General features: G+C 46.5%; 14 protein-coding genes and 3 long non-coding RNA genes across 29 annotated transcripts; 8 read left to right on the top strand and 9 right to left on the bottom strand.

Moving 5' to 3' along the window:
- Positions 1-1,261: 1,261 nt before the first annotated feature.
- On the bottom strand, positions 1,262-27,219 carry SAPCD1 (suppressor APC domain containing 1; the record flags this gene model as incomplete). The annotated part of the gene is made up of 6 exons (XM_083725031.1): positions 1,262-3,271; positions 4,382-4,492; positions 6,701-6,802; positions 7,515-7,652; positions 13,252-13,388; positions 26,769-27,219. The coding sequence occupies 6 exons, from the start codon at positions 27,217-27,219 to the stop codon at positions 3,149-3,151; spliced, it is 1,062 nt and encodes a 353-aa protein (XP_083581157.1). The 3' UTR covers positions 1,262-3,148.
- A 3,044-nt stretch (positions 27,220-30,263) lies between these two features.
- Positions 30,264-189,198, top strand: MPIG6B (megakaryocyte and platelet inhibitory receptor G6b). Its single transcript, XM_083724964.1, has 9 exons — positions 30,264-30,500; positions 178,258-178,630; positions 179,451-179,765; positions 183,155-183,493; positions 185,720-185,834; positions 187,208-187,254; positions 187,391-187,476; positions 188,497-188,829; positions 189,160-189,198. The coding sequence occupies exons 2-8, from the start codon at positions 178,513-178,515 to the stop codon at positions 188,629-188,631; spliced, it is 1,155 nt and encodes a 384-aa protein (XP_083581090.1). The 5' UTR covers positions 30,264-30,500; positions 178,258-178,512; the 3' UTR covers positions 188,632-188,829; positions 189,160-189,198.
- LOC310838293 lies at positions 37,640-50,972 on the bottom strand. 2 transcript variants are annotated; one of them, XR_014560897.1, is made up of 3 exons: positions 50,855-50,972; positions 39,476-39,623; positions 37,640-37,833 (listed from the first exon to the last, which is right to left on the bottom strand). It is a non-coding gene; the product is annotated as an uncharacterized lncRNA (long non-coding RNA). The 2 variants fall into 2 exon arrangements; XR_014560898.1 differs by lacking the exon at positions 50,855-50,972 and adding an exon at positions 43,499-43,556.
- Positions 50,836-91,149, top strand: CLIC1 (chloride intracellular channel 1). 2 transcript variants are annotated; one of them, XM_083725261.1, is made up of 6 exons: positions 50,836-51,106; positions 85,545-85,654; positions 85,821-85,946; positions 87,013-87,119; positions 88,597-88,778; positions 90,767-91,149. In XM_083725261.1, exons 1-6 carry the CDS (start codon positions 51,068-51,070, stop codon positions 90,926-90,928), a joined length of 726 nt encoding a protein of 241 aa, XP_083581387.1. In that variant the 5' UTR covers positions 50,836-51,067; the 3' UTR covers positions 90,929-91,149. The 2 variants fall into 2 exon arrangements, with proteins under 2 accessions (XP_083581387.1, XP_083581388.1); XM_083725262.1 differs by lacking the exon at positions 50,836-51,106 and adding an exon at positions 54,373-54,408.
- Positions 92,512-101,975, bottom strand: LOC310838071 (uncharacterized protein). Its single transcript, XM_083725465.1, has 3 exons — positions 101,770-101,975; positions 96,332-96,454; positions 92,512-93,338 (listed from the first exon to the last, which is right to left on the bottom strand). Exons 1-3 carry the CDS (start codon positions 101,819-101,821, stop codon positions 93,127-93,129), a joined length of 387 nt encoding a protein of 128 aa, XP_083581591.1. The 5' UTR covers positions 101,822-101,975; the 3' UTR covers positions 92,512-93,126.
- Positions 121,911-159,145, top strand: DDAH2 (DDAH family member 2, ADMA-independent). Of its 3 annotated transcripts, none has more exons than XM_083725007.1 (7): positions 121,911-122,318; positions 146,732-147,040; positions 150,505-150,604; positions 151,939-152,012; positions 154,112-154,231; positions 155,710-155,853; positions 157,675-159,145. In XM_083725007.1, exons 2-7 carry the CDS (start codon positions 146,735-146,737, stop codon positions 157,789-157,791), a joined length of 861 nt encoding a protein of 286 aa, XP_083581133.1. In that variant the 5' UTR covers positions 121,911-122,318; positions 146,732-146,734; the 3' UTR covers positions 157,792-159,145. The 3 variants fall into 3 exon arrangements, with proteins under 3 accessions (XP_083581133.1, XP_083581132.1, XP_083581134.1); XM_083725006.1 differs by lacking the exon at positions 121,911-122,318 and adding an exon at positions 126,566-126,710; XM_083725008.1 differs by lacking the exon at positions 121,911-122,318 and adding an exon at positions 146,192-146,307.
- Positions 162,447-175,404, bottom strand: LOC310837909 (TNF receptor-associated factor 1-like). 3 transcript variants are annotated; one of them, XM_083725139.1, is made up of 6 exons: positions 175,334-175,404; positions 169,602-169,668; positions 168,622-168,909; positions 166,825-167,002; positions 164,620-164,768; positions 162,447-163,146 (listed from the first exon to the last, which is right to left on the bottom strand). In XM_083725139.1, exons 1-6 carry the CDS (start codon positions 175,336-175,338, stop codon positions 162,928-162,930), a joined length of 906 nt encoding a protein of 301 aa, XP_083581265.1. In that variant the 5' UTR covers positions 175,339-175,404; the 3' UTR covers positions 162,447-162,927. The 3 variants fall into 3 exon arrangements, with proteins under 3 accessions (XP_083581265.1, XP_083581264.1, XP_083581266.1); XM_083725138.1 differs by lacking the exon at positions 175,334-175,404 and adding an exon at positions 170,924-171,254; XM_083725140.1 differs by lacking the exon at positions 175,334-175,404 and adding an exon at positions 170,473-171,253.
- An 899-nt stretch (positions 189,199-190,097) lies between the features above and the next one.
- LOC310837845 (uncharacterized protein) lies at positions 190,098-202,418 on the bottom strand. Of its 2 annotated transcripts, XM_083725021.1 has the most exons (7): positions 202,176-202,415; positions 200,528-200,839; positions 195,067-195,360; positions 193,504-193,708; positions 192,306-192,334; positions 191,787-191,854; positions 190,098-191,407 (listed from the first exon to the last, which is right to left on the bottom strand). In XM_083725021.1, the coding sequence occupies exons 1-7, from the start codon at positions 202,231-202,233 to the stop codon at positions 191,306-191,308; spliced, it is 1,068 nt and encodes a 355-aa protein (XP_083581147.1). In that variant the 5' UTR covers positions 202,234-202,415; the 3' UTR covers positions 190,098-191,305. The 2 variants fall into 2 exon arrangements, with proteins under 2 accessions (XP_083581147.1, XP_083581148.1); XM_083725022.1 differs by lacking the exon at positions 192,306-192,334 and having other exon boundaries at positions 202,176-202,418.
- A 3,724-nt stretch (positions 202,419-206,142) lies between these two features.
- ABHD16A (abhydrolase domain containing 16A, phospholipase) lies at positions 206,143-251,725 on the bottom strand. The gene is made up of 20 exons (XM_083724394.1): positions 251,439-251,725; positions 241,344-241,400; positions 239,841-239,907; positions 231,332-231,418; positions 230,355-230,440; positions 229,037-229,110; positions 228,245-228,349; positions 226,907-227,021; positions 226,662-226,763; positions 225,511-225,574; positions 224,548-224,597; positions 222,649-222,772; positions 221,509-221,613; positions 218,918-218,981; positions 216,332-216,388; positions 216,055-216,117; positions 215,140-215,216; positions 213,289-213,387; positions 212,497-212,543; positions 206,143-206,496 (listed from the first exon to the last, which is right to left on the bottom strand). The coding sequence occupies exons 1-20, from the start codon at positions 251,568-251,570 to the stop codon at positions 206,413-206,415; spliced, it is 1,659 nt and encodes a 552-aa protein (XP_083580520.1). The 5' UTR covers positions 251,571-251,725; the 3' UTR covers positions 206,143-206,412.
- Positions 251,726-253,153: 1,428 nt separating this feature from the next.
- LY6G6F (lymphocyte antigen 6 family member G6F) lies at positions 253,154-270,663 on the top strand. Its single transcript, XM_083725141.1, has 6 exons — positions 253,154-253,585; positions 256,345-256,605; positions 259,016-259,339; positions 263,928-264,066; positions 266,737-266,774; positions 270,357-270,663. The coding sequence occupies exons 1-6, from the start codon at positions 253,477-253,479 to the stop codon at positions 270,407-270,409; spliced, it is 924 nt and encodes a 307-aa protein (XP_083581267.1). The 5' UTR covers positions 253,154-253,476; the 3' UTR covers positions 270,410-270,663.
- Positions 270,664-276,059: 5,396 nt separating this feature from the next.
- LOC310838107 lies at positions 276,060-280,658 on the top strand. Its single transcript, XR_014560673.1, has 2 exons — positions 276,060-280,480; positions 280,520-280,658. It is a non-coding gene; the product is annotated as an uncharacterized lncRNA (long non-coding RNA).
- On the bottom strand, positions 278,880-301,374 carry LOC310838075 (sperm acrosome membrane-associated protein 4-like). The gene is made up of 3 exons (XM_083725469.1): positions 301,098-301,374; positions 285,690-285,803; positions 278,880-282,142 (listed from the first exon to the last, which is right to left on the bottom strand). The coding sequence occupies exons 1-3, from the start codon at positions 301,150-301,152 to the stop codon at positions 281,931-281,933; spliced, it is 381 nt and encodes a 126-aa protein (XP_083581595.1). The 5' UTR covers positions 301,153-301,374; the 3' UTR covers positions 278,880-281,930.
- A 13,905-nt stretch (positions 301,375-315,279) lies between these two features.
- On the bottom strand, positions 315,280-359,923 carry LOC310838051 (uncharacterized protein). 4 transcript variants are annotated; one of them, XR_014560656.1, is made up of 6 exons: positions 359,808-359,923; positions 354,919-355,006; positions 324,929-325,011; positions 319,004-319,135; positions 315,813-317,637; positions 315,280-315,544 (listed from the first exon to the last, which is right to left on the bottom strand). XR_014560656.1 is itself a non-coding variant. In XM_083725433.1 (2 exons), the coding sequence occupies exons 1-2, from the start codon at positions 319,239-319,241 to the stop codon at positions 317,423-317,425; spliced, it is 453 nt and encodes a 150-aa protein (XP_083581559.1). In that variant the 5' UTR covers positions 319,242-319,935; the 3' UTR covers positions 315,280-317,422. The 4 variants fall into 4 exon arrangements, 1 of the variants encoding a protein (XP_083581559.1); XR_014560657.1 differs by lacking the exon at positions 359,808-359,923 and adding an exon at positions 355,572-355,589 and having other exon boundaries at positions 354,919-355,007; XR_014560658.1 differs by lacking the exons at positions 324,929-325,011; positions 354,919-355,006; positions 359,808-359,923 and having other exon boundaries at positions 319,004-319,935.
- LOC310837908 (uncharacterized protein) lies at positions 354,315-364,815 on the top strand. Of its 3 annotated transcripts, none has more exons than XM_083725136.1 (3): positions 354,315-354,616; positions 359,802-359,867; positions 363,818-364,815. In XM_083725136.1, the coding sequence occupies exon 3, from the start codon at positions 363,832-363,834 to the stop codon at positions 364,762-364,764; it is 933 nt and encodes a 310-aa protein (XP_083581262.1). In that variant the 5' UTR covers positions 354,315-354,616; positions 359,802-359,867; positions 363,818-363,831; the 3' UTR covers positions 364,765-364,815. The 3 variants fall into 3 exon arrangements, with proteins under 3 accessions (XP_083581262.1, XP_083581261.1, XP_083581263.1); XM_083725137.1 differs by lacking the exons at positions 354,315-354,616; positions 359,802-359,867 and adding exons at positions 362,231-362,352; positions 362,456-362,915; XM_083725135.1 differs by lacking the exon at positions 359,802-359,867 and having other exon boundaries at positions 354,318-354,616.
- Positions 364,816-369,588: 4,773 nt separating this feature from the next.
- LOC310838103 lies at positions 369,589-372,180 on the top strand. Its single transcript, XR_014560668.1, has 3 exons — positions 369,589-369,752; positions 370,784-370,897; positions 372,006-372,180. It is a non-coding gene; the product is annotated as an uncharacterized lncRNA (long non-coding RNA).
- A 1,231-nt stretch (positions 372,181-373,411) lies between these two features.
- LOC310838076 (lymphocyte antigen 6 complex locus protein G6c-like) lies at positions 373,412-381,708 on the bottom strand. Its single transcript, XM_083725470.1, has 3 exons — positions 381,465-381,708; positions 375,716-375,832; positions 373,412-373,995 (listed from the first exon to the last, which is right to left on the bottom strand). The coding sequence occupies exons 1-3, from the start codon at positions 381,514-381,516 to the stop codon at positions 373,790-373,792; spliced, it is 375 nt and encodes a 124-aa protein (XP_083581596.1). The 5' UTR covers positions 381,517-381,708; the 3' UTR covers positions 373,412-373,789.
- A 16,783-nt stretch (positions 381,709-398,491) lies between these two features.
- Positions 398,492-413,763, top strand: LOC310838086 (lymphocyte antigen 6 complex locus protein G6c-like). The gene is made up of 3 exons (XM_083725481.1): positions 398,492-398,623; positions 410,541-410,657; positions 412,025-413,763. The coding sequence occupies exons 1-3, from the start codon at positions 398,572-398,574 to the stop codon at positions 412,156-412,158; spliced, it is 303 nt and encodes a 100-aa protein (XP_083581607.1). The 5' UTR covers positions 398,492-398,571; the 3' UTR covers positions 412,159-413,763.
- Positions 413,764-416,781: the final 3,018 nt, after the last annotated feature.

Genomic DNA, 416,781 nt, shown 5'->3' on the forward strand with positions numbered 1-416,781 from the left:
TTAGGGAAGCTTTTAATGTTTAATAGGTTATTGTATTTTAGTGTTCTGTTGGAAGCCGCCCAGAGTGGCTGGGGAAACCCAGCCAGATGGGCGGGGTATAAATAATAAATTATTATTATTATTCCTGCACTGCCAGAGGTTGGACCAGACGATCCTTGTAGTCCGTTCCAGTTTTATGATTCTAGAGAACTGACCGGTTCTTAGCACCCTACAAATAAGTAGATTATGCATATACCTATGGGAAGGGTCCCTGGCAAATATCTATAGGCAAATCCTATGTAGGGGGTTGCTTCATATTTCCCTCCCTGCAATACAGGAATGTAGAAGACTGCCTACAGCACGTCAGGCTTATCGTCTAGCACAATCATGTTTGCCTTGAACTGGTGGTGGATATTTAGGGAGTCAGGCATTGGTCTTTTTCACAGGAACAAAGAAAGCTGCCACAAACAGAGTTTGACCATTGGTCAATACTGTCTACACTGATTGGCAGCAGGTCTCCAAGGTTCCTGCAACATTCCCAGCCGTACCTGGAGATGCCAGGGATTGAACTGGCGACCATCTGGATGCAAAGAAGATGCTCCATCAACTGCGCTCCCATGCCCTAGCTGCTCCCATTACCTGCTAGCCTAACATCTTTTTAATGGAAGGTGTTAGGATGCCATGGCTTTGCTATGCTCTTCCGCTTTTCCGTCTTTCAAACGGGAACCAGAAGTAAAAGCTGTGTGCCACTCTGTTTCCTCCCCGGCTTCATGGCTATAGATGTCCTGTCAACAAAGGCCATCAGAAAATAAGCTGAATAAGAAAGCGACTTCTTCAAAAACGAAATGGGAAGAGTTAACAGAATGGTGTTGAATTAGAGGAGGAGGAATAATAATGTTGGTGTGTTGGCTTAATCTTTGGACCACGGAAAGAGCTCCCTAAGCAGCCGCAGATGACCTCTTCGTTTCGGTTCTCCCCACAATAGCAATGGCCTACCTCACCGAAGAAGGGAAATATAACCAGACTAAGAGTGCTATACAGTGGTACCTTGGTTCTCAAACGCCTTAGTACTCAAACAACTTGGAACCCAAACACTGCAAACCCGGAAGTAAGTATTTCAGTTTGCAAACTTTTTCGGAAGCTGAACATGCTCCGTTTTGAGTGTTACGCTTCCAATTTGAGTGCCACACTTCCGTTTTGAGTGTTATGCTGAGGTCTGTCTGTTTTTGCTATTTATTTTGCGTTTTTGTTTTTGTGGCTCTTTTTGTTTTGTTTTTGTGACTGTGTGGAACTCAGTTCAGCTACTGATTGTGTCACTGCAGTGCATTGCTTATTGCTTTCATTTTATGGATCAATGGTCTCGTTAGATAGTAAAATTCATGTTAAGTTGCTGTTTTAGGGGTTGTTTTTAAAAGTCTGGAATGGATTAATTCATTTTGCATTACTTTCTATGGGAAAGCACGCCTTGGTTTTGGAACACTTTGGTTTTGGAACGGACTTCCATAACAGATTAAGTTTGAGAACCAAGGTACCACTGTACACAATTATCAAAAGGCAAGGTCTATGTAATTTGGCAGCCAAGGAGAGAGTTACGATTCCGTCTTTTGAAGGAAGATTTGGGTGGGAACATAAGAGGGACAATGTTCAGCAGCTCTAGGATATGGCACATAGCAAAAGTGCCCCAAAGGAAAGGGGCATCTCATTCATTTTGGTGAGCAGGGTTTCCCGGGCAGAGCTAGCCTTACCTCAGATAGGAGGCTGTAGCTGAAGGGGCACGAAGAGGACAGGGGCTGCTCTGTGCCTCCCAATTCTAGCCTGCCGCCTTCGGGTGCAACAAAGGGTCCTCTCTGGTCACCAGTGCTGAAAGAAGATTCAGCTGCCAGTGTAGTCAACCCAGAATAGGGAAGGCGCCATCTTGTCCTTCACCTCAGACAGAAAAACACATATTGGAACCAGACCCGAACGCAGCCTTGTTTACTGCATCGCTGCCGAGTGTGAAATGTTGCGTCTTAACACAAAGTCCTAAACTCATGCTAAGAAAACAAGGTTCTAGGCTTCAAGCTAGAGCGAAACGTCTTGAGTTTAGCTGATGGAGCAAAAACCAGGGCTGGATTGGTTCTAGGCTGTGGGGGGCCTTTGAGCAAGAAGAAGAAGAAGAGGAGGAGTTTGGATTTGATATCCCGCTTTATCACTACCCGAAGGAGTCTCAAAGCAGCTAACATTCTCCTTTCCCTTCCTCCCCCACAACAAACACTCTGTGAGGTGAGAGGGGCTAAGAGACTTCAGAGAAGTGTGACTGGCCCAAGGTCACCCAGCAGCTGCAGGTGGAGGAGCGGAGACGCGAACCCGGTTCCCCAGATTATGAGACTACCGCTCTTAACCACTACTCCACACTAGCTCCCACCCTCCATGGGTGGGGGTAGGTGGGTGGCCTCCCTCACCTAGTCCACCTCCTCAGTGTAACAAGTCAAGGGGCCTTGTGGCACCCGGGAGCGGGGCCCTGCCCAATGCCTGACCCTGCCAACTTCTGAATGGCAGCCCTGGGCCAGGAAACGTTCTTTCCAGTCTCGCCCTCAATGTTCCACATCTATGGCTCCTTCCCTCAGACAGGCCAATTGCCTCCCCACCTCCTCCTTTCTATGAACGTCAATAGCCCTTTGTTTCCAGCTTTTCATAGTAACAGCAATCCTCTGTCTCGAAATATCTCCCAAGCAAATGATGCAAACCGAGGGGATATGCACATATTACGGCTACCATCCCACATCCGCTAGCTCTCCACTGAACAGCAACGTAAAGAGGTTGACGTATGCAAGAGTCGGACAATTGGTCCATCTAACTCAGTCCTGGCCTACACTGCCTGCTAGTGGATCTCCAGGGTTTCAGACAGGCGGGGAGGGGGCGACATTCACCTGGGACCGTCTGCATGCCAAGCAGATGCTCTATACGGGCCCCTCAGGATTGGGCCGGATGACTAGAGGTCTAGCGTTCCTCTAGCGCCTCTTGCAGGAGCAGGCCGAAATGGCATAAAGGAGAAAACGTTTGCGACGCCCCCTTCACAAGAAAGGTCTGTCTGAAAGGTGGCCAGTCGAAGGAAGTGATGTCACGGGCACAGGGGGGACAAAGGGACATCGCCGTGCCGCTGACCGTCGACAGAGTGTGGCCTTGGCTGTCAGATAAAGGTGGACTCCTTGTGGCTGGGTAGTCTGTAGCCGCGGGTCTCTTTCAGCTGCTTGCAAAGAGCTGCTTTCTCTTGTTCCAGCTGGGCAATGCGGTCGCTCTTCTCAGACACTTCCTGTTTATGATACGATATCTTTATTGTCATTGTCCCATACAGAACAATGAAACTGAAAAATCTACATAAGACATTTAAAAACCCCTAAAAACTCTGAAACCCCATTTTAAAATACAGTGGTACCTCGGGTTAAGTACTTAATTCGTTCTAGAAGTCTGTTCTTAACCTGAAACTGTTCTTAACCTGAAGCACCACTTTAGCTAATGGGGCCTCCTGCTGCTGCCGCGCTGCTGGAGCACGATTTCTGTTCTCATCCCGAAGCAAAGTTCTTAACCCGAGGTACTATTTCTGGGTTAGCGGAGTCTGTAACCTGAAGCGTATGTAACCTGAAGCGTATGTAACCCGAGGTACCACTGTACAATATACCGTATTTTTCGCCCTATAGGACACACTTTTTCCCCTCCAAAAATGAAGGGGAAATGTGTGTGCGTCCTATGGAGCGAATGCAGGCTTTCGCTGAAGCCTGGAGAGTGTGAGGGGTCGGTGCGCACCGACCCCTCTCGCTCTCCAGGCTTCAGGAAGCTATCCGCTAGCCGTGGGAGACCCAGCTCTCCCACGGCTAGCGGAGCACTGCATCAATCCCGAAGCTTGGGGCGTGCGGAGCTCAGGCGCCATCTAACCGCCTTAGGGATTCCGCTCTGGATTTGTTTAGGATGTACTCCTTAGCCAGGCATAGGCAAACACGGCCCTCCAGATGGTTTGGGACTACAGCTCCCATCACCCTAGCTCACAGGACCAGGGATAATGGGAGTTGTAGTCCCAAAACATCTGGAGGGCTGAGTTTGCCTTAGGCCTGTCCTTAGGCCTTTCTTGTCCCAAAGGAGCGGGCACAGATTGTTCCTTGGAGTTTACTCCCGAAGTCTTTCCCACAAATGTGTATAACTGTAAGGCAGAGGAGGTTCAAGACCAGAGTTTTCCTTCTCCTACACAGGCTCCCTTCCCAAGTGGATGAGCCCCATCTACCCCTCACTTCCCTCTACAACATGTGCAGAAACGGCCTTCTTGACCATTCGGCCCCCTGTGGGTGTCGTCCCACTCAGTTCCACCACTCTGTCTTTGTGCATCTTGGCTTTTTGTTTAAATGGGCCAGCCTGTGGGTTTCCACCTTACCTTGATCAGCAGGTGGTTCTGTTCCTTGAGGACTGTGACAGCTTGCTGCTGAAACTCCTTCTTTCCCGGTGGATAAAGGGGCCCCCCTAAACCAGGAGGTGGGACTTCAGGCTAGAGGAGTGGGGAAACCCGCATAACTATCTGAGCACAACTTCCTTACACAACATACCACCCAATTTTTTTATCCAGCACTCCTGTGTTGCAAAGGGGCCTCTTAATAATAATAATAATAATAATAATAATAATAACAATTTATACCCCGCCCATCTGGCTGGGGTTCCCCCAGCCACTCTGGGCAGCTTCCAACAGAATATTAAAATACAATATCCTATTAAACATTAAAAGCTTCCCTAAACAGGGCTGCCTTCTAAAAGTCTGGTAGTTGTTTTTCTCTTTAACATCTGGTGGGAGGGCGTTCCACAGGGTGGGTGCCACTACCGAGAAGGCCCTCTGCCTAGTTCCCTGTAGCTTTGCTTCTCACAGTGAGGGAACCGCCAGAAGGCCCTTGGTGCTGAACCTCAGTGTCCAGGTAGAACGAAGTGGGGGGAGATGCTCCTTCAGGTACACTGGACTGAGATGCTCTCAATATCCAAGAGGCAGACAAGATAGGCTTGGCAAGAGGCAGGAGTTAGTGCCTGCTCACGTATGGCAAGAATGAGGTAAGAGCAGAGGGACACAGGAACAGCAGCCCGAAAAGTGGTATATAAACACCATAAATTAATAAATGGTGCATACATACAAGATTTCTTACTTGCATAGAGCTGAAACAGCGCAATTGCTTCCTCTCAAAGTTAGATGCAAGTGCCAACAACCAGCTGATTGTCGGGGCTTGTACAGTGCTGTGCACAGAAGCCCTGAGGACCAGTTGACTGTCAGAACTAAAACAGGTCACCTGATGTCATTTTCATGATGGCAAATGACCCCACCCTCGTCCCTGTGAGGTGGAATAGGTAAGGATTCAGCCCGACGGCCAGATCCAATTCTCCACCCATTTGGGGACACCATTTGAGTTCAGTTCCCCCAAGCAAGGAAGCCTGACCCTCTCCCTTGGAGGAGACCCTGGTGTCAACTCTGGCAGAGCCTGCTCCTATGAGACACTGACTCAAACAGAAAGGACCAGGTGGGCAGCCTGGGAGTCATTCTGGACTCACAGCTGTCCATGGAGGCGCAGGTCAATTCTGTGTCCAGGGCAGCTGTCTACCAGCTCCATCTAGTATGCAGGCTGAGACCCTACCTGCCCGCAGACTGTCTCGCCAGAGTGGTGCATGCTCTAGTTATCTCCCGCTTGGACTACTGCAATGCGCTCTATGTGGGGCTACCTTTGAAGGTGACCCGGAAACTGCAATTAATCCAGAATGTGGCAGCTAGACTGGTGACTGGGAGTGGCCGCCGGGACCACATAACACCAGTCCTGAGAGATCTGCATTGGCTCCCAGTACGTTTCCGAGCACAATTCAAAGTGTTGGTGCTGACCTTTAAAGCCTGAAATGGCCTTGGCCCAGTATACCTGAAGGAGCATCTCCACCCCCATCATTCAGCCTGGACACTGAGGTCCAGAGGCAAGGGCCTTCTGGCAGTTCCCTCCCTGCGAGGTTACAGGGAACCAGGCAGAGGGACTTTTTGGTAGTGGTGCCTGCCCTGTGGAACGCTCTCCCACCAGATGTCAAGGAGATAAACAACAACCTGACTTTCAGAAGACATTTGAAGACAGCCCTGTTTAGGGAAGTTTTTAATGTTGGATGTTTTATTGTGTTTTTAATATTCTGTTGGGAGCCACCCAGAGTGGCTGGGGAGGCCCAGCCAGATGGGCGGGGTAGAAATGAAATGAAACTAAATGAAATGAGAGTGCTTGTTCTCTGATCACAGGCAGACGCTGTGCAGATGTGTTTAGAGGCATGTGCCCTGACCAAGCAAGGTAAAAAAAGGAGTCAAAGGGGTCTCCAGATGTGCCATCCATCCAAAACAGTCTTATTCCAACATGGACCACGTCCTTATTTTTCTATTTTAGCGCACATTTTGTTGTCCAAGGGAGGCAACCCCTCCTCCCAGTGCTTAACATTTGGATACCGCCTGCTGAGAAGCTACCATATGCAAAGCCCATGGAAATGAGAGGGAGCTGTATTCAGCCAGTTCCTGCTCACTTCCGTAGAGCTTCTTCAGGTGAACTTGACCTGACAGGTGAGATCTGTCTGTTTCGCCTTCCACCCCCTTGTACTGGAAACGTGAGCGATCCTCCCTCGGCAGTCGCTTTTTCAGCGTCCCCCCAGGACAGAACTGCCCCAACCCCAGGCCCTCCCCTCCCCCTCCGTCCCCACTGACCTTTCCGGGAGAGGCCAGCAGGTTTTTCAAGCACAGGTTCACTTCCTGGATCCTGGCCAGCAGCAGGCAGCTCTGGTTAGAGTAAGGGTCTGGGAAATAGCTCTGCGGTTGTGCAAGAACAACAGTGAGCAGGGAAAAGCAAAACTAAACTCAGTACAGAAATTGTATCCTGAAGATTGCAATTCAAAGTGTTGTTGTTTTTCAAAAAAAAGGTAAATAGAAAAAAGTATGAGGATGTTTGCAATTAATATACGAAAATGCGTATGTGTAATTGGAATAACCACCTTGGCTTGGCTTAGTGTGGCAGCATCAGGAAGGGTCTTGGCTAAGCCAAGATTTGGCTCAGCGTGTTGTGTGAACCAGGTCAAAGATTTCACACTGAAAGCGACCTTTGGATCTTATTAGTCTCCTAATCCCTGCTACCTTTTATTCCAAGCTGGGGAGCTCCCTAAATGTGTGACAATTGTCAAATTAAACATACGTGCTTTGAAAAGGAGACATGTAAAATCCACAGAACCTCATGTGTATCTCAGCCTACTGAATGCCGCGCCACAAATACTCCATCATCACACAAGGCCAGCCCTTACTTTGAGCAGAGAGAGGCAGATGCCTCAGGCACCTGATTTTGGGTCTCGTGAAAGGGCTGCCAATTGTTAGCTATTTTATTTTTATTGCAGCTTTACTGCCCTGGGAAGCGAGATGCGCTTGTGGGACTTTCTGCCCCAGGTGCCAAAATAGCCAGACCACCCTTAGCACCCTTAGATACCACCTAGGGGTGGTATCTGCTCTCCTTCGGGTCCTGCCTGGTACTTACTGCCTCCGTTCCCATGTGCTTCTGACGCCTCTGGGCCTCCAGGAGGTGGCGCTGAAACCAGTCACGCACACGCTCAACCATCTCCAGCCCTTGCAGCAAGGCGTCCCGTTCCCGTTCCAGCTCCTGCATTCGCTTCAGCTGCAAGACAGGGGGTAAAGTCAAGATTCCAGCTTGTGAGTTGCGGGGTGGGTGGGTTTCTTTGATTCAGCAGCACAGAATGACTTTGCAATGCTCAGGAGATCTCCATCTAAGGGACAAGGGGCCTTGCAAAGAGGGATGTCAACATTTCTGCACAAAGTAGCAAAGAGGTGTAGCTCAAAGGGTGTAGAACCCATGCTTTGGGCGCAGAAGGCCTCAAGTTCAGTCCTAGGCACCAAAGATCATCATCATAATCATTTATTAGATTTATATATCACCCTTTGGACGCGGGTGGCGCTGTGGTTTAAACCACAGAGCCTAGGACTTGCTGATCAGAAGGTCGGCGGTTCGAATCCCTGCGACGGGGTGAGCTCCCGTTGCTCGGTCCCTGCTCCTGCCAACCTGGCAGTTCGAAAGCACAAAGTGCAAGTCCATAAATAGGTACCGCTCCGGCGGGAAGGTAAACGGCGTTTCCGTGCGCTGCTCTGGTCCGCCAGAAGCGGCTTAGTCATGCTGGCCACATGACCCGGAAGCTGTATGCCGGCTCCCTCGGCCAATAAAGTGAGATGAGCGCCTCAACCCCAGAGTTGCTCACGACTGGACCTAATGGTCAGGGGTCCCTTTACCTTTTTAAAATGCTAATCAGACCTGATTGAAGAGGAACGTTTTTGCAGGGTGCATAAATATTTTATAGTGAAGGAGGCAGATGAATCTCCCTGTGGAGAGCGTTCCACAAGCGAGGAGCCACCACAGAAATGGCCCCGTTCTTGTGTGGCCACCACCCTTCTGAGCTCCCCGGAAAGGGCACCTGCCAAAGCAGCGGCAGGAGGGCAGGAGCCCATTGCCAACCGGTGCCCCCAGGGCACCCAGAAAAGCAGCACATACCACCTGTGCTAGGAAATCTGAACTGGTTGCTGATTTGCTACCAGGCCAATTCCAAGGTGTTCCTATTAGTCTGTAAAGCCCTTGACAACTTGGGAGCAGTTTACCTACCGGATCGCCTTACTCCGTATATGCCCGCTCGATCACTTTGATATGCAGAAGTGGCATTTTGACATAAACATTGTATGTAACGTGAAACCACACTTCAAAGCCAGTTCTCCACGCAGCTCAGAAAGTGAGACAGCTCAGTTGGTTAGAGCGTGGTGCCGATAACGCCAGGGTTGCAGGTTCGATCACCGTAAGGGACAGCTGCGTATTCCTTCATTGCAGGGGGTTGGACTAGATGATCCTCAGGGCTCCTTCTATGAGATGCCCCAAACCTCCAAACCGCAATGAAAACAGCACCCCGTATCAAAACATCGGTTTGCGACAAGAATACAGCCCCTGCGGCAAAATTGGCTGCTAAACTGCACGTCCAACGCAATACCAAAAGAATGAACACGAGAATAACCCGAGATGCATGTCAATGGAGCTTCTAGTGGGAGGAATCCCAAAGGCAAGGTGCCACCGTGGAGAAGACCCTGCTACCCACAGAACACCTTCCAGGCTCTCTCGAGGGATGAGGAACAAGGCATTTCCTCATTTCTAGGGTTCTACTAATTCCTTTTTAGAACTTCAAAACGTTGGATGTCTGGGAGGAGGTAAGGTCTAAGGGAGGCCAGAACAAAGGGGTGTGGATATTGTGTGTGCCATCGGGGTCCCAGCTACCTGAGCCGCAGAGAGACTCACCCAGAAGAAGAAGCGCAGGGCCTCCAGGCTGCTGAGGGCCGTGCCCAGTGGGACGATGAGGATGGTGTAGCCTCTCTGGACTGCCATCATGGCGCAGTGGGGGCCGGGAGGCAGCAACGCCCAGAGCAGGAGGGAAGGGGGCCACCCTGGCATCCCAGCGGGGCAGCGAGGTCCCCTCACAGTGACGCCCCTGCTTGAGGAGGGGGGAAGTCACGCTCTGACGACGGGTGCTTTCCCAGGTGGCCCCTTCTTCTCTCCCCACAAGTCACATCCCACCTGCTTCCAGGCCAGTGTCGTCACAGAGAGCTCTGCCGCCGGCAGCCAAATACTAAAACAGCACACCAGGCCCCCCCCCCCCCAATTCCTTCAGGAACGTTTCTCTGAGCCTTTCCTCATTCCTCCTCAAACATTGGACTCTCTTTTCAGCCGGTCCTCTTTCCTCTAAGGCACTTTTTGCTCCCCTGCATAGCTGTCAGCCTTCCCTTTTTTTGCGGGAAATTCCCTTATTCCAGCGCCGTTTCCTGCTGCTTCCCGCAGCTGTCCCGGATTGTTAGATATCCCATAGACTGTCTGCGGGAAAGGTGAGGCTGCCGATCCCTTGTTTTCAAATCTGGAAGTTGACAGCTATGCTCCCCTGTCACACCCTCTTCCCAAAATCCTGTCACGACCTTCCTTCACAGCGGCTTCCCTCTCCCATCCCTCAGCTCTCGCCCCTTTCAGATGCTCTCTTCTGTCTCACACACCCCTCCATCAACCTTCACCTCATTCACACCCTTCCTTCCTTCCTTCCTTCCTTCCTAGCGTTTCCACCCTTCCTCGCCCTTTTCTGCTGCCCGCCCGGTCTTCCACATTCGCGTTCTCTTCTTCAAATGGATTTGCGCTGCCTACTCTCCTCCGCTGCTAACCTCTCGCCGTCTCTCCCCTTGGCCTTCTCTGCTTTCCCCTCTTCCCCTCAGACCCCTCCTCTGTCCTGGGGGCAAAGCAACAGTGTCCGGAATCTAACCCCCCACCCCATCTGCCATCCCATTTGGCTGAAATCAGCACTTTCCCCCCAGTGCATCGTGGGATATGCTTTAAAGCCTCAGTTGCCCCGGACAATGGTGCCCATAATCCCTGTCTTTCCAGCTGGCTGAGTGTGCTTGGGGTGCAAAGAGAGGTGAGCAGAACACACTGCTCTGCCAATTTACGATTGCAACATGAAGAAAAGGCCTTGTTCAAAACTGTATCCTCAACTTTTTGGGGTGTCAGCTGGCCCTAGCTGAAGGTGTCTTACACTGACTTTTTAATTTTGGGTGCTTCCAAGGCTATAGCGATTTCTGAAGATGGGTTTCAATCACAGGCCAGAAAATTCGGTTTGCACAATTACAGTGTCATAGAATTGTAGAGTTAGAAGGGACCCCAAGGGTCATCTAGTCCAGGACTCTCAACTACAGCAACAAGCCCACTTCCCCCAACCCAACCCCAAAATTAAGACTTTTCGCAATAAGGGAAGTAATAAGGGCCCTCGTATTTACGGGACCGCCTCTCCTGGTATGCCCCGCAGAGGACCTTAAGGTGAATAACCATAGTTTAGAGGTCCTGGGCCCTAAGGAAGTCAGACTACCCTCTGCCAGGGCCAGGGCCTTTTCAGGGATGGCTCCGACCTGGTGGAATGCTCTGTCCCATGAGACCAGGGCCCTGCAGGATTTAACCTCCTTCCGCCGGGCCTGTAAGACAGAGCTATTCCGCCTGGCCTTTAATTTGAATTCAGCCTGATCTTTTATTTCTCTTCCTTCCCCCTCCCCTTTTCTGAAGATCACCCGCTCTGAGACCCCACAGCTAATTCTCCCCTGGCCTCCTCGCTGGCCCAAGTAGGACCAATTCAGCCAGCTAGCCCTGGAGATTATTTAATTGATTTTTGATTTTTATTGTTATTCATGTTTTTATACTGTATTTTATGCTGCTTTTATAATTAAGTGTTTTAAATTTATTGTTAGCTGCCCTGAGCCTGGTTTTTGAACCGGGAAGGGCGGGGTAAAAATAAAATATTATTATTATTATTATTATTATTATTATTAATGCAAACTGGAAAGCGTGGGGTAACGCTTGAGGCAACGTGGTCTAACCTGCCCACAAACAAACTACTATTAACACTCTGTAAACAGCTGATGTCGTCTGTCCTCCCTACAAACTCTGTGCGAGGACAAATACTTGATAAAAACTGGGTGCCTGGAAGCCACTTCAGAGCCAAAGCGGGCATGCATTGAAATATGTAGCAGGCAGCTGCAGACGGCGATTTTCAAAGTTCATTACAGAGGGAGGGCAGCCCTTTCCTGCATAAGGCAGACAGAGAAGGCAAACACATCAGACTGAATGCTTTTTAAACAGGTCATCCGGAAGCAACTTTCAGTAATCATACCTTTCAGGTCCAACCAGCACCCTGGAAACAACTAACAACACAAGCTGTGTGGAAGCTAGACAAAATGTGCATTAATACAAACAAACACACACTTAAAATAAAATATGAACTCCACTCCTTTCTAATCTGGCCTTGTCTGTCTTATCTCCTTTCAGCATGAACCTGGACCTCCGTGGAGTGAGGGGAGCGGCAATGGAAGGGGGGGGGGGAGAGAGAGAGAAGCAATTTTGAATAGGGACAAAATGGCTGGCAGGGGGGGATTTGGCCTACTTTTGGGGTTGACACAATTACTTTGTTGATACAAAACAAATAGCAGAAACTGTTGCTGGATTTCTCTTTCCTGCTGCAAATTTAGTTAGTTTCATTGCATCTTGGATTGTTCCTGTCCTTAGTTCATATAAGTACCATGGGTTTTAAGTCGGTGCATGCCAGAAATCGTAGGATTTTGCAATTTCTATTTGCTTTCGTCGGGTCTGAGACCGTACAATGACATTTGTATTGATTAAGCCACCCCTGCTCTTTGCACGCCCTTAACTCTCAGCTCGGTTTCATCCACATGATCTCCTACGGAGAATGCAGGCAATAATAATAATAATAATAATAATAATAATAATAATAATAATAATAATTTATTTATACCCCGCCCATCTGGCTGGGTTTCCCCAACCACTCTGGGCGGCTTCCAACAAAACACTAAAATACAATAACCTATTAAACATTAAAAGCAGGGTTGCCTTCAGATGTCTTCTAAAAGTTTGGTAGTTGTTTTTATCTTTGACATCTGGTGGGAGGGCGTTCCACAGGGCGGGTGCCACTACTGAGAAGGCCTTCTGCCTGCTTCCCTGTAACTTGGCTTCTCGCTGTGAGGGAACCACCAGAAGGCCCTCGGAGCTGGACCTCAGTGTCCGGGCAGAACAATGGAGGTGGAGACACTCCTTCAGGTATACTGGACTGAGGCCGTTTAGGGCTTTAAAGGTCAGCACCAACACTTTGAATTGTGCTCGGAGTGCTTCACCCCTATCTGGCTGCCCCGCAGAACTACAATTTTTGAGGTCACGCAAGTCAGGACCACATGGAAGAGGTTTGCGATGTAAACACAACCTTGGACCGAGCGACCTCAAAGGACAATTACAGCCTGGAGGCAAGTTTTTTTAAAATTAATTAAGGATGCTGATTTGTATTTCTTGAGGCTTGAATAATCCTCCTGTCGCTGGGAAAAAAAGAAGAGGGAAAAAGACATTGTTTTCCGTTTGCACACAAAGGTGTGGCGTGTGGAAATGACGCTTAGGATGTTTGCAGACCGTTGGTTGGGTTTTTAATCACATTTAAGTTGCACAGCTAATAGTGGATTGGAATGTCCCAAGGCCGGACTTTTTCCAATAAAGAAAGGGGTGGGAAGATGCGCTTGGAACTTGTGAGTTAACACTCGTTCTGATGTCATATTAACTCCCCGCAAACACATCAGAAAGGAGGCTCAGTGACCAGGTTGTCTGGAAGGGCCGCCAGGAGCCATTCCCTGGGCTTTCTCACCATATCATATTCCAAGGCATTGGAAATGGTGTGTCTTCGCGGTTCCTTCGGAAGTCGGATACTCCGGCGCCTCCCAGCTTGACAGAGGGAACTGTTGATGCTACGCGACCGCGTGACTCCTTTCCCATCGGATTCTCCTGGAGAAAGAGATTCATTATGCCATAAACATATTTTCAAAAGAAGGAGTTGGGGAAGGAACTTACAGGTTTATTTGTTGTCGTTTGATCTGATAAACTTTTGAGCATCCTGACGTTTGCAGGGGACCTCATACTGCTCCCTCATGCAGGTTTTTCGTGCCACAATATAATCCTCGTTGGAATACCAACCCATATTGGTGACAGTCACACCATACATTTAATAATAATAATAATAATAATAATAATAATAATAATATATTTATATCCTACCCTCCCCACCCGAAGCCAGGCTCAGAGCGGCTAAAAACAGTAAAAGTAACACAGTTCACATAAAATCACAATCAATTAATTGAAATATATTCTAAAATAAATTCATTCTAAAGTCAATTCAGAATCAAATTAATGGCAACCATTGGGCTAGTGTTCTATGAGTATTACCGAAGGAGAGAGGGGGTCAGACTGTGCTTGGCCAAAGGCCATGCAGAACAGCTCTGTCTTGCAGGCCCTGCGGAAAGATGTCAAGTCCCGCACGGCCCTAGTCTCTTGTGACAGAGCGTTCCACCAGATTGGGGCCATGGCCAAAAAAGCCCTGGCTCTGGTTGAGGCCAGCCTAACCTCCCTGTGGGCCAGGATCTCAGGATCTCCAAGATGTTTTTATTTGAAGACCTTAAGGTTCTCCGTGGGACGTATACCAGGAGAGGTGGCCCTGAGCTTAAACCACCATGGCTTCCCACAAAAAACTCTGGGAGCTGTAGTTCATTAAAGGTGCTGACAGTTGTTAGGAGACCTCGCTGTTCCTCTCCCAGAACTACAGTTCCCAGAGTGCTTTAACAATCAATCCCTCCTCCCAGGGAATTCTGGGAATTGCAGCACTGACAGTTCCTCCCCCCGCCCTTCGCTCTCGACACGAGAACTCGTGAACATCCAATGAAACTGAACGTTGGAAGGTTCAGGGCAGATAAAAGGAAGTGACGGAGGTCATCGTTCAGCTATGGATCTCACTGCCACAAGAGGAAGTGACGGCCAACAATTTGGATAGCTTTGAAAGAAGATTAGGCAAAGTCATAGTGGCTGAGGTTATTAGGGGCTGCTAGCCATGACGGCTATGTCCCCCCCCCCCCACTGCCAGAAATGGTATGCCTTTGAATACCAGTCGCTGAGCAATCACAGGTGGGGAGATCGCTGCTGCGCTCAGGTACCGCTTGCGGGCTCCCCGCCCCCCCGGCATCTGGGTGACCCCTGTGAGGGAGCTGGGAAAGAGTAACAGGAGCTCACCCCCTTGCGGGGATTCGAACTACTGACCTTCTGATCAGCAAGCCCAAGAGGTTCAACCACTCTCAGGATTTTAGTGAAAAGAAGAGAGGTCTGCTAACAACTCTCAGCACCCTGAACAAACTACAGCTCCCAGGATTCGGGGGGGGGGGGGAGCCATGACTATTCTTGTTCCTCCAAGGCCAGTGGTCTGTCAAGTCCAGAATTCATCCCGCTTGGCACAGTGACCAAGCAGAAGCTTCTGGTGCATGGAGCAGAGTAGCCACAAGAGCCTTTTCCTCTAGACGAATTTGTGTAAGTCCCCTTTAAAGCCAACAAAGTGAGTTCCATAGCTTAACTCTATGCTTAACTCTGCACTATGTGAAGTAGTTCTTCTGGTCATCCTGAACATCCCACCATTCGGTTCCATTGGGTGACCCTGAGGGAGGTCTAGTATTATGGGAGAAGGTGAGAATGTTCTCTTCTCTACCATGCATAATTTCACACTTCTACCATGTTCTCCAAGCCACAGAACAGCGATTCAAGGGCCATAGCTCTGAGGCAAAGCTTCTGCCTTGCACGAAGAAGGTCCCAGGTTCAGTTCCCAGCATCTTCAGGTAGGGCTTGGAATAATAATAATGATAACGATAATTTACTATTTATACTGCAGCCACTCTGGGTGGCTCCCGATTAAATATTAAAAACACAATACATCATTAAACATTAAAAACTTCCCTAAACAGGGCTGCCTTCAGATGTCTTCTAAAAGTAGGATAGTTGCTTATTTCCTTGACATCTGACAGGAGGGCGTTCCACAGGGCAGGTGCCACTACCGAGAAAGCCCTCTGCCTGGTTCCCTGTAACTTTGCTTCTCGCAGTGAGCGAACCACCAGAAGGCCCTCAGAACTGGACCTCAGTGTCTGGGCTGAAGGATGGGGGTGGAGACGCTCCTTCAGGTATACTGGACCGAAGCCGTTTAGGAATGCCCTCTGCCTGGTACCTTGGAGAGCTGGTGCCACTGAAGTGTTGACGATACTGAGCTCCATGGACCAATGGTCTGACTCAGTTAGAAGACAGCTTCCTGTGTCCCTAATGGCTCCTTTTTCCATCCTGGCACAACAACATGTTCCTGCCACAACTTTCCTCTGACACATTGATGAAAGAAGCCAGTCCTGCTTTGCACCTGGTTACCCTCGACGCAGCAGGAACAGCAAGCGTTGGAGAAGAGGATATAGGGACACAGGCAGAATGCAGGGGACAGGCCCCTTGGGTCCTACGTTTGCTTTTTTCTTTTTCTTTCGACAAGCGCTTTGTTCCTCATTAATTCTGTCCCTGGAAAGTCAGCCGGGGCAATCAATCCCGCTGGACCTCCGCCAGCCTGGGCTCAGTTAATCAATGAGCCCCTGTAATTAGTGGCTCTAATTAAAGCAACTGGGATGTGGCAAAGAGAGAGAAGTCCATTTCAGAAGCGGAGTGAACCACATCAAAAGGCAAATAGGGACCTCTCCCCCCTTTTTAAATAGTTACGACCCTGTGCCTTTAATAGCATCCTGACATTAAGGCTGTCAGGTACGTGGAGGTTTACCTGTGGCTCCTTTCCGGGAAAAGGCTCATGTGCTAAAATGTGTATGAAGGAAGCCACTGGAAGAACAGGGAGTACGGGACAGGGAACAGGACGGCAACTGTATTGCCAAGGCCTTAAGGACCACAGAACTGCCCTGAATCCATGTGGAGACATTTTCGCCATCCCAGTTCTTCCCCCGTTCTCACTATTGTTTTCTAGGCAACAACTTAAGCTGTTGGTTTTTCCATGTAAGGGTGCTTCCAGACAACCTGCCTACTGAGTATTTATTTAACAAAACAATTTATAAATTGCTTCACTGTAAGAAGGTAAGATGAACTGCATCAGGGCAGTGGCCCACCTAAGTCCTACATCCTTTTCTCACAGGGGAAAAAACATGAAAGGGGATGTATGTGGCGCTGAGCCACCGAGCCCCTCGGGCTTGCTGATCAGAAGATCGGCAGTTCGAATCCCTGCGATGGGGTGAGCTCCCGTTGCTCTGTCCCAGCTCTTGCCAACCTAGCAGTTTGAAAGCACACCAGCGCAAGTAGATAAATAGGTACCGCTGCGGCGGGAAGGTAAATGGCATTTCTGTGTGCTCTGGTTTCTGTCATGGTGTCCCGTTGTGCCAGAAGCGGTTTAGTCATGCTAGCCATATGACCCGGAAAGCTGTCTGTGGACAAACGCCGGCTCCCTCGGCCTGAAACTGAGATGAGCACCACAATCCCATAGTTGCCTTTGACTGGACTTAACCGTCCAGGGGTCCTTTACCTTTCCCTTTCTCTATCAGCGCAAGGATTTTTCCTTCCCCATCTGCTCCCTCTGCACCCCCTGCCCCCCAAAATTTTTCCCCAGCCCTACAGAGCAGATTTGGGGGTGCATGGGGGAAGGAGTTGGGGGAATCCCCTAGCGCTAATACTAATTCTTACACTGGCCCCAAAATGTATTCCAAAAGCCCCCACATCTCTGCAGGTTCTCAACCAGAGTTGGGTAGGGAAACTGCCTGAGGAGGAGCAAACGGTCTGAGCCGTTAAGTGGCAGTGAGGAAGCAAAGAAGGAGGAACGGGAAGAAGGAGAAGCTGACCGGGCAAAGCTCTGCTCAGAGCTCAGCTGATGCACAAGATCCACAGTTCCCGGGATGTATGGTGCCAGTCGGCTGCTACAGATTGAGTGGCTGCCTCCCAGACAATAAGGCAGTCCCCGGCCAACTCAGCAGATGGAGGGATGCCCATGGCCCAGCGCCAGGCACTGAGAGCTGCCAAACTCTCCCCTACGCCGCTGCGGACAGCAGCTGGGATATCAACTCTCAATCGGCATGGGATCCAGGAGCCTTTCGTTCCCAACCTATAGAATCCTGTTACTTATCCTGGTGCTAACTTCCCACTCCCACCGACTTGGATCTGAAGACCTCCGTTGCCTTTTCTTCTTCCCCGCTCTGATTTCATTCAACCTGGCATGCATTTGAGAATCTCCCGCCAGGATCAAGTTAAGGCAAGGAGAAGGCCTGCCCTCCCCGCCCCCCTCCAAACTCATGCCAAGATAAACTGACGTATGCCAAAGCAAAAGTGAGTTGCTCTTTAATGCAGAAAAACAACTACTGTATGTCTGTGTGCCAGCCCGGCTCTCTTGTTTGCTAAGTTGTACAACGGCCCAGAACAGGCATAGGCAAACCCTCCAGGTCTTTTGGAACTACAATTCCCATCATCCCTAGCTAACAGGAGCAGTGGTCAGGGATGATGGGAATTGCAGTCTCAGGCAAACTCCGGCCCTCCAGATGTTTTGAGACTACAATTCCCATCATCCCTGACCACTGGTCCTGTTAGCTAGGGATGATGGGAATTGTAGTTCCAAAAGACCTGGAGGGTTGGAGTTTGCCTTGCTCTCCCGCCCTCCTCAAGTGTTTTTGGCATGGCTGGAATGTGTCCTTGAACTCTGACAATGCGTCTCGTCCGCCTGGATAGAGAAGGGAGATGTCTGTGCTCAGAAACTAGCCTGCCGTACAAAGGTAAAATTCGCATCCATTGCTCCACCCACTTTCCCCTCTGGCCCCACTCACCATTGGCAGGTGAACCCCAAACATTGCCCCACTCCCCTACAGAATAGGACCAGATGATGCTTCTCCTAATCCGGAGTTTCACCTGCTCACTTTCTTCGTGTCAGCAAGCCTTTCACAAAGAGGGGGATCATCCCCAACCCGGGGGGGGGGGGGTCTGATGACGCCTCTCAGGGAAACTTCCCTGCCCTCCACAAGAAACCCCCCACTAATTTCATGGTTACAGTCCTTTGCCCTTTGACAAGGTGGACCTTTCCCTGGATCCAGCAGGGCTCTTCTTCGCGTACTTAGTACGGAGGGATGAACGTCAGGGTGGATAAAAATCAATGATTTTTTTTTTATTTAAAAAAACCAGGTTTTTTTTAAATTGGATATTTTTAATTTAAATTGGATTTTTAAAATAAAATGCTTTTGGAGGAATTTTTTTTCTAAAGATAGTTTTCTATTTAGTTACATTACAGTCCAAAGGCTATTCATCAGGAAATAAGGATTTCCGTTTACGTGTACTAAAACTCAGTCTAAGTTGTTGGTTTTTTTTAAAAAAATTAACCTCATCAGTTAACAAACATGGATACATATGCTATAATGTTATTGTTTTAGTTAAATAAATTGTTTGAATTGTTATGAAGGAAATGATTGTTTTTCTCCTTCCAATAAAGTACAGCAGAAAAGTTGTCCAAATAGAAACAGTTAACTTATTAAGGTAAAGGTAAAGGTACCCCTGCCCGTACGGGCCAGTCTTGCCAGACTCTGGGGTTGTGCGCCCATCTCACTCAAGAGGCCAGGGGCCAGTGCTGTCCGAAGACACTTCCGGGTCACGTGGCCAGCGTGACATCGCTGCTCTGGCGAGCCAGAGCCGCACACGGAAACGCCGTTTACCTTCCCGCTAGAAAGCGGTCCCTATTTATCTACTTGCACCCGGAGGTGCTTTCGAACTGCTAGGTTGGCAGGCGCTGGGACCTTTCAATCGGCAAGCCCTAGGCGCTGAGGCTTTTACCCACAGCGCCACCCTAACTTATTAAACCTTGCAACAATTTCACAATTATCTGTCTATGCATTTCCAATAGTATAACCAAATCAATAATTTTTGATATAACTGTAGAAACAATTCTGAACTACCAAAAATGAAACCTTCATCTGGTTGTAAATATTGATTATACCAGCTAGAATGAGTCTTTCTGTAAAAAAATAAATAAATCAAGTCTTACTTTCTAGTGATTTAAATCAAGTCCACCCTGATGAAGGTGTTGTCAGAATCCAGTGGACATGGGAGGAGAAAAGTTTGCTGCATCAGCTGCCAGGGAGGGAGGAGGGAGGAGGGAGGAGGTGGGGTTTCAGGCGTGTGAGAAATGAGGGACCAATGCAGGATTTATGTATAAGCTAAACAAGCTATAGCTTCGGGCCCCACCCTCGTGGGTGCCCCCCAAAAAATTAAAGAAAAAAACAACGATGTACATTTCCAAAATATAAGATAAAAAACAAATAAAATAAAACCTACATACAACTACAGTGTTTTGTGTTGTGTAGGCTCCTATGATGTAAGTCTGCTAGCCTGCTCCCTAAAATATCACTGGTTTGCTCATTTCTATATACAGTGGTACCTCAGGTTAAGAACCTAATTTGTTCTGGAGGTCTGTTCTTAACCTGAAACTGTTCTTAACCTGAGGTACCACTTTAGCTAATGGGGCCTCCCGCTGCCACCACGCGATTTCCGTTCTCATCCTGAGGTAAAGTTCTTAACCTGAGGTACTATTTCTGGGTTAGTGGAGTCTGTAACCTGAAGCGTCTGTAACCTGAGGTACCACTGTATAGGGTGCCTACATTCTGCATGGCAACATGTGCAAATGGCTTTAGATGCCTGCTAGGTCCATAAATTACCATATAGCATATATTCAACACGAAAAACAGTGACAATTTGTTGTTGGCAAAGGACAGCTGGACATATAAAGGGCCCCATTACCTTCAGTAGCTTAGGGCCTCATCAAACCTCAATCCAGCCCTGACCACAACTCTGGAGCTGTGAGTGCAGAGAGAGTGCAGAGAGAGAACGAACCACAGGCAAATCGACCCAAATACACCCAGCTTGCTTTGCAAAGAGAACGTCAGCAACGTCTAGGCAACATGATGACCATGTACATATGCAATAAACAATCTTTTATAGAATTCCTTCAAACCATAACAAGTCCAAAATGAAATCTCAAAGTCTCTGAAAATCTTTAAATGAAGCGAGCCACCAGACTTTGTACGATGACAGAAAAGCTGTGAAGCTTTGTGTATTCAGCAAATATGATGTCCAACATTGAACAGTGATTCCAGATACAGTGGTACCTCGGGTTAAGTACTTAATTCGTTCCAGAGGTCTGTTCTTAACCTGAAACTGTTCTTAACCTGAAGCACCACTTTAGCTAATGGGGCCTCCTGCTGCCGCTGCGCGGCTGGAGCACGGTTTCTGTTCTCATCCTGAAGCAAAGTTCTTAAGCTGAAGCACTATTTCTGGGTTAGTGGAGTCTGTAACCTGAAGCGTATGTAACCCGAGGTACCACTCTATAGACTACTGTTTCATAGAATTCTTCGTCAGCGTGGTGGGAGAATATAGAATTGCTTCATAAACCCATCTTATTTCAAATGAATGTATAATGCTGTGGAACAGTGCTCCTGTGATAATGTAGTCACTGCTCTTTGCAAAGAAGCTGCAGGCGAGACAGAAACACACCAGCTGAGGAAATGCCCCTGCAAAAATGCGCACTCCTCCGCTGTCTCTCGAGACAGACAGAGGCCAGCAATAATACCTGACGCGGAGACCACTAGTCCATCTAACTCATATTTCCCACATGGACTGGCAGCAGCTCTGCCAGGTTTCAAGCGGGGGCAGGGGGAGGGCTACCTGTTTGAAATCCTGGCATGCCTAACAGAGAAACTGAAGAATGGCGGGCAACTGCACATGTTGCCGGGGGGGGGGGGCAGGCCAGAGGAGAAACGTGGGGGTGGGCAGGCAGGTTATTTATGCAGTCTAATCCCACTCCCACTCCTCAACTCCAGCCTCTGGGGCTGTCCAATGCGTGGCCCATTAACAAAAGCGCCTTACTGGGGAGCTGGGGGTGGGAGGGGGTGGATGAGAGCAGCCAGCTAAGAGGATTGGGCGTCTCTATGGCTGGGGAGACAGGATCAGGAGCGCTAAACCCCTGGCCGTATGGTGCTGCGGCTGAGTTGCCGCAAGCTTGCCAGGGGCGCAGAGGCAGAAGGGAGAGAAAGAGCGTGTTTGCAGAGGGGGAAGAACAGAGGTGCCCCCCCCACACCTTCCCCCTCTCCCTTGCTGTGTTTACAGTGGTAGAATCATAGAATCATAGAGTTGGAAGAGACCACAAGGGCCATCGAGTCCAACCCCCTGCCAAGCAGGAAACACCATCAGAGCACTCCTGACATATGGTTGTCAAGCCTCTGCTTAAAGACCTCCAAAGAAGGAGACTCTACCACACTCCTAGGCAGCAAATTCCACTGTCGAACAGCTCTTACTGTCAGGAAGTTCCTCCTAATGTTTAGTTGGAATCTTCTTTCTTGTAGTTTGGATCCATTGCTCCGTGTCCGCTTCTCTGGAGCAGCAGAAAACAACCTTTCTCCCTCCTCTATGTGACATCCTTTTATATATTTGAACATGGCTATCACATCACCCCTTAACCTCCTCTTCTCCAGGCTAAACATGCCCAGCTCCCTTAGCCGTTCTTCATAAGGCATCGTTTCCAGGCCTTTGACCATTTTGGTTGCCCTCCTCTGGACACGTTCCAGTTTGTCAGTGTCCTTCTTGAACTGTGGTGCCCAGAACTGGACACAGTACTCCAGGTGGGGTCTGACCAGAGCAGAATACAGTGGCACTATTACCTCCCTTGATCTAGATGCTATACTCCTATTGATGCAGCCCAGAATTGCATTGGTACCTTGGGTTAAGAACTTAATTCGTTCTGGATGTCTGTTCCTAACCTGAAACTGTTCTTAGCCTGAAGCACCACTTTAGCTAATGGGGCCTGCCGCTGCCGCCGCATGATTTCTGTTCTCTCTCTTTTTTTCTTAACAATTTTTATTGATTTTAACATATAAATTATAAAATGTACCACAAAACGTACCACTTATACAATCTTTTTAGACTTCCATCAGCACCTCTGATGATCCACCGTTTTAACCACTTCTTATGCATTTCTTAACTTTATATTGCCTTTGCATCTCTTAACAAATCATCCTCCCCCTTCTCCATTTTTGCAATACTTCCAATAATACTCCTCACAAAACGTCTTGCAAACCTACAAACGTCGTCTGATCTTCACAAATACTTTTCAAATAGTCCGTAAATTTACTCCAGTCTTCTGTGAATTTCTGGTCCCGCCGGTTTCGAATCCTTCCTGTTAGTTTATCTAGTTCTGCATAGTCCATTAACTTCATCCTCCATTCTTCAATCGTCGGTAATTCTTCTTGCTTCCATTTTTGGGCCAGTAATATTCTTGCTACTGTTATTGCATATAAAAAGGGCTTACATTCCTTTCTATTTATATCACTCCCCACAATGCCCAGTAAATGATTTCTGTTCTCATCCTGAAGCAAAGTTCTTAACCCGAGGTACTATTTCTGGGTTAGCGGAGTCTGTAACCTGAAGCGTCTGTAACCCGAGGTACCACCGTATTTCTCATTTCCCCCTTTCCCTCTTGATCGCACCACTCCAAAGACACACACAAACATACCCTTCTGTTGCCATGCTGCAAAAACAGCAGCTGCCCCAAATCTCCACAACCTGCAGTATGCCCGGCACCCCTCTAGAAATCAAATCTGCCTGGCTGACCACTGTCCAAAGCAGCGTGCCACGCAAGCAAAGAAGAGAGAGATGGGCCTGCTCCTAAAAAGAACCGTTGCAAGTCTAGAGTGAATCTGGGGGGGGGGGACCCAGATGTTGCGGAACGATGGCTCTTCATCACTCCTTAACCATCACGGCTGGGGTGGATGGGAGATGTAGTATGGCAAGGGCTGGAGGGCCGCAGGGTCTGCACCCCTAAATTGAGAGGCAGAACTTGCATCTTATGTAGTGATAGGCGGGAGGAGGTTGGGTTGCTACCTGGACTTCACAACAAACACTTTATGCTTGTAAAAAAAAAGCTAACGACAGGTCCAGGTGCATAGTTTTGGACCAGCGTTCTCATGCTTGCTCTCTCTATTGGGGGGAGCTTTGGACGTGGAGTATTTGAAGAGGACAATGTCCCCAGCCACCCAAAATGGTACCGTCTCAAGAGAGCTCTACTATTTGCTCCTTTCTGACTCTCGTGTGCCTCAAATAAGCAAAATAAAGACACTTCTTTCCCCTTGGCTTTTGACACCTGAGGTGTATGGGGTGTTTGATGTGGGGGTTTTTGGGACCCCTCTTATTAAATAAATAAATAAATTTGGATACCGCCCTATGCCCCGCAGGTCTTTTTATGGTAGCGAGTTGTTTTAAACTGTTTTTAATATTGTGTTTTGATGCTGTACGCTGCCTTGGGACCTTAGGGTGAAAGGCACGTATAGAAGAGAAGAAGAAGAGTTTGGATTTGATATCCGGCTTTATCACTACCCTAAGGAGTCTCAAGAAGGGACATGGGTGGCGCTGTGGGTTAAACCACAGAGCCTAGGATTTGCTGATCAGAAGGTCGGCGGTTCGAATCCCTGCGACGGGATGAGCTCCCGTTGCTAAGTCCCTGCTCCTGTCAACCTAGCAGTTCGAAAGCACGTCAAAGTGCAAGTAGATAAATAGGTACCACTCCGGCGAGAAGGTAAACAGTGTTTCCGTGCGCTGCTCTGGTTCGTCAGAAGCGGCTTAGTCATGCTGGCCACATGACCCGGAAGCTGTACACCGGCTCCCTCAGCCAATAAAGCGAGATGAGCGCCGCAACTCCAGAGTCGGTCACGACGGGACCTAATGGTCAGGGGTCCCTTTACCTTTACCTTTAAGGAGTCCAAAGCGGCTAACAATCTCCTTTTCCCTCCCTCCCCTACAACAAACACTCTGTGGGGCTGAGAGACTTCAGAGAAGTGTAACTAGTCCAAGGCCACCCAGCAGCTGCATGTGGAGGAGCGGGGAAGCGAACCCGGTTCACCAGATTACGAGTCCACCGCTCTTAACCACTACACCACACTGGCTCTAGAAGAAGAAGAAGAAGAAGAAGAAGAAGAAGAAGAAGAAGAAGGACAACAACAACAACAACAACAACAACTAGTACAGGAGCAGAGGAGAGGGTGCCAGTCTGACTTGGATCCTCCCCTCCCAACGCAATTGATCAGAATGTATGGGAAACAAAATGCTTTCTCACGGCAGTACATATAATTCTTCTCCCACTCTTATCCTTACAACAACCCTGCAAGGTAGATCAGGCGGGGAGGTAGGGACTTGCCCAGCGGCGCACAGGGAATGTCATGGGATTTCATTGTGCTAACCACCGCACTGCTCTGTCTCTCTCAACCCGAGTCACACTAGCTAGGGCTTTTAAAGCTCCTGTGCCATTTAATGGACACTCCCATACGTCTGATGAAGTGGACCGTAGTCCGCAGAAACTCATGCCACAATAAATTTGTTAGCATTTAAAAGGGCAAACGCAAGGCTCTTTGTTGTTCTTGCTGCAAAAGGCTAACACAGATACTCCTTAGGGAAACATTAGAAAGCGGTATGGCCATTGAAAAGCATTACCTCTTGACTTCTGTACATCAAGCTGATCCGGACAGCTGGCAATGTGAAAACAAACTCAACAAAGAGGGAAGATCTCCTGCCTTGCTGGTGTGTGTGTGTGTGTGTGTGTGTGTGTGTGTGTGTTACAAAACCTGTGTTCACACTCCTGTTCACTGCGTACTCACTGTATTTCCAATGCTGGGCTTTCAATCCCCCAACACAGCACATTATCCAAAATTTGTCCTGTGCTGACTGCAGTCCTAATTCGTCCCTAGCCCAAGATGGGAACCACGTCTGCACAAGGAAAATACATTATGCCGACATGAGCAGCCGAGAAGAGCTGTGAAATGCACCCAAAAACCCTCTAGCAACTTCACTGTGCTCCAAGGGAGTAATGTGAACAGACCCCTGCATCAAACTCTGGATTCCCTTATCAACTTTCCTCATTGCCTGACCTCCCTCCCATCCTGTCCTGTCCCAATAACCAGCTTTCCAGCTTGTCGCTTAAGCCCTGTAGACCCAGCAATTCGGAAGGGGCCAAATGGAACTCAACTCTCTTCTGCAACAGCCAGATGAGGACCACCCATCCCACTTTGGTTATAGGGGCATAGTCAGACCACTGAGTTCATCGCTGTGCACACTCTCCACACAGAACAAATGCCAGCAGCATTTGGGGAACTTTCCCCAGCAACCCTACCTGGAGAGGCTGGGGTGAAATCTGCAAAACCATGTGCTCTGCCCTTCCCCAATTCTCATCATCATCATCAGACCTTTTATTGGCATCACATACAAACATCCAAAACAAATCAATACAGAATTACCACTTCCCCAGTGGCACAAAACATTTGCTGAAAGAAAGGAGGCAGAGCAGTCTATCGTCACATCTCTAGGTCTCCAGGGAGATCAGTGTATTTCGATGACAAAAACCAAGTAGAGATATTTAGCCACTAACTTGGTGAGCTCCTGATCATTCCCCAGTAACAGAAAATGTATGACCTCTGGTTTCCATTTGGGGATGCGGAGTTGATCTAGAAATTGCTGACGGAGATCAGCATATAGTTTACAATTAAGAACCATACGTGTAAGGGTTTCCACCAGGTGGTCTTCACATGGGCAAGTTCTTCCCCAATTCTGCAGGACACGCCCCCAAGAACAGAAGCAGGAGCATAGCAGAAAGGTGCAGACTAGCAAGTCCAAGTCCAATTTAATGAATTGCCCCCTGGTAATCAATTCATTAAACTGAGCCCCAGTGATACATCAGAAGGCCTGGTTCCCTTCCATCACCTCCTCAAAGCTACTGGCACACACATTCCCAGAGGACCCAGGAGTCCTAAGGCAGCGGTAGACAATGTGGTTGTTCGCTGAATGTTTTGGACTACAACTCCCATCGTTCTCTCCCATTGGTCGTGTTCCCTGGGACTGATGGGAGTTGTAGTCCAAAACATCTGACGGGCACCATGTTGGCTTACTACTCCTGTCCTGAGGTTTCTCTCTCCTGCCACAATCTCTTTCGCAAGAATACATTGGTACCTCAGGTTAAGAAATTTATTCGTTCTGGAGGTCCGTTCTTAACTTGAAACTGTTCTTAACCTGAGGTACCACTTTAGCTAATGGGGCCTCCCACTGCTGCCACACAATTTCTGTTCTCATCCTGAAGCAAAGTTCTTAACCCGAGGTACTATTTCTGGGTTAGCAGAGTCTGTAACCCGAAGTGTCTGTAACCTGAGGTACCACTGTAAATGCACCCCAGTTCCCACTATTCAGGAATCCTGGTTTTGCGCTCCAGCACCACAGCAACACCCCTGACCCCAAGCCCAGGCCTCCTCCTCTCTCACTTACGTATCCAACTCAAGTTCTTCATCGACTGCGAAGTTGAGCTCTGCCCATCGCTGGCCTGCCCGCTGACTCCAGCGCCCAACTTTCCAGCTTTCTCGACCTCCTTCTCCTCTTCTTCTTCGGCCCGGAGGAGGGCGATTCTCAGCCCGGCCACCAGGCGGGGAAAACTCAAATACCCTCCGCAAGGCTCCGCCACTTGCTGCAAGGCCTGGAGCACACCGCCAGGGAGCGGGCACCTCTCGCTGTCCCCCGAGGGGCTCACCCCGCAGCCCCCACGGCCCCAGCGGCTCTCGATTTCCGAGACGTGGACGGTCCCGCTCCGCTGGTCATCCAGGATCTCGAAGAGCGTCCGGAGGCTGCGGAGGAAGGGGCGTGGGAGGCGGGTGCCTCGGGCCGGAGGAGGGGGGTCCTCTGGGGTGGGAGGGAGGGGTGGGGCCGCCAGCCCAGAACTCATTGGGAGTGGGGCTCAGGGGTCCTCAGAAGGCCAGGGAATTCGCAGCAGGGGGAGCCAGGAAGACCCCCGAGAGCTTCTCTGGAAAGAGGGAGCAACTGGGATTCAAGAGAGAGTGCAGGAGAAAGCCTTAATTCCAGTGAAATGAAACAGTGGGGCTGGCGGCCAGGAGGGGAGAGTAAATCTGGAAGGGGAGGGAGGGCAGGCAGCGGAGTCCTCAGGACATCTGGGCTTTCTGGGAGGGGACTAGGCTAGTGGGCTAGAGAGCAGCAGGAGGTCTGGGTGAGGAAACCAGGGCTCCTGCGGCTACGGCTGCTGCTGCCGCCGTCTGCGTGGCCAGGATTGCTCTGGGGCTTTGCTGAGGTCTCTAGTTTGTCAGAGTCGGAATATCTGATTGAGTCAGATTGGCCAAGCCGGTCCACGGAGCAGCAGGGGTGGGGGGGTGCGGAGGGGGTCAGCTGGGATTGGAATCATGTGACCCATCCCAGATAATCGCCCTGGACGCCAGATGATTAGCCGCTCTGTCTAACGAGGTGGCATCTCCTCTGGGGCAGAGAGAGAGAGAGAGAGAGAGAGAGAGAGAGAGAGAGAAGAGGTTTGGCCTCCTGGTGGGTAGCTGAACTCTGAAGCTGGAGTCAGTGGGGTCATCTCTCCTTCCTTCCTTCCTTCCTTCCTTCCTTCCTTCCTTCCTTCCTTCCTTTCTTATTTCTTCCTTCCTTCCCCTCTTTTTTATGGGTACCATTAATGTAAGATAGTAGGTCCTTCCAAGTACACATATTGCTATGATTTAAATAATTGAGTTCTGAACAGACAACCAATTTCAAATAAGTTTAAGCCATGCATTCTAGCATAACCTTTTGTTTAAGATCATTTGGGTTTCTCTCTGAGGAGAGTTTATTTATTTAACATGTAAGGCACTGGCAAATATGAGATACTCTAGGAAATGATATAATCTCCCCTGCCATGAAATAAACTGGGGCATTTCATTCCCAGGCTGTCTGTGTTCTAGTTTACCTCTGCTTGAGGAGCTCAGAGATAACAACAACAACAACATATTATTTATACCCCGCCCATCTGGCTGGGTTTTCCCAGCCACTCTGGGCGGCTTCCAACAAAACACTAAAATACAATAACCTATTAAACATTAAAAGCTTCCCTAAACAGGGCTGCCTTTAGATGTCTTCTAAAAGTTTGGTAGTTATTTTTCTCTTTGACATCTGGTGGGAGGGCGTTCCACAGGGGCGCCACTACCGAAAGTAGTCATGGGCCCATGACTTTTGTTCCCAATCAGGCAAGCTGTGGTTTATAACAGGCATGGGCAAACACGGCCCTCCGGATGTTTTGGGACTACAACTCCCATCATCCCTAGCAGAGCCAGTGGTCAGGAATGATGGGAATTGTAATCCCAAAACATATGGAGGGCCGAGTTTACCTATGCCTGGTTTATAAGATGGGGTTTGTTACGTCTGAATGAGGCTGTAGCCTCCTTGCTCCTTATGGCTTTGAGCTAAGGGCATATTCACACCATTTATTTGAAGCACATCCAATGCACATTTAAAGCACACAGCTTCCCCCACAGAATCTGGGAACTGTAGTTTCCCCTCGACAGAGGTGGTATTCACATCACATTTGACAAACTAACAGTTCCTGTGATTCTTTGGGGAAGTAAAGTGCTTTTAAACAAGTGTTTTAAATCTGCGTTATGGATCTGCCCGCAGTAAACACTCCCCCATCACCTGAAAACCTGCCTCTGCTCCCTCCAGGGGAATGAGACAAGAAGAAAACATCTGCCACTCTAAGCAGAAGCTAAGCATCCTTCGGTAGAAAGGGATTTGCCAGGCGAATAACAGCATGCGAGGGTGGGGGTGGGGTAAGGAAAAGGAATGGGGGATGAGAACCAGAATATAGGGGAAGTGATGAGGAGAGAAAGAGACCCTGAATCATTATCATTTTGATATTAATTGGAATACAAATGTAGAACTGACATACATCCAGATTTTCCCGGATATTACCAGGATTTCAAAGGCGAAATTGATGTCCGAGGGGAATTTCGAAAAGGCAGCACTTTGGATCTTAGGGAAGTACAATGGTACCTCGGGTTAAGAACTTACTTTGTTCTGGAGGTCCGTTCTTAACCTGAAACTGTTCTTAACCTGAGGTACCACTTTAGCTAATGGGGCCTCCCGTTGCTGCCACCGCACAATTTCTGTTCTCATCCTGAAGCAAAGTTCTTAACCTGAGGTACTATTTCTGGGTTAGCAGACTCTGTAACCTGAAGCGTCTGTATCCTGAAGCGTGTATCCTGAAGTGTCTGTAACGTGAAGCGTCTGTAACCTAAGGCACCCCTGTAAAAAGAAAAATCGCCGTTAAAAAAACCAAAACAACCCTCAACAACTTTTGGCAACGTTAACCACCTTTGCTTTATCAGAGATATTAGCTGCTACTGCATTTCCAGGCCAAATCAGTTTGCTGGTTTTGGCTTACAAAACCCAGCATGGCCTGGGATCCCCATACCTGCAAAACTGTAGCCCTATATTCGCATGTCATATGCGGAAGGTGTAAAGACAAATGCGAGGTCCTCAGTGAACTTCATGGCCAAGTGGGGATTTGAACCCTGGTTTTCCCGCTCCTGGTCTGTCACACTGCCCCCCTAGACTGCATCAATACTTTCTAGCCTTTCTGAAGTGCTGCACAACCTTCCTTCTGGTCTGGCTGATGGGATTTCACAGAGGGATGTCCCTGGTCACCTCCAGTCAGTCTGTCGGCATTCTGCAAGAGCACATACCGGAAGTTTAGGTTTGCACAATTAAAGTGGATTAAAGCACGCTGTAGCCCTAGTGCAACAAATCTGCTCAGGGCTTTTGTGGTTAGGTCAGAGTGTGACTAGGAAATGGATGAGGAATGCAAGACTTATCATTTCCCACCAGGCTTCTGATAGACTAAGATGGTGCGAAGATATTGTTTGTTATTAATGTGCTGCCAGGGCTTCCTGTGGCTGTTTTGTGGGGTGGTTTCTCTTTGTTTCATTTTTGGCTCTCATCTACAGTGGTACCTCGGGTTAAGTATTTAATTCGTTCCAGAGGTCTGTTCTTAACCTGAAACTGTTCTTAACCTGAAACACCACTTTAGCTAATGGGGCCTCCTGCTGCTGCCGAACTGCTGCCACATGATTTCTGTTCTCATCCTGAAGCAAAGTTCTTAACCTGAAGCACTATTTCTGGGTTAGCAGAGTCTGTAACCTGAAGCATCTGTAACCTGAAGCATATGTAACCCGAGGTACCTCGGTTTTTGAAGAGCTTAGTTCCTGAACAACTTGGAACTCAAACACTGCAAACCTGGAAGTCAGTGTACTGGTTTGCGAACTTTGGTTTGGAAGCCGAATGTGCTCCTGAGCTTCCGATTTTACTGGTGCGCTGCTAATTTGCACGCCCCCCCCCATTGTAATCAAAGCCTTATTCCTTCTGTTTTCACTGTTGCGCTGCTAATTTGCTTCCCCCCTGCCCCAATGCAATCAAAGCCTTCCATTTCTGATTGCAGCGTTCTGAGGTGATATTTGGAGCTTATATTTGGTGCTTTTGTTTTTGCTACACTTTTGCGTTTTTGTTTGTGTGGCTTTTTCATTTTTGTGACTGTGGCTCGTTCTTCGTTTTATGATTGATTGATTGATTGATTGATTGTGTGACTGCGGAAATGGATAAAACAATGACTATCATCAGTGCAGGTAAGAAAAAATAATAATTTTAATTTTTATCATCTACAATACTGTCTTATTTATTTTATAGTACAGTACATTGATTATTGCTTTCATTTTATCGATCCATGGTCTCATTAGACAGTAAAATTCATGTTAAATTGCTGTTTGGAAGGGATTAATCCATTTTGCATTACTTCCTATGAGGAAGCGTGCCTTGCTTTTGGAACGCTTTGGTTTAGGAGCGGACTTCCAGAACGGATTAACTTTGAGAACCATTAAATACAGTGGTACCACTGTATTTGTGTTTTTAATGGTATTGTAAAGCAGAGACATCACCTTGCCAACAAAGGTACGTATAGTTAAAGCTATGGTTTTCCCAGTAGTGATGTATGGAAGTGAGAGCTGGACCATAAAAAAGGCTGATCCCCGAAGAATGGATGCTTTTCAATTCTGGTGCTGGAGGAGACTCTTGAGAGTCCCATGGACTGCAAGAAGATCAAACCTCTCCATTCTGAAGGAAATCAGAATGTGCTCACTGGAAGGACAGATCCTGAAGCTGAGGCTCCAATATTTTGGCCACCTCATGAGAAGAGAAGACTCCCTGGAAAAGAACCTGATGTTGGGAAAGATGGAGGGCACAAGGAGAAGGGGACGATGGAGGACAAGATGGTTGGACAGTGTTCTCGAAGCTACCAGCATGAGTTTGACCAAACTGCGGGAGGCAGTGGAAGACAGAAGTGCCTGGTGTCCTCTGGTCCATGGGGTCACGAAGAGTCGGACACGACTAAACGCCTAAACAACAACAGCCACTTGGAGACTTTTGGATAACATGTGTTTAACAAATATAATAAATTCTTATTATTAATTATCAATAATAATTAGTTGTTGTTGCTGTTGTTAGAAAAGTGTGAGGTGAACAAAGGATAAACAGGAAGATGTATTAACACCACTCAAGCAAATGGAGAGGAAATAAGGATGGCTGTTCGTTCTTGCAATTTCCCCACAAACAAATCAGAAGACATAGTCTAACGTCAGAGTGAATTGTCAGTAAACAGGTGATCTGAAGAAGCCCTGAGATTGGCTTGTATATATTGTAGTTGCTCCGTTTGTGTGCTTTTCTTGCTTTTTTATTTTATTCTTGTAGTTTTAACCTCCCCCCTCTCTCTGCTGTTCTAAGAGGCTTTGAGCATGTGTTGGAAAAGCAACATATAACTGTTTTAAGAAAATAAGAGCTGATGGTGGTGATCCTTGTGACTTACCCTTCAGCCAAAGTTAAGGAGGCTTCAGATCTGACGCTGACACAGGGGGTGCAGGTAGCAAAAAGTGTCTCTTACTTCCCTTCCTGTCTGCATCTTGTCCAAAATCGAGCTTTGCAAGTTTCCTCTCATGGTACTTTAGGCCTGGATAGCACCCACCCTGTCCTTAAATTTCAAGAGAAGCGGATGCTTTGTGCCATATGCGAAATGTTCCACCTTGTGGCCATTGGCTGAAACGTCCCCGTATTAATTAGTAAAAGGAAAGGGAGTTGGGGGGTGGAAAAGAAGGAAAGTTAAACTTGAGGGATTAACAAAAGCTAACATGGCAGGTTTTCCTAGCTCATCTCTTAATGGGATGGCTTTATTGTCTTATGTTCAGAAAGGGTGTTTATGTTTTAATGGCTGTGCAATTAAAAATAAATAAATTGTAAAGCGATTAGAAGCCTTGTCCGGCACTAAGCGATATCTGAACAAGTAATTAAAAACAATTGGCATTCAAAAAGCGTGCTGCTTCCAGAAGTAAAGACGGAAAATAGCCTTCAGGGTTAACAGACACTGATAACCCCCGTGAATCGGTGTAATCCTCTTTCAAAGCCATCCATGTTACTGGCCATCACCACGGCTTGTGGGAGCAGATTCCATAGTTTAACTATTTATTTATTTTAACAAGATTTAAATACCTCGGGTTACAGATGCTTCAGGTTGCGTTTTTTTCAGGTTACAGACCACCGAAACCCGGAAGTACCGGAACAGGTTACTTCCGAGTTTCGGCAGTCGCGCATGCACAGAAGCGCTAAATCACGCTTTGCGCATATGCGCTGAATTGCAACCCGTGCGTGCGCAGATGCGGATTGCGAACGTGCATCCCACATGGATCACGTTCGCAACCCGAGCGTCCACTGTACTGCTTAATTGTAATTTTACCCGAAAGTTCCATCCACTTCTGTGAAGAAGAAATAAAACATTACAGCCATTTTTAGATTTCCCCTCATAGCCAATGGGGAAAGGGGGTGGAGCTTTGGAATTCATAGATCAGATTCAGACCCAACTAACTCCTCAAAGCAGAATAACTACATAGAGCAGTGATGGCCAAACTTGGCCCTCCAGCTGTTTTGGGACTACAATTCCCATCATCCCTGGCCACTGGCCCTGTTAGCTAGGGATGATGGGAATTGTAGTCCCAAAACAGCTGGAGGGCCAAGTTTGGCCACCACTGGCATAGAGTGTATCCAAAACAGACTGTGCTGCTTCCAAACCCTATAGATACAGATAGAAGATCACTGCACACTTCTAGGATTAAGTACGGTATTGTATTCTCTGGCATACAAATATTCTTCAAGATCACATTCAGAGATTAAGCAGGTGGCCAAAGGAAAAGGACTTTTTCTAAGGATGCTAAATTGCCAGCTATGGAAGTCCCTTCGCTGGGATAACAACTTTGTTGCATTATTAGAGACCTTTGTTGCATTATTAATACTGTTTGGTTTTCCCTGACTCTTTGAATGGATAGCTGCTCGCTTTCTCTCTGCAGTCTTGTTTTAAGATTAGATATATCTATATTCATTACACACACACAATAATAATAATAAAACTAATAATAATAATTTGGTCAGGGGTCCCTTTACCTTTACATCTATATTCATTACAACAACAACAACAACAACAACAATAATTTATTTATACCCCGCCCATCTGGCTGGGCTTCCCCACTCACTCTGGGCGGCTTCCAACAAAATATTAAAATACAGTAATGCATCAAACATTAAAAGCTTCCCTAAACAGGGCTGCCTTCAGATATCTTCTAAAAGTCTGGTAGTTGTTTTTCTCTTTGACATCTGGTGGGAGGGCGTTCCACAGGGCGGGTGCCACTACCGAGAAGGCCCTCTGCCTGGTTCCCTGTAACTTGGCTTCTCGCAGTGAGGGAACCGCCAGAAGGCCCTCGGAGGAGGACCTCAGTGTCTGGGCAGAACGATGGGGGTGGAGATGCTCCTTCAGGTATACCACACACACACACACACACACACACACACACAGGGTGGCTGCCTCTGCTCATTCCACTTGCCAACCCCGTCAACCCCTTTGTCTTTCCCTCACACCTGACCAGCCCCTTCCCTTTATAGCTCATCCACCTCCTTGCCTCCCCCCCCCCCAGCCCACCACATCCCCCCACAACTTCCTCAAGCCCCTCCTCCTACTACTGATGCATTTAACAAAGGTAGACGCTTCACTCAGCGGTTTGCTAAACCACTTCACTGTGTGAAGGGCCTCCTTTCCTCTATTAAACAACTCACTTGGGCCTGCCTGCGACTTCCCATGCTGCAGTTGGCATGGCCACCTATTGGCGGCAAAGCAAACTGCAGAGCGTGACGATAGCTTACATTTCTATGTATATAGGAAGATACAGTGTGAATAGTACTGCTACTACCACTACTGATTGAATTGTTACAAGGTTAAAAGTATAAAAGAGTGGTATAAATACTTTGGATAAATAAACATAATGATGCAATTTCTCAGAAGGGAAGAAGTTTACTCTTTTAAAAAAAAAAATCATAAGAATAAATGCATAACAACCTGCAACTTCCTATAACAAATATTCGGAGACTTCCATAGGATCCTCACCGGCCTTGCTATATGTTTCTGAGTTGTGCCCCCTCCCCATTCCAAACAGGCCTCACCTTATCTCTGTTCTACCACCCATGTTCTCCCCCTCCCCGATTCTCCACTCCCCTATGTCTTCTTAATTACAGTCATACCTCGGGTTGCGAACGTGATCCGTGTGGGAGGCACATTCGCCAAATCACAGCATTCGCAGCCTGAAGCGCTGTGTCTACGCATGCGCGTGACGCGATTCGGTGCTTCTGTGCATGTGCGTGACGTCATTTTGTGTTTCTGCGCATGTGCCGAAACCCAGAAGTAACCTGTTCCGGTACAACCCGAAAATTCGCAACCTGCAGTGTTCGTAACCCGAGGCATGACTGTAGTTTTTTGGGGGACAGGGGCCGAGATGGCAACAGCTGCAGAATAGAACATGGAGCCCTGGGAATCCCTTTGCTAACCTGCCCCAGAGTGGCAATGAGGCTGTGGGGGGAAGGGAAGGGATGTGGTGGTCAAGAGAACAGATGCTACCTGCAATTCTCTCGTATTTCTACTGCAGCCTTTGCTTCCTGGTGATGGTCCCTTATGGACACAGAGAACAGTGATCTTGGAGGTCAGGCTTGAATAGAATCATTTGAGGAGAGGTGTGATAGGTTTATGTGATGCCAGCTCTTCCCAAAGGCCTTAGAATATGAGCTGTGCAAAGGGGACGAATATCTGTTTAATGGGATATCTGTTTTTAGGTTTTTAAAAAAGAGGCTCTTTGAAAAGCAGTTGGAGACTCAGAAGTAGCAAGGAAGTCTGTGCTTTGATCTGCAGAACTGGCCCTTTATGCACTTGTAAGAAATCGATCCTTTCGTGTGGCAGCACCAACACCCCGGAACTCCCTGCCCATTGACTGTACTGTGTTCGGCTCCTGATAAAAATGTTTTCCTGCCAGCAGGCCTACCAGGCATGTAACTTTAGTTTGCAATTTTTCACTTTTTCTGGTCATTATTATGAATTACTCGCCCTTCATCCTAAGGCCCCAGATTGGGTTACAACATTAAAATATAGTGGTACCTCGGGTTAAGTACTTAATTCGTTCCGGAGCGCCGTTCTTAACCTGAAACTGTTCTTAACCTACAGCACCACTTTAGCTAATGGGGCCTCCCACTGCTGCTGTGCTGCCGGAGCACGATTTCTGTTCTCATCCTGAAGCAAAGTTCTTAACCTGAAGCACTATTTCTGGGTTAGCGGAGTCTATAACCTGAAGCGTATGTATCCTGAGGTACCACTGTACAAGGGCAGGTTGGGGTGAAAAGGAAGGCGTACAAGCAGTGCAATAGCAAACGAGGATGAATGCATATTGTTGCATAACCTCAGTGCAAAGAAATGGGAATGAATGCTTCACAAAAGCCAGACATAGTCTAACCCAGGCATAGGCAAACTTGGCCCTCCAGATGTTTTGAGACTACAATTCCCATCATCCCTGACCACTTGTCCTGTTAGCTAGGGATGATGGGAGCTGTAGTCCCAAAACATCCGGAGGGTCGGGTTTACCAGTGCCTGGTCTAACCTCAGCATTAGCTTTGTGTAGACAAACAAGGATGAATACAAAATAAACAGGATGTGTGGAGGAGTCCCTTCATTTCACTCTTGTATTCTCCTCTCCTCCAGCCATGGGATGGAGGTCTATGTTAGGGTTGGAGGAGAAATATGATTCAGTTGACATATATTTATTTATTTGTACGAATTATATATACTGCTTATATTTAAACAAAACTCTAAGCGGTTTACAAAGGAGAAAGTTCTCAATTCACACTTTCTGAAATGTTATGTAAAACACAACCATTCTTTGAATTTTGCAATACCGTTTGCCAGCCAAGTAAAGCGTACGAAAAATTCAAATGCAAGGGTAAAGGGTGCATTAAAATGTATACAGTGGACGCTCGGGTTGCGAATGTGATCCGTGCAGGATGCACGTTCGCAACCCTCAGCGGCGTGTCTGCACACACGCGGGCTGCGACTCAGTGCTTCTGCACATGCGCAAAGCACGATTTAGCGCTTCTGCACATGCCCAACTGCCGAAACCCAGAAGTAACCCATTCTGATACTTTCAAGTTTCGGGGGTCCATAACCCAAAAAAACGCAACCTGAAGCGTCTGTAACCGAGGTATGACTGTATATTAATGAAATAACATTAAATGAAATAACATTAAAACACAACATTTATGGGGATATGGCTTTGCAAAAGTGTGTGTTAGTATTGTGCAGTGGTTAGAGTGTTGGTCTGGGCCAGACCTAGCCAACCTCACAGGGTGGTTGTGAGAATACAACGGGGAGGAGAGGAACTATGTGTGCCAACTTAAGCTCGGAGGAAAGGTGGTATACAGTGGTACCTCAGGTTACAGAAGCTTCAGGTTACAGACTCCGCTAACCCAGAAATAGTACCTCGGGTTAAGAACTTTGCTTCAGGATGAGAAGAGAAATTGTGCTCCAGTGGCGTGACAGCAGCAGGAGGCCCCATTAGCTAAAGTGGTGCTTCAGGTTAAGAACAGTTTCAGGTTAAGTACGGACCTCCAGAACAAATTAAGTACTTAACCCGAGGTACCACTGTACAGTGCTTTTTTTTGTACCAAAAAATGTTTAGGGGTACTCTCCTTTTTCCAACTCATATTGAAATACTGCCCCTCAATGAGGCCTAACGTAGATTCACAAAATGTCTAGGGGTATGCGTACCCCTGCGTCCCACCCAGAAAAAAACCCACATTGGTGGTATATAAATGTAAACAACAGCAACAACATTGCACAAAATTGCACACAAACGTGTGTATGCAGTATTAGGAGAAAATCGCTGATGAATTTCCCCTTGAGAACTTGCTTTACAAAAAATACAAAAATACAAAGTGAGCTGTGAATGTGGAGAATTGAACTTGTGACAGGAAAAAAGGAGACACTAAGAGAAGCAGGAATTGACAGGTTTAACCATCCTTAGTCTTCGGTAGGGCCATAGGAACGTTTCTCATCAGAGGGTGGGGTTGGTGGGGAGACACAGGAAGCAGCTTCAAGGAGAGGGGAGGCCGGCTATGCCTGAGAAAGGAAAGGGTGTCATCCTGTTAACTCAATATAACAGAGAGAGAGAGGGGAGGGAAAAGAAAGGGAGAAGGACAAGCCGAAGGGATGGACTGGGGGATTCCCGATGGTGCTTTCAGCCCTGATCTAATCCTCTCCTACCAGTGGCGTAGGGTGGGTTGTCAGCACCCGGGGCAAGGCAAGTAATTTGCGCCCCCTAACCCGTGGATTTGCGCCCCCTAACCCTACCCCCCAGATGTTGCGCCCGGTGCAGCCGGCACCCCCTGCACCCCCCAACCTACGCCACTGTCTCCTACCTCTCCAACTTTCCTTCTTCTAAGCCAGAACCAGAGGATTTTGCCAAACCTTCCCTAAAACTAGAGGGTGGAGGAAGAAGAAATCTGCAACCAGTAGCTCTTTGGAAAATCTGGCCTGGACCAGCTTCTTCCAAATTGTGCCTCCTGCACAATAGCGCCTCCTAGTGCCATACTGCTGCCAGTAGTGAAGCCCCTGCCTCCCCTCCCCAGGAACGCCACACTGCTCTCAAGGGGGGGTGAGGAGGAGAGAGGAATATATATATATGTTATTTCTTCCCTTCCACCCCATGTTTTTCTTTCCCCCCCAATAACAGAACCTAGAAGTGAATGATGAGCTGTTTTAAAAAGGATGTGGCTTGTGGCCAGCCAGTCTCCCATTCATTGGAGTGCACAGAGGTTTATTGTGCTGTTTCAAGTCCACACCCACCTGCATCCCTCTCTTGGCAGTTTCCTGTCTGTAAGTCAGGGGAGTTAAGAGTCACGGCTGAGGAGCTGAACTCAATGAGATTCTGAGCCTCCTTCCCTCCCAGGATTCGTCAGTCTTAGCTACACAAGATTATGTTGTTGTTGTTTAGTCGTGTCCAACTCTTCGTGACCCCATGGACCAGAGCACGCCAGGCACTCCTGTCTTCCACTGCCTCCCGCAGTTTGGTCAAACTCATGCTGGTAGCTTCGAAGACACTATCCAACCATCTCGTCCTTTGTCTTCCCCTTCTCCTTGTGCCTTCCATCTTTCCCAACATCAGGGTCTTTTCCAGGGAATCTTCTCTTCTCATGAGGTGGCCAAAGTATTGGAGCCTCAGCTTCAGGATCTGTCCTTCCAGTGAGCACTCAGGGCTGATTTCCTTCAGAATGGATAGATTTGATCTTCTTGCAGTCCATGGGACTCTCAAGAGTCTCCTCCAGCACCATAATTTAAAAGCATAAATTATTCGGCGATCAGCCTTCTTTATGGTCCGGCTCTCACTTCCATACATCAGTACTGGGAAAACCATAGCTTTAACTATACGGGCCTTTGTTGGCAGGTGATGTCTCTGCTTTTTAAGATGCTATCTAGGTTTGTCACTGCTTTTCTCCCAAGAAGCAGGCATCTTTTAATTTCGTGACTGCTGTCACCATCTGCAACACAAGACTATACGTCCATTCTATATGTCAATGTGCTATTGTTGTGTTATACCCATTTGTTGAATTTAACTTTCTACCTTTTTCTGTTAAAAAACGCACACACAAACACACTATTATTTGGATTTGGATTCATGGATTGTTTTATTGATTGCTGTGCCATCCCTTGATGACAAGTCTAAATGCGTAGGAAATAAATCCATTAAAAATATAAAACTTACCCGCTTGAGAACCCAGGAGTCCTGGAAGGTGAGAGAGCAGGTCAAGCAACTGTTAGGTCTGAACATCGACCGATGATCTGACTAGCATAAGGGTTCAAGTCTATGTGGAAGTCATATTCCTTTTATCCAGGCAAACTTTGATGTAACTCTGCAAAAAAGAAAGGAAAATGCACTTTGCACATGTTCGGAGGCACCCTCAGCACATCACTACACAAGCCCCAGGGTTGGGGCATGTCTCAGCAGAAATTATGTGCCAAAGATGAAGCTATACAACAACAGAAATAAATATGAGGAGGAAACAGCTTGTTCTTAACTGGGAAAGGCAATTATTTACAATTTGGTCTTGCACACAGAACAAGAGGGATAACCTTTCTTGCACTTAGTTTTGTTGTCCGTTTAAAATGTCAGTTTTTGAGTTCTTACCATGAAGAAAAGTTTTATGTCACTGTGCTTGCTTTTTATGCAACAGAAGGTGGTTCAATCTACATATTTTGAGAACAGAAGGCAAAATTGATAGTTAACAATGTGGTTACAGAAGAGTTTAAAATTGAAAAAGGTACACGACAAGGCTGCCCGATTTCCCCTCTGTTATTTATCTCGGTTCTGGAGGTGCTCTTGAATAGGATTAGAGGGGACCGGTTGGTGCAAGGGATTCAGGTCGGAGCGAAACAATATAAACTTAAAGCTTTTGCAGATGACCTAGTCTTGACTTTGCAGGAGCCAGAATCTAGTACAAAAAGAGTATTACAACTGATTCAAGACTTTGGTCGGGTGGCGGGATTCAAACTAAATAAACAGAAAACTAAGGTGTTGGGGAAAAACTTGACAGATACAGAGTCAGAACGGTTTCAGAGAGAAACAGAACTAACTGTGGTCAAAAAAGTAAAGTACCTAGGGGTAAACATAACAGCAAAAAATCTGAGTCTATTTAAGGATAACTATGAAAAATGTTGGTCTGAAATTTAGAGAGACTTGGACAGTTGGACAAAATTGAAGCTTTCTTTGTTAGGCCGAATTGCTGCTATTAAGATGAATGTATTGCCAAAGATGTTGTTTTTGTTTCAAACATTGCAAATTGTGGACAAGACGGAGTGTTTCCGGAAGTGGCAGAGAGATATCTCTAAATTTGTCTGGCAGGGCAAAAAGCCCAGAATTAAGTTTAAGATTTTAACTGACGCGAAAGAAAGAGGGGGCTTTGCCCTGCCAGACTTAAAACTGTACTATGAAGCCGCAGCTTTCTGCTGGCTAAAAGACTGGCTACTTTTTGAAGACACTGATGTGTTGGACTTGGAAGGTTTTAACAATGCTTTTGGTTGGCATGCATACTTATGGTATGACAAAGTTAAGATCAATAAGGCCTTTAAGAACCATATTGTCAGGAAAGCAGTATTCAATGTCTGGACAAAATACAAAGACTTATTGGAAAACAAAACTCCGAGGTGGCTCTCCCCTCTGGAAGCTAAGTCCCGAAAAAGACCCAATATGGAGGCCAAATGGCCAAAATATTGGGAAATATTAGAAAAAGACGGTGACAATTGGAAATTGCAGAGTTTGGAGAAAATGGAGGGTAAAGTGCGAGACTGGTTACATTACGCCCAGATTAAAGAAGTTTTTAAAAATGACAAAAAACTAGGGTTCCAGGTGGAGAAATCGAAGTTGGAGACAGAATTGTTAGAACCAAAGACTAAGGTACTATCAAGAATGTATAACTTGCTGTTAAAATGGAACACACAAGACGAAATGGTTAAATCTGCTATGATAAAGTGGGCACAGGATATTGGGCATAACATTATGTTTGAGGACTGGGAAAGGTTGTGGACCACTGGGCTGAACTTCACTGCATGTAATGCTTTGAAGGAAAATGTAATGAAAATGATATACAGATGGTACATGACCCCAGTTAAACTTGCCAAAATATACCATTCGTCTGATAATAAATGCTGGAAATGTAAAGGAAATGAAGGAACATTCTTTCACCTCTGGTGGACTTGCCCTAAAGTGAAGGCCTTCTGGGAAATGATATATAATGAGTTGAAAAAGGTATTTAAGTATACCTTCACTAAGAAACCAGAGGCCTTCCTCCTGGGTATTGTCGGCCAGAAGGTGTTAAAGAAGGACCGAACATTTTTTATGTACGCAACAACGGCAGCAAGGATACTCATTGCCAAGAATTGGAAAACTCAAGACCTACCCACACTGGAAGAGTGGCAGATGCAGCTGATAGACTATATGCAACTGGCGGAGATGACTGGCAGAATCCGAGACCTGGGAGAAGAAAGGATTGAAGAAGATTGGAAGAAATTTAAGATTTATTTACAAAAATATTGTAATTTGGTTGAATGTTAAGAAGGATGCTTGATCATAAATAATTGGCCACCACTAAATTAGACTGGAATTTGATGATAAGTGAGATCAAGAAAAAGACAAACCCTTTGGGAGAACTATTAGACTATATTTAAATGAGTGGATATAAGATTGTAAACAAGATGATAATTTGCTTGAAAAAACTTTTCAACAATGTAAGTGGGAGCAGGAGACGCGAGGAAGTCTAAACAAGTTATGAAATTTTGTTATGATATAAGCAATGTTGTTTATTACTTATGTTTTTCTTTCACAAAAAATCTTAATAAATATTTATATATATATATAAAAATCTACATATTTTGGACATTTTGAAGGGGGTGTCGCTCGGTGGTCCTAGCTTCAGTCCCTGGCAACTCCAGGTAGGACAGGGAAAAACTTTCTGCCTGATCTCCTGGGAAGCTGCTGCCAGTTTGTGCTGACAATACTGAACTAGCTGCACCAATGGTTTGACTCACTGCAAAACTGCTTCCTATGCTCTTGTTTGTCTGTGTGGTGGTGGTATGTGAACTGTAAAAGCTTGTTTATACAACTGCTGTATTCCATAGCAAGACAGCTGCCACTCAGAGGTTTGTTGCATGTTCCTTTATCCATAGGGGAACTGTTATCTCCCCACCTTCTAACTACCAAGTGGGTTTTCTTACATACCACACGGCACTAAGTCGGTATCTATACTACTACAGTGGTACCTCGGATTAAGAACAGTCCTGTTTTCGAATGATTCGGTTTATGAACTCCACAAAACCAGAAACAGTGTCCCGGTTTGAAAACTTTACCTCGGTCTAAGAACAGAATCCAAATGGTGGAAGGGCACCAGCAGCAGGAGGCCTCATTAGGGAAAGCGTGTCTCGGTTTAAGAATGGTTTTGGTTTAATAACGGACTTCTGGAACGGATTAAGTTCATAAACTGAGGTACCACTGTAATGTTATAACAGTCGCTTTGTTGTTGTTTAGTTGTGTCCGACTCTTTGTGCCCCCATGGGCCAGAGCATGCCAGGCACTCCTGTCTTCCACTGCCTCCCGCAGTTTGGTCAAACTCATGCTGGTAGCTCCGAGAACACTGTCCACCCATCTCGTCCTCTGTCGTCCCCTTCTCCTTGTGCCCTCCATCTTTCCCAGCATCAGGGTTTCTAGGGAGTCTTCTCTTCTCATGAGATGGCCAAAGTATTGGAGCCTCAGCTTCAGGATCTGTCCTTCCAGTGACACTCAGGGCTGATTTCCTTCAGAATGGAGAGGTTTGATCTCCTTGCAGTCCATGGGACTCTCAAGAGTCTCCTCCAGCACCAGTATTCAAAAGCATCCATTCTTCGGCGATCAGCCTTCTTTATGGTCCAGCTCTCACTTCCATTCATCACTACTGGGAAAACCTTAGCTTTAACTACACGAACCTTTGTCAGCAAGGTGATGTCTCTGCTTTTTAAGATGCTGTCTAGGTTTGTCACTGCTTAATTATGGGAATTGTAGTTTGCTGCAGAGGCTAAGAATTCTCTGTTGGGGACCCGCAGCGAACCGCAATAGAACAATGATTCCCAGGGCTCGCCAGACTGAGGAGATGGCATTTACGCCTGTCTAAGAAAGCAGCAGTGATATGCCCTGAGACTACCAAAATGAGAGGCCGGCCTCCCTAAAGATGCAGAGTTATTTCTGCAAATTGATTCTCACCCTTCCTCCAGGGAGCCTCCTAGCCTCGCAACAATCCTGTGAGACAGGCCAAGCTGGGAAATGGCAGCTAGCTCAGGACCTACATGTGAGCAGAAGCAAGGGCTTAAGTTAATACATGTATGTATTTACCATGTTTACATCTCGCCCTTCCTCTTAAAGGCGGCTCCCAGCACATTCACATTAAAGTACCTTTGCCTCCTTAACCTTTGCCCCCTTGCATTGCGATGAGTTTGTAAAACGGACACAGCTACACCCCCTCCATTTTATAGCTATAGATGTTTAGTGTTGGGAAAAAAATCACAGCAAACGCCTATATTTACAAAACAGGAAGGGGCGACATGGCTGGACGTGGGAGGAATCCAAGTCTCCCTGATCTGGGTGCAAAACTCGACTCCACCCTCGGTACGCCTATTCAGAAATAAGCCCCACTTTCATTTCCCCCAGGCCAGGAAAGCCTGCAAGGAAGCAGCTTCTACAGGGAACCAATACAGGAGCTGGCTTTGCCACCTCTTCCTGGCTCTCATTAAAGATTTGCTCCTGGAAATATCTGGCGTGAGTGCAATTTCCATATACTTCTCCTCCCAACTCCTGAGGAGCCTCCCAGGCAGCAAGTGGGGAGCATTGGCAGGGACTGGAGATGACTGATGGCTTGCCGTCTCCTTTGTTCCTGTGGGTCTGGAGGAGTTGGGGGGGGGGTGAGAAAGAAAGCTAGCCAGGAAACCGCCAGCCCTAGGGGCAGGTATGTCTGGATCTGATAGCTCCTCAGCATCATTAGCTCTGCGTGGAGATCTGTTGGAGGGCCCAGCTCGCCTTGCTCATCAGGATCTGAGGTTTGGACAAGGCTGAACCCTGACGCGCATTGTATCCAATGGGACTTACAGCCAGGCAAATGTGCTCGGGATTGCAGCTGTAGCCCAGTGCGCTTTGCTGGTTCTCAGTGTGTAGTATTATTATTATTTATTAAATTTGTTAGTCACTTTATCTTGCCCAAAGAAACCCAAAGCAACTTACAGTGGTACCTCGGTTCTCAAACTTAATCCGTTCTGGAAGTCCGTTCCAAAACCAAAGCGTTCCAAAACCAAGGCGTGCTTTCCCATGGAAAGGAATGCAAAAATGGATTAATCCGTTCCAGACCTTTAAAAACAACCCCTAAAACAGTGATTTAACGTGAATTTTACTGTCTAACGAGACCATTGATCCATAAAATGAAAGCAACAATCAATGTACCGTACTATAAAATATATAAGACTGTATTGGAGATGATAAAAATTAAAATTATTATTTTTTCTTACCAGCACTGATGATAGTCATTGTTTGGATGGGGGGCTTTTCTCCATTTCTGCAGTCACACAACCAATCAATCAGTAGCTGAACCGGGTTCCACACAGTCACAAAAACAAATTAACCGAAAAAGCCTCAAAAACAAAAACGCAAAATAAATAGCGAAAACAAAAGCGCCAAACTTAATTCGTTCCGGAAGTCTATTTCACTTCCAAAACACCAAGGCGCAGCTTCTGATTGGTGCAGGTGCCCTGGAAACAATAGCCGACAGCTGCATCAGACGTTCGGCTTCCAAAAACCGTTCGAAAACCGGAACACTTACTTTTGGGTTTTCGGTATTTGAGAACCAAGGAGTTTGAGAACCAAAGTACCACTGTACAACCAACCCCGCCATGGATACCTCAAACCAAGGGTGGGGGGATATAAATACATAAAAAGCATTCCACCCACTTTGAAAGGCCAAAGATAAAGGCCAAAGGTCTGGTTACAGAGGAAGGTTTTCGCCTGGCACCTAAAGATATATACAGTGGTACCTCAGGTTACATACGCTTCAGGTTACAGACTCCGCTAACCCAGGTCTCCTAACAGGTAACCCAGGCCTCCTAACACGTAAACGGTGTTTCCGTGTGCTGCTCTGGTTCGCCAGAAGCGTCTTAGTCATGCTGGCCACATGACCCGGAAGCTGTACGCCGGCTCCCTCGGCCAATAATGTGAGATGAGCGCCGCAACCCCAGAGTCGGCCACAACTGGACCTAATGGTCAGGGGTCCCTTTACCTTTACCTAGCAACTCTCAGCGCTCACAACAAACTGCAGTTCCTGAGATTCTTTGAGGGAAGACATGTCTGTCTGAAGCGGCGTGCTAGCTAGGTCTTGCTAGCTAGGGATGATGGGAGTTGTAGTCCAAAACCAGTGGAGACTCAAGTTTGGGAAACACTGGGCTAGACGTTCCGTACGAAGGATGGGAAGAACCTTTGGCTCTCCAGATCCGCTTGGACTCCAACTCCCATCAGCCCTGGCCAGCGCGGCCCACAGTCAGGGGTTGATGGTAGTTGTAGTCCAGTCACATCTGGAGAGCCAAAGGTTCTTCGTGCCCCAGTTCTGCACTCAAGGCACACATCCTTGCTTTTTCGCAGGCGCTTCCCTTCTGACATAGACATATAAACGTCACAATGACAGGCATTTTAGTAACAATGTGGGATGGCAATCATAACTGTATTTTTTAAAGGGAAATTCCCTTATTCCAAATAGGATTCCTCACAAGAAAAGGGAAAAGTTGACAGCTGTGCAGTAACTGTAGTAGTAATTATTTTTGCAATAACGAGGGATTAGTAAGAACAAGGAGATGAAACAGAATGGAGGATTCAAGAAAACTGGAGCAAGAGGATTTTTGTGTTCTTTTCTCCGAAGGGAAAATAGCTCAAAAGGCCTAGCCAGCCCACTTGTGGGAGCGGGAATACTAGCTGGATATTGTGAGACATTTACAAGCAGGGCAAGATTGCTGTTTAACCCCCAACAAGAGGTGTTCTGTTTCTAAATGTACAGCCTCCACTTAGGTGTCCTCGACAAATTTGTCTTGTCTTGTCTTTATTTTTTTAAGGCAGCATGTTGTGGCAACGAATCCCACAAGCTTGTTAGGTGCTGCATGGAGAAGTAACCCTTTCTCTGCCGGGTCCCAAATCCACTAAGAAGTCAAATTCCAGGCCTGCCTGTAAATTTCCGTGCTTGGGAAGATAAATTCTTAACCATTCTCTCCACACCAGTTCTATAAACCTCCAGCACCCTTCTTTTAGTTATGTAAATGAAGCCTATCAATTAGGCCATAAATTAGCCCCCCCCCCCACTTTTAAAGGTGTACAGTGGTACCTCTGGATGCGAACAGGATCCGTTCCGGAGCCCCGTTCGCAACCTGAAGCAAACGCAACCCGCGTCCGCGCTTCTGCGGGTTGCGATTCGCCGCTTCCACGCATGCGTGTGATGTTATTTTGAGCATCTGCGTTAGCGGCGAAACCCGGCAGTAACGTGTTCCGTTACTTCTGGATCGCCGTGGAGTACAACCCAAAAATATTCATCCCGAGGCATATTTAACCCGAGGTATGACTGTACATTTAGGCGAGCTTTTTTAAAAAAATGCTCCTGAAAACCTAGCTCACGAATGCAACAAACGTGGGCCTTTGCAAGGTGTGAAATGTGCAAATATGCTTTGCCAGAGAGAGCTATACAGTGATACCTCAGGTTAAGAATTTAATTTATTCTGGAGGTCCATTCTTAACTTGAAACTGTTCTTAACCTGAGGTACCACTTTAGCTAATGGGGCCTCCTGCCGTCGTCGTGTGATTTCCATTCTCATCCTGAGGTAAAGTTCTTAACCTGAGGTAAAGTTCTTAACCTGAGGTACTATTTCTGGGTTAGCGGAGTCTGTAACTTGAAGCGTCTGTAACCTGAAGCATCTGTAACCCGAGGTACCATTGTATTGGCTACAGCTCTCAGCTGAGCGTTACTTGTGACAAACCCAGGTTTCTAGAAACTAAGAGGAAAATAGGAAGTGGCTTCATAGTGAAGTGAAGGGTTGGTGCATCCAGCCCAATATGGTCAACAATGAGTGGAAGTGTAGGCTCCCAAGGGTTTGAGACTCTCCTAGTCCTAGATGGAGATGGTGGGGGATGGGGACTGAACCTGGGACCTTCTGCTTGTGGAGCAGACACTGCCCCCCCCCCAATCTAGGGCCCTTCCTGTTTGAGCCATACAATGCGTGAAACGGCCTAGTCGCTTTGATTTCTGCCAAAACTATCTCCCTGCCCCCAGTAGTGATATATGGAAGTGAGAGCTGGACCATAAAGAAGGCTGATTGCTGAAGAATTGATGCTTTTGAATTCTGGTGCTGGAGGAGACTCTTGAGAGTCCCATGGACTGCAAGAAGATCAAACCTCTCCATTCTGAAGGAAATCAGCCCTGAGTGCTCACTGGAAGGACAGATCCTGAAGCTGAGGCTCCAATACTTTGGCCACCTCATGAGAAGAGAAGACTCCCTGGAAAAGACCCTGATGCTGGAAAAGATGGAGGGAACAAGAAGAAGGGGACGACAGAGGACGAGATGGCTGGACGGTGTTCTCGAAGCTACAAACATGAGTTTGACCAAACTGCGGGAGGCAGTGGAAGACAGGAATGCCTGGCGTGCGCTGGTCCATGGGGTTACAAAGAGTCGGACACGACTAAACGACTAAACAACAACAACATCTCCCTGCCCCCTGAGAAAAGTGCTTTACATTGGCCAGAATAAGCTTGGGAGACTCTACCCTCAGCTCAACAGGACTGGCAGGCTTTTGTAACATAGCCAGAGCCTGAGAAACCTGTTGGACCAGCCGCAACAGGGCAAACAGTGGCACTTACGTTGCCGTGCCCCATGGAAAGAGGCGGGCCACTTTTATGCTTTAAAGCAGGGTTGGCATGTCGGGTGGGGGGCAGAGGCCTGTGGCCCTCAGGATGCTGCTGGCACTCCCATGCCCACCTGCCCCAGCCAGAGCGGTCAGCGTGGAAGGACCATGGGAGCTGCAGTGCGCAGCGAACATCTGGAGAGCCACAGGTCCCTCCACATCACTGCATTTTTTTTGGAGGGAGGGAACAAGCTATCAATTGAGTGTCCTCTGTAGCTACAAGGGGTTGGGGGGCTAGCCGGGTTTTTTGCCCTGGGTGAAGCCTCCTGAGGGGCGCCACTGAGGCTCCCAGCTGGGTGGGTGGTGAGTGCCAAGCTTTTATTATAATTATTATTAATTTTTCATTTATACCTTTCAGGTTTATACATTTACAATACAATAATCTTTATTGTCATTGTCCCATACAGAACAATGAAATTGAAAAAATCTACACCAGACATTCAAAAACCAACAAGCCTGCTATCCCAGCTATCCCAACCTGGTTAACCCCCATAAAAAACTCTGATACCCCATAATTAAATACAATATTTTCCCATTATACTTATACTCCCACTATACTTTCACTGATTTTACAATCATTTTGATATTTCAAAGCTTGACTTTCTCCCCCCTTTCTGCGGTTCCTTAAATTAATTTTTAATATCTCCCGCATATCCAATTTAACTTATTTGCTCATTCATGCACCTTCTTTAAATATATACTCTTATGAAACTGCGGGTTATTACAAGAATCCTGCCAGTGTTCTTATCTGTTTACAACTTTTCTGTCAATATTCAATAAACCATTTCCATCATGTTATTAAAAGTTTGTCATCTTGATTTCTTATTCTTCCGCTAAGTTTTGCCATTTCTGCATATTCCATAAGTTTTTGTATCCATTTTCTTTCCATTTTGGGGCAAGTCACATTCTTGCTGCTGTAGTCGCATACATGAATAAGTTTCTATACAGTTTCCGAGCACAATTCAAAGCGTTGGTGTTGACCTTTAAAGCCCTAAACGGCCTCGGCCCAGTATACCTGAAGGAGCATCTCCATCCCCATCGTTCAGCCCGGACACTGAGATCCAGCGCCAAGGGCCTTCTGGTGGTTCCCTCATTGCGAGAAGTGAGGTAACAGGGAACCAGGCAGAGGGCCTTCTCGGTAGTGGTGCCCGCCCTGTGGAACGCCTTCCCAGCAGATGTCAAAGAGAAAAACAACTACCAGACATTTAGAAGACATCAGGGAAGTTTTTAATGAGTGACTTTTTAATGTATTTTTAATCTTTGTTGGAAGCCGCCCAGAGTGGCTGGGGAAAACCAGGTAGATGGGTGGGGTACAAATAATAAATTATTATTATTATTTAAGTCAGGCATGGCCTAACTTGGCCCTCCAGATGTTTTGGGACTACAATTCCCATTATTCCTGACCACTGGTCCTGTTAGCTAGGGATGATGGGAGTTACAGTCCCAAAACATCTGGAGGGCCGAGTTTGGCCATGCCTGGTTTAAGCAGCCCCTATAATTCCCAAAGGGACGTGAGTGGTGCTGTGGCTTAAACAACAGAGCCTAGGACTTGCTGATCAGAAGGTCAGTGGTTCGAATCCCCGCAATGTGGTGAGCTCCCGTTGCTCGGTCCCTACTCCTGCCAACCTAGCAGTTTGAAAGCACGCCAGTGCAAGTAGATAAATAGGTACCGCTCCAGCGAGAAGGTAAACGGCATTTCCATGTGCTGCTCTGGTTCGCCAGAAGCGGCTTAGTCATGCTGGCCACATGACCCGGAAGCTCCCTTGGCCAATAAAGCGAGATGAACGCCGCAACCCCAGAGTCGGTCACGACTGGACCTAATGGTCAGGGGTCCCTTTACCTTTATAATTGCCAAAAGAAAGGCTGCTGGGTTTTGTGTTTGTTTTTAAAAAACATTATTTTAAACATCCTTTTCATTTCATTATACAGTGGTACCTCGGGTTACATATGCTTCAGGTTACATACGCTTCAAGTTACAGACTCCGCTAACCCTGAAATAGTGCTTCAGGTTAAGAACTTTGCTTCAGGATGAGAGCAGAGATCGTGCTCCCGTGGTGTGGCAGCAGCGGGAGGCCCCATAAGCTAAAGTGGTGCTTCAGGTTAAGAACAGTTTCAGGTTAAGAACGGATCTCCGGAACGAATTAAGTAGTTAACCCGAGGTACCACGGTACACCATTTCCGAGTAAGCTTTCACCTTACTACTAGACGACCACAACTCTGCTTGCCAAACTTTGACCCAGGTGAAACGAAGCCGCGTTTCCCCTCTGCTTTTAGGGCTTAAGGAAGAGGCTGAGAAAGTGGAAAAGGGGCAACGGGAGCGAAATCGGAGGAGAGGGCGAAGCGGAGGAGGTGGGCGCAAGAAAGAGTCCCACCCCGCGGCTGCTAGACGGCCCCCCAGCCAGTGTCGTAGCGTGGGTTGTCAGCACCCGGGGCAAGGCAAGTAATTTGCGCCCCCTAACCCGTGGATTTGCGCCCCCTAACCCTAACCCCCAGATGTTGCGCCCGGTGCGGCCGGCCCCCCCTGCACCCCCCACGCTACGGAGCTGGTCCTCTCCCCCCCCTCTCTCCCCCTCCCTCCCTCCCTCCCTCCTTCTCTCCCTCCGCCCGCGCTCTGCTCCCATCCGCCCATCCTCGGTGACTCACGGCTCGCCCGGGCTCAGTTCCTGGGCGTGGCCCGGAGCGGCGGAGGGAAGTTGCTTGAAGTTGCGAGAGGCTTTTCTTTTCTTTCTCTTTTTGAGCCGATCGGCGCGGCCCGTCGCCCTCTCCCTTCAATCCGCCGAAACTTCTCCTTTGCTCCCCCAAAGCAGCTTCCCTCCCTCCCGCCCCCCAACCCCGGCGCGCCCAGCCTCCCTCGACATGGCCGAGGAGCAGCCCCAAGTCGAGCTCTTCGTCAAGGTAAGAGCAACGCTGCGCCCTGCGCGCCCTTTCTTGCGCCTCCTTTCCTTGCAGGGAATCGGAGAGCGTGGAAGCTGGAAAATCATATATATATATGAGCTCCCTCTCCGGGGGAAAGACGCACCCGATCCTCCTTGGCCGCCACCCTCTCCTCGCTTCCTCCCTGGCTTGGATAAGAAGCCCCCGCCGCGCCCTTCTTGGGCAGACTTCTGTTTTCCTTGCTTGCTTTTCTTAAAAATACTTCCCCTGACGGTTATCTGTCTGGTTGTCTCGGTGCCTCGTAGCGTGAGAATGGCCGAGAGTTAAAAAAACCAAACACAAAACTTTCGTTTAAGGCGCTTGGATTGAGGTTGGGGGCGGGCGGGGAGGGGGGGAAGCCGCCTTTCTGTTGCAGCCGGAGAGAAACAAAGAAACATGTGGCAACTCTGAAAATAAAGAAGGGGAAAGGGCTGCCCAAAACTGTGGTTGGCATGTTTTTAATGTTAAACTCTGGGCCTGGTAGTTTTAAGCGCAGGATGGTGGGCATTGCCACATTCGGGTGGGCGAGGGAGGTGCCCGTTTTGCTGAGTTTCTGCCCCCAAGTCCTAGATAGTGCTGCTGGTCAGAAATTGCTTTCCTGCAGTTTTTTTTTAAATTTAAAAAACCTCTTTATTTGCTGTCAATCTTATTTTGGAAATTGCTTTCCTGCAGTTGTGTGTGTGGTTTAAAAAAAAACTTTTTTTGCTATCAATCTTATTTTGGAAGTGGCAGTGGCAAGTTAGAAAAGAGGTGGGAGAGGGTTTTATTTATATTAAATTTGCATCCCGTCACCCCCTCCTACTTTTCTACCAAGAACCACAAAGTGATGTGAAAATGGTTCCAGCCCCACATCTTTCCCTCCTCTTGCCACAGCCTTGTGCAGTAGGTTTGGCTTAGAGGCAGTAGTAATTGCCATGAGGTCACTCAATGCACTCGTGTGGCTGAGTCAAACTGTAGTCTTCCAGGTCCTGGTCTGACACTCTTAGCCACGCTGCATGACGAGGGCATTTGGCATTTCTGGCACAGATCCATTGCCCGGGAGCTGCGTGGAAAGCGTGTTCCGAAAGGCGAGGCCAACCCATCCCCTTTTTGATGAAGTTGGGGCAGTCCCATGTCTTCTGTGCTTCTGGTCCATAGATGGCCAACTCGCTTGTGCAGGAAGGGGTGTGGTATCTCTAGACAGGAGCAGGAGGACTCGTGGGCCAGGATGTGGTGTGGAGGTTCAGGTCTGCATACTTCTTCAGCACTCTGAAAGTAAAGGAAGGCAGCAAGCTGCTTCATACCAGGTCTGTCTGGTTTGGCATTGTCTGCACGGACTGGCAGCAGTTCTGCAAGGCTCCAGGCAAAAATATCTTCCAGTCCTATCTGGAGATGCTGGGGACCTTCTGCATTCTTGACCCACTGAGCTATGGCTCTTCCCTAAGGAATCAGTATGATCTTGTTCATTGGGCTTGGGAAGCCGCCTAGGACTGAGTCAGGCTCCTAGTCCCATCTTCACCCTGCTGCCAAGATCTCAGGTCTTCCCCATCACCTCTTAACCCGAGGCTACGTTTAGCTGAAGCTTTTGGGGACTGGACATTGGCATGCACTGCATCTAAGCCAAGTTACAGGGAACCAGGCAGAGGGCCTTCTCGGTAGTGGCACCCGCCCTGTGGAACGCCCTCCCACCAGATGTCAAAAAGAAAAACAACTACCAAACTTTTAGAAGACATCTGAAGGCAACCCTGTTTAGGGAAGCTTTTAATGTTTAATAGGTTATTGTATTTTAATATTCTGTTGGAAGCCGCACAGAGTAGCTGGGGAAACCCAGCCAGATGGGCGGGGTATAAATAATACAATATTATTATTATTATTAGGCCCCTTCCCATGAGGCAAGGCGTGGTGGTGTCTCTGTCCTGCCTTCTTAAATCGGTACCCTCCTTCTGCCTCCATTGCTTCCTTCTATTCAGGCCTTTGGGGACCCTTTGGTAAGCTGAATGGTTTGTTGCTTCCCAGCTGACTCAGTGTCCAGACTTGCACTGTGAGTGAGGTAGGGCCTGTTGCAACCCTGCGTGGTGCGAGTGTGCTGTGAGGCAACCTCAATCCTCTTTTGATTTGTGGCTCCGCAGCCTGCTAGGCCATGAGTGCTTTTGAGTTGCATATGTATATTTGTTTGTTTCAATCAGGAATGCGGGGCCTTCACCTTGGGAGCCAATTGTGGCCTTCTAAGCCTGGCCTCAATGTGCCCTTGGACACTGGTCATGCTTCCGTGGATGGGGGAAAGAGAGGGCTGGCTGTGCGAGCAGCTTGTGTGGAAACTAGCCTACCTCACAAAGGCAAATTTGACATTCATTGCATCGCATATTCCTGCATTGCAGGGGAGTAGGGCTACGTTGTGGGTTGGCAAACTAAGGCCCAGGGGCCGGATCAGGCCCAATTGCCTTTGGATCTGGCTTGCGGACGGTCAGGGAATTGCCACGTGGATCACCAGCACACACGTTCTTTCCCTCTCCCTCCCTCAGTGGTGGCGGTGCCTCCGCCTCCTCCCTCCCTCCTCCTGGCTTCTCCCTGCCCTGCCTAGAGGAGGAAGGGGGCTGGGCTTTGTTGGTGCCAGCAGCAGCAGCAGCAGCGCTTGAGCGGCCGCCATTTTAAGGAGCCCCTCTCTGGAGCCCTTCCGTGCGCCTCTCATAGTCTACCCCGCCGCCTCAGTCCCTGCTGCTCGCAAGACACAGGTAAGCAGCCACTGGGGCTCGTGGGACTCTTGCATCATCCCCCCCCCCCAAATGTGGTCCGGTCGCCCACAAGGTCTGAGGCACAGTGGACTGGCCCCCTGCTGAAAAGGTTTGCTGACCCCTGGGCTAGATTATTTTCAGATTCTCTACAATTCTATGAATCTATGGACCTTCTTTTGCTCTGGCCACGACCACCGCTGGTGTGTTGCCCCCAGAAGGGAATGTGGCCTTCAGCCTGGAAAAAGTTCCCCCACCCCTGCCTTAATTCTAAAAGAGAGAAGTGTAGGTGCCTGTGAAATACGTTCTTCTCGCCCCCACTTTTCTCCTCCCGTTGCCAAGTGTGAAGCCACAAGGCTCCTGCCACTCCTAGTAAGACTCACTGTGCCATTTCCATGCTCACTTTTCAGTGTTTTCCATCAGCTGCTGCTTCTCTTCGCATCCCCCCTCCTCCCCAGTGACACCCCTCATCTTACAAGGGCACCAGGTGGGTGTTGCCCCTCAACCCCCCACTGAGCATATCACCCTCCAGGCGTTTCTTCCGCAACGTCATCGATGCCTTGCCTCTCCTGTCCAGTGAGTCGCTATATTTTTGTTAAACAATTAAATGGGCCTGTGGTCCAGGTATGCATGATGAAAGCACAAATCGTCTTGTGCAATTGCGGCAAATGCCACAAAGAAGTATCTGTTTTGTGGCAGTTCTGTTTCCAGTGGAGTGCGCCATTTTTGAAATCTGAATGAGCCACTGTTCTCATGTTTCATCTCCCTTATTCTAGTGGCGTAGCGTGGGTTGTCAGCACCCGGGGCAAGGCAAGTAATTTGCGCCCCCTAACCCGTGGATTTGCACCCCCTAGCCCCCAGATGTTGCGCCCGGTGCGGCCGGCCCCCCCCTGCACCCCCCACGCTACGCACCTGCCTTATTCACTGCGCCTCAGTTGACGATCTCTTTGCCTCTGTGCTCTGTAACATGGAACACATATGAAGATGCCTTATGTATTGAGTCGGAATACAAGTCTATCTAGCCTGGTGCTTGTTTTTATTTTATATACTATATCGCTGCATATTTAGCCCTCCTTTCTTCCCAAATGCTTGGGGCATCATACCTAGTCCTGCCCTTCCCCATGTTATCCTGACAACAACCTTGCAAGTTCGGTTAGGCTGAGAGGCAGTGATTAGATCAGGGTCACCTGGTGGGCTTCATGGTGGAGCAAGGATTTGAACCCTGCTCTCCCAGGCCCTAGACTGGCACTCTAACCCAGGCATAGCCAAACTTGGTCCTCCAGCTGTTTTGGGACTACAATTCCCATCATCCCTGACCGCTGGTCCTGTTAGCTAGGGATGATGGGAGTTGTAGTCCCAAAACAGCTGGAGGGCCAAGTTTGGCCATGCCTGTTCTAACCACTATGCCGGACAGCAAGTAATGGTTCTCCAAGGTCTAGGGGGTGGGTGGTCTACCTAAAACTGGAGGCAGGAGTTTCTGCATGCAAAGCAGGTGTTGTCTGGTTGTGTTGCTTCCCTGCATTTGGCAACATGCAGTCCTTCCTGTGCTCCTGTCCTGGCAACCCACCCACCCTCTTGCCTGCCTTCATGTTAAGACCCTCCACCCATTCCTAGCTCTTGTCTGGCGGCTCTTTTCTCAAGCAGGCAGAGTTAAGACAAAGCACCACCTTTGCAGCTTTTAATTTCCGAAGCTCATTAAAGTTTTTTACTTTCCGGAGCTCATTAAGCTTTCAAGCTCTGTCGCTTTTTGAGTTGTTCTGCAAGCCGGCAGGTTTCTTCTGATCTGTGGGTTCCCAATAGGATGTAACCTCTGCTAAAGGTCCCAAGGGCAGGTAGCAGTGGCTTTTAAATCCCAGCTGGACCCGGGATGAGGGTCATATTCCCAGGCCATTCAGGTATTAAAACAACTGGCCTGCGTGCCTGAAATTGGGAGGCTGAGGTTCTGTGGCCTTTTCCTCCTTACCTTTCAGAATGGTGCAGGGATGGACACGATACTGACAAAAAGGATGAGGGGTGTTAACTGCTTTGTAAGCATCCCAGAATAATCTGGCTGACAATTGTTGGGAACAGGGTGTTTGGCTGCATGGACTTTGCGTCAGGGCCACGCAGGAAATTTGCATGTTCTTTTTCTTTTCTTTTCACTTTAACACACCAAGAAAGACAATTATCCGTATACGTCAACACAAAACAAAAAGAAAAATAATATACCAAAGAGTACAGTGGTACCTCAGGTTAAGTACTTAATTCGTTCCGGAGGTCCGTACTTAACCTGAAACTGTTCTTAACCTGAAGCACCACTTTAGCTAATGGGGCCTCCTGCTGCTGCCGCGCCACCGGAGCACGGTTTCTGTTCTCATCCTGAAGCAAAGTTCTTAACCTGAAGCACGGTTTCTGGGTTAGCGGGGTCTGTAACCTGAAGCGTATGTAACCTGAGGTATCACTGTAATCACAAAAAGTTGAAATAAAAATGGTCTTTTTCTATAGACCCGACTTCCCGTCCAGGAGAAGGAATAAGGATCTTTGCATGTTCTTATGCCTTACTGCCTTTTTCAGCTTCTCCTGGTTTTGTTTCCAGGTTTCCCTCATAAGAAGGCCTAGTCCAGCCTCTTGTTTCCATAGCGACCAGCCAAATGCTCATAGGTAAAACATAGCCACTATGTGTAGCATCCAGTGGTAGACTTATCCGCCATGATTTTTGTCTAAAATTCTTTTTAAAACCATCCAGTTGGTACCCGTCACTCCCTCTTTTGGGACCCGATTCCTTAGTTTAATGATGTGCTGTGTGAATAACTGCTTTCTTTTGTCTGTCCTGAACTTTTGTCTGTCCTTGGGTTCAGCTTCCTTGGGTGGCCACAGCTTCTGGCATTATGAGAGAGGGAGAAATCCTTACCCACTTTTTCTACACTGCTCAACATCTTACACATCTCTGCCACGCACACTTAACCTAGAAGACTAATCCCCGGGCCTAACAAAATAGCTTGGTTTGTCTCCTGGGTGGCTACAAAAAATTGCAGGAGTATATGACTCCTCAGTAGCCAGAAATGAGATACTGCAGTGTACGGTGTACGGTAGTTTTCTGTGTATAAGGCTAGGTTTGTTTCTTTAAAAATCCTGCTTAAAAATGAGGGTTGTCTTATACATGGGTAGTGGTTAGTTTGGTTACTGCTAGCAGCTATTGTGTGTGTTATTGGTTGCTGTGTCAATGGGCGGTGTTGACTGGCTGATGCTGTGGCAATTTGGCGGGTGATTGCCAACGATGGGACAGACGAGAGCTGGATTTTGCGATGCATGCAGGTGAGTAATTTTCAGCAGTCCCCCCCTAAAAAAACTCTACAACTCTGGGCAATCCCCCGCAAAAAAAGCTGAACAATTCTGTGCCATCTCCCCCCATTTTCTTAAATTTGAGTCCCCCCAAATAGGGGCATCTTATACATGGAGGCATCTTATGCACGGAAAAGAAGAAGAAGAGTTTGGATTTGATATCCCGCTTTATCACTACCTGAAGGAGACTCAAAGTGGCTAACATTCTCCTTTTCCCTTCCTCCCCCACAACAAACACTCTGTGAGGTGAGTGAGGCTGAGAGACTTCAGAGAAGTGTGACTGGCCCAAGGTCACCCAGCAGCTGCATGTGGAGGAGCGGAGACGTGAACCACGTTCACCAGATTACGAGTCTACCGCTCTTAACCACTACATCACACTGGTACTTCTCAAGCATCTAGTTCCTAGTGGAGGGAAGAGACCCAGAATGATACAACAGAGCCGTTTCTTTTAATGACTTCAATATTTCTCAAGTCAAGGCAGAAAGCAGCGTTCAAAATGGACTGGGCACATTTTGCACCTGGCTGTTGGCCACTGCCAACCAGTTGAAGATGTCTGGGCACCAAGATAGTGCCTGATGTCTCCACCATCTAGAGGTGGGATCCATGGATCTTGACTGTTTTCACACACTAGCAACTCATCCTGTGGAATTCTATCCGTTACATTTTATCCGCACAATCGGAACAAATTTCAGGAACCAAAAAGTCCCATTGAAAAATAAAACCTTTGAGCCGCCCGCCTCCAAAATGCCAACTAGGCATTCTGTTTTGGTGACGGTAACCCTGGTTTAAGGAGCCATTGCCTAGCATATATATCTTGAGTTTCTAACACTGGCAGAAAACCTATATAGGTGCTCGTTTGTTTTTCAAAAACCTGGGCAGGCCGGTAGCAGATAATAAACAAAACAGGAACGTTTGTCATTTTAATACGAAAGGGGAAGTTGCTCTCCCCCCCACCCCCGCTTAGCATGAGATGCTGAGCAGGCAAATGGTGCTGTGTTGTAATAAGGCACTGTCATATTCTGAGGAATATGCAAACACACAGTGTATAAATTTCCTGGAAGATGAGAAAGAAAAAGAAGGGGAGATCAGTAACCAGAGAACCACAAATTTGGGAGGCCAGTTAAACCTTGCCCTCTTCAAGTAGACCATGGTAAAAAGGTCCAGGCTGACACACTGGGAGTTAGAGATGTTTTGACTGCCTGAGTAGCTGTAGGGAGAAGCCAGCCTTCCCAGCTCTGAGCTGAGGAGGGACTGTGGCTTGGTGGTTCAGCAATCTGCTTTGCATGCAGAAGGTCCTGGGTTCAATCCCCAGGTTAGTACTTGGGAAAGATTCCTGTCTGAAACCCTGGTTGCCTGCAGCGAGTCACTGCAGCTAAGGCTGATGGGAATTGTAGTCCAAAGCATTTGGTGGGTACCAAGTTGGACGCGGGTGGTGCTGTGGTGTAAACCACTGAGCCTTGGGCTTGCCAGTCGGAAGGTTGCGGTTCGAATCCCTGCGACGGGATGAGCTCCCGTTGCTCGGTCCCAGCTCCTGCCAACCTAGCAATTCGAAAACACGTCACAGTGCAAGTAGATAAATAGGTACCACTCCGGCGGGAAGGTAAATGGCGTTTCCGTGCGCTGCTCTGGTTCACCAGAAGTGGCTTAGTCATGCTGGCCACATGACCCAGAAGCTGTACGCTGGCTCCCTCGGCCAATAAAGCGAGATGAGCGCCGCAACCCCAGAGTCGGACACGACTGGACCTAATAGTCAGGGGTCCCTTTACCTTTACCCCAAAGATGCGCAGCACAGAAATTGCAGTTGTGTCCCCCCCCCCCATATATATATATATGGATATAAACTCATTCTCAGCATTGGACTTGGGCTTTGTGATGGCATGGAATGTTCACAAGCATTTTACTTGTTCGAGGGCAAGGTGCCCACAGTAGAGCACTGACAAGCCTTGCCATTTCTCTGAGAGGAATTAAAAGGTCATTTCTCCTATAACAAACATCACATGGTTTAGGGACAGAAGGGACCGTGTACTTTTGTCAAGAAGGGAGTAGACAGGCAAAAAAAAAAAAAAAAAAAAAGAGGAGGATATGTTCAAATGTTTGATCTAAAGTAGGCCAGTGTAGAATTTATTTTAACCTTGCCCAAACCTGAAGGCTTAGAGCTAGTAAACACCATTTCTCCTTCCTTATAATAGCCTACGAAGGTAGGTCAGGCTTATTGTTTGAATTCTGTAGGTGGAGAAACTGGTGCTGAAAGGTAATTGACTTGCCTGGGGATATCAGAGAATTGCAGAGCTGCAGAGCTGCAAGGGACCCCGAGGGTCATCTAGTCCAACCCCTGCAACGCAGCAGTCAATGCTCAACTCAAGCATCCATGACAGATGATGATCCAACCTCTGCTTTAATACCCCCAATGAAGAAGCGTCCACAACCTCCCGAGGGAGTCTGTTCCACAGTCCAACAGCTCTTGCCCTCAGAAAGTTCTTCCCGATGTACAGTGGTACCTCAGGTTAAGTACTTAATTCGTTCCAGAGGCCCGTTCTTAACCTGAAACTGTTCTTAACTTGAAGACCACTTTAGCTAAGGGGGCCTCCTGCTGCCGCCGCGCAGCCGGAGCACAATTTCTGTTCTCATCCTGAAGCAAAGTTCTTAACCCGAGGTACTATTTCTTGGTTAGCGGAGTCTGTAACCTGAAGCGTATGTAACCCGAGGTACCACTGTATATATCAGTGGTGACTGTGGCTGAATTGAGGACACGTGTTTTCAAAACATGGGTCTCCTTTTAAAACGTGGCAAGGAAGAAAGGAATGAGCTGCCTCACTCTCCTTGAAGGGCACTGCTTGAAATGTGTGTCTCCCTTGCACAATGCATAATTAAATCAATGGTGTTATATATTGCAAGGTGTGATGGCCTCTGGCTTAGAAGCAGTCTTTAGGTTAGGTCTACCAGCAACCATGGGTCATCCTAGCAAAATTGGAACTTCTTTATGCAGAGGCATAAATACCAGGTGCTGGGGACGGCCAGATACCCCCTGTTGCTTCTTATTTGCAGAGTCTGTATCTCCCCAGAGGCATCTCTGGTTGGTCGCTGTTGGAACATAATATTGGACCAGATGGAATCTGGTCTGTCAAAGCCAGGAAACCAGTGTCCCCACTGTTGAAGGACGTGTGGCTCCAGTATTGGCCTCTGTAGTCACTTACGAACTCATTGTTAAAACCGTGTTTATGGAAGACAGTCTTACTTGGCTACGAGCGATCGCCAAAGAAAGAAGTGGGTTGGCCCCTTATCTCCCCGTGTCAATCGTCACAACTATGTCAGGTCACCTGTTTATGCCTGTGCTGCCAATCAGCTGATCGGTGCGGCTTGCAAAGTGCCAGAAGCGAAGCTTAAGCCTGAGCGTCAGCTGATAGGTGAGGCTTTGCAAGCCCAGACAATCAGCAACCTGCCCCCAGCCCAACCATCTGCAGGTTTCCCTGCCTCTCACACGACAGCGTAAAGGACATCCGCTCTAGGACAGGTGGGCTTGGGCTTAATGTCCTTGTGGGCCACATGGGGAGGGGGCCTGGAGGGCCTAAAGTGGCCCAGAAGCTGGAGATGTCTCACTCTTAATCAGGGCAACAGTTATATTTTGTGCAGATTGGCTAATTTTACATGGGCGCAGGCAATCTTTTTTCTGTTGAGAGCTGCATTCCCACGGTGGCGTTTGGGATGGGTGGGTGGGATGCCCTGGAGATTGCATAGTAGCAGCAGGCAGGATCAGAGCCAAAAGTGTGTGGGGCCACCCCTCTTCTTTTCCCCCTTGGCCATGTGTTTGCTGGATTCACATGTGCTACCCTGGCAGCATGGGGATTGCTGCACGGAGAAGCAACTCCCATGACATTGCCGGTGCATCATGTTTTGCAAAGGAAAACACCCCTGTTTTTCCTTACACTGAAAATTCCTTCTCATCCCATACGCCCCCATAAAGCAGGGGGGTTGGAACAGATGAGCCATCGGGGTCCTCCCAGCTCTCAAATTATGTTTTTAAAAGTCACAGTTGCAGAAGCAGGTGCTATTGCGATGGGGCTCCCCCCCCAACCCTCCGGAATTGGCTTGTGGGGATCAGGAGAACCCCAAAACAGCAGAAGGGGGTCATTTCACCTGGCAAGCTGAAATGTGTGCACTGACAGAATGACTGCCATAGCGCTATGCTGAATTCCTTCCTGCGATTCTATTATATATTGCTGAAGGCTCTTTTCTGCTGTGTTATGTTGCTCTGTGATAGTCCGTCCTGCACTGATTTACAATACAATAATCTTGTCATTGTCCCATACAGAACAACGAAATTGAAAATCTACATCAGACATTCAGAGAGCAACAAGCCTGCTATCCCAGCCTGGTTAGCCCCCTAAAAACTCTGATACCCCATAATTAAATACAATATACTCCCATAGAGACTACCTTACACTGCATTTAAAACCAAGAAGTAAACCAAAACCCCACAACTCACTCTCTCTCTCTCTCTCTCTCTCTCTCTGTGTGTGTGTGTGTGTGTGTAAAAACAAACAAAAACAAAGCCCTTGCTTAACAGAATCCTTACTATCACATAATGGATCTGACTGCACTGAGCTTAGGCTGCAGTTAGGGGGTTGGCGAATCAGTCTTTATTTCAGGCCTGTGTTGGTTTTGTGTGTGTGGTCAGGCATAAGCATTTCCCGTCCTGTTTTGCTTTAATCTAAGAAGCTTCTTTTGTAAAAAATAAAAATAAACGCAAATACAGAGACGCGCAGTTTTTTTCACAGATTGTGCATTTCTAAATATGCATTTTACGTGTTTTTCTCACAGATTGTGCATTTCTAAATATGCATTTTACGTGCTGTTTGGGCATGCTTTTGAGCCGAGAGGTGCAGAATCTAAAAGCGCCCAGTGTCCTGATCTGCAAGCTGGGTCCCTGAGGTGGAGATCTGGCCAGCTCCTCTCAGAATTCGCTGATAAATTCCTCAAGCATTCCTAGCTGCAACTGAGATCCCTTTTAGCAACTTCTGCTATCTAGATAAGTAGCTATGGGGGCGTAGAGAAAGGGGGAAGCTGTGAACTGGGGGGGGGGGCGGATTTGCACATGTGCATATGTGTGCTAACACTTCTCTTTTTTAAGAAAAATAAAAATATGTTCTTCAGATTTCCCCGAATAGAAAATTAGGGGCAAAATGTGATTCACCAGGAACAGGTAGCAGAATATTGGAGCTGTCTCTGGTCAGTTAAGAGAGCTGGGAGCATAAATTTATGACCTGCTCTTCTCTGGCTGAGGCCTGGGTGGGTTGCAGGAATTTAAAATTCAGAATTAAACAACACCTGGAACAGAGCACAGTCACGGGAATAAGGGGGCGGGGGCTGGAAACACACACCTCAGGTGTGTTTGGCCAGGTGTGTTTGACCAGCTCAGTGACGGTGCGCAATTTTGTATGCAGTTTCAATAATTCAGTCCTTGAGAGATGGATAGCTGCCTTTATTCCAGTTCAGAGCATTGGTGCTTGAAGCCCAATGTTCTTGACATTGGCTGGCAGAGGCAGGGGTCTCTCCCAGCCCTATCTTGTGATGCCAGGCATTGAACCTGGGTCCTTATTCAGGCAAGGCAGATGTTCTCCTACTGAGCTACAACCCTGCGGTCCTTAGTATCATCATAGCAGATGAAAGGAAAGACCTTGGGGAGTAACAGCGAGTCATAGACTCACTGTTCCTTTTTGGACCAGAATTTTGAGTGTTCTGGTCCTTCTTGGACCAGAATTTGAGTGTTCTGTGGGTGCCAGCCACAAAATGACTGCTTTGTGTGTGTGTGTGGGGGGGGGGGGGAGATGGCATAACTCAAAATTAGAGAGATGGCGAAGCTTTCCCCAGAATTGCATTTTCATACAGGAAAAGGCTTAACCGGTTGAATTTCTGCCTGCTGTACAGTTGCTAAGGGCACAAAAACTCCATTCCCCCCCCATGCCAACCCAAAACCAAACATAGGCTGCCATCCCCTACCCGCTTGCTTGGGAGTAAAGCCCTATTAAACACAAAGGGACTTCTGAGTAGACATGCCCGTTATTGCTGCAAATGTTCTGTGTGGAACTAATGTATCGGATAAAGGAACTTTAATAGAGAAATTGCTTTGAAGGGTACTTGCAGACTGTGCTTTGTAGCTTTCTGGGGAGGACTGGATAGTTAATTTCTTTCTTCCCCCCCCCTTTTTTAAAAGCAACTCCACAGTCCAGGAGCCTTGCCAGGGGGCCACCAGCAAAGGCTATTGGGGTTTTTATGGTGCTTGTGGGCACTTCATTGGTGACCCCATTTTAGACAGTAGCAGACGAAATGGACAAAATAGTCTGACCTTGATTATGGGGGGGAGAGTTGTATAGACAGAACTTTTCTCCAGACGCCTCAGTCTAGATGCACATGTTTGTGTGTTTAAAGTCTCTGTTTTTCATCCAAACACCCTGATCCTGTCAGCAAACAGATGCTGTTTGAATACCCTGACAAAGTCCCCTCTGTGAGGGTCTTAATTCATCAGGAATGTTTTGTTCGGAGCAAGGTTTACTCTCCAACCAGAATTGTCTGTTGGGGGCCATTTTTTATTCCGAGGCGGCCTAGTGATCGATAGCTTGGAAGCACCTCAGGTGAGCTCTTTGTTTTCCCAGTCATGCCGCGGAGGGGGGAAAAATAGCCCTATTGTGGTGATTGAATGGGACAACAGGGGAGCGGTGGCTGGCAAAAATCTGCTTTATTTGCCTGCGTTAGCAGCACAGAAGATAAATCAGCAAGTTGAATAGGGAGTCCGTGGGACACCGCTCACAAATACATAATTCACATTAGTCGCTTCCCGGAATGCCTGCTCATTTGTGCACAATATCTGCAAACTGTACGGTATAATTTTAAATGCCCCGTTTATGGCGAAGGGCAGGTTGTGAAGCTTGCCAAGGGTAATAATTAATTCTGAAGTCTGTTGGCTGGTTCCGCAAACTGAATGGATTCAATAAATCACCTGCAACTAAACCACTCCTCAATTAGGTATTACCTCTGGTGTGTCGTGTTACGAATAAATGTGACTTTGCCTCCCATTCCACTTCCAGTCATAACTTTCCCATTTTTTTTTTATAGTAAACCTTTTGGTTCTGACACCAGATATATTTGCACCAGCTTTTTAAAAGAATCTTAAAAAAGAATAAAACAGAAGATGAGCCCTACTGCATCAGGCTATCTCACTGTGGTCAGCCATGGCCCATGCCTATGGGAAACCTTGTAAGCACAAGGGCATTCTGCCCATCCGTATTTCTCAGGAACTGGAATTCAAAGGCTTGCTATCAAGGGATAATGTAACCATTGTGGCCAGTAGCCCTTGCTAGTTTTATCCTCCATGTTTTCATTTTTATGGTACCTTTATGGTAAAGGTAAAGGGACCCCTGACCATTAGGTCCAGTCGTGACCGACTCTGGGGTTGTGGCGCTCATCTCGCTTTATTGGCCAAGGGAGCCGGCGTACAGCATGACTAAGCCGCTTCTGGTGAACCAGAGCACCGCACGGAAACGCCGTTTACCTTCCCACCAGAGATACCTATTTATCTACTTGCACTTTGAGGTGCTTTGGAACTGCTAGGTTGGCAGGAGCAGGGACTGAGCAACGAGAGCTCACCCCGTCTCAGGGATTCATACCGCCAACCTTCTGATCAGCAAGTCCTAGGCTCTGTGGTTTAACCCACAGCGCCACCCGTGTCCCTTACCTTTATGGTACCTTCATTTTGATGGTACCTTCCCAAGCTTTCTTATAACAGGAACTTTCATGAATGGATATCCTCTGGAATGGATATCCTCTGGATGCATATCCATGAATGGAGGCCAGATACCTCTCCCTGCCCCCTGGATTGCTTCTTCCAAAATTTGGCGGCCAATACCTGTTGGAACATCCTCCCTTTAAAATCTATTAATTGTTTGGCAGTGTAATTTTCTCTTGCCTCAGTAGGTTTTAATTTTGTGCCACTGTCTTCTCACTGGTATAATAATAATAATAATAATAATATTTATACCCCGCCCATCTGTGGTATAGTTGTTTCCCGAAACAGGGCTGCCTTCAGATGTATTCCAAAAGTGAGATAGTTTTTTATTTCCTTGACATCTGATGGGAGGGCGTTCCGCAGGGCGCCACCACTGAGAAGGCCCTCTGCCTGGTTCCCTGTAACCTCACAGTGAGGGAACTGCCAGAAGGCCCTTGGCGCTGGACCTCAGTGTGAACGATGGGGGTGGAAACGCTCCTTCAGGTATACTGGGCCGAGGCCGTTTAGGGCTTCAAAGGTCAGCACCAACACTAGGAATTGTGCTACGAACCGTACTGGGAAGATGTTGGTTTACGGTCCGAGTTATTAAGCTTCATTGGTTGAACATTGGTTCCATAAGATTTATATACTGCTTGATTGTAAACAACAACAACCTCCATAGTGGTTTACAAAAACAAGGTGTGTGTGTGAAAATATCAGTAAAACCATTTAAAACCAACTATTTAAAATGTATTTTAAAAAATTGAAGTCAACCAGATTAAGACACATGCCAGCATTTTACATACCTGAATAGGCTTGCTAAACAAAAATGTTTTTATCAGGCGCCGGAAAGAGAACATTGAAGACGCCTGTCTGATGTCTATAGGCAGGGAGTTCCAATGTATGGCTGCAAATGAACATGTTTGCATTAGGGGATGTCCTGAAGTAGAGGACCTTATGCATTATATCTTGCGCTGCCCCTTATATAATGAAGCACTTATAATGACAAAGTCCCCTGGCCAGAACCCCTCTGACATGATTTTATATCTCCTTGCAGACACAGATAAGTTTGTGACCTGGCATGTAGCACTCTTTGCAACTGCTGCTAGGAAAATTAGAGCAAATTATATAGCCAAGATAGGCACCAACTGTAAAGGAGATGAATTTATTTGGCCCTATCTACATCAAGCTAGGGGACGCAGGTGGCGCTGTGGGTTAAACCACAGAGCCTAGGACTTGCCAATCAGGAGGTCGGCGGTTCAAATCCCCGCGACGGGGTGAGCTCCCATTGCTCGGTTCCAGCTCCTGCCAACCTAGCAGTTCGAAAGAAAGCATGTCAAAGTGCAAGTAGATCAATAGGTACCACTCTGGCGGGAAGGTAAACAGTGTTTCCGTGCGCTGCTCTGGTTCACCAGAAGCGGCTTAGTCATGCTGGCCACATGACCCGGAAGCTGTACGCCGGCTCCCTCGGCCAGTAAAGCGAGATGAGAGCCGCAACCCCAGAGTCGTCCATGACTGGACCTAATGGTCAGGGGTCCCTTTACCTTTACATCAAGCTATATTCTATCTTTATCACCAAACTCCGAATATAATTGCACATTGTATTAATCAACATTATTTTTTAATAGATTAGTGGCCATGTGATGATTTTAGCCTATAAATTTTATTGTTTAGTGTCTTAACCTGTATATTAAGGTACTTTTTAAAGCTCTGTTTAGTGTAGGTAATGTCTTGATAATATAAAAGTTTTAAGTTTTTTGTATTAATCCAGCGTATTTTCTTTTAATTGTTGAACGATTCTGTGTACATTGTGGCAGCCTTTGGCTATGTGCAATGAAACTGACTGAATGACTGACTGACAATGTATGGGTGTGACCACACTGAAAGATCAAGTTCTTACGAATGTGGAATGAGTATCGTGTGGCACTGGCAACAGTGCTTCTTCCACAAATCCAAGGTTGGCAGGCGTATTTAGAAAGGCATTCAGCACATTGTTATAAACAGGTCAAATAAGTTGTGCAGGCCTAGGGTGGAGCTGTACTGTGGGACTTCGAGTCTCTCCCTCTCTGCCACATCTTCCCCTGTCGTCTTGGATTCCTGCTTCAAGGACACCTCCTGGCTGCCTGTCGTCTTTGTCAGGCGCCAAGGTAATCACCGGAGGAAGGGCTGTTTTCTCTTCCAAGTAAATGTTTATTATTTTCTTTACATACCGTATTTTTCGCTCTATAAGACGCACCAGACCACAAGACGCACCTAGTTTTTGGAGGAGGAAAACAAGAAGAAAAAAAATATTCTGAATCTCAGAAGCCAGAACAGGAAGAGGGATCGCTGTGAAGTGAAAGCAGCAATCCCCCTTTCTGTTCTGGCTTCTGGGATAGCTGTGCAGCCTGCATTCACTCCATAAGACGCACACACACTTCCCCTTACTTTTTAGGAGGGACAAAGTGAGTTTTATAGAGCAAAAAATACGGTATTCTTTTTCCAACAATCAGGAATAATTTTATTGAATATTTAAAGGTGAACTGTAAAAGTGTAAAGACACTAGCAGGACTGGAATAATACCTTCAATGTAAAGCAGTAGGGATATAAGAATAATGTGCGCGATAAGAATGGATTTAATATACCAATTGCAAGGAGGGAGGGAAGTCAAGACTCGGCAGAGTCAAAGGGAATATATGGTAATAATAAGGAAGGGCTGTTTTCTCAGCTTCTTTCCCTATTGCTGAATTCAGTGGAGAGAGTAGCAAGCACAGGCAAGGAGGGTTTGGGGAGAAGAAAAGCAGCAGATTCGAGGTTTTTGGCAGCCTCTAGCAGGTAGCTCGGTGCTTTGCAGGGCAGAAGGTCTCAGGTCTGCAGCAACCCTGGAGAGCAACTTCCAGTCCGTGTAGGCCAGGGGTCTGCAACCTTTAAGACAAAAAGAGCCACTTGGACCCGTTTCCGAAGAAAAAAAACCTGGGAGCCGCAACGGGAGGGAAGGTGACGTCGGGACGGTGCGTGACTAACGCACGCACCGCCCCCATGCGACGTCACAGCCAGTACAGCGCCCGCCACAGTGGGGAGTGTCGGGGAGCACAATGCGCCTCCTCCCCTCGCTAGTATCCGCCCCAGAGCCGCGGCAAAGGTATAAAAGAGCCACATGCGGCTCCGGAGCCGTGGGTTGCAGACCCCTGGTGTAGGCAAAACTGAGCTGGATGATCCAAGTGATCTGACTCACTGGAGGTTATCTTCTTCCAGGTGATAAGCTGAGTGCATTCTGCAGGGCTCTGTTCAAAGGCGGAAAACTGGAAATGCACGCAGGATTCCCTACCTATAAAATGGACCTTTGCCTGTTTTTCTCCTTAAAGGAGGAAGTCTTTCCCAGCATGGAAAACGATTGCAGTGGTACTTCGGGTTAAGAACTTAATTCGTTCTGGAGGTCCATTCTTAACCTGAAACTGTTCTTAACCTGAGGTACCACTTTAGCTAATGGGGCTTCCCGCGGCAGCTGCGCCGCCACGCAATTTCTGTTCTCATCCTGAAGTAAAGTTCTTAACCTGAGGTACTATTTCTGAGTTAGCGGAGTCTGTAACCTGAAGCTTCCAACAAAAGATTAAAAATACATTAAAACATCAGTCATTAAAAACCTCCCTAAACAGGGCTGCCTTCAGATGTCTTCTAAAAGTCAGATACGGTAGTACCTCGGGTTACAGACGCTTCAGGTTACAGACGCCGCTAACCCAGAAATAGTACCTCGGGTTAAGAACTTTGCTTCAGGATGAGAACAGAAATCGTGCTCCTGCGGTGCGGTGGCAGCGGGAGGCACCATTAGCTAAAGTGGTACCTCAGGTTGAGAACAGTTTCAGGTTAAGAACGGACCTCTGGAACGAATTAAGTTCTTAACCCGAGGTACCACTGTAGAAGATTCCTGCTGGATCAGACCTTGCAAATATGGGCTTGAAGCCAGTCTGAAGCAGATTTCTTTGCATCCATTTCAGACTTCAGAGAAGTCTGAAAGAGCCATTTTGCAATAAACGGCTAAAATTACTTAACTTAATCCATTAATCACACAGAAGCCAAGAAGTTAGGGGGATGAACTGTCAACAGTCCTGGTTTCAGATGACAGTCAGCACTGCAGCTCACCAGTGTTTGACATCTTCTCTTTTAACTGCAATCTGACCTTTTCATTTTTTGTTTTTGTACTTCTGCAGACACGTGACCATGCCACAGATGCATGTGATCACGGGTTGTGCCCAACTAAGCTCCTGCTCTTGAGTAGGTCCATTGATTGAAACTAATGAGTCTAAGTTAGCCATGTCCGTTAACTTCAGGGTCTACTCTTAAGTAGGACAAGTGTTGGTCATTGGCTCCAGCAGCTTAATTTGGGGGGGGGGGGAGGGAATCATAGAACTGTGGAGTTGGAAGGGAACCTAGGGTCATCTAGTCCAACCCCCTGCAATGCAGGAATCTCAGCTAAAGCATCCATCACAGGTGGCCATCCAACCTCTGAAGGAGCGTCTCCACCTCCATCTGAGGTCCTCCTCCAAGGGCCGTCTGGCGGTTCCCCCACCGTGAGAAGTGAAGTTACAGGGAACTAGGCAGAGGGCCTTCTCGGTAGTGGCACCTGCCCTGTGGAACATCCTCCCACCAGATGTCAATGAAATAAACAACTATCTGACTTTCAGAAGACATCTGAATGGATGTCTTTAATGTTTGATGCTTTATTGTGTTTTTAATATTCTGCTGGGAGCTGTCCAGAGTGGCTGGGGAAACCCAGCCAGACAGGTGGGGTATAAATAATAAATTATTATTATTACTATTAAATAGAGGTCTAACAATACTGGCCTAGAAAATGTTTATTGAGTATATTGGGAGGGGGGGTTGTGTACAGTTGAAAACGCTGGCAGCATTAAGATAAATTCAACAGCATAAATTGTTGGAGATAAGCAGTGTCCAGTGCACAGCGGAATGATGAAAAGTACGTGCCAACATGCTCTATATTACTTTATTTACATTTCAAAGCTGGTAATTTACAGAAAAACATATTCCCTCTGCCGGAGCAGAGAAAGGCATCCTCTCTCCTCTAAAGCACGGAGAGAATCACACTGAACTGCAAAGAACAGTGAAAAACAGGAAACCAGTGTACGTCACATCCAGTCTCCTTTCCCGTGAGAAAACCCAATAGCATTTGACTGTGGAATGTAAACATTGTCTTGTGACAAGCACTTCGCTGCTCAGTGAAGGAAGCAGAAACCAACATCCTCCCCCTTTCTGTGAACATCACTGGGCAGCGTGTTCGTACAATATTAGTACAAACCCAACTTCTGCACATAGGTACAGTGTTGATCCCTTGATACAATCTTGGACAATACATCAGCAGGAATTTCATTACCTGGCATATAGGACACCGTTACGAGTCCCTTTTGAATACGTTCCCTAGCATGTTGCAACTTCAATTGCAAGTGCTTCGTGCTTTGCTTACAACCTTCAGAATTCAGCAAAGCCAAACATGCTTTGTTGTCCTGGTAAACCTGGATTGGACATTTGACAGGAATTTTTATGTCTTTGCACAATTGTAACAACCATTCACAATCCTTAAGTGAATAAGACAGTGCATTCAGTTCAGCTTCACAAGTACTTAAGCTAACTGTTGTTTGCTTCTTGCATGACCAATCAAATAGACCCTGATTGTACTTATAGCAAACTCCAGACGTACTTTTCCTGTCTGTAGTGTCACTTCCAAAACTTGCATCTGCAAATATCTCAAGACCACCAGACTTCTGATTGTTAAATCTCAGTCTGTAATGCATAGTGCCTTTCAAATACCGCGCTATGCGTTTCAGAGCTTTCCAATCCTTAACAGTAGGATTGTTGACTTGTCTGCTTAGCAAATTACAGCTAACAGCAATGTCAGGTCTTGAACATCTGGCAATGAAGTTTAGCTTGCCTAGCACACTTCTGTACAGTGTAGTGTCAGAAAATGCTTCTTCAGTGTCATCTACCTGATAACCTGTTATCATCGGTGTGTCTACAGGGTTAGCATCCATCAGGTTTAGTTTGCTTAACACATCAGCAATTTTACGTGACTGGTGTACTAGAATGTTACCATCTTGATCTCTCTCTATTTCCAGAGATAGGTAGTTGTTTATCTCACCAAGATCTTTCATGTCAAAGTGCTCTTTCAATTGAGCTAGGGCATTATTGTACATTGTGACATCCTTCCAAAAGAATAAAAGATCATCAACATAAAACAATCAATACAGTTTCTTTTGCCCCTCCTCTTTGACAAATACACATGGATCAGCTTTCCCTTGCTTAAAACCTAGAGAAAACAATACTTCAGTGAGTTTTGTGTGCCAACACCGTGCACTTTGTTTGAGACCATAAAGGGACTTCTTCAGAGCACAAACAAATCCCTGTTTTACCTGTACGCCATCAGGTGGAAGCATATAAAGTGATTCATCTAGAGATCCGTACAGAAAAGCTGTATTCACATCATGGTGACTAATGTGTAGATTCTCCTCTGCAGCTAGCTTGAGCATAAGCCTAATGCTCTCATACCTCACGGTGGGTGAGTAGGTCTCGTGATAGTCTTCACCTGGTACCTGTGCAAAACCTCTGGCTACCAATCTGGCTTTGTGTCTGACTATCTTGCCATTTTGATCAGTCTTCGCTTTGAAGACCCATTTGCTTCCAAGCAGTTTCATTCCTGGAACTACTGGAACAAGGTCCCATGTTTTGTTCCTTTCCAAGGAATCAAGCTCAGCCTTCATGGCATTTAACCATGGCTCAGCTTCCTTTGAATCCAAATCCTGGATTTCTTGGAAACTTGAAGGTTCAAACACCTTCTTGGAGCTTTTAACAGCTGTTACTGCTATCTTAGCAAACTCATCAGCAAATCTCTTTGGAGGTCTGCCTTTTGTCGCTCTCTGTGACCTACGAATTAGCCTTAAGTCTTCAATACTCTCCTCTTCCTTCTTAGGAGAAAAGTGACCTATTGTGAACAATGGTTCCTCTAATTCTTGATCAGAGCTTTCAGAGGGTCGCATAGAGGCTTTCGCACTCTTGAAATCCTCTGAATCACCCGATTCAGTTTCAGACTCAGAATCAGAACCTTCATCAGTGGGTGTGGGTTGTTGCGGTTGCTTTTGACTATCCTCAGTTTCATCACTGTCATCAGGATAACATTGGAAAATTCCCACATTCTCCCCCCACTTGGCATTGTACTCAACACTTCTTGTGAGCTTAATTTCCTTAGAGTCAGTCATCATTATTCTGTAAGACCCTTTCTGATAACCTAGAAAGATACCATGCAATCCACGCTTGTCTAACTTGGAGTTTTGTGGTGAGTGAACCCACATGTCAGAACCAAAAATTTTCATGTGTTTGATGTATGGCTTCTTGCCAAACATCTTCTCATAGGGGGTACAACCAATCGCTGAAGATAACCTGCGATTATAACTGTAAGTGAAACATGAGAGAGCTTCGGCCCAATAACTCTCTGGAAGATTGGCATCATGCAGCAAGGTTTTTAACCCTTGAAGCAATGTCTGATTTGCTCGTTCCGCAAGACCATCCTGCCATGGCGAGCGAGGACTAGACAAATCGTGTTGAATTCCTTTCTCAGTCAGAAAAGCTTCAAACTGCTGAGAAGTGAATTCTCCCCCGCGATCACTGAAAAGAGTCTTTACCTTCTTACCATGCACATTTCCCAACCAAGCACAGAATTCCTTGAACCTTGGAAAAGCCTCTGATTTCTGCTTGAGATTGTACACATAAATATACCTGGAAAATGCATCAATGAGAACCATGAAGTACCTGTTTCCACCCAAAGAGGGCGCTAGTGGTCCAACCAAATCAGCATGAACAACCTGGTATGGTTCTGTAACTTGCCTACTAGACACCTTACCTTTCGCAGCCATTTTCACTTTGTTTGCTGCGCATGCCTTGCACTTCATGTGGTACCTGCAGGGTTTAATAGTCATACCTTCAACCAAGGCAGGCATTTTAGATACTGCCTCAAAATGCAAATGACCAAATTTTCTATGAAAATCGTGAATACATTCTGCATGCAAACTTTTGTTAGAACCTGCAATGCAACAAGTGTCATCCTGCACAACATCATCAAAATACAAAACATACAAACGATCAACATATTCAGCATGCAATACATAATCATTTTTCTTTGTGATGATGCACCTTTTGTTCTTAAAGGAAACGTCAATTTTCCGCTCATTCAGCTGTCCAACGCTGAGCAGATTATGCTTGGCATCTGGCACATAATGCACATCCTGTATCGATAAGTCCAAACTGTGAAGAACAACAGTTCCGTAGCCTTTACTGGGGATTGTGTGGTCATCCGCCTGGTGAATCGCACCTTCCTGCGGTGTAAAAGACACGAACAGTCGCTTATCGTTGCACATGTGATGCGTTGCAGCCGAATCAACAACGAAGAAAGATCTAGACGTCTTCTGGACCTCTGCAACTTTTGGAGTGAAGCGTGAGACCATTGCCTTGTGCTGCGTTGTCCTGGACACCGGACCTTTGCCTTTGCCTCGGCCTTTTCCACGCGATGAGCTTTCGCTGCGCTGCTCTGTCTTGGCCCTGGGATATCTGCATTCCCTCTTCATATGGCCTAGACGTCCACACGAGTAGCATTTCACTGCCTTCAAAGCTTTGGCGCCATCTGGTGGTTCCACTGCACTCTGGGATGACGTCTGTGAAGACTCCCCCTTGCCCATGCAGCTATCACCCTGGCGGTCTGCTTCATTCTGAATCATGGCAGTATCACAGGCTACTGTGAGTTGAGCATTTGGCTGATTGGCATCAAATTCCCCACTTGCCTCATCCAGCCTTCTGCAGCTAGCCATCATGACTCTGGCATTAGCCTTCTGCGTCATCTCTGCTGCTTTAAATCAAGCTGCTTTATACATGCTGCGTCTGTGTACAGCTGCTTCAATCCAAAACAGCCTCTGCCTGTGAACCTGTGCCTTTCTGCTTAACTGCTTTGCTTATCTGCAGCTGCTTCAAACCGCATTCCAAAGGCAAGTTCAAAAGTGAAAGTTCTCTCTGCTGTCTTAAATTCATGCTGCGACACTGCTGCAGCTGCTTTACTTTCGATTTCCCCCAGCATAGGAAAAATTTATCCTTCTAGCCTTTTGCCTGTGCCACGGCAAAACCGGCTATAAAAGTTCAAAGTCCAGCCATAAAGCCATTAATTAGAAGCTGGCAGGCTGCCCGGAGCTGTAGCACATACCTCATCAAATCATCTTGACGCGCAGAGATATCGTCCGATCCGGCCCTCTGCATTCCGATCCTTTGCCGGCACTCCAATTCTTTGCTCCTTTGTTCCTTTGCCAGGAGCCCGACTTCTGGAGTCCATTCTCAAAACACTGCGTTTTTCTGGGCCCGGAACCAAATGTTGGAGATAAGCAGTGTCCAGTGCACAGCGGAATGATGAAAAGTACGTGCCAACATGCTCTATATTACTTTATTTACATTTCAAAGCTGGTAATTTACAGAAAAACATATTCCCTCTGCCGGAGCAGAGAAAGGCATCCTCTCTCCTCTAAAGCACGGAGAGAATCACACTGAACTGCAAAGAACAGTGAAAAACAGGAAACCAGTGTACGTCACATCCAGTCTCCTTTCCCGTGAGAAAACCCAATAGCATTTGACTGTGGAATGTAAACATTGTCTTGTGACAAGCACTTCGCTGCTCAGTGAAGGAAGCAGAAACCAACATAAATAAGTTTTGATGGCTGTAATAATGGAATACTGAATGGTTTAGTTTATGTAAAGTATGCAGGGATTTTATGTTATGCAAAATGAACTGTGGAAAGAGAAGAAGGAAATTCACTGATACTTTAAGGTTGTTTAAATGAATACTCTAAAAAGTAAAATTGAAAATGTAATAAAAAATATACGGGGGGGGGGGGGGAGAGAAAGGACTCAAGCCAAGAACCTCTCAGATGAAATAAAGCAAGCTTACTTTTGATTGCTCACAGGTCCCCACCCTTGTCTTCAGCGCAGGGGATAATAATATTGACCTGCGTTACTAGGTGCTATTACAGCAAGGTAATGTACCTAGAGTGCTATTTAAAGGGCGGGTATTATTACGCTTCACAGGGCACAGTCAGAAACCATGGAATTCCCTCGCAGGGGCAGCAGTGAAACCCTGGAGGAGGGAGGTGACAAAATAGTGCCACTCCCGTCCTGGTTGTAAGATGACAGCCAGGTGTGGACAGGCTGAGGTTGGTGGGCCAGTGCCCCGTTTGCCCTGGTTAACCCCTGCCACTGGTGAGATTCCCTCTCCTACAGAACTATTAAAGGCACAGGAGCACCTTCTCCTTCTCCTTTTCTTTTCGCATTTGGCTACTTTGCTTGCAGTGTTGTAAAATAAAAAATATGCCCTTTTCCCTTATGGGGTATCCAAGAGCGCATATAGAGTCCTTACATAGGTTCCCTATTGGTAGGAGAGAATAACAGAGGCCAACCAGAGAATGTTGAGAAGCAAAGCAGCTAGTAAGCTTGATCTTTATTGATCTGTTGCAACAGGGTACTCCCCTCACTCGCAGGAGAGGAGGAGGACCCACAAAAATGCTGTGCAAGGGTTTATAAAGACTTTTGAAATTCCCATCCTCTAGATCAAGACCACCCCCAGAAACATTATGCATACATAACAGAAGGGGTGTAACCTAAGGCCACCCCTCAGATACACCCCACCTACATCACAAAAATTTTAATATTGTTTTTCTCCTGTTGTTGTTTATCTCCTGTCTAGCAGGTTACTTGATTGGATTGCCTGAGGAGCCTGGCCATTCTTTTGTAGTGGTAAAATACTTATTTCCTGGGCCAGGTCACAGGCTCACACCTTATTCAAACAGACATATCCTTGAGACAGGATTTGTGAGGAAAGAGACAATGGGGAGGCTTTTCCAGTTTAACCTTGCAGAGAAAGGATTTGGTCAGTTTAGGAATCAAAATGGTTCCAGGTTGGTCTTCCTGTGTTGATCTATGTATATGCAGTTATGAACATTACCATATATCTAAGACCATAAAATTCCTATCACAGCAGCAAATTTACCTGCACGCCGCTTTTCCGGGTCTCTTGCGCAGCTGTGAGCTCCTCGCAGGATTTCTGGTTGCGTGGAAAGTTATGGAGGGGACCTTGAGTAGGACTAGCCGCCTGAGAAACAGTTTTTATCCAAATGCGATTTTGGTTTTAAATGCAGTGTAAGGTAGTCTCTGTAATAATAATAATAATAATAATAATAATAATAATAATAATAATAATAATAATAAAATTATTTATACCCCGCCCATCTGGCTGGGTTTCCCCAGCCACTCTGGGCGGCTTCCAATAAAACACTAAAATACAATAACCTATTCAACATTAAAAGCTTCCCTAAACATAATATACTCTGTGGGAGTGTATTATATTTAATTATGGGGTATCAGAGTTTTTAGGGGGTTAACCAAGCTGGAATAGCAGGCTTGTTGGTTTTTGAATGTCTGAGGTAGATTTTTTTCAATTTCGTTGTTCTGTATGGGAGAATGACAATAAAGATGATCGTACCGTGAAGTTGGCAGCTATGGGCGGAAGCCTTGATCGCCCGGATGATCGACATTCTGCGGATCCTCCTCCGTGTACACCAGGTAGGGCTAAACTTGGCCCTTCAGATTTTTTTTGGGACTACAACTCCCATCATCCCTAGCTAACAGGACCAGTGGTTGGGGATGATGGGAGTTGTAGTCCCAAAGCTTCTGGAGGCCCGAGTTTGCCTGTGCCTGGTGTACACCATCAGAAAGGGTTTGCGGAGTGAGACCCTGAGAGGGCTGCAGCGCCCCTGAGACTTGCATTGGCGGGCAAGTCCTGTCCTCTCCGCAGCATTGCTTTCGCTCATTTCAGCTTGCCACATCCTTCTCAGGTGTGCACACAGCTTCTGGAATGTTGCACTATTTGCATTAATTAACCCTAGCGCAGAATCTGGATCTCCCTGAATCATCAGGTGCATTCTGCATATTTGTGGCACCTAACAGAAACTGCGCCTGCCTCCATCCCTCCCTCCCTCCCTCCCTCTGTTCCCTGGAATACATTTCCTCACAGTGTAGCTTGTTGTCGGCTTTTTATTCCCTTGTTTTTATTGTCCGAGTTGCAATTGATCTGAGCACCGTCTGCTGGGTGTGTGTGCGCATGTGTGGGCAGGCAGGAACGCTCTCACAAACTACGTGTGTGCTGCAGTCAGTTGTCACTGATTTGCTTCTGCATCTTTCCTGGATTAGGCCAAAGGCTGTGGCAGAGGTAGAGCGTTATCAAGCTCAGCAAATTATTCCAGCGTGAGTGTACTCTGAACTAATCTGGAGCCAGAAAAGAGGACTTAGAATATGGAGTCCTGGGTTCTTTGAGTTGGCGGTGAGGAGGGAAGAAGGAGAGTCTACTGTTACGTTAGCCAGATGCAAAAGGGGAAATGGATCCTGTCCCTTTAGTAGCTGCATGTCAGGCTGTACTTGTTGAAATCCCCTCTCCTATTAAAGATGCATGATGATGATGATGATGATAATTAATTTGTACCCCACCCATCTGGCTGGGTTTCACCAACAAAATATTAAAAACACAACAAAACAAACATTAAAAACTTCCCTAAACTGGGCTGCCTTCAGATGTCTTCTAAAAGTCAGATAGATGTTTATTTCCTTGACATCTGATGGGAGGGCGTTCCACAGGGCGGGCGCCACCACCGAGAAGGCCCTCTGCCTTCTCCCCACCTTCATTTTACAGTTGACCATCCTATCTACCAATAAAAAATTATAAGATTTTAGCTATGTTAGTCCATATTGGGGGAATTCAAAAAGACAGTATATTTATTCATTTGTTGGTCTGTTTAATTGAATTCCATTTATGAATCTCTTCCAATTTACAATTTTGCAAATAAAAACGCCACCTACCAAAATAACTGCAATTAATAAATTTTGCTTGATCCGGCCGCAAATGTCAGAAAGTTGTGAGCGAGCTTCTCAGATGTTTGACTGAGAATCATTCCCAGCCAGTCCACCCTTAAAAAAACAAGGCTTTAGATCAGTTTTGCCCCCAAATAGCAACTAAACATTCTGTTTTGGTGGCTACAACCTTGGTTTAAGGAGCCATTTGAGGCCTAGCTTATATACCTAAGTTTGTAACACTGGTCAGAAGGGGAGATGGCAAATTTGAAAGTCATTCCAGTTTTTCATTTTTACCCCCTTTCCCTTTTTCAGGCAGAAGATGTTGTACGTGTGCTTTAAGCTCGGCTGCTCTCGTCATGGTGCGAAATGCAAATACATAAATATTGGGTTAGAGACGGGAAGAGTGCCAGCAGGCTTGGCTTTAAGAGGAGAGCAGAGGGGTGGCGCTTGGGAACAAAGTCTCCTTACAATGTCTTTTCTGTGTCTGTGTGCTCTGGTGGAAAAGAGAGAGACGGAAATAGACATCCCCGATTTTTGCTTTCCCCTCTTCCTATATTTAGCACCTGCAAAATGTCATTTCTCCAGAAATGCTGGTGTCGTCGCTGGCTGGAATAGGCCCTTGAACTCTATTCATGCCTCTTCCTTGCCTGAATGGAGGAAGGAATTGGTTGAAACCAGCCTTCTGTGAGGACGGAAAAATTCATAGCTGTTGCTCCACTTTTGCCCTTGGCCCTGCCCACCGCTGTTGTGGCCCCCCCGGAAGTTGCCCGGTGGCCCTTGGGCCTGAAGAGGGTTCCATCCTGAAGGAGATGCCTTTTCAGATTACAGACCTGGCAGTCTCATTGGTGGGTGTTTTGACGGTCTGGGCTGCCTTTGCAGGTTCAAAGGAGCTTGAGGGATCAAGTGGATTTGAAGGTTGGAAGGAATTCATGAAAGGGAATAAACCGTAGTGATGAAGACGTCTCCTCAGCTGCCATTTTTAGGGGGTTAGAATAGAGAGACTGGCCGGGTATCCCACTTGGAGGGTGGTACTCCCGTCCTTAGCATGGTTGCCAACCCCGCCTCAGCTACACTAAGCGTTGGCCAGGGGCGTAGCATTCAGCAGGTTCAGTTAAGGGTTGGGATTCCTGGTTTCTTCTAAAAGAAGTGGTAAAAAAAGGGTAAAGGACCCCTGACAGTTAAGTCCAGTCACAGGCGATTCTGGGGTTGCAGCGCTCATCTCACTTTATTGGCTGATGGAGCTGACGTTTATCCGCAGACAGTTTTTCCGGGTCGTGTGGCCAGCATGACCAAGCTGCTTCTGGCAAAACCAGAGCAGCGCACGGAAATGCTGTTTACCTTCCCATCGGAGCCGTACCTATTTATCTACTTCCACTGGTGTGCTTTTGAACTGCTAGGTTGGCAGGAGCAGGAACCGAACAATGGGAGCTCACCCCATTGAGGGGATTCGAACCGCTGACCTTCCGACCCCCAAGCCCAAGGCTCAGTGGTTTACACTACAGCGCCACCTGCGTCCCAAGTAGAGTAGGACCTAATTCAGGGTGGGCAACATTCTCCACCTCCCAGGCAGCCTTTTGAGGGCCATGGTTTTTTGGGACACGGGTGGTGTTGTGGGTTAAACCACAGAGCCTAGGACTTGCCGATCAGAAGGTTGGTGGTTCGTATCCCCGCAACGTGGTGAGCTCCCGTTGCTCGGTCCCTGCTCCTGCCAGCCTAGCAGTTCGAAAACACATCAAAGTGCAAGTAGATCAATAGGTACCGCTCCGGCGGGAAGGTAAACGACCTTTCTGTGTGTTGCTCTGGTTCGCCAGAAGCGGTTTAGTCGTGCTGGCCACATAACCCAGAAGCTGTACGCTGGCTTCCTCGGCCAATAAAGCGAGATGAGCGCCGCAACCCCAGAGTCGGCCACGACTGGACTTAATGGTCAGGGGTCCCTTTACCTTTTAGCAGAGCAAAAGTGTGGAGGGCGACAAATGGAGAATTGTCCTTCATAGAGCAGGCTAGTTTCTACATGCGTTCAGACATCCTTCCCTCTGTGCCCTCCATTCAGACAAGCAGGATTTCTTATCAGAGTTCAAGGGTGCATTTCAGCAGGACCAGTGAAGGCGAGGTTCTCCTCTCCTGGCATAATTATTTAGAGTGGGGTTGAATGTCTGTGGCCCGGACTCCTGGGTTCCTTGGGAATGGATGAAGAGCGGAATGTATTAGGTGGAGATAGGGGGGCCTTGGGTGGCTGAGTAACTTCTGACAGCCCATAGTGGAATTTCCTGGCTGCTGTTCAAAGGCTGAAATGAACATCTCCTTAGTATTTTTTTTTTATAAAAACCCTTCTAAGTCTCAGAATGATGTCAGCCTGGGAACTCCCTCTTGTCTCCTCCAGATCAGACTAGGCTGGCCGCCCCAAGCCACCAGGAAATCATGTGACTTCATCTCCACCCTCCATCCTTCTATACATGTTTTCTCCAGAAGCTAGTCGACTTATCACTTTTATGGCTCATTCTTGCTTCATCTTTTTCCAGGGAAGGGCCTCTCTCTCTCTTTTTTTCCCCATGTAAGGGTTTGCGGTTTTGTTTCTGTGCCTGATTTAGCAACCGGAGAGTCATGGTTTTTTGTTTTAAAAAACTTAAACCTGCTAGTCCCTGGAAGAAAGGAAAGGGCAGGGTTGCCATGAGAACAATTAATCACCATGGCAGAAAGTGGTTAGGAAAAGGCACTGGGGATTATTTAGGGTGGGAAACGTTGGTGGGTCTACTGGCTACATATATTTACAGTGGTACCTCGGGTTAAGTACTTAATTCATTCCAGAGGTCCGTTCTTAACCTGAAACGGTTCTTAACCTGAGGTACCACTTTAGCTAATGGGGCCTCCTGCTGCTGCCGTGTGATTTCCGTTCTCATCCTGAAGCAAAGTTCTTAACCTGAAGCACTATTTCTGGGTTAGCGGAGTCTGTAACCTGAAGCGTATGTAACCTGAAGCATCTGTAACCCAAGGTACCACTGTATAGAACTTTGCACAGTCATGGCTTCCCTGCAAAGAATTCTGGGAGCTGTAGTTTACTCCGCCACGGAGCGATGCTTCCCAGCAGTCTCAATAAACTACAGTTCCCAAGATTCTTGGATGGTGGTGTAAGCCACGTATGGGACATATGGTATGTAAAATTTTCTGGGAAAAGTGCTTGCGGCCTTTAAAAATTATTAATTTTCTGTTCGGAAATTTAGGAGGTTAAAAAAAGGAGAAAGGTTTTTCTTCTTCTCTGGATTGCCAGATTCTTCTTGCCATCGGAACTTCTCGTGCAACTGGGATGCCCATCGAAATTGCGGTCTGTTGAGTCACGGGAAATTGGCAGTGAGGCTGGATATAAAAGGAAACAAGGCTCTCTCACACCTTTAATTACAGGGATGGGGAAAACTGATATTGCTGGACTATAACTCTCATCATCCCTCGCTGTTGCCACCGACAGTTCTAGCTGGGCCTGATAGCAGGAGTCCTGACAGCACCTAAAGGGCCACAAGTTCCCTGCTGCTGATTTAATAGTTTTTTGGGTGTGTGTTTTTTAGATCTCATTTAAAAATATTTATTGGGTTTATTTTTTTTTAAAAAATGTTTTTAGATACTTTTTTGGGTTTTGAATACGTTTTTGTTTTCTTTAAAATCGTTTTGTTTTATCACGGATGTGTTTCCCACCTTGGGCTCCTTTGCGAAGAAGGACAGGATATAAATCTAATTATTTAAGTTCAAGCAAACTTATTAGTACTTGCTCAGAAGCCCCGTGTAGCTTGCATGACAGGTTGTACTGGAGTTCCCTCTTCTGTACAAATATGAAAGGTGCAGGAGCTGCCTTATTTTATATTTTATATTATTTGCTACCCTGAGTATATCTTGCACAGTGACAGTCGAAAAATTGAGATGGTTACGTCAGCACAATGTATTCCGCAACCTGAGTCAGGTTTTCGAAGAATTTTAGTTGTGGCGTTTTCGTTTTGTTTTTGTTTGCACGGGAATAGCAAATTGCCAAAAAAAATTACAAACAGCCAATTGACATTGCGGAGCAGCTCTTAGGTCCGGCGGCCATTTTGATTGATGGCTGGCTCCGCCTGCCTTTCTGTTTGGGCATTTTTATAGCAACTTCTTGTCCCTTGCTGCCTGCCAGGCTGGCGGCGGCTGAGGGGTAACCATTCCTGAGTAGCCGAAGTAGGAACTGGCTGCACCATGTTTAGCTGGCAACAACTCAACTTTCTGGAGGATGTTTGGGGAAGCCCATCTGTTTCCATGGCAACGTTTGGTGGCCTTAATCCTCCATGGAAGATGATTCATCTTATCTCCTCCCTGACTGTATGGGTTACTAGAGCAAGAGATCTTCTTCCCTTTGGCAACTGTTGATAAGAGATTCCTGTTGTCTATGCAGCCCACTGTCCCCAGAAGTGCTGGCTTGCCACAAGTTTGGCCATTCTGTCTGCAGTCGCACATTGCATCTATTCTCTCCCCCCCCCCCCGAATATTTTTTTATTGTTTTCTTTACATAATCTTTCTTTCCATACATTTCATACATAGGTAAAGGTAAAGGGACCCCTGACCATTAGGTCCAGTCATGGCCAACTCTGAGGTTGCGGCGCTCATCTCGCTTTACTGGATGAGGGAGCCGGCATACAGCTTCCGGGTCATGTGGCCAGCATGACTAAGCCGCTTCTGGCGAACCAGAGCAGCACACGGAAACGCCGTTTACCTTCCCACCGGAACGGTACCTATTTATCTACTTGCACTTTGACGTGCTTTCGAACTGCTAGGTTGGCAGGAGCAGGGACCGAGCAACAGGAGCTCACCCCGTTGCGGGGATTCAAATCACCGACCTTCTGATCGGCAAGTCCTAGGCTCTGTGGTTTAACCCACAGCACCACCTGCGTCCCTTATTTCATACATACATCAACATATAAACCATATAAACATATAAACTTCCCTCCTTCCCTTCAGTTGGTATCCCTTGTCACATTCTTTCGCGTATTTTATCCTCTCATCTTTATTTTACGTTGTAGGAGTTACTTCAGTCCTGCTAGTGTTTTTAAGTTTTTACAACTGTCTTTTAAATACTCAGTAAATTTACTCCAATTATCCTGGAATCCCTGTTCGTCCTCATCCCTGAATCCTTCCCGCCAATTTGGCTAGTTCCGCGTCGTCTGTCGTTTTCGACTGCCACTCCACAATGGTAGGAACTTCTTGTGATTTCCAGTTTAGGGCCAACGAAGTCCTTGCCGCAGCTGTGGCATATACATGAATAATCTTTGGTCCTTTATCTTAATTTCCTTTCCCATCAGACCAAGCAAAAAAGCCTCTGGTCTTTTGGGAACAAAGACCTGTATAGTTAAAGCTATGGTTTTCCCAGTAGTGAGAGCTGGACCATAAAGAAGGCTGATCGCCGAAGAATTGATGCTTTTGAATTATGGTGCTGGAGGAGTCTCTTGAGAGTCGAATGGACTACAAGAAGATCAAACCTCTCCATTCTGAAGGAAATCAGCCCTGAGTGCTCACTGGAAGGACAGATCCTGAAGCTGAGGCTCCAATCCTTTGGCCACCTCATGAGAAGAGAAGACTCCCTGGAAAAGACCCTGATGTTGGGAAAGATGGAGGGCACAAGGAGAAGGAGATGACAGAGGACGAGATGGTTGGATAGTGTTCTCGAAGCTACAAACATGAGTCTGACCAAACTGCGGGAGGCAGTGGGAGACAGGAGCGCCTGGCGTGCTCTGGTCCATGGGGTCACGAAGAGGCGGACATGACTAAACAACATTTCAATATTTTTTAAAGCTCATTATAGGAGAGCACATTGCATCCAAAGTACATCATTAAACGCAGGTATAGTAAAAGATAATAAAAGCAGCGCCATTAAGGTCGCCTCCTTAAGCACGGCGCCCCCTTCAGTGCAGTTTGGCCTATTGGATCCTCCTGTCTCTATCCTCATTTTGGACTAGGAGAGATCCTCCTGCAGGCCTGCGCTCGGAGCCCTCCCAGGAACTTGTATAGAACCCGGTTGTTAAACCTGCTTAGTTAGCGACTCCTGTGTGGCACGCTAAACAGAGATCAAGGTTCAGCAGGAGCTCCCAGCCTGCAGGGGAGACCGAAACCTGCAGAAAACACGCCAACTGATCACTAGCGCTGTGATTTACAGCCCCTTCGGAACAGGGTGACTCTGCTTTTTTTCTTTTTTCTAAAAAAAAAAAAAAAAGTTTTGGATGGCTGTGACCTTTGTAAGTGCAAAGATCCAATACTATATTTCACTGTGGTGGAAGGTATTATGGCCTTTCGTATGCCACTGTCTCCCTCTAGTGGTTGCAAGTCAGACTCTCGCCCTCCCTCTCATTTTTAGTTTTCAGTTTTACAATTTAAAGTACTCATTTCTGCATCCTTAAGATATCAGTGACTTCCCTTCTCTTTCTATGGCTCATTTTACATATCATAAATCCCTGCATATTTTACAAAAACTATACCATTCAGCATTCCATTATTACATCCATCAGAACTTATTTACACTGTTCAATTTATCTTAATGCTGCCAGCATTTTCAGCTGTACACCGTTATTTCCCATACATTCAATAAACGTTTTTCCAATCTTCTCTAAACGTATGTCCTTCTTGTTCTCTTATTCTATATGTTAAGCCTGCAAGCTGCGCATATTCTGTTGGCTTAAGTTGCCATTCTTCTTTGGTTGGAACCTCGCTCGTTTTCCATTTTCTGGGCTAGCAAAACACGGGCCGCAGTAGTGGCATACATAAATAACATTTTTTGATACCTGGAAATTTCAAGTTGCAAGTCAGTCTCAGCCCTTTCCTACATGCTTTTGTGGCTTCCTGAAGGCCAAGTCGCTGGTAAAAGTGCTGTGATTCTGACTCTTGTAGAAGACCCCACTCATACTAACCATCCCAGGGCGCTCAGCCACTGCCACAATGTCCTTTCTCCTATCAGATCAAAATTGTCCTATCAGATAACAGCAAAGGTTGCTAGGTTCATAGCAGGGGCAATCAGAATAAGGGCCACTAACTGACGGCTGATTCAGGACTTTAAATTGTGCTCAAGCTTTTAAATTGTGCTCTTAAATCAAACTTCATTTTCTGCATATACTGTAATGTTTTATTGTTGCTATGGCCATTGGCTAATGCGAATAAAGTTTTATCTGTCTATCAAACACTGCCCTCTCTCTGGCTTGCAGCGGGAATTACTTTAGCTATGTTTCCAGAATTACTTAAGCTACGTTTTGGGTACCATCCCAAGGCTGCGGAGTTAACTAGCAGAGTGGCTGGGGAAAGCGAGGAAGATGGGTGGGGTATAAATGATGATGATTGTTATGTACTGAAGTTCTCACCCTTGGCCAGCAGGGGGATACTGTAGATAGTTTACACTCAGGTCCACATATGCAAATAAGGGATTGAAAGTGACGTTCAGTGATTGGATAGTTACAGAAAATGGTTACTGTTGCGTTGTAGTGGAGCTCTATATAAGCAGGCTGGCTGAACCCTTCAGTTCAGTTCTGTTCTGGCCTGTGAATAAACAAGAGCTGTTTGAAGAATCGCTGTGTCGTCTGATAGGTTCACCCACAACTTAACGATGATGATGATGTACATAAGATGAGCTGGATTAGGCTAAAGATGGGTCTAGTCATTGAATTACAGAATGGCAGAGTTAGATTGAGGCTTAGATCTCAATGTTTTGGTTTCATTTCCTCAGGCTGGCAGCGATGGAGCCAAAATTGGGAACTGCCCCTTCTCCCAGCGACTCTTCATGGTCCTTTGGCTCAAGGGCGTGACCTTCAACGTCACCACGGTGGACACCAAGAGGTGGGTAGAAATTGCCGCAGGGGCACCCTAGGGCACCCCCCCTTTTGTTATGGTCTTGCATGTGTATCTCCCCGTCCGGCCAGCATCGCTTATCTTCGCTACAGGGTCCTTCTCGCAGTTACAAGCACTCTAATATGTTCTTCTTCTTCTCTTCTCTTCCTTGTAGGAGGACCGAGACGGTGCAGAAACTGTGCCCCGGAGGTCAGCTCCCGTTCCTGATGTACGGGACCGAGGTTCATACAGACACTAACAAGATTGAAGAGTTCCTTGAGGAGGTCCTTTGCCCTCCCAAGTAAGAATTATATGAGGCAATTGAGCTGATCATGGGGATACCAAGGATTATTATTGTATACCTGAAGGAGCATCTCCACCCCCATCGTTCACTGAGGCCCAGCTCTGAGGGCCTTCTGGCAGTTTCCTCACTGCGAGATGTGAGGTTACAGGGCTTTCTCGGTGGTGGTACCCGCCCTGTGGAATGCCCTACCACCAGATGTCAAGGAAATAAACAACCACAGTGGTATCTCGGGTTAAGAACTTAATTCGTTCTGCAGGTCCGTTCTTAACCTGAAACCGTTCTTAACTTGAGGTACCACTTTAGCTAATGGGGCCTCCTGCTGCCACTGCTGCACGCTTTCTGTTCTCATCCTGAAGCAAAGTTCTTAACCCGAGGTACTATTTCTGGGTTAGCGGAGTCTGTAACCTGGAGCGTCTGTACAGTGGTACCTCGGGTTACAGATGCTTCAGGTTACAGACTCTGCTAACCCAGAAATAGTACCACGGGTTAAGAACTTTGCTTCAGGATGAGAACAGAAATCGTGCTCCGGTGGTACGGTGGCAGCAGGAGGCCCCATTAGCTAAAGTGGTGCTTCAGGTTAAGAACAGTTTCAGGTTCAGAATGGACCTCCAGAACGAATTAAGTACTTAACCCGAGGTACCACTGTATCTGACTTTTAGAAGACATCTGAAGGCAGCCCTTTTAAGGGACGCTTTTAATGACTGATGTTTTAATGTATTTTTAATCTTTTGTTGGAAGCCGCCCAGAATGGCTGTGGAAACCCAGCCAGATGGGCAGGGTAGAAATAACAAATTATTATTATTATTATTATTATTATTATTATTATTATTATTATTATTATTTTGAGCATTTTTTAGGAGATCACCCCCTCAAGGGGGCAGGCTTCTGCTGAGGGGCAGGGGGCAGAACCTCCGTTTATTGAGTACTTTCAATGCTTTGCGATAATTTCTGTGGATCTAGGGGAACTGGTTAGGGAAAGGGGGTTTCTGGCTCTCTCTAGGAGGATTTGCCACTAAGCTAGTCCGCTTCACGGTTGATGATAAATCTCCCTTTTCTCCCACAGGTACCCCAAGCTGGCTGCCCGTAACCCCGAGTCCAACACAGCTGGCCTTGACGTCTTTGCGAAGTTCTCTGCCTATATCAAGAACTCGAACCCGGGGCAGAACTCCAGTGAGTATCTTGGCCCCCAAATCCTCACTGGGCGGCCTCTTCCCAAGTGTTTTGATTCTCAGATTGGTCTTTTTCAATTCTTTTGGCCCCTTCTTTCCCAGGCCTCTCAGTGAACTGACTACGAAAGCCTTTCATTGTCACTGGCTTCTTTCCTCCATGGGCTTCAGTTGCTGCTTGCTTGCATCTTCGATTAAATTGGGTGGGATTCATCTAGGTAATTACGTATGAATCCTGGGAGCTATAGCTTTTTAAGGGTGCTGAGGAACCCCCCCCCCCCATTTTCCATAATTTTTATTAAAGTTTCCAGTTTTTACATTTCCACATTAACATCTTTCATTATACCAAGGTGGATAAAAATCAATGATTTTTTAAAAAATAATAATAATAAACAAAAACCCCATATTTTTTTTAAAAAATGGATTTTTTTTATTAAATAGGATTTTTAAAATAAAATGCTTTTGGAGGAAAAATCTTTCTAAAGATAGTTTTCTATTTAAGCTACATTATAGTTCAAAGGCTATTCATCGGGAAATAAGGATTTGTTTTAAGTTTTTCATGTGTGCTAAAACTCAGTCTTAAGTTGTTGTTTTTTAATTGTTTAACCACATCAGTTAACAAACATGGATACATATGCTATAATGTTATTGTTTCAGTTAAATAAATTGTTATTAAGGAAATGATTATTTTTTCTCCTTCCAATAACGTACAGCAGAAAAGTTGTCCAAATATATAACTTACTAAACCTCACAATGATTTCATAATGACCTGTCTATGCATTTCTAATAGTATAACCAAATCAGTAATTTTTTATATAACTGTAAAAACTACTCTGAAAATTTATTATTCCAAAAATGAAACCTTCATTTGGTTGTAAATATTAAGATTATACCAGCAAGTATGTCTTCCTGTAAAAAAAGATTTAAATCTAGTCTTACTGTCTTAAATTGTGATTTAAATCGATTTGATTGAAATCAAATCCACCCTGCATTATGCACATACATTCAATGACTTCCCTCCTTCCCCTTCCAAGGTTCTTGGAAGAAGAAAAGGGTGCTGAGACCTTTTTTCTCCTCCAGTGCTATGATTCCCAAAGTACCTCGAAAAGAGGGATCAATCGTTAAACCAATCTGGGAATTGTAGACCTGTGAGGGGAATAGGGTGGCTCTAGGAACCCTTAAGAAACTACATCTCCCATAATTCCTTGGGGGGATCATGACCATTTAAAGTGGTAGGACACTGCCTGAAATGCAGATGGTGCCTTAATTCCTTAATCTCATTGGCTCTGTCATTCTTTTTTTCTTGGATGCCATTGGCTCCCTCTGTGTCTCCCTCTTGCCTCAAATCCCAATGGCTCCCTTTCCAGCTTAGATGCTACTTGAACCCTTCCTGATGTTTTCCCTCGTCACTCCTTGGCTTTTCAATGGTTCCATTCATTCCTCCCCCCTCTCCCCCTGCCCGTCCCCCCCGTATTTCTTAGATCTCGAGAAAGGTTTGCTTAAAGCGTTGAAGGTCCTGGATGTTTATTTGACAACGCCGCTGCCGGAGGAGGTGGACGAGAATAGTGCGGAGGACGAGGGTCAGTCCCGCCGCAAATTCCTTGATGGGGATGAGCTCACGTTGGCCGACTGCAATCTTCTGCCCAAGCTTCACATCGTCAAGGTGAAAACCTCTTCTTTTGCTCCTCCTCCAGCCCCACTCCAGCCCCAACTCCCGTAAGGCCAGGAGGATTGGATGGAATCTGGGAGTTAAGAGGGCTTTCCCCAGCACAGCAAGTTAAATTGGGACTTCAGATTCCCCAAGACTCGGGTTATAAAATGAACCTGGCCAGATCTTTTCATGGCTGGGTTTTAATTTAAATCATTCTTCTAAGGGCAAAATGGCAAAAAGATAGGCATCTCTGTGGAAAGATTCTCCCGTTAAGTATCTGGGTAGATGGCTACTTCAAGATCTAAATACCGTATTTTTCGCTCTTAAGATGCACCTAGTTTTTAGAGAAGGAAAACAAGGGGAAAAAATATTTTGAATCAAATGTTGTTGAAGAGGCTTTGCGTTGCTTTTGCTGAAGCCGGAACAGCAAGAGGGATCGCTGTGCGATAGCTGCGTATTCGCTCCATAAGACGCACCCCTTACTTTTTAGGAAGGGAAAAGTGTGTCTTATAGAGTGAAAAATATGGTAACTTATCACAATATAAGCGTGGAAATCTGTTGGCTGAGGTTTGAGCTTAATTGAATCACTGGTCTTTCATGAAATCGAGCTACAGGGGGAAAATAAAAATTATCTACAGCCACAATGGCCAAAGATAACTACACATTCAAAGCAGTTTGTTATGGTTGCCGAGTGTTGCAGGGAGACCCTTATTACCTTAACAGAGCTACACTTCCCAGAGGCATTGATGGCTAAAAACTGCCCTGGGAACTGTAGCTCTGTGAGGGGAACAGGGATTGTTTCATGATTCGGTCCAGTACAATGGTACCTCAGGTTAAGTACTTAATTCGTTCCGGAGGTCTGTACTTAACCTGAAACTGTTCTTAACCTGAAGCACCACTTTAGCTAATGGGGCCTCCTGCTGCCGCCGCGCCGCCGGAGCATGATTTCTGTTCTCATCCTGAAGCAAAGTTCTTAACCTGAAGCACTATTTCTGGGTTTGCGGAGTCTGTAATCTGAAGTGTATGTAACCTGAGGTACCACTGTATATCTGAAGGAGCATCTCCACCCCCATCGTTCTGCCTGGACACTGAGGTCCAGTGCCGAGGGCCTTCTGGCGGTTCCCTCACTGTGAGGAGCCAAGTTACAGGGAACCAGGCAGAGGGCCTTCTTGGTAGTGGCACCCGCCCTGTGGAACGCCCTCCCACCAGATGTCAAAGAGAACAACAACTACCAGACTTTTAGAAGACATCTGAAGGCAGCCCTGTTTAGGGAAGCTTTTAATATTTGATGCATTACTGTATTTTAATATTTTGTTGGAAGCCGCCCAGAGTGGCTGGGGAAGCCCAGCCAGATGGGCGGGGTATAAATAGTAAATAATTATTATATATTATTATGACTCTCGGCACCCTTAACAAACAGCAGTTCCCAGGATTCCTTGGGGGAAGACATGACTTTTTACAGTGGTATGATACAGGTTTAAATGTGGAGTGCAGCCAATCTCATTGGCTGTGTCCCTTCTATTTTAATGAACACGGCAACAAGAATGCTTGGACAGGGGTACATTGGTACCTCGGGTTAAGTACTTAATTCGTTCCAGAGGTCCGTTCTTAACCTGAAACTGTTCTTAACCCGAGGTACCACTTTAGCTAATGGGGCCTCCCACTGCTGCTGCGCCGCTGGAGCACGATTTCTGTTCTCATCCTGAAGCAAAGTACTTAACCCGAGGTACTATTTCTGGGTTAACGGAGTCTGTAACCTGAAGCGTCTGTAACCCGAGGTCGCACTGTATTGTGTGTTGTGTGAGATGTTATCTGTCCTGTTTTGAATCACACAAGCAGGCGGGCTTCCGCAAGCAGGCAGAATGCTTTGATTTTACTAAATTCTAAGTTCTGCACCTATTACCAAATTCCTTCTTGTGTGGAATCTCGGAACTCATGTGCGCCTGATTCATTCATACGCCATGTTGCCTAAATAATGTTTGATCTCTCCATCTCAACAGGTGGTGTGCAAGAAGTACCGAAACTTTACCATCCCCGAGGCATTCCAAGGCATCCACCGCTATCTCAAGAATGCTTACGCCCGTGAGGAGTTTGCCAGCACCTGCCCAGACGACGAAGAGATTGAGCTAGCTTATGAGCTGGTTGCCAAAGCTTTGAAATAACAAACTTCCGAGAGTTGGAAAAAGGGACGTAGGGTTTCCGTGGTAGGGATATTGGGGTCTGGGGTTGGGCCCATGGAAGGGTATTTTTATGTATGTACTTACGTTGGGGGGGGGGAAGGGGGGAGGAAGGAGGGAGAATGACTTATTTTCTGGGGGGGACGGGGACGTGATTTGAATTTCAGTAAGAACAAGAATAAAATAAAAGTACACATTTGTAAAAATATTAAACCCGAGTGCTTTCCCTGCCTCCTCACTCCTGAAAATAGTGGGGAAGCAATGAATGGCTGCTGAAATATTTGGCTGCTTCTGTATTACTGAGGAATCTTAATTGGGTAGTTATTCAAAATGGAGAGATTTGAGGGTGATACCATAGGATTCTTATTAAGTATTTGAGGAGCGGCGGTGAAATGTTCTGATTGGCTAATTAAGGAGACCGACTGGGTTAGAATGCTGGGGTCCTTCCATGAGTTTTGAGGGACACCTCCGATTGGACCTGGTTCTGGTGGCTGAAAGAACTCTGGTTGGCTGCTTCTGGTCAGGTGACTAGAAACATCAGCGGTATCTCAGATTTTATCAGTGTAACACCGGCCACTAACTGCCACATGATTATTAGTGTTAGATGCCCAACTGGGCTGCACTACACATTTAAACCAGGATTGTACCAGTTTAAACAGTCATGGCTTCTCTCAAAGAAACCTGGGAGCTCTTGCTTTTTAGGGTTGGTGAGAGTTATTAGGAGACACCCCCCACAGGGGACATGGGGAGAATGGTCCCTGGGTGGGTGCGTGCGATGATGAAACAGGGACTCCTTGAGTTTGCCTTTAGGAGTCACTTTTGTCAATCTCTTGCGCCAATCCTTCCTTGGCTGTTCGTAGCCACATGCTGTGTGGCACTGGGAATAATGTCCCCTAGCTAAAGGTAAAGGGACCCCTGACCATTAGGTCCACTCGTGACCGACTGGGGTTGCGGCGCTCATCTCGCTTTACTGGCCAAGGGAGCCGGCGTACAGCTTCCGGGTCATGTGGCCAGCATGACTAAGCCGCTTCTGGCAAACCAGAGCAGCGCACGGAAACGCCGTTTTCCTTCCCGCCGGAGTGGTACCTATTTATCTACTTGCACTGGTGTGCTTTTGAACTGCTAGGTTGGCAGGAGCCGGGACCGAGCAACGGGAGCTCACCCCGTCATGGGGATTCAAACCGCCGACCTTCTGATTGGCAAGTCCTAGGCTCTGTGGTTTAACCCACAGCGCCAGCCGCGTCCCTGCCCTCTAGCTAGATGATGCCTAAAATAACATTAAAACACTAAACCCCACTTTTTAGTCAGGGCATTCTATAACTAAATAATCCTTAACAAAGTGCCCTCAAAAACTTTCAATGGTTTTTTTTGTTTTTTAAAGGTTTAGCTCGCTTTCTGAAGGATTCCTTCCCCTTGCTAATTGGTTGGGGTAGGAAACCAGGTCACTGTCTCCCAAATCTTGTTGGAAATTCCACAGTTCAAGGTGGTTGTTGCTGTTACGTACCCGTGCATCCAAAGTACCACCTTTCCCCAGCCTTCTGCCCTCCAGATGTAGCTAGACGTACTCATTTCATTTCATTTCATTTATTTTCATTCATTTTATTTATTCCATAAAGCTTATATACCACTTGATTGTAAGGGGACGACGACATCAACGCGGTTTAGATTTGGATGCTTTAGTTGAGATTCCTCCCTCGTAGGGGGTTGGACTCTACAATTCTATCATTCAACTCCCATGGGAATTATAATCCAAATCATGTGGTAAGGAAGGCTTCAACAAACAGGGCTCTGCCCCAAGCAGCTTACACTCTGAATTTTGAAAGCATAGAAAAGGCAAAGAAAGAGGAGAGAGGAGAGACTTGTGTCCCTCTGTTTCTACCATCCTACCCAATCCTGCCCCCCCCTTCTTTCTAATGCAAAGTCAACTGTAGCATCAGATAGCTGGATACAGTCGTGTGCGTTATGGGGAGCAGGGTGTTAAAATAAATTTCCGTGCACAAATTGCAGTTAAGAAGATAACCCAAAGAAAGAGATGAAAAAAGCGATGTGAAACCAGGAAAGTTGTTATTTAGACTTCTTCCAGAGCATTTTGGTTATCGGGGGCCGAGAGAAAGCAGCGGTATGAGGTGACTGGTCCCGAGTCGTCTCACACCCTGGGGCATGGCTGCTTTGGGGGTTGGCTCTCATTGGAGGTTGACCAGGATAATTGACAGAGGGATCAGGGCGGCTTGCCCCCAGAAAAGGCTCGGGCCCCTGGCAGCTGAGTTGCACAGGTCAGTGTCGCAGCAGGAAGAATAAAAGGTGAAATTGGTTCCCAGCATGGACCGGGTGCCGTGGGCCCCACACATCGAAGAATCCCCACAGGTCTTCTCATAGATAACCAGTTCCAGGGCACCTGAGGAAAAGAGATCAGGGATGAGGGTGAATAGAAGATCAGGGGCAATCCCACATGCACCCATTTCTTCCTTTTCATAGATTTGAAAAGTGAACGTCTGAAATCAGCTGTTTCCCAACTGTGGCCTGTGAGCTTCGTTCAGTCGCTCTAGGGGGAGTCATAGAATTATAGAGTTGGAAGAGACCACAAGGGCCATCGAGTCCAACCCCCTGCCAAGCAGGAAACACCATCAGAGCACTCCTGACATATGGTTGTCCAGCCTCTGCTTAAAGACCTCCAAAGAAGGAGACTCCACCACACTCCTTGGCAGCAAATTCCACTGTCAAACAGCTCTTACTGTCAGGAAGTTCTTCCTAATGTTTAGGTGGAATCTTCTTTCTTGTAGTTTGGATCCATTGCTCCGTGTCCGCTTCTCTGGAGCAGCAGAAAACAACCTTTCTCCCTCCTCTATGTGACATCCTTTTATATATTTGAACATGGCTATCATATCACCCCTTAACCTCCTCTTCTCCAGGCTAAACATGCCCAGCTCCCTTAGCCGTTCCTCATAAGGCATTGTTTCCAGGCCTTTGACCATTTTGGTTGCCCTCCTCTGGGCACGTTCCAGTTTGTCAGTGTCCTTCTTGAACTGTGGTGCCCAGAACTGGACACAGTACTCCAGGTGGGGTCTGACCAGAGCAGAATACAGTGGCACTATTACCTCCCTTGATCTAGATGCTATACTCCTATTGATGCAGCCCAGAATTGCATTGGCTTTTTTAGCTGCCGCTAAAAAATTACGATTGAAAACCCTCCAGTACATTACAATTGCAGGAAAATTACCATATTTTTTGCTCTATAGGACGCACTTTTCCCCTCCAAAAATTAAGGGGAAGTGTGTGTGCGTCCTATGGAGCGAATGCAGGCTCCTTGGCTTCAGCGATAGCAACACTCCGGGGGCTACACGTTGCTTTCGCTGAAGCCTGGAGAGCAAGAGGGGTCGGTGCGCACTGCCCCTCTCACTCTCCAGGCTTCAGGGATAGCTGCCTGAAGCCTTCGGAGCGCAGCGGGACCTCGTGCTGCGCTCCAAAGGCTTCGGGTTCCTTTTGCTGAAGCTGGGAGAGCAAGACTCTCCTGGCTTCAGCAGAGAGGGAGAGCTGTGCAGCGCCCCTTCAGCGAAGCGGGAGGAGAAATGGAAGGGGCTCCATTTCTCCTGACACTTCACTGAAGGGGCGCTGCGCAGAGAGGGGGAGAATTTTTTCCCCTTGTTCTTCCCCTCTAAAACAAGGTCGGGTGCGTCCTATAGATCGAAGAATACGGTACTCTGTGTTCCACCAGGAATCTCCATAATTTTCAAGCAGTCCATGGTCTGGGCCATGTTGCGTGAGGAAAGGAAGATGCCATCTCAGGAAGCTGAGTTATAACGAGTCAGACCCTTGGGTCCATCTTGCTCAATATTGTCTACACTGGCTGGCAGCGACTCTCCAGGGATTCACACAGGGACATTCCCAACCCTAACTTGGAGTTGCCAGGGATTTGAACCTGGAACATTTTGTATGATAACTTTGGGTGCTGCTTTCCCTCGTCTGGAGCAACAGGAGTATACCAACTGCAAACAGGAATTGTTATTAACAGTAAAAAAGGTAAAGGTAAAGGACCCCTGGACGGTTAAGTCCAGTCAAAGGCAACTATGGGGTTGGGGCACTCATCTCGCTTTCAGACCAAGGGAGCCAATGTTTGTCCACAGACAGCTTTCCGGGTCATGTGGCCTGCAGGACTGAACCACTTCTAGCGCAACGGGACACCGTGACAGAAGCCAGAGCGCACAGAAACACTGTTTACCTATGAACAGTATTGCATTTATAACCTACCTTTCCTGCAGAGAGTTGTGTGGAGAGTTCTCCGCCTTTCCCATTTCACCCTCTCAACAACCCTGTGAGGTAGCAGAGGCTGAGAGAGAGCGACTGGCCCTCGTTTCCCCAACAAGCTTCATTGGCTGAATGGGCATTTGAACCCTCAACTCCCAGGCCCTGGACCAGCAATGTTGCCGCTACACTGATGGGAGATACACCCAAACAGGAAAAGTTGGGTCATGTTTGATAGACTTGGTTCTATGTTTTCTGACATTGGAAAACCCTCCTTTGCTCGTTACTATGCTTTGACTAAAAGAAAGGGCTGGATCTGCTTCCAGCGTAAACAACAGAGAAGCTGGCTTTGGAACCTAAGAGGAGTGGGATCTGTAATAAAATGTGGCAGCGTAGCCTCACCCTGAAACCTGAGCTCAGGGTGCCAGCCGGTCACACTCTCCACTGCAATATTTTAAGCGAATAGGGGAGAGGATGGAGGACAGCATTCATTCTGCTCTTTTCCTCTTCCCAGCTGACACTCAGAAGTCCATTAGAGTTGTACCTTGGAAGTCGAACGGAATCCATTCCGGAAGTCCGTCCGACTTCCAAAACGTTCGAAAACCAAAGCACGGCTTCTGATTGGCTGCAGGAAGCTCCTGCAACCAATTGGAAGCCGCAGAAGCCCCGTCGGACGTTCGGGTTCCAAAGAACATTTGCAAACTGGAACACTCACTTCCGGGTTTGCGTCATTCAGGAGCCAAAACGTCTGAGTACCAAGGCAGTCGGGATCCAAGGCACCATTATACTCCTGAGCATAATGGACAAGCCCAGTGGACAAACCACTTCCTTCAAAGGTGGTACATAAATCTAAGAAATAATAAAACAAAATAAAATCCAGGTTCCCCCAGTGTGTGGGTGCTTTCCCCTTTGTTTCTTACTGGGCCTGTTTTTGTCTCCCATTTCTATCAGCACTAAATATTTTGAGTTTGCTTCTAGAGGGAGTGGTAGCTTCAGAAGTTCAGGGCTGCTCCCTGTCCATCTCTGAAAACATTCCCTCCTCTCTTCCTCCCACTTCCTCCCACGTTTCTTTCTCTGGCCTCGACAAAAGCAGGATCAAAACGTCAAAACTACTGGTAAAAGCGATTGCTAGAAATCTGGCAGCAGAACCTCTGTGCCCTCTGATGACGGATGTGAGGCATCTCTGAGACGGGCCGCATGGTGTGGGGAACTTCAGGCAGTCCAGCGGGGAGATGGTAGGGAATAGGCAGGTGTAGCATCGCAAGGCAGATCCTGAAGGCAAAGAACAAAGGTGGCCTTAAGGCACAAAGTACTGAAAATCAGAGCTCTAAATTGGCACAGTGGGGCGGACCAGGGATGGGCAACATCTTGCCTCCTGCAAATGTTGGACTACAACTCTTGTCACTCCTGCCCATCGCCCAAGCTGCCTGGGGCTGATGGGAATTGGAGTCCAACAGTATCCGGAGGCCAAATATTCCAGGTGTAGAAAAAATGGTAGCCAATAATACTAAAAAACTTATTTCATTTATGAACTGCCTCTTATGAAGTACAGTGGTAACTTGTGTTGCAGGTGCTTCAGGTTACAAGACGCTTCAGGTTACAGACTCCGCTAACCCCGAAATAGTACCTCAGGTTAAGAACTTTACCTCAGGAAGAGAACAGAAATTGTGCGGCAGCAGCAGGAGGCCCCATTAGCTAAAGTGGTGCTTCAGGTTAAGAACAGTTTCAGGTTAAGAACGGACGTCTGGAACGAATTAAGTTCTTAAAGGTACCACTGTATCACAAAGCAATTTCACAATTCAATGAAACAGGGATAGCTCAGTCGGTTGAACATGAGACTCTTAATGTCAGGGTCATGAGTTTGACTCCCATCCGTCTCAGCCAGGCAAAAGTTAGCGTAAGGTTATATGCTACTACTGCGGCCCGTGTTTTGTGAGCCCAAAAATGGAAAATGAGTGAGGTCCCAACTAAAGAATGGCAACTTAAAGTGACGGAATATGCGCAAGAAGAACATACATTTAGAGGAGACTGGAAAATGTTTATTGAATATACAGGGGGAAATTGTGTACACCCGAAAATGTTGGCAGCATTAAGATAAAACCAACAGTGTAAATAAGTTTTGATGGATCCAATGATGGAATACTGAATGGTTTAGCTTTTGTAAAATATGCAGGGATTTATGATATGCGAAATGGAAAGAGAAGAAGGGAAATTGATATTTTAAGGATGTTTAAGTGAGTATTCTAAATTGTAAAACAGAAAATTTAATAAAGATATTTATAAGAACCCACTTTTTCAGCGGTGCCAACTTGAATAAAATATTGGGTTTGGATATTGACCCACGTGGCACAGTTTATGACGATTCAATTAAATGCATGCAACACGAGCATAGTTTGACTATTCATGACATCAGTACTGTACTCGGGTTACCACAACACAGCTGCTGTTAGTCCTCCTTACTTCCACAAGGGGGAAACATATTCCTCCAAATCCCATTAATCTCAGGATATGATTATTTCCCCGTGGGCAAGCAGGCCTCTAGCTCTGCCAGATGCTTCTCGCTGTAAAGGAACTCCCTTATTATGCTGAACAGCTGTTGCTTTATTCCAGAACATCTTACTTCGATAACTCAATGAAAAGAGCCTTATTGCAGAAGGATCACAGCTTAGCAGCTTTCAACTTTGGGGTGTCCTGGGTGGGGACTCCAAGCTCTTCCCTCCTTCTCCCAAAGTCCTTCCCCCTCTTAGTCCTGCATGTGACTTTTCCTTTTCCATGCAGAGGATTGGCAGATTATAGGTCAGCGCCTTGAATAGTTGCATGTAAGAGAGAGAAGTTAAGACTGTGCTGCTTTTCCCATCGGAATGATGTTGCGGCACTGGGAGAAAGTGCATCAGCTGAAATTCTATACCCCGAACTCACATTTTATAGGCAAACAAGAGGGACATGTATAGGTAAAGGTAAAGGGACCCCTGACCATTTGGTCCAGTCGTGACCGACTCTGGGGTTGCGGCGCTCATCTCGCTTTATTGGCTGAGGGAGCCGGCATACAGCTTCCGGGTCATGTGGCCAGCATGACTAAGCGAACCAGAGCAGCGCACGGAAACACCGTTTACCTTCCCACTGGAGTGGTACCTATTTATCTACTTGCACTTTGATGTGCTTCCGAACAGCTAGGTTGGCAGGAGCAGGGACTGAACAACGGGAGCTCACCACATCGCGGGGATTCAAACTGCCGACCTACTGATCGGCAAGTCCTAGGCTCTGTGGTGTAACCCACACCCACATCCCTTATACGTGTATAGGAGACACGCTTAAATTCTCAGGCCAACAATCCTGGGCCAAGGCCCCCTTGGCCCTAGCGTGTATTGCTGAGGGTGATGCCCAATTATCTTGTGGCATCTTTAGAACGCATTTATTGTGGCGTGCATTGGGGTCCACTTCATCAGCTGTGTGGAATGTTATTCCTAATTTGACAGGTATCTTTTGCATACACATGAGTGCAGAGAGAGAGAGAGAGAGAGAGAGAGAGAGAGAGAGAGAGAGAGAACGGGTAGCAGTGAGGCTGGAAGGAAATGGAAACGCAGGAAAGCAGACTGTGAGAATTGCATTTAAAATGCAAACACAATTGCAGCGATCATCATTCACAAAGCAGTGGCGATGGAAACAGACATCCTGCATTGGATAAACGCCCATTATTTTCATTCAGAACTTCTTGATGAATTGCAATTCATCTGTTTCACGCTGTAGTCTCCCTTTGAGGATAGAACTTGGGACCTACCATACTCTCCAACAATTCCTCGATGAAAATAGAGACATCCTATTCCATTACAGTGGTACCTCGGGTTAAGTACTTAATTCGTTCCGGAGGTCTGTTCTTAACCTGAAACTGGTCTTAACCTGAAGCATCACTTTAGCTAATGGGGCCTCCCGCTGCTGCGCGATTTCTGTTCTCATCCGGAAACAAAGTTCTTAACCCGAGGTACTATTTCTGGGTTAGCGGAGTCTATAACCTGAAGCGTATGTAACGAGCATCTCAGAAGCCAAACATTTCAGTTTTCGAATGCCGAAAATCCGGAAGTAATTGCTTCCATTTTTGAACGCTTTTCAGAAGTCGAATGCCTTCCGTTGTGTCCCCCCCCCCCCAATTTTCCCTGTTGACTTCGCCAACTGCCCTTTGCGCCTTGGTTGTCGAATGTTCAGTCGAACGGTCTTCCGGAACTGATTATGTTCGACAACTGAGCTATTATTATTATTATTATTAACGCCCTGTCCATCTGACTGGGTTGCCCCAGTCACTCTGGGTGGCTTCCAACATATATCAAAACAACAAAACATTAAACAATAAACAAAGCTTCCCTATGTCATCTGAAGGTTGTGTCGTTACTTATTTCCTTGGCTCAGCGGGTCACATATCTCCATATCCTCCAACATTTCTCTGATGAAAATCAGGCCGTCCTAAGGAAAAGCAGGACATTCCGGGATAAAATCAGAAACCAGGCGGCTTCTGTAAATCCAGGGCTGTCCCTAGAAAATCGGGACACTTGGAGGGTCTGGCCTTCTGCATGAAAGGCAGATTTTCTGTCTCTGAGCTATGGTTCTGCCCCTTTCCTCCTGTTATGGCCTCCCTTGTGCCAACTTGATTGTAAGCTCCTTGGGGCAAGAATCTGCCCTCTTTCTTAAAGTGTAAAGCCCCTGTATGTTGACGGCATTGTGTACAAAGAGTTGTTATTTTTGCACTGTTTTTGCCTTATGGCTGAGGAGGTCCACAGTTTCAATCAACCCTCTGTGATGCCAAATGTTGATTAGGCATTCTTCATCCCTACATATATCTCTCTGCTAGGCTTCCTGCTTTTCTACTCTGTTCCAGCTCTGCTCTTTTAAACTTATCCCATCCCTTTATCTTCATGCCTGGGAAAACTTTACTGACTACAGTGGTACCTCAGGTTAAATACCTCACGTTCCGGAGGTCTGTACTTAACCTGAAACTGTTCTTAACCTGAGGTACCACTTTAGCTAATGGGGCCTCCTGCTGCCGCCGCACGATTTCTATTCTCATCCTGAAGCAAAGTTCTTAACCTGAGGTGCTATTTCTGGGTTAGCGGAGTCTGTAACCTGAAGCGTATGTAACCTGAAGTGTATGTAACCCGAGGTACCACTGTACTTTTCTGCCTGTCAGGCTCCTGTTAACGCCACAGGAGCTGAACCAGTATAAAATAAAATAAAACCTTTTTTTTGAGTGAACAGTTTATCAAGACTTTCCATATTATTATTTTTTAAAACCAGGCAAAGAATCAATAAAAACTTGTGCATGTACACTTATACACTGGTTACAGCAAACCTAAGAGCGAAACCAGTAGACAACAGAAATTATATACAACCCACAACACATGAACATTCAGTGAAGCAATCAGGGAACCATCACAAAAGTTATCAGCTAGCCAAGCGTAAAGAGAATAATTCTTTTTCAACTCAGTCAGCCTGAAACATCAATCAATCCGTATGTTGTCAGGAATGCATTCCCGAGTATTTTCTTTATACAGTGGTATCTCGGGATAAGTACTTAATTCGTTCCGGAGGTCCGTACTTAACCTGAAACTGTTCTTAACCTGAAGCACCACTTTAGCTAATGGGGCCTCCTGCTGCCGCTGTGCTGCCGGAGCACGATTTCTGTTCTCATCCTGAAGCAAAGTTCTTAACCTGAAGCACCTTTCTGGGTTAGCGGAGTCTGTAACCTGAAGTGTATGTAAGCCGAGGTACCACTGTATTTGCATTCAGCTATCCTAAAATCCCAGGGTGTACCTGCTCCTCTGCTCCAAATTAGTTGCTCACAGTACAATCCCACACTTGTTTGCTGGGAATCAGGGAAGGGCAAACCTCTCCTTTTCAGTTTATCCCCCATTTCTCATCCTTCCAGGCTTTAAGTTCCCCAGGTCTCGATGTTGCTTTGTGATTTCCATGAAAATCCATCAGCATCTCAGAACAAAATTATCCTAATGTACGCAAACGTATGTGATTTTTTTGCCCAACGAACACATTTTTGCAAGTCCCTTTCCCTAACGTGACACATCTTTGCATGCTATTTTCACAAATATATCCATTTAAAAGCAAATCCCTCCACCCCCACCCCCGGATAATGTGCATTTTTGAACATATTACAGTGGTACCTCTGGTTAAGTACTTAATTCGTTCCAGAGGTCCGTACTTAACCTGAAACTGTTCTTAACCTGAAGCACCACTTTAACTAATGGGGCCTCCTGCTGCTGCCATGCCGCCAGAGCACAATTCCTGTTCTCATCCTGAAGCAAAGTTCTTAACCTGGAGCACTATTTCTGGGTTAGCGGAGTCTGTAACCTGAAGCGTATGTAACCCAAGGTACCACTGTACTGTGCTGGAAAAGTGCATTGCAAAATTCAGAAAGGCCCAAATTTTGAAGGGTGGCTTTGATTTGGTTTACAAATTGTTTTGGGAAGTGTGGATTAAGGTGGAGCCACCTTTAAATGTGAACAGAGTCGAATTCCTCCCCTACTGCTACTCAGAAGTAAGAATCTATAGGATTGGGTGAGGCCCGCCAGTTAACTTCCACTTACCTGATGGAAGGAGAAGGAGGGTTGCACAGCTGACCAAAAACACGGCCTTCATCTTTGGCCTTATCCTGTCCCTCTTGGCTCTTGCACTGCCTGACTGGGCTAGGCAGAGGGTCCCTTTTAAAGTTTTCCACCCCACTAATGAGCAGCCTTCTTCATGTGATTAACGTTAATTTAACATCCGGGCTTAGAAGAGACTGGGAAGGCAGAAATTGAGGAGGACAGTGCTTTTCAAACGGTGGCAAGAACCTCAGGCGTCCTTGTAAACTCCCATTTCCTCAGAGTTTCCTTTGTAATGGCGAACACTCAGCTTGAAAAACAGCCTGCTCCCTTTTTAAATTAGCTTGTTTCTGGTAAAATTTTAAAAGTGAAATCCTATGCAAGTTCACCAGCAAATAAGTAGGAAGAAGTAAATAACTCAGAAGTAACAAGTAAGTGTTCAGCCATCCTCTTGAAGCCATCCAGGGTGTTTCTATCAAGAAGGCCCTTGAATGATAGAATCATAGAATCTTTGACTCCCACAGGAAGGGAACCAAGGGTCATCTAGTCCAACCCCCTGAAATGCAGGAATTCTGAGAATCCGAAAGCATCCATGACAGGTGGCCAACCAACCTCTGCTTTAAAACCTCAAAGAAGGAGAGTCCACAGCCTCCCGAGGGAGACCGTTCCACTGTCAAACAGCTCTCACTGTCAGAAAGTTTTTTGGTATGGAATCTCCTTTTCTGCAACTTGAAGCCATTGGTTCGGTGTTAGAATTCCTGTTCCATGATTGCAGTCATGGGATTTTTGCCTATCACATGATGGTATATGTTTTGACTCCACAGAGTGGGATGTGACGGAGACAGGATGTTTGTGTTGCTGTGTTCCGTGAAGTGGGACTATTGCCCTTTGCTCTTTTTCTCTTTGCTGTCTGATGCTAGAAAGAGGGGGAGCCATGTTGCAGTGCTCCGTGTGTGTTTACAGTGGTACCTCGCAAGACGAAATTAATTCGTTCTGTGAGTTTTTTCGTCTTGCGAGTTTTTTCGTCTTGCGAAGCAAGCCCATAGGGAAATTCGTCTTGCGAAGCAACTCAAAAAACAAAAAACTCTTTCGTCTTGCGGGTTTTTCGTCTTATGAGGCATTCGTCTTGCGAGGTACCACTGTATATGTAAATAAAGTAGATTGGCCAAAATGCTGAGTTCTGTTACGCAAGTTGCACAAACTCTGCAGATCCCTAAGTGTGCTGGTGTCGGTTGGCATCAGTCGCTGTGATGTTCGGGCAGAAGAAAGCTTTTGAAACTCCCGAACAATCGACCAGGAGGGAGAACATGCCAGTCGGGCATATGTCTCTGCCAGTGTCCTACTTGAGTGTAGGCTGAACTCCTGACATTCGGGTCTTACCCTCCAGAGCAGAGAAAATAAGCTTGCTCCATCTTCCATGTGACATTCCTTTCAGATGATTTGAAGATGGCTATCATATCTCCTCTCAGTCTCCTCTTTTCCAGGCAAAACATACCCAGCTCTTCAGCCATTCCTCATAAGGCTTGTTTAGCATCAGTACGTATCACATTGAGGCGAAGGACTCAGAACCCCCTCCTCCTCCTCCTCCTCTTCTTCTTCTTTTTCCCAGTATGTTTCCAGGGCACAATTCAGAGTGTTGGTGCTGACCTTTAAAGCCCTAAACAGTCTGTATACCACCCCCATTGTTTAGCCCAGACACTTGGGTCCAGCTCCGAGGGCCTTCTGGTGGTTCCCTCACTGCGAGAAGCGAGGTTGCAGGGAACCAGGCAGAGGGCCTTCTCAGTAGTGGCACCCGCCCTGTGGAACGCCCTCCCATCAGATGTCAAGGAAATAACCATCTGACTTTTGGAAGACATCTGAAGGCAGTCTTGTTTAGGGAAGCTTTTAATATTTGATGAATTATTGTATTTTAATATTTTGCTGGAAGCAAAGCAGCCCAGAGTGGCTGGGGAAACCCAACCAGATGGGCAGGATATAAACAAATAAATAATTGTTGTTGTTCTTGTTCTTGTTTTATTATTATTATACCACCCAAAAGATCAAAAGATCAAAAGATCTCAGGGCGGTTCAGAAGATATACAAGATAGAAGCATAAATAAATACTTAAAACAGAAACAACAAAACAATAACTCCTTCTAACAACAAACACATTTAAAAAGCTGTAGAATATAATCAGCCAGAGGCCTGGTTGAAGAGGTATGTTTTTGCCTGGTGCCTAAAGATACAGTGGTACCTCTGGTTACGAACTTAATTCATTCCGGAGGTCCGTTCTTAAGCTGAAACGGTTCTTACCCTGAGGCGTGCTTTCGCTAATCGGGCTTCCCGCTGCATGCGCACCTCCGACGTGTGATTTACGTTCGCATCCTGGGGCAAAGTTCGCAATCAGGAGCAGCTACTTCCGGGTTAGCGGAGTTTGTAACCCAAAGCGTTCGTAACCAGGGGTACCACTGTATGTCACAAAGGTGCCAAGCAAGCCTCCCTGGGGAGAGTATTCCACAAATGCGGAGCCACCACAGAAAATGCCCGCTCTGTTTTCGCCACCCTCCGGACCTTATGTGGAGAAGGCACACAAAGAAAGGACTGCAATTATGATCACAGGATGGTTTGCATAGGGAGATGTGGTCTTGGAGGTATTGTGGTCCAAAGCTGTACTGATCACCTCAAAGGCTGGGCTAGGTAAATAGGTAAAGGTAAAGGGACCCCTGACCATTAAGTCCAATCGTGACCGACTCTGGGGTTGCGGCGCTCATCCCGCTTTATTGGCCGAGGGAGCCGGTGTCCAGCTTCCGGGTCATGTAGCCAGCATGACTAAGCCACTTCTGGCGAACCAGAGCAGTGCACGGAAATGCTGTTTACCTTCCCGCCGGAGCAGTATCTATTTATCTACTTGCACTTTGACATGCTTTCGAACTGCTAGGTTGGCAGGAGCTGGGACCGAGCAACAGGAGCTCACCCCGTCATGGGGATTCAAACCGCCAACCTTCTGATCGGCAAGTCCTAGGCTCTGTGGTTTAACCCCACAGCGCCACCCGCGCCCAGTCTTTTAAATACTCTGGTCTAAAACAGTATACACTGGGATTTACGTAGTGTAACCACTGCACAAGTAAATTATGATGGATGCTGAATAAACAGGCTGCCGGGAGGTGCCCACGTCTCAGAAGACCCTGGAGCATTTTGAAGGCGGTTCCTTGGCAGGCAAATTGATGTGAAAAAGAAGCGCTCCCTGAGTCGTTGAAGGCTGAAACTAACTAGATGTGGGTGTGGCTCTGTCTGGTTCTGATGAGGCCCAGATAAGCTGTCTGCCATCAGAGGAAACCGCAAAGTGTGTAAGTTTCAGAAATCGAACTCAGGGCCGAAAGACGATGGTTAAGAATAGCCCCTTTAATCCCGTTACCCCTTGAAGCTGGATAGAGAAGGCGCTACGGCAGGTTGGAAATGAGGGCCTTCAGCTGCACGGCGCTGGTGTGCCAGATTGAATGACTGCTTGCGCTCCTGATCCAAAGCTCCAGGGATTTGAGATTAACAGGCCTAATTGACTTGGCTCCGGGCCTCCGGGGCGAGGCAGGCAAGACGTCAGCGAAAGCGAGCGTCAACAACAGCAGCCTCTGGCTCAGCCAAATCATGCTGGGGCCGCAGGCACCCCGTAATGGGAGAATTGTGGCCCCCGGAACAAACGCAGAAGAGCGAGGCAGTTAATTCTCCGTCCCCCTTCCACCCCTGCCCCTAGCTAAACCCAGGGCATTTGACCAAGCACCCGAAATTTCTGGATTCAGAACGGATTAAGCTAAAAGGCAAAGGGTCTCCAAATCCTCAGCAACTTTTTTAAGCAAGGGTACGGAATTTTTATCAGTCTGATATCCCCTTCCGGAACCTTCCACGGGCCACATGCGATTAGTGGGCAGGGCCAGAGTTAGCAAGTGGGCGGAGCAACAGGTGTGGGCTGCATTTCCACCGCTCACCTTCAGAGATTTCTTTCTACGCACGACGCATGCCTTGCTTCTTTCCCTCTAGGCGAGTGAGAAGTGTTGGTCCCCATCTGCACTATACATTGAAAACAGCATCGCACCACTTCAAACAGACACAGCTTCCCCCACAGCATCCTGGGAAGGGTAGTTTGTTAAGGGGGGGTGAGAGTTGTTAGGGTACTTCCCCCCCCCCACACTGTTCACCTCTGAGACCTAACAATTCCCAGAGTTCCCTGGGAAAAGGGATTGACTGCTAAACCCCTCGGGGAAACGTCCGCTTAAATAAAGCTAAATCAATAAAACGGTTGTGCCACAGTTTGGGTGCCTTTCCCCACCTCTTGCTTTGCAGCAAAAAGTCAGATTTCCTTCGGGGAGGAGGGGAGTGGGTCTGTTGCACGAAAGCAACAAATCCACTTTAATTACGTGTCCTGAATTTGCCAATAGGGGATTGAATCTCGCCTGCGAAAGAAGGACCCGGGGAGCTGCTCCTCTATACTGCTGAGGTCCTTTTTCTACTGGAAAAGCTGGGACACAGCACCTTTTTGCAGTCCTTCTCCAAAGGAACCGCTACTTTGGGTTGCTTTTAAAAATCTCATTACAACCCCAGCAATGTTACCAATGCAGATCACGTACCCCCCCCCCCCTCAGGATTTATGCCTTTGGCAGGCCTAGCGACTCGAAAGAGGCCCATTTCACTGTTTATAACAACAGGCACTCAGTGTATGGAATCAGCCAGCCAGCTGAGAAGACACGTGGCCCTGCAGAAACGTCACATGGTGGTCTAACATGAGGTTGGGGGGCTGCGGAAGTGCTATTCACTCCCCGGCCCCCACCGAAGCCCTCCTGAAATGGCGTCTTTGATAACAGATAACGCCTGGGCAAACCTTTTGCTACAGGCTTTCTTCGCAGACTCCGCGCTGTCACCTAGTTCAGCTACACATTTCAAGACAGCCCACCAAAGAATGAAGTGGGGCACGATCGGAGGAGATACGCCTTCAGATACCTCTGTACCTCAGGTTACAGACGCTTCAGGTTACAGACTCCGCTAACCCAGAAATAGTACCTCGGGTTAAGAACTTTGCTTCAGGATGAGAACAGAAATTGTGCGGCGGCAGCGGGAGGCCCCATTAGCTAAAGTGGTACCTCAGGTTAAGAACAGTTTCAGGTTAAGAACGGACCTCTGGAACGAATTCAGTTCTTAACCCGAGGTACCACTGTATCTAAAAAACTGCCTGCTTCTACGCAGATCTAGATGCACCCTCGAGCATCTATGGAAGCCCTCCTCAAATGGCCTTTGCCCTCTGGCATGAGGCAGAACAATGGAAGCGGCAAAGGTTTTGGACTTTTTTCAATCCACAGCTCCCCTGAGTGACGGCATCCTTTCTGCGGCACCTCTGTATACTTTTCAAGTTTGTACATTTTATTAGTTTTACAGTCAATTTAACATTTTAAAGTTGGACTTCCTTCCCCCTCTTTCTGCAGTTCCTTGAATTTTTTTTTAATATCTTCTGCATATCCAAATTCATTTTATTTGCTCATTTAGTTTTCTACTTTAAATATATACCCTTATGAAACTGCAGATCATTACAATAATCCTGCCAATGTTTTTATGTGCTTGCAATTTATCTGTAAATATTCAATAAGCCATTTCCATTCTTCTATAAAAAGTTTCTTATCTTGTTTTTTCCTGCTCTGGAGGTAGGATTCGAACCCATGGCTTCAAGTTACAGGAAAGGAGATTCCAACTAAACCTCAGAAAGAACTTTCTGGCAGTAAGAGCTGTGGACTCTCCTTCCTTGGAGGTTTTTAAGCAGAGGTTGGGTGGCCACCTGTCAGGCATGATCTAGTTGAGATTCCTGCATTGCCGGGGGTTGGACTAGATGATCCTCAGGGTCCCTTTCAACTCTACAATTATGTGAGTTCATGATTCTATGGCTCAAAGCCTCTTCAACCTATAGGGGTTGCTGGACTGCCAGCATCCACCTGCCCCAGTGAAAAGCGGTCCAGGACCGGACCAGAATCTGGAGGTTCCACTAGGAGTCAGTCCGACAGGGCCAAGGCAGGACATGAGGCAGGATACCAAGCAAGGAGAGGTACAGGATCTCTGGCATACAGCAATGTTGCTCCCACAACCTGGGACAGGGTCCGACAGCCTTTTATCTTTGTCGGGGTAATGGCCGATCCTGATCCCCCGGCGACTCACCTCCCTGTTTTGCCCGAAGGCGAGCACTCCTCCTGCGAGTACTCAGGTCTCTCCTTCTCTCAGACCTGAGTCTCTGCAGCTTGGGAGATATCAGTGGGTTACTAGACCCAGGGGCCGCCTCAGCCTCCCCTGACCCAACCGGTAGTGGAGCAGCTATAAGTGATGGCCCAGCTGAAGGCAACAAGGTAATCCTTGTATCTGGAGCCAGGGCAAGCTCAGGCCCCTGACTCGGCCCAGCTGGTGCTTGTTGCAGACTGGGACTCTTCAGGATCAGGCCCCAGACTTGGTTCAGATGATGTCTGAGACAAAGGATCCAGACTGAGACTCCTCTGCTTCCGAGTCCGAGTCCCAGGCCTTCACACCCAGCCAGCACAGCTGATGGCTCAGGGGTCATCATCCAACAACATCTAGAGGGCCACAGGTTCCCTGCTGCAAATGTTTTAATCCTGCTGCTATCGGTATGTTGCTGCTGTGTTGCTTTCTTTAAATAATAATAATAATAATAATAATAATAATAATTTATATCCCGCCCTCCCCAGCCAAAGCTGGGCTCAGAGGGGCTAACAACAGTAAAAACAGCACAGCTTACATAAAATCACAGTCAATTAATTGGAATACATTCTAAAATCAATTCAGAATCAAATTAATGGCAACCATTGGGCTAGTGTTCTATGAGTATTACCGAAGGAGAGAGGGGGTCAGACTGTGCCTTGGCCAAAGGCCATGCAGAACAGCTCTGTCTTGCAGGCCCTGTGGAAAGATGTCAAGTCCCGCAGGGCCCTAGTCTCTTGTGACAGAGCGTTCCACCAGATCGGGGCCACGGCCGAAAAAGCCCTGGCTCTGGTTGAGGCCAGCCTAACCTCCCTGTGGCCTGGGATCTCCATATGTTTTAATTTGAAGACCGTAAGGTCCTCCGTGGGACATACCAGGAGAGGCGGTCCCATAGGTATGAGGGTCCTAGGCCGTGAAGGGCTTTAAAGGTTAAAACCAGCACCTTAAACCTGATCCTGTACTCCACCGGGAGCCAGTGCAGCTGGTATAGCACCGGGGGAATGTGATCCCACAGCAAGGATCCCATAAGGAGTCTCGCCGTGCCATTCTGCACCCGCTGGAGTTTCTGGGTCAGTCTCAAGGGCAGCGCCATGTAGAGTGAGCTACAATAATAAAGAAGAAAAGAAACCCAACACATTTTGAATTATTCCAGCTGTATTCACAGCCACGAGAAGCTCAAAAAGCACTAATATGGAGGGGGGGGGGGGAAGAGATATTAAACCCCAAGCAGATAAACAGAGGCGCTGCTAAAATGGACACCCCGGGCCAAAGGTTCTGAATAATTCAAGCGAGAGCATCGAGCCGAATGCTTCTCAAGGGAGAGCAAAGGTTCTGCAGGGCTCCCTGATTATCTGACCTGAGGGTGAGTGGCTGTCTGACCCCTGCTATGGAAAACAGCAAGAGCCAGTTCAGTAGGAGAAGATGATGACATCCCACCCCCCAGACTGTATGACTTAAGGCTGTGGCCATCAGCATATTTGAATCAGCTGTGCTCTCAGGGCAGGACTCTGGGGCAGAAGTCCCAGGTCCCACGCAGCAGAAATGGCTTACTATACCTGTGTGTGTTTGTGTGTCAATTAAGGTTTCCTTTTTTTCAAACCAGCTCTTCCCATTTAAGAACCAATTTGCACTTTTTTAAAAAGTCCTCATAAAAACCTACCAGCGTTTTAGTGTGAATTTCTCCGAATACACACGGTTTTGCATGCAATTTGGCAAAGTGTACTTTCCCAAATCTAATCCTTTTTTTAAAAAAATGTATGTGGTCACGGCCACAAAATAGAAGATCGCAAAATCCCCAAGGATGTGCTGGCTTCAGGTACCAGGCCCCTCTGAAGCTAAGGTCTGATACCAAGGTTTGTGGTCTATCAGGTTTGTGTCTTGAGCATGCTGTGAGTGTGGCTTTCTCCCGATTGAAGTGCAGAGTGTTTGAAGATGAGGAGGTTCGCAGGGGGGAAAATGCTTGTTTACAAAGCTACTGTACTACCAACCTTACTGTGTGCTTGTGAAACACGGACCACTTATAAATGCCATCTCCAAGATTCCATCAACGATGTCTCTGAAAATTTTTACACATCACTTGGGAAGACAGCCGAACTAATATCAGTGTAGTAGAAGAAGCAAAGATCACCATTGTCAAAGCAAGGATTCTTCAACATCAGCTTCGCTGGACTGGTCATGTTGTGTGGATGCCTGATGATCGTCTTCCAAAGCAACTACTCTATTTTGAACTTAAAAATGGAAAGTGTAATTCTGGTGGTCAACAAAAGAGGTTTAAAGACTATCTCAAGGCAAATCTTTAAAAATGTAGTATAAACACTGACAACTGGGAAGCGCTCCAGTTGGAGAACAGCCTTTACCAAAGGTGTCATGGGCTTTGAAGACACTCGAACTCAGGACGCAAGGGAGAAACGTGCTAAGAGGAAGGGACGCTTGGCAAATCCACACCGTGATCAACTCCTGTTCAGAAACCAATGTCCCCACTGTGGAAGGACGTGTGGATCCAGAATTGGCCTCCACAGTCACTTACGATCTCATTGTTAAAGCCATGTTTTTGGAGGACAATGTTACTCAGCTACGAGTGATTGCCAAAGAAGAAGAAGAAGACAACTGCTAGGAGCGATGCCTCAATGCCTTCCAGATGTGCTGCGTCAGGAACAGAGTTTTAAACAAAGATGTCCTCTCCCAAGCCGACATTCCCAGCATGTTCGCACTCCTGTCTCAGCAACCAACGTCTACACTGGCTTGGTCATGCCCACAGAATGGAAGATGGCAGGATCCCCAAGGATGTGTTGTACGAGGAGCTGGCTTCAAGCACCACGCCCATCGGCAGACCAACTCTGTGTTACAAAGACGTCTGCAAACAGTGCATGAAGGCTGGCAACATCAGCCCCGCCCTCTGGGAATCCCTTGCAGACGACTGCAGTGCCTGGAGACAGCCAGTCAGGTTGTGCATCCACAGCAGCGGCCAGAGGAGGAAGGACTGCTGGGAGGAGCACAGAGAGAACAAACGCCTTGGTACATCTGCAGCAGCACAACCGGACGCCTTCATCTACCCCAGCTGCCACAAAACATGTCTCTCCCACATCAGTCCTCACAGCCACAGCAGGCGACGCAACTGTCCAAGAGCTTGACTTCACTCACAAAGGCACACCCCTCCATAGTCTCCTGAGACTGATGGAAGTCAACATTCAGTCCAAAATAACGATGGCCAGGGACGATTGTGTCTGTAGCCCAGCAAAATCCTGTCCCCTGTCCCTGATTTAGCATTTGAGCTCTTGTTGAGGAAAGCGATTTGGAAGCATCCTTTTTCCAGAGCAACTCCTGTTGGGACACTTGGTATCCTGCAGCTTTTACCTCATAAACACTAGTCCCAGAGATGGAAAGAAGACAAAGTCCCTAACAGAGAGGAATGGCAAGCTAAGTTTGCCAAAATGGCAAAGCTGATTGGAAAACTCAAGAACCAAGAGGACAACAACTTTACGAAAGAAGGGGGGAGGGAATTAATAAGTTATCTAGGAGACCACTGTAAGCAGATGGAAACATTAGCAGGATTTTAATTCCACTTGTAAGGTAACAAATACTGTGGACAATATGGATTGATGTGGAAGAATATGCAGTTGTAAATATTTTGAATGTTTACAATAGGACCCCATAGAGGGGATAGGGGGAAGTCACGAGATTCAGAGTAATCTTTACATATGGATATGTAATTGGACTGTTATAATTTCATATTTGTAAAATCAAATAATATTTTTTTAAAAAAAGTAATCAATACACCGCAACTTGTGTGTCGTTCTGCAGTATGATTTAAGCAAATGCTTTTGTCATAACTTTTCGTGGTTTTCTCTCCTAACTGATTTTAAAATCCCATTGCTTGTGTTTGATGTTACGAGAAACCTGCCCCTGAGGTCTACATACGTAGGGAGGGCTGTAAATTACGAAAATCAACAAATAAACGCACACTTCAGTTCTGCTGATGTTATAAACTGTTCCTTGCAGCACCCAAGGGGATACAGCACAGTGCTGTCCTGCTTACTGAGTCAGGCATCACGCGTACTGGTACCATAAACAAGTTTATGACTGTAGCACAGCTCCCTAGCAGGGCATTAAATGCAGGCCTGCGGCAGGGTTTCTTCTCACAGGAAAGAGAGGAAGGGGAGGAGCTTGGAAGCAGTACTTAAGGCTCTTAGCAAAGTCACTGAAATAATGCAAAGTCCAGAGACTTAATATTATGGATGTATGCTTTGTTATTAGTTTATTAATTGTTGTTGCTGTTTAGTCGTTTAGTCGTGTCCGCCTCTTCGTGACCCCATGGACCAGAGCACTCCAGGCACTCCTGTCTTCCACTACCTCCCGCAGTTTGGTCAAACTCATGCTGGTAGCTTCGAGAACACTGTCTAACCATCTCGTCCTCTGCCGTCCCCTTCTCCTTGTGCCCTCCATCTTTCCCAACATCAGGTTCTTTTCCAGGGAGTCTTCTCTTCTCATGAGGTGGCCAAAGTATTGGAGCCTCAGCTTCAGGATCTGTCCTTCCAGTGAGCACTCAGGGCTGAGTTTCTTAAGAATGGATAGGTTTGATCTTCTTGCAGTCCATGGCACTCTCAAAAGTCTCCTCCAGCACCATAATTTAAAAGCATTACTTAATACAAGTTTGTCATGACTTTCAGCTAGAACAATAAATTTATGAACTGGAACAAAGGGAAAACTCCCTCAGGACTACACAGCCAATCAGGGCACATGCTGCCTCAGGTAAGATCATGCTACTTTGCCTGGTTGCTACATAACACGTCCACCCTGCCTGGCTAGCTCACTTTAATGACAATAGATTTAACCCTTAAGTTTCACACAGAATTATCTCTGCTGTTATACATCCACCAAAAGCAGGGGCAGGGAACTTTTTCTTTTTCTAATAGGAGTTATTGGCACAGAGGGGTGGGAAATCAATTGGGCCCACACACCTAGAAAAGGACCTCTTCTGCTACTGGAGAGCTTTTGAAGACACAGCTTGATCTGTACTTTTAAAGCTGTCCTTCCTCCTCGGGGAGGCTGGACAGCTTTCTGCCTGGGAGGGGGAACATATCAGGCAACAATCAACAAAATCCACACCTTCCAGTTGGCTGATAACAGGTGTGATTGGTTCCTTCACAGTCCTCCTTGTGTGTGGGGTGCGTGGAATCCAGCAGATTTGGCCCTCCAGGCTATAAGATCTCCACCCTGACTTATTCCATGATGGCACACAGTTAATTGACAGCGCCTGTCTACAAGGTTCAGCACCAACTTGCTCCTGTTAAATTGAGTTGGTTGTTACTCTTAACTTCCAGTAACTGAGAGTGGCCACCACAGAGAATAAAGGATAGAGCAACATCACACTCTGCAATCATACTAGAATTACAGTCACAATATGGACCAACGTTGCATTTTAACTGAAAGTCCAAGCTGTGTGCGACTCTGATCTTTTTCTGTCTCGGTACTTAAGTCCTCAAAAGTGAATAAAAAAAAGGGGGCCTGTTTCAGAAAATCCACCCTATCTGATCTCCTTTGTCTAGCTTGGGTTTCTGCAGGGGTCCGTCCCCCCCATCAGCAACAAAGTTTTTTAAAGGAAAAGAGGTGGGGATAAGCTAGGTGAGGATGAGTAGGGGAATACAGCTGGGGAGCATGAATCTCAGCCTTTGCCCTGACACCACCCTCTGTGCTTTGCAATGAGGACTAGGAACTAAAGACCCTCCCAAATCCACATGTTGTGCCATGCACAAGGTTCTGTATGGATTTTTATTAGCAGCAGGCGAAAAAGAACAGCGACACATATTGTTGTCTTCCTGTGCTCTCTCTTTCTCTCTCAACTGATCTTTCTTTTGCCGTGGATCACATGGTGTCTTTCTCCTCTTAGCTCGAAAAACACAGAGCCTCCTGTTGTTTTTTTGTCCCCTTCTCTGTGTCTCTGTGTCAGGGCTGGCCCTGCTGTTAGGCACAGTGAAGCAACTGCCTCAGGCAGCAGATGATGATGGGCGGTAGCAACAGCAGCTTCCGGCTGTTCTTCCAAAGGGCCCCTTTGCCATTTCTACCTGTTGCCAAAGCGTCTTTCCTGAACCCCACAATCTTGCCAGCTGCCTCAAGTATGGTGCAGGGCACTATCCTGTCACCAGCGTTGAAGCAAGACCCCAACCAAACCATGTATCTATCATTTCCTTTAAACAGCCACAAGGAGAAATTTCCCTATATAGAACACATTTTTGGGGTACACTATTTTCAGTAATATGTGCACCTTTACCCTAGCGCTTGTGTTTTTGTTCATGTTACTTGACTGAAGAACTGCACTGAAAAATTCAGAGGAGCGTTGATATTTTTATTTTTAAATGGTGGTGTTTCAGTTCACATACAGTCATACCTCGGGTTAAATATGCTTCAGGTTGACCGTTTTCGGGTTGCGCTCCGTGGCGATCCGGAAGTAACGGAACGGGTTACTTCTGGGTTTCGCCGCTTGCGCATGCGCAGACGCTCAAAGTGACGTCACGCACATGCGCAGAAGTGGCGAATCGTGACCCGCACGCGCAGATGCGGGTTGCATTCTACTCGGGATGCAAACAGGGCTCTGGAACGGATCCCGTTCGCCTCCAGAGGTACCACTGTATTGTTTCAGAAAGTGTGAATTGGGTAGGTTTGCCTTTAAATGCAAACTGCAGTGGATTTCCCCCCTCAACTCTGTGTTGGTGTTGTTTGACTACAAAACCCATCATCCCTCCCCATTAGGCAAGGAGCGATGAAAGCTGAAGTCCGGCAACCTCTCTTCTCAAACTCTCTGTTACCTCAGGAAACATGCGTTTGCCTGTAAACGACAACACAAAGGGGCAAGGATTTGAAGGACTGAGCTGGTGAACACATGTGGACTTATTAAGACCACCAATGCAAAGTACCTCTCAAGAGGAGAGAGGAAAAGAAGACTTTAGCACATGCTGAGATTTAGGAGAGCAATGTTATTCACACATGCAAGACCCACAACAGAGCAACAATTACAGAGCATCTCTCTCTCTCTCTCTCTCCCTCTCTCTCTCTCACACACACACACACACGCGCGAACACGCTGGAGCAATTTGGAAACATATGCCTCAAATCAGTGAACACAAAACAGAATTCAATTATTTCAACAGGCTTAAGTGTGTCTACCTCTTGCCTTGGATCATGGCCAAGCTGCAAATGGAAACAGCTTTCCCTCAGGCAGATTTATGGCGTAAGAGCCTGAGGCACAAACTGTACCCAAAGGGAGTGCTCGGATCCTGTTTTTTCTCTATAAAAAGAAGTAAGACGGACAAATCCCAGAATTCTGCACCGAGGGTGTGGGTGGGTGGGTGTGGAAAAGACGTTTTAAAAAGGTGTAAACTGAGGCAATTTTGCACACCTTTGCACAATGTGTGTTGCTTTTGTTGCTAATTAGAAATTAGGAACAAGGTGAAGAGGATACAAAGCTGCATTCGCGCCATTACAGTGAGCAGAATCCAACCTCCCCACACGTAAGGCAGGGCCAGTCTGGAGAGAATGGGATGACCACACCATACAACTTTTTAGGACTCAAAACTGTGTCGTGTGTCTTCTGGGATGTGCTCCTGGGTGAGTCATGTGACCTGCGCCTCGCTCTCACCCCCTGAAAAGCACTATTGGAGGGGGCGAATTCTTGCAAGGCCCCCAAAATGTGTGTTTTGGGGTGCCACACAAGATTGCGGTTCCACCCCAAAAGTGCTTTTTTCAGGGTGATAGTGAAGCATGAGAGCGTGTGAGATCATGGCACCCAAAATGGCTGCCACAATCTTGTGCAGAAATCACTTCGTATCATAGACTTGCAGGAGGACTTGCAGGCTAGCTAGTTCACACTGTTACAGGAAAAATCCGAGGGCTCCCTTGGACAAAACAAAGACACCAACCAGGATAACTTGGAGCAAAACAGCAGCCAAGCAGGGGGCTTGGTCTTTATTGAACTGTTGCAACAGGGTATTCCCCTCACTTGCAGGAGAGAGGAAAGACCCAGAAGAATAGTGTGCAAGGTCTTATAAAAACTTTTGAAATTCCCCTCCTCTAGGTCTAGCCCACCCCCAGAAACATCATGCATACATTACAGAAAGGAGGGGTTGAGGGAGGCATACATTACAGAAAGGAGGGGCTGAGGGAGGAGTTGGTGGTAACCTGAGTGTCTTGTCACCTGGCTGGTTCCCCCTTTCCCCCTCCCCATGAGTACTTTCCAGGTGACAGAGGGGAGTTGGCAGTTTCCTGCCCCCTGAGGGAAGATCTGATCATTGTCCTTTGTTTCAGTCCATACTGAATCCACTCCCATATGCAAGTTCTTTTGTGATCTTGATTGTCTTCTGTCTGGGATCATCAGGGTTGGTATGGGGAGAGCTCCTGTGGATGTGCTGAGACAGTGAAGGGATTATGGCTGACCAGGACTAAGCCACCCCCCTTTGTTAGTTCTTGTCATATGGAGTAAAAATAAAAATGGAACAGTGCAAATCCGATGTATGGTTGATTTTCTATGAATTTATAACAGAAATGTGGCGTATGTAGTGTGTGAGTGTGTAGTTTATACAAACAGAATGATTGGGGTGGGGGGGTTCCTGCTACAACACCAATGCTTGAAGCTGGAAACCCAGATCCAGAGCTCCCATAAAAGATGGCTGCCCACCGTCTCTTTCATTGTTGAACTCTCACCATCAAGAAGTTTGTTTGGTGTTCCACCTAAATCTACCCTCACGCAGCTTAAACTCATTAGATCTCATCCCACCCTGTGGGGCAGTGCGAACGAGGCTGTGTATATTCAAAGCACACTACTTCCCCCCCAAAAAATCCTGGGTATAAACAAATAAATGATAAACTACAGTTCCCATGATTCCTTGGGTGAAAACAATCATGTACTTTAATTGGATAATGTCTACACCAGGGGTCAGCAAACCTTTTCAGCAGGGGGCCGGTCCACTGTCCCTCAGAACTTGTGGGGGGCCGGACTAGATTTTGAGGGGGAAAAAAGGGAACAAATTCCTATGACCCACAAATAACCCAGAGACGCATTTTAAATAAAAGGGCACATTCTACTCATGTACAAACACCAGGCAGGTCCCACAAAAAACCCAGAGATACTGTTATGTACTGAGTTGAATAGGATCCAAAAAGCAGCAGTCTGATTGGTCCTAGAACAATAGGATTCAGAATGCAGCAGTCTGATTGGTCCTTGAGCAATGCAGCAGTATGATTTGTCCACAGGAGTTACCCAATCCAGCTCCAGGTGGAAGTGAATCCGCAACCTGATTGGCCTATAGGAGAATCCCAGAATTAGCCAATCACGTGCGACCCATTGTGTAAATAATGTATATATAGCAGATAATTTGGGGAAACTTTCATTCCTCACTACTATGAGCTGAATAAAGAGCATGAAATCCACACTCGACTCCGAGTATATTTCAGATGCATTTTAAATAAAAGGACACATTCTACTCATGGAAAAACACGCTGATTCCCAGAACAACCGCAGGCCAGATTTAGAAGGCGATTGGGCCAGATCTGGCCCCTGGGCCTTAGTTTGCCTACCCATGGTCTACACGGCCTTTGGCCTCTTCACTGTGTCAGCCCTGCTGGCAATTTTTATGAACGCAATCTATACAGCTTTGGCCTTTCTGCACAGGAATGCCCCATGTGCCTCAAGGTTGTCTGTTTTTTCATTGTTTAACCACCAACAGTAAACATTGTCTGTCTTGTGGGCCTGGCCATTTCTATGCAAGCTGCAGTTCTCTGAGTTAACGGCTGCAAGTCTACGTGCCTGTCCCCGCTGACACAAGGAAAACTTTGGAATTGCAATGCAAACACTCCAGCAAGACAGACAGACATCCCCAGGGCTTTAAAAATTTATTTTTACAGCCGGAGTTCAGCTCGGGAACCTCTCAGGTGGGCGCTGTTGCCATTGCAAGAGAACAAGAGAGCTCTGGCTCCTCTTTTTTCTAGAAAAATTGCTACTCAAGCATAGTTGTGCAGTTTCTATACAAAAACTCAGAACTGAGCTGTACAAAGGCCACAGATGCATCCCAGCACAGCCCTCGGAGCACAAGCGATAAAATAGGAAGGCCAAGATCCATCAAAGAGGCAGGGATGCATGCTGGGTGTGTGACAGAAAGTGGTCAGAGGAAGAGTGGGATAAGACCGGGAGGAGGAGGTGTCAGAAGCTGAAAAGGTAACAGGGTTTAGTGAGCAGGAAGAGGCTGTGACAGAGAGCAGTCTAGAACAAGAGGCAGAAGAGGAGGCTGGAGGAGGCTGGAAAGGCCAAGAGACAGAGATGAGTCCGGCTCAGATGTTTTCTCCTCCTGTGATGGGCAGCTTCCATTTCCCCTGGTCTCTCAGAACCCAAAGAGGCATGAAGAGGGTGGAGCAAAGACAGACAAGACGAAAGCATCTCAGAATGCTTGGGAAGGAACCAAGGGAGGAGAAGACTTAAGGGTCGGTGGGAAGGTGGGGACATTCAGTCCTTGCAACTGCCTCACTAGGGCAAGATCTACTGGGAAGAGTTGCTGTGCTCACTGGCCTGAACTGTTCTGTTTCTTTGAATAAAGAGTTACCTTCGCTGACGCCTTGTCAATTATTACTGACCTGACTGGCACCCATTTTGCTGGAGCACTTTCCACAGCTAAAAAGGCAAGCGTCTTTTAAAGCTCAGTGGAGCTTGCCTCTTTGGCAATGGGAACTGAGGTAGCAGAAACAACAAGCAAAAAGGCACCTCGTGTGTGTTTGTATGTGTGTGTAGTTATGGTATTTCTGACCCACGCTTGCCCATGCTTTAGATTCCATCTCCAGACCTGTGGGCAAGCAATTAACAAGCCAACATCACAAACACAGCTCTTGTTCAGATCCTTGCAAATTCCCCCCAGTAAGACAAAACACGGGAGCTCAGGGAATCAAACTGGGCACAATATTCCAGCATGCATAAGCGCACTGAGACAACCAGCTACACAAAGTAAAGGAAGAAGGGAAAGCACAACCAGCTGGTAGTTACACAATGCAGAGGCACAAGCCCATCTTGCAGAAGAGAGCCGAGCCTGAAGACGACACATTACACCCACAAAAAAGGGGGCTGGTGGCAAATCAGAAAACACACAGATGGCTTGAACAGACACTCTGATAACATAAACAGTAAAACACAAGCTGACTGATAAGTACGTTCCCTCCTTCCTGCCTGTCTCCGGGAGCTAAGCCCACACATGTTCTGATCCACAGAATGTGAGGAGCCCCACAAGTGCAGAAGTGTCACCTTGTCACCTTGGTTTCCACAGAGATGAGCTTGGCAGAGGACCTGGGTATCATGCTCACGTTTTTGGGACGCCATGTTGTTCTCTGGATAAGAGCAATAGAGAGACGGAGCAATGAGGTGCCGTAGCAGAGACAGGGCCACATGACTGATGTGAAGCACCTTAAGACACCACAGAGGTCACCTGCAGATTGTCGGGATAACTTTAGGTTTGTGCAATCAAAGTGGGCAGAAAGGCTTTTGCACTCAGCCTTTTCTTTTTCCTTAAAAAAATGGACTTTTGCAGTTAGGAAAGTAGCAGGGAAATGCACTGAAAAGCAACGCAGTGTATCTCCAACTTGGGTCCCTAGCTGCTGTTGGACTCCAACTCCCATCATCCCTAGATTAGAAGGACCAGTGGTCAGGGATGATGGGAGTTGTAGTCCAACAACTGCTAGGGACCTAAGTTGGAGAAACAGGAAGACGGGTAAACGCCATTCAAGCCAACCAGGATGGATGGATGCTCAGAAATACAAGTCATCTGGCATCACTAACGGCTGCAATTTCTTCTACTAGGAAACACACTGATGATGCCCATCATGTTTATTTAAAATGTTAAGGTAAAGGTAAAGGGACCCCTGACCATTAGGTCCAGTTGTGGCTGACTCTGGGGTTGCGGCGCTCATCTCACTTTATTGGCCGATGGAGCCCGCATACAGCTTCCGGGTCATGTGGCCAGCATGACTAAGCAGCAAGACATGAGCAGCGCACGGAAACGCCGCTTACCTTCCCGCCGGAGTGGTACCTATTTATCTACTTGCAATTTGACGTGCTTTCGAATTGCTAGGTGGGCAGGAGCAGGGACTGAGCAACGGGAGCTCACCATGTTGCGGGGATTCGGACCGCCGGCAATCTGATCGGCAAGTCCTAGGCTCTGTGGTTCAACCCCACAGCGTCACCCACATCCCTCATTTATCCACCAGCGTCCCTCATTTATCCATGCGGAAAATGGCAGTGCCGATATTCTCCATGAACTGTGGTAAATATTGTCCTCCGTAGTCAGTTCACCACATTCCACTTCCCACCCTCACAGACATTTCGATATTCGCCTCTGGCCCACATTTAGGCCAGGCGACAAGGGCACGGCATTCCCACTGGGATAACATTTCACCCAGCATGTTCATTGCAAAAGAATCTCAAGACTTCAGTTCTCACAATGTGGTTTTATTCTAGACTTCTAAGTCTGCCTATAAAGCCTTGTGGAGGCCTTTCCAAAGGGAGAAAGATAGGCCGATATTGGCCCATGCTGGTGTCCCATTCTCAAACTGGAAATTTGTTTACTGTGAGAACGGAGAAACATGTCCGTTCCTGTGGAGGTGAGTGATGAAGACCCTTACTAGCAAAACATTGTCTGTGTGCCTATAGTGTGTGCGATGAAGTTAAGTGTGTTTAAGCACCCCTGAGAATCATATCAACATACCTCTGTTTCTCCTTCTGGCTATACAACCTTGCTTGTGCTGCAGTTTTCAAGCTGCAGACCAAGCCCATTCAGCTCATTACGTGGTAGTGTAGCTATGTGACATGGTTGCCCATGGGAGGTGAGATACTTGGGCCTCGGTCCTGGAGCCACAAAGGCCGGAGGACCCGATGGAGGAGAGGGTGAAAGAGCTCTTTAACTCCAAAGTACTTAATTCGTTCCGGAGGTCCATTCTTAACCTGAAACTGTTCTTAACCTGAAGCACCACTTTAGCTAATGGGGCCTCCTGCTCCTGCCACGCCGCCAGAGCACAATTTCTGTTCTCATCCTGAAGCAAAGTTCTTAACCTGAAGCACTATTTCTGGGTTAGCGGAGTCTGTAACCTGAAGCGTATGTAACCCAAGGTACCACTGTACTAATGGATTACCTGACATCTAAAAGGTAATAATAACAAAGGTGCCAGGTGAGTTTGGTGTGGGATACTTTGAGAGCTGAGATGCTAACGCTTAAAGGAGGTCCTTTAGAAACCTTTTGCTCCAGTCTGTTTAGGACTTCATGTTACAACTGGAAGCATCAGAAAGCATCAACTTTCCAGAAACAACCCCCCCCCCCCAAAATTCCAACATCCTAAAAACACTAACCTCCCAAGGTAAGAGAGCAGCTCTCTCCCTTTAACAACCCTAAACACATCATAATATCCTTATCCCAAGGGACCAATTTTCCCCTCCAAGTCAGGGACACACAGCTCAGCACTGCCATTTGTTTCCAATGCCAAGCCCAGAATACCTGCCACGATAAAGACACACAGAAGCATGTGCAGAGTGCATTTTCCCCAACCTACCGACAAATCTTAGCTAGTTGTTGGGGTGACAGGGTCGAACAGGAGTGTAAATCCCTGCCTGCGCAGCTCAGAGCGGTATATAAATTCTGTAAGATGAAATAGTTCTGTGCAACTGGAAGGCTCGCTGCGTCCCACGAAAAGGACGCATAGCATCCCATTTCTAAGCAGAAAGCCAGGCGGTAAAAACTTAATTAAGCACGGAAAGAGGGTGTGGCTCCAAGGGAAGGGGTAATATACACATTAAACCACAAGGAGTCTAGTGTGACAAAAGAATTCTCCACGCCCTACTCGCCCCCCCCCCCCAATCTCAGCTCCACTCCATCTAACAATTATCAATATTGTCCACTTTTTGGATCGAGTCCACCGGGAGCAAAGAGCTGGAGCAGGAAGGTAGGGAAGAACTGGCGGGGGTGGGAGTCGGCGCTTGCTTTTAACCCCTCGGGAGGGGAGGGGCGTCCCGGAGCCCCGCCCCAGCCTCGAGACAATGAGATCCCAGCCCCGCGCTGCGCTAGCAATGGCGAAGTCGGCGCCGCGCCCCCCGCCCAGCCGCGGCCGCTTTCGGGGGTGACGGAGCCCAGCCGGGACCCCTCTCCTCCGCCCCCCCTGCTCCCCGCTCCCGCCGAGAAAACCCCGGGCTGTGATCGCCTTCCTGCCTGCCCGCCCCGCTTCCCGAGGCGAGAGAGCGGCGGCGCCCTCCCGCTTCCCCCCACCCCATACATTCTCCGGCGAGAAGGCGCCTGGTGGATGGAAGCGCCCTGCGAGAGGTGAGAGGGGCACGGGAGGGCCGGGGTGGTTTCTTTTTGGGTGGATGGGGGGCGCTGGCTGAGCTAGGACGCCTGGGTTCCTTAGGCGAAGGGGATCTAGCAGGCTGGATGTCAAAAGAGGTGTCTCTGGGATGGAGGACTTCTAGGTCCCACCCCTTCCACGGGGTCTGGTAGGATAGGTCATAGCAGGGGTGGTGGTGGTGTCTATTCCCAATTTTGTTTGGCTTGGGAGGGGGCTCTAGGACCTAGGTGGGAGGGACTCGGGACGCCTGGGTCCTTTGGACAGTTTGGGGGCTCTGGGGGTGCGCAGCTAGCAGGAGGTTAGAGCAAGGGGACTTGGGAGGAGGAGTGGGGTCAGTCGGACCCACGGTCGGCGGTGGGGAGGGGAGGGGAGGGCTGACTTGCTGTTCTTGGGTTTCCATCTCCTGGGAGATGGGTGTGCAAGTCAGCCCACAGAACAAGAGGAAGCCGAGGCTCCTCTGGGTGGGAGAGGCTCGTGGGGGTGTGGCTTTTTTGGGTGGGTGGGTGGAGATCGAGAGCCAAGAGTCCTGGTTTCTACTGGTCCGGGACTGGGACTGCAGGTGGCGGCACACGGAGGATTGGAACCAGTTCCTGGAGGAGGAGGCGTCGTCTAAGCGCACTGGGAAGGGGGAAGCAGGAACAGGGACCCTTTGGGAAATCACAGGTATGGTTCGTACCTGGTTGGAGAAGAGTGCCAGACAGGGCACAGCACAACCAAATCCACCTGTTTAATTAGAGAGGCATGGGGCGAATTCCAGAGGGGCTTCAGCTGCCTTGGTGAAACCCAGGAGTCCTGGCTTTTGCCCGCCAGGTCCTCCCAGCCTCCTCCAGATGTTTTCCTTTGGCCTTCTGCCAGCTTCTTCCCCAGACTTTGTGACACTTAAAAAAACAACAACAACTGAGAGTTTCTTGTTGACCAGGATTCCTGGGTTCCTTTTTCGGCAGGAGTGCCAAGAAAACTTTTTTAAAGTTGTGGGGCGTTGCAGAGTTGCTGAAATTGCTGTGTTCTGGGGTTGTGGGGAGAAGGAAAGAAGCGTGGAGTCCTGGGCGGATGGTGTTGCACATAGTGCTTGATTTCCCCCAAAAACCATTCACGCAGTTGGTTGGGTTAGGCTGTGGCGATGCAGTGATGCACTGCCAACGCACCCTAGATTTTCTGCTGAGAGTGGGCTTTGCCAGCCAGCCTGGTGCTCTCTGACCCCTGGAGGTCATCAGCTGGGTGGAGACTGGGATAGAAGGTTCTGAGCTAGCTTGGTGGGGAGAGGCTGCAGCTCAGTGGAAGGAAAATGTGCTCCCGCATCCAGGTCCAATTCCTGGAAGACTCCCGTCTAACATCCTGCCAGCCAGAACGGGTAGCACATAAGAATATAGGAAGCTGCCCTAGATTTCATCCGACTGTTGGTCCATCTAGCTCCACACCCTCTTACACTGACTGGCAGCAGCCCTCCCAGGTTCCAGCAGAGCTCTCTCCCATCTCCTACCTGGAGATGTCTGGGATTGAACCTGGGACCTTCTGCTTGCAAGGCAGATTCTCTGCCGCCGAACCACAGCCCTGCCCTGGCTCTTCCTAGCACTGAGCTGGCTGTCAATGGTATACGACGCTTCCGATGCTCCTTCCTGAATCTTTCCCTCTGGGATCCTGCTGGTTCCAGGGTGAGCTTTCTCACCTTAATGGTGTTCTCTATCATAGCGGCTGCTGAAGCGGGGAGTAAAGAGGCTGAATGCTTGTGTTTCATGGGCTCTTCTTTTCTCCTTGTTATTTATTGAAATATTTGGCACGGTAGGAATGTATTGATCTCAGTGGGTAAAAAGTTTGTAGCTTGGCAAATTGATTTTCCAAATAATATATGGATACTGGGCTTTTTTGTATTCTGCTTATTAGTGAAGGTGGCTATTCTGTACCTACTTACCTGGGGCGTGGTTGTACACAGGGGGCGGGCATGCAAGGGAGCAGTGCCTGTCCTGTCGGTGAAGTGTGACCCCGGGTCTCAGCTTCCTTAAATAAATGTTTCCAGCATTTTTAGAACCTGTGATAGGAGACAAAATGCATAGACGCTCTTCTGTTTTTTTGTGTGTGAAAAGAATTGCCTGCTCTTCCTCCTTCTGTGTTTTATTTTGCCCCCCCCCCCCCCCCGGAAAAATTTGGCATCTCCCACCCTGGGAAAAAGTCCTGTGGTGCCCATGACTGTGGGTTAGTTCCACTTGCATCAGTGGGGCTTACTGTTTAGAAGGCATGTATGGGACATGGGTGGCGCTGTGGGTTAAACCACAGAGCCTAGGACTTGCCAATCAGAAGGTCGGCGGTTCAAATCCCCATGACGGGGTGAGCTCCCGTTGCTCGGTCCCAGCTCCTGCCAACCTAGCAGTTCGAAAGCACGTCAAAGTGCAAGTAGATAAATAGGTACCACTCCAGCGGGAAGGTAAACGGCGTTTCCATGTGCTGCTCTGCTTCGCCAGAAGCGGCTTAGTCATGCTGGCCACATGACCCGGAAGCTGTACGCTGGCTCCCTCGGCCAATAAAGCGAGATGAGCGCCGCAACCCCAGAGTCAGCCACGACTGGACCTAATGGTCAGGGGTCCCTTTACCTTTTTTATAGGGTTGCCCTGTTAATTATGTCAATATTGTTAGAAATTCATGTATATAAGCTAGGCGCCAAATGGCTCCTGAAAGCAAGGTTTCAGTTGCCAAAACTTGAATGTCTCGCTGCCATTTTTCGGCAAGATGGCTCTGAAGTCTTATTTTTCAAATGATGGGCTGACTGTGATTGATTAAGCATCCAGCTAGTTCAGATGACAACCTTGAAGCTAGGTTAAGAACTTTGAGAACTTAAAGAAGAAAAGTCGCTTGATCCAGGGACAATCCACATATTTATTGACCTGTTCTGACCTCTTTTTCTCCTGCTCAGGCTGCACAGAAAAAGCAATTTGGTTCCGGAAATTCATTTCGATTGTGCAGATAAGTTGTAACTGATAGAATTCTACAGGGTGTAGGATTAGTGTGTGAAAACAGTGCAGGTTCAAGGATCCCCAGATGGTGGGGACATCAGGTGGTTGAAAGCCAAGTGAAATATGTTTGGGAAGAGAAATTGCTTCACATGTCAGTGTGGTGGTTAGAGCAAGCATGGGGAATCCTGTGGCTGATGTTGCCTCATGTGGCCAGGAACCTGTCTCAATGGCTTTGGACCAGCCACTCACTTGCTCTCTCAGCCCTAGCCTGCCCTACAGGGCTGTTGTGATGCTGAAGTGAGAGGTGAGGGGAAAAACTATTATACCGTATCTTTCGCTCCATAAGACGCACTTTTCTCCTCCTAAAAAGTAAGGGGAAATGTCTGTGCGTCTTATGGAGCAAATGCGTGGTCCCTGGAGCCGAATTGCCCAGGGGCAAAAAGCAGATTGTGTTCTTTTTTTAAAAAAAAAGAGGGAAGGGGGTGTTGAAACAAAGCCGCTGAGCAGCTGATCAGCAAGCGATCGGGAGGAAGATAAGGGACTCTAGTGATAAAGGAGGCTGCCTGGGAGGGGGGAGGTAAAAGCACATGGATCCTCAGGATTTTTGCATTGGGTCACCCCAAATTCACCATCAGATCACATAGCATGTCCATGGCTACAGCCTGCACCAAAAAACACACACATCCACTGTTTCGTGGGGCCGCAATGGCACAAAAACTTGGTTACAAAGCACGGATCCACATGGATCTTCGGGATTTTTGCGTTGGGTCACCCCAAATTCACCATCAGATCACATAGCATGTCTGTGGCCACAGCATGAACCACAAAAATCATACATCCACTGTTTCATTCAGAATATTTTTTTTCTTGTTTTCCTCCTCTAAAAATTAGGCACGTCTTATGGTCAGGTGAGTCTTATGGAGCGAAAAATACGGTACGTTGCCTTGAGCTCCTTGGAGGAAAAGCAAGATACAAATGCCGTAAGCATATATATAACTTACTTTGGGCTCAGTTTTGTCTTTGATACCAATTTACAGTGTTGGGTCTAGACTCGGGTGAAGCCCTGACAGGTGTGTTGGGCAGAAAACATTCCTAGTTAGAGGTGCCTCTCTGTGTTCATTTGTGGATATACAATTAAAGGCTGCCAACTTTGCTCTTGAAGTTTCCTCCCTAGGCTTCCCAAGATTTTTAAACAGATTTTTGGCAATGGGTGGGACGGTTCTCGAGGCCAGCTGTGGAGTTGACTGTACTCAAGAGTTCAAGAAGCAGAGGAGGAGTGCAGTAAGTCCCGAGTTTATTACTTGTGTTCCCACATCATCAATTCCTTTCCCTTCCTCCTGGCCAGAACTAAACCAAACCAATAAAAAGAATCCGTTCGATCGGGATCAGCCTTTTCTTTGGAGAGAGGAAGGAATTGGGATGCAGGTATGTCACGGCCAACTCCAGTTCTTGTCTCAGACAGCAGAGAAACAAAATAATGAATTTGCAGGTCAGGAGGCAAAATGGGGAGGGAAGGAACCGCTGCCGAAATGTGTTCTTTAAGGAAGTGGCAAATACATATTTCTTTTCTTGACAAGGCTTATATTCAGCCCAGAGGCCCTTTCCTGGTTTTTCTCGCTCTGTGTTGCATTTTTGCTGTTCGTTCTCTGATTGCTTTTGTGTTTTATGATTCCTGTTGGGGAAAGGGCGTGTTGATATGTGCGTCCAGGGAGACTGGCTTTGAGCTGCTTGGCTGTTGGTTAGCAAAACTGCTTCTTGATAAACTTGGGTGTGTGTGTGTGTCACACACTGAGACAGAGAATGTAGAGTCTACCTCAGGGACAAGTAATTCCAGCTGGCTCGTGCCGGGAATCTCTGTGGGCTTGAAGGTTTTGATAGGGGATGTGCGCGGGAAGCGGAAGTGAGCTCTTTCACGGCTCCCACTTAAGACAATCTCTCTTTTTCTCGCCGGGTTTTTTTGCCCACCCCAATTTGCCCTCTGTCCAAGCATTCTGCAGTTCTGTTCACCCTGGCAAGTCTGCCGCTGACTTCTGGCAAGCGTGACGGGAGGAGGGCCTTCCTCCCGACTTGGAAGGTGGGCCAGGATCCTTCTGGCCATTGTGTAGCGCTCTCTGTCACCCCTCAGCTTCACATTTGGGAGGAAAGAGCGGGTGTTGTCTGGTAGCTGTGTGGAAAGGCAGAGCAGGGATGTGGAGCCTGTGGCCTTGCAGATGGCATTGGCCTGCAACTTCCATCCAGAAAAGCTATTCACCACATGGCTCCTGGACCCTGGGATACGGGTTCAAAAAGAGAATGGCTAGTCACCTTTTTTCTCATTACAGCAACACTTTCTATTCATTTTTTTGGAAATGCATGAACTATGACACTATTATCATCAGTGACACGTTGTTAATATCACATTTTTAATAGCAATTCTTAATTGGACGCCGCAAATGTAATTGGGGTTCAGCCTCTGCCGTTGTGGCCAAAATCAGTAACAATAATTTTTGTTACAGATAGGTAGCCGTGTTGGTCTGCCATAGTCAAAACAAAACAAAAAAATCCTTCCAGTAGCACCTTAAAGACCAACTAAGTCAGTTCTTGGTATGAGCTTTCGTGTGCATGCACACTTCAGCTCATACCAATAATTTTTGTGTGTAATATATGTTATATAACGTACCACCGTACCTTGGAAGCCAAACAGAATCCATCCGGAAGTCTGTTTGACTTCAAAAACATTTGACTTCCAAGGCGCGGCTTCCAATTGGCTGCAGGAGCTTCCTGCAGCCAATCGGAAGCCGCAGAAGCCCCACCAGACATTCGGCTTTCAAAAGAACGTTTGAAAACTGGAACACTCACTCACGGTTTTTGATCGTTCAGGAGCCAGAACGTTCGACTCTCAAGGTGTTTGGGAGCCAAAGTATGACTGTATTGTGCTAGATTTGAACTTGAATCTTGAATCTCGGTTACCATACGTGGCGCCTAGACTTCTCAAATTGCTTGCATTCAGACGATTCCCCGTCGCAAAATGCACCTGGCTCCCTGCTGATTTTGAATGCTGCTCCCATCACCCTCAACCGTTGACCAACTTAAGGGGGGGGTGCACCATGTCCTCATCCCTGCTGTAGGACCTTGGCCACGCAGAACCCAACTAGGGGGAATGGCTTTGTAGCTCAGCGCTGGACCGTCTACATGAGGAAGCTCCCAGGTTCAGGCCCCAGCGTCTACAGGAGAGAGTGATGCCCATAACTCTGGGGCTCTGCTGCCAGTCAGTCAGGACAATACTGAGTTTGGTAAGCCAGTTGAGTAATTGTAAGATCTTAAAAAGCAGAGACATCACCTTGCCAACAAAGGTCCGTATAGTTAAAACTATAGTTTTCCCAGTAGTGATGTATAGAAGTGAGAGCTGGACCATAAAGAAGGCTGATCGCCAAAAAATTGATGCTTTTGAATTATGGTGCTGGAGGAGACTCTTGAGAGTCCCATGGACTGCAAGAAGATCAAGCCTATCCATTCTGAAGGAAATCAGCCCTGAGTGCTCACTGGAAGGACAGATCCTGAAGCTGAGGCTCCAATACTTTGGCCACCTCATGAGAAGAGAAGACTCTCTGGAAAGATGTTGGGAAAGATGGAGGGCACAAGGAGAAGGGGACGACAGAGGATAAGATGGTTGGACAGTGCTCTCAAAGCTACGAACATGAGTTTAACCAAACTGTGGGAGGCAGTGGAAGACAGGAGTGCCTGGCGTGCTCTGGTCCAGGGGGTCACGAAGAGTTGGACACGACTAAATGACTAAACAACAACAAGACCATTTCCTATGTCTGTTCCTCTAGGCAATGCCAACCTTTTTTTGAACAAAATCTCCATGCGGAATCTCCATGCTGCATTTGGTGCAGGTTCTTGAAGGGGCAACAGAGCCCAGCTGACTAGCTGCCCCACATTTCCTTTTCTTGAGGAAAGCAGGGGGTGGGATGGGTTGCCCAGGGAGGGGGGGGAGAGGCTGGGGAAAAGTGACTGCAGTATAGTGGTACCTCGAAAATCGAACGGAATGCGTTCCGGAGGTCGCATGTTCGGAAACCAAGATGCGGCTTCTGATTGGCTGCAGGAAGCTTCTGCAGCGAATTGGAAGCCACATCAGACGTTCATGTTCCAAAGAACGTTTGCAAACCGGAGCACTCACTTCCAGGTTTGTGGTGTTCGGAAGCCAAAATGCCTGAGTACCAAGGCATTCGCAAACCAAGGTACGGCTGTATTTCATTTGGTCAGCAAGGCGAGACTGAGATTGAAGACCCCCTGTTCTTTCCATCTCATCTTACCGCATCAGGGAAAAGAGAGGGAGGGGGGCTGAACATCTGTCCTGCTGCCAACCCTTTGGAGTAGCACATCACTTTGGGCATTTGGCTCTTAGGACTCCCAGTTGCGCCAGCAACCAAATTTGGACTCCAGTCCAGGCCCTGCCCGCAGGTAATGTGGGGAATAACTTCCATTCAACATGTTGTTGTTGTTGTTTAGTCGTGTCTGTCTCTTCGTGACCCCATGGACCAGAGCACGCCAGGCACTCCTGTCTTCCACTGCCTCCCGCAGTTTGGTCAAACTCATGCTGGTAGCTTCGAGAACACTGTCCAACCATCTCGTCCTCTTTTGTCTCCTTCTCCTTGTGCCCTCCTTCTTTCCCAACATCAGGGTCTTTTCCAGGGAGTCTTCTCTTCTCATGAGGTGGCCAAAGTATTGGAGCCTCAGCTTCAGGATCTGTCCTTCCAGTGAGCACTCAGGGCTGATTTCCTTCAGAATGGATCGGTTTGATCTTCTTGCAGTCCATGGGACTCTCAAGAGTCTCCTCCAGCACCATAATTCAAAAGCATCAATTCTTTGGCGATCAGCCTTCTTTATGGTCCAGCTCACACTTCCATACATCATTACTGGGAAAACCATAGTTTTAACTATACGGACCTTTGTTGGCAAGGTGATGGCTCTGCTTTTTAAGATGCTGTCTAGGTTTGTCATTCAACATGTGTCTGAGTAAACATAGGTTTGGTGGTTCTTTCAGTTTGGCTTTTCTTGCATCCAAACAGAATGCTAATTTATATCGCAACAGATTTATTGCTGTTGCTAGAACAGTAATTTTTATCCTGCTTTTCTTCCAGGGAGCTCAATGTGAGGAGCATAGCTTCTGCCACCTCTGGTTTTAGCACCAAACCTCTTGGGTGTGTTAATGGCTCAATGACATCCGGGGAGCTTCCAAAATGAGCAGCGATTTGACCCTGGAATATCCCTGGGCCTAGTCTGGCATTCGCATCACTGTGACACACAGCCTCTCAAGCATATTGTATTATTTTTCAGGAATTGTAACATGAGACCTGCTTAATTTTTGATCGACATGCCGCTGCCCTGCTGCTTTTTGTGTGTAGAGTTAACAAACACCAAGAAGGGCACGGCTGCTGTGTGGCAGGAGGGAATCTTGACAGATTCAGCTTGCCCACATCTATACATTTACAGCTCTGCCTTAAGAATCGTGGCTACTCCCAAAGAATCCTGGGAGCTGTAGTTTATGAAGGATGCTCCGGGTTGCTTAGAGAACCCTATTCCTCACCCGGAGCTGCAATTCCCAGAGTTCCCTGGGAAGAGGGATTGGACTGTTAAACCACTCTGCGAATTGTGGCTCTGTGAGGGGAACAGAGGTCTTCTTGCAACTCTCAGCTCCCTTGACAAAGTAAAGGTAAAGGTAAAGGGACCCCTGACCATTAGGTCCACTTGTGACCGACTGGGGTTGTGGTGCTCATCTCGCTTTATCGGCCAAGGGAGCCGGCGTACAGCTTCCAGGTCATGTGGCCAGCATGAGTACCAGAGCAGCACACGGAAACACCGTTTACCTTCCCGCCGGAGCGGTACCTATTTATCTACTTGCAATTTGACGTGCTTTCAAACTGCTAGGTTGGCAGGAGCAGGGACCGAGCAACGGGAGCTCACCCCGTCGCGGGGATTCGAACCACCAACCTTCTGATCTGCAAGTCCTAGGCTCTGTGGTTTAACCCACAGCGCCACCCGCATCCCTTCTTGACAGAGTACAGCTCCCATAATTCTTTGGAGGAAGCCATGACAGTTTAAAGTGGTATCGTAGTGTTTTAAATATGCGGTGGCCCTGCTCAATTTATTTCTATGCCATACAAACTCTGTTTAAATATCTCCAATGAAGGAGAGTCTGCTCTTGCCATCAGAACATTCTTCCCAGCGTTTAGCTGTCATTTGACTCTTGTCTGTTTGGATCCTACCCTTTGGGACAACAGAAAACTACTGGAAAGGCGTAGATGAGTGCAGAGCAACTGCTTTGCATCCAGAAGGCGTCAGTGCTTGGCTTCCAACATCTCCTGATAGGGCAGGGAAAAGACTCCCTGTCTGAAACTCTGGAGAGCCGCTCCTTTCATAACAGAAGACCCAGGTGGACGGAGCCAGGATTGGCAGCTTCCTGCAAACATCACAGATGTCATCAAAAGCAGTACGGAAGAATCATCAAAGGGACTGGACTTGCTTCTCAACAATGAAGAAGAAGAAGAAGAGTTTGGATTTGATATCCCGCCTTTCACTCCCCTTCAGGAGTCTCAAAGCGGCTAACATTCTCCTTTCCCTTCCTCCCCCACAACAAACACTCTGTGAGGTGAGTGGGGCTGAGAGACTTTAAAGAAGTGTGACTAGCCCAAGGTCACCCAGCAGCTGCCTGTGGAGGAGCGGGGAAGCGAACCCGGTTCACCAGATTACGAGTCCACCGCTCTTAACCACTACACCACACTGGATCTCACTGCGCAGGCACAGCATGGAAACCTCCTTGAGGGATAACCGAAAGCTTAATGCCTGAATCTCTGCTGGAAGAGTGTCCCACCAACCCCAAAGGCCTGCTTTCTGGTTGCTTGCCCACAGGAAAGAGATTCTCCCTTTGGCAAGGGAGAAAACTATTTCCTGTGTCTGCTGCACAAATATTCCCCTAGAGCAGTTGCCCCAAGGAGCCTGGAGAGTTCGTTTTGCTATAGCTTGTAAGGTTTGGGTGTGTGGCGGCGGAGGAGAAGGCGGAGGCCCTCGAGACCACCTTCTGGGTATCTCTGCTGCTTGCAAATCCCATTGTTTTCCTTTGCCTCTGCCTCTCTCTTCTCTCCCCCCCCCCCTTTATCCCTCCGACATGAATTTAAACAGAAACATGTGTTGCATTTTTTTCGCCTTAGCGCATCCTGGCTGCTCCCCTTGGCTTGCAAGGCCTTTCCCTGTGGGGTCCTGGTTTCCTTTGGCTAAATGCCCCCAGCTGCAAGACTGGCCTCCATTAGTGACCCTCGCTGACCTCGGCTGGTGACTTCGCTGTCCCAGCCTGTGAGGAGGAAAGGGTCTCTCCCTCTGTGTGTGTATATGTGGGGATTTCTGGGTGAGGCAGGGGGTTCCTCACCCTCCCCTTTTCCTGCTGAGAACCGCTTCTTGGCCAGAACAACCCTAGCAACAAAGGAAGCGCTGTTTGTTGCTGCATTTTGACCGGAATGAGCCGCACGAGATAAGGGTTGTGTTAACATCGGCTCGCTCAGAGTCTGCTTCCTCCAATCTCTTAAGATTAACAGCAAACGGGCCTCTGGTCCATAACCGCCATCTGTGCGATGGGGTTCACGGGAAGGTGGGGCCGAAATTAAGAAGGATGGAAAACCTGGGAGGACCAAACAGGGTGGGGGAATGCCAAAGCAATAACACAGTATAGCAGGGGTTAGGAGCATAGAATTGTAGGGCTGGAAGGGACTATCTCCCACTTGGACTACTACAATGCACTCTACGTGGGGCTACCTTTGAAGGTGACCCGGAAACTACAACTAATCCAGAACGCGGAAGCCAGACTGGTGACTGGGAGCGGCCGCCGAGACCATATAACACCGGTCTTGAAAGACCTACATTGGCTCCCAGTACGTTTCAGAGCACAAAGGGTTGGTGCTGACCTTTAAAGCCCTAAACGGCCTTGGTCCAGTATATCTGAAGGAGCGTCTCCACCCCCATCATTCTACCCGGACACTGAGGTCCAATTCTGAGGGCCTTCTGGCGGTTCCCTCACTGCGAGAAGCCAAGTTAGAGGGAACCAGGCAGAAGGCCTTCTCGGTAGTGGCACCCGCCCTGTGGAACGCCCTCCCAGCAGATGTCAAAGAGAACAACTACCTGACTTTTAGAAGATATCTGAAGGCAGCCCTGTTCAGGGAAGCTTTTAATCTTTGATGTATTATAGTATTATAATATTTTATTGGAAGCTGCCCAGAGTGGCTAGGGAAGCCCAACCAGATGGGCGGGGTATAAATAATAAATTATTATTATTATTATTATTATTATTATTATTATTATTATTATTATTATTTATTATTACTACTACTACTACTGCTGCTGCTGCTGCTGCTGCTGCTATGAGCGTTATCTGGTCCAACCCCCTGCAATGTACGAATCTTTTGCCCAATGTAGAACTTGAACTCAAGACCCTGAGATCAAGAGTCTCGTGCTCTGCGGACTGAGCTATGTTTTTCCAGCCAGAGGGATGCATTCCTTTTTGGATGACCTCCCAGGGGCCACATGCCTGTAGTGGGAGGGGCCAGAAGCCAAGGGGGGTTGAACAACCCATGCTCGTTTTCATTCTCGCATTTCCCCTTCTATCCTTCAAGAAACTAATCGTTCCACTCCTAGGCCCGGGGGATGCCAGTGCTTATTGGGGTATGCCTCTCCAGTTCCTCCAGGGGGGTCTTGGTGACACAATGGGGTGCATGCTTGTGGGGTACTTTATCAAGTGTTCCCTCAAACATAGAGCTGGCCCTGATCAAAGGGAAGAAGCTTTTTCTTAAGGAAAAAAGAAACTGAGACAGATGAGGCTTTTCGTGGCAGATTCGTGCACCAAATTCTGTTCTTGCGCAACCTGACTACAGATTCCTGTCATAGTTAGCTCTACCTCTCTTTTAAATCAGAACCAGTGAAGGCGGTGAAGGTCCTGTATGAGTGTCTGGAGGTGGTTGGAGGATGGATGGTGGCTAACAGATTGAGGTTGAATCCTGACAAGACAGAAGTACTGTTTTGGGGGGACAGGGGCGGGCAGGTGTGGAGGATTCCCTGGTCCTGAATGGGGTAATTGTGCCCCTGAAGGACCAGGTGCGCAGCCTGGGTGTCATTTTGGACTCACAGCTATCCATGGAGGTGCAGGTCAATTCTGTGTCCAGGGCGGCTGTCTACCAGCTCCACCTGGTAAGCAGGCTGAGACCCTACCTGCCCGCGGACTGTCAGAGTGGTGCATGCTCTGGTTATCTCCTGCTTGGACTACTGCAATGCGCTCTATGTGGGGCTACCTTTGAAGGTGAGCCAGAAACTGCAGTTAATCCAGAATGCGGCAGGTAGACTGGTGACTGAGAGCGGCCGCTGAGAGCATATAACACCGGTCTTGAAAGACCTACATTGGCTCCCAGTATGTTTCCGAGCACAATTCAAAGTGTTGGTGCTGACCTTTTAAGACCTAAACGGCCTCGGTCCAGTATACTTGAAGGAGCGTTTCCACCCCCATCGTTCACACTGAGGTCTCCACCCCCATCGTTCAGACCGGACACTGAGGTCCAGCTCCAAGGGCCTTCTGGCGGTTCCCTCATTGCGAGAAGTGAGGTTACAGGGAACCAGGCAGAGGGTCTTCTTGGTAGTGGCGCCCACCCTGTGGAATGCCCTCCCATCAGATGTGAAGGAAACAAGCAGCTATCTTATCTTTAAAAGACATCTGAAGGCAGCCCTGTTTAGGGAAGTTTTTAATGTTTGATACTGTATTGTTTTTAACGCTCGATTGGGAGCCGCTCAGAGTGGCTGGGGAAACTCAGCCAGATGGGTGGGGTATAAATAATAATATTATGTTGTTGTTGTTGTTGTTGTTGTTAAAGCAGATCATTCTGTTACCTAAACTGCAGGGATGTGATAATGCCTCTTGTCAGGGTGGGAGAAGAGAAATGTTTTTGCATGTTGCCTAAAAGATGTACAGTGGTACCTCAGGTTACAGACTCCGCTAACCCAGAAATAGTGCTTCAGGTTAAGAACTTTGCTTCAGGATGAGAACAGAAATTGTGCTCTGGCGGCGTGGCGGCAGCAGGAGGCTCCATTAGCTAAAGTGGTGCTTCAGGTTAAGAATAGTTTCAGGTTAAGTAAGGACCTCCAGAACGAATTAAGTACTTAACCCAAGGTACCACTATAATAAAGGTGCCAGACGAGCCTCCCTGGGGAGTGCGTTCCACAAATGGGGAGCCACTGGTGGGAAAAAGGCCCATTCTTTTGTTGCCAACCCTCCAGGCCTCTTGAGGAGGAGCCACATGAAGGAGGGCCTCAGAGGAAGATCTCAGGGTCCAGGTCAATTCATAGGGAGAGAGGTGCTCCTTGAGGTATTGCAGTCTTGAGCCATTTTAGGCTTTATAGGTCAAAACCAGCACTTTGAATTGGGAAACTAATTGGCAGCCAGTGCAATCAGGCCAGGATTGGCATTATATGCTCGAATAAATTTGCCCTGGTGAGCAACCTGGCTGCCGAATTCTGCACCAGCTGAAGTTTCCAAACCATCTTCAGAGGTAGCCCTATGTATTCTTGAAGGTTCCTCACTTCTGGACTCTGAGATGGAATGGATCCTGAGCTTTCCTCTCTTTAATTTTGAGGGGAAGTAGACAATGCGGATCTGAATCACATCCTCTGGATCTGTGAATTGATGCAGTAAGCGCCTTTTCTCGGTTCATATCCTGCCTGGACTGGGCTCTTCATTAACTTCCTGGACCGTTTTGGCGTTCAACAATGGGGAGAAAAGATTCTGGAGGTGAACAGATTCAGCTACTGAGCCGCTGACACTGAGAAGCAATTAACTTGATCCACTGATCAATGTGCAGAGGCCAGGAAGGAATTAAGCAGCCAGAGAAGTCTATTCAGTTGATGAACTGGATCCTTCTGGAGTTTTCTGGGAAAATCAGTTGGGCGGGGATCCTGATTTTCGGGAGAAAATTAATTTCGAGATTTGGGGAAGCAGGTCACCAACTTGATAACTTTGTTCCCCTTTTTAACTCGGTGGTTTGAAGCCTTTGCCTCACTTATGTGTAGGGATGGTTGAACAAAACGGACACAGGATTAAGCCATCGGCCAAGGGAAACCGAATGCAAATGAAATATTCCTCAACTGAATGGAGAACCATTTTTAATATTCAGTTGGAAGCCGCCCAGAGTGGCTGGGGAAACCCAGACAGATGGGCGGACTATAATTAAAAAATACTTATTATTAATATTAATATTATGATTATTATTATTATTTGCAGCTGAATGGTATGAACAGAACTTTGCCATTTCATGAGAGAGAATATGGGTAGCACCCGGTTCTACTCAGAGTTAGACCGACTGAAATCAATAACTTCAGTTGTGCTCATGAACTTAAATTAGTGCACTCTGAGTAGGATTAACATTGGATACAACATTTTTATTTTTAAGGGCAAATTGGGGTTCCTTGTTGTTCCTCCTCCTCCCTCACTCTTCTGTTGCAGGCAGGGAGAAACCCTTCCCCCCTGAATTTCAACAAGGGAAACCTGGTTTTTCCATGTTAGCAATTGGTGGGGCTAGAGGCAATTTTGTGGGGAGGACAGTGTCTCTTCTTACCTTCTTACAACAGTGGTACCTCGGGTTACAGACGCTTCAGGTTACAGACTCCGCTAACCCAGAAATAGTACCTTGGGTTAAGAACTTTGCTTCTGTTACATGCAGAAAATAGCATTATTGGAGAAACCAAAGACTGGAACTGAGGGAAGTCAGGGGGTGGGGGATGGGTTTTGTGGGGGGAGGAAAAATGGGGGGGGGAATAAGGATATGTTTTTGGAAAATGTTTTGTTATAACTTTAAATAAAAAAAATAACTTTGCTTCAGGATGAGAACAGAAATTGCACAGCAGTGGCACAGCGGCAGTGGGAGGCCCCAAAGTGGTGCTTCAGGTTAAGAACAGTTTCAGGTTAAGAACAGACCTCCAGAACGAATTAAGTTCTTAACCTGAGGTACCACTGTATAAGCTACATTCCAACCACACAGGTAGGATGTTTTGACACCCACCCACCCACACCCATTCAGGCAAGCAAAGGTTACTCTCGTTATTGAAGGCCACATTGCAGCCAGGCAGAAGGATTGGAGAAGAAAGTGTAGGCAGGGCTGGTGAGGGGCATGATGCCTTGGGGAAAGTGCTGGGGGCCAAATGGAAAGCCTGAAGGGCCACTTGGCTCCTGGTCCTGAGGTTTGCCACCCCCTACTTTGTTGCCTTCTGCCTTGCCTGTTTTAGATTGTAAGCTCCTTGGGGACAGGGATCTGTCTACTGGTAATAATACAGTCATACCTTGGGTTACGATGCCTGCGAGTTGGGCGTTTTCGGGTTGCAGACCGCGCTGAACCTGGAAGTACTGGAACAGGTTACGTCTGGGTTTTGGCGCTCACACATGCGCAGACGCGCAAAATGACGTCACGCACATGCGCAGAAGCACTGAATCGCGTCATGCACGTGCGAAAATACAGTGCTTCAGGCTATGAAAGCTGCGAGTTGCGAACATGCCTCCCGCACGGATCATGTTCGCAACCAGAGGTATGACTGTAGTAGTTGGTTGTTGTTATTTTTTTTAAAAATGCTACTATTATTACTTCTACAAGCAGGACCTGTAACAAAATGTTGCAGTTTAGAGTGGCCCCTCTCAGAATACTCTGCTTACTTTCTCGTTTCCTCCTGATTTTCTCTCCCCCAGCCGCCAAACCATCAATTGATATTCTGTAGCTTATGTTCCCCACAACTCCTTCCCCCCCTTTTTTGCAGGGGGGTTACATTTGCAAACCATGGGTTTTATTTATTGGTTCTTTCAAAGCATTTGTATCCTGCTCTTCATATTGCACGTGGTTTGCATATGAATAAAAGCAGAACAGAATAGTACCTCTTGCTGATACCTCTTGTGCATGGATGGCTATGAGACTCACCGCTGAACATCAGAAAGGGAGGTTATTATTTATGACATCCCCATTCGAAAGCCTCCTTAAATTTCCTTCTGCCTTAGAAAGGTAGGACAGAAGTGCTCTAATAAATACTGTAATTACATGAAAATCTGTGCATGCCTACTCAGAGGCAGGTTCCGCTGAGTGTATGTAGGATTGTAGCATCTCCTCCACTTACGTAAATACAGTGGTACCTCGGGTTACAGATGCTTCAGGTTACAGACTCCGCTAAACCAGAAATAGTACCTAAGGTTAAGAACTTTACCTCAGGATGAGAACAGAAATTGTGCGGCGGCAGCGGGAGGTCCCATTAGCTAAAGTGGTACCTCAGGTTAAGAACATTTTCAGGTTAAGAACGGATCTCCGGAACAAATTAAGTTCTTAACCTGAGGGACCACTGTATATAGTTGGGTTGCCAATGATTACCAGACTCTCTAGATCAGCGGTTCTCAACCCGTGGGTCCCCAGATGTTATTGGACTACAACTCCCATCACCCCTGAGCTCTGGCCTTGCTAGCTAGGGGTGATGGGAGTTGTAGTCCAACAACATCTGGGGACCCACAGGTTGAGAACTGCTGCTCTAGATGATGGGACTTCTGCGATGGGAGGAAACCGACCAGCTACGTTTTGGGGAGAGGGTGGAGGGAGGGCAGGCCATCTGTGAATAAAAATGAGGGAGAATTTAAGGCGAGCCCTTCTGGTCCAGCAGCCTGTTCTCTTAGCAGCCAACCGGGTGCCCCCCTTGGAAGCCTGCAAGCCAGTTTCTCTTCCCTGCTTGCCAATCTCCGCAACGGGCATTCACATTCATGCTGCTCTTTGGCAGTGGAGGTTGTTGGCCCCCGTCTGTCTCGAGAAGCAATGGAGTGTGCCTCTGGGGCAGCGGGCAGCAACCTTTTTCAGCAGGGGGCCGGTCCGCCGTCCCTCAAACCTTTGGGGGGGGGGCAGACTATATTTTGGAAAAAAAGAGGGAACAAATTCCTATGCCCCACAAATAACCCAGAGATACATTTAAAATAGGTGATGGACTATATGGAACTGGCGGAAATGACTGGCAGAATCCGAGACCAGGGAGAAGAGTCGGTGGAGGAAGATTGGAAGAAATTTAAAGACTATTTACAGAAACATTGCAAAATTAATGAATGTTAGAACGATGTTGGAATGAATTTATGTGATTTTAGCAGAAATGTTACAAAGATTTAGGAAAGAACAGACTGCTAATTGGTGAAAGGAGGGAAAGTAAAGTCATATTAATATTAAGATAAATTACAGGACAGAAATTTGAAAAGAGGGAAAGGATTTGCTGAAATGGGTAATTGACCTAGAATACAAAAAAGGGAGGTGTGAGGAGGTCAGGGAAATAAGCTAATGAAAGATAAGTAATAGGAAGATTTGTTGTATTTTTCTTTGTTTTTTCTTTTTGCTTAATGGATTTTAATTCTCTGCTCTTTCTTTTTTCTTTTTCTTTTTTCCTTTTTGTATTTTATCTTATTTTTGTTTAAAATGATGTTTTTTTATTTTCTCTTTTCGTATCCCTAAAAATTTCAATAAATATCTTATATATATATAAAAAAGATGCATTTAAAATAAAAGGACACATTCTACTCATGTAAAAACAGGCTGATTCCCAGACCGTCCGCGGGCCAGATTCAGAAGGCGATTGGGCCAGATCCGGCCCACGGGGCTTAGGTTGCCTACCCCTGCTCTGGGGGGTGAAGTCAAACCACCCTGTTTAGCGGCACTGAAAGTGACCTTTCCCGGGGCGTGAGAAATGGAGGTGAAACATAGTCATTGTGGCTAGTAGTAGCCATTGGTAGCTTTGTCTGCCTGTTGATGGTGCTTCTGTTTTTAGAGAATTGATTTGTTTCCGTGTTGTTCATTTGTTCTGGGTTCTTTAAAAATATGGTTGTTTGTTTGTTTGTTTTTTAAAATACTGGTAATTTTATTAATTTTCAATTACAAAAATCCAATACAGTGGTACCTCGGGTTACAGACGCTTCAGGTTAAAAACGCTTCAGGTTACAGACTCCGCTAACCCAGAAATAGTACCTCGGGTTAAGAACTTTGCTTCAGGATGAGAACAGAAATCAAGCTCCAGTGGCGCGGCAGCAGCAGGAGGCCCCATTAGCTAAAGTGGTACCTCAGGTTAAGAACAGTTTCAGGTTAAGAACGGACCTCCAGAATGAATTAAGTTCTCAACCCGTATGCGCCATATTATATTCACACCAAATAGCAATACCAATTCAAATACAAATTAATTACATCAAATAGCAATTCAATTGCAAATCAATTACATATGTTTCAACGGTTTTCTTGCACGCTTCCACGATCTATATAAAAAGAGAGAGAGAGAGTGCATATGCAAACACACAGACCCTCATTTTTATAAGTTGGTTTTATAAATAGGTGGGGAGATGGATTATCGCAGCTCACATCCGCCACTACACCTGACCAGGCGGTTGCCTAGGATCCTTCCGTCCAGAATGGGCCAATTAGAGTCCTGCCATATGAGTCCTGCTTTTCCCTCTGGAGGCTGGTTGTTTGTGTTTGTCACCTGCACTATATCCCTATTTTCCCTTATTAATAATGGCAGAAGGCCAGGCTGGAATAGCACCTGCCAGGGAGGGAGGCTTTTTATCGAAATATTTTTATTTTTATTAAAAAAAGGTAGGCGGTGTGCAGAAGGGGAGTAGATAAATTCCAAATAGAGTGGTACCTCGGGTTACAGACCCTTCAGGTTACAGATGCTTCAGGTTATAGGCTCCGCTAACCCAGAAATAGTACCTCGGGTTAAGAACTTTACCTCAGGATGGGAACAGTAATAACGTGGCGGCAGCGGGAGGCCCCATTAGCTAAAGTGGTACCTCAGGTTAAGAACAGTTTCAGGTTAAGAACGGACCTCCAGAACGAATTAAGTTCTTAACCTGAGGTACCACTGTAAAAAAAAAGCACCACCACTGCCATAAACACAGAGAAGGGAGGTGTCTGCACCCAGCCGCTGCCTGTGACGCTTGTCTTACTACCAGAGAAGATGTACGGAACCATAGAACTGTATAGCTGGAAGGGACCTCTAGGGTCATCTAGTCCAACCCCCTGCAATGGGGTTTAGCTGGCTTATCTCAATGGGGTTTAGCTGGCTTATCTCAGCTAAAGCACCCATGACAGATGGCCACCCAAGCTCTGCTTGAAAACCTCCAGTGAAGAGTCCACAACCTCCCGAGGGAGACCTTCCCGCTGTCAAACAGCTCTTAGTTTTTCCTGATGTTTTAATCAGAATCTCATATCTTGTAGCTTGAATCCATTGGTTCGAGTCTTCCCTTCCAGGGCAGGAGAAAACAAGCTTGCTCCATCTTCCTTTTTTATGATTGTGGAAGTGAGTTTTGTTTTTTTTCATTCCAAAACCAAAAAAAGAATTACAAACATCAAATTCAAAATCCATCAAATTCGTTTTGTAACATAAGCCAATTACATAGTTGACTAAATTAAAATATACCTAATTGCTATAGACTTCCTTTTGCTGTATATAAATGCAACACAACTAGAAATATTATATTAGAATTTTTTTATAAATTCCCCTATACCCCCCCACTCACCTTCACCCATGTGTGATCTCAATTTTTTTTTTACTTCTTCTTCTTCCATCTTGTTGTGTTGTTGTAATTTAATAATTATTCAATTGACTCTTTTATTATTTCCTTGCTTACCCCTGCACGTTTTACACGTTGTTGTTGTTGTTTACTCGTTTAGTCGTGTCCAACTCTTCGTGACCCCATGGACCAGAGCTCGCTTTACACATCTATTAATATTCCAGTTCCGGAACCATATTTTTTCATGTATTCCTTCAATCCATCCCACTCTTTAATTATTCTCTGATTTTGTTGTTGTTGTTGTTTAGTCGTTTAGTTGTGTCCGACTCTTCGTGACCCCATGGACCAGAGCACGCCAGGCACTCCTGTCTTCCACTGCCTCCCGCAGTTTGGTCAGACTCATGTTTGTAGCTTCGAGAACACTGTCCAACCATCTCATCCTCTGTCGTCCCCTTCTCCTTGTGCCCTCCATCTTTCCCAGCATCAGGGTCTTTTCCAGGGAGTCTTCTCTTCTCATGAGGTGGCCAAAGTATTGGAGCCTCAGATTCACATTCTCTGATTTAAATGGCCTCTAATGATTGCCGTCAGTTTTGCCATTTCCACAAACTCACAGAGCTTGCTTTGTTCCATGGGACAGCCCTTGAGATAGGATAGCCATTGCCAGCTATCTCCTCAGTCTCCTCTTTCCCAGGCAAAACATTCCCAGCTCCTTCAACCGCTCCTCTAAAGGCTTGGTTTCCAGATGCTTGTATCATCTTGGTTGCCCTCCTCTGCACATTCTTGTTGATGGATCACAGGTTTCCACTAGATGCCAAAGCCCATAGTCCGTCTTCCCCTAATATAGAAGACTAGAGAAGATGTGGAACTGAAAGCTGTGCGTGGGGTGTTCTTGCCACAGTGCTTTGTATGCCGTTAGGGAATTGAACAATTGAGGATTTCTGATGCGTTGGGCCACTTTGGAAAGAAAACGAGGAAACTCTGAAATCCAGGGTAGGTGGTAAAGGTAAAGGGACCCCTGGCCATTAGGTCCAGTCGTGGCCGACTCTGGGGTTGCGGCGCTCATCTCGCGGGGATTCAAACCGCCAACCTTCTGATCGGCAAGTCCTAGGCTCTGTGGTTTAACCCACAGCGCCACCTGTGTCTCTAGGGTAGGTGGTAGCAAACTCAATTGATGGGATTTGGAGGCATGCATAACACACAGAGGAATGGATGGGTCAGTCTGTTTCGGGTTTGTATCAATCCATGTATAGGTCCACCCCATTTCTGCAACAGTTTGCAAATGTCAGCATGGGAAATCTTCAGGGGTAGAAGTGTATTTAAATATTTTCGCTCTAAACAGATTTGATCCTAAAACACACATTTGGGTAACCTGCCGGTATGTGCTGCAGAAGTCGGAGACGTTCAAAATCCAAAGGTTAGCAACATTCCAATCTGAACTGTGGATCAGGTCAGTTTGTACTGGAATTTGCAAAGATCAGGCCCCTCATGCTCTGAACTTTACAAACCAAACTGGAGCGACTCATGTTAACATTCCGTGCCTGGCCTCAGACTCTGTGCTAACGCCGCCTGGGTCTTTGCAATTTGCGAAATGGATGGAACTGTTGCCGATTTGGGTCGTTTGCATAAATTGCAGCAAAGAGCTCTGCTGGCCACTGAAGTGGTGCCCCCTTGACCTATGGATATTCCTGCTCCGCCCCAGAGATGTCATCTGGCAGCATCTGTGTACTTGGAAGCATATTTCCGCAAGCCTTGTGCATGTCAAAATGTACGCCTTGGTTTTGTGTGTGTGCTCTAAAGAATGCTGAAGAGTTCCAGATGTTGGGCTGTTCAGTGCTCAGCTCGTGACTGATTTGTGCAATGAGCAACAAGAACAGCCCAGCGGCCAGTCCCAAACGCAGGGCATTGATTTGCTGATTGGCTTCCTTTTGGAAGCAATTACCTAATCAGCTTGGTGATGAGTGGAATCTTTTATTGTCCTCTGGCGCTATTGATTGGCCTTGGGAAGACTGTTTGAAAACTCCCAGGAAGTTGGGAGCTGGTGGAACCTTAGAACCTTTGGTCTGGGGACCTACTTAACACACACACACACACACACACACACACACACTCCAATAGAAGGGCGCAGGGGGATGCAATCCTTAATTAGATTCCTAGCTTCATTTTCTGCACAGGCAGGAATAGGGCAATGGGTACATTTTCCCCCTGCCTTTGGGGAAGCCTGGGGTAATAGGTACCCCCCTCATCCCCTTTCTGTGGGTTGGCAGCTGCTTCTTTAGTGGTAGTCAAAGTGTGTGCGCACACACACATGCAAATGTCTCTGTTATATTCATAGCCCACCATTATCCCTTGGGTTCAGTGTGTCCCACAGCAATGCCATTAAACTCACATTTATCAATGCTGCCTAAAGGATCACAATGTAAGGGGGGAGGGTTTGAAGGACAGTGCTTTGGCCTGCAGAAGGTTATAGGTTGATCCCAAGCACCTCAAACAGTGGGCCATTGCTATAGAATTGACTATTGTTGCTGCTTAGTTGTTTAGCCGTGTTCGACTCTTCGTGACCCCATGGACCAGAGCACGCCAGCACTCCTGTGTTCCACTGCCTCCCGCAGTTTGGTCAAACACTTGCCAGTAGCTTCAAGAACACTGTCCAACTATCTCGTCCTCTGTTGTCCCCTTCTCCTTATGACCTCCATCTTTCCCAACATCTTTCCAGGGAGTCTTCTCTTCTCATGAGGTGGCCAAAGTATTGGAGCCTCAGCTTCAGGATCTGTCCTTGCAGTGAGCACTCAGGGCTGATTTCCTTCAGAATGGAGAGGTTTGATCTTCTTGCAGTCCATGGGACTCTCAAGAGTCTCCTCCAGCACCAGTATTCAAAAGCATCCATTCTTTGGCGATCAGCCTTCTTTATGGTCCAGCTCTCACTTCCATACATCACTACTGGGAAAACCATGGCTTTAACTATAACTATTGGCATTCTGCTGTCTTTTGAAGAGACACTTGTTTACACTTGCACTCCCTCGATCTCCTGATCTGAACCTCCTGTTTTAATTGCTGTGTTCTTTTTAACGGGACTGTCTTGTTGCGTATTTTAATTAGGAATGCATTTTAATTATGAATGTTCCTACTTCCATGCTTGTGTATCTGCTGTTTGCACTTCACATACGGCTTAGAAGCTTATTTTGGCATTAAGTGTCATATCAATGTTGTTGTTGTTATGAATATAAGACTGCTGCTTAGGATTTGTGTTTTTCGATTCCAGCACTTTTCTTCAATTAACCAGAACGTTTCCTTTGATAACAGGGTGTGTACATGGCTGGGTGTCTCTCATCACCACAGCCTAGTTGTTGTTGTGTATGGCTGGATGTTTTTATTATGTTTTTACATTGTGCTGCCTTTGCTGTTTCCGCTCGTCCTGGGACCCTTATAGTGAAGGGCAAGAGATCGAATGAATGAATAGCTCAGAGGTGAATTATTTGGAAGAAAGTCTCGCCAAAGACTAACTTACTTAGTAGCCCTGGGCAATGTTGTGATACATTGCCCAGGACTGGTTTGAGGAGTAGAGCACAACGGCACCTTCACCCAGTGGCATATTGCAAGTGAAACTGGGTTCCTCCACTGCCAGCACCCAGCATGCAGAGGGAGGAACAAGCTGCGTTGGCCCCGGCCCAGCAAGGCTTCAGCGTGAAACCACCACTGCAGTTTGCTCCTCCCTCTGCTTTTCAACATTGCAATGTGTCAGTAACAGTAAACAGGCAGTCCTGTTTAGGGAAGCTTTTAATGTTTAATAGACTATTGTATTTTAATATTCTGTTGGAAGCCACCCAGAGTGGCTGGTGAAACCCAGACAGATGGGCGGGGTATAAATAATGAATTATTATTACAGTGGTACTTTGGGTTAAGTACTTAATTCGTTCCAGGGGTCCGTACTTAACCTGAAACTGTTCTTAACCTGAAGCATCACTTTAGCTAATGGGGCCTCCCGCTGCTGCTGCGCTGCTGGAGCATAATTTGTGTTCTCATCCTGAAGCAAAGTTCTTAACCTGAAGCACTATTTCTGGGTTAGCGGAGTCTGTAACCTGAAGCGTATGTAACCCGAGGTACCACTGTATTATTATTATTATTATTATTATTATTATTATTATTATTATATCACGATGTTTGGCTGGCGATACATAGTGACCTTGAAAAGCTGATATCGCCCAGCCCTACTCCCAACCTTTGTCCCACCACCACCACCATAGCACATGCTGGCCCCTGTTTGGCGTCCATCTTGCGCCTTCAGAAATGGTATCCTAACATTTCCTGAGAAATACTGTTAACTGGACCCAACTGCTCATTCTAGGGCGACAGGTGCACTTGAGTCATGCAGAGCTGGGTATATACGCTGCTCCTCCCCTAAGAAAGCTCAGGGCATGGAAAGATCTCCCTTTATTGCTACAACACCCCTATGAGGTAGGTAGGCCCGAGACGGCATGATAGGTTTGGTGAGCTTCGTGACCGAGCAGGTATTTGAACCCAGAACTTCCTGGCTTTCTGTCATGCTGACTCTCAGTGCAGTGGTTCCTGTGTTGGACTAGGACTTGGGAAACCAAGGTTTGATTCCCCACTGGGCCAGAAAGCTCACTGAGTGACCCTGGGCCAGTCGCTGCCTCTCAGTTTAACCTACTTCACAGGGTTGTTGTGGAGATTCAGTGAGGAATGATATGAATGCAACAAGAAAAATCCAAGCTCTGTTTCCTCTGGGCTTGAAGTGGTTCTCCCTCGTTCTCAAGAGCTGACTGGGGCAATTCATTGTATTGCCCCTCAGACTTGAGCGAGAGGAGCGGCTTGCCAGCCAACCAGCTCAACAGTTCATCCCTCTGTTCCTCCCTTCCAGACCATGGCCAGCGTCTCCTCCTTTGGCAAGTATACCCATGCCATTGTCCGCTGCATCCCTTCCTCCTTCGGCACGGCAGAGACGGCGGCAGACGTGTCCGATGGCGGGGCAGAGCCTGTGGACCTGGCCAAGGCCCACCGACAGTACGGCGTCTACACGGGCATCTTGCGCCAGAAGCTAGGGCTGCAGGTCATTGAGCTGGCTGCGGACGAGGGCCTCCCCTGCTCCACGCTGGTGGGGGACCTGGCCGTGATACAGGGAGACACTGCGCTGCTCACGCGGCCATGGGTGCCGTCGCGGCGGGACGAGGTAAGCTGTTCAATTTGTTTGTGTTGAATCACCTTGCAAATAAACCTGCTGGAGTTGCCAGTCATCTTGCGAGCTACGCTTTTTATTTACCGGGAGCTATTCCCGGGATGTGGGTGGTGCTGTGGGTAAAACCTCAGCGCCTAGGACTTGCCGATCGCATGGTCGGCGGTTCGAATCCCCGCGGCGGGGTGCGCTCCCGTCGCTCGGTCCCAGCGCCTGCCAACCTAGCAGTTCGAAAGCACCTCCGGGTGCAAGTAGATAAATAGGGACCGCTTACCAGCGGGAAGGTAAACGGTGTTCCGTGTGCTGCCCTGGCTCGCCAGATGCAGCTTGTCACGCTGGCCACGTGACCCAGAAGTGTCTGCAGACAGAGCTGGCTCCCGGCTTATAGAGTGAAATGAGCGCACAACCCTAGAGTCTGGCAAGACTGGCCCGTACGGGCAGGGGTACCTTTACCTTTTTTTATTCCCCCCTCCACTCCCCCCGAAACGTCCTTGCCTGGTTGGCTGGAGGCAGTTTTGAAGCACCCTAGGAAATGGCTATTTACTAATTTGGCAGTGAGCGTTTACAGTGGACGCTCGGGTTGCAGATGTGATCTGTGTGGGATGCTACGGTTGGTTTTTATTTCTTTTTTAATTTTAATGGGCCATTATTGAGGTGTGACAAGGTCACGGGGATAAGTCGGGAGCGTTCTCAAAGTTAGTCATAACATTCTTCCGTGAGGCGGCAAACGGCTGCCTTAAATACATTTGCCAGCCTCATCCGTGGGTGAGTCTTGCTCTTGAGTAAACATGCACAGCATTGCCCTGTTAAGGTTCTAGTCCCGTCCTCGTGGATTTGCTGCCTTCGAAAGGGTGGGGGCGGGGGAAGAGCAGCCGGCTGCCAGCTAGCTGTTAGTTAAACCCTGTCAATCACAGGCCCCATCTGTTCCTCTGTAGGAACCTCTGGGACTAATCCCACCCGTGTCCCCGGAGCGCTGAGGCAAGCCGCCTGGCCGGTTGCCTCAGCAGTTGGCATCGTGCCTCCTTCCCACCCGCCCGGCCACCCGCCATTCTCATGACCCACCTCCCTGCTCCAGTGCAGTGTGCCGAATATAGAATTGTGTGTCCACACACACTCCACCCAAGCCCTGGAGAAAATTTGGCACCTCTTAAAGGGTCCACATTTTCTTGCCTCTCTCTGTTAATTACTGCCAGACAGAAGTTTATTCATGCTGTCTCTCTTGTGTTTTTCTTCTTATGCTTTTAGTTAAAATAAATATAAGTGTTTTGGGGCACCTTCACCCTGTCTAACTATTGCTTCCGTGCCATATTCTGTTCCGTGCCATATGCTGCCATCTTTATTTAGTTTCTGTTTTTTTTTAAACAACAACAACCACCTCCTAGCAACTCATTTGTGGTGTCTCTGAGCATGCATGGAATGCCTTCCCCACCCCCACCCCTCAGCGGAACGGAGTTGGCCTTTTGAAACCCTTTGAAAAGGGCTTGAGAGCCTTTCTGCAGCTTAAATAAAAGGAACGTGAAAAGTACCGAGTTTCCCTTGGAGCAAGCTTAAAAAAGGCTCTTGTGCAAGTTGGAAATTATTGAAGCAAAGGCACCACAATAGAGCCAGTTGGCTGACCACTCTGTACACACATTATCATGTTGACACAGTGCTGGCTTGGCCCAAGACATTTTGCTGCCTGAGGCAATTTAGTAAATGGCTTCTCTTCCCCCTCCCCCCTCATGCCCTGTCCATCAAATCGAGGTGCAAAGTAGTCAGGGAGTTATTTTGTCAGGGAGTCCTGTAAGCACCTCTGGGAGTCAAAATGCAATAATTAAAAATGATATCTACCCTTTCATGACACCCCAAACCAGCTGCCAGAGTTAATAATAATAATTTATTAGTTATATCCCACCCATCTGGCTGGGTTTCCACAGCCACTCTGTGCGGCTTCTAACAGAATATTAAAATACAATAGTCTATTAAACATTAAAAGCTTCCCTAAACAGGGCTGCCTTCAGATGTCTTCTAAAAGTATGGTAGTTGTTTTTCTCTTTGACATCTGGCGGGAGGGTGTTCCACAGGGCGGGTGCCACTACTGAGAAGGCCCTCTGCCTGGTTCCCTGCAACCTCACTTCTCTTAGCAAGGGAACCGACAGAAGGCCTTCGGCGCTGGACCTCAGTGTCTGGGCAGAACGATGGGGGTGGAGACGCTCCTTCAGGTATACTGGACCGAGGACATTTAGGGCTTCAAAGGTCAGCACCAACACTTAGCCACCTCCCTCTGCCTAATGGTAGGGACGGCACCTAACATGTGCCTTTTACTTTTTGTACGTAAAGAAGGAGGTTCATGTTGGTGGATGTAATGCTGGGGAGCCCAGTTGATGTTTTATGTGTGCTCCAGTTCACTGGGTCTTCCAGTTCAGGGGTTGCACAAAGCTTTAGAGGCCAGCTCCTGGGGTACTTGAGGAGATAGATTTTGGTGGGCTTTTCCTATGTTTAGCATTTGTTTGAGTTTGTTCTAAGTGTAGTGTTTTGGTCACCTCCTTTGGACAAAGGGTACATTTTACAGCGGTGGGATCCTGTAAGTGTCCGTGGAATGAAGTGTCTGTGGAATGAAAATGAAACAAAAGGTCATGCAGATATTCTGCTCTGGCCCTCTGAGTCCCCCCACCCCCTTATATAACCAGGGCTTGAATTAAACTCTGCTATAAACCCATGCGCCAGATCACAGTTTGGGCTTTCTGGCAATTCTTGACTTGAGAATCTCTGCCTGTCTGGAATTCTATGCAGAATTGTGTGCTTATATAGCGAGGAGAACTCTCATCCTCAGGAAATATTTCCAGCCCATCTCTCATTCTGGGCTGCTCCCAACAGAATTAAAAGCACAATAAAACATCAAATATTAAAAACTTCCCTAAATATGGCTGCCTTCAGATGTCTCCTAAAAGTCAGATACGGTGGTACCTCGGTTGCAGACGCTTCAGGTCACAGACGCTTCAGGTTACAGACTCCGCTAATCCAGAAATAGTACTTCGGGTTAAGAACTTTGCTTCAGGATGAGAACAGAAATCGTGCTCCTGCGGTGCGGTGTCAGCGGGAGGCCCCATTAGCTAAAGTGGTACCTCAGGTTAAGAACAGTTTCAGGTTAAGAACAGACCTCCAGAACGAATTAAGTTCTTAACCCAAGGTACCACTGTGGTTGTTTCTTTCTTTGACATCTGATGGGAGGGTGTTCCACAGGGCAGGTGCCACCACTGAGAAGGCCCTCTGCCTGGGTCCCTGTAACTTGGCTTCTTGCAGTGAAGGAACCGCCAGAAGGCCCTTCGAGGAGGACCTCAGTGGCCGGGCTGAATGGGTGGAGATGCTCCTTCAGGTATACTGTGTCGAGGGTGGGTTGAGAGTTGCATGAAGAGGTGTTAATGAAAGGGGATGCGCTAGAAAATGTCTGATCTCTTCCTCTATCCCTGCTGCTTTCCCAGATCAGCAGCGTCAAGAAGGTCCTGGAGGAGCTCAAACTGCGCGTGGTGGAGGTTACAGATGAAGGAGCCACCTTGGATGGGAGCGATGTCCTCTTCACAGGTAAATGACTCCTCTGTCACTGAGGATGGTGGCCCTTATCTCAGGAGCGGGGAGGTCCAGAAGATGGAGGGAACTTTGCATTTGGGTTAACCTAATAAAATGGGAATTTGTAAGTACACCACGGGGTTTTCGTTTCTTTGCTCTGCGGTAAGGGTGACTAAGCCTTTGAAACCACTTTTCATAGTGGAAGTGCCATGTAAATGATGATGGTAGCACTGGGGGTGATGGAGAATTTGATGAGATTCTGTTGAGGGTTCCCCCCACCCCTGATCTGGTTAGTTTCTCTTCTAATAAAACACACACACACACACACACACACACACACACACACACACACACCACTCAAAGCTGCCTGGAAGTCATAGACACCGGCCTGAAAACCCTTTGCCCTCCAATCCCAGATGTCTGCAGTTGGGCATTCATGGAGGGAGGGAGCTGCACTTAATGCATGCTCAGAGGCACTCTCGCCAGTATGGATCTGCGTGTTCCAGGACTGCCTCTTGCTATTTGTAAATGCATTTTAGGGCAGAAACCTGGTGCAAATGAAGCCCTCTCTCCTCTCCACACACATTCCTTTGGTTTTTTTTTAAGATGATCTTTATTGAATTTTTAGTTACATACTATACATACACATACATTATGTTTCACATTTGTTCTTGTTCTCCCAAGCTGACTTCCCTCCTTCCTCCTTCCGGCTTTTTTATGTCGTCTTTAAATTTTTGCATTGTCTTTGTCCATTTTATACATAACTGTTCTTCAATTTTTTTCCAATAAAATGTCTGTAAACAAATAAAACTTTGTATATATATACAATTCTTGTTGTCTGTCTATATTCATTTACAAATATTGTTCAACAATAGTCCTAATGTACATTTTTAATTCATTTTGATACTATAAATTTCTTGTGTTTTCCCATTATGAGGTTTATTTTAGTTCTACCAGTTTCCCTATTTCACATTGTCTTCTCTATATATAACACAATTCCCCCCCCCCATTCTTTTTGATACGTTTCGTCACCCTGATGTCAATTTCTTTGCTGTTAGTTGAGCTTTTTCTGCATACTCCATAACCTTGTACTGCCACTCTCCTATTGTAGGCAATATTTGCTGTTTCCACACCTGAGCCAGCAATAACCTCGCCCTGTTGTTGCCCTCTCCACATACATTCCATGATTGTAGCTTTAAGGCTGCAGTCGTAGTCAGATCTGAGATGGGAAGAGATAAACCAGCGTTGCTATGCAGGTCTGGGGAGAGCTAAACCTCAGGAATCTGGCTTGCCCTTTGACTTATTGCCGGTTCTAGTATTCTCCATCTTCTTAATGCCTTTTTTTACAGGTAGAGAGTTCTTCGTGGGCATTTCCAAGTGGACTAATCACAGAGGAGCAGAGATGGTTGCAGATGCTTTCAGGGTGAGCTGGAATCTTGGAACTAAACCTTCCCTACCTCCCTGCCCAAAACCTGCGCAGTTGTGGTTCCTAGCTATTCAGTTGTTGCTATTCTGCTTCCCACCCCTGTTCTAAGGTGTACGGCAGCCTTGCAGTTAAGCAGTAGCCTGGTACCTGTAGGTGACAAGGATATTGCCTGCAGGCGAGTGCCTGCAGTTCTGGGCAACTGCTTGAGAAGATTGCTGCAGGAGGGCTGAAACTTTCTGCCCCTCCTTTGCCAGCCCCTAGCAGACTAGTAAACATTTTTCCGGCCTTATTCACAAGGCTGGCACATGTTTAGTTCATCTGTTGGACGCCCCCCGGCGCTCCGCATGAATAGATGGGAGTGCCCCGGAAACATAACCAGTACAGTGGTACCTTGGGTTACAGACGCTTACACATTTTCGGGTTGTGCACCTCTCCGAACCCGGAAGTACCAGAACGCGTTACTTCCAGGTTTTGGCGCTCATGCATGCGCAGAAGTGCTAAATCGCGCTTTTGCGCATGCGCATAATAATAATAATAGTAATAATATTTTATTTATATCCTGCCCTCCCCAGCTGAAGCCAGGCTCAGAGCGCCTAACAACAGTAAAAATAACACCGTTTACATAAAGTCACAATCACTGAACTGTGACGCACGTGTGCTGCGGGTTGTGAACATGCCTGCCGCACGGATCCCGTTCACAACCCGAGCGTCCACTGTAGTCTCCTGTGGTGGCACATTAAAGGGAAGATTGATAATCTGTCTTTCAAGGCCGCTGCTGAGCCAACTTCTACTCAGAACCCCCACGTTGAAAACAATTCAAGGAATGAACAGAGACTTCTTTCCTCCCAACTGCTTAACCTTTCCACTGCCTCCTCAGCTATTTTTCCTTGCTCCCTGTCCCAATGTGACCCGCATATCATAGCCACGCCCAGGGAATGTGTCACACCCTTGGATCTCTGATGAAGAGTTCCTAACCATATCCTTGTCCTCAACTTGGGACTCTTCCTTAACCCACTGAAGAAGGAACTATTGGCTGGTGGCGGAAGGGTGGGCGGGGCTGCATTTCTTTCTAATTTTCCTTTGCCTGTGCATTTGTATAAAACATGCTTCCCCTTGTTGTGAAAGGGAGACTACCAAAATATATTTTTTCAGCAGCTCACAGCCATATAATTAGTCTCACCATGTGTGATGCTCAGGTATAAAAAGAAAGCCCCAAATGAGTTGTTGTTGTTGTTATATTTGTTGTTTGTTGATATATTTTATTGTTATATTTGTACAGACTGGGTTGCCCCAGCCCCTCTGGCTGGCTTCCATCAGATATATGGTGGAACACCCTCCCACCAGATGTCAAAGAGAAGAACAACTACCAGACTTTTAGAAGACATCTGAAGGCAGCCCTGCTTAGGGAAGCTTCTAATGTTTAATAGAATATTGTATTTTAATATTCTGTTGGAAGCCACCCAGAGTGGCTGGGGAAACCCAGCCAGATGGGCGGGGTATAAATAATAACAACTTCTTCTTCTTCTTCTTCTTCTTCTTCTTCTTCTTCTTCTTCTTCTTCTTCTTCTTTTTCTTTTTCTTCTTCTTCTTCTTCTTCTTCTTCTTCTTCTTCTTCCTAACATAATAAAGCATCAAACATTACTAACTTCCCCATACAGGACTGCCTTCAGTTGTCTCCTTAAAGTTGTGTAGTAGTTCTATATAGTTGTATCTCCTTGACATCTGATGAGAGGGCATTCCACAGGGCGGGTGCCACCACCGAGAAGGCCCTCTGCCTGGTTCCCTGTATCTTGGCTTCTCGCAGGGAGGGAACCGCCAGAAGGTCCTCTGCGCTGGACTTCCGTGTCCGGGCAGAATGATGGGAGTGGAGACGCTCCTTCAGGTCTACAAGACTGAGGTCATTTAGGGCTTTACTTGTACAGGAAAGATACCTCATCGGCAGTTCCCTGTTAGAAACTTGTATGGAGCCTCCCATTGGTTTCTCACCCCTGCCCTTTTCAGTCCTGTATGGGGAAAGAATGGGTGAATGGGTGGAGCTCTTGGTTGCAACTGTGTGGCATGGACTTCTGGAAGTCTTACGGAATGTCTCTGTGCAGGATTTTGCAGTGTCGACTGTTCCTGTCTCGGGTACGTTGCACCTCCGCAGCTTCTGCAGCATGGCTGGCTCTGAAACGGTTGTCATTGGCAGCAGCGACGTGGCCAAGAAAGCCATGAAGGTAACTTCCACAACCTCCCAGGGGGCCTCTCCCGCGAAAGAGCTGCAAGGCAGGAGTGGAGAGCGCTGTTACGCTCAGTTCCTGCTTCCCTTTGGGACATCGGATTGGCCACTGTAAAAATAGGATGCTGGATTAGGTGGGCTACTTGGGTCCACCTCCTCTCCACTCCAAGAGCCAGTGTGGTGCAGTGGTTAAGAGCGGTGGACTCGTAATCTGGTGAACCGGGTTCGATTCCCCACTCCTCCACATGCAGCTGCTGGGTGACCTTGGGCCAGTCACACTTCTCTGAAGTCTCTCAGCCTCACTCACCTCACAGAGTGTTTGTTGTGGGGGAGAAAGGGAAAGGAGAATGTGAGCCGCTTTGAGACTCCTTAGAGTAGTGATAAAGCGGGATATCAGATCCAAACTCTTCTTCTTCTTCTTCCTCTTCTTCTTCAAGAAAGCCTTTATCCCTTATGAATCCCTTATGAGACTTGCTCCTTCACACCCCCCAAATACCAGAAGCCAGACCCCACAGAAGGTTGAAGCAGGGCCTTCTACGTAGCTGCCCCTGTTCTGTGGAGATGTGACTGGTGCCTGCTATCTGTGCTCTTCCTGAAACCACATTATTTGGGTGACCAGCTCTTCTGGTTAGCAGAAGAGGTCTCTGCTTCCCCCTCCCCCCCGATGATCTTTATTAGTGTGTTTTTTTAAATTACATACTATACATTCACATATTACATTACATTTTACATTTGTACTTGCTCCTGAAAGCTGACTTCCCTCTTTCCTTCTTCTGGCTTTTTATATAGTCTCTGAAAATTTTCGCATTGTCTTTGTCTATTTTACATATTGTTATTCTTCTTCCATCTTTATCCACAAAGTTTGTATACAAATAAATCTTTCTATATATATACAAATCTTGTTGTTCATATTCATTTACAAATACTGTTGATTATCTTAGTTATATTTTACATTTTAGTTCACATGTCATTAATGTCTAAGATAGTTTCTTTTTATTTTCCCATTATGAGGTTTATTTCCATTCTACTGGTTTCATCCTGTCTATATACGACATAAATTTATCCCATTCTTTTTGAAACATTTCATTGCCCTGTTGTTGAACTTTCCCTGTTACTTTGGCCATTTCTGCATATTCCATAACCTTATACTGCCACTCTTCTACTTTCGGCAATTGTTGCTGTTTCCACACCTGAGCCAGTGGTAACCTCGCCGCTGTTGTTGATATAAAAACAATTTCTGGTCCTTCTTATCAATATCCTCTCCCACCATTCCCAAAAAGAATGCCTCTGGTTTTTTCAGAAACGTCTCTGCTTTCAGAAGAGGTCTCTGCTCTGGGTGTTTGTGGTGTTTTTAGAACTTACCTTTCTTGGTTTTGATGTTGGTCAGTTGCTTTGGGGCTCATGTGAAGACCTACTCCCCAATCTCTATGTTAATGAACTTCTCCCTTCTCTTCCCACTGCCCTCTTTCCTTGAAGACCATGGAACAATTGACCGATCACCACTATGAAACACTGACGGTGCCGGATGACCCGGCTGCAAATTGCATCTATGCACGGCTTGGTCAGAAGAGCAGTGTGCTTCTGCATCGCAGTGTTGAGGAATATCCTAACAGCGTACAAGTAAGGGGAAAGAGTGCTTTACCTGGGTGGGGGGGGGGGAAAGGGTTGAGTTTATATCCCTGGACCAGGTGTGGAGGCTGCAAGGAGGAGGAGGAGGAAGAAGAAGAGGAGGAGGATTGCATATAGGAATAATAATAATAATAATAATAATAATAATAATAATAATAATAATAATAATGATGTGCCACTTAGGGACGCGGTTGGCACTGTGGGTTAAACCACAGAGCCTTGGACTAGTCAATCAGAAGGTCGGTGGTTTGAATCCCTGCGACGGAGTGAGCTTCCGTTGCTCGGTCCCTGCTCCTGCCAACCTAGCAGTTCGAAAGCACCTCAAAGCGCAAGTAGATAAATAGGTACCACTTTGGCGGGAAGGTAAACGGCGTTTCCGTGTGCTGCTCTGGTTCACCAGAAGCGGCTTAGTCATGCTGGCCACATGAACCAGAAGCTGTACATCGGCTCCCTCAGCCAATAAAGCGAGATGAGCGCCGCAACCCCAGAGTCGGCCACGACTGGACCTAATGGTCAGAGGTCCCTTTACCTTTAATGTGCCACTTACTTGCCAAAATGGCATCTAAGTAGCTTGCAAGGTGAAAATCCATACCTAATTAAAATACTCAACAAAGCAATTCCATCTCAAAGTATTAAAAGCGTAAACCCTAGCCAGTTAAAAAATGCATAACAATTAAAGCAATACAGTTGTACCCCGGAAGTCGAACAGAATCCGGTCCGGGAGTCCGTTCAACTTCCAAAACATTTGGAAACCAACGCGTGGCTTCTGATTGGTTTCCAGTTGCGCAGACACGCCAGAAACAATAGTAGAAGCCGCGCCGGACGTTCGGCTTCCAAAAAAACCCAATCACCATTCAAAAATCAGAACTCACTTCTGGTTTTCGATCGTTTGGGAGCTGGAACGTTCAACTCCCAAGGCATTCGGGAGCCGAGGTACAACTGTACGTACCGTATTTTTTGCTTCATAAGACGCACCTGACCCTAAGACACACCTAGCTTTTATAGGAGGAAAACAAGAAAAGAAATATTCTGAACAAAACTGTTGATGTATGATTTTTGTGGTTCATGCTGTGGCCACAGACATGATATATGATTTGACGGTGAGTTGGGGGTAGCCCAATGCAAAAATCCTGAGGATCCATGTGGATCCATGCTTTGTAACCACGTTTTTGTGCCATTGCGGCCCAACGAAACAGTGGATGCAATTTTTTTTGGTGCAGGCTATAGTCATGGACATGCTATGTGATCTGATGGTGAATTTGGGGTGACCCAATGCAAAAATCCTGAGGATCCATGTGCTTTTACCTCCCCCCTCCCAAGCAGCCTCCTTTATCACTAGCGTCCCTTATCTCCCTCCCGACCGCTTGCCGATCAGCTGCTCAGCGGCTTCATTTTAGCACTCCCTTTCCTCTTTATTAAAAAAGAAAAAAGCACAATCTGCTTTTCGCCCCTGGGCAATTTGGCTCCAGGGACCACACATTCGCTCCATAAGACGCACAGACTTCCCCCCTTACTTTTTAGGAGGAAAAAAGTGCTTATGGAGCGGAAAATACAGTATTTATGGCAATTCATTTTGGGGCAGAATTTGAGACGCCATAATGGCCAGTTCAGAGGCTGCCACAAAAGAATGGTGCCTCATGTGTTGGCCCTCGAGCATAGCCTTTTGCAAGCTTTCCAGCTATTTTGTGTTCTCTGTCTCCCCGCTCAAAACAGCCTGCCTTTTCACGAACTTCAGGTGTGGCTTGGCCACTGCAGGGACGGAGATTGCTTTGGGAAGAGGCCTAACCGGTTTCTCTCTGCCTCCTCTCACAGCCCTTCCAGAAGCTTCCGGACTACACCCTCATCCCTGCGGCTTGCACTGAGGTGGCCAAACTTGGTGGGACTCTCAGTTCCTGCTCTCTTCTCATCAACAAGAAGCTGGAGATCTAGTGCCTATCAAACCCCACAATACAACGCAGGTTCTTGCATTCCCTCGAGAGGAACCCCTTCTCTTGGTCCCCACTTTCTCTCCCCTTAGCTTCCTTGTGAGGCAAGGACACCTCCAAACACGCTCATTTGACTGGCCTTAAATCTCGCAGTTTCTCTCTTTTATTTACATTGGATCTTCGCTTCCACGGAGCCACACGAGTCTCTTTTTATCTCCTGTCTTCTACATTGTACGATTTACGAATACATTTTTTTTTTACCCCAGAGTAGATAGGTGCTCAACTTTGCTCCAAGTGCTAAAGAAAAAGCCATCGGCGGGAAACTTGAAGTTCTAGCTCTTCAATCAACGATCACTTTTTTTTTTAGTGAGGTTCCCTCAAGTTTTTTAGCCCATTATGGACTGTTAAAAAGAGCAGCACTGCTCTCCCTTCATCGCTGAGGGGGACGTGTTATGAAACCGGGTGCTGAGAAACATTGGTGGGCAGCCATCTTGGAAGGCATTTAAGGGATGTGTCCAAGATGGTGGCCATTTCTCTTTCATAGCCGCCATGTTGGAAGAACTATTGAGCAGGAGACATGGGCGGGTGGGACATAAGTAGCTTTCAACATGTTTGAGGTGATCCAAGTGCTACAGAACCAGGCAACTCCATTACAATGGATGGTTGTGGGACTAGGGGGTCTCCTGTTCAGTTTTGAATCTCAACACCTGATGATTCGTGTCAGATGTAGGAAGGTGTCCCTAGAGCCACTCCACTTGCCCTGCCATGAGACTCAATAACTAGAATGAGAATGTAATGTTGGACTACATCTCCCATCATGCTTGACCATTGGCAATGCTGGCAGGGGCTGATGGGAGTTGGAGTCCAACAAGTTCCTCAGGTTCAACCATCCCTGATCTGGAATGACCTCTGAAGACTTTCCTTCTGTGAGTGCTTGGCCTGCCACATCGATCTCTTATGGTGCTGCAGTTTGGGGACTGGGAGTTCAGAATCAGACCCCCCACGCTCCCCAAACTCAAAACAATGGCTTCCCCCACTGCCACCCTCAACAGATAACCTCTCTGCATATCCGCAAGGCCGGCGCAGCCACAGAGGAGCAGCTAGATTAAGACAACGGGTTGGTGAGGGTCTCTGCCTCCTTCCGAGCGGCGCTGTTGTATGTGTTTTGTGTAACGTAGTTAGGGGGCAGGAGTGGGGTGGGGGTCATAGGAATGTTCTTGAAATCTGTAGAGGGAGCGCCCTCTGTTGGGGGGAGTTAGGCGTATTGAGGGATGTAGGACTTTAGATTCACTCACTGCCTCTTTAACCCCTTGTGGAATCAATTTAAACAATTAATAATAATAAAAAGATTGAACCAAGTCACCATCTTGATGAGTCTTTTTTGCTATTGCTGTGGGGCGGGTGGGGAAGCTAGGTTCCTGAGCGTAAGGCATGTGGACTAAGCCCCTTCAACACGGGGAGGTCCTGCCTTAATGCAATTAATGCAGTGTCTTTAACGGCTCAGAACGCAATACCTCAAGGACCGCCTCTTTCCATAGGAACTTACTGGGTCCCTGAGATCACCCTCTGAGGCCTTCTTTCATGTGCCTCCTCCTTGAGAGGTGAGGAGGGTGGCAACACGAGAACGGGGCCTTCTCTGCAGTGGCTCCCCGTCTGTGGAATGCTCTCCCCAGGGACGTTCGCCTGGCGCCTTCATTGTACACCTTTAGGCACCAGGCAAAAACGTTCTTTTTAAACCAGGCCTTTGGCTGACCTGACCAACATCCTATACCCTTTTAAAATGTGGCTCTGTTTGGGAGGGTATTATTGGGTTATTGTTTTTATTTTTATTTTAGATATTGTGATCTTCTTTTGTGAACCGCCCTGAGAACTCCGGGTATAGGGCAGTGTATAAATTCATCAATAATAATAATAGTAATAATATCCTTTTTTGGGGGGGAGGATGATAATCACTGCTGAGATAAGATGGCGCCCGGCACACTTCCCCTGTGCCGATGGACGCCTGTGCCGATAGAAAAACTTGAGCTCTCTTAGCAGAGTCCTTAGCAGAGTTCTGCAGCGGTAGAAAGTGTTGCCCTGTGTGTGGATAATAAATCAGACTGAATGCAGGCTTCTTGCTAATCTCCAACAGCCTTTAATGAGAAGAAAAATATCATAAATCAGCCCGGCGAGAGAGCGGACATCCTTTCGTCTCTCAGCCAAAAATGAAAGGAAACTCACACACAAAGAAAGATTCCCATATGTGAACATAACCACGCCTCAGAATGTGAGACGTCACACAGAACTGTTTAACCCTGTAAGTTCTGATTCTCCTCACAAATCACATCCTATTCCAGGTGTCACCTTGTAACAATGTTGAATTTTGGACCCTATAACAGTAACCCTTTGCACTGTGTAGTTATTATAGGTCCATCCACGTGGGTGGCTGGGTGGCTGGGTGGGTGTGTACGCACCAATGTGGTTGGCAACCTATTTCCACTAACAGCCATTTGGTTGCCCTTGCTCTGTGGAATAGCATTCCTGTTGAGATACGACAGGTGCCCAACTTCTGGACAGTTCTGTTGTGACAGACCTTCCCAGACAGATAACCGGGTCTTTACCACAAGCGTCTACAAGGGAACCAGGCAGAGGGCCTTCTCAGTAGTGGCACCCGCCCTGTGGAACGCTCTCCCATCAGATGTCAAAGAGAACAACAACTACCAGACTTTTAGAGGACATCTGACGGCAGCCCTGTTTAGGGAAGCTTTTAATGTTTAACAGACCACTGTATTTTAATACTTTGTTGGAAGCTGCCCAGGGTGGCTGGGGAGACTCAGCCAGATAAGCGGGGTATAAATAATACATTATTATTATTATTATTATTATTATTATTATTATTATTATTTTGCATGGTTTTAGTTGTGTGTGTATATTGCTATTTTTATAGGAAAAAGAGGTGCTGGGATTCACCATGAACAACTCCCTTGTTCTCTTATGTGTTCTCCAATGGCGTCCACCTGAGAGGTGCTGGCTGGGGAAAAAAGCCCTGCTGTTTCTGCATTGTACATTTTCAATGTACATCAACTTGAGATGGCTGTTGGAAGGGAAAAGATCAACAACAGTAATGAAAAAACAGTAATTTCAGTTCTGCTTTTTAAAGATTCCTGCCGGAAATGGTGTATTTCTGTGGTAGCGATCTTGAGCGATGCCTGGGCAATTGAAAGGAGTTGGGGCCTGTTTTTTTGTTTTTTTAAAAAATTCATTTTTATTAAATTTTCCACTTTAACAATCCAATCAAATCACATTAAATATTCCAAATACATATCAAATACAGTGGTACCTCAGGTTACATACACTTCAGGTTACAGACGCTTCAGGTTACAGACTCCGCTAACTCAGAAATATTACCTCGGGTTAAGAACTTTGCTTCAGAATGAAACAGAAATTGCGCAGCAGTGACAGCGGGAGGCCCCATTAGCTAAAGTGGTGCTTCAGGTTAAGAACAGTTTCAGGTTAAGAATGGACCTCCGGAACGAATTAAGTACCACTGTAATCCGAATATTCTGCCAAATTATAAATGTTGAATAGGACTTCCCATGCTTCAAGTTTGGACGGTTCTGATCATCTCATACTTCTACTGCTTTTCATAGTCACTTCCGATGGTTCCTCTAATTCTTTCTGTTGTTAACCTTCCTTCTTTCACAGCCTCTGAGTTGGTCCCACAAGTGAGTTAAAACAAGCAATGATGTGTTTCTGTGTGGATTTTACGTCTATGATTCCCCTCTATAAGTTCGCAGCATCTCCTCACACGCTGGTGTTTCTGCCGAATCAATCCAAAGGTCTTTTCGCGGCTGGCAGCCGCCATCTTCACTCAGTTCCGATGAAATCAAGTCTAAGCGTTGGGGCCTGTTCTTAGCGCAGTCGTGACTGCAGCACATCATTTACAGTCGTTGCGATCATTATTATGATCATTATCCCATTGCCTGTCACACAAATGTGTTCCAGAGCAATTACGAATTTAGGAAGATACAAATAATGGCGAAACGCATCAAAGCCAGTGGGAAAACGAAAACAAAAAAAACCCCTACAAATGCTCACCCATCCATACTTATAAAAAGCACAAATCCTACCCACCATAGTACAAGGGAAGTAGACCTCATATCTCAATACTTTAATGGCCAAAGGTTCTGGGTGCCTACAAACAAGACTGATGGTGCTACGCTGTGCTTCTGGGGAGACCATAGTGTATTGTGGTCTTTTCAGGTAACTTGACAACCTCCCTGATCTTGCAGTCCTAAGAAGGCAAGGGAGAAGAAAACAACAACCTTGAAGGCCTATCAGACCACTGGCAGGGCACAACACCAGCTTGGTGGGTCGCTGGTTTCAGGTACAGCAGGCGGAAAACCAACAGGTGCAGTCTTGGCATGGTGCCACAGGGAGGGGGAAAGCTTTACCTGTTGAGATACTAGAATTAAGGCAGAAACACTTTTTTTTTAAGTTCACACCTTTCATCCGTGCCGTAACAGCCTGGATTTTACACGAAAGCACTACACAGCTCTTGGAATAAATTACTAAGTTTATAGAACCTGCCATGTTTTGTGGCACTGTACTATACGAAATCAGCCCTGAGTGCTCACTGGAAGGACAGATCCTGAAGCTGAGACTCCAATACTTTGGCCACCTCCTGAGAAGAGAAGACTCCCTGGAAAAGACCCTGATGCTGGGAAAGATGGAGGGCACAAGGAGAAGGGGACGACAGAGGATGAGATGGTTGGACAGTGTTCTCGAAGCTACCTGCATGAGTTTGACCAAACTGCGGGAGGCAGTGGAAGACAGGAGTGCCTGGCGTGCTCTGGTCCATGGGGTCACGAAGAGTTGGACATGACTAAACAACAACAACAATGTTCTGGGTGCTGAATTTACTTTCTTCTTCTTCGGATAGCACGGAGCGCTCGCTGCCCTGTCTTGCTAGCGTTTTGGGGGGACAAGGGAAGCTTCCAAAGGTTTCCTTTTTTTCCTTTTCCAGTCGCACCCCATTTGAGAAGAGACTGTGGAGAATGCAGCAAAGGTTCCCTTTGGGCAGAGTTCCCTTTGGAAACTTGCCACCTCGGCCTCTCGGAGCAGCAGCCATATGGTAGGAAGGGTGAAAGTTGCTCGAAGTCTAAGCCTTTGTGTCTATCACAGCTTGAATGGCTAATGTGTCGTTATGGATATAGGTAGCCCCCGGGGCGTGGAGCAAGTTCAAGGGGCAAAACTCAGGCAGGCCGCTGGCCACGTTGGCTTCGCTTGTGGGGCGCTGGAAGGAAGACGAGGTCTCCAAGGGGCGGAAGGAGGTGGAGATGTGGCGCTTGTTGACTTGATCTAGGAGAGTGAAGGTGACCTGGGGGAAAAAAAAGAGGGCAAAAGAAGGCATGTCTCTCAATTGCAAATCTCAAATCAATTGTAACCATCACAGCTTCTGAGTGGCCTTTCATACGTTGTTGGCAGTGTTAGATATATATGAGCTTATTGCCAAATGGAACTTTAAACCACAACGGCATATCTAGGCACCATCTTCCATGGAGTTTTTTTTATTATTATTTTCATTTTTATACCGCTTTATATTTTAAAGGGGGGGGGGGGAATCTCAAAGCGGTTTGCAAAAACTCAAAACATCAAGTGGAACAATCCATAATAAAACCAATTGCAGCTTCAAGGGAAATATTTCAGATCCTGCTCTAAAAACGCAGCAACATTAGAAAAGAAACAATTATTTGATGTGCTATAAACATGCAACACCAGATGGCGGCAGAGAGCAGGAGATTTTTAATACACTTTTTTCCATAGGGTTTTTGTTTTGTTTTGTTTTGTTGTTTTGTTCTGTTCTGTTTTGCTATAGCAATCTAATTCCCAGCTTATTTATAGTGCCCCCCCACGCCTGTGTGTAGATCCACCTTTGGTGACATTTTGCTTTCCCCATATTTATTTACCGACTTCATTGATATAGCTGCCCCGTAGCAGAAGAACTCTGGGAAGCCAGTGAGGTGTAGTGGTTAGAGTGTTGGACTAGGACTTAGCAGATCAGGGCTCAAGTCCCCACTTGGTTGGGAAGCTCACTTAACCTGCCTTGCAGGATTGTTGTAGAGATTAACTGAGATGAACCATTGGAGAGAGTTGGAGAGAGAAAGTGGGAAATGAACCCAGTAAATAAGCCCTTCTGCTTACCTACTTAAGAAAGCTGGAGGCCAGCCCAAATGGAAATGTCGGTCGCCATCCTGGCTTCCCGAGATCTCCACGTGGTCATAGCACCAGTCGCAAAACACACCTGGCTAATTTCTAACACTGGTTGTTGGACTCCAACTCCCCTCAGCTCCAGCTAGTCAGGGATGATGGGAACTGGAGTCTAGCAATGCTTGGAAGGTTACAGGCTCCACAACGCTGCCTTATGGCTCTTATTCGACTCTATACCCCCAGCGGGACAGTGTCCCAGAGGGACGCGGGTGGCGCTGTGGGTTAAACCACAGAGCCTAGGACTTGCCGATCAGAAGGTCAGCGGTTCGAATTGACGCGACGGGGTGAGCTCCCGTTACTCGGTCCCTGCTCCTGCCAACCTAGCAGTTCGAAAGCACCTCAAAGTGCAAGTAGATAAATAGGTACCGCTCCAGCGGGAAGGTAAACGGCATTTCCGTGTGTAGCTCTGGTTCGCCAGAAGCGGCTTAGTCATGCTGGCCACATGACCCGGAAGCTGTATGCTGGCTCCCTCGGCCAATAAAGCGAGATGAGCGCCGCAACCCCAAAGTTGGCCATGACTGGACCTAATGGTCAGGGGTCCCTTTACTTTACCTATATACCCCCAGCACAAAAGCCCCCGTACCTTGTGCCGGAAAGGCCACTTGAGATGGAAGTCATGTTCTCCTCTCATCAGAACGAGGAAAAGCGAGAGGTGGGTGCCTGCTCCTGCCCCATCTCCATTCAGGAACAGCTTGAGACAGAGCTTGTAACCGTAGCGGCTGGTGTAAAACACTTGGGGGCAAAAGGGAAGGAAACAGGTGGGGTCAGAAAGGTGGGTCTGTCATTGAAAGTCTACTCAATATTGATCCAGATCACATTCCAATGTGTATACAGTGGTACCTCGGGTTACATACGCTTCAGGTTACAGACTCTGCTAACCCAGAAATAGTGCTTCAGGTTAAGAACTTTGCTTCAGGATAAGAACAGAAATTGTGCTCCAGTGGCGTGGCGGCAGCAGGAGGCCCCATTAGCTAAAGTGGTGCTTCAGGTTAAGCACAGTTTCAGGTTAAGAACAGATCTCCAGAACCAATTAAGTACTTAACCCGAGGTACCACTATAGTTGGCAGAGTAAAAACTGAAACACGTTGCAGGATTCCCCCAAAATACAGTGGGACCTCTGGATGCGAACGGGATCCGTTCTGGAGCCCCGTTCATATCCTGAAGCGAACACAACCCGCATCTGTGGGTCTGTGTGGGTCGCGATTCACCGCTTCTGCGCATGCGTGTGACATCATCTTGAGTGTCTGCGCATGCATGAGCAGCGACACCCGGAAGTAACGCGTTCCGTTACTTCCGGGTTGCTGCGGGACGCAACCCGTAAATGCTCAACCTGAAGCAACTTCAACCCAAGGTAGGACTGTAGACCAGAGGCAATTAAATTTCATCCAGCAGAGCTTTACTGAAGGCAAATGAGCATAATGGTCACAAATCCGAAACATTCAGGATTGGCACTGCCCATAATAATAATAAGAAGAATAAGAAGAAGAGTTTGGATTTGATATCCCGCTTTATCACTACCCTAAGGAGTCTCAAAGCGGCTAATATTCTCCTTTCTCTTCCTCCCCCACAAGAAACACTCTGTGAGGTGAGTGGGGCTGAGAGACGTCAGAAAAGTGTGACTGGCCCAGCAGCTGCATGTGGAGGAGCAGGGAAGCGAACCCGGTTCTCCAGATTACGAGTCTACCGCTCTTAACCACTACACCATGCTGGCTCCCAGTTGAAATCCAGTTGCAGCAGACTTAACTTAAACTTGCAATCTAAACCTTAACACTAAGCATGCTGCATGCTATGTATGGAACACCATACCAGAAGGAAGAGAGAGAGAGAGAGAGAGAAAGAAAGAGAAAGTGAAAGTGAAAGCCAGGCTCCTTCTGGCCTATTTTTATAGTCAGCATGACCTTGACAGAAGGGGTAGCAGAACCTGTTTAGGCCAGCTGTACTCAGCTTCTCTGAAAGAATAACTCGAAACATCAAGAGCCTTCTGCTTGTTTCTTTCACACAGAGAAGCTTCCAGAACCCTCTTGAATTAAGTAGAATAGGAAAGATCTCTACACATCAGATCAATGCTTTCTGCACTAAGAATTGCAGACTGACAGGGTTATGGTACCCGAGTGGATAAAGTTGGTTTGTCCCAAGCTGGGCTTAGAGATGGAGAGGCACCATTGGTACTGACTCACGTCCCTTCCAAGTTGTATTTTAGAATGTTGTATTATTTTACTGTTGTTAGCCGCTCTGAGCCCGGCTTCGGCTGGGGATGGCAGGATATAAATAAATTATTATTATTATTATTATTATTATTATTATTATTATTATTATTAACATCAAGGCCATGTTCACACCACAGTCATGGCTTCCCCCATAGGATTCTGGGAGCTGTCGTTTGTTAAGGGTCCTGGGTGTTGTTGGGGAACCCCTATTCTCCTCCCAGAGATACAGTTCCCAGAGTGGTTTAAGAAGAAGAGGAGTTTGGATTTGATATCCCGCTTTATCACTACCTGAAGGAGTGTCAAAGCGGCTCACATTCTCCTTTCCCTTCCTCCCCCACAACAAACACTCTGTGAGGTGAGTGGGGCTGAGAGACTTCAGAGAAGTGGGACTGGCCCAAGGTCACCCAGCAGCTGCATGTGGAGGAGCAGGGAAGCGAACCCAGTTCACCAGATTACGAGACTATCACTCTTAACCTCTACACCACAGTTTAAGAGCTGGCCCCTCTTCACAGGGAACGTTCTTACAAAACCAGAACCCCCCTTTGTGTTTCTTTCCTCTTTGCGCTTTCAGGTCAACTCACTGGGGGAATACAGGGCAGGCCTGTTTCCTGTTTGCACCTCCTGCAGTCTGAGTCCCATCTCGGGGACTTTCCAAAAGAAACACCCATCGTACGTGGTTTGCTCCAAGACTTGGAGGCGGGATGCTAAGTTGCTGATCATCACATCCTTCAGGGTCAAGAGGGAGTCTTGTTGTTGAACCTGGAAGGAAATGAATGGAGAGCTGTCAAGAAGCTGCCGTCCATTTGAGTGTGAGGTGAACAGAACATAAAGCAAAAATGCTCATAGGGACATGAGAGGAGCTGCCTCAGACCATCTTAGTATTGTCCCAAACTTGGGTCTCCAGCTGTTTTTGGACTGCAGTTCCCATCATCCCTAGCTAGCAGGACCAGTGGTCAGGGATGATGGGAGTTGTAGTCCAAAAGCAGCTGCATGGCAGCAGTTCTCCAGCCCTAACTAGATTTGGTGGGCAAAATTTGTGCTCTGTCACTGAGCCCAAGGCTCTTCCTCAAAGTCTTTTGCATCGAATTATTCATACCTTCAGTAACAGAGGAATGGGGGAAACTGCCTAATGCAGTTATATCATTGTTTCATCTGGACCAGTGTTTTGCAAAATAATAATAATAATAATAATAATAATAATAATAATAATAATGGCCCTGCGCTGCTCTATAAATTTCTGGAAACCGGACATTTAAATAGCAGGATAGGAGTGTTTGCAAAAGGACTTCAAAGCACAGCGTCACCTGGTACCACTAAGGTGCCAGGTGATTGACAGGTGGGCAGCCCCACCCACCTGTCAAATTGACCCTCCAGGCCTGGGAAGATAAGGCTCCTCAGCCTGCTGATGTAGCGGAGCTGCTTTGAGTGTTCCAGTAGTGCCCTTATAAATGCTAAGGAATAAAACCCTACACAAATCTGGAATGGAGTCCCTAAGGCGGTTGAATATGCACCTTGTACGTCTCCTGGCAACTCCTGCAGCCAAGCTGGGGCCAAAACTCTTGCTTTTCTTTCCTTTGGAACACATCAGCGAGGCTGAGAGCGGGGATTTGTCACCTGGCCAGTCCAGGACCTCTGTATGCACTGCCCAGGTTTGCGTTCCGAAAAGGTCACTTTGCTAACGCAGCTGTTTGCCTTCACCCCCGGAGACGCACTCCATTGTCTCCTAAGACAGATGGATCCCAACAAATGCTAAATAACAATGGATGTACCGTGCTATATTAGAAGCAAAAAACCTTGTTTTGATGAATTGGAAGAGCCTCAAAAAGATTCCATTGAGCACACGGATTGGTAACATGGACAGATTAGCTACATAGAACGAATTGCATGTTGATGCAAATTAAGACTGGATAAATATGAAGAAATCCGGAAGGGATATTTAAGCGATAAGGCGGATAGTGGTGGGAAGTGGGGTGGGGGTGGGGGAGAGAGGTGGGAAAATATTGTTAAAAAGGTGTAGTCATATGTATATCAATGTATTCAAATCTGAAATGTCAAATTGTGTTATTAGTATTATGGTGGTTTTTGTTGTATGTGTCTTTTGCGGTTGTTGTTTGTATTGAAAAAATGATTAAATAAATTTAAAACAAAACAAAAAAAATGCTAAATAGCATTGCAGAAGGTCTGTTGTGGGGGCAGGTGCATCCTTCCAGATATGGCCAGATATCCAGTTTGCACCAGCATAGCCAGTGGTCAGGGAACAGGGGAGTCATAGCCCAAGAAAATCTGCAGCCCCATAGGCTCCCCTTTCCTACTCCAGTGTTTCCTGAGAGTGAATCCTAGTCTTTCCAAGCTGTGGTCTGCATGAGGCTGTCTCCTACCTTCTCCTCCAGGTAAAGGATCCTGGCCATGGCTTCTCCGAGGGCATTTGCAGGGGCCTCCTCTCTCCTGCCCAGCTCCCGACTCAAAACCGAGACGATGTTCTCTAAGGTCTTCTGCCGTGTTTCCAGCTCTCCCAGTTTCTGCTTGCACGGAAGGTCGGACTTTAGCCTCTCCCACAACTTGTCCAGACCCGATAACTGCTGCAAAGCCTCGAGCAGGTGAGAGTGCTGGGACGCCATGGTTCCACCTAATTGTTCATCGGGAGCCTGCTGATATCGAAGGCTAACCTGCAGGAGAGCATCGCCCATTGTCATTTTGTTGTTTTTTTAAAGTATTTTTATTAAGCAATTTCAGCATAACAAAATATCAATCCACATAATCAGTCACATCATTCCCCCCCCCCACCAAGGACTTCTCTCAGCCCCCCTCTCTGATTTCTTTGCACATATTGTTCTCTGCATATTATAAAATTGTACATATCCTTGCCTTATCTGTCCTGTGTTCAACTTAAATTTGTGGGTGTTTATTCAAAACCTGCCAAGGAGTTCAAATCATTTTGTTGTCTTTTTAAGTAATTTGTAAAAAGTTCCCATTCTTCCTTGAAGTCACTGTTGTCCTTTTCACACAGTTTATATGTCAATTTGACCAATTCTGCATAACTCATCAATTTTTTTTGCCACTGTTCTTTCGTTGGGATTTCCTCATTCTTCCATCCTTGTGTTAACAAGACTCTTGCCGCTGTTGTAAATAAGTTCTTTATTTTTCTTGGGCTGGTCACACTTCTCTGAAGTCTCTCAGCCTCACTCACCTCAGAGTGTTTGTTGTGGGGGAGGAAGGGAAAGGAGAATGTTAGCCACTTTGAGACTCCTTAGGGTAGTGATAAAGTGGGATATCAAATCAAAACTCCTCCTCTTCTTCTTCTACCTACCTACCTACCTACCTACCTACCTACCTACCTACCTATCTCCTTAAGACCCACCATGTCAAAATGGGTGAGGAGCTCAATTCCTTTCTCCTTCAGGCATTCAGGTGAGGACATTTCACAGCTAAAAGGCAAGAAAGTAAAAAAAAGATAGGTCAAGACCACTCCTGCCAACTCAGGCCTACATAGTCCAATATCCTGCTTCCAGTGGCGTAGCGTGGGTTGTCAGCACCCGGGGCAAGGCAAGTAATTTGCGCCCCCTAATGCGTGGATTTGCGCCCCCTAACCCTAACCCCCAGATGTTGCGCCTGGTGTGGCCGGCCCCCCTGCACCCCCCACGCTACGCCACTGCCTGCTTCTCACAGTGGCCAACCTGATACTTTGAGCAAGACAGGAAGAAAATGCCCGTCTCTTATAATCTGACAGTATGGTGCCTCCGAGGCTCCACTTAGCTCTCGTGTCCATTGGCCAGGCCTGGCCTGCATCAGCAACTGGTGCAGTGGCGGCAGGGACAGCCCAAGACATTTTGTCACCTGAGGTGAACCAAAAAATGGCGTCCCACCTCTCTGCCAGGGAAGAAGGGGACAACCTCCCCTTCCCTCAATGGAGTTAGGCTCCAGTCTTTTTCCTGGTTTGAAACTTGCCAGACCTGTAGTATGTTCCCATCAATATCATGGGTCACCACCTCTCTACTACCCGTGTTGCCAGTTGGTATCCTTCCAGGGCTCTTGGAAGTTACTTCCATTGTTATGTTTGTTCCAGAACTGGTTCGAGGTTTCCTTCTCAGATATAGACTGGGGCTTTGCCTTGATTGTTCCTACTTTGCCGTTCTCTTTACTGACCCTTGAGCTGGATATGTTTAAACCCTAGAAGTCTTCCAAGCTAAACCCCTAGCACAGCTACAATACGGGGCTCAGATTTGGACTACCTTAGCACTTTGGAAGCTATTCAATCAAAGTTTCTAAGGCAGATTTTTTTCTGTACCACCATGCGTCCCAAACGCATCATTGTGACTGGAGGCAAGTCTCCCTTCAGTAGAAGTACGGACTTGGCAAAGAACTCTTAACTTCTGGCGCCACCTAAACGCAAATCCCCCCGGTTTACTTTCCCTAGTATTTCAAGACTCCCATAAAAGTGCCTGGCTTAAAACCGTCTATCAAAAACTCTTGTGGCCTATCCCCACAACACCTACTCACTATGGGCCCTACTAAAGCAAACAGTCTAACCCGTCAATGTCTAAAAGATACTGAGCATCAGAACAACCTGTCCACTATAAAGAAATTCTGCCCTTGGTATGTTCATTTTCCACCTCTCCGTTCTGATTCTCTGGCCCCATATCTACACAAACTTATTGTCCCAAAATACAGATGTGCTTTTACACTTGCAGGACTGGATGTTTTGCCATCTGCGTTACTTGAGGGTCGTTTCCAAAAGATCCCGCCTGAGAAACGTCTTTGCCCCTGTGGAGATGGTAGCACCGAAACAGCGGCACACATCCTCCTGTCTTGTACTCTCTACAAAGACCTGAAGGACAAGATCATCACCCCACTCATACTAACCATCCCAGGGCGCTCAACCACTGCCACAATGTCCTTTTCTTCTATCAGATCAAAATGAGCAGATAACAGCAAAGGTTGCTAGGTTCGTAGCTGGGGCAATCAGAATAAGGGCCACTAACTGACGGCTGATTCAGGACTTTACATTCTGCTCTTATATCAAATTTCCTTTTCTGCGCACACTCTAATGTTTTACTGTTGCTATGGCCATTGGCTAATGCGAATAAAGATCTATCAATAGATCTGCCGGCCGTGTTGCCAGATTCCTTGCCGTTCAGCCGCTGCCAGAGGTTTTTAACTGCCACAAGCGCAGTATAGGGTAGATCCTCTGCAAATGATTACAGCCATTTTGCATCCCCTCCCTGGCTCCCACTATTGTGCCTGGGAGCCCCGCTTTGGGTTCCCCCTTGTTTTTAGTTACTCAGGCTGCAGTTCAAGCATTCTGGGTTTCCCCCAACATTCCTGCCAGTCATGCGAGGAGATCACAGTTTCTCCCCCCAGATGCAGCCAACGTTTATTCCACTCAGCTTTGTCACCAGATGACATCAGGTGTCGGGGATTTTTTTCCCTGTGGTCAGCGGGGAGAGAGCCCCAGGGGAACCCCACTTCTGAGATGTGCAGGGGAGGGGAAGCCGTGGGTGGCTGGATGGATGGAGGCAGTGGCAAAACGTAATTCCCCAGCTTTCAGGAAGAAGGAAAAACCTCATGTAAGCTGAGAATGGCACAGACATTTTCCAGAGTGGGAAGGGGGAGAGTCGCTCGGACCACGTTTACGACCATAAATTTAAAGCGCTGTGATGCCACTTCTATTAATTATTATTATTATTATTATTATTATTATTATTATTATTATTATTATTATTATTTCTTATACCATCCTATACCCGTAGGTCAAAGTTACAATATACGAAGCACAAAATACACAAACAAAATAACAAAAGCACAAAATGCATAATCAAAATAATAAAAGCACAAAATACAAGGTGAGTCTTTTAAAAGAAGTCCCGTGGAACATGTGTACTGTGTATCCATGGGGCGTCTTTTAATAATCGGAATAATCCAAGCACAATCAAAATAATCCAAACAATTAACCTACAGTGGTACCTCGGGTTAAGAACTTAATTTGTTCTGGAGGTTCGTAATTCGTTCTGGAGGTCTGTTCTTAACCTGAAACTGTTCTTAACCTGAGGTACTACTTTAGCTAATGAGGCCTCCCGCTGCCGCCGCATGATTTCTGTTCTCATCCTGAGGTAAAGTTCTTAACCTGAGGTACTATTTCTTAGTTAGCGGAGTCTGTAACCTGAAGCGTCTGTTACAGGTTACCCAGAAATAGTACCTCGGGTTAAGAACTTTACCTCAGGATGAGAACAGAAACCCACAGCAGCAGCGGGTGGCCCCATTAGCTAAAGTGGTACCTCAGGTTAAGAACAGTTTCAGGTTAAGAATGGACCTCCAGAACGAATTAAGTTCTTAACCCGACGTACCACTGTACCTGTAAATTCTGGCTTAGATGTGGATATTTTAGGAGGAAAGGAGAGTGAAGGGCATAACTGCAGGTGCTCCAAGGCTTTTTTTCTTTTGCACATTTATGTCCTGCCTTTATCCATCATAAGATTCGAGGCTGTATGCATGAGTTTCCCAGGCAGTCTCCCCATCCAGGCTCTGACCGGACACAAACCCCTTTAAGCTTCAGGGAGGCAGCTGTCACCAGCGCTGCTGGTGTAGTGGTATCATGCAAGATTCCCATTCTTGCGACCCGGGTTCGATTCCCGGGCGGCGCACAAAGCATTTTTCATTGTTTTTTTTTTTGGGGGGGGGGGTTGGGGACAACGACTAAGCAAGGTAGCTGTCATTGTGGGTCCTCAAACCATTCTCCCTCTTTATCCCACAGCTGAGCCATGCCACTGAAGGCAGACTCTTGGGCCTTTGAGGGGCAGTAGGTGACTGGTAGGCAGCCCTGTTTAGGGAAGCTTTTAATATTTAATGCTGTACTGTTTTTAACATTTGATTGGGAGCCGCCCAGAGTGGCTGGGGAAACTCAGCCAGATGGGTGGGGTATAAATAAATTATTATTAGTAGTAGTAGTATTAGTAGTAGTAGTAGTAGTAGTAGTAGTAGTAGATCATCTCCTTTGCATGCAGGTTCTATTCCTGAAATCTGCCACAGGCAGCTCAGTTGGCTGGAACATGGCACTCATAATGCCAAGGTTGAAGGTTTGATCCTCATAGGGGAAAGTCGTACATTTATCATATTTTTTACCTTGTTTTTAATACTCTGTTCGGAGCCGCTCAGAGTGGCTGGGGAAACCCAGCCAGATGGGCGGAGTATAAATAATTTATTATTATTATTATTATTATTATTATTCCTGCCTTGCAGGGGGTAGGACTAGATGATCCTCAGGGTTGATTCCAACTCTACAATTCTGCGATTCTATGTCCCAGTAGGGCTGGGAGAGACTGCTGCTCAAAACCCCAGAGAACCACTAATACAGTGGTACCTTGGGTTAAGAACTTAATTCGTTCTGGAGGTCCGTTCTTAACCTGAAACTGTTCTTAACCTGAGGTACCACTTTAGCTAATGGGGCCACCCGCTGCCGCCACGCGATTTCTGTTCTCATCCTGAAGCAAAGTTCTTAACCCGAGGTACTATTTCTAGGTTAGCGGAGTCTGTAACCTGAAGCGTCTGTAACCTGAAGGTACCGCTGTACAGCAGAAAATGCTGAGTTGATGGACCAGTTGCCCAGGCTTCCCTAAGACACAGGCAGCTCAAAACTCCTGCCTTCCCCACCCCGCTTTCCATCACAAACATAAGAACACTGGATCAGGCCAAAGACCCCTTTGCTCCAGCATCCTTCTTCTCACAGTGGCCAACCAGATAAAATAAGAGAATCATAGAATTGCTGGGTTTGAAGGGACCCCAGGGGTCATCTAGTAACCAGGATATTATAGCAAACTTTTTCAGCAGGGGGCCGGTCCACCGTCCCTCAGACCTTGTGGGGGGCCGGACTATATTTTGGAAAAAATATATGAATGAATTCCTATGCCTCGCAAATAACCCAGAGGTGCATTTTAAATAAAAGGACACATTCTACTCATGGAAAAACACGCTGATTCCCGGACCGTCCATGGGCCGGATTTAGAAGGCGATTGGGCCGGATCCGGGCCCCGGGCCTTAGTTTGCCTACCCATGATCTAGTCCAACCCCCTGCAGTGCAGAAATCTTTTTCCTAACACGGGGCTCAAACCCAAAACCCAGAGATTAAGAGCCTCTTGTTCTACCGGCTGAGCTATCTGGGAAAACCTGCAAGCAGGATTCAAGCAGAAGAGCCTTCTCTCTCGCCATGGTTTCCAGCAGAAGCCTGACTGCCACCGAGCATGAAGACAGAGCATTGGCCATTGTGGCTATTAGCCACGGATAGACGTATCCTCCATGAATTCACCCAGTCTTCTTTTAAAGCCGTCCAAATTGGCAGCCATTGCTGCTTCTTGTGGCAGTGAGTTCCATAGTTCCGACTATGTGACCCATGGAAAAAGCACTTTCTTTTATCTGCCCCGAATCTTCGAACCTTCAGCCTCATTGGATGTTCACGAGGCCTAGCGTCGGGAGAGAGGGAGGGGAAAAAAACTCTCTATGCTTACACAATGCTAGAAACCTCTACAGCGGTTCTCAACCTGGGGGTCCCCAGATGTTGTTGGACTACAACTCCCATCATCCCTGAGCTCTGGCCTTGCTAGCTAGGGGTGATGGGAGTTGTAGTTCTTTTTTAAAGAAAAATTTAAATTTCTAATTCACAGATAATTCCTTTTCCCATCACCACCCACCACCCCTCACCCCACTTTTGCGTTAGACTTCCAATCTACTCCACTGCAATTTCTTTCCACTTCTATTACTTTCTTTCACACACCTTTAACCTAATTTCATGCTTCTTTTCCTGTTACACATTGTTATCCGTCTTATTTAGTATTTCAGTATTTAAAACGGAACTTGTTTATTCTAATAGGAGTTCTGAGTTCCGGAAGGTGTTTAAAGGATACTTGCAAAACCATATTGAAAAATCGGGAGTTGTAGTTCAAGAACATCTGGGGACCCACAGGTTGAGAAAGGCTGCTAGCATGTCACCTGCAGTTTGCCTTTTCTCTTGACTGAAAAGTCACCCCTGCTGAAATCCATCCACCCTCCAGCCCTGAAAAAGATGTTGTATGTCGCCTTCCCCTCCTGCCACCAACCATGTACCTCATTGTCTTCCTGGGTCTTGCAGATGCCCGTCTTTCTTTCTGAAGCTTTCTGGCTTCCCATCTGAAAGCAGGACGAAGTTTTTCCTCTCCCTTGGATGTACCCAAGCAGAGTGGGCAGGGAAAGCTGATTGGTTGGCCGCGGAGGCTGTCACAGCCGCTGGGTGGGGGAATCCCAGAGCCGGGGAGGAAATCCAAGGTAAGTCATCATGCAAAATCAAAATCAGAACTGAAAACAAAGAGGGCTTTCGATTTAACTTGCTCAGCCAGCTTCAGAAGGGTGGTAAGTAACTCGTTGGGGGAAAGCCACATGCGTTGCATGCCGAATTGCAGAATCACAGAGTTGGAAGGGACCTCGCAAGGTCATCCATTCCAACCCCCTGCAACCAACGCATAATAATAATAATAATAATAATAATAATAATAATAATAATATATTTCCCCAGCCACTCTGGGTGGCTTTCAACAGAATATTAAAATACAATAGTCTATTAAACATTAAAAGCTTCCCTAAACAGGGCTGCCTCCAGATGTCTTCTAAAAGTCAGGTAGTTGTTTTTCTCTTTGACATCTGGTGGGAAGGTGTTCCACAGGGCGGGTGCCACTACCGAGAAGGCCCTCTTCCTGGTTCCCTGTAACCTAACTTCTCGCAGTGAGGGAACCGCCAGAAGGCCCTCAGCACTGGACCTCAGTGTCCGGGCAGAATGATGGGGGTGGAGACGCTCCTTCAGATATACTGGACCGAGGCCATTTAGGGCTTTAAAGGTCAGCACCAACACTTTGAACTGTGCTCGGAAACATACTGGGAGCCAGTGTAGGTCTTTCAAGACCAGTTTATGTGGTCTTGGTGGTCTTGGTGGCCGCTTCCGGTCACCAGTCTAGCTTCCGCATTCTGGATTAGTAGTTTCCAGGTCACCTTCAAAGCTAGTCCCATGTAGAGCGCATTGCAGTAGTCCAAGCGAGAGATAACCAGAGCATGCATCACTCTGGTGAAACAGTCCGCGGGCAGGTAGGGTCTCAGCCGGCGTACCAGATGGAGCTGGTAAACAGCTGCCCTGGACACAGAACTGACCTGTGCCTCCATGGACAACTGTGAGTCCAGAATGACTCCCAGGCTGCGCACCTGGTCCTTCAGGGGCACAGTTACCCCATTCAGGACCGGGGAGTCCTCCACACCAGCCCACCTCCTGTCCCCCCCAAAACTGCTCCTTTTCCCAAGAGCACGTATAGAGTCCTTATGTAGGTTCTCTATTGGTCGGAGAAAATAACAGAGGCTAACCAGAGAATATTGAGAAGCAAAGCAGCTAGTAAGCCTGATCTTTATTAAAGCTGTTGCAACAGGGTCTCAACCCCCACGCAGGAGGGAGGGGGAACCCAGAACATTGGTGTGCAAGCTCTTATACAGACTTTTGAAATTGCCCACCCTGTAGCCCAAGACCACCCCCTGAAACAGCATACATACATCACAGAAGGAGGTGGTCAATAGCAGAGGAGGCTGTCTACAGCAGAAATTCTGTCTGCCAGATACATTATAATGGTCACTGATTGCACTTTCTGGGCAGTCTGGCCATTCTTTCGTGATGGTAAATACTCAGTTCCTATATTGATAGTGTGCTCAGCTTAACAAATACTTGCCAGACTGTATTAGAAAAGGGAGGTGTAAGCCCTCAGTTGGCAACCTTAAGTTTACTCACCCCCTCACCTGCCTGGGCCAGCTGTGAACCGGGTAAAATATAAATATCTCCAGGATCAAGAAGGAGGAAGGTGGGGAAAGTCCCTCAGGTCAGCAAAGCAGAAGCAGCAAGTGAGAAAAGGAAGCTTCGGTGGTAAATTTCAGGTGATCTCTCGTCCCCCATCTGTTGCCACGTTTGCTGTCATCATTGTATGACCTACTTGTCGACCAGAGGGACTCCCCGCCACAGGACAACTGCAAATTTCCAGGCCCTGCTGAAACACACATGCCTACGTTCTGTGTTGAGCTGGGGGACGGAGAGGAAACTCTCAACCACATGGAAAGAAAATCTTAAAGGGAGTCAAGAAACCCCCCATTGTGGTCAGCGATGAGTTACTTGTGGGCGGAAGGTGAACTTCTAGAGGAGATGCTGTAACCAGACAGCCTGAGCCCCTGATTCCTAAGCATCTAATAACAGCAAAACGAAGGGAGATTTTCCTCCCTCGAAAGCAGTGCTTCTTAACATGTTTTGGGTCATGGACTCCTTTGAGAATCTGGTGAAAGCTATGGACACACACACACACTGCATATAGATACTGTGATAAGAATTTTAAAGTCTTCTTGTTGTTGTTGTTTAGTCATTTACTCGTGTCCGACTCTTCGTGACCCCATGGACCAGAGCACGCCAGGCACTCCTGTCTTCCACTGCCTCCCGCAGTTTGGTCAGACTCATGTTTGTAGCTTCGAGAACACTGTCCCACCATCTCATCCTCTGTCGCCCCCTTCTCCTTGTGCCCTCCATCTTTCCCAACATCAGGGTCTTTTCCAGGGAGTCTTCTCTTCTCATGAAGTGGCCAAAGTACTGGAGCCTCAGCTTCAGTATCTGTCCTTCTATTGAGCACTCAGGGCTGATTTCCTTAAGAATGGAGATGTTTGATCTTGCAGTCCATGGGACTCTCAAGAGTCTCCTCCAGCACCATAATTCAATGTTGTGTGTGATGTTCTATTGTGCTTTTAATTCTGTTGGGAGCTGCCCAGAGTGGCTGGCTGGGGTATAAATTATTATTATTATTATTATTATTATTATTATTATTATTATTACAGTTATCTTAAAACATTTTTAAACAAACACACCCAGCCACTATCACGGAAAACTTAAGAGGACATACAACTCAGGAAGCTGGATAGGAATTTTGATCACCCCTCTCCTAAAAGAACAAAACAGACACAAGAAGTCCTGGACTCAGGTCTAGATACAATTTTATCCAGAGCCACCTAGTGGCCAAACAGTATAATTACACTATCCACTCACAGTCTGTTTTGGCAGCCTAGAGTCATGTTTCCTCATAGAGAACCCTCCTCCCTTCCTCTTCCTCTTCCTCATCCTCTCTGCTGTCGAGTTTTGCGGCCTCCCTCTTGCACGTTCTTGCCACAGTTCCTCTTGAGAAGCAGAAGCTGCCGTGCTGCAGAAAGGCACGGTTGGAGAGCCCCCCTCTCCGCTTTCCCCCATGAAGCCCTTTCCTTTCTTAATTCTGGCCGCGACCGCCCTGGCTGTTTTGATGACAGATGCTCGCAGACGTAAGCTGCAAACCCTTCCCAGGAAGAGGCAAGGAAACCTCAAGGCAGGTATGACTTTTTATTATTATTAACTGACAGATTCTTCTGGTTTCTGGTAAAAGTTCCACAACAAAAACAATAAGGCACACAGCTTCTCCCAAAGTATCATGGGAACTGTAGTGCACCCCCTCAAGAAACTATATTTCTCAGAACACTTCCTGTTCCCATGAGTCTTTTTTTAGGGGGGGGCTCATGAGCTTTAAATGTATGGTGTGTACACATTTAAGGCTGCTGGGAATTGTAGTTTGGTAAAGGCTATACTACAGTTCCCAGGATTCTTTCGGTGTGTGGGGGGGATTTGTTTTGAATGTAGTTTAGAGGTTTGGTGTTTATGCAGTCTATGACACCATTCCAATATGATTCATGTTCCCACTCTGTGGGAGTATATTGTATTTAATTATGGGGTATCAGAGTTTTTAGGGGGTTAACCAGGCTGGGATAGCAGGCTTTTTGGTTTTTGAATGTCTGATGTAGATCTTCTCAATTTTGTTGTTCTGTATGGGACAATGACAATAAAGATTTTCGTATCGTATCGAATGACTCCAATGTCGCAATTTCAGGTAAAAAAAATCTGCGGGATTCTGTTTTCAGTTCCATACCCAAGACAGACCCCTGAAACTAGGGATCCCCCTCTCACCGGAATGCAGTCAATAGAGCATGAAACTCTTTGATCTCAGGGTTGTGGGTTCGAGTTCCTCACTAGACTAGACTAGATGGCTCTCTTCCATCTCTACAATTCTATGATTCTCACAAAATATTTCAATGTGATCATTGCCACCTCGTGTTGCTTAGCAGTTTTCCCACTCTCATACAAATTAACTCATGGCAGTGCTTTCAGTGGAGGCTGGAGAAGAGGTCGAAATTCCCTGCCAACTTCAGGGGCCCAAACTGACTTGGTACTGGATTCCGCGGTACCCCATCTGTGCTGGCTTCAGCCATGGAGGCAAGAAGGAAATATTCTCTACAAGTTCGGTTGGAGAAGACCAGGTGCTGCTGGAGCGGTTTCAATCGCGAGCAGAAAAGCAGGGAGAAAAGGGAGAGAGGAACTTGGTCCTCGTCCTCAAAAGCATGAACGACTCGGGCACTTTCTACTGTTCCAACGGCAACAGAAATTCATCAAAGATCTCCGTCTCTGTGGAGCCTGGTAAAAATACTGGGAGGTAGTATAGCAGTGTGGGTGTTGGATTTACATATTGCGTGGCAAGTCCCCCTCCCCCCTTGAGAAATAAAGACACAGGACACAGTATATAAGGTTAATGGGCGGAAAATGGCCACAACTTTATTGATTGCAGGAATTGAGCGGTATTGGCTTAGGCATTGGTCCTATCAGCTAACTGGCTTCAGCCCAATTGCATGAAGACTGGTGAGGGTTTACCACCAGTAGGGGGAGTCCTGCTGATGTACATCAACTAGGATCTCCCCTGGGGTCACCGCTCGGGGGTGTGCCTTAGGCCCACACCTCCATAGGCTTTGGACAGGGCAACGCCCCCCGGAATCCTTTACCAGACTACCCTTTGCTTTGGGGGAAGGTGATGGAACTTCCTCCTGCCCCTCATTTGCATAACAATACCCCTACCAATGCCTAACCGCCAATACCGAGAAGTTGTGACGATTTGCTACGAAGTAGGCGAAAAACCAAATGGCAGGTGCCAATTCGCCAGGTGGAAAAAATTCCTACCAGGCCCCTTGACCATAGCAAGGTCAGAGGAGAAACTAAAGGGCGGGCAGGGAATGGCAGATGAAGGTGATAGACTATATGGGACTGGCAGAAATGACTGGCAGAATCCGAGACCAGGGAAGGGAGACGGCAGAAGAAGAATGGAAGAAATTTAAGGACTATCTTGGGAAATATTGCAAAATTAATGAATGTTAGAATGATGTTGGCTTAGAAATTAAGGGGTTTTCAGCTGTAATGATTAAGTAAAAAGAAAAGAAAGGTTGAAAATTAAATGAAAATCAAGGGAGAGGATTTGTTGAATTAATAATTAGAAAGTGGAATACAAAAAGGGGTGGTATGAGGAGGTCGGGGAAGTAAGCTATAAGAAAATAAGGGAATGAATTTTTACTTGTTTTTAAATAGTTTTTAGTTTTGCATTTTGTTTTTATATCTGTTATTTTTTGTCAAAACAAAAAAAATTCCTTCCAGTAGCACCTTAAAGACCAACTAAGTCAGTTCTTGGTATGAGCTTTCGTGTGCATGCACACTTCTTCAGATACACTATCTGAAGAAGTGTGCATGCACACGAAAGCTCATACCAAGAACTGACTTAGTTGGTCTTTAAGGTGCTACTGGAAGGAATTTTTTTTGTTTTGACTATGGCAGACCAACACGGCTACCTATCTGTAACTGTTATTTTTTGTGTTTGTGTTTTGTTTTTATTATTGGTTTTTTTTGTATAACTTTTGAAATTTCAATAAATATATTTTTTAAAAAACAAAAACTAAAGGGCGGGCAGGGTGGGAAACCTGATCGGCTGGAGAGGCGAAGAGAGGGCGGACCTCGGGTGCACTGGGCATAAATAGCCCTCAGACCTTGTGGGGCGCCGGACTATATTTTGAAGGGGGGGAAATGAACGAATTCCTATGCCCCACAAATAACCCAGAGATGCATTTTAAATAAAAGCACACATTCTACTCATGTAGAAACACCAGGCAGGCCCCACAAATAACCCAGAGATGCATTTTAAATAAAAAGACACATTCTACTCATGTAAAAACACTCTGATTCCCGGACTGTCCGCTGCCTGGATTTAGAAGGCAATTGAGCCGGATCCAGCCCCTGGGCCTTAGTTTGCCTACCAATGAACTATCTGCAGAAACAACTGAAAGGAATGGACTCAGGAGCAGGATTTGAATAAACATTCACAACTTTACTTAACAAATGCCTGAAGAATAACATTGTAATAACATTTTGACAGATAAGGAATAGCAGATTGTATCATTTAATGTAACAAACCAGAGGAGAAGCTGAAGGAAGTCAATGAGAAGAGGGGTGGGAATGTAGAATGTATGTTTGGAAATTATTTTGATATTTGTTGTTAGAAAAGAAAACTAATAAAAATTATATACAAAAAAGGAAAAAGGACAGCTGGACACATAAAGGGCTCCATTACCTTCAGTAGCTTAGGGCCTCATCAAACCTAAATCCGTCCCTGGGTGGAGCTTAGATGCACATAGGCCAAATCCACTTTAAACGCAGTGTTATACCGGTTTAACAGTTAATAATAATAATAATAATAATAATAATAATAATAATAATAATAATTTATTATATATACCCTGCCTATCTGGCTGGGTTTCCCCAGCAACTCTGGCTGGCTCCCAACAGAATATTAAAAAAACGGTAAAAGATCAAACATTAAAAACTTCCCTAAACAGGGCTGCCTCCAAGTGTCTTCTAAAAGTCAGATAGTTGTTTATTTCCTTGACATCTGATGGGAGAGTGTTCCACAGGGCGGGCGCCACCACCAAGAAGGCTTCTCTCAAAGAATCCGGGGAACTGTTACTTGTCAAAGGTGCTGAGGTTTGTTAGGAGACCCCTCCCAGAGCGACAATGACCAGCACCCTGAACCAAAGACAATCCCCAGGATTCCTTTGGGGAAGCCGTAAGTAACCGTTAAAAGTGGAGTAAGCTTTAAATTTGTGGTGTGGATCAAACATGACCTCAGATGATTTCAGACCCTCCAAGTCTCCCTATTTTTCAGGGACAGTCCTGGATTTACAGAAGCCGTCCTGGTTTCTGATTTGATCCCAAAATGTCCCGTTTTTCCTCAGGACATCCCCATTTTCATCACAGAAATGTTGGAGGGTATGGAGTTATGTGACCCGCTGAGCCAAGGAAATAAGTAACTACACAACCTTTGGAAGACATCCGAAGGCAGCCCTGCATGGGGAAGTTTTTATAAAAAAATGTTTAATGTTTAATGTTTTTATATATGTTGGAAGCTGCCCAGAGTTGGCTGGGGCAAAATGAATTATCTGATGTCCAAGGAGGAGAGCAATTTGTAAACCCATCAGAACACTGTGCTGGACAGAGAGATTTGAACCTCTCTGCCCACCCCAGTGTCATGTTAATTTGTTTTCTTTTTCCCAACACTGCCACAATGGGAGCATGGAAGGAAATGCAATCAGGACCTCGAACTGTAGAGTACCGTATTTTTTACTCTATAAGACTCACTTTTTCCCTCCTAAAAAGTAAGAGGAAATGTGTTTGTGTCTTATGTAGCGAATGCAGGCTGCGCAACTATCCTAGAAGCCAGAACAGCAAGAGGGATCGCTGCTTTCACTGTGCAGTGATCCCTCTTGCTGTTCTGGCTTCTGAGATTCAGAATTTTTTTTCCTCTTGTTTTCCTCCTCCAAAAACTAGGTGTGTCTTGTGGTCTGGCGTCTTATAGAGCGAAAAATACGGTAATTGGGATGAAATAACCGTAGTCTCTATTAGAGGTATAGCATAGGAGGAAATCAGGTCACGGGAAGAACTAAAGTTAGCTCCCCAGGCCTTATTGTTTTTATCCATTCGTTCATTTATGTCAGATAAAGAAAATAGAATTCGTGCCAGACCTTCTACCACACCCCCTCGACACCATGGTTCGGTAACCCTCTCCTGTAAACCCTGTAAGGACCGGAGAGGGGATAAATCTGATGGCAACACGAAGATCACATGGACCCAAAATGGCATGCCGGTTTCCAACAATAGTACAGATATCCTGGAATTAAGGAACGTCATAACAATAAAACACTTTTCTAGCCGCTATTATGGTCTCTGGAGCTGTTCTCATCCTGCCTGTCAGAATGGCTACTGTTTGGAAGGCAATTTAGAAAATCCAAGAATGGAGGATGACACACCGTCTGAGCCAAACCCTCATCTGGAAGGTGAGTGTTGAGTTTGGCAAAGGCTTGTAGACATTTCAGCTACGATAAACGGGCCCAGTTCTTCCATATGTGTTCATTCCAAGGTTTCTTCTAACTCCATCACTTAGTCATTCCTTGATGGCTGCAAGCTGAATGTGTGGACCGACTCTCAACTGAGAAGCTTGACCTTTCAGTGTTGATGTGATGTTGTAATAATAATAATAATAATAATTAATAATAATTTATTTATACCCCACCCATCTGGCTGGGTTTCCCCAGACACTCTGGGGGGCTCCCAACAGAATATTAAAAACACAATAAAATATCTAACATTAAAAACTTCCCTAAACAGCACTGCTTTCAGATTCAGATGTCTTCTAAATGTCAGATACTTGTTTATTTCTTTGACATCTGATGGGAGGGCGTTCCACAGGGCGGGTGCCACTACCAAGAAGGCCCTGTGCCTGCTTCCCTGTAACTTTGCTTCTTGCAGGGAGGGAACCATCAGAAGGCCCTTGGAGCTGGACCTCAGAGCCCAGGCTGAACGATGGGGGTGGAGACGCTCCTTCAGGTATACTGGATCGAGGCGGTGTAAGAGACCTATTATTGTATCTTTTATCTGTGATGGCTTATTCATACGTACAAATCACCACCCCATCATACAAGGAACATGCATGTCTGCAACAGCCTATAGATGACAAGGCACCACTTAAAACAAGAAACAAAGACAGGATTTTTGTACCTTAAAGGATACATGATCTTACTGTGTTGTAATAGCTTAGGGCCCTCATATTTATGGGACCAACTCTCCTGCTATGCCCTGCAGCGGAACTTAAAGCCCATGAATAACCATAGTTTACAGGTCCCAGGCCTTAAGGAAGTCAGACTATCCCCCACCAGGGCCAGGGCCTTCTCAGTGATGGCTCTGAACTGGTGGAATGCTCTGTCCCATGAGACCAGGGCCCTGCAGGATTTAACCTCCTTCCGCTGGGCCTGTAAGACAGAGCTATTCTGCCTGGCTTTCAATTTGAACTTAGCCTGATATTTTATTCCCCTTCCTTCCCTCCCCCTCCCCTTTTTATGAAGATTACCCGCTCTGGGATCCCACAGCTAATTCTCCCCTGGTCTCCTCGCTGGCCCAAATAGGACTAATTTAGCCAGCTAGCCCGGGTGATCATCTAATGTTTATTGGATGGATTTCCCCCCTAAATTGATTTTTGAATTCTGAATTTATTGTTATTCACGTTTTATACTGTATTTTATGCTGGTTTTTTGTTGCATCAATTAAGTGTTTTAAATTTGTTGTTAGCTGCCCTGAGCCCAGTTTTCTGAACTGGGAAGGGCAGGGTATAAATAAAAAATATTATTTATTATTATTAATAGGAGCTGCTTTTCCCACCATGGAGATACATTTACAACAGGGGTGGGGGGTGGGGGACGTTGGCCCTCCAGGTATATCTGAACTACAACTCCCATCAGCCTCAGCAAGCATAGCCAATGGCCAGGATTACGGGGAGTTAAAGTTCAGCAACACCCAGAGAACCAAAGACTCCACACACCTCAGAAGTAAGCCGAAGGGTTGTTTTTGCTCAGCTTTGAAAAAGAAATTTTTGATAGGGGATGAAATAATAAAAGCAGATCAGAGATTATTTATGTATGCTACGACTGCCGCCAGAATTTTAGTAGCCCCAAAATGGAAAACTCAGGAAATACCAACATTAGCGGAGTGGCAGACAAAAATGGTTGAATATGTAGAATTAGCAAAACTGACCCACAAGATCCATCACCAAGAGGAATCAAAGTTTAAAAATGAATGGAGTAAATTTGTTGAGCATATAGGTAATAACTGTAGATGTTTAAAGACGGTAGTAGGATTAAAATTAATTTTGTGATGTGTATAGGATGCTATGAAGAATCTGAGAAAAAAGAGAAAATTCAATATGAAAGCCTGTTGGAGGGAGGGAGGGAAGTCCGCACGCGGTAGAGCGTTTAGAAAATAAGTGGACACATGACTGCTGAATTTTAGAGTATTTATTTTGTTTGTCTATGTTAAAGAAAACTCAATAAAAAGCATTTGAAAATAAATAAATAAATCTTTGCATTCGGGAGAAAGGGCAGGTGGGGAGGGGAATTTTTGGGTAGGAGTCCCCTTTGTATGTAAAGCTGCCCCACCCCATCTTCCTCCTGCCCAATGAGGTGTTTGCATTTCTAAGCTAGTTGTCGTTTCCCCCCCCCCCCATGATGTAGGGAATATGGCTGACCCGCGTATAATTGGGGGCTGCGTAGCTGGACTCCTTGCTTTCGTCTTGGTGGGAGCTGTCGTATTCCTCATCTGCAGGAATCGTCGCTCACACAGCATCAGGTACCGAAATTGGGGTGGTTTTTTTATGTATGTCACTTAGACTGGAGTTTCCAGTCCATGCAATCATCCGTTTGTGTCTGCAAAATACTGGCTTCTGAAAGGATTCAATATGTCTCCACGCAAGCATGAAGTTGTAACGTACATTTATATTCTGATACAATCAGACCAACAGCGCCACCTAGAGATGCTGAGGTTTGATACTCCTTAGAAGAACTCCTGAATAGGCAAATATCCTTGGTTTTATTTCTGAATCAACATTCCAAGTTTAATCTTTCTATTTTTGCAATGACCCAAGTGGACTGAAATGGATAGCTTTTATGTAGTTTGTTTCCTGCTGGGCAGGGGGTTGGACTCGATGGCCCTAGTGGTCTCTTCCAACTCTATGATTCTATGATTCTATGTAATGGAAATTTAGCACTAAAGTGGAAGCATTCTCAGAAATCCCAAGATTTTTCCCCTAGTTCACTTACATCAGAGATGGAATTTTTCTCACTATTGGTCCTTGGGCTTGCCAGTCGGAAGGTCGCGGTTCGAATCCCCGTGACGGGGTGAGCTCCCGTTGTTCTGTCCCAGCTCCTGCCAACCTAGCAGTTCGAAAGCATGCCAAAAAGTGCAAGTAGATAAATAGGTACTGCTCCAGCAGGAAGGTCAACAGCGTTTCCATGCGCTGCTCTGGTTTTGCCAGAAGCAGCTTAGTCATCCTGGCCACATGACCTGGAAAAACTGTCTGCGGACAAAGGTCGTCTCCCTTGGCCAGTAAAGTGAGATGAGCGCCGCAACCCCAAAGTCATTCACGGCTGGACTTAACTGTCAGGGGTCCTTTACCTTTACCTTTTAAAATCCAACTCTGTTAAGTGACCAACTTTATCAGTCTCTCAGAGTCCAATAAATATGTGCTCTGTCACCCCAGAACTTTGGTCTCCTTGGAACTTGGGGTCATATCCAATGCTACTCATACATAGAATATACCCATTGAAGGCAATGGACGCAACTGACTTAGGTTTATTGATTTCAATGGGTCCCCTGGATACAAGCCCTGGTCTCCAACCAGATGCTGTGGACTTACACCGTCTCAGGATCTTGGCCATGTCACCACATGCTCTGAAAGCCATGACTTGGCTCAAGCATCTAAAACGTAACCAGCCAATCTTGAACTAGCCTTCCACGAGGCTCTGGAAACAACAGCTGCACAACCAACCCACAAAGTTGGAGCTGTATGGACAGAGTCTCAATTTACCGTGCCTTATCAGAAGTGTGTTGTTGTTGGTGATATAAAATGCCCACTCAAACACAGCACATTTCTCCTGTCCGAATGAACAGTATGAATAGCAAATGCGCAGAAAGCATTTCTCTGTCGTTCTTTTAATCCCCAGTGAGACTACGAAGGGGAAGGAGATGCAAGGGAGCAAGGACCCAGATGGTGAGTTGTAGGGCTTTTGTCCTACTTATGGCTTTTTCTGACGTGGCAATTATTGCATGAGGATGATGGGAGTTGGAGTCCAACACCAGGGCTGTGGGTTCACTCTCCCTGTCTTATGCCCTTCTTTCGATCCCAGGACCAGAAGGATCTTCAAAGAGAAGAGAGGAAACAGAACCTGGAATGGAAGTAGAACCTGGAACGGAAGACCCCACCTACATGGAGGTAACTTCTAATTGGGTAACTTGCCCTGTTCCTGCTGAGGATAAACTGGAGGCCTCTTCCTATTGTTATAGGAGTTGGGGGTTGGTATGGGTAAAAGGCTTAATAAAGACTGGACATAGGAGATCAGGGTTCAAATCCCCGCTAAGTCATGAAGCTCACTGGGTGACCATTTAAAAATAAATAAATAAATAAATAAATAAATAAATAAATAAATAAATATCCAACTTTCCAACCCCCCCCCCAAAAAAAACCCCAAACCACTTCTTGAGGTGGTTTGGCCCCTTTCTACAAATATCTTCCCAATTTCCTCAAAGTCGTTTCTCTTCCATATTCCCCTTCGTACTTTGACAGCGCGCGTGAATTTATCATTAATCGCTGTATCTCACACTTCTTTATATACCATTCCATGGGTCACCTTGAGCCGTTTGGGCCAAGCTCATGCTTTTGGCCTAAATTACCTCACAGGGTTTTTTGGGGGGATGGGAAAGATGCATGTATATGTCACTTGATCTCAGAGGAAAGGCAGGATATTAAATAAATAAATATGGAAAGTTCAGCTTGCAGGCTCCCCACTGGCACCCGGCTGACCCTTGTGGCCAAAAGGATACTGGACAAGATGGGTCTTTGGTCTGATCTAGCCAGGCTGTTCTTAAAACTATTTATTTTTGCCTCGTGGTGAGAGCCACTGTAGTGTAGTGGTTAAGAGCGGTAGACTCATAATCTGGTGAACCGGGTTTGCTTCCCGCTCCTCCACATGCAGCTGCCTTGGGCCAGTCACACTTCTCTGAAGTCTCTCAGCCCCACTCACCTCACAAGAGTGTTTGTTGTGGGGGAGGAAGGGAAAGGAGAATATTAGCCACTTTGAGACTCCTTCGGGTAGGGATAAGGCGGGATATCAAATCCAAACTACTCTTCTTCTTCTTCTTCTTCTTCTTCTTCTTCTTCTTCTTCTTCTTCTTCTTCTTCTTCTTCTTCTTCTTCTCGTGTCTCTTTTTTCTTTCCCTACCCAATGCCATCCAGCAAGCCGATCAAATCGAATACTCAGCTCTAGAGTTCAGAGAGGCTGGAGGGTGCCAGACTAAGATGGATAACAGGACGCCAGCCGTCGTATACGCCGAAATACCCAAGAGCGACTTAACCAAGAGGGTTGGCTAGTTGCTGCTGCTGCTGCGCATCTCAAGGATCGCGAACAGAAACAATTCCTTCCGACAAACTTAGGAATTTCTGCAAATGTTTTAACAGCTCAGGATACCAGGAAAGCTTGATAGGACACCATCTGAAGAAGTATGAGCAGGAAGTGTTAGCAGCTGTGAACTATTGGGGTCAGAGAAGGCGGAAGAGTGGCAGCCGTTTGTAATGAATGTTAGAATGATGTTGGACAGAAATTAAGTGGTTCATTGCTGTAATGTAAAGGTTGAGAAATAAGTTATAATAAGTTATAAGTTATAATAAGTTATAAAAAGGATTTGCTGAGCTAATAATTTGAATTGGAATACAAAAAGGGGAGGTGCGAGGAGGTCTGGGAAATAAGTTAAAAGAAAATAAGCAATTGAAATGTTATCTGTTTTTAATTGTTTTTAGTTGTATTTTTGTTATTTTTTGTTCTTTTTTGTCTTTGTACTATTTTTGAAATACGAATAAATATTCTTTTTTTTTAAAAAAAGAGTGGCAGCCATTTGAAAGGAAATTTCCCGCCTTTGGATTACAAAATATTAGAAACCACACGCACTGCAATACAATTCCATCTCCTGTGACCTTTGATTTTCATTTTATAATACCAGTTTCTCAATATTCCAGCTTGGCACAAAATGGCAGAAGTAATGATAATGATGGTAATCAGTGCTTTCCCCCCTAGAAATATAGAATCATAGAATAGAATCATAGAATCATAGAGTTGGAAGAGACCACAAGGGCCATCGAGTCCAACCCCCTGCCAAGCAGGAAACACCATCAGAGCACTCCTGACATATGGCTGTCAAGCCTCTGCTTAAAGACCTCCAAAGAAGGAGACTCCACCACACTCCTAGGCAGCAAATTCCACTGTCGAACAGCTCTTACTGTCAGGAAGTTCTTCCTAATGTTTAGGTGGAATCTTCTTTCTTGTAGTTTGGATCCATTGCTCCGTGTCCGCTTCTCTGGAGCAGCAGAAAACAACCTTTCTCCCTCCTCTATGTGACATCCTTTTATATATTTGAACATGGCTATAGGTGCCGGTACTCAACATGAAGTTGTTAACAGTAAGTGCCACACTTTTTAGCAACAACAAAAAAAGAGGGTCCGCTATTGCGTACCCTTGACGGGTAAAAGCACTAACAGTAATACAGTGGTACTTCAGGTTAAGAACTTAATTTGTTCTGGAGGTCCGTTCTTAACCTGAGGTACTATTTCTGGGTTAGCGGAGTCTGTAACCTGAAGTGTTTGTAGCCCGAAGTACCACTGTAATAATAATAACTGCTGCTCTAAGTCCAGCAAGGATACGATACGATACGATTTGGAGTTTATCGCACAAAAGGCTGCTTCTTCCTTTCCTTCCTTGCTTGCAGGGGGAATTTTTTATTTTTTAATGCAGCTGCTTTGTGTAAGAACTCTTCCTTTAAATTTTTTTAAAAAAAAACAAAACAAAACACACCACTGGGAACTTGCATCCATTCTTATCAGCTGATGGAAGGAAAATGGATGTAGGGGGTTTGGCGATAGTTAATTTCAACTCTAGTTTGACTTCCTGTAGTACTGGGTGAACCAACAGGTCAGCTAAGCACATGCTCAGGACACCAGGAAAGCACAAAATAATATATATTTGTAAAGAATTTGACATTTGATTTTTTTTAAAAATAATTGAAGTAGTCATCATGGGGGGGGGGGTAAATCAGAATTTTGTTAGATTTCCTTCAACTTACCCTTGCCCCCTTCTCTTTTTATTTATTACTTATTTCTACCTAAACCAGGGGGCACCTACGGATACAAATTGAAATAACGTGAGGAAATCAGATCCTGTCACGTGTTGCAATGTTCTACTTTTTTAAAAAAGTTTATTTTACAGTTTAGCATGGTTTTCATTTTGAATGACGTGGCGGGCTGCACCATGACATTTTCAGTGCTTAGGGCCTCTAAAGGTCCTAATCTGGCCCTGACACTGTGAGATTAAGGAAGAGGCGGATCTTGAGAAAGCATTTGATGGGAAAGGTGTGTGTGTGTGTGTGTGTGTGGTGCACACACACCAAACCAGTGGTGGCAAACCTTGGCCCTCCAGATGTTTTGGAACTACAACTCCCATCATCCCTAGCTAACAGGACCAGTGGTCAGGGATGATGGGAGTTGTAGTTCCAAAACATCTGGAGGGCCAAAATTCGCTACCACTGCACTATATATTTAAAACACCTTAGAAGCACCATCATTCCTTCAAGGAATTCTGGGAGCTGTAGTTTACCCCTCACAGAGTTGCAGTTCCCAGCACCGCTTTAACAAGCTACAAGGCCCAGAATTCTTTGAGGGGGCAAGAATGCGCTTTGAATATATTTTAAAATAGGGTTGCCATATTCCCCAAAGTGAAAATCCGAACAAAGTAGTTGTGCTTTTCCCCTCTCTCACAGCCAGAGAGAGAGAGAGGCAGCCAGCAGAGAAGGTGACAAAAAGCAGGCCTGTTTAAAGGAAGCAGGAGACTGGGGTGGCTTTTGGGGACATGGAGTCTGAGGAGCAAAAGTCGTATGTGGGAACCTCTTGTTCACTGTTTCCGGAGGCTTTGAGAGGAAGCAGCAAAAGGAACTGTGCAGAGGAGATGTAGAAGTTGTGGTTGCCAATGTTCGAAGTGTGGGCGTCGGAAGTGACGGCGTCAGACAATGACCGCATACACTGTGGTGCTGTCTTGAGTGCAAACAGAGGTGGATTTCCTTCGGGGATATTCCAGTTGTGCATAATGAAGGGAAGCAGGTCCCTGCGAGGAGAAACCGGCAAGAGAAATGGCAATTTAAGGAGTTGAATGTGCAGCGCCTGCCCCAACTTACTGTATTTTTCGCTCTATAAGACGCACCAGACCACAAGACACACCTAGTTTTGGGAGGAGGAAAACAAAACAAGAGAAAAAAATTCTGAATCTCAGAAGCCAGAACGGCAAGAGGGATCGCTGCGCAGTGAAAGCAGCGATCCCTCTTCCTGTTCTGGCTTCTGGGATAGCTGCGCAGCCTGCATTCACTCCATAAGACGCACACGCATTTCCCCTTACCTTTTAGGAAAGAAAAAGTGAGTCTTATAGAGCAAAAAATACAGTATATCCTAGCCCCGAGCTCCGCCAGGAATGTCCAGCCAGTATTTACCTCATTCAGACTCTTCCTCTGGTAAAGTTCCTCGTTCACTCTGGCTGGATTTATCGCAGAAGCGAAGCCTTGGGATCGCCGTGACAAGTGGGATGAAACAAACATGAAATCATTTATCAGGGCAATCTCTCTGGGCCATGTGTGGAACTCCCCGCCGTGGGAATTTCATGAGGAAAGATGCCTTCTCCCAACATGATATTCTTGGAGTGCATCTGTGGAACGCCCTCCCACCAGATGTCAAAGAGATAAACAACTACCTGACATTTAGAAGACATCTGAAGGCAGCCCTGTTCAGGGAAGTTTTTAACGTGTGACATTTTAATGTATTTTTAATCTTTGTTGGAAGCCGCCCAGAGTGGCTGGGGAAACCCAACCAGATGGGCAGGGTACAAATAATAAAATCATCATCATCATCATCATCATCATCATCATCTCCCACCAACCCCTGACCACTGACCAGTCTGGAAGACGAAGCTTTTGTTAAATGGCAAAAGGAAGAACTTCTCATTCATTCCTCACCTGTCCTCTCCTTCCCTCCTCTCTGCTTCCTAGAAAGAAAATTGCAGGAGTCTTAGGGCTACATACATTTTATGGTCAGCATGGCAACGTCAGCAACCGTGGTACTCTGAACTAAACTCTCCATCTCTCCTGCACCTGGTTATAGGAATAGATCATTAAGTCTTCATAAAGTGTGTGTGAGAGTATGGAAGTGAGAGCTGGACCATAAAGAAGGCTGATCGCCGAAGAATTGATGCTTTTGAATTATGGTGTTGGAGGAGACTCTTGAGAGTCCCATGGACTGCAAGAAGATCAAACCTCTCCATTCTGAAGGAAATCAGCCCTGAGTGCTCACTGGAAGGACAGATCCTGAAGCTGAGGCTCCAATACTTTGGCCACCTCATGAGAAGAGAAGACTCCCTGGAGAAGACCCTGATGTTGGGAAAGATGGAGGGCACAAGGAGAAGGGGACGACAGAGGATGAGATGGTTGGACAGTGTTCTCGAAGCTACCAGCATGAGTGTGACCAAACTGCAGGAGGCAGTGGAAGACAGGAGTGCCTGGCGTGCTCTGGTGCATGGGGTCACAAAGAGTCGGAAACAACTAAACAACAACAACAAAGTGTGTGTTTCCCTATCCATGGCTACCAGTGATGGGGACTGAGAATAACACACTATGATGCCATCATAATACAAGTGCCATTTCATTATATCTGCTGGCTCTAAGGGGTTGTTTTGATCTTAACCCTGCCTGGTACTAACAGGAAGGCCCAGATGTGTGTCACCGTGGAGCAAGGATATAAAACTGCCTTGCATGAAAATGTCAGAGCACTGGTCTGCCTGCTGCAGGGATGAGGGAACCCATGGCTCTCCAGATATTGTTGAACTCCAACTCCCATCAGCCCCAGGGGCAGATCTACTCTGATACTCATGAAGCTTAAGCTTCAAGGCCCTTAATCCTGGAGGAGCTCCAGAAGCAAATTTAGTCCACATTGCTTAAACTTTAGACCTCCAAGGTCCACCACTGCTGTCAGCTTCTTCCTCCTTAGTCTCAGTGTTGACCTTGGAGGATGGGGACTAAACTAGAATGAGCTGGCTCCTCCTGTCGTTGACTTTGGCGCCACCTACTGTTGACCTCCGTGTCTCCTGCCCTACCAGACACCAGACAGCACTGCATTCACCGCCGCCAAGTCCCTCCACGGAAAACACCTTTGACTCACCTGGCTGCTAGCTGCCTCTTCCACATCCACACGGCTGTTCCAAGAACAGCCAGGACCAGAGCCAGACCAAGGAACAGCAAGGCCCAAATCCAGATTTCGGTGCCCTTCACTCCATCGGCTTCTGCAGGTGCAGTGTCCGTAGTCGCGGCAGGACTTGGTGAGAGAAATGACACCAAATAGGGAGGCAGCTCAGCAGAAGCAGAACCTTCAGGGAAGGGTTGGGAGGTTGTTTTGAAATGAGGAACAAACGGCGCTTTCCAGCCTAACCTCAAAATTGCCTGTCGGCCTTCCTTGGAAGCAAGAAGGCCAGCCAGTGTAGGCAGTCATAGAATCATAGAACTGTGGAGTTGGAAGGGACCCTGAGGGTCATCTAGTCCAACCCCCTGCAATGCAAGAATCTCGATCCTGAGCTAGATCGTCCAATAGTATGACTTTGCACTGGCAGCTTCATATGCTCCTATGGACATGGGACCTTCTGCAAGTGCTCTGGCAAATATCTTTGGTTGGTCCTGAACCTCTGTAACATAATTGATCCCTCATGGTGGAATACCAGCCCTGAGATGCTGAGGATAGCACTTTTGTCAAGGGATAGTAGGAGACAATCCATCTCAGGGCTACAGGCCTGGCTCTTGTGCATCCAAGATTCACATAACTGAAAGTATTTTCATTTAGGCAAGCCGACCCAGACACAATGGCATGCCATTTTATTGTGTTTGTGTTTGTTATTACACTGCTTATCGCTACACATATAACAAAAATGTAAGTATGTCATCACGCTGCAGTTCCCTTGATGGCCCACAGATGGCACTGCGAACTACACCACGACCACAGACTTCTGAGAGCAGCTAGGTCACTCACAGTGGTGTTGTAGGGTGAGGAAAAGGGAGATGGATATTTCATATTGTCATACCCTCCAATACGTTGGGTCCCAAAACTGTGACCCGCATCTTCCTGGACATGACGCACACAAGATCATGGAGCCCAAAAGACACGCTTTGAGGGGGGGCGCTCTCTCACATGAGAGCATGGAGCTTTCCAAAAGCTGTGAAAGATCGTACCACCGCAAAAGTGCTTTTTCTGGGGCGAGATTGCAGCATGAAATTGTGTGGGGTCACAGCGCCCAGAATGGCCACTGTGCTCTTACATGAAAATGGGATGTCCTGGTTTTACCAGGGCACTTGCTAGGTAGGTATTATTTTATACACAAAATGCTTAGAGGTTCCTGTTGATTAAGTGGTATATGAATCTTATCAAACCAAATGAAATAAATAGCACTGCACTAGGTGGGATTTCCTCCATCCCTTTGGCACTGAGATGGAAAAAGCTGTACCTGCTGCAGTCTTCCTTTTCTGCGCAAGTCCTCAGAGCCAGGATGGGGAACCTGTGGCCTTCCAGATGTTTTTGGACTCCAACTCCCATCAACCCCAGCCAGCATCAGCCAATGGCCGGGGAGGATAGGAGTTGTCGTCAAAGAACATCTGGAGGACCATAGGTTTTCCATACTTGCTTTAACGCAGAGGCTGGATGTAAGTTGGACAACCGCACAGAGTATTTCAAATTCACCTGCGCCCTTCTCTCGGACGGGTGGCTCCAAGCAAACTTCAGAGACCCAAGTGTGATTGGCAAGAGAGTGGCATTCCCAGCGCCCCCAAGCCCTCCGACGGATGGACAGTAATTGGACAAGGGACCCGTAACTGGTCTTCTCGAACCAGCGCTCGTTGCCCAGCGGTTTTGAGTTCAGCATCCAGCGAAAAGCGTTTTCCTTGAAGTTGCCTGGCAAGCGGCAGTGACGGCAGCTGAGCCGCAAAGAGGAGGCGTTGAGCCACCAGAAGGAGACGTAGACGTTGTTGTGGCAGCCTGGGGAGAGAAGAGGAAAAGGGACGAATTAGCAGGCTGAGCTCCAGGTTCAAAGAGGTCCTCAGCAAAGTACCGTATTTTCCCGTGTATAAGACGCCCCCATGTATAAGTTGACCTCTTTTTTTTTAACCCCAAATTAAGAAATTAAGTTGTTTAGCTTTTGGGGGTGGGGGAGGTCATGTCCTCCAATCACTCACCCGCCTGCCTGCCACTGCCAATCGCTTGCCACAGCCACTGCCGATCGCACACCTTGCCGCAGCCAATTGCCAGCAGGCCTTGCCGCAGCCAATAATCACTTGCCCAATCGCCACTGCCCATCTCCTGCTTGCTGCTGCCATTAATTGCACGTCCCCCTTCTGCATTCACTATCCGTATATAAGACGACACCCAATTTTTGCCTGTTATTTTTTTTAGCAAAAAGCATTGTCTTATACACAAAAAAATACGGTACTTTCTGGTCAGCCCCCTGCCCCCCCCCCCCCAATATTTGTAGGCTTATGTTTCTGGTCTTCTTTGATAGCAATGGAGGGCAGCTCAGAGCTGCCATCAAACCTCACTCACAATGCCCCTATTGGAGCAATTCTACATGGGCCAAATCCACACTATAATTTTAAAGCGCCATGCAGTGGTACCTTGGTTTAAGAACAGCTTAGTGTATGAACAACTTGGATTAAGAACACTGCAAACCTGGAAGTAGGTGTTTTGGTTTGTGAACTCTGCCTTGGAATAAGAACATGTTTCGCTTCCTGTTGAGTGTGTTCCATTTGTAAAAGGCGAAAGATTTATACGATCTGAAGAGAAACCAGAGAAACTTGAGGCTCTACTATGAGGCAGCAGCTTTCTGCTGGTTAAAACAATGGCTACTTCTTGAGGACACAGACATCTTAGATCTAGAAGGTTATGATAATAACCTCGGCTGGCATGCGTATCTGTGGTATGACAAGGTGAAAGTGCATAAGAGTTTTAAAAACCATATGGTACGGAAGGCATTGTATAATGTCTGGATCAGGTACAAAGATTTAATGGAAAATAAAACCCCCAGATGGTTATCACCAATGGAAGCAAAAGCAGTTAAAAAACTTAACATGGACTCAAATTGGTTAAAATATGATGAAATGTTAGAAAAGGATGGAGAAAAGTTTAAATTAAAGAGCTATGAAAAATTAAAACATAGAGTTAGAGATTGGCTACATTACCACCAAATAAATGAAGTGTTCAAGCTGGACAGGAAAGTAGGATTCCAGAGTGAAAAGTCAAAGCTAGAAACGGAACTGTTAGAACCCAATACAAAAAACTTATCTAGAATGTATAACCTGCTGCTGAAATGGAATGTACAGGATGAAACGGTAAAATCAGCTATGATTAAATGGGCACAAGATGTTGGTCATGACATTATGTTTGCTGACTGGGAACAGTTATGGACCACCGGTTTGAAATTCACAGCATGTACTGCTTTGAAAGAAAATATTATGAAAATGATTTACAGGTGGTACATGACTCCAGTCAAGCTTGCTAAGATCTATCATTTGCCCAATAACAAATGTTGGAAATGTAAGGAAGCTGAAGGAACCTTCTATCACCTTTGGTGGACCTGCCCAAAAATTAAGGCCTACTGGGAAATGATCTATAATGAAATTAAGAAAGTCCTTAAATGGACGTTTTCAAAGAAACCAGAGGCTTTTCTTCTGGGCATGGTGGGCCAATTGGTACCGAAGAAGGATAAGACTTTCTTTATGTATGCAACCACGGCAGCAAGAATTCTTTTAGCAAAGTATTGGAAGATGCAAGAACTACCCACTCTGGAGGAATGGCAGACGAAGGTGATCGAATATATGGGATTGGCAGAGATGACCGGCAGAATCCGTGACCAGAGGAAGGAGGCGGTGGAGGAAGATTGGAGAAAATTTAAAGTATACCTTAAGAACTATTGTAAAATATCGGACGGTTAAGATGTCGAGAGGCTAGAAACAAAGAACTACAGCTGTAAATCGTAAATTAAAGGGGGAAACTTAATGAGAATATATAGAGAAATTGACTGAAGGGTTGCTGACACATTATAAAATAATGATGCAGAGAAGGGGAGGTATGGGGAAGTCATGTTTTATGTATTTGTTTGTGATTTGTTTGTTTTTCCTATACCCTTGTTCCTTGTTTTTTTCTGTTTTGTAAAAACAATAAAAAATTATTATAAAAAAAAAAAAGAGTGTGTTCCATTTGTAACATTTTTTATGTACGCCACAACAGCAGCAAGAATACTTATTGCAAAGTATTGGAAAACACAAGATTTACCCACCCGGGAAGAATGGCTGATGAAGCTGATGGACTATATGGAACTGGCTGAGATGACTGGCAGAATCCGAGACCAAGGAGAAGAGTTGGTGGAAGAAGAGTGGAAGAAATTTAAAGTTTATCTTCAGAAATATTGCAAAATTGAGGAATGTTAGAAAGATGTTGGGGGGAAAATTATGTGGTTTTAGCAGAAACGATATAAAGGACTAAGTAAAAATGAATTGGTGAAAGAGAGAAGGTAAAATTATAATATGTTAAGATAAATTATTAGGATAAAAACAAAGTTGGAAGGATTTGCTGGAATATTTAATTGAATTAGAATACAAAAACGGGAGGCGTGAGGGGGTCATGGAAATAAGTAAATGAAAGACAGGTCATGGAAAGATTGAAATGTTTTTTAATTGTCTTTTTATTCTTTTTTGTATTTTCTACCCTTTTTGTTTTTTTCTGTTTTTTTTCCTTTTTCCTTTTTTTGTTTTTTTTCATATTTGTAATTTTGTTGAAACCTCAATAAATAATTTTTTTTTTTTAAAAAAAGAGTGTGTTCCATTTGTAAATTGAGTCCCCCGCTGCTATGGGAAAGTACGCCTTGGTTTAAGAATTGGTTCCAGGCTTCCGGAACGGATTAAGTTCGTAAACTAAGGTACCACTGTAAAACTTTAACAGCCAAAGATTCCTGGAAACGATAGCTCATTAAGGGTGCTTATCCCCAGAGTGGTCAATCCCTCTTCCCAAGGAACTCTGGGAATTGCAGCTCTCTGAGGAGAAGCAGGGGTCTCCCAAGCCCTTAACAAACTGCAGCTCTCAGAATCCTTTTGGGGGAAGCCATGACTCTCAATGTGGCGCCATAGCGCTGTAAATGAACAGAACTGTGAGGAGTTGAACATGATGACTCCCAGCCCTGGCCATCCCAGGGCAAGGGTCAGTGCTAGGAGTCGGAAGGGTGATGGGTGCCAACACACCTGGCCTGACGAACAGCATCACTTGGCTGAGGGCACTTGTGAGAGATATCCTAGATGTGGCTGCATTTATTGTGCTATTTTTTCCCCTTCTAGCTGCCTTCCTACAGCTTAAGATGGTTGGCTTGCAGTTGCTGTGAGGAGAGGATAAAAAGTGCAGAGATCCCCAGATATGGAAAGAAGATGAAGTCCCTACCAGAGAAGAATGGCAGACCAAGTTGATGGATTATGCCGAAATGGCTAAAATGACCGGAAGAATCAGAAATTGGGAAGACCAAAATTTTAATAGGGAATAGGAAATTTTTTTAACTTACCTTAAAAACCATTGTAAACCATTACAATCGTTAATAGGTTTGGAATACCACTTGTAATTTAATGGTGAATTTTTGGATACAATGGAGAAGTAAAAGATTTGGATTATTATAAAAGATGCAGGAGTAATGATTGACAGTAGGACCCACAAAGGGGAGGTGGGAAGTCCAGGAGATTCTCTGGAATCTTGTTTCTATCTTGTATGTTGGATATGTGACTCTCCAATTCTGTAATTCTGTCGCAAGCCAAGAACAAGGTGGCCTTGTCTTCTGTGTTACAGAGGCCAGTCTTCTATTCAGGGCTGGATTTAGGTTTGATGAGGCCCTAAGCTACTGAAGGTACCGTAACAGGGCCGTTTATATGTTCAGTTGTCCTTTGTCAGCAACAAATTGTTGCTGTTTTTTGTGTTGAATATATGCTATATGGTAATTTATGGACCTAATAGGTATCTAAAGCCATTTGCACATAACAAAATATGCATTTTATCAAAGTAATTCTTGAACTGAAATACAATTAAGAAGAAGTATATTAATAGTGACAGATTGTGAAGCTGAGGCTCCAATACTTTGGCCACCTCATGAGAAGAGAAGACTCCCTGGAAAAGACCCTGATGTTGGGAAAGATGGAGGGCACAAGGAGAAGGGGACCACAGAGGACAAGATGGTGGGATAGTGTTCTCGAAGCTACCAGCATGAGTTTGACCAAACTGCGGGAGGCAGTGGAAGACAGGAGTGCCTGGCGTGCTCTGGTCCAGGGGGTCACAAAGAGTCGGACACGACTAAACGACTAAACGACAACAACATATTAATAGTGAAATACAATTAAGAAGAAGTATATTAATAGTGAAATAATTATTAAGCTCTAACTTAAAAAGATTGGGGGGGCCATTACTTACATCATAGGAGCCTACACAACACAAAACACTGTTGCTGTATGTAGGTTTTATTTTATATGTCTTTTATCTTATATTTTGGAAATGTACATCCAGGTTTTTTCCCTTTAATTTTTTTGGAGGCCCCCAAGAGAGTGGGGCCCTAAGCTATAGCTTGTTTAGCTTATACGTAAATCCGGCACTGCTTCTGTTTCAAGAGGTCCTCTGTTTGAAGGTCTGTATAGTTAAAGCTATGGTTTCCCCAGTAGTGATGTATGGAAGTGAGAGCTGGACCATAAAGAAGGCTGATCGCCAAAGAATTGATGCTTTTGAATTATGGTGCTGGAGGAGACTCTTGAGAGTCCCATGGACTGCAAGAAGATCAAACCTATGCATTCTGAAGAAAATCAGCCCTGAGTGCTAAATGGAAGGGCAGATCCTGAAGCTGAGGCTCCAATACTTTGGCCACTTCATGAGAAGAGAAGACTCCCTGGAAAAGACCCTGATGTTGGGAAAGATGGAGGGCACAAGGAGAAGGGGACGACAGAGGACAAGATGGTTGGACAGTGTTCTCGAAGCTACCAGCATGAGTGTGACCAAACTGCGGGAGGCAGTGGAAGACAGGAGTGCCTGGCATGCTCTGGTCCATGGTGTCATGAAGAGTTGGACACGACTAAACGACTAAACAACAACTATAGAGAGAAGGCGAACTCTTCTTATTATTTGAGAAACATACCTGCAGTCACGTCCAACATGGTTCGAGTTTCTGAGCCGTCGGGTGAACGGCAAACGTAGGTGCCTGAATCGCTCATGACCAGATTCCGGAGGACCAGGGATTCTGATGTCTGGTTTGCCAGCCGCTTGTCGAACCGAACAGGAGCCACCTCCTTTCCAGTAAGGCTCCAGGTTATTTCCACATAACCGCTTTGGACCTCGGCACACCTGGGACTCAGAGGGAGCCAAAACCAACGGGTCCCGGGGCTCACGGACTCGCAGGGAAGCGTGGCCTGCTCCCCAGAAGCGCGGACGATTCTCTCGGGGACAAAAGCTGATGGAGAAGAGAAATGGAAGTGTTAACGTCTCCTCTGCCCAAGCCCCATCCCTCCTCACCCCACACTTGCAAGGCCCCCCACAAAGGAACGATGGAAGCTGCCTTATACTGAGTCAGTCCATCGGTCCATCTGGCTTAGTAATGTCTACACTGGCTGGCAGCTCCTCTCTGGGATTTCACACAGGATTATTTCCCAGCCCTACCTAGAGAGTCCAGGAATTGAACCTGGAAACTTCTGCATGCGAGGCAGGTGTTCAGCCACTGAGCGGTGACTCTGTGCCCTCTTGATTCAATCTTTGCTTTGGAGATTCTGCTCTCTGGTTTATTTGAGCCTCGTATTCCTTTTATTCCTTTATTTCTTCATTTGTGATTTTCTATTTTATACATTTCAATATTTGTACAATCGTTTTAACGTTTCAAAACTCGACTTCCTTCCCCCCTCTTTCTGCAGTTCCTTGTTTTATATTTTCTGCATATTCCAAATTAACTTAACTTATTTATCCATCTACAGTGGTACCTCAGGTTACATATGCTTCAGGTTACATACGCTTCAGGTTACAGACTCCGCTAACCCAGAAATAGTGCTTCAGGTTAAGAACTTTGCTTCAGGAGGAGAACAGAAATTGCATGGTGGTGGCGTGGCGGCAGCGGGAGGCCTCATTAGCTAAAGTAGTACCTCAGGTTAAAGAACAGTTTCAGGTTAAGAATGGACCTCCAGAACGAATTAAGTTCATAACCCGAGGTACCACTGTATACTCTTACAAAATTGCAGGTTATTACAACAATCCTGCCAATGTTCTCATCTGTTTATTTGTAAATATTCAATAAACCATTTCCATTCTTTTATTAAAAAGTTTGTTATCTTTTCCGGTGAGTTTTGCCATTTCTGAATATTCCATAAGTTTTTGTATCCGTCCTTCTTTCGCTGGGACGACTTCTTCTTTCAGATTTTGGGCAAGTAACATTCTTGCAGCTGTAGTTGCATACATGGATAAATTTAGGTAGTTCTGTCGCTATAATTCCCAAAAGCCTCGCACTCCTACCCTGCTTTTCCTCTCAGTCACTTTCTGACTTGGCAACAGCAAACCCCTCCATGCAAGGATTCTTCGAACGCTTCCATTCTTCCATTCCTTAACCACACAGATCTGTGTCCTGTTCTCTTTTTTCCCATGCCGAACTTTTCACTTACCAAAAAAATCCTACAGATAAAGAAATAAAATAATTCTGCCTATTACACCCCTGTTTGAGAAGCAAACATTCCGGGCACAATGACATCTTCTCCCAACCACCACCCGTCTTCCTCCTTCTAGATCCTCACAGACAGATCTATTACCGTGCTCTTTCCTCAGGACGAATAATCCTATCAGTATCCTCAGCCAACAAAACTCCATATTGTTCAGTGCTCTGCCATTTATTTCATTACAATGATAACTCCTGAAGCGAGAGGGTGAACTGCGCTGAACAGGAAAGCATTATTCACCAAGAAATGTTATCTCTCCCTGTGGTGGTGTCTTGGGCTTTTCTATGAAAAGTCAAACGGAAAGGAGCTATATTTTAATCGCCTCCCGGCAGACACAGTATAACTGGATGTGGGACTTCGCAGGAGAGGAGAATGAGAGCCTGGAAGGCTGGCTCACAGTCAGTTAGGATTATTTATGCCCGTCTTCCTCGCGGGTGGCGCTGTGGGTTAAACCACTGAGCCTAGGGTTTGCCGATCAGAAGGTCGGCGGTTCAAATCCCCGCGACGGGGTGAGCTCCCGTTGCTCGGTCCCTGCTCCTGCCAACCTAGCAGTTCGAAAGCACGTCAAAGTGCAAGTAGATAAATAGGTACCGCTCCAGCGGGAAGGTAAACAGCGTTTCCGTGCGCTGCTCTGGTTCGCCAGAAGCGGCTTAGTCATGCTGGCCATATGACCCAGAAGCTGTACGCCGGCTCCCTCGGCCGATAAAGCGAGATGAGCGTCGCAACCCCAGAGTTGGCTACAACTGGACCTAATGGCCAGGGGTCCCTTTACCTTTACCTTTTTCCTCATCTCTGAGGGCTTCTGGAAAATAACACTCTGTTCCTGGTGACAGAATTGAGGAGATGTTACCTGATTCCGAAGTACAGTCATACCTTGGGTTGAAGTAGCTTCGGGATGAATATTTTTGGGTTGCGCTCTGTGGCGACCCGGAAGTAATGGAGCGCGTTACTTCCGGGTTTCGCTGCTCACGCAGGAGCTCAAGATGACAACACGCGCATGCGCGGAAGCGGCGATGCGTGACCCGTGCACGTGCAGACATAAAGTCACGTGTTATGTTCGCTTCAGGATGCAAACGGGGCTCCGGAACGGATCCCGTTCGCATCCAGAGGTACCACTGTACGACATTTACCACGTTTTGAAATTATAGCATACCCTCCGACATTTCTCCGATGAAAGTAAGTGATGTCCCATTCCATAATGTTAATTGTACTATTTATACCCCGCACATCTTAACTGGGTTGCCCCAGCCACTCTGGGCAGCTTCCAACATATATAAAAACATAATAAAACATTAAACAAACTTCCCTCTACAGGATTGCCTTTAGAAGGCTTGGGGGTCAGATAACTCCACACCCTCCCAACATTTCTGCAATGAAAATAGGGACATCCTAAGGAAAAGCAGGACATTCCGGGATCAAATCAGAAACCAGGACGGCTTCTCTAAATCAGGGACATTCCTGGAAAAATAGGGACACTTGGAGGGTCTGTAACAGACGTTACCATCTGGGGATGGGCCCTCATAAAACCAGCAGAGTTTAAAATTCAGTTCATTTTACCCTTTTACCAAAGAGAGGCCACACCTGCACTATACATGTAAAGTATTATGATGCTGGTTTTTATAGTCATGGCTCCCCAACAAAGAATCTTGGGAACTGTAGTTTGTTATGGGTGCTGAGGGTTGTTAGAAAGCCCCTATTCCTCCTCTCGGAGCTACGATTCCCAGTGCTTTAGCAGCCAATCCCTCTTCCTAGGGAACTCTGGGAATTGTAGCTCTGAGGGGAATAGGTAGCCCCCCCCCAGAACTCTCTGCACCTTTAACAAACTACAATTCCCAGGATGGTAAAGCCATGACTGATAAAAGTAGTATCATAGTGCCTTGAACGTATAGTACAAAGATGGCCAAGCAGCAAAATGAGGACACCGTTAACAGGGAGCAAATGAACAGTTTCATTATATGACATGTGGGAGATGCAACAAAATGGCGCAGTGTGGAAAGTTATTTTTCGGGATCCGTCCCCACCCCCTTAAAAAAACATTGTTAGCATGCTGCGGCTACTAAACTGGCCTGTTTTTGCCTAACTCTGCTTTTCTGCAACAAGGGCACCTGCAAATTTGCAAGTGGAATGAGGGTGTAGAGGGCAACTAAAAAGAGAGACGTTAAAAGTGCCAATGAGGGTGCAATGAATGAAGCCAAACTTTTGTTGTTGTTGCCATATTCTAGGTTTTACAAGGAAAGAACATATAGGACTCAGGAGGGGGACTGCCATCGTGAACAGTGCAATGTTTGTTTGTTTCAGCACTTAAGAGATGCTCCAAGCGGTTGAAGCTGTGTGCCCTGGAAGTGGTATCTAAATTCTTATGAATTCTGCTGTGCGGTCTTCAGGAGCATTTGCAGACTTTGCATAAACTGGATTTTATACTGAATCACCGTTTTGAGCAGTGCAGAACCACAGAGAGCTGTAACAAGGGCATTAAGCGATGCACACATTGGCCCACCTAAAGCTGCTGCTCTAGTCATGTTTGGTGGTACTGTTATATCCTTCGACCTCAACACTCTTACCTCTGTTGGTGTAGCCTAGAATTGTATTAGTCCCGTTTTTCATTTTGTTTTTGCCGAGCTTCAGGATGTTGGAAGAGAAAACTCACTTTCTGGGAATTAGAGGAAGCACTGAAGCAGAATTGGTGCAGCGGGCGAGTTCATAGCCTGTGTCTATTCTCTTGGGCCGAAGCCTTGCCAGGGCTATCTCTGCCACACTTGCTGCCAGAGCTGGCCCAAGACATTTTGGCGCCTGAGGCAAACCCAAATAATGGTCTTTGCACCCTGCCAGGGAACAATGGGTGAGTGAATGGCTACATCAGGAACAAGGCAGGTTGGAATCAAATCAAGCTCACCTGATGTTTGAACTGGGAATCAAAGGCCATCAAGGGGGGAAGGGAGCCTAGGAGACCCCTGAGGGCAGCCCCCACCAGTGGGCAGAGACCAGCAGGGCCTCCTATTCACTGAGGGGCCTCCATACACACTGTCCAGGCTGGTGCCCCCAAAAGGTCACGTTGGTGCTGCCAACACAGCAAAAACAACAAAGGAGGCAGCAGTTACGAGTTACCGGTCTCAGAAGCCACATCAGTGGTTTGACCACCCCCAAAGGTGCAATCCACTGTCTTTTGAGACAGATGCCAACCATATCGCTGTGCACTGCCCTGGTCTTTTGTGAGAGCATTTTTTAAACCAACAGAACCCATTAAAAGAGAGTCTTTAACCTTATTTTGTTGACCACCAGCATTATCTTTCCATTTTTTAGTTTGAAATAGAGTAGTTGCTTTGGAAGACGATAATCAGGCATCCGAACAACATGACCAGTCCAACCAAGTTGATGTTCAAAAATCATTGCTTCAACACTGGTGATCTTTCCTTCTTCCATTACACTGGTGGTGGTTCGCCTGTCTTCGCAAGTGATGTGAATTATTTTTCTGAGATACCGTTGATGGAATCTTTTGAGGAGTTGGAGATGGCGTTTTTAAGTGGTCCATGTGGTTCCCAGTATGTTTCTGAGCACAAGTCAAAGTGTTGGTGCTGACCTAAACGGCCTCGATCCTGTATACCTGAAGGAGCATCTCCACCCCCATCGTTCAGCCCGGACACTGAGATCCAGCGCCGAGGGCCTTCTGGCAGCCCCCTCATTGTGAGAAGTGAGGTTACAGGGAACCAGACAGAGGGCCTTCTCGGTAGTGGCACCCGCCCTGTGGAACCCCCTCCCTTCAGGTGTGAAGGAAATAATCAGCTATCCTATCTTTAAAAGACATCTGAAGGCAGCCCTATTTAGGGAAGTTTTTAATATTTAATGCTGTATTGTTTTTAACACTTGATTGGGAGCCACCCAGAGTGGCTGGGGAAACTCAGCCAGATGGGTGGGGTATAAATAATATATTATTATTATTATTATTATTATTATTATTATTATTATTATTATTATGTTTTACAAGCATACAGAAAGGCTGACAGACCCCCTGCTCACCACCCACCTTTCCCAAGTTACATGGGCCAGGAAAAGACTCGGTAAGTATAAAAAAATACCATCTTTATTGTGAACCTCTACAACTGTGTGTGGTTTTATTTTCTGGGCGAAGGAGGGCGTTGGAGGATAAATATTACAGGAGAGAAGAAGCAGATTTACAGCTTGCAGTAGGAGGGTAGCAGAGATGGTCAGACTCACTCACTCTCTCTCTCTCTCTCACACACACACACACACACACACGAAAAGCAGATGCACTACGTTGGGTGGTCAGGTATCAATACAGGAAGCCTTGATTGGCGCAGGGGTGATGGAGGTGCTATAAGCTCCAAGGGAGGTGAAATTCCTGGGGCGGGAGCGGTGTGCAGTGCGTTGCTTCAAAATTTTTGAGGTGCTTCCGGGCCTGTGGAGTGAGAAGGAGAGAAAACAAGGTTAAAATGGATTTCCAAGGACAGGATGAGGAAGGCAGTGGGGAAACAAACATGCAAACTCGGGCAACGGAATAGTTTTGCCGGAGAATCAGTAACCAATTGTGAGGACACAGGGGCAGGAATGGAAGGAGACAATCTGAGGGCAGAACGTACAGGAAAAAGATGCTGAGCTTTGTGATAAAGTATCTCTGCTGCTCTCCCCGCCCTGCTCCCCAAACAGGTCAGAGGTGAAACTAGGAGTGGGCAATTTTCTCCTTTCTCCTGTCTTTAGTTCACAATGTTTCTGCACAGTTTGCAATTTTGTTCTTTTATTCTTTTAAGTCTCCACAAAAATTTTCTTTCTCCTAATCAACAGGGTTTTGCATATAATTATGCCTAATAATTTTTTTGCAAGCAATTCCCCCGTTAACGCATTTTTGTATGTTATTTTCACTAATATGTGCATTTGTACACACTTTCCCTACACACACACACACACACGATTGGAGAAGAATGAATTTCGAAGGATGGTAGTGTTTTGATTTGTGTGTTGGGAAGCACAAATTATATTAAAGTAAGAACCACACTCCTCCCTCCTTCTCAGGCAAAACCCAGAACTGCTTTTGCTGCCTGCTGGGCAGACCACAATTTTCTTCTTTGATGATCACTCGTGGGCCGAGTAAGATTGTCTTCCACGAACACGGTCTTAACAGTGAGTCCGTAAGTGACTGTGGAGTCCAATTCTGGATCCACACGTCCTTCCACAGTGGGGTCATTGGTTTCCAGGTGGGAGGTGATCACTGTGAGGATTCGCCAAGCGTGCCTTCCTCTTAGCATGTTTTTCCCTTTCATCCTGAGTTTGAGAGTCTTCAAAGCCTACGACACCTTTGGTAAACTGGAGCACTCACAGGCTAGTTTCCCATTTATGGGTGTTTATACTACATTTTTAAAGATTTGCCTTTTTTTGTATGCTTTCCATTTTTAAGTTGGGAATAGAGTAGCTGCTTTGGAAGATGATAATCAGGCATCCGAACAACATGACCAGTCCAACCAAGTTGATGTTGAAGAATCATTGCTGTGACACTGGTGATCTTTGCTTCTTCCAGTACACTGGTGTTAGTTTTCCTGTCTTCGCAAGTGATGTGAATTTTTTTCCGGAGACACAGTTGATGGAATCTTTTGAGGAGTTGGAGATGGCGTTTATAAGTGGTCCATGTTTCACAAGCATACAGTAAAGTTGGTAGGACAACAGCTTTGTAAGCAAGCATGTTGGTTTTGCTGCCTGCTGGGCAGACCACAATGCCAGCACACAGACCACTGCTTCCCAGGGCCCTTTCCTTTGAAGCCAGTTCCACCAACACTGAACCCAGGCAAGGGCTGATGGCGGCTGCCACACCTACTTCAAGAGGGATTTGCCCCCTTCATGCCGAAAGGAGTCATTTCAAGCCAAGAGAGAGCAATCACAGTCAGCAGTGATGGAAGAGGCCAGGTGCTGCATTTGGTCTATATGTTGATGGACTCCAACTCCCAACATCCCTGACCATTGGCCATGCTGACCATGGCTGATAGGAGCTGGGAGTCTGGTGATGTCCCCAATCCCTGACCTAGAGGAAGAGGATTCCGTCACATCTGCCAAGGCTTTCTAAACTTGGGTCTCCGGCTGTTTCTGGACTACAATTCCCATCATCCCTGACCACTGGTCCTACTAGCTAGGGATGATGGGAGCTGTAGTCCAAAAGCAGCTGGAGACCCAAGTTTGGAAAGCCCTGGCTCAGTCGATAGAACATGAGACGCTTAAATCTCAGGACCATTGAACGCAATGCTTTGAAAGAAAATGCGATGAAAATGATGTATAGGTGGTATATTACCCCTGTGAAATTAGCCAAGATGTATAAAATAAGTAATAAATGTTGGAAATGTAAAGAAAAGGAAGGAACTTTTTATCACATGTGGTGGGAATGTAAAAAAGTGAAAAACTTCTGGGAAATTATATATAATGAGATGAAAAAGCTGTTGAAATATACATTTATTAAGAAACCAGCAGCATTTTTACTTAGCATTGTAGGAGATGATATTAATAGACAGGATTGTAAAGTTGTTTTTATATGCAATGACGGCAGCAAGAATATTATTGGCACAAAAATGGAAGCAAGAAGAACTACCGACAAAAGAAGAATGGAGGACGAAATTGATGGACTATGCAGAATTAGATAAATTTAACAGGAAGGATTCGAAACCTGCAGGACCAGAGATTCTTAGAAGACTGGAGTAAATATATGAACTACTTGAAAAGTAATAGTAATGAACAGATCACACTAGTAGGATTGTAGGATAGAAGTTTTGTAAGGAGGATTATTGGAAATATTACAAGTAAGACTATGAGGAGACTTATTAGTTAATGATAATTAAGAGTAATAGAGAAAACTAAGAAATGCAGAATAAGTGATAAAGAACGGAAAATCATCAGAGGTGTTGATGGAAGTCAAAAGTATTGTATAAGATAAGAAGTTATGTTATATGAATGTTGGAAATGATATGTTAAAAAACTAATTTTTTATATATATATATATATATATATATAATCATCAGAGGTGTTGACGGAAGTCAAAAGTATTGTATAAGATAAGAAGTTATGTTATATGAATGTTGGAAATGATATGTTAAAAAACATATATATATATATATATATATATATATTTGCTTTCGTAGATTTTCACGGGTACAGGAATGCAGGTTTTGGTGTCCTCGGGTGTCTTCCCGTGTAAAAGTTGGGGTGTCTAGGCGACGTTTCGACGAGGTCTCACTCGTCATCTTCAGGCTGGTGCTTTCGGCTTCTTGTTACTGGAACAGAGCGGGATCTCAATGTTTGAGTTCCTATAAATACTGTAGAGGGGGTGTGGTGTCTAGCCTCCAATGTTCTGGGCAGAGAGGAAGTTCCCAGGCTAGTGTGCCTTTTCTTCTTTTGTTCCTTAATTACTTGAGAGATACCTTGAGTGATTTCTTGAGTGATATCCTGAGTACCACTTAGGTGGGTCATTAGGTGTGGATTAGTTGCTAAAGTCTTTGTGTCTTGACCTCTTGAACTTTGTGAAGAGTTTTCCTGAGAAGATGGCTGTATTGCACTTAGTTGTGCTTTGGCTTGGCTTCGTGTATAGGGGCGAGCTGTGGTTTTGTGGCTTGTGTCAGCCAGATCTGTGTAGGGATTGCAGGGGGGTGCAGCATCCGGAGGTGCCACCATGGATTGGCTACTGGATGGTGTCAGTAATTCATCTGTGGAGAGGGTCTGGGTTTGGGTCTGGTGTGGTTGATTGGTGTTGGCGTTCTGTGTGCCTCTGGATCTGGTGTCAGTTTTTGTGGGGAGGGCTAATTTCCAGATGTCTGGCAAGCGGGATGTGTCGTCACGCTTGTTCATGTTGTGAGGGTGTTTCTCTATCTCGATGGCTTCCATGATTATTCTCTTGTGGTGATGTTCCGTGTTAAAGAGCAATTTGGAATCTGCAAAATTAATTTCGTGTCCTGTTTCTTTCATGTGTTGGAAAAGAGAGGAAGTTTTTTCTTCTTTTTTGACGGCATTCTTGTGTTCTGCGATACGTGCATTTATTCGTCTGTTTGTTTGTCCAATGTACGTGGCTGGGCAGACTTTGCAGGGTATTTCATAGATCCCTTGGTTTTCCAACTGGATTTTATCCTTGGGGTTTCTGAGGATATTGGCTATTTTTTGGTTGGTGCAAAAGGCTGTTTTGATATTGTGTTTATGGAGGATTTTGCTAATTTTATCTGTAGTGCCCTTGATATAAGGAAGGAGGGCCATGCCATTGTTTTCTTCTGTGTCTTGGTTTTTGGGGGGTGTTTCCTTTTGGATTAGCTTCGTAATCCTGTTTTGCTGGTATCCATTGGCAATTAACACATTTGAGAGATTCTGTAACTCAGTTGTCAAGTGGTCTTTGTCAGCCAGGCGTTTGGTTCTGGAGATGAGAGTCTTGGCTACGGAGTTTATTTGTGCAGGGTGGTGGTGTGATTGTGCATGTAAGTAGCGGTTGGTGTGTGTTTTTTTCTGGTAGATAGTGTGTCCTAGGGAGCCATCAGGTTTTTTGTAGATTAGGACGTCAAGGAAGGGAAGTTGGTTGTTGGCTTCTATTTCCATAGTGAATTGTATTTTGGGGTGTAAGTTGTTGAGATGTGTGAGGAAGCTATCCAGTTTTTCCTTCCCGTGTGGCCAAATTACAAAGGTGTCGTCAACATATCTGAGCCAAAGTTTGGGTTTGTGTTCTGACTTGTCTAAAGCATTGGTTTCAAAGTGTTCCATGTACAGGTTTGCGATGACCGGTGAGAGGGGTGATCCCATAGGTGCTCCTTCTATCTGTTTGTATCTTTGTCCATTGTGGATGAAGTACGTGTTGGTTAGGCAGTGGTTGGTCAGGTCCAAGATGTATTCGGGGGGATTGTATTTGTTTTGAATAGCTGTCAAGGCTTCATTAATGGGCACCGCTACTTACATGCACAATCACACCACCACCCTGCACAAATAAACTCCGTAGCCAAGACTCTCATCTCCAGAACCAAACGCCTGGCTGACAAAGACCACTTGACAACTGAGTTACAGAATCTCTCAAATGTGTTAATTGCCAATGGATACCAGCAAAACAGGATTACGAAGCTAATCCAAAAGGAAACACCCCCCAAAAACCAAGACACAGAAGAAAACAATGGCATGGCCCTCCTTCCTTATATCAAGGGCACTACAGATAAAATTAGCAAAATCCTCCATAAACACAATATCAAAACAGCCTTTTGCACCAACCAAAAAATAGCCAATATCCTCAGAAACCCCAAGGATAAAATCCAGTTGGAAAACCAAGGGATCTATGAAATACCCTGCAAAGTCTGCCCAGCCACGTACATTGGACAAACAAACAGACGAATAAATGCACGTATCGCAGAACACAAGAATGCCGTCAAAAAAGAAGAAAAAACTTCCTCTCTTTTCCAACACATGAAAGAAACAGGACACGAAATTAATTTTGCAGATTCCAAATTGCTCTTTAACACGGAACATCACCACAAGAGAATAATCATGGAAGCCATCGAGATAGAGAAACACCCTCACAACATGAACAAGCGTGACGACACATCCCGCTTGCCAGACATCTGGAAATTAGCCCTCCCCACAAAAACTGACACCAGATCCAGAGGCACACAGAACGCCAACACCAATCAACCACACCAGACCCAAACCCAGACCCTCTCCACAGATGAATTACTGACACCATCCAGTAGCCAATCCATGGTGGCACCTCCGGATGCTGCACCCCCCTGCAATCCCTACACAGATCTGGCTGACACAAGCCACAAAACCACAGCTCGCCCCTATACACGAAGCCAAGCCAAAGCACAACTAAGTGCAATACAGCCATCTTCTCAGGAAAACTCTTCACAAAGTTCAAGAGGTCAAGACACAAAGACTTTAGCAACTAATCCACACCTAATGACCCACCTAAGTGGTACTCAGGATATCACTCAAGAAATCACTCAAGGTATCTCTCAAGTAATTAAGGAACAAAAGAAGAAAAGGCACACTAGCCTGGGAACTTCCTCTCTGCCCAGAACATTGGAGGCTAGACACCACACCCCCTCTACAGTATTTATAGGAACTCAAACATTGAGATCCCGCTCTGTTCCAGTAACAAGAAGCCGAAAGCACCAGCCTGAAGATGACGAGTGAGACCTCGTCGAAACGTCGCCTAGACACCCCAACTTTTACACGGGAAGACACCCGAGGACACCAAAACCTGCATATATATATATATATATATATATATATCAGGACCATTCACTGCATGCCATCCTGGGAATGATGCCGCAGACAGGACCTTGAGATCTGAAGAGCTTTGTGGTCATTCATCATGGAAAGCAGTATAGAAGAAGCCTAAATAAATAGACAGCCCTAGCTCCGACAGGGCAATTGAGGAGGGGCGATATATCTTGGAACTCACCAGGAACAGTGCAAGCTGCCGTCTTCCTTCAGAAGTCATGTCATCACCTTGTTGGAAAATAAATAAATCAAGGGATGAGGTTAGTGGGATTGAAACAGGCAGCCGGGACTGGTATGGCCAACCCAACACAGTCCAGCTTGCCTCTTCTAGGGGCATAATTCAATACCACAAAATGTGGGGATAGATGGCTTTAAAACGGCAACATTTATTACCCACTGTACATCTGTACAGATACCAGAGGGGTGGGGGAGATGCAACACCACACAAACCATGATAACAAAACCACAGAACAGCTAGCTCTCAGCCCACAGGAGAAGCTAAAACTGCACAGCAGGCTACTAAGAAAGCCAAGGTAATTTTAAGCTGTTTTAGTATTTTAACTTTTGATTGTTTTAAAGCAGGTGTAGGCAAACTCGGCCCTCCAGTTGTTTTGGGACTACAATTCCCATCATCCCTGACCACTGGTCCTGATAGCTAGGGATGATGGGAGTCAAATAGTCTTCATTGGCACCTCTTATACCCACCCATTCCAACATTGAGTGGTCTGTTCTAAACTCCCAATTGGTCAAGTTACGTTCAAAGGGACTGGTCGCTCCAAGTTCACCACTGGCTAATTCCAGGACAGGTACCAAGAAGGACAAGGCCCCCGGCCAATCATGCTCACTCTTTTGGCGGCCAACGTGGCCGCTAGCCAGTTCAAGCCCGATTGGTCATTATTCCATAACGCCATTCCATTTCCCTTCCTTGTTATTCCCTCCTGGTTGCTCTTTCCCCCTCTAGCACAGGCCTCACCGACACTCCAGGGAAAATCTTCTCCATCTTCGGCTTTGTACGACTTCAGGACAGACAGGCACCAGTCGTCCTCCACTTCGTAGCGGCTATAAACAGAGGCTGCAGGGGCAAGGAAGAAGTTAGCGCGAGTGAGGGCCTGCCTGCCTGAATGTTGGTAGGTTTGCAGAGCCAACTGCGCTGCCCTAGCGGCCAAATGGCAAGTTTCTTGTCACACTGTGGCACACCCGGGAATTCTAGTTTATATATTACCTTTTTTTTTCTTGCAGATGCTGTTAATTTGGGTCCACCTTTAACCCCCCCCCCTCTCTCTCATCTTTGGCCACACACCTTATTTTTAAAAAGGCAACTGAGCATGCCAATAGGCAATGTATTTCAGCTGACAGGCTGCACTCTCTGCTGGGCATCTATATGCCAGTGGTGGGCAGGGCCAGGGAAACGGGAGTATTTTAAAAAAATAAAAATCTTTGCACAGTGGGAAAGTTTTGATAAACATTCCCACATCCCTCTCTCGCCATCCATTCAGGCAAGCAAGAGGTGTTGTTAGAGTTAATCAGGGTTCACAGACACATTCCAGCCAGGCAAAGGTGTCTGTCAGAATGGTTGCAAACAGCTCCTGGTCCAGAGGTCCGTCCCCCCCACGCTATTGTAGAGAGGGTGCTATTCCCTTCTGTTGAGTGACTGCAGCTGCCAAAAGAGCGAGCCAGCAGTAAATCACACCGTTCAAAGTTGGAATTACAGTGGTACCTTGGGTTACAGATGCTTCAGGTTACAGACTCCGCTAACCCAGAAATAGTACCTCAGGTTAAGAACTTTGCTTCAGGATGAGAATAGAAATCGCACAGCGGCAGCGGGAGACCCCATTAGCTAAAGTGGTACCTCAGGTTAAGAACAATTTCAGATTAAGAACACACCCCCAGAACGAATTAGGTTCTTAACCCGAGGTACCACTGTAACTCTTTTATTAGTAAAAAACCCCACGATCTTCACTTGGCTGAGTGTCAGACCAGATGAGCACAGAAGCTTATTCTGGTAGGTCTTATCCCAGGGCTTCCTCAACCTCGGCCCACCAGATGTTTTTGGCCTACAACTCCCATGATCCCTAGCTAGCAGGACCAGTGATCAGGGATGATGGGAATTGTAGTCTCAAAAACATCTGGAGGGCTGAGGTTGCGGAAGCCTGCCTTACCCCATGCATCAGTTGCAGCGACTGAAAGTCCCTGCTTCCCCACAGCTGTCTAAGACCCCTCTTCTCCAGAGCTTTCCCCAAGCAATCAGAGACTACGCCTGTATGCAGCCAATCTCTCCCCCGCCCTTTTCATGCCTTGTCTGGTTCTGGGATTCCAGTGCGGGGAGGGGATGCTGCGGGTGGCGCTGTGGGTTAAACCACAGAGCCTAGGGCTTTCCGATCAGAAGGTCGGCGGTTCGATTCCCCACGACGGCGTGAGCTAGGTTGCCAGCTCCTGCCAACCTAGCAGTTCGAAAGCGCATCAAAGTGCAAGTAGATAAATAGGTACCGCTCTGGCAGGAAGGTAAACGGCATTTCCGTGCGCTGCTCTGGTTTGCCAGAAGCGGCTTAGTCATGCTGGCCATGTGACCCGGAAGCTGTATGCCGGCTCCCTCGGCCACTAAAGCGAGATGAGCGCTGCAACCCCAGAGTCGGCCACGACTGGACCTAAAGGTCAGGGGCCCCTTTACCTTTGGTAACGTGATATTAGCCTCCAGATGTTGTGGCCCCCAAACTTCCATCAGACCACTGCCCACGCTGGTTGAGGCTGATGGGAAGTTTGTAGCACACCAGACCTGGAGGCGGACCATGTGGTCTGCTCCTGTCCTGGCACTTGACAACTTTACCTTCCTCCATGGGGGTGGAAGCCTCCAGCCATTCTCGTACGACTCGGATGCCCTCTTCGGCCATTACTTTGGGATACCTGGGGGCAGGGAGAAGCTCGTTGAAACGGATCACAACCAGCAACAACAACAAAAAAATAAAAGCGAGGAAGGTCGGTGTTGGCTACAGAGGGAAAGGCAGTGACACAGAGAAGTGGTGAAAAAATGGGGTTACCAAAAATGGGGGTATGTGGCTACCATGCAGAGACATCACCTTGCCAACAAAGGTCCGTATAGTTAAAGCTATGGTTTTCCCAGTAGTGATGTATGGAAGTGAGAGCTGGACCATAAAGAAGGCTGATCGCCAAAGAATTGATGCTTTTGAATTATGGTGCTGGAGGAGACTCTTGAGAGTCCCATGGACTGCAGGAAGATCAAACCTATCCATTCTTAAGGAAATCAGCCCTGAGTGCTCACTGGAAGGACAGATCCTGAAGCCGAGACTCCAATACTTTGGCCACCTCATGAGAACAGAAGACTCCCTGGAAAAGACCCTGATGTTGGGAAAGATGGAGGGCACAAGGAGAAGAGGACGACAGAGGACGAGATGGGTGGACAGTGTTCTCAAAGCTACCAGCATGAGTTTGACCAAACTGTGGGAGGCAGTGGAAGACAGGAGTGCCTGGCGTGCTCTGGTCCATGGGGTCACGAAGAGTTGGACACGACTAAACGACTAAACAACAACAACAATGTGGCTACATGTCAACCCACAAAAGCACCACGTAAGTGATTTTCAGAACCTCTTCAAGTTAGTGGGAAAGCCGGTTTTATCTTCGCCCTGGCAGTAGTCATGTCATGCAGGAGAAAATGTGAGAGCAAGGGAACGCACGATAATTTTGAGATGGTGCAGCTGAGACTGTGATTTCAACATCTGCTCACCTGTGCTGTAACAACTTCAGAAGCAAATCATTCCCTCTGTTGGACATGATGTCTTCAGGAACCCTAGAGAACCAGAAGTGCATAGAGTTAGGACTGTATTATTCTTGTGTATTCTACCAAAGGTTTTCCCCATGGCCATCCTCTTCTCTGAGGGACAGCAATTATGTAGAAGCAAGATTTCCATTATGTCATCCTTCACATCTCAGCTGGGACAGATATGGCTTAGCAATGCCAGCCGGAGAGCAGGCTATTTTTCTCCACTGCAGTTGTTACTCACGTCGTAGTGATGATCTCATCTTTGGTTCTGCGCACCAGCAACACGGGGCCCTGGTATCTGAAGAGGAGGAGACCATGTCAAGACGTTGTCTGAAGATTGTCTGCGGCTGATGAAGCTACGCTAACTGGGCTCAACGAGACAAATGACTGGGAGATTGGCTAGAAGCCATAGGTACACTGCACTGCAGTTCCCCAAAAGAAGAGCAGGCTATAAAATATCCTATGTGAAGCAGATACTGGCACGGTTCAGGCAATCATATCCTGTGCACAAAGACCCTTTGGCTCCCCCCTTTGCACAAGCCACAATGAAACCAAGAAGCTTCTGAGTACAGTGGTACCTCAGGTTACATACACTTCAGGTTACAGACTCTGCTAACCCAGAAATAGTACCTTGGGTTAACAACTTTACCTCAGGATGAGAACAGAAACCGTGCTCTGACGGCGCCGTGGCAGCGGGTGGCCCCATTAGCTAAAGTGGTACCTCAGGTTAAGAACAGTTTCAGGTTAAGAACGGACCTCCGGAACGAATTAAGTACTTAACCCAAGGTACCACTGTCATTCTAACTTCCTGTTCTGTCCAAAGCAAGAAACTATGGTTTGGAACAAGTCAGGATCACAAACCACGGCTGAAAGTTGATGCTGAGATTTTGGTTTCTTCCCAAACTGGTAACTGCAGCCTCCCAGTATGGATGAAAAAGGGAAGCTGTGGTCAGAAACATCTTGGTTTAATTGTGTCTTAATGTGAAGGGACCTCACGGCAGGTCCACACATATCTTGGCTTAAAAAGCTGAGATGTGGTAGCCTAAACACAGCCACCGAGTCTGTTGAATTCATGTAATCCAGCTAGCTAAGAGTGCTCATTTGCAAGGAGACCTGGGGCCAAATTCCAGTTGAAAGCAGACGCTGTCATGCTTGTAACCACCAAATGGCCAAGCCTCGATTTGGAGGCTGGCAACTCACACAGCTTTCATTTTAACTAGGATCAAATTTCTGGTCCTTGGTGGCTCTGAGGGAAAGCATAACTATCTAGGAAAGTACTATGTGGATCAGCCTTCAGCAACATGGTACAACCCAGTTGTCGTTGGGACTGCAATGCCAATGGACGATGGGATATGTAGTCAGACAATATCCGAAAGGCACCAGGCAGCTGAAGGTTAGTAGAAGGTAAAGACTCAAAGTCGGTCTCTGATGGAATTTCCAGCAGCGAAGGAAGAGGTCTCTATTGTTGAATGGTCACTTTAAAATGTGAAGGTTCATTATTGTTTCACATACAGATAGGTAGCCGTGTTGGTCTGCCATAGTCAAAACAAAAAAAAATCCTTCCAGTAGCACCTTAAAGACCAACTAAGTCAGTTCTTGGTATGAGCTTTCGTGTGCATGCACACTTCTTCAGATACACGGTGTATCTGAAGAAGTGTGCATGCACACGAAAGCTCATACCAAGAACTGACTTAGTTGGTCTTTGAGGTGCTACTGGAAGGAATTTTTTTTGTATTGTTTCACAAGTTGTGTATGTCTTTAAGGGCCAGGACAAGTAACGAGACCCAGTCTTACAGCTGTGAAACATAGCAGGTGCTGCTAGGTTGTGTTAATTAAGCTGTGTCAGCATTTGGGCATAGTATATAAGGAGCAGCGCCTAGCTCTCTCATTACCCTGGGGGATGGGTTATGTTCGTGGTTATCTTTAGTGCAAAAGGAGTTTTTGTTATTAAAACCTTGTTAAAGTTATTTTTGAGTTCCTTGTTATGCATGGTCTCCCCAGCAAGCTCTCTGCAGCGCTACTAAACTGCAAATAGCCAACATCTATCCCATCACATTCTGAGCAGGACCCCGTTAGCGTGCCATCCAAATGTTAAGACATGGTTATTTCTTTACATTAGCCTATTGCTCTGGCCACAACAGCTAAAACACAGCATGTGTGGTACTAGATTTCCGTCTTGCTACAGACTGACCCTCCCTTGTTCCACAACACAATCTCAATAAATCCCCAATCCCAGTAGCACCGGATCTCTCTCCTCAGCACACCAATCAGACAAAACGTTTCCGCCAGGTGAGGGAATCCAGCATTTTGTAACGAAGCCCAATCTGCCCTGGCTCCAATTCTTTCCCCCTTCCCCCCAAAAGTATTCCTGGTGATCTGGGGATCCTGGCTACTGCTCCAATAAAAGTGACAACCGTTCAGCTGAAGGGTTTAATATTTAACATCACGTGTTTTCCAAGCTGCCTTTCAAAGCTACAGCCTCCTGACCGGCAACAAGCCTGAAATTTTATTACAATCGATTCCACAAGAGAGCAATCTGTGCGATGCAATAAAAGCTTTCAGTCAAAAGGCAAGGAAACAGGCTGAGTTTTCAAAAAACCTATTGAAAAGTGGACAGCCAGCTGCACTCTCCTGGGAAGGAAAAACCACCCCATCCGTCCGGGGACCGCCAATCTGCCTGTTCTTAAAACCAGCTCATTTCCACCCCGGCTTTTCAGTGCAAAACCCAGCTTCACTATTCCAAAGATTAGATGTCAACACGTATGCTAATTTCTTCTTATTTTCCTGTGGGCGCTTTTGAGTATTCAGTTTTTCCTTTGCTGCCTACCTGCAAAGCTGTTCCGCGTTGTTTAGATTCAGGTGTTGCCTGACAGTCCTGGTGACCAAGCCCCCTGCAGAAGGAAGGGAAGGTGTTAGATCAGCTTCATCCACCAGCAAGGACGTCCGTAACTCAATTATCTTCCGTAGTTTTCACAGTAACCTGGCTTAACTCCCCCCCACCCAAAATCACCACTTATTGTGCTGTGGAGATGGGAGAGAGGGCTGGTCACTGACAGGACGTGGCACAGACAAAATGGACGCTTAGTAGATCCCTCCCTAGAGAGGTTTGACAGGCACCTTCATTGTACATCTTTAGGAAAAAGCATTCCTCTTCAACCAGAACTTGGGCTGACTGACATCCAGTGCCTTTTAAAAATGTGCTGGGGAGAGGGAGTGTTATTGGGTTGTTTTTGTTTTTATTACAGTGGTACCTCGGGTTACAGATGCTTCAAGTTACAGACTCCGCTAACCCGGAAGTAGTACCTCGGATTAAGAACTTTACCTCAGGATGAGAACAGAAATCGCGCGGCGGCAGCAGGAGACCCCATTAGCTAAAGTGGTACCTCAGGTTAAGATCAGTTTCAGGTTAAGAATGGACCTCCAGAACGAATTAAGTTCTTAACCCAAGGTTCTTAACCACTGTATGTTTTTGTGTTTTTACACAGTAGAACCTCGGAAGCTGAATGCCTCGAAACTCGTACATTTCGGCTCCGAGCGATCGAAAACCAGAAGTGAGCATTCCAGTTTCTGCATGATTTTCGAAAGCCGAACATATGGCGTGGGGCTTCTGATTGTGTGCAGGAAGCTCCTACAGCCAATCGGAAGCCACGCCTTGGTTTTCGAACTGGTCTGTAAGTCGAACGGACTCCCAGAGCGGATTAAATTCAAGAACCAAGGTACCACTGTATTCTGATTTTATGTTGTGAACTGCCCTGAGACCTGTGGGTATAGGGCGGTATACAAATTTAATCATTAATATTCATTAATAAGAAATAGATCACCTAAGCCTGTTTGGATAGCCTGTCGCCTAGGATATATCTCTCATTAAAGGACAACAAGGGGATCAAGCGGTTTCACAGCCAAGTGTGGTGAAGAGTGGACTCCCTTGGGAAGTGGTGGACTCTCCTTCCTTGGAGGTTTTTAAGCAGAGGTTGGGTGGCCATCCATCATGGATGCTTTAGTTGAGATTGCTGCATTGCAAAGGGTCGTTCTATGATATTGATGTGGCATTAAAGGAAAGGGATCAAAACCCACCGATAAGAGAACAGGGTTTGCATGTGAATGGCTTCATGTACAGGCCTTGGCATCTTCACTTAAAAGGATCTCTGGGTAACCAGGCTGGGAAAATCTTATAGATTCACTGCGTTAGAACAAACAGTGCCAGGATAGACTGTTTATTTGTCTGAGTGTGTAAGACAGCGCTGTGTCTCTTTGAAATCTATGGGGTTTACCCCTAAAGTGCACATCTAGAGGACTGTACCCACAGCTTTTTAGAATTTCAGGATTCTGGGCTGACATTCGCTGTCTGCACACGGTTCCCGTGCCCTAGTAAATATATGTTCAACCTGTACATTTTGTAAACACCGCAAGGCCCCTTCGAATGGGGGGTGGGAATCCTCTCTAGGACACCCTCCCCTTACACTTTGGGGAAACACGTGGCAGCCACAACAGAAACCACAAATACCACACACCCTTGGTGGGTTTAAACGACGAGGAAATGGAAATGGAACTAAAACGTTTGGTTCATATGAATGGCTGTCCAGGATTGGGGATCTTGGTGGGGCACAGTGATATATCGCACAAACAGTTACAGATAGGTAGCCGTGTTGGTCTGCCATAGTCAAAACAAAAAAAATTCCTTCCAGTAGCACCTTAAAGACCAACTAAGTCAGTTCTTGGTATGAGCTTTCGTGTGCATGCACACTTCTTCAGATACACACATCTGAAGAAGTGTATCTGAAGAAGTGTGCATGCACACGAAAGCTCATACCAAGAACTGACTTAGTTGGTCTTTAAGGTGCTACTGGAAGGAATTTTTTTTGTTTTGAATATCGCACAAAGGTATGGCTAAAATAGAGAAGACAAGAGCTTAGGTGGCAAAGGGAGAAACACTTTATCCCCTAGCCTAGCAAGAAGGTATCGTGCCAAAGAACATTTGGGGCAGGGGGGAGAGAGATATGATCGTGACTTAGAACAAATATCAAGGTGAGGGGTCCCCTGAGCCCAAATTATGGAGGGGAGAAGGAGACCCCCAGGATGGCTTGCTAGTGAACAGAGAACTAGTAAAGTGGTTATAAGCATGGGGGGTCCTGCTTCAAATCTCATAATGGGAAACGTACTTACTGACAGGCAGCCCCTGAAATCTCAGCACAGCCCCCCAAAATGTGTACCAGAGAGGGGCTTCCAAGGGTTACTGGTAGGGTGCTGAATGGTTTGAGCACTTAGGGGTGGGAGGCGGAAAGCGCCAGACTGAGAAATATTGCATATTAACTCTCTGTGGTGGGGTGGATTTTATTTCAAAACAAAACAAATAAAAGGGTCTGAAACCATTTGAGCATAGAAAAAAAATATGTGCATTTTCTGTTTGCTTCCCCTTACTCCAGCTTTCCGGCATGACCTTGAGGGCGAGAGGAACGAGGTCATCAAAGGAGGCGTCTAGAATAAGGGCACTGACGTCCGGGTACGACATGGCGGCCCAAGTGGCTGTTGGGTTGGAGGAGAGAAGAGAGAGAGAGACAAGAGGAGTTATTGGAGGACTCAAATGTGCGCTGGACGGAGCCTCGACGCCACTCAGCTCCCCTGTTTGACTACCACCAAGTTTTGACTCCTTCCCATCCTAAGGCTGAGGTTTCCTGCTTCCAAAACTGATAATATTATTCCAACTCCCCGCTCTTGTTTATGGCTAGAAGCATCAGAACAGTTTGTTTGTTAGCAAGGTTTCTTGAAGGCCTGGACGTGCCTTGTTTGCACTGGCTTACAGAAGGAGAACTTACTGGCAGATCATGCATTGTGTTAACTCGTGGGGGAAAGGATGGGTGCTATAAGGACTTTCCATCTCTGGGCATAAGTAGCCCCTCGCCCAATTCCAGGGGGATAACATCATGTGGCCACTGAGACCATTTAACACCAGTCCTCAAAGACCTACATTGGCTCCCAGTATGTTTCCAAGCACAATTCAAAGTGTTGGTGCTGACCTTTAAAGCCCTAAACGGCCCCGGCCCAGTATACCCGAAGGAGCGTCTCCACCCCCATTGTCCAGCCCGGACACTGAGGTCCACCTCTGAGTGCCTTCTGGCAGTTCCCTCCCTGTGAGAAGTGAGTTTACAGGGAACCCAGGCAGAGGGCCTTCTCGGTAGGGGCGCTCGCTTTGTGGAACGTCCTTCCATCAGATGTCAGAAATAAACAACTATCTGACTTTTAGAATACATCTGAAGGCAGCCCTGTTTAGGAGAGCTTTTAATATTTGATGTTTTATTTTGCTTTTAATTCTGTTGGGAGCCGCCTAGAGAGGCTGGGGAAACCAGGCCAGATGGGTGGTGTATAAATAATAAATTATTATTATTAGGCCTTCAAGAAGGGTTTCCTTCACAAGGCCTTGCACATATTCCCAGGAATCCAGTGGCAAATCGCATGCTGTCGTTCTCCTGCCTGTTCCAGCCCATCTCTGGCTAATCCATTTCCCCCTGCCTATCATGGCGGTATCAATGCCTCCCAGCTCTGGCTAGCAGCGCTTCTTACCTGTAAAGCCCCCAATGGACCAGGCATAGAGGATGATGTCCTCAGGGAAAAAGCCCAAGCGGTGGATGGCGTACTGCATCACTGCATCCATGGCGTTGGCTTCATTCTGAGGCAGCGGCACTCCCTGAGGCAGGAGAGGGAAATGGTCAGTGCAAGGAGAGGCTGGGAGTGAAGACTCATGGAAGAGCTGTGAGGATGTTTGCCTGATCAAGGAGAGCTTTCCTTTCCTCTCTGCTTCCTCTCGCTTTTATTTTATTTTATCCTTCAGGCAAACCTCCTTTTCCAATTCTTCCTCCTTCCCCATTCCTTTTGTGTCATGTCTCTGAGAGACTATGAGCCTGAAAGCAGGGGCTGTCTAGCTAAGCGATCTTTGTAAACTGTTCCGGAAACCATCTCAGCCGAAGAGCGGGGTAAAAATGCTTCAGATAACAATGGCCAGACTGATGTTTTCAGTCGCTTGCTTGCCCCCTTGGGAAGGGGCCTGTCAGGGGCTGGGCTGAGGAGAAATGGTGGGGACCGCCCCCCTTTCTCCTGAACCTTCCTGAGAACAGGACGGTACAGTTGTACCTTGGTTCTCAAACGCCTTGGTACTCAAACAACTTGGAACCCAAACACTGCAAACCCGGAGGTAAGTGTTCCAGTTTGCGAACTTTTTTTCGGAAGCCGAATGTGCTCCGTTTTGAGCGCCACAGTTCTGTTTGAGCCATGTGGGGAATGAGAGATTTTAGGACAGAAGAGGCAGCTTCAACACGTGGAAACAATTTACATACAGTTGTGATGAGCCCTGAATTGCAGCGGGTTGGGCTAGATGACCGTTGGGGTCCCTTCCAACTCTACAATTCTATGATCGTACGACAAGCCCACTTGAAATAGGAGTCATTGCTATTTGTTCAGAAGCATCTGCAATTCTGTTCAGGAAGAAAGCTACCGTTTTGCCAATTTTGCCTTGCTGCATAAGAACATGATTCTCCAAGGGCATGGGTTTGGGGGTTTTTTTCTGCTAGAATCTCCAGCACTGATCCAGTGCTAAAAGGAACGGCATTCTGTCCCCACAACCTGGATGGCAGGGACCTACCCTTCCTTGTGGAAGGACCAATTGCTGAGCTGCCCTCTCTTTTATTAAGGGAGGCAGTGCAAATCAGAGAGCAGAGACCAGGAAGAGAGAAGCCCCAGTATCCAGAATTCTGAGCGGCTTGAGGAAATGTCTAAATGGAAGGGCACATCTTGGAGGTAGGCAGGTGCCCACTGCCCCTGTGCCCGATTCCAAATGGGTCCATCTAAATTGGATTTATCCGGACAACATCCACCAGATGCCCTAAAAGTAACCCAATTTAAAATCTCGATGTAACTTGCAAACAGTATGCTCAATAATTTAACAATTAGACTCGGACTACAGCCCAGATTGGAATGATTTAACAACTTGGGAGTTGCTATGTCATTAAACTTCAAACGATAGACTTGGACAACAGCCCGGATTGTAAGATTGGAATGAAGTCAGGAAAAGCTGCGCTGGTAAATAGACAGTTGAACACACACACACACAAAGGTGTACTCGATGGAGGAAGGATATAAGATTTCTGGCATGATTGAGAATCGCATAGCCAGGGAAGGAGAACTTTAAAGCGTTAAGATCAGAATGTGGAAAATATGAGAACAAGAAGAAGGGAGGAACGAAGATATTGGAGATATACTTCAGAGGTCCAGACTATGGGAAGCCCGGAACAAATTAATAATTAATAGTTTGGACTGTAATTTGGTTGTTTTTTATTTTAGTTTATTGTTTTTTATTGGATTATAATTGGATTATGATTATATGGATATGCCAACTGGCTGTTTTTATTGGAAAATTAATAAAAATGATTAAAAAAATAAAAATAATAAAATCTTGACATAACTCACCGTGCTGCCTGCAAATCCGGGGTGATTCCATCCCAGCACCGAGAATCCAGCTAAAGAGAGAAAGAGAGAGGGTGAATACAGGGGACATAAGGCTGTCACTGGGCACGATGGCTGCGTTTTAACTCAAACATCAAGAGGCAGTGTGCCTCTGAACATCGGAAATCGCAAGTGGGGAGAGGTGCTGTCATGGGTGACTGGCATGATGGTGATGATACGATTTGTATATTGCCCTATACCTGTAGATCTCAGGATGACCCACAACATAAAATCACAATATATATTTTAAAAATACATAATAAAAGTAAAGACAACCCAATAATCCTCCCCTCTTCCACAACACATTTTAAAAGGGCATCGGATGTTCAACAGCCAAAGGCCTGGTTAATGAGGAATGCATCAGGTTCTGCCCTAAGCAGGTCTCCACGAGCTTCACAAAATGTCGCCTCTGCTTCTTTGGTCACAGGACATTTTCGCTTGTTGGCCTGTTCGTGCGGCGCCACTTCCAAGTTGCAATAAACGAGGAATTGCCGTTCAAGTGGAGGAGCATTTGGGGAGCAGAAAGGAAGCTCAGTTTTTTCTCCCCAGCAAGATTTGAACATATCAGTGCCAAGCATATCTCTGCATCCCAGGGAAGGGCACGTATTAGTGGAGAGTTGCACAGATGGTAAAGCCCCCTGCGCTCTGGCTCAGTCCCAGAAATATCTGAAGAGGCAGCAAAAGGATATTCACAGGTCCCCAGCACCACAGTCAAAAATTCCTGCATCAGGTTCTGAGAATCTCCATCTTGACTCAGAACGTTAAGCAACTCTGTCCAAGCTGGAAAAATGAAACTAAAACGGTTGCGCCCAAATGTGCTTCCCTCTTTCAAACAGCACAATGAAAAGTTCCAGGAGAACCTTCCATTCTAACCTTAACAGTTTTGCTTTGTTTTTTGGTGGGAAAAAAGAGAGACATGAATCATACCATCCAGCGGGGTGGAGAGGCAGCCAACTTCATAAAAGCCCGCATTTCCTTCACAGCAAATCACCTGTGGAGACAAAGGGAGAGAGGGAAGCTATTACATTTGAAGCCAGAGGGAGATGTACCTTGCAGCAAGCCAAATCTGAAGGAGCGTCTGCACCCCATCGTTCAGCCTGGACACTGAGGTCCAGCTCCAAGGGCCTTCTGGCAGTTCCCTTGCTAGGAGAAGTGAGGTTACAGGGAGCCAGGCAGAGGGCCTTCTCGGTGGTGGCGCCCGCCCTGTGGAACGCCCTCCCATCAGATGTCAAAGAAATAAACAGCTACAGTGGTAAGGTAAAGGTAAAGGGAACCCTGACCATTAGGTCCAGTCGTGGCCGACTCTGGGGTTGTGGCGCTCATCTCGCTTTCCTGGCCGAGGGAGCCGGCGTACAGCTTCCGGGTCATGTGACCAGCATGACAAAGCTGCTTCTGGCGAACCAGAGCAGCGCACAGAAACACCGTTTACCTTCCCGCCGGAGCGGTACCTATTTATCTACTTGCACTTTTACATGCTTGCAAACTGCTAGGTGGGCAGGAGCAGGGACCGAGCAACGGGAGCTCACCCAGTCGCGGGGATTCGAACTGCTGACCTTCTGATCGGCAAGTCCTAGGCTCTGTGGTTTAACCCACAGCGCCACCCGCGTCCCTGAACTACAGTGGTGCCTCGGGTTAAGTACTTAATTCGTTCCGGAGGTCTGTTCTTAACCTGAAACTGTTCTTAACATGAAGCACCACTTTACCTAATGGGGCCTCCCGCTGCCGCCGCGCCACTGCACGGTTTCTGTTCTCATCCTGAAGTTCTTAACCCGAGGTACTATTTCTGGGTTAGCGGAGTCTGTAACCTGAAGCGTATGTAACCTGAAGCTTCTGTAACCCAAGGTACCACTGTATCTGACTTTTAGATCTGAAGGCAGCTCTGTTTAGGGAAGTTTTTAATGTTTGATGTTTTATTGTGTTTTTAATATTCTGTTGGGAGCCGCCCAGAGTGGCTGGGGCAGGGTATAAATAAATGATTAAGAATTATTATTATTATTGCTTTCCTTCATCTCTTGCCCTTGCACAGCACTGGATGACCGAACAAGATCTTAGGCGCTGGTTCTTGGGTGTCAACTCACCAGTTTCCTGCCTTGCGGCTCAGAGGTCTCTCTGCGGTCCATGAACATGGTGTCGATTTCATTTCCATCGCAAGCCGCCAGCTTCGCTCGCTTCCCGTTGCACTGCAACATACAAGAGGGACAGAGCACGGTTGGGATCTAAGCCTCTTAGCTCCCCAGGTGCAAAACGAAGCCGGGAAGCAGCACTTCCGTGCCGTCCGGCTACGGAGAAACTGATCGCAGCTTCTCAGCTAGCTGGCACTCACTTCCTCCACCAGACGGGCCTGCCCTTGGAGCAACATGGGCATGAGGGCCTTCTGAAGCAGATACACGGAGCCTGGGTACAGCATGCGTCGTCCAAAGGTGTGAGCCACTACAAAGCTGTCAAGGAAAATAGAGGAGAAATAAGGGATCGGTGTCTGCAGAGTATGCAACCGCCACGCTGAGCTTTGCACTGAAGGAGTCTCCAACCATGGATGGAAAACTCAGTGGAAAGTTTGGGGCTCATTGCACCCCCAGTCAACCACGCTCTGGGCTCTTCAACTTCTTGCACCCACGATAAAAACAAACAAGCAGACAAATGAAGAACTGTAGTGATCAGGTGGGATTGCTATGAGGAATTATAACAAATATAGAGTAAGCCATCTGTGTCAGCAATGAAAGCACTGTGCTGACTGGGTTTAAACTATTTTGATACGATTCTTGATCAATCCACACCTCTGCATCCCTGTTCCATTTCTCTTTCTTCACAAGTCACGTAGACACTTAGACAGACAGGCGTCCTGGGTCATCAAAGACAGTGGGCAGTTTCTTTGCTGTAGCTTTTCTGATATGTTAATCCCACGATGTTAATCTTAGGGCCAGGAAACAGGTCTCACATAAAGGTGATAATGATCGCTGTCCTCCTGGCCATCCTTCTTATCATGTGTATTGATTGTTTATGACCTCAGGGGTTGCTGAATGCACTCCTTTGTAGTTTTCATTCATTTACCCAAAAGTATGCATGCCTAACTAGTGTTTGTAGTTTAACTTTGTCCCCACATGGGGTTTGTTGAAATCCTCAGAAGAAATCTGATTGGTTCTTACGAACACTCTGTAAAAGGTTCTTTTGTGAATAAAACGACCTGGGCTGAGGGGTAGAGAGACAGATTATTATACGCACCGTTCTCAGAGTCTTGCTAGTTCAAGCTTCTGTGTATATTCTTACTAATAAGAGTTCAATCCTTCCTTTACTTTGAGAACGCCTCAAAGAACCTACCCTCATGACACCGACACAATAACTCTGCACATATACTAAGGAAAATAAGGATCGTTACCTGCCTTCTTTCTCCCCACCAACCTCACCATGTCTATGACAACAATGTCTCATAGCAAATATAACTGACCTGTAGAAAGGACTCTATGAATTGAAAACAGAGATCCTGGTTAACTATGAAAACCCTACCCTGAGTAGGATATGAGACTGCCAGTCCTTAGAGCACATTCAAGTTGGGCTCCTGGCATGTCAAAGGCCAAACACTGATAACTGTGGGCATCAGCAGGCAGGGGCTCATGCTTCTGAGCTATACTTTGCAAAAGGGCAAAGAGCGAAAGAGGATGTTTACCTGGCAATCTGGCAGGGCAGCTTCTTAAGGGCGTGGAGGAAGCCGTTGACAGCACTCCGGTGCTTTGGTTCTGACCGCAACAGGGGAACGTTTCGGGAATCTGACCTGCAGGAGGGAGTTGGAAGTGAATACCCCGACTTCTCTTCTCTATGGCGCCCTCCAGGGGCTCCAAGTCCCGTCAGCTCCATCCCCCAAACATCTGGAGGGCAACAGGTTAGCGGAGAACATATGCATATCTAGGAGGTAAATAGGCAGCTATGTACCCCAACTAGGTAACGTGCAAAAATGACGCGCTGGAATTTACACACATTTGCTGGTGAATGTGCAAAGTCTCCAAGGAAGAATGTGCACAGCAACTAGAAAGGTATGAAATGTCTCAACTGATGAATGCTCTTTCCACATCACTTGGAGACGTCATGCATTGGCTAGCATGCAAATCCCCAACTGGTGCTGTTCATTTGCGTCTTCCAAGATGTCTGGAGATCCTGGATAGCTCAGTGGGTTAGAGCGTGGTGCTGATAACACCAGGGTTGCAGGTTCGATCCCTGCATGGGACGGCTGCATATTCTCGCAGTGCAGGGGGTTGGAATAGATGATCCTCAGGATCTCTTTCAACTCTACAATCCTATGATTGTGGACTTTATGTACATTGGCATCCACCGAAGCATAATATGATTAACTATAGCAGGGAAGCCTATAGCAGGAAACACCAGCAGCCTTCACGGATAAGGAATGTGGAGAGTGGAGAAGAAACCAGGAGGCCAGACTCCTGTTTTCTCCCAACCCACTCACCGACTTGTAGCTTCATCCCACCGGAAATCCACAGGCCAGCTCCGGAAATCAAAGTTGTAACTGGCGAGTTTCTTCTGCAATGCGGAGAAAGTGTGAGAAAAATCACGGATGTAGACGCTGAATCAATGGGTCAACAAAGCTTCTGGCTCAATAGCCTTTCAGGCACAGGCTGGGCAAGAGGCAAACCTTTCACCCATTTCAGTTGACACTCAGTTATTTCCCCCGGGATCAACCAACGTTTCCCGGGATCAATTGCGAAGCACGTGTCAGGCTTCTGGGAATCAGCTTCCTCCCCCTTGGCCACAGATAAGCAGAACAAAGGAAAAGGAGTCTTCGTACTAGTTAGAATAATAATCACAGCGAGAGACAACAGAACGCATCTCTCTAGAATGGCGGTGCTCCCAATTAAGGCTTACTCCCCTTCCGTCCCTATTAATCTACATCACTCCTATGTCTTGTAACCTGAGTCTGTACCCTCTGTGCTTTCTGTTCTGCCACTTTCTCAGATCTCCTTGACCTTGGGGAAAGCGGATGGATGCTTTCCAGAGACAGTGAATCTGTTAACCCTCTCTCTTCCAGTGTTTCTTCTCCAAGCTGTTTCCCACCCAGTATTTCCCAGCTTCTGCCTTCTGAACTATGCCCCTCTGCAAGGTAAAGGTAAAGGTACCCCTGCCCGTGCGGGCCAGTCGTGTCTGACTCTAGGGTTGTGCGCCCATCTCGCTTAAGAGGCCGGGGGCCAACGCTGTCCGGAGACACTTCCGGGTCACGTGGCCAGCGCAGCACACAGAAATGCCGTTTACCTTCCCGCTAGAAAGCGGTACCTATTTATCTACTTGCACTTAGGGGTGCTTTCGAACTGCTAGGTGGGCAGGAGCTGGGACCGAGAGACAGGAGCTCACCCCGCTGCGGGGATTTGAACCGCCGACCATACGATCGGCAAGTCCTAGGCACTGAGGTTTTACCCACAGCGCCACCCACGTCCCTATGCCCCTCTGCAAGACACTGTTCCAAATCTATGCTGTCCTCCTGCTTCTGGGAAGATTCAGGATCAGGAGGAGGGGGTGGCTGCCACCGTTCTTCCGCAGCGCAGCCCTCCTCAGCACGGTCCCTGACAGCATGGTACAAACTGCGCTTCCTCAAAACTACAAGCCACAGAGAAGCTACGGGAAAGGCGAGGAGTAAGTCTAAACAGATCAGGAATGGGGAACCTGCGGCCTTCTAGATGTTGGGATTGCAGCTCCCAGAGGGTAGTCAGGAGGTGATGGGAGGGCCCTGGGAGTCAATCAGGATGGGGCCTGTCAATCGCAGCCACTCTTACCTTGTGCTCAGGGGTGCCATACCGGTGTGCATCCTCTAGGATGGTGATGAACTGGATATACTGGGGGTTTGTCCAGCGACCGATGCCTGAGAAGAGGAGGAAAAGCTTTCAGGGACTGAAGCCCTACAGCATCTGGCTGCCTCTTCTGCTTCAGCACCCACAAAGCACCACCTCCCCACTCACTTTATTCCCACCCCTCCTCAAAAGCTCTCTCTTCTATGAAGCCTTTCGTTTAACCCCTTGATATCACAAATATTATTCCTGTCCTTCTTGCCTACTGGCTGTTCTTCCGGTCGAAGTGTCGTTTGGAAGCTCCTTGGGGCACAGACGTGACTTTTCCCCTTGTGCTATCCTGCCAAGGTGGGTTGAATCCAAGTAAGTCAAAATCTGAAGCAGACTCGCTGAAATCAGTGGCGACTAACTAAAGTCTATTGAGTTCAGCCAGTCTGCTTTTAGCTGGACGCAAAACATCATGTTTACTTTGCTTAATCTGCTGTTTTCTTTCTGTTTTACTGATTTTATAATTGCGGTGTGGTGTGATAGCTTCTAGGTAGCTTCCCCACCGCCCCCAACATGTTGTGAATTGCCTTCCAAGACCCACGAAGGAAACATGCAAATACTTAAATGCATTGAGGGCCCTACAGAAAAAATATGAATCAGACAATTTCATGCCACCAAAATCCAAGGAAGGCAAGGGTGGCTCTTGACTCAATGGATAAGGTTTCCAAGACATTGTTGGGTCTGGTCCTACTTGGAGTAGACCTGCAGAAATTAATGAACTTGGCTAACTTGGGTCTATCAATTTCAATGGCTTTGCTCTGAGTAAAACGTAGCTGAATACAACCCCCAGCTCCCGTCAGTCCCAGCGCGCATTGCCCCTAGTCAGGAATGATGTGAGTTGTAGTCTGGGGATATTGGGCAGGGGGCATAGGTTCCCCATTTCTGCCAATAGCCTTCAGACTCCAGGAAACGCTCACCTCTGAGGCAGGCGATTCCTGCCAGCAAGAGCAGCATGGTCCCGGCATAGTGAGAGATAGCAACAACTTTCGACATCGTCAAATACCCTGGAAAGAGAGACAGGCAAAGAGGGGGAGGCAGTCAGAACAAGTGCTCAGAACCTCAAGAGGCTGCTTTGCATGGGATGCTTTTCTTACAGCGATAACTGCGCTCAGAACGTTTATTCTATCCCAGGGGTCAGCAACCTTTTTCTGCTGTGGGCCAGTCTACCGTCCCTCAGACCATGTGGTGGGCCGGGCTATACTTTGAAGGGAAAAAAAATGAACCAATTCCTATGCCCCACGAATAACCTAGAGATGCATTTTAAATCAAAGGACATGTTCTATTCATGTAAAAACACCAGGCAGGCCCCACAAATAAGCCAGAGTTGCATTTTAAATAAAAGGACACATTCTACTCATGTAAAAACACACTGATTCCCGGACCGTCCGCGGGCCGGATTGAGAAGGCAAATGGGCCGCATCTGGCCCCTGGGTCTTAGGTTGCCTACCCCTGTTCTATCCCATGGGAAGAACACAGAAGCATGCGATTCGCCATCAGTGCACAAAGGGCAAAGGCCAGCAGAGCACAGCGCTTGCAGCGGGAAAGCCGTCTGGTGTGCTTATGTGAAAGAGCATTGGCGGCCAGCAGAGGGCAGCCTGCATGAGAATGGCCCCTCCACTGCCCCCATTACCCGTCACATTGCTGCGATTCATCCGTCCTATGCATGTTGAAACCCTTGGCAGTTGCACTGTGCACATCAATAGGACGGCAGGATCCGAAAAATGCAAGCCACAAAATGTTGCTGTTCACCTTCACTCCCCGGCAGGAATGCTTTTGTTCAGGGTTCTGCCAGCTGGGTCTCCCTTTTTCCAGGATGCTCAGAGCCTAGGACTTGCCAAGCAGAAGGTCGGCGGTTCGAATCCCCGCAATGGGGTGAGCTCCCGTTCCTCGGTCCCTGTTCCTGCCTACCTAGCACATCAAAGTGCAAGTAGATATATAGGTACTGCTCCGGCGGGAAGGTAAACGGCGTTTCCGTGTGCTGCTCTGGTTCTCCAGAAGCGGCTTAGTCATGCTGGCCACATGACCAGGAAGCTGTACGTCGGCTCCCTCGGCCAGTAAAGCGAGATGAGCGCTGCAACCCCAGAGTTGGTCACAACAGGACCTAATGGTCAGGGGTCCCTTTACCTTTACTATATGCTGTTAGGCTCAAGCAGAACATAACACACCCATTTTTCTTTTAAAACGGTCACTATTCTGTAGCTACTGGGCAGGCCCGGACATCAGTTGCTGTTGTTTTTTTTTTTGTAAAAATATTTTCTGTCCCTCTGCAAAGCTGGAGGCTCCTCTGAACATGTTGTTAACTCCCTCTCCCCTCACCCCGTTTGCCCCATTTTGGCGACTATTCTATTGGCCCTCATTACGATTTGAGGGAGGGAAGCATTAAATGATCACATTATTCACGTGGGATATGGACACCTCATGCAACTAAATAGGAACAATGCAACGTGTCTGACTGAAATTAATAATAATTTTTTTAAAAAATTCTTTTTATTAAGTTTCATTCATCACATACACAAAAAAGGAAATAGCACATAAACATTAAATGAAAAAACAAAAATGCACCAACACAAAAAAGAAAAAAAAGGGGGGGGGGAAGTAAAAAAAAAAAAAGAATGAATAAAAATTAAACTAATACATAACACTCACTATCTGACTTCCTTCCCTCCTGATTTCGGACTCCTAGTTTTAAAGATTTCGTTTTTTCAGCTGATATTGGTTATTAGTTTATACATCGGAAGTTTTATAATATACCTGCTGTAGTTGGTAGGTTTCTATAATTGCCTTCTATATATGCCATGAATTTAGTCCAATCATTATTCAACTTTGTATTCTTTTGGTTTCTGATTCTCTGCGTCATTTTTGCCAATTCGACAAAGTCATATAGTTTCGTTTGCCATTCCCTCACCGTTGGTATGTTTGTACTTTTCCAGTTTTGGGCAATTAACATTCTGGCCGCTGCTGTTGAATATTGAAATAAGATTTTATCTTCCTTCCTAATTTCCTCCCCAATAATACCTAATAAGAAGGCCTCTGGTTTTTTAGGGAACGTGTATCTAAATATTTTTTTTAACTCATTATATATCGTATCCCAAAATTTTTTTATTTCCTCACATGTCCACCACATATGTATAAAATTACCTTCTTTTGTTTTGCACCTCCAGCAGGCCTTATTTCCAGTCTTATACATCTTGTTTAGTTTCTCTGGTGTTATATACCATCTATGTATCATCTTCTCTAAGTTTTCTATTATTGCCACACTCGCCGTGAATTTTATTCCCTCATTCCACAGTTTTGCCCATTTCTCATATTCTATATTATGTCCCAGGTCTATGGCCCACTTCACCATAACTTCCTTAATCTCTTCATCTTTTGTATCCCATTCTAATAGTATATTGTACATTTTGGATAGTAACTTAGATTTGCTTTCAATTATTTCTATCTGAAATTTCGATTTCTTGTCATTCATTCCAATTTTTTTGTCTTCTGTCCATATTGCATTGATTTGATGATACTGTAGCCAATTTTTCAACTTCCCCTTCAGCTCCTCATATGGTTTTAGTTTCCAGCTGTCTTCCGATCTTATTAATAAATCTTCATATGTCAATTTTTGCTCCTCCATATTTATTTTTTTAATTGTTAAGATATTTGTTGGGGACAGCCACCAAGGAGTTCTCCATTCTAGCAGTTTTTTGTTTTTTTCCCAGACTTCATACAATGGACCCCTGATAATATGGTTTGAAAATCCTTTGTGAGCTTTCTCCTTATTTGACCACAGGTAGGCGTGCCAGCCAAACCTGTTGTCTACCCCTTCCAAATCCAATAAGTCGGTATCTTCCAAGGTTATCCAATCCTTCACCCAACATAGGCAGGCGGCCTCATAATATAATCTTAAGTTAGGGACTGCAAATCCTCCTCTCTCCTTTCGATCCGTAAGTAGTTTAAATCTAATCCTTGGCCTCCTTCCCTGCCATATGAATTTTGAGAGGGTTTTCTGCCAATCTTTGAACAATTTAGGCCCCCTAATTACCGGAATGTTTTGGAATAAGAACAGCATTTTTGGGAGGACATTCATCTTTATTGCCTCCATCCTACCCATCCATGAGAGATTGACTCTGTTCCAGACATCCATATCTTTTTTGATTTCTTTCCATGTTGTCGAGTAATTGTCTTCAATTAAGTTTATGTTTTTTGATGTGAGCCATATTCCTAAATATTTTATTTTTTTAGCTACCATTATTCCATATTTTCTCTCTAATTTTTTTTCCTACCTTTCCTAAGTTCTTTATTAACATCTTTGTCTTTAGTTTATTCAATTTGAAGCCTGAAAGTTTACCGTATTCTTCCAAAGTCTCCAGCGCTTTGCCGATACTTCCTTGCGGCTCTTCCAGGGATAGCATCAGGTCGTCCGCATAGGCTCTTAACTTATACTCCTTCGATCCTATTTTTATTCCTTGTATTTCTGGTATCGATCTTAATTTACCCACCAGTACTTCTAACACCATGATGAATAAGAGCGGGGAGAGAGGGCACCCCTGCCTTGTTCCCTTCTCTATTTTAAATGTATTTGTGAGATTGTTATTTATTACCAGTTTGGCAAATTGGGTTGAATATATTGCCTGAATTCCTTTCAGGAATTCTCCCTCTATCCCTGCCTTTTCCATAGATTTTATTAAAAACACCCAAGAGACATTATCGAACGCCTTTTCGGCGTCTATGAAAATCAGTGCCGCTGGTATCTCATTATTGATCTCCAAGTATTCAATTATATTAATAACGTGTCTCACATTATCTTTCAAAAACCTGTTCGGGAGGAAACCCGCCTGATCTTTGTGGATTAAATTTGTTAGACACTTTTTCAATCTATTAGCCATGATGTCTGCATATATTTTATAATCATTATTTAATAGAGATATTGGCCTGTAATTTTTAATGTTCAGTTTGTCTGTGTCTGGTTTTGGAATTAACGTTATAAATGCCTCCCTCCAAGACTCAGGTATTTTCCCCCCTCTCAGGATATTATTCATGGCCTTACAAAGCACTGGTGCCAATTGATTTCCCAAAACTTTATAGTATTTCGCCGATAAGCCATCCGGTCCCGGTGCCTTCCCTAACTTCATTTTTTTAATCGCATCCTGAATCTCTTCTATTCTTATGGGTCTGTTTAATTGGGACCTTTCTTCTTCTGTTACAATCTTTCCTTCACAGTTCTTGAGATACTCTTCTATCTGGATTAGGTCTTCTTCTCCTTTTTTGTATAACTTCTCATAAAATTTGAGAAAATTTTCCTGTATCTTTTTTGGGTCTTCTATCAGTTCCTCCCCTACTTTTATTTTGTTTATCACATTTTGTTTTTGTCTTTTCCTGAGTTGCCAGGCTAATAATTTCCCGGTTTTATTTGCTGATTCAAAATATCTCTGCCTCATTAGCTTGATTTTCCATTCAATTTCTTGGCTCGTTAGCATAGAGTATTGTGTTTGTAGTATCTTTATTGTTTGTATGCTTTGTTCATCTTTCGGGTTATCTGTTAATTTTTTCTCAGACTCCCTAAGTTGTCTGAGAATTTCTTCCTTTTTTTGCTGTCTTATTTTCTTTTTATAACTGTTTTGTTGGATGAAGAAACCTCTTATGACCGCCTTACTGGCATCCCATACTACTTCTGAATTTATTCCTACGTTAAGATTCAAATCAAAATACTCTTTTAAGGTGGCTTTGGCTTTTTCAATAACCTCATCATTGTCTAATAAATATTCGTTTAGCCTCCATCTGAAACCTCCCTGCATTACCCCTCTTATTTCCAATGTTATTGAATTATGATCGGAGAGGGTTCTCGGTTGGATTTCACATTTGGTGGCTCTTAGTGTAAGTTCCCTCGAGGTCCATATTTGATCTATTCTGCCCCAACTTTTGTGTACCTCTGAAAAAAACGTGAACTGCTTTTCTGTTGGGTGCTTATATCTCCAAATATCTATTAGGTCCATATTCTCTTCCAAGTCTTGGAATGATTTTGGTAGTTTTCCTTGGTTTCGTTTTTTCTTTTCTGTTTGTCTGTCAATTTCTGGTATTGACACTGCATTGAAGTCTCCCAATAATATCGTCCTGTTGTTTTCTAATTTTATTAAAACTTGTTCCAGTTTCTTAAAAAACTCTGGCCTATTTGAGTTTGGGGCATATATATTTACAACATTGATTTCCCCCCCCTGAAAGCTAAGATGAATTCCAGGACACGGGTGGCGCTGTGGGTTAAACCACAGAGCCTAGGACTTGCCAATCAGAAGGTTGGCGGTCTGAATCCCTGTGACGGGGTGAGCTACCGTTGCTCGGTCCCTGCTCCTGCCAACCTAGGAGTCTGAAAGCACATCAAAGTGCAAGTAGATAAATAGGTACCGCTCCGGCGGGAAGGTAAACGGCGTTTCCGTGCACTGCTCTGGTTCTCCAAAAGCGGCTTATTCATGCTGGCCACATGACCCGGAAGCTGTACGCCGGCTCCCTCGGCCAATAAAGCGAGATGAGCGCCGCAACCCCAGAGTCGGCCACGACTGGACATAATGGTCAGGGGTCCCTTTACCTAAGATGAATTCCACACCAGTCTCAGAAGCAAGGATGTCAATAGGCCAGGGGTATTGTGACTTTGGCACCTGAAACCATGAAGGCTTCAGACTTGTGCCCCCTCCAAAAAAACGGGGGAGTGAGGAGGGTAGCCTCAGATTCTTAGAGACTGACAGAAGCTCTACGGCCAGTAACAATTCCTTGGGCGGTGGGAGGGGGGAAGATAATAAATTATGTTTTCCCATGCTGTTAGGAAGATTAAAAATGGCTCGTGCTGCGGGAGTTATTTTGAAAATAATATAACTAAAATTGTGGGGAAAGCAAGGCTCTCGCTGAGGGCAACGGGCAGTCTGGGAAAACCTGCTGCTCCTGTAGCAATTGTGCTGCTTATTGAATGCGTTTAGCCACCTTTCTAAAGAAAACAGGCTCAAGGCAGCTGGCAATTGAAACACACACACAACGGGATTAGTGCCCAGACGGGAGACAGCCGGGAGCCCCACGTAAGCTGACCTGAGCTTTGAAAAGAGGAAGCCCAACGTACGTCCAATGATACGTGCCTGTTTTCCAAGTGTAATAAAATATTTGCCGAGTTGCTAAGAGACCTGGTGGTGATGCAGGATGTGGCTCACTGCCCCGATTCAAATTTCACCCCGTCTATGAACTCACTAGGAGGCCCCGGGTTCACCCCTCTCCAAAATATAATGGGGGGGGGGGGAGGAAGATTACCACTGGCAGACGATCGCACTTTGGGAAGTGGAGGAGGGGGAAACCCCACACACCAAAAAATCTGAGGAAACATTTGCCGGGCAGAAGTCAGCCTTGCAAAATCTCCTTGTCATTCTCCACACAACAGGCACACAAGGAATCCTTTGTTTGGCCCTGAATGGCAGCTGCCTCGTGATGCAGGGCAGTTCCCCGAGAAAGAACGGCGATCTCCCATAAGGAACAAACTATTATTGGAGCAAGAGCATATTGCGCTGGTCCTGGCCCGACAGCACTGTTTGCCAATTAGTTTCTGGGCCCAACTCAAAGCGTTGGTTTTTGACCTTCAAATCCTTAAATGGCTCAGGACCACAATACCTCAGGGATTGCCTCTCTCCATAAAGGTAAAGGACCCCTGGATGGTTAAGTCCAGTCAAAGGCGAGTATGGGGTTGTGGTGCTCATCTTGCTTTCAGGCCAAGGGAGCCAACGTTTGTCCAAAGGCAGCTTTCTGGGTCATGTGGCCAGCATGGCTAAGCCGCTTCTGGAGCAACAGAACACCATGACAGAAACCAGAGCGCACGGAAACGCCATTTACCTTCCTGCCACAGCGGTACCTATTTATCTACTTGCACTAGTGTGCTTTCTGACTGCTAGGTTGGCAGGAGCTGGGAATGAAGCAACGGGAGCTCACCACGTCGCGGGGATTCGAACCGCCAACCTTCTGATCAGCAAGCCCAAGAGGCTCAGTGGTTCAGACCACAGTGCCGCCTGCGTCCCTCCCTCTCTCCATATAAACCTTTCTTTGTGTGCCTCTTCTGTGGGAGGACTGGCAATATTCCGCTTTTGAAGACGCCCACATTACCAGCCCTCGCTGCCTCTGGCAGGAGTGGATTTCACAGCTTTAAGTACGGGTTGTGTGAAGAAGTCCTTTCTCTTGCCCGACTGACCCGACAATATGAAACACAAGGACAAGGGCAGAGTCGCTCCTTGACCCCCCCCCCCCGGCAGAAGCCAGCAGGAAGGTTTACTTATTTATTAAATTTAGATAACTGCCCTTCCTCCAAAGATCTCAGGGTGGTTCACAGGATGAAAATGAGGGGGAAAGCAGGAAATAAAGGGTTTAGAAACAAAAACAAGACGTGGTGCACAGCCTCTGCTGTCAGGGGGTAGTTTTGGCTCGCCAGCAACTTTAAATTTATTTCTCAGGGCACACCAGCAGTTTTCTTGTGGCAACAATAGTGTTTTTCAGTGCAGATTTTAGGATTTTCTGCCCTGACCTTATACCATGGTCAGACCGCCAGTCCCTGTAGCTTAGGGTTGGTTGTGCCAGGTGTGGGAGCCTCCAGATGTTGCTGAATTGCCAACTCCCATCAACCCCAGCGGGCACGGCCAGGGAATGATGGGAGTTGTAGTTCAGCAATGTCTGATGAGCGGTAGCTTCTCTGCATGTGGTATAAAGAACCCTAAGCAGCATGGATTCAAGTACAGTGGTGCCCCGCAAGACGAACGCCTTGGAAGACGAAAAACTCGCTAGACGAAGGAGTTTTTCGTTCTCTTAGCCGCTTCGCAAGACGCATCTCCCTATGGGCTTGCTTCGCAAAACGAAGCTTGCCCCGCAAGCTCTGGGGATAGCGGGGAAGCGCAGCGCGTCTTCCCCGCTGTCCCCAGATCTCTTTTGAAGCAAGGGGCGGTGGGGAGAAGATCGCTTCTCCCCGTTGTCAGCCCCGCAATCTCCGGGGAAAGAGGGGAAGGCGCGCGGCGCTTCCCCTCTGTCCCCGGACGGTCTCCATAGGAACGCATTGATTGATTTTCAATGCATTCCTATGGGAAACCATGCTTCGCAAGACGAAAAACTCGCAAGAAGAAAAAACTTGCGGAACGAATTAATTTCGTCTTGCGAGGCACCACTGTACTGACATGGCGTAAGGCGGCTTCTGCACCTTGTTCATCCTACCAGGCAGCGGAGCTCTCATGTTTCAGATGCAAATCTTTCCAAGATCTTCCTGCAGAGGCCGGGGATTGAATCTGGAGCCTTCCGCATGGAAAACAAGTGCTTTACCAGTGAGCTAACAGTCCCGCACCCCCATAACCTCCCAGCGTCAGAAGCTTTCTAGCGCTACGCTTGAGCCAACAGCACCTTGCCAAAGAGTTTGCTCAGAGAGCAGCAGCCCGTTACCTTTTCTGTACAGGTAAAACACAGCGAGCGGGGAAGAGTAGTAGGAAATGGACCACAGCACGGAAGCCTGCGGGGAGAGAGCAAAGGAAGGGCTTAAGTCACACAGAGAACAGGCTTTTCCTAGGCATTTCTGGGGGCTCGTTGACGAAGGCCCTGGCGTTTTAAGCGACAGAGAGAAGGGAGCCAAGGGAGCCAGTTTAATGCTCAGAGAGACGAGAGAATCAACTCTGCAATGTGCAGCGCTGCATCCATGGCTACTAGCGGAAGCCAAGGGGGACTGGGTTGCGAGTAAACATACTTTCACTGAGCTGCTCCTAATGAGGTCTTGCTTCTCTCAACAACCTCTTAGTAAAAGGTTACATTCTGGGCCAGGGAGAGGTGGAAACCCAAATTCCTCGGGAGGGGCACCAGCTGCCCTACGCCTGATTATGCAGGATGAACGGCACTCTGGATTGCACCATCGTAGAATGGAGGATCATGTGAGGGACGTGTGCTGGGATTCTTGAATGCTTCCCCATGTAAACAAACAAACAGCCCTCCACACCTGTAGAAAACTAGTGCAACAGGGGGAAAGGTTTAATGCATTCGTTCCCTGCCGTGCTAGATTATTACATGCAAGAAAGAAGACTGGTTTTATTTTATTTTTAAGCCCTCAGCCAATGGTTCAGTGCAGAATGTGATCTCATCAATCTATTACCTCACTATGTGCCAGGACTTCAGTAAAATGAAGTAGGAAGGGCCTGGACCACATTGGGTAGCAGATCATGGAATCATGGTTTTGAAAATTGCCCCCCCCCCCACAGAGCGCTTTTTCTGGGGGTACGCAGACCCCTAAACATTTTGTGAATCTTTGTACTTTTGTCCATTTACTGTATTTATTTCCCCCAATTTGAACACACTTTCTCTGTGTGTGTATGTATGTATGTATACACAAACACACACACACATATCTCCAAACCTTCCTGCCAGCAGAAAACAAGCATAGCAGGGACTGGACTATATTCTGGGCTGTCCCTCATAGGCTGCATGGTTTAATATTTAACTTGCAGTAAGCTTCTGGGGTTTCGCTTTGCTTTAACATGGGGGGGGGGGGGGCTATTGAACTACCTGCAAGCTAAGTCAGGGGCATAGGAAGGGAGGTGCAGGGGATACGGCCCGCCCCGGGTGTCATCCCTGAGGGGGGACGGACAAAATGGCACACCACACGTGGCGGAACGTACAGTGGGGCCTGGCCTGCAGTATGCCCAACCCACGCGTCTCTCTCGGGAGTGACGGGTGTCTTGGGGCCCCGCACTGCCTGAAACAGCAGCGTGGGACTTGCGTCCACTAGGCGGACTCCGTGGGCAGCTCACCGCAGCACCCCCCTCTGTGCCCCTGAGTTAAGTGGAACCCCCAAAGCTTCCAATGCATTTTGCAGAACGAGTACACTGCCACTAGGTTGTCTAGAACAGCTGGGAGATAAAGAGCGCACTGGCGGATGGAACGCACTGAGTATGTACTCACCAGCGCGAGGATGCTGTCCGCATGTTTTTCAAGCGTCCGTGGCTGGTAGTAAGATTCCTGTTGGAAGGAAACAAAACACTTGCTGAATTTGGGCTTAGGTCTTTTGAAGAAGGGCTAGAGGAGGGAAGGGAGAGAAGGACGCTTTTCTTTTGAAAAGCTGGTGCATGGTTTTTTTGGGGGGGGTTGGACCTGGTGCCAATTAACCAATTAACCCCCTGCATTTGTATCTGTAGGCAACACGACCCTAGTTCCCAAACGACAGGAAACTTTTACTGATGCTGTATAATTACTCATGTAAACCACAGAAACCTTTCTGATTTCCACTAACCCAGAAATAGTACCTCGGGTTAAGAACTTTGCTTCAGGATGAGAACAGAAATCGTGTTCTGGTGGCGCGGCGGCAGCAGAAGGCCCCATTAGCTAAAGTGGCGCTTGAGGTTAAGAACAGTTTCAGGTTAAGAACAGACTTCCGGAACGAATTAAGTACTTAACCCGAGGTACCACTGTACAGGGGATGAAGGAGGAGAGGGGAGATCATCTCCTCAGCGACAGCCTTTCCCAACCTGGTCCTGCCCTCCAGTGCTTGGGGCTAATGGGACTGGTGGGAGTTGTAGCCTAAGACGTCCAGAGGGCAGCAGGTTGTGGGGGAAGGCTGTCCTATGAACACAGCAGCCATTTGGGGAGTTTAGCCACCATTTTCTTCACGATGACGTATCGCAAGTCCGGGGAATTTCTGGCCCTCCAAGTGAGGCTGAACTACAACTCCCGCCAGCCCCAATTGCAGGGATGGTGGGAGTTATAGCTCAGGCACGTGTGGAGAGCCAAAGGTTCCTCAGACTGGATTTCATCTCAAGCCAGAGACACTGCACAGCTTCACATGCAATATATAGCCAGTTGCCAGCAATGGGGTGGTGCAATGCTGCAGCGGCCAAGGATCAAGGCAGGTGAGTAAGCTGTTGTTGCAGCCTTAAAGAAAGCGCAAAGCGTTCTCTTCTAAATGATAAGGGATTAAGCTCATGCATGCTGCCCTTTGCTCCCTGGCAAATGTGATTAGTAGCTCTTTTTCTACAAAGCTTGATTTTTACGGATACAGAACACAAGTTTCTTCATCTTCAGTGCTCCCTTGCCCAGGTGGAAATCAAAACTAGAAACAGAGTTGTTAGAACTTAAGACTAAGATTTTGTCAAAGATGTATAACATGCTGCTGAAATGGAACACTCAGGATGAAACAGTGAATCTGCTATGATTAAATGGGCACAAGACGTTGGACATAATATTATGTTTGCTGACTGGGAACAGTTATGGACCACAGGTATAAAGTTTACGGCATGTAATGCCTTAAGAGAGAATATTATGAAAATGATTTACAGGTGGTACATGACCCCAGTCAAGCTTGCAAAAATTTATCATTTGCCCGACAACAAATGTTGGAAATGTAAAGAAAATGAAGGTACATTCTTTCACCTTTGGTGGACGTGCCCAAGGATTAAGGCTTTCTGGGAAATGATATATAAGAGATGGGGGGGGGGGGCAACTCCCATCTCTTGCGGGGGTGCAATTAGTGCCAGCACCATCCGTTAAGAGTTTGGGTGTAATCTTCGACACCTCCCTTTCCATGGAGGCGCAGATTGCAGCTATAACAAAGGCAGCATTTTTTCATCTCCGCCAAGCTAAGCAGTTGGCCCTTACCTCTCTCGCCCTGACCTAGCCACTGTGATCCATGCGACGGTCACCTCCAGATTGGATTATTGTAACTCGCTCTACGTGGGGCTGCCCTTGAGACTGACCCAGAAACTCCAGCGGGTGCAGAATGCTGCAGCGAGACTCCTTATGGGGTCTTCGCTGCGAGACCACATTCACCCGGTGCTATATCAGCTGCACTGGCTCCCGGTGGAGTACAGGATCAGGTTTAAGGTGCTGGTTTTAACCTTTAAAGCCCTATACGGCCTAGGACCCTCGTACCTACGGGATCGCCTCTCCTGGTATGCCCCACAGAGAAACTTACGGCCTTCAAATAAAAACATCTTGAAGGTCCCAGGCCACAGAGAAGTTAGGCTGGCCTCAACTAGAGCCAGGGCTTTTTCGGCTGTGGCTCCGATCTGGTGGAACGCTCTGTCACTAGAGACTAGGGCCCTGCGGGACTTGATATCTTTCCGCAGAGCCTGCAAGACAGAGCTGTTCTGCATGGCCTTTGGCCAGGGCACAGCCTGACTCCCTCCCTCGGCAATCTTCGTGGAGCTCTGGCACAATGGTTGCCAGTGGCTTGATTTGAATCAATTTTATAATGAATGATTTTAGAGTGTTGTTTGTGCTATACTTTTGTACTGTTTATTGTTGTTAGCCGCCCTGAGCCCGGCTTCGGCTGGGGAGGGCGGGATACAAATAAAATTTATTATTATTATTATTATAATGAAATGAAAAAGATATTGAAATATACCTTCCTGAAGAAACCAGAGGCCTTTCTCCTGGGCATGGTCGGCCAATTGGTGCCAAAGAAGGATAGAACATTCTTTATGTATGCTACAACAGCAGCAAGAATACTCATTGCAAAGCACTGGAAGACACAGGATCTACCCACTCTGGAAGAATGGCAGATGAAGGTGATGGACTATATGGGACTGGCAGAAATGACTGGCAGAATCCGAGACCAGGGAGAAGAGTCGGCGGAAGAAGATTGGAAGAAATTCAAAGACTATTTACAGAAATCTTGCAAAATCAATGAATGTTAGAACGATGTCGGGTAGAAATTAAGTGGTTTCCAGCTGTAATGTTTAAGAGAATATGGAAAAAAGGTTTAGAAGTAGGTTAAAGCTTATTGATAAGGATTTGCTGAACTAACAATTTGAATTGGAATACAAAAAAGGGAGGTATGAGGAAGTCTGGGAAATAAGTTAAAGGAAAATAGATCAGTCTCTCTTTAGCGCCCCTTCAAAGGCTCCAAATGCCGGACTTCCGGGTTGACGCGATCGGTCTAATGGCGGATTCCCTCCGAGCTCCGGAGGGAATCAGCTCCGCTGAAGACGGGTCTTGCCGCGCCGGCGACGCGGGGACCCTCAGAAACCACAGGTGCTGTTACCTGTGGACTTGGTGACTCAGTGGGCACCTTAAGCGCCCTCCTCGACAATCGAAGAGCCTTTTTAAAGGCTGCGGAGAGGGTACGAGGAGCGGCGTGGTGCTGGGAGTAGACCGCTACTTCAGTGGAGTGAAGCCGCAAGCCATTGCCGGAGAGCGTCAACTTTCTTCCCGATATTTGGACTGGAAACAAATACCCCGTGAGTAGAAGGAAATTCGGACTTTAAAAGAAATTTATACCTTTAATTTGGAACGAACGGGGGGATGTGCTAAAGGGAAGTCCGCACCCCCCTACATACAGATAATTTGAAGCAAGGAGCGAAAAACTAAGATCGGGGGAAAAAACCTCGTGTTTTTTGAGACTGACAAGAGATTCCATTAATTTGTAAGAATAAGCTTTTATTTCTTTTTAAGTTGTGCTGGAGGGAAGAGGTGAATTTTGAAAACTTTTGTGCACCCCCCCCTGGATCCGGGAGCGTCCCGCATGAACCTAGCGTGAAAGAACAGGAGTTTGACAGCTGTCAATCGAGCTGTCAAACGGTTGGATAAAGATAAGAACTGTATTACTTTATATCTCTTTGGTTTAAAGGTGTTACATTTAACTAGAAGTGGTCGGAAACAAAGTAAATAACAGGGTAAAAGACTGTTGGCAAAGAACTCTGAATAATGGCAATCCCCCTAGGGGGGAACCAGTGACATTACAATGGCTGCAGAAGGAAAATTACTAGCAGAAATAGAAAGAGCCTTTTTTCTCGTGGGAACCTTGCAAGAGCAGGCTATGGTTATGGACAAACAACTCACGACCTTGATCTCTAAAACAAGCAATCCTGCTGATGGAAATAAGGATTTGACTCTAAAAGACTCTGCAGCTGAACCAGAAAAGACATCTTTGGAGCTGGTGGAAAAGGAGGTCGGAGGGGGAAAAGTACAGATAAAAAATTTTGAACAGAAATTTACGCGGTCAGGAAACAAAGAAGAAGCTCTTTGGATTATAAACTATGAAAAGACGAGACAGAGGAGAAAAGCAAAGGAGGAAGTCGCCGGATACTATGGAACATTGGAAGTTAAAAGAGCAAAGAAACATAACTGGGACTTCCTCCTCTTTTCTGGCCTTTATGATTTTGAATTTGGGGGATCTTTGGCAGAACCTTGGCAGCAAGTTTCTTCAATTAGGTTTGAACTGAGAGAAGATGAACTGACTGCGACAGACATCCCTCGAGATCTGAAGACCAACAAAAAGGACTACCAACAGAATAGACAGAGAGAGACTGAAAGAGACTTAAAGGCCTCTGATGTGAGGAATCCGGGCTAGGAGTTTCATGGGAGGACAGTTATTTGGGAAGGGACAGATACCTGGGCAGGGAGGGAGGGGGAAAACAGAATCAAAAATTTTTTTTTTATGATTTTTGGGTTTTGTAATTTTGATCTATATTTTAATATAAAAAAGGGGAAATTTATGGTATAAGAACCTTGATCGATCTTAGAAAAAGGATCTAATGTATATAAGAGAACGGGACAATAAAATTGGGCCTAACAAAAAGAATTAAGTTTAAACATAACAAGAATAGGTTAAGGAGAGGAATAAGAACTTGCTGAATTAAACATGGAAATTGGGATGTATGGGGTGGGGGTGGGGGGAAGTCAGGGAAAGAGGGTTATGAAAGTAAGGATATGAAAGCATTTATGTGTGTTTTTTGTTTGTGTCTTTATAAAATGTAAAACCCAATAAAAAAATATTTAAAAAAAAAACAAAGGCTCCAAATGCCCCAGTCTTTGCTTTGATGTTTAAGCAGCAGCGGAAGACGGACTTCCTGTTAACGTCAATCCGCTTTCAGCCAAATTTATTTACGAATTTAAGTTCCAATTCCCCTTTTACTCACGGGTTGTTGCTTTTTGAATCAGTCTTTCCAGGAAAAAAGGTCAGCGTTCACCGACAGCGGCTGTGCGGCTTCACTCCGCAGGAGTAGCGATCGACTCACAGTGCCGCGGACAGGATATTGGATATAATATTATGTTTGAAGACTGGGAGAGGTTGTGGACCACTGGGTTGAAGTTTACTGCATGTAATGCTTTGAAAGAAAATGTTATGAAAATGATATATAGATGGTATTTGACCCCAGTCAAACTTGCAAAAATATACCACTTGTCTGACAATAAATGTTGGAAGTGTAAGGAAAATGAAGGAACATTCTTTCACCTCTGGTGGACTTGCCCTAGAGTGAAGGCTTTCTGGGAAATGATATACAATGAGTTGAAAAAGGTGTTTAAGTATACCTTCCCTAAGAAACCAGAGGCCTTCCTTCTAGGTATTGTCGGCCAGAGTGTGTTAAAGAAGGATCGAACATTCTTTATGTATGCAACAACAGCAGCACGGATACTTGTTGCCAGGCATTGGAAGACACAAGATCTACCCACACTGGAAGAGTGGCAGATGCAACTGATAGACTACATGGAATTGGCTGAGATGACCAGCAGAATCCGAGACCTGGGAGAGGAGACGGTGGAAGAAGATTGAAAGAAATTTAAGATTTATTTACAAAAATATTGCAAATTGTATGAATGTTAAGAAGGATGCTAGAGTATAAACAACTTGGCACCATTGAGTTTAAGGAAGTGAATTAGGAAGATAAGATAAATTTTAGAAATGATAAAAATTTTGGAATATGTTGGTTATATCTAAATTTTCTAAGATTTGAATTAAATGATAGTCAAAAATAGAGGTATAACATTGGAAAATTAGTTATGATGATTAAAAAGTAAGGGGACAAATTTGCTGAGTAAAATTATAACCAGGAACGCAGGAGCGGGAGATGTGAGGGAGTCCAAAGAAGTGAAAAGATCTATGTTAAAGAGATGTGAAATTGTATTGTTTTATTGGCATTGTGATTAAATTAAAAATTGTTAATAAAAATATTTAAAAAAAATAAATAAAGGAAAATAAGTTATGGAAAATTTGTGTGTTTTTAATTATTATTATTTTTTTGGTATTTTTGTTATCTTTTTCTTTTTTCTTTTTGACTTTCATTGTATTAAAATTGAAAACTCTAATAAATATCTTTTAAAAAAAAAAGAACCACAGAAAGAGGGGGAATGGAGCCAGAGTTTGAAATTATGATTGAATAATTGTTGTTATATAAATGAAAATTATAAATAAAAACTTAAAATAGTAGCTCTTCCTCTACAAAGCTTGGTTTTTACGGATACAGAGCGTGAGTTTCTTCATCTTCAGTGCTCCCTTGCTGGGGAGAGGCTGGAGAGCTCAGAGTTTCTCAAAATTCAATAAGCACTAAGCTCACTTCTTGAGGCAGAAAGTAATGACTGGGCTGCATGCAACAAAGTCCTTGCACACGCAGAACAATTTCTGTGAGCACAGCAGAACTTCCCCTCCCTCTCCCGGCAAACCTCCCCCCCCCCAAAAAAAAAACCTGCTCTAGGTTTCCAGCCAACCTATCAGAGCAGATCTGAGGGTGCCGTGGGGGTGGGGAGAGAAGGCAGGAAGCACAAACTGATTCTGCATTTCTGGGAAGCTGCAAGGCACGAGAATTGCACAATACAGGCGAGGATGAAAAGTGAAACAGAAAGCAGCGACTCTAGAAATAAGTACGCCTTCCTTGGTATTGTGATGACTCGATATATTTTAGTGGCTAGATTAACCGTTTGGTACACAACGCTGAAGATGTTGCTTGTTCTCCACCTGCCACCATTTTTATTTATTACCGTATTTTTCGCTCTATAAGATGCACTTTTCCCCTCCTAAAAGGTAAGGGGAAATGTGTGTGCGTCTTATGGAGTGAATGCAGGCTGCGCGGCTATCCCTGAAGCCAGGAGATCAAGAGGGATCGGTGCGCAGCAATCCCTCTTGCTCTCCTGGCTTCAGCGAAAGCCACGCAAAGCCTCTTGAGCGCAGCAGGAGTGCTCCTGCCTCTTCGCTCAGAAGGCTTTGCGCTGAGGCTTCCCGCTCGCTGTCCTGGCTTCTGGCTTAGCCACGCGCAGCCTCTTCTGGGCAGGGGAAGCCTTCATCCCGCTGCCTGGGAGAGGCTGTGTGCGGCTGTCCCAGAAGCCAGAACAGCAAGAGGCTATCCCAGAAGCCAGATCCCTCTTGCTGTTCTGGCTTCTGGGATTCAGAATATTTTTTTTTCTTGTTTTCCTCCTCCAAAACATAGGTTTGTCTTATGGTCTGGTGCGTCTTATAGAGCGAAAAATACGGTACCTCTGTGTGGAGGGAGTTCCACAACTTAGGGGCTGCCACAGATAAAGTCTTATCCTAGGCCAAAGTCACAAGTTTCTGAAGGTGCTGGAGCAACTAGCAGGGTCTCCTCTGCGGATCTTAACACCTGAGGAGGTCTATAGGGGAGGATAATCTGGGGTCTAAGTTGTTTAGAGCTTTAAACGCCGCATGAGCACCTTGAACTGGAAACCAGTATAGCTCTTTTAAAACAGGGGTTGTGCGAGATCCATAATGGAACCTCACCCAGTAATTTGGCCGCTACGTTTTGGATCAGCTGTAATTTCTGAGCTGTCTTTAAGGGTAGCTCCACACAGAGCCAAGTGCAACAATCCAATCTGGAAGTTACCAGAGCATGGAGTACTGGGGCCAAGTAATTTCTGTCCAAAAGGGGCTGTGGCTGGCGAAACGGCCAGAGTTGGAAAGACATTACTAGTCACTGACACCTGAGCGTCCAGTAAGTAAAGGTAAAGGGACCCCTGACCATTAGGTCCAGTCGTGGCCGACTCTGGGGCTGCGGCGCTCGTCTCGCTTTACTGGCCGAGGGAGCCAGTGGCCAGCATGACTAAGCTGCTTCTGGTGAACCAGAGCAGCGCACAGAAACGCCGTTTACCTTCCCACCGGAGCAGTACCTATTTATCTACTTTGCACTTTGAACTGCTAGGTTGGCAGGAGCAGGGACCGAGCAACGGAAGCTCACCCCGTCGCGGGGATTCGAACCACCGACCTTCTCATTGGCAAGTCCTAGGCTCTGTGGTTTAACCCACAGTGCCACCTGCGTCCCACTGAGCGTCCAGCGAAAAGTGCCAAATCTAGGGGTACCCCATAGCGACCGACCTGCTCCTTCCAGGGAAGGGCAACCCTGTCCAAAACAGGCTATCTCCCCACCTCTCTGACTTGAAAACTCGGGACATGGAACACAGACATATTCACAGGATTCAGCTTCTATTTATTGGCCTGCACCCGGCCTATCACCACCTCCAAGCATCGGTCTGGTTTCTCAACTCTCTCTACCGATTCAGTCACCCAGGAACCTGCTTAGCTTCAACAAGGTGGTGGCCTTATGCACCTTCAGATGAGGCTCTGGTTCCTGACCACTGGCTGCGGATGATGGAGGTCCAACATCTGGAAGGATGCAGACTAGGCCCTCCTGACGCAGGGCACCGTACAAAACTCAGGTCAAAAGCAAAATGGCCGTTAAGGCACAGCTTTTGGAAGATGCAGCCTTGCAGCCATGAGTGCCAGGAAGAATATAGGCTAAAGTTAAGTCAGCCTTGGAAACAAAAATATCTGCTTATCCGACTAGACAAGGCAGTGGTGATGTACACAAGAACGCTGCAGATAACAAGAAACATTGAGCAACCTGATTCTCCCAATTCCCATACTGCAAGCTGTGTGTGTGTGTGTTGCTAGCATGTAACCGATACAGCCTTTTCCTCCCAACGGGTTTGCCCAGACAGGCATCAGGAATGAACTAGGACAGTGATTTCCAAACAGGAATCCTGGGGTTTCATGGAAGCTAACTAATTAAGGGACTGTAACTTTGCATGTAAAAGGTTCGGTGCTGGCACCTTCAGATAGTGCTGGGCAATGCTCCTGCCTGAAACCTTTGACAGTGTTTGCTATGAAGTGTCAACCTGGTGCCCTCCATATATTTGGGGATGCAATTCCCATCAGTGCCCCCCAGCACCGCTGGCTGAGTTATATAGGTCAATGGTTTGACGAAGCATAGGGTAGCTTTCTATATTCCTAACCTGTCTGATCTTTGGGAATCTTCCTCATTGACCTGGCTCCAGGTATCCCATCTTCTGAATCTGGGCAGGTAGGGACTGTGGTGGCAGCCTGCCTACAGAACACCCTCTCTTTTAAAGATATTGGAAAGGCACCATCTTCAAAAGGTTGCAGATGCCAAGTACATTAACTCTCTTAAGATACTGGAAATGCACCAACTTTGAAAGGTTGCAGGGCCAAGTGCATACACTTCAATTTCCCCAGGCCAGGCATTTGGATCGACTCCCCTTCCAGCTCGCTGACTGCTTGAAACTGCTGTTCGTTTTGCTATTATTCTCTCTGCTTTTCCTTTCTTAAATTTTAAAATATTGCTTCCATTTGTTTCTTATAAATGAGAGGTGCATTGAGGGATTTCACACAAAAACACGAGGCTTATCTTTTTTAAAAATAAGAGAAACAGATTCTCACCAGGCGCAGCCTATTCACCAGGGGCAGCCTATTCTATCCCAACAGTGCCTTGTCAAAAAAAGTTACACCTGTTGGATCTTTGCAATGCAGCTGTAAGGATATTGTGGCAATGCTAGTTTTGAACAGGGGAGGGGAAACAGAAGAGGAAGTATTGTACAAAAGGATGCAACATTCCAGCTATTGTTCTCCATTCCTCCTTCAAGGCTAGTCACTGTTTTGGAAAACATCCCCAAGGCCGGAATAATCCGTCCCCACCCCCGTGTTTTATGATGGCCTCATCCCAGAAAGGTTGCCCCAGACCCTCAGTAATGACATTGTCCACGATGGGCCTGTGCCATGTTTAAATAAGGGGCTCAGTAATTGGATTTTTTCATACCTCTTCCCCCACTCCCCCCCCGCAATCCTAATGGTATCGCCCACTGGTATCCCGGACTCTCCATGAGACTTAGGCTGCTCTATGATGACATCAAGGAAAGCAGGGCAATGCCCACCCCCTTAAGAGTAATGGTTTCGCCCCCCAACCCTATGAAGGTAAAGGGCGACGAGGGAGATACCAAGTCTCCGAAAGGGGGGGGGAGAAAAGAGTTGATAGAGCTCACCCAAGACGGTTCTAGCGGGGCCTGCGACGTGTCTTCTGCCTCGGCCCTGAGGCGACGGGGTCTGATGGGGTCCCGCTCCCGGTAGACCCGGTACAGCCGTGGGCCCAGAATGCAGCTCAGCAGCTTCGCCATCTTGGGACGGACCTGAAGCCGAAACGGCACCGGCAGGGAGAGGGTGGGGAGGAGCTACATTTCCGGGTTTCGTACAGGAAGGGAACCGGGACAAAAGACTTCTGGTCTCCCTTTCTTCCCAGAACGCGATTCCGGCGCCTGCTCTTCCCTTCTGCTTTCTAGGGCCGCTAACGCAAGGGGGCATCCGCGTCGCTCTAGCCCTTAAAGGAACCGCAGCCCTATTTTGCTTGAGAATAAATCCCATTGAATTTAGTGGGATTCAGTTCCAACCCTGCTGAGGATGTTTAGGCATACAGTCCAGTCCCAACCTTATTTACACAAACATTGTTGTTGTTATTGTTGTTGTTGTTGTTGTTGTTGTTGTTGTTGTTATGATTATTATCAGTGCTTTTTCTGGGAGGGGGGGGACACAGGGGTAGGCATAGCCCTCAACATTTTGTGAATCTTTGTGCTTTTGTCCATTTACTGTACTATGTTTATTTCTCCCGATCTGAACTATAAAATGGTGATTTTCTTGAGTCAAAATGAGAGTACCCCTAAACTTTTTTTTTAAAGTAAAAAAAGCACTGATTATTATTACACTGGACAGAAATCAAGGCATGGGTGTAACCAGGATTTGTGTGGTGGGGGAGGGGGGAGAACCTGAGTTAGTTAAGTATTTTTTTATTGTTTTACATGATTTAGGTGGGGAGAGAGCAGCCCCCTGCCCCCCTTGCCTATGCCCATGACTCAAGGTAGAGAAAAAATCTAAGAACTGCTGAAACATAGGAAAAACAATCATTAATTTTTAATTAAATATTGGTAGAATTAAAACTATTAAAACTAAAACCACACTAATAATTACAATAGAAACAACACAGTAGCAGCCCTCTCATGAAAAGCAGTCGGTTCCCCCAAGCCTGTTGGAACAAGAAGATAGTCACCCGCTGGTGGAAGGAGGGCAAGGAGGGAGCCAGGCTAGCTTCTCCAGGGAGGGAGTTCCAGAATCTGGGAGCTAGCATTGAGAAGACCCTCTCCTGCGTCTCCACTAAGTGTGCCTGTGAGGGTGGCAGGACTGAGAAAAGGACCTCTACCCTGAAGATCTCAAATCATGGACAGATTTATATGAGGGAATGTGGTCTTTCAGATAGCTTGGCATAAGCTCTGTGATTTTAGCAGGACTTACTTCCGAAATAAATAGTTTTTGCAGCATAATAAGTGTTTTCCTCCTTCCCCCTCCCCAGTCAATAAACTCCACTTCTTTCTAATCACAGTCACAACAACCTTTTGAGGTAGGTTAGGCTACCTCAAGGTCACCAGTAATCTTTATGCTGAGTGAGGAACCTTGGGCTCCCATGTCCTAAAAGGTAAAGGGACCCCTGACCATTAGGTCCAGTTGTGGCCGACTCTGGGGTTGCGGCGCTCATCTCGCTTTATTGGCCAAGGGAGCCGGCGTACAGCTTCTGGGTCATGTGGCCAGCATGACTAAGACGCTTCTGACGAACCAGAGCAGCGCACGTTTACTTATTTATCTACTTGCACTTTGACGTGCTTTTGAACTGCTAGGTTGGCAGTCCCATGTCCTAGTCGAACACTTAGCTGTAGACCATTCTGGCTTCCAAATAAGCAGGACTCCTTGCACAGGACATTTGATGGTCTTTCTATATATATATATCCTCCCTCCTGCTACTTCCGCCTTCCCCACAACAAACAAAATCATGCCCTTATTGATAAGCCATCCTCCCAGTGCCCTCAGGGTATGTCGGATGTAGATATGACTTGAAGTCTGTATTCTTTGCCTTCCTTTGACGCCTCAGCAGTTTATGTTTGAAAGAAATAAAATAAATACAGCATATGAGTCAACAAAACACCACCATAAGAACCCAGAAGGAGAGCCCTGCTAGAAGAGCTCATTCTGCTGCCTGCAATGTCCTGCCAGAAGCATCTCCCCTCCAAAATGGATGGCGGCCCTCAAAATTTCAAGGCGGCCCTTGCTGCTCTGGCTGCCATCTTCTTGCGGCTTGGCAGTGCTGAATGTAAGATTCCTCTCCCCACCCGCTTTCTGAATTGCATTTGTTTTGGTGATGGCATTAATGAAAACCTAGAAGTGATGGGCTGGTTTGCATAGGTTTGGGATTGGAGGGGGTGGAGACAGTGCCAGGCAGCTTGGCTGGGGGGAGGTCAGAAGCAGCTTAGTGGGTGTGGTGGGGGTACTGCCATAGCTTCCTGGCAGGTGGGTTGCTGTTGCTTACTGGGAGGGGAGAGGCGGTGGGTCGGCTGGCACGGTGCAAATATGTTAGCAGGAGCACTGGGTTGCATACCCTCCAACATTTCTCTGATGAAAATAGGGGCGTCCTATTCCATCACCACTGGGTTAAACCACAGAGCCTAGGACTTGCCGATCAGAAGGTCGGCGGTTTGAATCCCCGTGACCGGGTGAGCTCGCGTTGCTCGGTCCCTGCTCCTGCCAACCTAGCAGTTCGAAAGCACGTCAAAGTGCAAGTCGATAGATAGGTACTGCTCCGGCGGGAAGGTAAACGGTGTTTCCGTGTGCTGCTCTGGTTTGCCAGGAGCGGCTTAGTCATGCTGGCCACATGACCCGGAAGCTGTATGCCAGCTCCCTTGGCCAATAAAGCGAGATGAGCGCCACAACCCCAGAGTCGGTCACGACTGGACCTAATGCTCAGGGGTCCCTTTACCTTTATTCCATCATCATAATGATAATAAATGTATTATTTATATCCTGCCCATCTGGCTGGGTTGTCCCAGCCATTCTGAGCAGCTTCCAACATACAGTGGTACCTTGGTACACAAATGGCTTGGCTCCTGAACAAATCGGCTCCCAAACACCGGAAACCTCGAAGTGAATGTTCCAGTTTGCGAACATTTTTTGGAAGACGAACGTCCGACTTGGCTTCAATGGCTTCTGATTGAGTGCAAGAAGCTCCTGCAGCCAATCGGAAGCCACGCCTTGGTTTTCGAACCGTTTCGGGAATCAAACGGACTCTCAGAATGGATTAAGTTCAAGAACCAAGGTACCACTGTGTATAAAAACACAATAAAACATTAAACATTTAAAAACGACCCTATATGGGGCTGCCTTCAGATGTCTTCTAAAGGTTGTATAGTTACTCATCTCCTTGGCTCGGTTTGTGTGTGTGTGTGTGTGTGTGTGTGTGTGTGTGTGTGTGTGTTTATAACTCCATACCCTCCAACATTTCTCCGATGAAAATAGGGATGTCCTAAAGAAAAGTGGGACATTCCAGGATCAAATCAGAAACCAGGACAGCTCCTGTAAATCCTGGACAGTAGGAGATCTTGAAAGGTCTGGGATTGGCTCTGCTGGTGTGCTGACCTCCCACCTGCGGGAAGCTACAACAGCAGCAATTGCTCACCTGGCGAGACACTTCTGGGAAAGGACTATTAAGACTGCAGAAAGAAAAGACCGAGTGAGATGGACACACACACACACAGAGATTTTTCCAAAACCCGAAGAACTGTTGGGTGGAAAAGGGCAAATACCTGCTTTCTGCTGCCCCTGGAAGGCAGAACTTGATCTAAGGTTGCAGGAGAGTAGGTTTAAGCTGAGCAGTAGGAGAAACTCTTTAAGGCTAGGAAAAATTTGGCAATGGGAGCAGTTTGTTAGACGTCTTCAAAGAGAGGCTGCTGTGGGTGCTCCAGCTCTGAATTTGCCCACAGGAACCCTTCCAAGCTCCAGTCGTGGCCAACTCTGGGGTTGTGGCGCTCATCTCGCTTTACTGGCCGAGGGAGCCGGCATACAGCTTCCGGGTCATGTGGCCAGCAGGACTAAGCCGCTTCTGGCGAACCCGAGCAGCACATGGAAACGCTGTTTATCTTCCCGCCGGAGTAATACCTATTTATCTACTTGCACTTTGAGGTGCTTTCGAACTGCTAGGTTGGCAGGAGCAGGGACCGAGCAACGGGAGCTCACCCCGTCACGGGGATTCGAACCACCGACCTTCTGATCAACAAGTCCTAGGCTCTGTGGTTTAACCCACAGCGCCACCCACGTCCCTAACTCAATGATACTGATTGTATAATTTGAAGGAATTATTCGTAGGATGGCTAAGGCTCACCCTGGGGACCACACTGGGCAAATGGCCTTCCATATTTTTCCACATTATTTTCAGTTGGCCGGAAGGTGTGGGAGGAACATTTTGCCAAATGTTCTCAAAGCAAGCGGAATGGGAGGGAGTTTTTTCTCCAACAGTTCTTGGGAAGGCAAGGGGGTGGGAATATTCTTTGAAAAATTCTCTCAGTTTGAATGATTTGGCTCTGTAATACTGAACAAAACACTGTTGCTAGGGCATAGTTGTGGATGTTGGAGGTGACAGGCTCAATGAGCAGAGCAGAGGCCAAGCCCATGACAATCTTAATATCGGTTGGGTGGGAGCCACAGTGTCAGCTGAAATTCTCCACCCGTGGAAGGACATCTCACTTAACATTGTCCAGCGGAGGGGCTGTGATTCTCCAACGGCTCAGGGGGAGCCTGACCAAAAAATAAAAATTTAAGAGAATGTCTTGTTCCACCCCACCCAAACCCAATGGTATGACTCCAAACAATGCAGCTCCTTCTGTTTTTAATGTTAGGTATGGCACTGCCAGTTCAGGGGTTACCAATGGCGTGCCTTCCAGATGTGGTGGACTGCAGACTCCCAAAATCCTTTGTTGTTGAGCATGTTGGGTGATGTGAGCTGTGTTCCAAAACATCTGAAGTGTCTCTCTTGTGTCTCCTAATCTTCTGGGGCCTAACAAAGCCTTCTCTCCCCACAAGTGATATATGCAGAGAAAGGCTCTTCACTGGAGCTGCCATGTCCTGGCGAACATGGGGAAGTATCTTGGTACCTTCAGCAAAGTGGACCCACCCTTCTCTTTTCCAAGCGGGGGAACGGCCCCGTGACTCGTCTCCCAGAGGCCTGGGATCGCCTCAGGGTGCTTCAAAATTACTCCCTTCAGTTTAGCAATGTGACGGACAGCGATCACGGCAGATACTGGTGCAGCTCGGTCAATTATTATGACCTGGTGGTCACCACAGGTGAGTGGACCAGCCTTAAATGAGACTGAAAACGCACTTAGGGTCCCTGTCATACCTGTTACTGTTTTCCTAATATATGGAGTGTTAAGTTCTGGGTGAACATATCAGACGACACAGTGATTCTTCAAACAGCTCTTGTTTATTCACAGGCCAGAACAGAACTGAACTGAAGGGTTCAGCCAGCTTGCTTATATAGAGCTCCACTAGAACGCAACAGTAACAATTTTCTGTAACTATCCAATCACTGAATGTCACTTTCAATCCCTTATTTGCATATGTGGACCTGAGTGAAAACTATCTACAGTATTCCCCTGCTGGCCCAGGGTGAGAACTTCAGTACATAACATGGAGCACTTATTACCTTTGTTTCTCTTATGGAAAAATAATAAAATCCATTTAAACTGATGAATCCCCAGCTCCTATCTTATTCTGAACCCTTTCTATATGGCCATAAGACTGTAGCTCAGTTCAATCTGTGGCATCTTCAGGCAGGACTGGGGAAAATCCTTCTCTGAAATCCAGCAGTGCCACTGCTATTCAGCAAGGCCGGTCCAAGACCTTTTTCTGCCTGAAGCCAATGACAAGATGGTGCCTCCCCTCCTCCTTAAATGTACAGAAGCCTATCAGGCTGGAAGTTAAATCTTACTTCGAAACAGGACACAGGGCATTGTCCTCTGCCCAGGGGTGCCAACTTGAATAAAATAAAAATATATGGGGAGCGGTGGAGTAAGGTAATCCTTACTCCACATAATAACCCCACCCCACATAATCAGCCACAAGATTCAGTATGTTCTTGTTGTTTTTTAGTCGTTTAGTCGTGTTGACTCTTCATGACCCCATGGACCAGAGCACGCCAGGCACTCCTGTCTTCCACTGCCTCCCGCAGTTTGGTCAAACTCATGCTGGTAGCTTCGAGAACACCGTCCAACCATCTAGTCCTCTGTCGTCCCCTTCTCCTTGTGCCCTCCATCTTTCCCAACATCAGGGCCTTTTCCAGGGAGTCTTCTCTTCTCATGAGGTGGCCAAAGTATTGGAGCCTCAGCTTCAGGATCTGTCCTTCCAGTGAGCATTCAGGGCTGATTTCCTTCAGAATGGATAGGTTTGATCTTCCTGCAGTCCATGGGACTCTCAAGAGTCTCCTCCAGCACCATAATTCAAAAGCATCAATTCTTTGGCGATCAGCCTTCTTTATGGTCCAGCTCTCACTTCCATACATCACTACTGGGAAAACTATAGTTTAACTATACGGACCTTTGTCGGCAAGGTGATGTCTGCTTTTTAAGATGCTGTCTAGGTTTGTCCTTGCTTTTCTCCCAAGAAGTAGGCGTCTTTTAATTTCGTGACTGCTGTCACCGTCTGCAGTGATCATGGAGCCCAAGAAAGTAAAATCTCTCACTACCTCCATTTCTTCCCCTTCTGTTTGCCAGGAGGTGATGGGACCAGTGGCCATGATCTTAGTTTTCAGTATACACACACCATTTGAATGGCAATGCCTCTTAACTTTGTGGCAGGGTGGGTGGCCCCCTCAAATATTTTATTGGGTGTCTGTGAAGAGACCTCAGCCCCTAGGAGTTGGCTCCTATGCCTCTGAGGGCAGCAGGATAGCTCGGAGGGGGGTGGGCAGAGCAGGCAAAGTGACACAACAATGCTCTCTGCTCTGTATCTTTCATCATCTGCCGCCTGAGGCGGCTGCCTCGCTCTATCTCATCATAGGGCCGGCCCTGGCAGTCAGTGTAGGCGATGCTGAACTAGATAGACCGATGGTTTGACTCAGTATAAGGCCACTTCCTACGTTCCCTATTCCCAATAACCGCTGCCATTGGTGGAATGATGCGTTGGCTAGCTGGACCATAAAGAAGGCTGATTGCCGAAGAATAGATGCTTTTGAATTATGGTGCTGGAGGAGACTCTTGAGACTCCCATGGACTGCAAGAAGATCAAACCTATCCATTCTGAAGGAATTCAGCCCTGAGTGCTCACTGGAAGGACAGATCATGAAGCTGAGGCTCCAATACTTTGGCCACCTCATGAGAAGAGAAGACTCCCTGGAATAGACCCTGATGTTGGGAAAGATGGAGGACACAAGGAGAAGGGGACGACAGAGGACGAGATGGTTGGACAGTGTTCTCAAAGCTACCAGCATGAGTCTGACCAAACTGTGGGAGGCAGGGAAAGACAGGAGTGCCTGGCGTGCTCTGGTCCAGGGGGTCACGAAGAGTCGGACACGACTAAACGACTAAACAACAACCAGGCCAGTCCTACCCTGGCGGACCCTCCCTTCTCTGAACCAGCGAGTCCTGGATCCCTGGCAACGAAGAGAAAGGCGCTAAGCCCATCCCACCTCCTGCCCGGGTCCCAAATGCTTCTTAAATTGAACATGGCACATCAGAGATGCTTCTTTCCCATCCAGGCACTAAGTGGATGCTGGGGAGCAGACGGTCTGATCTTGTGTGCTACGTCCTGAGCTGCTCTGTCTCGAGCAAGAAATTAGACAATAATGTGGTGAGCTGGTGGGAAGGCAAGAAGGCTCTCCAGCAAGGCGAGAAGGAGAGAGACTACAGCATCTTCAAAGGTCACAGGGCATCTCAGCTCCACATTTGCTTGAGGGAAGGGAAGGAGACCAAAGAGAGAAGACTGAAGTGCAGCTTTGCTGAGAAGCAGGAGATCACCTTCCGTTTGACGGGGAGGGAACAGGATTCGTGCGGCTGCTGCGGTTGGCTGGCCTCTCCTCCAGGTAAGGGGCTTTCTAGGTATTTGGGCTACTTTGCATGGAATCTGCTCTCTAGGGAGGGGTAGCTAAAGTTCTGAGATATTTATGACTGTGTGCATATTTTTGAAAGGGCTGTGGAATCATCAACCGAGGGGAGGGAAACACAGAGCCTCATTTCACGCTAGTTTGAAAACACACCTAAGTCTGTGTACAGACAACACAGAAAGTAGCTGCTGCTTTAGGCGATGTTATCGCACAAAGGTGCGTACAGTCGCAAACCGCTGTGTACAAAAGCGCCCTGTGAAGAAATTACTCCTGTGTGTTTCAAAGCCTACATGCCTGCACCGCTGTAGATTGCAATACTGTATGTTATTGTTGCAGTAACAGCGGGTGGCGCTGTGGTCTAAACCACTGAGCCTCTTGGGCTTGCCGATCAGAAGGTCGGCGGTTTGAATCTGCGTGATGGGGTGAGCACCCGTTGCTCGGTCCCTGCTCCTGCCAACCTAGCAGTTCAAAAGCAGTGCAAGTAGATAAATAGGTACCACTGCAGCGGGAAGGTAAATGGTGTTTCTGTGCACTCTGGCTTCCGTCACGGTGTCTCGTTGCACCAGAAGTGGTTTACTCATGCTGGCCACATGACCCAGAAAGCTGTGTGTGGACAAACACCAGCTCCCTAGGGCTGAAAGTGAGATGAGAACCGCAACCCCATAGTCGCCTTTGACTGGACTTGACCATCCAGACATCCTTTACCTTTTACCTTTATTGGTGCAATAATAGGCCGCTTGCACATCTTACATTTAAAGCAGATTTCCACACACCCCAGAGAATGTTGGGAACTGTAGTTTTTTAAGGGTGCTGAGAAATACAGCTTTGTGAGGGGTAAACTACTGTTCGCAGGATTCTTGGGGTAGGAATGTGCTTTAAATATAGGTGACTCTCAACTTGGGCGGGGATTGCGTTCCGGGGTTACGATATGATATGATACAATATCTTTGTTGTCGTTGTCCCATACAGAACAATGAAATTTTAAAAATCTACATAAAACGTTCAAAACCCCCTAAAAACTCTGAAACCCCATTTTAAAATACAATATACTATAGAGACTCCTTATGCTGCGTTTAGAACCAGAATTGCATCTGCGTAGAAACTGTTTCTCAGGCGGCTAGTCCTGGTCTTTATAACCCTGTACCTTCTTCCAGAAGGCAGAAGCTGAAAGAGATCATTTCCGGGGTGCGTACTATCCTGCGCTATCTCTGCAGCTTTCTTATGGCACCTGACAGCATAGATTTGATCCAAGGTGGGAAGAGTGCACCCAATTATTCTCTCTGCAGTCTTTACAACCCTGGACAGCATTGTTTTTCCCCTGGCCGTGCAGCTCCCAAACCACACACAGAGACCATAAGCTAATACACTCTCCACAGTACAATGGTAAAATGCCATCAACAGGTCCTTTGAGACATTGTTTTTCTGGAGGATTCCGGAGGTTAGCATGTAAAGCAAAAATTGTTTGTATTCAGTGGTGGGTGGGATTGCAAAGGTCTTTTCCCCTGACGCTCACTCACTTTCTGAACCCTTTTACTTTTTATTTTTTTGCCAAGTGCATGAAGCTGCATGTGCACAAGTTAAATGTGCATAAGTTGCAAGTTATCTTGCATTCGGTTAGATTTATTCCAGACCATCCACACATAATTCTGCTTTGTTAGTTCTGCAGTGTTCTGCTAGTAGCGTTACTTATGGTGCCATTGCCATCTAGAGGTGCACTTTTGAATTACAGCACAACAAAACGGGACAAGACAAAACCAAACCTCTGGAATGTTCGTGATATGAAAAGTTAATGGGATTTTATCAGGAAAGTGCGTGGAACATGCAACCAACTGGAAACAGCCGTGTGTCTGTCCCAAAACCTTTGCAGGTGCAAGCTGTAGTGAGAGCAGGATAATATAGAACTACTTCAAAACTACCATGAGCACAAATCACCATTAATGCACAATAAAAAAGACATCTAGATGCAATGCTTGAATAGTGTCCCCCACTAATGCATCAGCTGGTCAACACTGTATTGTTTAATAGTACTGGTATTCTGGAAAGGATCCCGTAGTTCAGTAGCAGAGCACCTGCTTTGCATGCAGAAGGTCCCAGGTTTAGTCACCAGATAGGAATAGGACTGTCCCCTGCCTGAAACCTGCTGCTGCCAGCCAGTGTAGACAGTACTAAGCTAAGTGGACCAATGATCTAACTTGGTGTAAGGTAAGGTTACCAGATTTTTTTTCAATGAATCCGGGGACACTTTCATTCATTCATTCATTAATTACTACACATTCGGGGCGTTGATGCTGCAGCGATAGCGGTGGCAGAGGGGTGGCCTCCGCCTTGACCTCAACTACCACGTTTCCCCTTCCTCCGAGGCTTCTATCTCCTTTCTCCAGGAGCCTGGGCAGCCCCAGGCTCTTTGATGGTGATGGTGGTGGTGGTGGGGAAGCGGTTCATGGTGGGTCAGGCATGGAAGGTGGAGGAGTGCGGTGAGACTCAAGAAGCACGATGCCTCCCTTCCCATCAAAGCAGCCCCAATCCCATTCCTGCTTGCATGCAAGCAGGAGGGGGGCGGGAATCCCTCAGCTGAGAAGGGAGGCTTTACACTGCCTTTCAGAGCAGTCCCATCCCAGCTCCTACTTGCATGCCAGCAGGAGGGAGTGGGGAAGGCAGTGCAATGCCTCCCTTCCCATCAGAGCAGCCCCAATCCTATTCCTACTTGCGTGCAAGCAGGAGGGGGCAGGGAGCCCTCAGCCGGGAAGGGAAGCTTCCCGTTGCCTAACTGAGAGATCCCTGCCCCCTCCTGCTCGCACGCAAGCTCTGATAGGCAGCGTGAAGCCTGCCTTCACAGCTGAGAGATCTCCGCTCCGTTCCTGCTTGCATGCAAGTAGGAGTTGGGAGGCTGCTCGGATAGGCGGCATGAAGCGTCCCTTCATAGCTCAGTTGCTGGGGTCAGGGAAGGTGGAGGCAGCCCGGAAGCTGCATCTTCGAGCCCCTACACCACCATCATATGGGGACATCTGAGCAGCTCCTGAAGCCAGCTAGAGCCAACTGCTCCGGGCTGCTGAGACTGCTGCTGCTGCGTTTCCTGGGGACATTAGATGAAATCCGGGGACATTCCGGGGATGGAATTTGTCTGGGGACTTATCTGCAAATCCGGGGACTGTCCCCGGGAAACGGGGACGTCTGGTAACCCTAGTGTAAGGCAGCTTCCTATGCTGTTCCCTGCTCAATGTCATATACTGGCTGGGCAAAGAGGATTGATGGGAGGAATCAGCTGGGGAACCCCCAAGGGAACCCCCTGGGGGAAAAGGCTCAGAGCCAGAGTGTCAGGGAAAGCAGAGGATTGGGGAATGCATGTTCAGGCAGATCAGCTTCCCTCAAAAGAGGAGCTGGGGGGGGGGAGAGAGACTTACCACCCCTTGTTTCCAGCAGTCTCAGAAGCACAGACACAGAGCAGATTAGACAGGAGCTGCCTAGCTACGAGATAGTGACAAAAGAAAAAGAAGGGAGGGTACAGATAGCAGAGACATTATTCGAGACTGTGCAGGACCCTCCCTCTCCACGAACTAGGAGATCCGAATGTATTAGAGAACAAAGAGTGCAGAGAGGAGGAGGAGGAACTTCCTGTTGGTGAACAGGATGTTGCCGAAGATGGAAGGGGGAAGAATTGGAGTAGCCAGCTGCTCTCCTTGTGGAGGGAAGTGGATTTTTGCTTGCTGCCTGATGCCTGAATAGAAAGGACTGTAGAATATAAACTGCTCATTAATTCTTATCTGTGAAGTTACCAAAGGCTTGGTGGTGGGACAACGATGAGCAGTTAGAAGGGGAAAACTAGGAGGCGGAGGTGTGGGAAGCTGAAAAGGTAACAGGATTTAGTGAGCAGGGAGAGTCTGTAGCAGAGAGCAGCCCAGAATCAGGGGCAGAAGCGGAGGCTGGAGAGGAAGGGGGCAGAGAGGCAGAGTGGTGAAGAAGCCAAGCAATTTCCCCCTCCTGCTGTGACAAGCTCGTCTTCCCCCTGGTCTCTCAGGACCAGAAGAGGCATGAAGTGGGAAGAACAACAAGAGAGAAGATGAAGGAGCCGCAGGTTGTTGGGGAAGGACCCGGGAGAGGAGCTGTAGAGAGCGGTGGGAAGGTGGGGACATTCACTCCCTACTGGGAAGAGTTGCTGTGATCCCAAGGCCTGCACTGTTCTGGTTTCTTTGAATAAAGAGTTAACTTCTAAGGCACTGGGCATTTTATCGCTGACCTGATCCTGACACTCTAGTACAGTGGTACCTCGGGTTAAGAACTTAATTCGTTCTGGAGGTCCGTTCTTAACCTGAAACTAATCTTAACCTGAGGTACCACTTTAGCTAATGGGGCCTCCTGCTGCCACTGTGCAATTTCTGTTCTCATCCTGAAGCAAAGTTCTTAACCCGAGGGACTATTTTTGGGTTAGCGGAGTCTGTAACCTGAAGCGTCTGTAACCTGAGGTATCACTGTACCAACATTTTGGGAATCAAAAGGTTGGAGACCTTCTCTGGTGCACTGTGGGGGAGAAGCTGGAGCCAGGATTTCACGGTCTTGTTCTCTCCTGTAGGAAAAGTGAAAGGTTGCTTAAGGCCTCCATGTCCAGAAAGTGAAGGAAATGGGGGCACCTGGATCCCGCTGGCTGTTTGTGTCACGCTGCAGTCTCTAATCATATTCGTGCTGGGAGTGCTGCTATGGAGAAGCTGTCGGTAAGTGGAGAATTGTCCTGACCAGGCTTGTGAGCATCAAGAGGAAGGGAAGAAGGGAAGACCTTGGATTGAGGTCACAGGGAGTTGTTGTTGGTCAGAAAAGATGGTACAGAGCCAGGAAACCAAGCGGGGCTGGTTTCAAAGAGTCCTCGTTGCATTCAGTACAAACGAAACTTTTCCTGAGCTGCATTAAGTCCTGTAGAACCAGTTCTGCTCATTCCCAACACAGTCGGTTTGAGCCAGGAAAAGTCAGCTGCGGAGAGTGGCTACTGGCCAGCACCTGGGACATCACCACCTCTGCAAAGCGTTTGGTGGCATTTGTGTGTTTTGAGTGCACAGGTGAAGAATGGGTGTGTAAACAGGTAAGTGTCCTCGTGTTGGTTTATTAACGGTAATTTTTTCAAAAAAAGGCAGATAGTTGGTCTGAAGGACCCAGCGAGGAGCAAGATGGCGAGCTGACCCAGGGAACTTGCATGAAATGTAAGAAAGAAAAGGATAGATAAAAAAAGAGAAACTGTCACATCAAATCTCTGTGGCTACCACGTTTGGAAAAAGCGTATATGGGTCTGATCACAGCATCTCAAAAAGCGAATTGCAGAGTTGGGAAAGGTGCAGAAAAAGCCAGACAGAGTGATCCGGGGCTGAAGCAGTTCTTCTAGGAGGAAAAGGCACAAATGTTGCTCCTATTCAGTGGTAGGCAGGGCTGGAGGCAAAAATGGGCAGCTCAAGAAATGTACATTTTACCACAGTAGGCTACTGATGTACTCACCCCCGCACTCCACTGTGGCTTCCATTGAAAGAGGGAAGAGGCCTCACCCTAGTTCAAGGGAACATCCCAGCCACTTGGGGTTCGAATCAGGACTGGTGAAGGGGTGGCAGCCTAGGGAGAGTGCTGAGGGCCACACAGAAAGGCCTGCAACCAGCTTCTGGGCTACAGCTTTCCAGCGCCTATTGTACACCAGACACAGGTCACTTCAACCCACACCCTGCACTTAACACACATTTATTTATTTTTGTTAAAAAACATTAATTAATTTTCAGTTACAAAAAATCCATTATGTGCCATATTATATTAATGCCAAACAGCAATACCAATTCAATTACAAATCAATCTCATAGCCAATTATAAATTTTGTGTGGCTTCCCACGTGCTGTACGTCAAGGTCAGATTCCCTTTAAATCTGCCTCCAGACTATTGCTCAGACCAAATACAATCCATTATTGATAAAAACCCTTATACCACAGCTACAATGATTAACTTCAATTCACATTACAGATAGGTAGCCGTGTTGGTCTGCCATAGTCAAAACAAAAAAAATTCCTTCCAGTAGCACCTTAAAGACCAACTAAGTCAGTTCTTGGTATGAGCTTTCGTGTGCATGCACACTGGTGTATCTGAAGAAGTGTGCATGCACACGAAAGCTCATACCAAGAACTGACTTAGTTGGTCTTTAAGGTGCTACTGGAAGGAATTTTTTTTGTTTTTTCAATTCACATTAACACATATAGTAGTTTGTAAGTTCGCAAGTGAAGTTCTCCCTGTGTGAGGTTTCAATTTCCATCAACTGTTCCTTTAATTCTTCATCAAATACTATGTCCATAGTAATTATTCCTGATTTCTTTTGTGCCTTACGGCTCTGTTGAGTTAGTCTGGAGAGGTCCCCCCCCTTTGTTCTCAACTCTTCTGATGCAGCTGTAAATTTCCACTTTCGATTTCAAGTGGGGAGACATTTAAACCGTGTGAGGATCCTGCACGCTGTTAAGGATGTTAGCTCTGTGATCTATCAATCCATTTATTTATTCCCCACCCTTCCTTCACCCTAGGTCCCCAGAGCAGGCTACAGCATTAAAGCACAATATTAAAAAAAACATTTTGAACAACTTACAGCCATCAAAATTGCTTGCCATTTACAGCTACGAATTCGTTGGGAGGAGTCCCTAAAGTGGTATACAGTGGTACCTCAGGTTAAGAACTTAATTCGTTCAGGAGGTCCGTTCTTAACCTGAAACTGTTCTTCACCTGAAGCACCACTTTAGCTAATGGGGCCTCCTGCTGCCGCCGCGCAATTTCTGTTCTCATCCTGAGGTAAAGTTCTTAACCCGAGGTACTATTTCTGGGTTAGTGGAGTCTGTAACCTGAAGAGTCTGTAACTCGAGGTACCACTGTAAATGTGTTTTTAATGTACAGCGAGCATGAGACCTATGTGACTGTTAGGATTTTTATCTATCTGAGCTGCTCCAGCGAGTGGTACTTTTGTACAGTGGTACCTCTGGATGCGAACAGGATCCGTTCTGGAGCCCCATTCGCATCCTGAAATGAACGCAACCTGCATCTGCGCATCTGTGGGTCGCGATTTGCCGCTTCTGTGCATGCGCGCGACACCATTTTGAGCATCTTCCCATGCGCAAGTGGCGAAACCCAGCAGTAGCGCGTTCCGTTACTTAGGGGTTGCTGCGGAGCACAATCTGAAAATGCTCAACCCAAAGTGACTTCAACCCAAGGTATGACTGTACTATGTTTTGTGTAGATCATGTGAGTGTCTGAGTGAATGTGAGACAGGAAGTCTGAGTACTGTTGGAAGTTGCCCTGCTGGCCAGTGGGTGACACCGGACAGCACCCTTGCATTTCTGCTTTCCTTTTGAGTCAATCTTTCCCATCTCTCCTTGCAGCCAGAAGCATCCATCCCACCTTGAGCAGCTCAGGAAAGGTACGTTCCCTGGCTTCTGTGCCTACGTTCAGGGATGTTTTGACATCTGAAGGCAGGGAAGTTTTAAATGTTTGATGTTTTATTGTGCTTTTGTTTTTAATTCTTTATTGAAAAGTAAAAAAGTGCAAAAATTACAAGTGCGCAGAGTAAGACACAAACAAGAAGCAGCAGCAAGAAATAGTACCCATTTGGAAAACAAAACAAAACAGAAAAAAAGACATTGTGTGGTCATTACAATATGCTATTTTGGTTATAGTGTTTGTAATATTTTGTTCAGGAGCCTGCAGAGCGGCTGGGACAACCCAATCAGATGGCTGGCATATACCGTACTTTTCTGTGTATAAGACAAGGTGTTTCTTTTAATTAAAAAATAATGTTAAGAATTGGGGGTCGTCTTATACACAGATAGTGCATAGGGTGTGTGTGTGATTTGTTGCTGCTGCAAACCGGAGATTGGCAGCGGCTACTGGCCGTGTGACTAGTGGTTGTGGCAAGGGCTGTTGTTGATTGGCCGTCGCCGCAGCAATTGGGTGGGCGATTGGCCAGCGAGGGGGCAGACGATAGGTGGCTTTTGCGACGTGTGCTAGTGCCAGCATATGTCAGTCAGGTGAGCGATTTTTGGCAGTCCCCCCCCAAAAAAGCTCCAGAATGTCTGGGCCACCCAGCGTAAAAAAAGCTTAATTTGGAGTCCCCCCAAAATAGTCTTGTATATGGGGGCGTGTTATACACGAAAAAATACAGTAAACATTATTATTATTATTATTATTATTATTATTATTATTATTATTATTAGTGGAAAGTGCAAAGGAAAGTGTGGCTGGTAATGCAGCTGGAGCAAGGAATTCTGGTTTGGCTAGGGGAGAGTTCTAGTGAGTTGGAGCAGGGAGGGTTGTGGATTGACCCTCACAGTACGAGGCCTGCTTATCTTCAGCCTAATTGCGTCTTGGCACGGACATCAAAAGCCCTCTCGTTTCGGCCGGGTTGCTTCACATACCTCTGTCTCTGCCGGATCGGAGTGCAGCCATGAGCAGCCTTACGATCGTGTAAGCGCCGTGGATCTGGGCCCATAACCCTGTTGTTGGGATGCTGCCAGGAGACAGGGGCAATTGGCAGGCCCCCAGCTCGCTCCAGCCACCGGCCGGCAGCCGGGCGAAACTCCGGTTCTCAGAACAGCATCAAAACTGCGACTCAAGCCTCAGAAACCTTGAGAGACTGAGCACGCAAGCCAGCAGAGATAAGAACTCTTTGCAGCAGAAGTAGCGGACAGAGACATGTGTAAGCATATTTACAGCATTTATTCAGCAGCAGGACAAAGGAAAAGCATGTCTTCTTCCCTCCGTGTCCAAGCAAAACAGCAGCATTGCAAAAGCAATATACAGGTTACCTCAGGTTAAGTACTTAATTCGTTCTGGAGGTCCATTCTTAACTTGAAACTGTTCTTAACCTGAAACACCACTTTAGCTAATGGGGCCTCCTCCTTCTGCTGCACCGCCGGAGCACGATTTCTGTTCTCATTCTGAAGCAAAGTTCTTAACCCGAGGCACTATTTCTGGGTTAGTGGAGTCTGTAACCTGAAGCGTGTGTAACCTGAAGCGTATGTAACCCAAGGTACCACTGTACAACTGATGTTCCCAGCAGATTGTGCTGGAAGTAAACAGACATGTGACATACAACAGCTCCACATATCTGTTCCTCTTAAGGCGGAACGGAACATTAATATCCTAACAGTCCAATGGTAGGATAGGAGACAGAGGAATTTTAGACTCTGGGTTGTGTAGGGGGCTCTTTCGATGAACATGCTTATTGTTTCACTCATTTCGAAATGTGGTATGCCAGCCAAATCCCAGTGTTCGTTGAGTCGAAGATCGTGGCTTCATTCCTTTGCGTCTGCAGGTAGGACTGGCAGAGACTGCGTGCCTGAAACCCTGTAGAGGAACTGCAGGTCAGGGTAGGTAGGCAGTCTTGAGCTACATGGACCAAATTGTCTGACTCAGTATAAGGCGGTTTCCCACGCTCCACTGCTACATGCGGGAGTCCTCCTGCTTCTTCTGCTAAAGAGTGGGGGGAAAAGAAGTATTGGGTGCCATAATTTTGTGATCCAATAGGTGGGAGTGTTTGGCAAGTCAGACCGACTATGCACAAATAATGATGAGGTGGTAAAATTGTCCCTGCACTGTGCTGTGTGCCAGATTGCAGATAGGGTCAGGCATAAATAAATAAATCACAGCACATACAGAACTAAAAATAGTGAGGGGTTATCCTAGAAACTGTTTTCCTCAGGTTTGTTTATTTTTTAAGTGAGAGAGCGTCCAGCTACGCATTCCCCAACCTCCCTCTGAAGTGGCCCAGCCCTGTCCAGGAACTGCAATCTGCTTTCTGTGTGAACTAGACTCAAGCATAGGTAAAGATAAAGGGACCCCTGACTGTTAGGTCCAGTCACAGATGACTCTAGGGTTGCGGCGCTCATCTCGCTTTACTGGCCGAGGGAGCCGGCGTACAGCTTCCGGGTCATGTGGCCAGCAGGACTAAGCCACTTCTGGTGAAACCAGAGCAGCACACGGAAACGCCATTTACCTTCCCGCTGGAGCGGTACCTATTTATCTACTTGCACTTTGACGTGCTTTCAAACTGCTAGGTTGGCAGGAGCAGGGACTGAACAATGGGAGCTCACCCTGTCGTGGGGATTCGAACCACTGACCTTCTGATTGGCAAGTCCTATGCTCTGTGGTTTAACCCACAGCGCCACCCGCGTCCCTAGACTCAAGCATACGTCATACTTTTCAAGCACATAGCTTCTTCCCACAAAGAATCCCGGGAACTGTAATTTGTCAAGAGTACTGAGATTTGTAGCTTGGAGGTGGGAACTAAACAGTTCCGAGGATTCTTTGGGGGAAGTCATGCAGTTTGAATACGTGGTGTGGATCTGCATGCCTGGGGTAGGATAATAGTTTATTGTTTCTGTGTCTGCCTGTGAGCCACACTACGTGTTTTGTTAGAGGGTTTTTGAGAGCAGAAATGTTTTAGTTCCCTTGTCTCTGTGAGTTCTGCAATTCCATCACACAGTGGATGTGAAATTTGTGATCAGAATTCAGCAGAGAGAAACATCAGAGAAACACTTTCTTTTTCTTTTCAAAACAGAAGCAAATAAAAGTTGATTATCCCTCCCCCAAATTCTGAGCAGAATACAGTGGTACCTCAGGTTAAGAACTTAATTTGTTCCGGGAGTCCATTCTTAACCTGAAACTGTTCTTAACCTGAGGTACCACTTTAGTTAATGGGGCCTCCTGCCGCCGCTGCATGATTTCTGTTCTCATCCTGATGCAAAGTTCTTAACCCGGGGTACTATTTCTGAGTTAGCGGAGTCTGTAACCTGAAGCATCTGTAACCTGAAGCGTCTGTAACCCGAGGTACCACTGTAATGCAGTTTGCAAACTAAGCAAACACAACCAATTGCATAATTGATTCAGGCTGTGGCAAACACCCCTTGTTTTGATATAATTACCTTGTGCGGGATTTTGATTGTGAAGCCCAGCGCGTACACAGGTGAAAAACAGAATGATTCATCCCTCTGTCATTTCACAGATGTTTCCAAGTCGGACGGCACATCACAAGTCTATGTGAATGTCAGGACCTGATGAGAGATGCCTGCTGTGGCGAGAGTCAGCGAATCCTGGACCACACCCAGTGGAGCTTGTATGCTGTTATGACCCTCCGGCATTAACTTTTTCCAGGCATCTGATTTTATCTGTCCTTCCAGGGAAGACTTTCCACCTTGCCAAACCTTCCCTAGATTTCTCGTAGGTGGAAGGATCAGGCACAGAAAGCAATTTTCCCTGCAAGCAATCTTATTATCTGTGTCCGTTTTTCATTTAAAGCAGTTTCCTGCCTGGTCTCATGTTGAATATTTGGGGAGGCCATCCTTTCAGCATCAGGATTTCGGGAGCGGTTGTACTGTTAACAGTTAGGGCGTAGCCACTTATCTTTTGCCTTGCTCCTTCCATACACAGGTGTGCACTTTGAAGGTCTGTATCCGAGCTCCCCTTATTCCTTTTTGCTCAATGAAAACCTGCTATTTACTGTTGAATCAGAGCAAACTGTAATCCGCGGAAAACTAGAAATTGCCATTGTTGTGCTTCAGCTTTAAAAAGCAGGTTTTCGTGGGGAAAGCTCCTGGGGGGTGGAGCTCAGACACAGAGGTTTAAAAATGCCTGGGAAAAAACAGGGTGGGGGGAGGAAAGTGTGGAAAGGCACACTGCTTATGCATGGTGTAGTGGTTAAGAGCAGTAGATTCGTAATCTGGTGAACCGGGTTTGCGTTTCCGCTCCTCCACATGCAGCTGCTGGGTGACCTTGGGCTAGTCATACTTCTCTGAAGTCTCTCAGCCCCACTCACCTCACAGAGTGTTTGTTGTGGGGGAGGAAGGGAAAGAAGATTGTGAGCCGCTTTGAGACTCCTTAAGGGGAGTGAAAGGTGGGATATCAAGTCCAAACTCCTCCTCCTCCTCCTCCTCTTCTTTTTCTTCTTCTTCCAGCAATGTTCCACTGCCACTAAACATTTCACCAGCAGAAAAGGTGCACTGCTAAGTGGTTTTAACTTACCTTGGATATAATCTTATATGTCAGCATGTGAAGTTTTTATATATATATATTCTTTATTGAAAAATAAAAAGTATGAAATTACAAGTGCACAGAATAAGATAAGACACAAATATGAAGAAGAAACAAGAAATAGTACCCATGTTGAAAATGAAAGAGAACAAGCAAATGGAGAGATATTGTGTGCATTACAAAAAAGGGGAGAAATTTGTTATTGTAGTTAACCGGACCTTAATCTAATACGGTATTTATAAAAATGAATTCCAAAAAATGTTAAATTTGTCCATGGCAAGTTTATGTTTCTACACAAAGTTTATACATGTCTTCAGTCATTAAAGGGAGCTGCATTTTTATTTTTCTGGTTCATCAACGTGTGGAGCTTTTCAGAGCACGGTCATGAGCATCACCGCTTGACAATAAGGACCAGCCGAGCAGCTGTTAAAGGCACAGAAGCTGGGGTCGTGGAAGAAGTTGGCAGCTTTCTTTTTTTTTCTTTTTGAATTTTTTTTATTTTCAATGCAGAATCATAACAAAAATTACAAACATTGAATCCAGAATAATACTATACAGACAAAAATCCCGGGAACATATAGAAAAAACCAGAAAAGAAAAAGGAAAAAAAAGCAAAGGAAACAAAACTAAACTAAACAAAAACAAAAAAGCACACGTCTACAGAACAAAACCATATAATTACGTACATAAACACAAATTGACTTCCTTCCTTTGTTCTAAGACCTCAAAAAATTTACTCTTACTGTATTGTTGTGTCTAATTATATTACTTCCATCTTTGTGCTTTTTTTACACCATTTTTCTTATTCTTTAACCCTGTAAAGCATCATTCATTACATGCCAATATACTAACTCCAGAACAATGTTTTTTCATATACTCTTTAGCACAATCCCATTCTTTTAATAATTTCTGGTCCGATTGTCCCCTTACGTAAGCTGTGAGTCTTGCCAGATTTATGTATTCACAAAATTTAATTTGCCAATCTTTCACTGATGGAATTTTTCTGCCTTTCCAGTTTTTAGCTATAAGCATCCTGGCAGCTGTTGTTGCATAAAGGAATACTTTCCTTTGATTTTCAGGGATATCATTTGTAATTAAACCTAAAAGGAATGCCTCCATTTTTTTTACTAAAAGATATTTTAAACATCTTTTTGAGTTCTTCATAGATTTCATTCCAGAATTGTTTAATAGGTCGGCATTCCCACCACATGTGAAACATTGTTCCTATTTCTTTTTTACATCTCCAACAGGTATTAGATTTTAATTTGTAAATTTTAGCCAATTTTACCGGAGTTAAGTACCATTGGTACACCATTTTCATAAAATTTTCTCTTATTGTATAACATGCCGTGAATTTAATGTCTTATTTCCATAATTTCTCCCATTGGTCCAGCCGAATTACATATCCTATATCACATGCCCGTTTAATCATAACTTCTTTTACTTCTTCATCCTTTAATTCCCATTCTAATAATAAATTATACATTTTGGATATATATATTTTTGAGTTTTGTAATTATACTTTTTGTAATTTTGATTCTTCTTTTTCAAATCCTATTACTTTATCCTGGTTGAATATTTGTGCAATTTGGTGATATTGTAACCATGTGGTACAGTATTGGGTCACGTCATCGTATGGTCTTATTTATTTATTTATTTAAATATTTATTTTGGTTTTATATAATGAAACAAATATTACAGTCTTAACAAAACATCAGAAAACAACAGAGAAATACAATGAAAGCAACATAAAAAACACCGTATAAAAACATATAACAGAAAAAATAAAGAATAAAACAAAAATTAAAGAAAAATTAGTTTTTTGATTCTTATCCTTCTAACCCGCTTTCTTGACTTCCTCACATCTCCCTTTCCTGCGTTCCCCTTTACTCAATCAGATTTAGCAGCTCCTTACCCTTTTTCAAATCTTAATCAATATTATACATTCCAACCTATTATGTCTTCTATTTCCTCTTTCTCTTTAATACAATCTTGGAAATTCTTTATAACTTAATCCCTTATATCCTTTGTTTAGTTTTGACATAATTTTACTCTGGTCTTACCCTTTTTTTTCCTTAAAACATTTTTACATATTTATTTTTACTATGTCACTGATGCCATATTATCTTTATATCCAACATCATTTTAACATTCAAACATTTTACAATGTTTTTGGAGATATTCTTTAAACTTCTTCCAATCCTCTTCCACCGACTCTTCTCCCAGGTCTCGGATTCTGCCAGTCATTTCTGCCAATTCCATATAGTCTATTACTTGCACCTGCCATTCTTCCAGGGTGGGCAAATCTTGTGTCTTCCAATACTTTGCGATGAGTATTCTTGCTGCGGTTGTTACATACATAAAAAGTGTTCTATCTTTCTTTGGCACCATTTGGCCGACAATGCCCAGAAGGAAGGCCTCTGGTTTCTTAGGAAAGGTATATTTAAATACCTTTTTTAGTTCATTATAAATCATTTCCCAGAAAGCCTTAACCTTTGGGCATGTCCACCAAAGGTGAAAGAATGTTCCTTCAGTTTCCTTACATTTCCAACACTTGTTATCAGGCAGGTGATAAATTTTTGCAAGCTTGACTGGGGTCATGTACCACCTATAGATCATTTTCATAATATTTTCTCTTAAGGCATTACATGCCGTAAACTTCATGTCGGTGGTCCACAACTTTTCCCAGTCTGCAAACATAATGTTATAACCAATGTCCTGTGCCCATTTAATCATAGCTGATTTAACTGTTTCATCCTGAGTATTCCATTTTCAACAGCAAGTTGTACATTCTTGAGAGTATCTTAGTTTTAGGTTCTAACAATTCTGTTTCTAATTTCGATTTTTCCACCTGGAAGCCTATTTTTTTATCCACGTTAAAGGCCTCCCTAATTTGAAAATAGTGTAACCAATCTCGCACTTTATCTTTTAGTTTCTCAAAACTCTGCAGTTTCAATGTGTCTCGGTCTTGTTCTAGTATCTCCCAATATTTCGGCCCGTATGGTCTTATTTTTAATTGGCCCTGTTCTTCCTTTAGGAGCTTCTGGTAAGTTGCCATTCTTCCTATAGTATTTTTCTTTTTAACCGATATTACTTCTAGCGGTGAGACCCACCATGGGGTTTTTGGTTCCAACAACCTTCTATGTCTCACCCAGACCTTGTATAGTGCATTTCTAATTACGTGGCTTAGAAATTCTTTATGGACTGCCACTTTGTTATAAATTAGATAGGCATGCCAACCATATCTGTTGTTCCATCCCTCCAAATCCAAAATGTCACTGTTATCCAATTTGATCCAATCCTTGATCCAAGTAAAGCATGCTGCATCGTAATATAGTCTCAGGTCTGGGAGTCCAAAACCTCCCCCCTCTTTTATGTCGGATAATAATTTATATTTGATCCGTGGCTTTTTGCCTTGCCATATAAACTTTGTTAGGTCCGTTTTCCATTTTTTTAAAACAATCATCTTTACCTATTATGGGAATCATTTGAAAAGGGAACAGAAGTTTTGGTAAGATATTCATTTTAATAGCTGAAATTCTACCCCAGAGTGTTAATTTCAATCTTGTCCAAGTTTCCATTTCTCTTTTTGTTTCTTCCCAATTTTTTTTATAATTATCTTCAAACAAATTTATATTTTTCATTGTTATTTGAATACCTAAATATTTCACTTTTTTTTTACAATTTGTAATCCAAATTTTTCTACCAGTTCCTTTTTCTCTTGATCCCCCATGTTTTTTTACCATTAGTTTCGTTTTTTCTTTATTCAAAGCAAAACCTGATACCCTTCCAAAGTTTTCCATTTTTTCTAGAGCCTTTGCTATGCTTTCAGAAGTTGGCAGCTTTCATGACCCCTGTGTGGAAGGGGAATCCCCCCCACCAGGTGCAGTGTATCCTGGAAAAGTGTGGCAGGGACTTGGGACCGGCGGGGCCGAAAGGCAGAGAGGTCAGTCGCAGGCAAAGGCAGAGCCCAAGACAGGCAAGAGCCAAAAGGTTCTCCATTGAGCCCCCTCATCCCTGCTGAGTTCTGCAAAGGCAACCCTGAGACTAAGGAGCAGAATGAGGAATCATTGTCATTGTCAGGGCCATCTTTAGTATATGCGGTGCCCCAGGGTGCAAAGATCCACTCAGCGCCCCCCAGGTCAAAGTTGCTGAGCTTTTTTTTATGGGTGCGCAAGTCTACGTTGTTGAGCTTTTGAGGGGAGAACAGCTAAAAATGCTAACATGAAAAAATAGAAAGCGGTAGTGCGGTAGTGATAATGCCCGTCTTCTGTTTTTGCGGTCATGCAAAAATGAAGGACACCACTAAGGGACGCAGGTGGCGCTGTGGGTTAAAGCCTCAGCGCCTAGGACTTGACGATCGAAAGGTCGGCGGTTCGAATCCCTGCGGCGGGGTGCGCTCCCGCTGCTCGGTCCCAGCGCCTGCCAACCTAGCAGTTCGAAAGCACCTCCGGGTGCAAGTAGATAAATAGGGACCGCTTACCAGCGGGAAGGTAAACGGCGTTTCCGTGTGCGGCTCTGGCTCGCCAGATGCAGCTTGTCACGCTGGCCACGTGACCCGGAAGTGTCTCCGGACAGCGCTGGCCCCTGGCCTCTTGAGTGAGATGGGCGCACAACCCCAGAGTCTGTCAAGACTGGCCCGTACGGGCAGGGGTACCTTTACCTTTACCTTTACTAAGGGACACCGCCGGATACATTGATTCTGCAGCTCTTCCGCAAAAGACACTGGAAATGATGCTGCTGATGATGATAATTTATTATTTATAACCTGCCCATCTGGCTGGGTTTCCCCAGCCACTCTGGGCGGCTTCCAACATAATATTAAAATACAATAACCTATTAAACATTAAAAGCTTCCCTAAACAGGGCTGTCTTCAGAAGTCTTCTAAAAGTCTGGTAGTTGTTTATTTCCTTGACATCTGATGGGAGGGTGTTCCACAGGGTGGGTGCCACTACCGAGAAGGCCCTCTGCCTGCTTCCCTGTAACTTGGCTTTTCACAGCGAGGGACCGCCAGAAGGCCCTCAGCGCTGGTCCTCAGTGTCCGGGCAGAACGATGGGGGTGGAGACGCTCCTTCAGATATACTGGACCAGTTGTATCAGTTGAACTATATATCTGTATCAGTTGAACTATAATAATGAGACAGGGGGTGGGGTGGGGGGCAGGCCAGTCTGAACGATTTCTCCACCTGCCCTCAACTCTGCAAAAAGAGACTGCTGGAGTAGGTCAGTGTGGTTGGAGAAGCTTAGCCTGGCACATTCCTTTTTTTTGCCGGGGGATTGGCACGGGTGGTCCCAAATGCCTTTGCATAAGTAAAGAAACGGACAGAGGTTCCTTGTGCAAGGTGGCCATTCTTGCTTCCCCCTCCCTTCCCCCCTGCCAGGGTGGGGATGATGCCATCCAGCTGCCTCTGTGTAAAGCTGGCAGAAGCACTGGAGAAGGCGACTTGCTGTCTGCAAGAATCCTACAGCATCGGTGACCCAACACCCTCAACAGAAATCAGACAGAGGAATAGTCAATCATGAGTGTGTTTAGAGCTGTGAACCATATGCTCAACTTTTGTAATGTAGTCTGTCCTGGGCCCGCCTCCCTCCTCGTTTATTCCCCTTGAAAGAGTGCAATCCAAACTCCTCAGAGCCCTTCTGCAAGTTCCTAGATGCCTTTCAAATGCATCTTAGGCAAAGATCGCAAGACGACCTGGCTGGTAGTCAGATTCTTAACCCAGATTTGTAGGCACAGATCATCCTCTAGAATTAAATAGCTTACCAGGGAAATGCTGAAGTCTCCCTTTGGGGCGCCTCAGGGTCAATTTTTTATGGTAGCCCAAATCTCAGTTGTACGGGTGTATGTATGTATCTATTGCTGCAATCTGCTCCGATTGTATATTTTATCTTTATGAATGCTGTTTTTATTGTGTTATGTTATGTGAGGTGGTCTTTGACCGTAATAAATTATCTATCTATCTAATGTAGTCTGTCTGTCTGTCTGTCTGCCTGTCTCAAAACACCAGTAAACTTCAAGGCATTTTATTCAAAGGAAACAGAACCAAGCAAAGGTCTCACTAGTAAATTTCTCAGCACTTGGAGAGTGCTGGGTGTAACCGTTATCACTGCCTCCTCCAAAGTATGCTAGGAATTGCTATTACTCCTTGAAATATTCTTTTGCCCTCCTGCCCAGAACTACAATCGTCAGAGCTCCTAAGGGAGAGGACTTTTTAGGCTGCAGTTGTATACCCGCTTACTTGGGAGTAACTGAACTCAATGGGATTCCTGAGTAGACAGGTATAATGTGACTGTGCTCCTAGTCTGCTAGTTTTAGATATGCTCACAGGATTACAAGAGGAAGCCCATTAAGCTGTGATATATAAACACATCTTCTGCCATTCATCGAAGTAGCCAAGTGTTGGCTCATACATGAGGGCAAACAGGGGAGCGCCCAACCACAGTTCAGTTCCCACTTGCCTGCCTTCTTCCTTGCAATTCACCCAGGGCATGACAATGACCAGGACCATCTTTACTAGGGGGTGCCAGGGGTGTGGGGCACCTGGGCGCTGAATTCTGGGGGGTGCCAGGCACCCGCCTAAGCTCTTAACTATCTACCTCAGGGATGTCCAACCGGTTGAGCGGGATCAACAGGTCGATCCCTGGGTGATCACGATCGCTGGATCATAAGTTTGTTCTGGGTGTAAGCTTTCGTGTGCATGCACACTTCTTCAGATACTCTGCATGCACATTAAAGCTTATACCCAGAACAAACTTAGTTGTTCTCTAAGGTACTACTGGACCATTTTTTAATTTTTTAATTTCTTTCGACTGCGTCAGACCAACACGGCTACCTACCTGAACGTTTCTGAAGTGTAGGTGGGTTCCCACAAGGCAATACGTAGTGATAACAGCAAGAACCTTTATTGAGCTACATAACTGGGAAACAGGGGCAAAGCAACTGCTTATATACATTCCTGAAAGCCTGGGCCACTCCCACTCCAATGTGATTGGCTGTCTAAGCTTCCAAGCTGCGAATCACGGCTCAGAGTTCAAGAGCCAATGGCAGAGGCCCAAATCCTGAAATGTTCTGTGATTGGACATCATGTATCGAATCAGAGCACCAGGGGCTCAGAATCCTTAGTCCGGACTCAAGCTCAGGCAAACACAAACTACTGAATATATAACAGTTTCTCCAATGAAAATAGAAACATCCTAAGGAAAAGTGGGACATTCTGGGATCAAATCAGAAACCGAGACGGTTTCTGTAAATCTGGGATTGTCCCTGGAAAATAGGGACACTTGGAGGGCCTGCAGAGGTCAGCCTTGGCCCATTCAGTGGGAAATGGCTTTGTCTGTGTTTTTAAGCAGGGTGCAAAATAAGGCAATGTTGCAGCTGCTCTCCCTAAATCAATACAAATATGAGGTTCTGCACCCCTAACAAAAGCCTCCCCCCAAAAAAATCTTGGCTATGCCCATGGCTGGAATGAGAAAAAGGACAAAGGAATCAAACTCAGATATGGAGGAATCATATTTATTTTGATACAATAAAAGTTGCTGTTTGGATCCATAAGAAAGTCGAGGAAGCGAGGCGGCGAGGGGGAGGGGAACCTCCTCACGTTTTTGGTTTTGCGTGTGGAAACCTCCATGTTCGAACCCCCAACTTTTAAATGAACAATTCAATACATTTGAATGTTGAAACCCGAGGGAATGTTCAACTCTTTAAGGTGAGATTGCACCTGCTGTTGGGAATGTCTCTCCTCCCCGCTGCCCTTATAAACAAATATTAAAACTCTAGTATCAAATTCCTCTCTTCTTTTCATGAATAATAATTTGAGCTCTTCTTTGCTAGTGAGAAAACAGAAATATGTGATTTAAGGCACTTTAATTATAATTAGCACACACTTTGGAAGGGGAAAAAAATCCACTTCAAACAATCAACGTGTTTGGATTTGCACATGGAAACCAAGTTTAGATTTTTAAAAAAACATTGCCAAAGTACATGAATTATGAAACCCATTTCCCTACTTAATTCAATGCCCTGCATTGTCTGGATATTTGTGAACTCCTGTCTCCAAATCTTTGATTATGTGGCCAGCATGAAATGTAGGTCTTGTGGACAAAAAAACTGCGGTTTTTGAGAAGCTAAAAGGCAGAAGGAGAACGTTACTGGATCAGCCTAAAGGGTCCATTTTAATCCAGTGTCCTGTTTCCAGACGATTTCAGAAAGTCCACATGCAAGGTGTGAAGGGAAACAGAAAAGACAGGGAAACGATTCTTGAAATGGTGAGGCTGGAGGCAAATATCAGCAATAAAAGTGTGGCCTTGAACTGTCAAGAACACGACTACACACAGCTCTCCCTTCTGACACTTGTAAGTAGGCAAAGGGCTTGTCCATACTTCTGCTTGTCCTGTGCGTAGAAACCACAGGGCCGAGATGTTTTCCATTTCCCCCATCAGGCTTTCCTCAGGAAAACCTGACTGACGTTTGCACCAATTCAGCTGTAAAGACTGGGTTTCCCCGTGGGGAAGTGGTGGCACCAGCAGAAGTGTGGACAAGCTCAAAGTGTGTGTTGTGGGAACTAAGCCCATTTCTGCCTCCAGATGTGTGTGTGCAGTGCAGCTGCAAATGCACAGCTGGATGTTTGCAGGCGTGTGCTAATGGACACACCAGTCCCAGGTGCTTACCCCTGGGGCAGGCAAAATGTGGAGCTGTGAGCCCATCGCTGTGGTTGCAGCTCAAATGTCAGGGTTTCTTTCTCCCCTCTTTCTGTAGATGGGCACTTGGACACTACCCATGTTGTAAAAGCGCCTTTTTTGTGGGGAGAGGGGAGGAGGGTTTTTTGTGGGGAGAGGGGAGGAGGGTCCTCTGGGATCTCCCTCCAACTGTCTCCCTCATTGACACGCCGTTGTCATCAGGAGAAGTCAGGGGAGAGTCAAAAAGTATGTGATGAATCCCACAGCCACGTTGAGAGGGAAGGAGTGGTTATGAGTAACCATGTTATGCGTGATTCATGTGACAAAGAGACCGCAGACAGTTGTGAGGGGAGCACAACACCCCTTTTGTCGCCCTAGGCGGCTATAAAATGAAAGAGCTCATAAACAGTCCATTAACAACAGTCAAAAAAAGGAAGAACGAGAGAGAGAGAGAGAGAGAGAGAGAGAGAGAGAGAGAGAGAGAGAGAGGGAGAGGAGCGGTCAAAGCAGAATGTGGAACGGAGTGTAAATGGTTGAAAAGGCCCAAGAACAGGTAACAAAAAGAAAGCCTGAGGAGAAAGTGTATCTGTAAAAAGAAAGGCAGGCACTGGACAAGAACGAGTGAAAAGGGAACAAGAGACAGAAGAATACAAAGAAGATGGAAAGGGAGGATGAGGGATTAAACTAGGTCCAGTCTCGTGTTTTTATGGGCCCCAAGCAAAATATGAACATCAGGAGCACTGCCTGTGGTCTAGGTAGATCCTATGCTCAGCAATTTTGTGCAAAAAAGCACAAGGGACTCCCTGGCACTTTCATACTCTGTGGGCTCCTAAAATGGAAACTGCCAGACCTGGGAAAAGTTCAGACAGGGAGTGGATGGAGGCAACTAGTTTACCGGCCATTGACACAATGCCATGTGTTATCCAATTGTCTAAAGCCACCTGGATGATCTGACAAACTACCTCAGGGCAAACGCTCTCACCCTGAGGTAGCTTCTTCATCTGTATCATCCCGCCAAGGACAGGAATAATTTTTACCATGGGCCAAGTGTGGCGAAATGTGTGGCACGTTGATAACCTCCAACCATTTTCTGTATTATTCTGTCAGGCGGTAAGCAGAATCTTACAACACACCAGGAGTTAGATGTGAGGTAAAAAGGTTGTCCGCAACCGTTCTCTGCATCATCCTTAGGGGTATTTACATGCGTCACTCAGTGAGAGTTGAGCTGTACGTGGATTCACACGCAACCTTCGGCCAGTATACAACAGCTGAGCTGTACAAATCAACATCCATATCCACTCTTTTATACACATGCAAGTGCAGAGACAACTTGTACTTGTGCCCAAGGTGAACAAGCAAACTGCCATGCGGTTACAAGAATTTTATTTAACCGCTTGTCAGGTTGAAATGTGTGGTTAAAAATGACCCGTAACGAGGCTTTGTGTCTTCCTGTCAAATGGTAAGGAGAATTCCGCCACGCACCTGGCGCAGATGTGCGGCAAAACATAGAATAAAATGCCGCCTCTGCATTTTCTCTCAATAAAATAACGAAGCAGATGGGTAAAGCGTTGGCAGGCAAAGCAAGGAAGTTTTCTTCTCCTAACATGGCCCTAGTCTCTCCCTTCCAGCCTGTAACCTTACCTACTTGCACGTGGTTCTTGTTATCTGAGATAGGGAGCAGAAAAACACAGCCCACGATTCATAAACAAGTGCATTTTTTTAAAGTATAGAGAAACAAAATGAAGGAAGGAAGGAAAGGGTAAATCTACTTGATACAGTGTTCGGTATGATTGGATGATTATTATTTGGGGGCCTTTTTTTTGCTATCCTGTAGAAATTGCTGCTGCTTCCTCCTCCTCCTCAGGAGAGGGCTTACAGGAGGCGAATGAGCCAGACGCCCAGCATAGCCAGAGCCATTGGCAGGGAGAGATGGCTGGTGGGAAGGGTGGCAGCCGAGTTGCAGAAATCGCCTTCGCAGCAGTAGTAAGTGGTGGTGTACTTAATGCCTGCATAACTTTCAGTTTCGTTCTTGTTGCATTTGTCGCTAGGGACGCAGTTCCTCTTCATGATGAGCCCCTGGCCAGCTGCAGCAAGGAACAACAAACAAACAAAAGGCAATGAATAAGGTGCATTTCATTGAACCTCACATGTTGGAAGCTTCTCTGCTTCCATCGCCTAAGGCCAGCATGGCTAATGGTTAGGGCACAGCTGTCAACTTTTCCCTTTTCTTGCGAGGAATCCTATTTGGAATAAGGGAATTTCCTTTAAAAAAAAAAACGTTGACAGCTATGGGTTAGGGAGGATGGTGAGCTTTGGCCCAACAACATCTGGAGGCTGCCCTAGTTGAGGAAGACAAACATTTTGGCATGAGGGACCCTTTGTGTGTTTAGCGAATGCGTGAAAGTAAGGTTGCCATATTCCCCAAAGTGAAAATCTGGACAAAGCTCTTTTTTGTCAAGGTTGTTGAGCTTGCGGGGGGGTGGGGCAGTGAAGTTGTTGAGCTTTGTTTTGGGGAGCATTTCAACTCAACAAAAATGTGCCTGGATGCAGTTTGGGCAGCCCAATTCCCAGACGCGTCCGGGAAAACCTGGACATGTGGCAGCCCTAGAAAGGTTTTGCATGAGAAAGACCAGATAATAATATAATATGTGGTTTGGCGAGGCATTGCTTCCCAGGTAAGGCTTGTCTGCACCATGCTTGTCCCGTGCAGGGCTGGCTCACAGATGAGGCTGTTAAGATATTCCGTTTCACCTTAAGAGGGACAGGCTGTTGTGTGTCACATGCCTGTTTACTTTCCAGCACAGCTTGCTGGGAACTTCCGTTTGTGTATAGCTTTTGCTTATGCTGCTTGCTTGGACATGAAAGGGAGAAGTCATGTTTTTCCTTTGTCCTGAATAAACTGCTTGTAAATATGCTTTATATATGCCTCTTTCTGCCCTTGTGAAGAGTTATTTACTCTGCTGATTAGAGCGTGCTCCAGCTTCTGAAGAATTTTGAAGCTGTGGGTCACTGTTTTATGCTATGCCAAGAACCAGAGATCGCCTGGCTGCCGGCCGGTGGGCTGGAGCCAGCTGGGGGCTTGTGAATTGCCCCAATTTCCTTGGACGCATCCAACAGAGGCAAGGTGAAGCGGCCGCCTCAGACGGCAGAATCCATAAGGGGGCAGCAGATCCGGTCTCCAAGGAATGCATCTGCCGCTGCATGGGCATGCGAGTTGGAGGCCAGATCTGCCACATCCTCAGCAGCCCCCGCTATGCCACCTCCACAGCAGCTTCTTGGTAAATAGGGGACTCTACTGGTCTCCTCCCAGGGAGGAAATGGCAGGAGCTGCCCTCTGGGGCTTCTTGGGCTTTGCACCCGGCCAGCCTGATTCAGAGAGGGCCTCTTTTCCCCGCAACAGCCTTTGATTCCCAATTCAACCAACAGATAAGGTTGATTTGATTCCTCCCTTGTTCCTGATGTAAATCTTCACTCACACCCAGGGGCGCCGACTTATAAAAAATATTGGGGGGGCCGGGGGCCCATACCGACTTATAAAAAATATTGGGGGGGCCCAAGACCTCCAAACCGCTGCTGCTGGGGGAACGAAAGGGGCGAGCCCCGGGCTGCCCCGACCTTAAGTGAAGCTGTGAGGGCTCGCCCTTTGCGGCAGCCGATTGGCTGCCGCCGTGGGCGGTGAATATTAATGAGCTTGGGGGAATCCCCGCTTCTCGCAGGGCTGACGACAGCCCCGCAGATTGTTGATGAGTTGAGAGCCCGCAACCCCACCCCCTCTCTAGATCGGGAGTGGCTTTGTTTTAACTCATTACTGAATGTATTTTAAAAGGTAACTATCGTCAAACAAGGAAAATAAAAAATACCAACATAATTTTGTGATTTTACAAAGCATAATATAACTAATAATTTTCTTAAATTATTGGAGGGGCGGAGCCCCCCCAAACGAATTTTTGAGGGGGCTCGGGCCCCCTCAGGCCCCATGGAGTCGGCGCCTATGCTCACACCTTCTTTCATGGCGCGCGCGCGCGCGCACACACACACACACACACACACTCCATTTTGTGGTTCACCTCAGGCACCAAAATATCTTGGGCAAGCCTTGGTCCTGTGCCTACAAAGCATGGATTCAAGCGGTTTCCCACTTAGAATCATAGAATTGTAGAGTTGAAAGGGACTCCTAGAGTCATCTAGTCCAACCCCCCTGCAATGCAGGAATTGTCCTTTGCTTTCTGGGCAGGGGTCCTAGTGCTTTTCTGCTTGCCTCACTGCTTCCCCCCAGGAAACCCCTCTTTACTGCAGAATCGGAGCAAATGTCCATCTGCAGAAAACTCGATTGATGTTTGCTCTGATTCTGTGGTAAAGAGCAGGTTTCCTGGGGGGAAGCAGGGGGCAAGAAGAGATGATGAGTCCATGGTCTCTGTAGACCAGCTTTCTCTAATCTGATGCCTTCCAGATGTTTTTGGACCACAATTCCTTCCCATCTGCCTGAGCATAGGTGCCAACTGCCTGGGGCCCTGGGTGCCCAAGCACCCACAAGATTCCCCATGAAGGGGCCGGGCACCCACAAATTTCAGCGCCAGGGGCGTGCACGCTGCATGGCACCCACAATTGTGGGGCCAAGTTGGCACTCCTGAGCCAGCCTGGTCTGCGTATTTCATGGGGAGGGGGGGAGAAAAGGGAGTTTGCCACGGCAGCACAAAACGAACAACTCATCATCATAGACTTTCTGATTGGCAAGTCCTAGGCTCTGTGCTTTAACCCACAGCGCCACCCGCGTCCCTTGTGTTGCAGAATATGCCAGTGATAAAACACAAGCCTGACACCCCCCTCCCCCCCAACCCCCCCGAAAACCCAGGATCAAGCTTTGTCTTGAGTTCCAGAGAAATCTTGTTATGTACTAAGTTGAATAGGATCCAAAATGCAGCAGTCTGACTGGTCCTAGAACAATAGGAACCAAAATGTAGCAGTCTGATTGGTCCTAGAACAATAGGATTCAGAATGCAGCAGTCTGAGTGGTCCTAGAACAATGCAGCAGTATGATTGGTCTGCAGGAGCCACCCAATCCAGCTCCAGGTGGAAGTGAATCCACAACGTGATTGGCCTACAGGAGAATCTTGGGATTAGCCAATCACGTGGGGCCCATTGTGTAAATAATGTACATAAAGCAGATATTTTGGGGGAACATCCATTCCTCCTCACCACTATGAGCTGAATAAGGAGCATGAAATCCTCTCTCGACTCAGAGTATATTTCAAATCTTATGCACCACATCCCTGCCTCATGCTACTAGGATCTATCTGGCTTCAGCGGGTGGAGCTTCCTTACATAATCAGTGTTTTGTAATGAATCTGAGTCAGCCAGATTTAAGACGGCCGAGCAGCTTTAAGAAAATGGGAGAGTTTTTTTGCCAGGCTTATGCATGTGGACTCTTTAAATAGCAATGTAATTTATTCCACATGCGTGACTCTTTCATGGGGACCGGCCCAAACGCCCTCTTGGAGGGGGGGGGGGAATTATGCCAGGAACAGCTCATTGGGGGACGGGGGATGGCAGGGCAGAGAACAGAAGTGGGGAAAGGGTGGGGTTTGAGGGGGGGGGAGAGAATAATCTGAGAAATTAAAGAAGTATCTTTACCTGCTGCTCCCCGGATGGTAGCACAGACCTCTCCTGCTTGGCAGGTGGTGGTGGATGTATGGCAGGGCAATCCGTGAAACGTGAACGAACATTTCAAGCACTGCAGAGCAGATCCTGAAGCACAGAGAAATATATATTTTTAAAAGGTGAGAGATATAACCGAGAATTCTTCTGATCAGACATTAGGGCACAAGTCTTAGGACTCTGGTCAGGCCTAAGCAGTGTGTGTGGGGGGACGACAGGAGACGCCCTTGGCTGAAAGCCTCTAGCTGAAAGGTGGACCTCCGATTTAGAAATTTGTTGGTTTTCTGTCAGAAGGTCTGCAATTTCTTTTTTTTAGGTGCACCAGTCCAAAATGTGGCATACACTCCCAGCTGGGAAAGCGTTTCTTTCTTAAGAAATATCTGTATTCTAGTGCTTTTATTTTGGTTTCATGTGCTGTCACTTTTAATATTTATTATGCTTAGGGGCATAGCTGTCAACGTCTCACTTTTTTAAAAGGGAAATTCCCTTATTTCGAATAGGATTCCTCGCAAGAAAGGGGGAAAGTTGACAGCTATGCTTAGGGGCCTCAAAAGCTGGGAGTAACCTGGGCATCTCTGGCAGAGAATGGGGGCCGCACCCGACTTTTGTGACAATATAATAACATATACAAAACAGTTATAACAATAATAACGATTTATTGTTTGTACCCTGCCCCATCTGACTGGGTTGCCCCAGCTACTCTGGGTGGCTTCTAGCATATATAAAAACATAGTGAAACATTTAACCTTAAAGAGCTTCCCTATACAGTGGTACCTAAGGTTAAGTACTTAATTCGTTCCGGAGGTCCGTTCTTAACCTGAAACTGTTCTTAACCTGAAGCACCACTTTAGCTCATGGGGCCTCCTGCTGCCGCTGCGCTGCTGAAGCACGATTTCAGTTCCCATCCTGAAGCAAAGTTCTTAACCTGAAGCACTATTTCTGGGTTAGTGCAGTCCGTAACCTGAAGCGTATGTAAGCTGAAGCATCTGTAACCCGAGGTACCACTGTACACGGCTGCCTTCAGATGTTTCCAAAATGTTGTAAAAACAGTTAAAAAACCATGGTATATAAAATGAGTGCGACAGCACTCTCCCTATTTGTGATTGAAGTGCCTGACTATCTCTTCCAACCTAGAATCATAGAATCATAGAGTTGGAAGAGACCACAAGGGCCATCGAGTCCAACCCCCTGCCAAGCAGGAAACACCATCAGAGCACTCCTGACATATGGTTGTCAAGCCTCTGCTTAAAGACCTCCAAAGAAGGAGACTCCACCACACTCCTTGGCAGCAAATTCCACTGTCAAACAGCTCTTACTGTCAGGAAGTTCTTCCTAATGTTTAGGTGGAATCTTCTTTCTTGTAGTTTGGATCCATTGCTCCGTGTCCGCTTCTCTGGAGCAGCAGAAAACAACCTTTCTCCCTCCTCTATGTGACATCCTTTTATATATTTGAACATGGCTATCATATCACCCCTTAACCTCCTCTTCTCCAGGCTAAACATGCCCAGCTCCCTTAGCCGTTCCTCATAAGGCATCGTTTCCAGGCCTTTGACCATTTTGGTTGCCCTCCTCTGGACACGTTCCAGTTTGTCAGTGTCCTTCTTGAACTGTGGTGCCCAGAACTGGACACAGTACTCCAGGTGAGGTCTGACCAGAGCAGAATACAGTGGCATTATTACTTCCCTTGATCTAGATGCTATACTCCTATTGATGCAGCCCAGAATTGCATTGGCTTTTTTAGCTGCCGCGTCACACTGTTGGCTCATGTCAAGTTTGTGGTCAACCAAGACTCCTAGATCCTTTTCACATGTATTGCTCTCAAGCCAGGTGTCACCCATCTTGTATTTGTGCCTCTCATTTTTTTTGCCCAAGTGCAATACTTTACATTTCTCCCTGTTAAAATTCATCTTGTTTGTTTTGGCTCAGTTCTCTAATCTTTCAAGGTCGTTTTGAAGTGTGATCCTGTCCTCTGGGGTGTTAGCCACCCCTCCCAGTTTGGTGTCATCTGCAAATTTGATCAGGATGCCCTTGAGTCCATCATCCAAGTCATTGATAAAGATGTTGAATAAGACTGGGCCCAAGACAGAACCCTGTGGCACCCCACTAGTCACTCTTCTCCAGGATGAAGAGGAACCATTGATGAGCACCCTTTGGGTTCGGTCAGTCAACCTGGTGCTCCCCAGATATTTTGAACCACAGTCCTTATCAGCCTACGCCAGACAACAGATAGGGCTGTCTTTAGAGATGGTGCCTAATCTTGCCCAGGTCCTTTTTGCTCCGCTTGAAATTCCTTTGAAAGCTTTGCCTGAGAAGGGCTCAGATCTGCCTGTGATTTCGTTTGAAGTGAAATTTGGGGGCAACTCTGCTTAAGATATGGAGAGGCATATCTGCTAGAGATTCATAGCCCCCTCCTCCTTTAAAAAAGCAACAGATCTCTGTGGCGAACACAGCCTTTGAATGCTGTCACTGTAGCGGCATTTGACAATTTAGCAAGCTACGAAAATGTCTATCTTTTAATTCCATCATCGCTGCCAGTGGGATTAGAAAATGACGCAGTAAGAGGCGGGCTAATGCAAGACCTTTAAAAGCAATTGTTCCAGCTGTACGGGCTTGTCTGCCTTTAGAGCTGTGGCTTAATTACTAGTTGCAAAAAGTGTTGCTTCGGGACAAATGGTTAACTTTACTGGCAAACTGGACGAGATGGGCTACAGGCATGATCCACCAGATTCTTCTTAAGTTTTGGGTTGTGGGACTGAATAATAATGATAATATGCAATAATAGCATAGAAATGTACTAGCACGGTCTTGCCTAGGTTCTTTAATCTTTACATTGAAGAACTGAAGGACCCAGCCCGCTTGGCTGAATAGACTTCCTAAATATTATCATTTTTCAGGAAATACAGGGAAGGGAAGACCTCCCAGGGTGAGAGACTGGGAGGTGGAAGGAAAGTTCCCAGGTTTAGAGTTGGGAGGGTTCACAACTTTCTGTGTGAATAAAGGGTTAAGACTGCAGGCATAGGCAAACTCAGCCCTCCAGATGTTTTGGGACTACAACTCCCATCATCCCTAGCTAGCAGGACCAGTGGTCAGGGATGATGGGAATTGTAGTCCCAAAGAATCTGGAGGGTCGAGTTTGCCTATGCCTGGTTAAGAGAGCTACCTTTGAGGGAGTACTCTGTGTTTTCTTTTCTCTCTCTCTCTGCTTTTTGTTTATACTTGGATTAGTTTCTTTTTTCTTATTGCACTATGAAAAAAGTTTTAATAAAACCTTTTTAAATAAGAAAAAAAAGGAAATCAAGGTGCACGCACCACCAAATGTAGGGATTTTAAAAAGGCACACCCACCCGTCACAAAAGATTCACAGATAATCTCACAAGTAGGATTTGGTCCCCAGAGAGACAGGGACATGGGTCAAAACTGCCTGTGATTTTTGCATCCTTTAACTCTCTATTCCCTCATGCCTTCAGTGTTTTGCAGAGTGGGATTATGTGCATACACAGCTCTTTTAAATAAGCAAGCGATGCCCCACCAAAGGCTCGCACAAATAAGACACTATAATCTCAAGCGCACACACAAACAGAACCAGCAAGCAGCCTGCGGTGAGCTTTGCTGCAAGAAGCAAATATTGCAGACAGGAACCAAGCGGATGCCCAGTCTGGAAAAAACAGCTCCGCTCCAAACCACAGCCCTTGGTGGAAAACAAGACCTTTCCCAGGGCCTCTAAAATGTGTGTTTTCTGCAAAACGGAACAGTATGCCCTGTTTGCGCACACCCTTGAAAGGGGTGGCGATGGCAACGTTTGTGGGGAAAGAAGGGATTCCTGCATGAAGGCAACTTTTCTGAGTCAGACCGGAGGGGAAGTATACCATTTGCTTGCTTGCTGTCCCATTCTCCACACTGCAGATCAGAATCCTTTTGCATATCTGGTTAGAGGACAGAATGACCGCTCCCCACATTAAATGGAGGGTGCCCTTTGCGTGGTCGCGCGCAGCCCCCTGGACCCTATGCGGCACCATTAGCACAGGCTTGGCTTTGCCTTCCCTCAGGTGGGATACCTGGAGGTCTCTGCCTACCACAGCCAGTTGCCCAATCCCACCTGGGGAAGCGTTGCCAAGGAGACCAGGCCAGGAAGGGGATCGACTACCTGCCCACACAATAGAGGGAGGATCTTACCTGGGAATCTTCAGTTGGTTCCAGAGCTTCTGCCACCCTAAAGGTAAAGGTACCCCTGCCCGTACGGGCCAGTCTTGACAGACTCTGGGGTTGTGCGCCCATCTCACTCAAGAGGCCAGGGGCCAGCGCTGTCCGGAGACACTTCCGGGTCACGTGGCCAGCGTGACATCGCTGCTCTGGCGAGCCAGAGCCGCACACGGAAACGCCGTTTACCTTCCCGCTGGTAAGCGGTCCCTATTTATCTACTTGCACCCGAAGGTGCTTTCGAACTGCTAAGTTGGCAGGCGCTGGGACCGAGCAGCGGGAGCGCACCCCGCCGCAGGGATTCGAACCGCCGACCTTTCGATCGGCAAGTCCTAGGTGCTGAGGCTTTAACCCACAGCGCCACCTACGTCCCAATCTGCCACCCTACCCACCCTCAGTTAAGACTTATTTTGCAGGTTAACCTTTTCTTCACAGGTATGTGGGTGCTGCTACGTCAAGGTCGCTGTTAAAGGGCCGGAAAGGAATTCCCCTGCATTGGCAGGTTTTGCCTTTCCTGTAGCCAAACGTCACAACTTTGGCAGTATTAGGCCTTGGGTGGAATCCTTTAGTCTATCTTCCTGAATGGGGGGGGGGGCGTGCAGCGGTGACCCACGCCCCCTCCTCTTTGCGGTGGCGATACCAGGGTTCCCCGTTAAAGGGGTTTTTGAGGGGAGGCTTTGACCGTATACCGAGAGGTCGTCATTGCTCTCCCCTGCGGCGGCGGCGTAACGGGGGCGGCTATCTCTGCTTGAACATATGTTATCCAGAGCCGCCCCCCCCCCACACACTGGATAGCCCTGATGCTCCCTAGGTCCCCGGCTGGGGACTGGGAGGGATAAACGCCCAATGCCTGAGCCAAGGTCTACCCACATCTGAAATATAATAAAGTTGTGGCCAATTGAATCCCATAGCACGTTGTCTTGAGTCGTTATTCCACATGAGGGGGGGCCGCCCAGGGTTTGGGGGACTCCGCCTGTCCACGCAAAGCACTGCCTTCGAAACGAGAGAGAAGTAAAGCTCCTGAAATTTACCTGGAAGCATCCTCTCTGCCTGGCCCCCGGTTCCCAGAGACTGTGAAGCCACACTGTGGTTTGGAAAACTCCCTTTTCTTCCCCATTGTGTTTCTCCTCATGGCTGAGCCTGGCACAGACATCAGATTTGGAGGCCGTGTTCACAGGGTGTAGTTCTGGGGCCAATCCCAAGCGACACATTATTTGCTAACAGATGCATCCGCTACCAGTTCCTGGGTTTGTTTTTAAATAGCAAGAGGGCTATTTGGAGCAGAGAAAAGTGTGTGGTGCGGTGTTTACCGCTTCGAATGGTAAAGGCAAGCAAGCGTTTGCAAGCTCCCAGAGAGGAACACAGATAGGACAGGAAAATAGCAGGATGTGCGGTATCTGTACATCCTGCCCTGAAGGGCGCAAGGAAGAAAAAAATAACGGTTTGGGGAAGTGCTGCTGGCACTTTAAAGATTTGGCTAGAGCCATTAATGCAACAAAGTCAACTCAGGTACCAAAGCTTAGGAGACAGCTAGACTGACGGGGTCATCCAGAGGACATCCAAAAGACCCCCCAAAAAACTCAATGTTATAACAACTATATTTAAAGACTGCCTTCATGTTTTGGTGTTACTGCATAGAAGCCAGCCACACAAACAGATAAAAATTCAGTTTTTCATGTGCTACTTTCATTTTCCCCATTGGCATCAGGTTGGACACACTGAGAAGATGATGGATTAGATGCCCCCTCTTAGGCCAAATCTTACAATTTTTTTATGAAATCTGGCCATACGTTAGCGCCTGCCTCTCCCTGATAACCAGTTTAAGTCTTGCACTTTTCTCTTTTTGTAGTGCGGTCGTCGCGGCCCAGTTGTTCTTGTGATTTATGAAAACGGCTTTCCAGCTTTTTTTATTTCCATTCTCCGCAAGGCAGAGGAAAACAGCCAGAAGGGTTTGCATAACAGGCAACGTGTTTTGGGGTGTGGCAAATGAGTAACGGGGGAAGATATTAGCAACGGCTTTCTCCGATAAATGCGAGCGAGCGAGTTGAAAGAATTCCACTCAGGAGGGATGCTGGCGAAGAAGGGCTGGGAGGGTGCCGTGTGTTTCTGAGTCATCGGGAAAATAACCGCAACACTCCAGCTTAGCTTGAGGCGGAAATTTCCAGATTTCTCTGTAAGGGTGGTAGCCTTTGATCAACAACCAGTTCCTGGCTGGACAATACTGTGACCCGTGGAAGTGAAGCAGGAAACTGGTTGAGACATGTTTGGGTTGCAAAGCGAAGGAGGGTTGCAATTTATTGTGAGGGTGGGGGGAACCCCCACAAGTTGTGAAACCGTTCTTGAAGGTGCTCGACTCTCTCTGTGTGAGAGCAGTTTTGGAATTCCTGCCCTAAAAGGCGGGGACAGATCGTAATGACTCGAGTGGACCATGTGAAGAAGACATTTTGGAGCAGGGGCCTGGCTGAGGAAAGGGGGTTGTTTATTATTATTATTATTATTATTATTATTATTATTATTATTATTATTCAGCCTCTCGAGACCAGTGGGCTTCAAATGCTCCATCCTTAGGGAATCTTTTCAGCCTCGATTACATTCTTTGCCAAGGAAGTGTTGTGGTTTGGCTGGGAAATCGCTGAACGCTTGAAAGAGACCCTGGGGTGTACTCTAAGGTGTGGCAACAGTTTGGCCAGGCTGTGGGGTTACGCCTTGTTCCCACCCCTCAATAACATTCCTCTTTAGCAGCCACACAACGCAAGGGAATTTCAGTCACGTTGCGCAAGCTTTTCTCAACGATCTTCTCATGGAGGGTAAACTTTCAAAGTAGACCGTTGGTGTAGGGCCACATCTCCACCATATGTTGAAACCACACGGCTTCCCCCAAATAATCTTAGGAACTGGAGCTTCTCAAGGGTGCATGGAATAATAATAATAATAATAATAATAATAATAATAATAATAATTTATTTGTACCCCACCCATCTGGTTGGGTCTCCCCAGCCACTCTGGGCGGCTTCCAACAAAGATGAAACATACATTAAAATGTCACACATTAAAAACTTCCCTGAACAGGGCTGCCTTCAGATGTCTTTTTGTCTGGTAGTTGTTTTTCTCTTTGACATCTGGTGGGAGGGCGTTCCACAGGGCGGGCGCCACTACTGAGAAGGCCCTCTGCCTGGTTCCCTGTAGCTTTGCTTCTCGCAGTGAGGGAACCGCCAGAAGGGAACTGCAGCTCTGTGAGGGGGCAAACTACAGTTCCCAATATTGTTTGAAGGAAAGCCTAGATTGAATGAACATTACATTTCATCCCCAACGTTTGCCGGCAGGGCTACATATTTATTTTATTTATTATATTTCTGGCTAACAAGTTAAAAGTCTTGACAGGGGGATTAGACAAATTCGTGGGTCAGGATAGCTGCATGCTCCCTCTGATATTTGAGGTGGTATGCTGCCTCTGAATACCAGTTGCCTGGGAATTCAAGAGCTTAGAGTGTGGTGCTGGTAACACCAAGGTTGCAGGTTCGATCCCCTTATGGGACAGCTGCGTATTCCTGCATTGCAGGGGGATTGGACTTGATCATCCTCAGGGTCCCCTCCAATCCTACAATTCCATGATTCCTGCGCTCCTGTGTGGCCTGTGGGCTTTCCCTAGGCAACTGGTTGGCCACTGTGGTAATGGGATTTTGGACTAGATCATAGCTGTCAAAGTTCCCCTTTTTAAAATAGTATAGTATTCCTCGCAAGAAAAGTTGACAGCTATGGACTAGATGGGTCACTGGCCCAATTGGGTTCTTCTTGTGTTCTGTCCTGATCCTGGGCCTCAAAACAGCTGGTTTAAGGAAATGGCAAGGGAAACAGCAAGAGAGCAACACAAAACGAAGCAACGTGCGCTAGGTTAAAAGTACAAATCTGAAAACAGGAGATCTGAAAGGCCATGGCAAAAAGAGAAAGTGGGGGGGTATTCATCTGGTAGTTAAAATGCCAGGAGGCTCAGGAACCGAGCCAAGCAAGCCAACGTAGATAACTGTTCCAAAAATAGGGTGTCATGAGTGAAAAGGCTCTTTCTCTCATCACCCTCTCCCTTAGCTCCACAGGTGAAGCGGACCAGAAAAGGGGCCTCAGAGGAAAACAATAATATCCACGCAGATACACGGAGCACTGTAATCTCACGTATTCCTATCTGGCAATAAGTCCCATTGAGCTCTTGTCAAACACAGTGATGACTTCGGTCGAAAAGTACGACCTCGGTCTCTACCTTAATAAATTCCAAAACGGTGTTTTTCTTCTCTTGGTTGAAACCTACTGGAAACATCTATTCCCATTTTGGTACTTAGGGTGTGCCTACCTGTGGTTTCTCCCTAGGGCAGGGCACACGTATAAATTTTCTTTTTATTGACTTGTTCCATTTATATCTTGCTCTTCCTCCTGGAAGAGCCTAGGGGCCGGTGGGAGGGGGGCAAAAAACACTTTGATAATAAAACATTCTGACAAAAAAAAGGAGAGAAACATTCTAAAAAACACTTAAAAACATTCTAAGAACAATTTCCTCAGGGTTGCCAGGATTGGTACCGTTTTGGGTAAAGAGGAATGTTTTTTGAATCTCTCTGAAAGTCAACCATGATGCAGACTCTCAGCTTATCTCTAAGCCACAGGTGTGCTGAGCTGATCCCATGATCACCCATCTGTGTGGCAGACAGAGATAACTGTGAAGTCTAGAGCAACCAGCCCAAGACGTGACAGCAGATTCTAGGGCCGGGCCAGCTGTTAGGTAGGTGAGGCAACCATCCCAGCAGCCTCCTCTACCACCAGCAGAGAAGTGGCGCTGGCACCGATCTGAGGTGAGATCTCGTGCGCTCCACAAGATCTCTTGACATTTTGATGAGATCTTGCCTGAAATTGGCACTGATACCAGCGCCACTTCTCTGCCACCTGTGGAGGGCAGGTGGTGCAGGCAGTGGTGGCAGGGACAGACGACACTTCCTGTTTTGCCTCAGGTGGTGAAACGGGATGCACATCCCCCAGTAGACACACAAATGAGACTGTGAATAGATGAGGTTGTTTGCTCGCCTTTTTACCTGCAAGGAAAGCAGGGTAAGGAGAAGAACCCTGATAGATCAAACCAAGGGGAGCCCATCTGATCCAGCATCTTGTCCTCAACCAGAATTACAATGTGAATTGTAAAACCAGACGCCCCTATGGGAAGCCTGAAAGCAACAGCACTTTCCCAATTATTTTCCAGTTTGTCAGATATGGAGGCATTTCTGCCTGTGTTTTAAGGCTTCTGAGAACCATGGAACCCCCTGTTGTTGGGGTTTCTGGGACACTGTTTCTGCTTAAATGTCACCTCAGCTACCTCTCCTTCCTTTCCCTTCTTAATTGCTGATCCTGCTAGCTATTCCATAAGCAACCGATCCATCTCAACAAGATGGACAAGCTGTCAGTGGTGGGTGGAGGTCTGCCCAGTGATGGCGATGTGATAGAAGCCCCACTCCCCTTTTCCCTGAAAACGTACTTAAAGAACAAGAAGAGTTTGGATTTGATATCCCGCCTTTCACTCCCTTTAAGGAGTCTCAAAGCGGCTCACATTCTCCTTTCCCTTCCTCCCCCACAACAAACACTCTGTGAGGTGAGTGGGGCTGAGAGACTTCAGAGAAGTGGGACTGGCCCAAGGTCACCCAGCAGCTGCAGGTGGAGGAGCAGAGACGCGAACCCGGTTCCCCAGATTACGAGTCCACCGCTCTTAAACACTACACCACACTGGCTCTCTTAAGACAGTAACACAATAAATCATGAACTTATTGAAACGAATGGGCGTCAGCTGGTGACTAACAAAAATCTACTGATTTCAATGCCTTGGGACCCTAGGGACTAAGTGACTCACCAACCCAAGACAATGGGCGGTGAACTCAAGTTGGTCTGCAAAAGAAAGCAGTTCATTGTGATATTGGGCAATTGACAGGTAAGAGGCCCTGCCTGGCAAACATAGGTATTAGGGGATGTCAGGTTCTGGCTTGCTGTCTGGATCCAGTTCCGCACCCTGGATGTAGCTGGTTATACAACCCATCGCTTCTTTCCCGCATTCGCAATTGCGAAATTTGCATCTTGTTCTTTTGCTTCCTGACACGAACCACTTTGCGTGGTGTAAGAACGGAAGAGAAGGCCAATGAGATTAGGCCAAAGTCCCATTTAGTCCTGTATCCTGACCTCACAGTGGACAACCGAAGAGAAATGAGGCGCTTCCCACTTGTAATTCTGAGCAACTAATGTTGGGAGATGCTGGAGGAGACTCTTGAGAGTCCCATGGACTGCAAGAAGATCAAACCTCTCCATTCTGAAGGAAATCAGCCCTGAGTGCTCACTGGAAGGACAGATCCTGAAGCTGAGGCTCCAAGACTTTGGCCACCTCATGAGAAGAGAAGACTCCCTGGAAAAGACCCTGATGTTGGGAAAGATGGAGGGCACAAGGAGAAGAGGACGACAGAGGACGAGATGGGTGGACAGTGTTCTCAAAGCTACCAGCATGAGAAAGTCGGAAATGACTAAACGACTAAACAACAACAACAATGTTGGGAGGCATGCAGACAGTGTAGGTAGAACAGAGGTATTGGGTCTAGGAGGCACTAATAGCTGTATCTTCCAGGAATCTGCCTAATCCTGTCTATGGCCATCACCATGTCTCGTGGGAGCAAAACCCAAAGTTCAACTGTGTGAAGAAGTGCCAACCTTAATCTTCATTAAATGAGTTCATTGTCAATGAGTTCTAGTGTTAAGAGAAGGGAGATAAGCAAGTTATACAACATTTGTTGTTTTGTTGTTTAGTCATTTAGTTGTGTCCAACTCTTTGTGACCCCATGGGCCAGAGCAAACCAGGCACTCCTGTCTTCCACTGCCTCCCACAGTATGGTCAAACTCATGTTAGTATACAACATACAAACATCTAAATAACTGCCTTTGCTACACCTTTGATTATAAGGATTGTTAGGCCTTCCTGCGTTCTCAGAGTCAACTGTCAAGGCACCCACACTGACAATGCTCTCACCCACCCACCCGTCTACCAAATTTCCCTTATCCATGCCCTCCACTGTAGGGCAGAGAGCTATCATGGAATGAGACTACCTGAAGGAGCGTCTCCACCCCCATCGTTCAGCCCTGACACTGAGGTCCAGCTCCGAGGGCCTTCTGGTGGTTTCCTCGCTGCGAGAAGTGATGTTACACGGAACCAGGCAGAGGGCCTTCTTGGCAGTGGCACCCGCCCTGTGGAATGCCCTCCCACAAGATGTGAAAGAAATAAACAACTATCTGACTTTTAGAAGACATCTGAAGGCAGCCCTGTTTAGGGACGTTTTTAATGACTGATGTTTTATTGGTTTTTTAATATTCTGTTGGGAGCTGCCCAGAGTGGCTGGGGAAACCCAGCCAGATGGGCGGGGTATAAATAATACATTATTATTATTATTATTATTATTATTATTATTATTATTATTATTATTATTTTCCCTCACAAAGAATTTTGAATTCACATCTGCCAATAGAAAAAAATGAGGCCAACTTCTGAATTTCAGCAGAAATGTGAATGCTGAGGGCGAGTTTTAAAAAAACCAAAAAACTATCCTGTTTTTACTGAAGTGCTAAGGAAACAATTGTCAAAGGTCTGCATTCTCAGACCTGTATTTCAAAACACCTATAAAAACTCAAGAGCATAATCTGGAATGGTGCGGGCTGAAACCGTGAATAAACGTTTATCCCATTGCTTTCCCCTGAGGGGGAAACGGCTATTTAGTGCTCAGATCGGAGCAAGTAACAATCGAGATGTCCCTGGGAAAGGAATGGCTCAAGTGGGAAACCGCTCAGACCTGCGTTGTCTAGAATCGGGGCAAGCTGAAGTGTGGAATATCCCTCAGTTCCAAAAGTTTTGTGTGGCACCCTAAGGGCTAGTTGTTTTTACTGGAACGTCAACTTTCCTGCGTGAACACCCACTTACGATTACTTCCAGGGAGGAAGCCTTGCCTACACAACGCTGCAAGAAGTTTGGTAATCTTAAGGTTGGCTCAAGACTTTTAGACACCATCGCCCATCGTTAAAGGAAGAAGAAGTGCTTGGGGAAGAAGAAAAATCCCCTGGTTTTTTCCGACTCTTCTTCGTCTTCTTTTTTCTCAAGTTGGCTGACCATGGTGTGAGTAATGGTGTTGGGGAAGGAAAAATAGATGTCTTAAGAAGGGGAACCAGAACGCTACATGTTTGGATATGCATTTAGTTAACTAGTCTTTCAACATGGGAGCTATCCCTGGCCCATCCCTGATGTGATGGGTGTTTCGCCTGTTTCTAAAGATCCCCACCCTCTCTAGAGACTCCACAAAATATCCTTTGTCTTGTCTGTGGCATTCCTCTTTTCTCTTTTTTAAAAAAGAAACTTGTTACCTGATTATGACTCCCCCCCCCCGTTCCATCTTAAGTCCAATGCTTTCAAGCTCTCCACCTGTTCACTTTCTCCTTAAGCTCCTTAACTTATTTCCCCGTGCTTTCTCAACAGTTTCAAAGAGAGTTTCAAAGCCATGACTCTTAAAAAGCAGGGTGGGGCAAGGCAGCATCAGGGAGGCAAATGACCTGTAGTTTTCCATGTAAACGACGAGGTTTTAGTACATTAGAATAATGCTTAAAAATTGGGGTCTTCTTATACACGATATATGAGTGGCTGCTGCCGTGAGCAGGAGATTGCCAGCGACGAAGGTAGTGCGAGTGATTCAACAACTCTGGGTAATTCCCCCCCCCTTTTCTTAATTTTGAGTCCCCCCAAATAGGGGGCATCTTATACACAGGGGAGTGTTATGCACGGAAAAATAAGGTATTTGGCACAGTAGAAATATGGAGGTTTGAGGGTGATCCCAATAGGGAGGTGACCAGTTGGTGGTGCCATTACAAAAACAAAACACACACACAGGACTTGCAAAAATGAATGACGTAGGGAACATTGGGGTGCCTTGGTTTTTTCTGAATTGCAATAGGGACACATTGCAGTAAGGTCATCGGTTGCCTGTGCAAGTGCTCTTGCAAGTGCTCTGTGCAAGTGGTGGCCAGAGGGGCATACGAAGCCAAGAAGAGCTCTGCTGGATCAAAGGTCAAAGGGGGCTCATGTCTTTTCAGCATCCTCTTCTCTCGGTGGGCAACCAGATGTCTATGGGAAGCCCGCGTGCAAGAGCTGGGTGCAACAGTGCTCAGTCCACACCAGTGATTCCCAAGCAGCTGTGCATTCCAGCTCTGACAATGGAGGTAGAACACAGCCATCATGATTAGTAGGTAGCGATTGCCATGAGTTTGTCTGGCCCTCTTTTACGGCCGCCCAAGTTAGGGGCCACCACTACCTATTACAGGAGCAAACCCCACAACTTAACTACCGTATTGGCCTGAATGCAAGCCTCACTTTCCCCCCAAATTCTGACTATGGAAAGCTAAGGTGCGGCTTATATTCACGACTTTACGGCGCGGGGCAAACAGCGTCAGGAGCATGGCAAAATGGCGCCCACCCCATGCGTCTCTCCCCCAAAACCGGGAAGGGAGAGAGCGAGGAAGGGAAAGACTGTCGGCAAAGCAGCCCAGCTCTCCCCCCCCCCCCCCAGTATGCAGCCAGGAGCAGCAAGGAATGGAGTGGCTTATATTCAGGTATTTTTTCTTTCTTTGCTCCCCCCCCCCCAATTTCAAAGGTGTGGCTTATATTTGGGTGTGGCTTATATTCGGGCCAATATCCTGTGCAAAAAAAAGCGAATCAAATCACCTCTTCAAATGGCCACTGGGATATATTTTTTGGGGGGGGGAAATGGGTGGTAGTCAAGTAAGTTTTACTCAGAGTAGACCCACCCCATCCAATGGAGAAAACTGAGTCATGTGCATTAATATCAATAGGGTTTACTCTGAGCAAGGCGTACTTGGATACCACCCAAAAATCTGTATGCGTGTATCTCCATCTTAATCCACCTTGGGTGACTTTCAGATTGATCAGTCTTGACAAGTGAGAAAGTTTTGCCCTGAGAGAGTCTTGTGGCAACTTTAAGGATAACAGATTTCTTTGTTTTTTTGTTTATGGTCAAAATATAGCTCTCCCACTCTTCTGTCACCAGTGTGACCCCAGGGGCAGCAGCTGACAACATTACAACATTGGTTTATACTGTGGCTTAAGCTTAGAGTTAGAGCCACAAATCTTTTTGTGTCTTTAAGATGCCACAAGAAGACACTTTTTTCCTGCCAAAAACTAACAGAGGTAAACCCTCTGAGCTGGTAGGAGTTGTAGTTCAAAACATCTGCAGGGCACAACTCTGGCAAATCAAAGATAAGGAGGAGGCAGACCATCCCGACAACTCAAAGATAAGATTCGGGGAAAGAGGTGCTAGAATAAAGGTTTGCTGTTTAGTAGCCAAAACCCAGGAGACTGGGACTCCTTGTTTTCTAAGGGATGGCACTGAGCCCATTTCCCCCCCTTTTAGTTTGCAGTGTAGAGCTATTTTAATGTATTTATTGAGAATACTTCCACCCCAGTTTATAGCCTCAAGGGGCTCACAAAGCGACTTACAAAATATTTGCACAACATCACATTCAAAAATATTGTACATATGCTCACAAATAATCCGGTGTGAAGTTTATTTAGGTAGCGGGGGTTTTTTTTGCCCTTGTTTCCTGTCTTCCTTCGAGCTGTCCAGTTTGGAGGGTTTGTTGTTGTTGTTGTTTTTTAAAAAAAGGTCAAGCCTTTATTTGGCACAGCAAAAACAACCTTTTCCCTTCCTTCCCATTTTGTTGCAATCCATCCATTTTTAAAAAAAACAACAACAACTTATTTCTTTATCCAGGTCAGATATAGTGGGAAACACATAGTTTGCCACAAAAGCAGAAGTTTTCTACTTCTCTTATCCAGCAGCTAAGGGAATGACAGCTTTGGTGACAGTTACCCCTTGCCCCAATATATAAAGGGCAATACCTTTGAACCCCCCCTTATGAGACTATTTCTACCAAGAATAAAGAGTCTGCTCTCGCTGCTGGTACATTTCCTAGGTTGGTCAGTCGAATGAGGAATTGTTCCTAGTTAAAAAGATTCTGGCAAGCCACAAAGTAAAGGAATTTGGGGGTGGCAGCGAGGTAAAGAGATGAGAAACAAACCCATTAGGAAATAACAAGAACAGGGATGAAGCTGGATGTTTGCCTTACCAATACCGATGCAGGCAAGAACTGCAACACACAGGACAAGGAGTCTGGCCATCATGTAGCTGCTGAGCTGAGAAGAGTTGGGAATGGCAGATTTTCCAAGAGGAGCAATCCCTGTGGCTATGAGTCAGTGAAGGGGTTCATTTCATCTGTGCTATATATATGCATGCCCCACCCACCTGAGGCTAGGGTGGGTCTCCCAGCAGTAAACAGCCTGCCTCTGAGTGGCATATGATCCTCCGAGGCAGAGAATAACCACAAGGGCAAAGTGAGTCAGAGAGCAAGGTATTTGGAGCATGCGGGAGAGGGATCCACTCGTGGCGGTGGGTGGGTGCATGTAAACACACACACACACACATACAGACACACAGACCTGGTGGTACTACTATTTGTGACGAAGATGCCGGCACAACAGCTAGGCTCTCCAAACCACTTCAAACAGAGGGCTGCCGGATTTTGCTGGACGTTAGGCAAGCCATTCGAAAAGCGGCTCAGCAATTCTGGTGGTTTTCTTTTCATAAAAGGCTCGACAATTTGGGGGTCTTCCTAATAGAGCTTTTTGAAAGATGGCAACCCTAGACTAGATGATCCTCAGGGCCTCTGAGGTGGACTCCTTGGCAGGTTTTGAATAAACATACACAAATTTATTACTGGTAACATAAAAGGTAAAGGTAAAGGGACCCCTGACCATTAGGTCCAGTCGTGGCCGACTCTGGGGTTGTGGCGCTCATCTCGCTTTAGTGGCCGAGGGAGCCGGCGTACAGCTTCCGGGTCATGTGGCCAGCATGACTAAGCTGCTTCTGGCGAATCAGAGCAGCGCACGGAAACGCCGTTTACCTTCCCGCCGGAGCAGTGCCTATTTATCTACTTGCACTATGAGGTGCTTTCGAACTGCTAGGTGGGCAGGAGCAGGGACTGAGCAACGGGAGCTCACCCCATCGCGGGGATTTGAACCGCCGACCTTTTGATCAGCAAGACCTAGGCTCTGTGGTTTAACCCACAGCGCCACCCGCGTCCCACTGTCCCTATTGGTAACATATAGATAGATAAATTAAAGATCTTTACAATTCTATAATATGCAGAGATTAACATGTGCTGAAAAAGCAGAGAGAGGAGCTGAGGGAAGTCTGGGGGTGTGTGGGAAAGGGGGTTCTGGTTTGGGGAGGGGGGGAAATGAGGATGATATGTTTTTGATAAATTGTTACTGTTAAAATTCTTAATAAAATAAATAAATTAAAAAAGATGATCCTCAGGGCCTCTTCCAGCTGTATGATTCTATGATTCCTCTGTAAAGTAAGGCACATGTTGACAGGGCTGTCTTAAGCATATGCGGCACTGGGGTGCACAGGAGGGTGGAGCTGTCTGTCTGCTTCAGCGTCTTGCTGGCTCAGTTGCCCCCGAACTCGTGGCGCAGAGCTGCCTGCAGCAGAAGAGCCCGCCACGGCGCTCTGGCCAATGGGCAGGCTCTCCCCCAAACTCAACTCTCGGGCCCTGGACTCTTGGCCTTGCACCCCTGAGAGCCCCGCGCCTGGGTGCCCCGCACCCCAGCACCTATGGGTAAGACAGCCCTGCGTGTTGAACCTGCTTAGGGATGGCTGTCATAATTGGCCTGTCCACACGCAGAAGGACTGTACAGCGGTGCCTCGCAAGACGAAAAGAATCCGTTCCGCGAGTCTCTTCGTCTAGCGGTTTTATCGTCTTGCGAAGCAAGCCCATTACTGGCTTAGCGGATTAGCGCTATTAGCGGCTTAGCGGCTTTTAGTGCCTTAGCGGATAAGCGGATAAGCGGCTTAGTGGCTTAGAGAAAAGGGGAAAAAGTCGGAAAAACTCGCAATACATTTTCGTCTTGCAAAGCAAGCCCATAGGGAAATTCGTCTTGCGAAGCACCTCCAAAACGGAAAAACCTTTCGTCTAGCGGGTTTTTCGTCTTGCGAGGCATTTTCGTCTTGCGGGGCACCACTGTAGATGCAATGATGCCCATGCTGCTTTGTAAAGCCCCACAGGGCTGGGGAGGTTGGGGGAGGGAGTTTGGCTTGTTCTCTAGGGTCAATAGTGGGTTGGGTTCCACTGCCTCTTTGCTAAACAGAAACTACATAATAGAAACCACATCCCTCCCTTTATGTATCAGACAGGTGCTTTCTAAATGGATAGTTTTTATTCACAGTTGGTGCCTGTGTTGGATCTGAATTTATTTTACATATGTGCTGTTGTTTGTTTCAAACTGATAGCTCATTCAATAGAGCACGAGACTCTGAATCTCACACTTTAATCATATTTATCGGAGAAGAAAAAATTAAAACTATTAATAAATCAAGCCAAGGGAATGTGATATTCTGCTGCTGGAAATTCCCCAAAAAGAGAGGAGTCAGTATTTGGATTTTCCATATTTCATTTTTAAAAGACGGGATTTTAAAAGACCCAAGAGGATGTTTTATTTTCCTGAAAGGCACATTAAATAATTTCGAAGGAGAGAAGTAACACTAATTTGAAGAATTCCAAAGTTAAGTGCCACAATCTCTTGTTGATGATTCTGTGGGCTTCAACATGTTTTTTTTTTTTAACTCTTAGCTCAATTCAAGGCAAAGATGAAAACACAGCCAGACAAAGTTGCAAACAGAACTTTGGCCACTCAGTTTTTCCACACATGGTTACATTCAAGGCAGAAGAGGAAAACAAAAGCCCTGCCCCTGGAATCAAACTTGTGATTATAAAAGCTCTTCCACCGGGACGCATTTAGTCTCTTGCAAAAGAAAACGTTTTCGTCCTTGGTTGGAAACCGTCATAAAGCACAGAAGCGGCTGCATTAAGAGTCCACATGTAAAAACGATCCCTTGGCATATTGCAAGAACTCAGGGTGCAAAAGAGTCAGTCAAGTTTTCTTCCAGCTGAGAAACATGGCAGCGTCAACAGTAAGTCCAGCAGCCATCTGGGAGGGTCACAGACCTAAGCAAAATAAAAAGGCCACAGCAGAAGAATTGACAGGATGGAAAAGTTTGAACAGAAAAGTTTGGTAAGAGAGCCAACATGTCATTCCACGCGGTAGTCCCAAATGGAATGGGACATCACAAGATTCACAGAAGCCATGGCAACTTTTGTTTGAATTCTGGGATGTCCTCCTCTGGGGTGGCTGTGGCTGTCATGGCAGCCTCTGTCATGGCCTCTGCCACCACACATCGAGAATTGGGCACAGCATATCCAGAAACACACTTCTGGAAGCAGGAACTTCTGCGGTGAGGCAGGAGAGGCCAGGAGAAGCCCTATGGCCGAGGCCTAGCTGCCATGGCGATGGTGGCTGAGAGACAGCTGGTAAGGGCCTTTTCAGGGCCGGGGCCTTTTCAGTGATGGCTCCGAGCTGGTGGAATGCTCTGCCCCATGAGACTAGGGCCCTTCAGGATTTAACCTCCTTCCGTCGGGCCTGTAAGACAGAGCTATTCCGCCTGGCCTCTAATTTGAATTCAGCCTGATCTTTTATTTCCCTTCTCTTCCCTCCCCCTTCCCTTTTATCACCCGCTCTGAGACCCTACAGCTAATTCTCCCCTGGCCTCCTCACTGGCCCAAGTAGGACCAATTGAGCCAGCTAGCCCTGGGGATTATCTAACTGATTTTTGAATTTTATGCTGCTTTTACAATAAAGTGTTTTAAATTTGCTGTTAGCCACCCTGAGCCTGGTTTTTGAACCGGGAAGGGTGGGGTATAAATAAAAAAATATTATTATTATTATTAAGGTGGCGGGTGGATGTGCTTGCATCACGAATATCGGGTGGGTGGAGGTGAGAAAGAACATGGCTTCCATTGGGGTGGGTGAGAGAAGGAACGAGGAATTGGGGTGGGGCAGAGCCATAGCTAGGTGAACTTGACCCCAGATCAGGGGTCAGCAACCTTTTTCAGCCGTGGGCCAGTCCACCGTCCTTCAGTTCATGTGGTGGGCCGGATTATATTTTGAAGGGAAAAAATGAACGAATTCCTATGCCCCACAAATAAGCCAGAGATGCATTTTAAATAAAAGGAGACATTCTACTCATGTAAAAACACGCTGATTCCAAGACTGTCTGCGGGCTGGATTTAGAAGGCAATTGGGCCACATCTAGCTCACAAGCCGTAGGTTGCCTACCCCTGATCCAGATTGTACCCCCTAGGAATGTGGCACAGGAAAAAAATAGGGAAAAACAGGGCCCCCGCGTTTCACAAAGACCCACTATTTAAAACCTTTTATTATGAGGCACTCGTGAAATTAAAAGACTCCTGCTTCTTGGGAGAAAAGCAATGACAAATCTAGGCAGCATCTTAAAAATCAGAGACATCACCTTGCCAACAAAGGTCCGTATAGTAAAAGCTATGGTTTTCCCAGTAGTGATGTATGGAAGTGAGAGCTGGACCATAAAGAAGGCTGATCGCCGAAGGATTGATGCTTTTGAATTATGGTGCTGGAGAAGACTCTTGAGAGTCCCATGGACTGCAAGAAGATCAAACCTCTCCATTCTGAAGGAAATCAGCCCTGAGTGCTCACTGGAAGGACAGATCCTGAAGCTGAGGCTCCAATACTTTGGCCACCTTGTGAGAAGAAAAGACTCTCTGGAAAAGACCCTGATGTTGGGAAAGATGGAGGGCACAAGGAGAAGGGGACGACAGAGGACGAGATGGTTGGACAGTGTTCTCGAAGCTACCAGCATGAGTTTGACCAAACTGCGTGAGGCAGTGGAAGACAGGAGTGCCTGGCGTGCTCTGGTCCAGGGGGTCACGAAGAGTCGGACACGACTAAACAACTAAACAACAAAAACAACAATTATGAGGCAATAATCAATATTTTCAATTATGAACATATTTATGGACATATTTTTTAGCTGATTTTGTGCCCCCCTCGTCTGCAGCCCTAGTGGGGGCCCTCCTCCCCACCCCCCAGCTATGGCCCTGGGGTAGGGACGAGAAAGAGCGTAACTTCGGGTGAACTGGGTGGGAGAAAGAGCAAGGAATTTGGATGTGTTTTGTTTGTTTGTTTGTCCCACTTTCTCATCCATGGCATGCTAGACTGAAGGCAAAGCATGGAAGCAGCAACAGATTTGCTAATTGGTTATTTAAACTGGATGAGGACCTCGGGCCTGTTTTCTCGGAGCCCCTCTGAATGAAACTGCTTGGGGAGTAGGGAACGATGCGCAACTTGGAAGTGCCCGGAAACAGCAGCTGCGCTTGATGCAACAGTGCAATTGTTTCTGAAGCAATCTGGATGACCAGGCCTGTCCTTGCTCAAGCCACTTGCGAAAGCTGCTGCATGAGGAAGCTGTGGCTGGACTTTTGGCATGCTTACGTGGAAATGTATGGATTTTTAGGGGAAGGGTGATGGCTGAGCAGTTGAGCATTTGCTCCACGTGCAGAAGGTCCAAGGTTCGATCCCTGGCGTCTCCAGATAGGGCTTGGGGTGGCCCCTGCCTGAAACCCCTAAAAAGCTGCTGTTAGGCATAGAATCATAGAACTGTGGAGTTGGAAGGGATCCTAAGGGTCATCTAGTCCGACCCCCTGCAATGCAGGAATCTCAACTCAAGTATCCAAGACAGAGGGCTAAAATCTATGGTTGTTCCTCCTGAAGCAGGATGTGCCCTACTATTCTCAGCTACCTCATTCAGTGGCAATAACTCGCCTGTCCTCACCAGCAAGATCCGTACACACCCCTTGGTAGTGCTTTGAGCTGTTAGCAAGGCTGTTTCACACTCAGTTCTTACTTACCATCCCATCTTCTGTCTAGGGCCCCATCTACACTCTTCGTCTAAAGCAGGGATCAGCAAACTTTTTCAGCAGGGGGCTGGTCCACTGTCCCTCAGACCTTGTGGGGGGCCGGACTATATTTTGAAATTACAGTGGTGCCCCGCAAGACGAATGCCTCGCAAGACGAAAAACCCGCAAGACGAAAGGGTTTTCCGTTTTTCGAGGCGCTTCGCAAGACGAATTTCCCTATGGGCTTGCTTCGCAAGACGAAAACGTCTTGTGAGTCTTGCGAGTTTTTCCCCTTTCCCCCCCTTTTTCTAAGCCGCTAAGCCGCTAATAGCCGCTAAGCCTCTAATAGCGCTAATCCGCTAAGCGGCTAATAGGGGTGCTTCGCAAGACGAAAAAACCGCAAGACGAAGAGACTCGCGGAACGAATTATTTTCGTCTTGTGAGGCACCACTGTAATAATGAACGAATTCCTATGCGCCACAAATCACCCAGAGATGCATTTTAAATAAAAGGACACATTCTACTCATGTAAAAACACGCTGATTCCTGGACTGTCTGCGGGCCGGATTGAGAAGGTGATTGGGCCGGATCCGGCCCCCGGGCCTTAGTTTGCCTACCCATGGTCTAAAGCCATATTGTGGGGAGCCAGCACACATGACCTGAGCACAAGAGCCATTCGTACTGCAAAATGCATTGTGCTTAAATAAATAAATAAACTTGACCATTCTTGACCATTTGTTTTATTTTCATTACTGGATTAAAATGGCATCTTTCCTGAGCCTTTACAGGGCAAAGACTAATATGCCGTGTTAAAACGCAAGTCAGTATTTAAAAGTTGTAAGCAAGAACAACACCAAGCAATGTAACACTTTAGATTTTTCAATACTTTTAATTGAACATATGGGAAATAATTGTGCACAGCGGAAAACACTCGGCAGCATTAAGATAAATTCAGCAGTGTAAACAAGTTTTGACGGATGTAGCAATGGAATATTGAGTGGTTTGGTTTATGTAAAATATGCAGGGGTTTATGTTATGCAAAATGAACCATGGAAAGAGAAGAAGGGAAGTCACTGACATTTTAAGGTTGTTTAAATGAATATTCTAAATTGTAAAACAGAAAATTTAATAATATATCTATATCTATAACTTATATGCAATGTTAAAATGCAAGTGGATATTTCAAAGGGTAAACAAAAGCAACAGCAAGCAAGATAACGCTTTTGATTTTTTAAAAAAATACTTTGGGGGGGGGCAGAGGCATTCCTACCCGTTAGCAGCCCCGTAAAACAAAACACAGCTTTCCCGAGATTTTTTGGTTTGTTTAAATGTGCCCGTTGCTTGAAAGGGTTGGGAGAATGGAAAGATCTTCACCTCGCACCAAAGAGGCTGTGCAGAAGGCCTCCGGTGAGCCTCAGCCAGAGAACGATTGCTGAGAAGGCTCTGCCTACCAGCCATAGAATCATAGAATCATAGGGTTGGAAGAGACCACAAGGGCCATCGAGTCCAACCCCCTGCCAAGCAGGAAACACCATCAGAGCACTCCTGACATATGGTTGTCAAGCCTCTGCTTAAAGACCTCCAAAGAAGGAGACTCCACCACACTCCTTGGCAGCAAATTCCACTGTCGAACAGCTCTTACTGTCAGGAAGTTCTTCCTAATCTTTAGGTGGAATCTTCTTTCTTGTAGTTTGGAACCATTGCTCCGTGTCTGCTTCTCTGGAGCAGCATAAAACAACCTTTCTCCCTCCTCTATGTGACATCCTTTAATATATTTGAACATGGCTATCATATCACCCCTTAACCTCCTCTTCTCCAGGCTAAACATGCCCAGATCCCTTTGCTCTCTTGATGGTGACACACAAAGCAGGGCCCTGGCACCCTCCAACTGTTTTGGACTACACCCCCCATGAGCCCTAACCCATGCAGCACGTGACATTCCCCTTGCAGATGGGGAAGTGGACAGCAGGCTGAGGAGGACTGTGTAGGCGTCTGTGGCGTTTGCCCACCTAGGTGTGTGACATCATACCAGGTTCTTAAGGAAAGGGTTAACTAAGTGTAAAATGACTAACCAATAGGAACCCAAGGGGAGGAGTTAGAGTTAGAGTTAGAGTTGTTAAGAAGTCAGTCTGGAGTTAGAGAAGAGACAGAGAGGATAAGTCTGTGGGTTGGGCTAGTCTGATGTGGGAGAGTGAGAGAATCTGTTAAGAGGAGTCAGTCAAACAGTTGATCTAATCAGTCAGAAGGTATTAGGAAGGTATAGGCCGGTAAAGAAACTAAGGATAAGAAACTGACAAGAAAAATTATCTGAAACCATAAACTTGTTAATGCTTATAAAATAAACTTGTTTTTTGGTTCACTTTTAACAACTGGCTGGACTCAGTGTCTTACCAGAGAGTAACTGGCTGGTGGCAGCGGGGAAGCGAGCACAGTGGTGGCACAGGGGTCAATAGACCATTAAACGTCCGGGGACCCTACGTGATCACCACAGTGTCCCTCACCCATTATTTTGTCCATGCAGCTGCATCTACAGCCCTGCTTCTAGAGATGGCCCTTGCCATTATGAATAGGAGCTCTCCCTGCTCTGCCAGAGCAGATAGCAGGACTCCCATACAGGCCTGAATCTTGGGGTGCCTGCTTTCAGACCCTCCAAGGGCCCCTATTTTCCAGCGACATCCCTGATTTCTAATTCTGATTCAGAATGTTCCCCTTTTCCTTAGCATGTCTGTACAGCGGTGCCCCGCAAGACGAATGCCTTGCAAGACGAAAAACTCGCTAGACGAAAGAGTTTTCCGTTTCTTGAGGTGCTTTGCAAGACGAATTTCCCTATGGGCTTGCTTCGCAAGATGGAACGTCTTGCGAGTTCTTGCGAGTTCTTTTCCTTTTTCCAAGCCGCTAAGCCGCTAATAGCCGCTAAGCCGCTAATAGCCGTGCTTCGCAAGACGAAAAAACCGCAAGACGAAGAGACTCGCGGAACGAATTAATTTCGTCTTGCGAGGCACCACTGTATTTTCAATGGAGAAATGTTGGAGGGTATGGAGTTATCTGACCCCATAGTCGTCTGAAGGCAACCCTGTATAGGGAAGATATTTTAAAAAATGTTTAATGTTTTATTATGTTTTTATATACCCTGTCCATCTGGCCAGGCCTCACCAGCCTCTCTGGGCAGCTCCCAACAGAATATTAAAAACACAATAAAACACCAAACATTCAAAACTTCCTTACACAGGGTTGCCTTCAGATGTCTTCTAAAAGTCAGGTAGTTGTCTATTTCCTTGCATCTGACAGGAGGGCGTTCCACAGGGTGGGCGCCACCACCGAGAAGGTCCTCTGCCTGGTTCCCCGTAACCTCACTTCTCGCAGGGAGGGAACTGTCAGAAGGCCCTCAGAGCTGGACCTCAGAGCTGAACGATGGGGGTGGAGACGCTCATTCATAGCTTGGTATACCTGTCAGAATCAGATAAGACCTCCTTGGGACCTATTTCAGCCCAAGGCTTGCATTCCCTTCTGGTCAACCACCCAAGAGCCACTAATATCTTCCCACTCTTGTCTGGAGAAGCTCCCCTCTCTCCCCCTAGGACAGGGGTCAGCAACCTTTTTCAGTCATGGGTCAGCCCACCGTCCCTCAGACCATGTGCTGGGGCCGAACTATATTTTGGAAATGAAAAATGAATCAATTCCTATGCCCCACAAATAACCCAGAGATGCATCTTAAATAAAAGGACACATTCCACTCTTGTAAAAACATGCTGATTCTCAGACCATCCGTGGGCTGCATTGATATAATAATAATAATAATAATAATAATAATAATAATAATAATAATAATATATTTATACCCCGCCCATCTGGCTGGGTTTCCCCAGCCACTCTGGGCAGCTTCCAACACAATATTAAAATACAATAGTCTAAAATTACAAACTTCCCTATACAGGGCTGCCTTCACATGTTTATTTCCTTGACATCTGATGGGAGGGTGTTCCACAGGGCAGGTGCCACTACCAAGAAGGCCCTCTGCCCGGTTCCCTGTAACTTGGCTTCTCGCAGTGAGGGAACCACCAGAAGGCCCTTGGCACTGGACCTCAGTGTCCAGGCAGAACGATGGGGGTGGAGACGCTCCATCAGGTATACTGGGCTGAGGCCATTTAAGGCTTTAAAGGTCAGCACCAACACTTTGAATTGTGCTCGGAAACGTACTGGGATTGAGACGGTGATAGGGTTGCATCCAGCCCCCGGGCCTTAGGTTGCCTACCCCTGCCCTAGGACATGGAAATTAGCCCAGCCTCAGAGTTGGTGGGAATGGGGTGCTGTGGATTCCATCATACCTGTCCTAAAATACTTTGGTCAGGGCACAGGACTCCACACACACCAAGGGGAAAGGCATGCTGCCATTGAGGGGGGCAGTTTGAGTCCTGAAGCCTCCAGTTGCCTGTACCTTCCTCTTAAGTTCATAAGATTGCTGAAGGCTGGGACAGGACGGTCGCCAGCTGTTTTTCTCACAAGTTGTGAGAAAAGTTCATATTATGTAAGAGGGCGATGAGAGATGTCTGGCATGGACATCCAAAATGCAGCTGTGCATGTGACTACAAGAAGAAGGGTGTTCTGGGAAGGCTCACCTGGGAATGATTATAAGCACAATAATCCTAAGGAAACAGGTAATGTGCTCAGAGCGTGGCGGCAGAAACATGTTCTGCTAGTAATACGAGGGATGAAGGGCGCTTTTCAGCTCAGAAAAGGAGGGGTAAATGCTTAAATCAACGGTAGCAAAAACATTTAGACACCCAAAGGAAAATAGAAACCACACCAGCAGTGTTATCTTAATGGCAGGGAGTATAATGCACAGCACCGGAAGAAACGTGACGCTTCAGGTCCCTTTTGCAAAGAGATAGTTGAAAGAACAACAACGTCCCAGCATGCACTTCACCTTCCTTTGACTCATCTCTGAAAAGACCCTTTTGACTGACAGTCCAGAACTTGAGATATACTGCTGGGACAATCCTGACCTCTCTCTCTCTCTGCAGTTGTTGACATATTTGTTCTTTATTGTTTCTTTGTGAAATGAGGATCGATTAAAAGTTATTTAAAACGACAACAGCAACAGTGTCCCCGCACCTCGTTCTGCAATCTCGCAGAGAAGTAGAAATGATGCCACGGAAAAGCACTGCCTTCTACTCCCAATCCCAGAAATGATCCATCACTTTGACAGAATCAAAAGCGTACAGCGATCAAGGCAAGCATAGGCAAACCCAGCCCTCCAGATGTTTTGGGACTACAATTCCCATCATCCCTGACCCCTGTTCCTGTTAGCTAGGGATGATGGGAGTTGTAGTCCCAAAACATCTGGAGGGCTGAGTTTGCCTATGCCTGATCTAGGAGACACTTCCTCTGTCTCTCTTTCTCAGGGTAGCTTTGAGGTCCCCAACATGGTGTCCCCAGAAACCTTCCATGCTCGCCAAAGCCCTCCGCCCTCCCCCACTTTTTTTTTAAATAAAAAAGAGTGACTTTTTTGGTTGGAAGGGATCTCTGTTTTTTTATGGGATGTCACCTGCTTTCTTTGTCTTGTTTTTTTGAGGGGCGGCAGGTTCTTTTGTTTCCGAACATCACCGCTTTTCTTCTGTGAAATGGGTATTTTTGTGGTGGCCACAGCCGTTTATCGATTTTTCAGATGTGCTACCAGGCACAAAAAGGTTGGGTATACCTGTTGGAGGAAATCAGCCAATCCGGCTTGAAGCTGGATTAAAACTGGTTGTGCATTCTGTATCATCCCTCAAGCTGCCTTGAGCGTTTTGCTAAAGATTGTTCCACCATTGAGTAAAACAATGAGAGATAAGGAACTGGCCTGCAGTTCTTTTCAGTTTAAGGGGATCAATGAATCCCAAAGGGTGTCCTGAGACCACTAGCCTAGTCTTGTTGTCTTGTTGCGTTGGATGGGTTTCAGTTAGTAAGGCTCGAGGAGCTGGACAAAGTGCTTGGATATTTATTTATTTTTTACATGACACCCTAAAGTCACTCCTTGACATGGGAAATCAGCCTTGTGATTAGGGCACATCCCTCCCCACCGACACCTTTTGAATAGCTTTGCCACTGTTTCTAACTTTATTCTCTTCTCTCGTACATCTTCCCAGCATTTGCGTATTTCAGTACCACCTCAGCTCTGACCACTATGTCCCGGTGAATCAGGAATAGGGAACCTTCGCCTTGGAAACGCTGTTGGAAGCTGATGTTTCCTCATTCCTGGCGAGACTTTTCCCTCAGCCTATCTGTTGTGCTGTTGCTGGATGGGAAAACTTGTCACATCCCCTCAGGTGGCTTACCCATTTGAACTCCCATTAGCCCCAGCCAGCAGGGCCTACAGACAACGATGGTGGGAGTTGTAGTTCAGCAACATTTGTGGTGCCTGGGTGGGCAGCAAACATTTGTTTTGGTATTTTATCAAATACACCCTGCAGGATGGCTTCTGCAGACAATAGCTCTGGTGCAAGGCCAGGCCTCCAGGGCCCCTGTGCACATTCAGAACAGCAACGTGGGGAAGGAGAAGTTGAAGGCGTTTATTTTGCTTCCACAATGGTCCACAGCAAAACCAGAGGCCTTTCTTTTGGGCATCGTCGGCCAGAGGGTGTTAAAGAAGGACTGAACATTTTTTATGTATGCAACAACAGCAGCAAGGATACTTGTCGCTAAGCACTGGAAAACCCAAGATTTGCCCACACTGGAAGAATGGCAGATGCAACTGATAGACTATATGGAGCTAGCAGAAATGACTGGCAGAATCCGAGACCTGGGAGAAGAGGCTGTGGAGGAGGACTGGAAGAAATTTAAGGACTATTTACAAAAATATTGTAAATTGTATGAATGTTAAGAAAGATGTAAGATTATCAACAATATGGCACCAATAAGTTAGTTAGAAGGAATATGAAGATAAATGAAAATATAAGAAAAGATAAATTTTGGATAAATATTATGTTAAAATTAAGCTTGTAAGGTTTGGGTTAAATTATCTAAAATTAGGGATACAATATTGGAAAATTATAATATAAGAATTGAAACAAGGTGATAAATTGCTGGGTAAAGCTTGAAAATTTGGAACGCAGGAACGAGAGATGCGAGGAAGTCCAAAGAAGTGAAGAAAATGTGGATATTGAAAAATTATATGTTATTTTGTTTGCTTTTTCTATTGTATTAAGAAAATCTTTAATAAATATTTATTAAAAAACAACAACACAATGGTCCACAGCAGCACCATGCCTCATGGCTTTCCCCCCAGAGAATCCTAGGAACTGAAGTTCCTCACACAGCCACAACGCCCAGCATGCTTCAGAAACGACAGCTTCCAGGAGGGCAAAGCCATGTCCTTGGAATTGCTTGCCGTACCATTAGACAGAGACAGGCAATTGCCTCAGGCGGTTAATTCTGAGTGGGCAAAAGATGGGTTGCCTTTTCACTGGGAGGGAGGAAGAGAGGTTCTTGTGGGATTTTCTACCTCAGAGGTATGAGTGTGTGTGTGTGGACTGTGCAAATCTCTCAATCTATGTTTCTCTCGGTTTCTCATTCCCCCCAGCTCTTAAAGTAAGGTTACCAGACGTCCCCATTTACAAATCAGTCCCCTATCATTTCCACTATCATTCCGACGGAAGTTGAAAAGTATCACCGGATTCATTGAAAAAAACCTCTGGTAACCTTATCTTGGGACGCGGGTGGTGCTGTGGGTTAAACCACAGAGCCTAGGGCTTGCCGATCAGAAGGTCGGCGGTTTGAATCCCCACGACAGGGTGAGCTCCTATTGCTCGGTCCCTGCTCCTGCCAACCTAGCAGTTCTAAAGCACGTCAAAGTGCAAGTAGATAAATAGGTACCGCTCTGGCGGGAAGGTAAACGGCGTTTCCGTGCGCTGCTCTGGTTCACCAGAAGCGGCTTAGTCATGCTGGCCACATGACCCGGAAGCTGTACGCCGGCTCCCTCGGCCAGTAAAGCGAGATGAGCGCCACAACCCCAGAGTCAGTCACGACTGGACCTAATGGTCAGGGGTTCCTTTACCTTTTAACCTTATCTTAAAGTCATGCCTCGTTTTCACATGCTCAGTGGTTGTAAAAGAAAAGAAAATAAGTCTTCATGAGAATTCATCTACACTTTGCGAAGCATCCCTCACAATCTAACCCATTTATGAATATAGTTTTGGCTAATATATGCATTTCTCTCTCATATATGCATCATTTGTACACACTGCTCGGTTGGAGAACTGCACTGCACAATTCACAGGGGTGCAAATATTGAAGGGCAGCTGTGGTTTGGTTCGCACATTGTCTCGGAAAGTGTGACTTGGGCACGTCTGCCTTTTAATGTGAACTGAACTGAATTTCATCTTCCTGACTCTTCACGCCCCTCCTTTGACCTTGTTCTTGTTGCTGTCGCACCGGCTACCTGGCAAAAGAATCATGCTCTCGGGCTCATATGGGTCCCTTCAGCAAAACAATACTTGCAAGGAACATTTTAAATCTTTTAATTGGGAATTGTAGATAGACAAACAGAAACATACATGGTATTTTTAGTGCACCAGCACTCTGTTCATAAGAGACGTTGTTTCTACAGTATTATAATAATGGTATTTTTGAAGGCTAGTGGTGTAGACATATGCACAACAATTTTGAGAAAGGTTTTCTTTCTTGAAAGCTCCAGACACGTCTAAGAGCTTGTGCAGGGTTGCAATCTGGGAAATTGTGCTGGTGAGAGCCTGCGATATAGGCTAACCCTATGAAGTACCGTATTTTTTGCTCTATAAGACTCACTTTTTCCCTCCTAAAAAGTAAGGGGAAATGTGTGTGCGTCTTATGGAGCGAATGCAGGCTGCGCAGCTATCCCAGAAGCCAGAACAGCAAGAGGGATTGCTGCTTTCACTGCGCAGCGATCCCTCTTGCTGTTCTGGCTTCTGAGATTCAGAATATTTTTTCCTCTTGTTTTCCTCCTCCAAAAACAAGGTGCGTCTTGTGGTCTGGTGGGTCTTATAGAGCGAAAAGTACGGTAGTCTGTGTTTAAACCAGGGGTGGGTAACCTCCAGTTCATGGGCCAGCCCTGGCCTGTCAGGGCGGGGGATTTGGCCCATGAGGCTATTTTAAGGAAACTATGCCTACCTTCCCCTCCAATGAGTGGTGACGCCAGCTGATGGGACAGGGTTTGATCCTGCGTTGACTGCACGGACCGGTTTCACAGCCGAGCACTTGTAGGTGCAGTCAAATTGAACAGGATTTAGTCCCTGCTCATCAACCGACCAGTGGGGGTTTAGGTTTGGTGAGACATTCCTGTTCTGCTGGGAGCAGGCACACACAGTCAAAGCTCAGGTGTGAGGCTGTTTGAAAGCCCTTTTGCAAACAGCCCCGACTGCTCTTTAAACACTTCCATTTTCAGAGGTTCAAAGAGCAGTACCCCCTGTGAAGGAGGTCAGTGTTATTATCATTTCCATGTTGCCATTCAGCAGGGACACCGACATTGGGCCCCACATTGTGGCTGTCCAATGTCGGCGTGCGCCCCGCAGTGCCATAATGACGTTGTGATGTGACGTGAGGCCGGAACACGTGCACTGTGCCATGCTGTCATGATAGCACAGTGCACATGTTCTGGTGCTGCGGCAGTGACTGGATCGGGGCCTCTGCGTCCATGTGCCACCCCCCACAACCACCTACTGCCTTACCTCTAGTGCTCAGGCCCTGTCACCACCATGGCGGGTGGTGCACAGAGGCGGCTACAGAGGCGGCAGACAGCAGTCATGGCAGGGGTGGAGGCCTGGCGCCCACAGCAAAAAAACAGTTTGGGGGCCCAGGCCCCTGGGGGCCCCTGAAGATGGTGCCAGTCAGAGAGTGCTAGAGAACAGGGACCTGGTTATTCCGAGTTCCTCATTCTGCGTTCCTAGCTGAGGCCACATTTGAACCAGGAGGTTTTGCGGCCTGGGGCTCGTGCGCTTTCAGCCTGACCCTACACGTTTACTTGAAAGAAAGTCCCAATGAATTGAATGGGGTTTGCTTTCAAGAAGGCATGCCTGGGATTGCAGCCTGAACTACTGGGCTATGTCATGAAATCTGATCACCTTGTGAGGTTCTAAGAAGTTCTCCCAAAATCTTTTGTTTGGGCAAAGGTAGCTTGCAAATCCCAGACCAAAGGACGGACGGACACTTGCGTGATTTGCAGCACTTCAGGAACTTCAGGGACCGCACACCAGGGGGCGCCACCAAACCAACTCACTGTCATGGCAATGTTTGGGAAGCGGCCATAACTCAACGTGTTATAACTGGTCGTGAAGCGGCTTTTATCTCTTGTCAATAAATAAAATAAATAGGATGGGGACCTGCTGTCAGAAGCCCTACGGAGCCACGGCCAGACGAGCAGCAGTTTCCTGCATCCGTAGGGAACTTGATAATAAACGAATTGGTTTGTTTAGAGGGCTAATTTGTGGGCCGGAAGGTAAAGACAGAAATATAAACCGGGAGCGACATTGTAGATACGAAAGGACGGCATTGTGTCCATTATAAGAAGCAGGGCCTTGGCTGTTTTGGAGACGGAAGGAGACATGAGCAAGAGGAGACGGTCACTGTGGGGAGCGGGTCAGTTTCATTACAGGGCGGGTGTGTTCTGGGTCTCACAAGAGGTAGGCAAGGAGCATGGTCAGGATGGTGGCCACGCAGACCAAGGGGAGGCGGGGAGCCCCGGAGTAGCCGCTGTTGCAGTAGTCAGTGTTGCAGCAGTAGTAGGTGACGCGGAAAGGGTTGTTGGAGTAGCTGATTCTGTCCAAGCTGCTACACTTTCTGGCCGAGATGCAGCCCTTCCCGTAGATAGATTCGTGGACTTTGTAATCTGCAAGGAGCAAGCGGGTGCAAAGTTACAAGGGCCGCAGCTCAGCGGCAGAGGGTCTGCCTTGCAAGCGGAAGGCTCCGGGTTCAATCCCCGGCGTCTCCAGGTAGGGCTGGGGGAGAGTTCTGCCCGAAATCCCAGAAAGCTGCTGCCGGTCCGTGTAGACAGTGCTGAGCTAGATGGACCAGTTGTCCAACTCAATATAACACAGTACAGTGGTACCTCGGGTTACATATGCTTCAGGTTACATACGCTTCAGGTTACAGACTCCGCTAACCCAGAAATAGTACCTCGGGTTAAGAACTTTGCTTCAGGATGAGAACAGAAATCATGCTCCGGCAGCACGGCAGCAGCAGGAGGTGCCATTAGCTAAAGTGGTGCTTCAGGTTAAGAACAGTTTCAGGTTAAGAATGGACCTTCAGAATGAATTAAGTACTTAACCCGAGGTATCACTGTACATATGTTCCTACAGAGGTTGAGGATCGGCAGGACGTACCGGGGCTGGTAGATACTCCTGATTTTAATGGTGGAGCATAGGCATGCTAAGCCAGAAATGTTGCCATGAGAAACGAAGCCTGAGGGGGAATGAGATCATTGCACTGCACCCAGAATGCAAGCGCAGGTCTCGCCTAATCCCCATCTTTAAAAAGGGATTTCACAGAGGTGGCTTGGAAAGGGGCATTTAGACACATGACAGCTCTCTCTCTATGACCTCCAGAAGCAGAGGCAGTATATATACTGTATGGTAGTTATTAGGGAACACAGTGGCATAGCGTGGACTGCTAGTGCCCGGGGTAGGCAAACCACAGACACTTCTGAAGTGATCCCTCCTCTGGAGACAGGTGGGGCTGCACAGCGCTCCTTAAATGCCCGCCCACACAGGGCAGAGTTCGATCGGCCAATGCGGCCAGTGACGGGTGAATTTCCCTGATGCCCGCAGAGAGGCTGCACTGGGATCGCCCCTTGCCCGCATTCCTCCATCCTTGCCCATTCACCATGGGCCTGATCTGCTTCCGCAACTGTGTGGGGATAGCAGCATGCTGAGCGAAAAAGCAAGCACCTCCGCTGTTGCCGGCTCCTGCCAGGGACAGCAAGGCCAGGCCAGACTCTGGGACCCAGAGACCCCCGGCAGCAGGCAGGGAAGGACAGGGAGCCGGGGAGAGGGCCTGCCAGGATGTGCCTGGGCGGTGGCCACGCCTTTCGCCCACCTCCTGCCTCCTGCCAGCCTGCTGACTGGAGTAGACACTCGGTCCGGCCTGCAGGGTACCCAGGAAGCCCCACGCCACCTCCGGGCAGGCCATGGCTGCACACAACTTCCTGACTGGAGGCTGGAGGGAGGGAAGCCCATCCCTGGGACAGTGGCACCAACCTGAATGCCCTCTGATAGTACTGCAGCTCTCTCCTTCACCGCAGGTCACGCTTGTCTCTGAGCAGGGTTGATCGAAGTCGCATTTGAAGCAATGGAGTACTGTTCTTGGCTCCGTGGTGTTTTGGCCCAGGGCTAAAGTGAAGGAAAAGGGAGACTCATGCCGTGACACGCAGACCCTGCCTTCCAAGTGCGGAGAAACCTCCATGGTCCCAGCACATGCCCTCAGGGTCTGGGCCATAGCTGTCAAGTGTCCCTTATTTGGTGGGAAACTCCCTTATCCCAGCGCCGTGTCCCGCTGCTGTCCCTTATTGATGATGTCCCTTAAATTTCCCGGGTTTCAAAGGAAGCAGCTCCTCTCCCTCCCTCCCTGCCGGCCAGGGAGGAGGGAGGCTCCAGCTGTGTTGCTTGGCTGCCCGGCCCGCCCCCCTCCAGCCTCCTTTCACCAGCCTCGGCCCCCGGGAGCCCCTCCCCACCGGGACTGAGGAGCCTTGAGAGGAGAGCGAGGGCAACCATAGAGAAAGCAGTTCAGAGAGAGGAGAAGGAGGAGGAGGCGCAGGCAGGTGTTCCAAGGGCTAACCATAGAGGGGGAAAGCGGAGGAAGGACCCCAAGCGCTTCTCCCATAGATTTGTAGTGGTAGACTAGCATAGATGGTCTGATCTGCGGGTTTACTTCGGGCGCTATTCCCACCCCCTTCCTCCCGCCCCGCCTGATGGAACTGAGAGCTGCAGATGGAGCACGAGAGAAAAGATACAGAACTGCAGCAGCATCTTCGTAGCTTGGACTTCGTTTTGTGCAAAAAGTGGTTGCTGCTTGTAGTTATTTAATTGCAGTGTTTCATCAGCTGGTGTCTTGAGCAGCAACCTCTGGAAATGAAGGGCTAAAAACCGGCGCTGCTCTCCCAAATGATCTGGTCCCTTTTAGCTTCGTATTTCAGCTGGATGACTAAAATCCCTTATTTTGGCTGCTGATCCCTTATTTCCGAGGCTGCTGGTCCCTTATTTTCAGATCCGTAAGTTGACAGCTATGGTCTGGGCTCCTTAGAACAAAGGTCGTCGGAGCGGGCGCTCCTGCCTTTGCGATGCTTGGTTTGATCTGCACAGAGATGCAAGCTTGCAAACCGCTTTGAGGTTCTTTTCGCGATCGAGCGGCAGATGCATTTTGTGACATGAAGAAGTGAAACGCGGCGCTGAGCTCAAAGCGCTGACCATCCCAAACTGCTTCCCCTTTAAGTTTTCCCTTGGATTCTGCCCAGGGAGGAAGTCTCAAGCCTCTACAGACACATCCGTACCACAGATTTTAATATTGGGGGGACTGTAATTCTGTAAGGGTCATAATGACAACAAGCAAACAAATAAATAAATCGAAGGCTCCTTCTTGGTTTCCCCAGAAACTCCTGTTTGGCCATTGTGGGGAAAAAGACGAGATAGGGAGAATCTGATCTGATCCAGGGACCCAACAGGGCTCTCCCATCATCCCCATTTAGGCCTTTATTTGGGTACAAACAGCCTCGGCCCAGTATACCTGAAGGAGTGTCTCCACCCCCATCGTTCAGCCTGGACACTGAGGTCCAGCGCCGAGGGCCTTCTGGCAGTTCCCACATTGCAAGAAGTGAGGTTACAGGGAACCAGGCAGAGGGCCTTCTCGGTGGTGGCACCCGCCCTGTGGAACGCCCTCCCACCAGATGTCAAAGAGAAAAACAACTACCAAACTTTTAGATGACATCTGAAGGCAGTCCTGTTTAGGGAAGCTTTTAATGTTTGATGCATTACTGTATTTTAATATTGTGTTGGAAGCTGCCCAGAATGGCTGGGGAAGCCCAGGCCAGATGGGTGGGGTACAAATAATAAATTCTATTATTATTATTATTATTATTATTATTATTATTATTATTATTACAAATGAAGAGAGAGATCAACCGTGTTGTGTTTTTTATCCCCATTCGGGAGCTCTTCAAGTTCGAACACCGCCATTTGTGCAGAGCCTGCACAAGTAAAAACTGAAGGTCGTCCCAGGTCCTCCTCCCTGCTAGATTTGGGATCTGCCATTCACCCCGATTACTGGATTGTGTGCCTGGGAGAAGCAACCTCAGCTCTTTTCGTACTCGAAACCTGACTATGCAGATGTCAGGGGTGGGGCCCTTGGGAATGACTTTAGCTGACCTCACATGTACACACCTTGGTTTTCTTTTGCACTTGAAGGAGTGCTTAAGCAGGATTCCTGTGCTCTGAGAACTCCCTGGGGAGGGACGAGTTAAATCGCCCTGCCACTCACCTCACCTTGACGCCTGCCTGCCGGTTCTTTTTTTGGCGACTTCCTTGTGGTTGTGAAATTTGGATATGTCTGGGCTGAAGTGCTTGTTCTTTGAAGCTACTTAGCTTCTAAAAAACAAAAAACAAAAACCCTTCTCTTTATCTCTCCCTTTCTCTCAAGGTAGGGGGCACAGGAAAGGCACTTGGGGTTCCTCAGAAGGCAGAGTCAAGAGTGCTGAATATCCAGCCCTCCGGCGCGATCTTGCTGAGGAACACAGTGCACTTCGAATCTTCCCACATTGGAAAGGACAATCGTTGGGAGGAGACCTGACCTCCTCCACCCCCTCAACGTTCAGGAGACCTGGCTCCTTACCCCCAGATATTGAGGGGATCCCAAGACCCCTCAGCCCCCTGTAGCTACTGCAGTGCACTCTATGTGGGGCTACCTTTGAAGGTGACCCGGAAACTACAACTAATCCAGAATGCAGTAGCTAAACTGGTGACTGGGAGTGGCCGCCAAGACCACATAACACTGGTCTTGAAAGACCTACATTGGCTCCCAGTACGTTTCAGAGCACAATTCAAAGTGTTGGCGCTGACCTTTAAAGCCCTAAACGGCCTCAGTCCAGTATATCTGAAAGAGCGTCTCCATCCCCATCGTTCAGCCCAGACACTGAGGTCCAGCGCCGAGGGCCTTCTGGCGGTTCCCTCATTGCGAGAAGCCAAGTTACAGGGAACCAGGCAGAGGGCCTTCTCGGTAGTGGCACCCGCCCTGTGGAACGCCCTCCCACCAGATGTCAAAGAGAAAAACAACTACCAGACTTTTTGACAACATCTGAAGGCAGCCCCGTTTAGGGAAGCTTTTAATATTTGATGCATTACTGTATTTTAATATTGTGTTGGAAGCCGCCCAGAGTGGCTGGGGAAACCCAGCCATATGGGCGGGGTATAAATAATAAAGTATTATTATTATTATTATAGCTGGTGCACATGCCCGCAATCTAATTCCGTTTCCAGCGTTTCTCCATCTTCGGTCCCCAGCTGTTGTTGGACTGCACTTCCCATCAACCCTAGCTAGCAGGACCAGTGGTATTTCTAAATTTGCATTTGCTAACGACCATTTTGTGCAAATATGTGTCCTCATCTGGGGTGAAGAGTTTTCTCTCTTTGGGCGATGCTCGGGTGTGTGTCACCCTCCCCAAGAGTGTGGTGGTGAGATCAGCTTGAGGAGCGTTGCAATTGAAAAAGTGGAAGGCAGGGAAACTGCAAAACTCCCCTCTCTTGTCTGAGGCTTCTAGCATTCATGCCATAGCCGCTTTATCATACAAAATGAGCAGAACATAAGAAGAGGCTGCTGGATCAGGCCAGAAGCTCATCTTCGCCCAGTATCCCTTTCTAACAGTGGCTAACCAGATGCCCATTGAAAGCCAGTAAGTCCAAGACCTGAGCCCAAGAGCCCTCCTCTGGTTTCCATGCTGTCCATGGCGGCACAGGTCAATTCTGTGTCCAGGGCAGCTGTTTATCAGCTCCACCTGGTACTCAGGCTGAGACCCTACCTGCCCACGGACTGTCTCGCCAGAGTGGTGCATGCTCTGGTTATCTCCCGCTTGGACTACTGCAATGCGCTCTATGTGGGGCTACCTTTGAAGGTGACCCAGAAACAGCAACTAATCCAGAATGCAGCAGCTAGACTGGTGACTGGGAGTGGTTGCCGGGACCACATAACACCAGTCCTGAGAGACCTGCATTAGCTCCCAGTACGTTTCCGAGCACAATTCAAAGTGTTAGTGCTGACCTTTAAAGCCCTAAATGGCCTCAGTCCTGTATACCTGAAGGAGCGCCTCCACTCCCATCGTTCAGCCCAGACACTGAGGTCCAGCTCCAAGGGCTTTCTGGCAGTTCCCTCACTGCGAGAAGTAAGGTTACAGGGAACCAGACAGAGGGCCTTCTCAGTAGTGGCGCCCCCCTGTGGAATGCCCTCCCTTCAGATGTGAAGGAAATAAGCAGCTATCTTATCTTTAAAAGACAGCCCTGTTTATGGAGGTTTTTAATATTTAATGCTGTATTGTTTTAACACTCGATTGGGAGCTGCCTAGAGTGGCCTGGGAAACTCAGCCAGATGGGTGGGATATAAATTATTATTATTATTATTATTATTATTATTATTATTATTATTATTATTATTATATTTCTAGAAACTGCTATTCAGAAGCATTCAGAGCTCAGCCATCATGGCAAGTAGCCACCAATTGCCTTGTCCTCCCTAAATTTGTCCCATCCTCTTTTAAGGAGAGGGAAGCAGCAGACTCACTCTAGCCAGGCAGCAGTTCAGGGACTCTCTTACACCAGATCTCCAGGAAGAAATATTCTTGCACACATTTTCAATAGGTCCTTCGGATGTTCGCAATGACTTGGAGGGGGATGGAAGACATGCTTGTGGTTGACCATAGTCAGAGGCCAAAGTGGACTTAGGTACTGAAATCCCAAAGGAGCAGAAAAAACTATTTATGTATGTGACCACGGGCTGCACAGATGTTACTGGCCCAAAGACGGAGAGAAGGTAAAGTTCCTACCGGAGAAGAATGGCAGATGAAGTTGATGGACTACACTGAAAAGTCTTCTGACTGGAAGAGTCAGAAATCAGGAAGACCAAAATTTTAACAAGGGATGGGAGAAATTTATAACTTATCTTAAAGACTACTGTGAACAGTTAAAATCATTAGCAGGATTGGAATATCACTTGTGCTTTAAGGTTGATTCTGAGCATAAAGGAAGAAGTAAAGGGTTTGGATTGTCATAAAAAATGCAGGAGGAACTGATTAATAATAGGGGAGGATGGAAGTCCAGGAGATTCATTGGAATCTTGCTTTATGATTTATGTTTGCTATATCTCTGCAAATTTTAAGTTGAAAAATCAAATACCGTATTTTTTGCTCTATAAGACTCACTTTTTCCCTCCTAAAAAGTAAGGGGAAATGTGTGTGCGTCTTATGGAGTGAATGCAGGCTGCGCAGCTATCCCAGAAGCCAGAACAGCAAGAGGGATTGCTGCTTTTACTGCGCAGCGATCCCTCTTGCTGTTCTGGCTTCTGAAATTCAGAATATTTTTTTTCTTGTTTTCCTCCTCCAAAAACTAGGTGCGTCTTGTGGTCTGGTGCGTCTTATAGAGTGAAAAATACGGTAAATGGTTTGTTTTAAAGTGGGCTGAGCAACAAATGTAAATTCATAGGTTGGTATATTTATAGGACTGTAGAGTTGGAAGAGACCACAAGGATCATCTCATCCAACCCCCTGCGATGCAGGAATTTTTTGCCAAAACCATTATTGTGCAGCCGGCTGGTTTCTGCACACTCTCACATCCCCATCCAGGTAAGCGGAAAGCATTATTGGAGCTCAGAGACGCAGCCCAGCCACTCCAGGAGAGTGAGAACCAGGGTTAGTGAGAACCAAGCCGTGGTCTGGGAAGAGGACCAGTTAGAGAGGCCTTTGGGGGGCTGCCTTTGGCTCCCCCCCCTGATCCTAAGGTTCCCCTACCCCCAGTGTGCACAACCACAGCCTAAACCACCTGCCGACCTTTGCATTTCACAGACCCTCACTGGAAATAAGCAACGCCCACAGCTGCGGTCGGGTGTGCAAGTCTGCTCCAAGTGGCGTTCCACCTCCCATCTCTTCTTACCTATTTGTAAGATGGATGCTGTGAGAAGCAAGGCAGCGGCAGCTCTCCCGGCCATAGTCCCGAAATATTCACAACGGAGGCAACTGGAAGGTAGACGGGTAGAAAATGACACCTCTTGAGGAGCTGCGAAAAAGGCCAGCCACAGATCTGTTGCTACACGGGCTGGAGCTGAATCATGACAGCCCTATATATTGGAGCGGCAGTCCTCTGTCACAACCTCGGTGTCTTCGAGCTGACAGTGGGTGGAGATTAGTTTATTGTACCAGACACACCCTTTTCATCTTGGTGTTGAGTTCTGCCGTGGCCAACCATGTGATGAGACACCCTCCCTCAGTAGGTGTGCATCACATAAGCCTTGGAGATATTTTTTTTGCCAACCTCAAGCAATTTTTTTTTTTTGCATGTTCTGGATTGTTTTACAACTTCTTCTTTTCTTCTGTGCTATTTTAAGCTGCTTTTAATTAACAATGTGCAGAGCACATCTCCCCGTCTTGTGAAACCGTCCCGGTTTGCCAGAGTTTCCACGCTCGTCTCGAGTTTTGGTACGGACAGTGATTTAAGTAAGCACGGGTGTGAATTATTTATGTCTTTTTAAAAGGTTTTTGTTTATACTTTTCAAATTTATACATTTCATTAGTTTTACAATCATTTCAAAGCATGACTTCCTCCCCCCTCTTTCGGGGGTTCCTTAAATTTATTTTTAAAAAATATCTTCTGCATTTCCAAATTCATTTAATTTGCTCATTTAATTATCTACTTTAAATTTATACTCTTGTGAAACGGCAGGTTATTGCAATAATCCTGCCAATGTTTTTATCTGTTTGCAATTTATCTGTAAATATTCAATAAACCATTTCCATTCTTTTATTATGCTATCTTGATTTCTTATTCTTCCGGTTAAGTTTCACCATTTCTCTGTATTCCACAAGTTTCTGTGTCCATTTTTCTTTTGCTGGGACTTCTGCTTCTTTCCATTTCAGGGTGAGTAGCATTCTTGCCGCTGTAGTTGCATATGTAAATAAATTTCTATACAGTTTAGGTAGTTCTGTCCCTATAATTCCCACAATATTATTTATGTCTTAGTATACTTGGGACGCGGGTGGCGCTGTGGGTTAAACCACAGAGCCTAGGACTTGCTGATCAGAAGACCGGCGGTTCGAATCCCCACGACGGGGTGAGCTCCCGTTGTTTGGTCCCTGCTCCTGCCAACCTAGCAGTTTGAAAGCACATCAAAGTGCAAGTAGATAAATAGGTACCGCTCCAGCGGGAAGGTAAACAGCGTTTTCATGTGCTGCTCTGGTTCACCAGAAGCCGCTTAGTCATGCTGGCCACATGACCCGGAAGCTGTACGCCGGCTCCCTCGGCCAATAAAGCGAGATGAGCGCCGCATCCCCAGAGTTGGTCACGACTGGACGTGATGGTCAGGGGTCCCTTTACCTTTTTATAGCCTTTGCCAACCTGGGACCACCCACAGCCATAACCCCCCCTCCCAACCGTCTCGTTTTAACCAGGACATCCCAGAAAAAAGAAGCTTCTGTTTGGATCCCAGAATGCCGTGTTTAAGACTGGCACCCTGGCGTGAGTCAGCAGGGTTGCGCCCGATCCTGCTGACGAGTGTCAGAGCGCCTTCTGGGATCGCTCTGACATTGCCAGGGACTTGCCAGGATGAAGCCCCTTTTGCCCTGTCACATCCCATTGACTATTGGGATGGCGCGATGGCCCTCTCAACGGGACACACCAGAGTGCCTCTGCAGGCCTTGTGGAGGGGGAAGAGGCTAGATTTGGGGCACAAAATGTCAGAACGTATGCCCACAGCTCCCATTGGCCCAGGCAATATGTCCTCAACGACCCAAAGCACAGACTGGAAGAGCTCAAGGCTTGGACTTGGGGATCGAGGGAGATTCCTCTTGAGTAGATCCCTCGAGTCAGCATGGAGGGGCTTCATGAAGACTGTGAGGAGAAATGGGTGAAGGGCGTTGTATGTGAACTGAGAGGAATAAAATCTGTGCCAAAGGAGTGACTATTTCAGTTTGTTTTTTATGTGGGCACGACTAATTAGCCACTTCTCATAACCCTCATTATTTTGGGCCTAAAAGCAACAAAGGCTTGTGACATCTTATTGCCCAAGCCAAGTGACTCCCACAGCTGGGCAGACACCTCAGGTTACCGACAGAGCCAAGCAACACCCAAACTATTGGGGTGTTTGAACTACAGCAGGGCTGAATATGCCCCCCCCGTACATTTTTGTAGAGCCATCCTGTCCCCCTCATAAAAGGAAGCATCAGGTGTGTGAGGTGGGTTTGAAAAACGAACATCTTTGCAGAGGGTGGTAGTGGAGGCAGCCATTTTCTGCAGGTGCCCCAAGCATAGCTGTCAACTTTTCCCTTTTCTTGTGAGGAATCCTATTCGGAATACGGAATTTCCCTTAAAAAAAGGGAAACGTTGACAGCTATGGCCCCAAGAGGCATCTGGAAGGCCAAAATGAGAACAGAATGCTGGACTAGATGGGCCTTTGCAGACCCTCGGAGTGCCCCCATTTTCCAGGGACAGTCCTGAGTTTACAGAGGCCATCCCAGTTTCTGCTTTGATCCCAGAACGTTCTGCTTTTCCTCAGGACTTTCCTATTTTCATCGGAGAAATGTTGGAGAGTATAGAGTTATGAGGCCCACCAAGCCAAGGAGATAACTATACAACCTTTAGAAGACATCTGAAGGCAGCCCTGTTTGTTAATGTTTAATGTTTTATTATGTTTTTATATATGTTGGAAGCTGCCCAGAATGTCTGGGGCAACCCAGTCAGATGGGCAGAGTGTAAATTTAATAATAATAATAATAATAATAATAATAATAATAATAATAATACAATGGTACCTTGGTTTTCAAACGTAATCTGTTCTAGAAGACCGTTGGAGTTGTGAGATGTTCAAAAACTGAAAACTCAATACAGAAGTGTCAATACAGTACAGAAAACTAAATATGGAAGCCTCAATGCAATACGGAAAACTCAATACGGAAGCCGCAAAGCATGTTCGACTTCCAAAAAGTGTTCAAAAAATGAAGCATTTACTTCCAGATTTATGGCTTTCGAAAACTGAAATGTATGTCAATGGAGATGTTCGAAAACCAAGGTACCACTGTAATAATAATAATAAATAAATAAATAAATAAATAAATAAATAAATAAATAAATGAAAACGTTGGCTCACAACAGCCAAGAGTTATACCTCACCAGAAAAGAATAAATGCTTCACCAAAACGAGAACAACTACTTGAGTAAAATTTACCTGTGCTGATTTACAGGGTTAGGGTTAGGGTTAGCCTTTTTTCTGGCAGTGCTCACTGGTTCAGAGTACAAGCAACTCTTCTTTTTTGCTGCCTGTGGCAGCCTTTATGTGCTGGCAACTACGACAGTCATCAACATATGAGTACCAGGACTTCATTTTGTTTTTATTTATCAAAAATAGCACTGCTATTTTTTACATATAGATGTGACTTCAGAAGCGCTGGGAGGAATTCAACATCCCATTGCTAGAAATGTTCACCTGTGTGAGTATTTCAGCATTCCCCGATGGCAGTACCTCCCCTTTTCTCCCACCCACCCCATTCTGTTCTGAGGGGGTGGGGTTCTGCCGACCCCCTCCAAGACAATTTTTGGAGGTGGGGGGGCATGGGGGGAGAGATGTGGGGGAAAGCCTTGTGGCTCTAGCAGACCCCCTCATGTGAGTTTCCGCCAACAGGACCTGTTAGCAGAACCTGGCCCATTTTCTTGTTGTTGTTTAGTCGTTTAGTCATGTCCAACTCTTCCTGCCCCCGTGCACCAGAGCACGCCAGGCACTCCTGTCTTCCACTGCCTCCCACAGTTTGGTCAAACTCATGTTTGTAGCTTCGAGAACACTGTCCAACCATCTTGTCCTCTGTCCTCCCCTTCTCCTTGTGCCCTCCATCTTTCCCAACATCAGGATCTTTTCCAGGGAGTCTTCTCTTCTCATGAGGTGGCCAAAGTATTGGAGCCTCATCTTCAGGATCTGTCCTTCCAGTGAGCACTCAGGGCTGAGTTTCTTAAGAATGGAGAGGTTTGATCTTCTTGCAGTCCATGGGACTCTCAAGAGTCTCCTCCAGCACCAGAATTCAAAAGCATAAATTCTTCGGCGATCAGCCTTCTTTATGGTCCAGCTCTCGCTTCCATACATCACTACTGGGAAAACCATAGCTTTAACTATACGGACCTTTGTCGGCAAGGTGATGTCTCTGCTTTTTAAGATGCTGTCTAGGTTTGCCATCGCCTTTCTCTCAAGAAGCAGGCATCTTTTAATTTCGTGACTGCTGTCACCATCTGCAGTGATCACGGGCACTTCTAGACTGCCATTATTTTTTGGTGGTTTTAATCACATATTTCAGACTTCTTTATGGTTTAATCACATATTTCAGCCTTCTTTATGGTCCAGCTCTCACTTCCATACATCACTACTGGGAAAACCATAGGTTTAACTATACAGACCTTTGTTGGCAAAGTGATGTCTCTGCTTTTTAAGATGCTATCTAGGTTTGTCATTGCTTTTCTCCCAAGAAGCAGGCGTCTTTTAATTTTGTGACTGCTGTCACCATCTGCAGTGATCATGGAGCCCAAGAAAGTAAAATTTCTCATTCCCTCCAATCACATTCTCATTTTGTACTGTTTTATTGATTTCATTTTATGGATCAATGGCCTCGTTAGATAGTAAAATTCGTGTAAAATTGCTGTTTTAGGGGTCACTTTTCATTGTCTGGTTCCTGCTGAGTGTGTTTCGTTTGTTAATTGAGTCCCTCGCTGCTAATCAGAGGCTTCCTGTTGAGTCTGCCAGCTGTTGAGTCCTGAGCAACCACACAACACAGAAGTTACATTTGGAGGTTTTGTTTTTGCTATTTTTTTGCGTTTTGGTTTCTGTGGCTATTTCGGTTTTTTGACTGTGACTTGTTCTTCATTTTATGGGACTGACTTGTGACTTCGCTTTTGTGACTGTGGCTTGTGACTTCATTTTTGTGACTTGTTTTTGTGACTGTATGGAACCCAGTTCAGCTACTGGTTGATTGTGTGACTGCAGAAATGGATGAAAGCCCCCCATCGAAACTGACTATCATCAGTGCATGTAAGCAAAAAAATAAATTTTATTTTTTCCCCCATCTAAAATACTGTCTTATTTATTTTATAGTGCAGTACATTGATTTTTGCCTTCATTTTATGGATCAATGGTCTTGTTAGACAGTAAAATTCATGTTAAATTGCTTTTTCAGGGGGTGTTTTTCATCGTCTGGAAGGGATCATTCCACTTTCCGTTACTTTCAATGGGAAAGTCCGCTTCAGGTTAAGAACGCTTCAGGTTAAGAATGGACTTCCGAAACCAATTAAGTACTAAATCTGAGGTACCACTGTATACATAAAACCAGCAGTTCAAAATATACGTTATTTTTAAATGGAAAGCTGCCTATTAAAATGCACCTCAATCTTATTTTTAAAAATTTGTTTTTAAAATTTGTATATTCTTCTTTATTGTCAAAACCTCTAAGCAGGTCTTATGGGAAAGATTTGTCCTCACAAAATTGCAAACATTTGCCATGCTATGTGGCAAAATCTCATTGGGTGACTCTGAAAGATCCCGCCTCATTCTTATGGTTCTATGAGCTGGCCTTGGACGGAACCTCTTTCAAATGGAGGACTGCCAGTTCTGGAAATTAGAGGAACATCCTCTGGAAAGCAAGACAAGCTGGCCACCATCTCCTTCCATGGTGTCATAGTCACCGGACAGAGCAACACCTGCTGCAATCATATCACCTGCTTGGCATTTGGCAGGCAGTTGTTGCGATGCTGCAAGAGGCAAAAAATTGCAGCCAGTGCCAGATTTAGGTATAAGCTAAACAAGCTATAGCTTTTGGGGGCCCCCCAAAAAAATTGAAGGAAAAAACAACTTGGATGTACATTTCCAAAATATAAGATAAAAAACAAATACGGTCGTACCTTGGGTTACAAACACCTCGGGTTACAAACACTTTGAGTTACAGACTCTGCTAACCCAGAAGTAGTACCTCGGGTTAAGAACTTTACCTCAGGATGAGAACAGAAATCGTGTGGCGGCAGCGGGAGGCCCCATTAGCTAAAGTAGTTCCTCAGGTTAAGAATGGTTTCAGGTTAAGAACGGACCTCCGGAACGAATCAAGTTGATAACCAGAGGTACCACTGTAAAATAAAACCTACATACAGCAACAGTGTTTTGTGTTGTGTAGGCTCCTAGGATGTAAGTATAGTGGTACCTCGGTTTAAGAACAGTCCTGTTTATGAATGATTCGGTTTGAGAACTTTACCTCGGTCTAAGAATGGAATCTAAACGGTGGAAGGGCAGCGGCAGGAAGCCTCAATAGGGAAAGCGCACCTCAGTTTAAGAACGGTTTCAGTTTAAGAACGGACTTCTGGAACGGATGAAGTTTGTAAACCGAGGTACCACTGTAATGGGCCCCACCTGCTCGCCTACTCCCTAAAATATCACTTTGTTTTATATACCTATTGGGTCCATAAATTACCATATAGCATAAATTCAACACAAAAAACAGTGAGAATTTGTTGTTGACAAAGGACAGCTGGACTAATAATAATAATAATAATAATAATAATAATAATAATAATAAATTTTATTTATATCCCGCCCTCCCCAGCCGAAGCCGGGCTCAGGGCGGCTAACAATAATATAAAGGGCCCCATTACCTTCAGTAGCTTAGGGCCACATCAAACTTAAATCCGGCCCTGATTGCAGCAGGTGCATGACCCTAGTGATACTGTCTAGTGAAGCCCATCTGAATCGGCATTCATCCAAGAAACTCAGAGCAGCAGACACGGCTCTCCCATGCCTTTATTCTCCCAACACCTGGAAGGCAGGTGAGGCCAAGAGAAAGCCACTGGTCCAAGGATACCCTGTGAGCTTCAAGAACCCAGGTTTCCCTCCGCCCAGCCCAACATGGGTGCTGACTCTGTATAGAGAGGTTTAGGGATCATTCCTCAGAAATCAGGAAGACCAAAAGTTGAACAAGGAATGGGGAAAATTTAATAAATTATCTTAAAGACCATTGTAGTTAAAACCATTAGTAGGATCAGAATATCGCTTGTAGTTTAATGGTGGATTTTGGATACAATGGAGAGATAAAAGATCTGGATTATTATAAAAGATGCAGGAGGAAAGGATTAACAGTAATACACACAAAGGGGAGGAGGAGAAGTCCAAGAGATTCCAAGGAAGACTTTTAGAAGACATCTGAAGGCAGCCCTGTTTAGGGAAGCTTTTAATGTTTGATGCATTACTGTATTTTAATATTTTGTTGGAAGCCACCCAGAGTGGCTGGGGAAGCCCAGCCAGATGGGCGGGGCATAACTAATAAATTATTATTATTAATAATATTATTGGAATCTACTTTTTATGTTGTATGTTGGATATATGTGACTGTAAAGTTTAAACTTGAAAAACCAAATATATAAATTTCTTTTTAGAAGAAGAAGAAGAAGAAGAAGAAGAAGAAGAAGAAGAAGAAGAAGAAGGGATTATTTATCAGGCCTTAGGGCTGCATTACACCCTGGGTGAATCTTCCACTTGTGGGTGGAACCAGAGGTCAAAGCAGGGAGGGCAACAAGCGTAAAATGTTGCCTTTGTCTAGTAGACTAGTTTCTACATGCACTCGCACACAGAGGCGTAGTTAGGGGTTGGCAAAACTGGCCTCTTTTAGGGTGGTGTGCTCAAAAAAACCACCCCACAATTCTGTTTCCAGTTATCTGTTTCAGGATGTTAGGAATAGAGGGCAAAAGGGGCTTCAGTTCTCCCAATACGTTGGGGCAGGGGGCACCCCCCCAGTATTGAGGGGGCCGCTACCCGCTGCCACAGGTGAGCCCAGCAGCCCGGGAGCCAGGTAGCAGCTGAGGCAAGCGATATCTTTGCTTTGCTCATCCCAGCATCCACCTGGGAGCCCGGGAGCTGGGTGGCGGCTAGGACCAACAAGTGTGAAGATTGCCCTCCATGCATCCTCCCCCCGCCTGGCACATGCTGGGCGGCATCACGTGAAGCGTCATGTGATGCATCACGTGGCCGCACCCCCTCAATGGGGGGGGGCAAGTCAGCACTCCTGATCTGTGTAAGGTTGTGTGTTTAGGCAAGAGCTGGGAGCTGAGTAGTAGGTGAAATAGGCCTTTTCTGCAGAGGCGCCCTATTTGTCAAATGCCTGGCACCTTCATTATACAGTGGTACCTCGGGTTAAATACTTAATTCATTCCGGAGGTCTGTTCTTAACCTGAAACTGTTCTTAACCTGAAGCACCACTTTAGCTAATGGGGCCTCCTGCTGCTGCCGCGCCGCCGGAGCGTGATTTCTGTTCTCATCCCGAAGCAATGTTCTTAACCTGAAGCACTATTTCTGGGTTAGCGGAGTCTGTAACCTGAAGCGTATGTAACCTGAAGTGTATGTAACCTGAGGTACCACTGTATATCTTTAGCCGCCAAGTGAAAACATTTCTCCCCAGCCAAGCCTTGGGCTGATTAATATTCTACAGCCTTTTAAATGTGTTTGTGAGAAAGGGTGGGGGCTTATTGTTTTGTTTTTATTATTTTAAATCTCTACTTGTTTTTTCGCCTTGTGTTTTCTCCTGTGAACTGCCCTGAGATCTTGCGACGAAGTGCCGTATATAAATCTAATACATAAATATATAAGATAATAATAGAAACGGCAAGGCGGTATGAAGGCTAAGTGCTGGCGTGTACTGTATATGTGTGTCGTGATGCACCGTCACTGTCATGGCAAGATCAAAGTGGGAGAAGAGATTTTTTTTCAGGAGGGAGGCACCCAGGGGAGCCTAGCTGCACCTCTGCTTGCCCAGATTTCTCTCTAACCTCCATCCAGGCAAGGAAGAGGCAGGATCAGAGTGAAAGGACAAAGTCCAGCCAGGCAGAAACACCAAGGATGGTGAAAAGGCAGAGGGGAAGGGGAGTGGCTAGGGAAGAGGTGTGGCCTCAGGACTGTCTTAAAGGCCAGACACACTCCAACTCCCATCATTACTGAGCTCAGTGAGTAAGCAATTTGATTCAGGTCTTCACCTTTTCTGAAACAATATGCAGGCTGAAACACAGCTGTCCTTTGAAATTTGCACTTACCCACCTTTTTGTAGGTGCCCGCCAACGCTGATTCCATAAACTCAACCCCAGTGCCCGTTACCCGACCCCACCCTACAAAAAGCATTATTCAGAAAAATCACAGACACACAAAATGCATTGTGTTAGGGAAAACTGGCAAAAATGTGTACATCAGTCAAAATCACATCTAGAAATGTGTGTGTGTGTGTGTATGTTGGGAGGAATTTGTGTCAAATGTTGGTGAATTTTTGTGAGGATTTCTTTTACACACACACACACGCATGAAAGACCCACAAATTGCTGCAGAAATGTGGAGAATCAAATTTAAGATTGCAAAAATTATGAACTGAGGGAACAATAACCAGCCGGTTCTTCCACCTATTCCCTGGAGCATTGGCTGTGCAAATAAAAAGTTTTACTCCAGCTATGCCAATCAATATACCTCGGTCAAGAGATTCGCATTTCTGTGTCGCCTCCGCTTTTGAACCCCTGAATTCCACCTGCAGTTCTGTCGAAGCTCCCTTGCTGAAATAGCTTTCTAGGCACATGGCATCGTGCCCAGTGGCATAGCGTGGGAGGTGCAGGGGGGCCGGCCGCACCGGGCGCAACATCTGGGGGTTAGGGTTAGGGGGCGCAAATCCACGGGTTAGGGGGCGCAAATTACTTGCCTTGCCCCGGGTGCTGACAACCCACGCTACGCCACTGATCGTGCCAACTCGGTTTCTTAACAGAACTGATGGGGTGTACTTAGAAATATCTAAGTGCCTAAGTATCTAATAGGGATGCGGGTGGTGCTGTGGTCTAAACCACTATGATTGGAAGGTCAGTGGTTCAAATCCCAGCGACGTGGTGAGCTCTCGTTGCTCAGTCCCTGCTCCTGCCAACGTAGCAGTTCGAAAGCACATAAAAGTGCAAGTAGATAAATAGGTACTGCTCCAGCAGGAAGGTAAACGGTGTTTCCGTGCGCTGCTCTGGTTTCACCAGAAGCGGCTTAGTCATGCTGGCCACATGACCCGGAAAAACTGTCGGCGGACAAACGCCGGCTCCCTCGGCCAGTAAAGCAAGATGAGCGCCACAACCCAAGTCTTGTTCATGACTGGACTTAACTGTCAGGGGTCCTTTACCTTTAAGTATCTAATATCTGAATACCTACCTGAACCTTCGCAGTGATCCATGGAAAAATGAAGGAAACCCTTTGTTTTGTTCCGGGGAGTTCCTACAGGCCTCTCCCTCCATTGAAACAATGATTCAGAAATGTGGAAGGATAACATTGTAGTGTTGCATTTCCACAGTTCTCTTAATCCATCCTGGACAGGGCTTTCCTTTTTTCTTTTCTTTTTTGCAAGGCACTACTTTGTGCAGTTAGGGACGCAGGTGGTGCTGCGGGTTAAACCACAGAGCCTAGGACTTGCCGATCAGAAGGTTGGCGGTTCGAATTTCCGCGACGGGGTGAGCTCCCTTTGCTCAGTCTCTGCTCCTGCCAATATAGTAGTTCGAAAGCACATCAAAGTGCAAGTAGATAAATAGGTACCACTCCGGTGGGAAGGTAAACGGGGTTTCTGTGCGCTGCTCTGGTTCATCAGAAGCGGCTTAGACATGCTGGCCAGTAAAGCGAGTTGAGCGCCCCAACCCCAGAGTCGGCCACGACTGGACCTAATGGTCAGGGGTCCCTTTACCTTTACCTTACGTTATGCAGTTATATATTAACACACCCAATTTGTAGCCACGGTCTACATCTGAGATGTTGGCTAACTTTAGTTTCACAGGGTTTTCCTCCTTTTCTTTTCAGAGTCTCTAAGGTCCGCTGATGGGCTTCAAAATCACGATCGCCTGACATTGCTCTATTAAGCACACTTTGGCCACTTCCAGGCTGCTGCTATTTTGCAGGTGGGATTAAGGGCATGAGACGGATGGTTCAAGGCCATAGACCCATCTAGTCCAGCACCTTCTTCCCACTGTTTTCGTAGCAGAACAGGACATGTGACCCATGAAAAAGTCTGGCATGCACCTATTTTCAACAGAACAACAACTCCTACCTCTATGGAAATAAGAAAAGCCTTCTGGAATAAGCCAAAGGCCCATCTAGGTCTGCACGTACTGTCCCCGTGAGGACAAGGTGCATATTATTAACATTTTTAATTGCTTTTATTATTTATATGCTGCCCATCTGACTGGGTTGCCTCAGCCATTCTGGGCGGCTTCCAGCAAAATTTAAAACGCCACAAAGCATCAAACATTAATAATTTCCCAATTAGGGGACCGCCAAAAGACCCTCAGAGCTGGAGCTCAGTGTCTGGGTTGAATGACGGGGGTAGAGACGCTCCTTCAGGTATTCTGAGCCAAGGCCGTTTAGGGCTTTACAGGTCTGCACCAACACTTTGAATTGTGCTTGGAAACGTACTGGGAACCAGTGTTATTTGATCCTGGCAGCCGCTCCCGGCAGTCACGAGTCTGGCAGCCGCATTCTAAATTAATTGTGGTTTCCAAGTCACTTGGTAAATCTACCAAAGAATGGGGGGGGGGATGGGATTAAGGGGTTTTCACTGGATGACAAAGGGCATGTGTGCTGTGTCCCATTGGTGACGGCACTTCACCCTTCTTATGACAGGAAATGCTTTACCAGGGGGACACACACACAAAAATAAAAAAATTAAAAGTGGGGGGGGGGGTCCAAGGAGGGTGAGTTCCCAGGGTGGGGAGTGGAAAACGTCCCTGTTTCCATCTGAGGAATGTTGGAGGGTCTGTTTGATGTGTAACTTCAAATTTTGCTTTGGAGAGATCATTATTTCAGATATTATCTCTGCTATTGGGTTGTTGCTGCTTGTTTTTGTTTGTTTGTGGTGTTGTTCTAGCAATGATGTAACCGAGCCCAGCTTGTCACATTTGCTCCCCTTGATGCAACTGGGTGAATGTTTCTAGAAACAATACCTGCCCTCCGAAAGGCCTTTGTTCTGTCTCGGGGAGTATCACCTGTCGCTACAAGAAGTTTTTACAATGGCTTAACTGGTGACTCAGTGGTGTTCCCCGCCTGCCTGCTGAAAGGCCTTGATGGGAACGACGGCACTGTCGGCCACCCCCTGAATAAGAATGAGAAGCATCTTTGTTATAATTTCAATGGCCGAATCCACTTCAGGAGGAGAGGTGTGCAGGGCCGGCTCAAGACATTTTGCCACTTGAGGCAAAGCAGAAAATAAAATAATAATAAAAATAATAATAAAATTTATTTATACCCAGCCAAGACAGGGCTCAGGGCGGCTGACACCAGGTATAAAAACAATTGATTGAAATACAACTTAAAAACAAGATTAAAATACGACATTAAAACATTAAAATACAGCCTCATTTCATAGGAACTCAAATCAAAAAGTTTTTTGGGGGTGGAAATAGGAGTTCCATCACAGAAAGAGAAAGGAAAAAGGAAAGAGGGGGAGGGGATCAAGTTGATTCCAAGCCAAAGGCCAGGCGAAACAACTCTGTCTTACAGGCCCTGTGGAAAGAAATCGGATCCTGCAGGGCCCTGGTCTCATGAGACAGAGCGTTCCACCAGGCCGGAACCAGAGGTGAAAAGGCCCTGGCTCTGGTTGAGGCTAATCTGACGTCCTTTGGGCCCGGGACCTCTAGGGAGTTGCTATTTATGGACCTTAAGGTCCTCCGTGGGGCATACCGGGGCATACCCCCTTGCCATTGCCTCTTCCTCTCCTGCTCCGTCCCCCTTGTCTCTTCCTGAGGCGACCGGGAAGATGGTTCAGGGAAGCCCCAGCACTCTGAAGGGAGCAAAATGGAGGCCGGAGAGGAGCAGGTGGTTGTGACTGTCATAGAAGGTGGGTATTTATCCTTCCTGTCAGGGAGCTGACAGGGCAAGCCGGTTGTTCGGAGGTCAGAGAAAGAAGAGAGGGACACTTGGTTGACGTGCAGCTAGCTTCTTTATTAAGGAAATCAGGACAAAGGACACGCAGAGACTTCTAAAGAGTAATCCTGCCTTAATGAAGCAGTTCTTTGGGCTGACGTGTCTCTCCTCTTCCACTCCCTAACCCTTTGTGTCCAGCCCCTCCCTCTGTGCTCTTCTTCTACACGGCAAGCCCCAAGGGATTCGCTCTGTGTCTGCCTGGCCCTGGCAACATGCAATAAATGCCTCGTTCTAAGAGGAGACGGGGCCAGCAAGCTGTCAGCAGAGAAGCCCTCAGAGTGGTCCTGGGAGAGAACTGCAGGCTCTACCTCCCCTCTGTCATCGCTGTTGGCGCCTTCATCCAAACTAGAAACCCCTTCATGCTGTCTTGTCTCTTCACTATCCTCCAAGGGTCCTGCGTCTACCACTTCCCAGCTCATTCCCTCCTCTGAGTTGTGGCCAGTGTCCCTCCATCAGTTCCCAGGCTCGAAATCCTTCTCCTCTGTGCCTTCCCTAGGGGTGGGGGGCTCTTGGTTGGGTCGATTTCCCTGCTCTTCCTCAGTCCCTGACACTTCCAGGCTTGAAGTCTAAGTCAGCAGCTCAAAGGGCTTGCAGAGTCTGCTTTCATTGTCCTGCCTCTAATCCCCATTGTTACGGAAAAATCTAGGTGTGAGGCTGCTCAGTCACCCAACTCGTTGGGCAGAGCCCGCGGGTCCCTGTGGAATGAAGGAGTCCAGCTACTGTTGTAAACAAAAATTGTCCTTTCCCCCTTTTGGGGTATCCAAGAGCCCATACAGAGTCCTTATATAGGTTCCCTATTGGTAGGAGAGAATAACAGAGGCCAACCAGAGAATGTTGAGAAGCAAAGCAGCTAGTAAGCTTGATCTTTATTGATCTGTTGCAACAGGGTGCTCCCCTCACCCGCAGGAGAAGAGGAGGAACCCAGAACAATGGCGCGCAAGGCCTTATAAAGACTTTTGAAATTGCCACCCTGTAGATCAAGACGGCCCCCAGAAACATCATACATACATCACAGAAGGGGTGTAACCTAAGACCACCCCTCATATACATCATACCTACATCACAGAAAAGGCGGTCTTACAACAGAAATTTGAATGTTTCTCCTGTCATTGCTTATCTCCTGTCTGGCAGGTTACTTGACTGGATTGCCTGGGGAGCCTGGCCATTCTTTTGTAGTGATAAATACTTCGTTCCTGGGCCAGGTCACAGGCTCACACCCTATTCATATCTTAAATGTGCCCTTAAGACAGGATTTGTGAGGAAAGAGACAATGGGGAGGTTTCCCACTTTGACCTTGTAGAGAAAACATTTGCTCAGTTTAGGAATCAAAATGGTTCCAGGTTGGTCTTCCTGTGCTGATCTATGTATGTGCTGTTATGAACATTACCATATATCTAAGACCTCAAAATTCCTATCACACTACCAACCGGAGCAAATAGCTGTAGACCAAAGTTTATTGCGCAACAGGTTCAAAGAGGAATTTTGAACCCCGAGGATGGGGTGACAAAGACTTTTAAAACTTTCCCACCATATCCCAGAATACAGTTCATACAGCATCATTGCTACATCACTGACATGTCACGAAAGGGGTTACACTAGTTTAACCTTGGCAAACTTGTCCAGACAAGTCCTTGGTACAAGATTAGCATAAGCAGACATGGCAGGGCAAGACTCAGGTATAAGATTAACATAGGCAAAAACCACTGAAGTCCCACCACCCAAAGTACAATAGAACTTCCTTTGCATGTCTGGACCCCTTGGCAAGTCTGGTGATGGGATGAAGCTTTCCTTGGCCAGCAATCAGCTCAGCATTTGTCACCTGTGGGCACTTCCTGGAGTCCCTTTTCCAAGGGCAAAATAGCGTTGGAATGGAGGACACAGGCAAAGGAGTTGATTTTATATTATTTTTAAAGCTAGGTAACTTTCCGGAGCTGTCAAGTTGAAAGGATACATTTATGCATAATATTTCTAACACTTAACAACTTTAAAGATGTGCCCCTCCCCGTCATTTCCGTAACACCATATACTGCACAAAGGTAAAACCCACATTTCTTGTTCTGCCTAATTTTGCTCCTGGTCCAGGTTCCCATTGACATGGGGCCTTTAGAAAAGGGCCCAGAAGCGAATGCATTTGAAAAAGGGCTGAAAAAGGCTCCTCACCTCTACAAAATGCACCTTTGCTTCCAAGAGTTGAGTTCTGAGACAAAGAAACCTGGTTCTGCAAGTGTACTATGGGCATCAGCTGCGCACAGCAGTGATTGTCCGTTAACTGTGATGCCACCATGACTCTCTCTCTCCCCCCCTCCCCTGGAATGGGCTTGCACTTGGAAAAATTAAATGTGCACCTGATGCATTTAAAAACACAAACACAAGGGCCCCGACTGACAGATGAACCAGTGTTTGATTCATGGGTTTGCATATCTGCCGTTTCAGTTGTCAGAACAGAAGAACACTGCTGGAATAAGGAACACACAAGGAATGTGCCCCAAGAATGCATCAGAGATGCCTTAGGAATGCAAATTTTTTTGGAGGGGGGGGGAAGGTACAGAAACTGAATCACAGTTCTGCTCAATGGGAATAAACATTAGAACATTAGAGTCCTGCTGAATCAGGCGAACAACCATCTCGTCCAACAACCTGCTCTCACAGTGACCAAACAAAAGCACACACCCCACTTGTGATTCACAGCAGAAAGAAACAGCAAGTCATCATTGGTGTTTCTCATTCCGTGTTCAATCCTTGCGACTCCAAGGAGATCACGGGCACTTCGGTTGTTGTTGATGTTTAGTCCTTTAGTCGTGTCCGACTCTTCGTGATCTCATGGACCAGAGCACGCCAGGCACTCCTGTCTTCCACTGCCTCCCGCAGTTTGGTGAAACTCATGCTGGTAGCTTCAAGAACACTGTCCAACTATCTCGTCCTCTGTCGTCCCCTTCTCCTTGTGCCCTCCATCTTTCCCAACATCAGGGTCTTTTCCAAGGAGTCTTCTCTTCTCATGAGGTGGCCAAAGTATTGCAGCCTCAGCTTCACGACCTGCGTTCCAGTGAGCACTCAGGGCTGATTTCCTTAAGGGTGGATAGGTTTGATCTTCTTGCAGTCCATGGGACTCTCAAGAGTCTCCTCCAGCACCAGAATTCAAAAGCATAAATTCTTCGGCGATCAGCCTTCTTTATGGTCCAGCTCTCACTTCCATACATCACTACTGGGAAAACCATAGCTTTAACTATACGGACCTTTGTCGGCAAGGTGATGTCTCTGCTTTTTAAGATGCTGTCTAGGTTTGCCATCTCCTTTCTCTCAAGAAGCAGGCGTCTTTTAATTTCGTGACTGCTGTCACCATCTGCAGTGATCACGGGCACTTCTAGACTGCCATTATTTTTTGGTGGTTTTAATCACATATTTCAGACTTCAGAGTTATAGTTAATCAGAAGGTCTTGCACAACAAACCCTCTTTCCTCCAAAATTTTACCCTTTTTTTGCAGACAAGAAAGTGGTGGGAAAGTGTACTGGAAAGAGTTGGATAACACTTGCCTTAAGAATATTTCAACAAAGATTGATGTTGATAGATTGGACTCCACAATGCTGAGACTGGTTAATCCTTCACCAGGGCTAGAGAAATTATTACTTTATTGAGGACGGAAAACACTCTGTGTGGCCCAGCAATCTGGAGTTTTAACTCCTTGCTTTACAGATTTTGCGAAGTGTATCTGAAGTCCTCACTTTATGATAAAACTATCTTCTTCTGCCATCTAGTGGCAGATCGTAGGGTATGCTCAATTTCTTTATGCCTCAAGGCAGTGAACAACCTATTTCAGCACTGTTGTACCTTGGACCTCAAACGCCTTGCGACTCAAATGTTTTGGCTCCCAAACAATCAAAAACCAGAAGTGAGTGTTCCGGTTTTTGAAGCCAAACATCTGACGCGGCTTCCACAGCTTCCGATTGAGTACAGGAAGCTCCTGCAGCCAATCGGAAGCCGCACCTTGGTTGTCGAACGTTTTTGGAAGCCCAAAGGATTTCTGGAATGGATTCCGTTTGACAACCAAGGTATGACTGTACTGGCTTCAAGACACATCCACTTGGCTTTGACATGGGCCAGTCTATATCACACCCAAATATATATCAGAGAGGACATTTCACATGTAACTTCACACTGGCAGTACCATAGAGATGTACACAGAGTGTGAACACTCCACTAACTCAAGTTGCATGGACACTTTACAAGAATTTTCAGTGCTATGTGGGTGGAGGTAGCAGACATTCCAATGAGACTCTGTTAGGCACGATGCAGTCTTCTTCAAGTTGCACCTGAGATTGATGGCAAGATGGAAATTGGAATGTGTGAAACCCCTGTCTCTGGGAACATAAATTCCAGTTGGGTTCTTTAGCAGGTAGAAAACAGAAATGCAGAGAAGTAGGCAGTGTTTACATTAACAATCTGGAGATTCGTTTTAGGTGGTGAACCTCGTTAGCATTTTTAGAGAATGGAACGGACCAAAGTTCGGTTCTCATCATGGACTGGTTGGACACGGTGGAGAAACCTGCTATCCGTTCTGCTCAGGCACCACCACTGCAAATTGCAGAAAGACTGCAGCGATGAGTCCAGCCAGGATAAGAACCAGTCTGAGATGTTTTGAGTCCAAACAATTAAACCCCTGTGTTGCAAACAATTATCAGTAATATCCAAGGCAACACGATGACCAAGTACAACAATACAATATCAATATAAACTTTTTATATAATCTATACGGAACATTGAACAATATGAAAAACCAAATAAATAGAAATCTATACATCTCTGAAAGTCACAAAATATGCACTCTTGATGGATTCTCTTGAAAACATAGAACCAAATAAACATAAGAAGCAGTGGGTCAGATTCTTATCTGATGAAAACAAGCCGTAAAGCTTTGTTTTATGACGTCCAATGCTGCTGAAGTGGTCCGCAAACAGTCGTAGTGAACAGTGATGCCAGATATACCCACTGTTTCGTAGAATTCTTCTTCAGCACAGCAGAAGGATACAGAAATGCTTCATAAACCCATCTATATGGTGAATGGAATTGTATAACAACAATATCTATGGAGCAGTGGTCATAAAATGCTACTTCCTAGTGGTCCCGAGCCCTAAGGAAGTTAGATTGGCTTCGACCAGAGCCAGGGCCTTTTCAACTCTGGCTCCGACCTGGTGGAACGCTCTGCCTCATGAGACCAGGGCCCTGCAGGATCTGATTTCTTTCCGCAGGGCATGTAAGACAGAGTTGTTCCACCTGGCCTTTGGCTTGGAGCCAATTTGATTCCCTCCCTCTTTTTTTTTTTCTCTTTTCCTTCTCCTCCTGCGATGAGGCTGCATTTTAATATTTTAATGTTCCATTATTTTAATGTTGTATTCTATTTTTGTTTTTAAGTTTGTAATCATTCATCTTGTTTTTATTATTGCTTGTAAGCCGCTCTGAGCCCGGCCTTGGCTGGGGAGGGCGGGGTATAAATATATTATTATTATTATTATTATTATTATTATTATTATTATTATTATTATTATTACTCCAGAGTGGTACAGTAAAGCAAAGGACAGGGCAGAGATACGACGACTACTGTTTATATAGCGAACTCTTCATTTACTGCGTTTGCAATTGTTTAAAAACCAATTTGGGAAAGAAACTACTTTTGCCATTTTGATGGACCTTTATTGTTTGTTTACAGATAGTTGCCTTGGTGATATTATCTTGTGTCAACTACAGGAGGGTGGCAGGAAAGGTGCCGTGGGCACAGCAGCGAGAGCAGGAGTGCTGTGTCAGCAAGGAGAGAAGCCATGGTGGGTTCAGGAAGAGGGTGGGGAGGTGGATCCAGATGTCAATGGCTTCCCCTCACCTCATGCACAGGCTGTCCCTGGCCAGGATCATCGGAGGCCAAAGTTTGGCCTAATTCCTCAGCCCAAGCATATTGTCTTTTGCATAAATGCTGAAGTGTCAGCAGCCAGAGATGGCGTTGAACTTTCAGCGGAAGAGAGGAGAACTAGCCCCGCTGTACATCGGGGAGGGCTGTGTGGAGAGAGTCTCTTCCTTTAAATCCCTAGGAGTTTATCTCAGTGAAGACCTTACTTGGAAAATCATTACAACCCAGGTGGTTAAGAAAGCCCAACAGAGACTCCATCTCCTCAGAGTATTGCGGAAGAACGATGCCAATCAACGTTTGATGATCTCCTTCTACCGGTCAACAATAGAAAGTGTCCTTTCATACTGCAACACGGTGTGGTACACTGGTTTGACATCAACTGATAGGAAGTGCCTACAGAGGGTGGTGAATACAGCAGTGAATATTATAGGCTGTCCTGTGAATCCGCTGGATGAAATAGCGGAAGAACGTTGCCTCTGGAGAGTGAGGAAAATTCTCAGGGATGATTCACACCCTGGCCGGCACTTTCTTGATCTCCTGCCCTCAGGCAGAAGATGTAGAAGAAGCATGATTAGTCCCGCCAACAGGGTAAAGAACAGCTTCTATCCGTGGGCTGTTAGGCTGCTGAATGAAAAGATCACAACAGGGCAAATGACTTTTGGGTTTGGTGGGTGTGCGTCAGTAAACGAGGGGATTTAAGACTAAGAGAGCTGAATGGGGGGGGGTGTTGCTCGTGTAATCTCACTGTATACAAGTTGTACAAGTGACAATAAAGTATTTCAATTTCAATTTCTTTGTTTATCTGCTGCCATGCCTCTTTAGCTTCCATGTTATGCTTGTTGGGTCTGCCAAGATAATCTGTATGCTTTCGGCTTTATCTCCTTTTAGACAAAACAGAAGCCTCCCTGAACCACTTTCTTTCGTCGTATCTCTTTCTGTACATCTGAGCCACTGAAGCCACACGGTTGGGGAATTAGCTCAAATGGTAGAGCGCTCGCTTAGCATGCGAGAGGTAGCGGGATCGATGCCCGCATTCTCCAGGCAACCTTCTGTTCCTTTTTGGTTTTGCTGTACCTAGAGCAACGCCTTTCCAACTCACGTTCTCCACAGCATTTCAGGCCCCTTCTTCCTTCTTGGGATATCGTGGGGCCTGGGCAGCCAGGGGATTTAACTCAAACCAAAGAGCAGTTGCACCTTGGATGTGGCCTGTACTTAGGGTACTGTGAGGTGGTTCTCCTGGGCAGCTGGGGAATTAGCTCAAATGGTAGAGCGCTCGCTTAGCATGCGAGAGGTAGCGGGATCGATGCCCGCATTCTCCAGTCAAGACTCTAATTTCTCCCTTTTGGTGTGCATGGAGCAAAGCGTCTTCGGGTCATATTCTGTACAGAAACTCTGGCCTGGGCCCACTTTCAGGGATATTGCAAAGCTGGACAGCCAGGGAATTAGCTCAAACAGAAGAACAGCCTCATCTTGTATCTTGTGCTGTGGGCTGGCTCTGCTGGACAGCTGAGGAATTAGCTCAAATGGTAGAGCACTCGCTTGGCATGCGAGAGGTAGCAGGATCGAATCCTGAATTCCCCAACCGAGCTTCTGCCCTGTTCCTTTTCCAGCCTCCTTATGTTGTTTTCCGCATGCTTGCAGAAGTGGCAGAATAAAACAGACTACATCCGTGAAGGAAAAAAATGTGGCAAGCTTTACTGAGCCACAAGGTGTTAGGTGAACCACACAGATCAGGCCAGACCCTGGCAGAAATGAAGAGCACAACTGCAGCTAACATACTGTATTTTTCACTCTATAGGACGCACTTTTCCCCCTCAAAAAATGAAGGGGAAATGTGTGGGCATCCTATGGAGCGAATGCAGGCTCCTTGGCTTCAGCAAAAGCAACGCGAAGCCTCTGAAGTGCAGAGGGAGAGCTCCCCCCGTGCTCCGGAGGCTTCGTGTTGCTTTCGCTGAAGCCGCCTGAAGCCCCCGGAGCTCAGGGAACTCCCACTGCGCTCCAGGGGCTTCAGGCAGCTATCCGCAAGCCTTTTGAGCGCAGCAGGAGTTCCCGCTGTGTTCTGAAGGCTTGCAGATAGCCGCCTGAAGCCTGGAGAGCGAGAGGGGTCAGTGCACACCGATCCCTCATGCTCTCCAGGCTTCATTTCGCTGGAGAGGCGTTGCACAGTTTCCCCTCTCTGCTCAGATCCCCTTCAGTGAAACGGGAGGAGAAATGGAAGGGGCTCCGTTTCTCCTGCCGCTTCACTGAAGTGGCGCTGAGCAGAGAGGGGAAGAATTCCCTTCCCCCCCCGTTCTCCCCCTCCAATGGTCCGGTGCGTCCTATAGAGTGAAAAATACGGTAAATAGTGGACCTGCTACTCTCTTTTCTTTGGATAAAAGGAAACCCGAGCTGGAGGAATCGTCTGTCGTTCTACCCAGTTGCTATGCAGCTGAGCCCATTTTGCACCAAAGGCCTCTAAATGCAACCAAAACTATTATTTAGTTCTGCACCCTGAGTGGCCACTGTCATTGCACCCACAAACTGCTTAAAAAGCAAGCCTTATCCTGCACCGTGGGTTGCCATCCTTGGCCACCATTGCTCCAACGGTGCAGGGCATCTAAGTTCTGTCTCATGGCTTGTTTATTCAGTCAGTGTGTCAACCTATTGTTAAACCTAGAATCATAGAATCATAGAATCCTAGAGTGGGAAGAGACCACAAGGGCCATCGAGTCCAACCCCCTGCCAAGCAGGAAACACCATCAGAGCACTCCTGACATATGGTTGTCAAGCCTCTGCTTAAAGACCTCCAAAGAAGGAGACTCCACCACACTCCTTGGCAGCAAATTCCACTGTCGAACAGCTCTCACTGTCAGGAAGTTCTTCCTAATGTCTCCTTCTTGGAGATATTTTTGGATGGTTCTGCTGGGCAATCAGCTCAAATGGTGAAGTGCTTGTTTTGCAGCAGGACTTATGCGTTTGTTCTTCAACCAATCTTCCACTCTTTTCCTTTTGCCCACGAAACCTCCCTGGATCATTTTTTCTGGATCCATTTCTAAAGTCTGCTCCCTCTTCTCTTTTTTGTATGTCTAAGACTGGTGATGTTAGGCAGCTGGGGAATTAGCTCAAATGGTAGAGCGCTCGCTTAGCATGCGAGAGGTAGCGGGATCGATGCCCGCATTCTCCAGGCAAGCTTCCCTTCTCTTTCTTTTGCCATACATAGAGCGGAACCTGGCTGAAACACGTTCTGTGTAATGAAGAAAATGTTTAAATGGGCTATTCCCCAGAGACCAGAAGGTTTCCTTATTGGTGTAATAGGGATGGAGCAGCTAGAATATCATATATACAGATATGGGAAGAAGAGAAAGTTCCAGTAAAGGAAGAGTGGCTTTTGAAACTAATGGACTATGCAGAAATAGCAACGCTGACAGCGAAATTAATAGATCAAAACAAGGAATAGAAGAATGGAGGCCTTTTGTGGACTATTTAAAAAAAAAATATTACAGTTGAATGAAATTGCGGGCAGGACTCGAGATAAAAGCAGCGGAAGAAAAATGATAATATAACTGTAATGGAGAAACTTTTTGTAATAGATAAAGATAGAATGCAGTGGAAAAGTTTGAGTAAAAATGCTGTAGAGGGGAGGGTGGGAAGTCAAATTATGAAACAGAGTAATTATTTGATTGGAAGGTTATTGTGAAGATGTTTGGAAAAATAATGATAAAATCAGATAGATAGATAGATAGATAGATAGATAGATAGATAGATAGATAGATGATAGATAGATTGTTGTTGTTGTTTAGTTGTTCAGTTGTGTCCGACTCTTTGTGGCCCCAATGACCAGAGCACGCCAGGCACTCCTATCTCCCATAGATAGATAGATAGATAGATAGATAGATAGATAGATGGATAGATAAACATGTTCTGTGTGACATCTTAGATTTGTCATGCATGAGCCAGCAATGGCAGACAGCTCAGGTCTTGTCTCCAACAGAAGAATAGTCTCTTAGTATGTAAGAGGTATTGGCACTGATACCCAGCTAAATTTCTCCTCCTCCTCCTTTTGCTCTGCAGAATATGAGGCTAGTAGATTTTCCTGTATACAACACAAACAGAAGAATAGGAGAGACTTGGTGGCCGTGTATATCACCTTAAAGATGGTGAGAGCTGACACCGTGCAGCCTCAGTGGACCAAAGACACACCTGGCCATACAGGAGAAAAATTGAGTCCATGAGCCCCCTCAGACCGCAAACCTGATAGCTCTGCACCCTGAGGGACCTCTCAGACTACACCCACCTGCAGCTTTAAAAGTTTAACTCTTTGCTTGGACTTTGGGGTGTGATCCCTTGCCATCACTATTTCAACATTGCATGGCACCCAGAGCCGGCCTGCAGGCACTGAGCCAGCTCTGCAAACGGTCCCACTCCCCCCCCGCCCGAGAAGTGTTTGCAGGTTCTACAAATAGAGAAGCTCTTTTGGAGTCCCATCACTCCCTGGAGAGGTAACAGAAAGATCCGCGCTCAGGCATCTGTGTCATAAGCAGGCACAGGAAAAGGTTTGCCAGGCAGCTGGGGAATTAGCTCAAATGGTAGAGCGATCACTTTGCACGTGAGGGGTAGAAGGATCGAATCCTGAATTCCCCAACTGAGCCTCTGCCCTGTTTCTTTTGCCAGACATTCAACAAAGCTTTCCTGATTCCTTTTCTAGATCCCTTTCTGAGATCCGCCTCTTTTTCTGTATTTCTGGGCCAATGGAGCCAGGCAGCTGGGGAATTAGCTCAAATGGTAGAGCGCTCGCTTTGCATGCGAGAGGTAGCGGGATCGATGCCCGCATTCTCCAGATAAGCTCAGAAGCTCTTCCTTTTGCCATACTTTCAACAAAACCTCTATGAATCCCATTTTGGTTCCCTTTCTGAGATCTGTCTCTTTCTTAGTATGTCTGGTCCATTGAAGCCAGGCAACTGGGGAATTAGCTCAAATGGTAGAGTGCTCGCTTAGCATGCGAGAGGTAGCGGGATCGATGCCCGCATTCTCCAGCAAACCTCATGACCTCTTCCTTTTGCCAGGCATTCAACAAAGCTTCCCTGGATCCCTTTCTGGACCCTTTTCTGAGATCTGCCTCTTTTTCTGTATGTCTGGCCCAATGGAGCCAGGCAGCTGGGGAATTAGCTCAAATGGTAGAGTGCTCGCTTTGCATGCGAGAGGTAGCGGGATCGATGCCCGCATTCTCCAATCCCGCCTCCGCTCTCTTCTTTTTGACATGCACACAACAGGGGCTCCAATACCAAGATGAAGGTCTACCAGTGAGCGTGTTGAGCACACTTTTTTATGAAAGTGAGTCATGGGCAACTTATCACCCTTGGGAGTGGTGCCTCGGTAGCTTCCACGTCTGCCACATCAGGAAGAATTTGGGTATCACTTGGCAGGGCAGAGTTTCAAACAAAGGTGTTGTTATGTACTGAGCTGAATCCTAGAACAATAGGATCCAGAATGCAGCAGTCTGATTGGTCCGCAGGAGCCACCCAATCCAGCTGCAGGTGGAAGTGAATCAGTGACCTGATTGGCCTGCAGGAGCAGCCAATCAGGCCTCTGGAGGAAGTGAATCTGCAACTTGATTGGCCTACAGGAGCAGCTCGGAATTAGCCAATCACATGGGGCCCTTGTGTAATGCATATACAGTGGTACCTCGGGTTAAGAACTTACTGTATTTTTCGCCCTATGGGATGCACTTTTTCCCGTCCAAAAATGAAGGGGAAATGTGTGTGCGTCCTATGGGGCGAATGCAGGCTTCAGGAAGCTCTCCGCAAGCCGTGGGAGCCCACGGGAGTTCCCGCCAGGCTCCCACGGCTTGCGGAGAGCTGCCTGCATCCCGAAGCCTGGGGCATGCAGTGGAGCGCACCCCGGGCTTCAGGCAGCTCTCCGCAAGCCTGGGGAGACCGGCACAACTTCCCTAGGCTTGCGGATAGCAGCCTGTTCTGGGGGCTGGGGAAGCTTGGGCTTCTTGGGGGGGGGAATATTTTTTTTTTTCTTTATTCTCCCCCCACACTAGGTGCGCCCTATGGGCCGGTGCACCCTATGGGGCGAAAAATACGGTAATTTGTTCTGGAGGTCCGTTTTAAACCTGAAACTGTTCTTAACCTGAAACACCACTTTAGCTAATGGGGCCTCCTGCTGCCGCCGCGCCACCGGAGCACGATTTCTGTTCTCACCCTGAAGCAAAGTTCTTAACCCGAGGTAATATTTCTGGGTTAGGGAAGTCTGAAACCTGAAGCATATGTAACCCGAGGTACCACTGTATAGCTAGACATTTTGGGGAAAGTTTCATTCATTGCTACTACGAGCTGAATAAAGAGCATGAAATTCGCATTCGACTGCGAGCATATTTCAGGTGTGTTCCTGCAAGCCCTCATTCCCAGCATGTTCACACTCCTGTTTAGATGACGTCTACACTGGCTTGGTCATGCCCACAGAATGGAAGATGGCAGGATCCCCAAGGATGTGTTGTACGAGGAGCTGGCTTCAAGCACCAGGCCCATCGGCAGACCAACTCTGTGTTACAAAGACGTCTGCAAACAGTGCATGAAGGCTGTCAACATCAGCCCCGCCGTCCGGGAATCCCTTGCAGACGACTGCAGTGCCTGGAGACAGACAGTCAGGTTGTGCATCCACAGCATTCGGCCCAGAGGATGAAGGACGGCTGGGAGGAGCATAGAGAGAACAAACGCCATGGTGCATCTCTTGGGGAAAAGAGAGGACCCAAATAATTACCGCCCAGTCAGTCTGACATCAATACCAGGGAAGATTCAGCAGTACATGTGAAAAGGATCTAGGAATCTTGGTTGACCACAAACTCGACATGAGCCAACAGTGTGACGCGGCAGCTAAAAAAGCCAATGCAATTCTGGGCTGCATCAATAGGAGTATAGCATCTAGATCAAGGGAAGTAATAGTGCCACTGTATTCTGCTCTGGTCAGACCTCACCTGGAGTACTGTGTCCAGTTCTGGGCACCACAGTTCAAGAAGGACACTGACAAACTGGAACGTGTCCAGAGGAGGGCAACCAAAATGGTCAAAGGCCTGGAAACGATGCCTTATGAGGAACGGCTAAGGGAGCTGGGCATGTTTAGCCTGGAGAAGAGGAGGTTAAGGGGTGATATGATAGCCATGTTCAAATATATAAAAGGATGTCACATAGAGGAGGGAGAAAGGTTGTTTTCTGCTGCTCCAGAGAAGCGGACACGGAGCAATGGATCCAAACTACAAGAAAGAAGATTCCACCTAAACATTAGGAAGAACTTCCTGAGAGTAAGAGCTGTTCGACAGTGGAATTTGCTGCCAAGGAGTGTGGTGGAGTCTCCTTCTTTGGAGGTCTTTAAGCAGAGGCTTGACAACCATATGTCAGGAGTGCTCTGATGGTGTTTCCTGCTTGGCAGGGGGTTGGACTCGATGGCCCTTGTGGTCTCTTCCAACTCTATGATTCTAGGATTCTATCTGCAGCAGCACAACTGGATGTCTGTCTCTCCTGTATTGGGTCCCTACAGCTCCAATAGGTGCTGCATCAACAGCTTGATGCCCCCTCCCAATGGTGCACTTTTTCATTGTCTCCTGAGATGGATGGATGCCAACAACAACATACCGTATTTTTCGCTCCATAAGACACACTTTTTTCTTCCTAAAAAGTAAGGGGAAATGTCTGTGCGTCTTATGGAGTAAATGTGTGGTCCCTGGAGTCGAATTGCCCAGGGGCAAAAAGCAGATCATCCTTTTTTTTAAAAAGAAAAAGAAAAAGAGGGAAGTGGATGTTGAAACAAAGCCGCTGATTGGCAAGTGATCGGCAGCGAGATAAGGGACGCTAGCAATAAAGGAGGCTGCCTGGAAGGGGGGAGGTAAAGACAGCAAACTTGCAAGGAGAGGAGACAGGAAGACCAAATCAATGAGGAGAGAAATTAGAAGAAAGGAGGAGCAAAAAACTGCTCCAGCTAAGGAAAAGACACTAAGGCAAACAAGAGGGAAGAGGGTGTTGAAAGGAAGCAGCTGATCAGTAAGGGAGATAAGGGATGCTAGCAATAAAGGATAAAGGAGGCTGCCTGGGAGGGGGGAGGTAAAACCCCATGGATCCTCAGGATTTTTACATTGGGTCACCCCAAATTCACCATCAGATCACATAGCATGTCCATGGCTACAGCCTGCACCAAAAAAACACACACTCACCGTTGCCTGGGGCCGCAATGGCGCAAAAACATGGTTAGAAAGTACGGATCCACATGGATCCTCAGGATTTTTGCATTGGGTCACCCCAAATTCACCATCAGATCACATGTCTGTGGCCACAGCATGAACCACAAAAATCATATATCCACTGTTTCGTTCAGAATACTTTTTTTCTTGTTTTCCTCCTCTAAAAACTAGGTGCGTCTTATGGTCAGGTACGCCTTATGGAGCGAAAAATACGGTACCTCAAAAAGTATAGAAAGGCACCCAAAATACTCAATTGACCGAGCTTCTGTCCCTGCCCAGCAGAAGCCTGCCCCCGTAATGTCCTCTTTTGGGGAGATTTTTACCTGTGATCGCCCCAAAAAAGGCAACAACTTTTTGGGGTAATCTCCCCTCCCCCCAAAAAGCTCAAAAACTTTTTGGGCTCCACCCTATCATAAATCCTGGCCACACCCACGAGCAACAACAAATCCTCCCTCAGTCCCTTTCTGGACCCCTTTCTGAGATCTTCCTCTTTTCTGTATATCTGGGCCAGTGGGATCCCCCACAACTGGGGAATTAGCTCAAATGGTAGAGCACTCGCTTAGCATGCGAGAGGTAGTGGGATCGATGCCCACATTCTCCAGCAAACCTCACGACCTCTTCCTTTTGCCAGACATTCAACAAAGCTTCCCTGGATCCCTTTACAGATCCCTTTCTGAGATCTGCCTCTTTTTCTGTATTTCTGGGCCAATGGAACCAGGCAACTGGGGAATTAGCTCAAATGGTAGAGCGCTCGCTTTGCATGCGAGAGGTAGCGGGATCGATGCCCGCATTCTCCAATCCAGCCCACACTCTCTTGCTTTTTGCTCTCTGTGCTTTGTAACCACGTTTTTGTGGCCCCATGAAACAGTGGATGTGTGATTTTTTGGGTGCAGGCTGTAGCCATGGACATGCTATGTGATCTGATGGTGAATCTGAGGTGACCCAGTGCAAAAATCCTGAGGATCCATGTGCTTTTTCCTCCCCCCTCGCAGACAGCCTCCTTTATCGCTAGCATCCTTTATCTCCCTCCCGATCGCTTGCCAATCAGCTGCTCAGCGGCTTTGTTTCAACACCACCTTCCCTCTTGTTTGCCTTAGTGTCTTTTCCTTAGCTGGAACAGTTTTTTGCTCCTCATTTTCTTCTAACTTCTCTCCTCATTGCTTGTTTTAGTGTTCCTGGCTCCTCTCCTAGCAAGTTCACTGTCTTTACCTCCACCCTCCCAGGCAGCCTCCTTTATCGCTAGAGTCCCTTATCTCCCTCCTGATCACTTGCCGATCAGCTGCTCAGCGGCTCTGTTTCAACACCCCCTTCCCTCTTCCTAAAAAAAAAAAAAAGCACGATCTGCTTTTCGCCCCTGGGTAATTCGGCTCCAGGGACCACCATTTGCTCCATAAAACACACAGACATTTCCCCTTACTTTTTAGGAGGAAAAAAGTGCGTCTTATGGAGCGAGAAATACGGTACTATAACAACTTCCTGGTGAGTACCGGCACTATTTTTCCCTATTAAAAGATGCAGTCTGTATGCAGAGTGCCCTTTGCTAGGAAACAGCTTCACCTCTGCAAATGAGGGTAAAAGGTTAGCCATGATCAATGCTTTTTCACTTGGGAGGGGGGAAGCAAGCCCATAGGGAAATTCGTCTTGCGAAGCACCTCAAAAAAGGAAAACTCTTTCGTCTAGCGAATTTTTCGTCTTGTGAGGCATTCGTCTTGCGGGGCACCACTGTACTCCTAAACATTTTATTGGGCGGGGGAGCACTGGCCATGACCACGTGCAAAGTGCGACCTCACCGAAAAGGCGCCATATTTCTCTTTCTTTTTTGAAAGGCGTCAAATGAAAAGTAGAGAAATAGCGATGGCAGTATTTAGTAATGTCTTTTTGAGGGGCGGCACCTGTCCCCCACCCAGCACTACCAGTGGCTTTTTCCCTGGAAGGGTCATAGCATGAGCATGATGTGTCCCCCGCCAGAGGAACTTGCCCCCCCCACTAACATCCCATACAGCTGGTAGCTGTGCACAGTTGTGAGCGAAGGAACTGGCATGAGGTCTGTGGGAGTTGTAGACTCACACATCCTAGCTCTGCAATGGCCTTAATTCCTCAAGATGATTGACTTTCAACCCACTTCTTTGCTTAAACTCCTCCTTCTCTTTCTCTTTCTCTTTCTCCTTTCTCCTTCTCTTTTCTCTTTCTCCTTCTCCTTCTCCTCCTCCTTCTCTCTCTCTCTCTCTCTCCTTCTCCTTCTCCTTCTCCTTCTCGCTCTGTCTCTGTCTTTCTGTCCCCCTCTCTCCATCTCTTGATCTGCACATCCCCTACTGGTAAACTGCCAGAGGCTTGTGTGGATGTTTCGCAAGTGCTGGATATCAGATAGGAACGTCATTTTGGGGAATTCGAAACTTAGACCATGCTCGGGGAAGGGGCCAAAGGGGTTTTACTATTGCTGTTTTCAGCGCCAGAGAAGCAGTGACAGAGCTTAATCTTCACATTCTTCACATCGCATCTGTCTGACCCTCCTTCCCACTCAGAAGAGAAATTCAAAGGTACCTGAAAAAGGGCTTATTGTGTGTGTGGGGGGGGAGCAATTTGGGGTACTAATAGGGATGGCGTTAGTTATTTTTATAAATGAAATTATTTCATTCTAAACATAAAACAAAAATTGATTTCTAGAAATAAAATAAAATCAGTCTGTTATTTTAAGAGTAAGAACCTAATCGGCAGGGAAAACAGAATCTAACCTTTTGTTATCCCTAAGACGCATCACACCTCTCCCTTTCCTTCATTCCCCTCCACTCCAAATCATTTCTAAATGTGTGACAGATATAGATTCTATAGTGAGGTCTACCTGGCTCTAGGAGTGGGAAAATCTATCCTGTCCTTTCTCTCTCAGTCCGGTCTGGTCCACTCTTCAGTTCTTCACATCAGTTTGCAATTCTTGAAAAAAAAAAAAGAAAAAGTCCTCAAAATCCACCAGCATTTTAGTGTGAATTGCTTCTAATACGCACATTTATCTATGCAGTTTTGCCTAATATACACACTCTTTGCACAGCGTTATTTTCTGTAATGATTTTTCCCGAAAGTAATCCATTTCTAGGCATACAGTGGTACCTCAGGTAAAGTACTTAATTTGTTCCGGAGGTCCGTACTTAACCTGAAACTGTTCTTAACCTGAAGCACCACATTAGCTAATGGGGCCTCCTGCTGCTGCCGGACCCCGATTTCTGTTCTCATCCTGAAGCAAAGTTCTTAATCTGAAGCACTATTTCTGGGTTAGCGGAATCTGTAACCTGAAGCGTATGTAACCTGAGGTACCACTGTACTTTGCTCAAGTCTATGCAGTTTTGCAAACAACACTCAGCTGAAGAGCGACACTGCAAAATTCAGAAAAGTGCAAATTCCCAAAAGATGTCTGTGTTTTGGTTCGTGAATTGTTTCAGAAAGTGCAGATCAGGGAGCTCACGTGAGAACTGAATCCACTTTGCCCTCTCCCATCTCTACCTCAAGCCAGGCAAAACCATATTTCTTCTCTCATGTATTTGACAGAGTCGGATAATCTTACTGTCATTTGTTTCTGCTCTGCTGCTGAAGTTCTTGCAGTTTTTTTAAAGGTTCTCATGTGTATTTCGTTGCAATGCATCGTGCTTTTTCTGATTTTATGTTGTGATTTATGCTTTTGAAGTTTTCAAAGTTTTGTAAGTCACTTGCAGATTCCTTATGTGGCGAGTGAATAATACATCGGAGGAGGAGGAGGAGGAAGGAAGAGAAAAAGGAGGAGGGGGAAGAGAAAAAGAAGAGGGGGAAGAATAAGAAGAGGAGGAGGAGGAGGAAGAGAAAGGAGGGGGAAAAGAGGAGAAGAAAAAAGAAGAGAAGAAAAAGGAGGAGAAGAAGAGGCAAAAAGAGGAGGCAAAAAATAATAATAATCCAGCGATTGTTATATAAAAGAGCCAAAATATATAAATATAAAGTGTCAGGGACCTCCCTGCCATGAGTGACAGAGAAAGCTCTGAAGAAGGAAGAGGGCTGGATGGAGGGATGTTCAGCTTGAGCTCCCCTCACAATGAGAGGGAGGAAAGCCCTTTCTGTCCGGAGGCACAAGCTGTAAATTCACAAGAGCCAGCAGAGGCTGTTGCAGAAAGTTAGATTCAACTCCAGAAAAGGGGGAAGGAGGGGGGCACGTGAGTCTCCCCTTTCCAGAAGTCTTGGAAGACTGCAGGAAAGGTGTCAGCCACACAGGGGAGCATCGTAAAATCCTGACACACAGTAAGCCAGGGGTTGGGAACCTGTGGTCTTATATTCCAACTCCTATCAGCCCTAGCAAGCATGACCAATGGTCAGGGATGATGGGAACTGTCCTGTGACATCAAGAGGGCCACAGGTTCCCCACCCCTGAAATAAATCCTATGTAAATCCCAACACACATCCCCCGGTCCTCAAAAGCAACTAAATATCTTTTAGTCTGTAAAAATATTAATAATAATAATAATAATAATAATAATAATAATAATAATAATAATATATTATTTATACCCTGCCCATCTGGCTGGGCTTCCCCAGCCACTCTGGGCAGCTTCCCCAAAAACATTAAAACATCAAACATTAAAAGCTTCCATAAACAGGGTTGCCTTCAGATGTCTTTTCTAAAAGTCTGGTAGTTATTTTTCTCTTTGACATCTGGTGGGAGGGCGTTCCACAGGGCAGGTGCCACTACCGAGAAGGCCCTCTGCCTGGTTCCCTGTAACTTGGCTTCTCGCAGTGAGGGAACCGCCAGAAGGCTCTTGGCGCTGGACCTCAGTGTCCGGGCAGAACGATGGGGGTGGAGATGCTCCTTCAGGTATACTGGGCCATGGCTGTTTATGGCTTTAAAGGTCAGCACCAGCACTTTGAATTGTGCTCGGAAACATACTGGGAGCCAATGTAGGACTTTCAAGACCGGTGTTAAATGGTCTCGGTGGCCGCTCCCAGTCACCAGTCTAGCTGCTGCGTTCTGGATTAGTTGTAGTTTCTGGGTCACCTTCAAAGGTAGCCCCACATAGAGCGCATTGCAGTAGTCCAAGCGGGAGATAACCAGAGCATGCACCACTCTGGTGAGACAGTCCGCGGGCAGGTAGGGTCTCAGCCTGCATACCAGGTGGAGCTGGTAGACAGCTGCCCTGGACACAGAATTGACCTGTGCCTCCATGGACAGCTGTGAGTCCAAAATGACTCCCAGGCTGCACACCTGGTCCTTCAGGGACACAGTTACCCCATTCAGGCCCAGGGAATCCTCCATACCTGCCTGCCTCCTGTCCCCGCAAAACAGTACTTCTGTCTTGTCAGGATTTAACCTCATTCTGTTAGCTGCCATGCATCCTCCAACCGCCTCCAGACACTCACACAGGACCTTCACCGCCTTCACTGGTTCCGATTTGAAACAGAGGTAGAGATGGGTATCATCCGCATATTGATGGACACCCAGCCCAAACCCCCTGATGATCTCTCCCAGCGGCTGCATGTAGATGTCGAAAAGCATGGGGGCGAGGACAGAACCCTGAGGCACCCCACAAGTGAGAGCCCAGGGGTCTGAACACACATCCGTCTGTAGTCCCACAAAAATAAAGGCTGGGTTTCAGCACAGCAATACGACTCTTTTGCTCGTCAGCCAAATGGCAGCCATGTTTGTGGCTGCTGGCTAGCTGGCTGGTGGTCATGATTTCTTTGCCCCCAAGAAAGCTTGCTATCAAGCCTCTCTGCTGATGGGGAACCTCAGGCTGAAAGTGGCCCCCGGCCTCTCTACCTGGCCCTTAAGATTTACTAGGCCACACCCCTCACCAGCCCTGCTGGACACCCTCCTCAAGCGCTTTTGCCTAACTGGAACATGTCATCGAAATGTGAACATGGCTCTTGCTCATCTGGCTGCAGGGTGTGTGAGTACAGAAAGAACCCCTGGCCTCTTCCAAGACTAAAATGTAATTTACTGTCCAAAGATAAGAGTCTCAGCTGTTCCTTAACCTGCTTTTTATTCTGTTTTTTAAAAAAAAAAAAAAAATTATTAAAGGTTTTCTTAATACAATAGAAAAAGCAAACAAAATAACATATAATTTTTTCAATATCCACATTTTCTTCACTTTTTTGGACTTCCTCACATCTCTCGTTCCTGCGTTCTAAGTTTTTCGAACTTTACCCAGCAATTTATCACCTTGTTTCAATTCTTATATTATAATTTCCGATATTGTGTCCCTAATTTTAGATAATTTTACCCAAACCTTAAAAGCTTAATTTTAGCATAATATTTATCCAAAATTTGTCTTTTCTTATATTTTCATTTATCTTCATATTCCTTTTAGCTATCTTAATGGTGCCATATTATTAATAATCTTACATCTTTCTTAACACTCATACAATTTACAATATTTTTGTAAATAGTCCTCAAATTTCTTCCAGTCCTCCTCCACAGCCTCTTCTCCCAGGTCTCGGATTCTGCCAGTCATTTCTGCTAACTCCATATAGTCAACCTGCTTTTTATTCTGGCCTGGCCCAGAAGACATTTATTTGGAGCAATTATAACCCACTTTAATCCCCTTTAATGCTCCCTGGTGGGTAGGCAGACACAAATGAATCTGACACTAATAAAGCCATGCTGATGTGAACAGCTGGTGGGGGGAGAAGCTGTGAAATGCACCATTACTGTGAATATGCCCTTGTATACACATCAAACTGTGCTGATGTGTACAACAATGTAGGAGTGCAAATATCCAGAGATGTAGTGATCAGGTGGGATTGCTATGAGGAATTATAACAGATATAGAGTAAGCCATCTGTGTCAGCAATGAAAGCATTGCATTGACTGGGTTTAAACTATTTTGATATGATTCTTGAGCAATCTGCACCCCTGCATCCCTGTTCCATTCCTCTCTTCCTCACGTCACATTCACAGCAGCTGCTTCGCCAGGCAGGCATCCTGGGCCATAAAGATAGTGGGCAAGTTTCTTTGATGTAGTTTTCTTATATATTTATCTTAAGATGTTAATCTTGGGGCCAGGAAGCAGATCTCACATTAAGGGGATAATGGTCACTGTCCTGGCCATCCTTCTTATCATGTGTACTGATTGTTTATGACCTCCGGAGTTGCTGTATTCGCTCCTTTGTAGTTTTTCATTCATTTACTCCAGAGTATGCATGCCTAACTAGTGTTTATAGTTTAATTTGTCTCCACGTGGATTTGTGGAAATGCTCAGAAGAAATCTGATTGGTTCTTTTGAAAACTCTGTAAAAAGTTCTTTTGTGAATAAAACGGCCTGGGCCGGGGGCTGCGGAGATCTGATGGACAGGCACAGAGAGACACACGATTATATGCACCCTTCCCAGAGTCTTGCTGGTTCAAATCTCTGTGTGTATTCTTATTAATCAGGGTCCAGTCCTTCCTTTACTTTGCAAACGCAACACAACAAGGCGCCAATGTGGTTTGAAATTCAGCAAAAAAAGAAAGAGAGAACCTCCTTGCTGAAATTTTAGGTTGGTAATGAGTAGACTTCCTTCCCTTCTTCCCAGTTCTCATAAGACTTACAGACTTCAAGGCCAGTAGGAATGCAAGGCAGTGGCGATTTGCTGGCTTCCCGCAATGCTGTGCTGCTTATTGGCTAAGACAAATGGCGTTCAGCCTCAGGAGAGCAGGGGCCTATGGCAACGCTCCTTCAGTTGTCAAGGTTGAAGATCAGACATAAGTCACACGTCATTTTCTCCTCTTCCTAGATCTCATCAAGAAATCTGCTGACAACGGAAGGTAGATCAGCTTCCGATTCAAAGCAGAGAATTAAGGTAAGGTGGAGCCTTCCTTTGATGCCTCCTTAATCCTAGTGATTTTTAGACTCAGCCATTTGGGGATAAACAAACAAACAAACAAAGAAACAAACAAACAAACAATAAATGTAGATCTATCTCCTGAGTCAATGTTTCTTTTTCTTTTTAAAAATGTTCAGGGTTAACCTATTACAGTATTTGTAAGAATGGATTCCAAATATCATTGAATTTGTCCATGGCAAGCCTGTGTTTATATGCAAGTTGTTTGCATGTTGCTAGTTTGTATAAGTCTTCAATCCAATCGTAGAAGGGAGACGCATTTTTATTTTTTCCAATTCGTCAGTCTTTTTGCTGTGGAAAGGGCACGGAGAGTCCACTCATTACTGCCCTTTCGTAAGGTTCCAAGTGCTGGGAATATAATTCAAAAGGATATTTTGCTCTGTAAATATAAAGTTGTTCCATACAGTTCTGTGGATATTTCAATACAGTGGTACCTCGGGTTAAGTACTTAATTCGTTCTGGAGGTCCGTTCTTAACCTGAAACTGTTCTTAACCTGAGGTACCACTTTAGCTAATGGGGCCTCCTGCTGCTGCTGCGCTGCTGCTGCACTATTTCTGTTCTCATCCTGAAGCAAAGTTCTTAACCTGAAGCACTATTTCTGGGTTAGCGGAGTCTGTAACCTGAAGCGTATGTAACCTGAAGCATATGTAACCCGAGGTACCACTGTATAGGACAATGAAAAAAACCATGTGTTTTAGAGAAGCATCATCCCTGTTGCATTTCCAACAGTTAGATGCCTTAGATAGCTCTTTTTTAAACAAACATGACGGAGTCAAGTATATTCTAAGATCTGGTGTACTACAAGAACAACCTTGTAAACTATTTGGCTTTGGGTCCCCCCGGCTTTATTTCCCCTTCTACAGTGGTACCTCGGGTTACATACACTTCAGGTTACATACGATTCAGGTTAGACTCCGCTAACCCAAAAATAGTGCCTTGGGTTAAGAACTTTGCTTCAGGATGAAAACAGAAATCGTGCTCTGGCGGCGCGGCAGCAGCAGGAGGCCCCATAAGCTAAAGTGGTGCTTCAGGTTAGGAACAGTTTCAGGTTAAGAACGGACCTTTGGAACGAATTAAGTACTTTACCACTGTACACAGGTTCTGTTTCTCGTTTTCCTTTTCTCTCTTTTATTTACGTCTCACCATGTTTAGTGGCGGGTGGCGCTGTGGTCTAAACCACTGAGCCTAGGGCTTGCTGATCGGAAGGTCAGCGGTTCGAATCCCCACGACAGGGTGAACTCCCGTTGCTCAGTCCCTGCTCCTGCCCACCTAGCAGTTCGAAAGCATGTCAAAGTGCAAGTAGATAAATAGGTAACACTCCTGTGGGAAGGTAAACAGCGTTTCTGTGCGCTGCTCTGGTTTTGCCAGAAGCGGCTTAGTCATGCTGGCCACATGACCCGGAAGATGTCTGCGGACAAACGCCGGCTCCCTCGTCCTATAGAATGAGATGAGCGCCGCAACCCCAGAGTTGTTTGTGACTGGACCTAACGGTCAGGGGTCCCTTTACCTTTACGTTGAGTGTACATATGTACTTTTTGAACTTTCAATAAAGAAAAATAAATAAACAATTGAAAAAATTGTTCAGGGTTGAAGTGGGGACAGTCACATAGCTGGGGGGGGGGGCAGGGTGCACTGGGCGGCACTTACCTTGGGGGCAGCATGCTGGAGCCCAAGGTGACACCCAAGTCAATGCGCTTCAGAGCACGGCATCCCACTACCCAAAGTAGCCCAGCCTGAGGCTGTGCTTGCAGGGTGCTGAGCCCCACCCCCCACCCCCATGCTAGAGGGTGGCTGAGAAGGACGCAACTCGCATGCGTTGACCCTGCGAGTGGCACTGGGCCTGTAGTGAGCCTGAGCCACGGCGTCTCTCCTGGGAGGGATGAAGTGGCTCCCCACCCAAATGGGATAAGGTGGGAGGGAGGGGCAAAGGATAAATGTCAGCATAATTCAGGCTGAGAAGTATTCTTTGCAGAATAAACGCCTTTGTCTATTTTACAAAAAACGTTGCTTGACTCCTGCTCTTCTTAATATAATTGTGGGGGTGGGAGTGAGGGTGGGGTTGACGTTTTTCAGCCCAAAGGCCATATTATTGCCTTCCGGTCAAATGTTTGAGGTAGGCCAGGCCAAACGCGGGAAGATCAGCGAGTGCTAATTTTTACCTTTGTATGCTGGGCTCATTTCTACACATACCTGTGAACTCCTCTCTGTCCCCCAACTCAGGCAGGTGAAAAGCAGCATCAGAGTTCAAGGGCTCATTCAAGGACCGGGGGAAAACATTCAGGGAAGGGTGCAAAGCAGGCTGAGGTAGGGCTGTGGCCTGAGAGAGTCCCAAAGGCCAGAGATAGATAGATAGATAGATAGATAGATAGATAGATAGATAGACCAGCAGCGTACAGTATATTTACATAGGAACACAGGAAGTAGCCTTACAGTGAGTCAGTTGTTGTTGTTGTTGTTGTTGTTGTTGTTGTTTAGTCGTTTAGTCGTGTCCGACTCTTCGTGACCCCATGGACCAGAGCACACCAGGCACTCCAGTGAGTCAGAGTACTGGTCAACTCACTGGTCAACTGTCACGGACTGTTAGGTCACAGTGGGTTGTTGGGTGGCACCAACTGAGTGGTCAGAGGGAGAAGAGGGAGCAGACTGGGAGGGAGGAGGTGTCAGAAGCTGAAGAAGAGGCAACAGGGCTTAGTGAGCAGGAAGAGTCTGTGGTAGAGAGGAATCCAGAACCAGAGGCAGAAGTGGAAGCAGGAGAGTGGGATGAGGGTGGCCAAGAGGCAGAGATGAGCCAGGCTGGTGAAGAAGCACTGGGGAGATCTCCCCCTCCTGCTGTCGTGGTAGCGGCCCAAAGGGCCACAATAAATGTGATAATGTGTACCCCTGTAAATCCTTGAGTGTGCTTCTAATAGAGAATGGGCATAAATCCGATATCAGGAATCACAAGACAGAGAAACCATTAGGAGAACACTTCATTCTCCCCAGGACATTCTATACAAGATCTCAAAGTAGCTGTCTTTATTACAAAAGAATTTCAGAAACAGACTGGAAAGAGAAGTTGCTGAATTGCAACTTATTACCAAACTTAAAACCATGGAGAGACCTGGTCTGAATAGAGATATTGGATTCTTACCTCATTATACATGATAAAGCTATTTTTAGTCATCTCACCCTTTGCTTTTTCCTGTAAGACCAATTGCAGTCGTTAACAGTCGACAACAGGTTTACCACACCTATCAGCCAATCACCCATTCCCACCTCCCTTCTGAGTAATACCCCTCCCCACCCTCTCACTATATATAAGGGTCTGGTGACTTCTGTTTCAGTGTATCTGAAGAAGTGTGCATGCACATGAAAGCTCATACCAATAACAAACTTAGTTGGTCTCTAAGGTGCTACTGCAAGGAATTTTTTTTATTTTGTTTCGACTACGGCTGACCAACATGGCTACCTACCTCTAACAGCCCGTTCACAGCAGAAGACCTTGGTCCCTTCTCCAGGATGGTGTGTGTCTAATTTACCCTGCAGGCCTTGTTTGTTGGAAAGCCTGTTTATGCAGGTCAAATGGAGAGCAAAGGTTGGAGAGATTAAATCGAGATATGGAAATATGGAAGCATCAATGAGAAGCAGGACTGAGATCTGGATATGCTTTGAGGTTCAGACTGTGGGAAGTCGTAAAATCAAAATTACAATTTGAAAGACAATTTGATCTTTTTTATTTTTATTGGATTATGATTTGATATGTTAATTGGATGTTTTTTATTGGAAAATAAATAAACGCTCTAACAAAAAATATGGAGAGCAAAGGAACCAACAAGGGGGGTGATAGGTATCTTTTCATTTCTAGAAAAGCTTGAATCATACATTTAAGTGTCCTTTAATTAATTTTTTTTTAATTGTCCCAGTGCAGGGATCTGAACGAGGATGGCTACATTTGATGGAATCCCAACCTCTCTCTCAGCGGACCTCTTTTTCAGGAACATGCTGTTGGCCAAGACCAAGGAAGAACCCAACAGCAAAATGTTCTCCTGTTTCAGCTGCGCCTTGGAGAACCTCCAGAGGGAGCCACCATGTGTGAGAAGCAATGCCCACCTCACCATTTCTGATGGGCGCACGCTGATGGAGTTCACCTCGGGCGACGGATCTGTCGCAGTCACGGTCTTCCACAATCAAGGCAAAGTGCACTACAATGTCTTGGTACCCAACTGGGACCTCTACTTTGCTCGTCTCTGCTCTAATCCACAGCCTCTCAGCCTTAGTAATATCCTTAGCATCCGTGGTCATCTACATAACTGGGGTTCCTTTAGGAAAGGGTTTTCTCCTTTGGCCTGCTTTGACCTAGCAGTGGAAAAATTCTGCATGGAACCCGATACCATCCAGAAGGATGCTGAGATGTTGGTGGAATGTGGTGGGCGGGTGGTGAGGTTTGTCTCCGGCCAGGAAACCTATAAGATTTCGGTCTTCTTTAAACAAGGCGAGGCCAAATATGAAGTCCACGTAGACAACTGGGATGTGGTCATGGAGCGTTTGCAGACTGGGGTGGAGGCGCTAAGCTTGGAGAACTTGTTGCGTGTGAAGAACAGGCTGAGACTCCAGAAATGGCGGGAGCTAAGGTCTTGCCTGGATGAGGCCGTTAGTCGGTTCTCCCAGGAACCCCGTTGCGTTCAGGATAATGCCAAAATGTTGATTACCACCAGTAATGAGAAAGTTGTGCTGATCTCTGGGAAAGGGGAGAACCTCATCACAGTGACATATGGGTATGGAAGGGTTGACTACAAGTTGGTAGAACGAGGCTGGTGGGAGGTGGCTGCCAGGGTCCTCCAAAAGAAAGAGACACATACAACAGAACTTATTTGAAAGGCCGGCTCCACCAAACGCTTCCTAAAAATAAAAATATGGAAGGCTGCATCAAGGTGGTAAGCTTTGCCACTGACTTGGGTGTATTCATTAGCATGACTGTGGAAAAACTGCAGGCATATCACTTTACAGTCGTACCTTGGTTTTCAAATGCTTTGGGAGTCAAATGTTTTGGCTCTTGAACGATCTAAAACCGGAAGTGATTATTCCGGTTTTCGAAAGTTCTTTGGAACCCGAACGTCTGACGCGACTTCCGATTGGCTGCAGGAGCTTCCTGCAGCCAATCGGAAGCTGCACCTTGGTTTCCGAACATTTTGGAAGTTGAACAGGCTTCCAGAATGGATTCCGTTTGACTTCCAAGGTACCACTGCATATATAAGGCAGAGTTCCTCCACACTCTCTTCTGTAACTACAAGCTAAAGCCTGTCTTCAGGGCTCATACTGTGAACTGGATGTAAGTAATCCTTATCATTCCTTATAAAGAAGACTGTTGTGTCTTTATTCTTTTTAGGAGGGAACAAAGGGGATTTACCAGGAATAACCCATTCTGAACAAGCCAGACTGGACTGCTTAACACAAGAGATTCAAATGAATCTACCAACTAGCTTCCTGTGATGTACAGGGAATGTGCTCTGCTACTAACTCACTAGGAGCAATATATCCTCTCCTACTATCCACAACAATTGGGATGCGGTGGCGCTGTGGGTTAAACCACAGAGCCTAGGACTTGCCGATCAGAAGGTCGGCAGTTTGAATCCCTGCGACGGGGTGAGCTCCTGTTGCTCGGTCCCTGCTCCTGCCAACCTAACAGTTCGAAAGCACATCTAAGTGCAAGTAGATAAATAGGTACCACTCCGGCGGGAAGGTAAATGGTGTTTCCGTGCGCTGCTCTGGTTTGCCAGAAGCGGCTTAGTCATGCTGGCCACATGACCGGAAGCTGTACGCCGGCTCCCTCGGCCAATAAAGCGAGATGAGCACTGCAACCCCAGGTCACGACTGGACCTAATGTTCAGGGGTCCTTTTACCTTTACTAGCTCACTAGTAGCAATATATCCTCTCCTACTATCCACAACATTCCCACAACGTCCACTTTCAACCCCCTCTTGGTTCTGGGACACAGTGGCTCAGGAGAGGGGGTGGGAAGCCCCTGGCCCTCCACTTGCCCGACCTGCTTCTTCCTCCTCTTCCTCAGACCCATTCTGTGCTCCGCCTTCCATCTCTGAAGTTTCTCCTGTCTCCGACGCTTGCCTCCTGGATGGTACACTTCTCCACAAATCACCAACCCCTTCTTCCAAGTCAGAGTCTCGCCCCCTTCCCCCAGTGGACAGTCATCAGCATCCTGTCAGTCCCTTACGCCTCTCAATTCCCCATCCAGGAAAGCAACAAGCCTTGACTGACTTCAAGGGCACATTCCAGCAAGGTAGAAGCATGCAGAGAGTTTGCAATAAAAGGTTGGTAAGGCACTAGGCCTGGGAAGAGAAGGGCTGGCTGGACAGTGGGTGTGGCCTGACAAGAGTCCCAAGGGCCAGCTAAAGAGGTCTGGGGGTCCATATTTCACCCCCAGACCTGTGGCTCTCAATCCATTGTCTACTCTTGGGCACGTGGTTGTTTGCTATATGTAATTAATTCACTATGGCTATTTTGTTTCCTCCTGTGAAAAAGCGTTCGGGAATGTAATGCCCCCTGCCTGCCATGGGAAAGTAGTTCAAACTAGTGCTGTTTGTGGAATCTGATCTTTGCAAATCCTGATGTGAATCGAACAGGGGCATATGCACCCCCTGGACCCAAATGTGTATAGGAGCTTGATGATCTGTATCCAATTTCACTTTCCAAATCTCCAGATGCTGTTTCTTGGTTCAAAAATTGTATTCAATACGGTTTAGAAATGCATATATTGAAAGGCGCATACATTTTCTAGGAAATGCATATTTCAATACTGATTAAATACAAATTTCTATGAGGATTGTCTTGTTTATTCTTTATTTTCTTGCCTTTGTAGCCCACTTTTCTTCCGCCATTGAACCCGAGGCCGTATTCTCAGGCAATCTCCCAATTACTAAGCAGACTCAGATCGACCCAAATTTCAGACTGTACCCTGGCATTAAAAATAGATAGATGATAGATAGATAGATAGATAGATAGATAGATAGATAGATAGATAGATGATAGATAGATAGATAGATAGATAGATAGATAGATAGATAGATAGATGCTGTAGATTTATGGGTGAACACATGCAAAAGTTCAGATCTACTAAAATTTTGCATCCTCTGACACTGGTTAGAGTGTCTGCCAATATTTCCTCTCCAAAGAAAACATTTACCAAACCTTTGTCCTGTGTACATCGCTGCTGTCCCCAGAGGCTTGGAGTGTGGAACGCAGTAAGTAAGCAAAAGAGCTCCCAAACTGTCTAGGATTCTGCAGCCCAGATTCATTCTTAATATTTGCTTGGGAGACTGTTTACGTTATTGAGGATGAATCAGATTCTTCTCCTTGGGGTCTCCATGCTACTCTTCTGCTCTCCTGGCGAATGAAAATGTATGTGAGAGCGTGTGCATAAGTGTTCAGGGGACTACAGAGAGAACGGGCTACAGTTCCTTATGAGAAAAAAGTTGAGGGAGTTGTGTATCATTACAGGTTTGCAGGTGCTGAACACCTGGGCTCTGTAAAAGTTAGAATTTAATTGGAACTTGTGTGTTAGGAACGTCACAGCCATGTGTGTATTTGACCTGCCGTTTCTAATCCCTCTGGAATTTGCATGTGATAAACGCTAATCAAGGCTGGTGCTAAGAAATTTGGACTAATTTCATTGGAGGTGTTAGCCTGGGGTTATGGGTTGTTAACACAACCAGAGGGTCAGAGGTCTGGGGAAATCCCATGATGGTAGTGTAGATTTTGCTGGATGTAATTAAAAATAGTTGAAAAATTCAGAGCTCAACAACTTTGGGCCCCTGTCTCTCCCAAAGCTGAATAATTTTGGTCAAAAAAAGAAGCAGCTCAAAAACGTTGTCATTCCGCCCCCCACCCCCAAATGCTGAACAACTTTGGTGAGAAGTTGAAGAAGAAGAAGAAGAAGAAGAAGAAGAAGAAGAAGAAGAAGAAGAAGAAGAAGAAGAAGAAGAAGAAGAAGAAAGAAGAAGACGCTCAACAACTTTGCAAAAACAAAACTCAACAACCTTTGTGTCCAGATTTTCACGTTTTTGAAATATGGCAACCCTAGTTAAAGGGAGCAGGGTCTCTCTCTGCCTGGGGTTTAGAACCGAGAGGGAGAATATAATGTGGGCAGACGTTTAGTGCAGAGTGTTAGAAGTTAAGGAACAGAGTTAGGAAGTGGTGGCTTGGAGAGAGGAGGAGAGAGCAACGTCTGAGAGCCCCACAGGCAGGGTCTGTTTAGGTCCATGGCTGCTGTGGCTATAGGAGAAGCCAGAAACTCTTGGGGTATGAAGGCTGAGGACCCTTCTGTAGACTCAGGCTGCATATATGTGTAAATAAACAAACCATATATCATAAAGACACCACAGTCTCTGCTGTGCCTTGTTTCCCCAAGGAAACAGAGACCCTGGTGTGTAAAGCGGGGCTGCAAAGCATGTTCTCCTTCATAGAGAGCACGTGTTGCGGTGGGGTCTGAACAGGCCCCCCCCTCTGTTGCTGGGCGGGTTAGTATGGATGACCATCCACAGTGATTGGGCGGTTGGGTTACTGGGCAAATTTTGCTGTTGCCATTTAGGAGGACGGACCAAAGGTTATAAAATCAAGTCACACAGCACTGACTGGGCTCTTTCGCTGTGTGCATCGGATCACCCGCCCACCCTCCCTGATCTAGGGCTATTGCGTTGACCTTGCTATGCCTGTCATGGGGTCGTCTGCCGTTGGGGCAGGGGCCTGGTAGGAATTTTGTCCATCTGGCTGATTGGCTGGTGTCATTTGGTTTTGCCTACTGCGTAGCAAATCGTCACAACTTGTAAGGTTGCAGTTAGGCATTGGTTAAAAAATTGGTTGGTGGAGGGGTAAGGATTGGCGGTGCCTGCCCCTCCAATGCTGCCGTTAAAGGAATCCAAGGGCTTGCCATTCTTTTGTCCGTACCCCTGAATGGAGCCGTGCAAGCCCCCGGGGGCATGCGGGGGGCAGGGGGCGGGATGAGGGTCTGGTGCCTGGCTCCACGCTCTCCCCAATATTGTTTTCCCTCACTGGCTTTCACTGGAATCCGGCAGTCAGTTCTGTGCCTGGGCGTGGGGACAGATAGTCATAACCAATGTCTAAGCAACCACTCACATTTATGTATTTTAATAAAGTTGTGGTCAAAATTATGCCAAAAACCTTAAACAAAAATTATGTGTGAATTGTGAATTATTTAGGGGTAGCTTGGGGGACCTTGACACGCAACTCCTGGAATCTTGTACTGCTGTGGAGACTGGAGAATCAAGGAATCATACAATTGTAGAGTTGGAAGGGACCCTGGCGGTCATCTAGTCCAGCCCCCTGCAATGCAGGAAGAGGTGTGTAAAATCTTGTTTCGCCTGGAGAAGAGACGACAGAGAGCTGATATGATATCTGAAGGGCCGTCTCATGGGAGATGGATCATGGATAATGGAGCAAGCTTGTTTTCTACTGCTCCAGAGAGCAAGATATAGATATCTATGGATATAGATACACGTTTTGCAGATTAATGCAGATACAGGACAGAATGGACTTACGCAAAGTTGATAGAGGTGGAAACTTTGTCCAGACCTGTTAACTGGCACTGTTTAGCAACAGTGTCTGCCAGCATTTCTGCCCAAAAGAAAACATTTGCACAGCACACCTTTGCCCTCACTGGCTGCTTCCAGAGGTCAGAGGGCACAAACTGGTAAGCCAAAGAACTCTAGACCTTCCTAATATTCCACAGCTCCGTTTTCATTCTTGATATTCACTTGGGAGGCTGTGTACATTATTCAGGATGAATCAGATTCTCCTCCTTGGGGCCTCTATGTTGCTCTTCTGCTCTTCTGGTGAGTGTGTGTGTGTGTGTGTGTCTGTGTTTGTGTGTGTGTGTGTGTGAGAGAGAGAGAGAGAGAGAGAGAGAAAGAGAGAGAGAGAGAGAGAGAGGTGGGAGGGAGAGAGGGAGGGAGGGGGCAGAGGTCTACAGAGAAAGTAAGCAGAGGTATGCATGAGTTTCCAAGTGCTTTGTGAGCCTTTTCCCCTTGAAGGTGCAGAATTGGAAAAAGTTCTGATTCTGTACCTACGTATGTATTATATATATATTGTGACCTACACCTCTGGGAAAAGTGACCTGCTTTGCCATTTTAAGGATAAAAAAATTGTGGGGATGGTAAGTTAAGTTCTTCAGGGAAGCAAACTCTTGTCCGACAGGATGTCTCATCTTATTAATTATCTAAACTGTGCAACAGATTTCATTCTGCTTTATGTGATTTTATATTTCGTAATGGCTGTCAGCCAAACAAACAAACACATACTCTTTGTATTTGTATGCATTGTAAACGGAACGGATGGGGTTCAGTGCATAAACAAATTCGTTCCATGGAGAGACTCCTGCTCACAGAGCAGGTTTTCCCCTTCCTCTCCTCCCACTTGCGGCCGCCTGTGCCGCTGGCTCTCATCTGCCTTGGGGTGTCCTCCAAGCATCAGGGGCTGACTTGGGATGGAGGGCAAGGAAAGGCAAGCCTTGTTGTGTGAGTCAAAGTCCACTCCACTTGTGTGCAGCACTGCATCTGCAACTGTCACTTCCATTTTGGTGACCTAGAAGTACCACCTTCAGTCTGAAGGTGGTGCTTGTTTCTTAAGCATCCCTGGTTACAAGAATCCATCCTTAAGGTTCCCAAAGGGTGGGGAAACATGAACGCATTCCAATTTTCAAAGAGAGAGGAGGGCAGACAGTTCCTTGGCTTACGGCGCTCAGAGCCACACACGGCTGCTCCCAGATTATCCCCGTCCGCCCCTTCTCCTGTTTTTCACCCTCGTTCCCGCACGAGAAAGGACCATCTCCAAGCCCTCACTTTCAATAACTTCTTTTCAACCTCAGCCCAAGGCCTCGTGTGTAAGCTCTGTCATTCCGGAAATGGCAAGGCCTGCTATTCGACAGAAGAAACGTGCAAGATTCGCTTCGGAAAGTGTTTCACGTACACCAGCTACCTTGGTAAGACCTGGCGATAGGCCGCAGCTCAGCGGTAAAGCGCCCTGTTCCCAGCATCCCCAGACAGGGGTGGGAACGGACTCAGCCAGGAATCCCAGAGGGTCGCTGCTAGTCAGGGTAAGCAGCCCTGAGGCGGATAGGCTCACAGTCTGACACAGCCCAAGGCAGCTTCTTAAAGCTGTGGATTCAAACCAGAAGCTGCTGTAACCCAGTCAGGGTGTTGGGTGATGGTGGTTTACAAATAATAAAGGGCCTGGACGCGGGTGGCACTGTGGTCTAAACCACTTGAGCCTCTTGGGATTGCCGATCAGGTCGGTGGTTCAAATCCCCACAACGGGGTGAGCTCCTGTCGCTCTGTCCCAGCTCCTGCCAACCTAGCAGTTTGAAAGCACACCAGTGCAAGTAGATAAATAGGTACCGCTGCGGTGGGAAGGTAAATGGCATTTCCGTGCGCTATGGTTTCTGTCACGGTGTTCCGTTATGCCAGTAGCAGTTTAGTATTGCTGGCCACACGACCCAGAACCTGTCTGTGGACAAAGGCTGGCTCCCTTGGCCTGAAAGCGAGATGAGTACTGCAACCCTATAGTCTCCTTTGACTGGACTTAACAGTCCAGAGCTCCTTTACCTTACAAGTAATAGCATTATTATTATTATTATTATTATTATTATTATTATTATTATTTCAGTGGTACCTCCACTTACGTTCTCCTCTACTTACGTATCCTGCAGGATACGTACACGGCAAACCCGGAAGTATTTTTCTGGGTTTCTCTGCGTGTGCACGCGCAAAAGTGCTCTATGCGCAGAAGCGGCACCTCTGGTTGTGAGTTCCTTGGGATGCGACCGGAGCTCCGGAACGGATCCCGTTCGTAACTGGAGGTACCACTGTATTATTATTATTATTATTATTATTATTATTATTATTATTATTATTATTATTTCTGGGTGTATCCATAAAAAGACAAGGAAATGGAAGGTGGCCTTCTGGATTATGTCATCCTGGTTTTTCCTTTTGACATGTTGGAGGGCATGGAATTGTATGTTGGCCTTAAGCTGACCATGACGTCACTTGTTTTTCTCCTTGGTCATATTATTGTCTTTCCCCTCACAGATGATGAGCTCTATTTCATGAGTTATGGCTGTGTGAGTGATGAATATTGGGAATACTGCAACACAGTTCAAAAGGATGGAAAATACACACACATTGATTCCTGTTGTGACACTGACAAGTGTAATGGGAAAGCCGCACCTCTGCCTCGTGGCGGAAATTAAACTGTGGAGAGGATTGCCAATGGCTGTAGTTGTCTTTACTCCACCCTGCTGTGTGTCTCCTGGGAAAAATGGGATTCTTTACTCTTACGTACCCAATGCCATTGTCTTACTCACACATCGCTACCTTTGGTCTACACAATACTATTATTATCACTATTATATATTTTGGAAAGCAGTTTGCCAATTTGTCCGTCTGCTGCCTATAGGTTCAGCCACCTCTAGAGATATTGTCACCAAACTTGGCGTGAGGGTTCCTGAGGTGAGAGGTGGTGTTTGCAGTAGCTGTTTGGATGCTGGCCGCCATTTTGAATCAAGATGGCGGAGGCTAGGTACGCCTCTGTTCTTAAGAAAGTGTAACCAAATTTTGCAGCCTGACTCCAGAGATCAAGGAGAACGTCTACGTTTTGGACACAGTCAGATGCTATTTTGAGTCAAGATGGTGGACTGGGCTGTTCAGAAATTTTGCATGGTGGTTCCTGAGACCAAGGACCAGGTTCCGTGTTTTAACCACCAATTTCAAAACTGCACTGGTTTGGGGGTTTCTTAGAATTCCTGAGCAATGCCTGTTAAGAGGCAGCTGTCCCTGTCTTCTTTGGCATGTAGGCCATGTGTTAAGAACATGAGTTTTATTTTTATTTTATTTTATTTTTATTTACCTGGCGCCACCAGTCTACAATGTGCTTTCCAGAGCGCAAAACCCGCTCTGCCCCTAAGGAGCTCACAAACTTAAAAATCTGATGAAGGGGAAACAAAACAGGGTGTGGAGGAGAGGGGGGCAGGGGTGAATAAGGAAGCCACATCCTTCAGTCTGTGTTGCACCTATTTAGGCTTAATGAACACACGGAGCAAGGCATGCAGGCCTTTCTGCTTGGCTTTACTTTCATCATCAGTTTGAACAAAGCAGAGAAGAGTTCACAGGTACAGCCTAAATCACCTGGTTTCGGATTTTCAAAAGCTTATTGGTAGGTGGATGACGGATGGAGAAATTACAAGATCTCCCTAGGCCACACCCCCTCTCCCCAGGACACACACACTCCACCACCTCTCTCTATCTTGGGCAAGCAAGAGTGTAAAGGCACATTCCAGTCAGCAGAGGGTGTGGAGGGACGTGTGATTGTGCCCATAAACGATCCTACTGTGCAAAGGAGGGGAGGAATTGCACCCGTTGCTCCTCCCACTTTTGCCTCTGGCCCCGCCCACCACTGCCATGTGGCCCCCAGAAGGGAATATGGTGCCCAGTCTGGAAAACAGTTTCCCCAACCCTGATACACAGAGTAGGCAAGGCCTAACATTCCTGTGACCCAACAAGCCAGACACAACCCACCAGCTATGCTTGTCAAAGCTCCCCAGGCAGAGTAGAGGGAAGAGGAGACTGGTGGATTGGAGGACCATTGCTGATGGTCCTCTGGTGGACCATTGCTGATGGCAGGCAGATTGCATTGGGATTGGAGGGTCCACAAGTTAACCAAGCCTACAGGAGAGGCAGTGAACGAGGTGGGAAGATTTGAAATCCGCACATGCAGGGGAAATTTTGGCACATGGGCACACGCCGCAGGCTCGAAGGAGGTCGAGGTGATGCAGAGGGTCTGTTAGTGGGAAGAACATCACTGCTACTCCTTGATCTTAGTGGGCCAGCCACCACCCCAGGGCCAAGCTGAGGCCAGCGAAGAATGGGAGACTGGGATTGGTTGCGGCTGCTCCATTGCACAAGTCGAAGTTGCAGCACGTGCGGTTATAGTTCATGTCAAAGACGTTGTCCCTCTGCTCAGTCTTGTTGCAGAGCTCTGCGTACTTGCCACAGCCGTGTTTGGTGAAGAGCTTTATTCTACCTGGTGGGAGAGGAGGAAGAGGTGTGTGAGGATGATCATAGAATCATAGAATCATAGAGTTGGAAGAGACCACTAGGGCCATCGAGTCCAACCCCCTGCCAAGCAGGAAACACCATCAGAGCACTCCTGACATATGGTTGTCAAGCCTCTGCTTAAAGACCTCCAAAGAAGGAGACTCCACCACACTCCTAGGCAGCAAATTCCACTGTCGAACAGCTCTTACTGTCAGGAAGTTCTTCCTAATGTTTAGGTGGAATCTTCTTTCTTGTAGTTTGGATCCATTGCTCCGTGTCCGCTTCTCCGGAGCAGCAGAAAACAACCTTTCTCCCTCCTCTATGTGACATCCTTTTATATATTTGAACATGGCTATCACATCACCCCTTAACCTCCTCTTCTCCAGGCTAAACATGCCCAGCTCCCTTAGCCGTTCCTCATAAGGCATCGTTTCCAGGCCTTTGACCATTTTGGTTGCCCTCCTCTGGACACGTTCCAGTTTGTCAGTGTCCTTCTTGAACTGTGGTGCCCAGAACTGGACACAGTACTCCAGGTGAGGTCTGACCAGAGCAGAATACAGTGGCACTATTACTTCCCTTGATCTAGATGCTATACTCCTATTGATGATGATGATGATGATGATGATGATTTATCATTTATACCCCACCCATCTGGCTGCGTTTCCCCTCCACTCTGGGCGGTTTCTGGCAGAATATTAATAATAATAACAATAAAGCTACAAAACATCAAACATTTAAAACTTCCCCAAACAGATGTGAAGGAAGGAAAGCTCCTTTGAAGAGACACTTTCAGCACCAAGCAGCTGATCGCTACTGGAAGGGCACCTTCAGACAGATTTGCCGTAACTGCCGATCAGCTGAGTGGCGGCTACTGCCAGCCTCCTCTGAAATTTGATTGGTAGTTGCCGGGAACCCCTTTGAAGTCCATTCAGAGGGAACTGTTTGAATCCACAGCACTTTTTCTGAAGGGGGAGGGGAAATGCTCCATTTGGAGGGAGCAGTTTGAATGCAGGAGACCTCTGCAGAAGGAAGAATGCTCTGTCAGAAGGCAACGTGCCTCCAAATTATCACAAGCAGGAGCGTGCTACTGCAATCAACTCCTACTTGTGGGGGCGGGGTCAAGAGTGGCACGAGATTGACTATTGTGAGAATCAGATGGTTGGCTCGATGGGCCTTTGGTTTGGTCTGGCAGGTCTCGAATGATTTGGGTTTATTTATTTATTTTTAATCCAGAAGTGGTTCAGTTTGTACAGCATGAGTCTCTTAATCTCAGGCTCGTGGGTTCAATCCCCACGTTTGGCAAAAGATTCCTGGATTGCAAGGGGGGTTGGATGAGATGAACTCTCGTGGTCCCTTCCAACTCTACAAGGCTATGATTTTATGAAATCCAATCCTCTGTTACAGAGATATTTGGAGAGATCTGAGTGCTGCACCCTTTCCTTTGGGGGAGGGGGTCATTACTCACCACTGCACAACTGATATATCCCAGCACTGCCTTGACCAGAAGTTTTGGACTACAACTCCCATGAGCCCCAGCCAGCATAAGGCTGACCTGGACCGTTCCAGGTTGTGGAAGGAGGATGGGATTAGCTGGGGTGGCTGTGTTGCAGGGGATTGGATTAGATGACCTTTGGGGTTCCCTTCTAACTACAATTCTATGTATTGTATGCTCAAACACCAGAGGAATCTCTCTTTCCCAGTCTCACCTGTATACACTTTGGTTGTTTCGCAGTACTGGCCCTCATCGGCTTTGCAGGGTTCATCGGAATCGAAGCAGAGGTCGCCGACTTTGAATTTACAAACTTTGCACATCAGACCTTGTGCTGAAAAAAAGAAGAGATAGACTTGCCGTGGTTTCGGTTTTAGGGGAGGAAACCGCAGGAAGCTCATAAATCTTCGCTGCAAAAGGATGCCTGTTTGCCCTGTGTTGATAACACAGCTGTGATTATAGCGAGGTGTATTTAAAAAAGCAGCCACAACGAACTCTTAAAATGCACTGGGTGATATTTTAACACCGTTCGTATTCAGGGCAGATCCGTTAAAATCCGTGCACCTAAGTAATTCACGTTCATTCGTTTAGGTGGGTCTGCTCTTGAGTATGATGTAGCTGGATAACCCTCATACTTTTTCCTACCCCTGCAATTCATTCCTGAATCTTTGAGTGGGACTTTGAACCTTGTTCACCCTCCTAGCAGAAAAGGACAGCTACATATTCCTGCACTAGAATCAGCGGTTCTCAACCTGTGGGTCCCCAGATGTTGTTGGACTACAACTCCCATCATCCCTGAGCTCTGGCCTTGCTAGCTAGGGGTGATGGGAGTTGAAGTCCAACAACATCTGGGGACCCACAGGTTGAGAAAGGCTGGACTAGATGATTCTCAAGGTCCCTTCTAGCTCTACAATTCTATGATCTCTATGAGCTTAAGGAGGGTTCGGAGTACAGTGGTGCCTCGCAAGACGAAATTAATCCGTTCCATGAAGCTCTTCGTATAGCGTTTTTTTCGTCTTGCGAAGCAAGCCCATTGACAGCTTAGCGGATTAGCGCTATTAGTGGAAAGTTGGGTGGGTTATAAATCTTGTAAACAAACAACTTCATTTACAAGCGTTCTGCAGTCTGTTTTAGTATCTCTTTGTGTGTGTGTATATCTTTTGATTAAAATAAAAGTTACCTGAAATTAAAAAACCAATACAAAATATTTTTAAAAAACTAAACGCAAAGTTGATTTTCTAAATATTTCTATTATTTTCTGTTACCCTAAGACTAGTCAAAGGCAAAATGCTAAGAGCTCAACATAAATAAAAAAGTTAAACACTGAGAGTGGCCCCACCCTAAACAATAAGAATAATAAAGTTTAAAAAGAGAGAGGTAGACCAGGACATCCCAAAAGAATAGTCACACGTTTGTGAGAGAGTTTAATTAACACCACTGAGAATGCTCTAGGATAGCACATGAATCATTGCTGGGATTAACACACATGGTAGAAATAACAGCAAGCTGGAACTGGGACAAGAACACTCTGGTGAGAGGCATTTTGCTAATTTGCTCAAGCGACTCTCTCCAGCTTTGAAGCAGGTCCTGTGGAAACATTGTGCTCTCTTTCCCAACAGAAGATTAATTAAAAGCAGCAGCAACCGCCCCCTTCATAGTGTGAGAGGCACTATGCTTCAAAATGCCAGTGGCTGGGAATCGCAAGTGAGGTGTGTGCTGTTGCGCTCGCATCCTGCTTGCAAAACTTTCTACGGGCATCTGGTTGGAGATCGTGAGAGAAGGATGCTAGTCTAGATGGGCTTTGGGCCTTATCCAGTTCTTCTGTTCCTAAAGCAGAAGGCTTCGTTTCCCTGCCCAGCTTGGAGCATGGATGCTTCCCGTCGCAGTTACATGTACCAGAAACCTGTCAAACATTCACTTCACACAGTGAAACATGAAATAGGGAACCAAGAGGCAAGTACACCCGATCCACAAAAAGTCCTCATCTATCAATCAGAAGCACGCCTATAGTAATCCACCCTGGGTCAGTTCCTTGTAGGTACAGTGGTACCTCGAGTTAAGAACTTAATTCATTCCGGAGGTCCGTTCTTAACCTGAAACTGTCCTTAACCTGAGGTACCACTTCAGCTAATGGGGCCTCCCGCTGCTGCTGCACCACCAGCATGCAATTTCTGTTCTCATCCTGAGGTAAAGTTCTTAACCTGAGGTATTATTTCTGGATTAGTGGAGTTGTAACCTGAAGTGTCTGCAACCTGAAGCGTCTGTACCCCGAGGTACCACTGTATTATGTTCTGGAAAAAGGGGATTCCCTCTAGCCGTTGTTGGGCTAGAACTCCCATAATCAGTGGCCATTGGCCATGCTAGAGCCGATATGAATTTTAGGTCTGACAACAACTAGAGGGCACCACATTGACCACTCATGAAAATACATAAAATGGAGTTGAGCAGACCAGATCCGTGACCAGTTCCTGATATGGGTAATTTCACTCACTGAACTGCAATATTCTGAAACAAAATAAAAAAATTCCTTCCAGTAGCAGCTTAGAGACCAACTAAGTTTGTTATTAATATGAGCAATAACAAATTTAGTTGGTCTCTAAGGTGCTACCGGAAGGAATTTTTTTATTTTGTTTCGGCTACGGCAGACCAACATGGCTACCTACCTGTAACCTGCAATATTTTGATTACTGAAAAGAGAGGTAATCTTGGGTTTTCCAAAATAAAGTCTGATGTGCAGAACTGTGTCTAAACATCCTCCTCTCCTGCCCTTTATTCCACAGTATTGTAGATCTTTTGTCAAATGGTTAAGCTAACCTTTTAAAATTACAAGTCAATTTAAAAAAAGAGGATGCATGTTATCATAGGCACTGCCCAATAGGGACTGCATCATTTCTGTGCAGGGGTGGAAAGGGCTAAATAGACTGTTTTAGGCAGATTATTCCGTGGTGAAGTGTTATTACAACTAGCATTTTCTTTCATTTTAAATACAGAGGTACCTTGGGTTACAGGCGCTTCAGGTTACAGACTCCGCTAACCCAGAAATAGTACCTCGGGTTAAGAACTTTACCTCAGGATGAGAACAGAAACTGCACAACAGCAGCAGGAGGCCCCATTTGCTAAAGTGGTACCTCAGGTTAAGAACAGTTTCAGGTTAAGAACAGACCTCCAGAGCAAATTACGTTCTTAACCCGAGGTACCACTGTACCCAGTGCAATAGTTCTTTGATTGCATCCATGTAATACACCGAAAGCACTTTTAAAGTGGCTTCCTCCAAAGGATCCTGCAAACCACAGTTTACCCCTCACAGAACTACAATCCCCAGCATCCTTAGCAAACCACAGTTTCCAGGGACATGTGGGGAAAGTCGAGTGTCTTTAACGTATGGTATGGATGCGGCCTATGTTTTATGCAAGCAGTTTGGAACAGGGGTGGGGGAACTTTTTCAGTCCTTCTGGGAAACGTTTTTGAGGACCATAGTGGGCAGTTTGAGGTGTGGCTGCAACCATAGTTTCGAGATGCCAGGGATTTTGATTGGCTTTCATGCTCCTCATCTTCTTTTCTCCTCCAGACTGGGCTTCCTTCTTTTACAGAGGGCAAGGCACTCGTGAGAGACCTTTTTATAAGGCTCTGTTTTTCAGTGGCTGAGTCATTCACCCCTCCCTAGCACAATTACCAACACTCCCCTTTCCTAAATGAATGATGCACTTGTGATTAAATGGATTGTTTTCTGAGTTCTTCAAAGCTCCAAAGCAATGAAGATTCCACACCCAAACAGATTTCTCCAGCAGGCAGAACTGGATATTATGGTTAGTGCATTTATTTTCCATTATAGAATATGGCAGATGGGTGGGTTAATGTTGAGATGAAGGGCGATAACTGTTGTACCTGGAGCTGAAACGTGAACGCTGTGAAAATCCTAGCTCCTCCATTGTGGGCTGGATGTGCTGAGCTGAGAAATAGATGGAAAGATTGCAGAAAGGGACGAAGAGTAATGGAATGTGTGGAGATGTAAGCAGCTTGGAGAGATTTCCGAGATTGTTAGTGGTGCCTGGATATGTTGAGGAGGAGCAACGCCTTAGGCACACCTGTATGGAGTCCTGTTCCTCTCCCAAGAAGCCCAGGCAGTCCTTTAAAAATGGGGTCCATGAGACATTTCACGAAGGTGTTAAAATCAGGGAAGGGAATATGAAGGGGGAGGTTGTCTCTGGAACATTGCTTGCTTTGTTAAAAGTAACTACAGTGGTACCTCGGGTTACAGACGCTTCAGGTTACAGACTCTGCCAACCCAGAAACAGTACCTCAGGTTAAGAACTTTACCTCAGGATGAGAACAGAAATCGTTCGGCGGCAACGGGAGGCACCATTAGCTAAAGTGGTACCTCAGGTTAAGAACAGTTTCAGGTTAAGAAAGGACCTCCAGAGCGAATTAAGTTCGTAACCAGAGGTACCACTGTATATGTCACTTCTCATAAAATATAATGGCCTTCTACAGCTCTCTCTCTATGTGCGTGCGCTCATGTATATAGATATACACACACACAATAAATAACAAAACACTATTAAAAACAATGCAGAATAATCATTAAGATGATTGCCTTATCAAAACTCATTAAGTAGTAACAGGTTTTGTTTGTTTGCTTGCTGGCTTGCTTGACTCAAAAGAGCCTCCACTAGAACTGTCGTAAACAGAAAACTATAAACCTCCAGCAACACTCACAAGGGGGCGAAAAAGTATCCTTATTCAAAATTTCAAACTTAACATGAACACAAGTTAATGCCTGGCTCACCTTTAGATTCACTTATTTTTTTAAAGGGAGGCAGCCAGTGTTAGTCTTACCCAGAGTAGACACATTGAAATGAATGGACATAACTAACTTATGGCTAATCAAGGGTCTCCTCTGAATATGATTTGGTTGGATCCAACCCTATGTACTCCCACTAGTAAAAGGTGAATCGGTTGATTTCAGTTTCTGTCAGTATTTCATCTTTCCAATTAGATTCAGCTAAACACATTTCCACTTTAAGTGTCCTCACAAAAACATTCCCGCAGGTCACTCCCACTCATACAATGTGTTTCTCTGTGTTATTTGCATGAATAGACTCCTGTTGTGCACACATTACCCTAATGCACACATTGTTGTATGCATTACTTGCCTGGAGAACTGCACTGCAAAATTCACACAGGTGAGTTGTTTTGGAAGATGCAAATTAAGTAGTTTTGCATTTAAATGCTCTCTGAGGTGACCTGCTCTCCTTTCCCTAACCCCTGCACACACTATCACTGTCAGAGCTTCTGCTGCTGAACCACCAACACCAAATAGAGCAGAATGGCAAACCTGAGCCAGCTACAGACAGATTATTCTCTTCAGGTGAACTCCTGGAGTGTAGACGAAATGAGGGAGATAAAATGCCCCCCATTCTCCCTCTTTTCTTAAAACTTAATTGACTACAGTGGTACCTTGGGTTACATACGCTCAGGTTACATACGCTTCAGGTTACAGACTCCGCTAACCCAGAAATAGTGCTTCAGGTTAAGAACTTTGCTTCAGGATGAGAACAGAAATCGTGCTCCGGCGGTGCGGCAGCAGCAGGAGGCCCCATTGGCTAAAGTGGTGCTTCAGGTTAAGAACAGTTTCAGGTTAAGTACAGACCTCCGGACCAAATTAAGTACTTAACCTGAGGTACCACTGTAGTCTGACATCTATCTATCATCTATCTATCTATCACCTGTCTATCATCTATCTATCATCTATCATCTATCTATCTATCTATCTATCTATCTATCTATCTATCTATCTAATCTATCATCATCATCATCTCTCTATCTTTTTTTTTTACACAGTCCCTTTCTGTTCACTATTATTTGCACAAATGTTTCCAGTAAACGAAACACACACACACACACACACACACACACACACACACACACACACACAGCCCTCCTTTCTTATAAAAGCTGGCACTTACCAACTGAGCAGAAGATCAGAACGGAAAAGCCCAGGAGAAGGTACTTGTTCATCTTGATAAATGTCACAAGAGGGAAAGAGAGAGGAGGCGATGATGGAGAGGCGGCAAGGAATGTGCCTATGGAAATGGCGAGGAGGCTAAGAGGAGAAAAGCTCCCAGCTCAGCTCTTCTGCAACAAGGACTCTTTCAAGTAGGACTTCAGAGAAGAGAGGCGTTCTAGAATGAAGCCTTTATTCTCCTCGAGGTTTCGGGGAGCATCCAATGGAAGTGGGAGGGGAGCAGAGACACACCTTTGGGAGAAGAAGAGGAGGGTGGGTGGTTACATGGGAATAAAATGCAGGTGCAACTGACGGCAAATTTCCATGATCGGGAGACACGAATGATGAGTCCACACCCACAGCAAATCCTCACACCGCATTTTACATTCCCTGCTATTCTCTGAGCCATGGCTTATTCATAGGAAAGGAATGGAAAGGAGACTAGTATCTGGGCTGGTGCAGGAATTTATTATTATTATTATTATTATTATTATTATTATTATTATTATTATCCCGCCCTCCCCAGCCGAAGCCAGCGTCAGAGCGGCTAACAACAGTAAAATAATACAGCATTCTAAAACCAATTCATTATAAAATCTTTTTTTTAAAAAAAATGATATTTATTAAAATTTCCAATAAGAACATACAAATACAAACAACAACAATAAAAAACAAACACAAACAAGGGACAACAAGTATAGTTTCAAACCTTATTTTCTCAACCTATTTTCCCCGACTTCCTCATACCTCCCCGTTTTGTATTCTAATTTCATTATCCAATCAGCAAATCCACTCCCTTATTTCCCCAAAGTTTTTACTAATTCCATTCCTTTTCTTAATCAACATCTCTGAAAACCACATTATTTAAACCCATGTCAATCTAGCATTCATTAATCTTATAGTATTTATTAAGATAGTCTTTAAATTTCTTCCAATCTTCTTCCACTGTCTCTTTCTCCTGGTCTCGGATTCTGCCCGTCATCTCTGCCAGTCCCATGTAGTCTGTCATTTTCATCTGCCATTCTTCCAAAGTGGGTAGATCTGGTGTCTTCCAGTACTTTGCAATAAGGATCCTTGCTGCTGTTGTGGCATACAAAAACAAAGTTCTGTCCTTCTTTAACACCACATGGCTGACCATACCCAGGAGAAAGGCCTCTGGTTTCTTCAGGAAAGTATATTTGAATACCTTTTTCATTTCATTATATATCATTTCCCAGAAAGCCTTAATCCTTGGGCACATCCACCAGAGGTGAAAGAATGAGCCTTCATTTTCTTTACACTTCCAACATTTATTATCTGATAAGTGGTAAATTTTTGCAAGCTTGACTTAAAATCAGTTCAAATCAAATCGATGGCAACCGTTGGGCTAGAGTTCTGTGAGGATTACAGAAGGAGGGGGTCAGACTGTCCCTTGGCCAAAGACCTGGTGGGACAGCTCTGGCTTGCAGGCCCTGCGGAAAGATGTCAAGTCCCGCAGGGCTCTAGTCTCTTGTGACAGAGAGTTCCACCAGATCGGAGCCACAGCCGAAAAAGCTCTGGCTCTGGTTGAGGCCAGCCTAACCTCCCTGTGGCCCATGACCTCCAAGATGTTTTTGTTCGAGGACCGTAAGGTCCTCCGTGGGACATACAGGACACGCGGTCCTGTAGCTACGAGGGTCCTAGACTGCATGCGGCTTTAAAGGTTAAAACCAGCACCTTAAACCTGATCCTGTACTCCACCTGTAAGACGAGACCTGATGGAGCAGACCAAAGTCCCATCTAGTCCAACATTCTGTTCTCATGGTGGTCCACCAGATGCCACCAGAGCCAGTGTGGTGTAGTGGTTAAGAGCGGTAGACTTGTAATCTGGGGAACCAGGTTCACGTCTCCGCTCCTCCACATGCAGCTGCTGGGTGACCTTGGGCCAGTCACACTTCTTTGAAGTCTCTCAGCCCCACTCACCTCACAGAGTGTTTGTTGTGGGGGAGGAAGGGAAAGGAGAATGTTAGCCGCTTTGAGACTCCTTTGGGTAGTGATAAAGCGGGATATCAAATCCAAACTCCTCCTCCTCCTACTCTGGGGAAGCCACAAGAAGGGTCTGAGTGTAGTAGCATCCTTACCAGTTGGGATTCCCAAAAAGTGTCATTCAGGGACTTACGGCCTCCAACTATGGAGGAGGGACATAGTCATTGCAACCAACAGCTATGGACAGACTAGAAAGCAAGGACACACTGTGGTTTTCCACCTTGTGTTTGCACACAAGGCATCAAAGATCTGCGTAGGTGACCATCTGCCATGGATACAAAGCCCCCCTCTTGTATTCTGACCCCACCACCACAATCACAACCTGCTTGTTCAACCACGTCATGCTCTGGCTTAGACAATGTCAGACTTCAGGGAATCTGAACCCCACGACAGGCTGTCAGTAATGAAGAAGAAGAAGAAGAGTTTGGATTTGATATCCCGCTTTATCACTACCCTAGGGAGTCTCAAAGCGGCTCCAGTAATGGAAAGACAAGAAGCTCTTACCAGAGTCTTTTATTCAATATTCACAGAGAGAAACGTAGAAATGAAACAATTAATAGAATTGGAATACAAAAAGGGAGGTGAGAGGAGGTTGAGGAAACAAGGGAATGAAGGATAAGACATTGAAATGGTAGGATGTATGTTTTTAAACTGTTTTTGTTCTGTTTAGTCTAGTTTAATGTGTTAATGTTGCGTTGTGTATATTGTAATGTATTGTTTTTTCTTTCTTTTGCTTTTTTCTTTTCTTTTTCTTCTTTTTTGTAAGGTTTAAAAGTAATAAATATTTTATTTTTTTTAAAAAAGAAACGTAGAAATGCCGTCTCTTCGATAATGGTGTTGCTCCAAGTAATTTCCTCACACACACTCCTTCTCTTCTTGGTTGTCCACAGTCCCACCTCCCTTACGGTGTCTGCTTAGGGACAGTCAGTCAGTCAGGCAGTCAAATTTATTGCTTATTGCCAAAGGCTGCTGCAATATATACAATGTCATTCAATAAAATATATACTAGTTTGATACAAAAACTTAAAACATTTACATGGTCAACACATGACCTAATCTGCACAAAGCTATAGAAACTCCTTAATATACAAATTGAAACATAAGACAATAAAATTTATAAGCTAAAATCACCGCGGGGCCACTCATATATTAAAAGTAATGTTAAATAATACAATAGATAATTATGTACAAAGTTTAGTGCGAAAGATACAGTTTGGTGTAGATGGGGTCAAATAGCTTAGGGACAGGACAGGGCCAGACTTAGGTTTGTCCTTTGTCAACAACAAATTGTTGCTGTTTTTGTTGTTGTTGAATATATGCTATATGGTAATTTATGGACCTAATGGGTATCTAAAGCCATTTCCACATAACAAAATACAGTGGGACCTCGGGTTACAAACACTTCAGGTTACAGACTTCGCTAACCCGGAAGTAGTCCCTCGGGTTAAGAACTTTGCTTCAGGATGAGAACAGAAATCGTGCTCCGGTGGTGTGGCAGCAGCAGGAGGCCCCATTAGCTAAAGTGGTACCTCAGGTTCAGAATGGTTTCAGGTTAGGAACGGACTTTTGGAACGAATTAAGTTCGTAACCAGAGGTACCACTGAAACCAGCCCATGCAGAATGTTGGGACCCTGTATATAGAAATGAGCAAACCAGTGATATTTTAGGAAACAGGTTAGCAAGCGGGGCGCATTACTTACATCATAGGAGCCTACAAAACACAAAATACTGTTGCTGTGTGTAGGTTTTATTTTATTTGTTTTTTATCTTATATTTTGGAAATGTACATCCAGTTTATTTTTCCTTTATTTTTTTTTTGGGGGGGGGCTCAAGAGAGTGGGGCCATAAGGTATAACTTGTTTAGTTTATACATAAATCCAGCACTGCTTAGGGACAATTGCCTCTGGGCTCTCTCCTCTCCTACTTTTATCGCTCGCCATGTTCTGGGAGAAGGGGGGTCTGGAATGCTCTCTAGTGATAATGTGTCATCCAGCTGTTCCTGCTCTGCTTCTCCCGTGACTTCCCAGCTTTGCCCCTCTTCTGTCCCTGAGCTGTGACCCTCTGCAAACCACCGTTGTAAATCTATACTGTCATCCTTCTCTTGGGAAGGTTCAGAAGGGAGAGGTGGTCTCCATCATTCCTTCTTAGTCCAGTCCTTGACAGACAATGAGGAGGAGGAGCAGATGCCACTTCTTGCTTGCTCATTGGCTCTCTGCCTGGCAAGCCAGCCAATAGGAGCAATGATGAGGAAGCAGCTGGCGATAATTGTGGCAGAGTGGGACCAGGGATTGGGTCTGGTCCAAAAGCCCTAAAAAAAACCTGGAATCATACTAACCAGGGAAGGGGGATAAGTTCAATTCAGTTCACATTTAAAGGCACATCCAGCTCATCCCCGTTTTCTGAACCACACCCACCTTTAAAAATTCACACCTCGCCTGGATTTTGCAATGTGGTTCCGCAAGCACTAATCTGCGCTGTCTCTCAGGACGTAGAGGATAAAGCCTGTCACCTCCTTTGGCCTGTGTTTTTACCGGAGAATAATAACAGACGATCTCCTGCGGAAGGGTGTCACTTGAAACGCGATAATATAATAATAATTTATTATTTATACCCCGCCCATCTGGCTGGGCTTCCCCAGCTACTCTGGTTGGCTTCCAACAAAATATTAAAATACAGTGATGCATCAAACATTAACAGCTTCCCTATACAGGACTGCCTTCAGATGTCCTCTAAAAGTCTGGTAGCAGTTGTTTTCTTTGACATCTGGTGGGAGGGCGTTCCACAGGGCGGGTGCCACTACCGAGAAGGCCCTCTGCCTGGTTCCCTGTAACTTGGCTTCTCACAGTGAGGGAACCACCTGAAGGCCCTCAGCGCTGGACCTCAGTGTCCGGGCAGAACGATGGGGGTGGAGACACGATGGGATGGTGGTATCTTATACCACATTTTCTCAGGCCTTTTTTTCCTTGGTAGCATTGAAAGAAGAAGAAGAAGAGTTTGGATTTGATATCCCGCTTTATCACTACCCGAAGGAGTCTCAAAGCGGCTCATAAGCTCCTTTCCCTTCCTCCCCCACAACAAACACTCTGTGAGGTGAGTGGGGCTGAGAGACTTCAGAGAAGTGTGACTGGCCCAAGGTCACCCAGCAGCTGCATGTGGAGGAGCGGAGACGCGAACCTGGTTCCCCAGATTAGGAGACCACCGCTCTTAACCACTACACCACACTGACTTAACTGTACACCTGTGGGGCTTTCCATAGTTCTCTCTCCCCCCCCCCCCAGCTGTCTTTTCTGGGGAGCTGTAGTCAAACGACACATGGAGGGCACATTGTTGTCTAGCTACCCCTCTTCAGAGAGATGCCTCTTGTCACTCAGTGAGTATGAATGTACTGCACAAACCCTGGGCTGTATCAGGGTACTCGGGGTAGACCTATTGAAATGGACTGAATCTGGCCCATTCATTCCATTGGGTCTACTATGAGGAAAACTGAGATGAAGATCACCTCCAAAGCAGGTCCCTTTTTTTTAGCCAGCCCTTTCACACAGTTGGACGCAGGTGGCGCTGTGGGTTAAAGCCTCAGCGCCTAGGACTTGCCGATCGAAAGGTTGGCGGTTCGAATCCCTGCGGCGGGGTGCGCTCCCGCTGCTCGGTCCCAGCGCCTGCCAACCTAGCAGTTCGAAAGCACCTCCGGGTGCAAGTAGATAAATAGGGACCGCTTACCAGCGGGAAGGTAAACGGCGTTTCCGTGTGTGGCTCTGGCTCGCCAGATGCAGCTTTGTCACGCTGGCCACGTGACCCGGAAGTGTCTCCGGACAGCGCTGGCCCCTGGCCTCTTAAGTGAGATGGGCGCACAACCCCAGAGTCTGTCAAGACTGGCCCATATGGGCAGGGGTACCTTTACCTTTACCTTTCACACAGTTAGGGAGGTTTACCGTGAATCATCTAGCCTGCATGATAAACTAAGTTTTCCTAGCTTATCTTTAACCTCGAGAGCAACACCCTTCCAAGTGAAAGAGGGAGATGCCTGACAGATTTTATTTGCATTTTCCTTTTTCGTGTTGAATAATTTATCTCCTCCTTCTTTATGGAATCTGTATCTGTCCCTCCCCCCACACAACCCCCTTTCCCAGAGCTCAGGGTGGCAAGCAGATACATGATTTGAAACTGGGCAAAATGAGAAACGTTATTCATTCGTTCATTCGTTATACATCTAAGATCGGTTACAGTTAAAAACATCCGGAAATCAATTGCAGTATAAAACATACTGGTACTTCCATTCACTGGCCAGGAATAGGATTCTTTAGCTAGTAAGTGCTAAAGAATGGGAAATGGTAACTAAACAGTGAGTAAATGGTGACTCCATCCACACCATGAACTGAAGTGGTCCACCTACCGTTATTAGTGCTAGCATTAATTAAATTTGTATACCACCTTACATCTTAGTGTTTTTGTACGCTCCTTTTTTGCAAGGCACTACTTTGTGCAGTTAGGGACGCAGGTGGCGCTGTGGGTAAAAGCCTCAGCGCCTAGGGCTTTCCAATCGAAAGGTCGGCGGTTCGAATCCCCGCGGCGGGGTGCGCTCCCGTTGCTCGGTCTCAGCGCCTGCCAACCTAGCAGTTCGAAAGCACCCCCGGGTGCAAGTAGATAAATAGGGACCGCTTACTGGCGGGAAGGTAAACGGCGTTTCCGTGTGCTGCGCTGGCTCGCCAGATGCAGCTTTGTCATGCTGGCCATGTGACCCGGACAGCGCTGGCCCCCGGCCTCTTAAGTGAGATGGGCGCACAACCCTAGAGTCTGTCAAGACTGGCCCGTACGGGCAGGGGTACCTTTTTTTACTTTTATTGTTGTGGTTTTGTTTCTCTCTTTGATTTTTTAAAATCTTTTTCTTGCTTTTCTACCTTGTGAAATTTGCAAATGAAAATTATTATCATTATCACTTATTAAACTTGTACAAACACACCAACACACCCCATTTAGCCGTAGATCTCCGGGCAGTTCGCAACATAAAAAACACAATATAAAACACAAAAGACGTAATAAAAATAAACAACCCCCCCCCCCAATATAATCCCCTCTCCCACAACACATTTTAAAAGGGTATCAGATGTTAATCAAAATTATTCATAATTATTCATAAATAAAATAAATTTAGGGACATGGGTGGTGCTGTGGGTTAAACCACAGAGCCTAGGACTTGCCAATCAGAAGGTCAGCAGTTCGAATCCCTGCGATGGGGTGAGCTCCCGTTGCTCGGTCCCTGCTCCTGCCAACCTAGCAGTTCAAAAGCATGTCAAAGTGCAAGTAGATATATAGGTACTGCTCCGGCGGGAAGGTAAACGGCGTTTCCGTACACTGCTCTGGTTCGCCAGAAGCAGCTTAGTCATGCTGGCCACATGACTCGGAACCTGTACGCCGGTTCCCTCGGCCAATAAAGCGAGATGAGTGCCGCAACCCCAGAGTCGGTCACAACTGGACCATTGTCGGGGTCCCTTTACCTTTACCTAAAATAAATTTATTATATTATCATTATTAATAGGAAGTGATTTGCATGGTGTCCCTGATGAACTGAGCAGGTTTCAGTCTGTGCACATCAGCTGGCATCAACAGCTGGAATGTGCCCTTCCTTACCTTGGATGGAGAATGGGTGCAAAGGCATGCAGAGACAAGAAGCACATCTCTTACTGTTCCCACAGGCACACCCACTGCTGACATGTGGTTCCTGAAAGGTTGACCCCAAGGGACTGCAGCTCCCAGGCTGCAAAAGATTTCCCGCTTCAAAGAGCTGGTGTGGTTTACTGGTTTAGAATCATAGAAGTGTAGAATTCGAAGGGACCCCAAGGATCATCTAGTCCAACCCCCTGCAATGCAGGAATCTCAACTAAACCACCCATGACAGATGGCCATCCAGCCTCTGCTTAAAAGCCTCCCGTCCCGAGGGAGTCCGTTCCACTGCCGAACAGCTCTTACCTTCAGAAAGTTCTTCCTGATATTTAGTCGGAATCTCCTTTTCTTGTAACTTGAAGCCATTGGTTCGAGTCCTACCCTCCGGAGCAGGAGGAAGCAAGCTTGTTGCCTCTTCCATGTGACAGCTCTTGAGATATGGCTATCATATCTCCCTCTCAGTGTCCTCTTTTCCAGGCTAAACATAACCAGCTCCTTCAACCACTCCACATAAGGCTTGGTTTCCAGACCCTTGATCATCTTGGTTGCCCTCCTCTGCACACATTCCAGTTTGTCAACATCCTTCTTAAATTGTGGTGCACAGAACTGGACACCATACTCCAGGTGTGGTCTGTCCAAGGCATAATAGAGTGGTGGTACTACTACAGTGGTACCTCGGGTTACAGATGCTTCAGGTTACAGACTCTGCTAACCCGGAAGTAGTACCTTGGGTTAAGAACTTTGCTTCAGGATGAGAATAGAAATCGTGTGGCAGCGGCGCAGCAGCAGGAGTAGGCCCCATTAGCTAAAATGGTACTTCAGGTTAAGAACAGTTTCAGGTTAAGAACGGACCTCCGGAACGAATTAAGTTCTTAACCTGAGGTACCACTGTACTTCGCTTGACCTGGACTCTGCACTTCAGTTGATGTAGCTTAGAGCAGCATTAGATTTTCTTTTGCTACTGCATCACACTGTTGACTCATGTTAAGCTTGTGGTCCACTAAGATTCCAACGTCCCTTTTCACATATACTGCCATTTTGTTAGCTTGCTCCCAGTTCTCCAATCTGTCAAGTCCATTTTGAATCCTTCTGCTATCATGGGGGACTTTGTCAAAAGCCTTCCTTAAATCAAGATACACTACATCCATGGTATTCCCCTGATCTACCAAGCTTGTAACTCTATCAATAAAAGAAATGAGATTCGTCTGGCATGACTTGTTTTTGAGAAACCCATGTTGGGTCTTGGTAATCACAGCATTCCAGTAATCACTGGAATACAACTCCCATAATCCTTGACCATTGGCTATGCTGGTTGGGGCTGATGGTGGTTATGGTGGAGCGTAGGTAGATGATAATAATAATAATAATAATAATAATAATAATAATAATAATAATAATATATTATTTATAGCCCGCCCATCTGGCTGGGTTTCCCCAGCAACTCTTGGTGGCTTCCAACAAAATATTAAAATACAATAGTCTGTCAAACATTAAAAGCTTCCCTAAACAGGGAAATCATCTACCACCTCACACGTGTGGTCATCTATGCTGATGCACGGAGTATTTCTCCTAACACAATGCATTTTTGCATGCCATTTTCATGAGTATATTCATTTTGACGCACCTTTATATCTTAGATTCATTTTTGTAAACACTGGTTGTTAGAGAACGGCATTGCAGAAATCAGATAAGTGTGGATTTCTGTGGATGGCTGCATTCTGGTTCTCGTGTTGTTTTGGAATATCAAATTGTGAATTTGCTAAATCCGGCTTTAAATGCAAAGTTAATTTTATTTGTCCCTGATCCCTAGTGAGGGAACCTGGAGAAGGGGCTCTGATGATCTCAAGGATTGAGCTGGTACATATGGAAGTAGGTGATCTTTCAGGCGACCTCGTAACATGATCCCAAACGATTTCTTTTCCTCTGCGGCCAACTCCAAAATCGGGATACTGAGAAAAGACTGATACCATCGAGATCTGGTGCATATGCAAGGTGCCAGTTGTTCCTGAAATATATTCTGGCCTGGGAAAGAAACTGGTGTGAAGACACCCACGAAATGCAAGGTGTGCTCTGAATACGCCCAGAATGGAAAACGGGTTTGCCTGTTTTCCTATGTGAAATTCCTCCGAGGGAATGATGTTCCAAAGATGTGCGGGTTCGCTGTACACAGGAAGTATAATTCCTCCATCATTGAGCAGGATTTTCCATGATCTTCACCTGATAACTGAGGTCGCCTCTCCAGAAAAAGTCTCTCTTGCACACACAGGAACACCACTAAACACGCAAAGTCCCCAGTATGAGGACAGCAACTGGCATTTATGCACAGGGCGTGGGAGATGCATGTATAAAATAAATAAAATAACTGAGAGCTGTATATCTGAGGCTTGTAGGTGTAACACCTAGTCTCTGTGAGACAGTATGTTTCTTGAGGCGGGGATGTCACTAAGGGAGGTTGTCAGGGAGGAAACACGTGCAAGTTTGGACTGGCCTTTTTTAATCGCATGTTTGAGTGTGTTTATGCCCATACGAAATGCCAAAGGAAAACCAGCCGGATTTTCGCAAGCAGAATTACCACGAAATATTTGTGTGGAGCGGATTAAAAATGTGGTGTGGGTGTTTGGGTCTGCTATCCTGTCAGCAACTAGCCTGTATTTCCTGATAGAAACCTGTCTGGCTGCAAATTCTGATTCTAAGAAAGTGGGGGGGCATGTTGTTTTTTACGATACGATAATCTTTATTGTTGCTATTGTCCCATACAGAACAACGAAATTGAAAAAAATATACATCAGACATTCAAAACCAACAAGCCTGCTATCCCAGCTATCCCAGCCTGTTTAGCACCCTAAAAACTCTTATACCCCATAATTAAATAATTAAAGACCACCTTACACTGAGTTTAAAACCAAAATCGTGTTTGGATAGAAACTGTTTCTAAGGTGGATAGTCCTGGTCTTTATAACCCTGTACCTTCTTCCAGAAGCCAGAAGCTGAAAGAGATCATTTCCGGGGTGTTCACTATCCTGCACTATCTCTGCAGCTTTCTTATGGCACCTGGAAGCGTAGATTTGATCCAAGGTGGGAAGAGTGCACCCAATTATTCTCTCTGCAGTCTTTACAACCCTGGACAGCATTGGTTTTCCCCTGGCCGTGCAGCTCCCAAACCACACACACAGACCATAAGTACAATGGTAAAATGCCATCAACAGGTCCTTTGAGAAATTGTTTTTCCGGAGGATTCTCAGAAAATATAACCTCTTGCTGTGCTCTCTTCATCAGGTCTTTACTGTTTTCTCCCCAGGTTAGGTCATCTCTTAACTCCATTCCCAGAAATCGAAACACCGAGACCTGTTCCACGCACTTCCCCTCAATAATGAGTGGCTGAATATTCAATTTACATTTCCTAAAGTCCACAATAATCTCTTTTGTTTTCTTTAAGTTAAGGAGTAAGTTGTTTTTCCTGCACCACTACTCCAACTCCTCAACTTCCTTTTGTGTTTTTGTTTTTTAAAAAAACTTCTTCTGTCTGTGGGTCCCCAGATGTTGTTGAACTACAACTCCCATCACCCCTAGCTATCAAGGCCAGAGCTCAGGGATGATGGAAGTTGTAGTCCAACAACATCTGGGGACCCACAGGCTGAGAACCGCTGTGTGGAGTAAATTGTTCTGCAGAGGAAGGACATGATGGACCATAGCACAGGCCTGACATGTGACCTAAATTTGCACTGAAATGCTGAAGCGTTTTTGTAAGTTTTTTTTAAAAAAAATTCAAATCCCTTCAGAAATGCGGAGAATTAAATTTAAGGTTGGGGGGAAAATGAGAAACAAAGGGGAGAATCTTCCACCTCCAGGAACTATGTATAAGCAAAGCCTTGGATTCACACCACAACTATTTCTGCTCTTGAGGTAATTTATTTTCCATCTGGTAACTTAAAGATCAGTTTCTACGTGAAGAAGCCCTGTGTAAAGGTTGCGACATCTTTGGTTTTCCCAGGAGATTATGAGGTTGACCGAAATCAGATAACATCAGGTGCTCCCATCGGACTGAAAGGTGCGGTTATTATGTGGGTTTAACTTCAGACATCATATTCTGTGACCCCAGAAAAGCGATGAGCAATGAGGGGAAAATTTGAGCTTCCCAATACTGCAGTGCCTTGTGTCATCTCACCACCACAACCTCATTCCTTAGCAGTGCCGGATTTATGTATAAGCTAAACAAACTATAGCTTTTGCTTCCCCCCCCCCAAAAAAATTTATTCATTTTATAACACAAATAAAAAACACAAACAGAAAATACAAACAATACAAACAAATTCTTGTCATATCCTTATTTTTCTAAACATTGTTAAGTCGGCTTCCCCAAGTCCCACCTATCTGATTTGCATTTTACTTCATCTTTAGCAGTTTACATATCTCATACTTTCTAACCATCTTTTTTTAATCACACTTAAAATAAGGCTGATCGCCAAAGAATTGATGCTTTTGAATTCTGGTGCTGGAGGAGACTCTTGAGAGTCCCATGGACTGCAAGAAGATCAAACCTCTCCATTCTTAAGGAAATCAGCCCTGAGTGCTCACTGGAAGGACAGATCCTGAAGCTGAGGCTCCAATACTTTGGCCACCTCATGAGAAGAGAAGACTCCCTGGAAAAGACCCTGATGTTGGGAAAGATGGAGGGCCCAAGGAGAAGGGGACGACAGAGGACGAGATGGTTGGACAGTGTTCTCGAAGCTACCAACATGAGTTTGACCAAACTGCAGGAGGCAGTGGAAGACAGGAGTGCCTGGCGTCCTCTGGTCCATGGGGTCACGAAGAGTCTAAAGAGTCACAACTAAACGACTAAACAACAACATCTTCTTCTTCTAACCCTACAGCCTATATCCACTTCCAAAGCTATTCTAAGGTTTAAATATTAACATTATTTTTTCAAATATTCCTTAAACTTCTTCCAGTCTTCTTCCACCGTCTCTTCTCTCTGATCTCGGATTCTCCCAGTCAGTTCAGCAAGTTCCATGTAGTCCATCATCTTCATCTGCCATTCTTCGATAGCTGGTAAATCTTGTTTCTTCCAAATCTTCACTAACAATATTCTCACAGGTGTTGTGGCATACAGAAAAAAAAGTAACATCCTTTTTGGGGATTTCACCGCCCTAAACAAACTATAGCTTAGGGCCCCACTCTCTTGCCCCCCCCAAAAAAGAAAAAAGCTGGATGTACATTTCCAAAATGTGAGATAAAAAACAAAGAAAATAAAACCTACATACAGCAACAGTGCTTGTGTTGTGTAGGCTCCTATGATGTAAGTAATGGGCCCCGCCTGCTGGCCTGCTGCCTAAAATATCACTGGTTTGCTCATTTCTATATATAGGATGTAGGAACGTGGGTGGCACTGTGGGTTAAACCACAGAGCCTAGGACTTGCCGATCAGAAGGTCGGTGGTTCGAATCCCCGCGATGGGGTGAGCTCCCGTTGCTCGGTCCCAGCTCCTGCCAACCTAGCAGTTTGAAAGCACATCAAAGTGCAAGTAGATAAATAGGTACCGCTCCAGTGGGAAGGTAAACGGTGTTTCCGTGCGCTGCTCTGGTTCGCCGGAAGCGGCTTAGTCATGCTGGCCACATGACCCAGAAGCTGTACGCCGGCTCCCTCGGCCAATAAAGCGAGATGAGCGCCACAACCCCAGAGTCGGTCACGACTGGACCTACTGGTCAGGGGTCCCTTTACCTTTACCTATATTTAGGGTACCTACATTCTGCATGTGCAAATGCCTTTAGATACCTATTAGGCCCATAAGTTACCATATAGCATATACTCAACACAAAAAACAGCGACAATTTGTTGTTGACAAAGGACAGCTAGATATGTAAAGGGCCCCATTACCTTCAGTAGCTTAGGGCCTCATCAAACCTAAATGCAGTCCTGGTCCTTAGCCATTCTTCCCTTCGCTGCTCAAAAGTGCCTTGGCTCAGAGCAGGAGCTTTTAATTATCACAGGAGGGGAAATTTACAATTTACCTTGAAAACCACTGTAAACAGTTAAAATCGTCAGTAGGCTCTGAATAACACCTGCAGTTTAATGGTGAATTTTGGATACAACTGAGATGTAAAATATTTGGATTATTATAAAAGGTGCAGGAGAAAATGATTAATAATAGGACCCACGAAGGGGGGAAGGAGGAGAAGTTCAGGAGATTCTTTGGAATCTTGTTTCTATGTTATATGTTTGTGACTGTAAAATTTTAACTTGAAAAACCAAATAAATAAATTTATTAAGTTGTCGTTGTTGTTGTTATTCTCACAGGAGCGGAAGAGAGACAGCTCTGATGGGATAATAGTCCTACTTCTTGTGCAGGCCAGGCCTAGACTTTAAGAAGGATGTGGGCAAAGAACTCTCCCTAGCAGAAATGGCATAAAAGTTTATTATCAAAGATTACCAACAACATCGCTGTGTGCGAATGTAAGGCCTGGCTGCACCATATATCTAAAGCAGAATCTTTTTTTTAAAAAAAATGTTTTTAATTTGATTTTTCAAATATAGATTTATAACAAAACCAAATACATTTCCACATACATAGATTTCTCTGACTCTCGAGACTTCCACCCATCCCCTCTGTGGGTCCTAAAGTCAACGTTTTCAACTGCATATTATATCAAATCTATATTTTATATCCATCCATAAAGTTTGTTGCATTACATGTAAGATTAAAATCCTGATGTTTTCATCTGCTTTCAGTGATCTCCTAAATAAACATTTAAAGTAGTATCATGCCACTTTAAACAACCATGGCTTCCCCCAAAGAATCCTGGGAGATGTAGTTTGTGAAGGTTGTCAGCGAGGGTTGTTAGGAGACCCCTGTTCCCCTCACTGAGCTACAATTCCCAGAGTTCTGTGCAAATGGTTGATAAATCGCTCTGAGAAGTGTAACCCCTGTGAGGGGAATCAGGGTCTCCTAACAACCTTCACCTCTCTTCACAAACTAAAGCTCCCAGAATCCTTTGGGGGAAGCCATGGTAGTTTAAAGCAGTACGATACTACTTTAAATGTGCAGTGCAGATGGGGCCTAAGAGGCAGCTGTTCTAAATGGATTTACTGTTGGTAGCTGGCATAACCCGGATGAGGAGACAAACGTTGGAAGTCTGGGTCCTCAAATGCAGATACAAGGCATGTTTGGTGGTGCTGCCCATCAATAAAGAAATATTGGGAAGAAATTATTGGCTTAATTATGCTCGCAACCTTTCAATCCTCCGACAGGTGATCCAGATGGCCAAATCAGATACAGTGGTACCTCGGGTTAAGAACTTAATTCGTTCTGTAGGTTTGTTCTTAACCTGAAACTGTTCTTAACCTGAGGTACCACTTTAGCTAGTGGAGCCTCCTGCTGCTGCTGCGTGATTTCTGTCCTCATCCTGAAGCAAAGTTCTTAACCCAAGGTAATATTTCTGGGTTAGCGGAGTCTGTAACCTGAAGCGTATGTAACCTGAAGTGTATGTAACCGGAATACCACTGTACAAAGAATTTGTGCAAAATGCACTACAGTGGTACCTTAGGTTACAGACACTTTATGTTACAGACGCTTCAGGTTACAGACACCGCTAACCCGGAAGTAGTACTTCGGGTTAAGAACTTTACCTCAGGATGAGAACGGAAATTGTGCAGCAGCAGCGGGAGACCCCATTAGCTGAAGTGGTACCGCAGTTTAAGAACAGTTTCAGTTTAAGAACAGTTTCAGATTAAGAACGGACCTCCAGAACGAATTAAGTTCTTAACCCGAGGTAGCACTGTAGTTGCTTGCAGGAAGGGGAGAAAACCGCCACGAAAAACCAAAACTCTCTGTATACTTTGGAAATGGCCGTCAGGGCTGGCCCAGACATTTTGCCTCTTGAGGCAAAACAGAAAATGGTGCCTGTTCCCCCACATCTCCTGCGGTGCCTCCTACCTTCTCCAATGCCCCACCACCACGGCAGGGGCTTTGTAGGAGCAGAAAGCAGTAGCAGGGGACATTAAAGGCATTGGAGGCTGGCAACAAGAGCAGGTGGCAGCCAGTGGCACATACCTCAGTGCCCAAATCTAGTGCCCCTACCAACTATCTGCCACCTGAGGAAACTTCTTCACCAAGCACTGCCTCATGGGCAGGCTGACCTGCTGCTGTGTTTGGCTTTTCTATATGTTTTCCGGTAGTTTTCCCGCTGTCAGTGTACCCATGAAATTCAACATCCCACTCCAGCACTGTGAATGGGTTCCAAACAGGCCCTGCTCCATGATTTAAGTTCTCTCACTCAATGCCCAACCGTTGATCTGGCCTCTTTTCCAGGTAGCCAAAGAGGTTTGCTGCCCGGGAAGCCATCTGCAAGACGCACCACGATCCAAAACATTTGGCTGGCTGACTCTGAATGATGGCATCTTTGCCAACAGGTGACTCCAGATTAGCAAATACATTGGTGATGCAAGAACTACTTTCATAAACAGATTTAAGGTATGCATGTGAGAGACAGAAAGGAGAGGGAAGCAGTTCACGGAGTGATATTTATATTGAAATTGCATCTGTCTGCATCTGTAAGATGTCCTTTTGGAATTGAGAGGAATGCAGTCACAACACAAGCAGCTACTGCCGAAACGTAGCTCTGGGCAATTTTGCAGCTGTGTCTTTGGCAGTCAGGATATTATTTCAAAACAATGCTTTGTTTCACTCATTGTTGCGTGAAGTTTCCATACATACCCCAATTTCCACCCCCTCCACTTTCCCAGAATTTCAGATCAGCTTTCCTTTCCTTTTTTTGATCTTTCTAGAGTTGCTAATCATGCAACTTTACATCTGGAATGCCACTGTCTCCCCATTCCTTCCCTCCATGGAAGGCACTACAATTCCCATCATCCTTAACTACCACCATGCTGGAGAATTGTAACCCAAAAGCGTCTGCATGGCATCATGTTGGCTTCCACCCTTAGACTCTGCCTTGGTTATTATGTAGACACAAGTTATGTGTGCTAGGAAATGATGACTCACTGTTGCTTCCTGGCGTAAGCCTAGTTATTGGGCTAGCTGGTCTCTTTACTCCTCCATATTTTCGAAAAGATGTAGAGAAATATGCTTGCGGGATCAGCTTCTGCTGCGCTCTGGTGTTTGAAGATTCTTAAGTCCATCAATTATGGAACAGTGCTTTAATTGGATTGAAACTCCATTTCCATCCCGCCGCCACCACACCTCCTTTCCATTCTCTAAGTATCAGGTGTGCCTATTGTTCCCATTCCTTCATCCCATTGGTTGCCTCCAAATGAAAATCAGTTCTTGACCCTAATACCTCCCATCTCAAGACCTTTTAAGAGGAGTCTTGTTCCAGAGTCCAAGTTAGATTCTTCTTGTCATTGCCACACACACATTCCTCCTCTCTCTCTCACTCGTGAAATTTCTCAAGATGAACAAGCGTCTTCTCCTGGGCTTTTCTCTTCTGCTCTTCTGCACAGTATGTAAGTACCGGGCTTTAAAAGGAAACTGGGGGTGTTGTTTTGCAAAACATTTGCATGGGAATTTAGCCAGCCAGAGGGCCTTCTCAGTAGTGGCACCCACCTTGTGGAATGCTCTCCCATCAGATATCGAGGAAATAAACAACCATCTGAAGAAGACATCTGAAGGCAGCCCTGTTTAGGGGAGTTTTTAATGTTTGGTGTTTTATTGTGCTTTTAATTCTGTCGGGGGCTGCCCAGAGTGGCTGGGGAAACCCAGCCAGATGGGTGGGGTATAAATGATAAATTATTATTATTATTATTATTAATTAGCTAGTGCAAATGTGTAAGAAAATGGATGGGTCCATCTTTCTGAGCAGCTCAGGTGCTGCATTGCCACACCAATCTGTGAGCAGTGTGAGATTTCAGCGGTTCTAGGCTTGCATACCCAGGGTTTGTGTTTCCTGCTTGGAATGAGTCACAGCGGAGGTGTCGTTAGGTTTGTTAACACATATATACAACCTGAACCTATGATGGAGAGGTTCCAGCATAATCACTCCAAGAGGGTTTTGCTTCTCCTATAGGCACAACCTTAGATCCAAACAGACATCAAACATTGTGCTGCTGCTTTGTGCTTTGGTCCCGTAACTCCTAACTCCAATCTCTCTACTCTGAAGTCTGGCTTTATCTGTTGAGGGAGGGGCCCCACTCATTTGTCTTCCCACACCAGCTCCCTTTGGATCCTTTGTTACGTTAATGGGTCATCCCCAGGCATAGGCAAACTTGGCCCTCCAGGTGTTTTGGGACTACAACTCCCATCATCCCTAGCTAACAGGACCAGTGGTAAGGGAAGATGAGGACTGTAGTCCCAAAACATCTGGAGGGCTGAGTTTGCCTATGCCTGCCCTAGGCTATCATCTGAACCCAGGAAGCTAGCCTGGTTATTAAATTCCCCTTGTTATTAAATTATTGCTTTGAAAGCTTGCTGATTCTAGCCTAATACCCATGGATCCAGCACCCAGTTTTAACACCCTGAGCCTTAATTAAATTCTAATACTAACTTGATCCGGAGAGAATAGTGGTCTGGCACCCACAAATTCATAACTATATTTAAGTATTTAGGAATGGGTCGTACCCATCTATTTTTATTTCAGAGTACGTAAATCAATAGGTCTAAGTCGTGTCCACTCATTTAAATGTGTCTGCTCTGAGTAGGACTAACATTGTACACTTTGTTACCTGCTGGTGGGAAAGCCATCTTCCAGGGGTGCTGCAACCACAAGATTCCTGCATTGCAGATCTTGAATTCAATGGGGGATTGAACAAGATCAGCCTTGGCCGACTTGGTGCCCTCCAAATGTTGCTCTCATCAGCCCCAACCTGGCTGGCTAAAGCTGGAGTAGATCACATCAAAATTTCTTTCCAACTCGATGTGTTGTGTCCAATGCTAGTCCTAATCAGAGCAGATCCATTGAACATATTTTGGGTTCCTTAATTTCGATGGATCTAGTGTGAGCGGAAGTTAGTTGGAGGCAACCCTGCGGTTCTGGAACCTTTGTCCCTCTAAATGTTGTTGTACTACAACACCCATCAGCTTTGACTATTGGTCCTGCTGGCTGGGGCTGATGTGAGTCATTGTTCAGCAACAACTGGAGGGACAAAGGTTTGCCACACCAGATCTAAAACTTTTTACCATTTATGTGTGAGAGTTAGGAAGTGAAATCCAAAAGATTGTTGATGAAAAGAAAGCACTAAGTGCAGAAGAGGGCAGCCAAGATAATCAAGGGTCTGGAAACTCAGCCTTACGAGGAATGCTTGAAGGAATGTTTAGCCTGAGAGGTGATATGATAGCCATATCTTCAAATATTTTACTGGCTGTCATATGGAAGAGGGAGCATGCTTGTTTTCTCCTGCTCTTCAAATGCAATGGCTTCAAGTACAAAAAAAAAGAGGAGATTCTGACTAATAATAATTAGGAAAAAGATTCTGACAGGAAGAGCTGTTCAGCCATGGAACAGACTCCCATGAGAGGTGGTGGCCTCTCCTTCCTTGGAGGTTTTCAAGCAGAGGGAGGATGGCCATCTGTCATGGATACTTTAGCTGAGATTCCTGCATTGCAGGGGGTTGGTCTAGATGACCCTCAGGGTCCCTTCCAATTCTAAGATTCTATCATTCTAATTACAGAAGTAATAATAATAATTTATTATTTCTACCCCACCCATCTGGCTGGGCTTCCCCAGCCACTCTGGGCAGCTTCCAACACAATATTAAAATACAGTAATGAATCAAACATTAGAAGTTTCCCTAAACAGGGCTGCCTTCAGATGTCGTCTAAAAGTCTGGTAGTTGTTGTTCTCTTTGACGTCTGGTGGGGGGCGTTCCACAGGGCAGGCGCCACTACCAAGAAGGGCCCCTGCCTGGATCCCAGTAACCTCATTTCTCGCAGTGAAGGAACTGCCAGAAGGTCCTCGGCGCTGGACCTCAGTGTCCGGGCTGAATGATGGGGGTGGAGATGCTCCTTCAGATATACTGGGCCGAGGCCGTTTAGGGCTTTAAAAGTCAGCACCAACACTTTGATGGCTTGTTATCTCTTGAGTTCACTTCTTGCTATTACTTTATAGTACTTAGGGTTGTCTTTGCTTCTCCACATCAGCAGGACTAATCAGGTCCCAGCGCATAATTTCTAAAATTCAACCACCAAGGGTTGAATTTAATTAAACTAATTTTAATTAATTAATTAAACTAAGCGACAGAAAACAAGCTGAGAAAACAAAGTGGAGAAGGGAGGGAGAAAGGAAGGAATATTTGCAACAAGAACACCCCAAGCTAATCCTATAGAGGCAACAGTTTTCTTCCCCTGTGAAAAAGGCTTCAGTTTTTCTGCCCCATTCTCAGGGCAACTAAGAATTTCGATGCATGTGAGGTTTTGAGCTTATATTATTCTTGTAAGATGGCCGAGGGTGGGATGTGTATTCTTTCTACCAAACATTTCTCAGGCGCTAGTCAGCTTCTCCCAATGTGCTTCACCATCTGAAAAAGGCAGATGGAGACATTTTCTCATGATGTCCTCCGCTGGGGTTTGATTTAAGGTGAGCAGCTGGGAGATTATTGCTCTGTGAGATGTAAACCACAGTTCCCAAGTTTCTTTTTTGGGGTGGGAAGCATAACAGAGTTATGAGTTTGTGGGTGCCAAACACCCTAAATTTCTGGGTCCGGTAGCTGTTAGAATTCAAGCAATGCTTGGAGTGTTGAAACTGGGGGTAAGACTCAGGTGTATTAAACTGTGGGCTAGACAATGCTCATCTCCAGGAATCAGCAAGCATTAAAAGCGAATTAAGCAAGTTTAACTTCCTCATGAGGTGATAGCTTGGGGATGGACCATTATGAAGATCAAAGGATCAAGGGATTCTGTCTGGGATGGCAAATGAATGGGGCCCCTCCCTCCCTCAACAGACAAATCCACAGATCTTAGAGGCAGATGAGCAGCAGGCAGAGCTACGGCTGATGTCTGTTTGAATTCTAAGCCGCAGCTATGGGAGAAACAAGAACCTCTTGTGGTAATGCTGTGAAACCCTTCCATTGTCGGCTTAGTTTATATATGTGTGTAATAACCCATATGGGACGCAGGTGGCGCTGTGGGTTAAAGCCTCAGTGCCTAGGACTTGCCGATCGAAAGGTCGGCGGTTCGAATCCCTGCGGCGGAGTGCACTCCCGCTGCTCGGTCCCAGCGCCTGCCAACTTAGCAGTTCGAAAGCACCTCCGGGTGCAAGTAGATAAATAGGGACCGCTTACCAGCGGGAAGGTAAACGGCGTTTCCGTGTGCGGCTCTGGCTCGCCAGATGCAGCTTGTCACGCTGGCCACGTGACCCGGAAGTGTCTCCGGACAGTGCTGGCCCCCGGCCTCTTAAGTGAGATGGGCGCACAACCCCAGAGTCTGTCAAGACTGGCCCGTATGGGCAGGGGTACCTTTACCTTTACCTTTAATAACCCATATATCATAAAGACACCACGATCTCCGCTGTGCATCATTTCCAATAGGAAACGCAGGCTCTGTTAAGCATGCCTTAAAACCCTGAATCTCACACTGCTCAAAGCTTTGGGTGGTGTGCCACATTGCTTTAAATGTGCTGTAGTAGTAGTAGCAGTTGTTACAATTTATTATCCGCCCTTCACCCTAAGGCCCAGGGTGGATTACAACAAGTTAAACACAACATTAATATTAAACAAGTTAAACACTACATTAATATTAAAACACAATGTTACACATTATTAAAAACAGATTCAAACCATTTAAAATTATAAAAAATAATAATATATAGTGTCCCTGGTCTATATTGCTGTCTGAAGGGGCACTCTTGCCTTATAGCGCAACTAAAGCAGGGGAAACAAAATAAACCAGAACATTTGTGCTATAAAAAGTTACAGGGTTCCTGCAAGAAATTACAGGAGGTGCACTTGGCTGGAAAAAAGGAAGCAGTGTGCCTGCCCCAAAACTTTCGTAGGCGCAAACAGAATGGAAAGTGGGGTCATGTGTAACCACCCAGATACCACCTTGAATGCACAATATAATGCTGCCCACTTTACATTCTGGGTGTTCCCTGGATTACGAAAGGCACCTTGGCAGCCTCGACGGAGATCATCTGCCACCCATTCTTGTTCCCGTTCCAGCATTCCTTGGCACAGAAATCTGTTTACAACAGAAGCCTGGCTGCCATCCATCTGGGAGGTATTCCCTCCACCCTGAATCGTTTCAGGTTTCGCAAGAAGCTTCTACCAGCGAAAAGAAGCTTAGATTTCCCCATTTGAACTTGCCTGCTGATTAAGATTTTCTGATGAGGCTCTTCTCTGGGTAACCTTCCCGGCTTCTGAAACAAGGCAAGCGAGGACTGAGAGGCTGACATCCCCTGGTGTGGGGATTCCCAAATTGTTGGAAATCCAACCTCTGGACCAGTTGGCCTAGTGCCACTTCTGCTATCTTTTGGTCCCCAGAGCTTGCTTTTAAAATTGACATCTTTTTTCTTTTTTCAAATTTTTATTAACATACAGTGGTGCCTCGCAAGACGAAAATAATTCGTTCCGCGAGTCTCTTCGTCTAGCGGTTTTTTCGTCTTGCAAAGCACGGCCATTAGCGGATTAGCGCTATTAGCGGCTATTAGCGGCTTAGCGGCTATTAGTGGCTTAGCAGCTTAGAAAAAGGGGGGGAAGGGGGAAAACTCTCAAGAAATCGCAAGACGTTTTCGTCTTGCGAAGCAAGCCCATAGGGAAATTCATTTTGCGAAGCACCTCGAAAAACGGAAAACCCTTTCGTCTAGCGAATTTTTCATCTTGCGAGGCATTCGTCTTGCGGGGCACCACTGTATAACACACATACATATAGATTTACACAATACATAACACACTACCTTATTTTCATAACATAAAACATACCTACATTACTCTATATAATACTTACCTATACTGTACATATCAACATACCTACACGCCTACCCCACACGAACACCCGGCAAGTGACTTGACTTCCAGCCATTCTTGTTAAGCTACTTTATTTTTCCAACTAGCTTAAACGCATTTCATTATTTCTTTAATCTCTTCTTCTATCTTGACTTTACTCTCCTTTAACTCTAATCATTTTCTGGATTCACTCAATATCTGTCAGAAATTCTACTTTTTCCACGTAAATTTTGATGTAGTCCTTAAAGATAGCCCACTCCTTATTCACTTTTTGTACCATATCTCCTCTTATCCTCCCTGTTAGTTCGGCAATATGGAAGCATTCCTTCATTTTAGATAACCAGTCTCTTTTAGTTGGTTTTAAAGTTAACATCTAAGGACCTTCCATAATTTTAGATTTCCTCTTTTCTCCAATTGGCTGGTCCCCTGATTTTATCTCTGTGGATTCCTAATTGTGGTTTTTAATTGTGTGCGTGGCTGCTTGCTGCCCTCGCGTATTGTTGCCTCGAGAGATTGCTGTGGGTGGCGGGGTCCAATATCGCAGTCGCAAAGAAATACAGTGCTGCGACTGCATGCAAATGATTAAGTGGGAGAGGGTGAAACAGGGAAGGGATTTGGCACCTGATCCCAAGGCTGCTTCCACAATGGGTGTTTGCAGAACAAGCCATGCCTTGCCGTTCACTCATTTTGTTTTGTAGAACTTAGCATACTGTCATCCTCTTGTGTTTCCCCCTCTTTTTGGAGTTCAGAAAAACTGACTTTAAAACAGAGTGCCAATTGCATCTAGCCAGGGCCCCAACTTTTATTGCCAATGAATCCATCAGGTATTCTGCCTCCCTCATGGCATACCTAACTAAATTCAAAGTCCCTAAGCTCCGGAGGGCCTTTACCCTGGCACGTTGCCACACCCTCCCCTCAGCTCTCATGGAAGGTCGATATAGGAAGATTCCTTACTTGGGACAAACAGAAATAACAGAGCATGTGATTCTCCAGCGCTTATATTATAGAGACATCTGTATTAGCCTCATCTCCCCACTATTCCATAAGTACTCAGGGCGCACAGGACAATTCTATATCTCCCTGCTGCTTTCAGATACCAACCCTCCTGCAACAAACAGTGTTGCTAAGTTCTGCATAGCAGTGCTCAAAATTCGTCACATGATGACCTGCGCCACAAACTAGATTTAATGAGCACTCATATCAGATGTGGGTGGCGCTGTGGGTTAAACCACAGAGCCTAGGGCTTGCCAATCAGAAGGTCCGTTGTTCGAATCCCCGCAACAGGGTGAGCTCCCGTTGTTCAGTCCCAGCTCCTGCCAACCTAGCAGTTCGAAAGCACAAAGTGCAAGTAGATAAATAGGTACCACTCCAGTAGGAAGGTAAACAGCGTTTCTGTGCACTGCTCTGGTTCGCCACATGCTGGGCACATGACCTGGAAGCTGTACGCCGGCTCCCTCAGCCAATAAAGCGAGATGAGCGCCGCAACCCCTGAGTCGTCCACGACCCTTTACATATCAGAGTGCTTTGTACATTTCTTTGTAAATTGATAGTCATAGTCTTTTATATACTAACCTTTTATGCTCTTCCTTATCCATTTAATACTCCTAACCCTTCTTTTAGCTTCTTACAGTCTTTTATATATACAGTGGTGCCTCGGGTTTAAAACCTAATTCATTCCGGAGGTTTGTTCTTAACCTGAAACCGTTCTTAACCTGAGGTACCACTTTAGCTAATGGGGCCTCCCACTGCTGCTGTTGTGCCGCCGCTGCGCGATTTCTGTTCTCATCCTGGAGCAAAGTTCTTAACCTCAGGTACTATTTCTGGGTTAGCAGAGTCTGTAACCTGAAGCCTCTGTAACCCGAGGTACCACTGTACCTTCTTTTTTAATAACTTTAGATTTCCAAAAATGCTTTATAGATTTTAAATGATTGTACCCCACCCTACTTATGCTGGGTCTGTGACTGTAATAAAGATTTGACTGATGGCTCTTGGGGGGCCCTTAATCTTGCGCAAGTCACGCAACTCACATGGGAGCATGGAAGGGAAGACGAACATCCCAGTTTTGGGACAGGAAGGCACCAGTTTGAGGAAACCTGCGCTCGTACCTTTGTGGGCTTAGTGACGCAGCTGCATTAAGGGTTTCAAATCTTTATTCATTGGGGGGAAGTTGGCTACCTCAAGCTTTAAAGAAAAGAAAGATAAATTCAACCCTCAAGCTTGCTATACTTATTCAACACTTATTGCTGCTCGTTGCCTGAGCCAGAGCTTGATAGGACTCCTGAAGTGGGCAGGAATTAACTCAGCGAGAGAGAGAAAAATGCATTCCATTCCCAGGGCATCATCCAGGTTTTTTAATCTCCATGGAAGATTGTGGGATGTTGCAGAAACCAAAAGAACTTCTAACACTAGACAGAGATGGCACAATCTCTGCACAATGAGGTCCACATGAATGCCACTCCAGCGCCTCAAGCAGTTTCAGGAGTGCTTTTAATAACATTGTGAAAGAATATTCAAAGCATGTAAATAAGGATCACGGCCACGTGTTCACACACCCTCACAAGCAAGAATCTGGGGGGCGGGGGCGGATTCCTTTAGAAAACATTTTTTGTAAGACACAAGTGACTTCTTTGGCGATCACTCATAGCCGAGTAAGATTGTCTTCCATAAACACGGTTTTAACGATGAGTCCGCAAGTGACTGTGGAGGCCAATTCTGGATCCACACGTCCTTCCACAATGGGGATATTGGTTTCTGGGTGGGAGTTTGCCAAGCGTGCCTTCCTCCTAGCACATTTCTCCCTTGCATCCTGAGTTTGAGTGTCTTCAAAGCCCACAACACCTTTGGTAAAGGCTGTTCTCCAACTGGAGCGCTCGCAGGCAAGTGTTTCCCAGTTGTCAGTGTTTATACTACATTTTTTTAGATTTGCCTTCAGACAGTCTTTAAACCTCTTTTGTTGACCACCAGCATTACGCTTTCCACTTTTAAGTTCGGAATACAGTAGTTGCTTTGGAAGACGATAATCAGGCATCCACACAACATGACTAGTCCAATGAAGTTGATGTTGAAGAATCATTGCTTCAACACTGGTGATCTTTGCTTCTTACAGTACACTGATATTAGTTCTCCTGTCTTCCCAAGTGATATGTAAAAATTTTCGGAGACACTGTTGATGGAATTTTTCGGGGATTTGGCATTTATAAGTGGTCCATGTTTCACAAGCATACAGTAAGGTTGGTAGTACAATAGCATTGTAAACAAGCATTTTGGTTTCCCTGCGAATGTCCCGGTCCTCAAACACTCTGCACTTCAACCGGGAGAAAGCCGCTTGCAGAGCTCAGGCGGTGCTGGATTTTGGCATCAGTGTTGGCCCTTGTGGAAAGATAACTGCCTAGGTAGGAGAAGTGATCAATATTTTTCAACGTTACACCGTTGAGTTGGATTTGTGGCGCAGCAGAGGGGTTATTTTGTACTTGTTGGTGCAGCACTTTGGTTTTTTGGATGTTGAGCGATAGGCCAAGCTTTTTGTAAGCTTCTGCAAAGATATTTAGGATGGTTTGGAGGCCATAAGTGACTAATGCAGGACTGGGGGCAGGGCCGTCTTAAGTATATCTTGTGCCGTGGTACAAAGATCCCTCCGCCCCCCCCCCATTTCCCAGAGTTGGCAACCTTTTTACGGCACTGCTGGCAGCTTTGCGGGGCTGGAGGAGGCGGGCAGCGGCTGAAGGGCGGCTCCTCCAGCGGGGGCTCTGGGTGCGGCATGGCAGAGATGGGCGAGGGCACGAACTAATGCTAGGAGGCACTGCATCCAGCCTCCGGCTCTTCCCTGGCACCCTCCAGAACTTGGTGCCCTGGCGTCCCATGCCACTTGCCTCTATGGCAGCGGTTCTCAACCTGTGGGTCCCCAGATGTTGTTGGACTACAACTCCCATCATCCCTGAGCTCTGGCCTTGCTACTTAGGGGTGATGGGAGTTGTAGTTCAACAACATCTGGGGACCCACAGGTTGAGAAAGGCAGCTCTATGGGCAAGACGCCCCTGACTAGGGGACCCCAGGACCAGGGGGCAAATACCACCCTATAGATATACAGTCGTACCTCGGAGGTCGAATGGAATCCGTTCCAGAAGTTCGACTTCCAAAACGTTTGGAAACCAAAGCGTGGCTTATGATTGGAAGCTCCTGCAGCCAATCAGAAGCCGCAGAAGCTCCGTCGGACGTTCCAAAGAACGTTCGCAAACCGGAACACTCACTTTGCGGCATTCAGGAGCCAAAACGTTCAAGTTGCAAGGCACCCGGGATCCAAGGTACGACTGCATAGGAATACAGATAAACAGGAACCTGCCTTACAGTGACTTGGACCAAAGGACTTTTGGATTTGCTGCTGGTATACAAGATTTCACAAACTGCTTTGGCAGGATGCATCTCATAAGGGTGTTCTGAACGTGGAAGGGAAATTTTGGTCGACTTTAGGAAAAATGTTTAAAATGTTTAAGAAAAAATAATGAGGTATAAATATTGATGTGTAAATTTGGTTAAGTTAAAATTGATCCTTTTTTTAATGGCTAAATTAAATGAAAATAAGGTTTGTAAATATAAATTGAGGAAATGGAAGAAAGAAGAAAAATAAAATAACAATATGTTAGAATAAATTAAATTAAGTTAAAATGGAGAAGTAAATTAAGGATTTGCTGAGCCAATAATTTAAATTGGAATATAAGAAGGGGAGGTGTGAGGAGGTCTGAGAAACAAGTTAAAAGAAAATAAGTATTTGAACTTTTAGGTGTTTTTAATTGTTTTTATTTTTAAATTTGGATTTTTGTGTTTTTGTGTTTGTTTGTTTTTGTCTTTGTTGTTATATGTGTTGTTCTTTTTTGAAAATGCTAATAAATATTCATTTTAAAAAAAACATAAGGGTGTTCTGAGCGTAGGTAATGATGAACAGTGTCCCCCGGCTCTTTTTGGCATCAATGTGGGTATTTACATTCAGAAAAAAAGTCCTCTTTGAATGTATTTTGTCTTGGCTTGTAACGGATGCCTCTTAGGTAGGGCTGCCATGCATACAGATTTTCCCGGACATTGCTGGGATTTCAGAGGCGGAATTGACATCCAGGGGGGATTTCCAAAAGGCGCCTTGTCCTAGATCTTAGACAAATCAATTGAAAAATCTTGGTTTTTTTCACATTTTTGTAAAAATAACAACACACCAAACCTTTGGGTGTCCTGATTTTGAAATATGGCAGCTTATATGTATTTTACAGGCAAGTGTGTGTTTTAAGGGAAAACCTATAGAAAAAGATACAGATCTGTATTTTAGCGGAAAGTGCTCACTAAATTGTGCATAATTTAAATGCAATGGGACACACATACACACACACACACAGAGAGAGACACACACACAGAGAGAGAAAGAGAGAGAGAGAGAGAGAGAGAGAGAGAGAGAGAGAGAGAGAGAGTATGTGTGTTACAGGCCACCGCAATCTCTGCCAAGCTGTGCACGGGATTCCAGGGGTCTTGACCCTTCCCCAGGGCCTGTGCTCTTTCAGAGAATCAAGGATGCAGCAAAGACTGGTGTAGCTTTAAGAAATATGATTTATTCACCGCTTTACACCTTCAGTCCACATGGTGGGAGTCTGGATCTTACAGCATGGTCATCTCAAGAGAGGCCTGCCCCCCCCCCCCAGCAGTGCAGTGCTGGAATCCAAGGCATCTCTCCCAGCCAGCCTTCAGCCAACCTGCCCAAGATGGATCTCTCCCTTTGTGCTTTCTTCTTCATCTTCCCAGCACACCTTGCTAAAGACACACTTTCCCTGTCACCTCAAACATACGCCCCGTCACCTTGGCAACATTGATCTCCCCAGGCCAAAGGATTCCTTGTCTGGCCCAATTATGCAGCTTGTATTTTCATTCATATCCCAAACAATCAAAATCCTACCATTTGTTAATTCCTTGGGTTTAGGCCAACCTATAACACTCTCACTGTATACTTCCCATGTTCCTATGTAAATATGTCCCCTGGTTTCTCTCTCTCTCTCTCTCTCTCTCTCTCTCTCTCTCTCTCTCTCTCTCTCTTCATATGTATGTATGATCCATAGAACAACAGGATGGAACAGTCTGAATGCATGTGAAACTAATCTGGAATGGAAATAGGCTGATTCATACATTCTTACAAAACAGTTTTGCTTTGACATCTGCTACAAATGGGGAGTGTGGTATAGTGGTTAGATTGTCAGAACAGGTCTGCAGGAAGCTGGTTTCAAATCTCCACCAAAACATGAAGCTCACATGAAGGGGCCTTTGGCCCATCACTCTCTCTCAGTCTGACCTACCACACACTGCAAAGGATAAAATGTGGTGGGGGAAACCATGGGCACCATCAAGCACTGAGGAAGAAAGTTGGCATGCAGTTTTTGGCTGTTGTTTTTTAAAGCACTTTTGTGGCCCGTTTATAATTTCTGATTAAAACCATGCCGGTCTTTCTGCTTCTCTCCTGCAGCTGAAGGTCTCGTGTGCAGAGTTTGCAAGTACAAACTTGGCAAGGTCTGTCTGGATACTGACGAACCTTGCAAAGCAGACGAAGGGCAGTTCTGTGAGACAACCAAAGTTTATGCTGGTAAGAACAATTACTGGAAATCCGCTAGTGCTGTAAAATCTCCATCAGTTGTGCAGTGAGAGAGCTAGTGCCTTTGGGGAACAGTGTGAGGTGTTGGTATCAACAGGCACCTGAAAAAGCGCTCGCCCCACAGAAAGGGATCCCCTGCTGACCCCCAGTGTTTCCTGGCCCTGCTCCTGTTCCTCCTTGTGCTTGCTGCCTATTCATTTGCCTTATCTCCAGCTGTGGAGGGCAGGACTCGAACCCAGGGCTTCAGGTTACAAGAAGGGAGATTCATCCTGGCAGTAATTGCGCGTCAAGACCCCGAAGCCACCCCCTCGTTGAGAAATAACACACACAAGGACACAGATATTAGGTTAATGTTACTGGGCAAATTTTGGCCACAACTTTATTGATTACAGAATGTGAGCGGTATTGGCTTAGGCATTGAATGAACCGGATTATATCTGACTCTTGCCCGATGCACAGGAAGTCTGGTAAGGATAAACCACTGGGAGGGGGGAGCCCTGTGGATGCATACCAACTCGAGCTCCCCCTGGTGTTCCCGTCGGGGTTGTGCCATGGCCCTAGCCCCTGACCCGGGCTTCGGACAAGATCAACACCCCCGGATTCCTTTAATGGAATATCCTTAAGCATGTAGGGGCAGGTGATGGCCACACCTCCCCTCCCCCACCACAAGGTCAAACAATGCCTAACAACCCTAACAAAGCTGTGACGATTGCTACAAGGTAGGCGAAAACCAAATGGCCAGTGCCAATTTGCCAAGTGGGAAAATTCCTACCAGGCCCCTCAACGGCGACCAAGCGAGGTCCATAGCAAGGCCAGTGCCTAAAACCTGGAAATTAGGGAGGGCAGGTGATTGAGGAAGCGAACCAAAGAGGAAGCCCTCTGGCTCGTGCCTCTGTTTAAATGGTCCTGGCCACGCCCCCTGGCCAGCGGATTGGCTGGCCGGGTTCTGATGTGGCCGGGATCCCCCAGAGGGGGACTAAGTCGCCCGCCCCCGGAGGGGAGTTGGTGGCCACGCAGTCTACCGCAACTCCTCCCCACAGGGAAGTGGACCGGATGAACCATTCAACAGCAGAATGGACTCCCTAGGGAGGTGTTGGGCTCTCCTTCCTTGGGGAAGCAGAAGTTGGATGTCCATCTGTCATGGATGCTTTAGCTGAGATTCCTGCATTTCAACCCCAGCTCCCAGAACTCCGTGATTGTTTAAAGTGACACCGTAGTGCTTTAAACGTATGGTGTGGTGCTCTGTGGCTCTGTGCCCCAAACACCTAGATTTTCAGGGTTATCTGCTATGTGGTGTGACTCACCCTGGGTACAGGGAAGGAGTTAAACTAACACACATCTCGTTCCTCTCCCACCAGGCGAATTATTCCTCTTCAAGCGCTATGGCTGCGGCAAATACGCCGAGCTCTGCAACAAGACCGAGCGGAGGGAAAACGCCTTCAACATGTCCTACGAACGCACTTGCTGCGACACCGACTTATGCAACGCTTAGTTCTCATTTCCTGTCCCTGGGAAGGTTCGGCTTAGCATGGGGCCAACAGCTGGTTCATTCACAATAAAAGCTGGCAAAAGAGACCCCTTTCACCCAAAAAGACAACCCTCAGATTATATGATCCCATCACTTTGACCTTCTGTCAGTGCTCAGGATTTCAGCTTCTTCTTCCCTCCCAAAGGTTCCCCCACCTCAGTTGTGGCCTCTCCCACAGGGCCTGCTGGAGATGCTTCATAGCTAATTCTATGTAGCTCACGTTCAAAGCACACAGTTGAAGCACCAAGACACCTCTATAAACAGTCCCAAAGAATTCTGGGAACTGTTGTCTGTCAAGGGTGCTGAGAGGTATTGAGAGAGAGAGACACACACACCCCTTTTTCCCTCTCGCAAAACTACAATTCCCAGCATTCCCTGTGAAGAGGGTTTGACTGTTAAACAACAACTTAAATCCTTCAAAAGTAATTAAAATTGGGCAAAAAAATACCCGCAAATTAAAACACATGTACGTGTCCTACATGTCTGGGCAGGCTTGCCTAAACAAACATGCTTTTAGCAAGCACTGAATGTAGATTCATTAATTTCAATGGCTCTTCTATGAAAAGAACCTCTGTTGTTGCTTTTTCACCCTTTCTTTAAAGTCTTCAGAATTGTTTCTCTCTGTCATCACCACAAGTTTAGAAACCAAACTGCATTTCTCCTGAAGATCGAAGCATACAGCAAGGGAATATTTGTATGTTTAAACTCCCTGAGAGAAACAGCATAACTGGGGAGAATCTTTTTCTCTCTTTAGCAAATGGCTGAGGGGGGATGACAAGGGGTGGGACATTTTTTTCGGCCTGAGGGCCACATTTTTGAGGGGGGCAACCTTCCAGGGGCTGCATGACAAAGGTGGGTGGTGCTAGTGTACAAACACACACACACACACACACACACACACAGCCCTCCAAGCAAGAGGTTCTTCAGAGTTCAAGGATACATTACAGCTAGCTAAAAACAGTTGAGGCTGCCTAGCAGGTCTGGTGTGGCTTGAGAATAGTCTTCAGGGCCGGACAGAAAGACTTGGGGGGCCGTATCTGGCCTCTGAGCCTGAGATTCCCCACCCCTTAGTTAAAACAATGGCTGTCCTCTTCTCAATCTGAATTCACCCTGAGCTTCATTGCCAAGTGTTTATTTGCTGGTGCAAGGTGTGTGTGTGTGGGGGGGGGGGGAGTCTAGAAAAATATGTATGCAAAATTTTAAAACGTCCTGTTTTATATCTTTTTGTATTTACTGGGGAGTTGCTGAATCGCTGACTTGGCAAATGATAAAATGTGGCTGGGGAAACATAGCCAAATGGGCGGGGTATAATTAATAAATTATCATCATTATTATTATTACTACGCATGCTGCATTTACTCTAGCAGAATCTGAAATCAGATTCCTTAAACTGAACGTCAAAGAGATTGCATACAGTAGTAAAATACTATGGAGATTGTACAACGATGTGGTGCTGTGTTCTGCATGGCTTTTGTGCTTCTGGTGTAAACCGCAGTCGCATGTTTTGTATAATCAAATTGTATTGCTGCCATCTTTGGCTGAAGGAATGAATAAAGTCGGTTGACTTGACCATGCTGCCTCTGCGCAAGCCCTTTCCTTCACAGGACCAGCATCTTGTAAGGCCCGTAGATAGATTGGGATCCGTTTGTAGATTGCTGAGTGGTTTTCAGTTGATCGCCAAGGGAACCTCAGAAGGCCCCCACAGCTGAGCTCCAGCAGCTTTGCCACATGGAAATATACAAACGGATTTCGGGAGGTAGACAGAGATGAGTTCATCATTGCAAGGACCCAGCAGGTGCATAGCTGTCAACCTACAGATTTGAAAATAAGGGACCAGCAGCCTCGGAAATAAGGGATCAGTAGCCAAAATAAGGGATTTTCAGAGCACAGGTATGTTCAACTTCTGAGCCCCTCCGAGCCAAAGGCAGAAAGCCCAGCCAGCAGCCAAACGAAGCCTCAAGCGGTGGTTCCCACAGCGCAGCAACCCGGCAAAGGGGATGCAGCAAGGAAAACCACCATCACCTCTCCGCTGGGAAGCGCTGAGCAAAGGCGAGTCCCCAGGCAACGCGGCCGATTTGATCGGCACAAGGCATGCAAGCTCCAACCCCCAGTCGTTCTTAGACTCCTTATTGGGTGAGCAACACAGCCAAGCAACACAGTTGGAGCCTCCCTCCTCCCTGGCCGGCAGGGAGGGAGGGAGAGGAGCTTCTTTCTTTGAAACCCGGGAAATTTAAGGGACATCATCAATAAGGGACAGCAGCGGGCCACACAGCGCTGGGATAAGGGACTTTCCCGCCAAATAAGGGACGGTTGACAGCTATGAGCAGGTGAGCTACACCTTCAAAGACAACCTGGAATAGGAGACATATTTGAGGTATATTCGATTGTGACATCCTACATGTTTGCCCTGGGCTCTCCTGGAAAGACGAGACAGTCCCTAGTTAAGCACTGGAGTGTTGTCAGTTTGTTCTGCTGTTCCTACAAGGCGTTAGGCTCTCCTTCCAATGTCAGAAGCAAGACAAGCATCTGCCCACTTGCACATGATCCAACTAGTGCACGACCGCATATATGCGTGGTGCCAGGAAGTAAATAAATAAATTCAAGCCTAGGAGTAATGGGAGAAATCTGGGAAGTCCTCATGGCTTGTGAGCAGACCCTCCCCAGAGCTTGAAGAGGCTATCAGTGAGTCAAAAGTCCAGAATTAAAGATTTTAAAGGCTTAAAAGGAAAAAAAAACACTTATGGGTTCCAAAATGGCGCATGGGAGCTCTCACTGCTGCCTCACTCCCCGTTCAATAGCTGTCAGGCGGAAAGCTGCATTAAGCTGGCTTGGATGCGCTGTTTCCTGCCCTTTTCTGGCAATTCAGAGACAAAAAAGGTATAGTAAAAAAGAAAAAGGTATTTCTGATGCCTCTTAAATCGCCCCGGTTCCCTTATGCGCATGGGGGCCCAGGAACGTAACTCCCACATAAGTGGGGAGCCGCCTGTATACTATTATTATTTACTAAATTTGTTAGTCACTTTATCATGCCCAAGGCAACCCAAAGCAACTTACAAATCTCTGAATACCAGTGGCTTGGAACTGCAGGCGTGGAGAGAGTTGCTGTTCTCATGCCCCGATTGTGAGCTTCCCACCTGGTAGGCCACTGTGACACTTACAGTATTTTTTATAAAAAAAATTTCCTGTATTTTTCGCCCCATAGGACGCACTTGTTCCCCTCCAAAAATGAAGGGGAAATGTGTGTGCGTCCTATGGGGTGAATGCAGGCTTTCGCTGAAGCCTGGAGAGCAAGAGGCGTCAGTGCGCACTGACCCCTCTCGCTCTCCAGGCTTCAGACAGCTATCCGCAAACCCTTGGGAGCCCGGCGGGAGTATAGGCTTGCGTATAGCAGCCTGCATCCCGAAGCCCAGCTGCGGCTGCTCAACGGGGGATACCGGCAACAGCTCCCTCTCCGCCCTGCTGCCCCAGGAAGCGGGGTGCCGCTGCGCAATGAGGCGAGGACGTGCCGTCGGGGAGCTCCCCACTGAAGAAGCCGCGCAGGGAGCGGGAGCTGCAGAACCTGAGGCAGCGCACCATGGGCTTTGGGCAGATGTCGGCAAGCCTTGGGAGCCTGCAACCTGCAGCCCAAAACCCTGGGGGGGGATAATTTTTTTCTTTATTCCCCCCCCAAAAAAAAACCTAGGTGCGCCCTATGGGCCGGTGCGTCATATAGGGCGAAAAATACGGTATTCGGTTTTTCAGATTAAAATTTAACAGTCACATATCCAACATACAACATAACAACAAGATTCCAAGGTGTCTCTCCTCCCCTTTGTGGGTCCTATGGTTAATCATTTCCACCTGCATCTTTTATAATAATCCAAATCTTTTACCTCTCCATTTTGCCCAAAATTCACCAGTAAACTACAAGCTATATTCCACTCCTACTAACAATTTTAACTGTTTACAATGGTCTTTAAGATGAGTTATAAATCTTTCCCATTCCTTATTAAAGTTTTGGTCTTCCTGATTTCTGATTCTTCCGGTCATTTTAACCATTTCGGCATAATACATCAACTTGAAGACCAACTAAGTTAGTTCTAGGTATGAGCTTTCGTGTGCATGCACACTTCTTCAGATACACTGAAACAGAGTCTGGTGACTTCTGTTTCAGTGTATCTGAAGAAGTGTGCATGCACACGAAAGCTCATACCTAGAACTAACTTAGTTGGTCTTTAAGGTGCTACTGGAAGGATTTTTTTTATTTTGTTTTGACTATGGCAGACCAACACGGCTACCTATCTATAACTACATCAACTTGGTTTGCCATTCTTCTCTGGTAGGGACTTTATCCTCTTTCCATCTCTGGACCAATAACATCCGTGCAGCTGTGGTCGCATACATAGTCTTTTCTGCTCCCTTGGGATTTCAGCACCTGTTGTTGCTGCTGCTGTTTAGTCGTGTCCGACTCTTCGTGACCCCCTGGACCAGAGCACGCCAGGCACTCCTGTCTTCCACTGCCTCCCACAGTTTGGTCAAACTCATGCTGGTAGCTTCAAGAACACTGTCCAACCATCTTGTCCTCTGTCGTCCCCTTCTCCTTGTGCC

This window comes from Podarcis gaigeae (assembly GCF_964106915.1).
Source record: "Podarcis gaigeae genome assembly, chromosome: 2".
In the NCBI taxonomy this organism is placed as follows: domain Eukaryota; kingdom Metazoa; phylum Chordata; class Lepidosauria; order Squamata; family Lacertidae; genus Podarcis; species Podarcis gaigeae.

Coding starts and splice junctions, on each gene's coding strand:
- LY6G6F (XM_083725141.1), top strand. CDS start 253,477: ATGTCCTGCCAGAAGCATCTCCCCTCCAAAATGGATGGCGGCCCTCAA. Junction 259,340..263,927: donor TTGGCTGGCCTCTCCTCCAG/GTAAGGGGCTTT, acceptor TCTCTCCTGTAG/GAAAAGTGAAAGGTTGCTTA. Junction 264,067..266,736: donor CTGCTATGGAGAAGCTGTCG/GTAAGTGGAGAA, acceptor CTCTCCTTGCAG/CCAGAAGCATCCATCCCACC.
- LOC310838086 (XM_083725481.1), top strand. CDS start 398,572: ATGAACAAGCGTCTTCTCCTGGGCTTTTCTCTTCTGCTCTTCTGCACA. Junction 398,624..410,540: donor TCTGCTCTTCTGCACAGTAT/GTAAGTACCGGG, acceptor TCTCTCCTGCAG/CTGAAGGTCTCGTGTGCAGA. Junction 410,658..412,024: donor GACAACCAAAGTTTATGCTG/GTAAGAACAATT, acceptor CTCTCCCACCAG/GCGAATTATTCCTCTTCAAG.
- ABHD16A (XM_083724394.1), bottom strand. CDS start 251,570: ATGGCGAAGCTGCTGAGCTGCATTCTGGGCCCACGGCTGTACCGGGTC. Junction 228,350..229,036: donor TGGGATGAAGCTACAAGTCG/GTGAGTGGGTTG, acceptor TCCCTCCTGCAG/GTCAGATTCCCGAAACGTTC. Junction 226,764..226,906: donor AGGCCCGTCTGGTGGAGGAA/GTGAGTGCCAGC, acceptor TGTATGTTGCAG/TGCAACGGGAAGCGAGCGAA.
- LOC310838051 (XM_083725433.1), bottom strand. CDS start 319,241: ATGGCCCAGACCCTGAGGGCATGTGCTGGGACCATGGAGGTTTCTCCG. Junction 317,638..319,003: donor TACTATCAGAGGGCATTCAG/GTTGGTGCCACT, acceptor TGCTCCTTGCAG/ATTACAAAGTCCACGAATCT.
- LOC310838071 (XM_083725465.1), bottom strand. CDS start 101,821: ATGAAGGCCGTGTTTTTGGTCAGCTGTGCAACCCTCCTTCTCCTTCCA. Junction 96,455..101,769: donor CCTCCTTCTCCTTCCATCAG/GTAAGTGGAAGT, acceptor CTTTGCCTTCAG/GATCTGCCTTGCGATGCTAC. Junction 93,339..96,331: donor CGTCATCAGAGGGCACAGAG/GTTCTGCTGCCA, acceptor TCTTTTCCTCAG/GTGCCCTGGAACTGGTTATC.
- LOC310837908 (XM_083725136.1), top strand. CDS start 363,832: ATGGCTACATTTGATGGAATCCCAACCTCTCTCTCAGCGGACCTCTTT.
- LOC310838076 (XM_083725470.1), bottom strand. CDS start 381,516: ATGAACAAGTACCTTCTCCTGGGCTTTTCCGTTCTGATCTTCTGCTCA. Junction 375,833..381,464: donor TCTGATCTTCTGCTCAGTTG/GTAAGTGCCAGC, acceptor TCTTTTTTTCAG/CACAAGGTCTGATGTGCAAA. Junction 373,996..375,715: donor AACAACCAAAGTGTATACAG/GTGAGACTGGGA, acceptor CTCTCCCACCAG/GTAGAATAAAGCTCTTCACC.
- MPIG6B (XM_083724964.1), top strand. CDS start 178,513: ATGAAGCCCTTTCCTTTCTTAATTCTGGCCGCGACCGCCCTGGCTGTT. Junction 178,631..179,450: donor GCAAGGAAACCTCAAGGCAG/GTATGACTTTTT, acceptor AACTCATGGCAG/TGCTTTCAGTGGAGGCTGGA. Junction 183,494..185,719: donor GCCAAACCCTCATCTGGAAG/GTGAGTGTTGAG, acceptor CCCATGATGTAG/GGAATATGGCTGACCCGCGT.
- LOC310837845 (XM_083725021.1), bottom strand. CDS start 202,233: ATGGAGTTTTGTTGGCTGAGGATACTGATAGGATTATTCGTCCTGAGG. Junction 192,335..193,503: donor AAGAGGCAGCTAGCAGCCAG/GTGAGTCAAAGG, acceptor TTTTCTTTCTAG/GAAGCAGAGAGGAGGGAAGG. Junction 191,855..192,305: donor AGGAGGGAAGGAGAGGACAG/GTGAGGAATGAA, acceptor GGCGATCCCAAG/GCTTCGCTTCTGCGATAAAT.
- LOC310837909 (XM_083725138.1), bottom strand. CDS start 170,949: ATGGCAAAACATCCAGTCCTGCAAGT. Junction 167,003..168,621: donor TCCTTTACCTGGAGGAGAAG/GTAGGAGACAGC, acceptor ATTTCCTTCCAG/GTTCAACAACAAGACTCCCT. Junction 164,769..166,824: donor GCCTGCCCTGTATTCCCCCA/GTGAGTTGACCT, acceptor TTTGCCCCCAAG/TGTTTTACACCAGCCGCTAC.
- CLIC1 (XM_083725261.1), top strand. CDS start 51,068: ATGGCCGAGGAGCAGCCCCAAGTCGAGCTCTTCGTCAAG. Junction 87,120..88,596: donor GAACCCGGGGCAGAACTCCA/GTGAGTATCTTG, acceptor CGTATTTCTTAG/ATCTCGAGAAAGGTTTGCTT. Junction 88,779..90,766: donor CCAAGCTTCACATCGTCAAG/GTGAAAACCTCT, acceptor CCATCTCAACAG/GTGGTGTGCAAGAAGTACCG.
- DDAH2 (XM_083725006.1), top strand. Junction 150,605..151,938: donor GAGCGATGTCCTCTTCACAG/GTAAATGACTCC, acceptor CTTTTTTTACAG/GTAGAGAGTTCTTCGTGGGC. Junction 155,854..157,674: donor AATATCCTAACAGCGTACAA/GTAAGGGGAAAG, acceptor CTCCTCTCACAG/CCCTTCCAGAAGCTTCCGGA.
- LOC310838075 (XM_083725469.1), bottom strand. CDS start 301,152: ATGATGGCCAGACTCCTTGTCCTGTGTGTTGCAGTTCTTGCCTGCATC. Junction 285,804..301,097: donor TCTTGCCTGCATCGGTATTG/GTAAGGCAAACA, acceptor TCTGTGCTTCAG/GATCTGCTCTGCAGTGCTTG. Junction 282,143..285,689: donor TACCATCCGGGGAGCAGCAG/GTAAAGATACTT, acceptor TCCTTGCTGCAG/CTGGCCAGGGGCTCATCATG.